The 488,021-nt window shown below is 28.3% G+C and overlaps 7 protein-coding genes across 26 annotated transcripts; 3 read left to right on the top strand and 4 right to left on the bottom strand.

Moving 5' to 3' along the window:
- The first annotated feature begins 5,493 nt into the window (after positions 1-5,493).
- On the top strand, positions 5,494-7,974 carry LOC147803058 (zinc finger MYM-type protein 1-like). The gene has a single exon (XM_087152865.1). It carries the CDS (start codon positions 5,494-5,496, stop codon positions 7,972-7,974), a length of 2,481 nt encoding a protein of 826 aa, XP_087008991.1.
- Positions 7,975-17,158: 9,184 nt separating this feature from the next.
- LOC107448675 (voltage-gated inwardly rectifying potassium channel KCNH6) lies at positions 17,159-363,861 on the bottom strand. 14 transcript variants are annotated; one of them, XM_071184209.2, is made up of 20 exons: positions 363,600-363,812; positions 225,846-226,076; positions 207,876-208,019; positions 196,864-196,974; positions 189,184-189,489; positions 183,690-183,767; positions 177,132-177,337; positions 74,711-75,130; positions 64,744-65,137; positions 57,832-58,031; positions 50,480-50,732; positions 40,367-40,560; positions 40,002-40,077; positions 37,838-38,116; positions 36,230-36,289; positions 32,490-32,669; positions 30,665-31,022; positions 25,820-26,131; positions 22,132-22,282; positions 17,159-19,237 (listed from the first exon to the last, which is right to left on the bottom strand). In XM_071184209.2, exons 1-20 carry the CDS (start codon positions 363,673-363,675, stop codon positions 18,953-18,955), a joined length of 4,314 nt encoding a protein of 1,437 aa, XP_071040310.1. In that variant the 5' UTR covers positions 363,676-363,812; the 3' UTR covers positions 17,159-18,952. The 14 variants fall into 14 exon arrangements, with proteins under 14 accessions (XP_071040310.1, XP_021001991.1, XP_021001996.1 ...); XM_021146332.4 differs by having other exon boundaries at positions 189,184-189,492; XM_021146337.4 differs by lacking the exon at positions 196,864-196,974.
- Positions 363,862-382,005: 18,144 nt separating this feature from the next.
- On the bottom strand, positions 382,006-402,089 carry LOC107439655 (uncharacterized). Its single transcript, XM_016052325.4, has 8 exons — positions 401,899-402,089; positions 400,929-401,024; positions 400,304-400,354; positions 398,499-398,546; positions 391,358-395,450; positions 391,127-391,198; positions 386,822-386,910; positions 382,006-385,722 (listed from the first exon to the last, which is right to left on the bottom strand). Coding segments are annotated over exons 1-8 (4,458 nt in total). The 5' UTR covers positions 401,901-402,089; the 3' UTR covers positions 382,006-385,715.
- A 69-nt stretch (positions 402,090-402,158) lies between these two features.
- Positions 402,159-422,275, top strand: LOC107439654 (endoplasmic reticulum-Golgi intermediate compartment protein 2). 2 transcript variants are annotated; one of them, XM_043040980.3, is made up of 11 exons: positions 402,159-402,373; positions 402,461-402,690; positions 403,977-404,085; positions 404,182-404,228; positions 409,384-409,600; positions 412,912-413,007; positions 413,117-413,172; positions 416,304-416,402; positions 419,320-419,417; positions 421,139-421,301; positions 422,025-422,275. In XM_043040980.3, the coding sequence occupies exons 2-11, from the start codon at positions 402,591-402,593 to the stop codon at positions 422,183-422,185; spliced, it is 1,146 nt and encodes a 381-aa protein (XP_042896914.2). In that variant the 5' UTR covers positions 402,159-402,373; positions 402,461-402,590; the 3' UTR covers positions 422,186-422,275. The 2 variants fall into 2 exon arrangements, with proteins under 2 accessions (XP_042896914.2, XP_071040321.2); XM_071184220.2 differs by lacking the exons at positions 402,159-402,373; positions 402,461-402,690 and adding an exon at positions 402,819-402,939.
- Positions 422,276-426,836: 4,561 nt separating this feature from the next.
- Positions 426,837-431,456, bottom strand: Vps51 (vacuolar protein sorting 51). The gene has a single exon (XM_016074074.4). The coding sequence runs from the start codon at positions 431,332-431,334 to the stop codon at positions 429,004-429,006; it is 2,331 nt and encodes a 776-aa protein (XP_015929560.2). The 5' UTR covers positions 431,335-431,456; the 3' UTR covers positions 426,837-429,003.
- A 94-nt stretch (positions 431,457-431,550) lies between these two features.
- LOC107456251 (transmembrane protein 117) lies at positions 431,551-454,609 on the top strand. 3 transcript variants are annotated; one of them, XM_071184218.2, is made up of 9 exons: positions 431,551-431,768; positions 433,354-434,258; positions 435,773-436,032; positions 436,984-437,219; positions 440,539-440,799; positions 443,938-444,064; positions 445,370-445,525; positions 446,305-446,690; positions 453,604-454,609. In XM_071184218.2, the coding sequence occupies exons 2-9, from the start codon at positions 433,510-433,512 to the stop codon at positions 453,631-453,633; spliced, it is 2,205 nt and encodes a 734-aa protein (XP_071040319.1). In that variant the 5' UTR covers positions 431,551-431,768; positions 433,354-433,509; the 3' UTR covers positions 453,634-454,609. The 3 variants fall into 3 exon arrangements, with proteins under 3 accessions (XP_071040319.1, XP_071040320.1, XP_015929559.1); XM_071184219.2 differs by having other exon boundaries at positions 446,305-446,646; XM_016074073.4 differs by having other exon boundaries at positions 446,305-454,609.
- A 626-nt stretch (positions 454,610-455,235) lies between these two features.
- LOC107456254 (12S rRNA N(4)-cytidine methyltransferase METTL15) lies at positions 455,236-480,654 on the bottom strand. Of its 4 annotated transcripts, XM_071184222.2 has the most exons (7): positions 480,536-480,654; positions 469,293-469,372; positions 463,767-463,903; positions 462,685-462,818; positions 459,796-459,987; positions 456,399-456,590; positions 455,236-455,693 (listed from the first exon to the last, which is right to left on the bottom strand). In XM_071184222.2, exons 3-7 carry the CDS (start codon positions 463,890-463,892, stop codon positions 455,276-455,278), a joined length of 1,062 nt encoding a protein of 353 aa, XP_071040323.1. In that variant the 5' UTR covers positions 463,893-463,903; positions 469,293-469,372; positions 480,536-480,654; the 3' UTR covers positions 455,236-455,275. The 4 variants fall into 4 exon arrangements, with proteins under 4 accessions (XP_071040323.1, XP_071040324.1, XP_042896915.1 ...); XM_071184223.2 differs by lacking the exon at positions 469,293-469,372 and having other exon boundaries at positions 480,536-480,554; XM_043040981.3 differs by lacking the exons at positions 469,293-469,372; positions 480,536-480,654 and adding an exon at positions 464,053-464,187.
- Between the last annotated feature and the right edge of the window lie 7,367 nt (positions 480,655-488,021).

The following is a 488,021-nucleotide window of genomic DNA, read 5'->3' on the forward strand; positions in this document are numbered from 1 at the left end:
AATTATGAAGATATGTAAAAAGAATGTAACATTCGTCGCTTAGTTTGAGAATTATTAACTGTAAAACTGGTAACAAAAGATGTCACGAGGACCGCTATGCGCACCCGTTGAAATTTAACTACAGATTAATAATTTGACATGCTGAAAGGGCTAATTTTGGTTTATAACCTAATACTTTGGTTATGATCTAATTTTTATATATAAATCCTGCAGATTTAAATATCCGTATTGAGATGTCGGTCAGAATATATTTTTTTCGATTTAAAGCTATATTTTTCGTTACATTGAAGAATTTACTAATATATTGAAATTTACAAATAAGGATTACGTCATTTTTGATTTAGAAAATGAAATGATATGGCTTTGTATACATAATTTAATATGCACGCCCCTAGCTTGATCTTTATTTTTAAATCCTAAGATTGCGAGGCCTCAAATACGCTAAATAATAAGAGCAAGCCATATTGTAAGTTGCGAAATCAGACGCAAAAACGTACTTTCTCGGAATAAATATACTCTATTTTTCCAATGAATTCCGATTTCTGACCCCCAAAATATGGACGGTAGCCTCACTTTGGGAAATATGATCCTAATAATTAGATAAGAAGAGAGGTCAAAAGTTTGGACCCTTTATTCTTAATTTTACTTTCTGCGTATTTCGTTACAACTCGAAAGCTTTTTAAACATATTAAAAATTTTTTGTACTAAACTATAAAATTCGTTTATCAAAAGAAAGATAATAAAAAACTTGGTCAAATAGTTCCTGAAAAAGCAAATTTGAAAAAAGTCGTGTTTTTAAAATTCAATTTTTGAAGACAGAATTTCTCAAGACCGATATCGTTCAAATTTGGTATTTTTTATTAAAGTACCTACAAACTTTAAAATGGTGAGGAAAATTGTAAATCTTACAATTCAAAATTTTTTCGACTATTATTATATAAAGTTATGAAAATAATAAATATTTACTAAAAGTCATTTTTGCTAAGAATTATTTTAAGATAAATGAATTTTTCATTGTGTGCAAAATTTTTTTAATTCACTTAAAAAGTTCTTGATGTAGGGCGAAATACGCAAAAAGTATGCATTAACATTAAATGGTTCAAACTTTGAACCTCTGTTTAAATCAAACTATTGGGGTCATATTTCCCAGATTCTCCCTATATTTTTAATATATATATATATATATATATATATATATATATATATATATATATATATATATATATATATATATATATATATATATATATATATATATATATATATATATATATATATATATATATATATATAAAATTACATATATATATATATATATATATATATATATATATATATATATATATATATATATATATATATATATATATATAAAATTACATCTATATATATAAAAATCTCTTGTCACAGTTTTAGTGGTTAAACTCCTCCTAAACGGCTGGATCGATTTTGATGAAATTTTATATGTATATTCAGTAGGTATGAGAATAGGTTTATAACTAATTTTTTTTTCATTTTTTGGACAGATTTATCGTATATTTTAAATATATCTTTATTTAATCATATTCCAATCCAAACTAGACATAGAAACCTGATAAATCAAAAAGTAATATTCACGCACGTTGCAACAATTCACTTTAAACTCTAATACTTATGCTCGCCCTTAAAAGAAGAGCATCAAATATATTTGCAAGTATGTGAATAAAGGCAGTGATATGGCAGTATTTCGAGTTGAAAATACCAATGTGACCGCTTTTCCAGTGAATAACAACGACGAAATAACGCTCTACCAAATTGGCCGGTACATCAGCTCCAATGAAGCTGTTTGTCGCAACTTTGGATTCCCTATTCATGATCCTACCGTTAGTCATTTAGCCGTCCATCTTGAAAACGGTCAGCGCGTATATTTCACGAACGAGACAGCGATTGACAGAGCTATAAATCCACCAAGAACTACACTCACCGAATTTTTTTGAATTGTGTAATCGTGCGGATGCGTTTGATGCCTTTGCACAGACATTACTCTGTTCAGAAGTACCACACTATTTCACATGGGCTCAAACAAAAAGAAATGGACTTCCCGCAAGCAAGGCACACCGATGAAGGCCGTTGTCCCGGTTTATTCAAATCAAACGCCTTGGGGAGAGCATTTACAGTCAATCCAAGGCAGACTTAGTGCTTTTATCTTCGAATGTTGTTGGTTAATGTCACCGGCTCATTGTCATTTCAAGATATACGTAAAGTCGATGGACATCAGCATCCAACGTATAAAGATGCATGCCTTGCACTCGGCTTGCTGGAAGACGACAACCAGGTAGAATTTTATTTCTTTATTTCAATTAGTAGCAAAATGTATGCTTTCTATATATTCCTTGCATTTATAAACTTAATTATCTTTTTGATCCACTACTATTTTTAAAAAAATTAAGCATATATATTAATATGTAATACTATTGTAGAAGTACGCATAAGCTTGATTTAAATACAGCGAATATTTCTGTCTAAAATTATAATTTAAATTCCGCTTAACTACCGCAGGGTAAAATCATCCTCAAAAGGATTAAAAGTTGGCAGGTTTGCAATAAGCAGTATCTCACTTCTCACGCAGTTTTCGGAAAAATTTCGGCCATTATTATTGTTTGTACATCGAACGCCGTTGTGACGTTTACAATTATCATTTCCGTGTAATTATTATTAATTTGCAGTGCTGTAAATATTAATAATAATTATTAATATTAAGAGTATTTCTACTGTATTATTCTGAAGGAAAAATATTGTGAAAGGTAGGTTAAGTAATAAAAGATAAATAAACACATTACTACTATGCTGTTTTTCATCATACGTTTACAAATATCATTTTACTATTTAAGTGTTATTCTCAAGTAAATTTTCATTAATTTATTAATCTGCAGAGCTGTCATTATTCATTCCTATTTTATAAATAATTGATACAATTATTGATTTTAAGAGTAATTCTGCTCTGTTATTTCAAAAGAGAAATATCATGAAAAGTATGTTAAATTAAAAAAGTGTGTGTGTACTTATGTATATGCGTTAGAAGTTATACTTTTTTGGCGTATGGAAAAAAATTTAAAATAATAAAAATGCTGTAATGATCAAATATAAATATTAAAATCAATCAAAAAGGTATTATTTAAGTAAAAATATATATTTTTAATTAATTTCATTCTATGGCTAACTTTATCCTGTCGTTTTCTGCGCGCGCAGCTCACAAAGTTTACTCTCATCCAAACGCTCCAAAAGAATTATAACTTAAATAAAATATAAATAAATACATAATACTTTTTTTCATCATTAAGTAATTTAATTTTTTTTTAACAGCAAACAATGCCAAGTATTTGGTCCTACACGTTGCTGGATGTATTCGGTTGAGTGGCAAAAGAGGGGATTACCTCATGCGCACATTTTGATTTGGTTAATCAACAAAATACGTCCTGAAGAAATCGATAGTGTAATTTCTGCGGAAATTCCAAATCCGTCTACTGATCAATTGCTGTTTGATATTGTTACAGTTAACATGATTCAGGGCCCATGCGGCAATTTTAATCGTTTATCGCCGTGTATGGCAAATGGAAAATGTACCAAAGGGTTTCCTAAAAATTTCACTAACGATACGATCACAAATGTTGACGGATATCCAATATATCGTCGAAGAAATTCCGATAATGGCGGACAATCGTTTATTAAAAATATCAGCAACATCGACATTGACATTGACAATCGTTGGGTGGTGCCTTATTCACTTCTACTGAGCAAAACATTCCAAGCTCATATTAATGTAGAGTTTTGTAGTTCAGTGAAGAGCATCAAATATATTTGCAAATATGTGAATAAAGGCAGTGATATGGCAGTATTTCGAGTTGAAAATACCAATGTGACTGTCCCTCCAGTGAATAACAACGATGAAATAACGCTGTACCAAATTGTCCAGTACATCAGCTCCAATGAAGCAGTTTGGCGTATCTTTGGTTTCCCAATTCATGAACGGGATCCAACCGTTATTCATTTAGCCGTCCATCTTGAAGATGGTCAGCGCGTATATTTCGCGAACGAGACAGCGATTGACAGAGCTATAAATCCACCAAAAACTACACTCACCGAATTTTTTGAATTGTGTAATCGTGCTGATGCTTTTGGTGCTTTTGCACGGACATTACTTTACTCAGAAGTACCACACTATTTCATATGGTCTCAAACAAAAAAAATGGATACCCCGCAAGCAAGGCACACCGGTTGAAGCATGTCCCGGTTTATTCAAATCAAACGCCTTGGGGAGAGTATTTACAGTCAATCCAAGGCAGACTGAGTGCTTTTATCTTCGACTGTTGTTGGTTAATGTCACCGGCTCATTGTCATTTCGCGATATACGTAAAGTCGATGGGCATCAGCATCCAACGTATAAAGATGCATGCCTTGCACTCGGCTTGCTGGAAGATGACAACCAGTGGGAATGTATGCTTGCTGAAGCAGCATTGAACTGTACTGCTAAGCAAATTCGTGTACTATTCGCTATAGTATTAACTACATGTTTCCCGGGCAGAATAGAAACTTTATGGGATAATCACAAAGATTCGATGACTGATGATATACTGTATCACCATCGCACACGTTGTAACGATCTAACGATAGCATTCAGCGATGCTATGTACAATGAAGCACTGATTGCTATTGAGGATCTTTGCATTACTATTGCCAACTTGCCTCTCAGTCATTTCGGTATGCTTTCGCCAAATCAAAGTGCATCTGATTTTTTAAACAATGACATGAATCGTGAACTTCATTACAATACAATAGAAATGGCAGCTATTGTGACTCGCAATGTTCCACTGATGAATGAGGAACAAAGGAACATATATGACCGCATTATGCTCGCAGTTTCGGCAGGTCAAGTTGGATTTTTTTTTTGGACGCACCAGGTGGAACTGGCAAAACATTTATTATTTCGCTAATTCTCGCTGAAATTCGATCAAATAATGGCATCGCGTTGGCCGCTGCATCATCTGGCATTGCGGCAACTTTATTGGATGGAGGCCAGGGCCTGATTATCACCTAGGCCCGCTAGGCACGGGCCTAGGGCCCATACATTCTGGGGGGCCCCAAAAATTCCACAATACTACTATTTTTTAAAAAAATACTGAGAAAAAAACCCATTTTTTTCCTTCAAAAATTGAATTTTTATAGTTTCCAATTTTTTTTAATATTGTGATAAACCAAACTTGTGTAAGGATTGCACTAATCAAATTCGAAAGTGCAACTGAATTTCAATTGGAGCAATTTTAACTCCAACGGCTTAAACGAATGCAACGAGAATGCATATTCACAGTCTCCTACAAATGATAAGTGTCAAAAAGAGCTAAAAGCTTATTCTTATCAAATGTGTAAAGCTGTAGTGCTGTAGTTGGGTAGCAACAATCTTTCATCACTTTTCTTGTACTACAATATTAAAATTTTGATTTTCTAGATAGCTTCGAAATGATGAAACCAAATTATCAATCTGGTTATGCAAAAAGAAAAAAAAAAGCTTTAAATGATGAAGCCAACAAAAAAATGAGAAATTCATTATCGAAATATTTTTCTGTTGATAGAGTAGAGCCATCTGTTTCAGATGAAGCTGCTATCGTTGAGAGTTCATCTCGTGAGGAAGAAGTTGTTGAAGATGAAACTATTGAGTTTACAACTTCTGAAGAAAACGTTGAAAATTCCCTCCAATTGAATGGTGATAAAAAAAATAGTACACTTAATCAGGAAGTTAGTTCTAATTTTCCCTCTGATGATCCTGCCTTCTGGGATACTGATAAATATGAAGAACTGAGAGAGTTCTTTTCTAAAAATAAACCGAATCAAAATATGGATTTAATTAACAAATCTATGAGAAAAATTGGTTTAAAGGAAAGAAAGTTATCCAGACAACATTTTTACAGAAAGAAACAAAACAGTGAATCAGTTTCTAGAGATTGGCTGATATTTTCATCCTGTAAAAATGCTTTATTTTGCTTTGTATGCAAATTGTTCAGTAAATCTGAACAAGCGCTATGTATCCAAGGATTTTCTGACTGGAAAAATGTGTCACAAAGATTGAAGGAGCACGAGTGTTCAAAAATCCACAGAGATGCTGTTTGTGTTTATTCAGGCAGACTGAGGGTTTCTTCTCGTCTAGATAATTTGCTGGTACAGGAGTATCAGTCTGAATGTAAATACTGGCAGGAAGTATTACGAAGAAATGTGGCCGTAATAAAAAAATTATGCGAACGAGGTCTGCCATTGTTTGGCTCTGACGAAACAATTAATTCAGTACATAATGGAAACTTTTTAGGATGCTGGGAGCTTCTAAGTTGCTTCGATCCCTTTAGTGCTGCTCATCTGGAAAATCACGGTAATGCTGGTAAAGGCAAAGTTAATTACCTATCATCGACTATTATAACAGAACTTGTATCTTTAATGGCTGGCTGTGTAAAGGACAAAATTATTGAAGATATCAGATCTGCTAAATATTATGGCTTGATAGTTGACTCAACGCCTGATATTTCACATATTGATCAATTATCAATAGTTATGCGCTATGTTAATAAAAATGGTAAGCCGTTGGAGCGGTTAATTGACTGTCAGTCAATTCACAGCCACTCTTCTTCTAGTTTATGTGATTCAATTTTACAGTTATTAGATTCCTGTAACATTGATATTACCAATTGTAGGGGACAGTCGTACGATAATGCCAGCAACATGGCAGGCAAATATTCAGGGTTGCAAGCACGAATAAGAAATGAAAATTCTTTAGCTAAATTTGTGCCCTGTGCAGCACATTCATTGAATTTAGTTGTTTCAGTGGCAGTAGAGTCTTGTACAAAAGTTATTTCATTTTTTAACTTAGTTCAAAAGTTGTTCAATTTTTTTTCATTATCAACTCATAGATGGGGTGTGTTAACTTCCAAACTAAAAAGTGTCCCTGGTGAAACTTTTACCCTAAAATCTTTGTCTGGGACGAGATGGAGTGCTTGTGCTGAAGCAACAAAAGCATTAAGAAAAGGCTTGGAACAAGTTAAAGAAGCTTTGAAAAGCATATCTTCGGACAATGAAGAGAAAACTATTGCTCGTCATGAAGCAAGTTCTTTACTTGTAAAATTGGAAAAACTGGAGACTGCAATTTTAATAGTTGTGTGGGATACAATTTTGCAAAGAACTGATAAGGCAAATAAAACTTTGCAAGCACCAAACTGTTCACTTGCTGTGATTGTACCCTTGTATGATTCATTGTTTAATTTTATTGCAGCCATGCGAAATAACTTCAGTAAGTATGAATCTGAAGCAAAGCAACTTGTTGGAGATAATGTAACTTATAGTATGTCGAGGGAGAGAAAAATGACAAAAAGCAAAATGCTGGATGAAACGGCTAGTGAAGAAGTCATATTTAACAGCTGTGACACTTTTGTTTATAATTGCTTCAATGTACTTTGTGACTCTTTGTTAACAGAGTTAACTAAACGAAAGGATGCCTACATAATTTTAGATAACAAATTTTCTTTTTTATATAAAATTTATGAGGAAAGTGCTGAGCAAGAATTAGTTCAAGCTGCTCAAATGTTACAAGAAGAGTATTCCGTTGACCTAGACAGTGATTTTCCAGACGAATTCATTCAATTCAAGAGCATGCTACCTGAAGTTAGTGAACCTAAAGATCAATTACAAACTTTGAAAAACTTAAATATTGTGCACACTTTTCCCAATGTGGACACATTTCTCAGAATTTTTTTAAGTATGCCTATTTCGAATTCATCCAGTGAACGTGTTTTTTCTGCTTTAAAAAGAATCAAAACTTATTTAAGGTCTAATTTAAAGCAAGAAAATCTGAATAGCCTACTATTATTATCAGTTGAATCAGATATTACCACAGAACTAGATTTTGAAAATATCATAAGATTATTTGCTGAAAAAAAGTGTAGAAAAAAGCCTTTTTAAAAAAGTCCATTAAATTGAATATCTTTATAGTATGTATAATTATGTTTTAAGGAGTATAACTCTTCCATTGAATTTTAATTTTTAAAATGAAATGTGTTTTTCATATTTTAAAAGTAGATATAAATTTTGCAGTTGAGTGTTTTGCATTTGTTGAAATGTGTTTTCTAATAAAAATCATGATTAATATCTTTAACTTCATAGATTTTGAACTTATCTTTAAATCTAAAGAAAGGTGGGCTTTGTGTTTGTTTAATTATTGAATAATTACAGCTTAATAATAAAGCAAAAGTACAGGTTTTTGTTTGTGTATAAAGCAAGACTACAGTGGTTTTTGTTTGTGGTCAACAAATGTCTTTGACTATTTTTATTTGAACATAGCATTGTTTTGTTTATTTCATATTCTGCTTTTATATTTATTTAGTAATAATTAAGATCAAATTTTGAAGCAGAAAAAAACCTATTATGTTACAAGCTGAATTAGATATTATTGCAGAACAGGATTTTGAAATTCTCACAAAATCATTTGCTGAAAAAAGTATACAAAAAGGAAAAACCTTTTTAAAAAGTCCATTATATTGAACACTTGAAGAATGTATCAACATTTTGAATATAACTCTTTCATTGAAAATAAATTTTCTTTTAAAAGTGATATATCTAAATAAATTACTATTTAAGTGTGTTATAAATTTTCTATGGGTTGCTATAATTTTGGCTCATGTTGGATATTTTTACTGTGTTGAAATGTATTTTTTAATAAAAATAATTAATAACCTTAATATTGTAACACACGTGCTGAACTTATCGTGAAATCTAATGAAAAGTTGGATAGCTTTGTGTTGATTTAAGTACTCAATAAAAGAAATTATTGCAGCATAGGATAAAAAATAATTCCGCTGATCAGTAACTTACAGCAAAAATCACTGATTTCCATTGTTCGTGGTCACCAAACTATTTTTATTTTGATAAAACATTTTTTTTATATTTTGCTTTAATATATAGATGCATAAACTTTATCTTAGACAAATAATCTTCAATTGTACGCTTTTAAAATTTTTTCCATTGTTTCTCTTGAATCATGCAGTTCAGTAGATTCTTTTTTATTGTTAGACTACTTTTCAGAAATTTAATTTCAAAATATTTTATAAGGGGCCCGGGAAACTTGGTGGGCCTTGGGCCCGAATTTGTCTTGATCGGTCCCTGATGGAGGCAGAATAGCTCATTCAGTATTTAAGCTGCCACTAAATATTCAAAACAACCCGGACGCAGCGTGCAGCATAAAAAAGCAATCATCTATGCCCACAGTGTTGAAACACTGTAAAATTATCATCTGGGATGAATGCACAATGGCACACAAACATTCGCTTGAGGCGTTGAATAGGACATTGAAAGATATAAAGAACAATGACAAATTATTTGGCGGCACTCTGATACTCCTTTCAGGTGATTTCAGGCAAACACTTCCCGTCATTCCGCGTTCAACGTACGCTGATGAGATCAATGCTTGCTTGAAATCATCTCCACTGTGGTATAATGTTGAAAAAGTTCAACTAACAGTAAATATGCGAGTCCAAATGCTTCAGGATCCATCTGCTGAAACATTCTCAAAACAATTGCTAGATATCGGTGATGGAAAAGTTACCAAGGATGAGACAGGATGCATAAAATTACCGGAGGATTTCTGCACAATCATTGATTCAAAAGATGCTCTCATTAACCTTATATTTCCCGATTTACACACGCAATACATTAATCATGAGTGGCTTGCAGAAAGGGCGATTTTAGCAGCAAAAAATGTGGACGTCAACGAATTGAATCTGAAAATACAACAGTTATTGCCAGGTAACATGGTGACTTACAAATCCGTTGATGCAGTTTGCGATCCTATGGAAGCTGCATATTTTCCAACAGAGTTTTTAAATTCATTGGATTTACCAGGCATGCCACCGCATAATTTAGTACTTAAAGTTGGATCTCCTGTTATTTTGCTTCGTAATTTGAACCCACCACAGCTGTGCAACGGCACGCGATTGGTCGTTAAAAAATTAATGAACAACGTTATCGAAGTCATTATTTTAAATGGAAAATTCCGGGGTTTAAAAGTGTATTACTTCCACGAATCCCTATTATACCCACAGAAGTGCCAATTCAATTTAAACGCATTCAATTCCCCATTAGATTGGCATTTGCAATGACTATTAATAAATCTCAAGGCCAAACAATGTCTGTTTGTGGCTTAGATTTGAGCACACCATGTTTTTCACACGGACAATTATACGTGGCATGCTCTCGAGTGGGTAAACCATCCAGTTTATTTGTGTTAGCAAAAGACGGAATGACAAAAAATATTGTACACTCCATTGCACTAAGAGATTAATATTGTTTACTAATATTTTCAGAATTAGTTGTATATATAATTTATAAAAAAATGTTACAATAAATTTAAAAAATTATTATTTGGTGTGTTGTTATTTTCACCTTCCGTCATCGTTCACAGCGCTCCATGCCACTGCCACTCACATACCACATACGCACACACTTACAATAAATAAGATATATTTTCATACTCTAGAAATAAATCATATGGCAAAACAACGTTTGCCGGGTCAGCTAGTATATATATATATATATATATATATATATATATATAAATATATATATATATAAAATTACATAATGTAAATAATTATGTAATTATATAAATATTGAAAATTTTTTTAAAGCTACATTCGACAACCTACACTTTTTTTTTAAAATTTAAATTACTTTACTTCTAAAAACTTTTTTTTTTTGCATCTGTTTTTATGTAAAATATATTGTAAGAAATAAAATTAAATGGCGTAAGTTATAAAAATTCAGTTGTGCAATTAGAGCGCGCATTTCGTTTATCTGAGAACATGAAAATCTTAAATTGCAACTAGATCAAAATTGTGACTAGAGAGGGCGACACTATAGTAAAACAAAACTTTCTATTTTTCCAAAAATCTTTGTTTGTTCTTTTTACTTTGTTTATTCGTTTACTTTTTTAACATTCAATTGTTTTTCTCGCTGTTCTGCCTTTCACTGAGATATCAGGTTAATGAGCAGCGAATTTGGGTTGTTTTGTTGGTATGGAGCAATATTCATAAAGTTCACATAGAAACTTAATGAGCAGTAAATTTCTCCGCTTTATTTTTAAAACATGAACAGAAATGAATCGTATTCCTATCAATGCTATTCATTAAAGATTAAGTGTCATTACCCGGAAATAATTGCCCTGCATCCTGTATTCCTTACATCGATGTTTTTTTCTTCGACGTTTCCCGGTGTTTTCATCGATGTTTCCCGGTATGCTCTTATCCTGTATTTCTTACATTGTTGTTTATAAGGCAACATTTAAAATGCTATTTTTCCATGCATTAATCCGGCATTTTTATACTGATAATTTTTTTTTTTTAAAGCGAATAGGTATCTGCCATGTATTTCGTTCACTGATATGTTTCGAATGTAAATTATGTGAAATTCGTAACCACTTTTATAAAAAAAAATATCGAAACTATTGACGAAAAACAAATGAATATAATAAAACAACATTTAATACGAAGCGTTGAAATGCATCTTGTTATTAGAAAACTATTATTTTAGTTTCGATTTTCAAATTCTGAAATTAAAAATAAATTCATTGGTACGTGTTTTAAGAAAAAGGTCAATATGCATTCGTTAAAATTCTCCTTTAACAAAAAGAAATAATTTATTTTATAACCGTCGTTGAACAGCCGACCCAATTTTATGGGTTTACTATCAATTTTATGGGTTTAATGTTCAACTTCGTAGTCTTGTAATTTTGAACCCAATCCAGAAGACAAGGGAACTCCTGGATCGACTATTGGGAGAAATTTGCCTTCGTGGTGGACTTTTTTGATGGGACTAACCCGCATTTGCGTTACATGGAGAGGAAGACCACGAGAATTTCCCACGGTTAGCCTGATGGCAAGGGGACTATAACCTATGATCTGTCTACCACTGAGGATATTTCACGTCAGCACTGTGGTCGGTGCGAGCCGGATGCGGAATTCGTATCGCCTGGGATTCGAATCCGGTTGGTTCGGCTCATTGGAAGGCGAACGCCCTATCCCTTGAGCCATCGCGGCTCAACAAAAGATATAGAAAAAAATCACTTCTTTAAGGGAATTCTTGGTTGGCACTGACAGGCTAGTGCTGCACGATTTTTGTTTGTAATCTTGCTGCCGGGGCTTAGCTATATCGCAAAAGTAATTCGATATTGTTTTTTCTTCCTCTTTTTTTAAAATCAGAATAAATATTTCGTTATTTTTTTTTCGAAATAAGGGCAGTGTTCTTTGTTATGTTCTGGTACTTCGAGGGGCTGAACTGATTATTCTAACAAGTTGTTGTTGTTGTTAATTTACGTCGCGTCCCGCAGTGGACTGATCGTTAAGACACGGTTCCCAGCAGATCAGCGAAGTCAAGCATCACTGGCTACGGTCAGTGTGCGGGTGGGTGACCACTTGGATCAGTCTGCGTAGGGACCGAGGGTGTGCGGTATTGGTCCTCGTTAAACTGTGCTACCGTAAAGTGCTCGACTTCGCGTGCAGGTCGTCGGGCTACCGAAGCGGGGGTGCCATCTGCCATCCCTTCCGCAGAGGATCAAAAGTGTGATGGCATGTCTTCGGATCATCCTCTAGGATGTTTCCCAGACCGTCGCCAATAGCCCATTGTGCAGCTCTAGTGCGACGTAAAGTAACAACAACAACAACAACAACAACAATAATTTACGTCGCACTAGAGCTGCACAATGGACTATTGGCGACGGTCTGGGAAACATCCTAGAGGATGATCCGAAGACATGCCATCACACTTTTGATCCTCTGCGGAAGGGATGGCAGATGGCACCCCCGCTTCGGTAGCCCGACGACCTGCACGCGAAGTCGAGCACTTTACGGTAGCACAGTTTAACGAGGACCAATACCGCACACCCTCGGTCCCTACGCAGACTGATCCAAGTGGTCACCCACCCGCACACTGACCGTAGCCAGTGATGCTTGACTTCGGTGTATTCTAACAAGAAGATATTCTTTCTTATATTTCATTCAAAATGCGCGATATTCAAAACTGCTGGCGATAAAAATTTCGGTTATAAATTGGAAATAATCCATTTGAAAATATTTTAAATTTGATGAAAATGTGAAGTAAATGATATAAAATTGAAGAAAATATTCCGAATTTAAGATTGATATGCTTCTATTACAGTTTCGAATACAGTTAGTTAATTTTAAGGATGCCTGAAACAGTATTTGAAAGTTGTTAAGTAAAAGACAAAGAAATCTTTATGTTAGTAATTTTTCAGTTTTACTTTGGAGCAGTTCTTATGTGGTTACGTATTTATGCTCTTTTAATTTCGTGTTGTTAGTAAGTTAAAATTGACAATTGCAATTCTTCATTGTTCGAGCCAAACCTACACCTCCTAGATAAGAGTAGGCCTCAACACGGTTTACCATAAATATCCTTTAGTAGTCCAAACGTAATAACATACTTCGTATTTTCAACCACTGCGCAGATTAGTACCCCTAACGCAGTGTTTCCCAAAGTGTGATGCGCGTACCCCCAGGGGTACGGGACCAGTTTAGAGGGGGTACACGTTCTTTTGCGAAATAACTTGCAACAAACGAAAATTTCAAAAAATTTTATTTAAAAGCGAAGCCAGTCATTAAATTTTACGATTACGATATTTTTCTATTGGCTATTTTCTTTGCAGAGTTAACAGTTAATAATGAGTGGTGTCAACAGCCAGTTATGATTTTTACCTTTTGTGCAATTTTTTATAGTAAAAAATACATTCATTTTTTATCAGTGGTACACAGCGTTACGAAAAATTTAGAAAGGGTACACAAAAGTCATAAGTTTGGGAAACACTGCCCTAACGAAATGTCATCTTTCTTATATTTCATCTACTGCGCAGTTAACTTCGTTAAATCGGACTACTAAATTGATCCGTACTGAGGCCTTCCTTCTTCTAGGAGGTGTTGGCCAATCACGGAAAAAAAAGAACATGAATAGGTTGTTATTTAAAAGCCGTTCATTTTTCATAAATACAAATGAAATGTTATTCTGAAATAATAATGGAAAAGACTAAATTTTTTCCAAAATACTTAAAAAAAAAATTAAAGTTGAATAAAAACAAAATATATATTATTTTTATTAAAGAAAACAAATCAAAATATCCCCCTACTTGTTCCATCAAAAATTACTGTCAACTTATATTAAGAATTCATGATATTAAAAAGATTAAAATTATGTTTTATACTTTTAATGTGTGTACGAACAATGCAATATTCCAATCAAAAGAATCACGCAGTGCAAAAAATAATAAAACGATTTGAAACTCAGAATCTAGGTTCCCTTATGGTACTTAGCAATTTTGTATGTTTCTTTATATCACTGGACTTGAACAGCAAATCAAGAATCTTGGGTTTCTTAGTAATTCGCGATGTATACGCCATCTAGGGAGAAGAAAAGTTCTATGTTTTGACCCTCTCTCTTTCTCACTTCTCCCCCGCTTAGTTGGATGCGAATGTACTAGTAAGTTTTCCCTTACTATAATATTTTTCGCATTTAATTGTCAAAAATATTTTCTAAAATTTCCAGGACCTTTTCTTTTAAACACTATTCTAACGTAATTTTTTTTTTATCTGTTTGAAAATCAAAACAGAAATTAACGTACTTCATTCTTCTATGACTCTCCATACGCTAATGGTGGAAGCATGCAAAGTGTTGCCGTAGGTTAAAAGTTCTGCTCCACCTGTAGCCCATTTCGATTGCCAATGAAAGTTTCTTTTTTAAAAGACAATTTTCAATAACTATTTATTATTTTTAAATTTAATAGATGACAAAAAATGACAAAAAAGAATCGGGTTAAAAGGTTTTATTTTCCCTTTTTGAATGTCAAAATTTAAATTTTGACCGATTGAATACATTCTGAGGCTCAAAAATTTAAAATAATCTTAGTTCTAAATTTTTATGTCTCAGAAATTACTGAACTTATTTCATCTATACTTTAGATTTTTTTATATTTAAAGTGACGATGTTTACGAGTGTATAAAAATGAATAAATTAATGGTTTTAATCATCCAAAACATCTTGCATTAACATTGATTGCAATGATTACTAAAATTTTTTTTTTTTTTTTGTGTGTGAAATTTTATTCAGTTAAACGAATTTTAAAAGGTGCAAAACATTTTTCGAATCGCGTACCTTTTTGAAAATTTGTCATAAAAAAAGTTATGTTCATTTAGAGTAAGTTCATTTTTGGGTGATTTCTAATTATAATTATGATCTGCAAACTAAACCAGGAAAACAAAATTTCGAGTCAGCGGAGAACTTTTAAACATCTATCTTAGATCACTGGCGGAAGCGTTTGTGAAGAGTAGATGAAAAAGCTCATATTATCGATCGAACAAACGAGTGAATGTTCTAGACAATAATGTAAAAAAAGATAACCATATTTATGCATAAATTTTGATACCTGTAACTGGGGTAGTTTAACATAAGTGAAAATATTGTAGCCCCCTAGCGAAAAGAAAACGGGAAAAAATTGTATGTTGTGTATAAAGTAAAAAATTCCCTCAATAGCCCATTGTGGGCCAGTCGAGGAGGTTAAAGCTTCGCAGCTTTGCAACTAACGGCATAATCGTGCCAATGTGGTTTCCATTGCTCACCGACTGCCTTTACTTCTGAAAAAAGCTGGTGCCCATCGATCTGAAGTTGGATCACCAAAAATCAAACGGTACGGTTCTGTATGCAATGTATCCAGACGAAAGAGAAACACTAACCGTTATTCATATTAATTGTAAGGCTCAATAGGTGACAGCAATGCTTGAATTGCGTTTTGTTGTTTCACAATTTACCACCACTACAGCACTACTTTGGTATTAGTAGGTTTGGTTGTACAGTGCGCAAAATAAAAAACCGACCACCCTGGATAACTTCTGTTCTAAGGCTCGGATCTTCACGGTCCAGGATTCACTCCCGTGGAGGTGACCTCAAATATGCTAATTAATTAGTGTAGACGATATTTCAAGTTACGAAATCAGACACAAAAACATACTTTTTCTGAGTAGTATACATATCTTTTTTTCGACGAATTCGGATTTCTGGCCACCAAAATATAGAGGGTTGTCGCTATTTGGGAAATAGGGTCCCATTAGTTTGGTCGAAGGGTCCAAAGTTTGGACCCTTTAATGTTAATATTATTTTTTGGATATTTCGCCATATCTCGAGAACTTTTAAACCGAATTGAAACGTTTTTGCACTCAATTATAAAGTTCTTTTATCCAAAGATAATTCCACGCAAAAAATAAATTTTAATAAATATTTATTATTTTTTATTATTTAATTTAATTTTAGTCGAAATTGTTTTTTTTTTTTTATTTTTTACATCATTTTAAAGAATATAATTTTGCATGGGAAAATACAAAGCTATTGTGAAATCGGTTGAATAGTTTCTGTGAAATCGAATTTTTAAAACACACCTTTTTTTCGTTAAAGAATTTTCCGAGATATGGCGAAGTACGCAAAAAAAAAGTCAAATTAAAATGTCCAAACTTTGGACAGCTCTCTCGACCTAAGTATTGAGACCATAATTCTCAAATTGCGGCTACCCCTTATCTTTTGGGAGTCAGCAATCTGAATCTGTAGAGAAGAAGGTACGTTTATTCAGAGAAAGTACTTTTTTGCGTCTGATTTCCTAATTTAAAGTATCGTCTACACTAACTATTAGCTTATTTGAGGTTCACCTCTTCGAATCATAAAGAATGAGTCCTAGAAAGTGAAGATCCGATCATTGGATCAAAAGTTATTAAGGTTGGTCCGTTTTTTATTTTGTGCACTGTACACCATGGTTGTTTTCCAAAATGGAGCGCCACAGAAGTAGGGATAAATTGAGGAACTACATGGCGGAACTGCAATAAAGTCTAGATTCTGCTACTACATATGGGCACTTGCAATAAACATGAGATAACCACTCCCTTTTGTCAAGGTACATTACATACAGTTTGTTTATGTTGGTTGGATCCTAGTCGATGGAAATAAATTTATTTTGTCCTAAACTCTAGGCCTTAAAGTAAATAAATGCTAAATATAGATATTGTAAGTGTTTGCAAAGTGTGAATGAAATAAAGACACCACAAAGGAGTATAATAGTTGCATAGGTCTCTTTATTATACAGAACGTTTTTTGAGAACCAAATGGGATGAAGCTTTATGATTTCTTAACAAAATAGATGTAGGGTTTGCAACAGAAACAGTTCGCTAACATTGAAAGGAAGGCCACGGCGTTAGCATAGCAGCGTCAGCCAATCACATGGCTCGCTGTCTCTTTTTTTTTTCTTCTATGCACCATAAGTCTAACGGTCTGTTGTAAAATATGTAACAATTTATATATAAAAATGGAGCTTTTTTTTCAATATTTATTCTCTTAGTACTTAACGAACGTATGTACAAGATGGGTGAAAGTATTATATATAGTATTAGTTTTAAGTAAGGAAGCAGGCAGGAAAAGTGCAAAGTTTAAAGGTTTGCATCAAATATCAGCGCATGCACTGGAAGGCCCCTAAAGATGACCTGTGCAATGGCCCAGTCAAGGCGAATTGGTTCCCCGAGTCAACAAAATTAAAAATAACTTTCTTCGGGGGGAAAGTTTAAGAATAAAGTCAGCTAATATGCTAAATAATGAATATTTGTTTCTTATTATTTTTAATATGTTATTTCTCAGAGAGCGTGCAAGTAAAAACATGGCCGTTCATTATAAGAAGTCGGTGATTAGAAATATTATTATTATATCTATTTAAAGTTGGCTGAAGGAATTTCTCTTTGATTTTTTTCCCCTTTTATAATTTTCTCGGAATTTGCTTTCTTTTCAAAAAAATTTGAATTTCTGCTGGTATGTGAAGAGTGTATTCAGAAAAGCATTTGGAGTTTGCTATGGTAGATAGCTGAGAGAGGAAACGGATTTATTTCATCGATTATGTATTGCACCTGGCGTTTTGAAAGCCATGAAAAATGCATAGTATGAAAAAATGCGTGGGGCAACACTTGTGCTCTACACGTGCCTACTTGTCTATAGCTTCTGATTTAGCTAGAAGTATTGCACCCACGCTGCGGCCAGCACCTAATAGTGGACCATATATATGTATGTATTCATATTTGTTTATGTATACAAACATATATACGTGTTAGTATATATTTGCATAGATTTATGTATAATATTTACACAATTTGAGAGCAGTTCAGTCAATCGGTCCGTCCACTCTTGCTTAGCAGGAGCGTAGGAAGAAGAAAAAAAAATCACAGCTATGCGCATTCCAGCAGTAGGTAGCACCCCCTTATGAGGACCACACGTAACTTATCACAGACCGTGGACTAGAGAAAAAATGTGACTCGTCCTGATATGGGGTTTGTTCTTCAGATTCCCTGAGTGTGGAAATCCACCATCCTTGCAGTCAGCCTCAATCGTCTTGTCTTCCACACAGACCCGGACCAGCTCTCGGATTGAATTAATTAATTATTTTTGTTAAACTTTTCAATTAATTTTTATATATATTTTGTCAAGGCAACCTGGAACTGAACAAGGGTGAGTTTAGGATGGGGCTTTGATGAGGAACTGAAGATCGTCTCATGTCCCTTTTGTTTTTTATTGGATTCCGAACAGTGGCGTAGCTATGGCGGTTGCAGGCGGGTGCATTTTTTGCGCGTGTGGTAGTAACTAGAGCTTACTGGTACTTAATATGTGCATAGTCAGTATGGCATTGGGCCCCAAACTTTATTCCGACCTTCGTCCGAGATAGCTACGCCACTGTTGTTATTGTTGTCCCCCTGTAGTCTAGCAACCAAGGAGTTTCAGGCACTGTCTATAGACACACACAAGGCTCTGGCGGTAGAAAAATAAAAACCCAACGGCGAACTCGAATAAATTCGTAACTTTACATTATTTACACATCAGATGACTGGGGTCCTGCTCTCTTGGAGACATCGTCCCAGGAGGTGGTCTTCCTCTCTGGGGATTGCTCAGTGTTCAGAGATGAGTACAGGGCAGACGTGGAGGAGCTGATGTGGGCTGCCGTGGACGCTGGAAGGTGAGTTCCTTGTTGCAATTGTACGGCTGCCATTGCTGTCCCTCCTACCACGTCTCCCGGTGTATCCCATTCTTGAGAGGAAGGATCACCCTGTTCTGCGGAAAGGTGCCTGTTGAGGCGGACCATCCGGAGCCTTGGACGCTGAAAAAAATAGAATGTAAGCTCTTTCTTAGAAGATAATTAAGAATGATTTACAATAAAAAAATATGAATGCAATGAAATCAAGCTGTGTCCATCCTTAATATCGTTTGCTCTAATGATAGGATTTTCATGCACTAGGTGTCGATCTGAAGGCCTGGTTTCTTAGGACAGGTCGGAGTTATAAAACGCCAGTTTGAAGAGAGCGCTAACCTCTGATTGGTCATTTTGACAGCATACTTCATCAAACGCTCAGCTTGACCGACGACTGACGTTCAAATCAACTGCAGTCCGATTTCAACGTGACGTTAACGACCGTAGCAATAGCGGGCAACATCCAACAGAGCATTGGAATCAGTCAAGATTTTGATTTTAACATTAAATATAGCTTCTTCTTCTTCATTTAGCTAAGCTATAATGTATTTTTTCTTAACCAAAGTCATTATTTGCTCTCTAAAGCTCTGGTCGGCAATAAGAAAATCAATACAAATTCAAAATAAATATTTGTTTGCGCTATTAACGCATGCGCAATGCGAGATAATGTCTGTTTTGGACCGACTGCTCAAGCTGAGCTAACAAAACAGTATTTTGTTGTCGTCAGCGGTACATCAGCGGTACGCCTAGAGAAGACGCTTCTCTTAAGAAACCAGGCTTTTAATGGTTGAAAAAGTTGACCTCAAATCTGACAATTAATTAGTGTCAACTATTAAATGAGTTACGGAATCAGATGTTAAAATGTACTACCTCTGAATGCAACTTTTTTGTTGTTATTGACAGATTTGAATTTTTGACTTCCGATGTGTGGGGGCTAGGACTAATCTGGAAAATAGGATCCTCAATCTCCCCTGAATTTTTCTTAAGCGAATCGAAATTTTTTTTTGCATATAATTATAAATTTTTTTTTCCAAATATGATTTCATGTAAAAAATAATGTTTAATTATTTACTACTTGATGTTATTTAACAATAGTCGAAGAAAATTTGAACTGTAAGTCATGCAAATTTTTACACTATTTTTAAACTATGTAACTTTAAATCACAAAATCCAAAATTTGAACGGAATGAGTCAAGTAGTTCTAGAGTAATTAAAATTCTAAAATATGGCTCTTTTGATACATGAAAAAAAGTGAACTTCAGATTTAAGGGTTCCAAACTTTTGACTACTGTCTAGTTTAATCCATTTGGACTTATATACTATTTTTGTTTACTTTACAAGGACTGTTTAGATCAGTGTAAAAATCAAGAGGAATGATTTTATCTCCTTTTCACATAAATATCAGTTGAAAATTTAATGTCCCTTTTCAGTTGATTACTTCTTATTTTTGGATTTTAATAAATTTTAAAAAATAAGCATCAAGTTTAAAATTTTTTTTTAAAAATTTTGTAAAAGAAACCTTTTTTTCAAATAAGTTTTAATTCTTTCATACACTTAATCATTCATCCACTTATTCTCTCGCAAATATATTTACTCTCATTGCTAACTAACTTCATTTTTCTCATTTCTCGCAATTGAAGATATCATTTGATAAAATAAACAAAAACATATGGGTTTAATAATAAGCATTTAACCAACCTTGTCCCAACTAAAATTAGCATTGCAAACTAATTAAATAAGCAATGAAGGCACAAAAAAAGCTTGGTATCTTTTTTTACGCTAACAGTGTGAATTGCTTTCATAGGGAGTAAAGAATTCAAAATTTTAAAGCAATTAAAAGCAATAATACTTCCAATGGAAAAAACGCACTTAGCAGCAGTGAATCTAATAGGAAATTGAAACAATGAAAAAAACTGGATAAACATGATAACCAAAGCTGACGTCTTCAGGGGGTACCAGCTCCGGAAGTCATGAAAGCAAAACCTTTTCTATCGAGAGAGCAAGACAAAAGTCTAAAATTGCACTCTCTGTACCCCAAAGGTCAGTCGTTTTAGTAATAGTTGCCGTATTATCGAGTTTTTAATTAATGATTAATGGTGAATGGCCCTCTTTTTTCTTCCGATTATCTCACCCTAGAAAAGCAGTGATGTGCAAATCAGAAATCCAGTGATTATTTTCTTTATAGTGAAGACGCTTTAGAAACGCTTTTCTATGAACCGAAATAATGAGAAATTAATATTAATTGAATTAAAAAAGTATTTAGCCACTTACTTAAGGGCTAATGCACCAGGAAAAATGGTTGATTGTGGTAAATATAGATTACCATGTGTTGGCTGTTATCAATATTCGATAGGGTCATTTCTCGTGATAAATGATACTGAATGAGGTTAATATTTATTTTAAAGAGTTCAACCCTGAAAATGTTCTTTCTTTATCAAGGTAAAGTCATCATAAATGGCTGCAAATAATAATAAAAAAAAATTAATTAATTTTTACAGATATAATTGTGTAGTCACATGGCTTTCAGTTCCGTACATGATTGTGTAAGTGTTGATACTAATATCGATTGATTAATTATTGACTTTGCTTTTTTTTACAAACGTTATTCAGCTAGTCTGTGATAAAAAGAGAAGCGAAAATTTGTCCAACCTATTACTCATTAAAGTTTGTAAACATTCTAACAAATATAAAAGTAAAATTGCAAATTCCATTTGAAAAATAATAATTAGATTGCAATGTTAGTAGAATGTTAACTATACACTGCTTCTTTTTCACACTTAACGAATGCTACAATTTAAAATTTGGCAGCAGTATTTTTGATTCTCATTACTTTCAATTTCAAAATATGTAATAAAAAAAAGAAATTCGGATAACTGATACTGATATCGATTGATTAATTGTGGACTATCGGTAAAATTAATCAATCGATATATTATACCAATCGATATACTATATATATTACTATCGATCGATTAATTATTGAAGTTTCTTCAAATAATTTCTTTAATATAAATTTCCTTTACCTCTAGAGGTTGTGAGGCACATCGTGTTGGCTGTTCATGCAGCCTCTCGCTGGCAGGTGTTGCAGGTACTGTTCTTGAACATTTCGCACTTTCTGTTTGTTCGTCCAGCTCTGAATCTTGAACAGTTGACAGAGGTTCCTGATCTTGATTCCTGAAATATTTTGCAAAACTTATAGATGTTTTGACATCGTTAAAAGGCCATACCAGAAACTATTTATGGGCAAACTATTAAGTCAACTGAAATTTTAAAGGAACCTGTGCTTTGAAATTACCTTAACAAAATGAGCGAAATAGCGTCTAAAATTATGCCTCGGTTGACCCGCGAAGTTATCAATCACAAATATAGAGCAATGCAAATGCCCAGTTAGGAAAGGTGCGAACGAACATGCGAAGGTAGATGCGAACGAACCCAGTTCAGCGAACTCTTGTTCTGTGTGAACGATAGCATTGTGTAAAATTGATATTGAGGAATTGTGTTTTTGAATGCACATTTGCATTTGATATTAAAAACATTGCCTTATAATTAAGTTTTACACTACTTTCATTTCAGCAGCTAGTTTTATCATTTAAAAATAGATATAAGACTTAGAAACTTAAAAATATAAACATGAAATACTCCTGGAACAATATGAAGCATTTCATGTTTGTTTTTTAAAGTTTCTAAGTCTTATTAGGAAACTTTCTTAAGCTAAACTCATACAGTTAAACATAATCTCAGCAAAAAATAATATTTTATATCAAATGTTATTTATGGTTCATCGTCCACTGACTGGATCCGTTATTTAATGAAATAACGGATCTCATTCTTTAAAGGTAACGCATACATTTCACATAACTAGATAATGTAAGATCTTGTGCGATCTTGTTAATATCATTTCTTCTTTTCATATTTTTGTTTTCTCACGGTCAAGGCAGTAAAAAAACATAGCTATATTATTACAATCACAGGATATTCCTTAACGTTCATTATTTTTCTTTTATTTTGTTACCTCTTTTTCTTATCATATTGTTACTATTGCCATTGGAGAATAAGATTCAATTATGGATTCCGATGAAAATCAATGGCAAATTTTTTTCTGACAGGATAGCATTTTGCTAATTTCCTTTATTAGCATACACCTTCACAGTATCAATTAAATATGATATTAATTTAATTGATGAATCATTCAAGATTTTTAAAAAGCTTCTCCCAATTGTTAATGAACTTTTTGTTGCACATTATTAAATAATTATTTCCAGTCCGACAAAAATTATATTCGCAAAAAATAAAACATATAAGGAAGTAGAAAACGAAAGTAAATTATCATCTACAGCAGTGTTTCCCAAACTTATGACTTCTGTGTACCCTTTCTAAATTTTCCGTAACGCTTTGTACTACTAATAAAAAAATGAATGTATTTTTTACTATAAAAAAAAAAAACTGCACAAAAGTTAAAAATCACAACTGGCTGCTGACATCACTAATTATTAACTGCTAACTCTGCAAAAAATGGCCAATAGAAAAATACTTAATCGCAAATTTTCATGTCTAGTTTTGTTTTTAAATAAAATCTTTTGAAATTTTCGTTTTTTGCGAGATATTTCGCATAAGAACGCGTACCCCCGCTATACTGTTCTCGTACCCCTAAGGGTACGCGTACCACATTTTGGGAAACACTGAACTACAGAATGTTTCTCTCAGTTCTTTTATTTGACATTTGGAAGTTTTATTTGACCACAACAAGTAATGTAAAATCGAAGCCATTTAGAAGAAAATAGAACTATAATAATAACTGATCTTTAGACTTATTGTATTTTTTGTGTTAAATTCAACCAAATCAGAAATTAAGGCTGTTATTGCAAAATGTTAAACTACAGACAAAATTTACGTTTATGAGAGTAATTCGTATAAAATAATATGTGAAACTATTTATAACCAGAATTTAAGCAATTTCTATTTTTTTTTTAGCATTTTTACTTTGTTACACAGTATTTTGTCGAAAACAAGAGTAAAAATAAAAATCAATAATGAGTTTGAGAACCATCTTTTTTCCCCATGGTGTTGGACTAGCCGTGGGAAGGTTATACTATTGGACCTTTATTTAACGAGCTTCCATTTTGCGAATTTCTCTATTTCGCGATTTTTTTCGAGGAACCAAGAGCATTTGGAAAATTTATTTGTTAAAGAAATTCCAAATAGCGAAGTGAATTCTCTATGTAACGAACTTTTCTTGAGATCCACTTTCCCTGTTTTCCAAAATATTTCAGAACATTTCAAACTTGTTAATGCATTTTATGAGGGAAACGATTACGAATTGATTTTTGAAACCACTTAACTTTCAGAGAAAGCCGTAAAATCCCTTTCCCTTTTTGTTTACATTTCAAACGAAAAACTCGGGCAAAATTAACGGATTTTATCAGTAGCAATTAAACTTAAGAACACATGTGGTAATATATATTTAAAATTACTTTTATAATAAAAGAAACTATAATTTTAGCTTTTTTTTATTTGAAAATGTGTAAGATAGTGTAACACTGTATAATGTTTAGCTCGATTCTTGCTTTCCATGCAGATTTCTTTTATGGTTAAGATTTATAAAATAAATAGTAGATACTGGTTTACAAGATAAAAGTGTATCAATTGTTAAAACTTGTTTTGCGTTGTTTAAGAATTTCAAAAGGTGATTTTCCATTTAACGAATTTTCCCTGTAGCGAACTTATTATTGGGATTCAGCAACTTCGTTAAATAGAGGTTCGACTACTGTCTTTCTCTCTGTGTAGCACAAATGCGAGTAAGTTTGCTTCAAATGCTCATTTTCGAAGACGAGTGTTCCAATGCTTGATAAAAAATCTTAGTTCTTACTAAAAATAAATAAAAATAGAAAACTTTTCTTCTCCTTCCCAACCCCAGTAGTGGTTGGGAGAAGAGGAAGGTTGCAAACCTGTTTCAAGAACCTCCTCGGCTACTGTGCACCTACATGTTGTTTTTACCTTCATACAGAGGGACCGCACCAAACATTGGTGAATTGGTTTCCATTATGTCTATGGAAGCTAGCCTTCTTCCCTTATATACATTTTTTGCCTCTGCGTTGTTCAAAGAAACAAAGGATCTTTTACAAATGCCTTAATAGCGATAGAATTCGTAAACTGACATGAGTTGAACCATTATTGGAAGAAATGTAGTGATCTGCATCGATAGCGCGTGGGTAAGACCTCGTTGATGGTGGGTTGAAAAACCTCAATGCTGTAAATGTTTACGATTTATAGTTTCACTGTTTTCAATTTTGCTTTTGGCCTACGTCTAATTCTTTTTGTTTTTATTTCCCAATAATTTTTGAAATAATTTATTTTATTTGAAATGGTGGAACTACTCATCAATTAAATGATAATGAAAGCTTATTCTAAACAGCTCTTTGAACTGAAATAAAAAAAATTCTAATCCGACAAATGTGTCTGGCCGTATTTAGTACGTTATAAAAAACAAAGTAGAAGGTTTCAAAATTTCTTAAATATGACATATTTGTAACTCTTCCGATTTCCAAAAAGTATATAATTTGAGTGAAAGTGCTAATTGCAAACGTGTTGAATTAATGAATAAAGCTACGAATTTGAGATGAAAAAGTAACGCCGAAGTTTAATGAAATTGGAAATAATGCAAAGCGTACAATAGTTATGTCATCTTGTATTTGTATGATATAGTGTACGTACCTTGGTAAGTCTAGACTCCTGCACATATACCTGAGCGAGACCCCGTCGGGAGTGAGGGGGGAAAGGCTACCTTGCAGACTGACCGCCCTCCTGTACTGACGACCTCGAGACTTAGCACCGGGATGTCTGTACGAGGAGGACTGTTGGCCGTCTTCAGGGGTCAGGTCTGAGGACAGGGTGACCAGGTCCTTGGAGACGGTGGTCATTGTGTTGCCCAATAGAGAGCCACCCGAGTGGGCAACAATGTGGGATAGTAGCTGCATTATGGTTTGAATGTCTGTCGTCAGGCGTGTCTCGATCGTCCGAACTTGCCTAATAAAAACAAAAACAGAACTCAATCAATTCTTCTTCATTGAACTATTAGATTGACTCAAAAATCATTTCCAATCTTTAATATTAATAATTATTTGTTAGGCTTCTTGTATACCATTCCATAAAAAAAGTATATTGTCAATCTATAGAAAAGTTATGTGCATCTCTTATTTTAAGAAAAAAAAGTAACACTTTAAAAGTGTTTTTTAGTCTTCGACTAAATTTTACTTTGATGTATTGAAAGAACTTAGGTTTGAAGTAAAAGTCTTAAATTATTAAACACCAAATTAATTTCGACAAAAATTGAATAAATACAGTAACTACTGAGATTTGTTTCTGAAAACCTATTCAAAATCATTTATTTGCACCTTGTTTGTTTAAGTAATGCGGTAAAACGAAAAAATAATATCTCTCCAATTTTCCTTTAAAGCAACATTTTCTGAGAAACAAATTCCTCAAGATGATAAAGATTTTCTTCAAAAAGAAAGATAAAATATGACTTTGCATTTTTAAAAGAACGAATTAAATTGTAGTACTTATTGCAGACTTTATTTAATATAATTGTCATTAGCGATAACCAAAATGAACGAGCAATTTTTCGTTAGTAATCGAAATGAATTGTGTTTCTGAACATGAAAGTAACCAAGAAATGCTCAGCAAGACGTACTTTTAGCAAACTAAAATTGATTAATGTAAATGCAATTATTCGGATGCATTGAGCGAACACATTTTAAAGTAACGAATACAAATGCGTTTTTTTAAATGTTGGCTTATAAAGAATTATAGTTATATTAGCTGTTGAAATTAATTAACATACTATGCTTTTTAAAACTAAAAGTACTGATTGTTGATCGTTATTCTGTAGCACTAATACTAGACTGTGCTAAAACGTTACTGCGTACTCAATATAGCAAAATCAAGTGGTGTTAAGAATCAGTATTTATATGAAAAAGTAAAAAGCCCTAAAGAAACAGCCTCAGTAATGAAAAGAAGTATTGATAATATTCTAAATATTTTTTTTGTTGAGAAAAATTTAATTATAAATATTATTAAGTATTATAGGGTAAACCAACCAGTGAAGGAACACTACCCAGCGAAGGAACATTTCATATATATTGATTAAAAATAAGAATTTGAAAGTTTTTCTTCAGGTTGATAGGTAACAATAGCTTACTGCCAAACAATAGGAAGACATCTAGAGATGTTTTGGATTACCTGGTCAAATAGACTTCTCTGGAAAATTTTTTGAATTCGTTATTATCTCTGCAACACCTTGTTCTTTGAAAAAATCATAAGGTGAGTGTTTGTATTTATATGTTTGAAGTGGAATTAATTGTATGTAATAGTTTAATTTTTCTCACTGTGAAAAAGAGAATTCAAAATATAGTTATTGAAGTTACGTTTTATTTTTTTAAAGCATCATAGCGTAATAAAGTACTGAGATAAGGGGGTGTTTATTCACTGGATCACCGAGCGATGAAAAACCAGTGAAGGAACAAGTGTTCATTTACTGGATTTTTTTTCTAAGTTAATGAAAATAAAAGTTAAACTTTAATTTTCTTGTACCTTTAGTGATGTTCTGCATCAAAAGTATGTTAAAAATACGAAAAACAATTTCTAACCAGTGAGGGAAAAGGCATGTTCCTTTATTGGGCATAGATTTCCCAGTGAATGAACAGTATGTGTTAATATGTTGACACTTTAATTTTCAATTCATGATTACAAACAAAAGTTAACATTTTCCAAGTATTTATATGTTATAATTTCAAGAATAGGCTTGTTTTTAATTACTTGTATGGCTTATAAATTCCTAAAGAGCATTAAAAAATAACCAAAATTAAGTGTTCCTTTACTGGGTGTTCATTCACTGGTAAGAGCTGTTCCTTCACTTGGTCTTCTTACTACTTGCTATTTGTACCTCCAAACCTTTAAAACGATATTATGTAAGTTCTCTACAATTTTTTTACATAATTTGCATTTAGTAACAAATATGTTGACACTGTCATTTAACTAAAATTATGAATTTTGAAATTAATATGATTTTTTGAAAGGCAAGCGAAGCTTAAGTGTTCCTTCACTGGTTAGTTTACCCTACATAAAATTTATGTAGTATATATAATATATAATTATTATGTAATAAATATCATAATGAAATTAAATTATGAATATGATTTAATTATAAATATATTATAACTACATAACGTAATTCGTTTGAATATTCATTACATTAAAAAATACTTTCCTTGAAATTTCCCAAGAATTTATATAATAATTCTGAAGTTGAGAGAAAACTGGGGATAACAAAATATGATAATAAAGTTGGTATTCAATCATAAATTATTTCCTCAAATGCATTTTGAAAGCTATGTGATACTCAATTTTTTTTAAAGCTTATTAAATATCACGAGTGAAAATTCGAAGTTATACTCGAAAATTAACATTTATGATAAAAATATTTTTAATTCGAGAAATTAGCAATGAACTGTTCGCAAGCTGAACAACATTTTTCAGTTTGGAAGTAAAAAGATTAAACAAAATAGTAAGTAGTTATTGGCAATTGAATATTTTGTCGTAAATTAAAAGCAGTGTTAATGAAAGCTGTAAAAATTTTCTCAAAGATTCTGAATTTAATCCTATAAATTGGCAAAAAATGCCCACAAATTAAGACATGAAGCTAAGATTTTGAGTGTTTGTACGCGATAAAAGAAATTTGAGATCTGATGTTGATTTTTTCATTGTTTCTAATTTTATGTTTATTTTTATATTTTTAAGGTCAAACTGGAATTAAAAAGGTTTAAAGAGCAGTGATTACAGTCTAGGTATAATTTCAAGATATCAAGATTATAGGATGTATTAATAGATAAGCACAATCATCATCAATATGGTGATTACTGGTAAAATTTTTTAACTGTATTTTTTTTCTCCAATTCTTATAAGAACAAGAAAGTAATACAACAGCTGTAAAATAAAATCAAAATGTTCCAAATTTTAGAAATATCGTGTATTCTAAGTAAATGTCTTGTTAAATTTACTCTTTCTTGCAAAAATTGTATCGGGTATCATTGAAATTTAAGAGCATAACAGAACAGCCATGTAAAATGTCCTTTTAGTGAATTTGTGAAAGTTAGTGGATTTAAGCGGCATTTAATGAATTTTAAAAAACTAGATTTTAATGAATACCAGACAACTGTTTAAAATTATACTTTAATGTTTCGTACAAGCATTTGAACGAATGATTTGGTCACAGCATTTGTTTTGGTTTAGTTAGGGAAGAGAACGATGTTCCTGCGTATTATAGATAACTTTAAAGTACTTTTTTCATCAATGGATCAGTGGATACTTATACTATAAATAAAGGCATGTCATAAAATGGCTACAGTTCCTATGGACAATACGCAACAGAAATGATTGATGATAGTTGAAGATTTGCCCAATGCTTGCGGAGGAATGGCAAGAATCTAAAAATGTTATTTTAGAAAATGAAAATTGTTTTTTAGTTATTTTTCTGTTAGAAGACTAAACGCTTTTATGATAACTGTGTGTTCTTGTGTATTTAAAGTAGTTAAAGGTGATTGTTTATTTTTAATAATAATTTTAAATTCGCGAAAAACGCTGACGCATCTTGTGCTCATATTAGCATGTACTTCATGCTGCATTTCTATAGCAAGTTTCTGTAAAATCGCAAAAATAAATTGTTTTGAAATTTTCACACACTATATTCCTCTTTCCCCCAAATTTTAAACGACATAACATTTAACAAAGGAAAGGGCAATACTTAGTGCTAGACTAAAGCAAAAAATAATTTGAATAAAGCACAAATGAAAATGCATAAATTGACATCTTATAGTTTCAATTCTATAAACAAGAACCTTCCTCGGTGGCTAAACGTCGAAATAAGACAGAGAGGAGACTCCCTTATCTTTGACGTTTACACATTGAGGAAGGTTCTTGTTAACAGAACTGAAACTATAAAATGCCAATTTATGAACTTTCTAGCGAAGTACTTTCTTCTTATTATTATTAAGTACTTTCTTCTTTTTCTAGAGAAGTGAAGGTAGAAAAGACTTCTTTATCTTCACTTGAAGTTAAACATTAAGGAAGGTTTTCGTTTATTGAGCTTCTTGTTAGCAGAACTGAAACTATAGAATGCCAATTTATGAACTTTCTAGAGAAGTACTTTCTTCTTTTTCTAGAGAAGTGAAGGTAGAAAGGACTTCTTTATCTTCACTTGAAGTTAAACATTAAGGAAGGTTTTCGTTTATTAAGCTTCTTGTTAACAGAACTGAAACTATAGAATGCCAATTTATGAACTTTCTAGAGAAGTACTTTCTTCTTTTTCTAGAGAAGTGTAGAAAGGACTTCTTTATCTTCACTTGAAGTTAAACATTGCGGAAGGTTCTCGCTTATTGAGCTGACACTATAGTCTGTAAAATTTTGTACTTTGTGCTTTGTTCACTATGTTTTCTGCTTTAGACATGATATTTACATTCAAAACGAAGTCTTTTTTTTTTAATACACCATTGTTTTTCTCACCTGCTAAGGTTGTCCAGCTTATTCTCTAACAACTGAGTATTAGGTCTCGAGCTAGTAGGAGGGAAAGGCTGGTGGTGAGGTGATGTGAGGTCATCTCCCGGACTTTGTCCATTAATTGAACTGCCGGTCAGAGGTATAGTGACGCTGGAACTGGACCGGACACCACTGCTGGACGTACCTCCAGCCATGGTGCCCAGGCGACCAGGTCCAGAACAGGGACGTCTGGCTTCTAATTCGTTATCTATTTTACTTCTATAGCTGGATGAAATATGTTGCTGAGATGACTGGAATATTGTTTGTGGACAAAGAACATTACTGATAGATCCTGGGGTCGAATCTAGTGAGGCTGCTTGGGACGCTGTTTTGAAAGGAAAAATAATAAATCAACAGTGCATTTAAAATAGCAGAAAAACAGTATAAATTGAATAATGCTTTTCGTAATATCGCGCAAAGTACCGTTGTATTTGAACGAACTGGCGAATTCAATAGCGGTTATCTGTAACGCAATAATCTTTAAGCTTAGGTCATATGTTGTATTTTTTCAAAATCATTTTGTATTCTGGGTAGGATATTCAGATATTATGTTCCCAAAAGATATGTAAAGTGATGATACGCAACTAAATTGGAAATCCTTATTTAATTTTTTGTTTGCATATTGTGTAGATAACAAAAATTCTTGTTTGATTATGTCTCACGTTTAATATAAATTTAATTGACTCTAATAATAATCCTATATGTTGTAAGCTTTTGTGGGGGGCGGAGTTACAGACCATGTCAACCGTCATCTATGAAAAGGTACCCCGACATAGAGTCGAGTTAACATGTCTTATATACTAGTGAATTGTAGTTGTAATTTTGTAGTGGTAGATACGCTACACTTTAAATAAAAAAGTTGAAGTAAGGGATACCGTATTTCGGGCTTAGACTAAATGTTTAATATGTAAAAAAAAAAAAAAAAAAAAGAAACATTGTCTAACGAACATAAACATTGTCCAACGAACATATTCAATTTTCAATTATTGATTAAGGCACTTGTTCTAACCTTTGATTTTTATTGGCAACTTGACGTTTTATTTTCAAATCCCTTTCTTCACTACTCTTTTACGCCTGAGAAGTCTTGAAAATGGGGGCTTGTTTTCGAGCGCTTGAAGTTTGTGGACTGTTTTCTTTTTAAAATTTGAATATTTTCGAAGAGAATGAAGTTTTTCATCAAGTAATATATTACCGCTTCAGTTTCTTAGGATTATTTATTAAATTAAAACAGATCGCAGAATGTTTTTAAATATCTTATATGTATGCTTATACCGAGATAAAGATTGTTAAAAAGAAGTCTGAGTATACCAAACAATAATTCGCATAAATCTTGATTTTGCTTCAAAGTGTCGTCGTATTGTATTAAAACGACAGGAGTAATTTTCGCTCAGTGTAACAATCAGAAATTTTATTTGTTTCAACAAAAATATTTATAAAAAATGCTTGTTTCTTTGAGCAGAATAACTAAAAAAGACACATTTTACTAATTTCAACAGAACTTTCTCGTTTGAATAGATTATTGTATGAGCAGGATGAATTTGTTCCATTAATGCTTCAGACACTGAGAAAAGTTCAAAGTTTAAATTAAAATCTTAAACCCTCTATAAATCTTGTAGCTTATCACTTTTTAATTGATTTTCGAAATAGTACAAATGTTTCGAGACTTTGATAGAGTGAATATATGATGCTATATGTGCCTTTAGATAAATTTTATGTTGCTATTGCAAGCTGTAGAAAACATTAAAAAAAATATGGATATTTATGTATGCCAAAGTCAAGAAAAGTGTCGTACTTGGTTCTTCAGCATCTAGAAGAGGTGTTTTTTCTTTCGAATCGATTGGTTCGGTTTGAGTGTCTGTCTTGGGCATTGTAAGGCTAGGTGGCCGAGAGATGTGATGCTCTTGTGATTGTGGAGATACTACAGAAGAGATGGGACCTTTGGCCAGATTGGTCATTGTGGTTATTGCTCCTCCTACAAAGAATAAAAGTTAATGGATCATTTTGTATGGAACAGTATTTCGGAAAGGGTGTTGGTATTCTCGCATTACTGTTTTTCGTGTAGTTATGTTTCTGAATCAAAACATTGTTTTAATTTATTGAAATGTTTTTTTTTTGCAAGTGGTAAAGCTGAATTATATTTAACTTAATTAATTATGCTTGTCTGATATGCTACGTTTATTTCACATTTTATGGGGCATAATTGTTTTTTTGGCATATTTTATATTGCACAATTTTTTTGGTATTATTTTTTTTTACACATTTTATGTAGAGCAATCATTATATTTAGCTTTATAATGATATGTAACAAAATAAATTATAGTTGTTAGTTTGAGTGTTTTTTTAGAGAGGGAAAATTTGAAGAACACTATTGTATATTTTGATTGCACGTCTTGTTGCATGAAAACGAAGTACATTATGATTCAAAGTACAGTGTGGTTATGACCCTCTAGAACCCATTCTATTTATTGAATTTTGATTATACTTGGTATATACATTATACGGATCACGGAGAAAAGATTTCGACAGTTAAAAATAGTTCAAAATTTGATCACCGGAGGTAATTGTGGCTAAAGAAGAGCAAAAAAACCTGGCAATATCATTAAAGTTTATTCAGTTGCAGAAAGTACTCAACATGTGCTGCAGTGACCTCAATTACGTGTTGAAATCGCCTTATTATTCTGTGGTAGCGTTTGAGAGATTTCAGTAACACATCGTGCAATGCTTTCTTTATAGACAAATAAAGTCCTAATTCCTAATCCATAAACACCAACTTGTAGGAATCACCACTACCAGAAATTGCATGGATTTAAGTTGGGTGAAAGAGACGGGCAGGTATTCGGGAAGACTTTGAATATAACACGGTCCTCGCAAAAGTTACGACAAGCAGTTCTCTGACTTGTCACTCAAAGTGGGTTTGCCTGAAGACCGTGGTCTGCAAACTTTGCCGATCCTAAAAAGCAGAAATGACCTGTTCTTATAGGAGAAAATTTTACCTTGCACTCGTAGCAGAGCAATCTTTAGAACTTTGAGGAATGAAAGTTTTAAAGAAAAAGGTTATTGGATAAAGTCACCCCCAAATTCACACAACGAAGTCACGTAATCAGAATGCAGTGGCATTTGTGACAGTTTTGATTATTCGCAGCTCCATCTAAAGAGAAGTGTGCCTCATCTGAGCATTGAATTTGCCAAGCTCATTAAATTCCATTCTCACCTGAAATCGGCAGGCAAATTCAGAGCATGTTTGGTGGTCTTAAGGTTGCAGCATTTTTACCACGTGGAGCTTATACGGATACCAATTAAAATGATCGTAGAATTTTTTGCACGACCATGGAATCGTCAACTCACACGTGATACCAATCGAGTACTTACTGAAGAATAGCTTGAAATGGAGGCTCTTTTAACCACAGCAACAGCGACTTCTTCGTCAGTTCCTGTTGCAAACGTTTTCGTTCTTTTTCTGGTTCCACATCCAGTTTCTTTAAATTTCATAATCATCTTTTTCAAACAATTTCTAGACGTGAGATTTTTTTATAATTCCTTTAAACGACGATATTTATTAAATGATTGCTGCTGTTCTGATTAAACAATTTTATCAGCAAAGTTCGATCTTTCACCTGTAAGGTCATGATTAACGATGACAAAGGTCGGTAGAATAATTTCCTGGCCCTAAATGCAAGTATCTTGATAGGTTTGACTAATTTGGGTACAAAATTTTTAATTGGAACTATTTTTTATTGCAGACATCTTTTTTCCATAGCTTATATAACGTATATACTAAGTTTAATAAAAATCCGAAAGGCATAACGGGTTCTAGAGAGGTCTAAATAGGGTCATTTTAATTATAACTACCATGTATTATCTTTATTTCTACTAAAATATTAATTAGTAAGTTAGTTTCTAGGTACATGATGCAGGAATATTAATATTCTCTTTTCACAGATACAAATTCTGCAGAAATAATTTAAACTATAAATTTTTGTTTTTGAACTTGATCAAGTCATTTTTTTGAAGGAAAAAACTTAAAAAGAGACCGAGCTTTGTTGCAGTAGATGGACTAGAGTGCAACACCTATTTAAATATAACAATAATCTTTAATTTTAGAAGTGCCAAAAGCAATTTCTGGTTTATTGTTTAATTTTTTGTGTGGAAAACTTCAGGTTTAGTTAGGTTTAACAATTTCGGCTAACATCTTACATAATTTATTATTCATCATCACTCATTTATTCATTATCATTCAATTATTCATTATAATTCAATTATTATCTACGGCATATTAAAATGTCTTAGATTTGAATGTGTGATTGATTAAATTAGAACAATTATTGGCGATGAGGAATAAATTTTAAATATTTACCTTAGTAGTGACTCTAACATACTAATTTTTATTATGAATTCTAATTCTATAACTAGAGCAGATTACTTGATCAAAAGTTTAAGAAAATGTTTTGTAAAGAAGTAATGTTTCCTAATTTGTTTAGAAATCTAAAATAGTAATCAAGAACTTGCCGAATTTCGACAGTTTATGTTAAACAAAATAAAAATTGCGGCTGGAATACTTGTATATCATTAATTAGGCATCGAAAAATATTACCACGATTGTCTTCTGAAATTTTCACTTAATCATATTTTTTTTCCTTCCATTTTTTGTTTGAGCTACAATTTTGTGCAATAATGCATTTTGTAAAAAAATATATTCTGTTTCAATTTAAAAATTTATTATCAATGAACATGAGATGAAACATGTGTTTGGTTTATAGAACATTAGTAAACAGTAGCGTTTTTAATTTTATTATTATAACTTAAGCATACTGTTTAAAACCACAGAGTCCTTAATCTAATTACAGAAGTGGCTAACCCCTCCACAGATGCGACACTTCAATCATGCCATAACCATTGTATCACATAGTGAGCCGCAACTCAAAACTGTCCACATTAAATCATAATATTTGCTTCCCGTACAATCTAATTATGCCACGGTAGCGCTTGCTATCGTATTCTCCAAAACTAGTAGCTACTTTCCTAGACTGTTAAAAGCTATTACATTGTGTTAAAAATCTTAAGTCTTCGATTAAAAGAAACGTATCTAGCACTCTAACAAAGCATCACGCATGGTTCACTTTCGTATGCTCTGCACAGCTCTGCTACAATCCTGGTTCTAAGCAAGCTCTCTATACAGAACTTGCGTAGAACATATGTACGCTATGCTGAATAAATGTGCAAACTCACTCTATGCTCCAGGACAACCTTTTTTGGACAATCGCATCTGTGGTTTGATTAGCCACGACCTCTAAGTTTCTAGTACACGACCAAGTGCATTCATTCCACAATTATAGCATGTTAGTCTATTTACATTGACAAATAGTACAGAGATAATAAAATGAAAATAATAGAGCAGCAACCAAATTGACGACAAGCGGACATAGAGCATTTTACTAAAACGAGTTATAAGAAGGCATGCGATAATAGCGACATCATGCGACTGGCAGCAGCACATCCCAAACACATTGAGATGGAACTGAGTTTGTAACCTACCAACTTCGCTCTTCTGAACTCGGGTGTCCGTGAGACTCCGTTTCAGCTCACGTAGCAGTCCTGAGAAACGAACATCATCAATACAGTCATCCAACTCCATCTCATATCAGTTACACAACTGATTTATTATTACATATTATATGCATTTTATATATCCTTACACCCCTTTCAAATAAGTTATTTTTTGTCAGAAACATTGTATTACCAATAGTGTGCCATGAGTAAGGCAGATAGTAGTTTTTTCTTCTCTTCAGCTTGAAAGCTAATGTTTTTTTTCTTCAAAAAATCAAAATAAAAATGTTCCAAAAGCACTGAAATTTACGAAAAATTTTATGTTTAATAACATGTATGCAATTATTTTTTTTTGAAAATTCGTAATTTAAGAAATCATAATTCAAAATAAGGCAAAAAAAGAGAACTTAGGCGAAGGAATTCAGAAGCTTAAGTTGCCTTTGGAATGAAAGTTATGTATTAATTTAAAAATAACTATTATGAAGGAACTAGTTTTTAAAGTATTAATGCTAGTTAATGTCTATAAATGGAAAATAAAACATATATTGCATTCAGTTACTGATGAGCTAACTAAACTCAGCTTAGCCAAACTAAATTACTCCAAAAGACGTCACTCTTATAGTTAAATCGACTTTTACAAATGCCACTTCTGTAGTGAAGTCGAATTTTATAAATGTCACTTCTATGGTAAAGTCACTTATATTGGTAATTAGCTATAAATGTCACTTATGTAGTAAAGATTTGGTTTGGTTGAAAGTAGTTTTGAATTTGAAACCCAATCTAAAGTTCTATTGGTAAAACTTTCATTTAAAAAAAAACAGAAAAAAGACATTATTATATTTAGTAAAATATTACATTCTTTATTTTTTTGGTAAAGAACTATTTAAAAAATACAAACGTAACTTTTGAAATTCTAGTAAATTAAACCAATAATGCAAATACAATCTGTAGGATTTAGATAAATTTAAAGTTGAAAATAATTTAGTTAATAATTAATTTTCAAAATAAGAACTAAAAAATATTCTACTTCTGTAATAAACTTTACTTACACAATAAATGTAACGATGATTAGAGCCTGCAGATTCTGGGACACAAAATTATTTTTACATCTGTAATTCGTTTTACTTAGCACAATAAGAAACGTGGCGATGATTAGAACCTGCAGATTCCTTGGTACAAAATCATTTACATGTCTGTAATTTGTTTCATTAGCACAATAAGAAATGTGGCGATGATTAGAACCTGCAGATTCCATGGTACAAAATCATTTTGACGTCTGTAATTTGTTTCATTAGCACAATAAGAAATGTGTCGATGATTAGAACCTGCAGATTCTGTGGTACAAAATCATTTTCTCGTCTGTAATTTGCTTTATTAGCACAATAGGAATTGTTACGATCATTACAAAACGAAGACTCCATGGTACGAAAAAAGAAATCAACTCTTTGAAGAGTCCTATAATTTCGAATAACATGAAATTACAAAAATATTATGTATTGGTACCACGTCTCTGATCAGCAAAATATTCAAACCATGAACAATATCTTAATGTCTACATCTGTGATGTTCTGGATAATTTTTCCCATACATGCTTACCTGTGATTGAATTTAGTGTTCCCGACCTCTGCCTTTGTCCAAAATCGAGGTTCACCGGTGTGACATCTTGACCCGCCTTAGATGGTGAGAATTCGAGAATGCCCATACCACTATACCGTCTGTCATCTTCGTCACTGAACCCGGTCCCTTCGTCACTGGAAGGAGGCCTGGGTCTTCGTCTTCTCCGTCTTGCTCTTGGATATTGGTAAGCTGTTGTACGAGCCTCCTCTGGAGGTAATATCGGTGTCAGGAGAGAATTGGTTCGACTCCCTCCATCGCCTTAGAACAAAAATGAAATCGTCAATGGAAAAAAAAATCCTATAGTACTACAATTCGATATGATAAATTCTACTGAGAAGAAATAATATCAGCAGTCATTAAATTTTCCACTTGTTAAATTCTATCCAAATTTACGGAGTGCTTCTGCAGCACTATTTTCATAAATCCAAATTTAACTGCGACCTTAACACATCAGACAGAGATTATCATTGTAAAAATTCAGCTTAATCCAACATATGTGTAACAAAATTTGAAAATATAAGAACTTTTAAAATTATGCATAATGCTTTTTTTTAAAATTTAAGGGCAATTTTATGCAATGATATTTTTTAAAAAAATGGAATAAGTCCCTATACAGTTAAGTCCGCAATCAAGTAAAGAAAAACAATTCTTTACTTTTTGTTCTTGGTGGTGCTCTCAAAATTTAGCTTTTTCCTTTTTATTAGAAACAAGTTTCGAAATGTTTTCAAAATGGGCATATCAGCAATTTCCCTCCCTATTTGTTTGTTTGCTTTTTAAAAATTGAGAGAAAACTTAGATGACAATAATCTGCTGATTCTGTGATAATCTGCAGCTCTCGCTGCCATGCTAGATGATTTCTGCTATCAGGTTTATACTTAATTTTATTAAACTGAATAACGGTGTTCAGTTCTACCTTAAAGTATCAAAGTTTTAAATGTCAAAAAAAAGTCAAAAAAAGTCGAAGTTCTAACCTTGGATATCAATAAAAATCTGTTGACCAGAACTACGACCGCAGTAGTTTCGGTACTTGTAGCCTTTGAATTTTGCTAACTGACTTTTAAATGCCGTTTGTCTTACGTTAACTGTAATTCTACGTTAACCGTACTTACGTAAATTGTAACTTTATTTTCTACCACTTAGAGACACGATAATTTGGAAAGGAATTTTCGCTCATGCGCTGTGAAGTCCAAATAGCATTAACCTTAGAGTTAAGGGGAGCCATAACCTTCAGCAAAATCTCTCAATTTTCTACTCTGTAAAATTATCCATATTACGGAAAATTTTTATGGAACAAAAAATCGGCTTTAACTAATATTTACAGTAATATTTAATTACCTTAATTCAATTGCCTTAATAATTTAATTACCTTAATTCAGTGATTTCACAGTAAATATTACTGTAACAATTACGTTCTGAAATTTTACGCTAAAGATGGATTTGACAGTAAAAAGGATTTTATTCGAATGCTGCACTCAAAATGTTCTTACCGTAAAGTACTCTTTTCCGTAAATTAATCAAAAAAATTTTAGTGTAGTCAATAATATTTAAATGAAATAAACTAATATTATTGCCAAATTGTCAACATGTTACCTAACAATGTGGGTTAACAATTTTCATGATCTAGTTCTAGAGAGATAAAATTCAGTCTGAAATATTCGCACCATATCTTTTCAATTGCCAAACTTTCAACCTGTAATATTACGTGATGATGTTACGAAGTCATAAATATTATATCTTAATATCTCTTCATTAGAAGCTGAGAATTATTAATAAACGATTAAAATTAAGAATGCTATTAAAACCTGATGAATCAGTAATAAAGTAAATAACAATAAAAAAATGAAAGAATTTTTTATAAAAATGAAGAAAAGATCATTTCTTTTTGATATAATAATAGTTAGAAATATATTTCAGCTTCACTCCAGCTGGTTAACTGAGTTTGATGATTTAAATTTTACTTCTGGGATCGATTTTGATCCTCATCCGTCTGTGATTATCACAACCTTTTCATTTTTCTCTCATTTAAGTACTATAATGCTATCCGTAATCGTGCCAGCTTTTAATAGTTTATTTTTGACGAAGACAATAAAAATAGGTATTAATGACTTGGAACATTTCTTTGTGAGAATAAACAACCACGTACCGTCATCTACAGAGTCTGGTTCTTTGTACACTTGTTTATGCCTAAAAAGCTCGGGATCAACACCTGCTTGGTCAGTCTGAAAAAAAAGACAATTGAGATTTATTTCAGCACAATCTTCAAATAAACTTAATATTTGATTTAATAAGTACTGAAAATTTTATTTAAAGATTTAATTAGTTACTTGCACAAAGTAGCATTAAATTATTTCCAGTCATTTTTTAAAATACTATTAGTAATCTTTACAGACATATCAAACAAACAAATACAACAAATTAAACCTTTAAGCATAATATTAAGCTTGATATATTTTTTTCAATAAAGTAACCTCATGTATGCATCAAGCAAATGTTAACAATGTAACTTACATCTCTAAGGTTGAAAGTAATTTCTAAGTTAGTAGAGAAAGACTCCCAAAATTCTGGATACATGTCGAGCACGTCCAGTAAGTCTTCGCGATTAATCTTGTGCAAATCACAGTACGTCAAGGCACGGACGTTGCAGCTGGACTTGCCAACAGTGTTGTAGCTGCAAGCATTTTCCCCGAAGATATCACCCTTACCTAGAAGAAATAATACATTATCCACTAAATTTGTGTTTTCGTTGAGAAAGAAAGTCTAAAACTGAATAATTTAACGAAATAAATTAATCGACTTATCTCTGTATTGAACTGGGAGAAAAAGAATAGTAAAAACTCCCAGAATCTGGTAAAATTTACCGTGCTTCTGGTTCTATGGGAACATTAAAAAGCATGATAATTTTTATCGAGGTGCTTTGGTAACGATTTTGGAAAAATTAACAATTAAATATTGTTTTGTACAATATGTGTTATTTTGCAATTGTGGTAAAATTTACTAATTTTATCATGATACTTTAGAGCTATTCATCTGGAAAATTTTATGAAGACTATTTGGTTAAATTTACTTTTCAGTTTTTTCAATTGTTATTAAATGGTGTGGTAATGAATTTCCGATAAAATTTCACATGAACACAAAATTTCCAAAATTAATAACTTAAATTCCGTATATTTTGAATTTATTACAAGAATTATGATTTCTTTTATTTTACCAGAGATGTCTTTTTCATACATTACGGTAATTCTACCAGAATTTTTTTCTCCGTGCAGAAACTACTAAAGCTTAGCATTTTGAAATTTATTTAACAAGAATTAAACACAGTTTTTTTTACATGAAATTAAGTAAGTTTTTTAAGTGATATTTGCTTACATGCGGCGGCCAGCTTGAAATAATGAAAAAATACTGTGATGAAGTTTAACATTTATTTTGAAGGGAAGAAATAATTTTACGGAGATCTTGTAGTTGTACACGAAGAAAGGTGTAGATTAGCAATTTGTTTCAACTTTTACAATTGTAACTAATTTGCATAAAATAATTGTTTTTCGAGGCAATGGCTGTTCAATTTAATGAATCAGTAGTGTCCCCAAGTCTTTATAATAAAAAGTGTCAGCAGATGGCGCTGGGTGCAACTGACTGTTGTTAATATTCACTTTTTTTTAATAACGAAATTCATGCATTATTTCTTTTACAATATTAATCTTCTTTTTATATACATTGTAGATTAGAAATAAATTTTTTTACTCAGACTTAACAAGATGTAAGTAATGCCACAGCCTTATCTCCATAATATTTTATCAACCGAAATAAATCACGACGGCTTATAGAAAAAGGCAAGATGAAACTTACCAGTACTTTTATCTTTGATATTAAGAACCAAGAATATATTAGATTAAACAAGTAAACTCTTATATGAAAAAATATAAGAAAATGGGTAAAAGGTAAATCTTTTAACAATTTTTTTTTCTTCTCATTCTATGTATTTGTTTTTTGAGATTTATTTTTTCACTAATTTTTCTCATGTTGTTCGATATCATAACTTTATATCACACTCAGAAAAAAAATATGGGCAAAACTACCAAAATATGGTAAAATATACCGTATTAATGATTTTATGGGAACACCAAAAAACTCGGTAATTTTTACTGAAGTGCTTTAATCATGATTTTGGTTAAATTAACAACAAAATACAATTTAATAATAAGTGATAAAATTTCGTAAATATGGTGAAATTTGATAATTTTATCATGATCACTGAAAGCTTGGCATTAAAACCATTTATTCGGCTAAATTTATTTATTGATTCTGTATTTTTTTCTAAATGCTGGTAATCAGAACTATTAATTTGAAATTCAGAATTTCCAATTAACCGTTGTCTTATGAATGGAAAAATTACCAAATGAATGGTTTAAACACAGTATATTTCGATTTCTATTAACAAAATTATGTTTATTTTTTAACAGAAATGTCGTGACAATACAGTGAGGTAATTCCAACAGAATTTTTTTCTTCGTGCATTATAATTCATATCAAAATAAAATTTATTTGAAAAAAAAATTGGGAATTGCATATATTAGATGAAATATATTATTATGTCTGCTTCATTTTCAGAGAAATGTTACTAAATAAAAAGAAATAGATCTAGCAAGAGAGGAAGAAGGATAATTAGGTTTCTTCTTTGAAGGGTAAGTTTTCATTCATTCTTTTCTCGAAGATAAATATATAATTAAAAAAGTTCTACTCAAGAAGTTTTACTCAAGAACTTCTTCTCAATTGAGCATTTTGTGAAAATGTGTGCTATAATCTATCTAATACGAAGAGATTAATTATTTATTTTCAATCTCAAGTTTTGAATTTCGGTTAAATTAACTCTAACAATTTCAAAAAAGAATATTTGTTGCTCCTGAATAGTTTTTTGCTTGTATTATGTAAAACTTAACTAAAAACAGTTTTTCATTTTATTTACAATGTCGAAATAAATTTCTAATGAAATAAATATGATCGATAATAATTTTAATCGCCGTATTATAAATCGGCGTATGAATAACTTATTTTTATTTCTTATGTACGTTTAGGATAAAATATTGATAAATAATTAGCAATAAGATTAATCGGATATTTGTTTTACATTTGTGGGATTTATTGTGATCTATAGAAACAACTGAATCTTGAAATTTATGTATAATAAAACACTATCAACAGTGTTAAATTTATGTAGAGTTTATATAGAACAAGACGTTCTAGGGAAACACCACATGAATTTAATATGATCGTCAGTTTTCATAATTCAGGAATTTTAAGATTCAGTCATGGTTTAACGTACCAGTTACTTATGCTCTAGGGAAACAATACATAAATTTAATATGATTGTTAAAAGTTTTTCATTATGTAAGAATTTTAAGATTTGAACTTGATTTAACGTACCAGTTACTTATGTTCTAAGGAAATACTACATAAATTTAATATGATAGTAAAAGTTTTCATTCTGTAAGAATTTTAAAATTCTAACTTCGTGTAACGTACCAGTTACTTATGTTCTAGGGAAACACTACATATAATATGATCGTGAAAGTTTTCGTTATGTAGGAATTTTAAGATTCTAACTTGATTTAACGTACCAGTTACACATGTTCTTTGGAAACACAACGTCAATTTAACATCGTTAGAGTTTTCATTATGTAGGAATTTTAAGATTCGAAAATGATTTAACGTATCATTTACTCATGTTCTAGGGAAACACTACATACATTTAATATGATTGTTAAAGTTTTCATTATGCAGAAATTTTAAGATTCTAACTTGATTTAACGTACCAGTTACATATGTTTTTTACTACGTCAATATGTTCTCACTACGTCAATTTAATACTGTTGGTAGTGTTTTATTATACATAAATTTCAAGATTTCGTAAAACTGTAATATGGTAGTTTCTATATATCATAATAAATTCGATAAATATAAAAAAATAAATCTGATTAATCTTATTGCTAATCATTTTTCAGTATTTTATACTAAGCATTATTAAATATTTATTAATATTTCCTTTCAAGATGTAAGTTATTTTTTAAGAAATATCTTTATGTTTGTTTACAAAAATCCTTTTTTTAATACACAAAACAGCCTTTTTTAAAAATTTTATAACAGTAAGCCAAAATGAAAAGTTAAACTAGTTATAAGGAATATTAGTCATTCAAGAATAGGAGTTCAGTAATTATTTTAATTTTTTTTTAATTTCTAAAACAAAATTCCTCTTCTTCTTAAAGCTTTATCGTTTTTTTAAAAATAAAGTCGTAGGTCTCTCTTTCAGGCGGTATGTCGCCTCAGAGGAATAATTTCGTACACAACCCAAGAATGGTAATATTTTTTCTTAGGTAATATTTATTAATCTTCGTTGTAGGAAAAAAGCTTATTTGTGTTAAACTTTATAATGATGATTCCACAAACCCAAATCAATTGACTTTGGCTATTATTATCGTTATTATTCCATTGGGATGAGATAAAAAGAAACCCAATAAAGTAGGAAGTAATAAAAGTTTAAAAGAAAAGAGTCTTGCATCAAATATTTAACATTGATTTTTTTTTCTCCAAAGGAAGTGAGAGTGTTTGTCTAATACTTGAGCCCTGATCGACAGAATAAATCAGTAAAAGCTCTATGATTCCCAATTTGAACATAAAACATTCTTTAGTAAAATTAGATTTATTTATGTATAAACCTCAGCAGAGATTTACTCTTTTTTAATAAAATTTAATTTTGCCTAAGAGAAAGCAAAAATATTATTTTAGAATTTTAGAGTTTGTTTTTATTTAAACATATTTTCATGAATTCCAAATTTCTCCTATGAATTAACAAAATGAAGGGATATTTTTTTCTCTCTTTTCAACATGCAAAGAAAAATATTTTATAATGTAAGCTTATAAAAATTATTTATACTTAACGAAAAAATTTGTTATTGCTGTATAGTTTTTGCATATTTTATCAAATTTTTCTTTTTTATTCACTAAAAAACTCATTGCGGCATTGAATTTTAAAATTAAATTTGTTAGGATGAAAGAAGAGTTATAAATAAGATGCCAGTATATTGTAAATTTGAATCCTTTTTACGTAAAAAAAGTCCAATCTAGTTAGTTTTGTATCAAAAAATCTTTAAAGCATTAGACCTTTTCAACTGGAAAATTATTGATTTTTCAGTTCAGTTTTTCAGTTAAATTAATTAAGAATTGCATTTCATTTTAAATTTAAAAGTTTACTAGGAACTATTGTCTTATTTTTAAAATAATATAATATTATATTAAATAAAATATTTTTAATTTAAGTTATTAAAAATACTGTCTTGGTGATTTGTGCAAAGGAATAAAACACTTTAAATAACTTCTTTGTTCTGGCATAATATTAAATTACAATATTCACAATATTAAATTTTTCTGGCATGATTTATAATTTTTTTAAAATCGGAATTGGTTTCTGAATAAATCTAAACTTTCAAATCTAATTTACTGATAACTCATGACTCTATTATGATGTTGTTAAAGCAGATTTTTTCTAATGCTTGTTTTGAAAATTTAATAATTTGTAAATGCTTTTAAATTTATGGTTAAAGATGATAGAAAATTAAATGTATATTATATTGTATAAAATTCAGCATTTAAGGTTTCTTGTGTAGTGTCTATTAATAAAATACGCTAAATTCTAAGCGTAATATATAATAATTTCTTCAGCAGAACATTTGCCAAACGTTTTAATCTATCTAACTATTGAGAAGATAATGAATTTATAACTGCTGGTTCGGTTACCGAAGAGCAGTAGTCAACAAGTCGTTGTAATGTTTCGATTACATAGATCTTGATGATATGCTAATGATTTTCCGTTTGTCTGTCAATATTTTTGAAGACAAGTTTAATAATTTGCTTATGGATTCTAAAACTAATGACCTACATAATATAGTTACGGAGACATGGCACACTTCTAAACTAAAAATATATAATATACTACGAGAATCTAATTAGAGAGTATTAAAACATGTTAACGAGTCATTTCGATTACATTTTCGCAGCAGGAAAAAACTCTAACTTAAATGCTGTTCGTAGTCATTGTTACATAAGACTTTTAACGTGTTTGCTTCCTTTATATCTTTTTAGCTAATAGAGACATAAATGAAACTATAAAAGTCACTTTATTATTTGTCAAACACAGTCAAGTAGCATAAGTATTCTATTGCGTCCAAACTTTCCAAGGCAACCATGTCTTTCGCGGCAGAGTGATCATCTTTGCTAAGAAGCATAACCCACTGCTGTGTTGACTAGCGAATTGAATGTTTTGATCTTAACCATCAATACTTGCACTTCTCAAACCTTTACCGGACTTAAACGAATGCGCCATCTTCGATCCATTTCTAGATTTCAGAAGTTCATACCCCTTCCATGACAGAAGGGGCACCTACTCAATTCCGACTTTTCCGATTGTCTTAGTAGATGGCAGCAACTCCAATCATTAAATCTAACTAAATAGCAGCACCACTCAGTATTCTCTCTAATGTACTGAATGATAATCTTTGATCTTTCATGCTCAGCTCATTCGTAAGATGCTTTATGTATTGCAATATACATTTAGGCATTCGATGTTGGTTTATCATCTTTAACAATCAACAGCTGTGGTAGCTGGGGGTTTAGTCCATCACTGTCGCTACGAACTCTTCTTGCAGGCAAGTCAGCAAACCTCGTAAATGATTTACTAGAGATGTACCGGATACCCAGTAATTACCCGGTACCCAGTCAGATTTATATCACCGGTAAAATAATTTTATTATCCCGTACCGGTTTTCAGTCTCATGAACCTTTACTGTGTATTGGGACCCAGCCGATTTTACCGGGTATCTGGTGTCCCTGGTAATACTCATTTTTGTTCGATACAATCATAGTCTGAATTATAGAATTCTCAAAATATTTATAAACCTAACTATTTATGCATGTAAATCTATGTACTTAAGCTTGTTAGTAACCAAGCTGAAATAACTGTTTAGAGACGACAAATTTTACTTTTGTGTAGAATTTTACTGCAAATTTTTGGGTGAAATGAACACTTTCGCGACCGAGAAATATATTCGCCAAAGAGAAGGGTCCGCTTTAAATCAGAACACAAAAATTCAGAAATGTAATACTTTTTTTTCCACTTAAGTTAATTAAATATTAAATACAAAATTTGAATAATTAATATTATTTTTTAATTTTTAATTAATATTTTTTAATTTTTAATTGATATTATTTTTTAATTTTTAATTGATATTATTTTTAATTTTTAATTAATATTTTTTAATTTTTAATTAATATTATTTTTTAATTAATATTATTTTTTAATTTTTAATTAATATAATTAATTTCAATTACATTATTTTTTAAATAATATTATTTATTAATTTAATTTGAATAATTGATATATCACAAAATTTGAATAATTAATTAAATATTAAATACAAAATTGCATTCATATTTTTTTAAAGTTAGTAAAATCATAATGAATAAAATGTAAAGAGAGCTGTGGAAAAATGCAATATATTTATGCATAGCTCTCAAACTAAATTTACTTTCAGGGAATGAGTAAATGATATCTATTTATTATTTTGGTTGGTAAGATTTGCACTTTCGAAAGTATAATAGACAACAGTTGAAAACAGAATGCGAATATTTTCTTACAAATAACACAACAATTACTTTAATACTATATTAAAATATCAATAAAGATTTTATTTCCTAATAATTTCTTTTTTTTTTTCTTCTTAAAGGCAAGTACTGAACTTTCGTTCTTCACCTCTTAAGACGTCGGAAGCTCATTTACCGTTACACCTGTGAACCTAAGTTACGGAGACGAGCAACATTACGCACGCCACACTGCCACAGATACCCGTTCATAGGGTGGGCCACAATCACATATCACACAGAACAGAGGACAGCACAGAGAGAGAAACATTCATGACCTCTGAGCGGGATTCGAACCCGGAGCTATTAGTTTCGCAGGTCAGGCACGCTAACCGCTTGGCCACCTGGCCGGCCATTCCTAGTAAATAAGAGCACATGTTAAAACTCGGATGATTGTTTTATTAAAATAAATTTTTCAAAGTTAGTTTTTAATTTTTTTATTTAAAGCTTTTCTTTTTAAATTTAAAGTTATTTGTATTTTTTTCTTCAAAAACAAATATTTTTTTTACATAACTCAACAAAGCACTCACTTGGAAACATTTTATTACATTTTCAGTTCAAATGATTTATGTTTAATATTGAAAAGTAGCTTGTATGAGTAAAATTGGCTATTGGTAACTTTCAATCAAATTTTTATGAAGAAGCGTGTTTCTGACTATTCAATGAATTCAATTTCCAATAAATCTCGTTAAAGTTCTATCGCAGCGTTGGATTTACCATGAAAAGTTTAGGAGTTATTTTGCTTTATATTTTGTGGCGTAATAATAATAATATTTATTTCTACTAATTATTTCAAATAACATTTAGATATTATTCGCGCTACATCAGCAAAGCCTTTCAGACGGAATTGATTATAATTTTTATCGCACTTAACCAGCTATTTGGCCTACTTTGCCACAGACGATAACATTATTATTTCCGTGAACGATGCCCTTAAGGCAAATTTGACATTATAGTTCGACATCGACATTATCGTGCACTTTCTCAGAAAAAATTACAATGATTGATTCATTATTTTTTTCTGAGAAAGTACACGGGAATACCGGGAATGCATGCAATCAATATACATGCATTCTAACTTAGATAATTTTCGTCAACTAAAATGTACGTGGAATGCTTAATTGGTGACAAAAGTTGAATATCAACTCTATTACATGATCAATGGGACAAACAAAAATTAAATCGAAATTTTAAGCACTGCGTTAAAAGGGGACTAAAAAGAGGAAATTTTATTTTTATTGCGCCTAAAATAATAAACGTTGATCGCATTGCTTTAGAATTATTCTAAGAGCGATTTTTTTGTGATGATAGAAGTTTATTAAGAAGGCGTTACTCATTATGACTTTATATTAGGTGTCATAAATATGTAATTGTTTCTTTTTTTTTCTCGTCCGTTTAACTGTAGTTTTTAAAAATGTTATTCTTCTTTATTATTTTCTACTTTTTAGTTTTGAGTTTGTTAACGTATTTATGCAGAAAAGTTGTGGCGATTGTAGCGATAAAACGAAGAGAAATTTTGCAAGCAACTTCTGGAAAGCAATTGTAGCTTGCATCATTTTATTTTTATTTTATAACCGTCGTTGAACAGCCGACCCGATTTTTTCGGGTTTACGACTACTAATGTTCAACTCTGTGGCCTTGTAATTTTGAACTAATCCAGATGACAAGGACACTCCTGGATTAGTACCCCCAGAGGTATGATTTGTAATGGGATCACAGAGGACTTCGTGACTCAACAGATTTAACGTGCATTAATCACCATTTAATACGCCACGAGTCTTCGGCTGGCGGGGATCGATCCCACGACCTCTTGAACATGGGACCAGTGTCTTACCAACCAGGCTATCCTGGCCTAACTTACATCATTGTCATCAGGCAAAAAAATGTTGCAGTGTATGCATTTTATTAATAGTCGGAACATGGTAAATCCGTGATAAATTGTTTGTTGCTCCAAGACACAATTGACACTTGAATTTCCAACTAGACAAAGCTCCTATTATAATTTGAATAGTCCAGTTTTACGGAATATGGTCTAAATTTTGAAATGCGATAATTCTCTTGTGGAATAGTATTCAGATAATTTCTGCTTGTGGAGCAAGGAAACAATTTCAATTTGTATTACTGTGCAGCACAAAGCTCTGATTGCAATTCGAGTGTTTCAGCTTTTCGAAAAGTTGACAGAAATTTCGATTGAATTTTATTCCTTTTTGCATTAATATCGTAAAAAAACGTCTGCTTGCCACTACCTAGGAGCGGTTGAAACTCACACTGTCATTGGTAACACAACTCTCATATAGATGTGAGTACTCTAGCTAGTTAAAAAATTGAACATTTTTTCAAATAAAATTTTTGACTATTTTCCGTTTTAAATAATAAAGGAAGGTCAAGAGAGATGAGCAGTTTATATCCAGGAAATCTGATTGTGAGTAAAAAGGAAATTAACGGGGACAAAACCCATTCTCCCCAGCACGGTCTATCTCCACTGCGCAATAACTCTCGGAGCGAACCCATTTCCCACTTTAGTGCATTGTCAAAACGTAATAATTCTCAATTCTCTCCGTGATCAGCAATTAGTGAAAATGACAGATAATAAGATGAGTTGTTGTTGTCGTATTTCATTTACGTCATACTAGAGCTGCACAATGGGCTATTGGCGACAGTCTGGGAAACATCCCTGAGGATGATCCGAAGACATCATAATTTTGATCCTCTACATAGGGGAAGGAACTCCTCTTCGATAGCCCGACGACCTGCACGCGAAGTCGAGCACTTTACGGTAGCACAGTTTAACGAGGACCAATACCACGCACCCTCGGTCCCTATGCAGACTGATTCAAGTGGTCACCCACCCGCACACTGACCGCAGCCAGTGATGCTTGATCGGCTGGGAACCGTGTCTTAACGATCAGAGGATAATAAGATGAAAGAATGTTTTACCTAAAATGGCTTGGATGACATCATCTTTAATGATCTCTATGCTTCCCCTGGAAAGAAAATAAAGTGCTGTGAGGACATCCCCCCGGTGGACCAGCGTATCACCGGGGGGTGCGTGTGTAGTTTTGAATTTCAAGGAGAGAGCTCGAAGGCATCCAGGACTGGCCCCTTTGAAAGCGGAGCAGTTATTGAGCAAGTTCCGATTCAAGTGGAGGCATATGTCTGCTTGTAGGCAATCCGGGAAACCTTTGAGAACCTGAAAAATAAATCAAATACATTATTTCTACACCAGCAGCAATAGAAAAAAAAAATCACTTAGATTGCAAAGAAAAAGGAAAACTTTTTGTTCTGATTACCCCGAAATTAATGGTCCTCTTTTGATTACAAATATGATTTTCTAATGGAAAGAAATCTTATCTCGCACATTAAACTGAATCTAAATTTTATGAGAAATTATTGTTATTCGTTTTTTTTATATTTGTATTATTATTTATGTATGCGACCTCATAAATCATGATCATATATTTTCATAGGGAATGGAGAAAAAAATTCTGGTAAAATTACTTTACCGTATGGTAATGGCATTTCTGGTAAAAAAAGAAAATTCTGTTTGATACAACAAAAATATAATGCATTTATACCATTCATTTGGTAATTTTTTTGTTCTTATGGTAACGATTTACCAGAAATTCTAGTCTTCAAAATTATAGTTTTTATTTCTACTCATTCAGTAAAAAAATACGAAATTGAAAAGTTTAACCAAATAGTTTAAAATAATAGTTTAACTGAATAAATGGTTTTTATTCCAGGCTAAGGTATTATGATAAAATTACTACATTTTACTTCATTTACCAAATTTTATCACATTTTACAAAAGCATGTTTTATTGTTAATTTTACAGAAATTATTACCAAAGCGCTTCGGTAAAAATTACCGAGCCAGAAATATGGTAAACTTTACCATATTCTGTAAGATTTGACGATACTTTTTGTCTCAGTGGTTGATAGCGAAATTTCTCGATTTTTGGATTTTTAGTTTGGAAATTTATCGAATTCACTGATTATTGATTTATTTTGTCATGGATTTTCTTTTATTTAAAATCAATTTAATAGGACTTTTTATTGTAGTTTTTGTTATAAATAACAAAATCAAATTTTTATGATATGAAATCTCTAAGTATTTCTAGAATACTTTAAACAAATTGTAAACATAGCGAATATCGATGAATAACTAATGTACATTGCTGATTCAATTTACACTTAATTTTATTATTATGCATTGTATTTAAATCAGTTATTTTTTTAAACGTCTTAAATAGTTACAATGAAAGAACACATAGTTTTCAGCAGTCGAAAATGTTATATCTACACTAAGGAAAAAAGTATGTTTAAAACTACCCGAAGTTTGCTGCGCTTCGGACTCTAAGAAGATTTGGGAATATCGATATGGGAACACCGAAAAACTTGGTAATTAATCCCAATCGCTCAAGTAACAATTTTGGTAAAAAATAAATAAATGAATAAATTATAGTTTTATAATATGTTATAAAATTTGGTACATTGGGTGAAATTCGCTAATTTTATCATGGTACCCTAGAGAATGGCATAAAAACAATTTATTCGATTTAATTTACTTTTCCATTTTGTATATTTTACTAAATGTATTTTTTACTATAAATAAATCAATTAACTTAAAATAATTTTATTTAAAATTTTGTATTTTTTTACTACAATGAGAACTATAATTTTGATAACCAGGATCTCCAATAAACGGCTACCAACGTTAAAATTGCAAAATGAATGATTTAAATACCGTATATTTTTGGTTTTATAATCGAAAATTATGGTTTCTTTTACAAAAAATGTCATTACTAAACAGTAAGGTAATTTTCTAAGATACTTTTTTTCCGAGAAGAAAAGTTATTTTGATAGTATTTTTCTAAAAGGAAAAAAATACCCATAAGTTCTTATTGATTACTTTATAATATGTTTATTAATTTTTTTGTTTTTTTATATTAAGTCAAACATTGATAAAATAATAAAAAACAGATTTAAAACAAAATCAGTGATAACTGTAAACGAAAGTAATATCTCGAAAGACTGCGCTTTTCTAAACCAAACCATAATGAATAAATAATTTTAATGAATGATTTAATGTAGGAATGTGGCAATCTAAAATATAATTTATTCTGTTGGGTATAAACTTATCTCTTGGGTATTATTCGAGTGCATATAGGATTTAATGTGATTGCGTGCGGATGTAAAACTGGTTTATCAAATATACATATTTTCATATACTTAATTCCATCTAACGCAAAATATAGAGCCCTATTTTAATTAATGTAGGAGCCTGTTCAGATTGTTTTAAAAAATGAATCTGTATTTTACGAAATGAAAACGTCACAACTTTAAACCAATTAAATCCTTGAGCTTTTCCGTAAATATAGCGATTTAGTACAGTGCGGTTAAATTTCATATTCAGAAGCACTGACTTAAAAATAATTGAAAATGATGTCTGCATAAAATTGTTAGAGTTTTAAATCCTTTGCTTTAGCTCCGAATCAGAGATATGATTGGATATTTTGAGTTGTTTTGGAAAAAAATGACAAGATCAATTTTGAACGCTTGAAGCAAATATTTCAATTAGATTCCAAAGAGCCCTGGTGGCTCAGGGGATAGAGCTTTCGTCCTTCAATGAGGTGAACCAAGTTCGAATCCCAGAGATGGTTGGTTGGTACGAATTCCACCCCCGGCTCGAGCTGACCACAGTGCTGACGTAAAATATCCTCAGTGGTAGACGGATCATGGGTTAGAGTCCCCTTGCCGTCAGGCTAACAGTGGGAGATTTTAGTGGTTTTCCTCGTCATGTAACGCGAATGCTGGTTAGTTCCATCAAAAAGTCGTCCTTGGAGACAAATTTCTCTCAATACTTGATCTAGGAGTTCCCTTGTTTTCTGGATTGGGTTCAAAAATACTGGGCTACGAAGATAAATTTTAGTAGTCGCAAGCCAAAAGTAAAGTCGGCGACAGTTATAAAACTAAATTCACTACAAAATTATGAAAAGAAATAAACTTATATGTTACGCTATTAATTTATTTACGTATTGCACAGTTTCCAAGAAATGTTTTTTTAAATTTTAAAGAAAAAAATTGCAGTTAATTTTAAATTACTCTAAAAATTGTGATTAATTTTAGTGAAATTTTTTTAAATTTTTGCTGAAAAACGAAAATGTTTTTTCTTTTAAAATGTCCATATCTTCATAAATATTTAAGCTAAATACTATATAAAAACACTATTTTTCGCATGTAATTTATTATCGGTCACTCAAACCTCTGAACTTCATTGGTGAGTGAGTATGAGTAATCGCATGATTTAAACACTTCTGAAGTTATAAAATGATTCTTTAAGTATTTCTCGAGAAATTTGAAAAAAAAAAATGTGTTAGTACAGAAGTTTTTTCATTATCCCCCCTCCCCCTGTATATGAATACACGCATTTGGTGCCACAAATTAATATGTGAGCAAATGAAGTACAAAAACACATTGAACACTAATGAATTGGGAAAATTGTAACTTTTTCACCTTAATGATTTAAATTTTTTTATTGTATACAAAAAATATTTAGATATTCAAACTGAAACTCGAAAACTACGAATTTCCTGCGTAAACAATCAATGTCCTATTTTCCACCATGTAATTATGTCCTTTTTTGGATGAATTAAGGTTCGAATTAGGCAGGAAGTACATTTATTATATGGACAATTCCATGAAAGTGTCAACTTTTAAGCGAAATTTTTTTTTTGTGAATTGCATACTTTGAATTTAAAAATATGTTCAGAAATAGCCAAAGTCTACTTATTCATGTTTCATTTTTGATAATTTTAAGTTTTTTGAATCTAGCAGTATTCTAAAGTAATCACATGGCTGACAAGTGAATTGTTCACATTTGTGCTGAAATTGTTTTCTTGAAAAACACTTATAAAATAAAATAAATGCATCTTTCTTTTGCAATATTTTGATAAAATTATGCATATAGTACAAAATTTAAACATTTAAAACATAGTCTTTAAGTCATTTTAAGTTTAATATATAAAATAAAAGTAACTTTTTTTGTGTCATTCCGTCACATGTTTTAGTATTTTTTTTAAACTGCAACTAAATTTCAAAATGAAAATGTGTATATTTTGGAATATAAAGCAGGTATGGCATAAGAATCAATGAGAGATTATAAAATTTTATGCATTTGATTATTAACTTCCAATAATTAATGTGACGGAATGACACATCCTCGGCGATAGAATGAATGACAAAACGAGTCCTTGAAAAGCCTATTCAAAAAGTAGAGAATTATTTATTTTTCAATTAACCTAATGGCTAAAACAACTGTTGAAAGACAGATAGAATATTGAAAAGGAACAAGATCCCCATAATACGATGGAAAAAAAGCCAGAGACAGAAAAGCAAATAAGAAGGCTTCCGCCACAAAAGCTGAACTTAAAAGCTTAGATGTTGTGCAGAGATTGTGTAAACAAAGAAAAAATATAATTCTACCAACCTCTTCATATACAAATAATTTAAATTCCCCCTACAAATCTTGGTAAAGCCGTAAAAAAAGTTGTACACTCACTTCCAAAATCAACAATAAAGTTAAAAAAATTAATTCAGTCTTAATGTGAGAAGTATTTAACATTCAACTCAAAAGAAACTAAATTAAGTGAATGTCGATAAGCTGTTTATTTTGGTTAAAAAATTTAACTGTCAAGATGATGTTAGTTACAAGCCCCCTGGTGGTATGAAGGATTCAGTCATAATACAAACTCTGACAGAGTAACGAAGAGTGTACTAAAAGAGGCTTTTCATTTGTTTAAAGAAGCAGATAATGATGTAAAGTGTGTTTCATTTTTGTTAAGTGTATTTCATTAATACCTCACAACACATGCACCTATAAATACCACGTAAATGTGAGGTTGTTTTAAAAAGCCAAACAAGGCGTTGGATACTTTAAAACGGCACCTAATATGCAAAAGAATTTTATGATTTAATGAAGTCGAAGCAACAAATTGTTGAAGTTTTGTTTTTGTCCAGCTATTCTATTTAAGAGAGGGCAAAAGAGAATGACTTCAGCTGGTCACCTGTTACATCAGCATTGCCAGAGACAAGAGACGTGCACTAGACGTTCATGTGGTTGAGAAGTGAATCATCAAAATTAGAATGTTTTCTAATTTTAACTAAAACCAAGTTATATGATTTGAAAGAAAGCCACTGTTTTAAAGAGGAAAACATGACTGAGGAGACTCTTTAATCACTGTCCCATATTTCAGAAAAGGAACACTTATATGTGGCTCAAATTACTTTGACAGACCATTTAGATGTTAAAGTTCTAAAAAGAAGACGGGACAAAAATTGATTTATGCATAAATTTCCTGAGAAAGAAGATAAGATGTGTAATTGCAAGTTAGATATAAAACTTCTTCAGAGACAAGCTAATTTTCAAATTGTTGAAATTTTTACTAATTCTGTTTATCGGTTACTTACACATTAATCCTGTTTATCTGTTACATTCTTTTTATCATTTACATATTAATAAAAAATTTTTTGAAATGAAAACTTTCTTCCACTAAACTTTTTGTCATTCTGTCACGGTCATTCCGTCACAGCAAATAGATGCTAATAACTGCTAGACAACCTGAGGTTAATTTTCCAAATTCAGATTTTACATTGCTCACACATTATACTAAAAGTAAAAAACAGTTCAGAAAAATAATAGCTGCAAAATTCACAGAAACTACCAGTTTTAAGCAGCATGCCAAAAGCTTGGTTGCCAAAATGTCATTCCGTCACACAAATAAAAAGTTCGTAAAATTAAAAATAAAAAAGATAGAAAATCCTTTTTTTTTAGTTTATGAATCTCATTATGCCAATAATAATGATATGCATGAGAAAAAACAATGTTTACTTGAAATTAGATGCATAGAAACTTAAATGAAATGTTATTTTTCAAGTCAAAATGTCCGTTACATATGGAATTGCCCAAATAATACGAAAAGTATGTTTTGTCCGCATTTTTGTTATCACAGATTAATAGTTATCACAGATTAATTAGTAGTTATCACAAATTAACCAGCATATTTAAAGTGAATCTCTCGAACTATAAAGGTTGCAACTTAGCCCGTAAAAATTTGATATTGAGATCAAAAGCTATGCAAGGTAATTTTTTTTTACTTATTATATTTTTAAATTTTTCATTTAATTGAAAATGAGATCAATATAAACTTCAAAAACTTATTTAGCTTCATCAAGTGTCAGAATGAATCCGATTGAGTAAGTTGAGATATTTTTGTCCGATTGTATTTCCCAAGACATGAATTAGGAAGATCAATAAAATTATATATAGTCTTACGTAAAGCAATTTGTAAGATTAGATAGAGAGAAAGGGCTAGGGGATTGGAGTTCTGGTGGCGAAACAGTGGTCAAACTTTTTTGATTAGTTGTACAATTGATGAGTCGACTATAGTTGAGATATTCATCAGAATAATTTATTTTAGCTTGTTTTTAACATTTATTGGCAAGTATATAATGATTCAAAATAAAAGCTTTAAATGCTATATAAAATGCTATATTTATTTTTTTTTGAAAATTTACCTCATTTTATGTCTGGATTAAAACATTTAAAGCAATGCGATATGAAGTCCCTGTTAAAAACAATTTTAAAAATTAAAAAAGACTGGCTCAACAATTCAAGAATTATGACTAATGACTCTTTAAGCATTATGTTTAGGAGTATTTTAATAAAGTTCATAATAATTTTCTTATTTATCGATTGCTCATTCGATTACTTAATTACTAGGTTTTAACAAAAATCTGATTTCTGTATTCCTTTTTGCATTAGTGCATTTTTTGTACCCATTCCATGTACCTATTTCTTCATATTAAATTTTCATTATATATTAAGTTTTTGTGGTAGAATAAGAATATTGAATTAGCATGTTTTAAACATTTTAATAGAAAATAAGAAACGTTTCTTTGTTGTTGTTTAGATCGGATTATGTAATTTTAGGCAAGTAGGGTTCTGCTACCAGAAAACATTGTGACTTATTTTTCGTTTCATCACCTCTTAAAATTTCGTTCTCCAGCTATAGTTTTAACGAAATATTATCACATACCTATCTTATAAGTCGAGTTTGGATCTCAATGATTACTGTTTGCTAGCTACGTTGAAGGGATATTTGTTAAATAGGCAATTAAATTCCAAGGGTGAAGTAAAATATGTTATTCAATGCAAGGACATGGTGGTGAGCTGGTATGATGTCGACAATTGAAAACCGAACCTTTCAAGCAAAAATAAAGATTACTTACCATGTTCATATCTATGCCGTTCGTGTATGTCCATGCGTGCTGGAAATATTCTTCCAGCCTCTGCCTCAGTGGATTCGGTATTTGATGGAAGCGAATAAATTCTTTCACCCTTAACAACTGAGTGTGATACCGTGCAGTTCCTGAATATAACCTCTGAATGATTGCCGATACGTTACCGAAGATGCTAGCATACATTAGAGCTGTGGAAAGACACATGGATTTAAATAACACACACGTTATGTTCATAAAACATGAAATAACAGTTCTTAAAACATGAAAAAAATATTTAAGCTCAGGTTCTGTGGTGAAAGGTGTAAGCAACCAAATTAAAATAAACACTAGGCCCCCTCCGCCCCCTGCTCGCTAACGCTAGCCAACCCCCGAGGATTGCTACGCAATCCAATGTGGTTCACGCCGTGAACCATGGCTGGCTGCGCTCGCTCGCCAATGAACACAATGTTCTAGCACAAAGACATAATATATTATCATCAAAGACATAGTATTTTATCATCAAAGACAGAGTATTGTACTTATGTAAAAGAATTCTACCAATGTTCTTATTGGCTTTTAAAAAAGTATATTAGATTGTACATGGTGAAAAAATCAAAACATTAGCTAAATAAGAAACATATTAGCAAAATAAATTATCAAATATTGCTTCGCTAATATTCTGCATTTTAAAGCGTGAAAATTCAATGCATAAATAAACGCGAAATATAAAAAAATTCAATGCATTCAATACAAACACTTAAACGTTTTTTAGACGTTTAGGTAGCTCCCAGTAGAAAAATATCAATTCAACAGCGGCCTTTTAAAGCATTCTCACTTCAATTAATTAATTAATTCCTAATTGAGTTTAAATTAAATATTGTCATGTTTTTAATGCATAAATCTGAAATGAACAACCTGATAATACTCACTCTGGTTATTGTTATCTGGTTGCTCACTACGTGCTCTTGCGCGCCGAATCCAATCAATTAAAAATGAAAACTGTTGCCAGCGCGAGAAAAGAAATATCATCGGTTTTATTGATACATACATACGTACGTATTAGCGTTTTATATAATATAGATGTTATACAGCTTATTGAAGGAGCACAACAAAGATAAATTTAAACAGCGTATTAAAGGAGCTCAACAAAAGATGATTTTAAACAGTGTATTATCGAAGCTCAACAAAAGATGATTTTAAACAGTGTATTATTGAAGCTCAACAAAAGATGATTTTAAACAGTGTATTATTGAAGCTCAACAAAAGATGATTTTAAACAGTGTATTATTGAAGCTCAACAAAAGATGATTTTAAACATTGTATTATTGAAGCTCAACAAAAGATGATTTTAAACAGTGTATTATTGAGGCTCAACAAAAGATGATTTTAATACAATGTGTAGAAGAAGAGTACAGCAACGATGAAAATAGTCAAGATTAAAAACAGGTAAAATGTTTTTAATTTATATATATTTTGAACATACTGCTAGAAATATTGGCGTGCGATGATTGAACTATAATACTCTTTAAGTTTGTTGTTTAGTTGAATTACATAATCGTACTTTTTAAACTTAATTATACGATGCTATGGTTCAACTTGGACCGAAACATGGTTCAATTTAAGACTTCATTAAGATTGCATTCGATTTGCACCGTTATATTGTTCAAGGCACCGGTATTATGGTTCAATAATGAAAAATTCCTTTGAGAGTATATCTTACGACGTAAGCTGTGTTTTTGGAGGTAACTACATAATTACGACCTTTTTTGATTTAATTTCACGAGGATAAGAATGAAATTTGATATTGTAAACACTTCTTAAGGTATTTTAGAGTATTTCTATACAGTTAAAAAATTTAGAATGCGCTGTTCAAATTATTTATTTAATTACTCGATTATTGCATTTTTTTACACAAGAATCTATCGAAATTATTTATCAATAATCTTGCGTAAAATGACAGAGAATCAAAAACGAAATGTTTTTGTTAAATAAGAAACAATTTTTTTTTTTTGAGGAAGACTCAATAATTTTGCAAAAATGCATCAGATAAAAGCTCTGTAAATTACTTCTCAATTTTGAGACATTAAGCCTTTTCCGGTTTTAAAACCACTACAGATATTGCTTTAGAATGAATCCCGAACAACGAATCGAAGAAACAATCGATAAGACGCTTAGTATTTAATACAGGGAATTGAACTCCGGTCGAAGCCATAGATGGTTCAGTCTCCATCCACCAAAATTAAAAAGATAACTACTTAACTATGCCGATTTGGTAGTTGGAAAGAAAGTCCTTTTAGGAATTTCCTTTCCTTTCTTAAAGCATAGGGGGAAATCGGCATTTTCAATAACGCATGTGAACAAGAATTTAGGTTAATTTAATTAAAAATCTTATTTTTCTTGCTGTATTTATTCCGAAATGGTTTGTTTGAAGCAAACACATGGATCTATTTAGCATTGTATGAAATTGGCTGATAATTTGGTTGATATCTTTGTTCATATGGTTTAACGTTAAACAATTATGTTTGAAAGTGTGGAATATAGCTTTGAGACATTGGACTATTGCTTTGATATTTAACGATAATAGGAACTACATAAAACAAACTTTATTTCCTGATATAAACATCTACTTGGAACAAAGTTTAGTTATGTTATTTATTTTGATTGTTATTTGAACGACAAAATTAAAAAAATAATTCCGTTTACTCTTAATTTTTTTAATGATAACATTTACAGATTCATCTTATAAATGAAGTACACTATGATTAGACACGTTTTATAAGTTAACTGTATATCTGTACTTAAATTTTTTTTAAATTTTTAAATGCGTATGGTATTTGTATGATTATTAAAGCTTGTGTTATTATTTAAATTATTTACAATAAATTATTATCGTTATTATTTACACTAACGGTTGTGTGTCAATAAATAGTAAATGAATCACGAAACGGGACATATATATTAATTTTCAAATATTTATTTCTTAGCAAGGAAGTGTCTTTTAGTTCCTTATAAACACATGTAGGCTACCAAACTTGAGACAGTCTAATAAAAGATAACTAAAATATATCATCTAGTTAAAATTTTTATTTTCATCAATAGTTCTAGTTTTGATCGAGTCCAATATTTCCTTTCTGTTAGTTAATAAATAATTTTTGGTTGCATTTATCATTCTAAAAAATGGATATTAGAAAAAAATATTAATAATGTGCAAAAAATCATCGTTCTAAAACTCCCGATAGAGGAAGCTATAGATCATCAATCACACTTTATCTTTAGAAAATGAAAAAAATGAAAAAAAGACTAATTGCCATTTTTTATAAAGTAGTTTTCATTCAACGGAAACTATTTAACCACAACTAACAAATTTTAAACGACAAAAGAGAAACAGCTTGTAATTTGATTAAAAGTACGATTTATTAACCGGACCTGTTTAATAAATCGATAAAGAGAGATATATCAAATTAAGTTATTGGAAGATATGCTTTTGATTAAATGTTAAATGTTTGAAACAATCTTCTTTGTTAGTTAGCAATCATCATTAAAATACAAACAACATTTATTTTATATATTTTGTATTTATATATTCTAGTGTTAATTAGTTGATAACGATAAAGCAATTTTGTTTCAATATTTTTTGCATACTGCGTGTTGGTAAGAGCTGAAAGCATGCAGAAATTTTTCTCTGTCACAATTGGGTATCACCCTCACACTTTTTAAAGTGTTCCTAATTAGATTTAAACTATCGCTTCAATATTGTTCTAGTGAATACACAAAAAATGCGTTAAAATATTTGCTACCGAACCATGAACCATGCGCATAAAAATATCTCCCTGAATATCTTTTATTTTAAAGATCGAATTTTCACGTACTAGGACCCACACTGTTAAAATTTTCCTTCTAAAATTACGGTAATATAACTGGCAGCTGTCTGTCCATCCGATTAACTGTAAAGTTTACGGAAAAGAAAATTTTCTTCCTTTATGGTATTAATTTTACAAAACAAACATTTACAAAAATATCGCCATAAAACCATGAATGCAAAACTATAAAGTTTTTTTAACCATTTACAACTAGCATTTTTTAAAAATTTTATATTTTTTTTAACTAGATGCTGAAGCTCGGCTTTTCGTAGTTAATGGTCATTGGAGAGTGCCGGACATTCGGAATTCTTCACGTGTTGAACGGAATAGAGAAAATATTGTAGTGTCAACACTAGGACTCGAACTCCAGTCCTGATGGTCATAAGATTGACAGATAAGCCAGCTCGGCTATGACATGTACGCAGTAGCGAAGAACTAAGTAGCTTCTTTAGGTGATTCTAGTTGGTGCGATAAAATTCTGGTTGTTTAACCGCATAAGGTGAAAGCAGTTAATAAACAGTTTTTCTTAAACTTAACAGTTTGATTACCATTTTATTTATGGTTATTTGACTGTGTTGATTAAATATGGTAAAATAGCCACGCAATCAATTGTTATTTAACCATTTTTTCCAAGAAATTTCTAACAGTGCACTTTAAATTGTTTTAGAAGGCGATCTTAAATGTTAATTTTACTTTTTACGTAGTTCACCGTATCTCGAGAACTTTTTAATGAGTAGAAAAAACATTTGCATACAATTATAAAATTCATTTATACAGAAGTAATTATATACAAAAAATAATTTTTAAGAATTATTTATTATTTTTTATTATTTCATTTAATAATACTAAAATAAGTTTTTTAATTCGAAAGTATAAAAATTTTTATACCATTTTAAGGATATTACAAAATTCATGACAAAATACTAAATTTGAAAGTAATCTGTCGAATAGTTCCTTTGAAATCGAATTTTAAATACTTGACTTTTTCAAACATCAATTTCTCAGGAACTATTTGACTGATTTCGTTCAAATTTTGCATTTTTCGATACAAAATTACATTCTTTGAAATGATGCGAAACTTTCTATGCCTTGTAAATAATAAGGCTTCGACTATTATTAAATGAAATAACGAATAATTATGCTTGATTTTTTCGGATGAAATTTTTTTTATGAAATTATTTATTTTTTGTAATTATGGGATTTTTTTTTAAAATTTCGTTTAAAAAGTTCTCGAGCTATAGCAAACTATGAAAGAAATAAAATTAACATTAGGGAATGAAAACTTTTAACCTATCTCTTGGTTGAACTATTAGGATTATATTTCCCAAACTGCAGGTACCCTCATATTTTGGGGGTCAGAAAAAATCCGTCGAAAAAAAGGTATTCAGAGTGCGTTTTTATGCATAATTTGGTAACTTAAGACATTGCCTGCACTAACTATTTAGCTTAGATCACCCCCTCCTCTTAAGATTGAGTCCTAGTATGTGCAAATCCGAGTCTTTAGTGCCCTGTACAAGCAACAAAAATATTTCAATTACTTCACGTTTTATTGAATATAAGTTGGAACGTCGAAGTTAAAATCATGCTTTGAGGGATATTTTTAAAGTACATTTTTTAAAAAAAATTTCAGTAAAATATTCGATATACTAATTATATTTAACAGTTTTATGACACACGAGGTATAAGATCACAACCTTTATAATGATTGTTGAGTTCGATGGCATGTGGCACATAAAAGGCTGTGCAACGCCAAATAATGTTCACGCCATTCTGCTGTTAAGCAATTTTGAATTGTTTTGAACCATAACATTCAAATACGCTGGAACCTTAGTGAGGAGCCAAGTTGAACCATGCTTGCGTACAAATTAATCTTTAATTTGATTGAACTGACAAACACTAAAACTTCCAGAAACAAGAATTGTAGGATCGCATAAGCATTTGCTGATTAGCATCGATGACGCTGTTTATTTTTGGAACGTGAGACTATTTCCTACTTTTATATAACTGTAATATATAAAGATGTTATATCTATGCATATATCAAGAAATACGTTTTTTAATGTATGCAATTTTATACAGGTTGTAATGCGTTTTTATTGTGTCATACTTTAGGTTTAATTAATGTGTCGTGTTGTCAACTCTCCCATCTTGATTTAGTATCACACTGCACAACATCGTAATCTCTATAAAACTCCAAAAACTTCTTAAATTTAGACATGGAACGTTATTCCCTAGCAATAGTTTAAGGTGTTTTCGAGATTTATTTGTGGTTGTGTTCAGGCTGATTTGAGGTATATTTGAAGTTGACTTAGAAAACAAACTTAAAAAAATCAACCTGTCAAGATTTATAATCAAGGTGTATGAAGTTGTTTTATTCACATTTTAGATTGTTAAGAAATCTACCTTAGAGCAACCAGACAATTTTTGAGGTTATTTTTTCTACACTTCAAGTAACTAAATATGTTAGAGGTATAAATAATTTCATATAAGTTCAACTTAGACTATTTAGGTGTTTATGAGGTGTAATTTTTCTTCTTATTTGTACTTAAGCTTATTTTAATGTCGATAAAAATCCTAACAGAGGTGTTTTATAACACACTTAAAAAGTTTGTTTTTAAGGCATAAAAATATATGCAAAGTTGTTCATTTATAACCTCTAAAGTCTGGAATAAAACGCCTTTGATGGTAAAAAAAAAACTTAAGGTGTGAAAACACACCAAAGGTTGATATCTGACAAGTTCACCAGAAGGTGAATGTTTGACAGGTGTAAAAAACACCTGATTTAAAAAAAACATGGTTATGTTTTGCCCCAAAAATATCAATGTACTTCAATTTCAATCTCATTTACGACTTAAAGTCAATCTCATATATATCTCAAGAACACTTTTATTTTTTTTGAGCAAGCAACTTAGGACTGAACAAGCTGGACTGGCGCAACTTGAGACCGAAGTTAAATCCTATCCTTTTGACTTTAGACAGTTTTAATTGCTGAAAAAGTTGAAAACTATTTAATCTTCATTTTTAGAAGGATTCACAACAGAGAGAAGAAGTAATATACTTACATCCCACGAGCATAACGATGATTGCAAACACTTTCTCCATGTTGGTATTGGGTGCCACGTTTCCAAATCCCACTGAGGTGAGGCTGGTGAATGTGAAGTAGAGGGCAGTCACATACTTGGATTTGATGGAAGGCCCTCCATGGCTATTGTTGTAGTGCTGTTCTGTGTCTCTCGCCAGGGCATCCAGCCACCCAATCTTATGGGCTAGGAAAGGTCGTTCGGCGTTGCCGATTGCGTACCAGATGCAAGCCAACCAATGAGCAATGAGCGCGAAAGCAGCCACGAGGAGCAAGAGCACCGCGGCCCCATACTCCGAGTAGCGGTCGATTTTTCGGGCGACCCTCACCAGTCGCAGGAGTCGAGCGGTCTTCAAGAGACCGATCAACGTTGTTGTCTGTGGGAAGGTCATAAAGATTAGGTCATTTACTAGGACCATTTAAACCTCATCCTTTCAACCCCGAGGCTCCACTCATAAATTGAATTTTAAATTTTTAATTCGAAACATAAAATATATACATTTTTTCTAAATTACGATTTTTTTTCCCTGCAATATTATTGTAGCATCTCCTTTTCTTCATTCAATACTTTTAAATAGCTTAATTCAATTTATTATAATTATACTTAGCTTGTATTTTGATACAGCAATTTTCAGTAATTAAGATCACGCAGGTGTTTATCAGTAGTGGATAAGGATATATAGATAATGCGATGTGTAAATTTACAGATTTTGATTTAATATTAATGAATTATTATTTATTTAAGTAACGATTTATTTTAATTAATGAATTATTTTAATTAATGATTTATTATAATTAATTCTAAATGCTTATATTTTGCTGCAACAATCTTCAGTGATTAAGATCACAGAGGTGTTTGTTTTTCAGTGGGGGATAAGGATATATAGATAATACGTCGTACAGTTTCAAATTTTGATTTAATATTATTAATTATTTATATAATTAATGATATTTATTATAATTAATTCTAGAAGCTTATATCTTGCAGCAACAATTTTCAGTGATTAAGATTACACAGGTGTTTAACGGTGGTGGATAAGGATATAAAGATAATACATTGTACAGTGACAGATTAGGAATTGATTTTCAAGAAAATTGGTACAAAAGCGAGTCGCATCTAAGTTTCAAACAATGCAACAAATTCATCTCGATAGTGCTTTGTAGACGGTTTAAAAATGTAATTTAAATAATTTTTAATTCTCTGTTATACATCAACACCTTATGCCAAGAGATTAAACCTAATTATGGCCTACATTTGTTATAATATTTGTTTTAGACTAACTGAAAACTAAAATAATTCAGTGTATTTCTCATTAAGTCCGAGCGATATTGGGAAGCAAGAGCGCTCCTAAGGAAATGACTTTTTACTTTCTTGTTTTGTTCCTATGTTTTTGCTTTTTCATGTCAATTACCTCTGCCATTTGAAATAAATAAATTTCTCATTAAGTTGCATAATGTCAAACTTCAAGTTAAAATTGTTTTTTGTAATGTCTGTTGTTCTCTGTATGAGCTTAAACACAAATGGGGGAGGGTTAAAATAGTCCTATGAAGTCCTCAATATTTCGAAAATAAGGAATTTTATAAGAAAAATGTACTTTATAAGAAAAATGTACTTTATAATAAAACTGGTAGTAAAAACATTACGTCTTTTTTAAAAAAAAACATTTATTTTTATCTTAAGAAATACAAATTTCAGGCATTGAAATCTGGACTGTTTTATACAGATAAATTTAGAGAATTTTTTTTTTCTAACTTAAACCTAAATGGTCTTAAGAAAGTTGCAGTTTTGTTTTAAGAACTTTAATTTTTCCGTTGTTTACAATACGCCTTTAAGCTGACACGAAAGTAGTTCATTTATGAAAAGCCATAAAAGCAATTGCTTTATGTTTTATGCTTTCATAATATTTGATATTAATATCTCAAACTGCTTTAATAAACAAGAAATAGAAAGTTTATGACTCATAAAAGGGGAAAATTTATGATGAATAAAGCTTTCTTTTCTAAAAATAAGTTATTTTTTTGCGGAGTATAAGATAGCAAGTTGAAACAAAATAGCTTTTGAGATAGTTTAAAAAAATATTTAAGGAACCAATTATAGAAAAAAATCAAGCATGAAAAAAAAAAATTCAATGATTACGAGAAAAAGATTCATCCGTAATGTCAATTTCAAATAAGAATGTTTCACTTCGATATTATTGCATAAAAATAAATCTATATAACCGTTTAAATTAAATTACTGGTTCTCACAGTAAATTTAAAATTTTAAAATGTTTTTAACCGTATTTTTGAAATTTGAAATCAATTAAAATAAGATTGAATAGCAATTAAAATAAGATTTGATGTGAAGTTTAAATAAGAGTGAAACACTAAAATATTAAACTTTAAATCAATTAAAATTTCAACGAAAATAAGTTAACTAAAAATTTAATTCATGAAAGTTCAAAACTTTAGTGTTATCTACCCCTCCTATATAGATTAGTTTGTAATAAATTTATGTTCAATGCTCATTTCGCGAAAATTAAACAATAAAAAAGCTCCAAAAGCTAATTACCCCCGAAGTTGATATATGTCACATGAATATATGTTCAACGTGAACATGAAGTGAACATTGTTACATGAGAGTTAAACAATGAAAACTCCACCTGTTAGCCTTATTTATAGATGGATATACTATAATAATTAACTATAATAATTAACTATAAATTATATTGGACAAGAGTTTTAGTATAATCAAGACGACTTTGATTCGGTTGGATGTAGCTGCTTATTATAATTAACCATGAATAGTTTCCTTAGAGTGTTTAATGCTTTTATGAAATTCATAGAAGTTCGATGATATTGTTTGCGATGTAAAGTACGCAATTACCTTCCCCAATACAGCAAGTGGTTTTTGAGAAACATATTTAAAAAGAAGACGTATTCTTTAATTTTTAATGAATGATTTCGTTTAAAATACGATTTTATTACTTAAAATGAAGTTAAAAAACTTGTATACTTTAAAACCCAAAAACTTTCAAATATTATTAAATTAAATAATATAAAATAATGCTTAATTAAGAAAAAAAATATTTTTGTGTGGTATCATTTGTGTGTAAAATTATTTTGAAAGAGAAATATGCAAATTGAGAAATTATTTAAGTTTTCTAGATTCACGACTGTTTTCTTAACTTGACTACTGGGATCATATTCCCCAAACTACTATTACTCTCTTTATTTTGACGATCAAAAATTCAAATCGATCGAAAAAAGTCTGGTTAATGAAAAAGTACGATTTAAATTATCATAAAGATCTACCCCATTAAGATTGCATCTTAGTTCATTTAAATCCGATTGTGAGTTGAAAAATTTGGATGTTTCGTTACTCTCGCCTACTGTACATAAATTATTTACTGTTACATGTTATCAATATTAGGTTTGAAGATACTTATCAAAGAACAGAGCCTCGAAGTTCAGTAAATTATACACCTTTCAAATAGCCTTAAATTGAAATGGTGCTCAGAGATAAAATTATCTGCTAAGATTCCATAAAATTTAAACCCGGTATTTAAACATACTGCTTCCATAACATAATTTGAATTATATTATTCCCAATTATTCTCTAAATCATCCAGATTATCGAAAAATATAATATTAATTTGGAAATGCTCTGCCCACCATTTTGAATTTAAAACTATTTTGATTTTAAGAACATCATGAAGAAGAGCAATAATGTTATTATTGTAGATCACTGTTAAATTTTAACTGTTATTTGGGTCACACTGCAATAAATGAATGCGTTTGGTTCAGGACGCACTGTTGTAGGTAGGATCCACTGACTCTAGGGTAAGGGACGACACTGCGACTTGCTCATCGTGACGGCCTCCACGCCACTTGGCCACGAGCCTCTAGTACAACATCGCAACGCACGAACATCAATGAGATAGAAAGGAGAACATGCAAGATAGTCACTATATGCAATAGATAGATTCAAAGTAGGAGTGAAGAAGGATTTGAGACATGCAACATGCATTGAAATGGTTGGAGGTTTTATTTTAAATAAAATGTATCACAATTTTCTTATGCTTGATAATATTTATGTCATTTCTGACAGCTTCTTTGTCATAATTTATGTCGTTTTAGAGAGTATTGTTTGAAGTCACTCGTGTCATTTTAAAGATCCTTTTTCAATAACAATTATATTTCTTGAGTAACCTTGTCATTTTTTGATAGTATTTAGGCTATTTTAGACAAATTTTTTTTTTAGAATCAAATGTATCTCTTATTTCTTATGCTTGATAATATTTATGACATTTTTGACAGCTTTTTTTCTGTTATAATTTACGTCGTTTTGGAGATTGATTTTTGATAAACACTCATGTCATTTTGAATATCCTTTTTCAATAACAATTATTTTTCTGAGAACACTTGTGTCATTTTTTTGATGGTAATTAAGCTTTTTTTGACGTTTTTTTCCTCTTCTAACATTTGTATTATCTAAATTTTGCTTTCTATCTCTAAGAAGTAATTATTAAAAAAACTTGGCAATAGAAATAAATCTATTTGAAATGTTGAATTTTTTAAAAAAAAAACTTTCTTTTTAAACATATTCAATTTAAAACGATGTTGGAACTCAACAAAGAAAGCAAAGAAACAAAGAAATTGAAACTTAACAAAGTAAGTAATATTTTTTCTCAAGCAATTCATTGCTTTTGTTTAACAATATGAATTTGTTGCAACAAGTGATGCTTTACTGGTTGCACTTTAAAAACAGAGATAAAGACTAACAATTTCAAATTTTATTTCAAACTTTTAAAACGCTGGTGACAGATAAATTTCTATAAATAAAATGGATTCTGATTTCAATATTGAATCACCTTAAGAATTCATTTTTCTTATCTTTTTACATTTCATTTTGTTTAAAAATAATTCTTTCTCATCATGATGGCTACTAAGAAAAATATTTGTCTCACAAAATGAGAAATAATTATTATTACTTATGCTATAATTGGGTCAAATTTTTGTTTTATTTAAATTTTAGATATTTCAAAATTAAGTTCCAAAAACCAAATTTGGCTAATTTATTATCAGTACAATGAAAAAAAGTCAATTAGTCAATCTAATTATCGTTCATAAAAGCAGAAATTAACAAAAATGTTTTATAGTCTTGTGTTCAGACGAAAATTTTCCTTTCTTCTTTTCTCATATTTAGTACCATTTTAGTATTTCAACAACAGAAATATTGGTTTAAAAAAGAAAAAAGAAAATAATTTATGATGACACTTTTCAAATTTTAACGAAATGAATTTTATAATTATTTAACAACACTATTTGCAGGATTCAGATGTTTCACATAAAAAATTTAAGCAGTGAGCTAAATGGCCAAAAACAAACACGTAAAACTTAAATGATTATTTTGCATACGTTTTATTTTGTTGTTTTAATTTTTCTTTCAAATTTCAGATCAGATGCTCTTAATGTTTGTCGAAAATATAAATTTATGAACACCAACAATAGCAAAGCAAGGTAAATAAAATAGCCAATTAATTTTAAATAAAATAGCCATAAAACATCAACAGCATTTCCATAAGTCAATAATATTATCAATTAGAAATGTTTATTTAATTTAAAATTCTGAGCCACTGAAAATATTTTAGCAAAAGCAAAGCGTTAACATCCAATAAACAGTAAACAATTATTGTATGTATTGAACATTTTATAAAGCGTTTATCTTTTACGTATACCATAAATTTAATGAGTGTTTCTTGTCATTAGAAATGCGATTTTTTAAATTATTAAGCTTTATGAATTAATAAGGATGATGATAATATAATAATGATTTTTAAAAAGATTAAACTTTTTAAAAATATCGATATTTATTTCAACGTCAAATTTGTACTGACCATAATTTTTGGAAAAAAAGTAAGTTTATTTTAAAATAAAATTAGTGATTGAATTTTAATAGCAGATTTTTTAATTAAATTATCGATTAGAAATATTTTTGAAAAAAGATGCCAATTTTAATTATTGAATTATTGTTAAATATATGCTTATTAATTACCTAAAATAACTATTAACAGACCAATAGGGAAATTAAATTTTTCCGTTGTTTAAAAATGATCTATATTTGTCTGTAATTAGATGGACATGTGTTTTTCATAGCCACAGATAAAATTTTTCGTGAAATCTATGTGCAACATTTAAAAGTATTTTAAGATTTTCGAAAATTTACTTTAAAACTGTATAAAGGGCAAATATCTCCAAAAAAGAGTACAAGGTGTAAAAATTAAGAGATTTTGAAATAATTAGCAATAAAAGTATGAAAACAAACTGCATAATAATAATTCTGAATACTGATGGAATTTTATGCATAATCTATCTTTGAATTACAAAAGTTGTTAACTAAAGTAGTTCCAAGCCGACAAGTCTGTATGGTGATCAGGAAGCTGTCCTCATCTCAGAAAGGTCCCGGATTCAAATACCAGACAAGGCTTAGATCTTCTTTCCTCCTCTTCTCTGTACTATCTGTCTTTCTTACTGTAGGAGCAGCCTTGACCCATCTAATATGGTGCCCTTGAAAGAGTGGTCAACAAATCTGCCCTTCTGATAAGGACGAATGTCCTCGTAATGACGGTCAATATCCGGATGGGCATTGGAAAAAAAAGCTCCAAAATCTTGGAGTTGAATTTAAAAAATTGCCAACTTAAACCAAAATCAACAAAAAAGGGTTTAAAAATTGAGTCAGTAGACAACTTCTGTAATTAATTTGAACTGTTGACAACTTTTACGAATAATTTAATCTGATGGCAAATTTTTGTAGCTAATTTTATCTGATGGCAAATTTTGTAACTAATTTTACCTGTTGGCAACTTTTGTAACTAATTTGATCTATCAGAAGCATTTGTAACTGATTTCTGTCAAAAGTTTTTACAGCTTTTAATATCTATATACTGTCATTGTTATTCTTTTCTCGCTAATTGTTCTAGAGTTAATAAATTTTGAAATAAGATACTGGATACTCTGTGGCACATGTATGCTAACTATTGCGATTGACTGAATTTTAATTAAAAAGGGTAAATATAGAATATTTATAAATCTATTTTGTTAGGCTAAAAATATAATGGCACTGAACATAATGTTAAATTTTATCAGATATTTAATATTTTTGTATGTTTGCGTTTAAATTTTTAGTAGATAATTTCCTATTTAAAGTATAAATTTGCACAATTTAAAATCAAAATGTTCAAAAATATATATCACTTTATCAGTTTTATGAAGTTTAATACCATTCATTCAGTTTTAAGTAGATAAGAACAAGTATAACTGCTTTAAATGCATTAAAAAATAACAAAAATGCTTGATTTCTAACATAAAGCTTTTCAATCCTTTAATAATATCAATAATTGAACATTTTATATAAAAATTTTTTGCCTGAAATTTTTATCCTATACTGTAGAAAAAACTTTATTTATGTTGATAATTGAAAATTTTTTTAATGATTTATTTTTAATATTCGATTTTCATTTCATATATTATAAATGTTATAACTCTTATCAACAAACACAAATTCAGTATATATTTTTAATTAAAGCACATCAATAATCATTTCATTAAAGCAAGTAATGAATCACAAAGCAAATTCATCAGTGATCATGCAACTCGTTAAAATGTAAAATAAAACAGAAACAAAAGAGGCAATCACGTGGTGTGTGTAGCAGCGGAAGCAGATACGAGGAGTTCAAAAAATGAAGTAAAATTTAAAATTTTTGCATTTTAATCTAAAGAGTATAATAAAGCTTCTACGGGGGTCAGGTATTTTAAGAATAAAATTTACATGCATAATAATTAGAAGGACATATGAGACACGCCAATCAAATCATTACCCCGCCTACCACTTGGGGAAATGGTTCGACTTAACAAGAATTATATGTTCTTCTAATGCAGTGTAACTAGAGTGAAACTAGTGAGTTGTAAGCAAATTTTAAAAGTGATACTATATTCATATTATGCAACATATATCAAAATATATCATTAATAAAAATATTAAGCAACTTATAAGCAACCTTTAGAAACAATTCGAGATCAGGAAAAAAATATATGTGATATAATATAAACGAATTCTTATGAAGCAAACAAAAATTGAATTGTTATGCAGTAAATAAAAAATAGAAATAAAAAATAATATTTAAATGTTATTCACCATTTTTTTTAAATAAAAAGTAGAGAGAAATTTAGATGAGTTTTATTTTTTCTAAAAAAAAAATAATAAATTTTTTTTTTAAAGTCTAAGTTTCTTTTTTTAGTACCATTAATGTTTATATATTTGCACGAATAATAATTAAGCAATAGTTGTTTCTAAATAGTAAATTCACTATTAGTAATTTTGGAGCGTGTTAAACCATAATATCATTCAAATTAACTGTAACCTTCATATAGTACAAAGTTAAACTATATTATAATCCTGAGGGGCTGGGGTTCGATCCTTGACTCTGCTGAGATCTACCGAGTACATGCGATATATGTGCTCTTAAAATCTTTGGAAGCAAATGTCCTGTGGTCTGTCGTTGAGGGGGCAGGGATACCATGGGTACAGGGATTTGAAGAAAATTTCCTTCCCCTTCAGATTTAGGATTAAATTGAGGAAGCGCCTTCACGAATGAGTGGAGCTGCCATCTATCTGGGGGATACAGAGCTAAAACGTCTTTTTACACTTGTGGTGCTCTCTTTTAAAAGGAAAGGCGCACCTACTTGACTTAATTCGCAGTAGGCCAAAGGCTGGTGAGCTTGTCTTGTCCAAGTGTCATTCGAAACAACACCAACATCGTACTTTATATACTTGATCACGTGATACGAATAGAACGGAAATATGGTTTAATTTATTAGGTTATGAAGGTTGCAGAAAACTTCTTGGCAGTATGGCTTAAAGTTAAACCTATTTTTCTAACAAAAGATGTGAAAAAACGGTATCTTTTATTGTATTCAGTCCTTCAATTGAACTCAAACAGTGTTTCATTTGTGCATTTAACTTGTACTTGTCTCTAGGTTTTAATGTATGCATCCCGAAAGTTCTGCAAATATCTAAAAAAATATAACTTAACCAATTTACTGTTTTATTTATAGGCTAAACTAAAGTAAAATGCTAAGAATGTCTGTAATTTTTTTTTGCCTTCTTATTGTATTTAAAAAAAAAAAATATTTCTAACAAAAATAAATAATCCTAAGAAAGTGAAGAAGTAGGATATTATTTTATTCAAAACTTCATTCTCCTTTAAAATATACAAATTAGAAATAACAGTCGACATATTTCAAGGCACCTATTGTCAAGACCTTCCAGACAGCAATGAAAAGAAACAGAAGTGATTTAAAACAAAAATGTTAAATTGACAACGAAAAAAGGAACAACAAAACTAGAAAAAAAACCTGAGTAGCCGAGAGAGATAAAAAAAAAGGAAAAATAGAACAAAAAAAACCAGAGTAGCCGAAAAGGACAAATCAAAGTAAAATGCTTTTCCACGCGCTATGGAGTGATGGTGAGGGACTAGTTACCAAGGAATTCAGCATTCATATGAATAAAATAAGATTCCTCTCCAAGATAAGCTGATGTAATAGGGGTGGAAATAATTTTGGCATTAACTAATGTCGTTAACAGGGAACTCAGCATACATATGAATAAAATAAATCGACATGAGTTGATGTAACTAAGGTAGAAATATTTTTGGTATTTGTATATTGTTGAAGGGAATGAAGTTTTTATTCCAGTATTATTTGTAACATTTTAAAATTATTTCCTTAATATTCTAAAAAAATGAATAATAATAATTATAGTTAAAATTTTTTTAAACTAATTTAATTTTGTAAAAAAGATTCACTGCTAATTTTAAGACTGACAATTTTCTACGCAGATAGTAAAAAAAAAAATTAAAATTTCGTGTTTTTATTTTTGTTTTTAGTGAGATGGAAAGAAGGAGTATCACCTCGTCTGTTTCTGATCCTAGGAAGAGTAGGTCGAAGGGTATGGCTGCGACGACGTCGATGATGAACCATCCCCGGAGGTAATGGACGGCAATTCTGCCGGGGTGGCTGATCACCTCGTCATTGGAGTTGACGTACGTGGTTCGGAAGTTGATGAGGATGTCGATGATAAACATGACGTCGACTAGCAGGTCGATCACCACTATGGGATCGTCGCCGTACTTCTTGTTGCGCTTGTCCTTCTCCTCGCTCAGGAGGAAAGCAGCCACGTAAGGCGTGAATATGGCTGTGTACATGACCAGCAGCAGGATGATCCAGTCCCACACTGCCTTGAAGGGCGAATAGTGCAGAATGGTCCATTTGTGGACTGTGGGTTTCTGTAATTTGTACTCGGGTAAGACGTCAGCTCCTAGGGACAACACCTGCAACAAAACAACATTTCAGTCATCAAGGGTGCCTCAAAACAACGCATGAAAGAGGTTCTGAAACTAACGATATGCAATTAATTCTTGTTTTAAAGAATTCTTAGTTTTTTTTTCACTTCACAAACTGGATGTTCCAGCTTCTCAAATGCAGGTATGAGATTCTGAAACAAAAGTACTAAACGATATGCAATTAATTCCTTCTTGTTTTATCGAATTCTTAGTTCTTTTTCATTTTACAAACTGGATGTTTCAGTGTCTCAAACGCAGGTATGATATTCTGAAAGTACTAAACAATATGCAATTAATTCTTGTTTTATTAAATTCTTAGTTCTTTTTCATTTTACAAACTGGATATTTTAATGTCTCAAATGCAGGTATGAGATTCTGAAACAAAAGCACTTAACGCTATGCAATTAATTCTTGTTTTATCGAATTCTTAGTTCTTTTTCATTTTACAAACTGGATATTTCAGTGTTTCAAATGCAGGTATGAGATTCTGAAACAAAATTACTAAATGATATGTAATTAATTTCTGTTTTATCGAATTCTTAGCTCTTTTTCATTTTACAAACTGGATATTTAAGTGTCTCAAATGCAGATATGAGATTCTGAAACAAAAGTACTAAGCGATATGCAATTAATTTTTGTTTTATCGAATTATTAGTTCTTCTTCGTTTTACAAACTGGACATTTCAGTGTCTCAAATGCAGGTATGAGATACTGAAACAAAAGTTCTAAACGATATGCAATTAGTTCTTGTTTTATTGAATTCTTAGTTCTTTTTCATTTCACAAACTGGATGTTTTAGTGTCTCAAATGCAGGTATGAGATTTTGAAACAAAAACCCACAAAACTATAAAATTAGCATTTATGTAATACTTTGAAGCCAAGTCGCAACTAGTATACAACGAGTTCTTAATCTTAGCATTCTTTACTTGGAAGATATAAATAATCTTACTATTCGTGTATTAAGGAAAATATATAAGAACAAGATCAATACCTTCAAAATCCTATTTTAACTAACAGACAGAAAGAAACTAGGGTTTCAAATGCAGAATATTTAGCCATATAGTGCTGATATTTGCTGCAGGTCCTTTAGTCTTGTTATTAATGTAGTACTTAGTTGCGTCTCGAGCGTAACTAAGACAGATTTGAAGGAAGTCGAAATTTAGTAATTAGATAGTTTGAAGTCAGCAGTCATGCAAAATCATTAAACTAAAGTCTTTGCAACAAGTTATTTTAATACATCCGGATGATATGGGCATTGAATTAATAAATAAAGACAAATTTTAGATTTCCCATAGTCAATGACTGTAAATAAAACCATAAAAAAACATTTAAGGTTTCCATACATATTGCGCAAATTTGCGCTACCATCATTAAACATATTATTAACCTAAGAATAGTATGTTGTTGTTATCGCAGATCATTAAGGCAATGTGTGCGATTATTCTTGTTTTCCAGTGGCGCCATCTATGACCAAGAATTTGAATTCTGTCGCACCCTTACGTAAAACCAGTTTATAGGATGGACTCATTCATATATCCATTCATTCATCCACAGATCGTAATTTTGACCTGAACCAGAGAACTATAAATCCCCAATTCAGTACCCCCAGAGATTTAATTTGTTGTGGGAACATGGTGGACTTTGTGACCATACAGCTTTAACGTGCACCAGTTTCACCATTTACTACACGGGGAGTCATTGGCTGGCTTGATTCGAATTCCCGTTCTCACGGACGTGAATCTAGCGCCTAACCAACCAGGCTATCGCGGCCCCCAGGAGTAGCATGAAACTGCCATATGAGTTAAATATATTCATAACTAAGGGGTTCCACATCCTTGCTAACTTTGCTACCCGAAAAGGTACACTACTTATATTTATTTCACTTTATATACATTACGATTTAATTTATATGTATAAGGGAGTTTCCTTCATGTACAATTTTAAATTAAAGGAATTGGTGATCTAACAGTTTTAGGTCCTATATACATAAACTTGTATTGCTCTAAGATATTTTTATTGAACAAAAGGGAAATAAAAGACGATTCATTACGAGCTTAATTCTAATTGCGTAGTGCAATGAAATATTAAAAACTAATTTACGAGATTTTAAGCAGAAAAACCATAATTATTTGTTTAAAATTTTACTTATACGTAATTTCTTCGAAATATTTATTTCCAAATACACTGAAAAAACTCCGGATCAAATTCCGGTAAACAGTACCGGCAATCAGGGTGTCACTTTAATTCACTTTATTTTTACCGTTAAGTTTAGCTGAAAAAAAATCTAATGCACCGTAATTTTTATAGTAATATTTTCTATAAAATTTCATGAATCGCTGTATTTATATAAATAGTACAGTAAAAAGAACGATATGAAATTTTATGGAAAAATGAATTTTATGGTAAAATTGATTTTACGAATGCTACACTGAGGTTGCCTAAACTTTTGACCTTAGTTTGAGCCTTAAGTTTTGTGAAGTTATGGAATACATTCTTTGATAAATATGTTTAACACTGAATATAATGTAGTGCTAATTTTTTGCAATAATAATATGGACTTAAAATGAACCTTTTTCCCCCGTTAAGTTGAAACACAGAACTTTCCAATAAAGTTTTGCAATTAAGTACAATACTATGACTCAATTGAAAATAATATTTACGTTTCTGCATTTTTGAACAAAATTACATTTTAAAATGCTTTAAAAATTCCAACAACGTATTGATAAGAAGACCTGCATTTAAAATAGTTGATTTAGAAATGGAAAAGCACCATTTTAAAGCTAAATATTTACTTATTAATATTACTAAAAAGAATGATAAAATTAATATTTTTTTAATTAATTTGTCTAAATTTCCGTGAACATGCATATAATTCACGCAAAAGCTCACCAGCATTTTTAAAAGTACTACTAAATAGGAAGTACCAAATGATCACTTAAAAACACATAAAATTATTCAACACACATTTTAAAACAGATACTTAATCCTATGAATATATAAGTAAATGCATATGAGTAAAATTACTGTACGATATAATCATGATATTTCTAATAAAAACCAAATAATTCTGGCAAAATTTATGGTAATCAAATATATTGTAATTTTTCTGCTCTTATGGTAACGGTTTACCCGAAAATCTGGTTTTCAAAGTTATAATTCAAAATTATAGTTATCACACATTTAGTAAAAAATGCAGAACTGAAAAATAAATTTCACCGAATAAATGATTTTTATGCCATGCTCTAAGGTATCATGAAAAAATTATCAAATTTTATCAAACATTATAAAACCGAATTTTTTTTTTTTAATGTTACTAAAATTAATTCCGGAAAAAAATTACCGACCTTTTTGTTGTTCCCATACAGGTAGAAACACAGTAAATTTTATCAAGTTTTGTTTGAAAATATTTTTACGTTGAATGTATGTATGTAATTTTCTCATTGATTGTATTAACTCCAGAAATGAAACTGAGTTCTCCGTGCAAAGCATTCGAAAAGCGCAATTAAAATTATTCACTATTTCACACAATCAACGAGGCGAATAGCGTTAATGATGTGATTAAAGCACCATGGATAAGCAAGATAAGGATCTCTAACAATCTCCATTCTGAACTAAAAGCGTCGCTTCGAGTGATTGATATCATCTTTGTGCCGGAAGTTCAGCTCCCATATAATTCAGTATTTTCCGACAAAGAAAGACAATGGCATATAGGTTGTAGTCAGAGTAAACTATTTTAACAAAAGCTATTGCATTTGGTAATTTACTAGTTATATACACAAAGAATTAATCTTCATTTTTCAGTTTAGTATAAACTGGCATTAAAATTAATTATTATGTTGTACGATCTTTCTAAAAATGGCTGATATTTTTTTAATACATGGAAATAATTTATCTGCCTCATTAATAAAAATTTGTATCATAAATTCCGTATAATCTATATATTCATAGCAATCTATGTAACAATGTTTCAACATAATTAAACAACATATTCTTAGTGACAAAAAATAATTTACGGACACCATTAATAAAAATTTGCTAATATAAATTCCGTATTATATTCTATATTAACACAAGGAACATTGTTACGATGTTATAACATTATAAAAACAAAACGCTGGTGCATAAATGTTTTTAACCTTTTCTCTGTCGGTGTCGCATATCATATGTTAGGCGTTTTTGTGCCAGTATCGAAATGAAAAATTCCATCATTGAAATTGAATTCGCCTCTACTTACTCGTCTTTCTAAATCACGTGATTATTTTTGTATTTCAGGATATTGCCAAGAGATGGCGCGACTAGCCCCATTTTCTTCACAACTTTCACAGTGAGATTTCCCGCTTTGAATTGAAATCAAAATCATTTTGTAATTTCTGTAATTTTGCTTTCATTAGTGTTACCGTTACATGCAATCTGCAATAAAATATTACAGTTTTCGGATAAATGTGATTTTTACGCTCTGATGCCCAAGAATGATTATAAAGCTGTTTTAACGGTAAGGTTGGAAAATTATTTTTCATAATATTTTTACCTAATTTTACTGATTATTAAATGCAAAAATTTATCTTAAACACCTTAAATCATAAGAACCAATAAATATGTTATCACGGTGTATTTTTTAAAGATGAAATTTGGGTGCATTGCAGGAAAAACTAGAGATCAGTGGACGGGACATAACGTATTTCACCACCAATAAATCAAGCAAAATACTGCATGCTGACAAAAATATTTTGCATTTTTGAATTTAGGAGGGAACATATATTATTTTCATCAATAAAAAAAAATACTTTTTTTAAGCCGAACATTTGAAAAAAAAAATTCCGATAGAGAAGGGGTTAATAAGCTCACACTTATATCAATTTTAATTATTTATCATAGAGAAAATGCAATAAAAATTACGAAAATAAGAATAAACTTTTTCTTCCTGAAAAACAGAGTTATAATTATGAGACAGATTTACATTTACTAATTTATTTTATAATTTATGTCACGACTTACTAATTACTATTTTTACTGTAATATGAAAGGTTTTTCCCATAAAAATAAAACAGTATGTGTTTCTGCGACATGCATGAGGAAAATAATCTGTCTTGTTTAATTCGGGTATTTTCGCATGTCAAAATCAGACAGATCACTAACCTTGCCCATTAATATTAAAATTGCATAACATTTGATTTTTGTCACTCAATACTAAGGAAAAAATCTTTGAAGATTTTCAGTTCAAAATCTAATGATCCCAGTTTTAATTTACCCCAACTGCACTAAAAGGTTAATTTTAAGGACACAATAACATTAATCACAAAATCCCAACAGTGTTTATGAATGATTAGTAATTAACCATACAAGCTTGAAACAATGTTAAAATTAACAATGCAAGTTTACGTGTTATAAAGCTCGAATCAAGCATACATGAACAGCCTTCTTATATCGAGATTGAATCTAAAAATATTATCCTTCATCATTATTAAAAAAATATATTTCACTTGGGAATCTTAATAAAGGAAAAATAAAAGTTTAGAAGCAAGGTTTGCAATAAAAGCTAAGAAATTATATATTTTTAAAGGTTTATTTGAGCGTTTTTTCAATATTTTAAAAATAATGTTGGCATTGTAAAAATTTTTCTTTGAACGAATAATGAATAACTAGTTAAATTTATCGTGATAATCAAAAGAAACCGTAAATAACGTTTACCGTAAGGATACTATTTGTAATAACGAATACTATTTGTTTACCGTTAGGATACTATTTGTAATAACGAATACTATTTGTTTACCGTAAGGATACTATTTGTAATAACAAATAAAAAAGAAGGCAGTCTAAGAAAAGTACGAAATATTGTTCAAAAATGAATTGTATGCGGAAATAAAGATTTAAGCTTCTCAAAGGAACCAAGTTTATCTTATAGTATTGAAAAAAAATATACGAATGAAATAACTATTCTTATCTACTTATATAGTATAGGTACACAGAGCTACATTTTATTCATGTTATTAAAATTTTCTATGTGTAATCTTTTACACTGTTCAAAAATATTTTAACGTTTTTTTTAAGTTTTTCTGATCATTATTTTTTCGTTTATTATTAAGAATGCACGGTATTATCAAGTCGTTAAAAGTTTGTAACATTGTTAAAAACTTATCAACAAAATCCAAATCCTTTTTTACGAACATTTCAGATTTTAAAATATATTTTTTTATCTTATCATTCACTTTCTGAGAGAAGGGATCAGATAAAAAATACTTTTTTGTTTTGATAAGCCATGTTAAACATTTTACGCAAGAAAATAGTGCAAGAACTTAAAATAAACTTTTATCGAGCACTTCCAAAATTTATTTTAATACTATGTCTCCAGGGTTTTTCACCTAAAAAACGAGGATCGAAAAATAAAGTTGTAAAAAAATGCCATAAAAATCTGTAAATAAAATATACCATATTAAGTCAAAATATTTATAAAATGTTCTCACAGTAAAATAAGCCCTACTTCTAATAAGTCTAAGAGCTTTACCGTTCGAGTCACCTCGTTGCCATGACAAATATCTTCAGGGGAAATTATGGGATTGGTCGAATCGCTCTTGATTTTCTTCTTCTTGAGATGCAGCCACTCATAGCATTTCTTCATCTTGCTGCTCTCCTCTTGGGCTTCTTTAGTCTTCTTGGGCGAAGGGGGGGATGCTTGAGATGATTTCAAGGAGGCAGAATAACTGATGGCAAAGGCGGTGGCTGCCATTATTATCGTCAATTCCATGAAATAAAACAGCTCGATCATACGATCTGCCAACATGAGCTCTGTTTATGATATCAAAGTTAAAATGATAGCTCATATAGGGGATCGTTTTAGAGTTTATTGGCGTGGTACAGGTAGTTGCTTATTGACACGTTGGTGTTAAAATTTTTACATTTTGAACCTTATCTTAATAATTTATTAATTTAGCCATAAATTCGGAGATGTGTTTGGATTTTGGAGCAATTTTTGGCGAGGAAAGTCATAATTGATTTTCAAGCAGTAGCTTAGCATTTTTCTTTACTTAGAATCCATCATAACTGTATTTTTCTACCAGAAATTTTATTTAAAAAACAAGTTTTTCGTCTCAATACAATATAAAAAATATTTCGACTTAAATTAAATGATAAGCTATTTGTGTTAATGCAATATAAATTGTTTATACACGATAAAAAAATTCGAATGAAATTACAAAATATATTATTTTTTGAATGCTGTATCAAAAGTATTGCAATTTTAATTACTAAATGAGTTACTTGTGCTCATGTAATGCGCAATGCGATTACTTTATGAATGCTAAAAACATTAAAATTACGAATTTAATTAAAGATAAAAGCAATTTTTTGGGTGCAATACCAAATATGTTCCTAATTTATTAAAAAAAAATTAGCAAATTTTTCTGATTTTGTTATACGAGTAACTTATAAATGTCAGAAATGCTAAAAGTATTAAAGAAATTACAAAATGAGCTATTATTTCGAATGCAATATTAAAAATATTGAAATCCTTATTAAAAAATAAGCCATTTGTTTTAATCTAATACAAACAATATAAAGTGATACAAAAACAAAAGTATCAGATATTTTCCACTATTTAAACGAAATTAAATATTTTGAGCAAACTTAATTTAATTTAAAGGGAAGCAGTGAGCTCTTCACTGAATAAAGTTTAACTGTATTGATTTTTTAAAAATTTATTTTTGACTCAATTTAGATAATGTTTTAGGCATGTAAATTAAGCGCAATTTTATACTGAATGTTTTTAGAGTTTTAATTAGCGTAGTTAGTAATATTTTTATTATTTTTTAAAATTCTTTTAAATTGTTTAAAAAATAATAATAACTGTCATAACGCTCAAACTCTGCTATAAAAATTAATAAAATTATAAAATTAAATCATATTTATCACCAATTTTAGGCTCAATTAAAGTGACATTTTATATAGATCAGTGAACATTTAAAAAAACTTATTTTTAGATAGGAAAAAAAAGTTTCTTGCTATAATAGAATTAAACAAATAATAAACTATGCATAATTAATAATCTTCGGTTTTTTAAGTTTCAGTTCCTTTTTTATACATTCAAAACAATACTTAATAATTTTAAAAACAATGAAAGTATACCTTGAAAACTTTTTATAAAATTATTTAGCAAGCTTAGCATTATATTAAAGACATTAAAACATTTCGCTTCATTATTTTATGATAGACTAACAAGACATTTATATTGCACCGACAAACAATTTATGTTTGTTGTTTTCGGAAATAATGCATAATCTATTAACTATTCAAATGAAACGTTTAAAGCAAAAAAAAAAATAATAATAATTAACATAGAATTATTTTTTGCCTATATGAAATTACAGTTAATTTTTATTTTCAAAAAGAAAAGAAAAGAAATATGAACGAAAAATGAACAATAGAAGCTTTATTAAATTAAAAAAACCAATTTTGAATTTCCCTAAAATTATTTTAATGAGATTAATTTAATATAAGTACATATAAATAATATCAAGAAATGAATTTTTTATTCTACGTTAGATATGCACCCGATTTAGTTTTAATGAAGTAAATTCTATGTTTTTAAATTTTTTTTCGCTGCAGAAAATATCTAAAAGCAAAACCATTTATATATATTAAGAGTAAATAAAACAGATATCCTTTTCAGAGCACCAAGAAGTTATCCAGAAGTTATTGTTCATAACATATACAATAGGAAATATGTTATTTTAAAGAACGATCAAATAAAGCTAACATACAAGTTGGAATGGATATACTGAGCAGAGCAACCGACAATCATCATTCAACTGAGTTAATGCTTAACTTGCGCAAACGTCGAATCATCAGCCCCAAATTGTATTAACATGAGAGCTTTAAAAGGTTTCTCTAGCCGAGCTGTCTCTTTTATCTTTCCTAATTGTATTAGGTATATGAAGTCTTCTCTAAATTTAACGGACATATATTTAGCAAAGTATAGCTTTATATAACACCAACCACATGAATCACGTTGAAAAGACAAAAATAAGAAGTAAACATGTTTAACGAGAATGTAAGTTATTAAATATTAAGATGGGATATAAAAAAATTATGATGTATACATAAAGAAATAAGATGTATATAAAAACATTTGCTAAAATTTTTTTAGATTTCTTGCACTATTTAGAGTAGTCTTTATGTAATTTCTCTTAAATAGTTCAAAATTTATCTTGAAAGGCATCGATTTTATGTTTATATTACTGCATGTGTACAGTGCGCGAAATAAAAAACGTACCACCTTAAATAACTTTTGATCTAATGATTGGATCTTCACTTTCTCAGAGACAATCTTGATGGTTAGAGGGGGTGACTTCAAATATGCCAAATAACAAGCGCAGACGATATTTTAAATTTCAAAATCAGACAGAAAAACATATTTTCTCGGAATAAACACAACTTGTTTTTGACGGATTCGTATTTCTGACCCCCAAAATATAGAGGGTAGCCGCAATCCGCAATCTATCTAAGAAATATAGTTCCTATAGTTGGTCAGGAGAGTGCTCCAAAGTTTTTTGACTTGAAGGCTAATTTTATTTTTTGCGCATTTCGCTGTATCTCGAGAACTTTTTAAGCGAATTGAAAATTTTTTGAACGCAATTATAAAATTTATTTATCAAAGATAATTACATACAAAAACTAACTTTTAGTAAATATTTATTATTCTTTGATGATGGTTGGAGAAACTTCGAAGCGTAAGTTTATACAATATTTCGCATAATTATGAAAGCTATAATTTTCCTTGGTTACTTACAAAATTTGAGCGAAATCTGTTTGAAAAGAATTAAATTAATAATCAAAGTTGTCTAAATTTTAGTTATAACAAAAACTTAACTCTGTTTGAATTACATTTAAAAGTTTTGGAATGAAAAGCTAATACAAGAGTAATGATATTTTGTGCTAAATAAGTGTGAAGACGTACTGTATGCCCAAATTAGGAGTTACGAAAAATGTTTATGTATATGGTATTTAAACCATTCATTTGGTAATTTTTCTTTTCATATGATAACAGTTTGCAGATAATTTTCGTTTTCAAAATTATAGTTCTTATTACCAAACATTTAGTAAAAAAATACAAAACTGAAATATCGATAAAATGAACCGAATTAATGGTTTTTATGCCATTTTCTAAAGTATCATGATAAAATTATCAAATTTTATCACATAAAGTTATGTCTTATTGCTAATTTGCAACAATCATAACCAACACGTTTCGGTGAAAATTATCGAGCTTTTTGATGTTCTCATAGAGACAGAAACACGGTAAATTTTACCATATTTGGGATTTTTTGACGATATTTTTTTTCTCAGTTTGTGATAGGACTTTATTACAAAACATTGTATGATCATATTTAATTGCTGTTAACTGGTAAATAAGTTATGACTTAAATTATCTCTTTTTTCTTTGCCCTTGTAATGCCTTAATAAAAATTCAGGAAATGATTGATTTGTTTTGTAATGCCATGAATTTAGGACTTCAAGTAAATTTCTATTCGAAAGAATTTAGATTTTTCAGTTTATTTCAGGAAACATTGGCTCAAAGATAATAAAACTAAATAAAAGAAACTAAGAAAAATGAAAAATATTTTTAGGAAAATTTTTTACAGACATAGATCATTCTTCAAATAATTCTTAAACTTAAACAATATGCGTAGTGCATGATAATGCAATGAGGATTTCGACTGAAAAGATCTTTTTCTTCCTTTCCCTTGCGAAACTTAACTAATAAATCACCAGGAAATGATTTATTTGTCTAGTAACGCCATAGGACTCCAAAAAAGGATAATTTTCTATACGAAAGCATTTATATTTTTTAGTTTATTTGGGAAAGAATATATGACTCAAGGATAATAAAATTAAATAAATTATGACGATGAAAAATATAAACTATTTTTTGAAGCAATTTTTATCGACATAGATCATTCTTCAAATAATTTAAAAATTATACGTCACACACGATAATGTCATAAGGCTTTAGGCTAAAATAATGTATTTGTGTAAATGTGATGTCCAACGTCATTTCACAATATTTTTTTAACTGAAAAAACTGGCAGAATGAATTCACATCGAATAATTCATTTGCAAAATGTCTCCAGTAAGAGAAGAACTGCCAAAAATTTTTGCGCCAACATTTCGCACTCAAATAAACATGCATTTGTTCCAACCCCCCCCCCCCTAAGAAAAGAAGCCATGACAAGTGTCTTACGCCACTGTAACGAGCTGAGCGCACCCTAGTAGCATGCAATAGTACAAAAGAAAGCCAACAGGAAGAGAAGAGCAATAGAATATAAAAGGTGGACAGCCTCAACTTCTGGCATCTCTCCACAATTATTTGGAAAGGATTCCCGTTTTAAGAAGAAATAAATAAAAACTGTAAATTATGAAGTCCATGCCCTATATTGAATCGATTCATTATGTGCATATATTTCTTCGACCTTCAAAAAAGGTCACTACCGCTACTCCAGTACAGAGGCGGCGTGTGAAAATACCGTCTGTAAAGATGTCTATCGATTCTTGAGATAAAGAGAAGTTTTAATAATGAAGTTAAATGGTGGGAATTCGATTCGGGGCGGATGAGAATATTTCAAGGTCCACTAAATCGTTTGATGTTTTCATAAGCGTTTCAGAGACTTTATATAAAAAAGAGTGAGGAATTTTAGCATTAAGGGTATTTTTTTTTAAATGAAAGTATTTTTCTTAAATACTTAAGTATAAATATTAATTTGGAGTTGTAAATAGTTATAAGAAAAATATACTTAAGAAAATAATTTATGTTTCTCACCAACGCAATTTAAATGTTTCTACTTACAGTGGGAAAAAAACGGACCACTTTGAATAACTTTTGATCTAATGATCGGATCTTCACGTTCTAGGACTCAATCTTAATGGTTTGAGGGGGTGACCTCTAATATGCTAATTAATTAGTGCAGACGATATTTTAAGTTACGAATTCAGACATAAAAATGCACTTTCTCCGAATAAACATAAATTTTTTTGATGGATTTGGATTTCTCCATGGGATTTGGATTGATTTGGAAAATATGGGACGTAGCCACAATCTAGGAAATATGGTTCCCATAATTTGATCAGGAGAACGATCGAAAGGTTTCACCGCTAATGCTAATTTAATTTTTTGTGTATTTGCTATATCTCGAGAACCTTTTAAGTTACTTGAAAAATATTTTCACACAATCATAAAACTCGTTTATCCAACGATAAATCCATGCAAAAAATAAATTTTAGCAAATATTCATTGTTTTTTTATATTTTATTTAATAACAGTCGAAAAGTTTTTGAATTGTAAGGTATAAAATTTTTAAATCCTTTTAAATATAATTTTTAATGGTAAAATACAAAATTTGAGTGAAATAGGTCGAATAGTTCCTGAGAAATCGAATTTTTAAAATACTACTTTTTAAAAATTCGATTTCACCGAAAACTTTACTGTTAATTGTATGGACAGACTACATTCGATAATTATACCATAATATTTGAATGCAATCATCGAACAGTTCTAATAGTCAACAGTTCTTCATAAAGTTCTAACAGTGTAATCATCAGCAAATACATTAAGTTTCAATGTAAATTTATACAATTTTTGTTATTCATACTTAATAAATTAAAATTTTTACAGATAATGAAATTAATGTGTAAAAATTTAATGTGTAAAAATTATTAAATTTCTACACGTAATTTTTATTATTTAATAGAATTTAAAATTGAAATATTTTAAGAATCACTACATTAAAGTGGCTTCTTTTTATCTTTTCTCAAAAAAATTGATATTATTCACTGTCAATTGTTGAAAATAAAATTAATTAGCAATGTTAATTCACTTTAATTGTTGAAAAATAAAATGTTGAATAATTTTGAATTGATGAGTAACTTGTTTTCCAACCGGAAAGAAAGAGTACGAACTAAATCCATATGAATATTGAAAGTAGTCAAGTTAAGATTGACTTGTACAGTTATCAAGGTACCAATCTTCTCCAGGAAAGAAATCTGTAAAAGTGCTTTCCTATCAACGTGTCTCTTTTGTAGGAAAAACAAACATTTTGACTGAAGGGCTTTGTCAAATGTATTCATCCGCGAGAGGGAACACAAACTTGGTTAAAACGTAATGTACTTTTTTAGGGGAAAAAAATTTCTAATCATTTCTGGTCAAAAGATTCCTTTAATCCATTCCTCGTCGACGTTAAGTTTGCACAAAATTTGGTAATCCGTAAAAGTACCCTTTTGAGAAAATTAATAATTAGCGGTTAAGCTCGTTCATAATTTCATACGTGACAACCACTTCAATTTTAAAACATATTGTAAAGGCATAATTTCAGATCAAAATATGGCTACTTTTATTATTATTTATATAGTTTTGCCAACAAAAGTGTCTTTATTTCATCGAAAAAATTTAAGAAAGAAAAGTATTAAGTGTAATAAAAAAAATGTACACCAGATGATATAAAAGATTTAGTGATTAATGTTTTGAGAAAACCCAATTTTAAAATGTTTAATTTAGATTTTTTAATTTTTTATTTTATCTATGCTTAAAAATCTATACACAAAAACAAGAAGTAATTACATCATAACTAAATTTTTAAAACTGAGTTTGCGGCTGGAAAATGGTAACAACTTGTCAAAAAAGAGCTTTTTTTTTCGAAAGTATATAATTTTGTAATAAATGACTGATTTTTAATTTCATTTATTCTATAGTATTTGTAAATAATAAAATAGGAAATATAGATAAATCCTTATTCATAATAAACTTTTTTTGATGATTAATAACTAACGCAACGCACAGAAAAAAGTTCAAAATACATTCTTATTTAGTGTTATTATTAATATAATCACGAAAATATACTAAAATAAAAGCTTTAAAATGTAAAATTAAAAGTTTTTGTGGGAAAATTGTATTCTTGGAATCAATTTAATATTAATTGCATTTTTAATTGCTTTGTATTCTAGTAATCATGTTTTAACTTGATTTAATTAAGATAATTTATAGTTCATTTACATTGTTCAAATACTTTCTAAAATAAAGTAAAATTTTATGCAATAAAAAAAGAGAAGTTTAGATTAATTAATTCCATTAAAAACCTAACTCGTGCTTATTTCTTGGAAAATTAAGGACACTATAAAGCAATGATATATTATTCTAAAATATAATATGGGCATATAATGTCATATATCATGGACAATATAAAACAAAAATACATATGACTTAGGAAGTTTAAAAAGTCAGTTTGTTAGTTTGTAGCCAAGAAGTTTTTTCAAAATTTCATTTTTTCTTAGTCATTTAAAAGAAGTTGAGCGAACTATTCCAAGTACTGAATGGCCAACAATGCTTTCTGAAAACAATTTTTAAAAAAGTTTTTTTTTTTGTTTCTTCTGCTAGTTAAGAATCATTGTTTTCTTTTAAATATTTTTAATCAAATTTTCAATATTTTAAACTAATGTGATTTCAGCTGCAAAAGGTTTTTAGACAATAAAGAACTGCATAAAAATAAATTTGTATGTTGATAGGGAAAAAAATTTAACAACTTAGTTAAAAAAAAAACAACCTAATTTACATTACAGAAAAAATAGAGCTCACTTAATTTGTGAAATCAGAGCTCAATTAGTTTAAAGAGAAAAATCAGAACAGTTGTATAAAAACACTTTTATTTCTTTTTCAAATGGACTACAAAGTCCTTATTTGTTAGTAAAGTCATTTATTTTACATCAGAGTTAAGGTTTCGGACAACGGACGAGTTTGTTTCTCATTTTATTAAGATCATGTTAATAAATTATAAAATACATAATTATATTAAAGATATAGTGCATATACTCTAATAACTGCAAAATTATTTTTAAAGATTTTTATTATAGTTCTTGAATTTTTTATTGTTCAGTAGTTATTACTCAGAATTATTACAATTAATATTATTATTATATAGATTATTATTTACATTAATATTCTTTGTATTGAATTTCATTCAATACCAGGAATTAGTACAGAATTTAATTGTGAACAGCGAATCTAATGTGTGATAGAGGAGTTAAAACAAACTATTTTTAAATCAATTTAATTATTTTTGATTGTCTTTAATTAAGAGCAGTACAAAAGCATGAATACACGGTTAATAATAATTTAATAAGTTATTAATTTTGCATGGTAGAAAATTGTTAAGTTCCTAATTTTTAAGTATTGCTTAAAGTAAACTCCTACGAAATTTAGTTATGTACAAAAGAAAATTGGGTGGTTCATAGAACAGTTTTCGACAGTTTAGAAAAAAGTTTGGTTTTCAAACAGGGTAAGATATTTTGGGGCAGAGTAAGATGATTTTGAATGAAAGTGTTTTGATCAGGATAATTAAAACAATGGTTTTTATTTTTTATACAACTATTCCGCTCAAAAAATTGTTGCGAAAACAATGTAAGTTCTAACGTTATTCTTCCACGAAGAAAAAAATTCTGATAAAATTATTGTACTGTACAATAATGACATTTGTTATAAAAAAAACTATAAACTCTGGTTAATAAAACCAAAATATATGTTAATTTTACTATATGGTAAATTTCTCTCCAATTGGTAATTTTACTGTTCATCTTGTAACGGTTTAGCGGAAATATCGATTTTCAAAATTACAGTTCGTATTACAACACTTCAATAAAAAAAGAAACAAAATTGGAAAAAAAATTACTCGAAAAAATAATTCTTATGCCATGCTCTAATGTATCATGATAAAATTACCAACTTTATCACACATTTTAAAACCATATTTAATTCCTAATTTAAGTGAAATAATTTCCAAAGTGGTAAAAATTACTGAATTTTTTCGTGTCCTCATTGAGCCAGGATACGGTAAATTTCGCCGTATTCTGGTAGATCTAACCATACTACTTTTCTTAGTTTATTATAGAGCTTTACAGCGCTTTTTGTTAGTTGCAAAGTTTTGTTTATGACCTTCTTTTAAGTTTGCTTATCAGTTTTTTTAATTGTTTGTAACCGTTGATGGATGATTAAAATACTGCTGGAGTAAAAAAATATTTCTATAGTTTCTATAAATCTATAATAATTTGAAACTATTTTTATATAAAATAGGGGAATTTGAAAAGAATTTAGGCAAAACAAAATTAGACCCAACAGCAAAAAACAGTTTATTAAAGTACATAGTCGATCTATTTTTTTTTTAAATAAATAACGCGATAACATAGATTTCTTGCAAAGTAGTTTAATCGAATTTTAAGCATTATGAAACTGCTAAACCATACTTAAAAGGGCGTAGTTTCTTTGTGTTATTTTAAGGTATTTTTAGCGTGCAAAGAGTATTTTTGGTCTAGTTTCCGTGAAATTGCGTGCATTTTGGGAATACTATAACATCGATAATTGTATCTAAAATCTACGAAGTCTTATAAAATATAAAAACTTTTATGACCTATTTCATGTTGAATTACTTATATTTAAAGTAAAGCACTTATATTTAATGAATATTTAATGTAAAATCATTACAATTCTGAGAATTTTCAACTATTGCAATTTTTCATCTTTTTTAGTTGTTTTAGAACTTTAAGCATATCACAAATAACTAAGAGCATGATTTGTGAGAAATTATAATAGAAATTATGTACGGAGATTTCTTCTAGCAAAATTTTTAGCATATTAGCATTCTAAGTATTTTGAAGAGAAAATTGAAATAATCAAAAATAATTTACCAGACCTAAAACGTTCTGAAATACATGTTAGAAACAAACTCATATTAATACGTCATCAACTCGCTCTTATTATTTAAATTAACTCATACTTAAATTCAAACTTTAAAATTTTATTTGTAATTTTGGAGAGAATGAAATCTGAATTTTTAGAGATTGCGCAATAAAAATAATGTTTTTGTACATTATCAAATATTATTTCAATTTTCATGAAATGCTACATTAACTATTTTATGCATTTTTTTTCTCAAACAAATAAGTTTTCTGAATAAATGCATAATAAATGAGCAATCAAAATTTTTTCAAATTTTTGCTTAAATTTTGAGGCATAATAAAAATAAAAATGCACAAATATATAAAGACTTGATATTTTCATGAAAAATGTTTCGCTAATTAATGTATCAAATCAAATATAAGCCAAGAATCATTATTAAAACATTTCTTTAAATTAAAATAAAGCCTATCAAAGAAGTTTTTAGATTGTAATATCACCAATCTTAGATATAAAAGTTAAAATTTTGTATTTAAAATCTGCACAGAATATAAGAAAAAGCTGTTTTGAAGTATTTTTGTTTTGCTGAAATCTAATCATTATAATGTAAATATGAAAAATGACAATTACGATTAAAATTGAGATCTTTTATGTCTTTTTTTGTAAACATCATAAGAGTATTTCATTTGAATAAACGATTGCAGAAATAACATGTAATATTCTTATAAAATATTGATTGCAGCTTATCTTAGCACTTTTCTAATTGAGTATTCAATTTTCAGTTTAATGTAATAAAGAAGTGTTATTCCATAAGAAATCGTAAAATAATAATTAGGTTCAGATATAAAATTATAAATAAGTAACATACATTAACGAGCTACGTTATTAGTATTTTTTTAAATAACCTAATAATCCTCGAATAAAAGATTAAATTTAATAACATTGGGAATTATTGGTTAAATATTGTCTAAGTCCTTTTAAATATTATATTTTTGATATCAACAAATATTTGCGCAGTCATATGTTTTTGTAGATGAAAAACATCAAATGGAGCTATCAATTTAATCTGCTTTAACGTATATGTTTTGACTATAAATTCGAATTACGTTTAAGCTTCTATAAAATTACATATTTAATTTTTTTAACATCTTAATATGAAATATCAAGTAGTGTTGTAAAGATGTTTTAAGAAGAAATATCACAATAAAAATAGTATTAATAACCTTTTCAACTAATTATTTTTGAAAGAAAGTTACCTCTTATTTCAACTAGTTTAAATAGCTAGTTTTGATTAAAAATTTGCTTAAGTTCAAATCCAATATTCAGTTCTAAACAATTTAGAAATTTTAAGGATTTGAAGTGTCTAATAATCTTTTCTGTCGCAAAAATATGAAAAAATAATTCTACCAAAATATTATGTGCATCATATTTGAAATTATACATGAATGAGCTGTTTTAAAAGAAAAAAGACTCCAAAAAAATCTTCCAAAGTCTGCAAATGGATTAACAGTGAAAAAAAAGGAACACTTCGAATATCTTTAAATCTAATGACTGGATCTTGACGTTTTAGGAATATTGATTTTTCGGTTTAGCGTAATCAACATTTTAAGTTACGAAATCAGGCACAAAAATGTACTTTCTCTGAATAAACATACGTTGTTTAGACGGATTCAGATATCTTACCCCCAAATTATAGGAGGTAGCCACAATCTAAAAATTATTGTCCCAATAGCTTGGTTAGGAAAGCGGTATAATGTTTGGATCCTTTATTGTTAACTTATTTTTGTGTATTTAATCATATCTCGAGAACTTTTCAAACAAATTGAAAAAGTCTTATACTCAATTTTAAAATTCATTTATCTAAATATAATTCCGTGCAAAAAATAGCTTTTAGTAAGCATTTATTATTTTATTTAATAACAGTCGATTGTAAAGTATACTATTTTTGCATAATTTAAAAGAACTTAATTTTACATTGCCAAAATACAAAATTTGATTGAAATTGGTAGAATAATTTATTCATATTAAGTACTTTTTGCGTCTGATTTTATAACTTAAAATATTGTTTGCACTTATTAATTAGCATATTTGAGATCATCCCCTCAAACCATTAAGATTGAGTCATCGACTGAGAAAATTTGATCATTAGACCAAAAGTTATTCAGGAGGGTCCATTTTTTGCCCACTGTAAATGAAATTCGGCATGTGATGTTTAAGAGATTTTATTTTGCATCTTCTGTTGTTGTTGTTACTTTACGTCGCACTAGAGCTGCACAATGGGCTATTGGCGACGGTCTGGGAAACATCCCGGAGGATGATCCGAAGACAACTAACCTAAACTCTTACAACATAAACTTCTTATTTGTGATATATTCAGTACAACATCCCCTATTTGAAATAAATATTTAAGCTTGAAGTACTCCACAGCTATTCTCAAGATTAAAAAAACATCTTGTCAATATTCATAAAAATGTTGCATCTAAAAATCAATACTTATTATATCAAACAGCTGTAAGTAAAGAATATCATTCGTAAATTATGCTTTGATTGGAGACCATTATTCTTATAATTATAGACTATGACCGTCTTTGTTTGTAAATATTCAATCATTAGGATGTTATGGCAACATCTTCTAGGCGAATGTTTCAATAATATATTTACTAAACGTTTCTACCTAAACAAAGGAATGAAGAGATCAATAGTTTATTTTCCTTCTCCTTTTAAAGTAATTTTGTATTTTTTAAAATAAAAACTTAAAGACTTATATACTTAAAAGCTCTAATATACTTAACAAAAATCTGTATTTCTAAATAATATTGAACACTTTTAGATATGTTTTATACATTTTTAAAGTTACGTTTAACTTTAATTTTGTCATAAATAAATAATATTTTTTAAACCTTCTGTTGAGTAATATATGATATTAAATAATGAATTTTCTTAATTTACAATAGCAAATGCAATTATTTAAACCAAGGATATTCCTAAGGTAGACTAGAAAGCAAATCGAAAAAAAAAACATTTAATCCTTAAAAAATTTCTTGCTTGTTAAAAGGAAAATGAGTCTAGCAAAAAATTTAATTGTCCAACACATATTGAACCATTTCAGTTTTTGTTTTGTACCTACACAGTAAATATTAAAGCCGTAAAACAAAAGAAATTCTAAGAAAAGCTAGAAAAGGAAATAATAAAGGGCAAATTTCTCAATGCTAAAGTTAATCAAACCACTATGCCTTCGTTTGATAAAATAGAAATATATCTATCAAAAATTAAGGAATATATCAGAAAATAGGATACGACTTATTTTCCTAACTTGGTGCCATTTGTTGCTGGTTTCGAACATATTTTTTATCGAAGGTGTTACGAATTTAAAAGATTTTTCTTCATATCACGTGCCCTAGTTGATCATGTGAAGTACAGTTGCAAGACGCTAATGAAGAAGAAAAAATAATATTTGAAAGAAATTGAACTGAAAATATAACTGTCCAAAACAAAAAGCTTAGTTAAATAAATAATACTGAGAAACTGAAGTTGCTTGACTTATATTACTTGATTTAAAAAAAAATCATTCGCTTCAAAAATGGACTGATTGGATATGACAGTCGACATGCTATAAGTGCTTAAAATTAGGCGTTCATTTTCAAGACTAGCTAAACATTAATGAGAAGATTGTCATTCACTTTTGTCAAATTTCTATTTTTGGGCTTTTTGAAACACGTCGACTGTTATTTTCATTAAAGCCTTATTGTTTGCTTAGACTTTTTTTTCTCGAAGAACAAAAAACTCTATTTATATTTTATAACTGCATAAAATGCTCTAATTCATATTCTAAAAAATTATAAAACTATTAATAAAAAATAAATTTTTTAATGACTAAATAGCGTTATCAGGAAATTGATGTCATGCCTGTTACTATAGCATTTTTATGCTAAATTATGCTACTATTTTTTTAAACTATACATTCAGAACTTATGAATGGCAAAGCTTATTTACTAAGGAAGATTGTGCATAAAAATATGCAGGTGGTTGTTTCGAGTGTTCTATATATGGTTGAGGAAGTAGAATCTGTTTCGTGAGAAGTACTTTTATAATACGCCATAATTATTTGTATGAAAAATATATGTATTTATTAAACTAAATAATTAAGTTTTTTCTGTGCTTTGTCCAAATAAGGTAAAATTTTGATAATGTTTGACAAAAGTATTTGCTTTTTGAATTTTTCTCTTTAAAATATCATTAGGTAACCGACCTTATTTGGTAACCGACATGACATTATTTGCAAATATCTCTCAAAAAATTCACTTTAAATATTATTACTGTAATCTAAGTTTCACAGGAATAGTCTTACCAAAGATAATTCCTGTATATATATATATATATATATATATATATATATATATATATATATATATATATATATATATATATATATATATATATATATATATATATATATATATATATATATATATATATATATATATATATATATATATATATATATATATATATATATATATATATATAAAAGTAAGATAAAATAAAAAATTAAGATACATATGTATAAAAAATAATTTCGGAGACTGACCTGAAAACTTACATTGTAAAAAAGATAACTACTAAAATAGTTGAAAACAAACATAATTGTATTTAAAAAACTCTCAAATAGCATGTTTAGTTTTTTTATTTATTATTTTACAATTATTTGAAATTTTTTTTTTTTCTATTTCTCTGATTTCTAAATAATACCGAATTTAGAAAATGATCATATGTTATTCTGATCCTTAAAAAAATAAATAAATAAATTTGTTTTAGCAAAGCTATACTCATATAGTCATGAATGGAAATTAAAAGAAAGAAAATAACTCTTACAGTAAATAGTACACATATTTGTTTGTAGACATTACAAATTTTTTCGAAAATAATAAAAATATGCTTTTGTTAAAAAATAAAAAAAAATTCTTAAATATTGTGTTTACAAACGATAAATAAAATTATGTTACAAGACACTGAATAACATAAATGCACTGTTTTGCACACAATGCATTGCTTTGCACATAAATGCAACCTGCACATAACCGCACAGGTTGCAAAAATAAACATTTCAAATCTGTAAAGGGTAGTTTAAATGAAAATACCGTATTTGTTGGGATGGCTGCTTGGGGTTGGTTCGGATAGTAATTTGCTGATTCGGCCACATGGTCAGCATTGATAGCACTAGAAGAACGACTACTGGCCCTTCGGACCTTAGATCGCCAGTCCTTTATCCTTTGATGGACGGCATGAAACATGGCACCTAGGTCACCCCGGGGCTCCTCGGGGTTGGTGGACGGACGGCACACCTTAAGTTCTGGCTGAACCTGGCACATCTCCGCAAATGCCGGCGGATCGGGCACCGCAACAGGCCCGCCATGACGTCATCGGGAGGATTCCCCAGCTGACGAGTATTCTGGCTTCTCCGCAGAGGGCGTGGGACTTTCTTGCGCGCAGAGGATGGCGGGATCGTTGCCATGGCTACCATGATTGTCAACAGTATTTTGGATCCTATTTTGTTTTGGTTTTGCAATGGCGCGCATTTCGATCAATCTTATCGCTTTTTTTTATGCTTACGTTCTAATTGTCACACTTTCTTAAATCGGAAATCTATATGTTTCAGAAACAGAAGGAAAAAAAAGTAACTTTTTTTTTTCCCGACGTAGCCGCTTTTCAGTCATGCCAGCATAAATCAATACGCATAAAATTCTATTTGCTTCATTGTTACCCATTGTTTTATGTAAGATTAAAAAAAAATCAATATTGAAGTAAATCTGTAAAATTAAAGTCACTATCAAAATTGATCACATGTTTGATGTGTTATTGTTGAATTAACAATTACTGTCATTATTAAACATAAAAGTTTTAAGGCAATATAGTAATAACAACTTTCAAGTGGGATATTTGAAATTATATTAAGCCACAGAAAAGCACTTTACAAGTTTTCTGAGTTTTCACTTAGTAAATAGACCAATACAAAGAAACATGTTATTGGTTAAATGGAAATTTATTGCTTTTATCAAAAACCCTCCCTTAAACAATTTGAAATGCGGCTTATCATTAAACTGATAAAAGCCAATCAAGTTGGAGACGCATGCGTGACGTCGCTAGCAAGCATCCAATTAAATCTAACTAAAATCGCATGGTTAGGTATAATCACTTAACTTCTTTGCGAGTTGCAAGTACCCAATTCTATAAAATGCTTGGGTGCTTTCTTAGATATTTTGAGGGGTTATGAAGACAAAGGTAAATTACGATAAATTTAAAGACTTAAAATATATCTTTATTTTTCTCGTGGTTAAAATTATTTTAGTTTTGTATAATATATTTATATTACTGACGGGCACCATTAATCCCTTTAAACTAATCGAGGAACAAATAAGTATAAGCATTATTACTAGTAATATAAACGTAAGTTATTTTCAATAAATTAGCACTGTAGAAAGCTTTTGTTTCTCTATTTAATTTCTCCTTTAATATTTCTCCATTTAATATTGCAGAATTTATAATATAACTGAAAGAAATAAACAGAAGTAACGAAGGATATGACAGAAACAATTTTTACGGTTGGTTAGAACTAAAATTCATAAGAGATTTGGAATTGTTTTAAAAAATTTTATGTCTCTACAAAAGTGGCAACAGTAATAACAAAAGTGATGTTTGACATAAATGATAACCGAAGTGATCTACTTTAAGGGATTTTTCATAAATATGCAATGTAGAATGTTTCCTTTTCTCTATTTATTATAATTTTTCTCCATTAATATAGAATTTATCATATAACTGAATGACCAGGAGTAAATAAAACTATGATAGAAACACTTCTTACGGATAGAACTAAAATCCATAAAAGATTTGGAATAGTTTCTAAAGTTTTATGTTTTCACAAAAGTGCACAAATGAAAATAATCTTAACCCTGACATAATTTTCCAAAATCTAATATTGATTCAATAATTTTTATTGAAATATTGAAAAGAAGTCATCATAAAACTATAAATAGCAAAGAACTATTATCCATACATGTTACGAATGCTGAAGTAAACAAAAATATGATAGCGACAGCAAATTATAAACTGTATAGTTTCAACTATTCAAATTTATAGTATCAAAACGTATCTTCTTACTTTTGCTAGATAAGCGTTGCGACCAGTTATGTGAAAAGAAACTTTAATAAAAGCTTTTGATGACGTCAGAGTGGATTGTCCTCAATTATTATTGTTCATGCACGAGATGAAACAGTTAAGTTATTGATCTAGTTCCACCTGATTTATAGAAACCGATTCTTGTTTTAGAAATAAAAATATTCCAATAACTCCAAAATGATTCACAAAACATTTAATATCGAATACTTATAGAAATAACAGTCACGTTAGATAAATAGCTCATTTACTTCTGAGATATTTTGATTGAAAAATTAAAATAATTAAAAAGTGAAACGGTTATGGAGAGAGTAGACAAATAAACAATTTTGGATTTTGAATGATATTTTTAAAAATGTTATGTTTCAAAAGTTACAATTAAAGAAAAAAATTCATAATTATAATTGAAAAACATAATTTATTTAATAACAATTATTTAGCTTAAGAATTACAAGTATTACTTTGGGTAAAAAGACATTATTTATTTAATAACATTTATTAAGTTTAAGAGTTGCCAGAAATATTGAAGATTAAGAATTTGTGTTTTAGATAAAAATTAGCTAAAAACATTCAAATATTTTTGTTAATCCAAGGAAAAATTTGTGATAGATGAGCTCATTCAGTGCTATAACAAATACCATCGTAAACAACAATCACGGAATGTCTCTATACTAATGATTGTAATTGTTATAGTATCGACAGAATCGTAGATATCCATTAACACTATTGGGTTTATTTACTATATTGTTCTCTATTTTTTTTTTTTTAAAAAAAAGAGTTTTTCAGTGCTTTATTTGAATTTTGATATCAAACATTAATTCAAATTAGGTAATTAGCTATTTTGCTTCTGAGATAAATTGACTAGATACTATAAATGATTCAAAAAATTACACACATGCTCTAATGGCCAAGCACTCAGTGAAAAAAATTACAACGTAAAAGTATTAAGTTATTAAAAACTTTAAAACAAGGCATTTTGAAAATGTACTGTTAAATACAGGAAGGGTTCTGTAATCACAACTGTTGATTACAGAGTACTTTAAAAATTGGAAGTAAAAAATTAAAGCATTGAAATCGCAAGCAAACAAACAAACAAACAAACAAACAAACAAACAAACAAATAAAAATACAAAAAACTTTATTAAAACGCGATATTATATTTTGAATTTAAAATAGAAAAACCTTGATCATCTAAGATTCATGATAAGTAAGATTCTTGATAAGTAAGATTCCCTTGATAATCAAATGAATTTGATGGTTTTCATTCCACTCTCTTCAATAGTAATTTTTCAGATTTTATCATCCTTTCTGTTCTTTTTCGAGTAAATATTAGTTTTCAATCCCTAATATGCAAGGATTCTAAAGATTTATATTAAGGGGGGGGGGGTAACGAAACCCCATTGTAACTATAAAAGGAAAAATATATTGATTGAATTTTATAACCAGATTAAATTTTAAAATAAAATCACTAGTACAGTCCGAAATATTTGAAAACTACTAGCTATATGAAGTATGTTAACGATTAAATTAACTGAAAAAAGCAAAGTTAGCGGGTCATGCAATACACGAATAAATTACAAGCCTTTTAGAATCGAGAGTATAAACAAGATTATTACATTTGCTAATAACCAAAAAATAAAGATACATATTATGTCAAAAACTTTGCTTTAAGCAAAACTCCTCCCATTATACATAATTCAATACATGTACGGTTTTGAATCTATTATTAGAGGCACTGCAGGAAGAAAACAAAGGAAAAAAAGCAAAACAAACCAGAATCTGATTAATCTTTACCGAAGAAGGCGAGATAAAAGCATCCAAACCACCTTGATACTTGGAGGAAACTTGAGATGATGCGAAACGCGACCATTAGAAACATTTACCAGCTCTGTTCGTCAATGAGCGGTAATTTATAAACATCAATTCAGTAATCTCTATCCGAAAATTAATTTATATAAAGTAAGTTAAGTGTTCAGTTTACGTAAAAAGTACCAAGAAGGAACGGGACATGCAACATGGGAATGAATTACAAGCCTTTTGGGATTGAGAGTAATGGCAAGATTATAACTTATGCTAAAAAAAATAAATAAATAATAAAGATAGAGATTATGTCAACCACTTTAAACCAGATTTCTCCCCCATTCAATCTGTATCCGAAAATTAATTTATATCAAGTAAGTTAAGTGCTCAATTTAGGTAAAAAGTACAAAGAAGGAACGGGACATGCAACATGTGAATGAATTACAAACCTTTTAGGATTGTGAGTAATTGCAAAGATTATAACTTAAGCTAACACAAAAGGAAATAAAGATAGAGATTATGTCAACCACTTTAAACCAGAATTCTCCCCCACTCTTTCTGTATCCGAAAATTAATTTATATCAAGTAAGTTAAGTGCTCAATTTAGGTAAAAAGTACAAAGAAGGAACGGGACATGCAACATGTGAATGAATTACAAACCTTTTAGGATTGTGAGTAATTGCAAAGATTATAACTTAAGCTAACACAAAAGGAAATAAAGATAGAGATTATGTCAACCACTTTAAACCAGATTTCTCCCCCATTCAATCTGTATCCGAAAATTAATTTATATCAAGTAAGTTAAGTGCTCAATTTAGGTAAAAAGTACAAAGAAGGAACGGGACATGCAACATGTGAATGAATTACAAACCTTTTAGGATTGTGAGTAATGGCAAAGATTATAACTTATGCTAACAAAAAAAAAAAGAAAATAACGATAGAGATTATGCCAACCACTTTAAACCAAATTTCTCTCCCATTCAATCTGTATCCGAAAATTAATTTATATAAACTAAGTTAAGTGCTCAATTTAGGTAAAAAGTACAAAGAAGGAACGGGACATGCAACATGTGAATGAATTACAAACCTTTTAGGATTGTGAGTAATTGCAAAGATTATAACTTAAGCTAACACAAAAGGAAATAAAGATAGAGATTATGTCAACCACTTTAAACCAGATTTCTCTCCCATTCAATCTGTATCCGAAAATTAATTTATATAAACTAAGTTAAGTGCTCAATTTAGGTAAAAAGTACAAAGAAGGAACGGGATATGCAACATGTGAATGAATTACAAACCTTTTAGGATTGTGAGTAATGGCAAAGATTATAACTTATGCTAACAAAAAAAATAAAGATAGAGATTATGTCAACCACTTTAAACCAGATTTCTCCCCCCCCCCCATTCATACATAGTTCAAGAGAAGCACTTCAAAATCTTGATCGATTTTCAGCCTTGATGGTTTGAGTAATCGATTTCGAATCGTGACGAGTTTATTATTAGAGAACGTATTACTGCTACAACAGCTTTCAGGGAAGGATAAAAAATTGGAATAAAATCTCTATTATTTAGTAGGGTTACAGCAGACATTTTGTACTCGTTTGATCGTACGTGAAAACAAAATGATGGCCCATTTTTTTTAAAAAAAGAAGGACCATCAATCTGGCTACCGGAAACCGTTATCGTACGAAGTTGAAGGAAAAATAAGATTTTCGCTCGAGAGAAAATTGTTGAGAAGGTTTTGTATTTCTAACGAATGGGTTTTCGCAGATTATGGAACAGTTTGATATTAATTAATGATTTTAAATTACAATTTCTGAAATAATAATGAATGAGTTGTCAAGAAATATTATTCTTTTCTTTTACATAATTTTCAAACATTGCATTAATAATAATTATTTTATTATTATTCGTTAAAATTTCATTGTAAATAGAAATATATAGTTTGAAGTAATATTACTGAAATATATAAAACCTATTAATTATAATTCAGCACAGAATCTTAAAATGTATTTTTAGAACTAATTCTAAAAACGAACTGTGATCATTAGCATATGCGCAGAATAAAAAAATTATGTCCTACTTCTTCATTTCGTTTACTTTAATTTTATTTGAATTAATTCTCGTTACTCACCTGCAACTACTAATAAGAAATATCAAATAATAGTAAACATCAAATAATGTAATAAAGATCAAATAATATTCACCCTTTATTAAATAAATAAAACCACAATACTTACTAAATATTTTATAGTCATTTTGGTAATAAAAGGGAAACAATACAATAAGATATTCTAAAAAATGAGAAAAAATATCAGTGGTTTATCATTTTAAGATTATTGTAAGAAAATATTTGATTGATTTTCGTAGTTACAGCATAATATGTCGAGTGCGGCGCAGGACATGCTGTGACATGTATGAACAGGTGAACAAGTGCGCTCATTGTATAAATGGATTTGTGCACTCTTATCAAACGATTTTAATGAAATGCTATCATTTTACCTCTTTTTTTAAAAAAATAAGTTGTTTAAATTATGTAAGAAAAATAATAAAAGTTCCTTTCAGTAAAAATAGTTGAGATTAAAACTTATTTAGCTGTAATAATTTTTAATGAGGGTTGCAAAAGATTATTAGTACTTTTGATACATTTAGAAATAAATGTAGGCCCAACAGCCAAAGAATATGTTATAAACAACGGTGGCGGCAAAGAATATGTAATAATAAAGTTCTCCGGCAATATAAAAAATATATGAGGTGTCTCATGTGGGTAGATGGTCTAGAAATAGGGTTAGACTAACACTTGAGACTGCTGAAAATGATGGAGAAGAAACATTAAGATGTTTCTTCTCCATCATTAAGATGTATTACATTAGTACATACATTAAGTATTAGTACATGCATTTAGTACATACATTAAGATGTATTTTATATTGATAATTTATAGTTAGTTTCTGCTGCACTTAGGAATTTTTAATTTGATTGCTTGGTATTGAGCAATAAATGAAAATGCAACTTATTTTACGTCTTTTTTTAAAATTTTTTTTAAAACATCCAGTTAATTAATGAAATTTTTTTTAAAAATCTAACGTTCAACGAAAATTACATTCACGCTGTTTAAAAAAATCTAAACAGAATCAAATGTGGATGACTTTTTTTCCACTTATGAGTATAGCAAATTAGGGATATTTAAAAAAATTAGTTGATTAGTTTCGGAGTTAAGAAGTTTAAAATTTTTTTTTTAAAAATTATCTTTCTCAGGAACTATATTCGAGCAATTTCATTCAAATTCTGTATTTTGCCTTTTAAAATTACATAGTTTGAAAAGATGTAAAAATTTTGCATACTTTTTCAAAATTCCAATTTTGTTCTCGACTTATACTAAATAAAATAGTAAAAGCAATTAAATACTATTAAAAATTATTTTTCTTATGACATTATCTTTTGATAAAATAAATTTATAATTGCATTTAAAAATTTTTTACTGAAATACTTAAATACTGCTTAATTCTTAGACTTAAAAATGAAATTTAAATTAAGCGACCCAAATATTTTGACCGTTCTTTTGACTAAGCTATACGGGACCATATATTTATGATTAAGGCAACCCCCTCCCAAAATAGTAAAAAATCAAAATTTTCTGTAAGAAAGGTACATTAATTCAAAGACATATGTTTTTGTATTCGATTCTGTAACCAAACTGAAAATCTGCACTAATTAAAGTTGACACTCTGATTTAATATGGTAAGAAAAAAGAGATGAAAGAGGTAGTTCCTGAAAATGTAATCATTATATCTTATTTTATTTAATAACCGTCGTTGAATAGCCGACCCAATTTTGAGTTTAGGATTGCGAATGTTCATCTTCATAGCCTCGTAATTTTGAACCCAATATGGAAGACAAGGAAACTCCTAGATCAAGTATTGGGAGAAATTTGCCTTCGCGGAGGACTTTTTGATGGAATTAACCCACATTTGTGTTACATGGTGAGGAAAACCACGAAAATCTTTCATGGTTAGGCTGACTGTAAGGGGACTCTAAACCATGATCCGTCAACTAATGAAGATATTTTACATGGATACTTCGTGGAATATCTGAAATAAAAAGGTTAATCCTTATAATTATATTTTATTTTATAACCATCGTTGAGCTAATCCAATTTAGGGTTTGTGACTACCAAAGCTCAACTCCATAGCCTTGTGACTTTGAATGCAATCCAGAAGACAAGAGAATTCCTGGATCAAGTATGGGAGAAATTTGCCCTTGTGGAGGACTTTTTGATGAAACTAATTCGCATTTGCGTTGCATCGAGAACAAAACCACGAAAACCTCTCACGGTTAACCTGACGGCAAGCGGGCTCTAACCCATGAGTCGCCACTGAGGATATTTTACACTAGCACTGCGGCCGCTGCGAGCTGGATGCGGAATTCGTATCGACCAGTCATCACTGGGATTCAAACCCGGTTAACCTCATTGCTAGACGAACGCTCTACCCCCTGCGAAACCACAGCTCTCCTCACAATATTTGTCATTTCTCACTAGCAGAATAATTGAATAATAAATATATTATTTTTATTATATATTTTTGGTGATAAAATGGGGATAAATTGAGCGGGGTAATTCAAGGAGATAAAAGGGGTGATTGGATAAAAGATCTTTGATTTACTCTATCGTTTCAGAAATAAATGCAAAAATAACATATTAAATACAGCAATAACGACAAAAATAAGAACAGATAAAATCTTTTTTCTGACTAAAAAGCTATAAAAATAAATAAAAAACAATAATAATATTGATAATAATAATAATCATGATATTGAAAATAATAATAATTCATTGTAAGAAAATAATTTTGAAGATTTGGAAGTAAAACAATAATGCTTACACAAAACAATATCAATCTTACATAAAAGAAACTTGTTATTTTTTTTAATTAAGAAATTTTTTTTGAATATTTCCTTTTTTTTGGGGGGGGGGGGGGCAATTACTCACACAAACTATTGAAAATCTTAAATGTTATCAACTATAATATTACGATTTTAAATAGTAAATCTTATATTTAAAATATTTTATTTAATCAGATAATAATTAATTATTTAAAAATTATTTGTATTCCTCTAACTAATGGAAATTTCCTCTAACTAAATTATTTTTATTGCTATATAAAGCCCTTTTTTTCACAATTAATATCACAGACCAAAAACACAGTGAATGTCAGAATGACATTAAATAATGCGTTGAATTTTTTCATGATTTTTTCAAAATTTAAGTTAATTTCGCAATTTTCTATAATAGGTTTTTTGGAAATTATCTTTACACAAATTTATAAACTAAGAAATATTTTTATGCAAATTAATAAATTAAGAATTTGCGAAATTGATTTTTAAGAAACGAATTGGCAAGTTTCAAGAAATTCATAAATAAATAAGGATTATATGATAAATAATTTGACCACCATAGAGCTTCTGAGATACATGATGATTGAATCAAAAATACTACGCTTAATTTTACTTGCAAGATAAATCCCATATCCATACTCTAATAAATAAATGTAATAAAAGGAATAGGTTTATTTAGATTATCTATATTTGTATGAATTAGTGAAAGGAAGTATTTTTTACCAAATACTGTAAAAAATACAGTAAATTTTAACATATTCTGGTAGTTTTGACCATATTTTATTCTCTTTGCACTTATGTCATTTTTGCAGTTTTCACATTTCATTATTATTGTTTCTGCGTTCTGAAAATATCGGGTGTAAATGTCAAAAGTACCGTATCGCATTACAGAATTAGAATTCCCGTTCTTCTAACCTTGACCTAAATAGTTTAATTAGTTAAATGAATGTAACCAAAAACTACCACCATTGACTTTTTTCTTTACAGTTTTAAAAAAATCAAAACTGTCTAGCAAATTCGATGAACGATATCTTTTTCTTTAATTTCCAGATTTATTCATGCATATCTCCTTCAATTAATGAAAAATGAAGAAATCATTAAAGATGCTCCATACGGAATCCCTCCGTTTTCGAAATCATTTATGTTTCTCGAGATGGGGCATTGGGCCCGGTGCCAAATAAGTGGGAATCATATCTTGGGGCGACTGCAATGCGGGCCCCTTCGCCAATCGATCCCCTCGGTGCCTATCCCTATCCTTCCCCACACCTTCAGTCCACCCCTCTAAGTCACGTGAATCGTCTACTTTTGCTCAGATCGATTGCATGTTCTGTTATGGAAGCTGTGGCGGGGGATGGATATATGTCGACCCTGTCCCAGAGGGTTCAAGGGGAAGCACTCCTCTGGTCACGTGGGGGAGGTGGACAGATAGCGGGCAATGTCCTATGACAAATACTTAAAGATAAATTAATTTTAATAATAGAATGAATTAATTGAGATCGAACGAAAATAATTCTAAATAGCGAGAGATGCGAATAATCATAACCATAGTTATGAATATTTTATAATTAGCAGTTATGAATTTTATTACCTCATGAATATTATTTTTATAATTCGGCTTTAGTATGAACACCTTTTCGGCAGAAAATAATGTTAGTTGTTGGAAATATTTGCATATTATGTTATTAATCACAACACTAGGAAAGAAATTTTTTGTTGTATTTGTACAAATATTAGATCTTGCCTGACTCGGGTGTTGAGATTTGATCTGCTCCTAACGATACAGATTTTTTTTGAATGACAATTTTAGTCTATTTTTTGTCGAATTATACAAGTTTAAAAATGTTGTGTGTAACAGGGGGTCGCATAATTGTTGCGACAAAATTCTAGCGGAGTTAGGGCACATGATCAGGATTGAAATTGGATAGAAACCTGTGCTTGGAACTGACGTCGTACGCGTCTAGGGGTGCTTCACTTTTATGACTCATTCAAAAGCACACGAAGAAAGTATTCATAAAAAGGTAGCACTCCTAGTGATGTATGACAAAATTTCCGGAAGCGCATTCCGTGTAATTTTAATCTTGATGACGTGCTCTAACTTCCTTAGAAGTTTCTCGCAACATTTATGCGATCCCCAGTTATATATAACGTTTTCAAACTTGTACATTTCAGCAAAAAATAGATTAAAAATGTTTTTTAAAAGGGTAGTATGGCGTGAGAAACTGATTGCAGAAAAACATCCAAGATCCGTTAAAAAATCTCAAGTAACAGAAAAAAAAATATTCCCCAGAGTTTTTATAGTAATAATGCTGCCGCTTCACGCCGCTTTATCTCTTTACTCGTGTCATATTAAAAAGGGTAATTTTAAAGGAACCTTTTGTAAAAATTGGCAAACAATAGCTTAAAGTATTTTTTTGAATATATTTTAAAGCATTGTTATCACAAATATTGTTCGAAAACGGATTCGTGTTCTTCGTTAATCATCGGGCTTTTGCATTTTTTTTAAACTTTTTTTTAAATTTAATTTAAAAGCCGTAACAAAGAGGTTATGCTTCCAAATTGAATAATAATTTACTGAGATACAATTGAGTTATTAAAATACCATATTTGATAGAAATATACATTAAATAAATGCTTAAGAGTAAATAGCATTTTTTGTTGTCTTAATTATGGATGAATTTAAAAAATAAAAATATAGAGAAAACATGGAAAATAATCTAATAAAGATTAATGAGAAGAGAAGAAGAAAAATTATTAAAATAAAATAATTTTAAAAATATTAAAAAAAATTATTTCAGAAAACAGTAAATTAAAAAGCCGGAAAGCAAAATAATAAAAAGATATAATCTGGTCATCAGCTAACACGATTGTCTTTGTTGCCATATATATATATATATATATATATATATATATATATATATATATATATATATATATATATATATATATATATATATATATATATATATATATATATATATATATATATATATATATATATATATATATATATATATACAAAGAAAAGTTCAAAATGAAGAGGAAACAAAGGAGGGGAATAATAATGAAAGGAAGAATAATGAATGAAGGGAGGGATTTTATTAAAATTGGTGTGTTTGATAAAAGAAAAGCCTTTAATTTTAATGTTATTTTTTTCTGCAACTTTAAAACTATTTTGTGTAGTAAAATATTCAAAAATCTTGTTTTTTCGCAATTAGTTAGGATCAAGAAAATTTGTAATAATGTTGAAAGTTTTCGGGAAGCTGTGGATAATTTTTTAAATAATTTGAGTAAATATGATTTTCCTTTTAATTTTTGTATGTTAATTTTTTAATTAAAAAAATGATTGATGGTTTTTAAGTTTTTATATATTTTTTCTTTTAACAGGGCGCAATTCTAGTCTTAACTGAGCAGCCCCAGTTAAGCATTCTATTAATTTACCTACGTATCTCCTTCTCCTGACCTTTTTCATTTCATTTTTAAACTTCTACTGCGCATTATTATAGGGGGCGTTGTTTTTCAGTTTTTAGTGTTTTCTTTTCCTCCACTTGCTTTTGAAGTTGATTCTTGACCTGTGACTGTGAGTTTTTATTTTCTGATGATTTTTATTGATTTTCTTTTCGTAATTTGTTTATTCTTTTGAATGTATCTTGTTTTTCCTGGACCTCTATACAAAACCATCGGGGTACTGAGGGAGATATTTTAAGCTTTTGCTTCTCCCTCAAATAGAAATGGTTTTGTTTTTAATGGCTACCGGGGCCGGTACCCCCTGAAGACGTCGGCTTCGGTGGTCATATTTTTATTTTATTTCATCTGTTTTGTATTGATACTTTTTTCTGAAATTTCTGCTGCTTCTTAGCGCGTTTTTTTCAAAGAAGTTTTATCCTTTTGATCTTAATTATTTGTGTTTTCTTTCAATATTGAAGGGAGGGGAATAATAATGAAAAAAAAAAAAGACAAACAACTGATTTAAAAAAAAGAAGAAAAAAGGATGAAGTTTTTTTAAAAAAATCGGAAAATAAAAGATATAATCTTTTCATCAGCCCACACGATTATAAATCCGCAAAAAAGAGTGCTTTCTGATATTGTATCAATATAGCCAAAGTAAAACATATTAATACAATTGTTATTCTTAACTTCTTTCGTGTTTTCTTGTATTTGTTTGTTTTGTTGTATATATATATATATATATATATATATATATATATATATATATATATATATATATATATATATATATATATATATATATATATATATATTTATGTATTAGTTGAGAAAAATGCGATTTTTACATCATTTATCCATATTTTTATATACGTCTTTTTGAAGATTTAGTTGAACTCAAAGTAAAAAGCAATTTTAAATGCTTTAAAAACTAAACAGATTACTTTTGAAATCAAAATTAATGATAGATTGAAAAACAAAACGTAAATTAACTAGCAAATAATTTTTCAACGAAATTTCTTTAGATAAACAAGATTATTGATCATTAAAAGAAATGCGTTTGCAAGTGTAGAATATGAAATGCCTAGTTTATCATCCAGTAAAATCTTACAAATAATCAATAGTTCGAGGTGAATGAACCCTGAAAAATTATTGCAAAATATTGATCTGCTGTTGTGTTTATGCAAGTAATTAATAACAATAAACAATATTTTAATTCATCAGCATTCTGTATAAATCCACAAGGAAATATTTCTTATCTTAATTTTATTAGAAACGCTTTATAATAAATATGCTTTGGAGAAAAAATAAAATTGATTTTTTTTCTTTTTTTTTTAATTTTAATTATTTTAAACTAAGTATTTAATGAACGGAATAGGATATGATTTTTGTTTTTTATGTTTAAAGCTATTAAAGAATCAAAGAAGCTGCTTAACACAAAAATTTAGTCTCAAGCTTAAAAAATGATTTTAAAATGATGAGATATTTCTTGATTAGAACTATTAATGTTTTTTTATTATGATTTCAAAATGATTTGAAATGTTAAGAAATGGAAATTTTTATTTTTTGGAAAATTATAAAAAAGTTAGTTTTTTATTTATTGTTTTACAATAATTTAATTTTTTAGTCGCTTTTCAGTCAAATACCGATTTTTTCCTGAACTTTTATTGATTAGCAAATTGGGAATGAATAATTTTATGTTATTTGTTTGGTAAATATTGATTCTTCATTCCTTTCATTTCGTTGTCATAATATTAGTTAAAAAATCTGAAACTATTGCATTTAATTAATTACATATAAAAAAATAATAAAAGAAAATGAAGGAAAACTGTATTAAATTCTCGTTAATTCCGAAAGAACAGCTACATGCTTTTGTCTGTAATACGAAAGTAATAAAGCTTTTAAAGGTATCGCCTGTAAATTATATATTTCCCTCTTTCTTAATCTATTCTAAAAATTCTTTATCACCCCTTCATAATATTATTTTTTGCTGCTATTATGTTTTAGCTTTGATTATTATACAACATAAAAGACTTAAAACCAAACAGTGTTGTTACTTTTTAATATTAATATTTTTAATTTTAATACTTAATAATGATGACATAAATTGTAACATTTTACGATTACACCAATGTCCAAAAATTAAGTATAATTCAGAGTCACACGGAAATGGAACTCTAAAGTAAAAATTTAGCCTGCAGAATTATCTCATACATCTTTAAGAATACTATACAAATTGCAGGAAGAATGATGCTGATACTACGTCACAATCACGAGAGTGTAAAAGAAGGGTATATAAGTAATGGTGGCAAAGAAGTAAAATTGTTCACAAGTGTTCTGCAAGTCACTTTTAGCCATAACCGATCCATTACCAAAGCCTTGAGATCGCCAAAAGTGCCATCTCAAGGCTTTGGAAATGGATCCAAGATGATGGAAATGTCAGTAGAAGTTACAGTAAAAGACGCCCTCTTAAGTCTTCCAGCCTCCGAATGAAAACCGGGATTTGGGAGTAACTGCTAAAAGAAGCAGAGGCAGCACACCAACTACATTGTCTCTTCAGATATCTGCTGCCGCGGCCACCACTGTTTCAATGCAAACCATGTACAGATGTTTTTATGTCATTTATTTATTTATTTTTGATAACCCTTGAGCAGCTGACTCAATTTTTGGGTTTACGACTACTAATGTTCAACTCCGTAACCTTGTAATTTTGAGCCCAATCCAGAAGAGAAGGGAACTCCTGGATCAAGTATTGGGAGAAATTTGCCTTCGTGGAGGACTTTTTGATAGAACTAACCCGCATTTGCGTTACATGACCCATGATTCGTCTACCACTGAGGATATTTCGCGTCAGTACTGTGATCGGTGTAAGCCGGATGCGGAATTCGTATCGAATAAAATTCGAACCCGGTTCGCCTCATTGGAAGACGAACTCTCTATCCTCTGAGCCATCATGGCTCATGCACAGGCGTTTGGGAAATGTCAGTCTATGACCTGTCAGTTGTGTTCCGCTCACGTGACATCAGTGTCATTAGTGATTAGCCTGGTGTAGAGAACATGCAATGTCACATTTAGCTTGTGTGGTGTGTTTCGAAGATTCCAGGTTCAGCTTTCAGTCTGATTCGCGTCAAACTTTCATGTGAAAAACGGTTACCAAGACAACATCATTGAACGACACCATTATAGTGGTGGTGCAGCATAGATCACTTGGGGGTGAATTTATACTGGACTCCAGAACAAATATGCATGTTCAAATTGGATCCATGGCAAACCATCGGCACAGGACAGATCAGGACATCATTCTGCAACAGCATGCCATGGGCGCAGAATTTGTGTTTATGGGGAACGATTCCCGTTCTCACCAAGCAAACATCGTAAAGTAATGCTTTAAATTTCAGGATATCACCCGTAGGAAGTGGCCAATTTTCTCAACTGACTTAAATCCGATAGAGCTGGATGATACTCAGCATGCCTAGATGTTTTGTTGACTGTATTTCATCTCATGGGAAGCATATACTGTCCTAACTATCATACCAGCCAGGTAATATGAAGTTTTTGTAAAGGAGATATTCTTTATAATTGCCCCATTCTGCAGAAATCGTATATTTTATGAATGGCCTTTTACGTACACCATAATTTTTAACCCTCATCATTTGTTTAGTAAATTGTGTTTTTGAACTGTTTGTTTCTGAACTTTTATTTGCCGAAGCTAGTATTAACCTTAATTTATGGGCATGGGTGTAGTTGTAGTTTCCGATTTTGTAATCATTACACGCTAGAGATGTTCTAGTAATTTTTACATTAAATTTTAAGTAAAAATGTTTTCAGTCAACTAAGAAAATGTAAGTAATGAATACAAAATAGTTAAATTTTGCACTCATTCTGTAAATTTTGTACTCATCGTGACTCACTTCGAATTATTACCAAATTTTTAGATTATGGTTTACCTAGGTGCTAAGTCCGGATGCATCTCGAAAATTTGAAAACGTAAAAAGAACACTATAGGGATAATATCTTTGATGGCTTTCGTAAATAAACTATTAAGACCATATTTTCTAATTAGTGGTTTATAGTGTGACCAATAGTGTGATTTCACAAAAAAGCTTGTTTATTGGGAAGAATTACAATTTGTATTATATTAAGTAATTTAAAATTGTCATTAAGCTAATTAAAAGGAGTATTTAGACTGTGATTCTTGAACCATTGCGAATTCATGTGAGTACTAGAAACTCTGATCATTAAATCAAGAGTTAATCAGAGTGTTTAATTTTTTTCACAATTGTATTTAATATTTTGAAACTTATTCTAAATGCTTTTATACATTTCGTAAAAAGAAGATATGCTTGTTTCTCAGTTACTGTTGGTAAAATATTCAATTTTAAAAAAATTTTTATAAAATTTTGCGGACGCACTTTAAAATATTATGCTCTCAATTACTTTTGAAAAAGAAAACTAACTGTTTCTTGAGATGAAAAAGATTAAAATTAATTTCAAAAACGCGGTTTTATAAGACATTACAGTTATTTTTTCAAATACATTCATAAAGATTATGCTGCCATATACTTTTTAGAGATAACAACTGGCAGTAAACGGCAAACTACTAACATTTCTTCCTAAGTCGCAACTTTCTTGGTTATAAATTTACAACGGATTCTTTTAGTAAATAATTTGATATGTTTTTTTAGTGAAACTTTTTGTTTTGCTGAAGATTTGAACTGATTAAATATTTGTTTACTTTCTGAAATTCATGATGTTATTCTTAAACTAAATTGATTGACTTGATTTAGTTTAGCCCTTTACTGGGATTTTTATTGAACATATTTTTCATATCTTGTATTATTTTTTAATACTTTATTTTTTATTAATTTACGTCTAAATAAGCGAAAAATATTATACAAAGCTTTTTAATAATTCATAGTTATGAAATACAGTATGATACACCGATGTCTTTTTCTGCGTTTAAGCTAGGATCTTCCAAACATGACTTACTTCTAGAGAATAATTTTTCAAATTTTCACTTAAATGCAGTTATTTAGATCTAAGAGAAACAGTCATTCATCATTGAAATTTCTTTAATTTACAAAACCAATTAATGATAAATTTGTGAAAATCAATGAAAAAATTGTTCAAACTGCTGCTCATTTTGTTTTGAGAATGCAAACAAAAATCACCAATTCATAATTTTTGTAAAATAAAAATAAATTGCTATTTGCATTTATTTTTGAAATTTAAGTATATGCCTTTTTTATTTATGAGCTCTATTTATTAGTACAAAAATAAATTTTGCACGAAACATAACGCCATGCAATTTACGAAAAATGTAATGTAAAAAGTTCGGTATTATTTTTATGATGTGAAATAAAAAACCGTTAGAACCTTACTAATTATTTACTCCAGTATTTTTAAGTACTGGCATACAGGGTGCAGCATCTAAAAATCCATTTTACCACAAAATCAGTTTTCACCGTAAAATTTGATACCATAATTTTTACAGTAATATTTATTTAATTACAAATGATTCCTTTATATTACAGTAAATATTGCTATAGTTAAAATTTACAGCATATCAGATTTTTTCTTCCATAAAACTGCAAAGTTAAAAGATTTTTAATGTAAAAAGTATCGGCCGTTGGGGTAATCAAGAATATTTTACAGTGTACTACAGGCACTTCTGTTTATTCCTTTTGAAGAATTTGGTGCTAAATCAATTTTGTTCTGCTTCTCTCAAACATTTTTTAAATTACACATTTACTAAAATATCAAATGGTTTTCGCTTTATTTGGTTTTTAAGTTTCTCATAACCTCAATAATGGAAGAGACACTTTCAGTTTTTGATATTTTTTAAAATTTCTCAAGAAATTATCAGAAGACTATTTTGTAATTCTGGAAATGCTTGGTTCATGCGATTTTTCGTAATTTGCTATGAAGTTTAAAGATTTCTCGGGCTTTAGGGACCAACAAAAATTACAAAATAAAGCAAACAATTTTGAAAGCCTTATGACGAAAAAAATCAAGCAATAAGCTTGCAACTTGTACCGATTACTTCGATTGTTATTTGCAATAACTGCATAGAATTTAGTAAATCTAACTGAAATATTTATGGAGATATGAACAATTTTATGGAAAACTAATCTTTGTATTTCATGAAAGTTTGCTATAACTTTAAAAATATTCTGTGAAATTAAACAAATTCTTAGGAACAATATGCAAATTAAAAAATTTTTGTTTTGAAATTTTGAAAAAAATTTGTTTAAAAGTGCCCGAGATGTGAGTAATTAAAGTAAAATTTTTTTTGTCGCACACGCGGAAAAAACTAAAAATTATTTTATATTGAATCGTAATTGGCAACCAATAGAAAAAAATTGATTTAAATATCTTAATAATGTAAAAAGCTTCAACCAATTTTCTAAGTAGTTTTTGCTCTTTTTAAAAGAAATTTCAAAACAATAAGGAGTTTTCCACATATTTAATTTTATTCTTGCTGACCAGTCATTATAGGGTAGTGTAATTTAAATACTACATAATAAAATTTCTGAAAACCCCCTGACTATTTTGAACTTTCTTTTAGACAGTACAAAAACTACTTAGAAAATTGCTTGTAACTTTTTACATTTTTAAGATATTTAAATCAGATTTTTCCGTAAGTTCCGAATATAATTAATTACAAAATTATTTATTTATTTATTTGTCAAATGCGAGTTACATTAGCCGTTAGGCCATTAAACTTCTTGCTTGCCAATAGCGTTGAAATATACAAGAAAAATCTGTCAGTGCTTCACACTCGTCCAAATGTTCTGCCGTCATTGGCCGTCCACTATCACATATAACACACAAAGGTGACTCGGCTAGTCCAATGCGAAATAAATGATTCATTACAAAATTATGAGAAAAATCATTTTACATTTATTTCGTGCATGCGTAGTGCAAAAAAACCACTTCAAATGCTCATATCTTGCAAATTTTTAACAAAATTTTTTCACATTTTAAAACACTAATTTTGTAATTTATTTTGAATTGCTCCAATTATTTCAATTCATTTGCTTGTAAAATGATTTAATTGCTCAAATCATTTTACATTTATTCCGTACATGCGCAGTACAAAATAACTACTTCAAATGCTCATATCTTGCAAATTTTTAACAATATTTTTTTTAAATTTTAAAACACTAATTTTGTAATTTATTTTAAATTGCTCAAACAATTTTTTTTCGTTTTTATGAATATTTTTAAAGCTATGAGCAAAAAACAAAAAAAACATACGAAAAATAATTATTATTTTTTTTTTTAAATGTTCATATTTGCATAAATATTTAAGCTAGATTAATGAAATTTTATGCAAATAACAACCGAAGTAATCAATACAAGTTAAAGCTTATTGCTTGATTTTTGTCATAGGGTATTAAAATAACTTGTTTACTTACTTAATTTATTACCGGTCTCTCAAACCATTGAAAGCCTTAAACTTTATATCAAAGTAGGAAAAATTGCATGAATTAAATACTTCTAAATTTATAAATTAGTCTTCTAAGTATTTTTTGAGAAAATCAAAAAAATTTCAAAAACTCAAAACGTCTCTTCCATTATTGTAGGGTAGTATATACAGAATGGCTTAAGACACATGGTTCAACGGTTAGACTCATGGTTAATGGTTTAAGACACATGGGCAAAAACATCTTTTCTTGTTTTACTATTAAATACGTAACTGTACAATTAAGCAATCATATTTTACTTCTGACAAATATAGAAGACATACGTAACAAAATATAATGTAAGTGGTTTATAATGAAATGACTCAGAAGAACATATGTTTAGTGTCATCACATAATTTTTTTTAAAAAAAAACCTCATTAAATTATAACATATTACGGTAACTCCGAAAATATATTTTGGCACTCACAAACTCATAAGAACAAATTTAATCATACAATTTCGCCGAAAACCTTTTGTGATAATATTACTCTTCGTTTAGAATTAAAACGTAAGCCGCCTGAAGAATAGCAAGATCATTAAAAATGCACACTACGTGAAAGGAGTAAACTTAAATATTTCATAATCCAAGCATTCTGTCACGTCTTTTATTGTGAGGGGTAATAAATAGTAAAGCCAACTCCGCCAAGTTGAAGTTATAGCCTGGACAGAACATAAAAACCACGAACCCAGCTCGGTGAGGTGGCATTCATGTTTAACGACTTTAATCAAGAAATAGCACCACCACCAATTTTAGATTTGGCCTGGTCGAGCCAAAGATGGATCAGATCAAAACCACACCCGGGTCTTTTTTTTTATTTTTTTATTGTAAGTGGCCTTTTAAAGGATTTTGTTCCTTCATATAAAGATAAGAGAACGCGTGGGAAAACAAATTATAAGCTATTGTGGACTTTTAAATTTTTTTTTTGTAGCTACATTTGGGAAATTATTAGTTACTTTATATAAAACATCCCTGTTTTATACTTTCTTTAGTTTTTTTTTTTGAGTATTAAGACAGTTAGGGTGCTTGAATAATAAAAATTTACATGCAATAATGAAGTAGATAAATAATAGCGTAAATATAAGTTGTCTTATATAGGATTTCATTCTGCTATAAAGATACGTGAACACTTGGGAAAATAAGTGATAAGTTATATTTTCCAGTTTCATTCTTAAATGCTTTCGAAATTTATATAAAACAATCTTGTTTTTATAAAAAGAGACATTTTTGAATTTGAAAAGAAAAAAAAATTGAAATACCTAAATAAGTTTTTCTGATTTTTAAGTTTAAAATAAATAAATCAAGTGAAACTGAAAACTACAAAAAATTTTTTTTAATAGGGTTAAACTTGATTAAAATGATTTTATCACAAAATATTTAAAATTTCAGGATGTAAATAAAATAATTAACAAAATAAATATTTTTTTTTACTATTCAAAGGTTTGAACATTTTGATTTTAATTTTTCGTAAGTTATTACAAGAAAATAATTGTTTTAGTACATTTATTTATTGTCTATATTATTTTTGTCCTCTGATAGAATAGTATAATGCCTAAAGATAGATGTTAATTACTTGAAGATATTGCACTTAAGACGAACTTAAACTTACTTTTAACGTGTGAGAGAGCTTTCAGAAAAGCAAAAGTATATACTGTTGCATATTCTGTTGAAGCAAGAAAGTGGTGATTTCTATGCTTTATTGCTTTTAGAATTAGACGTTTTAAGCCAAGGATAGATTAGCTCATAACTAATCCATGTTTTCTCATCAAGTAAATGGCTTTGAAAAAGATTTTTTTTTCTCAGGGAAATATGAGAACGCGTGGAAAAACATTAAAATTATTGTGGACTTTTAAAATTCGCAGAGCTATTTATAGTTAAATTTGAGAAATTATTAATTATTCTATTGACATGACGGCTCTTTTTGGGTTAGAGCCTTCCCTAGACCCTTCCTCCATTCTGCTTTGTTTTTTTCGATTCTCCAGTTAGTAATTCTTAGGGTTTGGTAAATCCTCTTCCACACAGTCAAGTCATCTGATCTTAGGCCTACCTAGAACTCTAGTTCTCATTGGTTCATAATTGAAGATCTTAAATGTCAAGGAAGAAGGGTCCATTCGGCTAATGAGATCCGAAAGCTTTAAGCAACTTATTTTGATGCATTTGCTGCTTCCAGCTTCCTTGTGTTTATCAGCTTCCTTGAATAGCCCATATAGTTTAAAATTATGTCGTTGTGTCCATAAGCCATCCAGGTCGTCGGGCTACTGAAGCAGGGGTGCTATCCCCTCTGCAGAGGATCAAAATTGTGATGGCATGCCTTCGGATCATCCTCAGGGATGTTTCCCAGACCGTCACCAATAGCTCATAGTGCAGCTCTAGTGCGACGTAAATGAGCAACAGCAACCATAAGCCATCCATATTTATAGCACCGAAAAAATTTTTCTCAAGGTTTTTCTCTCTCTCTCTATCTCAAAAGAAGAAAAGAAAAAAAAAAAAAAAAGAACAGCAAGCAGGCCTGTTTGTAATTTAGTTAAAGACCGTGTTTCGAATCAATAAGTTAAAACAAGTCTAAGGATTGTTTTATGTAGCATTATTTTTGTTCGTTTTTTTAGTTAATTTTGACTTTAGAAATGTTCTTAAGCCGCGAAGGCATCGATTAGTTGCTGTGAAGCGTCTCTTTATTTTTATGTTTATATCATTTAAGGCAAATTTTGCGATTATATAATTTAATACAATTTCACTTATCTTGGTACAAATATTCATATAAAGCGGCATTAGAAACAGCAACAAACTCTCTTTATTATTTAATATTTTCCTTTCATTTATTTAAAAAAAACAATAATAATATATTCAGCGGTATCCATTTATTATTCACACAATCTTTGTTCTGTGGTAAACAGTATGCTGTATAATATGTAGATGGAAAAATTGCATTTTCTTAACTATTTCACTTGAAGCTAATTTAAAACTAAATTTACGTTCGCTAAAATTCTCATGAATGTATGCAAGTGATTTCAAAACAGTGGGGATTTTTACATTCACGCGTGTAAATAAAAACATTTCTGAAACTCTTAAAAACGTTCTTCTATATTATTATTGTAACAAAAATACCATATACACATTATAAAGGAAAAAATTTTATCTGTTAGTTTACTTATAACTTCAACATGAACAGCCTTAATAATTCAGTAATTTTAAATTACATTAATGAAAGTTTATCTTGAAGTGAATTGTCATCATTTAATTTACCCACTAAGTTTTATTTACACACATTTTAGAAACATTTTCAGTCGTTCCAAAACATAACGGTTTCATCATTTGATGGGAAATGAAAAATTCTAATCATGTTTTTCTAAACAATTCACCTAATTTGAGTAAAAATGATTCCAGTTAATAGCCAACCGGAAAACAATCGGAAAATAAATTTTTATCATAGTCTTATTATAAATCTTACTATACAAACATACAATAAACCTTAATCAAAATCATAATCTAAGATAAACCTTATGCCACTATATCCGATTGTTGCTATTTTTATCCGATTGTTGCTATTTTTATGCCATTTGTAATTTCTCTTTAAAACATAGTTATTTTTGTGTGACTTGAATAGATGAGAAATTTTAAATTCAAATGTTTTTTTTTGCGACTTAAATAGATACGAAATTGTAAATATAACTAGTTTTATGCGTCTTAAATAGATGAGAAATTTTAAATCTAGCTATTTTTTTGCGACTTGAATATATGATAAATTTTAAATATAGCTGTTTTTATGTAACTTGAATAGAGGAGAAATTTTAAGTATAAGTCGAAATGTTGAATGTAAAATCATAGCCATTATAAATATTTTACTACAAAAGACCTTTGCTTAAAGTTTGTGCAAGTACACATGCTTCAAGAGAATATAAGATTATTCTTATGAATTATGATTATTCTTACAAGAAATTATTTTCACACCAAAAAATATCATTTTACTGAAAAAATAAAATTAAGAAGTAAGTTTTATATTTCCAATCAAAACATAAATAAGTTCTATAAACTTGAAGAGAAATATATTTGAATGAGGATAACATTCAGAAAATAATTACATAGCTAAATTATGAATGAATCACAGGTTGAATCATCAGTTAGGTAAGTAAACATAATTATTGACGCTTTTTTTCAAAGAAGGGACTCTTGAACATCTATTTTCAAGTGAAAGTAGGAATAAGAACAGTATATTCTTTCAGCACATTCTTTTAAGAAATTATTTTCGCACCAAAAAATAGGACTTTATTTAAAAAATAAAATTAAGAAGTAAGTTTTATATTCCTAATCAAATCCTAAATTAGTTCCATAAACTTGAAATATATTTGAATGAGGATAACATTCAGAAAATAATTACATAGCTAAATTGTGAATGAATCACAAGTTGAATCATCAGTTTGGTAGGTAAACATAATTATTGACGCCTTTTTTTTTTTTTTTTTAAAGAAAAGGGACACTTAAACATCTAGTTTAAAGTGAAAGTCGGAACAAAAACAATACATTCTTTCAGTATATTATTTATAAAAAATATTTTCCCACCAAAAAATATCACTCTATTTAAAAAATAAAATTAAGAAGTAAGTTTTATATTCCTAATCAAAACATAAATAAGTTCTATAAACTTGAAGAGAAATATATTTGAATGAGGATAACATTCAGAAAATAATTACATAGCTAAATTATGAATGAATCACAGGTTGAATCATCAGTTTGGTAAGTAAACATAATTATTGACGCTTTTTTTTTTAAGAAAAAGGGACACTTAAACATGTATTTTAATGTGAAAGTAGGAACAAAAACAATACATTCTTTCAGTATATTATTTAAAAAAATTATTTTTGCTCTAAAAAATATCACTCTATTTAAAAAATAAAATTAAGAAGTAAGTTTTGCATTCTTAATCAAAGCATAAATTAGTTCCATAAACTTGAAAAGAAATATATTTGAATGAGGATAACATTCAAAAAACAATTACATAGCTAAATTGTGAGTGAATCACAAGTAGAATGATCAGTTTGATACGTAAGCATAACTATTGACGCTTTTTTATACAAATGGGCACTTTAACATCTGTTTTAAAGTGACAGTAGAAATAAGGACAAACTTTTCCAATGCCATTAGTACTGATTAATCCCTACATCGGACTTGGAGATGATAGTTAGAAGTATAAAACGACTGCAACACTGAGTTGATTGATAGTAATGATGATATGATTGTGTGAACATGCTCTTAGGATTCCATAATGGATGGGAACTATGTATCAAAAATAATCTATAAATAGTTAGTTTAATGGTTGCGTCAATAAGTAATCCTTGAAACTTTATTTTTGTATCAATACGTATAAAACTGTGAAAAATAGTTTGTATATAGTGTTTTTCATGAGTTAGTATCATATATGGCAACGTTACTTTTAAAAAGCAACGAGTAAAAGTACAAGTATTTTTAAAAAAAAGTAACGAGTAAAAAGTTCTTATTTTAAAAAGTAGCGAGTAAAAAGTACAAGTAAAAGTACAAGTACTAAACAAAAAAAGTAAAAATTTAAAAGTACATTAAATTCAAAGTAACCAAAAATTTTATTGAATGATATTCTTATGTTCTTTAATGTTTTTGCAAAATTGTTGTTATTTATTTAATTATTTTTAATTTTGAAACTTATGGACATTAATTTATTTTTAAATTCGGAAGAATATTATAATATAATTTTATAATATAATCGTATAATATAATTTTAAAATCAAATATAATTCTAATATCAAACTTTTTATGGATTTGCACGAAAAAGAAATTTTATCTATTGATTTTAATTTTTAGTTTATTATTTTTATTTATTTAAATTACCATTGATTTAAAATTGTTTGACTCTATTGAAACGCGTTTTAAAAGCACAAACATAAACAAAGCAAACACGGGGTTTCAGATAGCTTTGTGATCTTTGAGCTAGTAAAAAATAATTGAATGTGCAGTATAAGTTGAAACAGAACAGTCTACAGTTTTATTTGCAACAATAGCTAATGCTGAAGTCATGCGAGAAAATCCTTTTCCGAACATTTCTGCCTAACGGAATAATTAAAATTTGTAAACGAATTTTAGTATCAGCGGTTAATTTAATACCTTCGAGTTTTGAAGAGTTAAAATAGTAATTATAATACTTTTCAATGGCGCAAATAGTTCTGAAGCTCTTAAAGATTTGACTGGGCGTTGTTTGACAAGGTCGGGCATAAACATAATTTTAGTTAAAAATGTACTAGGTAAAGATGTATTTTGTAAAAAATGCATTAAGACAAAAATGTATAATACATTAATGTATTATTAGTGAGTTCAAAAAGAAAATTGAAAAACGTAATAACAAAATTTAAAATTTTTTATTTAAAATGTATTAAATAAATGCATAAAACTCGAAAATGAAGGAAAATAACTAGCTAATTAATATTTTTATTCATTTTGCAAAATAATTGCATTTTCAGCTTTTAGAAATCTTACCGAGTTTTAGAAAAAAGTAACGATTTCCTTCGACATTTCCGTTACAAATACTTGTACTTTTTCCTTAAAAAAGTAACGAAAGTACAAGTAAAAGTACAAGTACAAGTAACGAAAGTAAAAGTACTGCCATCTATGGTTAGTATTGACGTAGTTAATTTTTGAAGACATTTTATTTGTTTGAAAATGTGAACAAAAACCGCCTGAACAATAAAGGTTTGAGTTCTGAAAAAAATTTGCCTTGATTGAACAAAGACTTCATGAAAATTGTCTTGATGACTGAGAATTAAGTACGTTTTTGTTGCAGTTTTGCCACCTTTATTGCAAAACGTTGAATTGGTTTATCTGAAACAACATGTGTTTTATTCCAACAAAAACTAACGACTAAATTATCGACTTATAATTATAATGCAACGTAAGAACTGAAGAAATAGAACACATTTATTAATCTTTATGAATTAAAAAAAATCAAATATAAAGCATTTTACAAACAAGTAGTCGTAAAGATATTGAAGTAAAATTAACTTTAAAAAAGAAGTTTCAATACTTTTTTAAGAAATCAATGCGGTTCATACAGGAATTTTTTGCGGACATTTTTTTTGGTTATTTCGAAGTGACGAAATAGTTGTATTTAATTTAACATTTCATTTATTTTTCTAAATATGATAGCCAATTGTGCAGTTCAGAAAATAAGAGCGGCCTTTAAAAGTATTCTAATTTAAGAACTTTCTTCATTCAGATGTCCAAACAGAATAAATAACGTTGAATACAGAAAAACAATTATAAAATGTGCTATTATGCAACATTGAAAAGATTCAGACCCTTTTTATTTACTTAAGAAGGAATATATATATATATATATATATATATATATATATATATATATATATATATATATATATATATATATATATATATATATATATATATATATATATATATATATATATATATATATATATATATATATATATATATATATATATATATATATATATATATTATATTGTTGTTCGATAATTAATGTCGTTTTTTTCATGCTTTTCAAGGTGAATTTTTTTATCTTAACAACAAACATTAATCAATGATATATTGACCATTCTGTTGGATGACCTTTTGCCACCTTTCGGTAAGTTGAAAAATTCCACGTTCGAAGAAGCTTTGGTTTTTAGAAGCGAAGAACTGGTCCCACTCATTTTTAATAGCCTGATCGGAATCGAAAGTTTTACCATTCAAATGGTTTCGAAGGGATCGAAACAAATGGTAATTCGATGGTGCTAAGTCAGGGCTATAGGGTGGATGTGGCATCAGTTCCCAATTCAGCTCCATTAATTTTTGACGGGTTAACAAAGATGAGTGGGGCTGGCGTTATCATGATGAAACATAACTCTTTTACGATTGGCCAGTTCAGGGCGTTTTTTCTTGATTTCTTCGTTCAATTTCGATAGTTGACGACAGTAGACATTTGAATCAATTGTTTAATTCCTTGGAAGCAGCTTGAAGTAGACTATACCCTTGCAATCCCATCACGCAGAAAGCATAATCTTCTTTTGGTATATATAGGCTTTGGATGTCGATTGTGGGGGTTCATCCTGCTTGGTCCAAGATCGTTTTCGGACTACGTTATCGTAAACAATCCATTTTTCCATCAACCGATTTTGGTTTTTTTTCAGAAATGGGTCGTTTTTGTTACGATTCAGCAAAGATTCGCAAATGCTAATGCGTTTGGTGAGGTGAATTTCCTTTAATTCATGAGGAACCACGAATTCACCTTAAATTCGTGAGGAATTTGTTTACGTAACCAAGCTGTTGTAAATGCAAGTAAACGGTTGAATTCGATATGTCGAGCTTCTCTGCTATCTCTCGAGTTGTCATACGCCGGTTAGCTTCGATTAACGCCTTTATTTTGTCGTCATCAGTAGTGGTTGGACGACCAGTATGTGGCACATTAAAATTTCCAGCACGAAAGCGAGCAAACCAACGCTGACACTGGCGTTCAGTAAGGCAGTCCTCACCATAAACTTCACACAATTTCTTCCGAGATCGCACCGCATTTTTGTCCTTTCAGAAGTAAAACAATAAAATATAACGATAATGCTCTCTCTGAGTGTCCATTTTCAACAAAATTTTTATCCAACTTGTTGTTTACTAATCACGCTCTGGTTTTGACTAAAGAAAGTCTAAAGTCTAATCTTTAAAATAGTATACAATATTATAAGCCACGCAATCACTACTATATTAAATATGCAATTCAAGTCATCTATGAGAAAAAAAAACGACATTAATTATCGAACAACCCGACATATTGATTTCTTCATTCATTCCAATTATGAAGGAATAAATATTTTATTAGTTTCAGATATAGGTTATATTAGTAGTTTATATTACATAAAAATGTTGAAATTAAATAAAGATTTTTGAAAATATAGTTGCAGATTTTGTTTTATTGGAGCATTCAATACTTAATAAAGGTTTCATTTAAACTTATAAAAAAGTAATGTTAAAACTTTTCCTTCAGTTATACATTATACTAGTCGTCATTATCAACCAGCTTCTCGTTTTTTAGAGAATAAATTTTGTTAAAATAATTATTGAATGTTTCTTTATGAGATAGTATTATAAATTGTGAGTAATGAAAAGGAAAATGTCTTAAAAAAATATGTTGAAAAATATTCATATTGTTAAAATTAGGGAACAGAAAATTATGAGTTTTTCTGAATTGATATCTTTAATACAGTGTAAAACAGCTTGACTCTTGCTTTTTAAAAAATAGATTTTGTTATTGCGTTTTAACAGATAAGTGGTAGCATAAATTGTGAGATTTGAAAAAAAAATGTTTTTTAAAAAATAGATGTCGGTTACAAGGAAGAGTTAGAGGAAGAACATTGTATAACATATTTAGATGAATTGAAATTTGCATAAACTGATATCGCTAATCAATAACAGGAGATAAAAATGAAAGAGATGAATCAGAGGAAATCAAATTTTTTTTTGCTTTGGACCAATAATAATTCAGTTTTAACGCACAGCCTCTTGATTTATCATGTTTATTAAGTACCCTAGTTATAGAGTTTAGTATATTTATTCCTTTCGTGGACTTCTCCTCTCGGATGCTCTTTTCCCAGCGGATCTGAATAGTTGCGGTTGCTTTCTCGCTCTTTGAGCATGCAGTAGCTCTGCCTCACTTTTGGAGAACTGAGGCTAATACTGATTGAAGTAGAAGGTTTTACTTTAAAGAATGCATTATTTATGTAATTAAGGCTAAAATTGATGCTACCAATTGAACTACATAAAACAATAGATATTAAAAAAATTCTCAGTAAATCTTCATTAAAATATTATTTAAATGCTATTTAAATTAAAAAAAACACAGATACTTTTTTAAATATATTTTTTTAGACTCTTACTGAGCCTGAGATTAATTAAGTGATCCATTATAAACATCGGTTCTTGAATTGGAACTAAACAGACTATTTTCTATCCATATTTGTTTAGCTTATAAGTTACCGAAAATATATTTTAAAGTATCAAACTTGAAATATATGAAGGACAAGGGGAGAAAGAAATGATAGCTCACACATTTGTACTTATCAGGATTTATTGTCCAAACTGCAGAAATGTGTGGCATCTTATGAAATGGTACAAACAGTGTGTATGAGTCTTACGGCAAAACCCGTACTAAAAATGTAAGTTTTAGTTAGATGTAACTATTTACCGTAAGGAAGTGAAATTCTTATAAAGTTTTGGTTTACAGTTTTTACCCCTGAAATCTTCATTTATATTTTAGTAACTTTAAATGCTATTTACTTACATTTAAAAAGGACTGTGCAAATGAAAAGTGGATAAGTGTGATAGCTTTAAGAATGCAGAAATGGTTGCAGTGCAATCATTCAGCGTTTATAAAAGAAGTGAGAAGAGTGCCCCATATGCTGCGCGTAAGTGATTAACGAGCTCATATGAGAGCATTTAAACTGAATGTAAAGTTGAGATGAGAAGAACACCCAGAACAGAATAAGGCTAAGTTATATAATTTTTAGAGGCAGAAGATATTTGCAATATGCGTTTTTAAGGTCAGGCAAAGTGCTGTACAGACGTCAAGTGTCGAGGAGTTTTTTTTACCTCTAATTATTTCTTCAAAAGTTGCAACAGATTTTTCAGAGGCTTTTTTTCCTTTGGGTCTCAGTAGATACAATATTTATGTACGTCTTTTAACAAAACATATACCCTATTTATCCACAGTTATTTGTACTTGACAGCGTTTGCTATGAACAGATTTTAAATGTCAACTCGTACACTCAACTTATGGTACTAAAAATCGTATTATTGCGCATTGTTCTCTTCTGGAAAAACATCTTAGTACTAACTTTAAATGCTCTCATGCGAACCTACCACGCAATATGCAATACGCTAGTCGTATCTGAACTTCTACCCATGAAGAATGGCGTTGCTATCACTATTGTATTTCTGACGCAACCATGCGTTTCAAGTTTTATTTAAACGATCTTTATATAATTTATGTGTAGAAAACAAGATATGTAGGCAATTAAGTTGATGATTAATAAACAAGAGTTTCAATCGTAGCTAAATTAACACACAAATAGGTTCTATATTAAACATATTTCTACCTTTAATTTAGAGAATAAATTTATCGTATTTCAGCAAAAACAATATTTTTCTCAACACTCTTGACACTTTCTATATAAGAGGAAAAAAATCTAAGCGATCTTTAAATAAACCTCAAAAGATGTTCTTAAATTGCAAATTTTTTTTTAACTGAGTCGTAAATGTTCAACTTGTTACCGCACTAAGTTGGCTTTTTCTCAGCATTTAATGAGAAATTTAGGAAAAAGGGGATTTTGGAATAGCACCAACACACATACCATTAACTTTTCCCGTCCATTAAGAAGGAAACATAAAAGTGATAAAAAGGGTGAAAAAAAAACATTCTTGGCCTGGCGCATGCTTAATACAATATAAAATTTCTTAAGTAGGTCAAGTCGATATCAGACGAAAAATATTTTTAATCTCATGTTTTCTTCAGCTCCTTGGATACTTTGCCTTAATAGCTTTGTTGTGAAAATAGCTATTGGAAATGAAATATTGGGTTGGGGAGACAAGTACTCATCGTTTATAACTTAGGAATTTAACTTTCGCCCGACTTGATTTAAGGCACTACTTGGAACATTAGTTTAAATATATTTTTCATTCGGTTTTATTTGAAGAATGCATTTTGATTTGGTTTACATTTTGCTTATTTTTTTCATACAATCCAAATACAACATTTTTTGTTGCAAAAAAAGTATTATATTCTAGTTCCCAAGTGCTTTAAAAACAATATTTCTGCATTTGTTTGAAATAAATGCAAACAAAAGTAGCTAATAAACATCAGTAAAATACAACGTAATTAATGTTTGGGGTAAGAAAGATTAATTTTGAAGATGCAAAAATTTGGTTCTAAGCTGTTAATTTTTTCTACACAATTCTTATTTCTAAATACTAGGAAATTAATCCACAAATCTTAAAGAAACCATTTTAGGCAAAAGAAATTCTTAATTACTTTTATTATTTTGCAAATGTATTATTTTGAAATTTTACAAATTGTAAACTGCCAAATTACTAAATTTTAAAAATATGGTATAATCAGAATAAATACGTATTTTAACTTTATTTATTTAATACTACAAACGATATTAAAGCATGATACTTCCCCCAAAATTATTGCACTGATAAATTATTTACCAATAATTTAAAAGTTCAATTACAATCTCACAAATCAAATATATGTAATAATAACTTTTATTTTTCACTTTGTATAACTCTATTCACAATATTGGGACATTGACTAGTCTAATATTCGAGCAATATTATGTCATATAGAACTTTTTTTAGGTAAAACTAATATTTTTTTTACAGAACTTATCATATCAAATCTGAGATAAAAACGGAATAATTTTTAAATTTCTTTCTTAAATCAATGCATTTTTCACCCATGATTTATCTACCTCTGATGACCTTCATATCAGTGATATAAGTTATAGGAGTTAGTTAAATGTCCTCTGTAAATTTATGTTTGAAATCTGAGCTTCTGTCGTATAAAACAGAGCATTCGAATGGATATTTTATGCCACCGAACATCAATTAGTATTTAGTATTATTTCATTTGAAAATACTGTAGGCTTTTTTTAAATCTACAAATACTTATTAAATTTCCGCTTCCTCGTTATTATACAAATGCTAGTCAAAACTTTACCTACGCAAGCGTTTCATGCACAATTTTTCTTCATCATTTGAATTGGAGCTACGCGGAGAAAAAAATGTTGGTTAAATTACACTACTGTATGGTAATGAAATTTCTTGTAAAAAAAACAACTTCAGAGAGAGTAAATAAATATGATTTAAAGTGATGTTTTTTACTAATACTATGTAAAATGTTGCACTTATATAACAATTGGTTCAACTTTAACCTATTATATCACGTAAATTTGCTGTAACCATAATTAGATATCAAATTTAACAAAATTTTTTTCCTAGTTGAGAAATTGTACCATGTAATCAAATAAGATTCGCATCGCATGGTTCAACTTAACATCATACGCCGTTACAAGTTTCTCGGTGAAAATAATTAAAGTACAATTTATTTTACCATATTCAACTAAATCAGCCTATTATCCATAAAAATGATATTCAAACTTTTAAGTGTGGGAAAAATCATATATTGATTGTTTTTTTCCTATTACGGTTAAACAATCAGAATTTTATCCGTGTCACCTAGGCCCACCTTATGAAGCCATTTTGTCCCATGCAGTTGGATACATTCTGCAGCTGAGAGGGCTAATCGGTCAATCTTATGATCAGCTGAACAGGGAATTCGAATCCCAGCGTTGGTAAAACAATATTCTTTCCTATCCATCAATAAATGAAAAGTTTCTAGTACCCTGCCTTCCTCAATTGGTGATCGTGGACTATTAGAATAGGAATTCACTGATAAATGGTGCAGCACACCCACAGCTCCAATGAACTTTCATTTTTATGGTTCATGAACTATACTAGTAGTAAATGGTTACAAAACCGTATAGTTTTTTATTCACAGTTTTTAACCATAGAAATTGTAAATTGCTTGAAAACCGTAAAGGTAAAAAATGTTCCTAACCATAAACTTTATGGTTAATCGGAAGAACAAACTGCTACCGGTTATTTTATATTAATTGCAGAAAGAAAATTATAAAATGTTGTAAGATTGCAGAAATTTAAAGGATTCCCAAATATCTCAAATTGTGTCACTGGAACAAAATTCCTGGGAAAAATCCTTTGAATCTTAAAATCTATTTTGACCAGAGCATGTTACGGAACAATGGATCTGATATAAAGTAGTTTTTGCAGTAACAATTACTGTGAAGTAACTGAATCAATCTAACAAAAGAAAAATTACGGTATAATATTTTACAATAAAAAATAGATTTTACAGATAATGCACTCAAAGTGTTGATATTTTATACCATTCAGGAACCGATCAGGAATTTTTTACAGTGTAAAATCATGCAAATTTATGATTCAATTGTATTAATTAATGAAAAATATATATTTCAGTTATATTCTTTTTAAGAAACATAAACGTTTAAAATTCGAAGAGATTTAATTTCCTTATTACTCATATTCACTTTAAAAGTAATAGCTTACTCGTAACACCAAAGTTGACTACAATAAATTATTGCAATTGTCTTATTGTATATGAAAGAAATACTGATTACTTTCCAATCCCAAACAACCAACTTCAGTACTACTCATTTTAACGTTGAAAAACAACAATATATTCTCAAAAGTAACTAAAAAACAAAACAAACCCAATTGAATAAAATATGAAGTGCAATTTAAGAATTTCTCTGACAGAAGGAGAGGGCAGAACACAATTTCGACGAAAGCTTTAAAACAATCGTTTGGAATTCCCAACAAGCAGAAAGATGTTTGAAAAAGCTCCACTTTCACGAAATAACCTCATCAAAAATTGATAACTAGCATCGATGTACAATTTAGTAATATCATTGATACACAGAGCGTGAAACTCACCTGGTTTATGTTCTTCTTTCTAGCTCCGATCGGCGTTATTAGTTCCAGTGGAGTTAGAACATTTATTGCATTGGTCACTCTCTTCTCCGCCTCCAACATTGTAATCGAAATGTTCACTTTTCAACTGTCCTTTATTTTCAACAATGATTTTATTACTGAGTTTAGAGAAATTCACAATAACTTAAGTTGGAAAGGAAGTATCTTTTGAAAGCCATGAACTAATTGTTCTGAAGTTTAGTTTCAAAGTAGATTTCCTCTCTAGGTTTCGATCATGGTTAGTATTTCCAGTGGAGTTAGAACATTTATTGCATTGGCCACTCTTTTAATCGAAATGTTCACTCTTTCGATTGTCCTTTATTTTTAACAATGATTTTATTGCTGAGGAATTCAGAGAAATTCACTATTGGAAATTAAGTATCCTTTAAAAGCTAGAAATTAATTGTTCAGAATTTAGCAGATTTTCTCTTTAATTTTAGATCAGTATTATTAGTTCCAATGGAATTGGAATATTTGTTGTATTGTAAACTCTCTTCTCTGTATCCATTAAATCAAAATGTTAACTTACAGATCATTCAAAATGTTCCTTATGTTCCACGAAGATTTTATTATTGAAGAATTTAAAGATAATTCACAATAAATAATTCACAAATTGCTCAGATATTGTGCTTCAAAGTAGATTTTCTCTTTAATCTTAGACCAGCGTTATTAGTTCAAGTGGAGTTAAGATGTTTCTTGCATTGAAAATTATCTTCACTGACTCCAACATTAAATCAAAATTTTAACTTATAGATCTCTCAAATTGTCCTTTATATTTCACAAAGATTTTATAACTGAATTTAGAGATAATTCATTATAAAGTTTGAAGAACATGCTTTTTAAACAAATAAATTCTGGGGATAATGTGCTTAGAAGTTTTTTTTTCCTGCTACAATCGACACTATTAGTTTCAGTGGTGCATAGACATTAAGGAATTGGTCACTTTTCTTAACAAATCCAACATTTAAATTATTATGTTGATGTATTGCAAATTTTAAAAATCTTTATTTTCAGCAATGGTTTACATTACTGAAAAATTTAGAGACAACTTACGATAACTAAAATTAGACGAGAAGTATCTTTTAAATAATCAATTCTAAATTCTAAATTTTAGGAACTATATGATGGGAAGATGTATTTCTTGATTTGATTAGTTTTATTAGTTTCAGTGGAATGTTATTTCATTAGTCACTATTCTTACATCTTCAGCACTGTAATAAAAACTTTTACTAATTTTAACTTATCATATTTTCTTTACCTTTAGTACTTATTGAAAAGCTTAGAGAAAATTTGCAATTACTCCAGTTTAAGGAAATTATATTTTAAGCAATTAATTTTAAACGCGAGGAAGTAATTGATTAGAAGTTGGGCTACTTCAATTTGAGCATCCCAGTCTTACATAAAAGTTACTTAAGAGGAAAAGAACTGAAAAAGGCTTTAAAGGTACATATTATTCTAATACTATTATAGATATTTTATTGATAAATACTATTCGAATTGTTTCAAAGCTTCGTTACTAAACAACAGTTTGAACAAAGCTAAGTTATCCCAGTTAGCAATACATTTTTAATTTTAAGATAATTCTAATATAACCTAATTTGCAATATGTTGTAAATTAAAGTTTATTTTAAAAAAAAAGTTAGGATTTATTTATCAATAGTAATTCTTAAAAAAATAGAAAAATGTAGCAAAGCAGTTATTAGCTATATTTCTACCTTAATTACTAATATAAAGTATTTTTTATATATAATTTACCAATTTAAAGTATTAGAAAAAGTCATTTTAATATTTTTAAAAGATTGTTATAAATAACTTACTTTGAATACATTTGAATTGTACGGTCTCAAAATCTTATTTTTGCAATAGCAAATATCATTTTAATATTTATAATGCAATAGCAAATACCATTTCTGTATTTATAAAGTTTTCTTTAACTCATATATGAAATACATTATTTATAAAATATTTTTATGTTTAAGATACATCTCAAAAGTTGAATGTCCATTATCGTGTAACTTGTTCTACGAAATTGAAATTGGTCAAATACATTTTATAAATTTTTCAATAAATTAATTCTATTTTTTAACTATGATTTAAAAAAGAATTTTTCATTTATATTGATAGATTATTATTTTTTAAAGAATACTAATTTCAAATTTCTTTCATTCATTCTTTTAATTTGAATTAAAATAACATAATAAAATTAAATTTAATTAGGGGATTTTCTAGATTATATTTTCCTTAAAAATATATAATGCTTTAAGTTAACCACCAATATTTGCTAAGTATCACATAAATTTTATTTTTAAAATAACTCTAATTCATCTAAAGACTATATTTAATTAAAAATAAAAAATGTAATTGTAATATATTTATGAAGTCGTAGTTTATTAGCAATTATACATTATAGTTATAAGGAATTATATTTAATTTATTCAAACTGAAAGCATTAGAATTACATAAATTGATTATATATAAAATTTTTTAAAAAAATACGAAATAAATAATTTACGATAGATTAGTAAGTAACACTTAAATAAAATAACTAGAACATTTCGAAATATTTATTAAACTAAAATAAATTCGAAAAACTTTTGTGTAATTTATGAACATATGTGATTTAAAACTAAGTTATATTGAAAAAGTTTTAACTGTAATATTTAAATAACGAATTAAATTACAATAATAAAAAAAATCGAAGGCACCCGAAAATATTCTTAATCCTCATCAAACTAAATTCCTTCTAAACGTGACATCATTACACCAACGACATCTTCACAAACCCACGTTATCAGCAAAGCTCTTCAAAAAGTACATATTCTTAAAATCCCTTCATTTTCTACAAAGTAGATGATTTGCATAAAAGCACACTCCTCTTGATCAGAATCGAATAAAAAAATTCCAGCAACCACCCTTCATAACTCTGAAACCATTAAAAACAAGATAATCAAAATTTAATCTCCTCGAAGAGACTTAAACCATCTCACCGTCTCTGTCTCCTTCTTCTATCGTGGTTTCTCATAAAAATGATATTCCATGTAAAAAGCAAGGTTCCTGGAGGGAGGACGTAGTTCCCCGCCTCCCGAAATCCGATCGGTCAGGTTGTTGATAAAGACGTTGTCATAGTAATCTGGCACTGGCTCAGAGAAGGGGTTCGCTCTCGCATTATGACATGAGAGAAAAGGAATGATTTTCAGTGGGTCACTTCATATGGGTCTTCCTTATCTGTCACTCTTTTAATGTCTTTTACTTTATCCTTTGTCCGTCTGGATTTCTTTTTTCCTTTTTTCTTAGATGAGAATTCATCTAAAACGCTTTCAGACTGCGATCACGATTTGTCAGAGCAGGTGAAGTTTTTTTTTTGTTTTTGTTTCACCTTCAGGTTTTTTTGGGTTTTTTTTTCTAATTTTGTTTTATTTTCTCCATTCTCGTACAATTTAAGTAAGAGATTTTCGTTTTTTTTTGTTGAAAAGATTAAGAGATTAAAGATTCACGTTTTGCTATTTTAAGCTACTTCTAATTGATAGATTGAAAAATTCAATAAATAAATGTAAAAAATTATTGTAGTTATAAGTCAAAAAAGTTAAAAAAAAAAAAAAAAAGAAATAAGTTTTTGAATAAAAAATTGTATGCAAGTTGCCCATATATATATATATATATATATATATATATATATATATATATATATATATATATATATATATATATATATATATATATATATATATATATACAGTGAAACCTCCTGTTATGGACACTCCTGCAAAACGGACGCCTCTCAATACGGACATATTTTTAATTCCCCGGGAATCTTCTATGAAGAAACCATTACGTACATTCTCCGCAAAGCGGACACTCCCGTAACCGGACGCGGACAGTCATTTTGATCCTGTAACGTTGTTTTTTATCTCTACAAACCGGACACTACTTTTTCTAAATAAATTGCAAGATAAAAAAATGCAACTTTTCACCCTTTTTAAAGCATGTGAATAAAACTTTTTGCCTTATCCATAACTAAAAATATTGTTAAGCTATTTCACCACCGAAAAATTAATCTTTCTCCTGTCACCTTGCCTTATCTTTGTAAAGAAAGCAGAGAAAATGGTACTGCACTCCTGAAATAATTCTGACATCGACATCTTTTGATCTTTTCATCTGGACCACACAGGTTATGAGTTATGAAATGACTTCTCTCAATGCTTCTTCCCCATTGAAAATTTCTTTAATTTTCTTATCAATTTGAAGACTGTATTTAGCACAACTGGGGTAAAAAAAAGAGAACAGAAGTATAATCTTTGACGTGCTTATATAAATGAAACATTTATTCAGACACTTGTGATCACTAGCTGATCAATTGTGAATAATCATCTCCATAGGTCCTCATGACTTACAGGTATGCATTACTTTTTCTGTGAATCATGAGAGGTTTATTTTCCAAGAAGGTATTAACCATGTTCCCTATCAAATGATAAGTAGGTGTAAGGGGATGTGAACCTAATAATTGAAACGGACTGAGGACAGTACGCTCCTATTTGGTATCATATGTCTAACTTGAGTATCTATGCTAATAGGAAAATTATATTTATTTATCTGTAGCTACATCCAGAATTATGTATTTATATCAAACTTCTTTATATATTCTTTTTTATCTTTCTTATTGTTTAAATAAATATTCTTGTAGATATTTACAGTATCCTTGTAGATATTATTTAATTATTTCTACATCTTTGAGAATATTCTAAAAACAATTTACGGTGTTGAATTTCGTTATTAGGGTACCCTTCCCGTAAACGGACAACTCTCATATACGGACAAATTTTTTGGTCCCATGAATGTCCGCTTAATGGAGGTTTCACTGTATATGGTATGTATATGGTAATATATATGGCATTCGAAAATTCTCTAATTCTCTATCTTTCGACAACACTAGTCATTATTCATCTTTTTAGGTAGTTTTAAGTAATAATTAAAGCTATGATAAAAAAAAACTAGTTATACTTTAAGTATTTATTTAGAATTATTTTGTTGAGTTATCTAGAATAATAATTTATGTTGTATTTAATAGGTGTTTATTCGTTAGGTATTTATTTAGAGAAATTTTGTATTTTTGTAGAGATAAAAACTTAATTATTTAGATTTATTTTTGATCATTTCTAAAGAAATTTTAAACATAAACGGTGCTATAGTGTCGCATACCGTCGTGTCAATTATTGGAGAGGGAATTTTCCTTTTTCAATTATGATATCTCCAGACCTCATACAATTAGGTGGTGCGTGTGATTTAATGGCAGTTGGTCAAATTTTAAACCATTACTAAAAATTCATATAAAGAACAATGACAACATAACGGAAATCTCTATTAAATAGGTAAAATAGAAATCATAGTACTTTCGCACGTGCAACATCTGGATGGTGAAAAAAATTGGTTAGTATAATTATTTAAAGGTAATCAAAGCGTTAAAGATTTGAGGAGGGGTTGAAGAATTAGAATATTTAAATAAAATGTGGTTTGCATTCCGATTGGCTACAAAATGTATCTGTTGCACAAGATAATTTTGAAAGGTGACCAAGTTGGTCGCCAATAGAGGCTAATATAAGAATGTTTATAGTAATTTGCACATAAAAGTTGGCCCATATTTTAGGCTAAATTTGAATTTTTCGTCGTTTGTGCTGTAAAATGCTGCCTACAAAAATAATAAGAGAACGGGACACTTCAATGTTATTGAAAATTGATTGATGCATAAAACGAAAATGTGCTTTCAAAGTGTACTTCGATGAATTGAAATATCTGACAGATAGACTTAGTTGTTTCATATTTTAAGCGCTGCAATATCAAAGTAATTTTTTAATAATTTGATAGATCGATTAGCTAAATTTTGGTCCTGATGAAATAAATGATTAAATGCAGACTTTCTCTTTCTAATAAGTATTGGGTTTACTGAATAGCAAGATGGGCTTTATAAATCATTCATTATAATAAAATGGTCATTGTTAAAAGTGTTTCGTAGTAATAAGAGCAGACTACATTTTTTAAAATAATTTCTACTCATTCTAGGTAGTTAAGAAATCTAAGATTTAAGATCCAAGTTGACCCTTCGGACAGCGGTAAGAAGTATGAAAATTCTTTCTTGATTTTCATCTATTTGCGTTTTGATTTATGTCAAAAATATTTCAAATATTCATGTTGATAGATTCTGAAATACGGTAATCAGTGTATTGAATTTCAGAGTTATGAGCTGTAAATTTAAGCTAAGAGAGAATTCTTTTAAAAAAAGCTTTAAGAAAAAGGAAAAGATTTACGAAATAAAGCATTTAATATATACTCTATGTGCCAAAAATGTGCATCTTTGGTAACTTGTAAGCAATTTTTCGCGTAAAAAAAAGTGTTCTCTTGAAATTTTTGAGTAAATTGTTTTGAAGAATATAATCTAAATTTCAAATTCTGTTACGAATGAAACTTATAATTTTTTTTGAAGAATATAATCATATGGGTGTAAATTGTTTCAAAGAATATCTAATCATATATCTTAAATTCCCTTATGAATGAAATATGCAATTTGCTTCGAAGAATATTATCATATGTATGAAAACTGTTATCGAATGTAAAGTATTTCGAAGAATATAATCATAAATTTTAAATTCTCTTATGAATTAAACGGATTTTGATGAAAACATTGTTAAAATTATGTACTAATTTTTTTTTTAAACTTTTAAACTTGCTTCAAAGATTATAATCATAAATTTTAAATCTCAAAACAGATATATTTCTCAAAAAATATTAAAAATTATGCACTAAACTTTTAAATTTGTTTCAATGAATATAATCACGAATTTAAATTTTTTTTATGAATAATTAAAAACATACGGACAAAACTTTTAAAATATTCTGTGTATAAGGATGCTGCGTAAGGACATTTTCAAATAAGTCATTAGTTTCGACGCAAAAGGAATATTGTCGATGTAATTATTTTTTATTTCTTACTTTATTGGATTGTTAAGGTCAAGACGTCCAAGAAAATATATTTTGTGATATAAATCACATTGTTACTAAATTAAAACATCGAATGAAATAGTAATCTTTGGAAGATTAGCATATTTTTATTTTCAATCTATTTACATCAATACAACAAATAATAATGAAAAATTTTGAATTAAAGGGCTCTCTTTGGAAATTAAATTAAAAACTTACCAATTAAAATTAGAATTCAGAAATATCTTTTGATATTTTTTAAAAATTAAGCAAAATAAAAAGAATGTTATAATAGAAAACATAAAAATATAGCCAATAAGTAAATTCTGTTATAATACAGAGCGTATTAAACTAATAGAATTTCCTAGAATATCATGTTTAATAACTAAAAACTAAATTTTGTATAAATTCAAATTTCAAATTAACTTTAACTTAATATTCATAATATCTATATTTCAAAAGGAAAAAAGAATGCAATGATTTTAACTGAAATTTAAGATGTGCAAATTTCAAATTTAAGAAAAACCTAAAAACATAAAAAAAGTCAATAAGGCCTAATGATTTATTACTTTATATATTGTGTTTTAAAATTTTGATTAAGTTAAATTCATTTATTTTTCTGTGAACTATTGTTAAAACACAATAACAAATTACGAAATAAAAGATTCAATTGAGAGATCAGAACAAAAGCTTTTGAGTCACGTGGTATTAATTGTTTTGGATGGCACTAAATCCCTTTGGGCCTAATTAATACTAAACTTACAAAAATTAGGAAGGGATTTTAAAAATCAAATGTAACGTTTTTATAAACTTTTATGACAAAATCCGAACGCTCTAAGCTCAAACATGTCAGGAGTAAGTATAACAACTGCCTTTGTTAAGTGAGGAAGGATTTAAGTAAGTTGTTTTTAATAATAAAAGAAAAAATAATATTTAGGCTCTAAAGCAAAATCTTTTTTAACGAAGAAGACATGCATCACTATAAGAGCCAAATTAAATGCTATAAAAATTATTTCACGTTAAGAGGCTTAGACAAATGTTCGCTTTTTTACACCAATCTCCATGAGTGCTTTAAAAGCATTTTATTTCCTCACTACAAACATACAAGTACAATCAAAATTGAAACTTATAAAAGATTTCACAATTTTTTAATTTTAATTACGTTAACAAATCTTAGGTTCTACAAACGGTTTAGTTTCCAATTTTATTGTTATAAAATTTGAGCAAAGTGATTTTTTAGTGCAAAATGCAATATAGTACGTATGGTAGTAGTTAAGTTATAAAGACCATCATCACTTTATTAAAAAAACATGCTTTTTAAATTCCTATTTCATTTCTAGTTAATATAAAAATTTGTAAAATATTTTTTGTCGAAGAGATTATTTAGCAATAGTTAGTTCTTAATATTGCTGAATAGTTTTAAATCGTTATTTTGTGTTCATTATTTAAAGTGCAAACATTTACTGAGTACAATTTAACATACAGTTTGTAATAAAGTAAATATAAATAATTGAAAAATGAATAAATGTCATTATAAAGTAAACATATCTTTTTATGTCATTTAATAATCGTAAAGCGAAGAAACATCTTTAGTATAAGACGTTTCTTAGTATGTTTATGTTATAGGATAACATATTAGACTGCATTGTTATAATATAATAAAAAACAACATTTATAACGTAATTCACAATGTAATAAAAGAACAACACTTTTAGTTTTAAGTCTTTAATTTTTTATAATAATTAATCAAAAACGCTATGACAGGAAAAATTATTAAGAAGGGTTGATAAATAAATATTACTAGCAAATATATTTAAATCATGGGATAAATAATTTTCAGGTAAATTTCGTTGTAACTTTTAACGTAATGTTGATGTATCACGAAAACTATACGATGAAATATTAGACAATATTGTAATAAAAGAACAACATTTATAATATAGCTCTTACTGTAATAAAAAACAACACTATTTAAGCCTTTAATTTTTTTATAATAGTTACTCAGAAACAAGATAATAACAGAGAATAATATTAAGAAAGATTGATAAATAAATATTAATATTAAATAATCAGGGAAAAATAATTTCCATGCAAATTTCATAACAACTTTTAACTTTATGTTGATGACAGCTAACGACACCTGGAACTTTTTTGTTTATTAAAAGTAATTTCAGGTTATTTTTCTATTTGTTAAGAATTCACAAAACATGATGGTTATCTTTTATGATATATAGAAAAATAAAAACTGCAAGGATTAAAACAAGAGCTATCATATAATTAATATAGAAGATTTTTTTTTATAAAATTCAGTCCATTCTCTAACATTTACTCAAGAAGGTAAAAAAAATCGCAAAATGCAAGAGAAGACAATTCCAATGATTTAGATAACTGACAGAATAGAAAGAAGAGAGCTTTCAAAGAGCCGAATATAATTGATTGACAGAATGAAAGATCTACAGAAAAGATATGTGACAAGTAACAAGAGCAAGCTTTCATTTGTTTGAAGAGTATCGAGTTTTTTAAGTGAATATTAGCCCAAGTTTCAGTGTCACATCTTTCATGTCAGTAACTAAATATTAATCTTTTTAACTGATTTCAGAAGCTGTCTGTAATACTCGAAAAGCATTTTTTCAGAAAGCATTTACAAAATCGAAGCTAATAGTTCGGATAGAATTCCTAAATAATGTTTTGTTATATTTATTACTAAAAATGTTTTTCAGAACAGCATTAACTAAACAGAGTCTTAATGTCTTTCCCCGTGTAAATGGTAGCTTTAGTCTTAGCTTCCATATCACACAAACGGATAAATATGCAGAAAAATGAGCACTGTAAAATATTCCAGATCAAATTACGGTAAAGAATACCAGCACTCAGGGTACCGGTACTTTTTACCGTCAAATCTACTTTAACCAGAGCATGTTACGGGACCAGAAATCTGATATACAGCAGTTTTTACAGTAATAATTACAATAAAATCGCTGATTAAATAAACAATAAACACTCTAATTATATAAATAGACATTATTGTACAGATTACTGTATAATATTTTATGGTAAAATGGATTTTATTGTAAAAATGGATTTTACAGATGATTCGTTCAAAGGGTGAGTTCATTGTATCGTAATTTGATCTAGAATTGTTTAGAATGTAAATCACGTTTTTTACAATAATAATTCGCATACCAATGTTAAAAATGTTTGGGCAGTACACATAACGTAAATACACACTTTTTTTTCCTAACAAAAACATTATATTAAGAAACTTTTTTGAAGACTTTACAGCTTTGTTGAAATGTATGAAATATAATATAAGAATGAAATGATAACAGTTATTCAATCAAAGTATGAAATTGATTTAGAAACATTTTAAGATAAAAACCTAATAATAAGTCAAAATGGAAAAGTTCTAAAAGCCAATAAAACCAAATTTGTCTTATGTAAGCAATTTAAAAGTAAAATTAGAAACCAAAAATTAGCAAAACAAAATTTTAAAGATATATATGTTAGCAAAAACATTACTTCATCAGGGGACACACTGTCTGCTAACACAATGGAGCCGTTCTATAGTCAGTGGTTAAACCAAAGACAGTCTGTGTCCTGAGGCCCCATAATGGAAAATGATTGACTAGTCCCGTAGTTTTTCCATTATGGGGCCTCGGGGCACCGTAATTTTTTGGTTTAACCACTCATTACGGAAAGATTACAGTGTGTTAGTAGACAGTATGTCCCCTGATGAAGTAATGTTTTTGCTAACATACATATCTTTAAAATTTAGTTTTGATTGTTTTTGGTTTATAACTTTTTATTTAATTGATAACAGTTAATACTAAATATCATTATTTAGATTTAAAATCCTGGATTACTGATGAACAAAAAGAAAGGAAAATAAGTTTGGGCCAGAGGATTGACCTGCCGTTTACAAATAAATAAATAAAAATTTAATTTTTGTTAATTTTATAAAATTTCTAAATTGATATAACTTGAGATCTTATAGTGTTTGTCATCTGATTACATTATTGACGATGATTACATAATAATGAAGATGATTATATGATGTACATAATGATGTTTCAAGTAATTACTTTTTCAAACCATGCTATTATCAAGTGGTTTTACTCACAAGGATGGGAGGTTTTATTAATAGAAGTTAAAAGAATTTTTAAACTTAAAGTAATTAAATGTATGAAAAATGTTACTGGCAATAATCTTGTATAAACAAATATTAAATTTAATATCAGAAGACTATGAGTTTAGTCGAATAATAAATAGTTGATTTCAGAGCTAGTAAAAATTGCTTGTGGGACAATTTATAATTAATTATCAAATATCTACTAACTCAAAAATGCGTTAATATTTCTCTGATTATTTTGACGACACCTATCATCAAAACCCAAATTTGCAAGTAAATTAAAACATGCTCAAGTTATTAGAAGTAACTAATATTTTAGTTATCACAGCTTTATTTCTGATAACATGCATACATTTTATCATTTTTTAGGAATTCTGTTTTTATGATTTAATTTTTTAAAATTAAAGCCGGAGGCCTACCCTCGACTTGTTTTGTCCATTAACCAACACAAATACTTTGCAATTAATTTTGTTGTTTCACCATAAGCATTTGGTTGCATCAAAATTAAAAATAATTCAAAACCCTTATTGTGTTAACACTCATTTTTATTGACATACTGTAAAAAATTCCGGCTCAAATTACAGTTTAAAGTACCGGCACTTTGGCTGCATCATCCGTAAAATCCATTTTCACCGTAAAATATTATACCACAATTTTCATAGTAATATTGATTTACTTAGAGTGATTCAGTGATTTTACCGGTATATTAGATTCCTTGTTACGTAACATGCAATCAATTTTTACCGTAAATAAATTATTCCCTTTGTCTTTGCCATTTTGAAAATATTGAAACTGTTATTGTTACTTGAGTGTCTACCAGTTTCATAATTGATACATATAATATTTAAAAAATATTGCTGAGTTTTAAACAAAATATTTTAAGTATTATTTTCAGGAACAAAATGGTTAAAAATGAAGAATAAAGAAATAACATGCAAACAATCTATAGTTTTTGACGTTAATATAATCTAGAGTACAAAAAACGTCATTAATCATCTACTCTATTAAATATTTATTTGAAGAATGCTATGACTAGAGAAAACAGTTCTTTAATTCGAACTGTTTTATTACAGAAGTAAACCTCAATCGATAATTTTGAGTTAAAATGTGAGTATTAGATTAAGATTAATTATTCAAGTGTATAAAAATATTTTAATATTATAAATTTCAGATGGAAGAACACACGATTTAATTTCTTTTTTAAGATGTTAAGCGGGCAATCTTAAAAAATGAAATTTCAATAAATTTTGTTGAATTAAAAATGCTAGCTTTAAAAGCTACAAAAAATTATTTTAATCATTTATTAAAAGGAAGTAGGCTTTTCTATAAGCAGCAAAATGCTTTACAAATACATAAATTTTCTAAAATAATTTCATAAATATTAAATTTAGTATCTGATTTGAAGATACATTGGGTTAATTGTTTCTATCTGGTTTAGATTATCATCTGATGGATAAACGTAAGTACTAACTCAGTACTAAAATGCTAACTCACATGCATATGAATGAAGAAAAACGTGCTGCAGACATGTAAGATATTTAAATAGGTTTAAGGTTAAGTTAACTTTTTTTCGTCTTCGGTAAGGTCAGTTTATTGATAAGTGCATGTCTTACAGAAATTAAAATAAAAAAGAAATACGAATAAAAAAGAAATTTAAATAAAATACTTAATCATAAACTCGCATTTTTTTAAAGATATGAAAACTTACTTTTGCGTAATAGATTTTTCCCCACTCAGTTTACGACAATGGAACTGTTAAAATTGTATTAAAATTTCACTTTGTCCTCGAAAAATTATGTTCTCTCTTACACTAACTCAATTAGTATAGAATAAACTCAATTAATATAGAAATTTGTAATAAATATAGAAATTTGCAATTACAGAAATTTGTAAATTTATTTTATATTAAACTTTTAGACATTAAAAATGCAGTTTTAAATTAATCATTAAAATTAAGATGAAACATTGTCTATCAAATACTTACAACAGATTTGAAGAAGACATCATTCGCTGAAGTTTAAATATTGCGTCTCCAGAAAAATACCGTCACAATGCAAAGTGAGTGAATTCGCATGTATTTTAGGGAGTATAGAATTTAGAGACAAAAGTGCGATTTTAGAGACTAATTAATTGTTCTAAAGCTTAGGCATAGAACAATTAATTAGCTCTATGTTTAAATATATGATCTTTATCTAAAACGTATATGTTAAGGGCAAGAAACTTAGAAGTTTAAGCCAGCATTAAGTCTATAAGATTTGGCTTGAGTTAGCTGGTAATGGGGTAACAAACGGTTGAGCTCAATATGTGCATATACTGCACAAAACAACTATTAAAAAATAAAGGTTTTTTTCAAGAAGTTCAGATAGTAAGAAAAAGCAAAAACAAAACACAATAATATTTGCGTCTTTTTAATTTATAATAATACCATAGATTTAGTGATAGGTAAGAATATTCTGACAAATGTGAGTAAAACTTTTCTTTTAAGGAACAGAATAAATGTTCCCAGTTATTCACTTTTATGATAATAATACTATGGACTAACAAAGGATCTATAATCTGCTACAATAAAAGTTTTTAAGTATAGGATATTTACTAGATAAATTAGGAAAGAAGAAAGTACGATAAAATTAAACCTGATATATTTCGAGTGTTAAGGAACCTTTAAAATTTTCTTATAAACTATGCAAACGAAGTTACATAATAATGGCACAGACGAGAATAACTGTATTAAGAATCAAAGTTTTTTTTAAAGTGCTTAAAAAGTAAACCTAATAGATTATGCTTGTGAAGGGAAGGTAGAAATTTCTAATAAATTATTCAAGCCAAGGTACAAAGTAGCGAGAAAATATTATTAATTGGTGTAACAGTTGCACAGTTGTTTAATATAAAATTTAAAATAATAAATTTTTACGAGCCCTCAAGAATTACATATATATATATATATATATATATATATATATATATATATATATATATATATATATATATATATATATATATATATATATATATATATATATATATATATATATATATATATATATATATATATATATATATATATATATATATATATATATATATATATATATATATATATATATATATATATATATATATATATGTATGTATATATATATATAAACTTGTTCATTCGTATTTTTCTTCGTTAATCTATCCTTTTTGAGCCTTTATTATGTTTTTATATATAGATCCTACTAAATGTACTAAAACCAATTTAATTCTAACTTTAATGGTTTTAAGAGTTGTCCCGAAATAATCTACTAATTAGATCATAAAACAGACTCTACAAAGCAGTTTTTCTAAAAGAAATTTTCCTATCAAGAATGGAGGCGTATCCGCAATGTGAAAAAAATGGTCTCAATTGTTAATAAAAGCTATGGTAAGTTTCAGTTAATTAATGTTAATTCAAGTACAAATCGGAAAAAACTTAACAAAATATTTATAATCTATATGTTCCAAACACACTGAGAACAAAAATAATGCTTTTCATAGGAAATTATTAATTTTCATTTTTAGTGATAAAATATATTTATGACTAATTATTATGAAATCTTCAGTTAAAATATAAATGAAAGTAAAACGAAATGTTTTATTTAGTGACTAAAGTTCTGAAACAACGATTAAGTTATAAATACTTGAAATCATTTCACAAAGTAAATACACGATATTTATCTGTACACAAATTGCATGAATTGAATAAAAAAACAAGGCATGAAATCCGCTTTGCAAATGAATTGCATGGAGAAAACTAACACAAAAACATGTAAATTAAATTAGAACACAAAATGCTTGATATCAAGCACTAAATAAAATACTTTGAATTAATGAAGATAAAAAAGTAGTTTAAATCAACCGTCAAATCGAAATATTTAAAATAAGTAATTGTTTCAAAATAAATAAAGAGATATTTTTGATATAAACTAGTATACACTTTCTATTATGAAATAACTTAAAAAAAAATACAAATTATAGAAGAAAAAAAACAGTACCTATTATGTGTCATTTCGAAACTTTATGTAAAGAATATACTGGCAGTAACTAAAAATTCAGAAAATAATTTTAAGTAAATAGTTTAAGATTATAAATCAAAAAAAATATTTACAATCCATGTGTCTAAACCCGGCTATTATAAAATGCAATAAAAAATTATCTCAGTGATTAATTATTTTTCATAGTACTAATTATTTATTTTTACTAATAATTTAGTACTAATAATTTATTTATTAATTATTTTTCATAGTGCTAAGTACAAAAAGTTTTCTAAAGAAATTAATCTTCACTATAAAAGAATACAACAACTAGAAAACAATTCAGAGTAATATTTAAACCAGTATCAGTCAAACTTGTCAAAAAGTTTAAAAAAAATTGTTCTTGCTTTAATATTTAGAATTTTAATTCAGTGACTACCATAAATTTTAACAGTCGGTAATATATAACAATTATTAAAAATCAGTAGTTATAAAATACATATATATACCTGCAAAACCAAATATTACCAGAAAATAAAATCGAATTCAATATGAGCAGATTTTTATTTTTAAAATATGGAAATTCACCTAAATCAGGGGTGGGGTCTCGGATCACCTAAATCCGAGGGATTAAATTTCAAAACCAAACAAAATAAAATGAAATAAAAATAAAGGATTGCACGTTTTACATTCGTAAACAAATTTATTGGCTTCTACATTTCTTCTTTTTCCCGTATTATGTTAATTTAATTTTCAGTTTTCAGCACTCTTTCTTGTTTCAAAAAATTATTTTAGATTCAAAACTCAGTATAATTCAGTGTCATAAAATGTAAATGGTCATTTATTCTTAACAAAACAATAAATATATTGATTCAAATTATACATGGAGAAAAAAAATCTGATAAAGTTACCGTACAGTAGGGAAATGACATTTCTTGTAAAAAAACCGTAATTCTGGTAATAAAAACAAATATACATATTTTTTAAATCATTCATTTAGTAATTTATCCGATTATATGGAAACGATTTACCGGAAATTCTGATTTTCAAAACTATAGTTCTTATTACTATACATTTATTAAAAGAATACAAAAAGTAAATTTAGTCAAGTAAATTATTTTTATGCCATGCTCTGTGGTATCATGAAAAAAGTTATCGAATTTTACGTAGTTTTATCACACATTATGAGATTGCATTTCATTGTTAATTTACCAAAATCATTACCAAAGAACATTGATAAAATTTATAGCTTTTTTAGGTGTTCTCTTAGAGCCAGAAACAGAATAAATTTTTCCATATTCTGGTAGTTTTGACCATACTTTTTTCTCAGCGTGAAATCCCATTTTGATTCATTAAAAACATTTTGGTAAAGTTTAATCTGCTACAATCAAACATTTATGGACTTATGGAAAATTTATGGTATATTTTACATTAGTAATTTTTTGCATCGTTTCTCGATGAAAAATAATTTAGTACATATTATATTTTAATACAATAAGGGGGAGGGGATCAATATATATAAATACTTTATTAATAAAAATTACAAAAGATCATTATAATAGTGATTCAACAGAACAGAAAGTGATAAATATTCTTCAGTAAAAAGGCAATTAATTAATGGAACATTTTAACTGTGCGAATTACTTGCACCTAAAGCAAAATACTTTTCTTTTATTTAATAATAATTTATTTTAAAGAAAAATTATAACAGCTTATATTATATTTTTGACGGTCGTAAAAAAGAAAGTTTCTTATTACTTTGCAAGACTATTTCCTGACGTTAAGCTTACAATTTTCCTTAAAGGACGGGGCATTTCCGTTTCCTCCTAGAATAAGGAAGTTAAATCTCATTCAAAAATAAAAAATAAAAAAAGAAGCCACAACTCAAAGCACGATAGGCTTAAATTGCGATAAAAAAGATAAACATTTTCTCGAAATCATTTTTAAAATTTTCCACTCCCCTTGCATACAGAAACCACCAAATTCAGAAAAAAATAGAATTGCTTAAGACATCGCCAAAATGAAGCATCTCCTCTTCGCCAAGAGAGCTAAACATAGACAGAAAACAGTGGTAACTTCTTCCTTTTCATTATTATACTCTACTTCGGAAGAAACCAGGAAAGTAAGAGCAATTGGCAAAGTATTTTTATTATTGCAACTCCGGGCCTGATGCTTTGAACCATTATTTGGAGCCTGGGCCCTGAATAAATCATTGGACAGCAAATCGATGCTGCTTGACCTAGCGAGTTGGATCGTGGAGATCTTTCCAACTCAACGGCGGCAGTAAAGGCTTTAACCTACAGGGGCATACAGAAAAACAGTAAAACATTGATGCCAGTAATCTTAATTCTCGGCGTTTTCATTACTTTGTATCTCTTAATGCATACGTGATTTCTTTTAATGTGGAGTTTTTATAACCTTCGTTCCCCAGCACTCAATGGCACGGTTACAAAAATCTATAAAGTTTCAATTTCCCGAGAATTCGTAGTTTTCTTTATTTAACGATACTTATAAGATGCTTAAGAATTAATTAATTAAGTATTTTAACTAAATGTTATTTAGTTCAGGTTTTAAAAATCTACTCTTTTTGCGTAAAAAAATATGTTTAGTTCATTATTTACTGCAAAATATGAATATATATATAATTATATATGATGATAAAAAATATAATTACACTTTTATTATGAGATAATTTGCAATAAAAATATCAATTTTTAAATGATTGAAATTTTATTAGAGATTTTATCATTAGATCTAGAGGAAATTTTTAAGTTTGGATGAACACTAATGTCAACAATCAAATTATAACAATTATATATTGAATACACAGTCTTAATGTAATCGATATTTTGTTATGATATTTTTTATAAGCTATTTTGAATAATAATAAATTGCTTACCTATAAAAAGCATCAGTATATCTTAAAATTTTTGGCAAGGATTAAAAAAAATTACAACTCTAATTTTTAATATCCTTTAGAATCTTGCTATTAACGAAATAGTAATCTCAAAAATATTTTTGTCTCGTTTTCTATTCAAAAGTACTACCATATAGAGAAGTAAAATATCGCAATTATGTAAAATTTACAAGTTAAGTCAATTCCTTTCATATAGTGAAAAAAAAATTTTCAATGAGGAATAAAATTTAATGTCGGACAATCACGAAATCATGATTGTCTGATTGTTCGTGATGCATTTAATATAATATTGCATTTTATATCATTAGTTAATAGAATAAAATGAAAGCATTTTAACTTTTCAAATCATCTAAATTTTGAAGAAGAAAAAATGTAAAAGAAAATGTAACCTCAAAAATTTCTTAATCTCGTTTTTTGTTTTATTCAAAGAAACTTCAAAAAGAATCTGAGTTGATTCTAGATGAAAATGGTTCTATAATGATTCCATAAATGAAAAAGCTGTTTTTTTATTTCGAAATAAAAAGCATATGAAAATAAAATTATTTGAAAATAAATCGTTGCATTATAGTAGCTAATTAATTATGTAAATTTGGAAAAATGTGAATTTGGTGTTGTAAATTAATTACGTAAATTTGGACGTTAATTATGCAAATTTGAAAATATCATTTGAAAAGGCAGAACAAATGTGAGAATTTATTTTTTAATTACCGATCGATAAACATCGACGTTATTTCAAAGGAAGATAGCGTATTTTCGATGTATTTAATTTCTTACAGGAAATAAAAGAACATTAAACAATTAAAAAGTTGCAATTATTTGATAATTTCGCATTTTTTAAATTAAATAATCGCTGCCGAAAAAGGTATAAAAAATTGAAGGTTAAACGAACGAATTCGAAGAAAATGTTTTGGAGAAACTAACTTGCTCTTTGAACACAGGTGTAAATTAAGGTGTATATATATATATATATATATATATATATATATATATATATATATATATTTATATATATATATATATATGTATATAAATATATATATATACACTACCGGTCAAAAGTTTGCGAAAATTTTGAAATCTACAAAAAAAAGTTCTAAATTCAAATGTTCATAGAACTGCGAAAAATCATTCAAATGGCATGAAAATTTGATATGTTCTAATGTGAACTCTTTACAGTTAGTTACATATGATCAAATTGCAATACTTTGTTTTTTGCGAACTGAATCCACCTTTTCATCATGAGTTGTTTCTATGGTGAAAAAAGTTGTTAAATTTGAACACTTGCCAAACTTGCAAAAAAATTTTTTTGTACTTTCTGTTAATAGAAAATAGTTATTTGAACAGTTCTATGTAAGTCCTCAAAATTTCAAATCGATTTGATTTTTTTTTGACGAAGTTACAGAATTTTTAAAAACATGTGTACTTTTCTCGATTTTTAAGCATTCCACATTTGCGGTCCTTTGGTCTATACATCTTCGACCAAAGAACTTTTTAATTTTAATGTTTTCTACATTTTCAAATAATTAATATTGATTATAAAACAAATATTCTTATTTATTATTGTAATTATTGTTACTACAAGGAACTTATTATGAATATAATTAAAACAATATCTCATAGATGTCACATTTCATCTAAAATTTGTTTGTTCTTGTAAACGATGCTCTGATATTTGAATCGAAGTCAGTTATGAGACATTTTACAACAGGAATGGAACTCTATATCACTTGAAGTGATTAATGGTTTATTAGAACGAATGCTATGCATATGTAAGGCTATAATAAAAGCAAAAGGTGGATGGTTCGAGGAATCTAAGATTTAAATGTTAATTTATTTAATTACAAAATACGAATAAGAATATGTTAAATATTTGACCTGTTGTAAATAAAATAGTTTAATAAAAATGCAAATTTTTTATACTATTGTTTTTATTTTTTTAGAATTATTTATGTAATTATTGTTATAACTTTTTAATTTAATTTAATATAAAGTAAAAATATCACAACAAAACTAATACAGGTAAGCAATAAATATAAACAATAAATATAAACAATAATAATTACAATAATGAATAAGAGTATTTGTTTTATGATAAATATTAATTATTTGAAAATATAGAAACATAAAAATTAAAAAGTTCTTTGATAGAAGATGTATAGACCAGAAGACTGCATATGTGGAATGCTCAAAAATCGAGAGAAGTACACATGTTTTTCAAAATTCTATAACTTCGTCAAAAAAAATCGAATCGATTTGAAATTTTGAGGGCTTACATAGAACTGTTCAAATAACTATTTTCTATTAACAGAAAGTACAAAAAATATTTTTTGCAAGTTTGGCAAGTGTTCAAACTTAACAACTTTTTTCACCATAAAAACAATCCGTGATGAAAAGCTGGATTCAGTTCGCAAAAAACAAAGTATTGCAATTTGATCATATGTAACTAACAGTAGAGGGTTCACTTCAGAACATATCAAATTTTCATGCCATTTGAATGATTTTTCGCAGTTCTATGAACATTTGAATTTAGGCCTTTTCTTTGCAGATTTAAAAATTTTCGCAAACTTTTGACCGGTAGTGTATATATATATATAAATATATATATATATATATATATATATATATATATATATATATATATATATATATATATATATATATATATATATATATATATATATATATATATATATATATATATATATATATATATATATATATATATATGTATATATATATATATATATATTCAAGATACTTATATTATGTTTCAAATTCCTTACTATATATTGAAATTCCAATTCAGAAGCACGAATTTTTCTATTAGTGTTTGATTTTTACACTTTTTGTTTCATTTTCCGTAAACATTTAATACTACATCCAAGAAATTCGACTATATTTGGAACAAATTTAATTTTTTAGTTTTGAATCCACCATCACGATTGGTTTGTATTCATGGAAAACTGCTCGCTTTGAAACCTAATTTTTAATAAACTCAGGAATAATTTCACTCTGATACAGATTCAAGTGTGCTTCAACCAAAGCTCTCGAGACTAATAATCCAATACAATTATTATTCAGTGGGGACTTTGTTCCCGTTACCCTATTCAATGTCAGGCATCGTCCAAGTATCTAATTTTATGTAAACAGATACCGACACGTTCTATGTTTAAAGATCCAAGATTGCCCAATGCACACAATATCACTCTCACCACACCCTCAAAATGACTACATTAGGATTCTTAACATGAGAATCATTAAGTTGGTGTGGCTTTCATCTTAATGACATACCATATTTATGAAAGTTATTTAGGATTTGAAGTGATGGAAATTTGAGGTCGATGTTGTAAGTCTCTCGATCGTTTGTTGGAGCGGTTACAAAAGCTGTAATAATCTCCATGCTTGGAGATTGTATTCGCCAAGTGAGGCGTTTTTTGGTCATCTATTATGTGGTTTTGGGTTTGATGAAAGCCTCCTTTGTTTCTAGGTCAACATGCTACTGTTTAAACTTGGTATATGATTATATGAATAAATTGCATGCTGTTTTTAGAAATTCGATTTCATTCATAAGGAATGATACCTTTGAACATTTAATGCAATGGGAAATATTTGTAGAGTATTATTTTTAAATATTAAAAGTTGAGCCAATAATGTTGTTACGGTGAAGCTTTATATTGAGTGGTATTGTTCAATTATATAAACGACTTATTTAATTCATCGGTATTGTTAATTATAATTTATAGTTTAATTTATAGGAGATTATGTACATTTTAACATACAAAAGTTAGGAAAAAATTTGCATACTATATTTTTTACATATTATTTCTAGTATAGGATATTTACTAGATCAACTAAGAAAGAGGAAAGTTTCATGAAATTAAACGTGATGTATTTCGAGTGTTAAGGAACTTTTAAAATTGCAACAATGTTAGAGACGAAAATAACAATATTAATATATATATATATATATATATATATATATATATATATATATATATATATATATATATATATATATATATATATATATATATATATATATATATATATATATATATATATATATATATATATATATATATATATATATATATATATATATATATATATATATATATATATATATATATATATATATATATATATATATATATATATATATATATATATATATATATATATATATATATATATATATATATATATATATATATATATATATATATATATATATATATATATATATGTGTGTGTGTGTATGTATAATACAACAAAGATTAAAAGAAAAGAAGAAAAAAACGAAGAGCATAAAAAAAAATTTTTTTCTTAATAATGATAAAATTTTCTTTAGCAAATTATTATTTTTAAATACTTTCTTCTATTTTCATAATGAATGAATGTCTGTCTGTGGATGTGTGTGTGTGTGTGTGTGTGTGCTATCGACTTCTAAACCGTCCTACCGAAAGCGATGAAATTTAGCACATAGACAGTTCAAAGCTCGTGGAAGGTCATTGTCGACATTCGAACATTTTACGATGAACCGTTCACGCGGGATGAGCGAAAAACCGAATTGAATTTTTTGATTGGTTAAATGTTAGCCATTGTTATAAATTTTACTACAGCCGATTCAGTTTTCAAATATTTTATTTTATGACCGCCGTTGAACAGTCGACCCAATTTTTGGGTTTACGACTACAAATGTTCAACGCCGTAGCCTTGTAATTTTGAACCAATCCAGAAGACAAGGAAATTCCTGGATCGGTAAGCCCAGAGGTATTGATTTGTTATGGGAACATGGAGGACTTTGAGACTCGACAGATTTAACGTGCATCAGTCACCATTTATTTCAAATATTTTGAAGATAACAGTGATATTTTCTAGCTTATAGCTCTATTTGTTCAGAAAAGTTAAGTACATAAATTGTAATAATTATTTTTTATACGCTATGTCAGATAAATTCAATGAACAATATTAACGTGGTATCATTCATGGATTACGTCACCAAATAATATTTTTCAAGTTATCTGATATGGCATGTTAATTTTGATTTTAATAATTCTATTATAAAAGCAAAATCAGTACTTCTATAAAATAAAAGTAATTTAAAATCACCGGTAATTGACATAAAAAAAGATCAATTATGTACTCAACGACAAGATAAATAGAAAAGTGGTACTAATTCCCTGAGACGAAGCTTAAAAAAATTCCCTTTATTATTAACGATAATGATGCTTAATTAATATTGATAATGACTATTTATTGAAATAAAAAAATAACCGATCTGAAAAAAAGTTAAGTTTTGCGGCAACTCTTTTGGATGGCGGCCAAACAACGCATTCAACATTTAAATTTCCCTTAAATATGCAATTCACTGAAGCACCCACATGCAACATCAAAAACAATTCTGTAATGGGTAAAATACTACAATCATGCCAACTTATGATTTGGGATGAATGTGCTATGGCGCACAGAAAGGCATTAGAAGCGTTTCATCATACACTAAGAGGTTTGGGAGAAAATGAGCAACTTTTCGGTGGCGCACTAATTTTACTGTCTGGTGATTTCTGGCAAACTCTACTAGTATTTGCACGTTCAGCTCCTGCTGATGAACTTCATGCATGTCTCAAATAATCAAAGTTATGGAGACATGTTCAAAAATTAAACTTGAAAATCAACAAGCGAGTTCAACTGCAGCATGAGGCATCAGCCGAACGTTTGCGAAGCAATTGGTAATGGAATGATGGCAATAGATAAATCCACCCAAAGCATTATACTTCCAGCAGACTTCTGTAAAATTATTTCAACTATAGATGAACTTTCTCATAACGCTTTCCAAAATATCGCGCCAAATTACAAAATTCTTCAGTGTCTCAGTGAACGTATTATATAAGCAGCCAAAAACAGCGATGTACATGACATCAATAATCACATTCTAAATGAAATTATAAGTTAAGCAAGAACATATAAATCCATCGATGCTGTAATAGATCAAAATAAGGTTGTAAACTACCCTGTTGAATTCCTGAATTCACTTGATTTGGCAGGTATGCCGCCGCGCATTTTAACATTGAAAATTGCCGTACCTATCCTTCTCTTCTGAAACATCAATCCACCAAACTTTGTAACGGTATGTGGCTTTCAGGGAAAAGAATAATGACCAATATCCCCGAAGCTAAAATTCTAAATGGCAAATTTAAAGGAGAAAATGTTCTGTTACCGAGTATTCCAATAATTCCCACAGATATGCCCTTCGAATTTAAAAGTTTGCAGTTTACGGTGCGTTTCGCTTTTGTCATGACCATCAACAAAGCCCAAGGACAGTCATTACATGCCTGAATTTGAAAAATACATGCTTTTCCCACGGACAGCTCTATGTCCCCTGCTCACGTGTCGGAAGATCTTCTAATTTATTCGTGTAAACTCCAAACGGTAATACGAAAAACATTGTTTATTCAAAAGCACTTGAATAAACGTGTTAACAACGAGCCGTGAAATTGTCAAATGTTTTTCCACATCTCTGAACATAATTAAGTGCAAAATCTAAGGCATCTGAGCAACGGCAAGCAAGACTAGAGCAAGACAACTGGAAGTAAGAATAGAAAACTATAGAAAGCGCACTTCTCTATTCAAATGCCGACAATACGCTGATTTAAGTCTTAGTGGATTTCATTATGATCCAACTACTAATTAGAGTTCCCATCCAAGCGCCATCATCGGAAAAATGGATCAATTATGTGTGTTTTATAGTGCTTTCAAATTTAAGAATGAAACAGCTGGAATTTGCTGTTCTGGAGGAAAAGGGATACTACCAAATTTTATCTCGCCAACCGAGCCATTATCAACGTTGTATCGGGTCAAGCAAATCAATTGAAACATTTTCTGGTGAATATATGCCGGTACAATTTTTGTTTACAAATGACTTCATTCTGTGGTACACGCATCGTGCACGAGAATTACTTGCCAATTCAAAATGCAAGGACAAATTTAAAATCGTGCCAGATCACTTCGGCCATTACCTGCCGCAGATCACAAATTTCTACAATTCTTGACTTCGAATTTCCTCATTTGAACGCTATTCAACAAACTATTATATATATACATTAATTGTAACCTATAGTGAACCACATTGTGTACCCCATAATAAGCCTATAATTATTTCCTCTGGTGGGGTACACAAGTGCCAGGTAATATAATACGTGGTCCAATTTGATTATTATAGTTCAATATTAGAGGGAGATATAGCACCATATATTTATACAGAATAAAGACTACGAATTTCATCATTTTAACTCTATTCTACAATTCTTCAATTATTTTCCTTATTTTATTGGTAACACAAATGTTACAATCAACGTTGTCAGTCAATCAATCAACCCACGTCAATCAACGTTGTCAGTTTTAAACAATGGCACTAAACGAGAAATTGTGGCGTCATTACAAAATTATTTCGATCAACATAATCAGTTAATTGGACTGTTCAGAACTGCTCTTGACAAAATGCTATCCTATAATTACAAAGTTGCTATCAGGAGGGCTCAAATAGCCTGGTTGGTAGGGCACTGGGCCCATGTACAAGAGGTCGTGGGTTCTATCCCCGACTGCCGAAGACTCCTTGTGTAGTAAACGGTGACTGTTTTTGTTGAGCTTATATAGACCGGGATGTCAATATAGCTATAAAAGTTTTTTTTCAAACACTTTAAGTGAGTTGCATGAAATATTGGAAGTTATTCATTACTTAACATAATAAAAAGTAAAGATAGCTGTACTGTCCCTCTCAATATCTACTCACATTATTTTGAGTTTTAATGTCAAATCTTGCGACGCTATCTCACCCGCAAAACACACTCTATTTTTTTTTCTCCATAAAAATCCCAAACTTTATACTGGTCTTTGGCAATAAATCCATCCATCCCCGACATACCTAAATATTTCATCCTCATTAACTTCATCTCTGTCTGTATCAGAGGACTTGCACAGAAAATCATCATCACTCCAGATTGTAGCGCAACAGAGTCGGCAGAGATTCTTTATCTCATCGTGCCATTAATCAAGAGGAGCCATCCCCACCTCCTCCGACCAGAACGTTTAAATAATGAAACTCTCTTGTTTCCGGCGCTCTACCCTTTCCTTCTGCATATTTGTTCAGATTTTCTAATCCTCCCTCCCGAAGAAAACATTTGCATCGTTAAAGGGAAGTCACAAGAGAAGGCTACTTTACGCCTTTGCAATTAAGCGGCGCATCACTCCCCCTCCCCCTTTATGTTCTATGTTCAGTCATTTAAGAAAAGGAGCTGAAAACGAGCGTAGGTGGTTGTTTTAGTTTGAAAGGGACTGAAAGGTTAGAGATGGTTATATTTTATTTTTTGTGTGTTTGGTGGTGAGGGACTATTAATTATAGTTGTAGTTCCTCATTTGGGGGGGGGGATTTATAATTATTTTTCTGGTTTTACAGAATGGGTTTTTACCTGAGCGTTTAGTTTTTAAGACTTGAAAGAAATACATATTTTAATTAGTGGTGTTTTTTTAAGAACATGTTTGCTAGATGGAAATGTTTTAAATTAAAAAAAAAATACACGGTAAAAAATACAGACTCAAATTTTACGAAACTCACCTCGTTTTTTGACGAAACTATTTCCTGGTATATGCCCTGAGTAAACATTTCGTCATAGGGACAAAATAATTGTCGATGCTTCTTCAATGAAACAAATTTCGTCAAAATTAAAGAAATATTTCATCTTTCTATTTTCTTCCAAATATAGAAGAGAAAAAAACTCTTAGCGCCTAATGTATCAAACTTTTCTAATAATCACTTTATCATGGACACCACATAGGTCGATTAATGCCACCCATTTAATGCACGAAAGACTAATAGAACAAAGCGATAAATTACGGCCATGCCCGAAGACGCATTCGAACCAGGGATATCCTTGGTACGAGACCAACTCCTTGACTACAAAACATAGTTAGCTATCTCCCACAATGCACTGTGATGACGTTTCATAATTGATGAAACATTTTCATCATATTTTTGAGACTTCACGTTTCGTTACAAATCATGTGATTTTCTGACGAAATAATTCTCAAAATTAAGGAAATACAACTGAAGTATTCCTGAATTATCAATTGTGAGAGTTTTATTTCTGAGAGTGTGTGAAGATTTCTCTTTTTCTTTTCTTTTCATAAACAACACCAGCAAAGCTTTCAGAATATAAATTTCGTACAAATTTAAAACAGAAAAAGATCTGATAATATATATCAAAGTTCAATTCAAGCTGCTAATTAATGTGCTGACTCAGGTATTATTTTGTTATGTCACCAGATGTCATTTGTGGTTGAAGTTTTTTAAAAACTTAAAACTTTCACTTTTCATGATTCAGCAATATTTCTTTAGGAATATTGCTGAAGGATTCCGTTCGAGAATCATTTTGTCGCGAAATCAAGTGATTAGTGTCAAAACGTGAACTCTCAAATATATGACGATAACGTTTCCTCTACTCGAAACCTGATCGCAGTACATTGTGAAAGATTGTTAACTTCTAGATAACAATAAAGACAAAATTACTAGTTTCGTCATTCTATGACGAAATTATCTGGTTTATCTAGTTTAGTCATTCTATGACGAAACTAGAATAAAGACCGGACAATCGAAAATGAAAGTGCGAATTACGCTGACTGGCTTGTATGGCGCTCAAGAAGTTGGTTTTGTACCACGAAGATCAGGGTTTTGAATCCCATTTCGTGCATGGGTGCAAATTATTTCTATGTTATATCTGCCCCTGTTGTTCTATATGGTTCCTACGTTAAAATGATTATTAAAAAAAGTAGTATTAGTCACTATGAGTTTTTTTTTATTATTCTGAAAAAGAAATACGATGACGAAATATTTCTTTAATTTGAACGAAATTCATTTCCTCAAAGAAGTGACAGAAGTAATTTCATCACTTTGACGAAATTTTTGCTTGGGGCATATACCCAATAACTCTTTTATAAAAAATGGAAAAAGTTTCGTGATATTTGAGTTCCATTTTTTACTATGTCTATATTTAGATTTTTCCTAGCTATGACAGTGGAGTTGTAGAACTTTTGATTGAAGACTAGTAATCTTGTCTTATTTTCAGCATTTTCTACTCAGAATTATGCGATACGAATATTCTACACTATTGAAACAAAATGTTCAACAACATTGAAAAACTTAAAACAAAAATATGTATTTAAATTTTTTTTAACCGTAGTTGTTTATTAGCATACAAACCGCTTGTTTTATTGAAGTGGTAATCAAAGATCTTTTTTGTCTCATAAAAAAAGCAGATATTGAAAATTCTTTTTTCAGCAATTTTATACTGATGAAAAGTTTTACTAGATGTGTTACTATTCCTAAATATCTACTGTGTTTACATTTACTGCACCAACTTTTAGTAAATATCTGCCAATTCGTATAAAATCATTAAAGTTCAAAATACATTTTTTCTTAAAATTAATGCCGAGTCCAGTCAGATTGTGAAAAATTCAGCGTGAGTGAAAAACTCAGATTCAAAATATTATCAGCGAATCGAAAATTATGTTCGTCTCAAGAACATTTAATTACTTGATTTAACGAAGCATGTTCTCTTTTATCTACAGTTACATTTTTGAAAAAGAATTTATCTAGTTTTTAAATTAAACTCTTCAAATGCTTGATGTGCATTAGCCTTTAATCCATCTCAAACTTCTAAACAAATACCGATCAGTTATTCAAAAGACATAATACAGTATACATCGCCTTCCACTTTTATTTAAAAAAAACAAACATACACTGCTTTACTAATCAGCAAATATATGGCACTTTCAAATCAAGAGCCAAAGTCTGGTACTATTCGAATGCAAAATAATTTTCGAACGAAATCCCCGGGTAGCACCAGAAATAAAAATGATTTCGATCGTGAAAGCTCTAGCTCATTTAATTATGAATGAGGTTTTCGCGTGCTGGAGCAAGAGATGTCTGTGATTATTTATTGCATTTCAAAGTGCATGAGTATAATGAATATGTTTTCAAGATATCTCGAAATAGTGAAAAGAGAAATAGGATAGGATTCGAGTGAATGAGAGAATTCCTAATTTCGGATATGTCGCTTTTCTGAAGCTTAGGGTACTTTCTCTTTCAATTATCTCGATTCCTTGCATATTAGAATGAAGTTTTAGTTAGGCGAGGAGCGTTTCCGCTTTTGAAAGCAGTAAGACTTGTCAAGTTGGAAAGAGAGTTGTAGATTTAATCAGTGCTTTTTTTTTCTAGACATTTAAGAGATATCGCTTGTGAGATCTAAATAAGTATTCAGAATTATCGGAAAATACTAACGAACAGGCGTTTATTCGAATCATGTTTGAGATGCTATTTATATGTAGCTCAATAAAGACAAAAAGGATAAAAAGAAAAAAGAGAAAAACGAAGAAAATTAAAACGTTTCATTTACTGTGCATAAGCTGTAAGTTCTTTTCTCGTTTTTTTTTTGTAGCTTATGCGCAGTAAATGAAACTTATTGATTTCTTTAATTTTCTCATTTTTCCTCTTTTTCGTTTTATCCTTTTTGTTTTTATTGCGCTATATTTTAGTAATCATATTTAATGCAGCTTTAGTGCTTAGTATAATCTACTACTAACTCTCATTTTTCATTTTCGTTTTCATTTTATAAAAGAGAAAAAAGAAAATAATTTATAAAAAAATTTTAATAAAAATTTATTGAAAGAAAATATTTTTCAAAAATATTAAAAAATTTAGCGAAAATTAAAAATTAAAAAGCTGGAAAGCAAAATAAGGAAAAGATATAATCACGTCATCGTCTCACAAGTTTATATTCGTAGAAAAGAGTGCTTTCTAATATTGTATTAATATAGCCAAGGCAAAATATATCGATACAATATCACTCTTGTCATTATATATCACCCTTTTTTGAGGTTATAATCATGTAACTTTTCCTGTTTTTGTTTTCGGGTTTTTAATTTTTATTTAATTTTTATATATTTTTAAAGAAATGCCTTATTTTGATAATTTTTTATTATCAATTTTTATTAATTTAAAATATTTATATATTTTTCCATGTTATCTATCTATCTATCTATCTCTCTCTCTCTCTCTCTCTATATATATATATATATATAATGTATATATTTTATATATGAATATATATATATATATATATATATATATATATATATATAATGTATATATTTTATATATGAATATATATATATATATATATATATATATATATATATATATAATGTATATATTTTATATATGAATATATATATATATATATATATATATATATATATATATATATATATATATATATATATATATATATATATATATATATATATATATATATATATATAATGTATATATTTTATATATGAATATATATATATATATATATATATATATATATATATATATATATATATATATATATATATATATATATATATATATATATATAATATATATATTTTATATATGAATATATATATATATATATATATATATATATATATATATATATATATATATATATATATATATATATATTTATATATGAATATATATATATATATATATATATATATATATATATATATATATATATATATATATATATATATATATATATATATATATATATATATATATATATATATATATATATATATATATATATATATATATATATATATATATATATATATATATATATATATATATATATATATTATGAATTAATGTTCAGCCCGGATAATTACTTAAATGGTTCTTATTACACAACACAAAAGATCTTAGAAACGTTTCCAACGCAGATCATATGATTTCATAAACGTATAATTTATGTAATATTTGCATTGAACAAAAATGTTCCAGAGCAACCAAACAATACACCCATCGAAGGAAAACAAAAATCCCGTGTCATGTGTAAGCAGGACTTTTTAAACGGGATTAACTCACATGTATATTACATGGAAATGGAAACTATGAATATGTTCCTACGTTAGCTTGACGGAAATAGAGAAATCCGCTTGATCTTTGATCTGTCTACCTGTTAAGCTATTTTACGCTTTTCACAGCTATTACTAAGGATTCCTAAGTCGCTTGCGTCCAAAGTCAGTTTGCATTGTATGAGCTAGCAAGAAACATGTCCTAATATTTTTATTTATGGTCATTGAAGGCCTTATTTACGTTTTAAACTTGGAACAATACGTATACATTCATATTTTACTTGCAATTTTAAATACAATTCAAAATAATAGGGAACTCCGTAGTAATTGAATTTCCGAAGTTTTTTTCATTAGGCTGCTTTGCAATGTTTGAATTATATTTATTCGTTCAATGTTAATATAATTTTAAGACATAACTTTTTCTCTATCTCTTAACTTTAAGACACATAATATTTACAATAATCTCATCCTAAACATATATTCTTTTAATCCTTTCAAAAATCAATTCTCAAATGAATGCTTTAGCTAGTATAAAGAAAGTGGAATGTTATTGATATTTGTAGAAGTAATATTGTAGAATTCGGGAATATCTAAAACAGATTGATTATCTTTTAAGTGTTGCTGCTATCACTAAAACGTCTACTTCTTTGTTTTCATTTTTGAGAAGGATACAAAAAGTATATTGAGGACAATAATTATGAAATACAAATGTAACAAAATACAAATAATAACTACAAGAATAGTTTTATTTCTATGTGTTTCAAATTACTTCACCAGGATTAAAATTACTTATTGGGTTTATGGGTTTAATTGGGTGTTATTTTTTTTTTGGAAAGAGGGAATACATAGTATAACTTAAAGTTAATGAAAAGATTTTGTTACTAAATCTATAACAGCATACAACGTTAATATTGGATGATTAGTTAAGCATAAAATTTCTTTTAAAGAGCTAACACCCAAATAAAATGTAGAGCTTCGTATAATTTTTTATTAGATCAGAACTATTCAAAAGAAATATTTTCAATTTCAGTAACTTAATTTGATTTTATTTAAACTCTGTCATATAGATATTTTAAATAATAGTTGGAAGATAACTGCATAAAATGCAGTTATTTGAGAAGAAAACGCTAAATACTCTTTCTAACCCTGTAGCTCTTCTTCTTTTTTTCATTTTTTTACGTTTTAGCTTCGACCATCAACAGTAGATACAAAGGGAGCATATACTTGTCAGTCACACTGGTAGTTAGAAAAGCAATCCAGAACCTAAACCAGCTAGCTCATCAGCTAAAGAATGCATGTTTTGTACACGTGGACTTGTTTTCGTTGAACAGCCGATCCAGTTGTGAGGGATTACGACTTCTTATGTTCAAACTCCGTAGCCTTGTAATTTTGAACTTAACCCAGAAGACAAGGAAGCTCCTGGATCAAGTACTGGGAGAAATTGCCTTCGTGGTGGACTTTTTGATGGAACTAACCAACATTTGCTTTACACGGAGAGGAAGATCACGAGAACCTCCCAAGGTTAGCCTGGCGGCAAGGGGACTCTAACCCATGATCCGTCTACAACTGAGGATATTTTAAGTCAGCATTGTGGTCGGTGCAAGCAGGATGTATTATATTCGCATCGACTGACCATCTCTGGGATTCGAACCCGGTTTACCTAATTGGAAGGCGAACGCTCTATCCCCTGAGCAATCATGGCTCTGTTAAAGTTTATAGAAATTTAAAGAGTGAATCAGAGCCAGAAGAGACTATTACAGAACTTTAACTAACTAAATGCGGCATTCATTTCATTTTCACTTAGCCGATAAATCTATAATTACTGAATGCGATTTATTTTCTCACAAAATGAATACTATCTGATATTGAGATTAAAGGAGATATCTAGTAAAATTCAATGAATATAATATTTTTTAATTCTTTAAAATTTAAAATATTCCCATATAGTGAAAATTTTAAAAATATTTTTGAAATGTTTTGGTAGTCAACTTTTTAGAAAGTGATCAAGATTATTAACTTAAAAATGGTAGAATAATTTAAAAAATGCTTAAAATTGCTTGAAACTATAATAATAGCAGTTGTATAGCAAGCAAAAGAAAGATTTGGCGAACCAATAATTTCATTTCAGAAAAAGAACACGTTTAATTATAGATTTTATTGAGTTTTTGAGATAGTCTTTTTTTTTATTTTCAAATGTACTTGAGCTTTTATGGCAGGTGCGTGGGTAGATTATAATTAGACTATTATTAAACTAGGCTATTTATTAAAAGACTGTTTAGAAAGAGCTAAACTTGTATTTTATCTTAGCTTATATTTACAAGCATTCTCGAAAGTTAAAATACCTATTTTAATAATTCTCTTGGGGATTTAGTTTAATTTTTTTCATTCATTTGAAAAAAAAATGATAGTTCTGCTCTATTATCGGATTTTATAACAAAACAACGCAATCTTTAGACTGAAACGTATTTTTTTGCCATTTATCAACTAAATTTACGAATTTTTTTTCAATGTCATGATTTATATAATAAAAGCATTTACGATAATAGCTTCAATTTTCAATCAAACAGAAATAATAGCTTTGGAAAAAATATTTAGATCTTTTATGGCAAAGTAATCTTTCAAACAGCTAATGATTTTTAGTAGTACATGCATCTAATATTAAAATTCGTATTGTACTCCCTATTAGTTGCGTGTTCCTTTAACACACTTTTCCGGAAATCGATTTTTTCCAGACTTTATTCGCATTGAAAGCTGCGTTAATATCGAGATGATAAATGTTCGAATACTAAGCAAATGTTCGGTTAACAGAACCCACAATACAATTTTCAAAAATGAGTTTATACTCTTATGCACTGTTAGAAATGTTTTGTAAAAAAGGGTAAATAACAATTTATTTATCATTTTTCAATATCCAACCAAAACAGTCAAATAACTGTAAAAAAGATTATAATAAACTGTGAGAAAAATCGAGTATTGACTGTTTTTACATAATACGGTGAAAAAACTTGAATTTTACCCACGCTAACTACATTCACCTTAGTTTCTTGTAGCTGGGTACATATAGTAGCCAAGAGGGCTAATTTGTTAATCTTAGGACCGGCTGGATGGGGGGAGGTTGAATTAAACCATAGACACTGCAGTATTTCTTCCATTACTTTAACCTATGAAGAGTTTTTAGTTTCCTTTCCTCTGCAATTTGTGGCCTTGGACTATTAGAATAGTACATAGATGGTGGCAACATAGAGCTACTTGACACAAAAAAGCTTAGTATTTTTCCGTCTCTCATGATTAATGGCATCACCGGGAAAACTAATTAAACCACATCCATAGTTCAGTTTACGAAACATAACTCAGCTACAACCTAACTTTAATGACAATTACCTAACGAAAAACCTAACATAACTAAACTTCAATATTCTTTTAAATTTCATTTTTTCTGTTTTGAAACAATGCAAGATTTGAATGGTTACATAACCGTATAGTTTTGTATTATGGGTTTCTTAACCATACTAGTTGTAAACTGTTTCAAAACTGTAAAAGTAAAAAATGTTCCAAACTATGAATCGAGTGAAAATTATAACAGCGAGAAAAGAGTATTGAATGATAATAGCTGACTCATGATTATAAATGTATTGCATGATAACAGCTGATTTATTAAATCATTTATATAGCTTAAAGTGTTGTCTTTTCTTGGCTATAAATAAGTTCTAATTATTCAATGAAGTTGCTTTTTAATTTTCAACACAGCATTGTTGTTTTAACTTATAATAGGGAGATCTAAATCTGAATTTCAAAATATCCCAAAACGGTTTTAGAATTTTATTTTACATTAATAATAATTATTTCTGCAATGCGTGTAAGTAGTTCAAATTTTAATTTCATTAAAACATATACATTAACATTTATTGTATTATAAAATTGTGCTTTAGATTACTTCAGAAAAAATATTTTTTTAATTTTTATTTTCGGAGAAGCAGTATTTTAAACATAGTTTAAGAGATTATTATTAATAGTTTGATCTGCTGGCCGACATATATATATGAAAAAAAAATCTGATTCTTCATTTACTAAAACAGAAGTTTTTTTTCCAAGTACATTCAGTTGTAGTGGTAGAAATTCAAGACAGAATCGTTAGTAAAAACTACGTAGATGAAATTCGCTTAATAAAATGAAAAAATTATCAAAGTGATTTTTAATTTTAACGTGTAAGTTGTTGAAATTAACTTTCATACTTTGTATATGCAGCTTGCCTGTTCAACTCGATGTACTCTGTAGTTTTCTATATTATTACTTTTTAATTGTATTTTTAAAAAAGGAAATGAGTGAATGACATTTTTTTCTAAATAGTTCTGTATCTAGTGAACTTTTAAATTGCCTTTAGTTTCTGAAAAATATATATAAATTAAATTTATTACAACACTGAATTTTTAAATATTGTAACTTTACTTTTAACTTTAAATTTTAAATCAAATGCATATCAAGGCAATTCGAATTAGTATTTTGTCTTGGGATTTTATTTCAAAAATTAAGCAGGTTTCTTGGCAACAGCTTCAAAAGCAATTTTTCTTACTAATAACAGAAAATCTAATAAAAATATATAAAAATGTTAAACACATGAGTAAGTGTAAGGTAAGTTACCTGAGGCATAAGGCTATTTTTCCTACTATAAACTATAGACTTTCGTTCTCTGGTTGTCGATGAAATTCCATCATTATCAACAATCAGTTTAACACCAGCTTTACGGGGGCTAGGAAGTGGGCTTTGATGCGATTGGACGTGATTTTTAGAGGATGAATCACAACTTTCCCCTTTTAAGCTCGATTTTAAGAACAAGGGTCTATGTCGAACAGACGGACACTCGCTATTATCTTCATTGGACGGTGGTTTAGAATCGGTATCCAAGGATATGCACTGCCTTTTTAGAGCTCTAGGCTGGTAATCGTCATCCTGGGGGCAAGAGTAGCTTTTCACTGGTCTTTTGGGTCCAGCGGTCAGGAATGCAGCAAGCCTACCCTTCACAGTACTCAAAGACTGGGGCATACCATCAACAGGAGAACACACTTCCACGTTGGGTTGTTTCTTAAGCATTCTTTTCTTGCCCGGGGTATCAGTGGACACTTTATTGTCCTCCCCCACGTTCTCTTGTCTCTTGAGAGGTGTCTTTGAATTCGATCCCGGACAGCCTTCGGGTTGCAGATTAAATGTATTTTCCATTTTATTGCTCTCGTCATCATCTGTCGCGGGATCAATCTCAATAGACACGCACGTCATGCGTGGATTCTTCAGCAAGGCCTCGCTCTTCGGACGATTGTTGTTGTTTAAGGCAAAATCGTTTTTCACGGACAAGAAAGCCTCGGAGCGGTTTTTGCGCATCGTGTTCTGCAAGTTGTTAAACTCGTGTTCTGGGGAATGGTTTCGGGATCTGTCTTGGCTCTCATCGTCGTAATCTTGGCTGTGTCCCATGGTGTTAAAGCGTTTGTTGAGATCTCCCATGACCCACTTTAAATGGTGGGAGATCAAACCATTTCTTTCAATTTGATGTTTACATTTTTGAACACACTTATATTCCGGTGACTTCCCAGCCGAGAGCCCAGGTATAGAATAAGAAATACCCTTCGAAGGGAGAAAGTGGAAAGGAAGAACTAAACAATAAAATAAACATAAGAATAGAGACCATCACGTGACGGCCGCTTCTCCTAGTCGTCATGGAAACGCATTTCTCCACCCACCCGATCACGTGAAGCCTGCACGCCCTTTCGCGGGTTGCCCCGGGTGACCACTATGTCTTGGACTTCGAATGGACCCTCCTTATTCATAAAGTGTCGGCAGTCCGGAAGTCGATTTGTCCTAAAATATTCTTTTCTAAATTAAATTTGTTCTCGCACACCGAAAGTTTAATGAGAAAGTTGGAACGAATAAATTCTGAATGCTTAAAAGATATCGAAATAAATTTCCCGCTAAATATCATGGGCAAACAATCAAGGATACGTGTTGCTTTGTAGCGAGAAAAGTTACTGAACCTTAACGGTTATCCGTTAATTAAAATAGTTCAAAGTTAAAAATTAACATACAGCCAACACTTTATTTATTTATTTTTAAATAAATAGTGAACTTTTATATATTTTATACTTTAATTATTGGGCAATAAATTTATGTTGCATCATTTGTAAGGTAAATTTTTAGGCAGAAAGGCAGATTTATTTAATGTAAGGCAGATTTATTTAATGTAAGGCAGATTTATTTAATTGAACTTTATTTAAATTGATCAACGTAATTTTAAACACAATATTAAAAAATTTACAATCATAACTGATTTTAAACTTTGTAACTCAGAACTGGAAAACATTTTTGAAACAATATAAAAAGGAAACTTAATTTTTTTAGAAAAATTAAGAATTATTTATTAAGGCAAAGCGAAATAAATTCGCAGCTACATTCAAGACGTTTAACATATTAAAACACCCTGTAAAATAGTTTAATTATCCTTATAAATATGAGCTAAACAAACAAACAAACAAAACAAAAAACGGAAAAAAAACTAAAGCTTTTCATTAAGAATATCGTATTCCTTAATTTGTAATTTTCTTATTTGATTTTTATTTTCAAATTTAGTGGAAGTAAATTCAGTTTTCTTTGAATGAATTTTTTTGGCTTTTTTTTCTGTTGAAAATATTATAAAGGAGAAATCATAATAAATTAACATTCTACACAATATTAATGCATGGAAACTGATAAAATGGATTAATTTTACAGTTCATCGATGTTTAATGGAAGAAAATTCTTTTTTCTTTAGAATATTATGCAAACATCAATTTCAAATAAAGATTTCGAATAAGAATTAGCGCATCTATTCGACATTTGTAGAATATTGAAGGATGTCACATTTATAGAATTGACTAAAAATCAAATAATGAAAGTTTTGCTAAATATTTATGTGCTTCATAAATAAGACCACTTAGGTTTATAATAATAAAAAAAATGAGAAAACAAATAAAACAAAAAATCATGTCTCATTTTTAAAAAAATTAATATGCTGTAAGAGATTTGAAAAATATTAAAATACATTTGAGGAACGCAAGACAAGTGGTTTAAGGTATTTATAAATATAGAAGAAATAAAACACGAAAAAACCGAGATGCTGAAACGTGATAAGTTAGCTAACAAGTATCCCACTGTCAATAGTAATTAATAAAAACCTATCCATACCTGAACCTACAAAAAATATTTATTTAGCAAAAAAGTGGTCTATTTAATTATTTTTTTAAATCTATTTTTTAAGTCATTAGAAAAATAACATAATATTGTAGTAAGTTATTTTATTTTATCGAAAATTAAATTAATAAGCAGACGTAAAATATCCTCAGTGGTAGACGGATCATTGGTTAAAGTCCCCTTGTCGCCGTTAGGCTAACCGTGAGAGGTTTTCCTCTCCATGTAACGCTAATGCGAGTTAGTTCCATCAAAAAGTCCCAGCGAGGGCAAATTTTCTCTCAATACTTGATCCAGGAGTTCCCTTGTCTTCTGTATTGGTTTCAAAATTACAAGGCTACGGAGTTGAACATCGTAACAGTAGCCGTAAACCTAAATTCGGGTTAGCTGTTCAACGACGTTTATAAAATAAAATAATATTCTCTCTGCTACGCATATGTATGATTTACAAACTAATTTTCGTCTTAATATTCTCTCTGCTACGCGTATGTACGATGTACAAACTCATGTTCGTCTTAATATTTTCTCTGCTACGCGTATGTAGGATTTACAAACTCATTTTATGTTAAGAATTAGTGTACGTATGCAACCGAAATCACTGCTTCTCTATATATTGTCTTGAAAAATAACTTTATTGATTCTTATGTGCATCATATCTTATTTAAATTATAAACTTTAGTGTTACTAAATATCAAACATTGTGATTGGTGGCCTCTGCTTTACACCATTGAATGTAAAATAACATTCTAGATGTTTAACAGCCCCAGAAATTATCCTTGGGTTTTGGTGGTGTAGAACACCACATTGATGTTAAGTAGTTGTTGCCATTTTTGGTGTTGAGATGCAGAAATTTTTTACTTTATAGGGAACCAGGAACGAACTCAGTTTCTGCGCTCTTTGCAATTACGTTAAAAAAAATGACGCAAAAAATTTTATAAAAACTTTGATTAGATTATCAATTTATATTTATTTTCTGCGCATGTCATTGTTTTGCTTATTTTAATATTTTCATAAACTATTGAGAAAACTACAATCAAAATTTAAATAAATAATTTTATGAATATTTCAAGGATATTTATTACTTAATAACAGGAATACCACAAGGACGAAAATTAGCAGTTATATTTTCCACGGTTTTTATCTTCTTGAATGCACAGAATAATTATTCCATATTCAAATTTATAAAAGGTCAAATTTATAAGTATCAAATTTACATTACGTATTCATACTTATTATTAAAAAATAATTTTTTGCAAACGATTGCAGCATAAAAATTTTTTAATCAAATTTTTTTTGTTTGACTCTATTTTGTTGTAATAGAAAAGTTAAAAATTTAAAATCCGTTGACGATTTCTTTCAAAAATTTCTCTATTTACTAAATTCATTTCAAGAAAAATTTTGTGTTTTTTACGCATTTATTAAAACTAGTCATATAAAGGCATTTTGTGTTAAAGATGGGTTGAATAACAACAGTATGTAAGTTTTGCAGAACATTGATTAACGTTATTTTTCTAAGAAACTGAAAATGTAGTGTTTTTCTATGTATTAACAAAAAAAATGACACCAGCCACAAATGACCGACAGACTTGTTCTCCATTACCAGTACTCCAAACGATAAATAAATTCTTCTGCGTGTCTAGTGAATTCAGAACATCGTAAAATGATAAATAAAATCTGTTGCCACTCTTTACGAACTCGCTACGAAGTCGGGATAGAGCTATAAGAAAAGTAAAAAGCCCTATAAAAATAGCATATTCATGTGTCAGGGTTGAATAAAAAAAAATACCTGTTTTAGTCTTAGTACTAAGCCATTTTAATGTTCAGTAGAAGTAATTACTTATTAACACGAAAGCTATTACTTTATATTTATAGTGGAAACGTTTTGAAGTTACGGATTAAAAATTAAACGAGGCAATCGGTTTTCAGAAATAGCTGAGTTTGAATAAAATTTTACTGAAAGCTTTTATCCAGGCATTTACATTGTTTTGGTAATTTTATATTTTATTTCATAACCGGTGTTAAACAGCCGGCTCAATTTTGAGTTTACGACTATCAATGTTCTGCACCGTTACCCTGTAATTTGAGTTACAAGGAGAGGGAAACCATGAAAATCTTCTCTGTTTAGACAGACGGTTGCGGGATTCTAACCAATGATACATCTACCACTGAGGACATCAGCACTGTTGCCATAACAACCAGTGGTCATAATAACCAGTCACTGCTGGGAATTGAACCTGGGACACCTCAATTGGTGGCGAACATTCTATCCGAGCCACCACGGCACTTGTTTGGATAATTTCTACAGGCGTTGAACATCCGACTCAATTCTGAATTTAAACCTCTCAATATTCAACTCCGTAACCTTTATATTTTGAACCCAACTCAGAAGATAAGGGAACTCTTGGAACTAGTTTTCGTGGAGGATGTTTTGCCTGCATTTGCTTTACATTGCGAGGAAAACCTCCCCCGCTTAACCCGATGGCCAGCGGATTCTAATCCATGATCCGTCTACCACTGAGGATAGTTTACAACAGCACAGTAGTCAGTGAGATCCGGAAGCCGAATTCGTAGTGACTAGCTAAAGCTGGGATTCGAACTTGGGCCTCCCATTAGGAACCATGTAATTTTGAACCCAATCTAGAAGGCAAAGGAATTCCTGGATCAAGTATTGGGAGAAATTTGCCATCGTGGAGGACTTTTTTTTATGGAACTAACTCACATTTGCGTTACATAGAGAGGAAAACCATAAACATTTCCCACGATTAGCGCTATGGTTAGTGGATTCTAACCCATGATCCATCTACCACTGAGGATATTTTACTACAGCGCTATAGTTAGTGCGAGCCGGAAGCCGAATTCATATCAACCAGTTAAAGCTGGGATTCAATCCTCGAATGGGAGGCGAGCATTCCCTCCTCTGAGACACACAGTAGCTACGTTTGAGTAATTATAATAATGACTATTTAAAAATTATTTACATCATTAAAATTTAAGGAGATTCCTTAACTGTTCAAGGACATTAGGCCAATTCGCATTCAATTTAAAGATCCGCCGCAACAACAGCATAGGCTGCTGTACTAGAGCACTGAGCAATGCGGACAATTTGGCACAAGGCTCCCTGTCACGCAGACATAACATTTGAGTCAATGGACCAAAGAAACAAACACGACATAAAAAAATAATAACAAATTCAACATAGTTTTCATCTACCAAAATTTAGAATTCAAACTCAGTTTGTATCTATATCAGTTTTTATATAAAATACAATTATTTTAAATTTATATAAAATTTAACCTTTTTTACTTTTAAACTTTTGATAATTAAGCAGGACAAATTATTAATGTTATATAATTTTTTTAGTCGACCCATAATCTCAGGGGTTTTGGAGAAACTGTTATATAATATTTGTAGTACAGTGCTTTTTGTTTAGTGCACTACTCGCGAATTGAAACGTAAAACAATTCATAGATATCAAAAATAAGTAATTTATTAAGAAATTTTTCTTAATTTACTAATTTGAAAAATTGCTACAAGCCATTTTTTTAACTTTTCCTATGATAACCTGTAAAATTACAGGTTATCGGAAAATACTTGTAGTACAGTGTTTTTTGTTTTGTGCACTACTCGCGAATTGAAACGTAAAACAATTCATAGATATCAAAAATAAGTAATTTATTAAGAAAATTTTCTTAATTTACTAATTTGAAAAATTGCTACAAGCCATTTTATAACTTTTCCTATGATAACCTGTAATTTTACAGGTTATCATCGGAAAATACTTGTAGTACAGTATTTTTCGTTTAGTGCACTACTCTCGAATTGAAACGTAATACAATTCATAGATATCAAAAATAAGTAATTTATTGAGAAATTTTTCTTAATTTACTAATTTGAAAAATTGCTACAAGCCATTTTTTAACTTTTCCTATGATAACCTGTAATTTTACAGGTTATCATCGGAAAATACTTGTAGTACAGTATTTTTCGTTTAGTGCACTACTCTCGAATTGAAACGTAATACAATTCCTAGATATGAAAAATAAGTAATTTACTCAGAAATTTTTCTTTCTTAATTTACTATTTGAAAAATTGCTACAAGCCATTTTTTAACTTTTCCAATGATAACCTGTAATTTTACACTTTAACAGCCATTACATTTTCTTCGTCATAACAGCAACCAATCTATCATACTTCAACTACGATTACAACATGATTAATGAGTAAGACTTGAGCATTTTTCCTCTTCTAAGCGACAACCGCGACAGAACATAATGTCCTTTACGAAATATCCTCATTGACTTTAGTGGCATTAATCAATGTTCTTGATAAAATATGATTAAAATAATGAAGGAATTGCACAGAAATAACGATTTTTTACTTAAACATGTAAACTAATCAATCTTTGTCATACACCTAAACATACTCCTAGACTTTAAATATTTTTGATCCAAATAAACTCATTAAATAGTTCATTAGTTGTTTACGCAAAGGAAAAGCTAATTTTATCCCACAGAAGACGCAACTTAAAGTGTCTTACATTTACTTTTAAATAATATGCTATTGAGAGTGCAATAGAAGTCAAACTTGGATCTATGCCTTTTTTGTTAACAATTGCTGAAGTTTGATGATTGAAGGCATACGTTAAAATCTTTATATCATAATAATTAACTTACATAAATTTTTTATAGATTTAAAAAAAGCTTATATTTATGCATTTTTTTTATGCCGGAATTAAAATTTCATGAACAATTAATCGTGAATTTTTTTTTAGAAAAGATTAAAAAATTTAAAAAGCTGACGAGTTAAAGTAATGTTTTGCTTTAACTAATAGTTAGTCTATATCGCGGTATTCAAAAATATTTCATAGAAGTTAATACAATAAAATTCAATTAAAAAAATTAAAACAAATTTTTAAAATAATACTCAAAAAGTATACATGTATAAAAAATTCTTATCGCTTTATTACGATAACTAGTCACTCATTGGTCAAATGTTTTTTTTTTTTTTCAGACGTGTTTCAAGACGTCACAAAATACTTTTCCTTCTTCAGTATTCATATTTAAATTGAAATCACCGTCAAGACAGTAATTATAATTTAATAATAAAAAGAATATAAAAAAACTTTAAATTATTATTATGTAAATACATTAAGAATGACTGCTGATGATAATAAAAAGGAAAAAAGAATTCAAAAGAAATTATCAAACATCAGCGGTCGCCATAGTAACGCATGCAATGACGACGCATGCGCACTGTTTACTATTACTCTTAAACACAGTTGAAAAGTGTGATGACGTCCAAATAAAGTGTGCATGCCATCAAACCCAAAACAAGACCCATTTTGCCCATGGGTAAAAATACACAGTGGCACGTAAATAATACATCTTTGAAACAGAATTTTCTCTAATATATTTTTTTACACCATAAAATTTCTAAAACAACTCCACAGTAAATATATTTGATCTCTCACTTCATTTAACGATTTTATTAGTAGTGTACAGGGCACTTTTGTAATAGGTGATTCAGAGAATTGAATATATTGTAAGAATTTCTAGTTTTTTCTTAACGTCATTGTGTTGTGTCATTAAAATAGTTATAGATTATTGCCGTGAATGACTTATGTATTCAAAGAAAGAAGTTGTTTTAACGATCAAAGTTATTCAGAATGATTATATTGTTGGAAGAATGAGAATGAACAGAATGAGTATATTGCAAGAAGAAGGGAAATAAAGAAAATGATTATATTGTTAGATGAATGAGAATCAACAGATTGATTATATTATAAGAAGACAGAATGAATTAACAGAATGAGTATATTGTAAAAAGAATGAGAATGAACTGAATGATTATAATGATTGTACTCTAAGAATTTTTAATTCTTCTTAACGTCATTGAGTTATGACAGGAAAATATTTGCAGATCATCGCTGTAAGTGACTTCAATCTACTAAAAAAATGAAGTTATGTAAACGATCAATGTAGTTAAAAACTCTCGGTAAGATATTTTAAAACAATTTAAGAATCGATACAGTTTGAATATATTATCTTGACATTTATGGAGTTAAAAATCATCTGTGCTCGCTTACAAAAGAAAAGAGGAAGAAAAATTTGTATCCATATAAACGAATCCCTATGTATTCAGAAATGTAGAAGAATTCCTATCCATGCAGAAAGGTATGATATCCATACATTTCAATGCCTTATTAGAACAATACGTTTCAAACACAGATATCCTTAAAAATATAAGACATTTTTTTAAAATTGTCTTTTTCGGAATTTTTTTAAAAAGGGTGAGGAAGCAATAGAAAAAGGTGAAACAATAGAGGAACCTGAAGAAGAATCCATTTATAGGGGAAGATGGGATAATACCGGGTAGCTGAGATTCGAAGGCCTGTTAGAGCTAAGCTGTTCAACCAAGAAACTGTCAGATTCAACAAAGATATTCACTGATCAGTTGTGCACAATGTATCATTCTCCAAATGTCATTGATATATTACTTTTTTTATAAAAGATTTTCTTTTAGAAAAGGCCAAACTATTCGGTTTTACCGCATTAGCGAGTAGCATGTTAACTCGATGGGAAATTTAGAAAGACTCGAATTTCAGAGAAAAAGAATGTGGGAGATATTTCAATGTTTGATAATTACAAAAAAATTCATGTAATTTACAAGGGATATAGTCAAGGCCGTACTCAAAGAGAGGGGAGGGGATGATTGTCTTGGGCACCGAGATGACTGAGGGCACAACCGAAATTCTTCATCAAAGATATGGTGTTTCTTCAAAAGAAAATGGGAAAGAATTTGTTTACATCTATATATAAAATATTTTTTTATAAATGATCTTCAAACATTCTACAAAATAAGGTTTTTTAGTGCTCTAAGGATAGGCCGACAATAAATTTTGTCCTTTGTTCAGCCTTGGATGTAATTATCTTCTTCCTCCATTCCACAACAGCTTAGCATAGACCTAGTGTAGGCATACATAAAGGGGATGAGGGTACTGGACTGGTTTTATCCTGCGAGCAGAAAATAAGGAAACGAAACAGAACAGTGCCAATTATCGGGTAAAATCCTTATTGTTTGCTAAAGTATGAATTTTTAGTAAACGTATAGTAAGCTGGACTAAAAATAATTTTTCTCACTGTATTGATCAATAAATAAGTATCACTTGACTATATAGATGCCATGAATCACTTAACAACACGCCAATATGGTAAGTCCTTCTTGATTAGTAAAGAAAATTGTACCCGATGTTACCCCACTTTCCACCATATATATATATATATATATATATATATATATATATATATATATATATATATATATATATATATATATATATATATATATATATATATATATATATATATATATATATATATATATATATATATATATATATATATATATATATATTTCGATGCTCCAACCTAAATACAATACATTTTTATCACAGAATTACCTAAAAAAAATGAGGCATGGCATTGAATTCTTGTTAAAAATAAAATTTCCTGTAAATTAAAAATATAAAAATAGAAAAATGCTGAAATAGGAAATGAGGAAAGAGCATCTATATTCATATAGAAGAACCTATAAAAAGAATGTCATATCTATTTGGATGTCAATTTAGAACAATTTAATTATAGTTGCACAAGTTTTTTTTTGGACAATTAATGGTACATTTAAACGTTCCTTGTTTTGATTAGAGAATAAGAAGAGGGTGACTTACCTGTGCAACCTTCTCCCCCATGTAGAGCTTGTGCGAATGCATTTCTTTGAGGAGCAGCTTGGCGGAGTTGTTTTCTTTCTGCCGGGAGTGTGATTCAGAGATGACATTGCTAAGGGAAGGGGACATTCTCTGCTGTCTCACCCTCGACAGGTCCGAATCTGAGGAGGCATTTGGGAGGGACTTGCTTAGGTTGTTGGCCGCGATTGCTGTACACAGGTAAACACAATTAGCAAACAATATAAATTACTGCCAAAAATATAAGAATTGGAAATATGTGGGTATACAATATTTAAAAAAATGTCTTCTTATGTCTATGATTATTTACAAACCCAGCATTAAAAGTAAAACATTCCCGCAACAGTCAATTAGGGACCAAATACAAACCAATTTGGGGCCAAGTCTAGTAGCTACAGATAAATAGTATCATTTAGCAAAAAGTACTAATTTTAGAAATCGAAATGTAAGTACCAAAATTTTTTATTTTTTCTGAATCACCGGTCGAATAGTGTTTTATTAAAGGATAAGGATTTTTACTTTGCATATTAGGATATCAGTATAATTAATAATAAAGACATAAGCGAAATTAATTTTAGGTTAACTAAAAAACATTACAACAAGCACAGTTAAAAGTGATAATGATAATAATAATAAATTCTTTCACATGTTGATGGAAAAAAATTATTATTAATATTACCTTCAATTGTATTTATCGTATTACATATTTAGTTGAATATTTGATGGCTTTAAAACAATTCTGCCAGTAAATGAATCTTTCTTAACAAACTTTTTCAAATTATTAAATTTATATTAAGTAACAATATCTATTTTCATGTACGAAAAGAATATCTAGATTGTGAAGGCTAAAACTGTTAAACCCAGAAATCAAGTTTGTAATTGATTCAAACTTTAGGGCTACAAGAAAAAAATTTAGGAGGATAATTTTACATGGACAATATCTTGTGGCATTTAATTCTAAATACTATACAACGAAATGATCACACTCAGCGGCTTATTTTCCCTAATAGTAATTTGAATTACATTATTCCCCCTTATAATTGATGAAACTGCAATGACAGAGACAAAACAAATGTTTCAGGGAAATTTTAAATGAAACAACTACCAAAGAAATAGAGATCTTAATCCAAATAATTATGTGAAAAAAAAAACAAATTTTTACATCGTGGCATTGCAATGGGCAAATTCTCCATAGTTAGTCAGACTGACCCTTTCAGAACATTAAAAAAATTTTTTTGCACACTTTAACGTCATACTTAGTTTCAGTTTAAATCTTAAAGTCTTTTTTCATGATTTCTAATGCATTGTTTATATTTTTTTTAACTAGAGAAAATATTTAAGATTTCAAATTTTATTTTCTAAAACAGCATTTCGTAGTGGATAGGGAAGTCGCGGCAATTATCGCGACTTTATCCTTATACTCAGTATTCAAGATTCCAGCACCAAGAAAGATGTTTTGTAGGTATAAGTTAAATTATTACAGCATTTTGTTGAATTGCCTATGCATTTTTGTACTACAGACGCTGTTCATTATTTTATTAGTAAAAATTTATGGTGGTCAAAATACAATTCAGTTAGTTTAATATTTTAATGTCTTTTGTACGTGTGCTCTTGTTGAAATTTCTTTTTCCAAGAATAATATTTTTCCTAAATTCTTAAAATATTATTATTTTGCAAGATTACATGTAATACAAGATTACATCTAATACATTATAACGTACTAAGTTACTGCAACAAAGACACTAAAATATACTAAATTTTTGTGATTAAAGAAATGACCACTATTACAATATCACTTATTTCAGTTTATCTATTATTATTCAGTTACTCTGTTATGCAACAACATTGTTATTTATTAATTTCTGATTAAGTAAGAAATGAAATGTTGTTTTGAATTCATTAAATGTTAATATTCAATTTACTGACAACATAAAAATGAATCTCATAATTTTTATATACTCTTTTTCTTTGAAAAAAAGTTTGACTAATTCTTTAATCAACATTTTTTTAGTTTTTGGTCGAAAGTCAACAAATATGTTCTAGAAAAAACATAGTGATAACACCTGCAATTATATGTGAGAAATATCGCGATACCCACATATTCCGAATGAACTAGGATAATTCAGAATATCATTAGTCGCTTTGCATAAACATGACTTAATATCGTTTCTATTATTTAAATAAAAAATAATGTTATGTAAGAATTTAATGCCGATAGAAACATCGATGTATTTCTATTGCGTCTTATTCATGAAGTCCGTTGTATTTTTACCTATAACGTTTTGAACAATTTTTCACAGCTATAAAAATTATTGCAACAATGTATTTGAGAAACTGAAAACTAAATACAGAAATTTCCTTCATAAGAAATTTATTATTAATCATTTTTTAATTTGTATTATTATTAATTATTTTTAAATATTAATTATTTTTAAATATTAATTATTATTAATTATTTTTTAATGTTAATAATTATTAATTTTAATTATAATTAATTATTTTTAATATTAATTATTATTAATTATCTCTTAATTTTAATCATTACTAATTATTCTTAAATGTTAATTATTTTTAATAATTTTTTAACATTAATTATTATTAATTATGTTTTAATTTTAACTATTATTAATTATTTTTTAATTTGTAACACTAAAGTTACTAAAATAAAAGAAATCATTAATTAAAAATTTATAAAAATTAGATCGCTCTGCAGGATGTTCTGAGTTCATATTTTTTAACAAGTATATATTTTTAGAGACATTTTCAAAAATTAAGACTAAAAATAAACACATTAGGGATTAAATATTATTATTTATTGAAAGAAAGAATGAGATATCATGAAAAACCACACAAATAACTACAATAATAATTTAAATATTCATTAATTGTAGTAGAACAAAATATTATGCTGTTATCTTGTATTTTTCCTTCAGCTTTTACTTACGGCGCTTATCATAATGAAGCCATTCTTGGACTTATTATATTAGCCGTAAGCAAAACGTTAATGATTAGCCAGGTTTAAAAACAGTTTTTTAGTTCATTTTTGATAGTGTTTCTAAAAATATATATTAAAGGTGCTGCTAAAAGAAAACCATGTGTCTTTAAATCTCCTGCGTTATTATAAAATATTTGAAATTCAATGATTTATAGTCCAACAATAATTAAAGATTGATGTCACAAGAAAAAGTTTTCGTTCGAATTTCATACTTATGGTTTACACACAAAAAAGTTTCAACTAGTTTAGAAGCCTTGTGAGGAGTAAAGAAGTTTTCAAAATCTTACGGCAATGCTTAACTCTTAATATTTTCTTCACTAAAGTCAAAAAAAGGTAGTAAAACAGTAAAAAAGAAGAATTTAGAAACTTTTTTGATGGATCGAAGAGGTATGGCTTTCCAATAAGCTAGACTCCTTTTTTTTCAATAAAAATGGCGAGGAGAGTTTTTACTCTTAAAAATTATGAGTTTACTTGATACTGAAAAACATACTATGAAAAGGACTATATTTGTTTTCTTTGCATTTTTTTGTTAGCAACAGATAAAAAAAAGCATTGGCATATCTTTTTGATTTCTTTTATGTCGAAACCAAAATATTTTTTTAAAAAATAATTGTTTGTAGTCTGTAAGAAATTATTTTTATATATCGAGAGAAATATTTATAATATAAAAGTGCTTTTGTTAACGAACATTCATCAGCTTTTTTCAAAAAAAAGTTATTCAAAAAAGGCAGAGAAGTAATGAATCTGTGAATAAATTATGATTTAAATATTTTTGTTCACAAATGATGACGAAAAATATTTGGTTTTGAAACCAAAATACTTTTAAACAAGTATGTAAAAAGCAAAAATTCTTTTCTATATAATCAAAATATTTGTTATAAATATATTATTTTATATCAGAACATGCATCTGCTTTTCAAAGCATTATACAAGAAACAAAGAAAAAAAAATAATCAGGGTTTGAAATATGAATTAAATCTTTTGTTAGAAACTGATAACAAAGAAAGATTACCATCATACGTATTCAATTTTTTTTTTCATCCTGAAAACTAAATATTTTAAAAGCAAAATTCTTTTGTAACCCATAATAAATTAGAACTACATTTAAAGAAGTATTTATTTTAAAAATGTAATATTACGAAGATCGTTGAATTATTATTTTTAAGAGGAACATATATCTGAATTCTAAGAAAAAGACATGTTCAAAAAAGTGAAATTAAAATTAATTAAAGTATGAAAACAAAAAAAAAACATCAGTTTATTGATTTTGATTTTTTTCACCAGAAAACTAACATTTTTTTTAAATAAAAAATGTCTGCGGCTTCTGAGAAATCAGTTCTATACGTAGGAAAATATTTATAATAAAAATAATATTTTAAAATAGAACATTTATCTGCTAATTCAAAAATAAAATAAAAGGCATGCAAAAAGGGAAAAAAGAGTATTAAGCAGAGTGTAAAATTATAATTAAATTTTTTGCTGGAAAATGGTGACAAAAAGAGCTTCAGTTTACCTATTTTATTTTTTTCCCATGAAAAAAAAATAAAAACAAAAAAGTTTGTCACATGTTACACTGTAAAAAAATAACTGCAAATTCTATGGAAAAAAAAAACTTTCTTTTTCACTGAAAAAAACTTTTTAAAGATAAATACAGATTTTTTCTGTTTTTAATCGCTACCTGCAAACTGAAAAAAAATTCCTCCTTTTTTTATTGACATTCTCTCTATATTTGACGGATAAAAGCTGTTTTGTTGATGAAACTGTTTTTGTCTGTTTTTCATCCCATTGAGAAGCGGATTAAGATTGTCAATTCAAATTCTAGCTTTTGTTTTGCAATTTTGCTTACCGTAAGATAATTTTTCCTTTTATTCAAGTCATTTTACGATCATTTTCTACGCTCTCTACGATCTCTTATTCAACGATCTCTACGATTTTACGATCTCTTATTTTTCAGCAATTATTTCATGGTCCAGAAACATAAAATAAATAGAACTGTGTTTCGACTTAATTGCCAAATTCATACTCTAACTGGTAATTAAATTTCTATAGATATAAATTTTCGGTTAGTTTAAATACATTTTCATACGGGTGGGTCACTATAGTTTTAAGTGTTAAGCGTTTTTATAGTTTTACACTTAAATTTTATTTTAGGCTTTTATGAAAAAGACAGTTTAAGATTTTTTTCCATAACCAAGCACTAACGCTGCCGTGGCTCAGGAGACAGAGCACTCTCTGGCCAAACTGGTGAACCCGGGTTCGAATCTCGACGTTGACAGGTCATAGAAATTCCGATCTCAGCGCGCATCGAAAACAATACAGACATTATTATTTCATAGAGTTTTTCTTTGGTTAAAATAACAGGATTTATTTGTTAAAATAACAGTACTTAAATGCTTAAAAACAGACACCTGTTTTTAAATAATAGTATTTTTCAGTGGCTTCAACGGTTTTATACTGGCACAACAGCCATCAGTTTTTTCTGAAAACTTAACAGAATTTTTACAGTGTATAAACCAATATATAGTGAAATATTTCTAAATATGTGCAATCAAGATTAAAAAAAATAACAATTCATCAGACTATGAAATTTAAATGTAAAGTTGGAATTTAAAATCGATTGCATATGATTCGGTATAGTTTCTAATTAGTATACTTCTTAGTTGTTTGTTTTGTAGTTTAACGTGTGCCACAGACAAAAATGTAATTAGGATAAAATCAAAATATTTAGAGATATAAGCTTAAGGCAGGGATAACATCAGATATCATCGTTATCCTAACTATTTTAGTGTTTAGAGTCTACAGGCTATCATTTTAAGTAAATACAGCAGTATAATGTTTTCTTCTTAGCAGTATGCATAAAGAAAGATCTAGTTATATTGATGAATTATTTACCAGATCATCAAGATTCATCGAAATAAATATATATATGTTCAAAATATAGTATTATGAAAAAAAATTAATACAATCTTTTAGTTACCTGATAATATGGAACTCTTCGGAGTAATTTAGAGAATTTTTACAAGCTACATTTCCACAAAAGTGTGAATAATTCCACAGATATTACTTATTAACAAGAAAATTAGTAAATTTAATTACTCTTATTTAATAAATGAAAATTAATACTTTTTGGCTGTTTAGGAGTTTTGCCAAATATTTGCAAGTTTGCGTTTCATTCATATCTTCCAATTTCATTTCAAAAAATATTAATGTTAATAATAAATAAATCATTAATTAAAAGACTAAATCCATTTCGAGTACTGATAAATACTAAAAAATTAAAGTTTTATTCCTGATAGTGCAGTAAAAACAGTTTGTTTAATTATCTTGCTTTTATGCTTCACCGAAATTTGCAAATGCGCTCTGTAGCAATTAATACAATAAGGAAACTATAGAGAAACATTACAGTGCCATAAGTTACATAAAAATACAAAAAGAAATCAGTGGTGCATAGTTTCTAAAATTCTCGGGTCTCATGCAAAAATTTGGTGCTTTTTCTGCTAGATTGAAAGAGTGCACGGTGGTAAGTCTATGGAGGACCGGGCACTTACCATTACCAAAATCATAGGTTAATGTCCTTCTTCTAGAAGGTTCGCTTCGACACCAATAGAGGTCAGGATGGCTAACAGCTGCAGAGGGATGGATACAAAATAGGTCATGCAGAGACACACATACTACCAACATTGAGAAGTACCATAACACAATACGTGCAATTAAATGAACTATGCTTTGTAAAACAAACAAAGAATCTAACATCTGATTTACACACAAACAAAAAGCGTTTAAATGTTTAGACTGATTTTTAAGCCAAATATAGACTTAGCAATTTTTGAATAATTTTTTTTTTTTTTGGGGGGGGGGACTTATAAATAATATACAGTTCACGTGATACTGTTTCAAATGTTTCCATCTTACTCTACTCACAAACCAGTACCATTTGAAAAATTTAGGAGAAGAGGTCGACAATACAATGCGGAAATCGATGTGTTACCTTAACTCTGGGTAAACAAATATCTCCTCGCGATACAAAAGCCTTATATGTTTTACATGTTAAAATTTTATATGTTTTATTGGCTAAAAATTTGAATGTTGGATGTCTTAGAGTTTTATTTGCTTTGTATGTTAAAACTGTTAGCCCGTTTCATATTCGCATTAAGAAGGAATAGTACGAAAAGAATTTCTATAAATTTATATTAATACTGCAAATAACGTGGAATTTAATTAAGCATATTTTTAAATCTCCACCAGTTACCTTTCAAAATTTCACCTGCTTGATTTTTTTGAAACAAAATCAGTTTTGTTACTTAACGTTTAATACAAAAGTGAAGTTCATAAGTAGAAGTTTTTCTGCGATTCTGTTTAGAGTCGCAATGAATTAGTTCTTTATCTTTCTTTTTATGTATTATGTATATATACATATATATATATATATATATATATATATATATATATATATATATATATATATATATATATATATATATATATATATATATATATATATATATATATATATATATATATATATATATATATATATATATATATATATATATATATATATATATATATATATATATATATATATATATATATATATATATATATATATATATATATATATATATATATATATTGAATATTTTCATTTTGAATGATGGATTCAAAATCGATTCTCTTTTTAATTTAATGTGATTCCTGCTGGATTTGATTTATTTTGCGAAATTAAGTGCTCTCTTGCTGTGGATTATAGGAGAGTAAATATGAAACAGTTCTAAAATTTTGTCATATGTTATGGTACATAATTTTATGATACACAAACATGCATTTTAACATACAGTTACATTCAACATAAAATTAAGCATTGAAAAAGGTTAGTTTCATGACACTGAAATGTTGAATTATCTGACAGACGCATGAAAAAATCCTAGTACAAAATTAATAACACTAAATAAGTTTAAAAATTATTTTAAGGCTGATTAAACACAGAACATAATACATTTAAAATACATGCATGAAATAATCAAAATTTAAACAAAAAGCATTAAAAATAAATTAATTTAAATATAAGGCAAAGTTACAATATTTTAATTATTAAAGTTTTGTAACATCAAATTTCTCAGCAAATAATATGAGATCAAATTTCCTGTCAAATAATGTGAATTATTTTTAGTTGATAGAAAATGTAATTTCACTTTAAAGCTTTAAATTCTGTTCTTTAAATTCTATTCTGTCTGTACTTCTTATTGTACAGTGCTTTGATAATTACAATAATGAGTTTGAATATCACATTTAAACATAAGAAGTTCTTTAATTTTTATGGATTAAGTGTTTTTCAACTTATGAGGTAAACTTGTAAAAAAGGTTTTCTCAAAATTGATTAAAAATATGTTAAAATGGACTCGAAACAAATACAATCAATTGTGAAAATTCCATGTGTTCAAAGTTGAAACATCTTATACCACCCATTTTTGAGATAAATATATAGTTTCAAAAGTTATACGGAGAGAGATGTTCATTGGCGGCTGATAAGACTCGAATCAAGATCATCCGGGTTCCAAGATCTAACTGCCTTAGTTCTACGTCCTATGAAGCTTTAAACAGTGGCCACCGCAATGGTACATCACAACATACATTCCATTTGCTATCAAGTTCTTAAGATATAATGAAATAAGTAAAAAGTGGAATTAAAATTAGCGATCTCCAGACTAAGCTATTGAGACCATACTATACAAATTGCAACCCGTTGTATCATTGAAATTGGAAATTTGCTTGTCATGATGTGTCATCACTATGGCTCTAGTCTAGGGAAAGTAAGGAACCTTAATATAGTGGCCACCGCAATGACTCATCATAGCATACATTCCAATCACTAAAGATGTAGCGAAATTAGCAACCAATGTTCTGACTAAGCTATTGGGACCATAATTTCAAAATTAGAACTATTTGTACTATTAAGATTTGAAATATTTATGTAATGATGTATCGTTGTGCTATGTATCATGCATCTATGGTGATTAGAACATCCTACTACGAATCCTGATTCGATTTCGGCCCAACGAGCAACTCTCACATACAGTTCTCCCTCCCTATCACATTTGAGATTATACATGTTTCTACAAAATGCGCACATGCTGTTTTAATTTTGAATACATTACGATTAAAATTACCCATCTCCAGACTAAGCTACTAGGACCATATTTTACAGATTACAACCCGTTGTACCAATGAAATCGGCAATTAGCATGTCATGATGCGCCAATGCGGTGGCAACTGTATAAAGCTTCCTAACTCTTCCTGGACAGGGGTGTACAATTATGATGGTTAGAGCACCCTACTATGAATACGGAGGTCCTTGGTTCGAATTCTGCCAACAACCATCGAACATTTCTCCTTCTTCATCACTTTTGAGACTATGAATTTTACTCAATAATAAGTATACGCTGTTTAAATTTTGAATATATGGGGATTCCAAATTCGATTATTATTTGTTTCGAAACTATTTAGGTACATTTTTGCTTAATTTTAAGAAACCCTCTTTTTACAATGTATTTTGTGTGTCATAACATTTCCTTAGTTTCTGGAGATAAGTGGATTGAAATTGATAATTTTAGTTCTGTTTTCACTAATTTACCAAAAATGGAGTACCTATACACATAAAAAATCTTTTTCTGATAACAAAAGAAAACTTACCGACAGTATAAAATAAATCCTTTCTTTTCAATAGTAAAATTATGTTGACTTCAAATTAGTTTTTAATGTATTAATATGAAACACAAATGAGCAACTTTTTCATTTTAGTATATTTTTGATATACTCCAACTTCACTGCACTTTATTTTAGTTTTTTAAAACTTATATCACTTTAAAACATTTTTAGTATGCTATATATCTGTTTATAACTTGAAAAAAAAATATATATGGCAAGATAAATGATTTTAAGATTAAATTTTATTATACTAAAGATGAAAAAATAACTTAAATTACATAATTTAATATTTGATTGGGCACTAATGGATGATTTGAAATACAGTTCAATAATTTTTCAAGATATAAAATTTTAATTCTAAATAAGAAAATAGCTAGTAAATTAGTTATTATACGTTACAAGAAGTTATAAAAATAGTATAATGCGAATTAATTACAAGAATGACGCGAAAAAGATTTCATTAAAAATATCGATTTTACCATTTTTTTTATGAATGAAATCATTAGTTAGAAAATTAATTTTAAAAAATGGCTTGGTAATCAAAGACAAAGGCATAGGGACTTTCTGATTCAAAAAAATGCTTTAATGATAGCTGAACAAGTAGGAGAAAGACGAAAGGCCCACAATTATTTTAATCGTTTCCTTGCTTGCATTAAATAAGAATTACCAATTAAAGTAGTTAAAATACTACTAATAATACTAACTAATTACAACTTCTTAAAAAGATACTATAATAATAATAATGAAAATAATTAACGTTTAATCAGTTTGTTGTACTTGAATGGTTTAAAGCTTTAGGACATGAGATAATATTAGAGCCTAAAAAGTTGATACAAGCAAAAATTATTGTGTTGTGTAATTGGGATTTGGAACTTTGAGAAACCTTAAGGAAATTTCTTCCTATCGAAGAAAGTGAGGAAACTGATTTATAATTTTTGAATTTAATTGTTAAATTGATATTTTACCATTAAGGCTCAAAAACAGCAGATAAATGTGCATTATCTAGATAATCTGAAGATTAACTACGGAATCAAGAGTTTCCTTATGTACTCTTTAACGGTCTCCCAGACATTAAAGTTCAAAAGTTTATTTCTCTTACTCTATCACCTAATTCTTTGATTATTTGATTGCATTTTTGATTCATTACACACTGAAAAATAAATAAATGACATTATTTTAATTTCCTTAATTTTAATACTATTTTAAACCAATTAATTCTATTTATTATAGTTTTTAAAGTGATTGATGATTGATTATATCAACTAATGTGTTAAATGATAAATAGTAATAAATGCGCAAAAATATGAATAATAAACATTTTATTAATTTAAGCGTAGAGAAACGTTGCTGTTGTTTCAGCTACGATCTTATTTTCACTTAAACGAGAGCCTAGTACAAGGGTGGCGAACCTTTATACACCAACGTGCCATTTTTCCTAAAACATTGTTTGATGAAGTCATAGACGTGCCTTCAAATAGTTTTGACTTCGTGATTATTGGGAAAATAATAATACTAAATACTATCAACTCAAAACTCTTTATTTGCATCGAAAAAAAAACATTTTGCAATGTTTCAGTTATACGCGTAATTCAACTTAAAGTAACATCAGTGTGACTTCTGTTGTTGCAGATTAGATGACAAATAACTTATATTAGGTTGTAAGACGTTAGTTTAAGTAGGACTGGTAATTTTTTTTGTTAATTATTTATTGTTAGTTTGTTTTTTATGGTTATTAATTGCTTTATTAATTGCCAGTTAATTTTAGCATTAATTGCTAATTTTTTTCATTAATAATTGTTTATTATTTTGCGTGTTTTTTGTGAATTTTAATTTAATTGTTATACATGCTTCATAGTGTAATAGCATTTGAGTAATAACAATTCATAGTGTAATAACAAATGTGATCGGTGGCGTGCCCAAAATATTGTGTCGGGTGCCATAGATGGCACGCGTGCCATTGGTTCGCCATCCCTGGCCTAGTAGGTAATGTGCAGATTATACTGATAATTTGCAGATTACCTAGGTAATTTTAGAAATGAAACAAATTTTTTGGCTCTTTAACGAATCATCCTTATTTATCTAGGTAAAAAAGGGTGATTATTAGTATTAGCTATATTAGTATTAGCTGTATAATCTTTAGAATAACTGGTTTCTACTCTAAAGCGGTAACATAAAGATACTTAGAAATTTCATGCACAAGTTCTCAAATTTGGTCACTAAGGGGAAAAAAACTTGAAAAACAGATTTGGAGAATTTTTCTGAGGGAAAAATTTTGACACACAAAATTTGGCAACACACAAATTGAAATCCAACTTCAGCAGTCAATCAATCAATTACCTGCTGATAGTGTTCCTTTCTCTTTGAAGGAAGATGAAGCTCTCCATCGTCCATCCAGTGGTGCTCCTGTGAGTCCTCTGTAGACGACGTCCATTTCTTTATGGGTGGATGCTGGAGGGGGAGTGACGTCGTCCATCTCCAGGAGGCATGGTCGCCGAAAATCCATGATCTGGACGTGGGTGGTGTCGAAGGTCTCCAAGGCCACGTTCTCTGCATCGGGAGTCAACATCATGTCCTCTTGGTCCTTTGCCTCTGATCCTCTTCTCAGCACGGATGGCAGCCATAGTCTCAGGGATTTACTCCTCGCTGCTTCAGAAATGAAAAATGCATTGTATCAGCACTGTACCGTTATAGCACTTTGAGATAAGATCCAGATTGTGTACCAGTCAAAATTAAGCAGAAGAAAATCAGTATTTAGAAAAGTGGGCTCATCAACAAATATTTTAGAAATGTCTTGAGCAGATTTTTTTCTGGTGATATGTTATAAAAATTGTGTATAAACGAACATTTCTGATCATTTTTTAAACTTCTGTGAAGCCTAATGCTGTATTTGGAACATAGTGAGTAAATATTGAATTGTTGCCAAGCACCGCTTGCAATATTAGAAGTATTTTTGCTTAGGTAAAACTCATTTCAGAGATATATATGAGTGGTATTACTAGAATAAAGCTGAACAATGTAAAAAAATCCATTAATGATACCATTTAAATAAATAAACACTTGTTTCGGTTCTGTAGAGCAGAACCTTCATCAATGTCCAAACACGGTATGAAAGATGAGAACACTTGATCTTATTAAAAAAATAGTCGCAAGAAATTGAAGCGGTATTTGATTTAAAAAAATCATTCATTTTAAAAATGTACAGAATGGTACAGAAGGCCCATTATCACGACTTGCCAGACATGAATGCAAAAAAGTGATTTGAAATATAAAATGTAAAGTTGCAACGGAAATGGAAAAATAAAGGTGAAAAACAAAAACTAGAGAAAATACAGTAGTCGTGAGAGAAGAAAGATAGAAAACAGAACAAGTTCTATTTTTTGATGCTTTTCTAATTTTGTTTTTCATCTATATTTTTCCTTTTTCGTTGGCAGCTTAACGTTTAATATTTTAAACCACTTTTGTTTTTTTTCAATCACGGTCTGGCAAGTCTTGAAAATAGGAACCTGTTTTTGAGCGTTTGACATAATTATTGTACATTTTTGAAACGGTATCTTACAATTACTTTAATGTATTCTATTAATTAATGTATTAGATCTTGCTGAAGGCTCTTCCTTATAGACTATAGTATATTTGTTTACGTGGAATTTCTTTGTTTTTCTCTTGCTTTAACAATATCGATATATAACACTTAATTCACCGACATAATAATGTTTAATGCAAATATTATTAATTAAAAATGTTTAATGCAAAAGTTTTTTAATTAAATGGTAATTATAAAAGTTAATTTCGGAAATAAAATTTTTATTTTGGTATGTGATAAGATGTGTGCTCATTTTTTAAGATCAGGAATAGAATTTTAATAAAAGCGCTTAACAATAAAAAATGATTAAAAATAATTTCTTTTGCAAGAAATTAAGTACTTTCTAGTTAAATAATTTGAAGTATAAAAATTCTATAACAGGCGTAATATTTTTAAAATACGACACTAATAAACTTTAAATTATCAGGATCATTATTTTAATGTATTCTTTCAAAAATTAAAAAAAAAAATAAAGTACAAGTTAACTTTACCTTAATATAAATTACTATGTTTACATTTTTAAAAAAAAGCCAATGCATTCAAGTTTTGTTTTCCACTATTCCACTTAATTAATATCAACCGAATTTTAATTTTAAACTCAAATAACAATTACTCATAATAAAAAAAAATAAGCAGTAAATAAATAAGCTTTTGTTTACTTTGGCAGAATAAAGTACTTAAAGATATTCGAAGTTAAATGTTTTGTTCCACGCTAAACAGAAAAAAAGGTAACTATTTCGCCAAAGTCAGTGGTTTATTAGATTTTGTTTGCTGTAACATGAAAATACGCACATGTACTTACTTTTTCAAACTTTCTCGCCAAACTGTAAAGCTAAATCAATAGCATTAAAGAAAAAATAAAAATTAATAGCATTTTCAGTGTAGTAAGCAAAAGAGGCGGGAGCGGTGGCGATCTTTTGTGCGAAGGCATGATGGGAAAAAAAGCTCGTGCTCTCTATGCTAATTATATGGAAGGGTGGTTTTTCTTTACCCAGAAAACAAATTATTGAACAATTTGTGGCCGACGAAAATGTAATTAAGTTCCATAAACTACAGGTTTAAAATTAACCCAAAATTAAAACTTCTTCGAGTAAAGTATCAAGTTTTTGAAGCAGTTTAGTAATAAGTACGTATTAATTACGCGAGTTATAGGTTGGATTATGCAATCACTAATTAGAGTTAGTTTTTCTTTGTGTAATGTAAAAAAGAAAGTGTGTTTAAATCTAAGAAAACTTTTTTAAAGAATTACTTTCCTTGAAAAGAAGTTACACTTTATTTTTAGACAAATATCTTCCGAAGTAAGAAAAAGAGGCGCGATCTTTATTTGATACTTAGAAAATATTATAGACTGTATGCTTTTTTTTACACTTCAATACTCTAGTAAAACACTAATTTTAAGACTATACTGTTCTTTTAATACAAAAAACTATAATAAGAAATCAACAGTTTAAAAATGTTATGAAAATTTTTCCTTCGAATTTTTCCTGCACTACTTTTTTTTTTCTCTTTGCTTTAGAATTTTAATTTATTATTAGATATACAATAAAAAACGATTATTTAATACTAAAGAAAATAAAAAATAGAATATTTTATAAATATTTCATTTATATATTTTTAAAATGCACTTGCTTAATAATAAACCTTTTTCTTCAACAAAAAAATGTCCTATTTATTTTGTTTAAATTTTTTTATATTTTTTAAAAATTTAAATTTTTTATCGATATAACTTACAGAAAGTTATTAAATAAGTTATAAATGTTTGGTATGTAAGATTTGAAGCTTTTAAAATTCATGTATGATGCATTTAATTGCGACTAACTTCAGCACAGTTCAAAAATTCACTTTTTCATCCTTGATCATGAAATGAAAAATTTAAATATGTTTCACGATATTAAAATTTCAAGCATATTAAATTAAAATAAAATTTAAGAATATTTCATTTCATTAAGAAACTTTATCATAAGTAGTTTTTACTGCAACTAAAATTGATTTAAGTAATTTATTAAAAAAAAATTTAAGTGATAATTTTTTTTTGTAAAAACCATACACTTCAAAAACACCCTAAAATATTAAGTTATAAAGAAATAGCTGAATTAACTGAAAAAAAATTTATTTCAAATTCAAGCGAAAGCATTAAAAAATTGCTGAAAAATTTACAAAAACAAATTCTTTTAAATCAAGTATTATGTGTTTATCTTTAAACTTTCAAATTTAGCTCATTTAACTAACTAACTTATTTGACTTATTAACTAACTAACTTATTTAACTAATTTATTTAATTATATTCTTCATTCCCTACAATTTTTATTGTAATTATTAATTTAACATTTAATCGATAAAAAAATACAATTTTAGACATCACTAAAATTTCTCACTACATTGGTTGTTTTTGTAAAAATATCACAATTAAAAAAATGACACTAAAATTCGAAGTTCAAAGTGAAATTAGTTTTTTTTATGTGTGTTTAAGTTTAAAGTTTCGATACATATTTATTCCTCGAAAATTTGTTAGGTCATTATTATTGTGATTACTGATAGATTGAGTTCAAATTATACTAAAAGGCAACAGTTTTTAGTAATCTGTGCAATCTGTGGTATAACGATAAATTTTCAGAAATTACATAGTTGAAAATGCACGTTTAGTCAAAGTAAATTATAACTTTATTATAATTTACTTTGAAAATATAAATTGACAATATGAAATGACAATTATAATTTTATAATAATTTAATGATTATAATTTACCGGATTAAAAATAAACACTTCGCATTGACATGGTTTCACATGTCTTCACATTCCAATTTGGTTTTAAATAAATATTATTTAAGCATTATCTATTCATTATTTAAACAAAAGAATTACAAACTTGCATTTCCTATTAACTGAAATCTAGGATACAGTTTTATCTGAGTTTACTGACAATAAACAAGTAGCAAATTCAAACAACAATGCTAAAATATTTACGAAGAGAACAAAACAACAACTCTCCTTTTGGAATCCGATCTTATATGTTTCCCATTTGGCTTAAGAATTCAAATTAATCCCTAAAAGCTGGGAGAGCGTGTTTTGCCCCACCCTCGATTCTTTTTGTCACGTACGCCATTTTGCATACGCAAATATTTTCGCTATGCATATTCTGTGCATAAAATATAACAAATAAGCACATAAAAACGAACATGTTTTTATTTTTTTGGACTCAACATATGCAAAGAATATCAATTTTCCACATTCTTAAAAGAAAGGATAGGAAATGAATGTAGATTCAGCAGTGATATATGTGGCTATTCCTTTACCTCAAACCAAAACACTAAAAGGTGAAGGGGGTAGAAGAGAGTGAAATAACGTGCTTAGTGGAAGCCATTAAAAGCTTCTTTCTGTTCGTGTGTTTCTAGACTTGTGCATATAGTGCAGGAAACGGTCGTAACTATGCTACTTAGAGTTTCGTGATGTGCTGATAGTAGATCTAAGTGAGTTTGGAAGCTGGGTGTCATTCGTTTTGAAAATGCTGAAATAAATGCATGATTATGACTTTGTTTTAAATGTTATTCATAATTGACTGAAATTAGCTAAATTTGAGATTAGAAGTAGCTGCATTAGCAAGTTAAGAGTAAACTAATTAAACTTTTTTTAAAGCTTAAAGGATATAAAAAAAATCCGACATTAAAAATGATATAGCTTAAAAGAACAGTAATTTAGTTGCAGTTATCTACTAGTGGCTATTTCATTGATTATATTTTGAAATTGTTATTAATATAACATGTTTAACTTGGAAAACAAAAACATATTTTTATAGCTTGTGCATTTACTTATTTTTGAAAAAAATAGTTTTTTAAACGACTTTCTTAGTACAGACATTTTTCTGAATCAAAATTGTTATCAACATTATAAACTTTAAGATTTGCCACATAACAAGTAAAAAAAAATTAAAAGGCGATAAAAATATAACACATGCGTATTTATTTTTTCGAAAAATCGGTCCAAAGTTGGACCATAATATGTGGTTCAAAACATAATACGGTGCAAATTTGCATGGTTCAATTTTTCACTTTATTAAGTTTACAGCAAATTTGCTCCGTATTATGTTTAAAAAAACAGGTTTTATAGTTCAATGTTTAACCGATTTTTCTTAGACAGTACGAATAACTTTAACAGTATGCATTATTTGTCATTTGATGCATTATTTGGGATGTTTGTCCACAAACTTAGATTGTTTCTGTCAAACGGCATTTTATCTACAAGTATTGAAACATTTGTTTTTTAAAAAAAACTGCAATTAGATTTATAATAATTTACGTTTCTGGATAGCAAAACATCTGCAATGCTTGAACAGAAAATACTTTGAATTACTGAATTACTACTTAAAAAATACTAATCAATAAAAACAAAGCATTTTAATGAAAAACGTTGAATACATCAAAAAAAACCATCGTTTTCAGCATTTTCAAAACTAATTTATGTTTACGGCAAGGCAATAATCCTTCTCACTCTCAAAGAAATCTTATATTTTTAGAATATAAAGCTTGGTCAACAGCAATCTTAAGAAATTTTGATTAGGCATTAAAAGAATCCATTTTGGCTTTAAATAATCATATAAAGGGGATAAACATTTATGTGTGATAACTTTTAGGTAAATGATGTTTTAGTCCAAATTATATAAGGTTGTTTAAATATTGCAGATATATTTAAATTTTTCAGAGTTATTGGTTAAAAATTTTCCAACTGGAATGTAATTCTTCCTGCGGCTATTATATTTTATAGAAAGGCCTTTTAAAGTAATTGAATTTATATAAATGTAATTTAATGAATTTTTTTTGCTGATTTTTTTTCTATAATTTTTCTTTGATTCCTTCGATAGGTGTTCAATCAATAATTTTTATAACACAGTTTTTGTTTAATAAAAAGAAACCCTCTATTGAAGACTGATTTATCTAAATTCTATAAATATAGGTTAAATAAATAATAGTGAAACTGAAGCGAATGGATATTATTTGATTAAAAGCTTTATTCGTTTCAAAAATATAACATGCTGTCAGTCGACATGTTTCAAGCGCACAAAAACATTAGCCTATTTTCAAGACTTGCCAGACGTTAATGAGAAGAAACGAAAGTGATTTGAAATATGAAACGTAAAGTTGCAAACGAAAAATGGAAAAATAAAAGTAGGAAACAAAACTAGAAAAACCACAGTAACCGAGAGAGAACGAAGATGAAAAACTACAAAGCCGAAAGGGGCAAATCAGGGAAAAATGCATTACCACGCGCCGAGGTGATAAGGAACCAATCTCTTTAAGAACGGAATCAGAATGTGTTTTTCATCTTTTTCTCTCTCAACTAATGTGGATTTTCAAGTGATGTTTCTAGCCTTTATTTTTCCATTTTTCGTTGGTAATTTATACGCTTTATATTTCAAATCACTTTTTCTTATTTTCATTTATATCTGGCAAATCTTGAAAATGGGTGCCTGCTATTGAGCACTTGAACCCTGTCGATTCCAGCTTGTGTATTTTTGATGAGAGGGAAGTTTTTAATCAAGTAACATACATAGGCTGTTTCATAATGGCCACGCTCAATTTATATTTTCTTAAAAAATTATTGACAAAAAGGGAATAAATAGGGTATGCACATCAGAAACCTTAGGTTTATATATTTAATCGAGATAAAGAGACTTTATGCAAATCTAACGAATCAATTTAGAAGACAGAATTAGAAAGATTAAAGTTCATTTGATGGTCACAGATAATTGTTAGAATTTGAAAGGTTATCAATTCTAACACCAGCAAATTTGCGTAGGTTATCAAACTGGTTTTTAATCAGTTTTCCTCACTACTGATTTAAAAGATTTTGCTAGCATTTTTTTTATTCGCAACTCACCCGAACATTTATTTGTGGCTCCTAATATGCACCCATAATTTTTTTCTCATAGTTTTTTTAGTTCAGTTCTGGAAAGATTCTAGAAAGTTTTTTAAAGATCGGTGATTGTGGAATACCAAGTATACTTTAATTTATACTTTTAATGATTTCAGCATAAGTAGACTATAAGAAGCATGCTCCCAATAAAAAAAAATGTAACGTTAATACCGTTACACTCGTATGATTTTTCTAAATCTTTTTGGTTTAGTTTAAGTTACAAAATATTACAATTTATCCCCGAGTTAAATCGTTCAAGTTCTTCAAAAGCGCATTTGTTAATCATAATAGTGTTTCAAAATAATGGGATCGCCTTCTAAATTATTTAAATATCTAAAAATGGTTCTCAATATTTGACTTTTACTCAAGATTTCTCATGGTAAGAACTAATTATTTGCCTTGTATTTCCTAATTAATCTAAACGTGAATCTGGCATTTTAGCGATTCTAAAGTGAAGAAGCTTGTGTAATATTTTATTAAAGCAGAGTGGCAACGCAGCATTGTTAGGTGCACCAATAAACGATCAGCACCTCTTGGAACCTCTTCACGACTGTTGTAATCATCGACGGAACGAATACTGTTAGAAAGTCTTGGACGCATGCGCTGGATTTGGCGGTTAATTTGGGGAAATCTCTTGAAAACTGAAATATAAACACTTTCATAATAATAATGGACACTCGACATAGAATTTAAAATAGAAAATTTCATACAATTTATCATTACATTGCAATTGTTAAAAGGTAAGAAATTGTTTATACATAGGATTAATGTAAAGAATCAAATACAAGATATAAAAACTACTATATTTTGCTTTCCAACAAAAACTTTTTAAAAATTTAGCAAAATAAATGATGTTATGCAAGCAAATGTAAAACAAATATATTTAAAAATTTTATACATAAATTACACTTTTTTTATCTCTCTCTTTCTCTCTCTCTCTGTATATATATATATATATATATATATATATATATATATATATATATATATATATATATATATATATATATATATATATATATATATATATATATATATATATATATATATATATATATATATATATATATTTTATATATACATATATATATATATATATATATATATATATATATATATATATATATATATATATATATATATATATATATATATATATATATATATATATATATATTTTATATATACATATATATATATATATATATATATATATATATATATATATATATATATATATATATATATATATATATATATATATATATATATATATATATATATATATATATATATATATATATATATATATATATATATATATATATATATATATATATATATATATATATATATATATATATATATATATATAAGCGCAACCCCTTTAATAAGCATTAGTGACCAAGTAAGTGCACTCAAATATAAAAAATTATTTATTCTTCGCTTATTTTATTGATCTGATTTGAATAGATGACTAAGTTTAAAACCGTGGAATTCTTTTAATATAAAAGTTATCAATATGTTAATATAAAACAATATAACAATAAAGCAATTGTTTAAACAATAAAGCAATCATTATTTTCTTCGTTTTGTTCCCTATTACCCAGTATAAAAATTTGCTGAATAATAAAACAGCACACATAATAAAATTTTTATAGTTGCTAAATATTGCTTAAAAAATATTATTTTTAACAATACAAAATAAAAAATACTGCAATCACAATAACATTTGACTTTGTTTTTATCTTGATTGTATGTTTCACAACGTCGAAATGTTACTTTAAAAAACATAAAGCAAATATTTCATTATAAATATTTAACAAATAACTAGAATGAAATATACACATCTTCATGGAGAATGTTTGTTTCGTTTATTAGAAAACTTTAAAACTTTATATTCAATTGTTTATGTATAACCTTGAAATGGAACTAGGCAAATAAATAATTTATAATAGCAAAAAAAAGTATTCTCTTTTTCATTTTTTATAGAATTAACACTGAAACCATTCCAAATTTACTCATAAGGAAATTAATATGTACATTATAAAAAAGTGCACTTTTATTATTACTACTCAAACAAAATAGACAAATAAAAAGAGTTCCTTTGCATAGTTCAGAATAAAGATAATTTTCAAATTTTAAGTTTTTTTTTAAATATTTTTTTCTCTACATGCTATTTACTTTTTAATATACTATTTGCTTGACAGTTTTAAAATAATTGTTAAATCAATTCAGTGATATCTTTTTTCTAGCCCAGCCTGGATACATGAATATGCTTTTGGTCTTCCATTTTTAACATGAGATACTTTTTGATATCTTAAAGAACTTTGTAATCGCATCTATTTTCGTAGGATTTTACATAAATATACTATTTTACAGCTCAGAATTTAAACTAAGATTAGACAGTACCGATTTCAATTGCAACAATAAATGCAGAAGTTATTACATAACTTTTATATTTCCTTGTATTCCACCAAGATCATATCTTGAGCTGATTTTTTTAATGATTAGATTTTTAAAAAAATAACTAATGCTTCGGCTTTGCACTCTGAGGAAAAAAAATATGTTCAAAATTACCTGAATATGGTAAAATTTACTTCATTTCTGGCTTCATGGGAAAACGAAGAAGCTCGTTAATTTTTACAAAAACGCTCTGGTAATGACCTTTTTCTTATATCGGTTGTTGAAGCGCCGACCCAATTTTGAGTTTACGACTACTAATGTTCAACTCGGTAGCTTTGTAATTTTGAACAAATCCAGAAGACAAGGAAACTCCTGGATCAGTACCCCCAGAAGTATGATTTGTTATGAGAACATGGGGGATTTGACAGATTTAACGTGCATCTGTTACCATTTACTAATAGGGGAGTCTTCAGCCGGCTGAAATCGAACCCACGAACTCTTGGACATGGGCCCAGTGCCCTACCAACCAGGCTATCCCGGCCTTGGTAATGACCTTTGGTAATATCATTAATAATGACCTTAGGTAATTATCAATAATATATGGTTTTATTACTATCCTGCTCGGTAATAAATGTGGTAATCTTATCATGATGATTAAGAGCCTGGCATAAAAACTATTTATTTCGTTTGTTTTTCAGTCTGGTAATTAGGAATAAAATTTTGAAAACCAAAATGTCCGGTAGACCTTTACTATACGAACGGAAAATTGTCTAATTAATAGTTCAAATACCGTATATTTTGGTTTTTAATACCAGAATTATGTTTTTTTTACCAGAAATGTCATTACCGTATATTAAGGTAATTTCATGAGACTTTTTTTCTCCGCGCATCTGTCTGTACTAGTTTATATTTAACTCATAATTTGAAATCATGACAGTTAAGGGTAATTATTTGCAAGTAAATGCTAGGGATATAAGTAAGCCGCCTTTGGTTCAAAACAGATATAGGTCAAAAATTTGCTGAAAAAGTGCTGCTAGCTTGGTTGCTAATTTCCTTCCAACTGAAATTTTTCCTATATGGTGCCATAAAATAGCACTGACAATGTAATTGAAGATTTGATCTTATAAAATAGCTATCAAGCTCGTAAGTATTTAAAAAACACCATTAAAAAAACACAATTGAAGAACTTTAAATATGGATTACATTCACGTTTACTTCGAATCCAAATACTGGGTATTTTTATTTTTTCTATTTCATTTTATAATTTTAGAAAAATCTTCTTGAATTTGTAAAATTAAGTAAGGGTGTAAAATGGCACTTGAGTGACGCTATTAAGAAGGTGTAAAGAAGAAAAGTTAGAAACATTACACAAAACTAGTTGCGTTAAAAAAAGTTCGAAATATAGTAGGAGAAAAAAAAACACCTAACTAAAAAATTAACATCACATGTAACTCCATCAATTCTTCATCAAATAATTAATTAAAGGCAATTTCCCGTTTACACGTGTCTTTTAGATTTAGCGGAATTTCCTAAGCCTCGTCTTCATACCTGCTGTTTAAAATTTAGACATCTATTTGCTTTGCCCTGATTCTTTTTCAAATTTTAATGTATTAATTTTAAAGCTAAAGCTTTATTATAAATATGTATTCATCACTCTAAGATGCAGTTCAAATTAAAAGTTACCAAATTGAGATGAAAAACAAATTTAAGATTCTAATATAAGAAAACTCCAACATAGTTTCATTTTTAGACATCAAATTTTAAGCTTAAGCTGCTGTTCAAAGTTAAGATCACCATTGGTAATGACAATATTTGATTTGAATAGTGTTTTAAAGTAACTTTTAAAATTTAAAATTGTCATTACTATTCTACAATTCCTTTTATAAAATTCGATTTTTGGATAGCCTAAACGCTTTCAAATTCTTTTAGAAGTCAAAAAATTAACCTAAATAATATGAATTCAATTAAACATGGAGATGTGTATGGGCCACCATGTATTTCCAATACCTAATACAGAAAGGAAGTAATGTTTGTGGAAGCAACTCTCGAAACCAGGTTTATTTTCTTTTGTAAGAAAGAAAATCTTCTATTTACACTTAGTGGATTAGTAATCAACTGAAGAAGACTATCGAATCCACTGTCTCTAGCTAGGTGCATCAAACATTACACCACGGGAGAAACTTTCCATGACAAATTCTTATCTCACCTATATATCACCTATATATTGGAATTAAAAACTTAAAGCACATAAAAAAGTGAGTTCGCGTAAGTCAAAACTAAACATGAAGTCTAAATTGCTAAATCTTTTTTTCTCAAAATATCGAAATCCAAACAAAGTTTGACTGTATCACTTCCTTACTGCGTAATCCAGTCATAATTTGAAACTTAAAAGTTGACGCTTGGTTTACCTGAACTAGCTTTTTTATATATAAATTTTAAGTTTTAAAACACTAATTTAAGCAAAATAAAATTTGCCATTAAGCGTTTGTCCCGCAGTATCGTTCTCTTAACATTTCAAATAAGGGACAGGTCACAAACTAAAACTTCCATAATGTTGTACATATTTTTTTAAATATCATCATCAGCGTGGAATACAATAATCAGAATGGAGCAAAACTATTAAATCAAGTAATTCTTCTAATCAAGTCCATTTATTAGTGACCAAGTTGGGACATAAATGAATGGGAGAATAAAAAAGCTGCTAAATGGTTCAGAAACCAAAAACCTTATTAAAAATTCCCCTAATAGAAGATTCCTCGGATTTTAACTTTCAGAGAATCCATTTGGATTGACAGAGAGACTAATGGTTTGCCTCTTGAAGAAGACAGTGACTAAAGCAGAATTGCGTGATTAATTTTCGGTCCAAACTTTATTTTTTTTTCTCTTTCCACTATTTCCAAAAAATTCTTGGAAGAAAGCTGCTGAGAGTAAAAAAAAAATAGATTGGTAAGCGAGTAAATGAAGCCAATGATAAATAGTTCGCAGAAATTTACTTCATTCTCCTGTTTAATGGCGCTATAACAGTTGATTAACAGTAAATTTAACTGCAACTAAAGTTTGCAGAACATGCACTGCTCTAAGCTTTTATTTTACACCTTGAATACTTTTCTAAATTATCATTTCAGTTTTCTGTTTATCTTGTTTTTTTAACCCTGACATTGCGTTTTTGCATTAGTGTTTGCTTTTATATTGTTTTCAGTCTAAGTTTTCAACTGATATTTATAATAAAGATTACACTAATGCATCGAAGGATAGTGTCAAATAAAGTAAATATCCCTCATCGGTTTATTTGTAAAAATTAAATGAAAGGAATTAAATGAAAAAGATTAAACTAAATGAAAAGGATTAAAAGCATATTAAGAATTTTTCCTCCCCCTGTCTACCCCTTCATTCGAGAAAGGAAGGTTCTCTTAAGATTCCAGCTTAATATTTAACAACAAATGTTAAAACATTTTAAAAAAACAAACAACATGATTACTTAAACAACGATGGAAATACAACTTGTATAGTTATTAAATTACATAAAAAGCTAATTACTTCAGGAAATTAAAGAATAACGCAAAGCACATTATGATTGAAACGAAACTAAATAACCTTACAAAATTTAATGCAAATGCAAAAAAATAGAATGATTAAGCATGGGAACCGCAGGTGTAGGTAGATTGAAAGTAAAATTTTATTGGAAATAGTGATCAGGTTTTTAGAATCTTCTCAACACTCTCAGAAATAAAACTCCCACTTTTGACGATTCAGCAATCCTTAGGATGCATTTCATCGCAATCCTTAAGATTTGAGAATCATTTCGTCACAAAATCATGCGTTTAGTGACAAAGCGCGAACTCTCTCAAATATATGACGAAAATGTTTCTTCAACTCGGATCCTCATCGCAGTGTATTCTGGGATATGATCAACTAGAATGAAGAAACTAGAATGAAGACTGGACGATGGAAAATAAAATACCCAATCGGATTGATAAGCTTGTATGGTGGTCGAGGAGTTGGCTTCGTACAGCCCGGGTACGAATCCCGATTCGGGCATATCTGCATTTTATCTCTCAGCTCTATCTGTTCTTCTTGTGTTTGAGTGACATTGACTCGCGTATGTGGTGCCCATGATAAAATGACTATTGGGAAAGTTGGAAATTTTTTTTTTGAAAAAGAAAAAAGGAACAGATTGGCGAAATTTTTTTTTAATTTTTACAAAATTCATTTCCTTGATGAAGATACGGCAATAGTTATTTCGTCACTTAGATGAAGTTTCTCTCGAAGCGTATACTCGGAAACATTTTTATCAAAAACAAAGGAAATTTAATGAAATTATAGCATTCATTGTTTATAGTGAATGTGCCTATCTTTTTAGTAAGAATTTATGATTATAGAATATTTACTTAAACTTTTGATTCGTTATAGCCGTAAGAAATTTTAAAAAAAATTCCTTTTCTTTTAGAAACTAAATTATTTAACGTAACCTTAAAACAAAGCGAAAAAGCGTCCGAAAAAAAATAGTTGTCACCTCTGTAATAGAAAAATATCTTGCTATTGTCGAAAACAACAACTTTAAAGAACAATTTTAGTCCTTCTATTTAAATTTTTGGTACAATTTGCTCCAGAGTGGGAAAGTTTAACTTTACAGAATCCACTTTGGGTTTACTTCATTTGAAAAATAAAATTTCAAAAACAAAAAATTTATATTGTTTAAAATTATAATTCTTAACAGGATATGGAAATTATGATAAGACACAATTAATATATTAAAGAATTATGTAAAACTCCAAATTAGTTTGCAATTCATAGCAAACATTTGAATTGTTATTAGAGATTGTAGTTCTAATTTCTTTGGTTCTCATTTCACAACTGTATTCAGAAACTACACATATTAATTATTATCATCGCGTACGTCAACTGACCCTAAACGTTTTCAAGATAAATTTTGTCTTTTAAGATGATTTCACCAACATTTAAGATTATATTGGTGTACAAAAATGTAAAATGATATGCAATGCATTATCGGTAGTATTTATTTTATTTGAACAGCCGTCCCAATACTGAGTATACGATTGCCAATGTTCAACTCCGTAGTCTTGTAATTCTGAACTCAATCCAGAAGACAAGGGAACTCCTGGATCAAGCATTGCCTTAGTGGAAGACTTTTTGATAGAACTTACCTGCATTTGCGTTATATCGAGAAGAAAACCTCTCACGGTTAGCATGACGGCAAGAGAACTCTAACCCATGATAACACTGAATATATTTTTACGTCAGCATTGTTGTCTGTACGAGGCAGCAAAATTCGATCAGTCATCGCTTTAATTTGGACCCGGGTCACCTCATTGGCAGGCGAGCACTCTATCCCTGATCCACCACGACTCATGGTGGTAATTAAAATAGCTATGACACACTTACATAAATAATGAGAATAGACAAAATGACAATTCAACTCATTATTTAATCCTATAATATAATTTGTTATTTTATTCGTTACAGAGAAAGTACGAATAGACCAATGAATACTAATCATACTAATTCAAAAATTAAAATAGCTATGACACACTTACATAAATAATGAGAATAGACAAAATGACAATTCAACTCATTATTTAATCCTATAATATAATTTGTTATTTTATTCGTTACAGAGAAAGTACGAATAGACCAATGAATACTAATCATACTAATTCAAAAATTAAATTAATCACATTTTGCATTTTCTCGAATTGTTATTCGTTATTTGGCATTGACTACAGTGCATAAGGAATTCATAATAATTTCAAATTCATTTTATTCCATTAATTTTATTTAATATTATTTTTAAAAATTGACCAATTTTATGATCACGAATTTTAGATCTATTACATACAACAGTTATTGTTATTAAGAATTAATTTAATTGAAAAAATAACTTTTAGCTTTTTATGTATCACGTACTTTGGTACTTATTCTTTTTTTTTGATCCTCCTTCAGAAACAAATTTCAGAAAAAAATAATAATAATAAAGGGAAGAAAGAAAAAGATGGCGAGAGAAAAAAAAAGAAAGAAAAAAAGTTTAGCTTTTGTAAGTCACAAAAAAAGTTCAAAACTAAAAAAGAGTACAAGAGAAAGCATTTTCATTAATTTGAAAAGAAATTAATTGCATAATTTCAAATTTGCCGATGGAATTTCTCTCACGCATTTCGATTTCGAAAGCAAGCCTTCAGTAATTTAAGAGAAAATATCTTGATTTTTTGTGTTTGTTAAAGTTTTTTATTATTTTTTTTCCTGCAACGCGCCTCTGTCGTACTGCCTCTTTCCATTCATATTGAACTTTTCGTGGCGCCATCTTTTGATTAGAATGTCACTCAATATAATATAAACTCAGATACAATAACAGCATATTTTACAATATAATAACTTTTTGATTGTCGTAATTAAAAAAGTAAGAAAATCGTTTAACAGTTTTTATATAAGAAATTTGGAGAGTAATTGATTTTATTTTAATAAAGTTAACGCAATTTATGAATGAAATTCTAAAATGTAAAGTACACTTAATTTAAAAACAAAATTAAATAAAGAAAAAAAAATAGAGATAATGTTTCATATTTTTTTTCTTTTGATAATTTTTTCGTATTAAATTTTATAAATAAAGCATTTCATGCTATCTCTAATTATCTTATTTTGACTTTTGAATTTTCATATTTTCTGGTCTAGATGGTTTAATTTTAAAATAAAACAGCAGAGGTGAATGTAATTGCTATTCGACAAAGGCGATAAAATGTAAAGAACAACTTCCATATCTCTTAATTAAGAACAGCAATAAAAATCTAGCACAACATATTAATATTTAAATGAAACATTTTAAAGGATTTCTAACAAATTTGTCATCTCCATTATGAAATTGTGAGGACTTCATTGTTGTAGTTTTGAGAAGTTTTAATCAACAAATACTTTTTCTAATTTTGAAATTAGAATATTTCTTGTAAATAAAAATTTAAAAAGTTTTATGAAATTTTGTTGATTTCTATCATATCAGTAAATGTAAAAAGTAACATTATCTATAAAATCTCTTTATAAAAATTATAAATTCAATTTTCAACAATTAATTAAATCATAATATGTTTTCAAGCTTTCTTAAATACATTAATCTTAGCATAGCATATACCGTAATCATTGTTTTATTTTGATATATTATTTAGAATCTCTATCAAAAATGAGTAAAAAATCTAGCATTTATTAGGGGTCTTATTTTATTAGCACGGGCCCATGTCATTTAAATGAATGATTATTTTAACAGGGGAAAGTTAAAATATCATTTAGAACTTTCAAGCCAATCGAGAACATTTTAACGCTAGTAAATATGCATTAAATTCATAAAGTATGTTTACAACATGAGTTCAAAATGATAACACAATAGTTCACAAATATATTTCCGTTTTCATTTTTTACCTCGTTTTTGACTTTCACGGATTTTGAAAGTACAAATTTAAATTTGTATAATAATTGTCTTAGTTTTTTTCTTCAGAAACAACAAGCATATACATTGACAAATATATATGCTTGCAAATAAACATGCATATACATTGACAAATATTGTTCATATTTTATATTACTGCATTCTATTTCGAAATAATGTAATATATTAGTGTATGTCTTCAAGCAAATATTCGCTTTTTCATGTACACTAATCAAATATTATTAGGTATTAGAGAGAAAAAAAATCTGTAAACTTCAAGGCTTGAGTATACTATTGGTTTTATTTACTTTAAATATCAAGAACACACAAAAATCGAAAGAAGAAAAAACATTTAAGTCTACAAATGTAAAAAAAAAAAAAGAAAAAAAGATTTTAATATAATAGACAAAGTCATTCGGAACAACATCTCTTTGATGCCTCCAGCTCATCCATACGCGCTTAACTGCTAGAATAGCCCATTATCTTTGAGAATGTGATTTTTTTTTCTGTTGGCTAGATTTGAAACAACAATCGTTTTGTTCCCCAGCATTTTGTACAAGTAAGGAGATGAAACTTCGAATTATAGAGGTCATTTTCCAAGATTCCTCCTATAAAGGTGCTGCAATTACTAATGGGTGATGATAGAGGGCTTGGCGAATAAATTCATGGGTAGATAAAAGACAGTTTTGGAAAATAAAGTTTTTTGTCTTTCTCCTTTTGAAGTGATTCATGTTTGCAACGTATTTTCGACGATTTAAAGTAATTATAAAACTGATCATTCACTCTTCTGAAATCATTCAATTAGTTGGCCCAATTCTCATGAGATCGTGTTATTTTCATCATTTCTTCAAAATTTTTCTTACACTTTTAACATTTATTTAAATATTTAGGAGTTTGGGTTTATTTTTGCAGAATTGGCTAGCATTAGATAATATTTGACATGTATGTAAAATGCATTGTAAAAATATCCGGATCACCGGCACTTCGGATGGATCATCCGTAAAACCTATATTTCCCGTAAAATATTATATATTACATATATGTATATAAGTATTATATATAATTATGTAATTTTTACAGTAATATTCATTTAATTTGAGTGATTCAGTGCTGTTTGTTACGGTAATTATTACTGTAAAAAAATATTTTACGTCAGATTTTTGTTTCGTAGCATGTTTAAGTGAAAATGAATTTTACGGTAAAAAGAACCGATACCCTCAGTATCGGTAATTTTACCGTCATTTTATCCGAATTTTTTTACAGGGTAAAGAGTAAAACTTGGGGTCAAAAGTTTATATTTGGTGACAGAAAATCTGCATAAAGTCATCACACAATTTTTTTTTATTTCCATCTTAAAAGACAAAAAAGAAATGAAATTTAATTTCAAATGAAGTTTAAACCATTTTAAGCAAACAAAGTCATTCGCCGAGATAAATTAAATTTTTTTTTTCAATTGCTAGTACTTAGTTCATTTCACGAAACAGAATAAGAGCATCTGTATTTATGTTTCATGGTACATACCGTAAGCATATTTGAGATCATTTAAGAATATAATTAAATTTTGGAGGCTTGTTTAAAAACGGGAAACACATCTGTTTTTTTTTTCTTTCAATTTGCAGATTTTTGTTACAACTCTTTATGCAAAACATGATAAAAGAAGTTCTTTATTGAAAACAATGAATTCAAACAACATAAAAGCAAATCACTTACTCATGAGCGGGCTGGTGCAGGGCGTAATGACTTCATCTCTGTATGGTGCATCCGTGATATCTTCAAAATTCATGATGAACATGTTGATCTCCCCCACCTCATTCTTTATCGGCGCTGTCACCTGACTGCACAGAAACTTGGTCCCTATCGCAGAAAAAGATCATCATTATTTATGCTTTCATATTAAAATGTAACGTGCTTAAAAGTAAAGCAAATAAAATTTAAAAAAAAATTAAAAGCTGCGTTTTTTACGTCGACTTAAAAAAGATTAAAAAAAATTTTGGTAATACTTGAATTAAAAAAAAAAAACGTAAGATGCCATACTTTTATATGAGGTTAGTGGAAATAGAAGGTGGTTGTTGTTGTCATATGCCGTTAAAGCAAAGGGGATGCGCTTCTTATTGCTTTCCAGTGGCGCCATCAATGAATAAGAATTCGACTGCTGCCACACACAACCCGTTTATTGAGAGGACTCATTCATACATCGTAATTTTGATCTGAACTAGATCTACAGATCGTAATTTTGATCTGAACCAGAGAACGATCAATCTCCAATTCAGTACCACCAGATGCATGATTTGTTATGGGAACATGGAGGACTTTGTGATCCGATAGATTCAACGCACATCAGTCACTATTTACTGCACGGGTAGTCTTAGGCAATAGAAGTTGGTGATAGAAACTTATTGTCATAGAGTTATGAACATCGTTTTCCATTTATGCTTAAGCGAAATATTTTTTTTTTCGCTTTTTTATATTTTACTTGAAAATATTAGTTTTTATTTAATTTTATTTAACTATGACGAAAAAGACAATAAAAACCCATAAATTGTTGAGTGTGTATTCTTCAAATGCACAGTATGAACTAACCATTTACTTTAAGCGTCACTGTAGAGGGCTCTACTGTACTCAACAAACTTTCCATTTTGACGATTCAGTAATCCTTCTGCCGTATTTAGTTAATTTTGAGAATTATTTCGTCACAAAAATCACGTGATTTGTGACGAAACGCGAACTCTCAAATATATGATGAAGATGTTTGCTCAACTCGGAACCTCATCGAAGTGCATTGTGGGCGAGTGTTAACTCGAATGACGAAATTAGAATGAAAACTAGACGATCAAAAATAAAGTGACTTTTTAACTCGAATGGCTTGTATGGTAGTGAAGGGGTTAGTCTCGTACAGGAAAGATCCAGGATTGGAATCCTGTTTCGGGCGTGGGTGTAATTTATCTCTAAGCTGTGTTATGCCACCTACATCGTGCACAGGTTAAAGTAGTCATTAGAAAATTTAAGCTCAACCAGGATTTTTTTTTTTCCGAAATAAAATAGATGGACGAAATATTTTTTTAATTTAGACGAAACTCGTTTTCTCGAAGCGGTGACGATAGTTATTTCGTCACTTTGGCGAAATTTTTGCTCGGAGCATATACTAGGAAACGGTTTCGCCCGAAACAAAGTTTCGTGATATTTGAGTGTCCATTTTTTTACAGTTTGTGAGTAAGATGAAAAGAAACATTAAAAAATGTGTTGTGTTAATGTCGCAATGAATTGTTTGAAGATAACGCTACTTGCACTTCTCGCGATTGTAATATCGTAAATAAGAGAAATTTTTTTTGGTTTTTAACAAGTTGCAATGCGATACCCGCAAGTGACGTAGTATGGGTATCTCGATTTTGATTGGTTGTTGAAACGTGGCATTCGTTTACGTTAGAAACTGTTTTTTCATTCTATTTCGAGTAAGCCAAAGGATATCAATTCTCTTAAGTAGCATATTCTATATTCTTTCACAAGGATTTCAATTCTATATATTTCTTACTTAACACAAAGACTGGCATGAAGCCATGTAGAACATTAATCAAGAAAATATATCTCGGTTACTATAAAATGCATAAACAAATAATAAATCTAAGTTAAGTAAAAGACGCAGACGAGAAAGAATTATATTTCAGCAAATTCGATATGCGATATGGATCTTTATTTAATTAACTTCTCATTAATTAACGTTCTAACTTATATGGGGAAACTTGGCACAACTTTAACACGCCATTTTGCTTATAGACAATCAGCTGGCTCTAACGTCATGGGTCACATGCGTGGGTATCCGTGATCTTCTTGAAGTGCAAGTACAAAAGTGTTTTTTTTTTTCTTTAAATATGTGTTGAATTTGAAGATTTTCGAACAGAAGATTGAGAAATAAAAATATTCATTGATTTGATTAATTTTAAGTGTTTATTGTTGAAAATCGATTAAAGTGTGTTACGCGTTAATTTTAAGAGGCAGCGTGCTACATATTTTTTCTTAATTCTAAAATGCAATTTTATTGTTTCTCTAGCTCTCTCCAAAACCCATATCATTGTAGCATTCAAAAAGGATTTGGTGTTTTATAAGGCTAAAACTTCGTTTTTTGAGAAAAGACATAAAAAGAAAACTTATTTCGTGCCATAAATAAAAAATCAAGATCAAACCATCTAGAAAATTTGCTAGGAAAGAAATGCATAAAAACTTCCTCCAAAAATGTACTTCAGTTTTCCATATTTCATTCCCTTTATCCGAGAATGTAACAGTAGTTTAAAGGTTAGGCTGTGAAGAAAAATTTAGGGATATTTCAGAGACTACTGTGAAACCATCTGAAGTTAACACAGATTTTTCAAGATCCTTCAGTCGTAACTCCAGGGTGGATAAAAAAGAGTAGGCTGAAAAATCACTAAATAAATTTGGATCGAAAAGTTGAGCGAGTTTTATAACGAAGCATGATGTTATGGAGTAAGAAAAAAAATCAGCTTCCATGTAATGCTTGCTTTCTACGAATAAATTTTTTCTTCAATTTAAACATTAATCTTACCTTTACTTGTAGCAAGAATTAATCTTTGAGTCTAGAAAAAAAAAATTATTTCGTTTATCTAGCGATATATTTATATTTAATTCCAGATAAAAATTGCAACTAATTCAAATAACAACGCCCTGTGGCTGAGTGGTAGCGCTTTGCGCTCCTGTGCCACAGGTCCTGGATTCGATCCTCGGGCCGGGCAAGGTTGACTCAGCCATTCATCTCTTCAGTGTCTCGATAAATGAGTACCAAGTATGCTTGGGAACTAAACACTGGGGGTTCCGCGTTCTGCTGACCACTTAACCGGAACATCTGCTCCTGCCCCCCAGAGCCCAAGGTCAAGAAAACTGAGATGGTTACAGTAGGCCTTGGCCCTCTATGGGCTGTCGCACCACTGAGTTCAGTTTAGAATTCAAATAACAATTAAACAAAATTCTCAAAAGGATATACCTACTATTCTTGATAGAACAAACCACAAATTGAGAAAAAAAATGCATTGAGCGTGACATAGGGAAAAATGGACTACTCTGAATAACCTTTGATTCTAATGATCGGATTTTTACGTACTAGGACTCAATCCTAATGGTTCAAGTGAGTGATCTCAAATATGTCAATTATAAGTGTAGACCAGAGGTCGCCAAAGTGGTCTATATAGACCCCCAAGGGTCTATTTAACAAAAGCAGGGGTCGATCTGAGACAGGGGGGCGAATGAGGGTCGATCCGAATCGGAAGGGTCAATTGTGGGTCGAAAAAAGAAACAGTTCTCAATACGCAAATCACACATACCTAATTAAGTATGTAACATTTGTGAATTTGTTTTATAATTGACTCAATATCAGTTTCTTTATAAAACATAAATTAATAAACGTATATTTATTGGGGTGAAACAAGTATGTACGTACCACCGCGCAGTGGCACGAACTCAGCGCAGTTTATAAGTCATATGCATATATGCGCTTGTCCAAATGTCACGTGTGACGAGCATTGACGTTACAAATGCAAATATCATACGCAGTTTCAACTATCTTTGCAAACTGTGTTGAATATTTGCAGTGTCATTATTAAAACTTTTATAGTTTTGGATAATTAGTTATTGTTTCGATAAAACCATTCGTTTGGTTTAGATATCAATTTTAATTATCAAGGCACAAAAAAGAAGGTAAGCATTAACGATATGGATTAGTACAGCCCGCGACAAAACTATAGCACACTTTGTATTTTTTTACGAAAATTACAAAATTGACCAATTTTGACGAAAATTAAAACTGACCAATTTTGAACCCAATATAGCGAACCTTGCAAAAAAACACCAGGCCCACCCATCTTATTGATCAAGAAGCAGTAAATCTTTAGTTACTTTACTTATTATATCTACTTATGCATAATTACTTATTATTTAATAATAAGGTATTTAAATTTCAATATTAATATATTTTTCATAAAACTGTTGCCACATAATGTACTATTACTTTAATAAATGTTTAAAATCGCAAAATAAATGTACAAACATAGTATCTAATAGAGTTTTATTTTAATTAACAGAAAATTACTTTTGCGGGGGTCGATGGAGATTTCGAAAAATAATATAGGGGTCGATAATCAAAAAAGTTTGGCGACCCCTGGTGTAGACGATATTTTAAGTTTCGAAATCAAACGCGAAAACGTAATTTCCCTAAATAAACATGCCCTTTTTCCAACAGATTTGTATTTCTGGCCCCCAAAATATTAGGAATAGCCGAAAAATCTGGGAAATATGGTCCCAATAGTTTGGTCAAGAGAGTTGTTCAAAATCTGAGCTCCCTAATATTAACTTCATTTTTTGCGTATTTCGCCATATCTAGAGGGCTTTTTAAGTAAATTGAAAATTTTTGCAAACAATTATAAAAATTTTTTGTCCAAAGATAACTTTTAGCAAATATTTACTATTTTGTTTAGTAATAGTCGAAAAGTTTTGAATCGAAAAGCATACAGTGCATTACATTATTTTAAAGACTGTAATTTTGCGCTCCAGAATACAAAGTTTGAACAAAATTGGTCGAATAGTTTCTTTGAAATCGAATTTTAAAAATGTCATTTTTTAAGAAAAAATTGATCCTTTTTTGCGACCACTAGATCAAGAGATATTATGGGCGGTTCATTTATTTTTTTTTGCGCATTGTACCCATACAGCATTATATCCGAAATAAAAATGTTCAAACTAAGTACGATGTTGTATGTATTAAGGAATTCAAGTAATAAATTATAATGAATTACTATAAAAATACACTTGACTGTTTACAGTGCTTTTCTTGAAGTTTCTCTTGAAAGATTTTTAACTCAGTTTCGTAATGGAGATAACTTTGACTAGTTTTTTAAAATGTATTTTTGTGGCCATGGAAGTTTTTTTTTAAAAAATAGAGAGGGCAATTGATCAATATTAGATTAAAGAACTTCTTATGGCTCATAAAAATAAACTTTAAAAAAACTTGGCAAAGTTGTCCTATTTTATGAAATACAATAGGACGCATAATAGTTTGTCTCTCCCACTGTTTTATTTAAACTCATGGCCTTAAATCCTGTGTCTAAAACTAATTAAGTTTTGGTTGTATAGGGAGTAGCAAAATGTTTAAAATATAATTAAAAATTGAAATTCACTAGCATTGAACATTCTGAAACAAAGCATGTAAATCAAGGCATGATCAGAAGTTTTGTTTTGTGCTCGTGTATCCCTGCGTCAGGTCAATATTTGAACACAGTGTTGCCTTAAAGTAGGATTTAATATTTATTCAGCTATTGATAATTATGAGAAAATATATGAAAAAGGCCACAACTTCTTTAAAATATCCAAGGATGCCAGGATATTGAATTAGAATATCAACAAAAAAAGGGCACAAATTTTGAATACTATGTGAAATAACAAACTGGCGTGCATTATATTGATTGAAATTTTATTATTCATTAATTAATTATTCCCCGTTGGCTGATCTAGATAGTTTGATTGACCGATGGCAAATGATACACAATTACTAAACCTACCTCTTAGATTGCGACATCGTCTGCGATCATGTTTGTACTACTTCCCCGTAATTAAAGAAAGCATTTTTTATATATTTCCACCCAAAAATATTGAAAAATCGCTTTTTGTAAGAAGAAAGAATGTTTAATAATTTACAAAACTTCCAAAACGGATTGGGTATACTTTTAACTGTGTAGGCTAAATACTACTACTAATAATAATAAAGCGTCAATAAAGTACAGAATAGGAACTTATATGTACGTATAGAAAGTTCCGCGCTTTCGTTCGTACTTTACTTCTGCTTTATTCTTCAAAATTTCACTTTCAGAAATAAAACTTTCAATTTTGACGATTCAGCTATATTTGAGCAGTATTTCGTGAACTTTGAGAATCATTTCGCAGGAAATTACGTGATTTGTAATGAAACGCTAACTCTCAAACATATGACGAAAATGCTTCCTCAGAGCGAAACCTCATCACAGTGCATTGTGGAAGATTGTTAACTAAAATGACTAAACTAGAATAAAGACTAGACAATCGAAAAGAAAGTGGAGATTGGAGTCGACTGGCCTGTATTTTGGACAAGGAGTTGACCTCGTATCAGGAAGATCCGAGATTTGAATCCCGCTATGGACATGGATGTAATTTTTCTCTCTTTTGTGTTGTTTCACCTATACGGTACCCACGTTAAAGTTATTGTTAGAAAAGCTGAATACATTATGCGCTATGAGATATTCTGTTGGGAAAAAATTGGATAGATGAAATATTTCTCTAATTTTGACGAAATTCATTTCCTTGAAGAATAGTTATTTTGTCACTTTGACGAAATTTTTGCTTCTAGCCTATACCAGGAAACGGTTTCGTGAAAAACGAACGAAATATTCGGGTATCCTTTATTTGCAATGTTTCTTTTAAAAAAATATATTTTTTGTAAGTATGAAAAGCATTTGTAAAATATTTCAAGAACATTTGCAACAGATGAAATGAATGAAAACTCTTACAATAAAATAGCTACAGTTTGATTCTCTAAAATTTCTTTTATTCTAAAATATTTGGGTATCCTTTTTTGGCAATGTTTCTTTCAAAAAATAGATTTTTTGTAAATAAAAAGCATTTGTATTATATTTCAAGAGCATTTGCAATAGATGAAATGAATGAAACCTCTTACAATAAAATAGCTACAGTTTGATTCTCTAAAATTTCTTTTATTCTAAAATATTTGGGTATCCTTTTTTGGCAATGTTTCTTTCAAAAAATAGATTTTTTGTAAATAAAAAGCATTTGTATTATATTTCAAGAGCATTTGCAATAGATGAAATGAATGAAACCTCTTACAATAAAATAGCTACAGTTTGATTCTCTAAAATTTCTTTTATTCTAAAATATTTGGGTATCCATTTTTTGCAATGTTTCTTTCAAAAAAATAGATTTTTTGTAAATAAAAAGCATTTGTAAAATATTTCAGGAACATTTGCAATAGATGAAATGAATGAAATCTCTTACAATAAAATAGCTACAGTTTGACTCTCTAAAATTTCTTTTATTCTAAAATATTTGGGTACCCTTTTTTTGCAATGTTTTTTTCAAAAAAAGATTTTTTGTGAACAAAAAGCATTTGCGAAATATTTCAAAAACATTTGCAATAGATGAAATGAATGAAAACTCTTACAATAGAATAGCTATAGTTCAATTCTCTAAAATTTCTTTTATTCTAGAATATTTTTAAGATACTTATACAGCATATGTACAGAGGGAAGTGGATATCATGACATTGGCAAGCATTAGCTTCAAATGGAATGTTCTCTTTAAAAAGTAATATGTAATGTTTTTCATCAATAAACATACATAGATGAGTGAGCTTAAAAGTCCGAAAAATAGTAATGCTGCTGTTTTGTATACAATACAAAGTATAGGACATTATTTTTGTCAATAAAACTGTCAAGGGAAAGCAAACATTATGGAATAAAATATCATCTCCCAAATGGTCAGGAAGAGGTTTAAGTGAATGGGCTCATATTTTAGAGTTATATTCTGAAAGATGTAAGGATCAATAAGCCATGAGCTCAGTTAAAGTATTCTCTGCGTTATTGTTATCATGATAGCAGTGGTTGTTTAGAAGAATATTGAACTGTCTGGCGGCTATGTCTATTAAATAAATGTAACAATGCCTGCTACATTATCAGGGTCCATACTCTCAGTCTAGTCAGTGCAAATATAAAGTAAATCCTCAGTAAATCAGTGCAAATATAAAGTATACAAAATAAGTAGATCCTCAAATTAATCTAGATTTAAAATAAATTGTGATTTAAAATGAAAAAAGAAAACTTTGAATAAGACACATTTTTAAAAATATTTGTTTAAAAACATTCTGCATCAAATTACTATACCGGCACTCAAATTGGCAGTATTTTGTACTGTAGAATCTATTTTTATCGGAATATTTTACGGAACAAAAAATTTGATGCACCCTAATTTTTACAGTAAAAATTACTGTAAAATCACTGGATCCCTCCAATTAAATAAAAATCACCGTAATAACTACGGTATAATATTTCACTGTAGAAATAGATTTTACGAATGATGCATCCAAAGTGCCGGCATTTAAAATCGTAATTTGATTCGGAATTTTTTACAGTGAATCTAAATTTTTGCAATTAAGATATCAGCAAAATAATTATATTTCCTAGATTTATTATTATTTTAAGAGCAAACTTGAGTAGATAATTGAGGCAACCGGCCTGTACTTTGGTCTAGGAGTAGACCTCGTATCAGGAAGATTCGGGGTTTAAATCCCGCTATGGACATTGATGAAATTTTTTTTGTAACACAAATAGTTTGTAAACTTCAGGAAAAAAAAACAGAGTTTTTTTTCCAAATACTTTCAAAAGTTTAAGAAAAATTTTAAAAATTGTTATAATTTTTTCTTTATATATAGAGTTTTTCATATTAATGCAATAAGTATGGAAACATTTTTCCCGCCTACTCTAATTTAGGTAATAATTGTTAAAGCATTTTTCATTTATTCATTTTTATTTATTAATTTTTTTTATTTTACCACGATAAAGGTTAATTGTAAGATTAATGATCTTAATAAAATATTTTTTTTACTTATTGATTCAAACTTTCTATGCATGAAATACCAAAAATCATTTTCACTAGTCCTTCTTCAAAAGCTCGCTACGAAGAGACTTCCCTCAATGTTAGCTCTCGAGACAAATATTCATGAAATATATTTCTTTTATTATTTTGAAGAATGGAAAACTATCAGAATGATTTTAGTTTCTTTTCCTTCTCTCCTTAACAGCAGACGTATGTCTCGGAATTCTGGCGCTTCTTTATTGATTCTTTTAAACTAGGGATTTTAGAAAGACCTAGTTTCCAGTATTTACGATATAATCACATCGAAAAATATGAAAGTGTTTATTTCTGATTGTCTCTAGCTTTGTTAATGTTATTTTTTCATGTGTAATATAGAAATAATTTTAGAGAAATAACTGATTAATGTTTATTTTGTTTGATTCTTGTTCTTTAAAATGTAAGCTATTGAATAAGTAGGAAAGTTTTTTTTTAAATAATGTTTATAGCTAATGTTGCAGTAACTAAAACACTTGACTTCAAAGAAATGACGTTACATTTAATAAGATATTTTTAGTTAAATCTGTTTCTACTTACTCCCAATAAGGTTTAAAATAAGTAATGTATTATGGGTATAATATATTTGCGCATAAGCTGCAAGTACACAGAACCCGTAATATAAGATAATAACGAAAAGAAAACAAGAAAAGAACACAACAAAGAAAACAAAAAAATAATAGGGACGCATTATCTAAAAGGATTTTAAATGAAAGAATAACAGTAGTTACTTAAAAACAAGCAATATATTAAAAAAAAATTTATGCTTAGGACGACAAGGAAAAATTTTATTCCAGTTACTCTTTATTAAATAATTAAAAAAATTTCTCAAAATTTAATTCTAAAATTAATTAATGAAATTTAATTAATGAATTAATATTTTAAAAAAAAAAACTAAAATTGACATCAAGTGTCATCAACTACAAGTTTAAAAAAATGTATTTGAACCTTGAGTGGATGAAAAAATATTGAAAATTTGATAAACGATTGAAAATTTGAACAAGGGATATAAATATATATAGGGAGAGTGTAAGCTAATAGTAGGAATTGAAAAACTAATTGAAAGTTAAGAAAATTAACAATAAAAAGAAATAATCTCTTCATAAACACAGACGATTATATCCGCAAAAATGGATTTTTCTGATATTGCATTAATATTGCAGTAATATGCAGAAATATACAGTAAGAAAGAACACATGAGAGACGAAGAGATAAAGATATCATGTACTCACTATCTACTTGCTTGATTGATTTAAGAATATTTTCATAATTAAGTTGCCATGTAACGAAATATGAAAATAATATGTAAGAGAAGGTAATGGAATAAATTAAGGCGTGTTTATAAATAAATAAAGAAGCCATTTGATTGGTGCATCACTTTGGATTTGCTTGAAAAATGGATTTGCACAAAATATTAAACTTTATAATTGTAATAAAAAGTCTCATTTCAAATACAACGTTTTATTTTTTAACGTATTATTCTTTGTCTGTAGAATCATATTTGTAGTATTTTGTAGAGTAGGCTCTAAGATTTTTATTGGAAAATATGTTAGTTCTGCAGAATCAGAATGTATAATGTATGTTTTTGCACGACTCTTAAAAAGTTTTAAAAAAGTGGCTTCAATATCATAATGGGAAAGCTAAAGATTAATTTTTATTTGCGAAAGCAACCAAAAACCATTAACGAAACCAAAGATTTTTGTATCTAGATTTGCTTTTTTGAAAATATAAAGTGTCGTGGTGAATACGAATTTACTAAAAGAAATCTCATTTTATTACTTTTTACTTCTTGCCAATTTTTAAACTTTTTAAGGGTCCTACGATTCCCGGCAAAAAGTCACCATCACTCCTCGATTTTATGTGTCCATTTCTCCTAAAGTTGAAGAGGAGATGGACATCGAGTTTATAACGTCATTCCGCCTTTACATTCCTTTGTTTTTATATGAAGGAACAAATATTGTACTAGATATGCGTCTAAAAGGTCCAGTTAATTGAAATAAAAATATAAGTGTATGTATTGAAAAACAACAAACAAAAACTAATTTACAAAAATTATTTACCCTAAAAAAATACATGCAAGTTTCGCATAAGTTTAATTTTATTACAGCAGAGAATAGTTTAACTTTTATAAAAAAAGGTGGCAACATGCAGATGTGTAAATAGAACGCTTCGCAAAAACATATATTTCGCTGTTTATTATATTGCATATTAATTAAATTCCTTGTCATTCAACTTTATATTATATGGCGCAGCCGGCAGGATTATGCTACGAGATCAAGTCTATGGATCAAAGAAAGAATCTTTCGATAGTTGGGTAAAAATATACTTGAGGGTGCCCCTTGGCGAAATTAGCGACTTATGCCTGGCGCCATTTCTGTTTGCGCGGAACACCGTGATAACAGGAATAGCTTCCAAAACGTAATGATATTTCAGTAAAACATTGGATTGGAAAATTTCAATAAAACATCGGCCAAAACTTTATAAAATTGCAATGAACCCAATATAAGCAAAATTAATAAACCCAATAAAATGCATTTCGAATCGAAACAAAGATTAATGGAGTAAGCACAGAAAGAAAAGGAAAAAAACAACTCACTTCTTCATTAATCTTGGATATCCTCAGATTTAGGTGCACAGAATTCTCTAATAGCAGTTAGATACTGTCTAAATTTATCATGAATCGAATCTGAGTACATCCATCGCCACATAAATTCGGCGAAATACGAAACGAATCGAAAATGGCGTCTGTGGTACCGAACTGGGGGTGACATTTTTTTAAAGTCCCTTTTTATGACTATCCACATACCTTCGATCTTATTGACCAGAAGCAAAAGTAACCTTACCAGCCGGTATCCAACGTAGAACTAATGAATCTCTGAAATTATCATAATCATGATTGGGTTTCAACATCGCCCAGCTTGGCGATCAACCGCGGTTACAACTTGGCGAGAATCAAGGGCACCCTCAAATATAGTCTACCCGAAAGTTGTTCATGTACAACATCTTTGTCCATATTACATGCGAAATACGCCAGTCACCCAGGAAGAAGAGAGCTCGGAAGAAGAGGAAGAATCACTTTCCGAATTGCAAGATCCAGTAGAAAACATCCAGGATCCTGAAAATTACCCGAACATCATATCGAGCTGCTACAATCTGCGACGCAATCGACGCCCACCTGAAAGACTTATTAGACAAAATCTGTCTTAGAACCTTAATGTTTAGGCTTCGATGTAAATATCTACATTTAGCATTGAGCGGGGCCGCATGTAAGGTTGGCATAAGTTTAATCTTATTACAGCAGATAATAGTTTAACTTTTATAAAAAAGGTGGCAACATGCAGATACGCAAATAGAACGCTTCGCAAAAATACTTTTTTAAAATATCTTTTCGCTTCTTTATTATATTGCATATTAATTAAATTCCTTGTCATTCAACTTTATCTTATATACAAAAAAAAAGGAGGAGAGAAAATTAAAAAAAAAAATGCATTTTTTAAGGAAGAAGGAAAATTACAAAAAATAAGAAATTTATTTAAAAACTAATTTGTAATTTATTTAAAAAAGTTAATTAAGATTATATCTGCAAATTATACAGTGCTTTCTAAGACTTTATTAATATAGCCATAGCAAAATATATCAGTGCAATAGTTCGTTTATATATATATACCCAATTCGAGTAAATCCGTGGCTGAAAATCTTCGAAAGAATTTTTTTCAATAAATAATAAAAAAGTAAGATTAAAATTTCATAATCAAAATTCAAACCTACTAATTATAAACGTTAAATTATTCAGTATAATATTATTACCTTGCACACATCCAGTTTCGGACCAATCCAAGGTAACTAAAAAATCAAATGCGTTTCTGTACTTCAGTAAGAACGAACTATAATATGCATCCCACTGTCCTTCATTTATGCTTTTATTTTCATATTTTGTAATCTGGCAAACTTGTTGCAGAAATATTTCAAATCATTTTTGAAAGATGCCGGTTTGTGGAAGTGCATTTGAATTCGTTACTCGCTTCATTCTATGTTTTATTCTGTTTTTTTTTTTTTTTTTTGAAATTTTATTTATCATTTTCTTCTTTTACTTTTTTCTTTGTTTAATTAATGTGTTCTATTTTTGTTTAACTTTTTTCGGTGCTCCGCACACTATTGTGTTGAAATATTTCCCTTGGATATATTAATACAATATTAGAAAGCACTTTTTTTGCTGATATGTGTGATGAAGATGACGAGATTATATCTTTTCCTTATTTTGTTTTCCTGCATCCTTTTTTTTTTTTTTAAATTTAAAAAAAAAAAAATATTAGTATTATATTAAAAGTAATATTAGTAGTAAAAATAACATTAGAAAAAGTATTAAAAAAATAATTTTTTTTAAAAATATTTTATTTATTAACATTTTCTCTTCTTCTATTTAAAATTCCTTATATATTCTTCCCATATTTTCTTTATATTTTTAAATTATTTTGTGTGTTTTTTGTACTTGCAGCTAATGCGCAGTAAATAACACTCATTATTTTCTTAGCTTTCATCGTCAATTTCTCTTTTCTTCCAGACATATATACATATATATATATATATATATATATATATATATATATATATATATATATATATATATAAATCAATAAATACATACATATATATATATATATATATATATATATATATATATATATATATATATATATATATATATATATATATATATATATATATATATATATATATATATATATATATATATATATATCATTCATTAAAAAAAATTGCATAATGAATCATTGATTCTATTAAATGCGATTCGTTTTCTGTCGAATACTTTGACACATATATTTATACTAGAAATCAATATTTATAAGCCATTCTGCTGGTTTATGGCATTCCTTTTTGATACTTTATTATGAATGAGTGATCAGCAAGAGACAACCTTTAACTATTTCCAGTTCATTGAGAATGGTTATTGTCCTAACATAATGGTTCAGTTGATTGAATACTGTCTGTGGTTTGTATCTATTTTTATAAAAGTCTGCGGGAAGTATTCTTATTAATCTTACAGTTTTGTACAATTCCAAATTTCTTAAGAAACGTTCTTTAAAAACACTTCGTTGTGGCAAGTAGTAAAATATTGAAATATTGTTTTAAGTAATTAGCACTTGCTTTTTTTCTTAAAAGAATTGAAAATTTTTACACAGTAATAGAAAAATGAAAAGAGAAGAAAAAGTTTCCGATATCAATGTCCAACGTTTGGTATTCTAATTTGAATAATTTTTTTCTTAAAAATGTTAGATCAGTGTAAGCAAAAGTATTTAATTTAAACTATAGAATAAAAGACAAAGAAGATATTATTAACAACAACAAAATTGACGGAACATGGACAACCGCAAAAAATATACGAAGATAAACTACAAAGTAAAGATAATTTAAATCAGCAGATTTCCGAGTAGACAGCTAATTAAAGCCTGAGGGTTAAAGTTGACAGAGGCAGAAAAAAAAATTTTTAGTTTACAATTAGTTATATTTATAAAAAATACGAATTTCATGACTTAAAAATTAATATTAAAGTATTTTAGGATCATAACTGAGCATTTTTATCGTTGAGGCCATTAAAAAACGACCGCATTTAAAAATATTAAATTTATTTTTGAATGTTGAGCATAAAATTGGACGTTGGCGCAAAGTGTTTCGTACTAAAGAATTGAATCTTATAAGAATTTAAGAAAGCAAATAAAAATTAATTCTTACAACTTTTTATGAAATTTATTAATAAAGTCATTTTAATATATTTTGACAAATATTAAAATTAGAATAAAACTGAATAAATCATTAACGTACCAAAAATAAATCGTGAATATGTTTTAACATTTGACTGAAATATCTTTTTCAAAACAATACAAGAAGTGAAAATAATATATTTATTATGTGCGTTGCTAAATTAGTCAGTTTATAGTTATGAGCCAATATAATGTGGCTAACGACATTGGCTAGATCAGAAAAATATTTAAATTTGTCACATTTTAGTGTTTATAAGAAATAAAGGGAACATATTTAAGGAAATCTGATGAGTAAAAATGCAAGGTTTATGATAATTTTGTATACATTCTAATTTGTCGTCATATTTGTTAAACACTAACTATAGTATGAGAAATGTGGAATTGTTTTTTAAATAAGAAAAATTTTATTTGTTAAAAGTTAAACGGGAAATTGTTAAAAGTTATACGTGATAACGTAAAAAATACAGTAGCAATGTAGTCTGACTATGGAAAGAATTCTCCTCGCCATTTGTCCAGAGCAGTGGCGGTAACTATGGTTACAAGACTTAATTACTTCAAAGAGGGCTGTTAGGTCAATATTTCACTGGTTTTTGGTTGGTATTAGCGTGAGAAAGGGAATCAGAGTAGAGAGAAGCTCCCCTCTTTGAAATAGTCTGTTTCTTGTTTCCAAAGTAGCAGACGGTCTCAGACTTTGTGGCCAGGGGAGTTCTTTCTATAGACACACTATATCAAATCCCCTCACCAGAGCTTTTAAATAAGCCTAGGTACAATAGATTGAATGTAGGGGGCCAGGATAGCCTGGTTGGCACGGCACTGTGCCCATGTACAAGAGTTTGTGGGTTCGATCCCAGGCCGGACTAAGACGCCCCGTGTAGTGAATGGTGACTGATGCACGTTAAGTCTGTCGAGTCGCAAAGTCCCCCTTCTTCCCAAAACAAATTAATACCTCTGGGGCAGCGATGGCTCATGGGATAGAGCTTTCGCCTTCCAATGAGGCGAACCGGGTTCGAATCCCAGTCGATACGAATTCCGCACCCGTCTTGCACCGACCACAGTGCTGACGTGAAATATCCTCAGTGGTAGACGGATCATGGGTTAGAGTCCCCTTGTCGTCAGGCTAACCGTGAAAGGTTTTCGTGGTTTTCCTCTCCATGTAATGCAAATGCGGGTTAGCTCTATCAAAAAAAAAAGTCCTACACGAAAGCAAATTTCTTCCAATACTTGATCCAAGAGTTGACTTGTCTTCTGGATGGGGTTCAAAATTACAAGGTTACAGAGTTGAGCATTAGCAGTCGTAAGCCCATAAAATTGGGTCGACTGTTCAACGATGGATATAAATATAAATAAATAGATTGCATACAACTGATTAACCATTTCGCATGAGAGTGATTATAAATTCGGGCAGAGAGGAATGCGTTCAGAACAAAATAAGTTTTACTATTTTTATTGTTTTTTTGGTGGCTGAAGGTATACGTAATACGGAGATTTATCGTCTAACTGCTCTTGGCAAGCATTGTCGAAAGTAAATAGTTACAAACCAATAGTGTTAAGATTTCCTGAAGGGATCAATATAGATTTACGAAAGCACAGAGTAAGCAAATACTAAACTTTTATTGAATCCGTTACTGCTCTTGAAGAAATGATGCAAGATCTTAGAAGATTTATGATTCCTGATATCTGTGCAAAAGTTAGTCGGAGTAAAGTATCTGTGAAATCAGAATCCGTAGCTAAAAAATCATTCTGTTCCGGACGCATCCACTTAAGTACGATTTTACTTTCGCTTCAAATACTGTCTCATTAATTATTTAATCGTTCATAGACATCAACTCGGTGTATTCCTATCATCTTACTTTTTTAATTTTGAATAATGGCTCTATTATCGTTATACTTTTTCCGAGAATACAACACTTTTTTTTATATTTCCAATGGTGGGAAAAACAATCAGATGCAACAAAGAAGAACAATAAACATCAGAAGGAATCGCAAGAAGTAAAAGAAAGACTGAATTCATTTCCCCAGAGGCTCTCTCGTACACCAGTATTTAGCAGTCTGGAAATCAAGACCATGGAGTGACCTATATCGATGAAGATGATTTCGATTCATAGGTTCTTTAAAATCACATAGTCGACAATCAGGATAGTCATATATACGTAAGCGATACAAGTGTTCTCCAGGCAGTCGTGACCTGTTAGAAGACAAGAGGGCTGCAGCATCTCTGCGAGGCTTATCTTGTATTGCCTTTAACCCCTTCCTTCTCCCGTGAAAATGACGGGGTGAGGTTTCGCCCTCCGTTTCTCGCTCCCGTGATATTTCCGTGTTGAAGTGTTCAGTAGTAACACGCCAATAAGAATAAAACTTATTCAGGGGCCGTTCAAAAAGTACGTACACAAAAATGGAGAAATTTTAACCCCCTTCCCCCCTTCGTACATAACCGTACACAAGGTCTTACTCCCCCCCTTAGAGTACGTACATTTTATTAGTCTACCCCCCCATAAAAATTATAAAATCATTCATTCATAATCATTTCATAAAAATTAAAATAATTATGTTTTAAATAAAATTAAATATTTATTTAACATAATTTATTAATTTAAATTATTTAAACAATAACACCCAACTTAATGTACGTACTTTGTATAATACCTCCCCCCTCCCCATCATACAAAACCGTACAAAATAGCAAATCCCTTCTCCCCCCTCGGGATGTACGTACTTTTTGAACGGCCCCTCATTTCTTTTGCCCGGAGAACATTTTATTTCTCATTTTACACCCCAGATGTCAGTACCAGAATATATTTAATTGTAGATAGTTAGTTTGTTTTAAACTAGATGTCAGCACTAATCAGGGATAAAAAATAGGCACTTTTATAATCGTTTTCATGGAAATTAACCGATCGTCAAGGGATTAAATCTTCCTCATTGCGCTTTTATCATCGTTTTTTGCGGCAGAGTGGTCTATAACCTTCCGCATGCGACCTCGTGGCTATTATGCTGGACGATATCTGACAGAGGAAGTGGAATTGGACAATACAACATTTGTCGACTTTCTATTTGGGTAACCCTACTATCTATTATTTTTCATAGTTCTTTCAATTTTTAATGTAACTTAGGCCATTAAGTAAAATGTCACAAGTGTTCAACGTATTATTATTGAAATTTATATTGACCATTCGGCGCAATTCATTTACACGCATGGTAGGAGCTATGAAATGGGTAGAGGACAGAGACTTACCATCTTTCCGGTAGTAGATGATTTCGAGCTGTTTCTCGAGGCAGGTGGTGAGGGATTCTCTAATCTGAGCCGTGGCCTGTGAGCTGGTGAGGGGTCCATGCAGGAAGTCGCAGGTGGCAGGCCTCTGCATAAGCTCAGCCCTTGAGAACCCCACCAGGTCGCAAAACCCATCGTTACAGTAGATGATAGGAAAGTGCTCCACCTGTGCATTGGCCAGCAGGAAACGACGATCTTTAAAAAAAGGAAAACATAACTGATATTAGTATTGTCGACAATATGAAACTATGCAAAAATAAATATATTTTTGAGAACTTAACTTTAAACTTTAATTCCTTTTTTTTATCTCTGAAAAAAGATAGATTGAATATAGATATTAAATGAACGTGACTTAACAGTGCTAAAAGTCATTTTAAAAAGCTCACACAATATTATGTACTCATATAAATAAAAAGTGCTAGAAATCTTATGTTAAATTATGTTAAAAATATTAAGATGATATCCAACACATCCTTCATAGGATCTATTAGCTCAGATGTTATCTCTATTTAAATGGTGATTCAACTGGTTCATGTTTCTGAGGATGAATACTTTTCGGGCTATACTACGCGTCTCCTTGACATGACATGAAACAAATAATTCCCCTCAAAAATATCAAATATATTCTAAGAATAAGGTCTAGTATGTTTATCTTTATTGTGCTGAAGGAAAAATAACTGTTTCATAAACTTAAAGCTAAAATACTTTCCCCGGAAGTGGCAGTATGATCGCTGAGTTACTATAAATTAGTATTTCTCATTAAAACATCTGTATATTGAAATAACATTGAATAATAATAAACAACGCGTGGTGGGAGGAGCCTCTTAACTGTTTCGTTTTCAATGCAAACATTTGCTTCACTCTTCGTATCTTGAGAAGATGTTTAACCAGCTCTATTGCGTAACTAGTTTTGATTCTTTCCGAGAGAGAAAATCCTTGTCCGTATATCCAGGCTTATAAAATTTCTTTTTTTCTTCTTGATATTGAACAACATCGGGACAAACATTTACATTTTGGCTTAATTTTATTGCCGATATTTATTGTTTATTGCGATTGTAGCTGAAAGTTAACTTGGCTATGCTAAAAAAATGGAAAAGTCACTCCTGGTTGATTTTTTTTATTTTTTTATAGTTTGGAGTATAGCATTATCAGGGGCGTCGGATCCATGCAATCACATCAAAACATGTAATATATATAATTTTTTAGGTTTTGTTTTCATAAATACTTTTCCAACAAGCCGGAATTTGGGGCTTCTGTTCATTTACATAGTGTAGAATCGGGGTTATCAACTTGCATGAGGCCGGGGCTGCAATTGAAAACACCAGTCAAATGGCGGGCCGCAACTTTATGAAAATTTTATACAGCCATCTTTTGTGTTTGAAGGAACATTAAATATTACTGTCAGATTTTTATCAAGTTGTACAAAGCAAAAGTATTGAATTGCAAATTAAAATAAGAAGTAGATTTTTACTTGAGAAATAAATTTTTTTGCACCGTTGGTATGGTAAATTTAAAAAAAAACGAAGAAATTAGGGTTTTTCTTTAATAAAAGAAAAGTATTTTAAACCCATATAGATTTTTCACGAAAATTGTCAGCAATAAATGACAACTAATATATTTTAGTTCGCGGGCCGGATGTTGCCCGCGGGCCGCCAGTTGGTAACCACTGGTATAGAATATTCTCCCTGCCAAGATTGTAATGACCATGACCGCCACAAACCACTGAGTTCGAGATTCTCTCATTAACGTCACTAATATCAGTAATAAATTACAAATTTCGCATGTGTTAAATTTTCATAAACACCAACAGTTTCCCTCGAATATCAACCAATCAGCTCGTTTTGTTGTAGGCGCTCTTAACGCAGTTCTGTTTACGTAAATAGTATTGAATATTTTTTCCCATGAAGATTGAAATTCCGCAAAGGGAGAGGGAAAAACTTTGGTATTCATTGGTGGTGTTTTTTACTTTTCCATATGTTTTAGTCCGGGTTAATCCAATAACAGGAAGGCTTCGCGTGTTGTTTTTATTGGCAAGATCCACAAACTATCAGAACGAATGACCAATCACTTTGATTAGAGCCAATTTCCTACTCACGATTCTAACTACAAGAAACTATTTTAGGATTCTGAAGTTCCAAGGTCATTATGAAATTACTAGAAGATTCCAATTTTACCACTTTCTCATCGGAATAACAAGCTGTTTTCTTCTGTCGCGGAGGAATATATTACTGATTAAATAGAAGATTGGATGGGATTTGACTTTTTTATTTTTTATTTTTCTTACGCTGATTCTGATTTTTTTCCCCCTGTGTTGGTACGAACCAAATATTTGGTTGCGTAGAATCGAGATTGTTTCTTTTTTTCCCATAAAAGAAGGCTAAGTTTGAAGATGGTATAAACATCTTATTAAAATATCTTATTAAAATATATTATTGTAAACACAAGAAGCATTTTAAAAGACATGAATTGGTTATTGTAAAGCCTTATAACATTAAACATTTTACAAGTTTAAGTTTGTCATTATTTAAAAGCCACGTTTCATTAAAAATGGAATAAAAAGAAGGACTTTCGGTTGATATAAAAAATAATTTACCAGTTCAAGTTTAGTTTTTTAAGTCACTGCAAACCAATTTATCCTCAAATAAGGTCACTTTGCATTTGTAGCTTTCATAACAAAGAAAACAGTTACACTTTATTATAGTAATCATTTCACAAGTTATATTTTATCTTTTTGTTTTAAAACAGTGTCAAAATGCTTCTTTCTTATATTTTAATGCTCTTTTTCAACAAATATTTTTTTGTGATATCGACACACATAAAGAATAATTTTTATCTTAGGATAATTATTCTTTATTCAGAAATATCGCATTAAATTATTCCAATAGATGTGTCTTGAGGAAGACTATTGGATTTTCTCATTTATATAGTTTTCGTAGTAGTAGTATAGTTATAGTAGTAGTAGTTTAGTATTATAGTTATATATATATATATATATATATATATATATATATATATATATATATATATATATATATATATATATATATATATATATATATATATATATATATATATATATATATATATATATATATATATATATACGTAAAAAAGCATTTTTTGTTTGATATAAATTGCAATTTACAATTTCTAGTTAACAAAACCACTTAAAGTAGTTTTTTTTTAATGTGTTGTTAAATTTCTGCAATTGCAGTTCTAAAATATATGCTAATATAGGTGTATCTATCTATTCTTGTCAATATAAATCTATCCATCGAAAAAAAGGTATGTTTATTCTTAGAAAATACGTTTTTGTGTCTCATTCTGTAACTTAAAATATAGCCTGCACGAATTTATTAGCATGTAAGCTTCTTGAATTATGAAGATTGAGTTCTAGAATGTGAAGATCAGATCACTACATCAGATCATTTATGGTGGTTCATATTTTATTTTGCGTACTGTACGTAAAGGAGTAACTCAAACTGGATATTTATTCACCTGTTGTTATATGCATCCGTAATACTACAATGTGAAGAAATTCGGGTCAAATAACTGTAAGAAGTACCTGCACTTTGGCTGCCAGTACTTTTTACCGTAAAATACATTTTTACTGTAAATTTTTCCAGAACAAAAATTATGATATGCAGCAATTTATATACTGTAAAATCACTGAATTAATGTAGTTAAATAAATTTTCCTGCAAAAATCACGATATTAAATTTCACACTAAAAATAGATTTTACGGTAAAATCGATTTTACGATGCTGCACTCAAGGTGAAGTACTTTAAATAGTAATTTTATCCGGAATTTTTCCCAGTTTGTAATTTATTTGTATCGATTGAAAAATATTTAATTAATACAAACAGCAATACACTAAATAAATTGCATTTCAAATTCAACTATTTACTAATAAAATGTTTACAAAATTAATAATGTTTAAGTGAATATTTCATGCTTTAAGAAGATTCAAAAGTCTTACATTTCATTCTTAAAGCAGCGACTCTCAATATCTACTTTTAAGACACCATGATTACTTAATCAGCAATACAATCAACATTAATTCCTTTCAAATAGTAAAAGCCTCGTAAAACTTTGAATGCAAACCAACTTCGAGCCCAATATCATCAAATTTAATTCGATTCACGTAATAAATCGTGTTCAAAGGGGATATTCATTAGGAAGATTCGTGAATTTACAGCCATAATGAGCGATGAATCTTAAATTAAGAATTGAATGATATTTAATTTTAAGATATTCTTAAGCCATCCTTGCTAGTTTCTGCCAAACAGTAACCATGAAGGGTTTAAAATATATCTCGTAGCTGGCATGGAATGAGTTCGATGGCGGAAACTGAATTATGTTTGTTGGATTAGATGGTAGGAAAAATTTATCATAGATGTAAATCCTACTGCTAGTTTCGGTCAGAAATTTAAAAGAAGTGACCTTTTGTAGGTTTTAGTGACGGTAAGTGTAACAAGAAATACTTTTTTAAAAATGTATTTTGAGTATGAAATGGGAATTGAAGTAAATATTTTTCTGGGAGAAAGCTTATTTTTACTTGACTCTTAACGACCACTAATCAACTAAACAAAGCGTTATTAATATGCTTTCAATTTGAAGGCTTCTTTTAAATAAAAAAGTTGAGGATAAAAAGTTATTTACTTTTATTTTATCATCGGCATTTAACGGCCGATCGATATTGAATTCAAGGCTAAAAGGCATGCTCTGTAAAAAATTCTGCATCAAATTATGGTACAAAGTACGAGTACTTTGGGTGCATCATCCATAAAATTCATTATACCGTAAAATCCATTTTCACCATCAAATATTATTGCGCAATTTTTTTAGTTCTAATTATTTAGTTAAAATAATTCAGTGACTTTACGGAAATTATTGCTGTAAAAATTACGATTTATTAGATGATTTTTTCCATTAGGTGTTCCGATAAAAATGGATTTTATTGGAATATCCGGAATTTTGATCAGTGTGATAATTTTTCCGTACCTGGAAGTCAAGAGATGATCTATAACAATTATTTGGGATAGACTCGCCTTCGGGAGGAATTTTTGAAGGAAAATTAATCAGTATTTGCCTCACATAGAGTATAAAACCAAAAAAGCTCCCACGGTTAGCCCCTCAACAAGCATATTTTAGCCTGCAATCTGTTTATCAGTGAGAATACTTTATGTCATCAAGTCAGTCAAAACAGGATTTGATCGTAGATAGCAGTATTGTGAGGCGAGACGTCTATTTTCTCAGTCATTCCATCCAAAAAGATCAACCGGAAAGATAGGTTTCGTTACTAAATCATATCAATAATTTAGTCGATATTTGAAGAAGAATATTAATTTTATACAAAAGCTTATTACTCTTTTTAATAGCCGTCGTTGAACAGCAGACCCAATGTTTGGGTTTACTACTGCTAATGCTCAACTCCGTAGCCTTGTATTTTTGAACCCAATCCAGAAGGCAAGGGAACTCCTGGATTAAGTATTGGAAGGAATTTTGCCATCGTGGAGGACTTTTTGATGGAACTAACCCGCATTTGCGTTACGTGGAGAGGAAGACCAGGAAAACCTCCCAAGATTAGCCTGATGGTAAAGGGACTCTAACACATGATCGGTATACGCAGCATGCAAGCCGGATGCTGATTCGTATCGACCAACCATCGCTGGGATTCGAACCCGGTTCAACTCATTGGAAGGCGAACGCTCTATCCCCTGAGCCATCAGGCTCAATACTTGTTACTTGAAATTAAAACAATTAAATAAACAATATTTACTTAAGAAATATAATTAAAAATTGCATGGTAGAAAGCTATTAGACATTTGAAGAACAAAAAATAATTTATAAGAAAGCAAGACCTATATCTAGGATACGAGCTTTCATTTTAAAAGGATAATTATCTAAGTTAATTAGCAACACACTAAGAGAAAAATAGGGAAAATAACTACCAGAATATCAGAATATGATAAAATTTATCGTGTTTCTATGTTATTTTAAAAAGAACCATTTTTACCGAAGCATTTTGGTTATGATTTCTTTAAAATTTATAATGAAATATGATTTTATATTTGATAAAATTTTGTAACTATGGTAAAATTTGGCAATTTTATCATGATATCTTAGAAAATGCAGTAAAAACTATTTATTCGGATAAATTCACTTTTCAGTTTTGAATTTTTTTCTAAATGTGTGATAATAAGAGCTATACTTTTGCAAACCAGAATTTCGGTTTCAGATTGTAAGCCGTTATCATAACAAAATAAAAAGTTTAACAAATGAATGGTTAAAAAAATATTTATTTTGGTTTTATGAATCAGAATTAAGGTATTTTCTTACCAGAAAATGTCATCATTTTATCAGCATCTTTTTTTCTCTTCAAGTATAATAGGAAAGAGTAAAGAAAATATACATTTAGCTCCCGAGAAAGTCTTAAGACATTTTTGAAATTGTAGAGTAAATATTTATAAATAATAATTTAAGATCATACTGAAAAAACATGAATTTTTTTTTTGGAGAAATAAAAACATTAGATTAAGAAAATATTAAGAGGTTATACAAATGATTTACTAATCTAGTATTTATTTAGTTATTTTTTTCTTGAACTAACCCGATAATAATATATATCAGAAAAAGTACTCTCACTAATTAAAAGTACCCTTAAGAAAAGTCCTACCTAATATGGAGAGATAAAAAGTGATAACCTATATTTTATAAAATATTTCAATTTTCCGAATGTAGAGAATTATATCCAACAGCAGATTTACCGTCAAGTTTCATAACGCCTATTTATCAAGCAGCAAGTTTTAGTAATAACTTTAACAATAGGAGAAAATACCATACTGTGTGGAAATCTTGTATTATGCTATTATGTGTGAAAATACCATAATGTCATTTCTAGTAAAAAAATATAATTTTGGTTTATAAAACCAAAATATACGGTATTTAAACAGTTCATTTGGTAATTTCTCCATTCATATGTTAACAGTTTATCGTAAAAATTCTGGTTTTCAAAATTAAAGTTCTTATTACCACACCTTTAGTAAGATATACAAAACTGAAAGGGAAACTGATTTTTATGCTATACTCTAAACAGGGCCGGATTAACCTATAGGCACACTAGGCACGTGCCTAGGGCCTACGAAATTTAGGGGTCTACGAAAAACTTGGGATAAAAAAATTTGTTGACAAAAATAATTTAGCTTTAAAAACAACAAGTGTATTTTACACAAAATTATGAAGATACATATAAAAATATAATATTTTTCGGTAATAAATTATTTTGCAGAATCTTATGACCTAATACATTACTTTTTCGCGATTTTTGGATTCAACGAAATCTTGTATTATGCTGTCGAATTCCAAAACTACGCAAAATGTCGTATTCAATAGACATAAGTGCGAGCGATGCCAAACGATCTTGATTCATTGTTGAACGCAAATAATTTTTTTATCAATTTTAATCTGAAGAAAGATCTTTCTCCTTCTGCATTTGATCCAAGAATCGACAAATATATTCTTAATGCAATGTGAACGTTAGGAAAAGTATTCACAAGTTTATCTTTAACATAGTTATCGATCGAACTAATCATAATGGTACTATCGATATCAACTGCAATATCGGCAGTATGTCGGTATTGCAGATAAAGTTCGATAAACAAATTTGTAAATTAAAATCCATATTAATAAAAATGTAAAAAAAAAATATGCAAGAAAATTTTAGCATATATTTTGAAAAGAGGGGAGGAGTGGGGGGAGGGCCCAAAAACGGCTATGCCTAGGGCCCACGAAAGGTATAATCCGGCTCTGTGCCTAGGGCCTACGAAAGGTATAATCCGGCTCTGACTCTAAAGTATCATGATAAAATTAGAAAATTTTATTTACCATATTTACGAAATTTAATCATATATTATAAAGTCATATTTTAATATTGCTTTTACAAAATCTTTACCAAAGCACTTCGGGAAATAGTACCTTCGAGCTTCTTGGTGCTCTCGTAGAGCGGGAAACACGGTAAATTTTACCATATCCTGGCAGTTTTAACGACACGTTTTATCTAAGTGAATAAGCAATAGTAAAAATATGTTACAAATATATAAATCTGTTCATATAAGCATTACGGTTTATTAATTTTTATATCCTAGGACTTTATTTAATTGCTCTGATATTAGGTCCAAAAAAGTGGATATCCAATAATATTAAAAATATACTTATAATAGTTCAAATTATTCAAATGATTACAAGAAATAATCTTTCGATTCATTTCAATTTAATTTTTAAATTCCAAGTTTCATTTGAGGTTCTGAGAAAATAACTGAAACAGAAATATAGACTAATTTCGAAAGAATCACGCGGGAGTTAATAAATATTTCTATGGAACTAGCTATTCAGCATAGTTAAGAACATTTTGAATTCTTTCCAACCTTCTGCCGTTTCCATCTGATGTGTTTCCAAATTAATGAATATTCTATGCAAAACAATCGAGCTAACGAATCTGTGTTTGACGAATTTGATAAACAGATGCAAGTTCTCTTTTTGTTTTGGTTTATAAGGTAATGTAGCCAACCTTAACTTGTTTATTCCGTATTTGATTCGGCTTATCAAATGAAGTTTCAGGAAGTGAATTTTCAAAGTTGTCAGAATAATACAAGAGAAAACAAATAATTAAAAGTAGAATTGACATTTAATTTAAATCAATTTTCGACGTAAAATTTCTATTTATCTTACACCATAAAATTCCTACTCTTAAATTAATTTAAATAATTATAAAACAAACATAAAATTCCTGAATGTCTAATCTGTTAAATATTGGTTTGCTGAAAAAGTAATTCGTTTTTTTTTTAATGAAAATGAAAGGTAATTTTCTTTTAGTGAATAAATATTTTATTGAATTATAAATTGCTCTTTCTGGTCTAATAATTTTGGTCAACCTTTATGACTTTAGCATTATTCCAAGCTCATAAAATTTTTGTTCTCTGCCGGCAAAAAAAACTGATCAAGGTGATGTTTGACCTTCTCATTTGGTTTTATAGTCTAAGGTTATAAGTCTAAGGTCTTATAGTCTAAGGTATTGGTTTGACCTTCTCATTGGAAGGTTTTATAGTCTAAGAATGTGTTTTTAAAATGAATCATTTTCTTGGCGTTTGAGAAGCGTCAACAAGACAGCACTAATATTTTTCCGTGAGAAAATGAGAAATCCATATATCGAGCTTTGAGACTGTGAAAAATCCGGATCAAATGACTCTAAAAAGTACCGGTACCCTGGGTGCATCATCCATGAAATTAATTTTACCATAAAATTGATTTTTTTCTTAAAATGTTATGCCATATATTTTACAATAATAATTATTTAACTGCAGTGATTCGGTAATTTTACAATAATTGTTAATGTAACTTAATTTAAAACATTAAAATTTCTTATTGACTTATTGACTGAAAAATATTATTTATAAATTATACTGTAAAAAATTATGATATATCAGAGTTTTTGCTCCGTAAAATTTTACGGTTAAAATGGAATTTTCGGTAAAAAAATTACCGGCATTTCGGGTACTAGTGCATTTCACCGGAATTTTTTACAGTGCAGTCGTTTTAAATGAACATGAAAAGTCGAATTCGATAAACTTAATCTCTCATCAATCTCACGAGTTGCTGGTTCGCTTAGAATAATGCCTTTATTACGTCTCTTTCTGCTTTAACTAGCCTTACAGAACGTGGTGCTTCTTAGAAATCATGTTTGGAACTCGCGTTCTGTCAATGCCACTTCTTCATGCACATTGGATAATTTTTTTTCCTATTTGAACAGCATTCTTTCCTTTTTGGTAATGAAAAAAAAATTAAATATGCCGAAAATGCAGTTTTTTATTTTCTATATTTGAACGAGAACCAACAGAAAACTAATGCATAGAATCAACCGAACCTTTTCACGTGCAAGCCATAATCATAACTTCATATCTGCTGTCAAAATGCATAATGTAAATGCTGCTTAAGTGTGAAGTCGGCTGTGAAAACATATCATTAAGTCCTCTGATGGAAGAAAAAAACTGAATTACTTTCCGAACAACTCCATATTATATTTATCGAACTTATATTTATATTATTATAAATTATATTTATGGAAATATATATTATATTATTATATTTATCGAAATTTATGTAATATAAAATTTATATAATATTTATAAGTTTAAATTTTAACTGACAAATATCGAGTCCTACGATAAAATTCTGCTGAAATTTTCTTGCTTCATGCTACTTTCCCATTTAAATATTATATAGTATCGTGTTTTCTAATGTTAGAAAATCTTGATTTGAGAATTAGAAAAAAAGCTGGAACTAACATTCAGAGGGAAATTGATTTCATTTAAATCTAGTCGTATATACGATTTAGGTGATTCTGAAGACATTTATATTTTCAAGTTTCTGTACAACTTACCAATGGCATAATGAAAAAGTTCTTACGCAATAATTTGGTACCACACCGATTTTACTTTAGTTTTTTTAATGTTTTTCAAAATTATTAAAGCCAAAATCCCATATTTTTTCTTGCTTTAGAATAAACTATTAACAAACTTTGCGTTTCGAATGTTATTTGGTTATTTTATAATTAAATAAATGAATATTAAAGCTTTTAAAAGCAATGAGAAGAACTATACACTAAACACCGAGAAATCGTGAGCAGTTAGAAATTTTCAGCGAGTTAAGCCATAATACCTCTTAAATTTGCTTCAAGATTGAACCATATTATTATACTTCATCAACTTGATTGCATGATATTACGGTTTAAACTTAAACTAAACTGCAGCTCAATTTTAAAAAAAATATTCATAAATTTTATAAAGATTATTTAATATTTAATGCAGTTTTAGTTGATCCTGTGTTGTTCAAGACACCAATATTATGGTTAAAAACTGAACAGATTTTTCAGAAACTGTAAGTATTTTCAAATGTCTAAAAATTATTTAATCAAATGTATTTTTATTAAACTCCATGCTGGAAATTTTTCTTTTCTCAATGACATTTGTGACGCTAGTTTAGGACGCTCCATTTTTAGTTTTCAATGCCTTAAGAATGAAAATCTAATAAATTTTTAAAAAAAAAAATACAAAATTGAAGAGTATCCTTGTGTAGAAAAAAGACGTTGAAAGAGTAGACTGAGAAAAAAATTCTGGATAAGGAAAATTCTGTAAGGTTTCTGTTTAAAAATAGAATTCTGTTTAATAAAACCGAAACAGACAGTAATTGAATGATTTATTTGATAATTTTTCATTTATATGATAACGGTTTACTGGAAATTTTGGTTTTCAAAAGTATTGCTCGTATTACCACAAAATTAGTATGAAATACATAACTGATAAGGAAATAGATGGAGTTTTCTTTTTCGTCATGCTCTAAGGTATCATGATGAAGTTACCAAATTTTACAACCTTTACCAAATTTTATCAAAATATTATAAAACCATATTTTTTTTGTTAATTTTAACTAAAGTCCTTACCAAAGCTCTTCGGTAAAAATTACCGAGCTTTTTGATTTTCCCATAGACCCAGAAACGCATATCCAGGTAATTTTGATCATATTTTTTTTTTTCAGTGCACGTGATCGAGTTCGTCCTAAAAAAAGCTTTCTATAAATGGCTTTCATATTAATCCAAAAAATGAACTTTTTATGACCTGCTATTTTTAAAAGTTTTGTCTTTTGAAAAGTTTCGTTAAACACGCACCATGATGGCTTCATAAAAGGCTAATATTTTATTAAGGAACGCAGAAAATAGCGCGAAAGAATTCATGACGACTGATTTCATGAAATATTCATCCATCTTTTAACTTCCATTAAACGAACGCTTTGAAATGAGATAAAATGTAACTGTAAGGCATTTCAAATGATATGTTCCTTTTTTATTAATCGATTTGAAGATTTTATTTTTAAGCAGCCTATTTCTCTTCATTTTTGTGTTTCCTTCCTGTTAAATTCTATTTAGTTAATATTTTTAAAGTATTCAAAAAATATTTAATATTAATTATAATAATCAGTGAATTCAAAAGCTGAACTTTTTCCTTAAAATTTTAAATATTTTATATTTTTTAATAAGAAATATAATTCCTATTTCTATTTTATTTTTGAGAATAATAAATAGAGAACTCATTTAATTTTTAAAAGATATATAAATACAATTACATTTATGATGAATTATTAAATTGTTTTAAGTTAAGTATTTAAAGAAGGTGCAACTGGAGCTGTTATTTTTGATAAGGAATTTATTTCAAACTTGTTTCTGGAATTGTCTTATATTTTGAGTCAGATCCAATTTTACAAGTATATGGATTCGGAAGAGTATGAAATAGACGAAAAATAAAATTTGTTAGAATTTTAGGTATAGTTCGTAGCCTATAAAATTGATTTTATTGTTAATTTTCAATGTTATTATACTGTAAATTTATAAGGGAGGAGTTACTGTATAGTAAACTAAGATTGACTAAGTTTTTACGTGCCATCAATCACGTTACTAGTACATGGTTAAAAACATTGAAGCCTTCTTAACCATGAGATTTGTTACATTTCCTTCAGCCTTAAATTAATGTCAAGTTAAATCTTTTTTTAATCATCGCATTTAAACGACTATCTTAAACTTGATTACCATTATTAACAATCCTAATTGTAATACTATAAGCAACATAATTATATAATGCTATAATTTGAGAGAAAAAAGCACTATACTTTATTTAAAAAATGAAATTCTTTTAAGGTTTTATAGAATTTCTTGAATTTGATTACATTGAGAGAAAAAAGTATGGTTGAAATTACCACAATATGGAAAACTTTACCGTGTTTCTGACTCTATGGGTATAGTAAAAAGTAGTTTTTACCAAAACGCTTTGGTGGAGATTTTGTTAGAATGAACAATTAAATATGGAACATATTTCATGATGTTTCCTAAAATTTTGTAATTGTGGTAAAATTTATTAATTTTATCTTGATACTTCAAAGCAAGGCATAAAAACCATTTATTTGGTTAAATTTACTTCTCAGTTTTGTATACTTTACTAAATTTGTGGTAATAAGAGCTATAATTTTGAAAACTCGAATCCCAGATAAACCATTACCATATGAACGAAAAGACCAGAAAATGAATTTAATATTCTGAATTATATATTTTTTTCTACCAGAAATTTCCTTACCATAAAGTGCGGTTATCTTCAAAGAAAATTTTTCTCCGGGTACAGTCCAATTGAAAAAGAAACATGATTAACATCTCTTTAAGATTTCAGAAAATTTGCAAGAACTTATTTTCCGAAAGTTGTTCATAATCTAAGCATAAAATAAGAGGTAAAAAAAAATTATTCGATTTTTTCTTTTCATCCGCTTTCTGCTTGAAAGTTTTTTGTTAAAAATACTTTTTGCTATCTTTTTGAAAGATAATTTACAAAAATAGATGCATCTGAGAATGAATTTTGAAAGAGATTACTATTGAGCATATTAAAACGCTAGAAAATAAAAACTTCTGAGTTTACACAAAATTTAGTGCTTATTGCAAATAATGCTATTGGCTATATGCTTTTTTTATTGTTGTTTGTTCCTCAACTCCGAATGGAAAATAGTCTTCTAAAAGTAAGTATTAAAAAAGTATTAACTGCTTAATCGAAACGAAATTGCTCTGAATAAATATTTATTTTTTCAAATAAAGTATTTATGAATGTTTTTCACAAATAAAGTATTCCTAAAGGAAATATAGAGATCGAAAGAGGATTAGTTTGTATCATTTAAATTTAAGTCGCTTTTTTTAAAAATGGAAATAAATAAATGAAAAAGTTCAAAAGATTTCTCCATTATATTATTTTCAGTTTTTATCTAAGCAGCATAAATATTATTTATTTGAATAACTTTATGCAAACATTACGATTTGAAGCTCTGCAAAAAATTATTCGAATGTTTCTTTTATATTTCTAAAATTCTTTTTCTTTTTTTTTTGATTTACGCAATTTAAAACTTGAAATTATTATTTTTATTTCATATTTCATAATTTATAAGAGATAAGAGAGCAAATATCATTTTAATCTGCTTTTTAATTTGCTAAGCTTATGATTTCTGAAAACTAATTTTGAGGCTCTTAAAAGTAAAGTCTTCCATCAAACGGTACAAGTTTTTTCTCCCTTTTTTAATAAGTTTTTAAGTTGGTGACATTTAAAAAAAATAGTTCATCAGATATTGTGTTAGACAACAAAAAACAATAAAATTTAAAATAAAGCGAACTAATTAGTTTACGGAATTATTTTTTCTAAATTTAACTGAACTGATTATTTTTTCTAAATTTAACTAAATTTAACTAAATTAACTATAATATTAGTTTCCAACAAACAATTACACAATAAATGTCAATGTAACTGTATATTATGTAATTCATAACATATTCTTTTTATATTAAAAATATTTGAAATTTTTTTTTAAAAAAATTGTCTGTAGAATAGTATTAAAAGAAAAATTTTTATTGGAAGTGCATTTGAACTTTAATATTTAATGAAAGATTTTAACTGTACAAATAAACTAAATCAAATATTTTTTGTTAAAAAGCTATTAAATTAAAAAACTAAACTTTTATATTTTCACTGTAATCAAAAATTTATATTTTTGATATAAATTCTAAATTAAAATAAATAATTAGTATAACTTTTTTATGATATATACTTTTATTTTAAATAAAGTTAGTCTATATATACTTTTGGAAAAAAGACTTGTATTGTGAATCAGGAAATAAAAGATTGAAATTAAGAATGAAATATTTAATAGTAATTTTTTTCTTCTTTTAATAGTAATAATTTAGTTAGAGTAAAAAAGGAAAACGTGCATTTAATTGTTTCATATTGTCGACAAAAAAATAAAATTATCTACGTAGTCAATTTAGTTATACCTTTCATGAGTATAGTTAGTTTGGTTGTTGCACAAAATTATATTTTTGCGCTCTGTAATTAAACCGAATTCTACGAAAAAACTATTAAAAGCAATATTTATGTATCTGAAACTTAAAGAAACAGTAGAATTTAAAATGATCTTTTTTATTTTATTTTTGCTATTTTAAACTTAATTTTTTTAGTCCCAGCTATATATGAACAAGACAAGGCACCAAGCTCAATGAAAAACAGGATTGAAAAGTCATGCAGAGAAACGGAGGAAACAATTTTGGTAAAATTGCAGAGATGAATGGTAGTGATATTTTTGGTAAAAAAAACAGCATAATTATGGTTCATAAAAATAAAATATAAGGTACTTAAATAATTTATTTGATAATTTTTCCGTTCATATTGTAAAGGTTTGCAGGAAATATAGTTTTTCAAAATGATAGTTCTTATTACCAGACATTTAGCAAAAAATAAAAGACTGAGAAATAAGTTTAAGCAAATAAGTAGTTTTTTTACCACGTTCTAAAGTATCATGAGGAAATTACCAAATTTTATCAGATTTTATCATACTATATTTTATGGTCAAGTTTACCAAAATGGTCAAGTTTTCGGTAAAAACTACTGAGCTTTTTGGTGTTCCCACACAGCCAGAAACAAGGTAAATTCCGTATTTTGGTAGTTTTGACTATTTTTTTCCCCTTACTCCGCCAATAAAGTTAATAAGTTTTGTTTCACATGCAATGAAAAATGACTCTCATGCTACTTTTTTTAAAAAGGTTTCCTTATTTTTTATTTTTACTACATTTCAATTATTATTTTATATACAATTTAGAAAAAATAATATTAATAAAATGGTTTTAGTATAGATGGTTTAGAAATATGCAGAACTGACCATTTTTTAGCATTTTAAAGAGTTTTCATCTTTGCTGTAATTTATGAAAAATAAAAGGAGAATGTTAAAACACAGTTTGAAAAAAATGCACTTTTCCTTACGTAAACGACTTTTTAATATACTACTATTCAAATAAGCTGCTTTAAAAACATTTTTTTTTGTAAAAAACAATGTATCAATTCAAAACCATCTTAGTATAAAGTTTAAAGTTAAGTTTATTTTAAATTATTGTAGTTCAGTTACTATAAAAGTACTAAACAAAAAAAAGATTAAATTCCTTACAACAGTGGCGTGCGCAGAATTTTTTCAAGGGGGGTGTTCATAATTTTCTGAAGCTACTAAAAGAAATTCGAGTATGTAATAAAGCACTATTATTTCCCTAATTTAGACAGCTAGAGAGTTTTTATTTTTTATTTTGACAACATTGTTTAGTTAAATTTTGATTTGATTTTTTTAAGTTTAAGAACATAATGTAATATCTTCTCGCATCTTCTGAAAAAAGTCCAATGTCATATGGGTGGGAAGTAACACTTTGAGGGCCACTTTCACATTCATCAGATTTTGTTATGCTAGAAACGTTTTTTTCAGCGGAAGTATCACATTTCTGTACAACAGAAAAACTTACATTGTACTCCGCTCCCCCTAAGATTCCAGAATCATCGCGTAAAGACCTCGTGAGTGCCAGCCAGTCTCGAAAACTATCGAGACTGGCAGAATAGAAAGGAACCAGTCCATAACAGTATCACGTGAATTTGGTTTCAAAAGTACAACCCTATTATAGTAAATGTTTTTTTCAGTATTCTGAGAAATACCGTGAGATAAAAAGGTAGGCATAAGGCAAATAAAAATATATAGTCTTAAAAAATAATACCCGCACAATTTCTACTAAAATGTTTATTTTTGCCATTTTGTCTGAGCTCAAGGGGGGTGTTCAAACCCCTAAACCCCTCCCTTGCGTACGCCACTGCCTTACAATATCAAGATTTTGCTTTTACAATATTGCAGAAATTAAACTATATTATGGTTTAATAACAAAAATAAAATAAAATTCGGCACACAATATTTAAAAAAAAATCCTTCAAAAATTGTTTTAAAACAACACTAAAAATGCATACGAAACTTAAAACATTTAAGCTTTGAATTCCTTAAACATGCTTTAATTAAAGTGTACTGCTTCCAAAATACGAACTATTTTTACTCTTATTTTTTAGCATTGTTGCAGGCACAAACGAAAAATAAAAATATAGCCAGAAAGAACTCTGGCGCCTTTTCCATCAAAAGTGAAACCTTATTCGTCAAAGCCATGGTGATCAATTCAATGTTTGTGGAGTTTTGTTGATAAAATAAAATCATCTTGAAACCACAGGAGAGTGTTTCTTTTGTTTACTCTGATCTGAGCTCGTGTATTATTTTAGTTTATTTGAGATTGTTCTGTTGTTAGAAGTTCTGTAGTTTGGGAAAATGGTATTTTTCTCCAAGAGTAGTTTATTTTCGTTTGGATTCGAAAATAAGATGAACCGGTCAATTTCCATAATGGTATTTCAATGAAAACGAAATTTAAATTTTGACTGGCGAGTTTTTTTTTAAAACTTTTTTTTGTTAAAAAAAAAAGATATTTTGTTGGTCATCTTGCTATCATTCGAAACAAGTTATATCAAGTTAGCTTCATCAAGTTAGATGAAGCAAAATTTTCGGAATATTTAACTTTATTTTTATATATTTAGACTAGAAATGAATTATGAGTTTTCATTGCTATAAAAATTTACAATGGATTGAATTTATAATAAATAAAAACTAATACATATTGTTAAGTATTAAGAAAAAAAGTTTCTGAAAAGATTTGGATAGTTTAAATTTCTATTTATTTATTTTGTTTACTATTTAAAACGTTCATTTGGTAATTTTCCAGATTATATGGTAATAGTTTACTGGAAATTCCGGTTTTCAAAATTATAATTCTTATTATCACACATTTAGTACACATTACAAAACTGAAAAGTAAATTTGACCTAATAAAGGGTTTTTATGTCATGCTCTAAATTATCATCATAAAATTACTAAATTTGACCGCATTTACCAAATTTTATCACATTTTATAAGAAACCATATTTTATTGTTAATTTTACCAAAATCATTACAAAAGCGCTTCTGTAAAAATTAACGAGCTTTTTGTTTTTTCCATAGAGTTAGAAACACGATACATTTTACCATAATCTGGAAGTTTTTACCGTTTTTTTTTCTCAGTATAATCAAATACAGTTACATCCGAGTATCTAACGAAATTTTATATTTATGTCAACATATTTATGAAATATTTGTAACTATTTTTGACAAAATTTTCTATAAAAGATAAATTAAATTTAATTTTTATTATTGAAATAATCTCTGGCAATATCTTTTGATATTTCAGTCTTGCCTCCTACAATAGTAATTCCTTACACTTCGGTAGCATTTTAGGCTTTTCCTCGTCTAGATATCACTTTGTGACGATTAATGTGCATGATTTTAACCTCATAATTTTACAAGGATTCTACGAAAATGTATTTACATTAGAACAGCCAGAATTTGGACTAAACTAAATCTGCCATTTTGGTTTTGACCTTCACAAGAAATTGATGTTTTTTAAAGTAAATGATTTTTTAAGTGATGAATATTGTTGAAGATTCAATATATAGGAGTTTTTTAAAGATTATAATTTTTTTCTCGTTTTCTTATTAACTCAATAACAGTATTACATTATAAAGTAATATTGTATTGCGAATTATTCTTTTGTTAGAGCCCAATTTAGACAAAAATAAACTAACTACATGAATATAAATTACATATATTAGCACATATAAGTTTTAACATGTTCAGTTCCATTACTAGTTAGACATTAGAGTAGGCGTATACAGTATAACATCTTGGAGTAAAAGTGACAACAAATAAATTTCTAGCAATTCTTAAAGCTAGAATTCATTTCCCTCTGTGCCTTGCGATGTTAAGAGGCATGTTTCTTATATTTTAGGGATTGAATTTTATCGATTATGGGCTATCTGATGCGCAAAGTACTAATTTGTAGTTCTTCAACGAACACAAGAAAGAATTCGGAATGAGTAATTGAGGTGGCAAAGGATACAATCATTGAGGACAACAATATCATAAACATTGAAGAAATGCAAGACACCAGGAAATTTCACCTCTTGTTTCCTTAGCAATCTAGTCTACATTTTCACATGAATGCTACTCAGAATTACAATATTCTTTTTCTTTTGCACCTATGTAGTAAGTATTCGGTTTTCATTTAGTAATGCAGATAATGAATGTCATGACGAAGAAGTGACAATGAAATTAGGAGGACATTTTCTTTTATTCAAATTTAGTATTCCTGCAATGTAGGGTTTTATTACGAAAGAAAAAACATCTTCAAGTTTTACTGAGGCAGCAAACAGTAATTCTGCTTTAACTGAAGTTTAGGTGTGGTTCCATGATTAGTATATACCACTATACTTTTACCAGTTAGTAATTCATTTTCCCGTTTTTCCACTTACCTAAATAAAAATAGCCATTCGAAAAATGTTTTCTGGATTTCTAATTGAAATTAAAAGTATGTTGCTTGAATGTCATGAAATAAATTTGCATTATTATTTACATGACAATAACTGTTCTCCAACAATGCTATCTTGTTCATGATTATATTAGTATGTACATGGTTTGTTTCAGAAGCAATAACGAAATTATAATTCAATCGGAACCAGTGGCGTAGTTTTGGGGGACAAAACCCCCTCCTAAATTATACATTACTAGATTACTAGATTTATGAGTTATTCGGTTAAGTAAGTAGATGTTTTCATTATTCATTTTTTCGTTATATATATATAATATTTTAAGTTTCTCAAATCTTTTATTCAGCATTGTTTTAAAATAGTAGTTGTTTTAAAAGAATCTTCTATCAACGTACGTTTTGTTTTTCGAAATGTATTCCATTTCTTAGCAACAATTAGTAGCATTGCTTATAAAAAATGAATAACTAGTTTCTTTACATTTTAATATTAAATAGAATACAATTTTTAAACAGTTTCTAGAGCAGATAGTAATTCTCATCACATATATAATGCATGAAAACTCCTTATAGAAATATCTTTCACTGAAATGCTCTGTTAAATGATGTTATAAAACATTCAAATCCTTGCGAGCATAGCAATGCTTACATACATCAATATTTTATTCATCTATGGATTGCTCTCCGTTTGCGCTTTATTCTAACTCTCCAGAACTGTCTTCTCTTTTTGAAACATTCACCTATAACTAGTTATGGGAGTTTATATTTCGCTGTAAGCTTTATACTCCATTACAAAATTGAAAATATTATTTATCATTCATTTTTTTCTTCTTTTTAAACCGATAGTTTGCCTGAAAAACAACGGATAAGGTCACAGTTAACAAAAAAGGAAACTTACAATTACGTCATGATTCGAAAAGGAAAAGGACAAAACATGGCTACGAGTTTAAAAGGGGCTCTAAACCCTATCAGTTAGTTTCGATTCGTCATTTATCATTTTGGCCGCCATGAGGCGTTGACGGTGTCACTTTAGAAAATTGGAATGGACGAGTTGAAGGAAAGGGAAGGGTTTTCCTAGGATTTTTTTTTGTTCGAAAAGTTGTGATAATGTGTCGAAGGCTATTGAAGTTTCTATTGTTGGTTAAAAAGAATGAAATACTTTTTTTTTTCAATTTGTAAAGAATTTTTTTTGTAGGTCATAGGCTTTTGATCATTATTTCTAGAATAAACTTCAAAAGGTAAAATATTGAGCCAGCCGAATCATTTTTTTCGGTTTGAAATCATTAATAAGTTCATGACAATATAAATATCGTGTGAGCAAAAAGTAGTTCGAATTTATGTTCCATTTGATTTTTTCTTTGCTTTCAAAAACTGTTTTTATGATGTTTATTGACATTTTTTTATTAAAATCACTAAAATTTAAGCACAAATTCCTTGTACAATATTTTAAGCATTTCACTTATTTTAACAACGAAGTATTGAAAATGTGCGTTTAAAAATTTTCTTTTTTAAGTGCTGTAATATTTATACGATAGTATATATTCCTGTGAAATAATTGGAATGCACCCCTTTTAAATAGATTTAATACAATATTATGAGGTACAATATTTAATACAATATTATTGATTCTCTAACCGTCGTTGAAAGACCAATTTTCAGGCTTACGACTACCAATGTTCAAGTCCGTAGCTTTGTAATTTTGAACTAATCCAGAAGACAAGGAAACTCCTGCATCAAATATTGGGTGAAATTTGTCTCCGCGGAAGTTTTATTGATGGAACGAAATTGCATTTGCGTTTCATGGTGAGTAAAACTACGAAAATCTCCCATGATAAGCCTGACGGTAAAGGAAATCTAACCCATGATACCACTACCACTGAGGACATTTTGAGTCAGCACTGTGGTCAGTGTGAGCCGGGTGCGGAATTCGTATCAACCAACCATCCCTGGGAGTAGAATCCGGTTCATCTTATTGGAAGAGGAACGCTGCATTTCCTGGCTCTGAGTTGTCCATATTATAAGACATAAACAAAAGCAATAATTAATATTATTATGAAACTAATAACAACTTAAATTGGAGATTCTATGTCTGAAATTTTAGAGCCAAATAAGTGTAGATAAGTGAAGATCTATTTTTAACTTTTTAAAAGTTGAACATTTGAAGAATCAGGATTTAATTTATAGATAAAGTTTCGAATTTAAAGAGAAAAACAACTTTGAGTTCCACAATAAAATTTTTTCACTACGTACAAAAATACTACAAATGTGCTTGATTGCTCATTTGAAATATTAAATTTTCTTTCAACCCACAAATTTCACATTTCTCTACATTTTCTTTAATTTGTTATCGTGTTTACAAGGGAGAAAGTTTGTAATCGCAATTACGACCATTTGTCGAAGATTCAATGCTCTCAATTCTTTAATGAACTATACCTAATGAACATATTCATTCGTTTCCTTTCTACAAGCAGAATTCATCACGATTGTATCTTCAAAGGGTATTATCGATATTATTGTCAATTCAACCACCTAGACTGCACATATTTTAACTGGGTTTTTATGACAATATCAGTTTCAACTGTTTGCTGACTGCTATTGACATAATTGATATTCAATCGAAATTTCAATCATTTTAACTTGAGCTAACTCACGTTCTAATTTTTTTTAATCTTATGTGCATCATACAAAACAAATTTTGTCCTTTTTTAAACGTTTTACTTTTCGAGCAAATTTTCTATTAAGTATTGTTAGAATTAAATTCTTGCATGAATATAATCTCGTATTCAAGCAAAGAGGCATATTGTTTTGAATAATTTAGCATGCATGAAAAAATTAAATATTGTCTTTAAACATTCCTTAACAAAGGTAACCCCAAGGCTTTCGTTGCCTTGTGAATTCTGTGAATACACTGTTAGAATTTCCGTTCTAAAGTTATGCTAAAATGGCCGGCAGCAGTCTGCCCATCCAGTTAACCGTAAAGTTGACGATAAATTTTTTTTAAACCTTTGCTGTTTTGAAATCGTTTACAACTAGTGTGGTTAAAAAAAAAACACGAATACATAATAATATGTTTGTTTTAACCACTTACAACTAGCATGGCTTCTACACCTTTAAAAAGAAATTTAACTGGGCATTGGAGATAGTTCAACAGCTTTATGGTGCTGACATTTATACCTAATGGAAAGTATCGTATTTTAATAGCCCAGGGTCACAAATTGGGGAGTGCAGTATACGGGAATCTTTTCTTGCGTTGAAGGGAATGGAAGAAATATTATGTTGTCAACTCTGGGACCCGAGCTCCCGTGCTGTTGGTTGTGGGATCGACAGATTAACCCTTTTGGCTAAAATATACACCAAGCTGCAAGGAACTAAGTGGCTTCATTAGGTAACCCTAGTTTGTGAGATAAAATTCTGGTTGTTTAACCATATTAGATGAAAGCAGTTAAAAGACGGTTTTTCTCACAGTTAACAGCTTGAATACCATCTTATTAATGATTCTTTGACTGTTATGTTTGAATATGGCAAAATAACAATTAAATAAATTATTATTTAACCATTTTTTCAGCGAAATTTTTAGCAGTGTATGTTGTTTAGTCGTTTAATTTTTTTTAAAAATGCTGTTTCAATTGCTTGTAATATTTATATCTTTGATTCGTTTATCTATATTGTTCGCTAAACAGCATTTTAATTCTCGTTACAGAGGCAGTGATCTAAACTGTGATCTAAAATGCTCGATTTTAAATTAAATGAAAAAAGAAATACTTTTACCCATTTTACATGCTTTTTTAAAACAAAAATCAATGAATTTAGTTTTTCAAGCAACAGGTACGTTAACATTGTTTTTAAGTACCCTGTATTTTGCGTGCTGTAAATAAAAATTTAAGAAATGATAATAATTAATGGACAGTAATATAAGTTTAATTTGAAACATGCTTCAAACCCCAGTATAGGGCAAAAATTATGAGTAGGACACATTTTAGTCTTCTTTTTACACTTAAAAGGAATAACTGTCAGTATAACTGCTTTTTATAAATAAATATTACATTAACTATTTAATCGTAGCCTCAAAAGTACAATGGTTATGGCACTGAGGCGTCGTTGTAAGGGAGTAGGGTTCGATCCCTTGTGATACCTTGAAGCCTAACCAGCTTGAGATCAATGAGTACCAGCTTGTCTGGGTGGTAAAGGTAGCCTGTGCACAGTTCTGAAAACTTTGACACTATATTGCCGCTGTTTACGAAATTGTGAACCTTAACCTTTATGACCCCTTGACCCACAACAAGTTGTTGCGGGAATTCTTCAGTTTACAATTTAATCTGAAAGAATTTTTTTCCGTATTACTGTCATACTTAATATAATGATAAACATACTAATGTATTACATAAAAATGTTACATGCTACCATATGGACTAAATGCCTTTATTGTCACTATGAGTTAAAGTAAATAGATGATGAAGCAGCTCATGAACTTATTAAATTGATGACTTCGTGTAGGAGACAAATTGTTAGCAGATAAATACCTGAATAAAACCACATTCAGGAATATACATTATAGAGCAAAAAAGAGAATAATAAATAAATAAATAAGAAATACTCGTACACAAATTAATAAAGCAACACATTGATTCCGGCAAACTTTATATACTATTTAAATTGCGTAAATAATTATTAATCTTATTTAATTTGTTAAAAATGTATTTTTTGTAAAACAAATCGTAGTGTAAAAAGCTAGGTTAAAGCAGCATTAGTATTCCTAAAAGCAGTTTAAATGTTGCAAAATAAAATAAAACTTATTTCACAATTCGAAACAATTTTTAAATACCATGAATTAAGAAAAACTACGATTTGCATTTTTTTCATATATATTTTTTTAACATTTCATTTAAAAATTAGTGATTGGCATCATTACTGAATACCAAAGAACGTTGAAAATTCTGATATCTATGAAGAAAAAAAAAACAAAACATAAATTGGATCGATTAATGCTTTTTTAAAAAATATACTCTAATAGATTAAAAATACTGATTCGTTCCATTATAACTCAAGGTATTATTTGATATTATTTTTTACCAAACGTAATTTTTGTTTTTTGACAGTAATTTGAGGAAAAAATCATTTTGACAAAAACCTGAGAAAACTATTTTTCTCCAATCCTCCACTCCTTTTCATCTCCCATAGGAGGCGCAGAAAAAAGAGGCTGGCCGCTTTTCTGTCCAGAATTGTGCATCCATGCATTCATCTATTCTCTCGCTCATTCCTCCACGATGAAGGAGCATGAGAAAGAAGAGAGATTTTCCTCCCTAGGAATTCAATGCCGACATTTATTTATTCCGTGTCTCGTGTGTATGAAATCAGTCGGTTAAAGCCAAATTTCATTTAGTCGCCATGTTTTACCACACGAATCATGTTTAATAGATTAAGTTGAAATGTTAAATTGAAACGATATTGAAAAGATATTTTAATCACGGATTACATAAAAATTGTGCAGTTTAGATAAAAATACTAAAAATGTTTTAGTTTCTTTTTTTTTGACCCAAGGGGAAGACACAAACTCAGGTGGTAATTCAAAAACGATTCTGTAGATAAGGACTTCCTCGTTAGAACTATAAAAACTTGAAACCGTTGCTAAAGAACAGGGTGGAGGGGAATCTTCGAGAAGGCCAGGGCCCACCCTGATCTGTGGCGCTAATGATGCTGCTGTTTGATTAAAAAAATGTTATTGTAGAGGTAACAATTTACAGTAATACTTGCCTCACAGGTGATGAAAATGGTAAACATTCCAAGTGTTATGATATGCAAGTGAGGAATCAGTTTTGTCAAAACTAATGAAATACTTCATAAATATTTTTGACAGATCGAAATTTTTATTTTCATTTCTGTGTTTAAACATTCAAGAAGGATTTTCAAGAATGCTTGAAATATACACGGAGAAAAGAAACAGGTAGAAGTACCGTACAATATGTTACTGATATTTCCTGTAACCATAGACAAACAATACAAAGCAAAAAAAACCATGCTAACCATAGTTCCAGCAATAAAAATCAAAATATACATTAATTAAACAATTCATTTGGTATTTTTTAGCTCTCAGCGTAATGCTTTACCAGAAATTCTGGTGTTCAAAATTATAGTTCTTATTACCACATGTTTAGTAAAAAATACAAAACTTAAAAGTAAAAAGCTAACCAATAAATGTTTTTATGCCGAATCCGTGATAAAAATACATGATTTTCTCACAATTTCCAAATTTAATCACATATTATAAAACCATATTTTATTTTTAATTTTACCTAAAAAAATTACCGACGCGTTTCGGTAAGAATTACCGAGCATTTTGATGTTCCCACAAAGTCTGAAACATGGTAAATTTCATCATACGACCATACTATTTTTCCTCAGACTATGAAATTTAATGTCAGATTTCTGTTTCAAGAAAATAATAGATATAAATTAAAAGAAATTTTTTTGAAAAAGTTACAACTGAAAACTTGAGAGCAGCATAAAGATTAAATGAATTCGCAAAAAAAATTAAATTATCTTATTTAAAGTTGAAATACCCAAAAGATTGTGACTTCGAACTATTTGAGATAAAATAATGAAAAAAATGCTCTCTGCAATTTTGATTCACTTAATTAAATGCAATAATACAATTAAGAGGGAAATGCTAAATAAGATAACTTTAACATTTTTATATGCGGAGAATGTAGCTTTAGATTCCAAGTGCTAAACTTTAGGTTAAGATGCACTCGAATACCAGGCACTAATTTAATTATTCACACACATAGCGCACAATCAAATAAAAAAATAGAGTAACAAAGCGGAGTACTGTGCTTTTTATTTCTTCGATTCTTTTAAAATAGTTCATTTCTCGTTAAGTATGATTTATTTCGTAAAAATGTTCGAAAGTAATCGTTTTCTTTTAAAGCTATTGTTCAGAACAAAAGTATATCGGAAGCGATGCAAACTTTAAAATCCCTCTTTTACAGTATGCAAGTAGAGGCTAATTAAGATATTTCCAGTCACATTTTACGAACTATTTGAAAATGTAGTCTGGAAAAAAAGTGATATAGAATTGTGTAATTTGGAATTGAACTATTTTTAAGCAATGTATAATTATAGATTAATTTAAAATGAGTCAAATCCCAACTCATAATAAAATGGCTAACTTTGGTAGAGAAATTTTATAGTCTGTTAAACCATAATATCCTTTAAATTTTCTTGAACCTTAATGTGGTGTTCAGTTGAACCATGTTAAAATGTTTTTTAAGTTTGGTGGAACGATAATATGGCTCAAATTATACGGAAACACTCTGTAAAAAAATATAGTCATAAACACCAGAATATGGTACGCTTTTGGCTCTATTGGAATATCAGAAATCTCAGTAATTTTTACCGCAGTGCTTTAGTAATGATTTCTGAAAAGAAAACAATAAAATACAGTTTTATAATATGTGATAAAATTTAAAACTAAAATATTTAATACCAGAATTTCTCATAAACCGTTACCATATGAACGAAAAAATAACCTAATGAATAGTTTAAATACTATATAATTTGGTTTTGTTAATCAGAATTATATTGTGTTTTACCGGAATATTTTTCTCCGAGCGAGCTTCAATTTAACCCTAAATTAAGTTGAGACAAAATTGCACGATATAATGGTTCAACATTGAACTGATTATTTTCGAGAATGCGCTTTTTGTCAAAGAATATTGAATATTATGAATATATTTTTATTATATATAATTTTTTCATATTGTTATAATGTACATTTTTTTGTTTCGATTTCAAGTTTTTTTTTGTTGTTATTTTTAATTTTAATTGTAAGATAAAAGAAGCAATTCAATCTTGAGACTACAAATATGAAAATTTTTAATGTTAATCTTCTGTAAAACATCCAATAAAAAAGTTAATTGAATTTTAATTGACTACTTTTATGACCAAACTAAGATCAGTTATTCAACCAGATGGTTGGAAGAAAAAATTATGATCTTAGTAGGAGTTCATGTTATTCAAAATTTAATTGAATTTGTCCAAAACAGACTGGAAATGCCAAGAAGTTGTTGACAAAATAAGTTTTCCTGACGAAAACGACGCTAAAGTTCTTATTTTTAAATTATAATTTTATGAAAGTATGTTTGTCTTCCATAACATCATACTTCGAAATTTAATGTTTTATAAATATAATTGAACACGTTCTTAAGTGAATTAAAGAAAATAGCAAATGACAATTTGGTAAATTCTAGTTGCAATGTATATAAAACATTTTTTCGATTAAAAACCACCTCAATTTAAAACTGATTGCAATAAATTAAAATTATAATGCACTTACACTATAATATACTTATATTGCTAATACTGATATGGCAACATAAGTAGTAAAAAGGGTATCCGTATTTGGCAAAGCATGAAATATTCTGAAAAATTATTTCTTTCAGACTAACATAAACTAAATTTATTTTAAAGAATTTATCTGTCTAAGGAAACATGCTGTCAATCGTTTTAAAATTTTGTTTTTTTGGAGTGCATTCATAATATTTACAAAAGTTTCAAAATCTATAAATGCTTGAAAGTTATGATAACTTACTTTATGTGTAGTGGTTTTTGAAAAAAAAAAATTATTGACAGTTAGTAACAATTTATCAACAAACTTCTATTGATTTTTAATAAAATATATAGATAGCTTTACTGAAGAGGTTTGTCATTTACACATTTTTACTTCCGACTTTTAGGAAAATCGTAACATAAATATAGATAATATTTGGAGGTAATTTTTATGAGCTTAAGTTTTTTTTTATCATAGTTACAATAGCATCAAACTGCTTATTTCCGTTTCAAAATAATATTTTATTTGCATGTATATTTCACATACACGCTGTCACAAAAGCTAGAAAAGTAATCAGAAACGCATCTCCTCTGATATACGAATTCTTTAAAATTCACCGCATGTTCACTGCGCAAACATATTTCTAAGCAATCGAAAAACCATTTTGAATTGACTGATAATGCAAACGGAAGATAGGAGGTCCACATTTTTGATACATGATAAGAAGTTCGCCGAATCATTGTTGTCATGTTTTCTGAAGTTATCGCAGCACCGCTAGCTAAAACGGAATCTGTTTCATATTTTTTTCCCCCTCCAGTTCCCTTTAAATTTTGTATTGAACTGCGCTCCACTGAAATAAGAAATAAATCCGTTGGGAGAAATTATTGATATTAATTGTTGTATTTTATTGAGAAATGTCCGAACACGATAGGGAAGTGAATAATGTTCAAGGCAATAAAAAGCATTACCTAACATGCATTGCATAAGAAAAAAGTTTTATGAGATTTAATATTTGAATAGATATTTTATATTATTTATTTATGAATATGATACATTTCACTGAAATAAGAAATAAATCCATTGGGGAAAAATTATTGACATTAATTGTTGTATTTTATTGAGAAATTGTCCGAACACGATAAGGAAGTGAATAATATTCACGGCGATAAAATGCATTGCTAAACATGAGAAAAAAGTTTCATGAGATTCAATATTTGAATAGATATTTTAGATTATTTATTTATGAATATGATATATTCCTTTGAAATAAGATATAAATCCATTGGGAAAAATTATTGATATTAATTGCTGTATTTTATTGAGAAATATCCGAACATGGTAGGGAAACGAATAATATCAAGCCAATAAAATGCATTGCCAAACATAAGAAGAAAGTTTTATGATATTTGATATTTGAATAGATATTTTAGATTATTTATTTATGAATATGATATATTCCTTTGAAATAAGATATAAATCCATTGGGAAAAATTATTGATATTAATTGCTGTATTTTATTGAGAAATATCCGAACATGGTAGGGAAACGAATAATATCAAGCCAATAAAATGCATTGCCAAACATAAGAAGAAAGTTTTATGATATTTGATATTGGAATAGATATTTTAGATTATTTATTTATGAATATGATATATTCCTTTGAAATAAGATATAAATCCATTGGGAAAAATTATTGATATTAATTGCTGTATTTTATTGAGAAATATCCGAACATGGTAGGGAAACGAATAATATCAAGCCAATAAAATGCATTGCCAAACATAAGAAGAAAGTTTTATGATATTTGATATTGGAATAGATATTTTAGATTATTTATTTATGAATATGATATATTCCTTTGAAATAAGATATAAATCCATTGGGAAAAATTATTGATATTAATTGCTGTATTTTATTGAGAAATATCCGAACATGGTAGGGAAACGAATAATATCAAGCCAATAAAATGCATTGCCAAACATAAGAAGAAAGTTTTATGATATTTGATATTGGAATAGATATTTTAGATTATTTATTTATGAATATGATATATTCCTTTGAAATAAGATATAAATCCATTGGGAAAAATTATTGATATTAATTGCTGTATTTTATTGAGAAATATCCGAACATGGTAGGGAAACGAATAATATCAAGCCAATAAAATGCATTGCCAAACATAAGAAGAAAGTTTTATGATATTTGATATTGGAATAGATATTTTAGATTATTTATTTATGAATATGATATATTCCTTTGAAATAAGATATAAATCCATTGGGAAAAATTATTGATATTAATTGCTGTATTTTATTGAGAAATATCCGAACATGGTAGGGAAACGAATAATATCAAGCCAATAAAATGCATTGCCAAACATAAGAAGAAAGTTTTATGATATTTGATATTGGAATAGATATTTTAGATTATTTATTTATGAATATGATATATTCCTTTGAAATAAGATATAAATCCATTGGGAAAAATTATTGATATTAATTGCTGTATTTTATTGAGAAATATCCGAACATGGTAGGGAAACGAATAATATCAAGCCAATAAAATGCATTGCCAAACATAAGAAGAAAGTTTTATGATATTTGATATTGGAATAGATATTTTAGATTATTTATTTATGAATATGATATATTCCTTTGAAATAAGATATAAATCCATTGGGAAAAATTATTGATATTAATTGCTGTATTTTATTGAGAAATATCCGAACATGGTAGGGAAACGAATAATATCAAGCCAATAAAATGCATTGCCAAACATAAGAAGAAAGTTTTATGATATTTGATATTGGAATAGATATTTTAGATTATTTATTTATGAATATGATATATTCCACTGAAATAAGAAGTAAATCCATTGGGGAAAAATTATTGATATTAATTGTTGTATTTTATTGAGAAATATTCCAAACACGATAAGGAAGTGAATAGTATTCAAAGCAATAAAATGCATTGCCAAACATGAGAAAAAAGTTTTATGATATTTGATATTTGAATAGATATTTCAGATTACTTCTTTATGAATATGATATATTCTACTGAAATAAGAAGTAAATCAGTTATGAGAAATTATTTATATTAATTGTTGTATTTTATTGAGAAATATTCCAAGCACGATAGGGAAGGGAATAGTATTCAAAGCAATAAAATGCATTGCCAAACATGAGAAAAAAGTTTTATGATAATTAATATTTGTATAGATATTTCAGATTACTTATTTATAAACATGATATATTCTACTGAAATAAGAAGTAAATCAGTTGGGAGAAATTATTGATATTAATTGTTGTATTTTATTGAGAAATGGTCCGAACACGATAGAGAAGTGAATAATGTTCAAGGCAAAAAATAGCATTGCCAAAACATAAGAAAAAAGTTTTATGAGATTTAATATTTGAATAGATATTTTGTATTATTTATTTATGAATATGATATATTCCACTGAAATAACAAATAAATCCGTTGAGAGAAATTATTGATACTAATTGTTGTATTTTATTGAAAAATGGTTTGAACGCCATAGGGAAGTGAATAATGTTCAAGGCAATAAAATGTATTGCCAAAACACAAGAAAAACGCTTTATGAGATTTAGTATTTGAATAGATATTTTAGATTATTTATTTATGAATATGATATGTTTCCCTGAAATAAGAAATAAATCCGTAAGGAGAAATTATTGATATTAATTGTTGTATTTTATTGAGAAATGTCCGAACACGATAGGGAAGTGAATAATGTTCAAGACAATAAAATGCATTGCCAAACATAAGAAAAAAGTTTTATGTGATTTAATATTTGAATAGATATTTCAGATGATCTATTTATGAATATGACATTTTAACTTATGTGGACAAATTTTAGCATTTTTTTATATTAAATTTTAAAAATATTTCATATAAAAGTTCTTATTATAGAGTAAAAGTAGAGCAGAAAAGACCTACCATTGATACGTTAGCAACCGAAATGTTGTAGTTGCATATATCTTTATATAAGAATATTAATTCATACATATCAGCCTTATATTTCGCAAAAGATACAAGGACCAATAAAGGGAGAAATATATAAGCAAACAATATAAATACCGCTAAAAAACAAGATAAACAGTCATAGACAGTTGATATTTTTTAGCACCGCTTGGGGGGCTCTTACGATTTAGACAGCCAAAATTATTTCGTTACTTATCATTTTTAGTATAAGTTTTGGTAGTTTAACAAGTGTGCTCATTTTCACATGTAGTTGAGAACAGAGAAAAAAAGTAGGGCCAAAACTACCAAATTATGGTAAAATTTCCCATGTTTATGTTTCTGGTTCTATAGGAACACCAAAAAACTGGATAAATTTTACAGAAGCTTTTTGGAAATGATTTGTACAAAACTAACGGTAAAATATGGTTTTGGTAAAATAGGCTATGATAATGTTTGATAAATGTGTTAAAATTTGCTAATTTTACCATTGCACCTTAGAGCATGCATAAAAACTTTTAGTTCTTTCATAAAAATATTTCAGTTAAAACATAAAAAGAATCATAGTCCCAATAGTCAAATATCAAAATTTAAATGAGAAACAAATTTTGCAGTTTAGTTTTAGAAATCTTAGCAAAATGGCTTTAAAACTGAAAAACAATATTGCAGTTAGGAATTGTCTCATTATTTTTCTCGTCATTCATTTTGTCTCGTCATTCATTCATTTTGATTCATTTAATTCTCATAAATAATAAAAATGTTTTAAGATTGTGAAATTAAAATAAAATTTTCCGTTATTTTTTATTACTTAAATTCATTATAATCAGTTTTTAAATAAATTTTCACAGCATTTTTGCTTAAATCTTAAACTTTTTAATTCTTTTATGAACAGTTTATTGCAATTCGCCTAACAATTGATACATCTTTTTTGAAGTTTGTTTGTTTTTAGAAAAATAAAAAATGAGATAATGAAAAAATATTAGTTTTTTCCCCATTAAAAAGAGTTTTAAATATTTTTTTTAAGAACTTTTGCTTGATTTTTGTTATAAAAGCATTTTAATAAGCAGAAATTTAAAAAAAATCCATCTTTTTCAGAGAAAAAAAACTATGTTTCTTATTCCTTTCTCATTTTTACTTAATCAGTTTCATTTTTTTAAGGCAAAAAAAACATTTCCAGTGTTGCGTAAAGTTCTTTTTACTTATTTTCATGATGCGTGATTTTCGCCTAGAAAATCAGCCTTTTTTAAATTTTTTCTTTATAACAATTCAAATTTCCTAAAAAATGAAACAACTTTTATATATAAAGAAGGAAAAATAAGATATTCGCTATGCAACAACTAAAAATATCTTCATTTCAGTATAAATATTTTTTTATAGTTTTCAGCCACATTTTTAAGATATATTTTAAAGCTATACATTTAGTTAATTATGAGGTTTAAATATTTACACCCATTACCAATTAATTAGTTTAAAATTTTTATTTTTTAAAATTCTAAAAAAAAATAAATGCACTTCTTTTTTAAAAAAATTCTTGGTGAAATATAAATAAACCTATTTCAATAACTACGTCTAATCGAGACTTACTTCTTAACCAAAGTATAATTTATCAACAACAAAAATATTCAAAATTGATTAATTTAATGACGTTATAGGGATTGAGAGTCTTAAGAGGGATTAAATGCTGGGAAAAAGCTTTTTTTTTTCTTAAAAATTGTGGAGTTAAAAACTTAACTTTAATATATAAAAGTCATATATAAGAGTCATGACCAAAACGTATGTTAAAACACTCACAAAAACAAAACAAAACAAAAAAACATGACGCGCTTTGCATTGACTCAGGTTACATAAGCATTCGCAATAACATAATCATTCGCAAAGTTTATAGTGTTTTCACCAAACATAATTTTTCATAACGTATGCAATATATAAAATTCCTTCAATTTTTAAAGTTTCCAGTATGTGTAATCCCGATGGCTGAGAGGTAGCGCTTCGCGCTCTTGCGCCACAAGTCCTTGGTTCGATCCTCGGGTCGAGCAAGGTTGTCTCATCATTTCATCCCTTCAGTGGGTCGAAAAAATGAGTACCATGCATACTTGGGAACTAAACACTGGACATCTGCTCTTGCACACCAGAGCCCAAGGTCAAGAAAACTGAGATGGGCACAGTTGGCCTTGGCCCTCTATGGCCTGTCGGGCCACTGAGTTTTAGTTTAGTAGTATGTGTACAGTTAATGAAGAGTCTTACACGTAGAATAGCATTTTGGTAAAAAGTGTTCGACAAAAAGATTTAAAAATATTTCGTTTAAAGACATTTGTGAGATACGGAATTAACTTCAATAAGTTTTATAAATTTCCCATAAACGTCAGCAAATTTCTTTCTAATATCTATTGTGAATCATTTCTATCCACATACAAATATCTTTACTATGAAGACCAAATTTCGAATAAGATTTTTTAATACATCTTGAAATTCAGTAAAACCTAAATATATTCTAATTCAGCAGTCTATTATTGTTAATTGTTCAGCCAATTTTTTTCATCTTCTAAGAAGGAATAAATTGGAATGCAATCCTTAGATAAGTGTAGCGTGACATCCGCACTAGCTACTGTGAGTGAAACGTAGATTAAGTTGGTTGAACCGCTCCAGGGAGTCCATTAATGGCACCATTTTTCACTTTCTGCCTTGAAATCTTTACGTTACTTTATTTTTAACAATTTTGCCACGTTTTTACGGCCCTTTGAATTCCTTTTAAGGCTTGACCGTTCAATTTATTTTGTAAATTATTGTTTATTTTGATATTCCAAAGTCATTATTTGAGAATGTAGATTTGTTATGAAGCAAAACAGTTCGAAGCATTTTACTTAAATTGGCAATTATAAAGTTCTTACAACGTTCTTTATAAAAACTAACGTGCAGATCGCAAAAAAAACGATGCGCTCCGAATAATTTCTGGCATAATAATCAGATTTTCATGTACCAGTACACAATCTCATTTATTTGAGAGCCTGATCTCAAATATGGCAATTAATTAGCTCAGACGATATCTTAATTTATGAAATCAGACTCCAAAACTGATTTTTTTTCTGCATTTTTTTATAAATTCGAATTCAGGTATGAAAAGGCATGTTCATTCAGAGAAAGTCTTGTGCTTTACTTTATGAAATCAGACTCCAAAACGGATTTTTTTTCCACATTCGATTTTTATGAATTCGAATTCAGGTATGAAAAGTCAATTCCATTCAGAGAAAGTCGTCCGCTTTTGTGGTCTGATTTTGTTACTTAAAACATCGTTTGCACTAATTAATTAGTATATTTGAGGTCAGGTACTCGAATAATTAAGATTAAGATCGTATGATCATTACATAAAAAATTATGCAGGGTGTTATATTTTTTTTATTTTTAGCACTGTATATGACACAGTTTGAAAAGAAACCCGACCAATTCACGATTTTTTTTGTACTTTTAAGAGCTACTTCAAAAATGCATTATAATTTTTAGAAAGAATCTCTTGAACAGATTTAAAATATAGAAAATGATGTTCTTTCGTATTTTAATTTTTAAATTCAATTTAATAAAAATCATAAATAAATCACCCATAAACTTTGAAACCTAAAGTTATTTAATTTAAATAAAATCTTACTTTAGTTAACCAGTTTAATACTGAAGGGCTTAGGACCTTAATATGATGAGTAGCGTTATAAAATCGTACCTGGAGAATTAAGAATGAGTTAGAGGAATACTTAAGATTTTTGTTTGGCTTAAGTTTTCAGTATAGCCAATAATATATTCACGAGTGTATTTTCCTGCTATTTAGTGGAAACTTGAAACAATTTACCAAGTTCTTAGAAACTACGCTAAAGAACTGTTTACTGAAAGCCTTATAAACTTCAGAAAAAGAGAAAGCCTCTTGAACCATTGCCTTAGAAAAAGTGATTCAAACCATAATCACTACCTTGCCCCAAGCCCTTCAATTTCCTTTGATTCTTTCATAATTTGATGTTAATCGAAAATTTCTTTGACAATAATTTGCTTTTAAATCTTAGCCTTTATTAGTATACTTTAATCAGGTGAAAAGCTTTTAAAATTATAGTATCTTAAAGCATATGGTCATTTCTAATAAAAAAAATTTCTTAGTTAAAGTTGAGTCAATAAGCGGGTGTAAACCATGTTTCTAACATCGTGCGTTGACTTATTTAGTTCGGATATATGTAAGTAATGCATTCCATGTACATCAGCAAGTTGAAAAAACGATTAAAAGTTTGAAACTAGCAGATATTTCATTTTACAAGATGCTATACTTATTCTATAATCATTCATGAGCACGAAAAAAACTTTATTTAAAATCGTAAAACACACATTAAAATAAAAAAATCATCATAAATAATTTTAACAGTTCCTTCCTTTACGTATATTTTAAAACCTAGTATCTAAGAGAAAGATATTTATCCTACTTGAATAGTTCCAACTTATATTTTCTTACGGTATGTAAATTCTTTACTCTTTTATCATGAATTTTATATTTGTAGTTTATAAAGCCATTTTATAACCGTCGTTAAACAGCCAATCCAATTTTAAGTTTACGATTACCAATTTTCAACTTCGTATCCTTGGAATTTTGAACCCAATCCAGAAGACCAGGGAACTCCTGGATCAAGTACTGGGTGAAATTTACCTTCGTGAAGGACTTTTTGATTAGACTTATCCACGTTTGTGTAACATGGAAGGGCATACCATGTAACATGGAAGGGCATACCTCCCACGGTTAGCCTGATGGCAAGGGGACTCCCATGATCCGGCTGTAACTGAGGATATTTTACGGCAGCACTGCGGTCGGTGCGAGCCGGTTGCGGAATTCGTATCACCAAGCTATAGCATTCGTAGCATAATCACCAAGTTGGGATCGACAAAATGTACGATAGTTAAATCATTCATTTGATAATTTTTTCTTTCCTATGGTAATGTTTCCCCGGAAACTGTGGTTTTCCAAATTATAGTTCTTATTAACACATATTTAGTAAGAAATGCATAACTGAAAAGTAAATTTTACCGAATGATTGGTTTTAATGCTATGCTCTACCTGTGATAAAATTACCTATGCTATGATAAAGTTACCAACGCAATGATCTAATGCTATGATAAAATTACCTATTCCATTACATATATATTTCAAAACCATATTTAATCGCTAATTATATCAAAATCATTACCAAAGAGCTTCGAAAAAATTATCGAGCTTGTTGTTTCTTTGGAGCCAAAAACATGTTAAATTTTACCAGGCTTTAGTAGTTTTTTGTCTGAGTGTGCTAAAATTCTGTTTTTTTTTATGTTTTTTTTTTTTGCACCATAATTTTCATAAAGGCAAGTGCAATATTTAGAAAATAAGTTCGCTATTTAGAGCTACTTAAGAAATACGGTGATTTGTAATAATATTTTTCTAACACGTTGAGTCATATGTTTTAAAAATTTAATTATTTATTAAAAAACTTCTTGAACGAATAATAATAAAAGGGAGGAAACTTACATGAAAATAGTAACTAAAATGTTACTAAATGGAAAATATTTTACAGAGCATTTAAACTCAAGTTTGTATTAGAAGCATAAAAGTATTAGATTAACCTTAGTTCAAACAAGATTAAGTAAATATTAGTGCTCAAAATAAAATGTTTAAAAGACAATTAGATGGAAAACTTCTTTCAAATATGTGCATTTGGATATACCTCATGGGAAGGTATGTTTACTTGCTTAAAAGTTTTTTTGTCACAAACATACTCGACTTTTTCGATGGTTTTATTTTATTAAGATGGTGCTTTTTTGAGAAAAAAAAATACATTTAAACGCCGTTTTCTTACATTTTCGTTCGGGTTTTTCTTATCATTCTAAAAGAGGCTACATCGTTTCACCATAAAACTGCTTGTTTTTTACTTTTTTTGCAGTAATTTAATGTAAAGCTGAGTAAAATATCGTATTTACAAGGCGAAATTTTTTATTTACTTATTCTTCTTAGATACCAGTTAAAGAAACCTTAAATTACTTTTTATTAAATTTACAAATGGTATGTATCAAACTGTAAATTTGCAAATTGTGTACTGTATTATTGCTTTATATTTGTCATTAGAAATGTAAGGCAGTATGTTCATTGCTAAATAGTGTTACGTTTTATTTTAAAATCGATTAAATTTTAATTATGTGTTAAATATTGCCAGAAATATTCTTTGAAAAATGTAAAAACCCGTAATTATAAAATGCCAATATTTATCCATTATTCATGCAACCAGAAACTACCAAATTATGGTTAACCGGATAATAAATGGCCAGATTACCTACATAAACAAAACTATCAGATTATGGTAAAATTAAAAATAAAATATGGTTCTTATAAAATGTGATAAAATTTTGTAATTTTATCATGGTGCCTTTAAATGGCATAAAAACTTGGCAGTTTTGCTTGTATTTTTTTTTATTTCGCAGTTTTGAACTTTTCACTAAATGTGTGGCAATAATAACTATAATTTTGAAAACCAGAAAATTTGATTAACCGTTACCATATGAACAGAAAACTTACCAAAGTTTTAATCTTTTTCAATGTTTATCTCAGCTGCGTCTGCCTTTGAAGAATATAGTACTTGTATTAATTGATAATTATATAATTGTTGAACTCACAAAACACCTAACTTGCCTAATGTTTACGAAAGTTAACTAAAAGTTGAAAGAGTAAAATAAAAGTTCAACGAAGTAAACATAAAATAAAAAAATTCGCGATTAAAGTTTACAGTTTTAATAATACATTAACGATTGAAATGCGCGGTTTTACTGACAATTAGTGCTAAACTTTTTCACCTCTTTACTCCCATTTCACAAATAAGTGTTTTTTTAAATAATCAAATTTGATTGGACGCATTTTTAATAATAATGCAACAGTGAAAAAAAAATGCTTTCAACGTTTTAATGAAAACTTTAGGAATAAAAGAGTTTTTGAAAATGAAATAATTTAATTCCATGTTTAATTTCACGAAAATGTATTTTAACGGTTTTTTTTCTCCAAAGACTTCTCGAAAATAAGGAAAGCTTTTATTGGATTGAATTTCTCATTCCTTTTTCAGCCACTATGTCATATATTTCATTGAAAGTGAAAGCTCATAAAAGCGTGAAAATCCATTCTCTTCGTTTCCTTCTCTTTTTCGTTTTTAAAAACATGATGGGATCTGCCGGATCGTTGCCAGAGCAACGCAAGCGCCAACAAACAATCATCCTCATACCACTTGAAACTATGTTCTGCTCAAATTTCTCGAGTGCCATTAATTTCCTACAAACTTTGATGACGAAAAAGTTATAATTTTTCCCCTATAAAAGAAGAAAATCCCGGGCAAGTTAAAAAATTCTCTCTCATTATTTGTAATCGTTCTGAAACTGATTTTATTTTACGAATCAGGGACTAAATATTGAGAACACAAATTGAAAAGAGAACTTAAACTTTATGCTATTCTAGAATACGAATTGTATATTTACTTTTTTTTCAAATTTTCAAACAATGAACTTTTTGTAGCGCTAGCTTTGGCACTTTAAAAATTTCATTTATTACTTCTAAATATTATTCCCAAATTATTAAAATAATATTATTCTAAATATTATTCCCAAATTATTAAAATAATATTATTCTAAATATTATTCCCAAATTATTAAAATAATATTATTCTAAACATTATTCCCCATATTTTCCTGTTACTGTAAATATTTTAGAATTTTTGAAGACTTAAAGAATTTCAGTAATTTTTGTATAGATAAAGTTATTTATATAGCAAGTGATAAAAATAGTTTTCGAGTGTACATATTAACGTTGCATTAATAAATTAGTTAAAAAAAACATTTAGCTTATTTTTATTCACAATGAGAAAATAATATGGTCTAAACTAAAATGATAAAATTTACTGTGCTTACAGCAGAAAATGATAAAATTTGCTTTCTTGCTTTATGGGAACATAAGTGAAATGTGGTTAAAAAAAATGATGAAACTTTTAACAAAATAACATGAGGGGCTATTTTCATTGCATTTGAAACAAAAGCTATTTTAATTGAATGACAAACAAAAAAGTATGATCGAAATTACCAAAATATTGTAAAGTTTACGCGCTTCCGGTTCTATGGGAACGCAAAAAACCTCGGTAATTTTATCAAAGCGCTTTGGTAATGATTTTGATAAAATTAAGAATAAAATATGGTTTTATAATATGTGATAAAATGCTTTAATTTTATAATACCATAGAGCGAGTCATAAAAACTATTTATTTGGGTTAAATTTACTTTTCAGTTTTGTATTTCTTACTAAGTGTGCGGTAATAAGAAAGATAATTTTGACAAACAGAATTTACGGTAAACCGTTACCATATGAAAGGAAAAATTATCAAATGAATGATTTGAATACCGTATATATTAGTTTTTTTTAAACTGGAATTATGTTCTTTTCTACCAGAGAGGTCATTACCATACAGTACTGTAATTTTCCAAGGATTTTTTCTCCTTGCATAAAAACTGTGTAACAATATGCTATAACTAAACAAGCTTAGCTATTGAATATACCATATTTGTTATACAAAACAAATTTCGTAATGTAAGCTAAACTGACACGATTTGCTACAACAGACTATAACAACTGCTGACAGCTAATAACAGCTGACAGCTAATAACAACTGACCAGCCATTATTGATTATAATAGCTTGAATTATATTACTTAGCAAAGAAAATCAGACAAATTTAATACTTTTAATAGGTTAGTTGTTATAAATACTAACCAGATATTATTAAATCGCTAGCATTCTATCTAATTAAATAACTAATTCTATGCAACTTTTTCATGCACAATAATTAAATTTATCATATTATAGCTAAAAGTTAAGATTATTAGCTTACTGAAACTAATAACATTTATTTCGAAAATAGATACAGATCGTAAAATTAAAGAGCATTCATGTCACTTGCTAATAGGTTCAAAAATAGATAGCTGTGTTCTATCTGCAAAGTTATACTAGAATGCGCATTTTTCTGTCTGCATTCACAAAAATTGCGGTTTAGTGAAAAAAACAAAGAATTGATAACGTGCCAATTGGGCGTCTGCATTTTCTGGTTATTTTGTATTCTGTATCAGTTCTTGACACGGCCACTTTTTCCTTAAGTGAGTCAAGCACGAAATGGACTTGGCGCTATCTATATTTTACCCATTTTTCTACACTTTTAAAATATGAGCTTTAAAGTATTTCGAATGATTGGAAATTCCATAGAATTCGATTTAGTTTCCTAAAATTTTTCTTTACTTAGTGAATCTTATAATGTTTATCATATTTTGAAATTTTTTTCAAATGAAATGCCCGGATTTTTTTCAATCGTTTAAAAATTTCAATTTCTCTAACCCTTTGACGCAGTTGGGACACCTGTGTTTAACACCATATATTTTTTTTCTGAGGCTTAAATTACAATCAAAGGTACATTTTGGTATCTTTTAATTACAAAAAATAGTCTAATAGTTACTAGGAAAAATCTGTTAGATTATCGAGGTAGTATCTATGCAAAAATATGAAATCTAAATAAAAAGTAGTTTAAGAAAGATTTTTTTTTCATTCATATTCATGTCAAAAAATGTGAATTAACTATTTCATAAATTAAGAAATTAAATGAGGAATAACTCTTTCTACTTGATCTAAATAATTACAAATACGAGTAAATTTAAAAATTATTGTTTCGAAGTGAGCCGTGTTAGGCAGATTTTACCTTAAACGCAGAAAAAGACACCTGTGTTTCATGCTGTTTGTCATAACCATAAATTATTAAAAAGCTTATTATAATATTTTTAACTTATTTTAACCTAAATTAATGTAAAATAATGAAAAAATACGTTTAATAAAAATTTTGCGTCAAAGGGTTAAAAAGAAGCCTCATTATTTATAAAGTGGTCCCACATAAATAAAAATACTATAGTTGTGCAGTATCTATCAGCAAAATAAAGAATCTGCTCTAGGTTCGATATGCATACGTCAGTGAAATTCCAAAAATTTATGTTTTCTTTATTATTTTACCTCGCATGATCACTCTTTTTATTTATTATGGGAAAAATTATTTAAAAAAAAAACGAAAAAATAGTGAAGTAATGAAGAAACTTATAAAAAAATAAGTAAAACAGCATAAAGTTAATTGAAAGTAAAATATCATCCATTAAACTATGAAAATCGTCAATCTCCTCAGCCATTTTATGAGCAGATTGACGAATTTTATAGTCAAAGTTAAATTTTTCGATAAATCTTTTTTCTATCATATGATCGTGATTCTTTCAAAATTAATAATTTAAACTACATTAAACTATCTCTGCAAGGTTTTATTCTAATTTGCGATTAAACACATCAACAGCAAATTTTATTTCATTTTTTTTCTTGGAATAAAAATTTAAAATAAACATCATATATTATCATTTTTAAAATACCTTATATATTTCAAAATAACTATGACATGCTATTGATAAATATTTCTAAATATTAAGCTATTAAAATGATTTGAACAGTTGTTTCATTTGAACAGAATTACAAACGAGATGTAAAAGAAATAAATTAATAAAAGAAGCATAAACCTGCCATTAATACAATGAAATTTTTGCTTTTTCAGAGTGTCATCGCAATGAAAAGAAATTTAAATAAATCCAACTTTCATTCTTCAAAAAATGCAAACTATATCTATGAAAGTCTTTGTTTAAAAAAGAAATGAGATAAAACGTCATATTATTAATACAAAGTCATAAATACAATGCTAAATCTTGCACTAAATGCTTTTAAAAAGTTTGGCTTATTGCCACAAGCAATTCAATTGCATTCCGTGGGATTTTTGAAGTTCTTATTTTAAACTTTAAGTGTTCCACCCACACTCAAAACCCACTTTGGACAGCAGTTATAAATAACTGTACAACACATAAAAAATAATGAAATTACATAACTTTTGTTGGCAAATTGATTTGCAAATTCTGTAGCAAAAATTGAGTATAAAAGTAATATTGTGAACAAACGAGGAAACGGCACCTCATTGATTTTCAATTTTGATACATTATGTCAGATTAGAATATTTTTGGAAATTATTTTTTATTGGTATATATTATTAAGACTGTACGGATTTAACAATTTTCAAAAAAAAATTCTTTAGCTTTAATACGAGAATTAAATTAATAGTTAGTCAGCAAGTAATTTTATCCTTTCCTATTAATTTAAAAAGCTGATTTCTGAATTTGCCTGTAATACATGAATAATATCAAACAAATAAAAAAAACTACACTATTATACAATTCGTCATTATTATAATGAATATAAATACGTGGAGCACTTCAAGATAATTTATTAATATATTTATTAAATAATAAACTTTTATAAAATCATGTCTGGTCTGTTATGTGAAACAGACCTGAAATGTTATTGATAGTACACTTTTGCACTATTGATTTCTTCTTACGGTCACGTATAACATTTCAAGCTTAAGACATCATGACTCAAATATGGTTCACAGAGTTACTATGTAAGTCGTTTCATAAATATTAATTTTTCGTCTTAAAATTGATTTTCAAGCTGATGTCTTCCCTACATTGAATCATTACGTTAAATTTAAAATAATTGGTAACACTATCTATTAAGCAATTTTAAAAATTAAATTTTTAATGACACATCTGACAGTTGCGAACCAGAATCATCTCTATTACAACACAAAACAATTAATTTGAAACCAAAATGTTAAAAAGAATCAAAGATTTCTTCTAGACATAGTTAATTAAAAAATTTTGCTAAAAATATTGGTGTTTTAAAAGTACAATATGAAAAAGAAGATTGATCTTGCTAATTTGCGTAGGCTATTTTACTAGGATTGCTCTAAGTTAAGAATTTATAAATGTCTATAAGAAGAAAAACCTTAAATTATTCCTCAAATAAATTATATATTGAAGAGAAAATTAAGATTAGAAAATTAATTAATTGGAGGAAATGAATTAATTAGAAAAATTCTCTCCTAAAAATTTTTTCTTTATAATAGCATGCATTTTTTGAGAAAAAAAATCTAATATAAGAGCTAAAAGGTTATTAAATTCTTAAATAAGTAGTCATTTGAGGGACATTTTAAATGCTACAGATTTGAAATCCATTCTTTAATAAAAAGGGTAGTTTTGATATTTTTCAAGCTTAATACACCATGACTCAAATATGGTTCCCAGAGTTACTATGCAAGTTGTAGTTGTATCATCAAAATTGATCTTTCGTCTTAAAATTAATTTAAACTTAATTTGTAATTTTATATTATTAACCAAACTTACCCTGCCTTAATAGCTGTAAAAAGTTTGGCTATTTATGATCAAATTTATAGAAGGATTCTATATTTATATAAGGATATATTCTGAAATATATTTACTTTTATAAATAATACTGGAAATATGGATATGGATGTATAATGGGAGGTAAATACAAAACCGCGTGTTTCATCTCGTTGTAACTAGAATAAATGCATTTATTTTCCCCCTCCATTTTGAAGAAGATTACTTTTTTTTGTTATTATCAAAAAAAGCTCCACATTTTCAAGATTGTTCAAAAAACCATTACAACGACTTAAAAACTATAAATATTTATTGTTGAACTTCAATGAGTTTTGTTTCACATTCAAAAAAAGTAGATATTCAGGATTAATTTGTATACAATCCCTTGCTAGAGCAATGTCCAAAAACAAGTTTTCAAAATCGGTGAACACTTTATTTACTTATGCGAAAGCGGAAAATAATAAAAGCGACGTTAATTCGATATACACATCACACAAAAGTACCTGAGTGACTTTGAGAAGTAAAAAAGAGATAAAAAAACAATGAACAAAAGGATAAAATTTCTATTTTTGCCATACATTACGACTAAAGCACTCACGCAAATTACCCGCCCGTGTAACTCGACACTGAAATAAGCAACGGACAGATTACCCCACGGGCAAGCGGGTAGAGCGCTATAGAATACAGCTATAAATATCTAAATGAAAAAGAAGAGGAAAAGGGTAAAAACGGAGCTTTATAAATGCCATAAAAATCGCTTCTTAGCATCTTTATGGTGAGCAAAAACATAAGGAAAAAGTTCTTCGCTTGATGTTGACGTCGAGTGGCAAATACATTTTCCCGAAATCAATAAGTTAATAATAAACCGGTATCTGAGTATTTTTCCTTCTCCGGGGAAAAAATCCCGGATTTGAATTCCAGAAAAGCTTATCATGTTTGATTCACTAATTCAAAATAGCATGCTTATTTAGGCTGGCGCATCTGCATTGATTGGTAACATCTGGACTATGATTATCTTTCTTTAGGGTTATTTGTAGTTGCGGAATGTGGTATTACGTTATTTAAGTAAATTTGAATGTTTTATACTAAGCTTAGTCTGACATGGTATTATTTAGTTTGATACTATACGATTTATTATATTTAATAAATAAGTGATTTAGACATTTGATGATTTATGTATTACGTGCTTGATACATAAATACTTGATATATATTTCGCATACTTGATACCAAATAAAATTTGATGTGACAGTATCTTAGTGAGGAAAAAAATTCTTATCCCACATTTAACAATTAGGAATTATATAAAGGTTTATTAAAAAACAGCGACTCAATTTTTAATTTATATTTCGTGAAATATATAATTAATCTACAAACGGAAGTACCAATGAAGCTTCGAAATTTTGTTTATTTTGCCCAAGCCCAAGGCTGTAACCACCATGGAAAAGATTTTACTCATGAATTGAGTAAAGAAACTTTTTTTAATAACCGTATAAATTAACGGTCAACTCTATACTAATTTTTCTGCTGTTACTAACAACTACGGGCACTGAACGCCTACGGCAAAGAAAGAAGTTTGTTATATAAGATTAACGATTTCTTAGTTTTGATACTTTCCTAATTTTGCTGAAGCTCCTTAATATAGTAGGTTAAGGGATTTTTTTACAAAGACGCGAGTTTGCCGTATAAGATAACGGTCCAATCTTCCAATATAACTAAAAATTTCCTGGATTGTACATTTTGGTTGAAAATATATTTAAAGCCATAAAAACAATTTTGAACTGGAATATTAACGAAATATGTGTCTTTATGTGTTTCTAAAAAGTTATAGTTTTTCATTCGAAAATTTTCAAATATTCATGGTGAAGTAATTCTTAATTTTAATATACTCTACTCAAGAAATTAAATCACTCCTGTAATGTAATAAAAATTAGACAGCCATGTTTTCGATCATCTAGCATTTATTTATTGATTTGTTTGCATCTTATGAAAGGAGTTTTTCATTAAGTTTAGTCCGGGGAATATATATTTTCTGACTTTATTTTTAATTTCCTTGATTTTAAACAATAAATAATGCAGTGTTTATACTAGATTTCAGACATTTATTTCTCAAACAATGCGAACTATATAAGAATAAATCATTTATTACCGTAATTGCATTAATCCAATTAAAATTGAGAGTGACAATATAAATTCCATTAAGGGAAATCCGGCAATGGATTTTAACGAGGGAGAATTAAAGCTAAATTATGAAGCTTAACTTCAGTATATGACCATTTAAATTGTCATAAATATTCAGAAGATTAATATGATGTCAAATTGCGAGTAATCTTGAACAATAAATTAGATGGATAGAATTGGTCCTTTAAGAAAGGCAGAGGAAATTTAGAATGGTCTCAACTAAGAGAGATTTCCAGATAAAAATGATAAAAATATTTTAAAAAGATTTCTATATCGATTCAAAAGGTATTCAGCTTAAAAATATTTTAATAATAATATGAAAATAACTTAGATTTAGCAGGTTTTTATGCGAACTATAAAAATTATTCAGCTGAAAGAGGTATTTTTATGCCGATTTAAGAATAATTCGGCTAAAAAACAATTTGGCTTAAAAACATTTTGATATGAATTTAAACTTCTTCAGCGTAAAAAGATTTCTATATTGTTTCCATATTAATTAAGCTTATAGAGGTTCCTTTATGCTTAAACTTATTAAGCTAAAAATATGTTCCATATTTTTCTTAAAGATATTCTTTGAGTACTTTTGGACAAATGTGGGAAAGTTCAGAAAATTTCAGAACATTTGACGCACATATTTTAACATGAAACCAGTTTTAGGAGATTCGCTCTTTTCTTTCCACGCTATTGTTTCGCTAATATAGACTGTTTGAATATCATGTTTTGGTTAACAAAATTAATTTGTGCATTTTTGGACAAATGTGGGCATTTTCAGAAAATTTGACGCACATATTTTGACATGAAACCTGTTTCAGGAAATACGCTCTTTTTAAGAAATTTATAAACATTCACGAAGTAATCCCTCTATTGCTTCTTCATAAGGCATCTAGAAATATCATGCTTTGGCAACAAAAAAATCTCAATTAAAGATATTTTTTGAGCACTTTTGGACAAATGTGGGCAATTTCATAAAATTTGACGCACATATTTTAACATGAAGCCAGTTTTAAAAGATTCAATCTCTTCAAAAATTTTTAAAACATTCTCGAAATGTCCGCTCTATGGCTTCTGTAATATGGAACGTGGAAATTGCATGTTTTGGAGAAAAAATATCTAATTTATAGACATTCTTTGAGGTCTTTTGAATAAATATGGGCATTTTCTGAAAATTTGACTCACATATTTTAATATGAAACCTGTTTTAGGAAATACGCTCTCTTCAAAATATTTATAGACATTCACGAAGTAATCCCTCTATTGTTTCTTTAATAAGGCATATTAAAATATCATGTTTTGGCAGCAAAGAAAATATTAAAGATATTTTTTAGCTCTTTTTGACAAATGTGAGCATATTTAGAAAATTTGAGGCACATAGTTTAACGTGAAGCCAGTTTCAAAAGATTCGCTCTTTTCAAAAAAATTAAAAAAATTCCCAAAGTGTCCGCGCTATTGTTTCGTTAATAATAGACTGTTTAAATGACATGTTTTGGTTAACAAAATTAATTTAAAGATATTTTTTGTGCATTTTTGAACAAATGTGGGCATTTTTAGAAAGTTTGACGCACATATTTTGACAAACCTCAAATAAAAGATTAGCTTCTTTCAAAAAATGTAAAAAAATTCACAAAGTGTCCGATCCATTGCTTCTTTAATATGGACTGTGGAAATATCATATTTTGGTAAGTAAAATTCTCATTTAAAGACATTTTTTCAGCACTTTTCGACAAATTTGGGTATTTTCTGAAAATTTGACGAGCTTATTTTACAATGAAGCCAGTTTCAGGAGATTCGGTCTCTTCGAAAAATTTAAAGAAATTCCCTAAGTGTCCGCTGTATTGCTCATTTAATCTGGATTGTGTAAATATCATGTTTTGGTAAAAAGAAAAAAATATCATTTAAAAGCATTCTTTGAGCACTTTTGATATATGTAGGCATTTTCAGAAATTTGACGCACATATTTTAGCATGAAACCTGTTTTAGGATATATGCTCTTTTCAAAAAATTTAAAAACATTCGCGAAGTAATCCCTCTATTGTTTCTTTAATAAGGCTTCTAAAAATATCATGTTTTGGCAACAAAAAAAATCTTAAAGATATTTTTTAAGCTCTTTTGGACAAATGTGGGCATTTTCAGAAAATTTGACGCACATAGTTAGACGTGAAGCTAGTTTCAGAAGATTCGCTCTTTTCAAAAAAATAAGAAAAATTCACAAAATGTCCGCGCTATTGTTTCGTTAATATGGACTGTTTAAATAACATGTTTTGGTTAAAAAAAAATTCATTTAAAGACATTTTTATGCATTTCTGAACAAATGTGGGCATTTTTTAGAAAATTTGACGCACATATTTTGACACGAAACCACAACCAAAAGATTAGCTTCGTTCAAAAAATGTAAAAAAAATCACAAAGTGTCCGCTCTATTGTTTCGTTAATATGAACTGTTTAAATATATTGTTTTGGTTAAAATTTTTTTATCTAAAGACATTTTTTGTGCTTTTTTGAACAAATGTGGGCATTTTCAGAAAATTTGGCGGACACATTTAAACATGATACCATAACCAAAAGATTCGCTCTTTTCATGAAATTTAAAAAAAATCACAAAGTGTCCGCTCTATTGCTTTTTTAATATAATCTGTGGAAATATCAACAAAAGAAAAATCTCATTTAAAGATATTTTTTTAGCACTTTTTGACAAAGGAGGGCATTTTATAAAATTCGACGTACATATTTTAACATGAAACCAGTTTTAAGAGATTCGCTCTTTAAAAAAATTTAAAAACATTCTTAAAGTGTCCAGTCTATTGCTTCTTTAATATGGACTGTGGAAATATCATGCTTCGGGGAAAAATCTCCTTTAAAGAATTATCGTTATTGATTTTAAAGTTATTCTATATTAATTTAAGAAGGATACAGTAAGAATATCACTGAAATAACAACAAATGCTTAATAATTTGGGTCGAATCACCTTCAAAAGTAAAATTTATAAAATATTATTCAAAAGTAAAATTTATTTATAAAATTTCATCAATCAATTATAACTGTACCAATTTTATACATTATAAAGTTAAAAATATTCAATTTAAAAAAAAAACTTTAACTAAGAAAAGATACGAGATATTCAAAATTTAATAATTTTTACTCTTACTGGAATTTAAAAATAATTTAGCAGTTTCTGTATTAAAAAAACTATGCTTTTCTTTATGTTCAAGACTTAAATTTCAATTTTTCAAAAATATAGTTTATTTCTAATGCATGTGAGAAGAAATATAAGTGTAACTTTCAAAAATAATTGAAATACGGTAAGAAGCAAACTAGATTTTTTTTCTCTTAATCTATACGGTTTTACCTATCTATCTATTCCTTTTTTGAAAATCACAATCACGGAGATCTCAACGTCTATAGATTTCTTGACTAAATTGGTATTTGAATTCTGTGTCGCAAAAAGACTAAAGCATGACGAGTTTCAAATAAATTGTTTTAATTTGTTAGAATAAGTAGTTTTTTCCCTATAATAAATAAATAGTATGTAGTGATCCATTAGTAGACTATGAAAAAATTTAGTGTATGTCAACACCAAAAAATGGTGGTAACTATTTTACACCAAAACTGCTGTACACTGCGGTGCAATACCTCTTAGTGTAACACCTTGTGGTGTTTTACCTTATGGTGTAATACCTTGTGTTAAACACCTAACTGGAGTGTTTGGTGTTGAAAATCTCTAAACATTGTGTGAGTGATTACTTTGTATAAAGGTAATACCGAATTGAAAGTTCTTACATACTTCCAAAGACGTAGTTAAATCTTAACACCTATAATTGATCAAACTTACACCTGTCTGCAACTCATTGAAGAAGGTTGGATTTTTCGGAGCTCCATAAATTGGGCGAATAAGTAGTGTATATTTAAACTATTTAACTAAATTCTTGTGTGAAATGATGTTAGGGCATGTTTTAAACGTATAAAAAATGCGTTTGGACGATTATTAAAAGTTTAAAGGTGAATAATTGTGCAATTTCAAGATAGTAGAAATATGGCAGCCAGGATGACTGCTTGTTTAAAAACTAATTTCTGGTGAAATGCGAGTTGTTCTTGTCGGAATAAATTGACATAATGATTATAATCTATTTAATACCAAGTCAGACTCAATCTGTTTTTACAGATTGATAAAAAATATTAATTGTGATTGATTATTTGCTAGGCAATTTCAATCTTCTTTTTGTATATTGATTTGACTAACTACTAATATAAGCTGTTATAAAATGTAATCATAGTTTTAGTTGTATAGTAAATATATATAATATATGCATATATATATGTAAATATATGCATAGTAAATATATGAATGTTCTCATAAGGTAAACACAAATCTATCAATAGTATAAAATAATTTAATAATATTTAATTTCTATTCACTTGAGTTTTGTTCAAATCCATAGTAATGTTCTGTTTGTTCAGTGAGTAAGTTTGATTAAACTAATTTTATTTTAAGAAATATTGTATATAAGTATATTAAATTTATGCTACATACTTTAGATCGTATAATAAAGGTAACTTTACTTGTTGTTATGTGTCATATATTACTGTAATTATAAATTTTGTTATTGAATAACAAACATGGCTGTGGTTACTTTACACCAAGCAGTGTAAAAGAACATTACAGGTATTTCACTACACCAGGAACTAGCTTTGGTTTACACCAAGAACTATAAAATACTCAGGTTCAAATATACATCGACTAGAATTTTTAAACTGCTAATTTTTGTAATAATGTTAATTTTATACTGCTAATTTTCATATTATTACGTATTTTTGTACTGTTCGTAAACTATTGTATAACGAATTTTAAAAAAAAAACATTTTATGAGTTAAATACTTCAACTTTTACAATAAAATATTACTATGATAAACAATAACAAACATTTTCATAATATAATTTAAAATTAAATGCGATTTTATTAAATTAATTTTATATAGGAAATTAAAATCAAACGTAGTTTGAATTCAATTAATTTCGTAAAATGAATTATAATCAAATCCAATTAAAACCAAATTAATTTCATAAGGAAAATTAAAATCAAATCTACTTTAAATTAAATTTCTTTAAATGAATTTTTTGTTATTGTTAGTTACATGAATTTTTATACAAAAAAATGAGAAAAATAAACTTTCATTTTTAAAAAAAACTAATTTTTTTATGGAATATGCCAATATAATTTTTAAAAAAATAATTCAAGGCATCCAAGAACTTTTTTATAAAAAGGTAACTTTTGAGTGAGAGTTGAATTAGCAATTAAGATTAATCTGACACGACAAATCCATTATTCAATTTTGTTAATGGAATTTCCGTGAAATGTACTGCTTTTTGAAATAATTATACCAGTTTCTATTGACAAATGTCTTACGTCTCCCTGCAGCTTTAGTTTTTTTTTCATAGATAATATAATACATCATTTGAGTATTTTTTAATAAAAGAACCCATTTAAGTCAATTTTCTCCTGCAAAGTAAATCAATTTTTAATTACCATCCCCATTTTTAGAGTTTTCAAATACTACTAATTTTTACTTCAAATTTATGTCTTGAAATCGTCTCAAAATGTATAAATAATAAAAATTTAACTAAACGCAAATATTTTTATTAATTATTTAAATTTTACAAACATAATATTTAATTTTACATAAAAAATATCCAACATTTTTTTGAACTTCTTCTTATAATTGAGTTAACATATTTAAGAACAAGAGCAGATGCTAAATACTGCACAACACTAATTACAAAACATATTCCTAACAAAATCGTAAATACATTTTTTGGATTAAGTGTCGTATATATTCATAATTATAAAGTAATTTTAATAAATGCTAATTTCAGCATATCTTAAAACTTTTTATTCATGATTTAAAAATTTTAAATTTAAAAAGTTAAATCAGTATCGCATTTTTGCGCAATTTTTTAAGCATGATATTATTTATGTCAGTTATCTGAAACGAAAATTTAGAGTATTTTATTATAAAGAAAAAAATTTCAATTCTTTGTTTTTATTTTTTGAGAATTCTTAAAATAATTTCGTTCCATATTGGATTTATCCATTACAAATTACATTATTTGGGAGGTTATATTAATTAATAATTTTATAAGTCAATTAAGTTTTTCGATCAACATTAATTAAAATAGTAATAATCAATGGTTAACTATATTTTTACTATCCTTGAATAAATGAGTTTCATTATATGTGCTAAGAAAACATTGGCTTGCGTAATTATTACTAAAGATATGATAAAAAAAGTAAAAAGCCTAAGCAGCATTTAGAGCCACACTTTATAGGCCCCATCTCGACTAACTATAATATTATTATTTTGCCTATGTCTCTCTATATTTTCAGGGTACTTTTATTCATTGAAAACTACATAAGTTACATTCTCAAACGATATTTTTTTTTCATTTAAAGCAGATTTTCGTGCTTAAACTAATAGCGTTCAATTTGTAGGTAACTTTAATATTATAAACCATATTCGAAATGTGCTTGTTAAAAAAATTGAGATTGCATCTAAGAATGCAAAATGTCAATCAATAAATCAAAATTTATTTAGGGCGGTGCCGTTTTTTTTATTTTGATAACTGGTCAATGCGACATATTAAAGACTTCAAATCTGTAATACCTTTTGACATAATAATCAGATTTTAGATCACTAAGATTTAAATAAAATCCAACGTAAAATATTATAATTGATTAATCTAAAACGTTAAGTGCAAACTAAATAATTAATGTATTTTTGTTATAAAAAAAGCCGATTAAAGTTTCAAGTTTCTTTCATTTCGCAATGGATTTGGATTATAATCCTAAAAATATAGAGAAAAGCTTTAATCTAAAAAAAAGCGCTTATTCAAAGTGGTAAAAAACTTTTAAGAATGACCTGTCACAAATGTGGTCAAAAAATTTCGGAACAAGATTTTAACCCTTTAATGTTTATTGCATATTTTGGCTTTTTGATTAAAGTTAAAAATAAATTCGTTTTTGACTACAAGTATAAAGCTTAAATGTAATTTAAAAAGAGCGATATATTTAACTACTATTATAATTTTCTTTTAACAAATTTAGGGGTAACAGAAGTTACATGCATGGTTTGAATTTACATTAACATCATGTTTTTTTCGTGAGGGAAAACTACTAAATCATTTTAGCTTTGTAAGCTTTGCTTTCAGACTATGTAATAGTTCAGAACTATTAACTTCCCAAACATATAATTTCTTTTTCTTTTTAAAAAACGTAGTATATTAGATCTTTTTAATCATAAGATAAAGCTTAAGAAAATTCTACAAAAACTGAGATTATTCATGAAGTGTTTTTGAGAAGGCTAAATATGTATTTATTAAAAACTATTCAGAAATTTATTTCTTTTTTTTAATCTTTAAATTCGATTTTTATCATTTACATTTTAAGAAAACATTAATATTTAGTTAAATTTTTAGTTTAGAGCTTTAAACATCATTAAGCATAAAAATTCATTTTTTTTTTAATATTTGAACTAGTACGATCTTATTTTGATCTATGAATAGGCATTTCAACAGCAATCACAAATGAAAAACACACACTGTGAAATGTGGATACTCAAATTTCAGGAAACTTTCTCCGTTTTTGATGAAACCCTTTCCTGGTATATACTCCGAGCAAACAGTACATCAAAGTGAAAGAAATAAGAACGTCATTCCTTCGAGAAACCGAATTTCGTCAATAGTAAAGAAATATTTTATCATTCCAATTTTTTCAAAAAAGAAAATTGTAGTGCCTAATGTCTCTTACTTTTCCAGCAATCACTTTATCGAGGGCACCATACAGCTGGTTCTATATCAGCTTAGTAGCATAAGGAAGACAAAAAGAAAAGAGAGATAAAATACTTCCTTCTAAAAACGGGATTTGAACCCGTGATCTTCCTTGTACGAGTCAAACTCCTTGATTACCGTAAACACCTGTCTGACAATGTACTGTGATGAGTAGAGCCCGGAAGTTCAGGCAAAATGCCATAAATGCCCTTTTCTGCCTTTTTTAAACGTTTTCTTCAGAAAATGCCTTTTTCGCTCCTTTTGTTCATAAATGCCTGTTTCTGTCTAATTTAAAATGTGCTTTTTGTGCTTTTGACCGAGCATAAATGCAAAATGAAGAAATTTTGAAGTACAGAAATGGTTGACTGTCATCCGACGTATTGTAATGCATTTATAGAGATTAGGACTTAATTCTTTTTGTCTTATTAATATTTTCTCTCCGTCTCTTCGTGGCGTCACCTTCGTCGTGGCGTCACCTTCGCCCGATGCGCTTTGCAAGGAGAGAGAGAAAGGGAGTGAAAAGATTGGAGTTATTTTTACTTACAGTCAATAGAATTTATTCTTACTTACGGCCCATATAGCCTACACCATCGAATAACTCGTATGCTCTCTTATCTACAAAACGAATTCACCAAGCTGGTTGAGCACGAAAAAGTTTTCTAGTATACTAGTTATTTCTAAAATGCCTAAAGTAAAAGCCTGCACAAGCAAAAAACAGGACAGTTTTGTGAAAGAATTTGGGTCGGATGTGTTTTCTACTGATGGGAGTATTCTGTTTTGTAAGGCATGCGAGAAGTCAGTAAATTTTGAGAAGAAGTATTTTATATCTCAGCACTTGGAGACATCTAAGCATAAAACAGCAAAAGATAAAAAAGATGAGAAAACATCGACTTTGATTCCCACCTGTTTTCAATTATTTTCTCGCAAATCGGAATTTGCAATGGATTTATGCAGATCATTTGAAGATGCCGGCATTCCGCTGTGGAAACTTGAAAATAAAAGTATACGAGCTTTTTTGCAAAAATATACGAATCAAAGTGTGCCCTGTGAATCAACTTTAAGGAAAACTTATTTAGATGACTGTTATACTGAAGTTCTTAAAACTATTCAAAATGAAATCGGAACGAAAAACATATGGCTATCTACAGATGAAACGACAGATGTAACTGGACGATATGTTGTGAATGTTATTGTTGGTGTTATGGACCCATTTGAAAAACATAAAATCTTTTTGTTGACATCTGAACAGTTGAAAAAGACTAACAGTACTACAATTGCACAGTTGTTCACTAATGCACTGGCTTTACTTTGGCCAAATGGTACTGAGCAAGAAAGAGTGCTATTATTTCTTACAGATGCAGCCTCCTACATGAAAAAAGCTGGAAATGCCTTAAAAGTTTTATTTCCTAATATGATCCATCTAACGTGCCTTGCTCATGCATTGCACAGGATAGCAGAGGAAGTAAGAGGTCTCTATCCTGAGGTAGACTCGCTTATTTCTAGTGTGAAAAAAGTATTTGTGAAAGCCCCTTCAAGAGTTCAAAGAAATTGCACCAGACATTCAGTTACCTCCTAAACCGATCCTTACGAGATGGGGAACATGAATTTCAGCAGTCTCATACTACTGCGCAAATTTTGAGGAAGTTACTCGAGTCCTTACCAGCTTTTCGGATGAAGAGGCAATATCCATAAGAAAAAGTAAAAATCTGCTTAGCAGCTCTAAAATTAAAAATGAACTGACTTTTATTTCAACTTATTTTGGGAAGCTCCCTGGAGCTATTGAACACATGGAAAAAAGAAATATGTCTTTGCCCGAGACACTAAAGATTTTTGACAATACTATTGAAGAACTAATGTCTGTGCCTGGACCATCTGGTGACATAATAAGGAAGAAATGTGAAAACGTCATCTCTGCAAATACAGACTTTGAATGAATCAAGGACATTGCAAAAGTACTTTCTGGTGATACTACAGTTGAACTTACCATATCTCCTACCATGGCAAGTTGTTTTAGGTACGAGCCCATAACTTCTGTCGAAGTAGAAAGATCCTTCTCTTTGTTTAAAACTATATTGACTGACAGGAGACAAAATTTCTCTTTCGAAAATTTGAAAAAGCATCTAGCTGTGATGTGCAACAACAACCAATCATCAGAATAAATCTGCATACAATATTATTGTAAGTACGAGTTTTTAATTTTTATTTCGCACCTACGCAGTTGAGGTTTCTTTTTTTGTGCAATTATGTCCACTTCTTTTGTACTATTGCTACGACAGTCGAGTGAAATGAATATGTAGGTATACCGGATACTTCTAGCAACTTTTTTTATACCTTGGATACCTATATGGGATTTTAGGCATTACCAACTACCATTTTGCTCCAATTTTAAGTGCCTTTTTTAAGTGCCTATTTCAAGCTTTTTAAATGCCTTTTTGCCTGCCTATTTTTGCATTTTTTATTGCCTGAAATTCCGGGCTTTAGTGATGAGGTTTCGAGTTGAGGAAATATTTTCGACACATATGTGGGAGTCCCCGATTCTTCACAAATCACATGATTTTGTGACTAAATAATTCTCAAAATTAACGAAATATAGATCAAGGATAGCTGGAATCGTCAAGGGTGAGAGTTTTATTTCTGAGAGTGCATTTAACATTTTCCTCATTAATATTAAGAATTTGTAAAAGGAAGCAATCATTTTTATTTCAGAAATTATCTGAATATAAATTGTAAATTAAAAAGAACCTTGCTTCAGATTTCGTAGCTTTCTCAATTTTACATCTCTTTTTAAAATCCCTTTATTTAGATATCCAGTCAAAAATTTTCTCTGAACTTTCGTTTTTTTTTCTTCTTGGGATGCTCATTAAATTTCTTTTAAGTCCATCACATTACTTAAACAAGCATGTCAGGATAATGCAAGATATTAATGAGAAAAATTTCAATACAAATTGTGATATTTGGTTTTAAAACCAACTAGATACATTTTCAGACATTTTACTGATGAAAAGAATACCTCATTCAAGTATTTGAAGTTGTATAATATTTCTCATTTTCGAATGATTGTTCAAAGTTTTCGATTGAACTGAGATACGAAATTATTTTAAAATAGTATTGCCGATAAGAATAAGTTTCGTGAAAATGAAAAATGTACTTCAAATCAATAGCTCGTTAAAGATTTCTACCGTAAAGTGCTCGACTTCGCGTGCAGATCGTTGGGCTACCGAAACGCGGGTGCCACCCCCTTTGCAGAGGATCAAAATTGTGATGACTTGTCTTCGGATCATCCTCAGGGATGTTTCCTAGACCGTCGCCAATAGCTCATTGTGCAGCTCTAGTGTGACATAAATTAACTACAACAACAACAAATCAATAGATATGTGGGAACAAGTTTACTTATCTTTTAATTGCTAAACCATCATAAATATCTATACATTACATAATTTAAATAGAACATAAATTATAAAAAATAAAAATGATGATGTCGATAAATTTATTCATTAAATTTTCTTTCCAATATTTAAAAAAAGCATTAAGGGAATTTAAATAAAGTTCAATTTTTCAAATCCCTTCTTTAAAAAAAATTCTAATAAGCTGGACACAACAAAATAATGATAAATCCATAATAAATATCATAAAAAATATATTAGTTATTTTGTAACTATGCTTTTCAAACAATTTATATGTTAGAAAATAAACGTTCATGTGAATAAAAAAGTATGTTAATAATTTTTACTATTTTTAAAAAGGTTAAAAATTCGAATCGCTTAAAAGATTTCAAAAATTTAATAGTTGAGGGAAATGAAGTCCTTTTCTTGATATAGTTTTTAAAGTAAACTAAAAATTAATTTAAATCAAAATGGTAGTAATAAAAATTGATCTAAAATTAATAAACTTTATTGTTATTTCGGCCCTTAATACTGGGCAAAATGTTTCGCTTTTAAATTAAAATTCTTCATGTTTATTATAATTCAAATGTCTAGCTTAAATAAGATCTTGGCAAAAATGAAAAATATAATTAGAAACCTGATTTTTTTAACTACTTTTTAATTTTCTTAAGAATTAATTTAGTAAAAAAATATTTAATACGCATTTTTAAAAAAACATATATTGATAATTAACATAAATATTTGTAAAAAAATTGTTATTTCTTAAGATTGCTTTAAATTCATGCAACGTTTATTAATCTAGTTTGAAAATCACTTTTTAGAAAATTAAATTAATCCATTGTATATCAAAAATAAATTATTATCAATACTTTGCAAGCTTAAAATTTATAACAGAAAATTACATTCAGCTAAAATAGGAAAGAAAATATTCATAAATAAATTTCCTTGTCGCCTTCTTTTGTAATCCTAGAAAAACATTTATATATTCACCTTCTTAAATTAGCATTAAAATTAACAATTTATTTAGTTTGTTTTTCTTTTGACATAAAAACTAATTAGTAACTCTTTCAAGAAAGAAGTTGGGGTTTTGATTTTTTTTATCTCATTTTTATTTTTAATCATTTATGAAAGAAAAAATTTTTATTTATAATTTTTCTACCCTTTATAAGAGAGTGTTTCGAGTAACAATATTCCGTTTGACAACAGGTATTTTATATGTTTTAAAATTTTGTATTTTGCATAAGGATAAATAGGAAAATCAAATCTGCTCTAATGCTTTTTCAAGTGATTTAAAAAAAATTACGTAATTATCAAAACATTTGTGTTAAAGAGAGTTAGAATATTAAATTTCAGTTTCCCAAACTATTATTAGTGACAGTTATTTAGCTTTTATCTATTAGATTAGAATAATTTTGAAAAAATAACAATGATACACTGAATGTAATAAATATTAAAAGTATAAATGTCTTAGCAAAATTCCTTTTTATTTTGCTAAGTAATAGTTATCACATTTGTTTTAGAAACTGCACACAAAATTTTGATTCGAACAAATATTTAATATTTTGTATTATATTGTATTATTGCATTGCATTTTTTGTAATTCATATTTTACATTTTATTTTTCAATATATTTAAAAATTATGTTGATCATTTTGAAATATTTTAGAATGCCAGTAATAAAAGCATGGTCAAAGTAACCGATACATGGTAAAATTTATCTTGTTTGTGGCTTTATGGGAATATCAAAAATCTCGATTACTTTTTCGAAACGCTTTAGTTCTGATTTTAAAAAATATAACAAAAAAATGCAGTCTTATAATGTGTGGTAAAATTCAGAACTTTTATCGATAGATTAGAGCTTGGCAGAAAAAGCAAAAAAGTCATTTATCCAGTTAAAATTACTTTCTAGATTTTATTTTTTACAATAACCATTACCATATGAATGAAAATGCTACCAAATGAATTAAATACCGTATATTATTAGCCAGAAGTGTGTTTACATACAGTACGTTGATTGTACCAAAAATATTTTCTTTGTGCAGGGTACCAGTTCATTTGACCGTAATTTTACCCAGAATAATTTACAGTGAAAAACGTTTTCTTAATTTGTTGAATTATTCAACAACAAATGATAATAAAGTTAATTTGAATATTTGGAAAATATTTTCAGATCTTAACTTAAAGTTTGCTTATATTTACAGATTTTATTACAGATAAGACGTGTAGAAATGTTTAAATTATGTATTTCAATTTTAAACACGAACAGTACTCGCTGTGTGCCAAAAAAATATCATGACAACATTATTTAAAAAATCATGTCAATCTTATACCAGCGTATACTTTGCACAAAATATAATGAATTATGCTTTTATAAATTACGAAATGACCTTACATCATAGAGAAAAAATTAATTGCTCCCAGGATATTTTATTGATGGTATGACTTGTTTTTTACTATGATACAATTATTGTATTATTGATTAGAATCGATCAGTTTTAAAATCTGATAAAAGAGATGATTCAATGACTATGAAACTGCAAAACTTAATAATTTCAAAATGTGTTACTCGATTTCCAGAATATAAATAATAAGTCTATGATTGCCGAATTCAATTCCATAAGAAATTAATAACATGGAATTATAAATTGAGTTTCTTTTCACAAAATGTTTCAGTTTTTGAAATTTGAATGCTGCTGATTAGGCTATATACTTGAACCAAGTATAAAGATTAGTGGACAGTCCCTTTGAATTTTACAATTTTCACTTGCGCTATTAATTTAAAAAGTAAGGGGGTGAAAAACTATATCTTTTGAATCGATTACATCAGAGTCCTTTTTGTATTCGTACAATGAGAAAATTGTACGGTCAAAATTACCAGAATATGGTATAAGTCAGTGTTTCTGGCTCTATGTAAACACCGAAATTCCCAGTAATTTCCTCAGAAGTACTTTTGTAATGATTTTGGCAAAATTAACAATAAAACATCGTTTTATAATCTATGGTGTAAAACTTGGTAATTTTATCATGATACTTCAGAGCATGGCATAAAAACATGTATTTAGTGAACTTTACATTGCAGTTCGGTGGTTTTATTAAATACGTTGTAATGAGAACTGTAATTCTCAAAAACTAAAATTTCTGATAAACCGTTAACGTATACAAACAAAAACAAATTTCCAAATAAATGACTTAAATACCGTATATTTTGGCTTCATTACCAGAATTATGATGGTTTTTTTTTACCATAAAGAGCATAACTATACAGCATGGTAATTTTACCAGAACTCTTTCTTCCGTGTAGAAAATTTTTCTTGATAAAAACAAAAACAAGGAATATCATGACAAAAAGCTAAGAAACATGACAAACAAAGAAAAAATAATTTTTTATCTTGCATTTTATCCACGTATATCATGATAACTACAAACCCTGTATAAGTGAGTCTCGAATACTTTATGTGAGTAACGTTAGGAACTTGAAGCTAGATTGGGCTGTTATTTTAGTATATTTGTTTAAACGATTGATTTTCTCCGAGATCCCTAAAGTAATTTAGAAGAAAAAGGATTTAATGGGCTCAACTAATATGTTATTTAACGCCGTTCCGATCAGATCTATTATTCTTACCCCTAGAGGAATTATTTCTAATCACGTAGAATAGTGGTTAGATTTCATTGATTATCCATAAAATAGACAATTGTCTGTTTGAATTTCTACATTTATTGGTGACACTATGGGAAATCTTAATTAATTTATACTATGTTTAACCCAATAAGTCCTAGCATTCCTATAAGTCTTATATTCTTCAATTGCTTTAGAATATTTAAGACCTCTTCAATAAAAGAAATAACTATCCAATTAAAAAAAACTTACTTTTTTTCTAATTATTTTTTGATAGATTGTATTTTAATTTTTTATTGGTGTTTGTACGACAAAACACATTCAAATATAAAATTATTGTAATGCCAAAATTGAGTGATAAAATGAATTTTTAAACTGAGTAAATGTTATTTAATGTCTGGATTAAACTTTGAAATTGAAGATCGCATTAAAATCATAATCATTTTTACATCAATTGCTTTGTAAAAATAACCACCAAAGCGAAATCAAACTTGCCTTAGATTTTATACTAATTAAACTGCTTTCGTGCGTAGGGTATTTTATGATGTAAAGTATTACAAATAAGAAATACTAAATCATATTAAAAGACCGATAATTTAGTAGAAAAAATAGTTGCATAATATAAAAAAACGAACTCTAAATAATTCAAAGATACACTAAAATTATGAAAATGTATAAATTGGGAATTGGGCGAATACTTTCAATTCATAATTAATAATTTAAAATCAAGATATATTTCAAATACAAAAAAAGGGATTTAAGATGAAAATTAAAGATCTTTAGCAGTATGGTAATAGAAATGAATTTAAAATCGAAATTATATTTAGAATGTAACATCTTTATTGTTTTTGATTTGAGTCTGTTTTTGTTTGAGCAGTGACTTGTAATTGATAAGAAATGAAGAAGTATTAATAAATGTTATATCCAGTGATTATATTTGATATAACTATTATATTTATATTTGATATAACTATATAATATGAAGATAATTTATAAATTTAAAGCTTACCTTAAAATTATGATTTACAAAAATAATGCATAGTAAATGCAGTCATAAATTGAACCTTCATCAGATTCACAGTGAGTAAAAAAGTGAGCACCTAGAACTTTTTAACCAAAAGATTTTATTTTTGCGTACTAGGGCTCAATCTTAGTATTATAAATGTCGTGAGCTGGTCGGTAGGGCGCTGGGCCCATATCCAAGAGGTCGTGGGTTCGATCCTAGCCGGCCGAAGACTCCCCGTGTAGTAAATGGTGACTGATGCACGTTAAATCTGTCGAGTCTCAAAGTCCTCCATGTTCCCACAACAAATCAATACCTCTGGGGGTACTGATCCAGGAGTTTCCTTGTCTTCTGGATTGGTTCAAAATTACAAGGCCACGGAGTTGAACGTAAGTAGTCGTAAACCCATGAAATTGGGTCGGCTGTTCAACGACGGTTATAAAATAAAATATACTAGCTGATTAGTAGTATAAATATACTAATACCTTCAATATACTAATTGATTTGTTTAGACCATCTTTAAGTAACGAAATTAGTTGCAGAAACACACTAAACGCACTTTTTTACGAACATAACTTTTTACAACGGATTTGAATTCTTAACTCTCAACATATTGGACGGTAGCAGCAATCTGTAAATATTGTCAATGCTACATCGTTTGTATAATAATACAATTACTTATTTATTTGAATATTTTCATCTAATTATTGTAAACCTTAACTATCATTATTTCATGAGAACTTCAATTAATCTTTCTTCTTTATGTTCATAACTACAATGCAATTTTCTTTAATTCAAATATTAGTTAATGAATATTATTTCTTGTCTCGCCAAATTTCGCACTTACTTTTTAGAAACATAACTTTTTTCGACGGATTTGAATTCTTAACCCTTCAACATATTGGAGGGATTGTCGATGTTACATCTTTTGTGCAGCAATAGCAATGCAATTACTAATTTATTCTAATCTTTTCATCGAATTATTGTAAACCTTAATCATCTTAATTTCATGAGAGTTTTAATTAATCTTTTTTCTTTTTGTTCATATTTAGAATGGAATTTTCTTTAATTTAAATATTAGTTTACTGAATATTATTTCCTGTCTCGCCGAATTTCTCTTTGTTCGGAAAATCTTAACTATTTATATGTTCTTCTTTGCTATCAGGAGTCATTGCACTATTCTGTCCGGGCTTAAGTCTCTTGAGTGTGTGAGAGGTGTCCCTCATTTCGGCTTGCTCTTTGCCGAAACCCTAAGAATACATCATTTGAAACATTCAGTTTAAAAATCTGTTTTTCGCAAAATCGCAGACCGTAGACGCTAATTCTTTTTTTTCTTCATTTCGTGAGGTGTTAAGATTTCGATTCAATCTTAAACACCTGTTTTTCAAACTTTGCACCTCTTGAATTTTAATTGTGTCTCGAGACTTGTCCTAAATATTTCTCAGTGAATGACTTTTTAAATTTTTCGCCACCGTCTTTTTCGAATATGCTCTAGGATAACTGCTATCTTTTGTTCTTCTTCTCCGAGATGCGGATATTAGACTGTATGGAGAGAATTAATTTCCTTTTCCAGATCTTCTTCTTTGTTTTAAATATTGATAGAAAATCCTTAAGGTTTAATTATCTTAATAATTAGCTAATAATAAAAATCAATTATTTCCCCTTATTTTTCCTCAGTCATACTTTCAATAAGATAAATGTCCCTCATATCGGTCTCCAAGAAAAATTGTATTTAATTAACATTTCTCTCATTTCCTTTATTGTTCATTTCCTTTTACTATTATTTTCCTTTCAATCTGACCCTATTGTGATTAATCTAAACTCTTCTACCATGTCACTCCTTTCTCGCGGTTCAAAAGCATAAATATTATTATGTTTTGTAATTATACGGATACATTATTCCTCGTGAGAGATGTGTGTTTGTGTTAAAGTAGTTGTTCGTGTATTAAAAGTGTTATTTTGTGAATCCTTCAATAAATTGACTGTGCAGAATATCTGACAGTATCCCTAATGTCTTTCTCATATATATTCTCTAGCATTCATGATGGTTTATTTTGACTTTTTTTTAGGAGATATAGACCATCATTTTCAACCTATCTTTAAAATGTCTCCTTTCATTTGTTGAAAACTGTTGATCATTTATCGTAACTTATTAATTTTGTCATTTTGTTCCACCATATTTAAAAGCTTAGTGGTGCCAATCAGTTGAATATCAACCTCACGTAGTTTGACTATTGAGCCTATTGGGTACCTGCGTTACACTTGGTTTTATTCTACCACATTTTTTTAAACGATCACATTCTTCATAACTTTCATTAATTATTTTAGGATTTATTTTTTTGCTATTATTTGATTTCACTATTCCTGATATCTTTAATTTTAAAATTCTAATATCTTGAACTTTAAATTTGTAGCAATAGTCCTAATAGTTCAAGCAGGAAAAACAGTTGAAAGCTTGGAAACCTTAATTTTAATCTCACTATTTGAGTACATTGTTAGAAATTTCTCTGAAAAAATGGTTAACTAACAATTTATCTAATTGTTATTTTACTGTATATAAACAAAACAATTAACTGAAAATAAATACGAAGGTAATAATTGTGAGAAAACCCGTTTATTAAAACACTGTTAATAGTGAGAAAACCCGTTTATTAAAACACTGTTAATTGTGAGAAAAACGGTTTATTAACGGTTTTTTAACGGTTTATTAACTGTTTTTTAACGGTTTATTAGCTGTTTCTAATACGGTTATGCAACCAGAATTTTATCGCACCAAATAAGCCAACCTAATGAAGTCACTTTTCCTTTTAACTACGCACATATTATAGCCGAGGGAGCTAATCTGTCAGTCAATCCCAGCTTTGACACCATAATATTTCCGCCAATTTCTTCAACATACGAAGAGTTTCCAGTGTCATGTACTCTACAATGCCGATTACCTAGCAAAAAGCTTAACTCCTATGCCCAGTTAAATTTCTTCTTTACTTTTTTTGAAACCATGCAAGTTGTAAATGGTTAAAAAACAGTACAGTTTTGTATTCATGTTTTTTTTAACCGTACTAGTAGTAAACGGTTTCAAAACAGTAAAGGCGAAAAATGTTCTTAACCGTTAACTTTATGGTTAATCGGATGGACAGACTGCTGCCGGTTATTTTATCACAATTTCAGAAAGAAAAAATTTAAAAGTGTAGTTCGCCATTTTAAATATCTTAAAATTTTTATTTCTAAGGAATTAATTGACTAATTTCCTTTAAATTTTGGATTTTTTTTCATTAAAAATTGGGGAAATTAAAATGTTATAAGGATTTGTATACCATGAAATTCATTTCAATTTTTTAAATCATTATAAAATAAATAATAGTAAATAATAAAAGATGACAAGAAATAGTGAACAATAAAAATAATAAACGATAAAAAATAATGAATAAAAATAAATAGTAATAATGAATAATAATATCAATTACTTTTTTTGTACGAAATTATTTTTCGATACATTTCATAGTTATAGGTAAAAAAATTTTTGGATTAACCTCATTAGGAGGTACAGCAAAATACGTAAAAAGTGAAATTAACCTTAATAAGTCTACAATCCTGACCAAACTATTAAAACCATATTTTTTAGGCAAACCTGTTCAATTTTGGGTTCAAGAATCTGAATCTGTGGAAAAAATTTATTTGATTAGAAAAGGTACGTTTTTGTAAATTTCGTAAATTAACATATAGTTTAAATTAATTAGCATAGACTCTGCAAATCACTAACATTGAGTTCTAGTAAGGGAGAATCCAATCATTAGAACAGAATTTATTCAAGGTGTTCATTTAATTTTTTGCGTACTGTTCAGTAAAATGATAATTTTTGTCTGGGACTTATCACATTTCTTCCCCAAATGTACTGATAAGAATACTAAGCACTGATACATTTTAAGACCAGTAATTGTAAGAGATACTAGTTATATAATAGTTATTTTTCCATTGATTCCATTAATTATTTAAATGATGTTTTCCAGAAATGCAACTCTAACCTTAAAAAAGAATATGCCGCCGGTATGTCTAGTCATGGTCTAGGGGCGGCGTGAAGGATTCCCATTATGTGTCTAGGACAAAGCCGTAAATTCAAAATACTGTCTTTAACGCAATGCTTTAGTAAACAACTAAGGACGCATGTAAAGGTTTCTTAACTGCTAACTCAAATAACCATTTTCTTCCGAATTGTAACAAAAGCAAAAGAAGAAAGTAATAAAGCATGCGTTTATGAAAGTGATAAGATTGATTCGTCTCCGCATTTCTGCAGTATCTGTGGTTTACTGTTTAAATGCAGCATTTAAAAATAACAGAAAAAATTACATTTGAAAATATTGAAAACGACATGAACTAAACATTTTCTTATCGCTTTAATGGATTGAAACTACACGTTTCTAAGAATTTAATCGACAAAGAAATATGTACTTTTCTTATTTATAAGTAGCATCCATGCTGTCGTTTTTAAAAGCTTTTCAAGTTTGAAAAGCTTTGAAAAAATTATTCTGTAGCGCCTAAATCTTCGGTTACTCCTATTTAAAAATAAAAACTTTTCTGATACGCGATTTTATTTATTCTTGATCATTACATGCACAATATTTTTTTCAATGACATTGAAGTCCTTTAAATTGATCTTCCATGTATCATTTAAATAACAATTAAATGCAGTTTTAAAAAAAATGGAAGCTTAACTGAAATCAAAACTTTAAGCTCTGACTTCAAGCTATAAATTTTAATCGAACTTCTACACTTTTGAAAATAACACTCTCAATTTTGACGATTGTTTAAATCCTTGAACTATATTTTCGTTAATTTTAAGAATCATTTCGTTACGAAGTCACGTGATTTGTGAAGAAACGGGAACTTTCAAATATACGACGAAAATGTTTCCTCGGCTCGAAACTTCATCGTATTGCATTGTGGGAGATTAATTAAATGACTAAACTAGGATGAAAACTGCACGATCGAAAATAAAGGGTCGAAAAAAGCCGACCGGCTGTATGGTGGTCAAGGAAGTGGGTTTGTACCGGGAAGATCCAGGGTTAGTTTACATTTCTGTTTTATTTGTCTTTCTTACGGTATTAAGGCAACACTGATACAGTTATTTAGTGCCCACGAGGAGATAATTATTAGAAAAGTTAGATAAATTAGGCTCAAAAATTTTTTTGAAAAAGGAGGAAGTATTTTTTCGATAGAATGACGAAGTATTTCTTTACTATTTACGAAATTCGTTTCCTCGAAGAAATTACAATAATTCGTTACTTTGAGGAAAAATTTGCTAGAAGCATAAACCAGGAAATAATTTCGTCAAAAACAAAGTTTCGCTTTCGTCAAAGAAAGTTTCGTTAAACTTGGGTAATCATTTTTTATTGAGTATGCTCTAAATGTGGGCAGACCTAACTAGTATTGATCCTACGAAAGTTGGAATTCAGATTGAATCCTTTTTAAGAGAAAACTCGAAAGTTTTTGGGCAACAAACTTTTTTGTGCAGCATTTTATTAGAAAAAAAACTGCAAATTCGGCAAGTTTCCACTGCAAAGAAGTGGCTGCTCCTAATTCAGTGATAAATATGGTATGCATATAAATTCTTATTACTAGATTTGAGTTGAAGTATTTGATAACCGTAATGAACTAAATTTAACTTCTTTATGAAAAAAAGATAATTTGTCGGAAATTCCAAACAAAGTTTCTCATATTAAATAGCCGAAACAGGCACTCTTTATAATAAACCTTTCCTTATTAAAAGTCAAACAATATATCAACATTATATCATAGACATTAATATCAACATTTCTTATATATTAGCATTTCTTATATAAATACTATACAGTAAACCTTCTTTACTGAATACTTTAAATAAATATTCTATCAAATATAGTTTTTATTACTGTCTTCAATATTCTTGTTGTCCTTGATTATTCAAAGGTAATAAGGCCTATGTTCTATCTGTGAATAATATATTCCATTCCCATTAGAACATATAAAGAGAAGGAAGGAACCGTTTCTTTTCTTTCGAGTATAATGACTTAATTCCCACATTTTAGTACTTTTTTGTACAAACATCTCTGTTTAACATCATAATGTGTAATTTAAGGCCTTGTTTAAATTAGTGACCAATACACGTGCCTCATAGAACAATGTAGTTGAAATTGCTGTTTAATCATTTTGTTTTACCGCAGAACTTTGGCAATGATTTTGTTGAATTATCAATAAAATGTGGTTTTGTAATATGTGATAAAATTTGAGACCTTCATCGTGATATTTTAGAGCATGGTATAAAAACCATTTATTCGGTTCAATTTACATTTCAGCTTTATGTTAAATGTATGGTAATAAGAACTATAATTTCGAAAACAAAAATAGCTGCTAAAGCATTACCATATGTATAGAAAAAATTAATATGAATGGATTAAATACCGTATATATATATATTTTTAACTATTGAGAATTATATATTTTTCTTCCCGGAAATGTCATTATCATACAGTAAGATAATTTTACCAGATTTTTTTTCCCGAGTAAAATTGCTTAAGTGATGAAATTTAATGCTGTGTTTTAAAAACAAAATTTTGCAAATAAAACCTCATGAAATTATCAAAATTATTTATGGAATATTACTTAAAGAGCTTTAATGCCTTCCAAACGATGCTTAAAAAATGCAATGCTAAAAAATCTGAGAAATAAAGAGAAATTGTTTATAAATATTTTCGAATATTGATTATGGAGATCGAGATTATGGATAGGACTATAAACTAATTTAAAAACATACAGCAATCAAAATGATTAATTTAGGACTTTAAAAAGCAATAATCATAATGTATATGAAAAGTTTAAAATATTTTTTCCAACTCATTTACCCTTTATATTTTATTATTATTATTAATTTTTTTGAAACTAAAAAAAAACAATATCAAAAACATAAAAAATTATTTTAAAAAAAATTTTTGTATACACGTTTTAATAAATAACCATGCACAAAACCATAAACATTTCTTATAAGTTTCTGGAATCAGTATGTTAAATAATTTGAAACATTACAATTAACGGAAATTGTGTTTCCCTGGAAAATCAAACAACCTTTAAGTAATTTCAATTATCACAAACTAATGATGGCGATTTACAATAGGAAAATGATCCATAATTCATGATATTTAAATTCTTTCAACAAAAGAAATAATCGAAATCTCTGTAAATGTAATGATTAAACAAACGAGAGAGAAAAAAAAAGTAGCAAACCTCACGTAAACGCCTCTCATTTAGGTAAATACCTTCACGTGGATTTCTCTAAAAAAAAGGAAACAATTTATTTTAAATACTCGATAGCCATTAAGTAGAGGTCTGTTTTAGTTTTTTCCCTAAACACGACTTCGGAAATTGCTTTTCGTTAACATTAAATACTAAATTACCAATTCTTAAGTGATATATGCTGAAAACAGACGTAAAAAAACTAATCAGGGCTCTAATTAGTTTAATGAAATTCTGGAAAAGGAAGTTTAGGAGATGAAAAAAGTGTATTTAAAAATATTTTGCGATATATTTAGCGTAGTATTTTTTACATACGTGTAATGAAGTTATGTAAAAAGAATTTTAAAAAAATGAAGGAATTGTATTTAAAAATAATATTTTACATAAAAGAAAAATTTTTATCGGGCAAGCATTTTAGAAAATTTATTTTTTTGTAAATATAAGTAAGTATAATTGTACTATGTCCTTCGATTGTCATTCTTATAATCAATTAACTTTCTTATAGATTTAATATAGTACTATTTATAATTCAGTGTGTGTACATAGTAGGGTGCGGATATTTCCGTTCCTCACTGAGAAAAATTGTAGCAAAAAAACCGCACTGTATGCTTTTAAAATTATAGTTCTTGTTACCAAGCAATTGGTAAAAATGCAAATATAACAGAATAAGTAGTTTTTATACCTTAGACTGAAGTATCATGATAAAATTACCAAATTTTTCAACATGTACCAAACTTCTGCACATATCATAAAACCATATTTTGTTGTTAACTAAACCAAAATCATTACCAAACCCCTTCGGAACAAAATTCTCAAGTTTTTTTGTGTTCCCTTAGGGCAAGAAACATGGTAAAACCATAGTCATTATCACCACGCATTTAGTAAAAAAATTAAAAAATACTGAAAATTAAATTTAATCAAATAAATAGTTTTTTGCCATACTCTAATGTATGATTATAAAATTATCAAATTTTACAACATTTGCCAAACTTTACAACATTTGCCAAACTTTACAACATTTATCAAACTTTAGCACATATTCTAAAACCATAATTTATTGTTAATTTTAGCAGATTACTTCGGAAAAAACTATCGAGTATTGTCTTGTCATATTCTCGTAGTTTTGACCATACTTTTTTTCTTATTGTTTTATTCTCCAACTAAAAAATATTTTAAGACTTTGGGGAGAAATCGATACAAAAAAAGAAAAAAGAAAAAATGTTTTAAATCCTTATTAATTTAAACTATAATAATGCTGCAATTTTAATAAGGCAGATATGTATTTCGAAGTCGTTTATATCAAGAAATAAACGCAAAGAATTGTTCATGCGAGATTTTTTTGCATATTTGCCTCTATTTTTGATTAAACAAAATGCGAAACCGATTCGTTACGCACGAAAGTAGAAAAATTAAATGTGAAAAAAATCAATGTCTGATTTTCAAGCAAAGTGTTCAGAAAAATATACTCAAAATTGTATTTATTTAAATTTTTATATCACAATAGTTTGAAAATTTAAAAAAACAACAACTATTTTTTACCTCTAACATGAACTACATTTAATGAATGACGCGTGGCAATTAAGTTCATGTTTTGATATAGAACACGGTTGACGCCCATTAATAGTATCCTGTACCCTTACGTTAATAATACACTGTAACTGTTTATAACAGATTGCAAATTTAGAGTTTAAAAAAAAATAAAAATATATACAAAAAATAATATAATAATGTATAATGTAATGTATAATAATATAAAAAAATATAAAGTAATGTATAATCTTATAATAAAATATAATGTAAGAATAATATAATGTAATCAAAAATAAAAGTAAAAAAGTAACAATGTTCAACTCGAAAGAGTATACATTTATTAAATTTTGATCTAGAATATTTGTGTTCATACAAAAAAAATTGTAATATTTTCTTTGAATGATTTTCAATTTTTATGTAGCAATTTTGTTCCTCATTAAAAAAAAATAAAAATGTCTGCATAGTAATCTAGGGTATGGCGAGCGAAACGAGCAGGGGGCGGAGCACCCAAATAAAGTTATATTTTCTGTTTATCCTCCCGACGTGGAAATGCCCAACAACTTGTCAACTCTGCAGACCACAGCGTTATGAAAAGGAAATATTCTTCAATGTCTGGGCGTTATAAAAATCAATCAGAAGCGTATAAGGAAAGTAATTATGGCTACTGATTCACAAAATGCTTTCTGATCGTTGAGAAGCTGTCAGAGGTTTATTCGGAAAAGTCTTTTCGCTAGGTAAGGAATACAGCAAATAGAAGAACGTTTTCGAAAGTCATAAATCCTGAGTGCGAGAAGTGGCAGATGAAATTGATCGAACAGAATATGGGTCAATTCTCTTGAAGGCGTGGAAAAGTGGCGAGAAAAAGACTGATTTTTCCAGCTTCCGCTTTCACCTCCTCTGCTTACAGATTTGTATCATTCTCACGAAGTATCCCCCAGTTCTGCAATTTCAGCAATGATAACAATAATTTCTGCTGATTCTTTTTGGCGAGATTTGATGATATAACAAAAGTTTTCTGGAAATGCATTTCTTTTTTCAAGCTTTTTTTTCAAAATATGATCTTATTATTTTAATATTCCTCTTTTCGTTCAATAAGAAATTATTCTTTTCTTCTTTTTTTCGTTCAATCTGGGGGTTCTGTTTTTCGTTCAATTCTAAGAACAATTTCTCGTTCAGTTGCTCAGCTGCAGCATATAAAATGTAATTCAATAGTTTTATTTTTTGGTGAGTATTTAGCACTCGTCCTTTAAAATGTTTACCCACAAAGCAATGTAAAAAAGGATGGATTTCCATCCTTTTTTACATTGATGAGCGAATATTTCGTCATATTAAAAAAAATGCTGCATTCATGTTTCAGAATACGGATTTCTTTAAAAGAGCTAGACACCTTACATTAGATGAAATATGATAAAAGGAAAACAGTAAAAGTAATCTGTAATCTCTAGGAATTAAATCCGGTAAACTTGTTAGACAAATGAGTAAATCAACACCTGTACCTTCCCAAGATACAGATCAAGAAATTTAAAAATCACACAAGAAAATATTGAGAACTGTTCATGACGTCACAGTAGATGAAACGAAAGCTAACATGCGTTCTATAATCGTTCATTGAGACTACATTCTATCGATAATTTTACTATAAAATATTAATGTTACTGTGGAGGCTGTATTTTTATAGTCTCTCTGTTCATATTTTCATTTAGTTTTTTCTACTGTAGAAAGTTTTATTATATCATTTTCTTATTTTTAACTTACTGCAACATATTTTTTTAAGAAATTAACACAATTTTATTCTAAATTATAATTTATTTACTCATTCATTTAAATATTTCATACTTAACTTAATATTTTTTGTACATTTTAAATACCCAATGTTGATTTAAAAACAAAATACTAGTTTATTTAGAGGTTCTCTTAAAGCTTCTTTTTTGTGTTTTTTTAAAATATTATTAGGTCAAAAAATTAACGTCGTTAAAATGCATATTTAACTTGCTATCTAATGTGCTTTAATATCATTTCATATTTATCTAACAAGGAGATTAAAATTTTACAATATTCGTAGTAAAACATAAGCTTCTCATAATTAAGTAATCTCAAAATTGTTCTGAAGATGTAAATTTTTGCTGCCGTTAGAAAAATCTTAAAATTACACCAAATACTTGATAAGATTTAAGGAAATAATTTTTTTTTTTAATTAGAAGGTAGACTATTCTTTTTCTTCGAACATAGTTATAGTTTTCCGATTTAATAATAGATTTATAATGAATAAAGATTCTAAAATTTAGGAAAATTAAAGTACTTAATCAAAATATAGTCATTTTTGAAAAGTTGACTTATTATATTGTGAGGAATATTACTTATACAAAATTTTTTATCTACATATGCAAAAAAAAAAATGCTTCAAATAGAAATATTTTTAAAATTAACATAAAGCTTTCCGTTGTCATAACTTTCAAATGAGACTTTTAAATTTCTTAACAACTACAAAGTAAAAATTTCCTGATCAAATTACGGTAAAATCCATTATCAGGTACCGTTTTGGTAAATAATTAGAAACAATTCAAACGGGCACAAAATAAACGAAATACTGTAGTAGATCCATAGTTCATGGGGAAAAAATACACTTTCATTTATTTAATTTCGTTCATCAGATTCATTCGAATTAATTCGAACTTTCATAGTCTTCAGTATTTATTTTTTGGTTAAAATTAGAAACCTTTTAGGAGGCAACAAAATAATTAAAATTTTTGAATCTGACAGATCTTTAGAGTCTTTTAAAAAATTTTGCGCTGTATTATTGAATTCTTTAAAATTAAGTAAACACCTTTATATTTTTAACTGATTTTATGAATTAATAATGTCTTTATACATTAAATACAATAAAACTTATTGAGGCTAAATTGTAGGAAGTTATGCAAAATTATGCGATGAAACTAGGAAATGAGGGTATTTTGTACTTTTAATCAAGCTCAATATTTTTTTTCCTGTAATTGTTCATATCAAAATAAAATTTATAAATTGGGTAACGTTTATGAAACTCATTTTCATTCTGTCAGTTCTCACTAAACGTATAAACACAAAAGCAGTTTGAAATTTCTCTTCTCCCAATAAATTTATCATGAAAAAAAAAGATTAGTTTTCTTTTTTAACTGAAAATTTCTCAACAACCGATTCAAAGAGTACACATTTTATTTTTTTAAGGATGAAAAGATAATATTTTATTTTTGTGCCTTCTATTCAAAATTGAATAATAGTAAAGGTTCCATTTTCCATCATGCATTCTGCTTTCCCTTCAGCCTTTCTTTTATTCAAATTCTATTTTCATTTTCTTTTCCTCTCGCCTCTTAAAATCACTTTTTCCTCTTCTTCCCAATCACAATTGCAGATTCTTCGTTCAAAGTTCACTTGTTTGTATACATTACGTTTCAAAAACAATTTATTTATATTTTCTTTATTCAAGTTAAGAGAAAAAATAGAAACGAGTATATGAAGGAATTTTTTGATGGAAAATAATCGGATAACAATTTTAAAGGTATTGCAGCTTCACTTTCATTTTTAAATCCTCAGCATGATTGCTTTTGATTTTTTTTTTCATTTATTTCAATCGTAATAGATTCTGTAAAGACATACTTTTCGTGTGGATGCACTTTAAAAATGTCTGTTTATATTTTGAATGATACGATTGTATTTAATACCATAAACTGGGTTGACTTTATCCTGTGACTCTAGAATAATAAAAAGAGACATACATTGAATGTAGCAAGATTAATCTTTGAAAATTAAAGAGTGTAATAAGATTCTTAGCATTATTTACAAAAAAATTAACATTTTTTCATCGAAAGATATTTTTTTCTATTATTACTTAACTATACAACATAAATTTATTTTACTTTACCACGTTATTAAACTCTGAATTTCTATGATAAATTTCTAGGAATGAAGGTACTAAGTAACAGTTTTTTAGTGTTGAAGAAGTAGAAGTGCTGAAGCGTAGTGTTGGAGTTGAAGAAGGCTCCAAGTGCCTTTGACAACAAACAGTCCTTGACAACCTTAAAAACTCTTTCGTTTGTCCTCATACTAAAGCACCCAAAAGTGCGAACATTAAAACTAAACTGAAGAAATGATTGTTTGGGATTTGTTGATTTCCCAATATGAAGCTTCATAATAAAGGCATAACCTTTACTTCCTCTTATACAAAAAAGATCAAACGCAAAAATTTTTAAGAAAATAGGCTGAAATTCACTAAATTGTCTCTTAGGAGACGTGTTGGCTCAGAAGATAAAGCGTTCGCCTCCCAGTAAAGTGACACAGGTTCAAATCCCAGTGATGGTTGACTGATACGAATACACCGACCACAATGCTGACGTAAAATATCTTCAATGGTAGACGAATCAAGGGTAAGAATCCGTCGAGTTAATCGTGAGAGTTTTTCAGGGTTTTCCACTTTGTGCAATGCGATTTTGAGTCAGTTTAATCAAAAAGTCCTACACCAAGGCTAGTTTGTCCCAATGCTTGATCCAGGATTCCCTTGACTTCTGGGTAGTGTTCAAAATTACAAGGCAACGTAGTTGAAGATTGATAGTCGTAAACTCAGAATTGAGTCACCTATTCAACGCCGGTAATAAATTAAAATAAAATTACCGTTCATAATTTTCATTTACTGAGCTTTTTAGTTAAAATCGGCATACATTTGTACATGCCACAGTTTTTTTTTTTAATTTTTGGTGACCAGTTTTGTTTTTAAATTTTTTGATGAAAAATGTCATGTAATTATATGAAAGAAATGGTATACCAGATATTTTAATTATTCATTGAACTACTCTAAATTAATAAATGATTTAATATATACTTGTTCTGAACATTTTTTTTATTATTTAGTTAGTCAATATTACCTCTGAAAACTAATAATAATAACTTTTAATAAAGTAATAACTTTCAATAAGGTATGGAAGATTAATAAACGGGATTAAAACTTGTTGCAAATTAAGTTTAAAGAACATACGCGTATAGTTTCCCTGTAAATCAGAAGAGATGGCTAAGTAACTATATTTTCTGATGATAACTGAAATGTTAATAAAGCAAATGACTTATTATGATAAATTTTAAAGTCTTAAAAGAGATAAACTAATTTTGTATGAATAAGTTCAATTCTTTTCAGGAAACACACATTGAAAATCTTTATTTTTTTTTAGAAATATTATTTTACAAACACAATTTCCATTGAATTTATTAAATTAAAAGTTTTATAATTCAATTACAAATTTTTATCCTTGTCTTTAAATTTTTATGAGTTAAATTTTCACGAACATTTTTATTTCTATAAATTTAAAATTTTTAAGAGAAATAATTATTTTTTACCCTTTCTTCCTTTTTTCTAAACTTATAAAATGTGGAATTAAGTTATGTGCAAACAAGTACTTCATTCAGTTCATATTTTAAAATTTTTCAATATCAATAAGTATTTAATTTAAATGAAAGTAAAAATTCCAATTTATTAAATTACTTTCTACTTAATTTAGAAAAGCTACAAGAAAGATTTAATCCAAGTTTCCCAAAAATCAGATATTTTTAGTTGAGTAAAATAGTATGAAAATAAGAAAATTTATAGGCTGATAGTCTATAAAGTTTCACATCATTAAGTAGGAAAATCAACTATGACTAAAATATATTTTTACCACTTGCAGTTTTATCTGAAAGTTGGCAAAGTTATAAAATAGATGACAATTCATCATTTTCAAAATATATTTTCAGAAAAATAAAATTTTCAAATTTTCCACTGCTGTGTCATCTTTAGAAAATGAAATTTAGTCGATCATTTTTCATTAAATTAATTCAATTGAAACTTGCAATATTTAAAGTACATAAAATATTTTGTATCCTAAATATATTCAAATTTCTGGTAGACAGAAAATTCCAATTTCTTTCTAAGCAATTATCTCCGCCAAATTATTCAATACCATGTAATACTCCATCATACTCAGTCCAAACGCCAAAAACCTGGAGGCGAGCTATTTGGCTACCTATCAAAATCCCTTTTCTAAAATCCAGTGCCAATTATTACTAACGATATTGAGTTCATTGGAGTAAAAAACCTAAACAAAAATCTCTATCAAGAGCGACGTTCAGCTTCTTTTAATTCCCCGAAAGCTCAAAAAAAAAATTATAATGTAACCATAGTCCGCAACATTAGTTTCCTCGCAAACCAAGCATGGCCGGAAAAGATATGGATTTTCTCTGTGAACACAAGTGTTTTGAGTTCGGTTACTATGGTACTGAGCGTGCCACGAAGTACCAGGGTCCTTAATCATGTGACATATGCATGAAATTTCTCATATTTCAGCTGGAATTTCTTCACGTTCGAAAGTAAGTTACTATCGTTCTCTGGAATCGTAACATCTTGAAAGAGATAACGCTACAAAATTCTTCCAGACTCCAGTGGCATTGGCACGTTCGTCCCCAGAAGGGGTGATTAAGCGTTCAACTTTTCTTGTTCGGGGCACCCCGTCTCATTCCAGGTTTCCTTTCGAAATATAAATTTTCGACCTTGAAATAATGACTTTAAAAGTCGATATACTGATGGAATGGAAGAAGATGAAAATGGTTCTTTTGCCAATTAGAATAAAAAAAAAGAAAGAGTTGGAGTTTGCCTGCAGTTAAATATAACTGCTGAGTTTAAAAAGGTGCACGTAGTTCGAAAATAAATCGTTAGGAAAACGTTTTCTGACTAAGAATATTTTTTTAACTATATTTTAAGGATCTAGTTTTCGCTATTTTATCTATTATTGCCATTTAAGTATTTTTAATAATATATAAATATTAAGTCTAAAAATGTTATTCATTAACTAAAATGCTGATTTTAAACTTAAAAATCTACGTAAAAGGCTATTGCAATTTCCTTAGAACATTTTAGTAACAAATAAATTGATTAAAAAGAATAATTCTTTCATTTTTAATGTAGATAAAATATAGCTTGTTCGGATACATGGATATGTGAATATATATATATATATATATATATATATATATATATATATATATATATATATATATATATATATATATATATATATATATATATATATATATATATATATATATATACTCAAATACAAAATATTACTCGGGTATGAACAAAACCATACCCGAGTAATTTTAACATCAGCCAAAATAAAAATAAAAAAATTAAGAAGGACTTTTTGAGAGCAGCTAATCTGTCTTTACGTCATGTGACAAGGAAAGCCAAATACCTTTCAATAGTCTTGTCAATGTTTAAACATTCTTTCATTTTTTTTTTACATTGGGGATATTTTTATTTTATGTCAATGCTGTAAGCATGTTCATCAATTCAAGCATGTTATGATGAACATGCTTGCAGCACTGGACACCATAGCCGGGATAGGAAGTTCATAAAATGTGAGACTTATTATTTAATGATGGTTCACTAACTCAATGTAACGCATTAAATATAATACCGTACTATAACTTTTAATCTAATGATCTGATTTTCATGGGCTAACATACAATGTCAATGGCTTAAGGGTCAAACCTCAAATATTCTAATTAATTTGTCCAGACGATATTTTACGTTAGGAAATCAGACACACAAAAATACTTTCTGTAAATGAAGATAGCTTATTTCTTTGACGGATTTGGATTTCTGAGCATCAAATTATGGGGGATAGTCGCAATCTTGTTATGTATCTGGAACTATTTAAAACGGATCAAAACCTTTTTCCACATAATTATAAACTTAATTTAATTAATGATAATTATATGCAAAAAATATTGCATTTTATCATTCATATAAATACTATCGAAGAATGCTTAAATTGTAACATATTTTTATATGTTTTTAATAAGTAATTATAATTTAAATGGGAAATTATTTTCAAAATGGCAAAATATGTACGAAATTGAGCAAATAGTTTCTGAACGCAATTTTTTTTGAGAAAAAGGTTTCATTTTGAAATTTTCATTTACCTAGGAAAAATCTCAAAAGTGAAATTGAATTAAATTTATATTGGTGTAATTATCGAAAATAATTGATATTAAAGGTGTAATTACTGAAATTAATATTAAGAGGTAAAAATTTACTACCGTTTTGCCTACTAATCTAATGAGACCATATTTGTCTGATTGCAACTAAAATGAATCGATAAATATGCTTATTTAGTAAAAGTTTTTTTTCTTTAATTTCTTAACCATGATAACTTGAAATATCTTTAGAATCTTTAAAGTAAGCAAATGTTCTTTGTTAGTACTTTGCTCTGCTAGTAAGACCAATGTAGCGCAATAATTGTTTTTTATAAATTATTCACATTATATTTTTATTCATTAACATTAGCGCATTAACAAAACATTAAAATATTAGGAAGAACTTCAAAAAATTCTTGGTGAGTAATTATAACTGTAACTAATGGAAATCGTAACGTCATTTTCAACTTCTAATCTACCAATTTGCAGCTTAATTGATTTTCTCAAAACTAAACTAACAAAAGTAGAAACATTAGAAGTAAAAGGAATCATTTCTCATGTTTCATCTAGTATAGAAAAAGTAATAAAGTTGTTAACGTTAAGGCAGGCTATCAGTGGTAAAAAACATGACCTTGAAATAATGATATTGCTAATCGATACATTCTAAGAATTCCACAGAAAAAAATAAGACTATGTGAGTATGTTCCAAAGAGATTTATTTCGAGAAGAAAATTCTTCAAGGGTGCTTCTTTTTATTTCTGTTACACTGAAATCAAGGACATTGACAAAATTATTTTGTTCTTAGAATAAAGTTTATTGACATTGACAGACAAAACATAAATTTTTCTCATTGTATAACATTTACTTACCATTAAATACCTAAGTAAACTATATTTATTAATTTGACTGTGGTACAAATATTAACTATTTAGGTTTCCTGTTGAAAACAATTTAGTTAATTCTTTTAATGCGTTTTACACGATTTTTACAATATAAATACCTAATTTTATATCTTCACTTAAATTTGCTTCAGTTAAAATACTTTATAAAATGTATCGTTCCAAAAAATTTGTCCAAACTACATTTATTTACTTGAAAAAAGTGCAAACTTACACTATTAGTTCATGTAAGTAGTTGTATGTAGTGATTGTAATTTAGTAATTTCATTGAAGACAATGTAGTTAATTTTATTTATTTGAGTTGTTTTGTTAGTTTATTAAGAATTAATTAAATATTCTTTCTTACTTAATAATTTTGTACAGCAAGAGTTTATAGTAATGACCAAATTTTGTTAAAATTATGTTTTACGAAAAAATATTCTGTTTTTAAGAATTTTTTAGGAAAAAGAAGTTTAGTAATGAGTAAGAAAATACTTTGCTATTTAAGAAGGGTCATATTACATAAACAATACCTAGAAAGGTGAAACTGAAGTGGTTAGATAGTACATGATTAAAAACTTCCTTCTCTTAAAAAGTATGCAAATTGGAAATAGGTGGACATTTAATAATCAAGAGCTCAAAAACAGGCTCCCGTTTCAAGACTTGCCAGACGTGAATAAGAAGAAATAAAAGTGATTTGATTTTTAAAGAGCAAAGTTACAAAGCGATAAATGGAAAAATAAAGATGAGAAGCAAAACTAAATATACCACAGTAGCCGAGGGAGAAAAAAAAAGATGAAAACAGAGCAAGAGAAACTACAGTGGCTGAGAGGGGCAAATCAGGGTAAAAAGCATTTCTATCCGCTATGAAAAGGAGGTGAGAAACTAATGTCATTATCAAGGGAATCAGCTGAATAAGACAAGATTCCAGGATATCAAGATGAGCTGATGTGACTGGGGTGCATATAATATTGGCATTGTTGAAATTGAACTTATGTGTCAGTGATAAACATTATTTATGTAATATTGACATCAATTCATGCATTATCATCGATAAATTTTCTCATATTCTGGTAGTTTTGACCATGCTTTTCTTCTCAGCGTGAGATTGTGAAAATCTGAACATTTCCTGTTATCTTCCAATGAAAAAGGCACCCCAGAAGTTTGACGTATCATGTCTAAGCATGATTATTTATAATATTTTGATAGAATGTTTTAAGAGAAATAATCTCGATAGTTTAACTTAACTTCATTGTTCTATCTAATTAAAATTTTGAAGTCAAGAAGAGAACGAGAATCGTAATCAGACTTGAAATTGGCTTCGAGACAATAACTTAACGAAATAAAACTCAAATAATTGTAACTTCCATTTCTCCGAATTATCTATGAAGCAATCTCAAAGTTCAGCTTCAAAACTTATTCCATCTTTATCTCATTGCATTCAAACAGGAAAGAATTAAATTTTATCCCAAAGAGGCAATAAAAGTAGAATAGTTGTCTCCCAATTCAAAACATAATGACTCATTACAAATTTTGGTAGAATCATTGTTATTATTTCCATGCAAATTAAGATTTCAATTTAAAATGTCAGTATCAGATTTATTTCATTTACTTTATATTTTAAGGGCAACTAATACAAATCTTTTCTAATTATATTTAAAAGGATTTGGGAACTTATCAAAGGAAAAATATAATATCGATTAGTATTGAATTTATTATTACTATTATTTATTACTACTACTACAACTATTACTCTCAAGAGCAGAAATTAAATGACTAATACACAAAAGAATTCATATAAAATTGTTTAGAATAAGGAAACAATAAAATAAAAATCAATGAAATTTATTTTATTGTTTTTTAAAATAATCATAATCCATTGCAAATATGATTGATTATAAATAACAGCTGCAAATAATTAATCATGGTTACAAGTAACATCACGTCATTGATAATTTGTGACTTTACATAAGTAATCACGATTATATGCTATAATTATTATAAATAACTGTAATCAATAACCACAAGTAGTTATTATTTATAACTACAAGCAATAGTAAGTCATTATTCTAATTAATAGATACACTGAGAAAAAATATTTGCCGTCTTTCTGGCTTTAAGCGAACACGAAAAAACTTGGTAATTCTTACCGAAGCACTTCGGTAAAATTAACAATAAAATATCGTAAAATATTTTATAATCTATGGTAAAATTTGGTAATTTTATCAGGATATCTTAGTGTATGACATAAGAAGCATTTATTTGGTTAAATTTACTTTTCAGTTTGATTGTTTTACTAAATAATTTTGAAAAACCACAATAATACTAAATAATTTTTTGAGAATTATAATTCTGAAAAACCAGAATTTCTGATAAACCGGTAACGTATACAAACGGAAAAATCTCCAAATGAATTACTTAAATTCCGTAAGTAAATATATAATAAAAAATGCTTTTATAATATGTGATAAAGTTTGAAAAAATTTGGTAATTATATCATGATACCTTAAAGCCTGGTATTCAAATCATTTGTTCGGTTAAATTTACTTTTCAGTTTCGCATTTTTTGTACTAAATGTGTGCTAATAAGAACTATAATTTTGAAAATTATTGCCATATGAATTACTAAATTACCAAATTAATGGTTTAAATACCGTATGGTTTGGTTTTGATTAGTAATAATTAGGGTTTTATTTTTACCATAAATGTTATTAACATGCAGTGCAGTAATTTTTTCAGAGATTTTCCCCCGTGCACTAGATTATGAGGGATCAATACTATAACTTCGATTTCGTCATAACATGTAATCAAGACTAAATGTAGTACTCATTATTCGAAATCTTCGGATCTGCACTTGCTCTTATTACCTTAGCGGTCACAAATACTCGATAGATTTGTATCAAAACACATGTTGGAAATGCAATGAGAATTTGGTTTAAGCAACAAACTTTTAAAAATAATTTCAAGTTTTGAAAGGATTCTGCCTTGAATTTGAATGAACAATAGCCTGCTTTAAATTTCCAACACGTGAAAATCGCCCTATTATGGTTTCTGTAAAGTGCACTTCTCTGTTAACACTATCGTAAATTAGTTACGATTATGTCAAAAGGGAGATTTATTTCCACCTGCAATCTCTACAGATCCAATGCAGACAGGAGAATCTGATCGATGTTGAACGCATTAATAGCTTTCTGTAAATTAGGGTAAAACGTATGAATGCACTCAATACAGTAGTTTACTAATTTAGAAGAATCTTAAACTAGTAATTGGATGTGCTCTGAACACCGGGCCAACAATGCAATAATTTTAAACATTACTTTCTCATTTTGTTAAGAATAACTTTTTAAAAAATCAGTGAGCTTTAAATTGATACATTGTTTCTTTATTAATTATGACTCTATCAATAAATGTTAGTCTTTGTAGAAACTGTAAGGTTAAATGCCTTGCTGAATTTGAGCATTGTGTTGCGTCAAATCAACCATTCCGGGTTTTTCACTAATTTCCTCACTCAAAAAGTTAAATAATTTATTACTTAAATTTTACTTCCATTTTTACATACATTATTCAACATTTATTTATTGTCTTCTATGAATTACATTATAATTGTGAGGTAACCAGTTACTCTCCTTATAAAATGAGTCGCGCCATTTTTTTTTGCTAGCATTTTTGCTAGCACAACTTAACTACCTAAAATCTCTATGCATATTTGTAACGTTACGATTTAGTTATACATGATTTTAGAATTAATTAAGTTAAAACTAATTAGTATTTTATCGTTAAAGTAATTTATGAACCAAGATAGTTATATTTTAATGCTAAGAAATTCAAGGGTAATGAGCGAATTCTCAATGCGGCAATACGTACTATTAGGACAAAGCACTCGCAACACTGCACCAAGAACATTTTAGATGTATTGAATAGAAAATAATTATTTCAATCAAAAAAATATATCTTTTTTAACTTCAGTAAATTACAAGGCAAATATTAGCAATAAAGATTAGAAATGTTATTTACACATGTGGAGTTTCAAACAAAGATAAAAAAATGTATTCATAATTTTTATTCTTTGTTTTAAAAAAGCTAGACATAATAGGATTAAACAAAGTATTGTTAAAAGACATTTACGAGCATATATGAAAATTTCCTGGCCATAAATGATAGTTAAAGAAACTAACAAAATCCGTATAATAATTTTAAAAAATTTAAATGTGCGTCAATCAGTTAAAAGAACCTCAACGTAAGTAGCAAAAATGTGTACGAACTCTCGAGTAGGATTTTGATGGGAATATGAAAATAGATAGAAACAGGGAAGGAAACTAGCGTACATATATGCTGCTATTCAGACATATAAGGTATTGTTTTTTATGTAATTTTTCACACTGAATCGATAATTGAATTTTAATACGTTGAAAAAGGTATTCAAATCTAGTTGTCACTTATGTAACAAGGGTATTATGGTTTTACGTATTATCATACCAAAGTTAAGACACTCATAACGTTGCATCACTGCACCATTCTGCACTTGTGAACTTCTTAAATATATTTCAGTGAATTTGTACATGGATTTATGAAACTGACTTAAAAAAAACTTGATTTCAGAAATTACATAATCGAGATTCTTTCAGAAAAAAGGAGCTTTATCAATTATTATAATATAACATTATCATTTTTAAACTCAAGGCCATATTTTCATAAAAGTAATGTAATAAATATTTGGCAAAAACTTCTTAAAACTTGCTAATAAAATATAAAATTGCTTATGAAACCTAAAATATAATAGTCTTTTGGATGAATCAGTTACTTATAAATGCCTAATTTGCTGAACCATAAATATATAAAAGCAATATGATATGGATTTTTAAGATTTGAGAAAGTTAGAAAAATGAGATTTTAGTAACGCTAGATCTGAAAAATTATTTTACTTATATTTAAGGCCAAAACATCAGTTGTATCTCAAAGCACTGCTAAGGTTCACAGTTAGATATTTAATTGAATTTCAAATGAAGAAGAACTCTACAAATCAAAAGACGAAGTTAACTCTTTTTTTTAAAAATAAAACACATGAATCTTTTCACACCTATCGTTACTTCACAGCAAAACACATATCAAAAAGAAGTGCTTCCGTAAATTTAATTTTGAAAAACAATTCTTAATGCTTCATTTTTCCCCTCCTTGTTTCCGCATATGTTTTTACAGTTCTGTATTCCTTTCTTTTTTTAATCTACCGGTTTATTTATGTTTTTGTCCATTTATATGAAATCATAAGACATCCCAAAGGTAAATTGAATTCCTTTATTTATCTCAAAATGGAATAGTAAATGGATTAGAAAAGATTTTCTGTTTTCGATTCGAACAGAACAGCCAAATATCTGACTTGAAATGGTTAAAATAATTTCTTGTAGCAAACTATTCTGAAAAACGGTAGATAAATAAATTATTATTAACAAACTGTTCAGATAACTAGAGATAAATCATTTTTATGCTAAAAATAATCTGAACAACTAACTATTAATAATCTTTATGTTTACACTTATTCTATAGGAGCAACATATTTTAATACATTCAAAATTTCAGTGCAGGCCTCACATATTTAAGAAATATTGATCGATTCCGAATTTAACTCAAGCATTGTGCTTATTTTAAGTATGTTTTCTGCAGCAAATATCGATTCTCTGATGCAATTATAAATGAAGTTTAAATTTACGCATTAAAACTTAATTTTAGTTATTAATTATTCACTAAATAAAATTTATAATTGTTTGAACTAAGCTTCGATACGGGGAGTCGGTAAGGCATATATCTGAAGCCGATCTTTTTCGATGTATTTTTCTAAAAAACTACTTATGATATCGCTTTGAAATTTTTTGGGGATATTTGAGACTACATGAATGGTGTATCGTGATAATGTTTTATTGTTAACAGAAATATTTTTTTAAGTTATGAAAGATTTTTGAGGAAGCTTTTTTAAAAAATTAAAAGTTCTCAGTTCATAGTCTTTTTTTAAACAAAAATCGGACAAAGACAGTTATAACAGTGTAAACATGCATATGAATAAATATTTTGTGAAAAAAAACTGAAGCAATATCTTGTTTAGATGCTGAGAAGAGGTACATCGAAAAAGTTCGGTTTTAGCATTATTGCTACCGACTCCCCTTAAAGTAGTATAATTCCAGTAACCTTTTTCTCTATTATTTACACATTTTTTAAACAGCCGTTAATGGCCATAAGGCCATTTAACACACAAATATTAAGAGAAAAGAAAACATTATTCGTCTTCCCTGAAATTAAATTTATTCTATTGAATAAAAGTATTTTAAAGCATTATTTTCAAATTGAGTTGAATAAGCATTATATTTCTCCAAGCAATTTATTTCTCTGGATCCAAGAAGGAATTTTATACTTAGTAGGAAGACCTTAAATATGATTGATTCCTAAGCTTCTTAAACTTAATATCATGTGAATCATATTTTAAGACGAATTTTTATAAACTCTTTATAAATCTTATAGATTTATGGATAGGTTCTTATGAAAAAGCAATAATATTTTTCCTAAACTTAAAAGAAATGCTTATAAGCACCATAAAAATGTTATAAATAACTAAAATCGGATTAGGATATTTTTTGTGATGTAGTTTATTGGTATTCATTTTGCGATATAGTTTAGTGTTTTTCTGATATAGTATATTTGTAATTTAAGGTACTTCACGTCCATCATACTTTAAAACGGAATTTTAATGTGATAACCCGGGCAGAAATAATTGAAGAATGGAAATTTTAAATGTACTATAATAAAGCTTTAATTACATACTTCTTTAACATTATATATTACTTTCACATTATGTTATGTAACTTCACAAATATATCATAAAAGAAATAGATTCTGAAATGATATAAGGGTTGATTTTCGCAATGTTAGATATTTTAAACATTAGTTAACATATTACTGTATCTTGGATTGTTTTTAATCTTACAAAACCTAATAAATACTAAAAAATGCATTAAAAAATTCTGACGAAAACTAGCTGATTCGTAGAGAGAGTGCTTAAAACTATTATAAACTTTTAAAATCAAGCATTTTAACATACTTTTGACTTTTGTGAAAAGCGAGCTTCATTAAAATTTGTACTATGCAGATTTCTAAGCTTTTATAATTGGAAGATATTTTTTAAGTCATAAGATATTCATTTTCATTAAAACTTACAATTTGTTTCTTATATTTAGAATCAAAATTTACTGCTAAAAGTTGTTGCAGTCTTATTATGGTGCTATGATGAACGTTATCATTGTATTTCTTGAACTTTATTATACGATAGTATTAGTTCAACTTGAACGAAAATATGGTTCAATGAAGCATCTTATCAAGGTTTCAGCTAATTTGCACTATATTATGGCTCAACGTTGCACCAACTTTTCAAAAACTGCACTGAGAAAAAAGTATGGTTAAAACTACGAGAATTGGGAAAACTTTACAGTGTTTCTGACTCTATGAGAACACCAAAATGTTCGGAAATTTTTACTAAAGTTTCAGTAATGATTTTGATAAAATTAGCAATAAAATATGGTTTTGGAATGCACTATAAAATTAGGTAAATGTGGTAAAATGTTTTATCATGATACCTCAGAGCGTAAAAATCATTTATTTGGTTAAATTTACTATTCTGTTTGTATTTTTTACTAAATGTGTGGTAATGAGGTTACCATAAGAACGAACTAATTACCAAATCAATGGTTTAAATACAGTATATTTTGCTTTATTTACCAGAAATAGGATTCTTTTTTACCATAAACATCATCAAAATGCTGTGCGGTAATTATACCAAAATTTTTTTTCCTTTTCTGTTATGTCTTCTGCGTCTATTTATAGGAAAATATTTCCAATTAAATTAAATCTTTTTTCCCGCCCACACCCGATACACAAAGTAATGATTTTGTGAGTAATTTTTAATTCAACTCTCGAATTTCAATTAAATCTTTGTGACTGCAACCCAACAATTAAACAATGAATTACGATTACATTTTCAATAACTAAAAGCGAATCTTACACTAATAAAATTGTATAATACTAGATAACATTTTCAAAGCACACGATTGTTAGTGGTGGTGTATGCATATTCGAAGTGATTTATTAAACCACCTTTTATTATCGCTTGAACTTTACAGATAGGTGATTCAAACACCTCTGCGTTTATGTGGAGCAACTCAAATTTAATAAACTTGAGACAAAATCAGTTACAGTCAACCTAACAGTTTTAAAGCAAACGATTGTTAGTGGTCTCGTATACATTCGCAAGCGATTTATTAAAACACCTTTTATCATCGTTTGAACTTTACAGATACGTGATTCAAACACCTCCGCATTTATGTAGAGTTACTCAAATTTAATGAACTTGAGACAAAATCAATATAAGGATTTTCTGGTGTATCATTACTAACAAATAGATGCTCTTCCTGAAAAGCTGTTTAAAAGGTTAACAACCTCTTCTAAATGAATATCCACTATTACAGAAACAGAGACAATTCATAATAGCTGAGGTTCGCTAAATGCAACCACAAAATCAATTTCTTCAGTTTGTGTTTTTTTTTACCGGTGAAGATTTATTTACCTACATTCTGAAGGTAAACGGCGATCTGAATGGAGCCCGCTGTTGTGTAGCGTGACTGCAGTAAAAACATTTTCGAAAAAGAATGAAAATCTAGAAATCGATGAGACCTCTTCACCAGACGGAGATGGCGCATACAGGGGTCGATCAAACCAGGAGGAACAAGTTTCATTCTTAGAAAGACGCGTTGAAAGGCGGTTCGTCTTCACGCAGCTAATCAAAGTCTGTCATTGTACATGAGTTTTTCTTAATTAATCTATTGTTTCTTGTCAGATAAGCTTCATCGCAAAATTCACGCTCGATTCAGGGTGAAAAGTGCGTAATCTTGAATATGAAGCAATTTTACTCAATTACGCGTTCATTAAATAATCGTTGTATTCCATACTTAAGAATAAATTTGACAAAAATAAAACAAGCAAATGAACTAAAATAGTTTTTCACAAGTAAATGTGATAAATATGACTGAGCATAAACCTTCAAAAAATGGAAAAGGATAATTTAGCAAATGTTATAAATAAATGTTTTTGATTTTTTATAAAAGTGAGCATATTTTCAAGAATAAATTAAAAGTAGCCTATATTACGCTATCTTGACTGAGAAGTTTAGCAGCGTATAACTAAGCAGCAGCGTAAGTTTTAAACTTATCAAATTTTTCTGTCTGCTTTGGTTGGCCGAGATTACAGACAAAAATAAATCATCTTAGACATAATCCTAATTTACGACAGTGGTAAACAGAGAAATGAACTTTGCAGAAATCCTTATGAGGAGATTTGAAAATGTTCGAAATTCAAAGCAGGCTGCTGTTCATTCATATTTAAGACAGAATCCTTATGAAACTGGAAAAAAGGATTTTAAATGGTTTTTGCTTAAACTAAATTCTTATTGCATTTCTAGAATGCATTTTATTGAAAATAAATCACTTATTTACGACCGAGATGGTACCAAGAATAAGTGAAGATCCAAATATTTCGAATAATGATGCCTAATTTAGTCTTGATTACATGGAAATGGTGAAAACGAAATTTCTGTATAGATCATTTATGATCTAGTACACTTAGAAATTAATCCTACCAAAATAACCGCACTTCATTGTAATGACATTTCCGGTACAAAATTATAATTCTGATTAATAAAACCGAAATATATAATATTCAAACTATTCATTTGGTAATTTTTCCGTTCATATAGTAGCAGCTTACCAGAAACTCTGATTTTCAAAATTATAGCTCTTATTTTCACTCATGTAGTAAAAAATATATAATTTAATTGAATGCCATGATCTACAGTATTATAATAAAATTACCAAGTTTTACTAAAATACAGAATTTGCCATTTTTGGCCTAATCTAATAACATAAAGCCACCATCACGAAAGTCAACAAATAATAAAAAAGAATAAACATGGAATTGTTTTAGCTTAGTTAATTGTATTAGTATATGTATTTCTTTACTGTATAGAGATCATTTATACACTGAGAAAAAAAATCTTTGTAAAATAACCACACTTTATGGTAATGACATTTCTGGTAAAACAAACATAGTTCTAGCTAATAAAACCAAAATATGAAGGTATTTAAACTATTCATTTGCTAATTTTTCCTTTCATATAGAAGCAGTTTACCAGAAACTCTGATTTTAAAAATTATAGTTCTTAATTCAACAAATTAAGTAAAAAATATAAAACTTAACGGAATATCAACGGTACTGTTATGAAAATACTAAATTTCTTTTAAAACACCACATTCACCATTTTTTATTTAATCTGATAGCATAAAGCCACAACCGAAAAAGTCAACAAATAATAAAAAAGTATAAAAATGCAGTTGTTACCTTAATTAATTATATCAGTATATGTTTTTCACGGTGCACATTTCCGTTTCTCGTAGTGTTAATAATGACAATTTATTGATTATTTACTTTTTTCACCCCATACGAAAAAGGAGTATTCAGCTGGTTTTTAAATTAAATAGATTATGATTTCCCAACATTATCTCATAAAATCCCTAACGCCAAAGTAATGTTCAAAAATAAAATTTCAAAATTAAATAAAACTTTTATCTTTTTTCTAAAAGAAAAAAAGGAAAAAAAGAATTCCAGCGCCGCAGGCAATATATTCCTAAGCTGCCTTATATTTGAAAAAAAAAAAAGAAGCAAATCATAAAAGAACTTCTTTTCTTCCTAGTAAAAATAAACTTCATATTTCTCAACAAGAAAACTGGCATTGCTAGAATTAAAGGAACCGAAAAAGATGTCTCAAAACATCCTAATCCCGCATTGTGGAGACATTTCCAACTGATATCAAGCATCATACTTCTTATTTCACGCCTTTATTAACCCCTTTTTTTTTCTTCCGTCTCTTTGATTCAGGATTTTCAGAGAAAAGTTTCAAAAAGTAGATGAAAAATCTCGATCGATTTCAATGTGCATGTCGGCGGTTGGCAGAAGTGCTCACCTCCGGGTCATTTTTTCTTCGCTTCAGTTGTGACCCAAGCTTTCAACGTGACGAGAACTGCAAACACGAGATTTTAGGAATTAAAGGAAAAAGCTAAAAGCTGAACTACCTTGAGGTATACGCCATGTTTGCACACAAGGAAGAAACCGCGCAGAGAAATATTTTAAAAAAAAAGAGACTCTCTAACGTTAGCGCATACGAAAAAACGACGTGTGTGTTTTTTTTAATGCGTAGCAAAATGGCAACACTACCCCAAAGGATTTTACTCTACGGCAGAAACTGATAGTTTTGATGAATTTATCGTTTTCTTTATTTTTATTTTTAATTGAATTTTTGAAGTTCTTCGTAAACTTTAGTTATTCGTTTAGTTCCAATATTAAATGTCAACTCTATAAAGATGTCATGTCTAAACGAAGACAAAAGTACATTTTGCAAAGCAAATCAGATTTATTTTAAATATTTAAATTTGACACCATATTTCTTGTTCTTAAATTGTTTTTCTAGTGCTTAATAAAATACATATTTATAGGGTGAAATGCACCATTGCTTCTTTTTAACTACAGAAAAATTCCAAAAATTGTTAATAATACAGATTTTTTTCTTTTCCCTGTTTATAATAGAATTTTATGTAAGACAGGATTAAATAAACTGAAGTAAAAAAGAAACATGAAAAGTTAAGAGCAAGTATGATAGAAACACTTTTCAAATATAATAGAAATAAAATCTAAAATAAAGGATTTAAAACTGATTAGAAAATGCACAATTCTGTATAAATGCACAATGTGAAAATATTTCAAATCAGTAACATAAATTCACGCATCTGTATTTAATCATTTTTATTGAAATGAAGGAAAAATAACTTAAACTTTATAAGTAATCATTATCAGCGAAGTATTTCATTCCTTCATTCTATAAATACAATCATCAGTCTCGATATAATCGCACAAAAATATAGCATATGTGCTAAATTATAGGAGTGCCCACTATTAAAATTTATTAAATAACCATTTCTTTAAGAGTTGCTAGAGGGCGCAGGGGTCGGTTGGGCCAGAAGAAACTTTTAGAAAAGCGTCGTCAGAGTGGATCTTCTTTTATTATAGTTGAAACTAAGTTGTTGAATCAAAACAAAAAACTGGAAACAAATTAATTTATGTTACGTTAAGTTATAAAATTTAATCCCACTGTGTACTGAAGTTTATTTATGAAATATAGTGCTTATTCTCATAACGAGTAAAAAATAATGTTAAAAATTGGTGAATAAACATTGCATATGACTACTAATTTTTCCCCTTCGTTCGGTCCTTTTCTATTTGTATATTTATCTCTTTTTTATTTGACGAATATGCCATTCAAGTCTTAGTTCGAGCATTTGAAACGAATCTTTTCATAGTTTTTAAAATGGGTGATTCTCAAAAACATGCAAATCTTCAAAGTTCATTTATAGTATTTAAGTTCATTTACACTACGATTTAATTTTGATTTAAACTTTCAATTAGAAGTTAAAAAAATGAATGATTTGCAAGTTTTTTCAATGGTTGGTTAGCATTTCTATATAACATGCCCAACACGTCATGACTTAATAATATATGATTGTTAATTCGTAAAAGTTCTAGGAAGAACCTATAATGTTAGCATCGAACTTCTGTCCTTAGTCCTGTTAGTATCTCAATATGTTTAAAAATATAATGATGATTTCAGTTTTCCGTTGTTGTTTCTCAAATTTACAGTTGATTGTTCAAAATAGTAAAAGAGTACAAAAAATTTATTGTTTCCTAAATTAAGAGAGATGTTTTCTAAGAGAGTTGGGTTTTTTTTAATTATAACGTAATTCTACGACATTATCTTAATACGTTACATTTTACGATAAATTCATTTTAATCGATGCCTTTATTTATGAACCATTTAAATAATTTTATTTTTGGTATAAATTACACTATATGCTATTATAATTTACCTTTAAAGATATTCGTTAAATGATTTAGAACTTAACTGTCAGCTTCATGCAGAATGTGATGCATTTACAAATTGTATTTATAAATCTGTTTGTTTGGCAAGCGAAAATTATTATGATGCGATTCCTTTAACAATATTATGATGTGATTAAATTATGATGCGATTCCTTTTACAATATACTTTTTATTTAAATGTTATTATAAAAAAAGATTACTCACTAAATTCATTTATTTTACAAATAGATATTAATAGAATCATAAGAGATCTTTCATGCTATTTACCAATCGAATTTTACTCAAAATAAACATTCAATTTAAAGAAATGACTGTTGTATTAGGGGAATGGGGACACAAGCATAAGCAAACAGAGAACTTTATAGTACATATATTTTAAGTGAACAATTCAAACTTTTGTAGAAAAATTGTTTCAGGCTAAGAAACAACAATTATTGCAAAGAAATCATCGAGGTTCGTGAACGTCAGAGAACAAAGGATTTAGCTTTCTAATAACAATAAAATTTGCACAACCTATTTCTACAATTAACGCACTCTTTGCACTACCACTAACGTCCACAATAAACCACACAAAGTTCTATGTCAAAAACTTATATCAATTAACAGAGACTGTATCAAGTATGTTAATTCTGTTAATATAAAAACTCTGTTAACATAAGAGTGAACTATTTCTGTTAATATGAGAGTGTATTATTTTATTGGCTAAGAGGCGTTGATCAACGATTTGATAATAAGTAATTTTGATTTAAATTAAAACATGAATGAGACTGTTTAAACTTCACGAGAAAAAACTACCTTTGTTACAAAACTTTTAAATTAAAAAAAAAGGAAAATTGAGAAGAAATTAAAAAAAAAAAAATTCAATCAGTAAGATTTCAAATGGTATAATGTTTACAAAGGATATAATTTAAACAACAACTACAAATTTAAATTTTTATGTACTATTTGATAATACATAACTAAATGTATTTATTTTACCTGATGTTCAACTTGATGTTTTAACAATGTATGTTTTTAGTAATATGTGTCTGCTTTAAAAATATTGATTTTAAATACTATTTAATTGTATTATTTCATGTGCCATTTGATGTCATGATTTTGTGTATTTTATTTGATAATATAATTTTATGTACTGCTTGATAATCTAATGTTAGGTACAATTTTACATTATAATTTCATGCATTATTTAATTCATAATTTTATGTACAATTTAGGGATATAATATTATATATTACTTATTGTTACAATTTTAAGTATTGTTTGTGGTGTGATTTTTGTACTAAATGGTATAATGTAGCATACAAAGAGATGTTACGATATTATATATGTAATTTGATGGTATAATTTTATGTACTACTTGATGTCATAATTTTATGTTTTATTTAGTGATATAACTTTACTTTTTTGACGGTATACTTTTATGTACTATTTAATAAAATATGTTTATTATGTACTATAAGAATATGTATTTAGTTATTATGCACATTCTACTTTACTGTTAGACAATTGAGCCATATCGCGCTAACACGGGTTGTATTTCCGACATCTTCAAAAAATGATAGGTAACAAAATACAAGTGTAATTTGGAAAAACAGACAAGCATAAACAATTAAAGCTTTTTACAGAGTTAAACATTTAGGGTAAGGGTACAAAGTTAATTTACCATTTTATTCTTTTACTATAAATCTAAATATCATCTGTAAGAGTTAACATGAATATGCCTTAAGGTTTCGAAGCAATAAAATACTAGTCATTTGCTATTGTAAACAGTTATTCTATCTACATTAGTAGCTTTTTAATAATTTCAATTGCTTTGAAATCAATAAGAAAACTACAATTATTTAATTAATATTTTACCATGAAGAATGAATTTAACTTATTGAATCTGGGAATACAACTATAAAAATGGTATCCTAATATTATTTAGTTGAAAATTAAAGTTAGTTTCTCTCTTGTCAACTAGTCTAATTGATTGCAATAGAATCAGTAAATATTCTAAATTTGATTATAACGACGATATTTAAAATGTTGCTTTAGTGTTCGAAAAGTTAACGTGTTTCATTATTTTTAAAATTCGTATTTATTTTTTCTGACATGGGTAGAAACTAATCAAAATAAACTTTATAAAAACAGCTATATTTCAATTCAATTAAGTTTATTTCAAAATTAATTAATGTTTTATGAACTTGGGGATGAAAGATGATCACGAGGGATTATTTTAATTTACCTCTGAAGCATTTATAAAAATTCATTCAAATTGGAACCAAATAAATAAGACCAATGCACTGAACATGTTTATAAAATTAAGCATAATTAAAACAGAATTCGTCGGAAATGAAAATATTTTCTGAACTAAAACTTCTTTCGCAAACATAAAAGGAAGTTAACATATAAATTCCAAGAAATTTTCATAAAAAGGATTTTTATGAAAGAAGAAAAAATATAAAGAATTATTCAATTACATTCCAAACAAGAATTATTCTAAAATTTCTGCACAACGAATTTAATAAAATATGTTGTTTTAATCTAATATATTTTTACTATAATAAAATTAAATACCCGTTCATTCGAATCCTAATTAGATAAACAGCGTACAAATACTTAGGATTTTATATAAATATCTAGAAATTATGAATTTTAGTATCCTATTAAGTATAATGACTTAAACTTTAAAATGTTTTTATAAATTAAAAGAATTTAGTTATATTTTCATGTAAAAATTGTTTAAATATTTGCAGATGAAGAATTTAATGAAATTAGTCGATTAAATATTATATATTGAAAGCAGCATGAATAAAATTATATGATAAATAAGTTTAATAACAATTCTCTATGATTCTTTATGGTTTGCATAAATATCAAGCTAAGTGTTATTTTAAATTTTTGTTCCTTTTTACTTATTCTTAAAGTTTTTATTTTTTCATGAATTAGAAATTTTGTTTTAGAAGCTAGTTATTAATTATACATTGAGAAAGCAATTAAATGGAATTATATGTTTTGATCTTTGATAATACATGACTAAAAAAGTCATTTGTATTAATACGTTTAAAACAATTTTTAATGTGATCCTTATTGTGTTAGTAATTTTGTGGTTTTGCATAATTATAAAATTTTTAATTGTGTGATTTATTATACTAGGAAGTTTTCTATTTTTACATAGTGCATTAAAATTCCTGATAAATTTTTTTTTAAATTAAGAAAAACTCTTATTTCTAAAATGCCCTAAAATCCTCTATCAATTAAAAGCTCAAATTGAAAATCTTATGGTACCCAATTACCTTTTTTAAGCTTAGTTTGACTAAAATATCCATTTTCAGTTTTTTATATAAAGTAAAACTATGAACATTTTTTTCTAAAACCGTTTGAGTTTTTTCCTTCTCTAAATCAAACATAAACTACGATGAAACCCATTTATTTTGGTTATTACATTGATAATGGTGCCTTTTTTGTCCTTTTTCTCAAAATTGATTTCTCGATCACTTTCTTTCATTTCAAATACAATATCTCAAAAATTTTTTAGTTCGAATTTTCAAAAAAATCTAAAAAACATTTTTCATCTTTTTATAGCATTCATACCTTGTTTTAGTGCATAATAAGCACATAAATCCAAATGAAAAGTTTCGAAATTTCGCCTTCAAAGGTATTTGATTACCTTAATGGTAGAAATGTGTTCAGTGACAATATATCAAAAGTTAGAGAAAATGCGTGTAGAATGTACCTAATTGTGGGACATCTGTTTATGAAATGCGTTTATATTTTAAATAAAGAGTAACTTTTTTCTGAAATTGGAAAAATAATTACCTTTTCTATTATTACACCCGATAAAAATATGATTTTGACTTAAAATCTAAGAATAAAATCGAAATCTCTACTTCAAACATCAGAGCTCTGTTCTCAAATCATCTTCATTTATTAATTTTTTCCTCCCCTTTTAAAAAATTTAAAATAAATTTAGCCGATTCTAAGATGTAATTCTACAAAATTTTGTATTTCAATTCTAACATTTCGTATTGCTTTGCCATTAAGAACTGCAATTATAAGGAAAATTAAAATCTGCATCGAGAATTCCGCAATATTCGAATATCTCCTATAGTGTAAATCACATTCCAAACCTTATATTCATGTGCAAAAATAAACAAAGATATCCAAAATGAAGCCATGTGCATTACTCCTAAACGAATAAAAGCAATTACGAGAATCGGCATTTGTAACTTTTCAGTTCTCTTCTATATATGTGATTATTTTCTCCAAAATTAGCGAAGTGAACAGTTATGGTTGCGTGTTAGCTGTTTCTCAGTCTTTATAGATGGCAGAAAATTGTGAAGGATTAATTACGGATTGTGAAAGATCGGTTATTTAATTTTTTCTCACGCAATCAATTTCCCAAGTAAGTATTCTAAATAAATTTTAGGAGACATAAAAAGTTTAGCATTACTATATCGGGGAACTTGCCAAAAAAAAAGAAGGAAAAGAATATTTCGCTTCGGGTATTTAAGTTTCGGAGATATTTTTGACAGTTTTTTAAAGAAATAAATTTCCTTGCATGCCAAAATTATTTCAAATCTAAAATTATTTTTGTTTTAAGAAGTTTGCTTCGGTGTTTGCTAAATAAAGGCTTGAGAAATTTACTTTACTGTATGGCTGCAAGCAAATATTCAGTACATAAAAAAAACTATGTTATATACATTGCAATATAATTCAAAGAAATATATAATGCAGGCTGACTCAAATTTTCCTCACTTTCGACTGCGAAATAACAACTAATATAAAAAAGATGAGTTGGGATCACACAGTGGTTAAGTTCGGTTACTACCATAGAGGTGGAATATAGTTGAGAATATAGTTTGAGAGAGCACTATAAGATAATTTGGGTCCCCAGAATAAAACCACGTGACTGGAGGGCAAAATGAGGTAAAATTTACTACCTAAATCTTTTCTTTATCATTTCAAGCGTAGAAAATCGCTGCGGGACTTTTAAAATCTTAAAATATAGTGGCTTGCTGTGTTGCATTCGGCTGCATAAAAAATTGTTACAGAAGGACCTTATACATCTCAAGTAAGTTATTTATTTCGCTTTTTGGAATTATAATTCTTTCATTTACTACATAAATTAAATTTTAGCTCGTTCATTTCCCTTTAAAACATCAGAGGAATCCTAATTATTCCATCTTATTTATTCTGAAATTCTAATTTATGCTTCTAAGGCTTTCTTGTGAGTAAGTATAAACCACTATGACCACAACTTAGCCATAAAGTAATGGTTATTCAGAACTATTTATTATAAATATATCATTCTTTTAATTTTTCTTTTGAAATGTAGCAGGTGAAATTTTGGTGTGAATTGTTTTTTCTTTTCCTCGTATATTTAAGTTGTAAATTTTTACAATGGCTAATATTTTCAGAAAAAAAAGAACTCTTCTATATATTTTTCTAGTTTTAGTAGCGTGACTTGGGTTCAAATATATATATATATATATATATATATATATATATATATATATATATATATATATATATATATATATATATATATATATATATATATATATATATATATATATATATATATATATATATATATATATATATATATATATACCTACATACCTACATATATGTATATACCTACATACCTACATATATATATATATACCTACATTTCCCATTTCCATTTAGTACTTATTTAATTTATATAATTGCTATAATACCAGTGCCTATAGGAAATAAAAACACAAAATTAATGAAAAAAATTCATTTAATAATTCAAATAACAAAACTAATGAAAAATAAAACTATTTTCACGTATTCTGTGTATTTTTTTCAAAACTTTTCCTTTTAAGACTTATAATTCTTCAATTATTTCATTGATACCTATTCTTTCACATTGTGTGATTTTGAGTTTTAGTTAATTTAAATTACAAAGAGATTTACGTGTTTCAATAAAAAAAAATACAGACATGACGATTCGGGTGAGTTAATATTTAGTTTTCTAGTCACGCCAGATTAATGATCAGTATGATTCTGGAAAGGCAAATTGCTCTTTATTGATTCCTGAAATTCCTGAACCACTGCATGAAAGTCCAAAAACAAGGGGACATTAAAAGTGTGATTGATGACTAGGAGAATGATGTAAAAATGTGAAAAATGCTGAGACTTCCATTTCTTTCGATCAATTTTATGGTGATCTATGTAAATTAGGAAATAACATTGCCAAGAGGAAGTATTGATTGAAAAAAAAGTATTGATTGTGAAATACATGATTTTTTTCGCATAAGAGTAACGAAAAAATGTTCTACTTCATGAATTAAATTACAATAAAATTCCAATAATACTGAAATTTGAAATATTTTCGCTTCTAAATTTCAGTCTGATGTGACCTTTCATGCAAAATGTACTTATGAAGAGGATTTCTAAGCAATTACAATCTGAAAATTTAATGGGTGTTGATAAAAAAAAATTATTTGCGTATAGTGAATTTGCAATTTTAGACCCAATAATCAGAAACTTTGAACGCCACTAGAAAGCCACTTCATAAAAAAAATGCAAAAACCCCACAATAGTTATTCTTTGCTCAAATACAAATAAAATTACTTTTCCAGAAAATGACACTTTTTAGCTGCACCAAGCTTTGTGTGTCATTCAAATTTTATTTGATTACTAACGCATTTTAAAGGCAATATTTTGTTGATAAAGCTCACGGAGTAAGCTATTCTGATAAAAATTACTGTTCTTTTTGGTAATATGACATTTCGCGTAAAAAAATTTATATATTTTCAGTTAATTAAATCAAATTATACGATACTTAAACTAATCATTACGCAATTTTTCCGTTAATGGTTTATTGAAAATTCTGGTTATTAAAATTATATTTTTTATTACCACACGCTTAGTAAGAAATACGAAACTGTAAAGTAAGTTTAACCAAGCATTTTTATGATAAAAAAACTCAAAGTTATCATCATAAAATTACCAAATTTTATCACATATTAGATTGTTATTTTTTCCAAATGTTTTTAATTGTTAATTCTAGCATAATTTTACACTTTACCTCATTTGAAAAATTTTATTCCATATTATAATACCTTATTTTAGTGTCAATTTTACCGAAATCATTACCAAAATGCTTCGATAAAATTACCGCGCTTTTTGGTGTTTCCAGAGAGTCAGATACACGGTAAATTTTACCATGTTCTAGTAGTTTTTACCATGCCTATACTTTCTCAGTATATTTAAGCTGCTTTCGATAGAGTATTGCACTGCAATATTAAAAAATAAAACTAATAAATCATAATAATAAATTAATGAAAATTCACGATCTAGTACTTAAAATTAGAAACAATAAAGGCTTCTCAAATTTAAAAGATATCAGTAAAAAAGAGATTTGTCTTCAATTTCAATTAAATTGCCTTGAAAATTCAATTTTATTACTGATAGCTGCCCTATTTGCACCATGCCATCTGCAAAGTCACCGAATAAGAAAAAATGCAGAAATCACACAATTGTTACTTCTTCTCAAATGCAAGTTAAACAATTCTGATTCCGCATTAAAACTATATAGACCTTAATCAATATGATTGTGCACAGTGACGATATTATTTGAATATTAGTGCATTACGGCGATAATCTTAGGTATTTCGATGTTCTTAATAGTGATGAATCACTCACTTAGATACCTGGTTGTGTATAAACAAGATGGCGAGTTAACGTCACAGCAATTAGGCTTAGTTGATTATCACGTTAAATTGGTTTTTGATTCATATTTAGTTGGGTACCTGCAAATGACGCTATGCGTGAATGTTGAACCGGGAATTTGTTCATACCAGGAATTAGTTCATAGCTGAATCGTGGAATTTGTTCATACCGGGAATTAGTTCATCGCTGAATCGTGGAATTTGTTCATACCGGGAATTAGTTCATCGCTGAATCGTGGAATTTGTTCATACCACGATTCAGCAGACAATCTGTTTCAAGAGCAAAATAGCAAATTACAAAAAATGATCAAAATCAAGTTCGTTCAAGTGATAAAAATAATAAATTGAAATGAAAAAACAAACCTCAACTAAATTTATAGTGTTTATTCTTAGTGCTCGAAAACAAGGAAAAAAAACATATAAATTCTGCTTGCTAATATTTCATTTCCTTCATCAATATTATAAGACAAGTTTTAATATCGATATCATTTATTTTTACCAAATAAATTATATATAATTTTCTGTCTTCCGTTGATAGAGCATTAGCCTTTCAATGAGATGAACCGGGTTCGAACCCCAGCGATGGCTGGTTGATACGAATTTCACTTCGACATGCACCGACCTCATTGTTGACGCAAAATATCCTCAGTGGTAGGCGGATCATGGGTTAGAGTCCTCTTGCCGTCAGGCTAACAGTGGGAGGTTTTCGTGGTTTTCCTCTCACTGTAACACAAATGCGTGTTAGCTTCATCAAAAAGTCCTCCACGAAGGCCCTTGTCCTCTTATTCAAAATTTCAATTCTACGGAGTTCACATTAAAAGTCATGAAATCAAAATTGGGTCTTCTGTTCAACGACGGTAATTAAATAATATTTTTCCAGCATATCATTTATTTTCATCAAAGATAAAGAAAAGTTTCATATAGCCTATTGAGTAAGCAATATACGAAATCATTATTTAATAGAAAAAAACTATGAAATATGAAAATAACGTCTGAAAACATTAATTGTGTTTCATGTTTTTAAAAACATGAATTCGTTCATTATTTGAGTCATTTTTGGATTAAAGATGCGTCAAAAGGTTTTTAAAACATTTATATTGCTTTTAGATAACACCCAACAGCATTTAAATGATTCAAAAATTTTATGAAAATAAAACTTAAGGCGACTTTTTTCGTTTTAGTAAAAACTGTCTCCACTCTAGTTACAAAATGAGTCCTAGTGAAAGGCGAAGTCTAGAAAATAGATTCGTCAAATAAATTTTATTTTCTAGTTTTAACTTTCCAACAAATTGGGGAAATATCGCGTTTAAGGATATTACATTAAAAAGATTCATTAAACAATGTCACATTGTAAAATTGCATTTTAAGATGCGTTAAACATATACACTATTGAAAAAGCAATAAGTGGAATCAGTCCATAATACAAAAAACTATAAAATCAGAAAATACCATTTAAAAACATTAACTGAGTTCTTGTATTGAAAAATATTAATTTTTTCAATATTTGGGTCAATTTTTTGAATTAAAGATACGCCAAATGGTTTTCAAAGCATTTATAAAAAATATTACTCTTTAATAGCACTCAACAACCTTTTATAGATTCAAAACATTTATGAAATTAAAACTTAAACTTTTTTACTGAATCTACTCCAGTTTCAAAACGAGCCCTGGAGAAAGATAAAATCTTGAAAACTGATTCGTCAAATAAATGTTATTTTCTATTTTTAACTTTCCAACGAATTAGAAAAATATCTAGTTTCAGGATATTACATTAATAAGATGCATTAAACAATGTTGCTTCTGCTTTTGCTAGGACAACCTGGATGCATGAATAACAATGTGCTGGCGATAATCCAAATTCTGATTCATCAATGGTGTCCTACTGTCTCTGGAGGTGTAAATGTCTTCGCGTCAGTTAAAAACGAAATTAAATGCGAATTTTGATCACTGGTTCCCAATTGGTGTTCCTCAGAACCTTACGGTTCAGTGGAAAGTTCACTGAGGTTCCATAGAATAGGATTTCTTTTAAATTACTTATGATTTTCGGAATCGGTAACTATGTTCTTATACAACCAATAATGTATTAGTCATTAAAGATTTTGATCAATTTCATCAAATTATTCAGGTAAAATGATAATGAAAAAAGAAGAAACAAAATTTAGGAAAAATATATGTACTTTCTAATAACAATGAAATGTTAAAGTACGAAAACGAAAAGGAATTACAAAAAAATTTATGAGTTTACAAATAATTGCATCTGTATTTGCACAATTCAAAATGAAATTATCAAATTTAAAAATAAGAAAATATTTTTCTCTAATAACAATCTTTACTATTTATTGCAATTCGGTTTCAAAAGCCATATTAATAAAGTAGTTTATTTTATTCAATTCCAACTTAATCATACTTCAAAAAATACTAAACTAGGAATCACTGCAGATCTGCGAATACAGCTGCCTAATATGAGAACAAATTTTTAGTCTTAAGATTTTTGCGCAGTCTTTTTTTTAATTAATACTAACAAGTGCTAATGAACTTCATTTATATAGAAGTGGTTCCATTAAAAGAAGCTCGTTCATTTAGAGTTCAGAAAAAAAATTAGGAGCCACCAATCTAGAGCAATACAATATTCATAACCGGTACAATATTGATGCTAAATACAAAAACAATTTATTACAATGTAAAAATTGATTAGAATCTGCCAAGCTTCATTTTTTTGTCAATATGATTTTATAGGTATGTACAGTGCGAGCAAAAAAAAAAAAAAAAAAAAAAAAACAGTTTGTATAACTTTTGATATGGAGATCGCATTTTGACGAACTAGGACTCAATCATAATGGTTCGCGAAGTGATCTGAAATATACTAATTAATTAGTGCAGATGATAATTAATTTTCGAAATCAGATACAAAAACGTACTTTCTCTAAATAAATATACTTTCTTTTCGTCTGATTATGATTCCTGACACCCAAAATTAGTGGGATAGCCACAATCTGGGAAATTTGGTTCAAATAGTTTAGTCAGGAGAGCTGTCGGTAGTTTGCACCTCTTAATGATAATTATACTTTTTGTGTAAATACGCAGAAAGTATCTAATTGCGTATCTAGTTTCTTGCCTATTGTGACCTGTTCAGAAGCATACGCAGAAAAGGTTCAGTATTGGGGGAAACGCACCTAGTGGCGTACGACGGCATTTCCCAGGTTGGTTTTCTATGCAATTTAAATCCTGATCATGTGTCCTAGTGAGCCTAAAATTTTATGGCAACATTTGAACAACCTCCTGTTAAATATAACGTTTTCAGACTTGCACATTTCAACAAAAAATAAACTAAAATTGTCATTTAAATTAAAACTGTAGATTAGACACATAAACCGATTGCAGATTTGAAAAAGTGACATGAAAATATCTAAGATTCGTTAAAAAATATCTCATGCAATAGAAAAGACAAAAAAAAATTTCCCAGTGTAATTTCTTATTTGACATAATTATTTTTATTAAAAAAAGTTTTAAAAATATTTTTAATTAAGTTGTTAATAAATGATTTATGAAATACTTAGTCGAATATTAATTTACTTTTTTAAATGGAGATTTTTCAAAATAGTCATTAGCTCATATGCTGATAAATTTTGAGAAAAACCTTTCACTAAGATTAGGAGAGTGATAGAATTTATTTCCTTTCTGAAACATGTCAATTATTAAATACTGACTAATTTTTAAAAATTTGAGAAACAATTTTAAAGCTATGCATGTCCTTTCATGAAAATCAACGTGTAATGATTTTACTAACAAATAAAAGAACAAAAATAATTTGATTATTCTTTTCTAATGTTGGTTAAAGTTTACCTTAACCAACTTTAATGTTCTTAAGAAATAAATGTAAATTAAGAATTGATGTTTTCTTAAAAAAAAGCTAATATTTTTCAGTTTAGCTTGAATGGTATGGAGACTTTTGAAATGGTTCCATAAACAAAAATAAAAAAAAAGAAAACAAAATTACAAGCGTTCCATTTTTATCAAATGCGTCATTTTTTATATGGACTTCTATATTAAAACTGTTATAAGAACTTTCAAATGTTATTCGACAGAAAACAATTTTCAGAAGAAAGAAATTCAATATAAACAGAAAAATTTACATACTATTCTAGTCGAATTGGTGTAAAAGATTAAAAGGAATATATCGATACAAACTATAAAAACTGTTTCAAAATAGAAACAGTTCATATGATATTGCAATGATCCAACTTTATTTAAATAAAAGAAAATGTAAAATGAAGTTGTTTTCCCTATTTTTTTTCAACTGAAAATAGTTGAATTACATTCAACTGCTACAGCTTGATGCAAACTTTCTAAAACATTTTTGTCCAAAATTATTTTAGCCATTTCAAATTAAGTCATCTTACAGTTTATAATAGTTGCATTAAAATATAGAAAAAAAAGAAATCCTCAATCCATTTTTTTAGTTGAAGCAAAAGTTCAGACACGTGTGAAAAAGAGTTTATAAAAAGAGGTTATCAGTATTTTCAGTGATTTTATAATGATATGAAATGTTATTAATGCAAATAACAAAATTAAAAATTTGGAACTTGATTAAATTTTATTAATCTATAGTTCTTTTTCTTAAATATTAATGCATTTAAAATAGAAATTAATGTTAAAAATTTAAGGATTGAACTAATGACTTATCTTATAAAAACTGAAAAATATCAGATAAATATAGCTTATATGTTGAGAATTAAAGAAAAAGAAAAATTTGCAATTCTGATAGTAAAAAAATGCTATCGTGAAAACTCACAAATAATGTATTTAAAATATTAAAAATAGCATATACGCTTTGATGCTAAGTTTGAGTTTCAGAGCTACCTTAAATACAGAAAAAAGTTTATGACAAAAGTTTTTGAAAATTTGAATACAATGTTTTTAAGCCCATTAACATTAACTAATCAAGTTTCTCATAACATAAGCCATTACTGTAGAAAAACTTGTCATTTTCAGGATGAAACACGATAGGCTGATAAAAACAAAACATTCGACTAAAAAATTATAGTTAATATATAAGTCGAAATTTATTTGAATTTAGTAAACTTAAAGAAAAATGAAATAGTTTTCTTAATGTAAATGATAACATATTTGTGTATATTTTCAAACATATTTCTTTCAGTAGGTGTTTAATAAAGTTATTTTTATTTTGTATGTGTCATTTCCGACTTAAAAAATTAACGCTTAGAGTCCTTTCTTAATGCTTCTAGTTCTAATGCTAATGCATCAGTGATCCCACATGTTTTTCTGTTTTTGATTAAATCTGTCACATATTCTTGTGACATTGAGACGAGATTCGCAGTAGATCACAGAAGTCAAACATCACTGCCTGCGGTCAATGTGGGGGTGTATGAACACTTTGATCAACCTGCGAAGTGACTGAGGGTGTGCGGTATTGGTCCTCGTTAAACTTGACTGTGTGTGCAGGTCGACGGGCTACCAAAAGCGAGAAAGCATCTCAATCCGCTGAGAATCAAAATTGTGTGATGGCACGCTTTCGGATCATGCTAAGAGATGCTTCCCAAACCGCCAACAAGTAACAAATAATTTTTCCATTATGCAGCTCCAGCGAGACGTAAAAAAAAGTATAACTACGACTACATCCCTTTTCTTGCAATTTATTACCTTTTTAAACCTTTCTGCAAATTTGCACTGTTTCATGGTTCAAAATGGGGATATTATGGTTACAATTATAATATACAGTAATTACTATTTGAAGAAACACCATCAGACGAAAACTAAATTGATTTGATTCGTGGCTAATTATTATAAAAGTAAAAATCTTTTTTTTTCTTAATTTTTTGCCTTGAAATTTAAGAAAATGATGAGTAAACTTGAGTTTACAGTTTTGTTTTTATCAGTTTATCTAATCACAACTTATACAACTGAACTTTATTTATGGTTCTTTGCGTTTTACGTATTAATTTAAACTGATTAGCTTTACCTTACTTTCTTGCAGTTAAGATTTATTCTCAACTAGAATTGATTTATAGGTATTTACTTTACTGCTAATATGTATGTTTTACAGTTGTGTGTTTTTAATTATGAGTGTGAGATGCTTTGACAACAATGATGTGCTCTGAGTTAGTGATTTAATGGCCGACAGATATAAATTTTTAATGTAACTTTGGCATTTCATAATTTATATTCCATTCTGTAGTAAAATTGTCAGATTATGGATTATTTTCTTTATTTCAAGTGTATTTATGTTTATTTAAATTGGAATATTTAAAAAAAAATAATAAAACTTGAAAATTTCCATGTGCCAAATTCATTACATTTCTCAAACATACAATAGACATTTGAATTTTGCAGTCTAAAATGGCGTCTTAAGTCCCTGGATTGGGTTTTGAACACTGACTGAAAGCATGTCAGTTCCTCCCATCGAGCGAAGACAGAGCAATCTCGGACCTCCCTCAATGCCTAGACGAGATTGGAAATGGAACAATCAAACGAATGCTGCCCTCATCATTATTTATTCATTGCATTCTCAAGAACGGCTTTGATTTAAAGTAGAAATGGGAGTTGGGATGATTGTCTTGACTTGTGACCAAAGTTTTTGGAAGAGATTTCACTTGTGTGTGAGAATTTTACATTGTTTTTATGCCTCGAGGAATGGAGTTGTTCTATTGACTGCAACTGTGCTGGCCTAAAAAGTAATCTACTTCTGCAATTTATGAAATCGAATATGATTTTAAAAAATTATTAAAAGTTTTGTGATTCTTTGAAATGTTTATGATATTAGACTTATACTAAATCATTATCTATTTCAAAAGTTTCAAAAGCGATTTGATTTGTCATTGGATTTCAGGAAATAAGAATTTGTTTTTACGGCAATAAAGAATTTTATATTATTTAATAATAAATAGTCATGGTGATTTATCTAAAACATACATTATTTAAGACTATAAGATAATAGTAAATTTCAATATTTGAGAAAAATTAAAAATGCTCAGTGAACATTAAAATTAGTAAGTAAATATTCTTAAAATCAAATCTAAGTCATTACTTTTAAGTATTTAAATATTAATAAATATTAGATTAAAAGTACATATAATTAAAAATGCATTTTTTATCAACCTTTCAATATTTATATGTTAAATACTCAGGGTATTTATACGGTATAACCGATCCTTATTTACCTCATATTGCATTATATATATGTACATACTTCGATTGTATCTTTAGGACAATTAAGGTATTGCACTAACCATATAATGAAGGTAATACAGCAATACATAAAATTTACATAACGTCATAGTCTACAATATTTTAAAGCATAGGTATAACTAAGGAATTTTAATTGATAGTAAAATTTCACAATGAAGCTTTATGTAACTTAGACTCTGACTTGATTTAATTTAAAATTTTCGATACTCATATTCTAAATTTTCACACTTATGAGATGGTATTTGTAAATTTTAAAATTTATTTCGTTGCTTGAATTTACATAACGTACCGATAAATAGTTCTTGCATAAAAATCCCATGAAAGGCCATATGAAAGGAAATATGCTACTATACTCTTATTGAATTGAACGTAATTGTTTTATTTTTTATTAATCCTTAAATGCATGAATTTTCATTATTAAAAAGTAATGTTTGAAATCAACCGGGAAATGGATGCAGTTAGTGAGAAAAATATAAAAAACAATTTTAAAACAAATAACTATTTTTTTTCTCCATTTTCAAAAAAAAAAAAACATATTGATGTATTTCTACATCAGGCATGACATATGACTCCTTAAGTTCAACAAATTTACTACGTACAATAATTTATAATCTGAGAAAAAAAGGTATGGTGAAAACGATAAGAATATAGCAAATTTATTCTGTTTCTGGTTTCATGCAAACACCAAAAAGCTCTGCAATTTTAATCGAAGCGCTCTGGTAATAATTTTGGTAAAATTAACAATAAAAAAAGGTATTATAGTGTGGAATAAAATTTGGTAAAGGCATTAAAATGCGAAAATTTTATCAAGATACCTTAGAGCATGTCATAATTTTTTTTTGATTAAAATTTTTTTTGAATAAATTTACATTTTAACAGTGTGTTTTTTACTAAATGCGTAGCAATAAGAGCTATAACTTTGAAAACTATAATTTTGGAAACCAAAATTTCCAGTAAGCCATTACGAACGGAAAAATTACCAAAGGGATGCGTTATTCCCCCTATATTTTTGTTCTTATTACTTGAATTATGATTTTTTTTTTACCAGAAATGACATTACCATGCAGTGCGATAATTTTACCAGATTCTTTCCATGTACGTTCAACATATCGAACATTTCAAACACATAAAAATTTTCAATATATATCATTTTGCATAAATATTAATTTTTAAACACAGTTACTTTTTATATAAATAATCTTAATTCGTAACACCCTCCGAAAGGAAAATGTGGCTGCCAAAAATTAAACTTCTCACAGGCAAAAGAAAAAAAACCCTGTACAAATGTTGCTACATAAAAAGATTTGAGGTTTTAAACATATGATGTAGATCTGCATTGTTTTCCATTTAAGAATAATTGAGTACTTTTTTGCTTCATTTCATTCATGGCAATATGCTTTATTGAACCTAGTTATAGAATTTTAAATTTTATTGTAGAGTGTGTTTAAAAATATTTTAAAGGACATTACAATAACTATAAAAAAATTAGAAAAATAGTTCATTCGAAAATTTTAAATTTTGTATATTAAGATTCAATAAACACATATTAAGAATATAACACAAAAACAAAAAAATATTTTTACAAAAGTAATTACTTAATAAATAACGAATCTAGTTTAATCTTCATAAGTTCATTTGAAGGAAGCAAAATGCTTTTCTACCTGAAAACCTGCTATAAAAGCTGCATATATTTTTAGGTTGATAGAAATATCAAGAAAATTCAAATTCTGTAAGATCTTATGAGAAAAGAATTAAAAATTAAAACTGGTTGAAAAAATTTATAAAAAAGCAAAGATGATGACCTTAAAAAAATAAATTTCTCTCGTCATAATTACACCCATTTAAAGTTATTTGGCTCCAAAATACGGACCCCAAGTTCCGTTCTAATGAAAACTCATTACTAAATCTGTCATTTGTCTCTTTTAATTGCTGAATTGAAAGAAAAAATTCACTAGTTTTTACATTACATTCCTCAGAAATTTTGACTATTTATGAGTTATTTTTCAAGTTTAAATGTTGAAAAAATACAGATTTTATTTTTGTTTTATGTGTGAAATATCCCTATTATTTCAAAAAAGTACATTTAAAACTAGATAAATAACAAATATTAATTATTCTATAACTACCTAAAACTAACCCACAATTTCCTTAAACTTAACCAACTTCGATAATTTTGCTCCACAATACTGTCTCTACTAAATTTAAAAATGAATTTCCGGTAAAATCCTTGCTAAGCTCTAATCCCGTCTCATGAAAAATCATTTCGCTTCTAGTTCAAGTAGCTATCAAAAATTCAAGCACTTTAAAAATCACTCTAGCACTTTAATAGTACAAAAGACGAAAATGAAAATAACAAAAGAACTTCTTTTCATTTAATTTTTTCCGCCTTTTGTCGCCATTGTCTTAATCAGCAAAATATTTCAAATTAATTTTAAAAGCTTTCAAAAAAGGGCACCATTTAATTGTTAGGTAACTTAAGTATTTTATTATATAAAGTAAGAAACTTCTTTTTAAAGTGTTCTTACTTCATTCTTAATAATATTTCATTATAGCATAAAAATTAAGTTTGATTAAAAAACTACATAACTGTTAATGAACAGAGCTATATTTGATATAACAATACATAAAACACAGTTGTGTGGCACCATAATGTTAGTTGATGTTTAATTTCTTTCCCCATTTGTTAAATTCGCACTTACAACTATTTCTTAATCACAATTTTTTGAGGTGATTTAAAAAATATTACAGAGTACTTTTTAGCTTATAGGTAATAATGCATTAAATTATGTTGAAATGTGACGGAAAATTGAATTGGAAATTGAACAGGATCTGAGCATTGGTGGTTTTAGTTGGCACTGCTCATATATTGTAAAAATTTTAAGAAATCACCAAATTGGTAGTTAACTCTAATCGACGGTTCATGAAAAAGTACAACTGAAATATTGTCTAAATTCTAAAACAATAATTTATAACCGTCATTGATCAGCTGACCCGATTTTGGGTTCACGACTACCAATGTTCAATTTCACAGCCTTGTAATTTTTAACCCAATCCAGAAGACAAGGGAACTCCTGGATCAAATATTGGAAGAAATTTGCCTTCGTTGAAGACTTTTTGATGGAACTAACCCTCATTCGCGTTACATGGAGAGGAAACCCACGAAAACCTGCGCGGTTAGCGTAAAGGCAAGAGGACTCTAACCCATGATCCGTCTACCACTAAGGATATTTCACGTCAGCACTATGATCGGTACGAGCCGGGTCCGGAATTTCTATCGACCAGTCGTTGCTGTGATTCGAACCTGGTTCTCCTCATTGGAAGACGAATGCTCTTACCCCTGAGCTACCATGGGTCTCTAAAACATTATTTATTATTAAAGTACTTTTCCGGAATTTCTGAAAGATCTTTAACTCAGTAAGGACTTTAAAAAAGTTATTGGAATTTTACATCATAAGACGGAATAGATTAAAAATTGCGGCAACAGTAAAATTTTAACGCACTCAAAAACAGTAGCCTCTAATCTTAAACAACCTCAGTGGATAAGTATTCAAGGTATTGTACTATTTATAATAGTTTTAGTATGTCGTTTATTAGTATTCAGAGTGTCAATAAAAAAAAATCAATTATATTCAAAAACTATTTCAAATTTAAAGAAAAAAACATTGTATAATAATTTCTAAAAAAAGATTTAACTTTTGACAATATTTAAATTCGGCTCTATAAGTTATCTAATGTAACTATATGGGTGGAGTGGTAATGTGCATAAAGTTTTAAAAGCTTTATGAATCATCACAGCAAATTAATTTTTAACGCGATTTCCGTAAATATTTTTCATATCAAAAGAAGAGCAAATTTAAAACTATAACGTTTCAGTTGTAAATTTCACAATATGGATTTGCTAACTTGTTTTCAAAAGTACAAAAACTAGCCTTAAAATTTAGACTAAGCGAACACAATAGATATGCCCGTTATCAAGAATTCGACAAATCATCAACTGTCGCACATTGTTGGAATCTTGGACATAAATTTCGACAATGCCATAGTTATTCCCACCCCAATTACTTCAGCTCATTTTGATACCCTTGAATCTTGTCTTATTCATATGAAAGCTGATTTCCTTGATAAACATATTAGTTCCTCACTACCTCTCCATAGCACGTGGAAATATATTTTACTCTGACTTGCGGTTTCGTATCTTAATAAAATCTTAATAACGTACAAGCTTAGCCGCTGTATCTCAGAGAATAGAACGTTTACATCCCAATGAGATGACCCAGGTTCGAATCCCAGCCTTGACTGGTTGATATGAATTCTGCTCCCGGATGGCTGGGACCACATTGCTAATGTAAAACATCCTCAGTGATAGATGGATCATGGGTTAGAATACCCTTGCTATCTAGTTAACCACGTATGATGTTTTGGTTTTCCTCGGGGTGTAACGCAAATGCGCGTTAGTTCCATCAAAAAATATTCCACGATGGCTAGTTTGCCCCAATGCTTGATCCACGAGTTTTATTGTCTTCTGGGTTTAGTTCAAAAGTAAAAAGCTACGGAGTTGAACATTGACAGTCGTAAACTCAGAATTGGATCAGCTGTTCAACGTAGAATATAAAATTGTAAAATAAAATAAGACGTTCAAACTTGATGAAAAATTATTATTGTGTTAATTCGAACCACATTATTCTGCTTCTTAAACATGATTACACGATATTATAGCTCATGGTTAAGAGAATGGAACATGGAATAGAAACATGGTTAAGATCTTATTATCTCTTTATAAATCTGGCACTGTGTTATGGTTCAACATTAAAAATAATTACGACGTGCACCCATCAATTAAAAATCTGGCTTTGATGCATAAAATATTGACTAACTTGTGATTCAAAGCTTTACAAATTCATCACAGCTTTTTAAATTGTGGTAAAATGACAACCGAAACAAAGAAATAAGAGTTTTGCGTATTCTCAACATTGAATTACAGGGTTAGATCCATTTTGTTTACGTTTTATCTTTACTTTTACTTACGTTTTATCTTCTTTTGAGCAAATCGAAAAATCTTACGAAAATATAGTCTTTACCTCTTACAAGATCTTTCATAACTTATCAATATTTTTGACACTTAACTATTTTAAAATATTGAGGAGGAACAGAAAAGTAAAACAAACTTCAACGAGTTCGTCAAATTCAACGTTTTTTATAATCAAGAAGATAAATAGTCTTATTTCTCGTCAGAAAAATTGTCATAAGCGTAACATTAATATTACACAGCATTATTAGAGCTTTTCTTTCATTCCATAAGATGTTACACACATACACGTACACTTAAAATTTCCCATACTGTCTTTTTTTTCTAATTAAAGCGTATTCAAACTCTGACGTCTGCAACGTTGAAACAATGTCATGTTTTATTTATCATATGTTTTATTTATTTTCTGGCCATTGATGATAACTCTAAGAATAAAAGAATAAATCTATTCCAAAAATCGATTGGGAAATAAATTGGAACAAAATTATTATTATATATTTTAAGGTTTTTAAAAAATATGAATAAAAATTGTTTTTAATAATTCACTTTCCACTTTAAGATATTTCACAAGTAGATACAAACAAAACTTTTATCGATTCCCTTTTTTCAAATTTATGTGGTGGAACATATGCATTAATGTCACTATGTTACATTTATGTATACGTTTGTTAATAACTTACTAACTAAACTTGATATTTTCGATATTTTGTTTCCTTAAAAGATTATAGTTGGACATCTATTAAATAGATGGCAGCACAGTTTTTCTGTGCTAGGAAACTAAATATCATTTTGAATCTGTTTTTCTTTTTTTTTAGCGTTGCGAAAGGTCTAAATTGTAGTTGCACTCAAGTAGATATTTCTGTACTTCACGTTAGTTAATAAAAACATTTCACTTTAGTTAATAAAAACATTTTACTTTAGTTAATAAAACATACAAACAAGCACAAAAAATTTTAATAAAAACATTCAGAGACTTACGGAAGCGAACTTGTGAATCGAAAATATTACAAAGTGGCATATTAAGTAAGTTTCCGATATCATTTGTGCTGTTAAGTTTAACTTGATCCCTTACTAATTTTGCAGCAAATTTTCAGTTATGTAATACAACATGCACTAATATAATTTAAGGTGTAGATTATGAAAATTGCATATAGATAGTATAGAAACACTAAATTTTAAATATGCCTCAATTTTATCATTCATTAAGAATTCAGACACAATGTATGTAAATAAAGTTTGATTCACAAAAAATATTCAAATATTCAATTTATAAAGGCAGGAAAACTAATAAATTGTAAATGGCGCTTTATCAATTTGGGGAAAAAAAGATAAGGGGTTCAAAAACATATGAAATATTTCATTATTCTTATCGTATTAGCATACAAAAGTTAGTATTTCAACATGTATAGAATAATCGGTGTTTTCTGCAGTTATATCATCAAAACTATAAAAAAAACTTTTTAAAAATTATGTAGCTATAACTATAAATAAAGAAGAGATTTTATCTATAGAAAGAAAATTGCTTTACTCTGTAGATCATTTTAAATGTATCGTTTTTTTTTCCAAAACATTCTTACAAACTTCATGTTCATTAATTTTGAAAAACGAGGCGAATTTCTCTTGGGAATGTGGTTGCAGTTAAAGCAAATGATGAATGAACAAAAACTGTCAGATTTTAGTTCGCATTTATGGAAGAGTAAGTTTCAGAAATAAAATAAAAACCAGTTAAATCCATAAATCGAAAGTTTACTGATATATATTTTGAAAATGTTCCTTTGCTTTTAATCATGAAAAAAGTTCTGGGTTTGGGTGAAGAAAGAACTTGCACTTATATTTAATTTTGAATCACACTTCATAACCTGTACTTTTACACGGGTAGAAATAACCTGCTTACTTAATTGTTTGTTGATTTGATAAATTACAGCACAAAATGACTAGAAGTCACTTAATTTTAATATATAAATGCACAAGTACATTAGTCTTAAATTCATCATTGCATATGGAGAAGAAATCTCTGGTTAAATTACCGTACTTTGTAGTTATGATATTTTTAGTAAAAGAAATTGTAATTCTAGCTAATAAAACCAAACAATACGGTATTTAAACTATTCATTTAGTAATTTTTACATTCATATGGTAACGTTCTACTGGAAATCCTGGTTTAAAAAATTATTTCTCTTATTACCACACATTTAGTAAAACATACATAACTAAAAAGTAAATTCAACAGATTAAATAGTTTTTAGGCCATGCTCATGATAAAAGATATCATAATAAGATATCATGATAAAATCACCAAATTTTACCACATTTAACAAATTTTATCATGTATTATAAAACTATATTTTAATTTTCATTGTACCAAAATTATTACCAAAGTGCTTCAAAAACAATATTGAGCTTCTTGACTTCCATAAAGCCAGAAACATTGTATATTTTAGCATATTCTGGTGGTTTTAACCATACTTTTTTCTCAGTGCTCGAATTTTTTTTTCGCGAAATCTAGAAAACTACCATGACGGTAAGTGTTTAATTTATTTAAAAGGAAAATCCCTAAAACTTAAAACTCAAAAGGCATCGTAAATTATCTATTGCGCACTATTAGAATTGAATTTTTTTTCAAGAAAAATGTTTTAACTATTTATTTAAAAAAGTGTTATTTTACCATTTTCAGTCCAAACAGACGAATGACCATAAAAAAGATAGCATTCAAACTGCTAACTGGGAGAAATATAGTTTATAAACTGTTTTCACCTGATATGGTTAAACAACCAGAATTTTATAGCAGCAACTAGGCCCACCTAATGAAACTATAGTTCCTTGCAGCTGGGTACATAAAGCCAATTTGTCAATTTCATCCCCGACAGAACGGAGGTTTGAGTCCTAGCATGGACATCACTATATTATCTCCATTTCCTTCAATGCATAAAAAGTTTCTAGTGCTCTACACTCCCCGATTTGTGACCCTGGACTTTCAGAATACGATACGCATAGAGGGTAGCATCATAAAGCAGCTTAACACAAAAAAGTCTGTTATTTCCTATTTCTTACGATACATAATCAACCAGATAAACTAAAAATCCATATTCCATGGTTCATTTAATAAAATACAACTCAATCACATCCGAACTCCAATGCCCATTGCATAACGAAAGCCTAGCTCCAATGTCCAGTAAAAGAAAATTTTATGGTTTTGAAATGATGCTTATTGTAAATGGTTAAAAATACCGTATAGTTTTGTAATCATGGTATTTTAAAAATATTAGTGGTAAACAGTTTCAAAAACGCAAAAGTAAAAAATGTTCTTTACCTTAAACTTTACGATTAATTTGATGGACAAACTTCTCACGGTTATTTTACCGTAATTTTAGAATGAAAATTCTAACAATGTACTTTGCAATTAATAATAATTGATTTTTAATCAGAAGTGCTTGATCTGCTAACTATTACGATTGTTTAAATCTTTTGAATTTGTAGCCTCAATGCATGCCACTTTAACTGAAATGTCAATTACAATTGTTCTATATTGACTTACAGAGTTCACACTCAAAATAAGAATCGTAAATGTTAGCATATTTACATTTTGTTCTGCTGTCTCTTTTATAATTCAGATATTGACACTAAGTTTCCCCAAAATTAAGTTGAAAATTGTTTCAAAAATTAAGGAGTTCCATTTTAGAATAAGTAAGTTGTTTCATCTCTTGATTTACAAATTTTACATTTTTACAGAGGTCATGATATATCCATCCTGTAATGAAGTTAATTTGACAGGAATCACAATAAAAATAGGTTCTACTTTTATTTTTGTTTATTTTATACTGATCTGAAGTTTAAAAAAATTTATCAAATTTTACCCTTAATTATCAAACAGTAAATGTTTGCTGCTCCTCCATATTATTTAAAATTTTAGTACTTAATTTTTGAACACCAAAATATTCTGCCTTCATAATTTTTTTTTTAAAAATTGAATATGAAATTTTTTTACATATTACCCATAATTAGTTAATAAATGTTCCTCATTTCGCCATATTAGTTAAAATTTCAGTATTTCATTTTTAAACATCAAAATATTCTGTTTCATCATTCTTAAAATATTTCTAAAGAAATGTATGTTATTTTACTCATTATTACCCAAAAATAACTTTTTGTTGCTTATTTAAATTTTAATACTTCGTTTTTGAACATCAAAATATTCTCTTTTGTTATTCCGAAAATATTTCCTTTTTTTTAATATAAGAATTAATTTCTGATATTTAAACTAAATAACGAATCAAATTTTAAAGTGAAAAAAATAATCTGTAGGTTGAAACTTTTACATAGTTTAGAAGAAAAAAATAAAAAATATCTAAACATAAATGCAATAAATAAAAGACATGAATTTGAATTTATCCAAAATTTCGTAATTTTATAATTCAGCTCCCGCAAAATGAAAGTTAAACAGTTAACAAAACTAAACTATAAATCATAACAACATATTTTGAAAATTTTAATAGTGTTTTTACTAGATCATTTATCATGTCTATTCACTGCGATTGGATGACCAATTTATGACCATTAACTTGCTTAAAAAGTCAACTTTTAAACTATCACTTTTCAAACTTTCTGCACTACATTTCTGTCCTGAAACGACCTGTTTCCATGACAACTTGGTCAATCGTCAAGTTAAGTTCAGGAAAAACTCTGGAATTTTGGCTCTACGTCAGCTGTTTTTGGTCGTTTAGAATTCGCTTAGGCCTTTGGCATAAATAACTCGATGATGCATTTGTACACGTATTTTATATAGAGCAAATTAAGGTGAGACACAAGGTAAAAAAATAGCCTGATTTAAGCTTTTTTTTCGTGATTGCGAATTTAAAATTTTAACTGACTCGCAATAAATAGAAGTTACTCATTTATAAAGTTATAATTTTTCTGCTTGGTAAGAAGTTAATAAGTTGTTCTGTAGTAACTAAGCTAAACTAAAGTAACATAAAAAATTTATTAAAGAACATCGCATTTCTAATTTGTCAAAATAATTGTAAAATGACGTCACTGTTTACGTCAGCTATCACGTCACCTGTTTACGTCCCAGTAGACTATTTTAAAATACAACAATTTTCTTTTCCTTAGAAACTATTTGAGTTTCTAATGCAACTCATTTTTTATCTGCAACTGCCGAGAAAAAACCAAAATCACACATAAAAGAAGTGGACAAAAAATTATTTTCATTTTGCCATCGAAACAATGAACTTTCGATTTAAAATAGATGATTAAATTGTTTAGTTATTGCAATAAAATCTCGCAAGGCGGAAACAATTCTGGCAACATTGCCTTATTGAATTGTGATGACATTTTTGGTATAAAAAATTAATTCTGGAATAGAAAACCAAAATCGGCGGTATTTAAACCATTGATTTGTTAATAGTGTACCGGAAATTCTGGTTTTCATAAATATAGTTCTCATTACCACACATTTAGTAAAAAATACAAAAGTTAAAAGTAAATGTAGCAAATTAAATAGTTTTTATGCCATGCTTTAAGGAAGGTATCATGATAAAATTACCAAAGTTTAGGACATTTTATTACATATTATGAAACCATACTTTATTGTTTATTTTACCAAAATCTCTACCGAAGCCCTTCTGCAAAAGTTACAAAGCTTTTTGACGTTCCCATATAGACAAAAACACGATAAAATTTTACCATATTCAGGTATTTTTGACCATACTTTTTTCTCAACATAATTTTCAACGACGTTTTTTTTGCATTGAGCTACATAAATAAGACAACGTAACCTAACCTTTAAATTAACTATGTCAGAATAAATATTAATTTCCTCAAGTATTAACAATAAACTGGGCAAGAGAAAATACAAGAGGTGTTATAATTAACAAAAAAACGAACTGTAAAAATTATAGATTAGGTAATAATCTTTTAGTATTATTAAAATTACTGTGAATTAAGAAGTTTTGGTTGAATGCGCTAAATACTAAATAAATAAAAGTTGCCTAATGATTTTTAAGATTATAATTTGGATTACTTACTGAATAAACGAATTTATTAAAGCGAAATTTTGTATAGCAATAACTAAAACGTTTTTAATAAGTATAAAGATATAATGAACTACATCTTAAAATATTCAAAATTCGTTAATGATAATTTAAAAAAAGCAATAAGAATCATTTTTTATCAGCATCCACTTTTTGTGACCATCTATCGGCCGCACTGTTTACTAAAATGCTAATAGAGTGCTGCTATGCTTAAATACTTTTAATTCTTGTGCATGACAATCTGAATACAACATCATACTTAAGCAATGTTCACTGTTAAAAATGTCTTGGAAAAAATTGTTAAACAAAGATTTAGTTAATAACAATTGTTATTTTACCATATTCAAACATTCAAATAACCGTAAATAAGATGGTATTCAAACTGTTAACTGTAAGAAAAACCGTTAATTAAATGCTTTCACCTGATACGGTTAAGAAATCAGAATTTTATAGCACCAACTGGACCCACCTACTTAGCCACTTAGGTCTTTGCAGACTGATACATATGATAACAGAGAGGACTAATCTGTCAATACTATAACCGTATATTATATAACCGTATACTATAACCGTATAATATATTCAAGTCCCAGATTTTATACCACAATATTTCCTCCATTCCCTTCATCACATGAAGAAATTACAGTGTTCTGCACTCCCTAATTTGTGACCCTGGACTGTTAGAATACGATACTCTCATTCACGCATCGATAGCAGCACCACCTATCTCCAATGATGTCCAGTTAAATTTCTGTTTTTCGGTATTTAAACCATGATAGTCGTAAATGGTTAAATAATCATCAATAAAAAACTATACAGTTTTTTAACCATACTAGTTGTAAACGGTTTCAAATAACGTAAAGGTAAAAAATGGATGGGATAAAATGTATTTACGGTCAATCGGATGGACCGACTGCGGCCAGTTATTTAACCATAATTGTAGATGAAAATTTTAACAGTGTTGTAGACCAAGTAAATCTAGAGATGCTGAAGATTTATCCCAATGGCGAAAAAAACCTTTCTTCCATAGTGGGCCTTGCCATATTGTTGGTGTTGGGATCGTAAAATATTGGTTTAAGTACAATGAGAAAAAAGAATAGTTAAAACTCTCAGAATATGATAAAATTTACAGTTTTTCTGAATTTTCGGGAACATCAAAAATCTCTTAATTTTTATCGAAGCATTAAAATATAATTTTATAATATGTAATATATAATTAATTTGGTAGGTAAATGTAGTAAAATTCGTATTTTTTCCCTTCAACATAGATACCAAAGAAATAATAATAAGGAAACCAGAGGAAGGGAAAAAATTACCAAATGAATGATTTAAAAATCATATATTTTAATTTTTATTAACTCAAATTATGTTTTTTTAAATAGAAATATCATTACAATACGGCAATTTTACCAAACTTTTTCTCTACGTGTGATATTGTAAAGTATATCTTACATGACATGATAGAGACTGAACTTTGTTGTGTTGGCCTCAACAATCCCCAGATCTCGATCATAACGAGAATTTGTGAAGTAAAGTTAAAAGAGTTATCCGTCCTCTGGTTCTAAATTCAAAATTATCCAATGTCACACTTCTGAAAAGGTCTATCTATGAACGTGTCTATCTTAACAGCCTATCAATCTACCATAACTATAATCGACAACATGCCAAAAAGAATCAAGGTTCGATACGAGAGAAAAAAGTGGCCAAACGGAATATTAAAAGGGCATATTATGAAGTTGGCATTCATTGCATAAGCATTTGATTATGCAAGAAATTTTTTTATTAACATGTAAAAGCAGATCATTTAATAAGTGAATAAACTTTTGTAATTTGCTTGTAAAAGATTAAAAAGTTTCTGTTCTGTACACAAAATAATATAGAAGTTATTTATCATTTCTTAAAGGAATAATTTATTGGAATAATCGATATCATGAATTATAACTTAACTTTAGACGGGGACAATAATAAACGTTATAAGTAAACTTTAACTATAACATGAATTGTGTCGTAAACTATACAACGTTAGTTAACACTATTTTAATGAATAAATATTCATTTTCTACGAGATAAATATTCATAATTTACGCATAAATTTCGAATTTAAAGTATTTCCATGCAAATATAAACTGCAACGTTCAAAATGTGAATGTGTTTTGATAAAATTGCTTGGTGATAATTTTATTTTATTAGAGTATTTTTTTATTTTGTTTATCTATTTATTAATTTATTTTCGCTTACTTCTATGCGTTGGATATTTATACTTTGTACGTATTAGATATTACTGGATAAAGGACTGATTATTGTGGAAGAAAAAAAACATCGCTTCACTGCATTAAAAAAAATGTTTTAAATGCTTTGAAATGATTACCGCTTACAATTTTAGAGTAAAAATCCTTTTCTTTTTTCTTAGGTATTAATAAAAAATTTATTTGAGAGCTTATAAAAGATTTCAACTACTATCTTGTGCGAAAGATGAAAGGAAAAATTAAGAGGTTTTGCGATTAAGTATGTTCCATATCATAGAAATCTTTGTATTTTTCTGTCTAATTGTTTTATTCAATAACAAAATCTTCTTGCAGACTTCACTAAAAACTAAAATGTACAATTTACTTACATTAAAATAATTTAAGCCAGTTAAGTTGTTTTTTTTTGTACAATTATTGTCAAAACTAACTAAATTAAGCTCAAGGTTTACTGATTCGACCAAAGATTTTTAGAATGCAAACAATGAGTTGGGTTTTATTTCTGTTATAAAATTAGAAGGAATTTTTGAAGCATTGATGTATTACTTTAACTCAGTCGAAACTTTAAGAGGAAATTATTCTAGTATTTATAACTTTACCTTCAAATATAGTCTATCAGCGCAACATATTTGTTCTACTTACTTAGGCACTAAATTAGCAGAACAATGCAGTAACTAATTTTAAAAATGACACCAAACCCTTTACTCTTTGATAATCAGACCATTAATTAACTAATCTGTAAATCTTGAAGCAAAATATGTTTAATATAAAATGATAGAGCATAGTTTATAAAAATTTTAAGAAAAAACGCTTTTATTAACCTACTTAAAAAACACAACTTGTCACCTCTTTCTAAAAATTTTTGAAGTTTAGTACCAAAGCATATTTTACGTCAGTCAATCTAAAACATTAGAGTAGCTTAAACTGAGATTGCATTTCATCAAGTTGAGTTCATTAGTGTTCATTTAGCTAATCGAAACAATTTAGATGACTAAACCATTGCGGTTCAGTTTATTTAGTTAATTGTCTTTGAATTGTGTTTAACTGTGTTTATACTTAAACAACCATTATGCGACTTAAAATATTTGAAATAAAGCATTTTCCAAAGGATTATTGTCATTTAATACAAAATATCAGAATACTTTGAAGAATGGGGGGAAATGTTATCCATACAAATTATTTACTGAAAACGCTTTAAAGAAAAGTCTTTCACTTAATTATGTTGAATTGGTAATGACATTGTACTAAATTTTTAATTATGGATTAATACAGACAGATATGATTGTTTTATTCATTATTAGCCACCTTCACCATACAAATGGTTCACTTTCACGAACTCTCTGATCCAGGTTTCTGCAAAGGTTAGAAAAAAAATATTAAAAGTAGCTGTTTCTAATGACACTTGGACAAGCTAAGCTTACCAGCTATTGGCCATTTAAGAATTAAATCAGGAAAGTGCACTTTCAGTTGACAAGAGAGCACCGTAAGGGTGAAAGTACGTTGTAGTGCGTCTACCACTACAAATATACAATTCCAATTCACTAGTATATAAGACGTGTTAACTCGATTCTATGACAAGGTACCTTTTCATAAATGAAGGTTGATATTGTAGATATCTACCCTCCCCACATTGGTGACCTTCGGATGTGATGTGAGCATGACTACCTTGGCAGAAACGCCCACTACGATTTGAACACGCCTACTTCTGTGAATGGTCCACATTGAACAGTTAACTTGTGACTGCGTCATTACCCACCTCCTCGCGCTGTTGCTACTCAGTTTCGATCACACATAACGTACAACGTATTCCCTCAACTGCTAATGGCAACACAAAAGCAACCACGACCGCGAACTTAATACAGCTCTCACGATCAGCACTCTAAAAATACGGTGATCTTAATACAGCTCTCTCGGCTTCTCACAAAATAGCAAAGAATCAACTAGTGGTATCCGTTCATCGAATTCTATCACAGCTATAATTCTGGTGGGGAGTACTGTAGTGTGTCTACCACTGCAAAAATACAATTCCAATTCACTAGTATAAAAGACATGTTAACTCTATTCTATGACGGGGAACTTTTTCATAGATAAAGGTTAACGTCGTCGATATCTACTCTCCCCACAACGTCTTTGCTCAGAACCCAGCGGATAAATGGCAACATCACTCATTCGTGAGACCACTTTCTCAATTTAGGCATAGTTCGAAAGGAAACTGTTTTCAGACGTTAAATGTTAATATACTAAACAACAATTGAAATAATATAGTTTCAGATATTAAAACTGGTTGTTTCGAACTACTTTAAGACTCCATTGCTTCCATGCTTAATTAAATTTTTCTCAATATCTTTCAAATTTTTTATTTTGAGTGTTAAAAGTAAATTTACAATTCTATATAAAAAGGTCTACAGCTGTATATTAACGTTAGAAAATCAAAACTTTTTCAATATTAAATGGTTTAAAGACATTAAAGTAAGAATAATTAATTTTATATTACAACGTATATAGCATTCAATAATAATACAAAATAGTATATATATACATATATAGTTATACTTTAATAATAACCGTAAAGTCACTGAATATCACCAATTAAATAAATATTACTGTAAAAATTACCACTATAATATTTTACGGTAGTTACAGATTTTACTGTTGATGCACCCAATGTGCTGGTTCTTAATATCGTAATTTGATCCGGAATTTTTTACAGTGTATGTAGTTAAACCATGAATGAAAACATTTGTATTGTATTATTGAACCCTCAAAAAAATAAACTACTATCATTAATAAAATACAAAATTATCATATCTATTGATTATAAGAATGTTTATAACATTTAAAATGTCATAATAATTTTTTTGTTCTGGGAAATTCGTTATTTAAATAAAAACACATTTTCTACATAATTTAAAAATACTCTTTTTCTAAGCCCCTGAAAAACTAGCAAAAAAACTCTTTTTCACAAGAAACTATCTGTAAAAAAGGAAGCAAAGAAAAAAAACTCCATCCGCAATTTGAGAGTGAGATCATAATGATATTTTACCAAACATTCCCAATCCTTATAATCAAATAATAAAAGCAGGCGTTTTTTACGCATGCAAAAATGTCACATGAATGTACTTCAACTTCTTCCCTTCCTTTTGCGTCAGAAAATACATTTTTTCCACGAAATATAATTAGTTATCATGAAAGTTTACAAGAAAACACATTATTCCTAATCAACTTATCGAACGGAAATTTACGGCTTATCAAGGAAATAGTAAATATAAAAAAAACCAAGATAGTGTAATATTCTTAGCTTTCAGACTTCTAAAGTAATTAAGTTTTCTCATAGTATTTACTTATTTATATTTTTTTTTCTTAAATATGCTTGATTTATTGTAAGGTTTTGTGTCTATTTTTGTGTTTTGAATGCCATTTTTTAGATGTCAGTTTGTTTCAGCGTTTATTTTTTACGACTCTTTTCAATTTCCGTGATTAATATTTTTCCCACTCTCATCAGACTCCAACGCTTGCTTTTCTTGCATCCCAGTAATTGCTCTCAAAAAGTTGTTTGCATGAATAATTCCTCACCCTCAATAATGTTAGTAAGTTAACATCTGCGTTAAATTAATTAATTATCCTGCTATTCAGTAAAAATAGTAGTTATTTTATCTAAGGGTTATACTCTTGCTTGAAAAATTACACTTATTGTTCCCGAAACAATAAACGAAAGTTTTTTTTTTTCAAATTATACGGTGTTCCAATATAAATACAAAATTTAAACTAAGATTAAAATATTTTTTTATGTTTAACACCGAAGTTTACATCAAATAATGGAATAGATATTTTGTGAATATATATGAAACAATGTATGTAACTAACTATTCGGTGCAGAATTTTGATTAGGGGCATCAGTTTTTCATTTTTCCTTTATTGCCTTTTTGAATAATGTCTCGTTGAGCGAAAAAAAATAGTTTCATGAATTTCGCGTTTTAAAAACTTTATACTTAGTTTCAAAGTCAAATATTTATGTCAAAAAATATTATGCATGTTGTGATTTATATAAAGGCCTGCACTGTAAAAAAATGGATACTCATAAGATCACGAAACTTTCTTTGTTTTTGATTAAATTATTTCCTGGTATCAGCTCCGAGCAAGCATTTCGTCAAAGTGACGAAATGGCTATCGACACATCTTCACGAAATGAATTTTGTCAAAAGTAAAGATATATTTCGTCATTCTAATTTTTCAAAAAGAAAAAGAAAATACCAGGAGTCATTTGTAGTGCCTCGGGGTATCTAATGGGTGGTATTTTTGATCCCCTTCTCTTGGACACCATGTGTGTGGTTTAACATCACTCTAACAAAGACAGGCAGAACAGAATGATAAAATACGCCCTTGCCCGAAGAGGGAATCGAACCCGGAATCTTCCTGATAAGAGGTCAACTCCTTGACCATCATACAGTCCAGTCGGCTTTTTTCGTCATTCTAATTACGTATGCATAGTCTTCATTTAAGTTAGCAATCTCCCAAAATGCACTTCAATGAGGTTACGAATTTGAGGAAACATTTTCGACACGTATTTGAGAGTTCGCATTTCAACACAAATCACGTAATTTGGGTGAGGAAATGATTCTCAAAACTAACGAAATACAGCTCAAGGATTGCTGAATCACCAAAAGTGAAAGTTTTATTTCTGAGAGAGTGAGGGAGCTGGAATGGCACATGGAATGGAGCAACATCCCCAAAGAAGTAATAAAGATTTGTATTCCGTTAATGGATGATTGATTAGCCGACCACTATGCTTAAGAAAAATATCCCCATTGGTAGATGGAATATGGATTAGGCCTCTTACTTCCAGTGTGAGCAAAGGATGCTTTTGCAGTTTTGATTTCACTTAAACTCCAATGGGTTATGGGATGCATTAGTTTTCCTCAAATTTTTCTCCATGACGGTGAGTTAGTCCGAATGTTTTATATTAAGGTTAGTTCCTTGATAAATTTTTAAAAAAATTTTATTTTCTACTAGACAGACATATAATTATGATTCGTAATTTTTTTTAATATTATAAGATCTTGATAAAGTTACTTCAAGTTTAAAGTTTTTTACCACATTCTCAGAAGGTATAGTAAAAATATCTTTAGCAACAGATTTAAGTGGATGCAGTATAAAATAAATACAATTTATAATAGTCTTCAATTTTCTTAGAACAATTTTTCGTAATCCTGGTAACCGCTTTTTTATGATTTTCACATTCGTTTTCAAATGAAGTTTTTTTCGAAGAAAATTTCGTTTAAAATTGAGATAAACAAAAAGTATATAAAATTAATAATCCCATGAAACTGAAGCGAAAAAGTTTGCTTGAAAATGTAGAAATTTAACCAGCTTCAAAGATGTTTAAGGTGGAAAAGTTAATATGTTTCGATTTAACTTATTATTAATATGTTCCGATTTAACTTATGAAAACACTCATTTTGGATGAAATTATTACATTTACATTTTAAATTTTACAATTGTAAATTTTTTGAATTACATTTGTAAATTTTAAAACGCATCAAGGAGGTAATGAATACCATGTTTTATTTAAATTTTTTGAATTGAATGTGGCATGAGCAAAAAATAATAAAAAAAATTTAATTTTAGATGCACTAGAATTTTTTTCCTTTTTTTACTATAATCCCTAATTGGTCGGGGAAAAAAATTTTGATAAAGTTGCGGCCCGCCATTTGACTGATGTTTATAATTGCGGCTCCCGGCCTCATGTAAGTTGGAAACCCCTGAGAGAGACAGTTGATCTAAAACACACCCACATGCAGAAAAACTTTCTAATTGAGTTGGGGTCACTCTGTGGAATGATTTGCGGATCGGTGAAATACATTCGAAGTAATATATACATAATAAATTCATTTGCTCCTAATTTGTGAGTCATTTTATTTATTTAAATAGGCTATCTATTTGGGTGAAAATAAATCCAAACCAAATTAATTAATCGATGCTTTATACAAATCATTATTACATTTTTGTCATCATTACACTAGATTTAAACACCATTGGTGTGCTAAATATTTTCACTAAGTTTTTTATAAATTTACCTTTCTTTCCGAAATACATCATTTATTGTAACAAATTATCGAGTTATTTTCGATCGTCAATAACATTGTTGTCGAAAAAACACATAACAGAAAACAAATTTCTTATTATTTTTTCTTAAAGGATTTTTATTTTTTTCCATAACTCTTAAAAATTAATGTAGTGTTAATCGTCATTTAAACGATTGTTAATAACTAAGCTTTATCAAAGACATAGGAGACATATAAAACAGTTTTATTGCAAAGATATTTATACTTAAGGCGAATACTCTATGTCTGAAGTTTATTAATAAAATTTCAAGCTCAAGTGAAACTGGTATTTTGAATTATGAATTTTATTAGATGAACATATCCCTTGATTCATTAAATGAAGTTACTTTTATGATTTTTTTCGCATGATTACTGAACCGCTAATCCTTTTACAGTACACACGGTTTTGGCATTAAAGATAAATCTAACGAATAGTAACCAGTAACCATGCTGTTTGATTGCTTATCACCATAGCTACATGAGTGAGGGGTGCAAAATGGGCCCAACAAATCGTTTTCACTTAACTTTAACTCCATTTAGATATTCTCAACTGTAAGTCGTTAAATATCTAGGAAAACACATCAATAAAAAACTTTATGCTACTAATTAAGTTACATAAAAAAAAAACTTCTATGAAACTGATATGAACTTCTAAAAAACTATAAAGTTGAGTCAAAATTCTTTCTTCTGCACATTTTTACAGAATATGGGGTGTGAAAAGAATATTTGCATTTTTTTACGATATTAATAATACAGACCTAAATCTTAGAAACTTTGGAAAACATTAAACCTTAATATCCTTCAACCTTATTGCAAACTTAAGCCAATGCTTTTGAGAATGAGGACTTTTTTAACCTGATAACGATGCTATTGTTCAACTTGGACGCAAATATTATTCAATTTAATATTTTAATAAGAGAAAAAAAACTTGGAATGTACTATTCTTATTTTATCTTTCATCGTCAAATCGATTATTCTGAAAGTGTGCCGTCTAATTAATTTTTAAGCATATTTTATATTTAAAACAAATTCAAATTAAAAAAAAAATTTCTTCAAAATAAATTTTTTTACTTTAATACCATAATTACCATGAATTTTTTATTACCAAATTTGTATGATAAATTTAAATAAATTTTTAATTAAAGATGCAGTTTTGTTATTCAAATTATTTGTTACAAAATCAGTTTTTCTATTTACGCGGCGTTGACAGTTTCGATAAAACGGTCCATCGGTAAGTTATATTATCAGAACCTTGAAACATATTAACGTACATTTTTCTACAATATTAACAAGGTGTTAAAATTAAATAATTTTGCTCAAATTGAACCCTAGATGCTTATGGTAAAAATACATGATATAATGAGACTGATGGTATGGTTAATATGGATTATATAATGAAGTCAATATTATGGTTGAGATGGATAATATGCACAATAATATTATTTCATCTTGACCATGTATTAAAGAAGCAGCAAATTTGCTACAGTCACGTTGATTTCAAACAGTGCGCCTAAATTATACTTCAGACTTTCAAATAATATTTGTCCTTCTAAGTGATGCAAGCCTCTCCCCTTAACATTTTAATATAGAAATTTAATTAGTCTTGAGTTTGGTAAAAAAAACTTAGTTTAATCATTTTAAATAATTTTAATTTTAAAAAAATGCCATTTAGGGAAACTTTTAGGAGTAAAAACTCCTTTATAGCAATATTTCATTAGTTATAAAAAATTTGGAAGCCAATTTTAACAAATTTCTAACTGAAACTTCTCTAATGAAAAATATAATTGAATTGAAGAAATTTTTTTACATCCAACAGCTTGTTCGTCAGGTCAAAAAATTGAAACTGGAGTCGTGTTTAGAGTTAGAAATATTTTTTTAAAAACCTATCAAATTATAAATACTTCAAAATATGTAAAATTGCTTTTACAACGTATTTCCTACTTTCAAAATCCTTACATTACAAAATATAACGTTGATATCCTAATTGTAAAGTATAAAAAGCTTTAATCTTCCCTTGGCCACAAGTAGCAGGAGCGCTTTACTGCTTTATACAGATTCAATTCGATTGAAAAGTGACTCTTCGGGTGAATGTTCATTACTATTTTTCCTTGTGAGTGTTCATTATTATTCTATTAAAAGAGACATCTGATCAAAAATTATTCACTCTCTGAGCATTTGAATCATAATTTAAAGCTTTTTGCTTTCTCTAATTATTGTCATCCACAAAATGATTGAAGAAACATTTGATAAACCCAAATGGAACCAAATAATTGCGTTTATAATTTCTGATACTCTAACGAATTTTAATTATGAATCCTTGTATTCTTTCATATTTGAACATTATGGAAATAATTACGTAATCATTTATTAGTATGTACATTTTCAATATGGCATTCAGTAGTTAAGCGCGCAATAAAACTGCATGCATAAAATATTGTAGTAATAAGTCATTTCATAAATTCTTGATTGTGTTCGAAATTCAGTTAAATAGTGGTGAATGAATTAATATTTGTTATCAAACTTATTTTGAGAAAAAGGTGAAAATTTTAATGTTGATTCCATGCCATATTTGATACTTTTAGTTTAATATTCTGCATTAGTATTTTTTTAATGGCTCATATTATATTTTTAATTTCTCATTTTGTGTAATTTATATTTTCGCTTTCATATTTGTGTTTATTTACTCCTTTGTATTTGTATTTTAATATATTTCATGTTTTCAATTTCACTGACATTTTTTTCAATCGCATATGTGAAATATTTAATTTCACGCGTTTAATTTCTTTTTATTTCACCTTTGTAATTCCTTCAAAATTTTGATAAAAATCTCTTTTAATGAGGGTTTTAATCTGTAAAATAGTTTTTAAATTATTTAAACAGTATTACATCCTACCTTAAAAAATTAGCCCTACTTATCATAAAATTTTTCATAATTATAAAGTTTTTCCATAAATCTAATCGAATACACTTTTTTTGTCGATAAACGTCATACTTAAAAGAAATTTTAATTTAAACAGAAGAGTGTAAAGAGTTGAATTAAAGCATAAATAAGAATAAAAATATAAATTGTTCCTATTCAGACATTTTTACTTCATTTATTCGCTTAGCTCTTACATTAAGTTAACATTGTACTTCAATCGAAATAAAGTAATCAACTTAGTAACAGAATAATTTAGAGGAATAATTAAATAGTTAAAATAATGTGACTTTCATTGAAAAGAGAAGCAATTAAATATGTGTACAGTTAGAAAAATGCATTATAATAATGTACGAGTAAATGCGTTAAATGTTATATGAAGAAATGAATGTCTCCAAGGCAACATGAATAAAGTGAAATAACAACAATCAAATCCTTTTGTTTGTGGAAAATTGAATTTTTTTTACCTTAAACCAAGGAAAAAGAACCCAATAAACTTTTCAAAGCAAAAAAAAGGGAATTCTACGGCATTTATTTTTTTGTAAACCAATTAAAAAATGTAATAGAAATAAAATATTTAGAATATTGTTAACAAAAAACGTTTTTTTTTTCCTTATCTTTTCTCTCGATCTTTTTGTAATATAAAAATAAATCCATCTGGGTGATCCATAATGTAATTTAAGGTTTACCCAACAATTATTAAATATATAGTCTTAAAAAAGAGTTTATAGTTTTCTCATAGTAATAAACTTTTTAACAAAATCAAAAATTTTTAACATTTTTAACAAAAATTTTTAACTTATGTTTGAGAACTTGTTTCTTATCTGTTTATATTTACATGTTTTATCAACAGCATTTTAATTCCATAACTAGTTCAAAATTTAAAAAAATATTCTAATTAGCAGCTGCAGTCTTGAAACTCATGAAAAAAATTTAAAAATTCATAGTAACTTTATTATATTTAACTTTAAAATATGTTTTAACACTGCTTATTACTGTTTATCATTTTTGTTTTAATACTGCTTAGCATCTTAATTTGAATTATGTAGCAGAAGTCTCTTAATTTTGAAATGTAACTTTATTAGTTTTCAAGAAAATAAAGCTGAGTGAAATGTTTTAAAAATACATAATTTGTTTTTCTACGTATAAATGTGTAATTTTCATGACTCTTTTTTTTTTAAAAATGACTTTCATTTCTTATTTAAAATATTAGTTTAATACTACTCTTTATTTATATATATATGACATTTTAAAGTTATAAATAAATTGTTTATTAGAGTAAAAACAACGATAGTATATATTTACACTGATACTTATTCTTAATGCAATCATAGTGTTTTTTAAAATGTATTTTTGGAGAGGAGGAAAGTGAGAAAAGTAGCAAAAAATCTACATCTTGTTTCACTCTGCTTTAATATTTATTCGAAATGGAACTTGATAAAGAGTTTCATGCATACTTTGAACGAAAATGCAATAAACATTTTTATTAACAAAAAAAATATTACTGACAATTATGTTAATTGATTTATCAGAATAAAAATGAGCATAGAAGTTAAAAAGAAAAATTATATGCAAAAAATTTATTTGAAAAAAGAAATCGATTTTCAAATTAGACACACATTTTTCATTTCAAATGCTGTTTTTTTCTGTTATTACTTTATATTTAGTGAATTGAACATAATTTTTCTCCCAATTTTAAACTTTTACAGTTATTATTTATTGAAATAAACGTAATTAGTGCTTGTTTCTTCTTTTAATAATTAATTTTTTTTTAATCATAACTAATAAATTTAAGATACTAAAACTAATTACTTGTTTAATTAAAAACGTTAGGCAATCGTAAAGCAAATGTTGGCTATAAGTAATGAATAAAGTCATAAATAAATTATGATTTTACATAAATATTTTTGCTTTAAGAGATGACTCATAATTTTGGGATATTCATTTTTATTTATGTTTCTAGATGAACTTAAAAAACTAATTAATTTAAACGAAATAATTAGTTAAACGTCCAAAAAAGTAAAATAATTCTTTAAATGACCATTTAAATCTCTTAATTTATAATGGACAATGGTGATGTAAAACTTTACTAAAAATTTTGCGGAACACAATAAACAATGAAATAATATATTATAAAATAAAAATTTTGAAGATTTTTTATATTAGCAATTTTGAATCTTACAACAAATATACACTTTTAAAACCTGATTATTCTTTTAAAGTCTAAATTTTGTAGGCATGTTAACACATAAATTTTGCATTGTTATAATAAATTGCAACACATTTCATAAAAAAGTGGAAAGCTTAAATGAACTAATTTAGAGCAATCTCAAAAAATTAACATATTTTATTTCCTACATAATTTATTAATCTCGTATCTTATTTTACCTTTAATATAAGTTGAAATACTTTTTAATTTTAAGTACACTTATTAAAGTAAGGCCTCAAAAAATTTAAATACATTTGTTCATAAACAGTGCAACTAGTTTTTGAAATTAAGTAATGCTTGTTGGTATACATTTCTTAGTCGTAGTAGAACTTGTTAACTAAATTCGAATTTTTTACAGTATTACAAAAAGTAATAAGTACAAGTTTTTAAATTTCTTTCGTGATCTATCATGTTATTTCCGAAATAAATTAATGAAATTGACTTTAAAAAATTTAATAAATTCAACATCTATATTTAAGTTTAAATTCCTTAAAAATACATTTATCTGCTAATATTAAAGCATTTGATGCATTCTAATTGTATGGCGCATTGTATTTGATTTATTACACAAACAAGTTTTCCTGTTTTGAATCTTGTATTTTGCTTTAATTTTCACGCCTCAAACTAAAAAATATTTGATTTATAACAACTAAATAATCACAAAGGATTTCCGTCAGTTTTTAGTAGAATTTTTTCGATTGCATAGTTTCATAATGAAATTAAAAAAACTTCATTTAAATTACAAAAATACTTTATATTTTTTGTCATGTTCACATCCTACTTTTTAAAATTTAATTAACAAATAATTTTTTCTTCAAATGTAGATATAAATTAGATATGGCAACTGAAGTAAAAATAAATTTAATTGAAAATGATAAGCAAGGTTTCCTGTCCATATTTTAAAACCTTAACTTGAATTCCCTTTATTTTTGAATTTAAATAATTTTTAAACGTCATATCGACATTAGAAATTTGGACACGTAGACGAAAAATTTTCGATACAATTGAATGAACAATTTTTTGTGCATAAAGTTGATAAATTATATGATTTTAGTAAACTAAAATTTAAATAACGAAAAATCATGGTTAAGAATTTCTGAAGGACATAATTATAATAATTAGAGAAAATTATTGTTAATTAAATTATTTTTCGATTAATTTTGAAATCATTTAACTCAAGGTATTTCTTATTTTTATAGACACACAAAAAATTAATCTTTCCTTTATTTATAGTTACTTTTATTAATATAATATTACGCGTATCATAAAATCCTCTAGATATCAATTAAATTTAATTTATTCTCAACTATTCTAATTGCATGAAAATCAAATTTTCAATTTTTATCTTTCATTGTTATAATTTTTATTGGTTATACTATCATAAAGGCACATCATAAAATCCTATGAATATTCACTGAATTTAAATTTTGCTTTCCTATTATGATCCTTTGGTTAAAAAATTTACAGTTTCTTTTTTAATTTTTACTTAAAGACGATAAAAACTTTACTTAAAGAAGAAGTTTTTTATCTGTAATTTATAAATGGTTGAAACAATCATAAAATGTTATGGATGCTAACTGAACTTCAATTTTGTTTGCGATATTATTCTATTTGGTTTATAATGCAAATTTTGCATATTTTTTTGAACTTTTACTGAAAACTTAACTTGGAAAAGGAAGCATTCATAAAATCTATCTCCCAATAACTATAAAATCTCCCAAGTTAGTTTAAAAAATATTATTTATATTTTTTACGTTGAAGTTTTATGCATTTTTTATACAAAAATGTGGTTATAAAACAAATTTAATTCTTTTGAGTCTTAAGACTCAAAAGAATTAAATTTGTTTTGTAACATTTTGGAGTAAAGTGTTACGTTTTAGCAGCGATTTTACAGAAATTAAAGAATTTTCAAAATAACCATTTTTTGTTTAAAAAAGCTTTAACAGAGGCAATTGTAAAATGTAATTCTTCACTTGAACTAAATAATATATAGTTTAACAAATTACTGAATTTGTTAAAATTACTCCTTTTGTATATTAAAGATACTGTTAGTGTTAAAAGGCATAGTATTTTTACTGTTTTAATAAATGAGAAATTAAAAATTACATAACTGAAACTAATCGAATTGTGTTTCTGAACTACAAAGTTCTTGCAAAATATTCTGAAGAGGAATGAAAATTGCAGCCAAGGAGCAATAAAAAATGAAAAGAATGAGAGAGGAAAATAAAATTCTGATGATAAGTAAATAAACAGAAAGTATAGGGCAGCTTTTAGGAGTACTTTACCTGACAATGGGCACATGTCGTGGCAAGTACTGCAGTTATGAGAAAAAGTAATTTCAAATAGGAGTGTTTTGTGAATAGTTTTGTCTTGATTTTAGGTCAGTGTGGGTAAACCAATTGACACCTTTATTCCTTCATTGTGCTCTTACTTGTTACCAAAGCAGCCGGCAGCACCAGACTAAAAGTCTGGAGGAGTTCTCCTCAAAGCCACACGAAAAATAATTTTATGTTTTGTTTATAACTTACTGCTGGCTTCAATGTAAGATTTAGTTAGGATAAAAAAAAATTATGAAATATTCTAATTCAGATTTGTGCTGTATATGTATGTAATTTTGTTGTGTAATATGTGACTAAAATTTGTAAAATAGATTTTCTTATATCTAAGTATTTGGATGTACTCAATCGATATATACTTAGTAGAAATTCCATGAAAATAATAAACAGTTTTAATATTTTTTTAAAATTTTTTATTTAACTGTATTTTATCTAGTCAGTATTGCTTCGTTTTAGAAATCTACTGTTGGTTGTAACAATTTAATATTATTGTCCGGTATATTTTTTTTTCATATGCTAAAATATTTATTTGTTTTCCAGGAACATTGCAGTGAAGAGGTGATAGTAACAGCGGGATGGAAGAAGTTACGAATGTTTCAGATCTGTGGCGATGTGTTATAATTGTAAATCTATATATTGTAAATATATTGTATGATAGTTGTAAAATAAATAAAACTTAATAAATCTTATTTGATTTAATGTTTTTTTCTGTATTTAAAATTATTTAGTTAACTGCTCTTCTGGATTAAAAATTTTAGTTTTACGAACATAAGACTTAGAAAAATTGTAATTTTAGTAAGTAAACAAATCAAATGGTAAATTTGGTTAATATTTTTTTTTTTACTTCGTGTGTGTGTTAAAGTAAATTTTAGTCAAATTTTTCAAGCTAAAAATTAAAATATATGCATTTAAAAAAAAAATAATGAACCCAAAAGCATTCCAGAAGAGTAGATAATTTCCAGCAAGCAATTTGGAAACATGGACTTGAGGACAGCAGTAGATTTCTTAATTATTAATTTAAACTAAAAAAAAAATATTTTTTTTCCATATGGGTTTGGAAAATCATGTAAGTATTGAGTAATTTTTTCTTCTACCAATTCTTTATATTACAAACTTTTAGGAATGAAAAATGTAAAAAATTCCTGAGGGACATGAAACTTCATAAATAAACTAGTATGCTGCTGTGAAGAGGTAGAAAGATTTGCATTCCATATTCGTTGAGTTATAATTTGAATTGTAAAAATTTACAGAAAGTGTGAGATTAAAAACAAGCTTTTTCTAGGATTCTAAAAAAAAAACATGAATATCGGCTATTTTCCGTTATTTTAGTTTTAGTTCGAAAAGAATTAAAAGTTTTTTTTTAAATAAAAAGTAAATGCTATATTTTTTAGTGTAATTAGTGCAGCGTAAACATTAAAATACGGAATGGTTTCTTTCCTTCTTAGTTAAAAAAAAAAAACTTAAAATATGCTATTGTTAACAATTCGGTTAAAATTACGATAAATTGAAATTAATTTAGTTAAATTTTCGCGAAAAATTTATCAATTCACCTAGCTCAAAATAAGCGTTAAAAATATTGATATATAAGCGTCAATAATGCGTAAATAAAGCTCAAAATAAGCGTTAATAATACGTAAATAGTATGGATAAAATACGTTTGTATTTTGGTTAAAATAACGTAAAATGTACGTTATTTTAATAAAAATAAGCGTTAAAAACACGTAAATATTCTTGGTGAAAATAACGAATTTATAGAACCAAAAATATACGTAAATAGTTTGGTGAAAAAAACGTAAAAAATACGTTAAAAATTGGTTACGAAATTCACCTTAGTCAAAATAACGGCAAAAATCCGTCATTTTTACGTTAAAAACAGCCCAAATATAAACGCTTTTTTACCTAATTCGAGACTACCACTCGAAACGGAAATAAAACGTTTTAAATAAACGTTTTTTTGCTCTAAACCTTGTGGCATTTTAACGTTATTTTCACGTAATTAATACTTATCTCTGCTGCATGGGTTATTTATAGATAAATTCCTGACAAAAATTCACCAAATATCATTAATATTTTTGTTAAAAAGTAAAATTCTTGTCATAAAAATATGAACGTTTTTTAAAATATATTTATTTATAAAAGCAAGTTTTGACTCAACTTAATTTGATTTAATTAATTTATTCAAGTCATAAAACTGAAGCTCGTATTACATTAAAATAGTATTTATTATGATGTTTGTATTTTATTACGAAAACTACTGGGAATGCTATCAAACTTTCCCTTTCAATTTCCATTGATTTTCCATTTTCCATTCAATTTATGATTTCCATTTCCATTATTTTATCATTCATTTTTAAAACACGATAAATTCTTATTATTTACACAACACTTTTCATAAATGCTTTTTATTCTTATTTATTTTTCAATAAATTTTATTAACAATTTACATAACATTTTTAAATTATAAGCAATTAATGTTTGAAGTTATTGACCCCAAAATTATTACAGTCAAATGGTACGATTTATTTTTATTTCTAACAATATAAAATAGATAACTAAAGGTTTAATTAAAACATAATTGAATTTTCAGTACAAAACTTAACAACAAGGATAATTAAATTAAAGTGAAACTAAATCATCACCTCCTGAATTCACCCCTATTTCAAAATAGATATTCTAAAAGTTTAAGACTTTTTCTTAAATTCAAAAATAAATATTAGAATTTCATTACAGTTAGACCATGTAAAAAATCTTTGCTAAAGCTATAATATTTCTCTCTCATTTTCTAAGCAAAGCAGTAAACAATCAATGTTTACTTTTTGATCAGCATGCTTTCTTTCTCGAGGAACCCCAATAGCGGATTAAAACTAATCACGTATATAAGTAAAATAAACAGTTCTGACATTTAATAAGGTGATGCAATAATACAATAAATCAAAATTAATTTTCTATGACCGATTTAATATTTATTGTATAAACGCGCCACTGCATCCAAAAAGGATGCTAAAACCCGCCATTGCTCCTAATGCTCTTTTTGGAGTCGGATTCTCTCTTCGAACATCCCCATCCACACGTCTTCTAATCCCGGATCGCATCCTTGTCAATGGGAAATATGGGCACTCGTTTGACCTATTACTCTTAAAGTTTAGATACAGCAGATCAGCACAATCCTAGTCGACGAATGCTTTATTTTTTCTTTCCAATCTTAGGTTTAGGAATTACTATGTCACAGAAGCAAAGAGATCTACACTATCCACGCGCCATGTTGCGGGGATCGATACAGAAGGTACTACTCCAAAGAGCTGTACAGAGAAAAGGTAGATAAAAATATTGTTTGTTTTGGTACTCACTAAGGCCCTCGAACTTTCGTATGATGCTGTCGACGTAGGTGGTCTGTGGGGCGACATGGCCCCTCCTAACAGGCATACTGGCCGCCGCCTGCAGTTATCAGAAAGGGTCCAACATAGTCCCAGAGCGGCGCGGGAGCCAGGGTCCCGGGCGCTGTCTCCGACGGACAACCATCGGTTTCTGCTGCGGAAAGCCACTGACTGCCAAGCCCCTGCCGCCTTTCCTGGATCCCACTGATTGTCGTGACAGCGCCCTCTTAAGGGGGCGCTTCGGGGGTTGCGCCCCGGCGGGATTAGGATTGTCTCGTCACCCTTCGCTCCAACTTCTCAGCTGTTAGGTGTGGGAAAACACAATGAGTTGATGCTTTTCTGGAGGAAGCAGTGGCGGGTGGAGATTGAATTCTGATCGGAAGATAGTTTAAAAGGATCACCCCTTTTCTGAACAATTGCTTCATCGCAATCAGATTTCGCTGATTCCGGGAATTTTTGAATCTCGACGCTTCTTCGAACTGATCGCTTAGTTTGTTTAAATTAACTACCTCGCTGAGTTCAGGAATTTTATGAAATGGAAATAGTTCTAAAATTATTTGTACATTATGTAATATCTAATTACTCAATATAAGATTAAGCACTACGCTAAAAATCGAAAGATTATTTCAAATTATTTTATAAAGCTATATGTAATTAAGGATATATTGCTATTAATAGGTAGATAAAAGATATGCAAGCAAATAATTTTTGGCATTCGTTTGGTTTTTGTTATTAAAATTAAATTATTTTAGCGTACCTTGTTCAGGTTCACGTTTTATCTCGTAAACATTAAAAAGGTTGAAAGTAGCAACCTCAACCGGGAACTTCTGTTTATGTTGTGCATAAATAAATATGTTGAGGTCCGTAAGGAAATATTAGTGAATAGGTGAAAAAATAGTGAATTTCGGAAGTCCTAAATTGGAAGTACTTGTCTTGTGAACATTTTTTCTATTTTTATTATTTACTAAAACGCTGAACACGCTAAAACTACGAAATTTAAAGAATTCAATTTTCTGAAAACTCATAACGTTAAAAAATTAAGTTTTTTTTAAGTCTGTTAAATACATGAATTAGCATGTAAATTTATTTAAAATTAAACTATTTTATATAATTCCCGGTAACCGAACTTAAAGGTAAGATTATACAGGTTCTTAAAATGAAACGAATTTATTTCGAATAACTGAATTTTTTACAATTTTGTTTATATTTTTAAATATACACACTAAAGTTTTCCCGGTAAACTCTAAGTGCTTCATTGCAAATAAGGTGAGTAAACTGTTTGCAATTTAATTATATTTTTTATTTTCTCATAAAGTGTTTTTTTATGAAAAAAATCTAAAACAAATAATTTACTATTAAAATTATTTGACATTGCAATTAAAATTTGTACACTATATAATTCCTCTCTAGTCTCCTGGTGTACGAAATTAACTAAAGCAAAATAACTTTAGTGCAAAAATGCGCATTTTGCGTGTGTGCTCAAAATAACCTTTTTTATTACCGAAATGTAAGTGCCAAAATATTTAAGCAAAAATCTCATTCATAAATCACTTATATTAAAATATTTTCAACTCATGTTAAAAACATTTGAATAAAACGTTTTAAAAAATAAAAAAAATTTTATTTTATTCATAAGATTAAAAATCTTTATTTCTAAAAATATTACATCCTACTTTTCTTTAAAAAAAACCTTCTTAAAATGCTTATGATTAGCAGCACTTTTAAAAAGTGTAGCTAATTTTTTTAAGTTCTGTTTACTATTATAAACAGATGACAACATAAAAATGGAATATTAGTGGTTCTTAACACTACGAAAACTGATAGGCCATTTCCATGAAAAAGTGAGGCGCTTTTGCTGTGCAAGTAAACGTATTGAGAAATGCATTGTTTTCTTAAAAAAAAAAAACAATTTCGAACCGTATCGATATTTCAGTTCAAATATAGCTATTGAAGTATTTTTAATCAATATTTATCTATTATATTTCGATATTTATCGTTAATTTTCAATACTAATAAAGTATCCCTCATTGCAATTAAAAAATTAATGATCAATGGCATTTTAACAACTCAAATTTTAACCACTTGCGTTTTTAATATAAATATACTAAACACCGTAAATGAAGTTCTAACTTTATTTTAAAAGCAGTTTATTTATGCAATGAATAGCCCTTATATCTTTGTCTCCAGCAAACAACCCTACTTTGAATGAATAAACATACACACGAAGAAAAATTTTAAGTAATGAAACAATTTTCACATGAATTAAATTGTGACGTTGTACTAGATGAGAGTAAAAGCAGTCGTCCAGCTTAACAATTCAGATTTCATTTATACTTTATTTTATTTCATATTTGAGAACAAAAATGTGCTATTTTTATTAAACACCGCTATTCTTAAATGAATATGCCATGAAGTGTATGGTCATAATGGTTTTCGTGCTAACCCACAAATCTGATGATTGCGTGTGAATGTAGCACGATTTGCAAAAAATAAACATTTACTTGATTTGCAGCCCTATTTTTAGAGCTTTGGGACAGAAGATTCTTCTAAAAACTGCTCATTAACTTGTTAAAATTTAATGTGCAAACAATTATATATTAATGCGTTCTACTTTAATACCATCCTAGCAAAATAAAATGTATTATTGATGAAGAATATTAAGATAATCGCTTAATATATTCAAATTATATGTTTATAAATCTAAAATCTGCTTATAACAATAATAATGTATTTAATAATTATATTGCTTTCATAGATATTGATAAATGGATATTTTTTGTTTAAGTTTTTGGATGAAATATAATAACGATCTTAACTTGTTATTTGTAACTTTGGCGTATTTGCTTGCAACTTAATTTTAAAGAAATTTTTTAATGCATAAACGTGAACTACAAATAAATGACATACAAAATAAGAGGACAACCAATTTCATGAGTGACATCAGGCAACTTTTTGCCCACTTTAAGCCACTAAATATTAAGATATCTTCACAAATTTTGCTACGTGGCAACTTACACATCTCTAAATTTAAAATAATTAAAAACATTTGCTTAAAGGAAAAAACATTTTAATTAATAAATTGAAAATATGCCGTGACAGACAAATAGAGCTGTAATACAAATAGAACAAGTCCACTATTGGGTTTCACCATCTCTCTTTGTCTCAAACATCAGAGTCCCACAGTCACGTGTTTTGCTCTCTCTCATTCGGTGATTTTAAAGGAGAGATAAAGGCATCGTGTGACAGTTGAGATGAGTTCTCTTTTCTGTCAGATTCGTGTTTAGTCCATATACAGGCAATGGAGGAAAGTTAAAAGCTTCGGGAGTGTTAAGTTTAGTGGAGCAGTAAAGTAAATTAAATCAATTTTCAACAAGATTTTGCTAGATTAAAAATTATTTTAGATTTTCAACTTTTTAATGTGTATAAATTGAACAAAATTGCTAGCATTTTTAGAAAAATTTTCGAGCTTGAATAAGAATTTTTAATTACTATTTTTAAAAATTATAAATATGTATGTTTTTATAAAACTTGCTGCAATCTGATTCAGTAGTTTTCTATAATATTTGAAATTATTTCGTAACAGCCCTGCATGATAATTTTTTGATTGATTTATCGAGTAAATAAAAAAAGCGTTTAAATTTTAAGCTAAGATATATTTTACTATAGTTCTGCATCTTGTAAAATCATAGATATTTTTTCAGGTATTTAGAATTTTTGAAAATGTTTACAAGAAATGATTTTTGATTTTTCAAGGATTCGGAAAATAAAACTTGTGGATCACCTTAAAAAGACTAAGAAAAATCCACTTCACACTTTTAAGCTTTCTGATTTTGTTTGCAGTTTTCAAATACAATCATGAACTTTAATATATCAGCTTATTTTCTCAAGTTTTTTTATATTATTGAAATTAGAAAAAAGCTAACGGTTTCAACTTAAAAAGATCCGACAATTTCATCAAAAAACCTTAGTTAACTGTGAAAATTTGGTTTTATTTATCTAATAGTTTCTTATAATCTTTCCTAACCCTCTTCTCTGTGAGCAAATGAATATTATGATCAATATAATTCAAAACAAGCTGCTGAAATTAAAAAAAATATTGAAAAATTTATTCTTTCACAAATATCATAGAGAAAGAAAAAAATGCACCCAAAGTAAACAGCATACAAAACAACAAGGAAAGAAACAACAAAGTCGCCAAAACTTCACCTACTGCATTTTAGTACTAAAATTAAAAATATTAAAATGATGCATTAATATTATTGCATAACCTAATTATTACTTTCTGGTTAAATTGCGTTCTTATTCGTTTATATTTAGTAAAGTAGTTTTGAATGTACAAAATTTTGATTTAGGAATGAATAAAATGGAATAATCGGGATTAATGTGATGTTCTAAGGAAAAGAAAAACATTCTAAAAGTCCATTTATATAATAAATAAAAAAAATTGTAATTCCAAAAAAGTGATAAATTAATTTACGCATGAAATGTACGAGGGTTCCCTTTAACAAATTTTTTGTGCAACCAAATACTGCACAATAAACCACCATGTTTCAAGATTTCGGGATTGAAATTGCCAGAATCGATTTTCTTCACCCTACAGTTCCGCAGCTGGATTCACCATACAATCACGCGGTTTCGTTATGCAGGCAAAACCTATCGTGATTTGCACGCTCTACTGTATTTCACCTCTATGGGCAAAAAAGGACAAAAAAAACTGACATGGATACAGAATGTCTTAAGCAAATGACCAACTTCTCTGAAATGGTACAAAATTTGAACAAACCTTAATTATAAAACGTGAATAAAATTTACAGGAAGTATCTTTTAAAAAAAAAAATACTTACTATCGTACACGTATAACATTTTAGACAGCATTTGGCTTTTTTTTACTCTAAGTTAAAATATAACATTTTTATTTTGTAAAAAAACTACAATCTGTATGTTTTATGAATAAATAAAATGGAATACTTAAATTTCTGTAATAGCCTCGAGAATTTATTAATGCAGTAGTTTTAACAATTTTTCTTTATATAGTAACAGATGGCCTGTTCCTCAAGCTCAAATTTGTAAGCTATCTTCGTGTCAAACAACTAAATACTTGATCAGGTATTGTTTATTTTCTATATTTGTAAATAGTAATTTTAAATTTTATAATGCATTGATTACAAAGAGTATTTACTCTTTGTAATCGTGAATTAATTCATTTTCGTTAGTGACATTCACCCTCTGTCCACATTGAAATATCTTCTCATTAGAATTCAAACACCGACTGCTCTTCTTCGCTGCTGTTGAAAATAAAGTTTAAACTTATATAGGGTTCTTATTTCACGTTTTGTATAAAATACAACATGTGGACAGAACCAAAAACAGCGTGCCTCTCTTGTTCCGGGCATTCTTCTTACCTCATTATTACTTATTATTCATTTCCTATCAGGATCAACTTTTGATTATTCAAATTTTTATTGGATTCAATCAGAATATTAATCCCTGGGCAGATCTTCTTAGCATCATTTGCAAACTCTTGGATCTATATTTCTAGATCTACTTTTTTTTCTCTTGCAGGGCATTTTGTGGTGACCCCAGCTCCATCATCAGGGACTTTGCAATGCAATGCGGTTGCAAAATGCCAGATTGTTGGCCTCGTATTTAATATCATTAAAAAAATATTGTATTTTTCGTTAAAGTGCTGTGATGCACCATCTGATTTAAGTTCAATACTTCAGATTTTTTCAGTTCTGTGCGTTCTTGGAAGAATCTTTTTGTAACTGATTTGCTAAACACAACCACGTATTTTTCATGGTTTTGATAATCAGAAACTACAGCATAAAGTTCAGAAATAACATTATTCCAATCTTCACGAAAATAGTTCATAGAAAGCGTTGATGATGTTCTTCGCTAATGAGCCGATTGTCTTTCGTCATGCTATATATAACTGTAGGGATAATTGTGTAGTTGATAATGTCATTGGAGATTAGGCAGTAATTTTCTCAACACATCAATTACATCATTCTCTACACCACGAGTTTTGATTCGTACTAGCACACACGGCGCGAAGAACTTCTGGCAAAACTACCGTACTGTATGGTAATGATATTTCTGGAAAAAAATGTAATTCTGGCTAATAAAACTAAAATATACGGCATCTAAACCATTTATTTGGAGAATTTTTCCGTTCGGATAGTAACTGTTTACTGGGAATTCCAGTTTTCCAAATTACAATTCTTATTACCACACTTTTTGTGAAAAATACAAAACTGAAAATTAAATTTAAACAAAATGTATGGATTTTGTATTTTGTCATGCTCTAATGTATCATGATATAATTACTTAATTTTACAACATTTACCAAATTTTATTTCGTAATGCAAAACCATATTTCATTGCTAATTGTGCCAAAATCCTTACCATAGCTCTTTCGTAAATATTACCGAGCTCTTTGGTGTTCAAATAGAGACAGAAGCATGGTAACTTTCACCATATTCTTGTAATTTTGACCATACTTTTTTTCTAATTGCTCCATCCTATGATTTGAACCACTGTTTAGATGAAACTTCAGTTTATTCAAATACATTTGCACCAATGTAAGACTTTTAACAAAAGGTTTATGGAGCTTGAGAGCTCTACGATTACTACATGTTTGGAGCAGGCATGTCTCGTGACTATCATCACTTACTTATACCGGCTCTTCACGCCACTTGGCGCATAATTCATCCAGCTAACTTCTCCATGTCTTTCGCATGGGAATAAGAGAAGGAGGATATTAACGTGACACGTATTGAGAATGCATAGATAAAAATTAGCTTAATCATTACTGTAATCATTAGCTTAATCATCTGTGTTTTTAAACTCTGTGATTGATCTGACACTTTTTGAAAAGATTAGTGATATTTCTAGCAAGAGCATAACGTTTTCATGGGAAATAAAGAAACAATACGGTAAATACATAGACAATATTTATTTGATAGCTTATTTGCGCAAACAGACGTGTCTTAGTCTTAAGCTAGCAAACTTGCTAAATCCCATTTTGTGTGCTGGATATTCTTTAATAAAAAGTGTATATGCTTCTGCAAGGGTAAATTAGATATATTTTTTTGTATCTTTGTTTTTCCAGCTTTATTTTGTAAAATAACAGAATCCTATCCCCGGAGCCTAACTTGATACACAATAATTTACATAAAAATATAATTTTTCCGCTTCTCGATTCAGAAATACAGTTGTTATTAACTCTGGAGGCAAGAGCTAATAATAAGATAATAAAGAAGAGCTAATAAAGGGCAAGAGCTAATTCGGGTAAAAGTTTAAGTGCTAACTTTAGAACAACTGATGCTAGGAAGATTCATTTTGACTGTTGAAATTGCTCTGACTAAAGCTTGATTATTTCCGAATGCTTTCCTAGGGATACTTATAACTTTTAAGTTCCTTTTTTCTTCTGTTATAAACCATATTTTAAAATTGTACAATTCAGAAACTGATTTCATCCAAATTTTGTATTTTGTTGTTTAAAATTACATACTTTTAAAGTGATATAAAAAATTTTATACCTCATCAGATTTTTTCACCCATTATCAAATAACATATTATTTTTTAGGTGAAATTTTCTTTGAATAAATGATTTCAATAGTGTGCAATGATTTTTTGATTCACTTAAAATGTTCTCGAGATTCAGCGAATTACGTAAAAAATGAAATTAACATTAAAGAGTTCCAAACATTCGACTACTCTCTCGCCTAGATTATTTGGACCATATTTCCTAGATTATGACTACCCTCCCCATATTTTTTGAATCATCGAAAAAAAAAGATATGCTAATTCAGAGAAAGTACGTTTTTGTGTCTGATTTCCTAAATTAAAGTATCGTCCGCACTAATTAATTAGCATATTTCAGGACATCCTCCGTGAACCGTTAAGGTAGAATCCTAGAATATGAAAGTCAAATCAGTCAAAGGTTATTTAAGGTGTTCCCTTTTTATTTCATTTTTTTCTAACATTTGTTTTATTTTTTATGCATTGATTTATATATTTATTTGTATTTCTCGGTGAACTATGAAAAATCTTTTCATGTGACTTTTCTGTCCACTGAACATCCGCGAAATGGAAACAGGACTATTTTCTTCACATGATAAAACTGAAAAGTCTACTTAAAATATATTTTCCAGTGATTTAATTGAATTTTTTTTTAAAAAAAAAGATAAAAGAGCTTACTAACTTGTTAGTAATAAAAGATTAAATTTCAACTTCTTAGTAATCAGCATTTCATCACCAATTTCAATTACAACACAAAAAAATAAAAATGAATCAAAACGCTTGAAACCAAGATAATGTTTTATTTATACGTTTATTATTATTATTTTTTTTGTATAAATTTGTAAAAGTATATTTCGTACAATGAGCAAGTCACAACGAGCAACTTTACACAGTAAAGAGTAAGCTGCTGGTAATATATAATTTAAATGAAGGCTTGAATTTTATGTTAGTATGAAAGCTTATGTTTTAAAATAACTAAAAATATACGATAATTAAGTATGTAATATATTTACAAAAAATATATTTAAAATAATTAAATATATTTAAAAAATATATTTAATTATTGATAGATGCTATATTTTTTATTATGTGCTTTTATTTATCTTTCCTTAATTTAACACATTTCTAAGAATGAATATTTCAGTTGATACTGATACTCTAGAGCTCTGAAATGTTATGTAACTTTCGGTTACTGAATATGAAGCTATTAAGAATTCAAGGATAAAATGTGTAGGTTATATCTTTTTAATTGAACAGCTTAGTAATAACTAATATAATCTTTACCAGCTTATTTAATATTTTATCGCTTTTTTTCCCTTTTATTAAGAAGCTGCATAACTCTCTAGCTTAAAGAATATTGAAAAAAAAAAACATTTTTTTAAAAATTCATTTTATTGAAAAGGAAGAGGTTGAAGATTTGTACTATTATGAAGTATGAGATCTAACTTGAAACCACGACATCGCAGAATATACGAAACATTATAAAGTGTTTCTGGTCCTAATTTTAATTAGCCTTAATGTTGGTTGAACAAGGATAAATCCCCAAAACACACTCCCAAGAGTAATATTCAGAGAAAAAAACACTGACAATGAGTGTTTAGTCCTCTAGTTCTGGTGAGATCCATTATTGTTACATGAAACATGGCTGATCAATCACAATAGAAATATACTACAGCTAACTAAACTAAATTATGCAAAAACTAAAAGAAAAAAGAAAGCTGAGATAGGTTAATAGATCATCTCCTGCCTGATTATTACATGGCATTATCAAATCACGCACTGCACTAAATGATTAACATAATGCTACATAAAAACTGCAAGAACTGGAATCAGAACTTCTTCACCATCCTCCATATTCACTAGATCTAGTCCGCACTGACTACCGTTCATTATTAAATTTGAATAACTATTTAATAGGAAAACAATTTTATTCCGAAAATACTGTAAAACTAGTTTTCATTGACTATTGTTAGTCAGTATTTTATTTCATTTACCGTAAACAAACTGCCATTTACATGCCAAAAGTGTAGAAAGAATATGGATGCGCACTCTGATGAATAAAATAACTCCTTTTATAACTTTCAACCAACTTAATCTTTTTTTTTCTTCCTTTTTTTTCAAATTTAATAGTTGACGATCTAATAGATTAAAAGTTAATTCCTTATGCCCACGCCAAATTATGCCACGCCAAAGATCGATTAAACATATAGATATCTTAACATATTTAATATCATTTAAATCCGGGGAAACAATAATGTTTTATCATCATACGGAAAAAATGGTTGGAAAACAACATATCTACTAGGCAGTTTGCACAATGGGAGCAAATTTAGAAAACAGGGGATATTTTCATAACGGTGCCTGAATGAAGTTGCCATGGAGTGCAGGGCTCTATTGTACCTTTTGGGCATAGAATCAATAAAAAAAAATTTGCCGAAATTTTTTAATAGTTTTGTTACTGTTACTGTTTAAAATCTCTAGTCTCTTTTCTTATCTGGTCTTATCAAATAGTTTATTTTCACACTTTTAATTACCTTATAAATGTTAAGAAATTATAACCTTTTCACTGCTAATAAATGTCAAGAAAATTAGGCAAAGCTTTTGACTGATTTTTTGAAATTAATTCAAACAAAATCAATTTTCTAAGGTTGCTTACTTCCTTATACACATGTTAAATATATAGCAAAAATAAATAACATATCTATACCTGCACAGTGTAGATACTTATACAGTATAGATACAGAAAAGTATAGCAAAATCCTGCATCAGTAATTTCTATCAAGAAATATCTAGAAATGAAGTTCTATTTTAAAGAGAATGATTTTTTCAATCAAACTTTTATCTGAATAAGTTTTGAACAGCCTACAAAAAATAATTCATAACTAAATAAAATAATTTGTAGGTAAAAAAAGGTCGTATTTAATAAAACAACAAAATTATAGAATTGAAGAGATAAAAAAATAATTCGGAATAGCCCCATTTCTTAATTTTTTTTTAATGCTGAAAATATGTTTTTTTTAATGAATAAGTAAAAAAGACATTTCAAAGCATTTTTAAGTAGTAAAAGTTATCCCAAAATAGATTAAAAAAGGGAAGAACTAATAAAACTTAATGAAATATAATCTAATTCATTTTAAATTTATATGCAGAGTTTTCATATATTTCAATTTCAAAAGCAAAATAGCACAATTTTATAATAACAAAATAACACTGAAGGATTACTTATAATAAATGGCATTAGAAACTGCATAGCAGTGTAAATGCATATATAAATTGTTATATAACAAGTATATTGTATAGTACATAAATTGGCACTATAAATTAAATATAAAAGGGAAAAATTATTGTAGAGAATCAAAATAATAAAAAAGGGTATAATATTAGAAATTTCTTTAAAATTCAGTTTAATACTTAACAAATTTTAATAAAACTTAACGTTGGTTTTAAAACAAAATGAGATATAATTCATTTTAAACGTAAATTTTGCCTCTAATGAAACTTTTGCAAATTTTCTAAGCATTATATTTTTTGTATAAAAATAAAGGAATAAATAAATAATTTCTGAAGTAATATGGGAGATATGGATTTATTCAAGAAAAAATTAAAACCAGAAAATATTTATTAATACACTTGCAATACTTTAACACTTCAATAAAAAAAGGTATTGCGTGTTTAAATTTGGTCAATATTGCCAATTTTTGAAAAACAAGAAGAAAAAAAGAAAGCTAAACGAAAGATTACGTGTCTTTTTGTAGATTTACACTAAGATAAATAAATTTAGTAAGATAATAAAGCTTTTACCACTTACAGTTCGATTTATTCCATTTCATTTCTTCGCTTTTTAGTTCGGTATTCATATTCAATCAGCTTCTGGAATTCCTTCATAGAATAAAATAATTATCCTTTTTTGTGTCTTTTTAAGTCTATAATTTGAGATTTATTGATTTTTTCCTTCAAATAGTGAATTTTTGCGAATTTTGAAATGTGACGAATGAATTCCACAAACACAATTTCTGCTTAAATTATATAGCAGGTTTTAGCTTTAATTTTGTTATAACAGATTTTAACTGAACAAATGCAAACGATTTAATGTAAAACAAAATATTTTAAGCAAACGATACTTTAGAAAAATCACGTTAAACTCTGTTTAGGCATTATGTAAGCAAATCATAATTTGAAAAGCTTTATTGTTCTTTATTTTAAAATTTTCTAAAATTTAAGATTTCCAGATTAAAATAGTAATATCTGGAATAAGTTTAATGACTTAACACTTAAGGGACGAATCTTGAAAAAAATAATAATAATGGCTAAAATCACCACTATTGTAATTTATTTAAACATAAAAATAATAGTAAATAATAAAAAAAAGTCAATAAATCAGTACTACACTTAAATCATTCACAAAACTGAGACATATCACACAATAAAGCAACAATTATTAATTTATTATTTGTTGCCCTTTCCCGTGGCTTTACGCTATTAAATTGAGCTAAACACATTTTTAGTAGTTCATCCTATCAAAATAAGGATTAACTGTATTTAATATCATTTGGCATGATGCTGCTGCCGGAAGCCTACTCATGATAGTCAAAATTTGCCTCAGTTAAGCAATTTTCCTATGCATATTACTTTTGAGGGGAAGTAAAAATGTCTTTCCACAGTATATATTATAAAACTGCACAGTATTGATGCAGTTTTAATCGGTACAAAATATGCTACTATAATACATTTTATCTACATTGGTATATTTGCTACCAATTAAAATTACCCCAATTATCGTTACACCAGTAGTGTCTATTATTTAGTTCAATTAAGCATCATTAGCGTCAATAACAGTAAATTATATTTTAACATTTCTTCTAAACAAATTACTACCATTTCCTCATTAATTTTGTTTTTTGGTACACAACTTATTTTTCTTTTAGTACCTATTACCAAATTAATGAAGCATCATTGGCGTCAGTTATAACATGACGAATTTTTAAGTCTGTCTTAAACGACCATTTCTCCATTAGTTTCTCTTAAATTTTCAGTACATAAATAATTTTTTTTTTATTTCAATCACTGCTTATTTTAAATTATTTAGTTTTATAGGAACACATTTTAAAAGCATAATTATAAATAAAATAAAAACGTGATTTCAGATAACTTTGGAAATGCTAATCTTGCGAGCTAGTTCACATCAGCTACCATATTCACTTTAATCATTTAGTTTTATCTGATGGCACGGATAACAAATAATTAATTCTTTAAAGAACATGCAATGAACTTCTTTTGAAATCCTGAGATCTCTAAGCTTGCAAACATTGATGATGTTAACTTTAAAATATTTAAATAAAATAAAACCGTCAGTAGGTTAATTTCAAACAATAGCTAATGCCAAACCAATCAGAAAATTCGATTTCTCACATGTCTTTTCAGAACGATCTAATTAAAAATTTAAATGAATTTTAGGATCGAGGGCAAACATTGGCCCTCGCATTCATAATCCAAATTTCAGGACGATGGAGCAAACGGTTCTATAGTTATAAGAGATAAAGAGGCACACAAAACTCTTCATTATATTATTATAAATTCCAGATTTATGTACGAGAGGGACTTTTGCTAAATTATGGACAGATTGTAATGCAAAAGCTGATGTAGACCGTTTATCAATTCTTTTTAGATTACTGTCGTTATTCTAAGGAAATGGTTTTACAAATAAAAGTCCATTTTTCCAGTTCTTAGACCTTTACTCAGGAACAAAATTGAAATTTAAGAGTTAATTTCAAAGATTTTCTATCCATTCAATTTAGCTTTTTTTGCAAATTCTTTAACGGTTGCTGATTGTAGAGTATCTACTACTACAAAAATATAATTCCAATTCTTGCTACTTGTGACTGTGACATTATCCACCTCCTCACGCTGTTGCTACTCAGTCTCGATCATACACGTCAGCTTACATACACTCGACTACTAATAGCAACAACGACCGCGAACTTAATACAGCTCTCACGAACAGCAAAAGTACGGGGATCTTAATACAGCTCTCCCGATTTCCACAAAACTGCAATGAATCAACTAGTGGTATTCGTTCATCGAATTCTATCACAGATATAATTCTGGTGGAGTCCTGTAGTGTATACCACTACAAAATTATAATTCCATTTCCCTAGCGTATAAGACATGTTAACTCGATGCTATGTTGGGGTACCTTTTCATAGATGAACGTTGACATTGTCGTTAACAACTATTCCCCACACTGATTTTAAAAAATTAATATCTTCTTTTTTTTTTAAATAATAATTTAGAGGGAACAAAATAAGTTTAAAATTAGAAGCGCATAAATTACTACACCGTGAAAAATATTTTAATCGTCATATTTGATGAAGAACTCAGAGAGGAATTTAAAGAGTTTCAATTCTGATGTTAAAGCAAAGATTGTATAGTAGGGCGCATAATGCCAAAGAGTTATCATCGTCGCTACTATCGACAACGCTACGACACTCGAAGACCAAGCTATACGCAACTAAAATGGAGTGAAGCCTCTTAACTGTTTCGTTTTCAAGGTATATATTTGCATCATATTCAGGAAAGAGGTTCACTAGGTTCTATTACGTATTGAGCTCTGCTTTGTATACACAAGAGGAGGAAGAGAAAAACCTCCTGACTTCAAAAACAGTTTTTGTTGGTTGGTTCTAATGCCACACGGGCAAGCCTGTTTGTTGAAACCGAACAAATTTAAGGCAGAGTGCGCGATTCTTGTTTTTCAGTGGCGCCATCTATGTCCAAGAATTCGACTTCTGCCACATCATACGTCACACCTGTTTATAAGGTGGACCCATTCACACATCCACAGATCGTAATTTTGACCTGAATCAGTGAACGATCGATCTCTAATCCAGTACCCCCAGAGCTTTTGATTTGTTATGGGAACATGGAGGACTTTGCAACTCGACAGAATTTTAACGTGCATCAGTCACCAACTACACGAGGAGTCTTCGGCCGGCGGGGTTCGAACCCACAAACATGGGCCCAGCACCCTACCGACTAGGCTATCCCGGTACCAGCTTTTTTTAGAGCTAATTGAATTTTTTTAGAGCAACTTGAGTCGTCGTCGTCGATACACAGAGGAGACCGATGAGCGAGCAGCAAAAAGTTGGATTCCATTCCAAAGCGACTATGCAGATAACCGGCAGACGACAATAGCAGTGAGACTACCGCCAATCAGTCTTCAGACTGATAGGCTTTATTCCCGAATCGACATTTATTAAAATTAAAACGTTTTATTAACAAAAATCACACCAAAACTTCAAATAAAAATTGGGGAACATCAGATTGGATAAATACTAAGATTGGTTTATGGACTGAAAACGATTATCATCCAGAGTACGCCGTTCTTCTTTAGATTCTTTTTAAGTTTCAGTGGTTGCAGGGACAAGTTTTTCTCGTAGCGCTATGGCTCACGTTGAACTTCGATCCAAATTTTTCATTGGCTTTGATGTCTCTTTGTTATCACAGTGAATTTCAACAGGAAAATTTGCATTTATTTCAAACTCTTTATTACTTTCATTGAGGAGATTGACGTTTAGGCTGATTTTTCTCACCCTCTACGCGTATTTTTTGTACACGATTACTCGTAGCATCTTCAACGAAGGAGCGATGCATTCGAAAATTTCTAAGTTCTATTGCTCTCTTTTGGACTTAGAGAATTATTTTTCCATTTATTTTCTTGAAACGCTAGGTTGAAAGTTTGTAGCAATTATTTTTTGTCCCATGAATAACAAAGGACTAAAATGTATGAGCTTCTCATTTCAGAAAATGAGTCTTAAATTGTCTTAAAATGTGCACATAATGGCAAGTCACGACAAGAACAGCAAAAAAGTGCAACATTTTCAAGAAAATTGGAGCCCTAGAATAAGGCACTATTCAACCACGACTAATTGGCAAGTAACAGGAAAGCTCAGCAGGAAGTTTATTTTTCCACGTGCGGATAAATTTAAAGTGCAAGATATATGAGCACATATTTTTTGACAAAAAATTGGCCAAACCGGCATATCATTTTTATTCTTTGGTTCACTATTCTTTTTAGGAAAAAAAAAGAAAATTTTTGAAGATTAATTATTGATTATAAGTTAGATGACATCCACAAAATGAATGATTATACCTTTATTTAAAAAAACTGTTGCAAAGGAACTATGACCCCTTAAAACAATGTTCCCCAACCTTTTTATCACTGCGGACCTGTCAACATTTAATAATTTTACCGCGGCCCGTAGGAGGGGGTAGGGACGTTGATTGTTTATATTTTAGATTATTTTGATTTTTTAATTTTATTTAAACATGCCTTCAAAATAAAATACAGTTACACCAAAAAATAAATATAAAGTGATTTAACATTTTAATTTACTAGAACAATAAATTAATGGGAACCCTGAGCTTGTTTCTTTGCAATGAGATGGTTCCATCTGGGGGTAATCGTTTTAAAACGTTAAAAAATTTATGTCACTACTAGGACTGGGCTATAAATCGATATATCGCGACATATCGATTTAACGCCTATATCGGCAAACCGATACAGCGACTTTCATTCCAAGCGATGCATCAGAAATCTGATTTAAGCCGTCGAGTGAAGACGATATAACGAGCGATACACGCAAGGACTTTCTCTTACGTTCCGATGCCAACTCGCGCTGTGGAAGACGATATTGTTTCGTTATGTTGAGACGGCCTTGACTGATGAGCGGTAGAATCAGAATCACTTTTGAGACCTTATATCGTTATATCACATGTTCGTTTTCGCAACTTCGCGATTTGAAATCGTTTCTTGTAGATTATTTTCAATGGGATTAACTTCGTGATCGCCGTCGTAACCTTGTTCTGAACGCAATCTATTATTGAAAAGAATTTATAAAGAAAAGTTTTTTCATTAATTAGGTAAGTTTTTTATTTATTTTCTGACAAAACTTTTTTTATATTTTTAAATGTGAAAATTATCGGAAATCTAATTTAAGGCACTCATAAGGAATTAAATTACAAAGTAAATAAATTTGTTAGGTTATTTTTTTACTTTCTTTTAATTTATTAAAAACCTTTCGGATAAAACTTCTAATAATTTAATGGGCTTCTATTACTGATTTTAAATTTATAAATCTTGAGTTGTTTTTATTTTTAGAAATAAAGTTAAAACAAAACTTATTTTTTGGACATAAGTCAATAAACTTTATTTGTTCAAAAGAATTTGAAAAGTTTGCGAATTTTATTCATTTCTTTTTTTTTTTTTATCAATTACTACTTCGTTTTATTAGAGAGTAAAATCATTATTTTTTTTTAATTTTCGTTTTATATTATTAGTTAATTAGCTAAATATATTACCGAATATCACAATTCTTTTGTTTTTATTTTTAAGAATTTAATTAAGAAACTTTGCCTTACTTTGTTTTTCGTTCATAATTCGGTCATTATTTAATTTAATTATTTATATGAAATAATAATAAAAATAGTGTTTAAGAAGCATTTTTTTTTCTAAAATTTATTTAGCTCTTTGTTTTAAGCATGCAAATAATTTTTTAACGAACTTATTTTTTAAATTTTGTTCCTATGCTGTTAGGTAAATATATTGATAAATTTCACTTTTATTTATTTTTAAACTAAGAAATCTTTTGTTATTTGCGTGATCATTTTTAGAAAATATAACAAAACTTGTGTTTACTTCTTCATTAAGAATTTGAACATTACGATCGAACTTAATAATTCTGTAATTATTTACGCATAATAGTACAAGCAAATATTGATTTGTTGAAAAAAAGTTTCTTTTTTTAAAAAAAAAAATTATTTTTAACACTTTGTTTTAAGTGTATAATGAATTTCTTAACAAGCTTTTTTTTTAATTTTTTAAATTTTCTTTCAATAATTTCAGCTAGATATCTTTATAAAATTCCCTTTTTATTTTTAAACTGAGAAATCTTTCAGAGAACGAAAATTTTAAGAAATTATTACAAATCTTATGTTTACTTTTTAGTTTAAAATTCGAACATTTTTAATTTTAAACTTCGGCTTTTAGTCAATCTAACTTTTATTTTAATTAAAATATATTTTGAAATTTTAAAATCAGCTTTTGTTTAATAACAATATTTTTTTTCATTAAGGGTGTTTTAGGGGTTAACTTAAATTAAGACTGCTTATACCTTATAAACGATAAAGAAGTGCAAATATTTCATTCTGTATCTACACACATTTTTTCAATAAATATTTTAAGTAAGATTTGTACATCTTAGTCAATTTATTTAATATCTTTCTTTAGCAAAACATATATATTTTCAAATTTATAAATTGATTTAAATCAATATGCGTATGAAGTCTTGATAGAAATCTGACTTTCTGTGCCTTAAAGTAAATGAAATTCAAAAATACTATATCGCGATGCAAAACTGCCGATATATCACGATATATAATTTCTAATATCGCCCAGTCCTAGTCACTACCTTCGGGAGCCCTTTTTTCTTAAATAAATAAAATAATGGAACACAGATATTTTTAATTTTCGGTATAAACCAAGGAATTTAAATTCAGTTTCAATGAAATGTGCGGCACGGTACCATTTGATCCACGGACCGGGGTTTGGGGAACACTGCCTTAAAAGACTCAAATTATTGGTAGCATACATGCTTCTTTGCACACACATACTTCTTGAAGCATACATGCATAAAATTTATAGGTTAAATTCCAAAAAGTTTTTATGAGAAGTAAAATGTAGGACATAAAATTAGCTGTTTCTTTGCCCCCTTCACACAAGTTTGATTTGATTCACCTTGTGTTAGTAAATTAGTATATGTAGAATTGGAAAAGATTTTCAGATACAAAGAAGCGAAATCATCATGTCTTATGTTTTTTTTATTACTACATTTTAATGGACTGTAACATACAAATTTGAAAAACTAAATGAAATAAATGCATTTAATGAATCAAAGTTAAAAAAAATGAGAGGACAAATTTTAAAAAAATTACACACCAAGAATACACAATATAGTTAGATCTAAAAAATATACATTAAGATACTCAATTTATAAAAAACACTTTTTCACATAAGTAATGCTATAAATTCATAAATTTTGAATGAAACATTACTTCAAAATTTTTTACTTTTAACAGTTTTAATGTGTCATTAGAAAAATAAGTAAATCCATTTTTTCTTTATGTACTTAATACATGTTTCAGAGTTTTTAATATTTATAACATCAAAATGTAACAATTGAATATCATTTTCAAGCATCATAAACTCTTAATATTATTTTTCACTCTTATAAATAATTCACGGATAATTTATAGTTATAGTTAAAACAAATTCCCTTTCTAATGATTACAAATTCATTTATGAAAATACGTCATATAATACAAATTGAAGCAACCTGAAGATCAGCAGGAACCACAAAATTTTATGATAGCAACAAAAGAAAGCAAATAAAATAAAAACATTTAAAAGAAGTTTGAAAAAGGTACAAAAACTAATATTCTTGTTTTTATAAATTACATATTACATGTGAAAGACTAAACAAACATTGCAACAGAATCTATTTAAGTTCATTTAAAAATTTTGTTTTTATAAATTACATATTACATGTGAAAGACTAAACAAGCACTATAACAGAATCTATTTAAGTTCATTTAAAAATTTTGATAGCAAACTACTGTAGAGAAAAAAGAAAAAATAAACTTTTAAAGGAGGAGATTATTAATTATAATAACAAAAAAACTTATTAATTTATAACTCTTACATGCAGCTTAACAGATAACATTTAAAGCTGGGGTTATTTAAAAATGTGTTTCCAAAAGCTAGTAAATGTAACTGACGAAGCATTTGTAAAACCTATATGTATATCTTAGCAAAATGCACAGTCCACTTTGTAACAAACCCTATGAGAAAATTGTGCATGAAGAAATTTCAATACAAAATTGCTGGAATGAAACTTTATACACTTAGCGATTTGAAATGGTAATAACAGAAACAATACTAATACTTTTAAAAAGAAAATGCAAGCATACTTTAATCATTCGATGCAGATGAAACACCATGCCCTTTTTATATACATATATTTTTATTACAAAAAAACAATCTAATAGTTACTAAAGAAATCTGTCCGATCATAGGAGTTATATTTTTAGTAAGATTTAAAGTTTTTTCATTCAGATTCAAAAATGTATCAATAATTGATTTTATAAATTAAAGAAATTTTAATGATGAACAAGTTTCTTTCTGGTCAAAATAGTTGCTAATTTGAAAGTTATTGCTAGGAAAAGAACTATGTTTGGCATATTTTACCTTTAGTGCAGAAAAAGACACCAGTGTTTCATACTGCAATTCATAACCATAAATTATTAATATGTTAAATATAATACTTTATACTTTTGCCCTAAATTAAAATATGCTTAGCAAAAATTCTACGTAAAAGACTTAGGTACTTAATATGCATCAATTTTATTTTTAATAATTGAAATCACATTGTTTTTATTAATATTACGTTATTTCTAAGTTTTAAGAGACAATTCCACTTGATTTTTCAGAAAAGATTTTTGAGTTATATGAGACTTGTAAAATGGCTCAAATTTGTTCAACATTTACAGGGCAACTGCATATAAAAAAACTTAGTATCTTAAAAATGAGCCGAAACAAAATTATATGCAAATAATTAACAAAATATTTAAAGAGCTTTTCAGCACAAAAAGACATTCAGAAAATTTTTTCGGAGTGGATAAGCGAAAAAAAAAAAAAGAACCATATAGCAATTAGTAATGATACAGAAGTTGACAGAAATGCTTAATTACCATATAAAATTTAGCATTAAATGATTATAACATAAAAAAATGCTTATCACACCTACAAAAGTTAAAGAAATTAAATTTTTCATTAAAAAAAATTAGAAACATGAAATGGTTTAAATGTAAATACATAGCTGCCAGCATTATTAAAATATTATTTACAAGTTTTCTAAACAAAATAATGCATTTCTTATTAATAACTTTTATCATATCTAAAAAAAACTTAAATAAATTTCAAATGTTTTTTCCTTTTGAGAATTATGGCATTTAGGAAGCTTATTGTATGTTACAGATATTTTACAACTCACTTGCAGAGTGTGTAGTCAAATCTTAGCAATTTTTAAGCACTAAAAAAAAATTTTAAGCACTCTATACATTAGCAAAATAATTTTTCGAAGACTGTACATGACCATGATAAAATAACTAGTTCCTGACAAAGAACTCTTTTCTTGATCATATTAGCTATCATAAGAAGATTTAGAGAGTGGTAAATGAAGCCTGAAATTGAGATCTTTCAAAATGTAGCAGAGTTGCAAAAATCTCATCGAATCCAGCTCAATATATGCACTTGCGGACCTGTGAGTATGTCATGAAACATGTCAAATGATTGGCGCTTTTACATGCAATGGAGCCACAGCACGCCGAATTGGATTGTGGTGGAATGAATTGTGAAAACGTTGAATGGAACAACATGAAAAGCACGCTTTTGCATAATATGAGGCGAAAAACAACATGGTAATGAAAAAAATCTCATTTTCGAAACCAGTAAATTAAGCACTTTTTAAAAACACCCAATAAAAAATGCACTCTTAAGGGCTTTTTAAAAAACGAAAATTAGCACCTTTAAGGACTTTTTAAAAATGCTACGCACCATGACTTGGCTTAGTATATACACTGAATCTTAAGGAATTAAAATAGAACATTATTTAATATAAAATTTCGTAAAATTCACTGGATTTGGACTAGTTAAGATACACCTAGAATTCAAAAGAATGAAATATTAATATAAAATCTCACATTGCTCACTCAGGTTCCAGTAATGCAATATTTATTAATAAATATACAACAGAACCTCGGTTATCCCAATACCTCAGTAAAATCAATGAATAAATGCACTTAATTTTCTTTCTTTTCTCAACTTCCAAAATATGATGGCATAATACATGAAAACTTCAAAATAAAAAACACTCACTGTACTGCATGACTACAATGAGCTTATTTTATGAGAATAAAAAAGAAACATACTGTTAGTTGATGAACTTGGTTATTCCAGTTTTGCTGAGGAAATCTGAAGCAATCATTTCATTACTACAAATGTAGTTTAGTTTGAGTATCGAGATTTCTCTTAAGCAAAGGGAAGTGTTATGCACAGAAAACTTGATTTTTTAAATAAAAAAAACTTGTCTTGATTATTGATGAAATTATATTAAAAAATGTTACGTCGATGATCCGAATAATTTGATTTCATGAAATAGGTCTGTTTCAAGATACTTTCAATGATGGAGGTCCAACAAGATATTGAACTCACATAATTAAAGACAAAACTAACTTTTCATACTTTTAAATGTTCAAATGCATTTTTATAAAAGTAAAATATAATAGCATAAATACACTACATATGTAGTAAAATACATTTAAATTGTTAAAACTTTTATCTAGAATATATATATTTTAATACAATGACAAAACACTGAGCTTAGATACACAAATAAAAATTTTGAAAAAAATGACAAACATGCAATGATGACTTCATGAAACATCACAGGTATATTAGAGCCTAGAAAATAACATATTTATAATTATTAACAGATTTTGGAGTATGAAAATATCCATTAAAAAAAATAGAGATCACGAATACTCAAATAATATTTAAGTGATATAGTTATTTATATTTATTTCCTTTTATGCACAAATGTTACAAATAAAAAAAAATTAAAGATGACATGATTTGTTCTATATTGAGAAGAGACACAATAATCAATAGTGGAAAGAGAAATGTAGAAAAATTAATATTCAATAGTTTTCAAAAGATTTTTACTAAAAAAAAAAAGATTTTGTGCATAAGAATGACATGTTTAACTTAAAAGTGTTACAATAACTAACAAACATTTTAAAAAGCAAATGCTTAGTTTTAATTATAAATTTACATTGATAAGTCTTAGCTTTGATAATAGATTGCAATGAAAATTATTTTCCGTACTTTAGATAAATGTAATAATAAAATCTTTTGAATATAAAAAGGCATGTAAGGTTTAATTTCAAAAAATGCTAACTGAAACTTATAAAAAGAGAAAATCTAAATATAATTATTTTAAGGAAAGTAAAAACCAATAGCTTATATTCTCTCAAATTTTTTTTTAAATTTTGAAAAGAAAACAGCATTTCAGAGGTAAATAAAATGCCTTGTAATCTAAGACTTTACTTTTGTAGAAATTAAAGAAAAAAAAAAGCTTTCAAGATGGTAATATTTCATGTTTTGCCAATTAAAAATAAAAATTAATTATCAGAAATTACATCTCAAATAACACAAATATATTAGAACGTTAAAGTACAAGTAACAAAAAAATAGAAACAAACATCAAAAAAAATATTTTTTTATTATCTCATTTAAATCTAGAATTTAAAATCTGTCATTTTTAAATAAGAAAACATTTTTCTAAATGTTAATAACAAGTATAATTTTAAAAATGTCATATGGAAGACGTTTTTGTATCTTTTTACCAAATTTCAAAACAAGTTTCATCATGAGTGAAAAAAAAAATTAATTAACATAATAATTGGATAAGTTACAAAAATCTAGCAACAGATAAGAAAAGATTATAAAATTATTAGGCTAAACCTTTTTAAACAAAATATTTTAACAAAAGCATACATACTTTTTATTGACTTTTTGTAAATGGAGTTTTTGTGAAGTTACTTGTGGAATGCCTGGTACTTTAGAAGATTGGCTTGGAAGAGCAGAATTCTGAAAATAAAATTATGATTAACTTTTCAATTTCATATTTTTCAACAAATAAAAACAATTCGAGGTATTTTTGAAATTTTGGACCTCTTTTTATGTAATGCATAGTTTAAACTGAGCACAGCTAACTCTATCATCAAACACCTTCAGTGTTTTAATGGAGGAATCTTAAATAATAAGAATCTTTCTGGCTAGCTCTTTCTCATTGAATAACACAAATTCATTTGTGGCAGTACGGTCACCAACTCGTAAGTTTAGAAAAAGCGCTGACTAATTCACAGATCGAGAAGAAGCAGAAGATATAATTTTAAAAGTAATAATATTTAAACTGATATTTCTTTACTTATTTGAAATAAAATGGATTTCCAAAAAGGAAAACAGAAATTTAAAAAGTACAAGTAATCTAAAAAAAAAAAATCCTTATACAGATGCTTTTATTAATCTTGCTCACTTCGGGAGCAACAATTAAATTTAAACAAAAAAGTCAATAACTCATCTCCAAATATAAGTTAGATTTAAAAGCAAACAAAACAAGCTGAAATAAATTTAAATGTTTGATAAAAATTGCGGAAAAATAGCATATTTTGCTGATTGTGAGAGGAATTCCGATTTGGTGGGCTTTGCAGAGGGCAAAAGAAAAAAAATCAGGAAATTTTTTTCAAAACTATCAGGACATTTGAGGCACTATTCACACACAAAATTACTTTAAAAAGGAAAAAAGACAAACTAAAAAGAGTATAATATGTTCGATTTAAGTCTTTAAATTTTATTTCAAAACAATAATAAAAATATACTATTTTAATTTCAGATTTAATCCTTCTAAAGAACAAAAATAAAATAATAGCATGATTTTAGGATTGGAGCACAGAGCAACTTATAGGATAACTAAAGATTAATGCATAGAAATTTTTTTATATAACTGTTGCTTTAATAAAAAATTAATATTAGTTAATATTTGTTCACACCAATACTTAATTAAAATTCATAATTGAGTTCAAGACATTCTCAATCAAATAACTTTTGTCGGATTTTAACTATTTTGAAAAGAATGTACATTTTTACTTAAGTGCTTAACATTTTTAAACAAAAATGATAAAATAATTTGAGAAAATATTTACTAAATTGGGAAATTATCAAGGTTCGTGATTTTTTTTATTATTTAAAAAAAAAAAAATCATAAAAATCTGATTTTCTTGATTTAAATCGGATTTTTTTGATTTAAATCAGATTTTTTAAATTTTTATTCAAATACACTGTAAGAACTTTGATTTATGTCTAAAAAACTTCATAAATGTTTAATCAAAATTAAATTAATATTAAAACTAAATATATTATAAGAATATTTTAGAAGCTCTAACTACCTAAAACAGTTTTGCATTAATACATAGCTTTGAATGCATAGTAACCATTTTGAAACAAATGCATGATTGTAATTTAAAGACTAGAAGAAATAGAGAATTTAAAGAATACTTTAACTTTTAAAACAAAGTTTCACTTACCAAACCATAATTTTAATTTAAAATTGCAATTTCTTTTTTTTCCTTTTGATTTTTAAAATGACAAAATAAATATAACAGATAGTGTTTATAAATGTAGTCATTCATCAAAAAATAAATAAATATTTAATCTACATATATTTTTATATTAAAATATTCATTTTCAATCTTATACCAAAATAGATAAGTTAAGCTAAAAAAATAATTTTTTAAAAACATGTGTACTCATTGAAATTTTTTTTCACAAAATTTCTTAATAGAAAATCTGATAATGTCAAAGATACCATAAACATATTATGAGAAATTTTTTTTTATATGTTTACTTTAATCTGTACTTTCAATCTCAAGAATCAAAAGGTTTTTAAAAATGTAATTTAACACATACCAAGAAAGTAATTTTGTTAGCTAAAATTAATTAATGCAACAATTTATATAAAATAAATTTTAAAACATAGAAAAGAAATAATAAAAGTATCAATAATTTAAAACACTGTTTCTTTAACTTTTTAAATGAATATATAAAAATCTAAATCTTTTAAATCTAAACCGCATCTTGCTACACGCCGGTAAGTTTGATTACTTTTTACTTTTGTTTCATAGCCTTTCAACTATATGTTTCTTGCAATATCGACACATATAAAGAATAATTTTTATCTTAGGATATTTATTCTTTATTCAGAAATATCGCATTTATAGCAATAGATGTGTCTTGATAACGACTATTGCTTTTACCATTCTTGCTTCTCTACAATTTAGTCTTTTTATTTTATTCATGTTAATTTGTATATATATATATATATATATATATATAAAATCAGTTGGTTTAAATCAACAAACCCTGGAAATTATAATAATAGCTGTAGCAGAGCCGGATTATACCTTTCGTAGGCCCTAGGCATAGCCAATTTTCGTAGGCCCTAGGCAATTAAAGATAAACTTCTGAATACTTTTCCTAACTTTCATATTGCATTAAGAATATATTTGTCGATTCTTGGATCAAATGCAGAAGGAGAAAGATCTTTCTCCAGATTAAAATTGATAAAAAATTATTTGCGTTCAACAATGAATCAAGATCGTTTGGCATCCCTCGCACTTATTTCTATTGAATACGACATTTTGCGTAGTTTGGAATTCGACAGCATAATACAAGATTTCGTTGAATCCAAAAATCGCAAAAAAAAGTAATACATTAGATCATAAGATTCTGCAAAATAATTTATTACCGAAAAATATTATATTTTTATTTGTATCTTCATAATTTTGTGCAAAATACACTTGTTGTTTTTAAAGCTAAATTATTTTTGCAACAAATTTTTTTCTCCGAAGTTTTTCGTAGGCCCCTGAATTTCGTAGGCCCTAGGCACATGCCTAGTGTGCCTATAGGTTAATCCGGCCCTGAGCTGTAGTAATAAAAGGAAAGAAAAAAAAAAGGTTGACAAACCAATTCCTGTTTTTGTCATTTCTTAAAAATAAAAAAAAACACTTAAATATGGGTTTTATTTATTAATTTTTTTGGCAGGTAGATAGCCCTGAAAGAAACTGAAAAAGGCCTTATACAATATTATTTTAGCTTAAGAAATAAAAAAATAACTTTTTTTACAACATATTGTAACTCAAAGAAAAAAAGGCATTGTTTTGTAGATTTGTAATTGTTTGGAAAGATTTTTTTGTACATTTAGTAAACTATTAGTTTATGGTTTAAATTATCCAGTTCTGAAATGAATTCATAGAACTCCAGCCTAATTCCATGGAACTTGGTCTTCTGATTTAAAGCAGATATTTAAAACAATGAATTAGATAAAATAATAAAAGAGCTTGGGATTAACCAACCAAGTTTGTAAATAGATATGAATCAATCCTCTCGAACGTTACACGCTGAAAGAAACTTAGACTGAATAATCATTATTAACCTAACCATCCTTCAGCTTTTTCACCAACTGACTAATTGTTTCGTTAAAGAGTTTTAAACCTTTCTTTGTAGCAAAAACTGTAAATTTACAATTCTATCAAAACTTAATCTCCATGCATTTTCAGTGTTGAAATTTAAAAGCCACTGCGTTGACAGAAAAAGTAAATTCATCGGTTTGTTAAATTATAGATTATATTTTAACTTGAGTGATATAAAACAAGTTTACATTTTAAAATGAGATATTTCATACTTAATGAACTAATATAATGGTAATTTCCATACAACTTCAATTTTAGCACTTAGTAGAACAATTTGAAGTACCAGGGGTCTGTCTAGGTTTTTCTGAGAGGTACCTATTTTGTGAAAATTTAGACATAATTTGTGAAAAATTAAAAATTATATTAAAAAATCAACACAAAAATATGGATTTATCCTTTCTTAAGGGATACAAATATAAAATTTTAAGAAAAAGTATTCTTTGAAACTTCCGGTTTTCCTAAAATTGAATTTGTGAAACTACCGTTTTTCCTCAAGTTGAATTTGTGAATGTACTGCTAAACGGTAGTAAATTCGGCTTGGACAGACCCCTGAGTACTCTATAGTAATTGAAGAAGACGGTTAAATTGTAAAAATAATTAATTTAATTACATAATTTTATGCTTTAAAAAAAAATAGGAATGTGGCAAAGAAAACTAAAAAGTTTATGAATAAGAAATAAATTTCAATTACATTAGATAACCTATTAAAATTTCAAATAAATAAAAGCATTAAAAAAAGAAAACTGAAAATAAAGAATTTTTAAATGTTTACTTACAGGCGTACAGAAAATGTTATCACAGCGATTAGTAACTTGCAATGGTGACAAAACTCTGTTGCTTCTTATATACTATAAATTTCAATGAATAAATAAATAATAACAAATCAAAGAACAAAAAGATAAACAATAACTTAGCAAAAAGACAAAAATAACTAACATAGAACAGAAAAATAATAACTGAACATAAGAAAATAATAATAATAATAATAGACTAATCAAAATTAATACCTGAGCAATTGGACTTTGAATATACTGAAATTTTTTTGGACAGCTTCTTGGTGCTTTTGGAACTCTTGATATTGAATTACGGACAGAGCAAAAATGATGACTTTTTGCAGGTGTAACTTCTAGCATTTTTCCTTTCGCTTTATCTCCAATCGCAGGAGTAAATAAATTTCCCCTATATAAAGGAATAATTCCAACGAAGGGATGTTTTAGCTCATCACAAGGCTTATCTTTAAAATCAGATTTTGGGAACTTAAAACAAACTGGAGAAGGAGATGTGTTTTCAATTTTGCGTACTGGTATTTTAGTGCCTGATTTTTTTGATTCTGTGCCATTACCCAGAACTTTCGGAGACTTGTAATGATCTGATTGTGGTAAGACATGTTTTTTTGCACTTCCAACTGGAAGGTTCAACACATTTTTATTATAAGAGACAGTTTCAAAAATTGGAATATTTTCTTTTCCTACAATTTTAGATTGAAATATATCCTTTTGATCTGAAGATCCTTTTAAACACAAGTTTAAAGGCTTAATTGAATCTCTTGAATCAACCAAACGATCATTAGTAAAGCAAAGTGAAACATCATGCAAATCAAGTGCTTCAATTAATTTTGGCACTTGAGAATTTAGTTCACTTTTAGTGGAAATATCATTTGAGGTTGTAATTTTTGCCAATGGATTTTCCGGGACTAGAGTATCCGTGGAAGAAAATTTGTTCATGACTTTTTTTGAACTGCAATTACTGACTTGTGTTCTGCTTTGTAGGTGTAAGTCAGTAGGTTCAATGACTAAATCTGCTGATTCTTTGGGATTATGAAAGATATTTTGGGATTTGTCTTCAGGAGGTAATATTGATAAAATGTTAACTTGGTCAGCACGAACAGCCACTTTGATTTGAAGCTTGACAAGATTCCCATCATTTGGTTTTGACTTAGCAACTTTCGAAACCTTCTGTGCAATTTGTTTCCTTAAGTTAGAAGAAATTGCTGCATTTAAGTCATTGTCATATTCACTCTTAGAATTGTTACTAAGTTTAAATTTTTCAGAATCTATTTCACTGGAACAGCTATAATAGGTATCATCTTCATCAGAATCTTGGTTTTCTATCTTGATATTGTTTTCCACTGTATGAAAGCACATTGTATCATCAATACAAATAGTATCATTGACATGAAAAGTTTCCTCCGCTGTTGAGATACTTTGAGTTGACTTTAAACTGTAATCTGAATTCTCTTTTTTGATTTTTGTCTGAAAAATATTTAGTTCCTGCGGTATACATATAGAGTCCTCGATGCAAATAGTATCATTCATAATTTGAGAATTTTTGGCTGTACTTAAACATTGATTCAACTCTTCGTCTATTTCTGATTTAATATCGGATTCAGGTACTAAACAAATGGAATTGTCAATCCAAATAGTTTCATTTGAAGCTGAAGTAATTTTTTGTTCTTGCGCAGCTTCATTTGATTTTTTAGCATTAAACTCAATCTTCGCATTTGAATCGTGCAGAATGCATATAGAGTCATCTGGAAAACCAGATTCATTTGTAAGTATTACAACCTCATCTGTAACTTCACTTAACTTTTCATCAACATCAAAAGCATTTGAATTTTGAAACATTGAATCATTCATAAAACTAAAATCTCTTGTAGAAGATATATCTTGATTTAGAGTTGAACTTTCAGTTCTCGTAGTTACATGAACATTTTCAGATATAAGTATAGAAATATTATTAGAATTATCATTTACAGTTAAACTTTCATTTTCATGAGAGTTCCACGTTAGGCTTTTAGAGTCGTCTGTAGAAGTAATGTTGCTAGCTGACATTCTTGAGGAAACAGATGATGTTGACGGTTTAGCATTGATTGTTTCACTAACTTTTTTTATCGATACTTTATAGTCCTCAGCACAAATATCTTTAGACAACTCTGGAGAATTTCTACAATTTTCATTGCTTTTATCATTAGATGAAATATTTGAGCACATTACACCTTCAATCTCAATATTATTTGCATTTTCAGTTTTACTGTGCTTTTTAAAAAGTTTACTTTTAGTGGATTCTTCATCATTTTGTTTCTTATCTTCCATTGATGAAGATTTATTTTTATCATATAAAACCTTAGATGGAGAAATGGAATATTGAGCTTCCAAAAATGTTTTAGATTCGTCGATAGAACCAGGTAAGTGTTCAGAATGTTTACATTTCAACATTTTAGTCTTGTTTTGGCTAGAAGGTTGCTCAGATGGTGAAACCGAAAATAACTGTTCATTTGAAATATCATCTATTTTGTTTGCTTCAGGTTTTGACATTATTAATCCCTTTTTAAAATTATCCAAATTATAAATATTAACATTTGACATTGCTTTAGATGTGTGTTCTGGCATTAAATAAGTTTGACTACAATTTTCATTGTTCACATCAGTAATTTCTTCTCTGCTTGATGAATTTAGAAGTTCAGAATTGCTTTTGTTACAAGACAAATTACATGAATAATTATTTTCGTTATTGATCTCATCTTCAAGACTAGGCATACTGCTACCAATTAAGTTATTATTTATACTTTTCCTTACATTTGTATTATTTTTTTCAGATAAATGACAGTTCTTTAGAGGGTTTTCCATAGAAATATCTGAACTTGCTTCAGGATTATAGTTTTCAGAAACAGATGGCAACAATTCATCACTTCTAGAAGAATCTTTTGGACCTAATGATGAACGTTTATTATTATGTGGTTCAAAACATTCATTTTGTATATTATCAGAGGATAAATTACAAGCACCATTTTTGTGAATTTCATATTTACCTTCACATTTATTGACGTTCGAAGAACTATTGATAGGACCATTGCTTTCACAAATAGACATGCTGTTATTTGGATTAGATTTCAAACTTGGAACTGTAATTAATGCATCACTACGGACTTCAGAATTTAAAACAGATTTATCATTGGAATGTACAGTTTTTATATCTTGTTCAAAAACAGTTACTGGAGCCGTTATAATACTGTTATCACCAACATGTTTTATATTTTCAAAAATTTGTTCATTTGACGGACGTGACTCTTTCACTATTTTCAAATGTTGATAAGACGGGGGCAAACATTTGGAACTATTTAAAAGTTGCTGATTTTCAGATGCACTTGTATCCAACTTGGGCAAATCCATGGAAGCATTTCCATATTCTTGTATGAGATTCTCAGGCTTAGTAGAAACTTCATATTCATTAGATAGTTTACATTGGGTTTTCTTGTGTGGAGCTAGGTCCCCATCTGAACTTTCCAAACTATCTTTCGATGCAATGCAATCAGATGAAGAAAGGGAACACTCATTTTCAAATTGAGCTGCAGAGCTCTTCTCCGCAATAAAGCTATTTCTTTCAATTTGATATTCAGTTGTCTGAAACAAATTATGGGTTACACCTGTGGTGTTATTTCCAGCACATTCAACATTATTTGCAGCATACTCAACTGACTGAATCACTTTTTCTTCAATGTGTGAAACATTAAGCATTTCAATTAATTCAGCTTCCTCCAAGCTATCATCAAAAGCTTTTTCATATTCAATAATTGCTAAAGAATCCTCCTCGAAATGTTGCTCCCCATTGTCAGACTCATCACCTTTCGGACAGGCATCAACGATAAGAGAATCAACGGCAATAGATTTTTCATGCGTTACATTTTTGATAATTTTAGCACTTTCAGATCCGCTTATTTTTTCCATGTTCGACGCCAGAGAACAAATATCTTCCAAACTGTCATAGAAATTATTAGAGCTTAGTAACTGCTTTTCCCGACTTTTTCTACTTGATTTATTATCATGTGCAAGATTAGAAACAAGCTTCTTTTGATGGGAAAGTGGCTCATTCAAACTGTCGTCAAAACTGTCAAAAGCTGTATTAATTTTAGATATACTTTGAGTGACATTTATTTTTGGATTGATAACAATGTTTGGCGCTGGTTCGGAAAGACTATCAACTGCTACAGAATCTGAAAATCCCAAACAGTTTGATTCCTCAATATTTTTGCAGGGATCAGAAGTCTTGTCTGATAGTGCTTCAGAAACATGATCCAAGTCTGTGTAACCTTTATCGATTTTCCTAAAAAATAAATAAATATTTTAAATAAATTTCTGCAGTACATTACTATATAGAAAGTTAAACTATAGTGGCATAACTTGAACTAGGCTAGGTGGCTATGATGAATAATATTTGTCAAGTTTACCAATGAATATAAATTTATTTTTTAGTTAAATACAATGATGCAAACGAATTGTATAATTTGATGCTTTAGAATTGCATAAAGAAGGGGTCTAACACTTTTTGTATCAGTCTGTTAAGATGATAGAAAAATTTAAAATTTACACAGGCATACTTGCCAACTTCTAGACTGGCACCGGTAAAACTTTTCATGACCAATTTAAAGAAGCATATTAGAATTAACTGAAAAATAACATTAAGCATATCTATTTCAATTTTAAAAACATAATATTTTTTTATTACCTCAGAATATCTGTAATGTGTTTACGAACATAAAATCTTTTGTAGTACAATATTTTACAGATAACAGACAAAGATTTACCAAACATTATTTTCTTTAAAATTGATCATAAATCATATAGGAAGATTTTTCAAAAGTTTTTGAATACTATGCACCATTCGTAATTTTTAAATCGTGTATATACAAATTGCGATAAGTTACATATAAATCAAAATTACATGAAACGTAAAGGGAGTCTCGAAGATTGTGTAAGTTACATATCACAATGTATGTCGTGTAAATTGAAATGCAATGTACATTTCGTAAATCAGGATAATTTGAATAGCAAATTTTACAGTTTTAAAAATGCGCACAGCAACAAGTTGTAAATCACGAGTGATAGAAAAACTACTTTGAACTTTAATGAACACAATATGCGATTTGCTAATCATTTTTATGCAAAAACTGATGTTTAATTTTGTAACTATTCATTGCAATGCAAAATATGAATCAATAAGAAACTTAAATTAGAATCACAATGTGTGATGCATAATGCATATATCATTTTGATAAGAATTGCGAGTAGTAATTCTTAAATCCCTCTTATGCTAGCTGCGATGTTTGATTCTTAAATCCTTCAAACACAAAATTCAATGCATGATTTATAAAACACTTAAATGTGTATCACTTTATATGATTCAGGAAGCATTTTAACATGAACCTCGCTGAGTGATTTATAAATCATTGAGATCTTTGACATGCGATTTGTAAACCACTTTCATGCAAAACAGTGTTTGATTCACAATTTGCAGACTCCAAATAACTAAATTTTACCTATTAGAAGTAAAAATAAAATGTAAAAATGTGAACATAAACAATAAAAAACTATTAATCCTTATTAAAAATTAAAAGAATGAACAGATAAGTATTAAGGATATTAATAATATTTATCCGTCATAATAATGAAGCTAATGACAATTATGTTTAAAATTCGAAAAAACACTGCATATCGAGCGGTAACTAAAACTATGCACAAATGAGAAAATTATTTGCTACAGATTCATACTTTCTAAACAATAAGGTGAGGGATAATCTGGTGAGAAAACGTATGAAGGAAAAATTATGTATGTATTCTCCTTTCACTTTCAAGAATTTACTCATAGGAGCTTTTTAAAAAATTGTGTCAGTGCAAATTTTTTTAAGATATCAAATTTGAAGGCATTATAAATTGCATCTATCAGATATTACCAGATTTTCGGAATTGGAAAAGGAAACAATATCGGAATTTCGGTAAGCCTCTTCCATTTTCTTCAAATCAAATTAAACTTTTATTTTCACACATTACACAAATAAAATAAAAAGTTTTAAAAACCATACGTTTTAAAAATTAGTGCATGCTACACACGGTTAAAAATAGCTAGTGGCTTTGGTTTGTTCAATATTCCCTTTTCACCATTGGTTTCCCTATACCCTACTTGTATTTTGTAATCTAATCACAGGAGAGGGGTAAATAAGGATAAGAATTTTTTTCTAAAGAAAAAGGCGAAATGATTAAAACTTTAATCGTTTTGCTTGAAGTTTCCTTTTTTTGTAGAAACGATATTACTTTAGTGAAAATTACTGGAAAAAAATCAAAAACTTTAAGGACTGTATAACAAATTCAGGGCTTGATTTTCTCCAAGAAAATTTAAGGACTTTCAAGTACATAATGAATGTTTCTTCGTTTCAAGTACATAATGTTCTCCTGTTCCTAATGCTTACAAAGCATGAAAATCTTTTTTGAATCACCCATTAGGAAAATTTGCATACAAAGAGAATTCATCATGTACAAAGAGAATTTCTAAAAACTTTTGTTTTAGATTTTAATAATATTAGTAATTCTATAAAGGTAATGCTGAATTCTAAACATTACTATAAGGTTTTAGAATAAGAAAATGCTTTGAAACATACAGTTTATATTATCCTTTGTGCTTAACATTTTTTAAAGTTACCTATTAAAAAATTCTTTATATTTTCATGCAACATTATTAATTCTATAAAGGCAATTCTGAATTCTAAACATTCCTCTAAAATTTCAGAATAGATACCAAGATGCTTTGAGACTAAAATTCTTGATATATTCTTGCATCGAGAATAATATTAGCCATCTCTTTCTTAGTTGAGATGTTTGCCTTTTCTTGGTTTGGAATAAATAACTATAATTAGTAAAATTGGCTTCTTCAATTTACATAACTATTCCAATATATCTGTCCTTATCCACTTTTGATCACATTATAAATGTAATGGGAGATGCTGCTTATGTTGAATTGAAATATAACTAAATAGTTAATATATTGTTCTTCCACAGATATGAAATTTTAGAAAGCAGCTTATAATTTACATGTATTTTTTAACATCAATCTGTGATATAATTGTATTTTATAACATTTACTTTTATAGCTATTTTTAATAAATTTATGTTCTAGCAATATTAATTTACAAAAAAAAAAGTTAATTGTTGTAGGAACTATAAGATTTTATATCACATTGAACTAAAGATAATGTTAATATTAATTTTATAAAAGCCTATTAAATTTCCCTTTCTTTTAAAAAATACATAAAAAATCTAAAAACCAGAAAATAAAATCTATTAATTAAAAAAAAATAAGTCATGAACAAAAGAAACTTACTTTTCATCATAATTTAGTGATCTACGAGTACTTTCACAGTTTTCCAACCTACAATTTAAAGAAAATAAATAGGGAACAGTGTAAAGTATTTTTTTAAAAATATATTTAAATAGCAAAAGATTAAATTTCTCGGTTTCTTAGACCTTGGTTCACAATAAATCAAAAATAGTTTTTAATATATACCATCTACAAAGTTTAACATTTTTATACTTTTCTTAATAATTGAAAGAAATATGGTAATTTCAGTATATACATAAAAAAAATTTTTTTTATCTTTGAAATGTCATCATTAGAGATGCCATCACAATTGCATCCTTTTAATAAAAAAAAATTATCCACAAATTTTTCTTAAAAGCTCTTTGTTTTATATCTATGTTTTTTCCACTATCAAGAATTAAGCTTTTGTTTCGAAATTTGAAAGAGAAAGCTGGAAATGATCAAATGCCCTTAATTTATTAACACAAGCTTCTTAAAAGTAAATTTTATTTAAAAATCAATAAGTCAAAAAAAATAAAAAAATATTGACCTAATTTTCAATCATAAAAAATAATTACATGATAAGGCTTAATTGTTTAAAAACAGTGCATAATTTAATTTTTAAGACATGATTAAATGACACAATTAAGCAAATTAAAAATTCCTTTTGGTCTTGTTAATTTTTAAAATTGATACATTATTAAATAATTACATCCACGGTATCTGATAAATTTCAGACCTTCAAATCCATGACTTTTTATGACTAATTCCAAGAATTTTTCTTGATTTAATGAAGTCAATATTTTCGGCGACAAAAACACAGCAATAAATTTAAAAAAGCATTATAATATTAAGTGAAATGATAGGTATATAACCAAATCTATAATACTCTGCATCTTCATATTTATAGAATTTAAATTCAAAAAACAGAGTAAAGAAAGAGTTGCAGCAATAAAATAGCTTTAAAAAGGAAAAAAAAAAAAAAATAAATTTTATTTATTTTTTTCTGCAGAATTATATTCTAAAGATACTTTTCTTGTTCATTGGAAAGGAAAGAGATACTCCTGATTTTTCTGTTCTCATTTCGGAATTAAAAAAAAAAATATAACCAAAGAATGGCTTGCTTCAGCTAAAATTTTAAATTGATAAAATAAAAAAATAAAGAATAATAAAAATTCTGAAATCACAGAAGTTTAAAAGATAATTCGCTCTAGGAATGATGTTTTTCTTTCATTTTTTGAAAGAACAAGATAAAAATATTTCATAATTTAATAAGATGACTGTGAATGGGGATTTTGTTAGAAATTCAGAACACCATGAAATGGGGGGGGGGGATTCAATTTCGCACATTAGATTTTTCAACCTAATTCAATTATTCTCTTAAAAAAAATAGTTAAAATCATTACATTTCATAACAAATTTTGTTCCAAATGCCTGGTGCCTGGGCCTTTCCAGGTGCCTGGATACCCAGTACATCCCATAAAATCCTTGCTACTAACATCTATTATGTTTTTGATTTTCACTATTCCTCAAAAATACAGTTTATATAGAAAAAGTTAAATTTTAGTTAAATAAAGTTAATATTACCTCATTATGCAACATTTTACAATGAACATATTTAAAACAGTTAACAAACGCTGCTAACTCATAGTGTATCCATCAACAGGGCCCGTATTAAGGCTTTCAAATTATTAGCCAAATATCAAAAGTATTTTCCAATTTTTGAAAGTCTTTGCCACTTATACTTAATGAAGAATTTACAAATTTTTAAGATTAAACGGCTAAGATTAATAACTAAAATGCCTAAAAAATAGTAATATAAGACTTACTCATTATGAAGGCCTCTTGCAATTTCTATCGAAGCTTCTGTTGGATTCCATCTAAAAATACATTTTTATGTGTTCAATAGAAATAAAATTGGAGTATATTATATTTGAATAAAGCAGGCATGATTCTTTTTTAACCTTCAAATATTATTAGTAAGATCACATTAATTTATCATCAATGCACTTAGCTTTTCATATTTATTTCCCTTTACAACAGTTTTCAAGTGTTCCAATTTAGCACAATTTTAAAATTTATAAGTCAATAAAATTCTTTTATCTTAGTGCATTTTTTAAAGTTAGAAATCAATTAGCATCAACCAAGCACTAAAGCATGATTTTTTTTTTTAAAGTTAATATTTATAATGTAGGAATTAATAATGGGCAAGTTAAAGTTCTAGTAAAATTGACCTACTATGTCAATGGGAAAATAGAGTACCTACAGAGGAGAAAGCTCCATACAGATTAACCATCATATGATTATCATTCAGAAAATTAAGACAAAATAATCTCTCAATTTTTCAGAATTTACTAATTAAAAAAAAAAAAAAAAAAACAGCTGCAAAGACTAAACGAACATACTGATGAGAAAATAAACTTATATATTCAAAGATTAAAAAATAAATAATACCTATCTGGTTTTTTCACACGCCTTCCACTTCGAGTTCTATATTCTGGAAGATCACACGCAGCTAGTTGTTTATTCTTTTTCTGCCTTCTTTGACTCCTATGAACCAATAAATTATTTTAGAGCAACATAAATTATCAATATATATTGCTCTGAAAAAACAAGCTACTTTTCATAACATTACAAAAGCTTAAATTCTTTAATCAATTGATTAAAATCATTTACTTAATAACTAAAATTAGTTTGACTAATAAATTATTAATTTATTAATCAAATATATAATAAATATAAATTTTGAGCAGTGTATTTAAATAATATACTTTAATCAAAATAATTAATGATTGTTTTATTTTGTTACACTTATAGATAATGGGACTAAATAGATTTAATAATTTTACTCTACAATTATGATACTTACAAACTTTAACAACAGCAAAATATCATTGGACTTTATTTAATGCTAATTGGACTAATTGGACTTTATTAAAATGCTAAATGCAATACTAAAAATGCAGATCTAAATATTGACTTCATATGAAAAAAACACTATTTTTTCAATTCTGGAATGTAACATTTAGCAAGAAGTATTGTATTTTTAATACTAAATAGTGACCAGGAACCAATTGCAAAATAACGTATTTTAACACACACAAGCATATTTTCTAAATATAATTTCTGGCAATTCATTTTAGCAATAAAACTATCTAGCAATATATTTTAAAAGGAACTCAATCGTAAAATGAACATGCCAGCAATAAATGAAACAAAATTTTTGAGTAATTTTTTTTAAACAAATGAAGCTTAAAAGTCGAAATATTTAATATAAATAAATAGTATGAAAATATTTTATGACTATATAGATAATCTTAAATAAATATTTCAATATAAAAAGAACTTATTTTAGAAAAAACTGTTTCCATTCTCTTCAAAGGCATTAAACGGTAAATTTCAAATTAAAGTAATTAATACTTACATTGCATAATAGAGATGATATCTTACGCACAATAAAACCAAAACTTAAATTTATTTAAGTTATTTAAAGTAAGTAAAAAATGTAATTTACAAAATACAATTAATTACGCAGCTTGAATATTCGCTAATATGACTAAAACCACACGGAATGCGTCTGTCAGCGCGCAATGTTTGTGTTTTTGTATTTTCAAATACTATTGCCAGATAATAAAAGGTAAAAATTAATCACGGTTGGCCTTTTTTTTTTTTTTTCAATTTTACAAAATCTTTAGAAAGGGAAGTATGATTTTCAGTTACTTGTATTGTTCATATACGAAAGTATTTCCTTAATAAATAAAAAAGTTCATTTCGGATTTAATAAATATTTTTAAAATACCATATTTATTTAACTGCGACAATAGTACCAAACATTTGAAAAACAAAACTACTTCCAAAACGGCGAAATTTTACCATCCTAAAAAATTTGTATAGTTAAGGTAAGTATGATATGATAATAATATACTTAAATTAATCATCCCGAAAATGACAGTTGTATTTTATTGAAAATAAATTTTTGTGTTTAGGCTAAAAAAGAACCGTATACATTCAAGAGCTATAAAAACTTTCGGCAGTATATATCGTATAAAAAACAGTTTAGTTTCAGAAACATTTTATTGTTATAATTTTTAATTCAAGTTGTATAATCGTTAAGTAATGAGAAGAAACATCCAAAGGCTGAAGCATGTGGAGGAAATTGATATTTTCCCTAAAGTGCCTGAAGATTACAAGAAAACTACTGCGACCGGTGGCACAGGTATTGTGAAAGATTTTTATTGTTACTTTTTCTTTGATAGCATGCTTTTATTTGATAATATCTCTCTCTTGTTGGGGAATATTTCCATGTAGTAATCTCCGCCAAAATAATCGCCGAGGTTGGTGATTTATGAATAGTGACCCATGAGAGACCAAGAAATTACAAAAATTTCTCAGAAACAGACTAACTCGAAAGGTTTAACCCGTTGTCACCACAGAGCAACCCTATTCATGTTTATTTTTTTAATTTGTAAGTTTAAAATCCATTTGACGCCTTGGCGATGTAGATTTCGCTATATCACGATACAAAATTTTCACATATGTGTTTATTATTATCATTATTTTATATCTGAAAAAAGTAAAATAAATTTCATACTTATGGTGTATATTTCACTAAATTCATAATATAGCTCATGACAGACACCTTGTTTATGGGTCTGTCATGAGCTATATTGTGATGTTATGTTTTAAAGCTCAAAAATATGTAGGAATATTGGGTATTTTTTGGTTAATCAGTCTCATGTGTAAAGTCTCAAAAAATTGTAGAGCTCCACTAACTTTTTATTTAGGATTTATTTTTTAACCACACAAAAATTAGGTAAGCTGAAAAAAAGTGGATATTTTATAGTTATCTGTCACTTCAACTTGCACATTTAAAAAAAAAAGCAAAAAACGTATAGATGTTTGCCTGGAGTGGCTATGAGTTATACCTCTCGAGTTGGTGCCTTTCTGTGATGTTTTTTTTTTTTTTTTAGTTTCTGGCGGGCTTCTGCCAGGAAGTTGCTTAGACTTGGCGATTATTCTACTTCAGATCACGATACGGAAATCTCCCCCGAAATTTTTTTTAAAAAAAAATAGATTAATTTCCTCGTTTATCTTAATTTTAAATTATTTATTGTTCACTAATTTCACACTTTGTGCGTTATTAAAAGTTAAAGTGAAATATATTTCAGAATTCTATTTTTGCAATTGTACTTCTAAAATCTATTTAAGTTATTTGGTATTTTTCATTGCTTTAATTTTCTATAAATATCTCACAAAATTGGGACAGTTTAACCACTCCCTCACAAAAACACATGTCCCCCCTCGCATAATCAGTATTTTATGATAACTTTGCATACTTTTGGATGTAAAGATTCTAACACTCTTGGCTATGGGTATAACTTCACATTTGTGTAAAGTTGAAATGTGAACCAAGCACCATAATATAAATATAAATAAAATATTCACATCAAATTTTCTATCTTCTTAATTTCCTTTTTATTAATTCTTTTCTTTTGATTACAGTAACTATAATTAGCTTCATAACGATTTTCATACTTGTATGTTCAGAAATTGTATACTACAGTTCAAGTCAATTGAAATTTCAATATGGTGTAGATCATGATATAGATAGGTAGGTATCACATAATTTACAATTTTATTGATATTTGAATTACTGAAGTTTACTTTTAGTTTATAAATATTTATTAGTTCCTTTTTTTTGTTGTAGTAAATTGCAGATAAATGTGGATTTAACAGTAGCCATGCCATGTTCCAGTGAGTTAGATTCTGTTTTCATATATATATTTTTTTAACTGTCGATTTAAAAGCTCAAAATTTAAATCTGCTCATTTAATTTATCTCCTCAAACTCCTAATATTTTCTACTCATATTTTCAACAGTGTATTATAATGTTACATTTAATTGGCTTTTATATTTGCTAATTAATAAAAATGTGTGATACATTCATAGTTATTTTGCCTCCTTAAGACCTCTTTACCTACATGTTGCAAATTTTAAAATTTTTGCATCTAAAGGTTGTATTTTTTTATAATGACTAATATAGTCATTTAAAAATACAATGAGAATTTAAATTAGTATTAATATCATTTAGACAATGAATTCTAATATTAGGTTTTAGATTAAAATAGTATAAAAAATCTGCACCTATAATATGATTAGTTATATCACAAATATAAAATGGAGAATTAAACTTTCGTCTAAGACCGAAGTCTAAAGTTAACAATTTCTTACCGTATACTTTTATAATGGTATTGTTCGCAGCTTTAAAGGTCTGTATCGGAGAAAGAGTTTTTTCTTTTTTATTTGCTGAAATAATTGAGCAGTCACTTCAGGTATCTACTGGAAATTGTTTGTTAGATTGTCTATCTCTAACAAAAAGGTGACAATTTGTTGGAAGCAGGATGTTAGTCGCAGTGGCGTAGCGAGCTTAACTCACGCCCGGGGCACAATATCCTTTTAGCGCCCCCCCCCCCATTCGAAAACCACATAATCTTATATGTTAAATATACTCTCAAATTAATAAATAAATAAAGTCATAGACTCTAGCTAGGTTTTAAATTTGAGACAAAAAATGTAGTTGAGAGAACAAGACTAGATTTTGAAATGTATATGATCATCTAGAATTAGTTCAAAAGATACCTATTATTTATTTTACATATTTATAAAGAAATATTTTAAAAACACGCAGTTTTAAAACAATAAAAGAATAAACATTTATTATCTCTAAGGAGATACATATATTTAATGATCATATGATTATAATACATTAATAAAACTAATTACTATGTCTAAATTTTCCATGCTTTTGATGAAGCAAATGTATCAATAATATCATCAAAATTGATCATTTAAACTTTTACTCTTTCCATACTTAAAAATGCTAGGTCACTTAGGCGATCTGTCAAAATTAATTTTAATTTGCTGAATGAACGTTCGCAGCTAGCAATTGATACTGAGATAGTCAGGAGTATTTGAAATGCCGCTCTCAGATTTGGAGAAACATATTCTCCATTCGAGATTGATTATAAAAGTAAGAAATTCTAATGGAGTTTTAGGTTTAATTTCTTTTCTACTGCGGAGTAACATTTTGCTGTCACATATTTTGATAATAAGTTCGATTACATTGAAATCTGTATTATAAAATTCACCCAGATTTTTACAAATTTTTTTCAAGGTCGTTATCAACATTATCCTTGTTTAATAAATTTTCAACGTCCAGTAGAAATCCAATTTGAAATTAAGGTCACTTAATGGTGTACACATTTCTTGTTGGAGACAATCAAGAGTGCTTTTCATAACGCGAGAAATTTCACTTTCTGCGGAAAGACCACCATAGCCAATTCTCCAGGCACGTATTGTTGTATCCATATCTTATTTTTCACAAAGAGACTCTGCTTTTTCTATTGCCTCTTTACAGAGCTTGTCTCAAATTTCGGCTAGTTCAGTCGCTAATGATTCAAGATCATGGAACACTTCTTTAAAATTCATTCTAGGATCTTGTAATCTGAGCTGCACACGATCAATCCTTCTTAAGATTTCATACCAGAAATGAACTAAAGTTATAAAACTAAAGGTTAGTATATTTTGCAACAGAATTGTAGCTTCACTTCTGTTGTCACTTGTAGTGGTAGTGTGCTCTGCTAATTTTTCTATTAGTTCTTTTATATTCTCTAGCTCATAGATGATAACGATAACCGCTTGTATTCTGGCGCTCCATCGCGTTTCAGATGTGTGACCTGCCATCACGGCAGCATTATCGTAACATTGTGATCTGCAGTTTGTTAATGAAATTTCATCGTAATTTAATTTCTCTAAAATTGTATTTTCGATCGAGGCTGCATCTTTAGCATGTATTTCAATAAAACTCAAAAAAGATTCTTTGATGGAAACTTTTTTATTGATAAAATCAGCATCTACATACCTAGCGACTTGGGACATTTGTTCTCGATGAGAGATATCAGGAGTTGAATCAAACAAAAGTCCATAATATTTATTTCTTTTGATATCGTTTATTAGTTGATTTTGAACTGTAGATGCCAGAAGATGAATGAATTCATTTTGAATCTGTAGTGACAAATATGAGAACAGAACAACAAATTTTTCTGTTAACAAATTTTTTCATACTCTATTCACTTAATAATAGAATCGTCGAGTAGATGTAGTAAGCAATCTTATTTGATTTATTACTTACCAAGAATGCCTTGAACTTGAAAGGTAGTAACATAGTGAAATATGCAATATAATTTATGCTGACATTAAACTTATATATAACATTTAATATTTATTAACATTTCATTTTTATTCTAAGCAGAGCTCGATGACAAGGACGTGAATTAAATATTGAAATATATTTAATATGAATATGAATTTAATATAATATTTAATATGAATTAAATATTAATTATTATGAATAATATTTATGAATTGACATTTATTATATTACACTGGCACTAAGTTAAAATATATTTTCCAGAAATCAATTATAATAAAAAAAAATTATTCAGTAATTTTTTGTTTTGCGGACCATTTGGCGCCCCTTTGTGAGTAGCGCCCGGGGCATGATGCCCCCCCCTTGCCCACCCCTCGCTACGCCACTGGTTAGTCGCACTCACTCCTGCCTTTCTTAGTTTTTCTGGTAGATGCAGGGTTTGACACACTTTCGAGCATCTGATTTCAATTTTCGATGATAGAAACGCATTTTGGAGTTTCGATGTGGAGATGAGGATTGGCGATTACGAAACTGTGCATAGTTCCAGTTGCGAGACCTATTGTGTGTCCGCAATGCTGCTACTTCTTTTCGTAGTGCTTTAACTTCTTCTAAAAGCTCAAAGGTGCATTGTTGGTTTGAAGAAACTTCACTTGAAGTTGACACTTCCATTACTTTATCAGCAATTTCAAGCGGCTCTTGTTGAATTCATTGAAGGAATTGCGGCCAATATCGACTGAACATGCTGTGGTAGCTGATTTAGAAATAGTTCCAAAAGTAGGGAATCTGAGATTTCGTGGGATTCAGCTCTTCTCTGCATAGTGTGCAAGAGTTCGCTAGGCTTTCTATCTCCTAGTTGCTCTCCGGAGAGTAAACGTCGAATTTCATGGGACTTTGTTTCCCCACAGCGTGCAATAATTTCTTCTTTCAGATTTTTGAAATGATCACCTGCGTCAGGAGTTACAATGACGTCCCTTACAACTGCGGCTACTTCGGGAGGAAGGTGGGCGAGGCAGTAGTTAAACTTTGTTTTGCTCTGTATAATCGGCTTCGGTGTTGCAGTCTGGAAAGTTGCTTCGACCGTATGGAACCACAGGTGTGGATCAGAAATATTGAAGATGGGAATTTTTACTTCAGACGATTTCGCCATAGTTGCAGTTTCCTATTAATCCAAGAATAATACAAGAAGCAAAAGCAGGAAAAAATAAAAGTTGTTTGTATCGTCAGATGTCTGGGTCACCATTGAAGTAAGCGAAGATAGCTCCTTTGTAATACTAATTTTTTATTGAACATATTTACTTTATATAAGTTGGTTTGAATTACAAGAAACATCATCGCAGCAGGTGATGGGAGCATGCTGCTATTTATACAATTCTAATAATATGATGACGTCAGAACTCTTAATTCAGTTCACTTCAAAAATAAGTAAAAACACAATTGATTAAAGACAAGCAGATAATAAAATGAAATAAACTTGATTTTACGATGAGCGGCGAACCCCTCACCACAGTTATTTTGCCTCCTTAAGACCTCTTTACCTACATGTTGCAAATTTTCAAATTTTAGCATCTAAAGGTTGTATTTTTCTTATAATGACCATCTTAACAATTAAAATAAAAATATTAAAAAAAGTGAAATAAAATTTTTTTTAAATGTTATTTACCAGAGCCTAGCTGGCTCAAGGGATAGAGCGTTCGCCATCCAATGAAGTAAACCAGGTCCGAATCCTATCGATGGCTGGTTGATACGAATTCTGCTTTCGGTTTGCACCAACCACAGTGCTGACGTAAAATATCCTCAGTGGTTGACGATCAGTGGTTAGAGCAGTGATGACAACTGCTCCGGACAAGCCAAAATAATAATAAAAAATATTAAAAAAACGGTAAATAACTACAAAGTAAATTTTGCAATTATTTGACTATTTTTGCTTGCTTTTTAAAAGGTATAACATGACATAAGTACTATAAAGTGATGAATTATGTAAGCCTACGAATTATTTAGAAATAGTGTTGGATAAAAATCTACTAAATTGAATTTATTAAACCAAGAATCACAATTGCTAAACTAGCACTTTAAAATATATATTTGTTGTCCTGAGCAAGTTGTCATCGCTGTTAGAGTCCTCTTGCCGTCAAGCTAACTGTGGGAGGCTTTCGTGGTTTTCCTCTCCATGCAACTCAATTGCGGCTAAGTTCCGCCAAAAAGTCCTCCATGAAGGCAAATTTCTTCCAATACTTGATCCATGAGTTCCCTTGTCTTCTGGATTGAATTCAAAATTACAAGGCTATGGCGTTGAACATTAGTAGTCGTAAACTCAAAAATTAGGTTGGCTGTTCAATGACAGTTATAAAATATGCGAAAAATTTTATCTACTAAATCAGTATGTTTTTTGTATAACACTTTCATAAAATACAAATAAACTTTATCAACTATGAATTCAATCCTACTTTTTGTGATTAAGTTTTCGAGGTATTTTGTGGAGGCAAGTAGGCATGAAAATTCTTTCTTAATGCTATTTCTTACTGTTGTGCACGAAAGAAAACTGTCTTGTCAAATTGTAATTCAGCCATGTTGAAATTGAAAAAAATGCAGTTTATATTTAGGAGTGTTATTGTATTTATGTATTACATTTTAAATAAATTTAGAATGCCATTTATTAACTTTTAAGTTTAAAAACACTTTTTAATCAATTTTATAAATTAGCTATAGGTGCAGATATCTTAGATGTAACTAATCAAAATGCTGATTCATTTGGAGAGCTTGAAGAAGAGCCAACTGTCTTTGAATTACCAATGATGCAAAGAGCACAGTTTGATACACTTCAAAAAATTAACTTATACATTAGAGAAGAATATCATGCGATTCAAGATCTTATTTGGAAAAATGGATACACAAATATATTAAAGCATGTGCCTACTGGGTAAATTTCACTTTAAAAATTAGATCTCTTTTTTTTGTTATCATGTTGTTACTGTTATTTTTAATTTGTTTAATTAGGATTATAGTTAATTATTCTATGAATTAAAATGAAATATAGGGTCGCCATTCCACAGGGAGAACAGAGTAGACCTAAAAAATTCAAAGAATACAAAAATTGTCTAAAATAGCTGGGAATATTGAATTTTTCATTCCAAACTGGGAAAATGCAAGGAATTTTGTTTCTTATTTTCGTCTTTAAAAAAATTCCAACCTCTCAAAGCTTAACTGTAAGCTATGGGATATTTTAGAATGATAGTTCAGCTATGTTCAATGTTATTAATGTCAAATATTTGTTATTCTCAAGAAACAGAGTCCCAGACCCTTATCTTGAAATAAATTTTTATAGATTTGAAACAGTGAGGAGTTTTACTTACTTAGGATCAATTATTACCATTGACAACAGAATTACTCCTGAAATAAAAAACTGACTCTATCTGGCGAATAGGGCTGTCTATGGGCTGAGAAGATTTATTAAATCTAGGTTTCTTTCTAGCAAAACAAAGTTCTTAATCTACAAAACTCTTGTCCAGCCAGTCTTGACAAACGCTTCTGAAGCTAGGACAATGACAAAACTGGAGGAAAATTTATCGCAATATTTGAGAGAAAGATTTTGCGGAGTATACTTGGTGGTGTAAATGAAAACAATAACTGGAGTAGGAGATTTAACTTTGAACTGTACAAGATTTATAAGCAACCTGATATAATTAAATACATAAAAATAAATAGAATGAATTGGATCGCCCATATGATTCAAATGAGTGACGACAACACAATAAAAAAGATACTGCTTTGTAGACCCACTGGAACAAGAAAGCGGGGAAGGGCGCAGTTGAGATGGGCTGACTCAGCCTATCTGATTTTTTCGCAGTTCATGAAGAGAATTGGAGATCAAAGATAAATCAGTAGTCCAAGTCGTCATGGAGAAATCTTCAGAGGAAGGCATTGGCTCACATTGGGCTGTCTGGTCAACTATGATGATGATGATGAGTTCAGCTATGTTATACTATTTCTTTTGCTATAACAATATTTGTTTTAAGTATGTTGTATTGTTTCTATTACATAAGTATGTTATCTCTAAGTTTTTCAATCAATTAAAACTAGTATAGTTATCCTAATATAGCTCACACATGAGTACAGTGATTGTGTGTTTCCTCTAAATTATTGTGTATAATATGTACAGGGAAAACACAGGAAATTTTTTCTCCAGATTTCAGTAGCAACCTTGTAATAATAATAGCAAAAATTTTGTATACTTGAGACACGAAAATCTTAATTTTCTGCATTGCAATTTAAAAACAGTGTTGCACCTTAATAAAGAACAAAAGTTCTGCATAACTGGTATAAAATACCAAAGAGACAGAGAAAAAAAACATTCTTAACTCTTGGTTTATGATCTCCTTCTTCAATTCATTAACAATGAAAATCTGTTTTTTATTACAGCATAATTAAAAATATAGGTCATTAGAGTGGCTTTTATCTTAAATAATAACAGCAAAGTAAAAAAAAAAAAAAAAAAAAAAACTCTTCAATAGTATTCCATCAAAAAATTATAAAAACAATAAATTGAAGACTGAACAATAGCTATAAATTGTTTAAAAGAAGTGAAATTGATTAGTGAAAGAGAAATAAATTATTGCTCTCTCTGCATTAAATACAATCTATCTAATATTCAAATGTCATATCAATGTTTTATTTTTGTTCTAGGTATCAGGAAAAAAATATTAAAAACAAATAAACAACTCAATAATAGCTATAAATTACATTTAAAAAAATTTATAAATTACAATGTGAAAAATGAAAAATTATGAGAAAGATACATTAAAGACTGAGCAATAGCTATAAATTATTTAAAAAAAGTAAAATAAAAAAACTGAAATTGATTAGTGGAAGAAGAAATAATTGTGCTCTCTACATTAAAATTAATCTATTAAATATTCAAATGTCATGTTAATGTTTGTAAATGTCATGTATTTGTTCTAGGTATCAGAAATAAAAAATAAATAAAAGATGCAATAAGGTCTATAAATTACATTAAAAAAAATTCAAAGCAGGAGAATGAAGAAAAAAAATATTGTTCTCCCCACATTAATTATTAACTATTTATAAGTACTTTTATAAACAAGGCATAAATTATTGTACAGTAATGAGTTTAATTTAAGGAAAATTTTAATTGGTAATAATCAAAATACTATAAAATACAATATTATTAATTTACCATTGTCTATGCTCTTTCTTCTATTCTTCCTCTTCCCTATTCTAAATAACTACTTGCTTTCTTGAGTGGTCATCTTAGTGCTTTAACCACTATGCCCTCATGGCTATAAATATCATGTTAAACAGTCTAAATAGAATTCAGTTGCTTTATTTCCTATCACCATTGTTTGTTTTTGAATGATAAAACCTAATGAGTTTGATCTTCTAGATTTTAGAGCATTGTTTTTCCAAAAATATAATCTTTTTAAAGGGATAGACTATTAATGTCCAAAATGTCATGTTTTCATGTGTCTAATTCAAATGAAAATTCGTAGTAGTAGTTTATTTATGATGCATTAAAGCTGCTGGATGTACAATTGTCAACAGTTTGAGAAGTATCCCTAAGGATGATCTAAAGACATGTCGTCAAAACTTTGATCCTCTGAGAGTGGGAGTTGCGCCCCTGCTTTTGTAGCCCAATCACCTGCAAGCAAAGTCGTGTAGCTTACAGTTGAACAGTTTAACAAGGAATAAAACTGTGCACTCTTGGTTTCTACACGGGCTGATCAAAGTGGTCACCCGTTCGCTCTCTGACCGCAGCCAGTGATGCTTGACTTTGATGCATGGGGGTCATGGGCATGGTGTATATGTCCCCTCAATAATTAAATTCTCTGAAAGTCACTATCAATATTTCAGAAAAACAGAGAAAATTTTCATCAATCATTATCAAATTTAATTCCTTAAAAACAAGAAAGAAATTATTTATAGAGATGTTAAGCTGATTTAATAATTTTTATATGAGTGAAATTTAGAAACTAGTGTGACTGTGTATTTTAATTTTGCCCCCTTTAAAAATTGGACATCTGCTAAGCAAGCGCTCTGCTGCTCTACTTGGAATATTTTTTCAATCAATCTACTTCGAGATGATTCAAATGAAAAAAAAAATTAGCTTTATGCTGTTTATAAAAAGTTAAAACAATGTGAAATAAGTTCTGTTTTATGTAATATTTGTGTTTTTCCAACTTTATTTATCATATCTAATTGTTTACTATTTTTAAGTGATGCAAAAGCAAAAGGTACTCCCGATGCGTGCCGTCTCAAGGGTTCATTGGTTGTTAATAAAGTAGCTGGAAATTTTCATATAACTGCTGGAAAGTGAGTTTTTTTCCCTATCTTTATAATTGCAGTTTTGTTAAGCGTTTAACTTATCCAACCAAATTTACCTGTGTTTTTTATTTATATATAATATTTTTATGAATTACAGGCATATACCTCACCCTGCGGGTCATGCCCATATCTCAGCATTTCTAAAAGAATCAGGTACATATAAACATTGTCTTTTTTACACTTTAAAGTAGTTATGTCTCCTGAACATCAAATCTAGAGATCCCATGAATCAATGGTTTTAAATACTCTAATTGTTCAAACATCTGAAGTCCTCCATTTTATATTCTATAGTCCTTACATTTTTAATTTGATAATTAAGAGCTTTTAAAAGTACATAATTTTGGTCCAAAGTCCATAAAAATTTTAACCTTTTAGTTCTTACCCTTAACCTTTTTACGATTTTTGCCTTTCATTCTGGTCCATTTTTTTTACCAGATATAAGCAAAAGTTTATTTTCCACTATCGCAAATAGATTCAAGCAATTTAGTCTTTGTAAAATATGTAAGGCAAAAAGTTTTTAATTTAGTTTTCCTTTTGTCTACAATGCAGCCTTTAATTGAAAATAGAGCATTCAGTGAGAAGAGAATGTGCATGTAAAGTAAGCTATTTTAATGCTGCACAGATATTAAATATTTCAAAATTGCTTTGTTTTAATTGGCAGACTATTTGTTAATTGGGAATACTGTAAGCAACTGTGCTTTACATATCACAAATAACTCTTTTATAGCGTAAGCTGCCAATTTGTTAGTTTAAAGAGTAAGCCTGATTAAGCTAAGTTCCAGTGAGATATTTTGCCATGAAATTCTGCTGGATTAAATAGTTTAAAAAATGGCTTAAGAATATGCTATATGCACAAAGAGCTGTGGAAATCTGGACTTTTGTAAGTACAGTAGAGCGCCGATTATCCGAACTGCTCGGGACCAAACGTGTTTCGGATAATTGGAAAGTTGTTTAAAATCTAGTTTAAGTAATTATTTATGCACTATCTTCCCTTCACACTTTCTCTATCTATCTGGCTTGTTTAAAAGTGTTTTTTTTTTTTTTTAAACTTTTTTTTCATTTTGAATTATTTTTAACATATTTCAGCTTTTTATAATTTTTTTGTCAGTTACTGATTTTACCACATTTTTCTTTATTTTCCATTGCAAAAGAAATCCAGCAAAGACTTTTGTTTCAAAGAAGATGCTCTTTTTTGAGCAGCCATATCCCTTATTCTTTTTTAATAAATCAACTGAACGGGATCAACATCATTTTGACGTTCTAGCCAATTCATTGCAATATCTAATGAATTACATGCTTCTATATGAGAAGGTCCACTATCTTGAACTTGATCACCTACTTCTTCCTCTTCGTCTGTAAAGTTCCGATTTTCATTCAAAATTTCAGCAACAATTTCATCATGGGTCGTTTTCAGTGTCTCGACACCAGTCTTCGATTTCTTCTGCTGTATAACCTGGCATCTTTTCATCCGGAAGATCTACTGGTTCAGAAACTCGAGTTTCGTTTGATTTTCTGTTAAGAATTTTATTCTAAGATTTAAGATTCCTAGCACTGTAATCACTAATCATTAACCATAAGTGACAACTACCCATCCCCCAATTGTAGAACTTCAGTACTTATCTATTCATAAACTCCTTCCGCATTCCAACCATTGTAGACTGTCAAAATGAAGCTCGCATTTTTGGTATTCTAATCTTCAAAAAAAAGTATTCTAAACTTTAAAAAAAAAGAACTCGGACATAGTTTGGATAATAAGGGTTCGGATAATCGGCGCTCTACGGTATGTCTAAAAAAATGACTCTAGAGCACTGCCAAAAGTACCTGCAAGTCTAATTGCATTATTGCTCAAGCAGCTATTAATCACTGGAAATCTTTACTTCTTTCACACTACTACAGCGAATTTTAGTCCTCTATAAAAGAGACAAAGAGGATTTTTTGCTGGCAATTTATTAGTAAAAAGCAAGTTGAAATGTTTTAAAATTATGAGAAATGTGCATGATATTTTACTATTACTAAATTTCTCATGAATTGAAAATCTACATTTCCACAAGTTTTCTATTTATATTTCAATGTAATTGGATTTCATACTCTTTAGAAAAGCTTCATACTTTGACTCAAAGAAAATGGTTTATCCTGTGAAATATCAGATATCTAGACCATAAGAGAAAGTATTCTCTAAGAAATATGAATTAAATAAATGTGCATAATATAATAAATGAATTAACTAAATGTCCATTTTATTTCACTATCTCTACATTGCTCATGAATTGAAAATCTACATTTCCACACATTTTTGATATATAATTCAGAAAAATGATTAGATAACTCTGATTATGAATTTTTAAGGAGCAGTAGCATTTTCAAAATATCTTGTACTAAATAACTAGAATATACAGTACAGAACCCATTATCCGGAAATCAAAAAACCGGAACGAAATTCGATAAATATTCCCGTTATTTTTTTAAAAAAAAATTTTTTTTCCTCTTAAGATTTTAGGATTTTTCTTTCTTTTTTGAAAGATGTTTACCTTACCATCATTTCAGAAATAATCATTAGTGTATTACTTCATCGTTTTTTCTTCTTTTTAAGATTATTTCCAAATATTTTTTTTTAGTTGAGTTTGACAATGAAAAAAACGGCTTCCTTTTGCGATTCAGAAAACCTTAAAAATCAGTTATCCGGAATAGCGATGGTCCCGATCGTTCCGGATAATCGGTTCCCTACTGTGCAATCAATTTGTACTTCTTGCGGGAGTGAAATTGTGTATTTAGAATAAGTTTTTTTTCTCATATAGTAATTATGTGTGCGTATTTGATCAAAATTAATTAGAATATTTTTCTTGGTCCTTAATTTTTTTAAATATTTATTTATTTTTTTTTTTTTTTTTGATAAAAGAATGGGAACTTACCCAGTGACACTGAGTTGGCTGTATAAAAATATTTTGAAATCTTTATTTATTACAGTGAATGGAGAAGAATATAAAAAGTAAAGTAAGGTGTTCAATAATGGCTGTCTTTAGAATATATTTTTGTTATCCTTATGAAATAAAAAGAAGCAAATGTTATCAATGAATCACCGAGTGAAAACATCAAAGCTATTTAAATTGCATTATGATACTTGAAAGTGTTTTCTGTAATCACTGTTCAACTTCCCATTGTTTCCTCTGCAAAATTCATGTTGACAAATTAGTTTTAATTATTTTAATCCTTTACTGAAATATTGTCGTCCTCTGATTATTTAATATTGTCATTTTTAAGTATAATACAATTTTTTTTCTTTTTAGACTACAATTTTTCTCATAGAATTGAACAATTTTCATTTGGAGAACCTAGTGTAGGAGTTTTTGAGCCTTTAGAAGGTGATGAAAAAATAGCATCGTCAAGTAAGTTTAGTTTCAATCTTTAAAAAAAAAATTCGTGCTTATATTGTTTACATAAAAAATTTGTGTCTGTTTAAACCGAGGAAATTATAAAATACTTTTTGTCTAACATTGACTCCAAAACTAGTAATGATGTATATTCAAGAGATATCTTACTATTTTAGTAAGTCTACAAATTAAGGTATAGCTATGAAAAAGTACTGCTTAATACTTTTAAAATAAAATCTGTATTTTTTTCTCTCTACATGATCAAACTTTTACTTGTTAGAGTAAACAACTAAATAAAGGAATACATAATAATGCTTCATCTCTCTATTGTTAATCACTTAATTTTTGCAGAACATTTTTTGAAATAACTATGTAAAACATTGGCATTCTTTATTAGATGTTGCCTACAAAGTTCTTATGTAAAATGTGGTTTGTAGAAACTTTTATGTGGGAAACCCTGTCCCACATATTGAGTTCTATAAACTATTAATAGTTGGTGAAAATGTTTTAATTTTAAAAATTAATAGTTGTTATCAGTTAAGCAATGCTATAGTTAAAGAGGTTTTAAATTATTTATTATTTACAGCAAGTCAAAACATTGAAAAAATTTGGAATCTTTTGAATTTAATAACAGGAGAATAATCTCGAATTGAGTAGTGCTAATAATTTATTTTATGGATGGGAAACTGAATGTAAACAATAACAAGATTTTAAAAAGAAACTTTTAAAACTTTCCGTATATCTCTCTACTTATGCTATGTTTATGAAGCAATGTTTAAATAATTTCAGTATTCTAAGAGGTTTTATTATCTTGTATTTAAATTTGTGTAATTTTACCAATCATAAGAGTTTTCAGTATTTTATAAATTCTAAAAGGTCCTTTTATAAATCAATTTAAGAAAATTAATATTGTTAGATAAATAAAGGATAAGGTTTTCTATGTTTTGAGTGTTAATTTTTTAAAAGAGTTACCTTTCGCACTGACATCACTAATCATTTTAGTTATTTCATTCTTAAACTCTAGAAAATAAATCTAGTGATGTTCTAGTCAGGTTTGATAGGAAATGCAAATGGTTTTCAAAACAAATTGAAAGTTTTCAAACTTTCTCCAAACCAGAATAATTTGGCCCATTTTTCCAAGTTATCTGAAATAATTTGAAAAATTTAGATAACAAGATTCTTATTTTACGATTAACATCCAAGAACTCACAGAAGAATTTACCACTAGATTAAGATGAACTTTTAAAAAATAGCATAGTGCTATCAATTAATTATTATTGTTTTTTTTTATTAAATAACATTGAGGATTAGCCAAACTTGTTTTATTTAGATAACAAGATTCTTATTTTACGATTAACATCCAAGAACTCACAGAAGAATTTACCACTAGATTAAGATGAACTTTTAAAAAATAGCATAGTGCTATCAATTAATTATTATTGTTTTTTTTTATTAAATAACATTGAGGATTAGCCAAACTTGTTTTATTTAGATAACAAGATTCTTATTTTACGATTAACATCCAAGAACTCACAGAAGAATTTACCACTAGATTAAGATGAACTTTTAAAAAATAGCATAGTGCTATCAATTAATTATTATTGTTTTTTTTTATTAAATAACATTGAGGATTAGCCAAACTTGTTTTGAACCTAAACTGTGTGAACTTTAAGCAGATTTATTTTTAAGAACGAGGGAGAAGAAGGCAGCTGATTTTTTCAAACTGTTAGCAAATAAAAAAAAAAAAAAGGCTTCACAATCTGTGAGTTTTCTGTCATAAATTCACATCAATATTTGATAGTACAGTACAGAACCCGTTATCCGGAAATCAGAAAACTGGAAAACCAAAAAACCGGAACGCAATTCGATTAGTTTTCCCGCCATTTTTAAAAAAAAAAATTTCCTCATAAGATTTTAAGATTTTTTTTTCTATTTTGAAAGATTACTTACACCTTACCATCATTTTGGAAATAATCATTAGTGTATTACTTCATCGTTTTTTCTTCTTTTTCAGATTATTTCCAAATATTTTTTTTTTTAGTTGGGTTTAACAATAAAAAAAATGGCTTTTTGTAGCGATTCAGAAAACCGGAAGAATCAGTTATCCGGAATATCGATGGTCCCGATCGTTCCGGATAATCGGTTCCCTACTTGTGCAAAAGGGCGTTGTCTTCAATCAAATTTATGAAAAATCACAATAGAAGCCGTCTTACACATTTGTCTCTACTTTATCTTTTGAGACTCTCTTCAATGGAACTTAAGGTAGACACCCTGTTTTTGGTGTTTACTATCAGACAAATCTCAATTTTCTCATTGAGCATTTTTATTTAAGTTTTTAAATCTGACTTTTGCAGTTCTTAAGATTTCATATAAATTCTAAATATATAAGCATTTAGTGCGTAGATTCAAAATCAACTTGAATTCAAACCAGCTTATTTAATTTGTAATTCAATATTTGTTTTTATTTTGTTTCTTTTTTCTAAAATGTTTAATCTTCCCTCAACCAAAAAAATGTCTGGTATAGGATTCTGATTAAGTTATGACCCACCAATTAACTGGATAGTGGCGCTTGGGTTCATGTGAGTTGGAAATCTATTGTTCAGCTGATAACAAATTCATTTGATTGCTATTTCATACCACATGCGTGTTTATTCTTATATTGATATTTTATTTCAAAAACAATATAAAGTTGTTTAGTTTGTTATTCAGGAAATATTTTTGAAAATAATATAAATTTTATCAATCACTGTTTTTGAAACAATGTAGCATTAATTTATTTAATAAGCAATATCTAGCAAAAACTTGCTCCATTAATAGTATCTTATCATAAAATTTTAGATACTAGTACTTTGTTTTGCATAATTTCATAAAATGTTTTCCCAATGATTATGTATTTATGAATTCATTTTGGAATTGTTTATTTTATTTTCAGATTTCCATTTATATCAGTATTATTTAAAAATAGTCCCCACAGAAATAATTCATAATAATCAGAAGCAAAACACCTATCAATATTCTGTGACAGAACAAGTAAGTAAAATCACTCATATTTTGGTTACCTATGTCTTTATTAATAAAGGTGATAATCATTGTGTCATAATTATAAATTATCCCTTCATATATATTGTTTTTTAAATTATACTTTTAAATTATTTTTGGCTTAATTTGGAAGCTGTGTTTTGTTTGTGTTAATAGAACAAGCTTTGAGTGAATTTTCAGTTAATTAAGAATTATTTTTATAATTTAACATAGAATAATTTTTAGTATTTAATTTAGAATTATTTTTATCATTTATTATAGAATTATTTTTCCTATTTTATTTAGAATTATTTTATCATTTAAAATTTGAGCATCGATAGTTGGTACTCCTGTATTTAGTATCTATAATAAAAATTAATTGAAATTTTTATTTTGTTAGTTATTGTTCCTGTTTAAGTTAAAGGAATTAGTATCAATTGTGATTTTTAACACTTATCAAAATCTTATTTAAAAAATTTAATTTAAATTTTTTTAATATCTGATTTTCTTGTTAATATTTTAAAATTTTTCTATTAAAACTTGAAAAAAAAGTTACGTCGTACTATATTGTGCCTAGAATAGACCTTAAATCAATATAAAGTTATTTGGACAAGATATGTTGAATAATTAGGATAACATGAGACAGTTATTAGAATTCCTAGTTGCCTATTAATTAGTCTATTAACTTTAGAATGAAAAAAATTGATTTCATCTTTCAGAAGAAATGAACGAATTTTAATATCGAAGGTTAAGACTTATGGACTTTTGCTTTTATTCAGCATTTCCCATTATGTTTTTCATAAATGCACTATGGTACTAATCACAGCCAGTAAAAAAGCAATCATCAATTATATAAAATAGGCCACTGTTTTTAAAGATGTTTACTCAGCTCAGGCAATCTGACAAATCAAAAATGAATTTATGTTTAAATAAAGAAGCCTTTTCAATAATAAGTGTTGTTTCAAATTACAAATCTTTAGAATTATTAAAATTCATGCATGGAAATAAGAAATGTAAATTAATGTTTGCATATTTATTTACAATCATATTTTATTAGCTGAAACTATTTGATTTTAAAAGTGTTCTTTATGCATTTATCATTTTAAATGTAACTTACATGTGTCATCCTCAGCCTATATTATTTTTAATCTGTTATGTGATAAATAACCTATTGTGAACATTAATACTTAAATTTATTAATTATAACTTAGTTGTACCTTTTTAATTATTTTAAATTGCTATACAAGTGTTAATAAAGTTAAGCTTTTTTATTTTAAATGAAATAGTGATTAGAATATTTCATTTTAAGGATAATTCGCAAAGAACTTATGCTTGATTTAAAGGAGGAAAAGCAAGTCACCAGTATTCAATTCTACCAGCATCCGACATTTAATTTTAAATGATGTTTGCGTTTTGAGTGCTAATAATGTAACTCAAATTTTTTTTGGTTTTTCTATTTTTCTAAAAACAGATAAAATAAAATGTCTTAAATAATGTTTTTTCTATTATTATTCTTTTTTTACTCTCATTCGTTTACAATTATCATAATATTCTACGTAATTAATAAGTTTGATTTTTTTAAACTGTGAAAAATATTTTAATTTTAAATATATTAGTTAACATAATGTATTTATGCAGAATAAAAGTTTCTCGCTATTTCAATCCTATATTATTTACCAACCAAAGAGAACACTATTAATATTGTAATATATTTATTTAAATTTTTATTTTAGGCTCGCCCAATAGACCACAAGTCTGGAAGTCACGGAGTACCTGGTATTTATTTTAAATATGATATGTCATTTGTTAAAGTCAAAGTATCTATAGAAAAGCATTCCATTTGGAGATTTGTTGTTCGTTTATGTGGTATTGTTGGAGGAGTATTTGCTACTTCAGGTAACCTTTTTTAAAAAATACATTTTTTGTTTTTTTTAAAAAATTTTCTGAAATAATTACTGTTTTTTAAACTGTTAAATTTGTTAGCTACAAAATTTTTAAATTGCTTGTTTAATTTCTACGTATTCAGGCCATAAAACAGTGGGATACTTTTAAAAGTCTTTTATAATGCTTGACTATGCAATTAGCATTAAAATAAAATGATCTTAAAAAATATGTATTTTTTTATGATTATTATTGTAGAATTTATTCTGTGAAAGATTATTATTTTATTTAATAATAGCAAAAATAAATGAATTGTAAGGTATTTAGTTTTTGCATCAGTTTAATTATTGCAATTTTAAATAGTAAAATACAAAATTTTAGGGAAATTGGTTGAATAGTTCCTGAGAAATGGAATTTTAAAAAGCCAATTTTTTTTAACAGTATAGATAAAATTTGATTGCTAACATATAATATTTCTCCAGATTCATATTTGTGACCTAACAAAATACTGAAAGTATCTTTAAACTGTTAATTGAGTACTACTTAAATTTGGATCAATACTAATAAATAAATATTTTGATAAGCTTTTTTTTTTTTTTGTTAATAAACACTATTTATAACACAACTGTTTTTAGCCACTTTTTGATGTTTTGTCCTATGTCTAATTATCTACTTCCAATTAATGAATTGCATTGTCTAAATGTAGATTTGCATTAACGTTTATTTATTTCTTTTAAGGTATTGTAAGTGCTCTGTTCACTGCTATTGTTGATTATGTATGTTGTAAAAGAAACCAGACAAGAAATCCCCATAGGACTATACCAGCAACAAATTTATCAGTTATAAATTTAATAAATGATGAGAATTTGTTAAAAACAAATCAAGCATTTCATATATAATTTATGTAATCTGAATTAAAATTATTTAATGTAAATAGGTTATTTTTATAGAAATTTTTGCACAAATAAAATATTTTCTTTAAAAACGTCTGATTTTTGTTATGTTTTTTTATAGATATTTTAATTTATTATTCATTATAAAATGTCAACAAATTTGCATTAAAAAAAAGAAGAAAAAAAAGAGTTTACAATATAATAAATCTGTTCTTTTAGTATTAAATTGTATGTTTAAAATATTATTACATGGCACAGCAATTTAGTTTTTATTAAATAATATATACAGGGTGCGTAGCGTTTTTAAAAAGTGCTTAAAGGTGCTTTTTTCATTGGGTGCTTTTAAGAAGTGCTCAATTTTCCCTTTTTCAAAATGAGATTTTTCCTTTTCTATGTTGATTTTCGCTTCAAACTATGCAAAAAGACACAGTTCACATTGTTCTATTCAACGTTTTCACAATTAATTCAACCACAAACTATTTCGGCGTATTGTCAATCCGTAGCGTATGTAAACACCATTCGTGTCACATGATTCAAAATTTCATAAGTTTTGACGATTGTCAAAAACAATGCCAAAATGTTTTTTTTGTATTTTTTTTTTTACATGACGGCTAAAACGAGATAAAACCATAAATTGTAAAAAACTTTCCAACCCTGCCTAGTTATGATATTTTTTTAAAGTGCTTAAAAATATTTTTTAAGTGCTTGAAAAGTGCTTAAAAGGTGCTTATTTTTTGTTGAATAATTAGGCTACGCACCCTGATATAGTATTCTTTTAACTTAGAAAAATTTTAGGCACTGCTATTAGGTCACACAATAAACCAATTAATAAAAATATGCCGTCTTCAGGGATGTGATTCTTCCGCGGATTTCCGCAGAATTTTTTTGTTGTTGAACAAGTTAAAATATTTTATGAGGAATTTAATTTTCCGAGGAGCGAAAGCATTGACGTCCTCATTCCTCCCTCTGAAGTTTCTCTAAAAATCGTTTCCATGGGATGAAACTGGATGAGATTTTTTCACTTTTGCCTCTCGAATTTCAGCCTTTTTATCAAGAACTCTGATTCTCTGAAAGTTTAGTTTTTTTTTTTATATAAATATCCCGCTTTTTTTTCTTCTTGAAAATCCAGTCGTTGAAATAAAATAATTATATTTATTTACGATTTTCAAAGATAAACAGAAGATTCAAAATGCGTCCTAGCTGCTAACCCTGCCGTATTTTTACTTATTTTAGCTATTTTCTCCGCTTTTGCGCACAGAAAATAAGATTTTACGTATTTTTAACCTTTCCGCCGGTTAGCTCGTATTTTCGCAATTCAGACATCGCTGCTTCTTGTCTTCTGGTTTGAAAGCTAATGAGAAAAAAAAATATATAAATAGAGGTGGATTTGCGGTGAAAATATTTATTTGCTCATTCAATTAATCTTGTAACTTTTTATTTATTATGTCTAAAAAAACAATACAAACAAGCTTTTTAGAAATCCCAAGTCCAGACTCTGCAAATATCTTGATCCTTTTTCATGCCGTTTTAATATCAATCATCTATTTTCGTATTTACCCGATTTAAAAGTTGAAAGTTGCAATTCTTATTCAGGCAATTTAAATATCGTACATAGCGATTCTTATTTACGAGATTTAAAAATCCAATATCGTGATTTGTATTTACACGGTTTTAAAACCCTATGTAGCGATTCGTATTAATGCGAGCTTGAAATCCAATGTCGTGATTCGTTTTTGCAGTTGTAATATCAAATATCGATTTTCGTATTTATACGTGCTTTAATTCGTATTCGCGCAGTTTAAAAGTTATGCATCGTGATTCTTATTTACGTGATCTAAAAATTACGATCATCATGATTTGTATTTTCGCATTTTTTAAATTCGATATAGATTTTCATATTCACGTGATTTAAAAGCCTTATATCGGGATTCATATTCTCTCAATTTAAAATCATGAATGTGATTCATATTCATACAATTTTATAATGAATCATCAGGATTTATAATCACATGGTTTACAAGTTTAAAAATCGCACTTTTTTTGTGTGTGTATATATATATATATATATTCATAGATTTCCTCTTTTTTACTTTCTGACTACTCTCATCCTTGTGTCTTGTGATTTTTAAAAAGTCACACTCTTACCAGTAAACTTAACTCTACCATTTTTACTCTATTAACTATTTTCCACCTTCACTTTTGTAATTATAATAATAAAAAAATAAGCTCTTAAATAGTCTTGTAATCCTTACATTTAAAATTGTCATAACAAGTAACTCGAAAAAATATGCATAGATAAAATAACTGTTAAACTCTTGTGCATGACTGGGTATTGTTAATTCAAATAGATATTTCATTTTAAATTCTTGTTTTATGTACAACAAGATTAAACCGATTTAGATTCTTTTAGAAAATGAGCTAAAAATATTTCCTCTATCATAGGTCAAGTTTGCAGGTAATAAGGATCTCTAGTTGTGACACTATAGCACAAGATTATGTGACCTGACATAATCTGCTTGTATTACTATATTTGTTAAAGCAGAACGCTGCTATAAAAATTCTCCAAGAAAAAACTTTATCTATTTTTATAATTAAACAGCGTATACATTTAAGAAAATTTTTATGAAAGATTAAAATTCAACTCAAGTAAATGAAAATAAAATATTGTATTTTATGGCTGGATAAGCCTTTGTCATCCAAATATTATTGTTACAAAATAGTTTTTTGCATATTCATAAATCTCAATTTTCATAAGATGCACTTAAGTTATTTTTAATAAATTATATTTCCTTCGCCTGCATAACTTTTTATTTACAATTTCAGGGTTGCCACAGGCGACTAAAATGCAACTATTTTTGGCATGAGGCGACTATGACAACTTTTTTTGCCTGAAAAGGCTAAAAAAAGCAACTATGTATTTTCAAGAAAAGGAGACTGTTGGGAGACTTTTCTGTACTCCTAGAGATATTTTTTTTCAAGCATAAATTTGTGAAAAATCTGCGCCCCGCTAGATAGTTCCTGAACTTTTTTTTTCTTAAAAAATAAAAAATTTTAAAAATTTTTAATTGCAAATTTGAGTCTTCACTTTTTAATTCGTTCTATATGCACAAATTCCATTGTAAGTCTATTTCATTTCTCGATCACCTTTTCAATGATTATTGCTAAAAAATTCTGCATAATTTTTTTTATTTTTAAAAAAAATTTTTTTTTTTTAACAGTATTACAATTTATGAATTTCGAATTTCAGTAATCATATTTCATATGTATATATATATATATATAAACATTTATATGAAAATTATCAGATTTGCCACCAACTTGACTGAATAGATGATGGTATATGACAATTAAGTCATTTACAAAATTTTAGTCATATTTTTGTTCTTATTAGGCAACTATTTTCCTAGTTTTTGGCTACTATTTTCATGCTTTAAGCTACTAAAAGCAACTATTTTGTTCATTTTTTTCTGTGGCAACCCTGCAATTTTTGGATAAATAAGTTTTAAAACGTGAGCTTTGAGTAATTTTTTTGTTCAAGTTGCTGTTATGTTAAAAATATTTTTAAAAAAAACCTACATTCATCAGGCTCTGTATTTAATGCTGCAACAATTATGTTAAACTTTTCTGCAATGTCTTATTCTTTTTTTTATGTAGAAATTCAAGGATTTGTCAAGACTGCCATTTTTAATTTTATTTACCAGATATTTTAGTTCAAAGTATATAGAAAATACAATATATATATAAATAATGTATTATTTACAGGGTATCCGCACACCTGGAAAGTCATAGATTTCGGTATTAATCAAAATTTGTCATGAAGTGTCATGATTTTATTTTTTTTTTTAAAAAAATTATGGATTTAGGTTGTCGAAAAATCTAATTTTTAAAATGGAATTTACCCCCTCCCCCCATTTCATGGTGTTCTGAATATCTGAATTTGTAGCAAAATACCCACTCACAATCATATTTGATTAAAATATAAAATGTTTTTATCGTGTTCTTTAAAAATTATGGTGTTCTTTCAAAAAAGAAAGAAAAAACATTTCTAGAGCAACAGCGAATTATCTTTTAAACTTCCGTGATTTTAGAATTTTTGTTATTATTATAATTTTTTTATTTTATCAATTTAAAATTCTAGCTGAAGGAAGCCAGTCGATCATTGTCGAATTTTTTTTAATTCCGAAATGAGAACAGAAAAATCAGGAGTATTTCTTTCCTATCCTCTGATGAACAAGAAAAGTATCTTTAGAATGTAATTCTGCAGAAAGAAATGTTTGCTTTTGTATTTTTTTCAGCTATTTTAATGCTTCAACTCTTTCTTTACTCTGTTTTTAAAATTTAAAATCTATAAATATGAAGATGCAGAGTATAACAGTGTTGGTTATACCTATCATTTCAACGAATGTTATTATAATGCTTTTTTAAATTTATTGTTGTGTTTTTGTCGGAGAAAATAGTAACTTCGTTAAGACATAAAAAATTCTTGGAATTAGTCATGAAATTGAAAATCTAAAATGTAGCAAATACTCTGTATTTATTTTTCATCCATAATTAAGATTACACCAAGAAATATTGGTTTCTTTAAAAAAAAATTATTTGTTAGCTCCCCTTTAAAAAAATATTTTGATCATGTGTATAACTAAATAAAGTAAAATGTTTAATTTTTTTACTAATGATTTATTTCACACATAAGTTACAAGCACATTGTAAAACATGATTTTTTTCCCATTTTTATTTCTCTAAGTATGGCAATCAAAATCACAAAGAATAATGGGAGACAATAGACAAAATATTTTAATAGCTTTCAGAATGTCAATTAATATTTAGAATATTAAATAATCAAAACTATATAATTTATATATATTTTAATAAAAAAATTATTTCTTTAAAAAATATAATTCAAAAAATTTTTTCAACAATGTCAAACATAATAAAATTTCATGAAAAATACAAAATATTTTTATCTCTAAATTAAACAAATGATCAGAAGCATATTCAATGCAATTTTAAACAGACATCCTCTGTATTGTTAACATAAATCTTATTAAAAGACAATAATTTGAAAAAAAATTAATACTGAAAGAGGTTGATTTTACAATTGCAAGCTAAGCTCCCAACTTATACCCAAAATAACATCATGTAAAACCTTACATTCACTTAATTAGTTAAAAATGTCTCCTTTAAACCATTAATGTTTTAAATTGAAATTGTAAGCCTAATTACCAACCTATATTTTTCAATTTTACAAATAATCAACCTGAATTAGATAAAAACCAAACTTGTTTCCTAGTTCTTTTAAATCTAATCAACCCATAAAGAATAAACTCTTTGGTCAAATTTTACAAATATACATAATAGGTACAACATCGTAATATAATTTTGCATGATTTTTTAAACAGATTGATAGATATTATATCCTGACTTAAAATTTTGCTATTATTTTTCAGAAATATAACTGGGTTTTTAATATAAAGTTATGCAATTTTTCAATATAATTTTGGATTTAAAAATATTTAATATATATCTTGCCCTTCAATAAATTTTATAATTATATATCATATAATTTCTGGCAAATATAGAAAGTATATAAATATTATATTTTATCTACCCAAAAACATTTTTAAATATAACGAAAATTAATACATGTTCTACAAAAAACTATAAAAAACTTTATTTGCATCTAATATAAAAAATCATACAACCATAAAATTTATTAAATATCAATTTATTATATTAAATATAAATTATCTTGTTTACAAGTAACTTCAATATTAGATTTCATTAAGACAGGATCTAGATACCTTTTGATTGTACTAATAATTCATTTAACAACACTTGCACTAAATTTTCACCAATAACGAAGAGCCATAATTACAACTGTAAACAATGAATATCAACTCAAACTAGCAACCAAATTTTCTGATGATTCTCAATATAGACCTGAAAATTTAAATTTTTTGTAAGTAGCTGGTAAGCTCTAATTTTATAACTTAGTAACCACCTTTTCCTCAAACCTAAATAATCTGTGACCAATATCGATACGTCTCTTTCACTGACTAGCCACATTTGGCAAACTTTTTTTTTGCTTGGAATAAATTATATTTTTTTTTAAAAAAATCATATTCGAAATAATCTACACCATAAAAAGTTGATCTGTCAATAAAAATAAGATAAATATGTGACAAAATTAAGCTAAAATTATTGAATTTATAAAACTTATTATAATGGGGGAGGCAAAATACACTTAATGTATTTGAAGTGTGCGAATTGGTAAAGAACTCTCCTTTCATCTGAATCTTTTTATCACAAATTGATGGATGTGGAAGGATCAAAACTTAGAATGAAGACATTGGACATTTTAATAAAAATTCTGTTTATTAGAATCTTTCTGGAATGTACTCTGCAGAATGCACTTTTATCATTAAACAATTTTTAAAAAAAAATATGGTAAAAAGTTACTGGTTGTTTACTTAATTTAAGTCGCCACTTTATTTTGTTGACTTGCCACGAGTGGAAATTTTATTTTCAGGTCTATCTTAATCTCACACATTCAACAAATATTTTTAAACTAACTCTTATTATACCCTTCATGATAGAAACTTGAGAGAATTCAACCATACTTAATATTTATTTATTTATTTTTAAAGAAAAAAACACTTTTTGTGTGCTATACATTAAACTATTATTTATAGTGCTTGCATTCTATCTAGATCTTGTGAATTTTCTAACACTGGGATAAATATTTTGATAATAAATTGTATCAAATATAAAATTATATTAAATATTTTTCTCACTTACAATATAAATAAAATTTATTGGATTAATTAACCTCTTTCACAGATAACTTCAACCACACTAGGTTCCATTAATACAGGATCTAAACATCGATTGATTGTACTGCTTAATATCTCATCTAACAAGACATGCACTAAATTTTCATCAGCCACAAAGTGCCATAAATACAGTTGTAAATAATGAATATCGACTTGAACTTGTTGCAAACCGAATTTGCTGAAGGTTCTCAATCTCACACATTCAAGAAATGTTTTTAAACTAATTTTAATTATACCAGTCATGATAGAAACCTTAGAGAATTCAACGGTACTGAAAATTTCAATTTTTTCGGAAAACAATTTTTGTATGTTACTCATCAAACTATTATCAACAGTACTTGGAGCATATGCATTATATTTAGATCTTAGAGATCTTCCAACGCTCGGATATGTTCTTCGACTAGAATCACTGCTCCTTTCGTGGCGAATCCCTTCTTCGTATAACTGCCCAACTTCTGTATCAATTGATGTAACATCTTCCACCACTCTTTTCATAACAGCTCTTACGTTTCTTGGCTCTATAGCATTTAACCAGTCACGGGTCTCAACGCTTTTACGCAACATTTGAGATATATTCAAACCCTGTACCTTTACAAAGTGGTTTAAAAGCTTTTGAGCAACTTCTTTAGTATCAGCAGACAAATCATTTATGTTTGTTGTAACATCTTGAGTTAGAATGGAAAAAGTGCTATCTATGGAAGAAATGAAATCGCTAATGGACGACTGTTCAGAATTAAGGCAAAATCGAGACAGCAATAACAGTAATTGAGCTGGAGCAGCACTTCTCTCATTGCTGTCACAAAACTCTTCACATGTCTTATTTATATGTTTTAAAAATGCCACAACAACACCCTCTTGAACATAATTGCAACTAAATTCTTCTTTGAAACGAATTTTCATTGTAAATGATACATCTGGTGAAATGAATAGCTGTAGATCTGATTCGGCTGTTTTGATAGCAGAGGCTATTTGCATTTCAAATTTATTCAGAATATCGGTAAACGTAAGTGTATTGTCGTGCCCTGCATTGTTTGGAGCAACTATGCTTTGCCTCATGTTGGTCATAGCTGCTGAGAAACAATCCTTCAACTTCATTAAATAATAGTTGCAACGATTTTTAGCAACGTTTTTAACAATTTTAATCCCCTGTATTGTAAAGTCAATACGAGGAAGAAGCCTGTTCATTGCTTGAACTCTTCTATAAAATCTATCTAACGCTCTCACAAGTATAGCACTGTCTATGCAAGTATTTTCTTGAGAAAATCTGATTTCAATAAAGTTAAAATACTGATTCATTAAGTCTTTCACAAATATTTCTAATTTATCAAGAGGTATTGAATGTTTCAATGTATTTTTATTCTCGATGTTAGCAGAATAGTTACCTAGAAACAAGTCCCAATATGATGCAACAACTAATGAAACATTGCAAACGAAATTATTGTAGCTGAAATCAATAAATTCTAATATATCCATACTTCTTTCATCTGATTCGTGTTTTTCACCACTAGTATTCTTATTGTCTGATTCAGTAGTTTGCTTCTCTAGTCTATGTTTTAATTCCATCAGGTCACAATCTAGTTTTTCTTTAGCATGCTTAATAAACTCATCACACAATATTTCAGTGGGTTCATTCAGCTGCAAAAGCAAATCAACACATTCAGCTAATTGTTTTGAAGAAGCATCTTTAAATTTAAACTGCTCTCTTAACTTTATTTTCAATTCATTAACAAGTATGTCACAGTCTTTCTGAATTCCATAAAACGATGGCATATGACTATATTGCAAAAGTACTTTTTGAGCTTTTAAATAATACCTGACAGCCTGCGCATAAGCTCCATTTTCAATACACATCTTTAGGCCAGGAGGTAACTCAAACAAAAACTGCAATTTTTTCAGCAAGGAATGAATACCTGACAATTTCGTTATTTGCTGTCTTCGTCCCTGCAAAGTACTTGAAATATTACCACTGAACTCCGTAATAACTTCCATATTTGATGATAAACCATCCATTTCTTCTTCCATTTTTTTAAAATCATTCTTCATCTTTCTGATGGTATCTGTTGCACTAATGAATTTATTGTAGTTTTCATAAACTAGAGTTTGCATTTCACTATCCAAAGACTGAATTTGGCGAAAAATTTGATTCTCTTTTTGCATCAAACTGCTTAAACTACATTCTTTCAGCAATTTGTGGAGATATAGATCAGGATTAAACTCAGGAGCATTTATATTATAAGGATCAAATCCCTCTTTATTATCATCATTAAAGCCATAATATTGTTTCAGTAAACCTCTATTTCTGCTTCTTTGATCTTCTTCCATCTTATATCGTTTAAAGATAATTAATTTTATAGCATATTATCAAAAAACTTCAGAAGCTGCCAGAGACTACCTTAATGTCTATGGAAGCTGCTCACTATCGCTGACGTTTGTTTACAAAAATTTAACTTCTGAAATTAAGTTGGCTTGCTTACGCCTCTAAATCATTTTTACAGATGCAAATATATTTATTTTTCTGGGATGGCAACGCAACATTGTTGTGAAAATGAAAGTAGCGAAATTACGTCTGCACGCAAATTGATGGAATAAATACTGAAATAAAAACTTATATTATTAAACCTCTCGTATGGATGTGGAATGACTATGTTAAAGAATTATCACGCTGATTTCAAAGTGAATCTATACTTGAAATTAGCCTATATTAAAATGTTATTTCCATGTTTCGTATTACTGAAATGTGTCTTACCGGCTATGAAGTACGATATTTTTTTTGTTTCAAATAAATATTTGAGTTTTTAACTCCAAAAAATTTCATATATCATTACAATTGATAACTTTAATATAACTGTTGTCATTTTTGTTTGAGAAATTCTATTATCTGCATGAGCCTACTTACAAATGCCCCCACGCACCATTACTTAATCATGACTGGGTTTTTGAGTAAATACTCCAAAATTTACGTTTGAATTTAATTTACTATCATACTGAACCGAACTCTTTGCTTTTAAAGAACAAGTCTGCATTCTTTCTTGGTTGGTATAAAAAATTCATGCTAAAAACAATGTGGGCGCTTATCCTTTTATTTTACCATATTTTTCTAGGAATCGAAATAAATAGTTTGTTTATAAATCGTGCAATTCTTGAACAAAACTGAAAAAAGTCTTTATCTATGCCAAATTTTTATTTTATTATCACAAATAAATTATGAGAGTTTCTTCCTGTAAAAAAAGAAAGTCATGTCAATATAATGTGTTTATTCCATTTTTTAAATTATTTTGCAAGATTTTCATGGGAAGATTTCCGTAGCGTGATCTGTAGCAGAATTATCGCCAAGTCTGGGCAACTTCCGGGCTGTGGCTCGCAAGAAACTAAAAAGAACATCACAGAAAGGGACCAACTGGAGAGGTATAACTCATAGCCATCCCCGGGCAAATATCTACAGGTTTTTTTATAGAGCATTTGCAAGTTAAAAGTCTATTTGGCACCTTGGCGATTGTAGTTGGCCTCGACAGATTGATACGGAAATTTCCCCATTTTCATATTGAAACCTGTTCATGCTAGCTGTTTTTAGACTCAATGAAACCGCCCGGTTCTTTTACTTGAAATAATTTTAAAAAATATTTAGAGATAGAGTAACTTGTCCAAAGGTTATTAAGAGTCTTAGGTACCTACTTTTTCATTCCATTGGCTCAAATAAATTTAGCAATTTTATTTACTTGTTTATTTATTCAAAAAAAAAAAAACAGTAACTTACTTGCACCAGAAGACTTTGCATAAGCAACTTCATCGCCTGCACTGATGAAATAGAAAAGTACCGAGTTTTATTTTAGTTATCCTAATTTTGTGGTTTTTTTTTTTAGTTTCTTGCATATCACTACTCAGTTGGTGCTCATAGAAACTTGGCAACTTTTTGGCACTACATATTGGCATTACATATGTATTTCCTATCTTTTAAAATATCTTTAATTACTTAAACTTATTTGTTCATCGATTTATATTTAAATTAAATCAAGGAGTTAATATTTTAAAGCGAGAATAAAATATTTTATTCTCGTTTTAAAAGATTAACTCTTTGAAGACTTGCTCCAATTTCAGTCTCCAACAATATTTTAAACCTATTAAAAAAAAATTTGAAAAAAATTCAGAGATTTACTTGAGAGTGACTACAAATTCATACTGGTTCCTCTTTTGCAATATTTCTTTAATTTCTCATGAATTACAGCCTGGAAATTGCTAAAATTTTGTTGTAGCTACTGATATAGAAATCTTACTGTCATGCTTAAATCTTAACATTTAATTTATGCTGATATGATTTATTTTATCTTTTTTTTTTTTCTTTAGGTTTTCAAGAATAACTGGCTTTAAAAACAATTAGTGTTAAGGAAAATAAAAAAAATTAGTATCTTCTATAGAAACAGCATGTCATATTTAATGATCATAAACAATTTCTAAACTGGCATGTTACAAACTGCCTGTGTAACATGAGTTTAGTATTCAATGGATGGCGAAGACAACACAGTTGACTCTTTGCTGAAAATTGATAAAAACGCTTGGGAAGAAACGACCGCAAAAGTAATCCAGAACATCGAAGAGCGCTGCTCCAAAAAGGAATATGAAGGATCTGCAACAAAATTTGGTGCTCAGACTGAGTTTTTACGACCTTGGGTTGCTCATAAGTCAGTTAAAAAGACCCATATTAAATCGGATGCTATTCCAATTAAAAACAAATTGGATCCAGACGATTACAGAGGCTCTAAATCTCGTAAGAGCAGCGCCATCTCGAGTGAATCTCACGGGGGCCGATCTGACTCGCTTGAGGATCATTTAGAAGATATAAAGTACATTGATGATAGTGCCAAAAGTTCGTTGTCCACAAGCTTGGAAACACACATCCCCGTGTTGCCCCAACCATCTTCCATTCATCGTCCTCCATCACCTAACCAACAGGTTGAAAGGCCACGTGCCTCTGTGCTTGAAGAACGATACTGTCAAGCATTCATTAGTTCTAAAAATGAGCAAATAGCTGACAGTTGTAGACGGCATTATACTTCTCCTCGCCTTCCTCCTAATCATCATCTGTACACACCTAAATTCAGACATGAACCCAGACTTGTTGTTAGTCCTTTGCCTGCTGAGAAAACAAAATCTGAAAAAGATCACTCTGAAGCTGACTATTTTTCACGTAATTCAATCGGAGATTCTGAACACCAAGTCACTCAAAATTTTTTCATTGAAAAAGATTTTAGGTAAATATTTTATTTTTTAAGCTTATTATTATTTGTATGTATATATTGGTATGAAATGTATATTTAATGCTGAAAGTATTGATAAAAAATTTTAGAGGTTAGATAACTTTTGAAGATAAAATTTCAATTCCCAACTTTTCTCTATTTATTTTACGATTTGAAGGTTTTTTCTTTTAGCTTGTTTTTTTTATTCATTCGTACAAAAATCATTTCTTTCAGCACAAAAACTACTCTTTAGGTCCAATGACGTAAACTTTCTTTTTCGGTCATTTGACTTAAAAAATATTCTTTTTTATTAAATAAAATAAAATAATCATATTTCATAGATTTTACTTATGATTTGAAAATCATTTTATAATTATTAATTTTCGTCTTTAATCAAAAATTTTATTTTATTGGTTTTACTTACTTAATCACGCTTCTTTTTGATTATCTGCTCATGATAATTTGATCAGATTAAATAATATAGCTTTCTTATTTATTAACTTTAATTTTCATTTTTTTTTCTTCATAAAATATGTTCAAAGTTCTGTGTTTCACAATATCTATCTGCTTGAGATTGTTAGTATGATAGATTGGTACACTGAAAAAAAAACCCTATTAAATTGGTACTTGTGTACCTAAATTAAATTGTACTATTGAAAAAAAGTGCCAAACAGCATATATTTTTGGCAACAATAGAAACTATATATGAAATACATGGTTGTTACTTTTCTGTTGTCGAAAAATTTTGTTATTTTGTGCTATTTTTTTTATTTAGCCGAAAATGGTTAAAGGGATTTTACAAAAGTACCATAATCTGATAACCAACCAGAAATGTCTTTAAATTATCATTTATTATTATTATTAATTACCTATAGGAAAATTATCCTTGAATAAATAGATAATATGCTAAACTATTCATTATTATAGTTATTTTTTTAAATCCTAAATAAAACATACTCTAAGTGTTATTTTTTGTATTCTAAGTTTCTATTTACAAATGATGGTGCATATCTGTTAACTAAGTACCAAAGAGAAACAATATGACAAAAAAGTCACCAAATTTTAAGAAGGATAGTTATAACTATACTTAGTTATTATCTTGGACACGTTAATAGCAAAATTTAAAGAGTATAAAATGGTTTATTTTTAGGAAAACAGTTTATTAAAATGCTTAGATGGACTACACAATTTGGTATTTGCCTAAGTCAAATTTATTTTCTACAAATTTGAAGGAAGCTCTAATTCCATGGCTTGCTGTGAGAATTTTTTTACTAAGGAATTATCTTTCTTTCCATGTGTTCCATTTTATTTGTGTGAATAATAATAAAAGTAAAGAGCTGGTTTGAATTAATATCCAGCTGAAGTGTTATTGATGATGAAACTTGGTAAAAATTAACTTTCTTTATTCATTATCCAGCTAATAGATAAGTACCTATGATCTTAACATTCTTCTATACTGAAATTTTATGATACTTAAAAATCATTTGATTCAATGTATTTATTAAAATGAGATTATATTTCTCTTTCAGATATTACTTTCAACATCCTTACTCACGCCTTTTTGTATCATACTTTGTAATTTTTTGTAATTTTCTGGTGTTTGCCGAAGATCCAGTTTCTCATAGTCATACTGAAAGTGAAATTCCAGTAGTTGGGAATGTGTTCTCTTTTGTCGCTACTAAATACCCTCCACAATGGACATGGCGTACACTAAAAGTGGTTCTTTGGCTGATAGCCATAATTATTGGATGTATTTTTGGGAAATACTTTATTCATCATGTAGTTTTAAGTAAGTTTATGATTTTTTGTTTAAAAGAAAATTTTGTTATATTTGATTAGCCTAGTTTTTGATCTAAATTGCAGTGATGTAATTACTGCTTCTTTTTTCAAATATATTTTTGTTGAAAACTGCACTAATACATTTTAAATGTGTTAAAAGATTTAATCTTTTTTGAGAATCTTGTCATTGCTTAAACTAAAATTGCTTTCAACTTATTCCAAAAAATAACTTGTTGTTGCAAAGTGGAGAAATCTATAATTTTAATTAGTTCATTTTATTAATAAGTTATTTATGTTACATGTAAGAAAATTATTTTATATTTACAATACTAGTTAGAATAACAGAATATTTTCAAAATTTTTGAACTACAGCTCCATTAACTCCAAAAATATTTAAAATTGTTGCTCTAAGAAATTCAATGGTTTTTCAATGTAAATTAATTGGGTTCTACATTGTAAAATGACGTAAGATATTTTTTTTTATTTGTAATTTTATTTTTGAACAATTGTAAAACTGGCTTTTAGGTTTGAGTTGTCTATGCTTTATAGCCTTGTAGTGACTAAATACAGTTATTTGAAAATTTCGTATGAACTAACTTAATTTCCCTCCATTTTTTTTTTTTTAAAAAATGTCTTTTTTTTTCTTATTTATTTTAGTTGATGAGAAATTATTTCCTTTTTTTACAATTCAAATGTTACTTTCCTCTTCTAAGCAAAATCATAGGATTCAAGAAAAGCAAGTGTGTAGAATATGCAAAAAACATCTTGTAAAGGAAAATTTGAACATTTTTCTCCAAATTATTATTTTTTAAACTGTACATCAAGAAAAATAATTTAATAACATAAATTTTAATATTTACTTATGAAAATTAATTTATGAGAATTATTTAGGTATTTATTTAAATAGTGTATATACTTCATAAATATGTTTTCATTAATTAATGTTTATTTTGTATTGCAGATCGATTTTTTCGTCTCAAAATGTTTCGTGATGAACAAGGAACATGGATGATTATGTTTCTCACATCATTAATGTTTATCTTCATGTTTTCCAAAGTCTATAATTGGTTTATCCTAGCAAGTCATCCTCAAAGTTACAGATTTTATATCAATTCTCACATGGGAATAACAAATGCAACTTTTATGAAAGCGGCTGCTTGTGGAACCTGGATTGGAGATTTTGTTACTGCATGGATGGTATGCTTAGATCATAATGATGAAATATTTTTGGTGTAAACAAAATACTTTTTGAAAATATTTCAGAACAAGTTGATTATAATGGATTAGGTTTGCGATTCGTTCTAGGAACAGGGAAGACTTAAATTCTCAAGAAATTTTGAAATGTCACTAAAATAATCAAAATTCTCAAGTTAATTCACAAACACCTTTGGAAATTTTTAGAGCACTAGTGCAATACAAATACACAACTTTACTGCCATCTAGTGATTATTTCGTTTATTTATTTTTTGAAATCAGTGTTATTTTCATAATTCAATTTAATAATTTTGTTATTTCTATGGTTTAAAGAAGATAAATTTTTGCCCTCAGAAGCTATGAAAATATCTATTTTTAGTAATTATCTTAGGGATCGAAATTAACAAAACTTATTTATCAGTCAATGAGTTCAATAACTACTGGTTTGCATTACTCTCTACATGTCTTCATATGCCTCTATTAGATATTTTTTAAAATACTTCAAAATTTTTAGAACAAAATAATTTTAGCTAATTTAATATTTAGCTAATTCAATTGAGAATATCTATTTTTAATAATCACATTAGGGATCGAAATGAAATTTAGTTGCTGTTTCTTGGAATAATTAATTAATAGATTATATTAGTTTCTATGTGTTTTCCCTGTTTCATATGCTTCTATTAAATTTTTTTTAAAAAATACCTAAAACTCTATGGAAAAAAAGAAGGGATTTAATTATCGACTATGCCAACCTTCATCAATGAAGAGGTACTTTAAGATGGGATCAAATTAACATATCTTATATACTAGTGCAGGGGTGGCGAACCTTTATGCACCAACGTGCCATTTTTTCAAAAATATATTTTAATGAGGTCATAGACGTGCCGACAAATAGTTTTGACTTCGTGATTATTGGGTAAATAATAATACTAAATACTATCAAATCAAAACTCTTTATTTACTACGAAATTTTTATTTTTTTTTGCAATGCCTCAGTTATACGCGTAATTCAACTTAAAGTAACATAAGTGTGACTTCTGTTGTTGCAGATTAGATGACAAATAACATATATTAGGGTTATAAAATGTTAGTTTAATCAGAACTGTTAATTTTTTATGCTAGTTATTTATTGTTCGCTTGTAATTTATGGTTATTAATTGCTTTTTTGGCATTAATTGTTCTTTTTTTGTGAATTTTAATTGAATTGTTAATATGCTTCATAGTGAACTTTGTGATCGGTGGCTTGCCCAAAATATTGTGTCTCGTGCCATAAGTGGCACGCGTGCCATTGGTTCGCCATCCCTGTACTAGTGAATTGGTATTCAATATTTATAGTGGTAGATACGCCACATTACTCCCTTTCCAGAATTTTATCTGTGATAGAATTCGATGAATGGATAACACTAGTTGATTCATGCTGTTTATTTATTTATATTAATTTGACTCATTATATTTTTTTCATTTTTTTTTTTTTAAATTTTGTTTATAACATTTCGCTCATTATATATGTATTTTTTTTTCTTCGTTTTTTTTTATTGACTGGAAGACTTTATTTACTTCACCGGATTTTTCTTTCTTTCTTTGAGCAGTATATTTTTACACAAATCAACTGTTTAATGTAGATCATCCATCAATATTTGCAAGTTCTTATCACGTCCGGATCACCATTGAAGTGATTTAATTATCGACTATGTCAACCTTCATCTATCAAAAGGTACCTCAAGATGGAATCAAGTTAACATGTCTTATATACTAGTGAATTGATATTCAATATTTATAGTGGTTGATGAGCCAGAAAATAATTTAAGCCAAATCAATATTTAGAGTTTTGTAAACTAATTAAATAAGGCATAGCAAACTTCATATCAAATGATATTTTATCATTATATTTTAATAAGTGTATTTAATGTTAATGTTACATATTTATCATAAATAAAGCAATCTATTCAAAGTAAAAAATATATACAGTGGAATCCCGGTTTCATGTTGTCCATTTCGAGATGATTGTTTTTTCTGAAATAACTTTTTTTCTAATTTAACTTTCAGCTCTAAAAGTAAATCATTGATAGAATCGTCTTTAGTGCACTCTGACTGCAACATGAGGTTGTATCATCAAAAAGAACTCTCTAAATAAAAGTCTCTTATAAATATTTCGAATACATTTTAATCTATTTATTTGTTTTGTTAAATTTTTTGTTTTGATATATTTTTGTATTTCCTTATTTGACCTTTTCTGCATTTGGTGCAGATGTTTGCTCAGTTGCTGGAAGAGGTTTTAATGGTCTCTCCTAAAAGTCTATGGAAAAAACTATGTGCTTCCTAAAAGTGGTCGTAAATAGAGGTGGTCTTTCTTAGAGGTTTCACTGTATATATATATATATATATATATATATATATATACAGTACAGAACCCGTTATCCGGAAATCAGAAAACCGGAACGAAAATCGATACATTTCCCCCCCATTTTTTTTAAAAAAAAACTTTTTTCCTCATAAGATTTTAGGATTTTTCTTTCTTTTTTGAAAGATGTTTACCTTACCATCATTTTAGAAATAATCATTAGTGTATTACTTCATCGTTTTTTCTTCTTTTTAAGTTATTTCCAAATACTTTTTTTTTTTTAGTTGGGTTTAACAATAAAAAAAACGGCTTTTTGTATCGATTCAGAAAACCGGAAAAATCAGCTATCCGGAATAGCGATGGTACCGATCGTTCCGGATAATCGGTTCACTACTGTATATATAATATATACAGTGTACATATGTACAATGTTCATCATCATGAAGACAAAACGTAGACCAAAGCAAAAAACCAAATCAACATTAGTATACATAAATTTTTACGCTCATGATAATGATTGGTTACATGTTGGAAAAACCACTGATTATCGTTTTGTGGCAGTGCACTGTATGTTATGGTTCATATTTTGTGTCATTTATGCTTCTTATGCCATTTATAACCTGTACATGTATAATAAAAATTATTCTAAATTGTAAATTTCATAAGAATAATCACCAAGATGATAACATGAGCTGGACCAATTATGAAGAAACTTAAATAACAAGCACTTAAACCAAACATTTCAAGGTTAATAAATTTAACTTTCAAATCAAATTTCTATTCTCAGCTACATATCAGTAAGAGTAATACGAGTACTTCTGTTTTGTAGAGGACATTTGTCTTATTTTTTTATATGATATGTAAAAGAAGAAATAAGATTCATTAAGTATAAGATCCATAATTGTCTCAATTCTGACCATGTAACATTGCTTATCAGTTATTACTTATATTTTTCAAATAACATTTATTAAATGTGTTTAGGTTACTGATATGATGCTCCAAGATAACTTGTATCCGTTTTGGGCAAGGCCTTACAGAGAATTTTGGCGTTCTCACGGACGCATTCGAATTGTGATATTTTGGACTGGATCAATTGTAATGACTACTTTAGTTGTTACCCTGATTGTAAGTGACCTCATTAGCTGGGATAACTTAAATAGAGATTTTGTTGCTACTACTGAACTTTCCAGAGCTTTCTTAGCCTCATTTATACTAGTGATGGATTTACTTATAGTGATGCAAGTAAGTGGTTAAAAAAATTTTTTTATCAATATTAAATTGACTTTTTTTTGTTGGAACTTTTCCATTAGCCGAGCCCAAGCAAAAAATCGCCAAATAATGTAGAATTCCACCAAATTTCTTACAACTATTGGGGGAATATTAATTTGGGGCCATATGCTCTATTCTCTTAATTCATTCAAAACAAAGCACATTTTCCTTTCTTTCTTCCATCTTAATTTTTGTTTTATAAAATGATGAAAATTTGGAATTTAGCCAGAACTGAAGATATTGCAATTCATTAATATTTGTTTATAGTTGAACTTGTTTTGCTTACTTTTAATAAATATTTGTTTAAAGTTGAAAGTTTTCGACTTTTATTCCGTTGACTGTTTTGTCATTCGCTTCTCTTGGCGACTTGGCTCGCGTTTGGCTCACAATTAGCGACATTTGGGCCCAGCTAATGAAAAATTACCCTTTTTTTTATTTACTTCAATTTAATATGAATAATTTAACCATTTTTTCAATTTGTTATATGAAGTATTTTTTGTTAAAAATATTGTTCAATAAACAATAACAGCAATTTATCCGATACATTATCAATCTCATAGACATGTTTCTGTATAGAGTAATTTTTAGAATTTTGTATTTCACTCAATGTTTATTATGTGTTATTTAATTTTATTATGAATTTCTATTCATTGTTTGTTTCTGTATTATGTAGTTTTAAGAATATTTTATCTAGTTAAAATAGTTTATTATTTTAAAAGATGTATACTAAATTGTAGTGCAATTGAAATGATACTCTAAAAACAATCTGCTTTTGTTGTTATTTTTTTGAAAAAAAATTATCTGATGGTAAAAACTTATGTATCTAGAGAAAACATATTTTAAGTATTGCAACCATTTTAAAATGTTTAGAAACAAATAAATTAATGAAAAATTATTAAAGTAAAAAATTGATTAATTAATCATTAGCCTACTTTAACTTTCATAATTAGAAATTTTTTTTAATAAAACTTATCCAAGTTTAATATGAATTAATTTTATACATAACATTTTTATTTACTTTGTTACTAATGTTATGAAATTCCACTCTCACATTGTGAAATTCTACCAAACTGATGCACATATTTTACGTACAGTACTTACCTTTTCTATCAAAAGAACTGAATCATGTCCAACTTTTTTTTTCATTATTAAGGAAAAGCACAAATTTCTTAAGATATTGTGAAATGATTTTGACATTTTTTTATTTATTTTTAAAATCTTCGTCTTATGAGGTTTTCTTTTTATTAAAATAATGTCTTTTAATTATGTAACCGAACAATTCAAAAATTTAATAAAACAATTGTCACACCAAAATAATTGTATCTTACACTACAAGATTTCCATATCTTGTTCCGGAAAAGAAAAATCAATAATCTCTATGCAAAATAATTTTTAATAAAAGTATTTACTGGCATTTGCATATTTCGTATTACTGCATTTTACGTATCCCTACTTTCCAAATTTTACGATTTCTGGAATTTTTATTTCTTTCTGATTTTATTAAGGAAAAATCCCTTTTTAACTAATACCTAATGAATCCTGATTAAACTAATTATTTTCGCAGCCAGCCCAAAGTATTTTTGTTTGTTTGAGTTAGAAAAATATTAGATAGCTTTTCAAATGACTACAGTATTCATTTTATCCAGAGCAGAAAAAAAATTTGAAATATAACAATTAAAATACATTTGATGAACTGTCTATGCATTAAAATTAATGAAATAATTGATTTTTATTAAAATGTGATGCAAAAATCAATAATAAAATTTCTAGTAAAACTATTAATTTTTTTCTAATTTTTTACATTGTTTGGAAATTGTGAAATTATATCTAGTGCAGCAGGATGAAAACTAGCAATATGTTCTCTCTTATTATTAAATTTTAAATATTTGTAAAGATTAGATTTACTTATATGTTGCGATTTCTTCCCTCCATAAAATCATAAAAAGAACTTTATCTTTTGAACTAATTATCGAGTCTTTACATTCGAGGATGCTAATTAATTGGTGCTGGTGATATTAAATCTTAAAATCAGTCGCAAAAGCGTACTTTCTCTGAATAAATGTTTGTATATATTTTTTTTACTGTTTCGGATTTGTGCAATCTGGAAACTATGGTCCCCCTAGTCAATTTTATATTTTTGAATATTTAGTCAAATCTCGAGAAATTTTCAAGCGAATAAAAAAAAAATTTCACACAATTATAAAATTTGCTTGTCCAAAGATAAATCCACTCAAAAAATAAATTTTAGTTACATTTTTTCATTATTTTCTTTAGTAATAGTCAAAAAAAAAATTGAATTGTAAGGTATACTATTTTTTACATAATTTTAAAGTATCTAATTTTACATGGCAAATTTAAAAATTTAAGCAAAATCGGTTGAATAGTTCCTGAGAAATTAAATTTCAAAAAAGTCGTGTATTTAGAATTCAATTTCTTAGAAACTATTCAAACAATTTTCCTCAAATTATGTATTTTGTCATGTAAAATTAGATACTTTAAAATTATGTAAAAATTTATATTTTATGACTGTTATTAAATAAAATAATAAAAAATAGCAAATATTTACTAGAATTTATTTTTTGCGTGGAATTATCTTCGGATAAACGAATTTTATATTTGCGTGCAAAGATTTTTCAGTTTGCTTAAAAAGTTCTTGAGATGTGACGAAACACGCATAAAATAAAATTAGCATTAGGGCGTCCAAACTTTGCATCACTCTCCTATCCAAACTATGGGACTATATTTCCCAGATTGCGGCTAGCCTCTATATTTTAGGAGTCAGAAATCCAAATCTGTCGAAAAAAGGTATGTTTATTCAGAGAAAGTACGTTTTGTGTCTGATTTCATGACTTAAAATATCAATAATTTTTTTGTTTTTGTGCCTTGTTATACAAATTACTCTAATTTAACAAATAAAATTTTTGGTTCCTACTAAATTGTTGTTATATCGGGGCTCAATTGTATGTATATCTATATGTATTGGATGCTTTTTCCTTCATACGTGACTGAAAAATTCAATATTTGTTATCATTTATAATTAAATTAATTTGCAATCATAAATTATTGCAAATATTTATTTTACAATTAATCAATATTCTAATATTTTTATAGGATTGGGATTTTCCTCATTTTGTGTGCGATTTAGATGTTAAGCTTCCTGGTATGCATGCTGCTTCATTTAAGTTTGATTTATTTCAAAAGTATGTGAATCTTCCAGATGTCAGTATACATGTTACTGGTAAGTATTTAGTTCTAATTTTAGAAAAACTTTTTTACTTTTATCTTTTAATACCTATGCTAAAGTTTTTTTTCCCTTCTCTGATTTTAAAATTATTAATAGTTTGATGGAAAGGTAACCTATAATTAATTATAAATAAATTAATTATTGCACTATTGGGCATGATTGTGTTCTTAATTTTTGTCTTTTTGAAATGAAAATTTATTTGGAATTTTATTTTTCTTTTATAATTAGAAAGTTCTTATTAATTAAAAATTCTCAAGGATGTTTTTTACAAATTTTCAGTAAAACTAAATATTTTTAAATGTAAGTAGTATTTATTTTTCTTCAAATTTTAAGAAGTTATAAAAGTTTATCCTAAGTAAAACTGAAAAAAATAATCTTTGAAAATACTTTTTACTCATAAATCTCATTATAAATTTTTATTTTTAATTTCAGTTAATTTTTTGTATATATTTTTCATTATTTTAATATAACATTTACTTTTTTATCTCATTCTTTTTTAATAGTTATGAATTATGTGAAATTATTTCCAAAAAGAAATTGAAAAAAATTATCATGGCAATAATCTAATGAAAGGTTTGCACTTTAGCTGTGATATAACTCTTTTATATTGAATATTTTTAATTGAATATAGCAATATCATTCTATAGGAAGTTGAATTAAACTTAGTCAGTAAAACTCTAGGCTATATTTTTATTTCCTTTTTCTGCCTCAATTAATTTAACAAATGTATTTCATGTTAATAAGTTTAATGTTTAATTTAAAATTTAATTGAATTATTAATAAAGTGAATTTTTGTTTTTAAATTGTCTTTTTTAAGGGTGAAAACTTTTTTAAAAAATAATTTTACTTAACTACTATTTATCTTAGGACAGAACAAATAAAACTATTTTAATTGTTTTGAAATCTATTTCGTTAATGACAATAGCACTGTTATTTTAATTACTTGCTTATCTTTGCATAATATTGAATCGCACTTATTGAATATTGTTATAGCAATACTAGTTAAGTAGTTTTTCCTTAATTAAACAATTTATAGATACTCATAGCTAAAAAACAAATTAATCTGAAATTTATCATATTTGAGTTTAAGCCTTCTTTTAAAAGTGAAAGATACTAGTGGATATTAATAGTAGCAGCAATCATGTTAATACCAATTGTTAACATTTTAACCATTGCACTTTTTTTCCATAACAGCTTATAAGGCTTCAATTTCTATGTCAAAATTTAAATTATTCAATAAAGGTAATTTATTGTAATGTTTTAATTTTTTGAGTGTAAAATAAATGTTTAATGTTTCAGGAAAATGGTTCAATTACAGTATAATAGTTTTTGTGATGATTCTGGATTTAAACATGTGGAAAAACCAAATATTTTACATTCCGGTTGAATATGGACAGTATACAGGGCCAAACCAGAAAGTTTTTTCAATTCAAGATGCAGTTCTTTTAACAGCAAGTAAGAATGTTAAAGCTTAAATAATATAACTTTTTTAATGTTGTTTTAAGATATAGTATTGAACTAGCATTGTTTACTCATTAATTTCCCTGCACATTAAATGTATTAAAAATATTCTAACAAGAGGAAGCATTAAAACCTTTGCTAAGTACTACCTCTAGTTTTCATTCTTAGATTTAATTTAATTAGCAAAATTATTATTTTGAAAATTATATTAATACTTTTCTTGTATAATAGAATGTTAAATATTTTATAAAGATTATATTAACTTAACTTAATTAGATTAGATTAAACTTGGGAGATTTTTCTTAAAAATTGCCTAATATAAATGTGATCTTAAAACTGGTTCCACTTACATTCTATAGTGTGTCAAATAACATAGATAGGACATGGGGAAAGTATAATTTTCCAACATGGTTTTGGCCCTTTTGTGAGAGATTAGTTCTAATGTTTTAAAAAAAGATATTTTTGTTTCACATTATTTTTTTAACTGATATATATTTAAATGCATTCATTAAAATTATTGTTTTAAACATGCTTATAACTAAAATTATTATTCCCACACCATGTTATCATTCCCCCACTTTTATAAAAATTTGTATTTTTTTTCCCTCCGTGTTTTATTAAAAATAAAAAATTTAAAATTTCAGACGCAATTACTTTTTTTCACTACCAATTTTTTGCTGTCACTACCTAAAAATAACCTATGTGTAGAAAATGACCCTATTATTAATTAATTCATATTTGTTTTAACCTAATATTGACGTCTTTATGTGTAGAAAATTCCTCACTCTGGACTTATGAAATACGGAGCACTCAGATAGATCCAATGACGAATAGAACACTTCTAGAAGGGGATATAAACATGAACTCGAGATATTTAGGTTACCCTCTGTCAGTTAAGGGAATGGCATTTATGCCATCTTTGATAGGATTTGCCATGTTTGGAATTCTCACCTATCTGTACGGACGTTTCCCACCTCCAACAGAAATGGTTTACGGACGCCACCGTAAGCGAAAGAGGGAAGTTCCGCGCAGCAGCTGGAGGAGAGAGAGAGGAAACCGATGCACGCACTATCTCATTCATAACAAGGAGAAATACCCGGAGGAGAAGAAAAAAGGTAGTAATCAATTGGCTGAATTGATTGTTGCTTGGGAAGAAAATGTAGGTACTACAAAGCAATGTGAAAAACCGTTATGACATACATAATTTACTTTTATCACTCTTTTTATTGCTAGCTTTATAGGAAGCCGCAGAATTGCAATGGCTCTTTTTCTGGTTTTCTATACCTGGTGTGCTACTGTTTTTTTTTTTTTTTTTTTTATGTTTGACATTATGCAACTGCTTAAGTAAAATTAAAAGTTATAGATTTTTAATGATGTATACAATATAAACTAAAAAATGAAACAGCTAAATAATTTTAAATCTAATGATCAGATATTTTTTACTAACTTAAATTATTAATTTTTGAGAGGGTCAACTTAATATACTAGTTAATTAGAGTAAATGATATTTCAAGTTACAAAATTGTCACAAAAGCATACTTTGTGTGCATAAACGTAATAAAAATGAATAAACTGCAGTCCAATGAATTCAGAATCTATAAATGATCAATATATGGGCTAGGGGTGGTTGCAAACTAGAAAGTAAAGTTACAATAAATTTGTCTATAGCAGCGGTTCCTGATTTTTTCCAGCTACGGAACCCTAAATGATTAACCTTTTGTCAACAGAACCCCAAATTATTAGATAAATAATATAATAGATAGAGTAATTAATAAATAAGTTCAATACCAATTCTATATCTATTCCAAAGAAACACTACCAATCATTTTGAAAATATTAATGTTAATTTTGTCATCGTTTTATCAATAATAATCTTAAAAATAGATTTCATTTTAGACAGTTGAATTCGCAAATCTGAAGCAATCTTTGTCCACCTTTAAATTTGTTCTTAGTGTTTGAATAAGCTGAAAATTAAAGAAAAAAAGCTGAATTATGGTTTTTGTTGAAATGGAAATTGATTATGAATATTGAATAAACTGTCATAAATGTTGAGAATGGTAATCAAAAAAAATACATTTTTTACTGTTGAAATTTGTTATTTTCTTTGAATTGAAAAATTGGATGGGAAATATTGATGCAAATCTTTTATAAATTCTAATCTTTTTCATAATTTATTCAATATAATGTTATTAAAAAAAAATGATTTTTTTGCTGACATTTTGCTTAAATAATATCAAAAAAATTACCAAAATATTAAATGAGTAATGGATTGTTTTGATTGGGTATAAATATAATAAGAGGTTTAGAAAATATTAATTGAATTTTTTTTTTGAGAAAAAATTTTAACTCTGAGATTCCCTGTGACTTTTGCATGGAATCCTAGGAGTTCGCGGAACATCTTTTGAGAATCGCTGCTTTAGAGATCCATTTGAAAATTCTCTTCAATATTCAAAAATTTTGAAAATTAATAATTAAAACATTCTTTTTTTCTTCTTTTTACACATACATTATTTTTAATAATAATTTTATTTCTTTTAGTATCCAAATTAGAAAATGTGGAAAACTATTATTTAGTTTTATAAAAACATGTTTCTAAACAAATATTTTCAATAATAAATTTTAAATCTTATCACAAATAAAGTAATTGATCTTAGCAATTACATTTAAACATTAAAATGAGAATATATATTGTTGGTTAAACATCAGGGAAAAGACAACAGAAAAAAGTTGGGGAATTTTATCATGCTGGAAAAATCAGGAAAATATCAAGAAATTTAATTTTAAAAAACCTGAAAAATGAGGGAAAAGTTTTTAAATTGCATAAAAGTCCAATATTTTTTCCGAAAGAATTAGTCTTGCAATATATATTTTTTTAATTTTTTGATTCTAATGGCAAGAATAAGTTTATTTTTTTAAATTAATTTTATGTATAAGAATAAGGCATAACTGAAAAATTAGTAATAAAATTTATGCTTCCAATTACAAAAATTGCTGAAATTTGATAAAATCAATCTGTAAAAGTCAAGGAATTTTTATCTTGAGTGTTTGTGCCACCCTGGTCTATGGATGGGGATTAAAAGTGCTAGTTTATCAAATTAACATATGTTATTTTACCTAATTCTTTCATTGTCAACTATTTTTATTGTCCCAGTTAATATCATATTGGATTTTCCATTCAAAAATTTTGCTATATCTTTTGAATGAAACTTTTTACCAACTCTGAAAATAATAAGTAGCACATCATGTATAATTTTTGAAAACCATGATATTTAGTGTCGATAAAATCATAAAAAACTGAATTGTATGTTTGTGAAATTATCATAGTTTAAAACAATGTTATCACATTGAGCCTAGCGTCAGAAAAAGTGATATGAATATATAAATATATATATATGAGGTATTTTGTCTGCAGAATTGTGGTTTACTTTTTTATGTGTCCTTCTGTTGTCTGTATGTGTTGTGACTCTTGCATTTCTATAATAAAGTATTTTCATAGGATTTCTGCCTTGTCTGCAAAAAAGTGTGTCACATGAAGTAATATCTCTAGAAAGATATTACACAATTTAAATTATTTATCTTACTTAAACTTACTCTAGTCAAACTTTTAGTGAGATTTTTTTAATTTCTTCTCTCCCTTTCCTTTCAACGAGGATAAGTTGCAAAGTATTTTATACATTATTTACTTCCTAATGCATTTCTAATATGATTTTAAAAGTATTTTATTAGTGGTTTCCTGTAATGTGAATGCTGCCAACCTACGTATAATAAAAAAAAAAACTCAATATATTTTTAAGCCTGTGTTTTATAGTATTCTTTCTACCCGATGATGAATATTTTCATATGAAAGATTTTTTTTCCTTCGATTTTCTGATTTCTATCCCCCCCCCCCGAGTGTTTTTTCTTTCTTTTTTCGATCAAGGCTAGTGCCTGTACTCTGATTTCTACCAGTCATCTGGGTTGCTGATTCAATACTTCAAGCTAGAAGCCCATTTTAACGAAGAGCGGGAGTGAAAGGAAGCATTGGGTTGCATATAATTCTGCAATTAGGGATGTTGTTCATGAGGGGTATAGTGGGTATATGTCCCCTTTAATATTTAAGACAAATAAAGAAAATTTTCATGACTTCTTATGGATTTAAACTTATCGAAGGTAAAAAAAAAAAAAAAAGGAGATTATTCTTTTTGCAGACGTTTAACAAATTAAAAAATTATTCTTTGTTATATGTAACATTTTCGGAACTAGTGTGACTGTGTATTTTAATCCCATTCCCCTTAAAATTTGCCCATGCTAGCAATACTGCTCTTCCCAGCAACACATTCAGTTCTTAATTCTTATTGGCCGAAGCATATTTCTGGAAAGAGAATAATAATTTTCTTCAGTAGTATAAATATCCGAAACCTGATGAAAGAAAGTACCAAAAAAATGCTTTTATTATTTAAAGAATTTAGCAATTTTAAAATAACTTATTGGGAGTTAAGTCAGGACCATAGATATAAATGCGAAGAGTAGTTACTAAGCTTAAATAAGAAATAAGGAAGCAAACTTGACATATTTCAACTTCAACCAATCAGATTGTTCTCTAACGGCCAGTAACTTCCATAGCGATTAGTAAGTTGATGTAAAACATTTGAAACCCGTCTCACCCTGAGTGTTAAGAATGGTTGACCCCTTTGCTGAAAATAATAGATTTTTCCATCGATTCTGATCAGTCACCAATTTTGGGTGTGGGTAGATATAGTGTGTGTCTGCTGTAAGAACTCCCCCGGTTTACATAACAAGAAAGCTAATATCGCCAATACAATAATTTTTAACTCGTTAGAATATTTTTTTAAGAGGAAAAGAGGTTTTAGTATGGTTTATGTTTTGCATATGTTCGTTCTCTTTAGATTTGTTTTTCTTTGTTCTGTTTGTTTATTTTTCTTTCCTTGTGTTCATTTGAATAGTTATTAAAAATAAATATTTATGACTTTCGGTTTACATATGAAAAGACTCATATTTTATGCATTAATTTTTAACTAACTTTTTAACTAAGAAATGCAAGTTAAAAAGTTATGTAAATTAATATTGATTCTTTTCCATCATTTGTTTATAAATAATTTTTAAAAATTGGTAAAAAATAATCTGTTGTGTTCATTATTTTTGGCAACAAATGAAATAAATTTATTAAAAATATTAGTGTTGGCAATTGTTTGATTACAGAAAATCCATGTTTCCTACATTACATACATATTTCCTTAAACATAGTACATGACTTAGTACCAGTTTTAAGCAACTGTAATTTTTTTAATTTTATTAAATTGATTTTGTTTTTAATAAAAAAAATTACTCTCACAAAGTATCCCATTTTGCTCAATTCTGTTTTCTTTAAACAATTATTTTTATTAAATTTTTTAATTACAAAATTAATTTAAATGACTTAATGAAAGTTACATTATCTCAAATTAATTAAAAAATATTTAGTTCATAAGGCATTGTTAATATTTATAGTATAATCTAAAACTGTCCATGTTTTATAATGATGTAAGTTCTATTTTATTTTTTATTAAGAAAACATTGTGTTCCATATTTGTATACCTTTTTATTTAGAAATTCTTACAAGTTTAATTATTTGTTTTAAAATAATTAACATTACCTTTTTTGTGTATTTATTTGTAAAGAATTATATTTTGCATATTTCTACTGCTTCCAAATTTTCATTAAAAAAAGTATTTATTTATGTACTAAATATTTTACTATAAATATCACTTTCTATGTACTTAGCACATATTTTTAAATCATTTCTTTTGTTAAATGAACTTTAAACAATATATGTATATAAATGTAAAAAATATTCGAATCTTGAAAAGAATCACACAATTTATAAATTTTAGCATAAAAGATATTTAAAGCTATTGAATTTCAAACTTAAAATTAGTATCAATCATTTTGTCTCACTTCTTTCACCTGAAACAATATAATGATAAGCCACATTTTCAAATAGTTTAGAAGAGCGGTTTTTTTTTCTCCAAAAAATACCATAGTTTCCATGTAGGCAATAAAAAATTTTCTGTGCATTGTGCTGCTCTCTAATACAAATTTCAGAAAATTGTAAAGTACCTACATAGAAACAATGCTAAGAAAGTGCTTTATGTAAAAATGTCATCTTCGGAAGAAAAGTAGGATTTTTCACTATATTGCCCCAGAGTCCTTCATATGTCCCCCTTAAGCATTAATAACTTAAGTTGTCTCATTGAAGAAAAAAAAGTATCTTTTCTCAAAATTTTTCTTTCCTTAATTTAAATAAATATTTTAGGCTTTATTTCAATGTCTGCTTTGTTACAATTATTAACAATATAAAATAAATGGAAATAATTAGTAATTTTAAAGTTCAGGTGTGTCGTTCCAAACTAGTATGAGATGTAACTTAAATGATATATCCGGGGTTTATTTTAAGTGTCACATTATATTTATATAAAGGGCTTCGAGCAATATAATGATTACGCTACATTTCTATGTAAGCAATAAATTGTTTCTGTGTATTGTACTTTTATTTAGTAGCAATTCTGGAAACTTGTGAAGTATGCATTTTGAAACAACATGAAATAACAGTTTGGAATAAAAATGCCATCTTTGGGAAAAGTGTGGCTGATAACTATATTGCCCCAAGTCATTCATATTTAATTTTATCTCATGTCATCTACAATTGAAAATGTTAAAGTAAAAATGCCTGTTTAACTTAGTTTTTCGTGCCTATATTTTCACAAGTTGTTCTCGTTACATTATATGCGTCTACAAATTGGTCATCAAAAGTTGAAATAGTTAATACATTAAGATGAACTTTATTTATTTCAATTCACTAGTAATATTTAAGAAGTTGTGTGCTGTTGGTTAAAAATAGCTGAGAGGAAAAATGAGACTTTCCATATTTATTTTTAAGGTTTTTATGATGGTTACTAAATTTTACTTTGTTAAATAATTTGTCATAAGGTTGTGGCATTATTGAAGAATACTTCACAATTGTTCTTATTTTAGCCTCAAAATCAATTAATATTTGTGAGCCAACAAATCCATTCTATTAGCAACTAATTATAAATATGTTATCACCATTAATAAACTGCTAATATACCCAGTTGATCTATAGTATTTAGTGCTCATTTCCATTAGTGTTCTTTCTCATTTATAAAACTCTTTATAAAGTAGAACTTATTGTTTTACTCAAAAGAAAACCACAAAGGCCTATCAAATTTTAAGCCTAAGTCACCTGTTTAAGAATGAGGTGTTTGTCCCAGAAATATCATAGCCTCATAGTCAGGTATTGATACAAAAATTATTATTGTGCTCTTTATTTTTTAGCAAGGCTTAACATTTTCTATTTATCTTAAATTACAAAAAGAAAAAAATGTTTTTATCGATGCAGGTAAAATAAATAAATGCAAATGAAAACACCTTATGGACAAAGTATTTTTCAACAGTTTGTAATTTCTTTCATTATTGCTCCTCTTCCTTTACCAATTCTTGTTTTCTTTTTCAAGTACTTTGACTTCATATTTTTATTTATGGTATACTTTGAATTAACATACACAATTTGGATTACATTAAGTGCTTCTTTACTAGTGATTACAAGAGAAGAAGTTATTTCCATTACTCTTTTTTTAATAGTTTTTACCTATTTCACCCTTATTAGTATTCACATCATCCTTAGCATTGTTTAAAAATATTAAGCAGTACTAAAATAAATACTTTTATATATTATTTGATTAAAAACTTCATTCGCTTCAAAAATATATAAATTGGAAATAATAGTCAACATCTTTGAAGTATTCAAAAATAGGATAAAAATGAGAAGGAATAAAAGTGATATGAAATATTAAACGTGAAATTGCCAACGAAAAATAAAAGTGAGAAACTAAATTAGAAAAACCACAATATCCGAAAAAGAAAGATAAAAAACAGAACTAGAAAATCATAGTGGTTAGAGGGGTATGTTCTTGTTTTTCATAATTTTTTTCTCTCTCAGCTAATGTAGTTCTTGTTTGTTTTTATTTTTTATTGGCATATTTAGATCACTTTTGTTTCTTATCTTCCACGTCTAGCAAGTCTTGAAAATGGGCCCCTATTTTTGAGCATTTGAAGCATGTCGACTGTCATTGTGCATCTTTGAAGCAAAAGAAGTTTTTAAATCAAGTAATATCTTACTGCTTCAGTTTCCTAGAATTATCTATTTAGCTTTCATATATCATATCATCACAGTTGCTAAAGTTAACTGATTTTGAAATAAGTTGGATTTAACGACAATTTTTCGAGCTGCACTTCCAACCATAAAGCGGTTTAAAAGATTTTCTAGTATCGCCTACTTTTTCATTCAATGCCACAACCTTTATAGTTAATGCTGTGTATAACGAATAAATAATTCTGTTTTTGACTATTGTTAAGATTTTTTTGTGTCGTTGCCTAATTTCAAAAGTATATTTTATTTCAAAATTGTTGGATCTTTTCAGATCTTTTTGTTTATTTATTTTTTATATAAATTTACCTTATTTAGCAATTTGATGTATGTAAAAGTTGATTAGAAAAATATATAATTCATAGAAAATAGTTTTAAGAGTAAAAATATCTCACAGTATTTTAAAACTGTGTTTTTTATGATGATTCCATTTTTCTTATTCACCAGAAGTCAAAAATAAATGTAATCAAAGATTAGTGAATAATAGTTTATCATATGAGTAACTTGCACATAATACTGCCATAAATTGTACAAAAACTACTGTTTAAATTTTTAATCTGCATGCCCGCTTTTTTCTATTTCTTCAGTTTTCTTAATGGTGTAAATACATTAAATGTGTAAAAATTTATATGATAAATAAAAAAAGCTTTTCTAATAGAAATTTATAAGCAATATGAATTACGCTTATCAGTCAAATCGGGGATTTTCTAAATATTTTCTCCATAATATCATAAATACACCAATGAAGTAAATGTGTTCAAAGAAATTTGAAATCTCTGTTTCTTTTCTCCATACACTAATTGTTCATTTCAAATAAATTGTGAGCTTTATAGTTCGCATTGTTGTGCAAACTAAATAAATATTTTAATAATCTAGGTTGTCTTTGTTAATTCGCATCTATTTATTGACCTTTTTAGATACATGTTTAAAAAATTCCAACAATATATTTAAACTTATTTTGTACAAGTAATTTTTAATTGAAATCTATTTTTAAGTGCAAATCACTAAATTTTAAGATACTTTACAAATTACTTTTGAGATTTTGCAAATTATAACTAGAAATTTTTCCTCTTTTTTTGATTATTTGTGAACTTAGAAGTTCACAAATAATTAAAACAGCAAGCTTCTGTACTTAAACTTCTCTTAGCAACACACGAAAAAAAATTATGTAGTTTATTTATGTTTTTTTAAACATAATCTTGAGTTTTAGTTTCTTTTAGCCTGAAAACATGTTATGAATATGATCTTAATCACCTAAAATTGCCATGGACTAACTCTCTTGGTACGATTTTTCCAGCATCGGCAATGTCCTGAAAAAAATACTCATTACAGAACTGGCTGGAATTATCAGGCGTAACTACTTAAATATGAAAATAAAAATATTATCAAATGTTATCACCTGAATAATATTATCACCTCAAAAGCAATTTAAATATTGCTCAGTGTACTCGGCATAATATTAATAAGCATTAACTATTCTGTGCTAAAAATTAAAAAGAGCAACAATAAAAACCTATTTATTTAAATATTCTTAATAAATACTATGTAACCTTATTTTTAACAGCTGCTCTTAGTTTCGCAGATCTACTTCTAGGATTTTGACTTATTTCTTCTTCTGTTGGTGTTATTACATGTTTATAAAGTGATGTCCATTTCTTTGAAAGCACAGCATTAATGTCTTCCTGAGAATATAACACATTTGCATTACGATATTTTTGTCTTAAAGTCTGAGATACAGGTTCATCTATATGTATGCCCATAATATGACGTTTAACAATACGGTCTTCTAAGGAATGAAATGTAAGTGCTGCTATTTTACCACCAGGTTTCAAATAAGTATATGCCATTTCCATAGCATAGTTAAGTTCATTCAGTTCGTCATTTACAAATATTCTTAGAGCTTGGAAAACTTTAGTGGCAACATGAGCTGATCTGTTTAATTTATCAAATCTGCTCCCCCTGAAATGATTAAAAAAATATTATTACCTAATTTAAAATGATCGTAAAAATTAAAAATTTTTTTTTTCAAGTTTTACTATCACTCAATTTCAGGAAAATGAAACAAATTTTTTTTTCATAATTTTTGTATTATGATACAATAGAAATGTATTTTGAAAAGTGATCTAATCTTCATTCTAATAAGAGACATTTTGCCATACTGCTAATTCTAAACTTTTTCATTTTTAAAACATTTTTACCCTTAATGGGAGTATGCTTAAGGGACATTGCAACATGGAAAAAAAGTAAATAAGGGACAACTAAAGAAGATATATTTCTAAATATTTCAATATATCTTTCTCAAATATGACATAAGACAAATTTAAAATTAATTTCACATTTCAAAGATTTAATAATATGTTTGACCTCTTGCAAAAAAAAAATGGATACCTTTTTCAAATTAAAAATTTTTACTAAATATCTTCTGTTCTTTTTAAAAAGTATGCAATGTAACTTAGTTTATAACTCAATCTTTTTCCTTGCTGCCTTCCAAGTTTCAGATTCCAAAATTTGACTGTATAAATAAAAATTTTGTGTAATATTAAAACTTTACTTTAGTTATATTTCATTTACCAAATTAATAATAAACGTAAATATAAGAAAGTATTAAATTTAAAATAAATATCCTTGAACAAATATCCAAAAGTTTAGAAATTCATATCTTACCCTAAAATACTTTGGACCAAATCAGCTAACTCGGAAGTTGTATTAATAGTTTTAAGCATGTAACGTGCATCAAACAGAGCTTGAGCAACTTTTTTTGCATGCTTTTCTTCCCCGTATGACTTGAAAATCTTTGCTAAGTTTGGAACATCAAGATGATTCAAAATGTCAGCAGCAGTGGGTTGATCTGGGAATCTGAAATTTAAATTGAAATATAATCTCTATTTCAAGAACGCTTCGTCAGTGAGCTTTTTATCCTATACACGGCTTAAAATACATGTTTAAGAAAATAAACACAGCTCATAACAACTGTTTGAAAAAAATAACATAGTTGGGAAACGCAAGTTCAAGAAAATTGACACAGCTTAAAATATGTGTTTAAAAAAAATACATGCAGCAAAAAATGCAACATGTTCATCCCTAAATTTAACAACCAAACGAGAAATTCCGTACATACTTTTTTAAGCATTAAACATGATTGATATCAGACAAAGTCCCAGGCTTGCCCCACATATTACCTCATTGGAAGTGGCTGTATATAATACAGATATAAGTTTTCAAACAATTTAGATATTCAGAATACTGAACAAAAAAGTGAATTTTTAAAAATCTTAAATTCCTACATTGTAAATTTAATTCTACTATTATAAATTTATAGGATCCGTGAAAACCTCGTAAAAACAATAGTTGACTTTTAAAGTCTTTACACAAAAAATTAATTAATTTAGTCAAATGTAACAAGTTTATTTGAATCCCTTGGTTTCTAGCAATATATAAAAATCTAATGATGGTGTTGTAGTTTTCATTGTTGTCAACACATTTTTATTGCCTGGAAAATCACATGGTAAGATCCAGTTTTCCCACATTAATTTTCATATTAGTTTGATTGTCATCATCATAAAATTGATAAAAGTCATGAAGTTATTGTTTTCCTATAAATATTTTTGTTTCCCTAATTTAAAGGTTAAAATTACCTGTACTGTTATTATCACGTTTTTGATTTCTAAATAAAGAGTTTAGGATAGTTAATATAACAGTTTAAGATAAAGTTATTTAAATCTGTGATCTTATTAACCATTTTACAATTATAATTTTTTTGTTGCAAATTACATCAATATACTATTATGAATTACGGTTGAAGAGATTCATTAAATGATTTAGAACTTAACTTTCAGCTTCATGCACAAAGTGATGAATGCAAAAATTGTATTTAAAATATATACATCCGTTTGGTGAGCACAAATATTAAATTACAGTTGTGAATTTGTTATAATAATTTACTTTTAATTTTGCACCAAATTTGTTATAATATAATACTTTTAATTTTCAAAAAATGATTACTCAGTTAAATGATTAATGTTCACTTATTAGTATCATAAAAAAAATATTGGTAAGCGGAAAAGAGGCACAAGTGCTCTTTTTAGTACATATATTTTTAGTTGAATAATGTTAACTGTTTTATGCAAAGAAACAGCAGTTATTGCAAAGCAATCATCGGGGCTGATGAGCGTTAGCGAACAGGGGGCTCAGCTCCCTTGTATTTTATATAAAAAAAAGAATTTTCATAAATAAATTTCCATTTCTGAGTCCATTTTCACACCTTTTGGGCTATGTCTATTTTCTGAAATATGCTATTTTAATTGTGTCCTTAAACACATGCATCTATGAGCTATGTTCATCTTTTTGAGCAAGCTTTTAGAACTAGGCTAAATTTCTACTCTTATTTTGAGCTGCGTCCAGATGAAAAAGTCCACAGACACGATTTATACAAACACTTAAATGAACAACTGTGAAGCCATTTCGATGTATGAATCTGGACATTTAGTTAGAATCCTTTTTTTTTAAAAAAAAGAAAAAAAACATGACATGTATAAATACAGTATTTATGTGTCAAAGCTTGTTTTTTGGTAATAAAACCATAATAAAATGTTCTAAGATATTTTCATAATAGAATTTATAATGTTTGTTTCATAAAAATATTAAAAGTATGTTCTTTGCTTTGATATTAAATATCAAAACAAGAAGTATTACTCCCTTTTTTTTCAATTGTAATAATATCTTTTAATATAATTTTTTTAATTACATGCTTAAAACTATTATATATACATTATCATTTAAATTATTTATACATTTGGTCTTATTCATGTTTTTTTATGGTATCAAAGATGGTATCAATGTTGTTTAAGATAAATTAAGATTAAAATAAATTTGAATTTTTCAAAAATTTCAAAGTTAAATGACTTTTTTATTGATTAAAAATGAGACAGCTTTTATTCTTACACTGTAAAAGTTTTATAACTACCAACCTACCAAATTTTAAAATTCTAAAAACAATTATTTGACCATTAAACTTGGAACTATTCAGGTCATAATTGCATATGAATATGGTCATAATTGCTTCTTTTTTTACATATGTTTTCGATCAAACTTACTAAAATTTATATTTTCAGAAGAAAGTTTAGAAGAATGTTGATGTAAAATGTGATAAAAGATATTTTTTTATTTATGAAAAAAAAATGATTTTAACAATGTTGCTATTTTTAACTGAGAAAAATAAAATAAAAAGTTTTGAAACATATTGCACATTACCTTTGAAAAACCTTGAAAGAATTTTGGATATTGATAGAAGCATGAAAATGATGCACCCTAAGTTTTTCCTTTTAGGTTGAATCAAAATAAAAAATTTTAGTACACTTAAAAAATTTAAACGTTTATTTTACTATTTTTTTTTATTTCAGCATTGTATCCTTTAGTTTATTTATATCTGTGGGTAGTTGAAATTTAGATTTGCTATAAATATTTATTAGGAAGGCATTGGCCCACATTAGGCTTTCTGGCCAACTATGATGATGATAAATATTTATTACAATTTAGGTAACAATTAGAATTTGTATTGCCATGGAGCACAGAGTTTCAAAGGAAATTTTAACACTCAAAATAGAAGGAAAGTTTGAATCTAATTTTGATTTATAGTCTAATTTTGATTGATAACAAATCCTATTATGCAATAAAAACTACTGAATAAATTCTGCCTATAGCGGTCAGAAAATAATTGAAACTTATGAAGTCATCCAGCACAGAGATCCAGTTCAGTTTGAAATATTTTAACTAATCAAAAAGTAGTCAAAATTTTGATTGATAATTTTTTGCTGACAATAATATGGTATCAAATTTTGTTGGTAGCAGTCCAAACTTGCATTACCGTCAGGCATGGAGCTCAAGTAACAATTTGCTTGCTTGAGCAAGTTTGAAAGCGGTCAAAATTTTTATTACAAGATTCCAAGCTCACAGACATGAAAAATAATATATTTAAACAATATAGAAAAGCACACCTAATATATAAAATATATATATATATTAATATTATATTGAATTTTAATTGAAACTTTATAAGTTCTACCTGTTGCCATCCATTCTCATGTCAAGTGGGCCATTTTTGCTGATAGAAAATCCTCTCTTTGCTTCGTCCATTTGCATCGAAGAACAACCAGCATCGATGAGAATGCCATCTACACTTCCTGGCTGAACACCAGCCTCATTCAAAACAGTTCGAAGTTCACTAAACCTTCCAATCAAAGGAGTAACCTGGCCACTGGGAATAAAAATATCATATAAAACTATTTCTTATTTCTGCTATAATGCATAAAATATATTTCTGGCCCCTGCAGAATAAAATTTTTTTGATTTTGAAAGTATTTCTTGAAATTTATTACAATCATATGACTGAATCAAAGTCAGAACAATTTACTTGAAACAGTGTTTTCGATGGAATGAATGTAGAGTTTTATGGCACAAGAAAAGGAGAGATATATACTACAATAAACGTTAGCAGCATATTGTACTCAAGGTAAAAACAAGATAACTGGAACCATAAACTAGGTTAGAGTCACATGCAAAAAGAAATGGTTAAAAGATCACATGGATATCTCAAGGTTGTGGTAGCTACGTTGACCAGAAAAAATAAAGACCCACTTTTGCAAAAAGAAAAACCATTTTGGAAAATATTTATAAATATTTTCCAAAATGGCTAATAGGAAAATTTGGATACAAAAATTATTCAATTAATAATATAACTACAAACCAAAACTTAGTTCTCTAATAGATCTAAAAAATTATAAATCTATAAGCATAATATCAGACAAAATCATGAAAACCTTAATTTTGTTTTTGTAAGTAAATTATACTGTATCAAATTGCTTAGTTCGTGTAAAAATGGCCTAAAATAACCCAATTATGTATGAGACATGCTTCAAGAAGTTTTTAAATCTACTTAATGTTAATTTTATTTTAAGGAATTAGAACATAATTTACAAAATAACAATATCTAAAAATTCAGTAAACCATACTTTTAATACATTACATAAGTTTAATTAACAATAAAAAAATTTTTAAAGTGAGACTATTTTGATTAAATTTACATAATATTTCATATCACCTTATATTTCTTATAATATAACAAAAACTGAGCAGTAAAAATTAAAATGTTTAGCTTAGTTTTTTCCCCCTTAGCTTTTATTCATATTATTAAAAATATTAATTTATTTGCCAAATTCTAGAACCTTTAAAACCAAATTTTTAAAAATGAAACCTAATTAAATTGTTTTATAAAGTAGTTATCTTACTTTTACGCCTATAAATTTGTGTTAAAATATTATACCTTGAAATATAGTTATTAAACCATACCTGTTGGTAGCCTGAAAGATATTTTTGGAAAAGCGAATTTTTTTGTTGTCGATTGATTTTTTTTTTTTTTTTTTTTTTTTTAGAAAATAGTTTAAGTTAAATAATATATGACACTCAAATTAAATTTGATAATCAAATAAAATAGTTTCCAATACCTTCTATTGAAGCACGTCAAAAATCATACACATTTAAAATTTAATTAAAACTATTCCCATAGGATGTAATTTATTAGTTAATAATAAAAATATTAAACATACAAAGTCCCTCAAATTTTACTTCAAAATTTATGCTTAAAAAACAATCAGAATATAAATTTCAAGTTCAAAACATGAAGTGAGTTGTTTGCAGCTATGAAACAAAAATAAATTAAAACAATACTAAATATTTTTTGACAGTAAAGAAAGGTGTCTTTATAATTTAATTATAATAATAAAAATTTAATCACATAAGTTGCAATCAAAACTTCACATTGTAAATAATATACTATCAGAAATTTTAAAATTTTTACTTTTAAGTAAATAATAGAATTTTGGAGTTTAAAAAAGAAATAACTTTTGAAAAATTATTAAGGGAGGGACACGGCCTCTCGACACTTTGCCTGTTGGTGTGGTAAAATTTCACAAAATAAATCAAATGCATTTTTGATAATAATTTTTAAAATTATCAAATAATCCAATTTTGAGTATAGACATATTACAAATAATTCAATCCAATTTTGAGATAATCAAATGATACATTAGGAAATTTCTTCTATATTAAATAACAAAAAGCTTTTAAATTTAAAACTTAAGCTGTTATCTTTTTCTTTTGTTAAGAAAACAAAATATTAAAATATTTCAACATACAAAGTCAGTTTAAAATGAACAGCAACCATAATTGCAGAAACACATTTATAAAAATTACTATGACAGAAGTTTTTCATCATAAACATAGAATTATAAAAAATATTACAATTATAATTAAGTCAAATTTTATTGGTAGATATAAAATGGAGTAAAGTAGGTTTGATTTATAAACTTTTGTTTAAAAAGTTAATGAATGAAACCTACTTGAAATCAGTTGCATTTTTACTATGCATTTGGTGAATATTACATTTTACTATAAATATTCAATTATAAAGAATAATTCAGAAGTCAAATTATGTTGGCAGATATAAAATTTAGTAAAGTAGGTTTAATTTATTAAGTTTTGTTTAAAAACTTAATGAATAAAACCTACTATTTTACTATGCATTTGTCCTAAGCAAAAGATGGGAGTATGGATGCGTAACAGCAGTGTTGTTAACATTGCAGAAAAATATGTTTTATTGGCAGATGTTCAGTTTTCATTTAACTGCCCTTATACAGAATAAATATTATTTAATGCAAAAATAAATATTAAAAAAATAAATTTTCTTCAGGAAGCTTAATATTAATTAAAAATATTGAATAAATATAAAATTATTTATGATTAAAACACAAATATAATAAAGTATAATTAAAGCAAATAGTTTTACATAATAGAATAAGCTTTTTAATATACACAAATCAAATAGTATTTTCTAATCAAAATGTACTTTACTTAGAGAGGAAAAAACATAGAGAAATTCTAAAAAATTTTTGCACACCTGCTCTCTTTTGCAAATGTTTTACACTTTTCAAAAGCAACTGGATCTCTATCTAAGCAATAAAGTTGTATCTTTGCAGCATTTAATAAATGGCGACTATGTCCCCCAGCTCCAAATGTGAAATCAATATAAATCTGTATTAAAAACATATAGTTAAACTAGTGCAAAAATAACAAATTGGGAATAGTACAGTAAAAGAACATTATCAAAAATGTACATAAGCACTCATTACTCATGTTAGCAATAATATAATTACGTATTTCAAATGTTATACATTTTTACCTATACAAATGCTAAATGAGTATAATGTTAAAAAATAAACATGCATAATGTGTAACACATTAATACAGAAAAATGGATTTCTATGAATTAGCGGATTCCTCTATTATTTGTAGCACCTACTCTTTGTGACCTTATATTAAAAATAAATTATCTCATGTCGTCCTTTTATCCAGATTTCAATTTTACACATAGTTTTGAGAAATTCTCGGGAACATTTTATTTAAATTAACCCATTGCGGTCGTATGTCTACTCTCAGCCATCAAAACTTTTTTACCATTCCAGTCGTATGTCTGCTCTCAGCAACCACAGTAAAGATATTAGCCACAGCTTAATGGTAAACTACATATAATGTGGCACTGTGAATACTATTCTGTATGTTCGAACAGAAAAATTAAAGGTGGAATATGCCAAAATATGGACATTTATGCCAAATATTTCTTAAAATAACTGTCCAATAACTTTCAATGTGCTTCCCTTTGAATAGAGAAAATTTTAAACAACAAATTAAGCTAAATATATTAAATAACATTTATAACTTGATAAAAAAGGATTAGCAAATTCATAAATAAGGACAATATTTATAAATGTGCTAAATATATTTACTTAGTATAATTAAGAATATATCCGGTATTTTTCTTTATTTTAAATTTGATTTTTATCGACATTTTTAATTCTACACAACTGACAATTGTTTCAATTTTTATATTACTTTACTAACCTCATTTTTCTTTTGAAAGCTTTTTGATAAAAGAAAAACATTTCATTAGTATTCATTGAAAAATAAAGCAACGTAACTAGCCTGATTGTTAGTTGGTTGAAAAGCACGAATAACTTCTTCCACCATCACAGGAGTATGACTATAATTACATTCTTCATTGCATAGTGATTTTTCTTCTGTAGCAATACTACAGTATGTTTTATTCATATAACTTGGACCTAAATGTTTCAAATGTAAACGGCAAAAACTTAAAAATTTCATTTTAAATACGTATTTAGAGATAACAATTGTCATATTTAATGGAAAAAGATACTTGATTATAAATAAAAAGGCATTATTTCTTTAATTCGCTGAATTTTAGTATTACTTTTCAGTTTTCAGTCAGAAAAACAGTTGCTCGATTATTTACTGTTGACATTATTCCTCATTTGCAAAGTAATAGACACTCTATAAGTCAGCTTATAGCTTAGAAAGGCGAACGCAAATAAAGTATAGAAGGCGCTGCAGTCTCAGATCAATGGCATCTGAAAACGGACCAGCCTGAACTTTTATATTGTTGTTGTTGTTGTTCATTTATGTCGCACTAGAGCTGCGCAATGGGCTATTGGCGACGGTCTGGGAAACATCACTGAGGATGATCCGAAGACATGCCATCACAATTTTGATCCTCTGCAGAGGCCTTCGGTAGCCTCACCCCAGCTTCGGTAGCCCGACGACCTGCACGCGAAATCGAGCACTTTACGGTAGAACAGTTTACCGAGGACCAATACCGCTCACCCTCGGTCCCTACGCAGGCTGACCAAAGTGGTCACCCATCCGCACACTGACCGTAGCCAGTGATGCTTGACTTCGGTGAATTGCTGGGAACCGTGTCTTAACGATCAGTCCACTGCGGGACGAATAACTTTTATAAATTTATACATTAAATTATCTCTCCAGAAGAGAATTGTGTTAGAATATCATTTAATCAATACTTCTGGATTTTCATAGAAATAAAAGTAACTGAATTTCCACCAGTTTACTTAATATTAAATACATATGTTTGATATTAATTAATATTATAAACATATGTTTTTTTCCACAGTCCCATTTGCACGCTCTTAGTCAGAAAAATTGCTGTTGAAAGAACAAAACAATATCATGAAAAAAATTATTATGATTCTAGATTCCCCCATATTCATTTTGATTTATTTACTTTGGGTTCAATCTTTTTATGTTATTTCTTTATCTAAATTCTCCTTCTTAATTTATTATTCAAAATAAATCGGGTTCTCACATTGAATATTCACACCTGGCATTTGAATTCTAAATTTAGATTAAAATGTGCTGGAATTATTATTTTAAGTTTTTTTTCCTTAACTAAGCGTCACAACCGAAGAAATTTCTCTACCTATTTTTTCAACGACTGCTCTGATTTTGTTAACAACATAGAAAAAAAGAGCATTACCTTTCTTCTTGAAAACGCAAAGTATATTGGGAAGCTTTTTTTTAATAAAAATCTAAACATAAAGTTTTTTTTTTATGTATTCGAACTAAACCAAAAGAATAACGTACTTTAAAAATGCTAACTTTTCAAAATATTCAGAGTAAAATATTATAAAATTATATTGATCGATCAATAGTGATCAAGAAGTGATCACTTCTAACGACTTACTACTGGATAATTATAAAAATACATGCATATTTAATGAAATTTCTAATTTAAATATTCTTATAATAAAAAAAACTTTGAATTTTTTTTTTTTTTTTTTTTGTTTTTTTTTTGTAAAAATTGAAAAGTAGAAAAAAAAATAGTCCGCCCTAATAAATGTAGTTGGTCAGGCTAAGATAAAAAATATTTTTTTTTAAATTTGTCATTATCATAAAATACTCATTAGGCAAAGCTAAAAATATTTCTCTATTTTTTGAAAAAGAAAAGGATACGAAAAAAGATTTTATTTGAACTGCAAATGAATTTCAAAATCGTGCAAAACGTTACTGAATTCAGGAGCAAAAAAAATTACGTATATTTTTTAATATAATATTGCTATCAAAATATATTTACTACAATCAAAATCCTAAAGATGACATCACTACACTAATTTTTGATGATGTCAGGTCCACGGCATTATGTAGCGCTTTAATTTGATGCAACCACGGAAAGTTATTCTTCATTGACATGATATTTATCACATTTCAGAAGTGAATATTTATTGTTAGTAATAGTTTTATTTTATTTTAATCCTATTTGAAAATCAAACATTTTAAAGTTTGATACTATAATCAGCGATTAAAATAAATGAACAAAAAGTTAATGAGAAAAGTTATGGATTTGAAATCACTTCAACAAATAAAGTTAATGATTTAAGTTTAATTGCTATTAAGATTTTATTATTTTTTTCTGGGTAAAATTAAACATTTGTCGCTACTTTAATTTTAATTTGAAACAAAATTTTTTATTAATGCTAATAAAAATTCTTATTTTTTCTTTTATTGCTTAGGTAGATAACGCGTATAAGGCCATTTTTAAAACTGACTCAAATAATTTTACATGAATATAATAGATGGCGCCATCAGAGTTAATTCAAGATATCAAAAAGTTCAGAAGTTCTTTTTTATTTTTTTTATTTTAAATGATTAGTAGTTGGCAGTTTTTTCCTTCTCTCTCTCTCGTTTTTTTTCTTTCTTTCTTTTTTTACTTAATTTTTTTTCTGAATTTGATGCTTTTTCTTTAGGATATAATACAGTTTACCTTAAGAATGTTGGAAAATAAATGTTACAATTATTAAATAAATTCAATTTTATCCTTTGCTTCTTTCATCATTCCCCCGATCAAATAAAAAAATTTTACCAAAATTGTTTATCCAAAGATTATTTTATGTAAAAAGTTATTTTTTATAACTATTAATTGTTTTTTGTAATTTACTTTAATAATGATCTAAAAATTATTGAATTGTAAGGTGCACAAATTTTTTAAAACAATTTGATCTACTTAATTTTGAATGATGAAATCCTGAATTTGAAGGGAATTGGCAAAACAGTGCTTGCGAAATGTACGACTTTATGACTTCTTTCCGACGGAGAAATTTGCAAAAAGTGAAAATAATATTAAAAAGCCTAAACATCCAATAGTTTTCCTGTCTAAGCAATTTACGTTTAGACAAAACTATGTTTAGACGGACAATGTTTTTTAGATGGCGTCTAACTCTCAAATCTATCGAAATAAAAAGGTATGTTTATTTAGAGAGCATACAGTGCGCGAAAAAAAATAATAAACGGACCACCCTGAATAAATTATAATTTAATAATCGGGTCTTCAAGATCTAGCTCTCAATCTTAATGGTTCGAGAGGCGGACGATATTTTAAATTACGAAATCAGCAACAAAAACGCACTTTCTCTGAATAACTATGCCTTTTTTCGACAGATTAGGATTTCTGACCCCCAAGATTTAATTGGGATCCGTGATCTGGGAAGTATGGTTCCAATAGTTTGGTCTAGTGATCGGTTCAAATTTTGGACCCCTTCAGGTAAATTTTACTTCTTTCGTTTTTCAGCGTAGATCGAAAACTTTTTAAGCGAATTCAAGAGTTTTTCCTCACAATTATGAAATTCGGGAAACAATTATGAATTCCATGAAAAACATAACTCTTAGAAAAACTTTATTAGTATTATTATTAATTTTTTTAATAAAAGCCAAACAATTTTCACCTTCAAGGCATGAAACTTTTGACATCATTTTAAAGAATTCAATTTTAAATGGCAAAATGCGAAATTTGAGCGAAATAGGTCGAATAGTTCCTGAGAAATCAAATTTTGAAAATACGAATTTTCACAAAATTGGATTTCTCAGGCACTATTTCACCGATTTCACTCAAATTTTGTATTTTGCCATTTAAAATTACATTCTTTAAAATAATTTAAAAAACTGTATACTTTACTATCGAAAAAAAATTCGACTTCTATTAAATAAAATCATAAAGAATAATAAATATTTACTAAAAATTATATTTTGCACGGAAATATCTTAGGAGAAATGAATTTCATAATTGTGTATAAAAATGTTTTAATGGGTTTAAAAAGTTCTCGAGATATGCCAATATACGCAAGAAATAAAATTAACATGAATGGGTTCAAACTTTGGATCGCTCTCCTGACTAAACTATGGGAACCATATTTCCCAGATTGCGGCTACCCTTTATATTTTGGAGCTACCCCTTATATTACCCTTCATATACTATTAATCCAAACTCGTCCAAAAAAAAAAAAAAAAAAAGAAAAGAAAAAAAAAGGAAAAGCTAAGTTAATTCAGAGAAAGTACGTTTTTGTGTCTGATTTCATAACCTAAAATATCATTTATGCACTATTAATTATTAATTAGCATATTTGAGATCACCCATCGAACTATTAAGATTCAGTTCTAGAACGTGAAGATCCGATCATTAGATCAAAAGTTAGTCGGAGTGGGCCGTTTATTTTTTACGCACTGTATATTTTTGTCTCTGATTTCCTGATTTAAAATATCGATTGAGTCCTAATACGTAAAATCTGATAGTTAGATCAAAAGTCATTGTTTCTTTTTTTTTTTTTTTTTTTTTTTTTACCACTGTTTTTTGTAAGGTGAAATTTATAGATAATATGTGTTAAACTTGTAAAATAATGAGCTGAAATAAAAGTAAATTAATTTCAGCGCATTAATTTCCCGGCTTAACATCCGGAAAAGAGTGTCTGATTAAGCATGTAAAATTTAAACATTTTAAACTCTTCAAAAATTCTGATTTTCTTAGGATATTTAAATTACATTTGTTTAGGTTGATTTACAAATTCTACAATAGCATAGTTTTATGAAACAAAGTGAAATTAAAATAAAACATAAGGAACAAGAAAAGTATGACCTTGAATTATCATGCAGTCCGAAATTTTTCTATTCATCACGATTGGAAGCGACAGGTGAATAGTTAACATTCACGAAATAGAAGGTCAAGTAAAGATGCTATTCACAAGCAAATTCAACAAAGTTGCATAAACAATAAGTATTTATTTCAAATTAACGCTAGAAATACTTTAAAGAAAAAGGATATATGTCACATTGCGGCAATTATTTGTAGGAAAAACGGGCGAGTCGAGGTTTCCCCATACGGAATATTGGGATAGTGCACAGATTATTCAGGCCATTAAAAACATGAAAAAGCCACGCATTTTGTGCGTGTCCCGATTTAAATACATGGATTTTTAAAAGGGAATTGGTTACAAGATCTTTATTTACGCAATTGAAAGTCAATAGAAATTGAAAATTTAAGGATTCTGATTTCCTTTATTACATAATCAAGGCGCCATATTGACTTCAGGGAACTTTTGAAAAATCTTAAAATGATTACTACTACTAAGGATTATGGCACATAAAGTCTGAAAATAATGTTTGAATAGAAATATTTGTGACTCTTTGTGAAAGAAAGATCGTTACGTCTAAGAACTAAATTTCAAAGGAAAATAAATATAAGATTTCGATTTTAACCTAAATAATAAAAAGACTTGTATAAAATATAAAAAAATAATGTATAAAATATAAAAAGACTTGTATGAAGCATTCTACAGTACATATATCTCTATTTATCATAAAACGTCTTACCGTTCCTTGATTCTCATTGGATAGGATATGGCCACTAAAATTCAAAGAAGATCTAGATATCTGATTGGCTTGTCATAAGCCTAAAATTAATAAAAGTTAAGAAAGCATTTATCAATAATTAATTAATTTATCTCTTATTTAACAGCATTTACCATTGATATTTATTTATCATCTTAGAATTATTTTTTTATTGTTATTAAGTTTTTGATTTAGATTAATATTTAAAATTGCGGGCTTATAACTTAAAGTGTTGTTCCTTTATTATATTATAAAATAATCACATGATATTTCCTAATTATTCAGCACTTTATGTTACCATTATTTAACTGTAAATAAGTAATAATTATATTTTTTAATACCTTATATATTTTTATGCTAATTTTTTTTTAAAACTATAACAGGGTGCGTAGCCAAATTATTCAACAAAAAACAAGCACCTTTTAAGCACTTTTCAAGCACTTAAAAAATATTCTTAAGCACTTTAAAAATATCATAACTAGGCAGGGTTGGAAGGTTTTTGACAATTTATGGTTTTATCTCGTTTTAACCGTCATGTAAAAAAAAAAAAAAAAAAAAAAAAAAATACAAAAAAAAAAAAAAAAAAAAAAAAAAAAAAAAAAAATACAAAAAAAACAAAAACATTTTGGCATTGTTTTTGACAATCATCAAAAATTATGAAATTTTGAGTCATGTGACACGAATGGAGTTTACATACGCTACGGATTGACAATACGCCGAAATAGTTTGTGGTTGAATTAATTGTGAAAACGTTGAATAGAATAATGTGAACTGCGTCTTGTTGCATAATTTGAAGCGAAAATCAACATAGAAAAGGAAAAATCTCATTTTGAAAAAGGGAAAATTGAGCACTTCTTAAAAGCACCCAATGAAAAAAGCACCTTTAAGGGCTCTTAAAAAACAAAAATCGAAAATAAGCACCTTTAAGCACTTTTTAAAAACGCTACGCACCCTGTATAAACAGTCTTAGTGTTAAAACTACACTGGTGTGCAAAACTTAAGCAACAAGTGGTTTTTTGGCCACAAATTGCAGTATAATATGCACGTAATTCAGTAGAAAGATTATTTGTATGTAAATTTTAGAAATAAAACGTCGTAGGTGATGTAAGTGTACGTAAACCTTGTGGGTCGGCGCGCGCTGGTCAAAGCTGGGATGAAAGGATGAAGAGCACCGTAGTTAAAGACATTCGCTGCAAGTGCAAGTGATTTGTTTTGTGAAACATGTCTTCAAGAAATCATTTAGACGACTTTACTCGAGGAAGAATGATTGGGAAGCTTCAGGAGGGGCGTAGTGTAACCAGTGTCGTCGAAGAGTTCGGGATCAACAAAAGTGTTGTTTCTCGTGATTGGAATGCCTTTAAAACTACTGGTACAGCTGTTCGGAAGGTTGGTGGTGGCCGGTCAAGGAAAACAACACCAAGAGATGACCGTTACATTGTCCTCCAGGCGAAAAGAAACCGTTTTCAGTCAGCGAGCACCATATCTCAGCAACTGTGCACAACCACAGCATGACAAGTATCAAGATTTACAGTGGCCAGACGCCTCCACAAAGGTGGCTTATTTGCTAGACGTCCTGAAAGCTGCATGCCTTTAAAAGTTAGTCATCGGCGGCACCGTTTAGAGTGGTGCAGAGAACACGAAAAATGGACACCTCATCAATGGAGTCGCGTACTCTTCACGGACGAGAGTCGTTTTAGTGCTACAAGCGATTCTCAACGTCAGTTGATCTGGAGAGAGGTTGGAGCTCGATTTCATTCCAATAACATCGCGGAAAGAGATCGTTACGGTGGTCCTGGAGTTGTCGTCTGGGGTGGCATTATGTTGAACGGGTGGACTGAGCTTCAGATCTTCGACCGAGGTTCTGTAACTGGAGACCGCTACTGCAATGAGGTAAACCTACCCCATGTGCGTCTGTTCCGAGGGGCCATTGGACCACACTTCATTTTTATGGATGACAATGCCTGGCCACACCGTACTGCTAATGTTCAAGAGCTACTGGAAAGTGAAGATATCACACGAATGGATTGGCCAGCTTACTCTCCAGATCTAAATTCCATAGAGCATGTGTGGGATGTATTAGGGAGACGTCTTGCACACGACAGTATCCTCCTGGTAACACCCATCAGTTGAAAGATGCGTTAAGGGAGGAATGGAGACGTTTACCCCAAGAACTCCTGAATAATCTGGTGCTTAGCATGGAGAGACGATGCCAAACAACAATTACAGTAAGGGGAGGGCGTATCCCGTACTAGGGAACATCTGCCAGTTGTACTTACGCTTCTTCAGGCAATCATTTGTAACGCCACTATATGTCAAATAAAGCCTTTTTTTGTTCCATACCCTACTTTAAGCTTCATATTCATTTCTGTGCCATTATTCTTTTACCATCGTTTAAGTACAAAATAATGTACATCATATTCAAATTTCATGTCAATCGGATGATTTCTTGTAGAGTTATGACAAAAAACGCACTTGTTGCTTAAGTTTTGCACACCAGTGTATAAACAAATCAAATTAAAAGAAAAAAAACACGAAAAAATTATTAGAAATTCTAAAACAATATTAAGAGTTAATTGCACTCCGTTTCTAAATAACTTTTTTTGAGCAAAAATGTTGAGTCAGTTTTTATAGTACCCACAAATCAAGTAAGAATTAAAAAAAAGTTTACTGATGAAGTTACAATGGCTAAAATGTTCTGAATTGAATTTTATGCCAATCGAATCGGAAATTAAATTTCTGGAATCCAGTCTGTGTTAATACAATAAAAATTTTGAAATCTTTTTAATTGAGCAAATTTTTAATTTTAATGTACCAATTTGTTTATCACTAAGAAACAAAAATGGTTGTGCAGCTATTGCGAGGAGAGGTAAATGAAGCGAGTGAGCAATCTTGTTTTAAATGTACAATAGCTAAAACATCTGAGTTTGCAATCTAGCAATTATGTGATGTTTAACATGCTTAGCGAGTTTTTATAGCAACTACAAATCAAGTAAGAATTTAAAAAAAGTTTTTTGATGAAGTTGCAATAATTGAATTATTTTGAATTAAATTTTATGCCTATCGAATCGGAAATTAAATTTATGGAATCTTGTCTATGTAAATGCAATAAAAATTTTGAAATCTCTTAATAGAACAATTTTAAATTTTGATGTACCAATTTGTCTATGACCAACAGACAAAATGGTTGTTAGGTTAATTTCAGGATCGGTAATTGAAGTGAGTAAGGAGAGGGGGCAATGTTTTAAATATATGATAGCTTAAACATCTGAGTTTACAATCAAGCAATTATGTAATGTTTTTCCTATGGAAAAATTTGAGAATTAAAAGTTTTTGAAAAAATAAATAAAAATAAATCTAATAAAAATTTCGGAATTCGTCTTTTTAGGCGCACGATTTTAACTTTAATTTCGTGGGTTAGAGTGCCATCGCTTAAGCACAAATCGATATAAAAACAAATACATTCATTAACTTATTGCATGTGGAGATTAATTGTCGGGTTTAGTATTGGAGCCACGGATTTTTATTGCTACTTTTAATCTGTTTTGAACATTAAGCTGTTTGTAAACAATTTTAACTTACAGCTGTATTAGATTTGAAAAAGAGACTTGCTACGGATTTGTCTATTAAACTATCGATTTGTCTGTAAATATTAGAGTTAAATCTAATAATAGTTCAAAAATATCGCCTCCAAGTTAAAAAATAAATTTTTTTTCTCCAGAGTAGAGCAAGTACCGATATTTAGAAAATAAAGTATTATTGAATTGTCAAGAAAAATTCTTTTTTAAGCGAATGTACAGAAGTATTATTGTTTTTAGACACTAATTTAATAATTTATAATCCTGAAAGGAGAAAAAAATTCTGGTGAAATTACCTAACAGTATAGTAGAGACAATTCTGGTAAAAAAAAACCCACAAATCTGATAATAAAAACAAAAATATATGGTATTTAAACTTTTTATTTCGCAATTTTTTCGTGTATGTGATAACGGTACGTCTGAAATATAATTTTTCAAAATTATAGTTCTTATTACGACAAATTTACAAAAAATGCAAAATTAAAAAGGAAATATAACGGAATAAGTGGTTTTTATGCTATGCTGTAGTATCAGGATAAAATTACCAACTTTTATCAAATCGACCAAATTTTATTTTATATTATAAAACACAATTTTATTGTTAATTTTACTAAAATCTTTAAAAAGACACTTGGGTAAAAATTACCGAGCTTTTTGGTGTTCTCATAGAGATCGAAACAAGGGAAATGTTACAATATTTTGGTAGTTTTAACGATACTTTTTTCTTTGTCTGACAACGGAAGATTATTTAAATTGTTATTTCTGATTTTAAAATATTAGAGCAAATTTTATTATTAGTTCGTTTTGTAAAAAAAAGGAAAAAAGAATGAGAATCAGATATTATTATATATAAGTTGTCCCCATTGCCTCCAGCATCAGCTTCTAATCGATGGGTACCAGCTTACCTGGGAGATAAAGGCGGCCTGCGCGTAATGCTGACCACATTGTTACAATCATGCCGTTGGTCACGAAGTTGTGGAGCTTTAACATCCATGACCCCTTTGCCAAAACGGGCGGTTGTGGGAATGCTTCTTAGTTGCCTGTATGGATACAGAAAATAACACGACCAAGTATAATATTATCCTTCTACATTTAATTACAATTAAATTTCGGAAATGAAATTGAAATCGAAAAGGACATTTCTCAAGAATATGTATGACAGTTGCTGCAACAGTTTGAATTTTTTAAAAATACTATTGAAACAAATGATAATCACATTTATAATTAGCAAACCTGTCTATTTTTGGAGTGGTGAAATACAGGCAACAAATATGCAAGTATTTTATTTATTTACTTATTTATTTATTTTATGATTAAATGATAATCCTTTTCAAAATTCTTTACAATCGAAGCTTATCTTTGTAGTTTAATTATTTTTAGATAGTTTGCAACTAACACACAGCCTCGCTAATTACAGGAGCTGTTCTAATTAAACTAAAGTTACAGTTAAAGTTATCTGTATGAAGTTTCTAATGTGCTAATAATTCGAATGATTCTAATGTGCTAATAATTCTAAATAATTCCTGTAAAAATACCGACACTCATAATGCCAGTACTTTTTATCGGAACATGTTACTGAATAAAAAAAATTTGCTAAACGTAATTTTTACAGTAATAATAAAATCACTGAATCAGTCCAATTAAATAAATATTAATGTAAAAATTACTTTGTAATATTTTACGGTAGAAATGGATTTTATGGTAAAATGGATTTTGCAAATGATTACAGGCACTTTCAGTGCCGGTACTTCATATCGTAATTTGATCCAGAATTTCTCACAGTGTACCTATCTCTACTTCCGAGTACTTAAATATTTCTTGTTGACCTTTTTTTAATCATTTGTTTTCAATTTTTTTTTTATCGCTCGTAAAATCCTCTTTTTTAGCAGAAGCAAATTTTGAATAACTTATTTTAATACTTTCTCAGCTTTTTAAGATTATTTTATAGCTACTCCTATTTTTTTAAAAACTAACTTTATGGCAAATGTAAAAATATACTTTAGGAAAAATAGATAGAAGCTTTCATCTTTGAATATCGATCTTATACCGTCTGGAAGGATGGCGCCTTAACTGTAATCTTGCTCGACAACTGCAAGAAATGTATTAAGTTTCTTTGACTTATCTGTATTAAAAAGAAAAAGATGTAATATCCTTCAAAACACAGGAACTGAATGTTCCAACTTTTATAAACGAAAGAAATTTCTCGGAATAAAAATGTCGAACCAACTATTAGTTCTATTTTTAGATACTTCATCTATTTCACATTTTAAAAGTAGATTTTCTACATTTTATATGTGTCTGATTTAATAATAATTATATTTATTGAGAAACTTGAATCCATTCATTTTCTGAAGTAATGTTTTCGAAAATTTGTTTAAAACTTTGAGGCAGTTATAAAAAAGTATGAAATTGCATGAAAACAATTTGTTAAGAATTAGTCTTCACAAATGCTAATTAATGTGTAAAAATAAGGAAAGGAGGAATATTGAAAGAATGAATTGAAATAACATTGAGAGAATGAATAAAAATGAAAAGGAAAAATTTAATGGCAAATAGTCTATGGTTATAAAAATTTTGAAATTATAGTTAATATTTAACTACATAGAATAATTTTTTTAAATAAATAATAAATACAATAGACTCTTAATCAACCAGAATTGAGGTAGTTATAAAAAAAAAGGAAATTGCAAGAAAAAAATTTGTCAAGAATTAGTCTTCACAAATGCTAATTCATGTGCAAAAATAAGGAAAGAATAAATATTGAAAGAATGAATGGAAATAACATTGAAAGAATGAATAAAAATGGAATGGAAAAATTTAATGGCAAATAGTCTATGGTTATCAAAAATTTTGAAATTATAATTAATACTTAACTTTATAGAATAAATTTTTTTAAACAATAATAAAAACAATAAACTCTCGAACAACCAAAACTGGATGTTCCAAAAAATATGGAATAAAGGGGAATTAGCGGGAAAACCGTGTTTTAAAGTGGAGTTAATTTAAATTTCTATTTTAAGTAAAGACAATAATATAACATTAAAAATTATTTTGATTCTTATTGCTTTATATTATTTAAATTATTAATCTCTTATTGTAAAGTAATATTACACTTTATAAAACTTTTCAAAAGTTAATCATAAAAATTAGCATCATGAATATATTTTTTCTCCTTCATAATTAAGAAATTCCTCATTTCTTTTTCGTGCGACAACGTAAAGCGGAAAATAACTGATCTATAAGTTGAGAATCGAAAGATTAAAAGCGAGTAGTTCAATATCAACTAAGTTTAGGTCATTTGGCAGCTTTATAGTGATAGTTCAAAGTTCTGAAATTTATAATTGTGTTTTTAAAAAAGTCGTAGAACTTTAATAAGTAATTGTTATTGAAAATCGCAATAATTATTTTGTTTCTGCAAGTTTTTCCATTGAACGCCATTTACTTCAATTCTAAAATTTTTAATTTCGATAACTTATTAAAAATCTAAAATTTAAATTTTTTTCTAGAGGAATTAACTTTAAATATTGTGATAATTGATTTTAATTCTGAAGATTTTGCTGTAAAACACATTTAAAATAGGATTAACTTAGTGGAGAGGGAAGCAAGCATGGTTTCCAAAGCAAACCATATTAGATTGCATAATTGTCCATTTTAATTACGATTTTAATGGTTAACATTAATTTAATTGATTGATTAATTAATTTAATTAATTAACTAATCAAATGAATGTAATTAATAATTACGTTTTTAATCTTTGCATAATTGCGATTGTTAACAATCTTCGGATGTAGGGGAGCGCCAGCAAACAGGTAGTGGAGCCCACTAGTATCAATTATTTTCCACACTGTCTAATTTGAAAGCATGTTAAAATGTTTCTTCAGTTAAACATTCTAATTCTAAATTGATTGAAAATGGTAATGTAAGGAGAATGTTTTTCTTCTTCTTCTTTTTTTTTTAAAAATAATCAAACATTCTTATCAATTTTTTTTTAAAAATTTTTTCTTTTAAATAATCAAACATTCTTATCAATTTTTTCTGAATAATTTTTTTTAAATAATCAAGCATTCTTATCAACTTTTTCTTAATATTTTTTTTTTAGATAATCAAACATTCTTATCAACTTTTTCTTAATATTTTTTTTTAGATAATCAAACATTCTTATCAATTTTTTCTTAATATTTTTTTTTTAATAATCAAACATTCTTATCAATTTTTTCTTAATATTTTTTTTTAGATAATCAAACATTCTTATCAATTTTTTCTTAATATTTTTTTTTAAATAATCAAACATTCTTATCAATTTTTTCTTAATATTTTTTTTTAAATAATCAAGCATTCTTATCAACTTTTTCTTAATATTTTTTTTTTAGATAATCAAACATTCTTATCAACTTTTTCTTAATATTTTTTTTTAGATAATCAAACATTCTTATCAATTTTTTCTTAATATTTTTTTTTAAATAATCAAACATTCTTATCAATTTTTCTTAACAATTTTTTTAAAATAATCGAAAATTCTTATCAATTTTTTTTAACAAATTGTCATAAAATAAAACTATTTTACAATGATAAATATATACAGAAAAAGCTAAATAAATAACGAGTGCGTAAATGCTGCTTCCCTCTGCCTCGGTATGTTCAGCAGTGATCGTAAAGACACGGTTCCCAGTAGAACACCGAAGTCAAGCATCACTGGCTGCTGTCAGTAAGTGGATGGGTGACCACTTTGATCAGCCTGCGTAGGGACAGAGGGTGCGTGGTATCGGTCCTCGTTTTACTGTTCGAATGTAAAGTACTCGGCAGGTCGTCGGACTACCAAAGCAAGGGAACTATCTTCTCTGCAGAGGATCAAAATTGCGATTTCATGTCTTCGGATAGGGTTGTTTCCCAGACCGTCGCTAATAGACCATTGTGCAGTTCTAGTGCGACGTAAATAAAGTACCTACCTGTCTCGGTGTGATAAAATATTACATGTTTTTTTAAAATTTAAATTTAAATAAACACGTTTTAAGAAGAACTCACATTTTGTTTTCACTTCATGAATGTTCTCGCCAAAGAAACGGTAAACATATCGACAAAAATAGTATATTTTGAAAACTACCAAAACTAGTATTTTGATGAAAATCAAGTTTTAGGAAGAATTTAAAAAAAAACATTGTGTGTCGGAAAAATCAAACTTTTAATAACTTCTATAGTGCAGTTTTTTGAGTGTTTGGGAAACGCAATATAGTGAGTTAAATTTAATTTTGTACAGAACTTTAAGAAAAATATAATACTTAAATAAGCTAAGTTAAAGAATACTTTTTTGAGAAATGCAGAAACGGTAAAGCAGCGGAAAAGCAAAGTTTTCGATTCAAGTGTGCTTTTTCAAACAATATTTAATTTAATATGACGCTAACTTTTTATGTGAATGGAAATTCTCTTTTAGCTTAATATTTCTTTATTTAATTTTTAAATATCTGAATTCGTTGCTTGAAACTAAATTGAATCGAAAGATGAAATGAAAAATAAAGGAATTTGAAAGATGGCTGCAGGGTTTTTGGCGCAATTGATTTAGGAAAGATGTTTTGAAGGGAATAAGGTAAAAGAATTATAAAAACAACAGGATATTTTAGAGAAGTTTTTCGAACTATTTTAAGTATTTTGAAATTTTAAATATTGAAATTAATTTGATTTCCTCTGAAAAGAACATTTTTCTTTCATCCCTTATTTCGTTAAGCAGATGTTGATTAAGTTTTTATAAAAAATTTAATGCAATCTACTATTTTTTTTAAATATATCGTGAAAAGAAATCATAAGTAATTGACTGAAAATCTTGTTTGATCGAGTTAGTTTAATGAGTTTAATTAGTTAGTTTAATGTTAAGTTTAATGACATTACTGCCGGATTTGTCTATATTGCACTATACACAAGAAAATCAGCTTATGGTATTGCTTAGCTACACTGTAAAAAATTCCGTATCAAATTACGATTAATTCCGCCACTTTAGCTGCATCAATCGTAACATTTATTCCATCGTAAAATCCAATTTTACAGTAAAATATTATACCGTAATTTTTGCTGCAATATTTATTTTCTTGAAGTAATTCAGTGATTTTACGGTAATTAATACTGTAAAAATTACAGCATATCAGATTGCTTGTTTAAATAATAATGTTCAGGTTAAAAATGAACCTTACTGTAAAAAGTAATGAACCCTGAGTGCCGAAACTTTTTACCGGAATTTGATCCAGATTTTTTTTTTACAGTGTAGGATACCACACTTATATAACGTTCGGAACTATATCGATCGTTACGTTGAACGAGGAATCAAGAACTATAAACTAAACGAAAAGGTGGATACATTACAAGGGAATTTGAGGAAATCTAAACTTGATTTAGAAGATATCCCCCTCTATGAAAGAAAACAATATTATATGATATTAGAAATATATAAATGACATTAGAAATATATGAAATATATATGATATATATATCTATATATATACACACTTACATGATATTAGAAATATTGGAAATAAGAAAAAGAAACGTAACAAAAAAGTGAAAATATTACAAAGGAAGATAACCCCCTCTATGAAAGAAAGCAAGAGAACATATATTTTAAATTTATAATAAAAAGTGCTTTTTTTTAAAATTATTTGCTAGAAAAAAGTTCATAATAACTGATCCTGATTGGGGGTTTCTGCCTCACGGCAAGAAAATATTAAACGAAGTAAAAAATAAATCACTCACTATTTTCTTAGGAGTTAAACTCAGTGTTTATGCTTTGCTTTGAAATGAAATAAAATGAAAGTAAGTTTGGCAAAAATAAGAAATCGTGAAAAATGAATACATTGAAAGAAATGTAAAGTCTAATAGCACGAGGGCCAGAGTTGGCTATACTATGCGAACATTGAAAGACATAATGTAAACGAAACAGAAAAACGGTATTATAAATCAAGAATGAGTAGCAGGAAATCTAAGGAATCCTCAAATTTCTTAGAAATCCATGGTTCCATTCAATCTAATATTAGTATGGTAATTACAATTCCTAGAGTTTCTTAAGGTAATCATGCTTATATCAATTCCATGGTTAATTTAAGGAATCTATAGTTCCTCGACCCTGAGGAGCACCTCGGGATAAAGTAAACATGTGTTTACCTTTTATTTCATTTCGTAAACAGTGATTTTTTTCATTAGGGCTCAAGAAAAGTAAAGAGTAAAGTAAACTAATAATAAAAAATTAAAAAAAGTATATTTGAAAACAAGTATTCCACCTAATTAATAAAATTTATAATTTGCTATTTTCGTTAAGCTGCACTAGTACATAAATTAAAAATGATTTCAAAAAATAAGATAAACTAGTTTTACTCATGTATTTTGTTATGTAGCTTTTTGAAGATATATCTCTGTGTGATAAAAATATTGCACTTTGTAGTGAATGTTTTTTTCCCTTTTATTTATTTTTATTATTTTTAAAGATATTGTATGACAAATAAAAATAAAAATGACAGAACATTTAAATTCATTTGAAACTAAATTTCTCTTTAAAAAATGCGGAACTTAATTTTCCATAAAAGAATTTGTTTCAAGATTCTAAGGTAAATGCGCTGCTGAGAGTATAAAAATAGCCATTCATGGTATACTTAATTCATGAGAAATATTTACCTTGGCCTTAACTCTTTGAAACGTTCCAAGAAAAGTAGGATACTTTTATTCATTCTCTTAAAGTTATCCTCGCATTTTCTCTCCTTCCTCATGTTGTAGTGAGTGATTCACAACTCACCAGTTGCCAATTATTGAAGCTGAATTTCGAAATCTAATAAAATAATCGTATTAAAACGGAAACTACCCCTGCCACCTGCCGTAACATTCCTTTCTAATGATAGAGATGTTTTGGTATTTTCAGAAGGAAATGAATATTTTAATATTATGAATTATTTTAAGTACAAGAGAGAAGTTTACATTAAATAAATACGTTTATAACATACTATCTGACACTGCTTTGTCGAATTAGTTATATAAGTAGAAAAATATTTGACAGCTAAGTTCTCAGAATTCCTGTTTTCGATTATCTCAGTTATAATAATATTTTGAAATCATGCAGTTAAATAAGCTCATAAATTTTTTGACGAGGAATGGAAATGGAAATTTGTAAGGTACACGGAGACAAAAATTCTAGTAAAATTGCCGTACTGTGTGATAAGGAGATTTTTGGTAAAAAATAAAATAAAAACATAATGTTGGTAATAAAACCAAAATATTCAGTATTTAAACCATTAATTTGGTAATTTTTCCAGTCATATGGTACTGGTAATTTTGATTTTTAAAATAGTTCGTATCACCACGCATTTAGTAAAAGTAAATCTAATCTATTAAATGGCCTTTATGCCATGATCTAAGGTATCATGAAAAATTTTTCAAATTTTAATATTTACCATCTTTTATCACATAATATAAAACGATATTTTATTATTTATTCTGCCAAAATCATTACCCCAAGCGCTTTGCTAAAAATTACTGAGCATTTAGGTGTTCCTTTAGAGCAAGAAACATAGTAAATTTTATCATATTTTGGTAGTTTTGAACATACTTTTGTTATCAGCGTATCAGTCAAAACCAGTTGAAAACTAAAGTCCATAAATTGAAAAAGGTTACGGCATTTAAAATTGAAAAAAGTTATGGCATTTAAAATTGAAAAAAGTTTCGGCATTTCTTGTAGCGACTTTTTCATGTAGTAAAATGAACCCATAAAATTTCTGTTGAGGGATAGGATTAGGAATTTTCAAGGTATCAGGCAAAATAAATTGAAAACAAAAATTACTAAAGCAGGAAAAAATTTGAAAAATTACGACATTTTTAGTAACTAATTATACAGATAATATAAGTTCTTCAAATTTCTGACGAAAGCAGGAAAATTGCTAAAATAGAAAAAATTGTCTATGTTATGAGATATTGATTATGTACTTAATCAATGACATGAAATTTTCGCAAGTAGAGAATTGGAAACAGGAATTTTCGAGTTATTAGAAAAAAACAAATTTAAAACATAAATCATTAAAACCAAGGTATCAGGCAAAACCATTACATGTAGAAAAAAATTCTGTTTAAACCAGGTGCCAATTCTGGTATCATTACCTATAGTAAGGTAATGACATTTCTGAAAAAAAAAACCCTCGTAATTCTGGTAATAAATATCAAAATATAAGGTATTTAAACTATTCATTCGATAATTTTTCCATTCATATGGTAACGGTTAACCGTAAATTTGGTTTTCAAAATGGTAGTTTTCATTTCCAAACGTTTAGTAAAAAATGCAAAACTGAAAAGTAAATTTATCCGAATAAATAGTTTTTAAGCCATGCTCGAAGGTATATAAAAATTAATAAATTTTAGTGCATTTAATAAATTTTATCACATAATATAAAGCGGTATTTTACCAACTTTATTACATGAGCGCTTTGGTAAAAATTACCGAACTTTTTGCTGCTCCCATAGAGCCAGAAACATAAGGAGAATAACTGCCGTCAGGGGAGGCTCCTCTGAGTACTGATTCCTCAGGATCCAAGTATCCTGAAAATTTAATCACTTGTTCTTCCAACTATAATGAATGTGCCCACTAAATATCATTCTGCTTTTTGCATTCCTTCCTAATGGCCAGTAGTGTACATTTTACCATACTCTTATAGTTTTGACCACTCTTTTTTCCTTTGTGCAAAATATGAGATTAAACTACTAGAGATTAACAAGCACCATCAAAAGATGGATAGATGGACTTACCATCAAAAATTATTTTAAAAAAGCTTTCAAGTTATTAAATAATTTCCCTGAACACTCTTAATATATCTCGGGGTTACGTAAATTGTCAATCGGATTGATTTTTAGATTTTTTTTCAAAATTTATAAATAAATTGTAAAAATATTGAAAGCGTAATTTGGATTGAAAAAAATATTATAAACTTTTATTTTAAATATCGTATACTAATTTAAATAAATAATCGGTTTTATTACTTCTTTAAATATATAATGTTATTTTTTAATCATTGATTCTATTAATTCTTTGTATGTTAAAAAATATTGCTCCTATTACTTAATCAAATATTTAAATATAGTTTCCATTGCATTGCTTAATATTTAAAAATAGTCACCATCTCTTCTTTATATTAGTCGATTTTCATTGATGGAAAATCATAAATGTTTAAAGTGGTATTGCTTGCTAAATAAGTTATTTTCACACCTCAAATAAATGACAATTAAAAATAATATTAAGGTAATAGCAATTTTTTTTGTATATTTCTTACACTAAAATAGTCTTTAAATTTTAAATGTAATATAACATATAACTTTAATTGTAGCTAAGATTTAGAGTGTAAATACAAAAAAAATCGATTATAAGCATGAAGACAGAATATAAAATATTCATAAGAACAACTAAACAGAAGCCAAACAAAAAAGAAAATTGAAGTTGCAAAGCTTTTAGGTAGTTACCAATAGACCATTAAATAACATTGAAAACTCATAAAATTTTATGACACGCTTTCGTCATGTTGTGTAATAAAATAAATTTTTATACTTGTTTTTTTCGACGTATAATGTAAATAACAATTTTTACTTCATTTCAATGAAAGGCTCTTAAAATGGTTTTGAAAAGAAATTTGAAAATTAATAGGATAAGTCTCTGATAGATTGGCAACATATTTTTAAGTCGGAAATAAAGAACAAAAAAATATTTTGCATATTTTAAATTCTAATACATTTAAAAAAATTCCGAATCAAATTACGGTATAAAGTGTCAGTATTTTAAGTGCATCATCTTTAAAATTCATTTTACCGTAAAATGGTATACTGCAGTTTTAACAGTAATATTTATTTAATTAGAGTGATTCACTGGTTTTACGGTAATTATTACCCCGCTGATACTTCTTACGAGAAATTGATCCGGAATTTTTTAGAATGTACAAAATAGGATCGAATTTTAAAGATCTGACTTTTTTAAAATTTAATTTTTCAGGAACTTTTAAACCGATTTTACTTAAGTTTTGCCTTTTTCCTTTCAAAATTATGTTCCTTAAAGTGATGCAAAAAAATTGTATACCTTTCTTTTCAAAAAATTTTTGATCATTATTAAATAAACTAAAATATTTACTAACAGTTTTTTTTTTGTATGACATTATCTTTGGATAAACGAATTATATAATGGTGTGCGAAAATTTCTAAATTTTCTTAAAAAGTTTTCGAGATATAGCGAAATATGCAAGAAGTAAAATTAACGTTATGGGGTCTAAACTTTGGAGTGCTCTCCTGAGCAAACTATAGGGACTCTATTTCTCAGATTGCGGCCACCCCCTATACTTAGGGGGTCAGAATTCCGAATCCGTTGAAAACTAGTTATGTTTATTCAGAGAAAGTATGTTTTAGTGTCTGATTTGTTGACTTAAAATATCGTCTGCACTTATTATTTAAGTACTCAGTAAGATTAAGTATCAAAAGCTGAGGATCAGATCAAAAATCTGATTCACAGTAATTTTTGCAGTGATAATTACTGTAAAATCGCAGAATCGTTGTAAATAAATAAATTTTACAGTAAAAATTATGGTTTAATATTTTATGGTAAAAAGGATTTTACGGTAAAATGAATCTTATGGTAAAATAGCTTTCGCGGATGATACACTCAAAATGCTGGTACTTTTTACTGTAATTTGATCCGGAGTTTTTTAAAGTATACTTTGAAAAGGATCAGCACTTTTAAGTACTTACTTATACGACATACATTAATATAAAATTTCTGTATTTAATTTAAAATAAAATTTAAATAAATAAATCTGGAAGAAATTTTTATCAAAAGTTTTAGCTAATTGTATTGAATAATATTTTTGAATAAACCAAATTTCTGAATATGCATCATAGTTAGTAACAACCTTTTTGTAAATTTTTGACGAAAATGAGGTTTTCCATCAGGTAATATATTACCGCTTCTTGGGATTATTCATTTAAAACTTAATTTTATTTGTAGTTAATTTAACTAAAATCATTACCAAAACGTTCCGCTGTGGGTTGATAGTTAAGACACGGTTCCCAGTAGAACACCGAAGTCAAGTATCACTATGGCTGCGGTCAGTGTGCGGGTGGGTGACCACTTGGATCAGCATACCTGAAAACTTTCAATCCTTTCGAGGATGATTTTCCCGGGCGGTAGTAAAATGTAATTTGAATAGGCAGAAACATATGTTATAATTTGAAAAAGCTTATACGGATTACCACGACACTATTACATATTAATATATATGCTTAATTATTTTAAAAATAGCGGTGGTCAAAAAGATAAATGCAAGGAATATATAGAAAGCATGCATTTTGCTTCCACTTTAATTATGGAAATAAATTTTACGCCAAATGCGTAAAAGTTGGCAGGTATGGATCAGTCTAGGAAGGAACCGAGGGTGTGCGGTATTGGTCCTCGTTAAACTGTATTCCCGTAAAGTGCTTTACTACACACGCTGGTTCTCGGGCTACCGAAGCGGGGGTGCCATCCCCTCTGCAGAAGATCAAAAGTGTGATGGTATGTATTCGGATTATCCTCAGGGATGTTTCCCAGACCGTTGCTAATAACCAATTGCGCAGCTCTAGTGCGACGTAAATTAACTACTACTTTATTACCAAAACACTTCGGTAAAAATTACCGGGCTATTTGGTGTTCTCATAAAGTCAGAAACACGGTAAAATTTGACGGTACTTTTATTTTCTCAGTTTAACTATAAATGAATATCCACATTGTTTTGCTAAGCAAGAAAAAACTTGAGCTTTAAAAATTCTTTTCAATAAAATAAAAAACATGTTTTTTTTTAAAAATAAACAAAACATCATGAATCATTAGTATGAGTCTCTAAGATGAATCAAAATTATTATCTGTCGAACTTCTAGAGCAGTTCATTTTTCATCTTAAAACAAATGTTCTTTTCTATCAGCTACAGTTTTTCTCGTCCATTTCCGTCACAACTTTATAGGGTGCAATTGATCTTAGTGATTTATAGATACAGTTTATAGCACAACCTCGTGCAATATCACGCAACTGCTGCAGCAATTTAATCGCGGTAAAAAACGTTATTTTTTGCCAAATTTGGAAGTATTTACTCTCTCTATGCGTGACTCATTTGTTATTCTATTGAACATTTACTGTGTTGCTCTAGCAGAAGAAACTTAAAACAGGACATTTTTCGGTTAGTATAACGTATTTTACCTATTTATTTGATATACTGTCTCGCTTGTTAATAGTAAGTGAAGAGAATTTATGTTTGGGTAAAAATGAAAACAATGATAATGCTCTTGATAATTTAAATATTTCATTATCTTCATAAATTATAAAAGAAAAAATAATAAATAAATAAATGTTTATAAATAATAAATGTGGATAATAAAAGTAATTAATAAAGGTTTAGGAAGTCACGGAAGTTTTTACATTACCAAGTATGTCCTTCCGTGTCAGTTTTTTGGGAGATTTCATCTCATAATGGTAATATTAATTTAGATGAGGGTTACTACAGTTTATTTTACTGTCAATTTGGTTTACTTACTTACGTGTCTTTGGAATATTAAAAAAATATAGTTCAGTTTAGAAGAAATTTATTAACATTATTTATGTTCCGAAATTCCGGATCAAATTGCAGTATAAAATATCCACATTTTGGGAGCATCATCCGTATAATCTATATACCGTAATTTTTGCAGTGATATATATTTAATTACAGTGATTCTGTGATTTTACGGTAATTATTACTGTAAAAGTTACCATATAACAGACTTTTTGTTCCGTAACATGTTCCGGGGTAAAAATTGATTTTACGGTAAAAAGTACCGGCAACCTGATTGCCGGTACTTTCTACCGTAATTTGATCCGGAATTTATTTATAGAGTATGTAAGAATAAATTCTAACGAATTATATTTTATCAGTAAAGATTTGAATCACCATTTTAAATTTATAAATTTTTTATGTAAATGTTAGAGGAAATTATTCTATGGTAAAAATAATTATTTCAGGAAAAAATATTCTGAACTTGATTTTCCTAAATGTAAATGACAATTAAATTTTGTAGGTAACATTTACTTTGATATTCTAAGGTTCATTCTATTTGCTTCAAGATCACATGATCCAAATATTCTTGTGTTTAGATATTTAATTGCGTATTCATAAGAAAATTAAAGCTTTAGAGTTTCAGTCGTTCATTTGTATTTCCTTTTGACTGCTGCCTCAGACTCTCTTCCCCTCTGTGTTCGTCATTGCTCTAAGATACGAAATACCCACAAGAAATAAGAGATAGGATACACACGAACAGCTTAAAGTACTCAGTTTCTATCATCTTTCCAAACAGTACTTAATCTACTTTGTATCTTGTGCTTTCAATAAGAAGAGAAAAAAAGAAAGAAAGAAATTTCATCGAAAACTCTTTATGACCATGCGAATCCCACATAAAACAAAGTTATCTAATTAAGACATAACCTTCAAACGCAATGTCTAGCTTAGTGTGGTTTGCATTTAGAATATTGGAACATAATCAAAATATCTATGTCATCACATAAATCCTAAACATTGTAATATTCATTATGACATCCACTTTATCCAAAGAATATAACAGACCACCAAAGAATAAGAATGATAAGTTCATATTTTATCCGAAGAAGAAATTTTTATGGCACATATTTCGGAGTTTTATGATTTTCCCTGAATCACTTCGCCAGAAATAGCTAAGCTATTAGGTTGGAGTGTTTCGGGAACATTCAGAGTTCGTCTGCTGAAAAAAATGTGACGCGGTCCCCTAAAAATAAAAAGGGTCGTTTTGGACTTTGTGTGACGTCACTTTTCACCATCCACCCCCATCTTTTTTTGTGGTGTCCGCGTGTCTTTTTGAGCGAGGATGCGAATTCTTTTCCATTCACGCAGACACACTCTTTCATCCCTCCCTCGCTCTTGAGAGTACGGAGATCGATGGTGATGATGAGTTGGCGGATTTGGCACAAATGCGTCTGTTTTGGCGCGATATAGTTTTGTTCCAAAACTTTTAAAAAAGTTATATTTTGTTTCAATAACAATCACTTCTATGATTTTAAATGACTGTATTTAAATTTTTATAGTTAACATTAGATGTAATAGTAAAAAAT

Source organism: Parasteatoda tepidariorum, chromosome 10, assembly GCF_982258835.1.
Source record: "Parasteatoda tepidariorum strain Cologne lab strain chromosome 10, Ptep-v5.0, whole genome shotgun sequence".
Taxonomy (NCBI): Eukaryota; Metazoa; Arthropoda; class Arachnida; order Araneae; family Theridiidae; genus Parasteatoda; species Parasteatoda tepidariorum.

Excerpts from the sequence above, each read along its gene's own strand:
- LOC147803058 (XM_087152865.1), top strand. The coding sequence starts at position 5,494 with ATGATGAAACCAAATTATCAATCTGGTTATGCAAAAAGAAAAAAAAAA.
- LOC107448675 (XM_021146332.4), bottom strand. The coding sequence starts at position 363,675 with ATGCCTGTTAGGAGGGGCCATGTCGCCCCACAGACCACCTACGTCGAC. Across the intron at positions 50,733-57,831 it reads ACGGCATAGATATGAACATG|GTTCTCAAAGGTTTCCCGGA; the intron begins GTAAGTAATCTT and ends TTTATTTTTCAG. Across the intron at positions 31,023-32,489 it reads TCTAGATGCTGAAGAACCAA|CGTCCCAAGCAGCCTCACTA; the intron begins GTACGACACTTT and ends CTTTCAAAACAG.
- LOC107439655 (XM_016052325.4), bottom strand. Across the intron at positions 398,547-400,303 it reads GCAAGAGGCCTTCATAATGA|GTTGGAAAACTGTGAAAGTA; the intron begins GTAAGTCTTATA and ends TTTAAATTGTAG. Across the intron at positions 386,911-391,126 it reads ATAACATTTTCTGTACGCCT|AATTCTGCTCTTCCAAGCCA; the intron begins GTAAGTAAACAT and ends TTTTATTTTCAG.
- LOC107439654 (XM_071184220.2), top strand. The coding sequence starts at position 402,834 with ATGAGAGACCAAGAAATTACAAAAATTTCTCAGAAACAGACTAACTCG. Across the intron at positions 413,008-413,116 it reads TTTCATATAACTGCTGGAAA|GCATATACCTCACCCTGCGG; the intron begins GTGAGTTTTTTT and ends TATGAATTACAG. Across the intron at positions 419,418-421,138 it reads AATATTCTGTGACAGAACAA|GCTCGCCCAATAGACCACAA; the intron begins GTAAGTAAAATC and ends TTTTTATTTTAG.
- Vps51 (XM_016074074.4), bottom strand. The coding sequence starts at position 431,334 with ATGGAAGAAGATCAAAGAAGCAGAAATAGAGGTTTACTGAAACAATAT.
- LOC107456251 (XM_016074073.4), top strand. The coding sequence starts at position 433,510 with ATGGATGGCGAAGACAACACAGTTGACTCTTTGCTGAAAATTGATAAA. Across the intron at positions 437,220-440,538 it reads ATTTTGTTACTGCATGGATG|GTTACTGATATGATGCTCCA; the intron begins GTATGCTTAGAT and ends AAATGTGTTTAG. Across the intron at positions 440,800-443,937 it reads ATTTACTTATAGTGATGCAA|GATTGGGATTTTCCTCATTT; the intron begins GTAAGTGGTTAA and ends ATATTTTTATAG.
- LOC107456254 (XM_016074076.4), bottom strand. The coding sequence starts at position 463,979 with ATGACAATTGTTATCTCTAAATACGTATTTAAAATGAAATTTTTAAGT. Across the intron at positions 456,591-459,795 it reads ATGAGAATGGATGGCAACAG|ATTCCCAGATCAACCCACTG; the intron begins GTAGAACTTATA and ends TTTAAATTTCAG. Across the intron at positions 455,694-456,398 it reads TTGGTCCAAAGTATTTTAGG|GGGGAGCAGATTTGATAAAT; the intron begins GTAAGATATGAA and ends TAATCATTTCAG.